The sequence below is a fragment of the Rhea pennata genome, chromosome 26, assembly GCF_028389875.1.
Source record: "Rhea pennata isolate bPtePen1 chromosome 26, bPtePen1.pri, whole genome shotgun sequence".
Taxonomy (NCBI): Eukaryota; Metazoa; Chordata; class Aves; order Rheiformes; family Rheidae; genus Rhea; species Rhea pennata.
Window position 1 is genome coordinate 3872140 of NC_084688.1, and position 557138 is coordinate 4429277.

Sequence of the window (557138 nt, forward strand, 5' to 3'; positions counted from 1 at the left end):
TGCCCAGCAGCTCTGGGCCTGGGGCTTGAGCCCTGTCTGAGCTGTGTTGCAGGTAGTCTTGCCTCCAGACCTGTCTCCTGCATGGACTGGTCTGGTGAGAGGCCTCTGCCCCTGTGAAGCAGAGGTGGGCTCTGCTGTTGCAGGAGGTTTGAGGGGGGTCTTACACCTCCATGTCCCCCACCCCTCTTCCCCCATAGACTTGCCCTGTTCATTGGGAATAAGAAACTGCTGCGGCCAAAACTGGGGCGTTTCTGCAGATCATTGGTGGAATAGGGCTGAGGCCACAACTCTGAGCACCCATTACCCATCCTTGGAGCAGTGGCCTCTTCCACAGCAGGGGACAGCTCAGGTGTAGGTTCTCTGATGTCTAATTAAGACTGAGCTTGTTTTGCACACCCTGAATGAGAATGTTTATAGCACGGATCTTTCTTCTATCCTGAAGGCAATTTTCATGAAACTTGTAGGAACTCTGTGACTTTGGAGACCTCCGTTCCTCTGTGTAGCGGGGCAGAAAGGAGCCCTGAAGCTCTAAGTAGCAGGTGAGGAGCTGACAGATGCACGAAGCACACGCATAACAGCCTGGTTTCCAATCCAAACTCGCTTGGCTTCAAACGCGGCTCTTGCTGCATCAGGTCTCTAGCAGAGAGCGTTGCGTCGGCTGGGAAGAGGGTAGGGAGGTGATGCAGAGTGCCGGATGCAAAGCAGACCCAGCCTGGCCAGAGTTGGCCTCAGGCTGAGGCGAAAAGGTGCCTGCCAGGTGCTGTGTGTAGGGCTGGCGGGAGGGAAGGTTTCGCCGCTGCCGTGGGCAGACCCTCGGCCGAGCGCAGGCGTTTTGGCCGGCGGCTAGTGCGAGGAGCCGATCCCCACGCGGGCCCGGGTCGTCCGCGGCGCCCGGCGCTCCCGCAGGAGCAGGAGCAAGACGTGGCAGCAAGCCGAACTGCTTGCGTTTCCACCTCTCCGTGGGTGTGCTCCGCGCAGCGGAGGATTTAAAACAAACAAAAACGCGCGCGTAGGAGGGCAGGCACCTGCGCGCTGCTCCTCACCGGGCTGCAGCAGAAATGCCAAGAGCCCTCTTGGGCCTCAGTTTCCCCCTTTAAGACCTGACTGAGGGAGGCTGCTGTCAGATTGGAGGGGGAAGGGGGGGATCTTGTCCCGTATTCTCTCATTTCCCCTGCTACTCAGGACTGCTGCAGATCTTGGCTCTTTAAGGCTGCAATAATCTCCAGGCTGGGATTAGTTTTGCACCTAATCACTGCAGAACAAATACGAAGTTTTATTTACAGAAGCAGAAGACAGACGGGGGGGAAAAAGCCTCAAGCATAGCTGATCCCAAGATAATCGGGGCAGGAGGCGATTGCAGACCTCAGAGCCCCCCTTGCTCTTACATAAATGACTGTGGCTGCTGTCACGGCAAAGCCCGGGTCCTGCTGCGGCTCGGGGTGGCCTCCCTGGGCTGAGCTGCTGCAGAGGCAGGGTGCTCGGGCTTGGCGCCCTCTTGCTTGCCCCCCCAACCCCTTTAACATATTAGATTCAGAGTTTTCTGGAAATCCTGGCCTCCAGTGAGGATTGCTGGCCCCGATTCATCCCCTTTTGCTTAGGCACGTGTCCCATGGGAAGCCTGTGAGTGCAGGCTGGAGGACAGGACTGCTGTGGGATGAGGATGCCGAGGGCTTCAGAGGATGGGGAGAGGGGAGGTGCTGGTGGGAATTGCCCCAAAGCCAGACTGGTGCCCTGGGATTTGCATTTGCAGGGGGTTGAAGCGACAGCTTTCCTGACTGAGAGCACAGCCCCTTTGACACACTGGCTCCCGCTGCCACTTTCCAACTTGCAAGAAGGAGCAGAGTCACTGCTCTGGGGGTATCAAGACACGGTTTTATTTTTCATCCATGCAAGCGAACAGCCAAGCAATGGGCAAACCGGGGGTGGACAGAGGTAGAAAACAGTCGGTCTCTCCTCAGTCTGCTCTCTGCTCATTCAAAGCCCCCTCGGCTTTGTCTGCCCTGCCACAGAGGTATAGAAATGGCTGGTGGGTGCTGGAGAGACCCTGCTGCCTCCCTGTCCCACCCTTCTGGGATGCTCCGCTTGGGCAGCCGCGGGTGGCTCGGTGCCTGCTGGCAGCAGGGCTGCCCCTTGACAAGGCCTGAGTTTCTCTTCCCACGATGCAGGTGTTGTTGACAAATAAATAGGTATTTTCTGCTTTGGCTCTTGCATAGTGGAAAAAAATGTCTGACCTGATTGGAAGGAGGAGTTCCTGGGCTGGTGAAACCCGTGGCCTCATTGGCCTGTGTGTGAACCCACATGTGCCCGTGCCCCTTGCACAAGGCATCACTGCCGGGCTACCTGAGTGCTAGTACTTGCACATTGTGCATGCTGCTGGCACATGTGCTCTGCCCCACTGGGAGCTGCCTTATTTCAGTTCCATTTCTGAGCTGGATTTGAAGGCCTTTCTCCTGAATGAAGACAATTTGATGCCTAAGACGATGGTGGTGACCACGAAGATGAGTGCCAGGGCAAGCAGGACCCAGCCACCTGCTGTTGCTTGACTGCTGGCCAGAGACATGCCCAGGAAATTGGCTTGGTCAGAGCTGTCTTGTGCTTGAGAAGCTGGAAAAAAATCAAGAAAAGAGGGAGAAGGTTGCTGCTGGTGGCTCTATGCCATGCTGCATTGGGTGACCAGCCATTGCTGCTGCTTTGCTGGGCTCTGTAAGGTCCCAGGATGTCTTGTCCCTTTCGGACTCTCAGTTCCCCATGAATTCAAGGGAATCATTCAAACATGCTGTGGTTTTGGGATGAGGAAGGTGCACTGGGCCAGGTAGAGCCATCAGCTCAATGTCTCCTGTGTCCCATCCCTGCCATGGCAAAGGCTGAGCTCCGACCTGGCCTTGGACTGACCCGATCTGGCTGAGCCCTACATACCGGCATAAGGGGTCCAGTTGTACTCAGTCCAGCCTAGGACATCGCCGTTCTTCTCATTCTCCTTGGCCAGCCAGGTCATGAGTGGCTCAAAGTAGCTCATCAGGGCTTCAGCAGACATGTTGGGCTGCCCGGTGATGAGCTCCATAGCTTCGGGCCATGGCTTGCTGAAACCCAGCTTCAGGGCCTCCCTGCGGCAGGAGAAATTGGCTCCAGTGGATTGCTCAGGGACTGCTGGGTCCCTCCTCACAACCAGCTCTTGCCTGTTCTCCAGAGCTTAACTCTTTTGGTGCTTGGGACCCTAGTACAGTCTGTACCCCTTTGGCAGCCACAGGGCTGAGAGGGCACAGAGCAGGGGGTAGGAGGCTGCATGTGTGCTGAGGACTTTAACATGGATAAAGCCTTCCACAGCATCTGGCTTGATACAGATTGGTTTATGGTGAAAGGGTTAATTTTATACGGGTTTTTTCTTGGGGGAAAGGAGGTGCTTTCCCTAAGGAACAGGTTGGAGTGGGGGGAAGGCCTTTCTCCTGCCAAGGTCCCAGCTACCATCTAGTGGCTGCTTTTGCAATCACAGCCACTGCACCCAGCCCATGGTCCTGCTCCTGCCCAGACCCCAGGGCCATGGACCCAAGCGTCCCAACCGAGGGCTCCTGGGTAGAGTCGGTTGCTGCACCCCAGCCCCAGGAAGCCTGTGAGCCCTCTGCTCTTGCCAGCACGGCTAATACCTAACTGGCTTAAGGCATTTAGGGACATAAAGGTCTTGGCTCTCCTCTGCCCTGCATACCTACCCCAGGAGGCTCCCAGCTGCCTTGGACTGGTAGATGTCGCATGTGTGCAGCGGCCCTGTGTGCCCAGCTGCCTTGCAGAGCGCCTGGTGGAACTGGAACTGGATCACAAAGCTGACAAAGTACCTGGAGAGGCCAGAGGGGGTGGGGGAAAAGAAAAAAACCCAGTGTCAGGCTAGAGATGTCTCTCCAGGTTCTGGTCATTATTAGTGAATGTGCAGGTGGGACCTGACCCCATTGCCCTGAGATTGCACCCTCCCATCCCTCAGAAGTATCACTGGCCTTAGAGCTCTCTCTGGTGTCAATATGGTGAGATCTTTCCTGATCCTATTTCTCCCTCTAGCATGTGTTTTATACTTGGAGGAATGAGTTGATCCTTCCTGAACAGGGAGAAATAACCCCTGATCCATCCACCTTCCCCTCTTCACCCTCTGTCTGGATCCCCTGAGCTGTCCAGCACATCCAGGGTGGTACTTTTCTCTTCAGATGTGAAACAAGACACCATCAGTGGGGTCTGAATCCTGCTTCTGCAGGGGACAGTCCATGCCAGGCAACCCCTCCCAGTCCCATTGGCTCACCTTATGTATGGGACATTGGCAGGGATGTGGAACTTGGCCCCAGGGTCAAAATCATCTTCAGACCTTGGCACTGGTGGGCACAAGCCTTGGTACTTCAGCCTGGGCCAGAAAGTGAGAGTTAGTTCAGTGCAAGGAGTGGAGGGCTCATGAGGAAAACATGGAGTGGAGAGGCATCATTGCAGAGTTTGGATGGTGAGGGCAAAGTTGGGGTAAGCCAGGAGAGGACAAAGTGGGGTGTGACAGTAGGGCGAGGGGGTTATGTATCTCATCATGTCCCACTGTGGCCAACTGAGTTGCAGGGGGAAATTACCCAGTGGGGCTATGGTCAAGGCCCCTGCACCAAAGAGGGGGGGTCCAAGTTTGAGCTCTCTGAGTGCACCTGAGGTTCCACCACTGCTGGTTGTACTCATCCTCCATGATCCGTCCATCAAACACCTTCCAGCGCCACTGGTCCATGAGATAGCCGAAGGGCAGGAAGGCGATCTTGTCCAGGGCGACGCTCATCAGGTAGTTAATGTCGCTTTCTGCCCAGGATGGGAGGGGATTAGCAAGGCACTGCTGCCTCCTGCCCCTCTGTAGTGTATGTATCACCCTGCCCAAGAGCAAGCTGTCCTCATCTGCATCCTGTCCTCTCCATGCCTGCAAAGCCACCATGGACGTCTCTGACCCCTTCCACTCTTTCCAGCCTATCTTGACCCTCTTTCTTACAGTCTCTCCATTTCCAGCTCCTCCCAGGGAATAGTAGTGTGGTACTCCCCTACAAGCTCACCTTCATTGTCCGTGACTTGGTCCAGCAGGTTGATGCTGTGCAAGTGTTTGGGGGTGGAGACGGACAAGGCCATGACATCCCCAACAGCCTCATGGAAGCCAGGGTTGGCCCCATCACGGAATGAGATGGGCTGGTCCATGTACTGCAGGAAGTACTGGACATGGCCCATCTCATGGTGAACTGTGATTAGGTCATCCATGTTCACCACTGTGCACTGCTTGATCCTGGACCAGGAGGTGTGGGAGGAGAAGAGAAGGGAAAGCAATGCTGAAGTGAAAACATCCAGGAATGATTGCACTCCTTTGTGCTATTTTTTGCTTTTGGCATCGCTTCCCACATGCCCACGCCCAGCTCATATCTCAAGCCAGACTGGGCTGGTCCTGCTCAGTGGAGTTGCTCTCTGCCTCTCTGTCCATCCCTGACCTTTCCTTTCCCCTATTCATCGGCTTTTTCATCCTCCAGGGCAGGGAAGCCCTTGCATGCCCTCCATCTGCCATGTGGGCTGCTGCCAGCAATGCCAGCATCTTGGGTAGCAGTGGCAATACCAGAGCAAGGCTGCCACAGCTACTGAGTGAGAGACACTCAAGGCGCAAGGCCATGTCTCTGCCAAGACATCACTATCTCCTCCCAGCATGGCTGCCAGGGGCTTCTGTTGCTCCCCACAGGCACCTGAAGTCCTTGCGGTTGTAGAAGTCCCAGGCCGAGGCATGGCACACCACCTCCCGCCCATCTGTTGGCTTCTCAATCATTGACTTGTCCCAGAACTCCTGTGGCATGGGGATGAGGCCCAGGGATGTGAAGAAGCGGTCCGACTCTTCAAACATTCTCCTAGGCGTCCAGCCCTGTGGAGAGAGCAGAAAAAAGACAATGTGAGGGGCAATGCGGACTCTTCGGGCTGCTGGTGGAAGAATGGTTGGGGGGGGGCAAGGACAGTCTTTATTCCTTTGGGCATGGGGAGATCTTTTGGGGCAGCTAAAGCTGGATCCAGCTCTTGGCATATCCAAGAGTGGGGAGAAGAGAGAAGATAGAGGTTTTCTGCAGCATCAGAGCTAGACCTGTCCTTCAAAAGGACAGGGCAGACTCATAGACAAGGGCCTTCTAGCTGGAAAGAGACTGTTCAGAGGGCTAGGAGCAAAGAGGTAGGAGAGAAAAATAGCTATGAGTTTGCTATCTTCAGTGGCTACCTTACTGAGTGGAAAGCAGAGGGGTCTCCCTGGTGCAATGCAGGGAGGTGTGCCCCCATCACTGATGCTTCCCAGGCTAGAAAGCAATGGCTAACATGAGCAGTCACAAAGGCCAAGGGGTGCTTGGGCCCAAGGAGGCTTCCCCAGAGCAGAGTAGAAAATCGCTAACCTGTTGTTTCATGGCTGGAGTGGCATCCACTTTGGTGGCCTCCGGGAATGGCATCACCAGGTCAAAAATGTTGGACCATGACTGGGCCCACATGTTGCCTGGGAAATGCAGGAGTAAGACAGGGAGAGGAGAGCAAAGTCAATGAATTACTACTGACTCTTGTGTGAGCTGGGCTACTCGGTCTGCAATCTGTGCTGCCTGCATGAGGACGAAGCAAGCAGGAACTCAGCCACACAGGAGAGGGCAAGTCATGCTGAGCGTGCTGCCTGTTCCCTGGGACAAACTAGCCCCTGCAGATCTGTTTCATGGGGCATTGGCTCCTTAACCAGAGACTGCACCTTTCCCACCAGATGTGAGGTCCCCACTCAGACCTGAGGGGAGCTGAACAGCCTCAGTGTCGGGGTCAGTGGGAATGATGCATTGATTAGCAGCACTAAGGCTACGGCATCCTGCAAAGGGACCACAGATCATGCACTGGGTCAGAAACGGAGCTGCATTTGTCCATGCTCCAGTTTGGTCCCCAGAGAGGCAGGGTAATCTTGAGTAGACGAGGAAAGTACAAGGCTGGGCCTAAGAAGTGGCTTCAACTCTTGGCATGGTTTAAGCAGACTCTGGCTAGTGGGACAGACAGTTCTTGCTCAAGGCTGGACCAGAAATGCACTTCTGGATTAGGCTCCAGCAAAGCCCTTACCTAGCAGGTGAGCAGGGATGGGACCCTTCAGGTTTACACGCTCTGGACCATACTTTTTGTAGAGGGCTCGGCGTACATAGGCATGCAAGTTGAGATACAAGGGCTGTAGCTGCAAGTACAGTCTCTCCAGATCTTCCTCAAAGGTGGATGTCTCATACAGGGATCTCCAGAAGGCCCCATTGTCTGTGTAGCCTGTGATAGGGCAAGAGCAGAAGCCATCAGACCCTACCCTTCTCAGGCAAGAGGTCATCATTCTTCTCAGGCATCCCAGGCCCCTCCATGTCTATATGACCTCTCTTACTTCAGTGGGACCTCTATGCCCTCGAGACGTTGGCCCCAGACCAACAGCACAACCTGCTGCCTGCAGGGTGCTGAGGCCACAGTGGGGCTCTAAGGGAGTGGGACAGTCACCATTGAGCACGGCTGCCTTGTTGCTCAGTGTCACGTATCGCTTATATTTGTTCCTGATCAGCTTTCCAGAAGCATCCCGCCAACCCTTCCAGGCAAAGAGGAGCTCATCATAGTCCCGTGAGGAAGCCAGGATGTCCGTGAGGTCTGAAGAGGAAGAACAATGAAGCCACAGTGATGCTGTTGCATGGGTTAGCCTGATGCAATGATGCTAGATCCAACATGCTGCTCAGGGGCCATAACAGAGAAGGTGGATAAGCCCTGTTATAGCCTTTTCCTGCCCCTACGAAGATCCTGCCTTTCTGGGCCTGCTGCAGAGAACTGGCCAGACACCTTGCTAGATCTTACCGGGATCCAGGGGGTGACATGTTTTGTTCTCCCTGCAGACCTTGGCTATGCTGTATGTGGTCTCCATATCTGAGAGGAGGGTGTTGTACTGAAAAGGAAATTGGATTATGTGAGCTGGTTATCCTCGTTTCTGCTCTTGGTGAATGCCACAGCCTGTGGGGATGTCTCTATATGTTTTCCTCTTGTCCCTTCCGCACTGTCCTCCTAGACCAAAGGGAGGTGAAGCTCTTGAATCAGTATGGGAAGGGCCAGGACCAGCATACAATGTACCATTGTCATCCAAACAGACAGGTCCTGCTGCAGGCTGGGATATGCAACCTTTGGATAAAAAAACCTGGAGGCAAGGATCTTGGCTTTGTGTGGAAGGTACCAGATTACCACCCTGGGCAAAGACAGCTGCCCACTACCATTTCCCAGAAGTCAGGAGAAGCCCATGACTCTGGACAGGGTGGTGACAAGGGACACACTCTCCTGCTCTGTCCTGCAACTCACCTCCTTTAGCTCATCCTCGGGCAGGGCTGCCTTCTCAATGACACTCAGCTTCTTGAGGATGCGTGTGACACTTTGGTCCTGGAAGTCAGTGGAGTCGAACTCCCTGGCTTTCATGCCATACTGAAGGGTGTGCTTAGACATGGCCAAGTTCTTCTCCAGCTGCAAGGGCAGGAGGGGACAAGAGAGGGTTTACCCGGAGGAGATCTTTCAGACACAGCCAATCAACAGAAACACCATCTGCCACAGATGACTGACAACCTCCCAGTGGATACTCTGATGGGTATCTCCTGGCATGACTGGTTTTCATGGAAAAGGCACCTCCTAGGTGTGAACACTTCCCTTTGGCAAGGGGCAGAAGCTGCCTTGGTTTCCAGAGCTTGTCCACAATGTGCTCTGGGGACCAGCTGCTTGCCTTTCCTGTTTTCCCACACAGCCCAAGGTCATTCCCGTACCATGATCTCCTTGTTATGGTCAGTGATGTTGGTGTTGTAGGCCCAGGATGCCTCAGTGTAAGCGTTCCACACCTCCTCAGCAGTCCTGTTGTACTCGGACAAGAACTCTTTAGCTTGTGCTTCATCTGCTATTTTATCTAGAGAAATAAATAATTGGAAGAAGAGAGGGAAAGTCAAGGGAGCCTTTCCCTTTGCAAGAGCATCACCTTGATGGAGAAGCTGTGGCTGAGCCTTTGTCAGAAGTGCAGGTTCCTTTGGAGGCTGCTACACAACCATGGTATGGGCTGAAGCCCTGCTCTGCTGCCTCTTTGCAGAAAAGCGCTAGGAAGAGCCAAGGGATGGGAGCAGGTGCATACTGTTGGGGTACCTTATTGGGACAGGAGATAGGACGACAGGACAAACTGCATGCTATAGATCCTCCCACCTGGGCAGAAAGGATGCAACAGAAAACAGGTGACCTGTTACATCATGGCCAAAGGCATTACTTCAGCAGCAAGGCCACAGGTCCAGGCAATGCTATGTTATGTGGTTGGCTACTGGCACTCACTTCAAAGACGCAATGCCCTAGGAAGCAACACCCTGTGGGACTCCACATAGAGCTCTTGGTAAAACTAGTTTTTTCTCTCTTTCCTCTCATGGAGAACTTACCCACCCATAGCAGAGACCTCCCCCCAGCATTGGCTGGCCTAGGCGTTAGTGATGTCCCTTGGGAAACCTCTTCCTGCCTCTCCCCAGACCCAGGATGGAGCTGCAGCCTTACCAATGCCTTCAGGGTAGCCTTCAGGGACAGGAGGACGCCAGTCAAATTCAGGCCAGCCCAGCACCTCGTTGGTCTTGTTGTTCTGCTGCTGAAGCCATTCAGTGACAGGGCTGAAGTACTCCAGGAGGGCCCCAGCATCCATCTTATCTGTGCCAGTGAGGTTCAGCAGGATCTCCTGCCATGACTTTGAAGAGCCAGCTTTCAACACCTTGCTGCAGAGAAGCAGGACAGAAAGAGCTAGCATGAGGAAGGGGATGGATAGAAGAAAAGCAGTGCCTGTATCTTTTCATCACAAGAGCTGAAGACTAATCCCGAATGCGACATGAACCTGGAAACTGCCTCTAAAGCTCCTCCAGCTGTCCTGCATATAGAGACCGAGGACTTCCCATCACATACTCATGCATCCGTTAACAACCCTGGGATTTGACAGGAACTGAATATGCTTTAGTGACCTCTCATCCAGGTGGGAGCTTATGATGGGGATGTCAGCAGAACCCACTCACCCCATCACAGTGCTTCCATGTACTTTCATCCACCCACCTGAAAAAAAAGTTATTCTTCCAGCCATCTATATAGCCACTTTTTCCTTCCTCCTTTCCTCCCATCCATGGTGATTCTCCCAACCTTCCTCTGTTCCCACCTGAGTTCAGCTCCAGCCTCTTTGGACATGTAGATGTCACAGGTGTGCAGGGGTCCAGTGTGGTTGGCTGCCTGGCACAGCGCCTTGTGGAACTGGAACTGAAGGATGAAGCTCACAAAGTACCTGTCGAGGAAGCCCATGAAGGTGAGCCCAAGGATAAAGGACAGCTGATGTGTTCCATGGCACAGAGGAAGGTATCTGGCCACACACTTCTGCTCCCTGCCAGTTGTGGATGGTCTCTAAGCCCTGAGCAAAAACAATGTATCCCACTGCTTGCCCATAGAGTTGGGATCTCCACTCCCCCTCCCCACTCTGGGCCTCCATCCCCCTGTCACCACCTCCTCTACCTGATGTAGGGAGTGTTCCCAGGGATGTGGTACTTTGCACCGGGGTCAAAGTTGCTTTCGTTCCTCAAAACTGGAGAGCAGATACCTTGGTATTTAGTTCTGTAAAACAACAGAGATCAAGAGCATGAGCTGGAAAGGAGGCAGATGAACCAAAGCAGGGAGCAGGAAGGGAAGGCACTGTGCTGAAGAAATCTGCACAATCAGATGTACTTCTATTTCCTTCCATCCATCCACAAAGCAATTTCTCCAGCCATATTAGCAGCCAATTTTTCCTTCCTTCCTTCCTTGCACACCACCAGCTTTCATGCACCCATCTGCCCTTGGTGATTGTCCTCTACCTCAGATACCACCAGTCATAGTTGTAACGGCTGGGGGGTGTGCGGCCATTGAACACGTTCCAGCGCCACTGGTCAATGAGGTAGCCGAAGGGCAGGAAGGCGATCTTCTCCAAGGCCATCTTCAGCAAGTAATTGATGCTGCTCTCTGTATGAAACAGAGCGGCGCTAAGGACATTAGACTTCTTGTGAGCAAGAGGGTGAGTAGATCTGGATGACAAAGGGGTACAGCATTTCTACATGCCCCTTTGCAAAGACTGCATGGGACCCAGAAGGCTTTTCTAGAAGCAACTCCTACTTCAGGCAACATGTGCCTTTTCATAGACTGGGGACAATGGGAGTGACCAGCCCTGGTGTCTCCTTGCCTTCAGCCTGTCTCTCAGCTATGCTGTGGCCACGTGCATGAGAGGGTCTCAGGTGAGTATAACTCTAATGGTTCCCTCTTTACACATTCACCCTGGGGACCTCAGGGTAAAGGGGATTTGGTCCCTGAGCTATATCACACCACTGCAAAGGCTAGGTTGGTTTGGACTTCACCCTGAATCCTGAGGACAATTACTAGTGTGGGGAGAACAAGGGAGGTTGGCATCTCCTTTCCCTTTCACTCTGAGGAAACCCAGTAAAGAAAGGTGGGATAAGGACCTATTGGAGACCCAAATGAAGCTGAATGGGCAGAGGGGTTGGCAGCACTGCTCTGGGCTATCGCTGGCTGCTGTAGCAGTGCTGGGGTGGCTGGCAAGAGCTGCCATGGCCACGTCCTGGTTAGCTGGGCACTCATGCCTTGAGGCAGAGACCATCTGTTTCGCAGTGTTTGTGCATCATCAGCCCAATGGTCTTGGCTGCTGCAATGGCTTCCCTGTCACAAAATGGATTTAATCACAACACAGGAGGATCCCAGGACTGGCTCTCCTCTGCAAAGCAGCCGCCTGCGGCAGGAGTCTGCAAACACTTGGCTTCCTCAGCTGCCGTCTGGTTTGACATGTTGGCTGAGAGGCTTCAGTGGGAGGGGGGAGACTCCTGCCAAGACAGGCAGTGCCCTGCAGCGACAAACCATCCTCTGCTCTGCAACTGGCAGACAGTGAGCAGAGCTGTCACCTGCTCTGACTGTCCTCATAAATGGTGCTAGCTGTGTGCATGAGCTTTCATGGCTACCTCCACAGAGCTGCGCAGAGAGTTCCTGGGGTGGACATTTCTTGGTGAGTGAAGGGGAGATGCTGGAAAGGTCAAAGCCAATCAAGCACAAAGATGACATTTTCAAGTTTTGGGCTCTGCCAGGAGTACTGGGGGAGAGAACAGACAAGCTCTGGGAAGCCTTATTGCCATGTTCAAGAGTGAAGAGAATGGTGCTAAAAAGGAAGCTGTGCTGTTGGGCCATGGGACCTTGTCTGCTCCAAACCATGTGGCTGGACTGCAGCCCACCCTGGTAGAGCCAAAACTCTTCCCTGAGCCATGGGCAGTGCCTGAGCCCTCCAAGCCACCCAGGGCCACGGCCACACCTGTGTCCTCGGTGACACTGTTGAGGAGCCCAATTTTCTTGAGGTGGCTGGGGGTGGAGACAGATAGGGACATAACATCGCCGATGGCCTCGTGGAAGCCAGGGTTAGCCCCACTGCGGAAGGAGACAGGCTGGTCCTTGTACTGCAGGTAGTATTGCACGTGGCCCATCTCATGGTGCACCGTGAACAGCTGCTCCATGGTGACTGTGGTGCACTGCTTGATCCTGTTGGGTGCAAAAAGAGTGGTGTCTAGGCTAGGCAAGGGCACCGGAGCAGCCCATGTTCCCCCTCGAGCAGCGTAATGCCCCTGCCAAGAGCACTGAGACCTCCTCCAGAGGGTGACAGGGCTGGCAGCACCCAAAACAGCGATGAGGGAGGATGGGGATGCAGTTATCTTGTACCCCTGGGACTCTACATGCCCCTACACACCTGAAGTCTTTGCGGTTGTAGAAGTCCCAGGCTGAGGCATGACACACCACCTCCCGCCCATCCGTTGGCTTCTCCAGCATGGACTTCTCCCAGAACTCGGGGGGCATCTCCAGCAGCCCCAAAGAGGTGAAGAACTCCTCTGAGACCCGGAACATGTGCGTGGCGTTCCAGCCCTGGTGGGCAGAGCCCAGCAGGCAATGGGTTACAGTGACAAAAAGGCTGCCAGCACCCTGGCCATCTCCTCTGATGTTCTCCCAGCAGTAGCCAGCACCATGGGAACGGGTCAGCTCTATCCAAGAGCTGGATAAGCAGATGGAAGGGGTTGGAGTCCTGCCCCGTCACCCTGAGTGAGGATCCTGGCCCCCAGAAATGGGGTGAGAATCGCTGAGAAGCACCCAACAGTGGTGCTGAGTGGCCAACATGGGCAGCAGATCTGATGCTCAAGGAATTCTTGGACCTATGTGCATGTACGATGGTGTGGATGCAACCCACACCTTTAAGGACCAGCATTGGTCCCACAGCAAACTGGCCTTCCTCTTTCCCCATCAGTTTCTTCTGTGATCACTGCTGGAGGAGTAGGGCTACTTCTGTGTCCCTTCCCCTTCCAGATACTGTTTTCTGTTGTCTGCTGCACAGGCACAGGAAACTGCTCCCATGGGGCCAGGAACAACATTACGAGCAAGCCCTGAACAACATCCCTCTGGCTTTTGTCCCCACCAGTGCCAGCAGCGAGGTCCCCTCAGCCTGTCACCTGCTGCACCATGGTGCTTGTGACATCGAGGTTGGGCTTCTCCGGGTAAGGGATCATCATGCCATAGATGTTGTTCCACTGCTGAGCCCACATGTTGCCTGAGAAGAGACAACCAGAGTGGAAGGGTTAAGCAGGCTGGCAGCTCCCAGGATGGCCCTTGAGCTCTGTGCTAACCATGACTGCCCTTGAGGTGGAAGATGTAACACCCATCTCTGAGCCTGCAGTGTGGGTCAGAAGGAAGAGAAATACAAGCTTCCCACAAGAAGTGATAACCAGGAAGCCTCTGCCCCACCGTGGCCTTGTGTGTGCCATGGGGCTGGGGAGGGCTCTCCTCTTACCCAGGAGGTGAGCAGGGATGGGACCCTTCAAGTTGATGTATGTTGGGCCATAGTAGTCATAGAGCTTCCTCCGAACAAAGGCATGCAGGTTGAGGTAGAGTGGCTCCAGCTGGTTGTAGAGCTGTTCTAGGTCATCCTCAAAGGTGAGTGAGTCATACCAGGAGCGCCAGTACTCGCCTGTATCCTTGAATCCTGCCAGGGAAGTAGCCATGACCCACAGCCTCCAGCCTCCAGGCCCCGAATGACTTGCTGTTGCTTGTGCCCCAGGAGCATCAGAGCTGGGACGGAGCTGTGAGCTCCCCTCCCGCCCCCAGCTTCCCCAGCCCCGCTCGCACCATCCATCTGATAGGCCTCGTTGCTCAGCTTCACAAACTCCTCGTACTTGGCCCGCAGTGGGTTGCCTGCTGCATTGTGCCAGCCCTCCCAGGCATAGAGCAGCTTCCTGTAGCTGCGGGAGTTGGCCATGATTTCCGAGATGTCTGGGATAGAGGTAGAAAAAGTGGAAAGTTAGAGATCCTGGTGAGAAAGAGGGGCAGGAGGGTGGCAAAACCCATAGCTGTTCTTCAGATGTGCCAACATCATGCCAGACCCAAAGGGCCCAAGACAACTGCTAACGCGGACCTGGACCTTTCTCTCACTACTGTCCCACTCTAGGTGGGGAACTGCAGACCTGGACAAAATTAGGGTTCCCAGCAGAGCTGGAAGGTGCTCAGCACCTTGCAGGACCACATGTGGTGCCCAGGAAGCTCTGCCTGCATGGCAGGGGCCAACCTGGTGGGACAGACACCATACCTGGCTCCAAGTCCCAGCAGGTACCGTTGGCTTGGCACACCTTGGCTGTGGAGTAGATTTTGTCCATGTCGCTCAGGATGGTATTGTACTAGGGGAAGAGAAAAGAAGCTGTTGAGGGTCAAAGGAGATGAAACTGAGGTTTCTCGGAGCCCGTGGGATGCCAGAGACAGGGTCAGCTGTGCTCCGCCCCTACAGGAGAGGAGACATATAGCACAGTTTAGGGTGGATTTATAAAGGTTTCTCAACAAGAGTGTGTGTGGGTCCTGAGAGATGTGGAGGAGGCTGTGTGTGTGTGTGTGTGTGTGTGTGTGTAGCACATTTTTCGGCAAGATAAGCTTGTGCCTGCCTGTAGTTTTTCCACACTTTGCGCTGTGGGAGCAACGAAACTCTGGGATAGATAACTCTATCCAAAGGCACTTGCTGAAAACCCCTTCAAAATACACACTGGTGCGCGAGGAGTCCCAGAGCACAGCTATTTATAACGTTCTTTGTCAGAAGGGCTACAGCCGAGACTGTTTATCTAAGGAGGCAAAAAAAAAAGCAGGAGGAGGAGGGGATTTACTTCTGTGAACTTCAAGAACAGCAAACAATAGCAACAGGGGATTTCCTGGAACCTGCCTGGGGCGCCCATTCCCAGGGAAGGAAATTCCTCCCCTCCATCCTTCTCTCCAGCCTGATCCCATAGGGCTGGAGGTGAGTGGCGTGGGGGCAGCGGGTGCTGGCTGCCAGCGAGAGCTCTCCCCTTGGTGTAACGTGGCTGGTCTGCACTGGAGACATTCGATGCTTTCAGTTATTTAGGAGAGGGCAGGGATGGGTTTCCTGGAAGAAACCAGGGCCAGCTCTGGTCCAGAAAGCATTGTATCACCATGGGCCAAAGCCAAGTGTGCACTGCAATGGGGAAGTGCCCCCATGAGCCACCAAAGACGTGGAGAGAGAGGGATTTCACGAAGCACCTCGCCACATGGCTGGGTACGTAGAGGTGCCCAGCCTGCTGGGCATGGGAGGGTGCTGAGACTGTATGGGCCGGGGACTAGAGAAGCAGCCTGGAGCTTTTTTTTGTTGGAAACTGAGGCTTCAGGTGGAGTGAATCAACTCACATGTGGTGACTGAAAAGCACCAGACTCTGGGGAGGACACCGAACACGGCACCGTGTCTGGGGAGCTGTGCCATGCAACACTCATGCAAGGGCAACTGCCTGGGTACTATTTTTGTACATGGAAATCTAAATCACTCTGCATATATGTAAATGACCCTTAAAATCTAGGGCAGTGGTGGGGACACTCAGGCTTTCCTGGTTGGGCTGTTACTGATGTCCTCAGCCCTCCTTTCTGCCGGGGTGCTCTCAAAGACGACATGAGGAGCCCATGCTTCTGCAGCTGGTGGGAGACTGGGGTGTTTGCAAGCCAGCTGGCCCCTGGCCACGGGCACTGCCTGGTTCGGCTCCAGGGAATGCCCAAGGCCACTCAGTGTAAGCAGGAAATCTCCGTCTCTCACTTGCAGGCAGTTCAGGAACTGATGTTACAGGCACAGTGAGTCACCCTGAGGCCCAGGGTGCCCATGGCTGTGGGACCCCAATTCCCCTTCCCATCCCTGTGTCCCCAGCGTAGGCACATGGTCACTGGCAAGGAAGAACATTCTATAAGCAACAGAGGAACACTGGGCCAGAAAAGAGGTCTGGAGACCTTGAGAAAGGAGACCTCAACAAGGATCCCAAGCAGCCCGGTAATGCTTGGATGCCCACAGCCTGGGGATTCCTCCGATCCACCGCTGTGCCCCTGCGCTGGCAGTGAGGCACCTACCTGTTCTCTCTTCTCCAGGGGCAGGTTGGAAGGCCCCAGCGTTTGGATGGAGCCAATGATCTTCCTTAGCTCTGGGTTACTGAAGTTGCTCCAGATGTTGCCATAGAGCTCCTTGGCTTTCTTCCCCCAGGCCTCAGTGAAGTTCTGCTCCACCAGGGAAGCCTCCACCTGCGAGGAGAGAGGGATGCAGGATTTGGGGAAGATGGAGAGACAGATCTGCAGTGGATCTGGTCACCATGCCAGTAGTGGCCCAGAGCACCCACTGTGCCACCCACGGGGGCCTCAGAGTGCAGGGAGCAGCAAGCTCAGCCTTGCACATGCCTTGCCCCCCCCCCCAATGCCATTGCAGATGCTGGACATGAGGCAGAAAGAAGGGGTTGGTGACAGCCAGATTTAAATCCACGAGGGCTATCTTGGAGGCAGGAGGCTGCTAACATGGGTGCTTACAAGCACCACATCAGCCCAGCGTGGACCCCATTCTCGGCAGGGAGGTGGCTGGGCACAGACACGACCCGACATGGTGCCGTCATCAGCTTTTCTGTGCAAGCCAGAGGGTTGAGGGACGCAAGGCGGCAGGCAGGGTCACCCTGCTCCCTGATGCTTATGCAAAGAGACATCGATTTCAAGCCAACGTGGCAATGTCTGCAGGCCCCACGCACCCGCAGCACGCCCAGCGAGCGGCCGAGCACATGGGGAGGTGTATTTAAAGCCATTTTGGAGGCAGCTCTGGGGTGTCTTGCCCCAGCTGGGGTGCTGGGATGTGAACGCTGCAGGTTTCTCCACTGGAAAAAGAGCTGAAACACACAACTATAGGATACTATGGGTTGGTAGACCAGAGAACGTATGCTATTTCTGCATGCCTGGTGGCGCACACGCAGCACGAATAGTTCAACGAGTGAGATTTGCACTTTCGCAGCAGCTCTGGAGAAGCTGGAGGCATGCAGCCACCAGCCCATGGGCTGGAGCAGCACCAGAAGCACTTAAGGGAGCGTCATCCGCCCTGTCCATCTCGCTGGCCCTCAGGAAGCTCTGCCTGTCCGCATTGCAGGCAGGATGTCTGGGGCGCCGCTGGCTGGCTCCAGCTGCTGGGGACCTGAGCAGCTCGGTGCAGGGAGAAGCCTCCAGCCTGGTGAGCCGGGGACGTGCACCTCTGTGCTGCGCGGGAGGCAGCTCACAGGGCTGGGGGCAGCCCCAGGGGCAGCTGCTGGCAGGGTTTGAACCAGCCCTGCAAGACCTGGTGTTTTCTTGCAGCTGCCAGGTCCCAGTTTCGTAAGGAGGTATGAGCTCTGACTTCATTTTATTCATATATCTGCTCTTTCTCACCTTTAGAGCAGCAGGGAGAAGCCCCAGACTAGAAACATCTGGTGGCAAACTCTAAAGCCACCACTGTCACTTCTTCTGCTTTCTATATCTACCTCCTTTCTGTATCTCCTCTCTGTATCTCCTGTCTACATCTATCTCCTTTCCATAGCTACAGTTTTCTCCCTATGGCCCCAGCCAGGTCTCCATGGCTGGGTTCAGCTTTGGGTAGGAGAAACTTGAGACATCTCATGTCACTCAGCGGGGAGAACCAAGGAGCCAAAGGCGCAGCAGGGAGATGGCGGGGTGATCGCCCCGCAGCAGGCAGCGCTGCCCGGCTCCCCCATATGTGCCCTATAGTCTCCATCCATAGCGCCCAGATCATGGTGTCCCACAGCCTCCCTTCCCAGGGCCGCGGGAGCCTCAGGGAGCAGCCCCGGCCCCCCGCGCCGCGGGGGGTTATTTAGCCAGCTGGAGCCACGGCAGGCGGCCGTGATTTCGGGCCAGGGAGGGGAATGTCCCGGCCCCACTTGGCACGAGCAATATTTCTGCCCGGAAAGGCTGCTCGAGAAAAAGGGGGTCCCGGCCCGGCTTGGGGGGGGCGGGAGCAGGGGGTGAAACCGCTGCTCATCGCCGCTGCCGTTGCGGCGTGACTGATGGAGCTCATCAGCTGTTATTCACGGCTCCGCAAGCCAGCCTCCGCCCAGCCTGGGTTGCTTGATTTTAATCTTCGCGGTCCCTTGGGTACCGTGTCCCCTTCCCCCCCCCCCCCCCGGACCCCCGCAGCCGCCGCCAGCGATGCTCCCCGGCCGCCGGGGTGGACGCGACGGAGCGAGCGGAGCCCGGCTACGTCTCGCCTCCTCCTGGAAACGCTGCCCGCGCTCGTGCCCCAGGGCTCCCGCGGCGGCTCCGCCGGAGGCGGTACCCGCGCCGGCCCGAGGGCTCGGCGGGACGGGAGCCGGGTCCGGGCGGCGCCCTGCTCGCCCCGAGACGGCGCGCACAAGCCCTCCGCCGAGGACGCAGCATCCCGTCTGTCCCCAAGACCCCCCCCCCCCCCCGGGGCCTGGGAGCTGGTGGGAGGGAGCCCGAGAAGTCCCGAACGCCTTGACGGTGCAGCGACCACCTGGTTTTATTTTTGCAGCGTTTATTAACACCGGAAAGGGTCGAAGCTGAGTTCTGGGAACGTCCGGTAGGAAAAGCGCGGCGGAGCGCCTCCGCGGAGCCCTGCCTCCGCTCCCGCGCTGCCCCTCCGTCCCCGCCGCCTCCCCCGCACGCGCCGTCGCGGGACGACAGAGCCGGAGATGGGGCCGGAGGTGATGGAGGGGGATGGACACCCGACCGGCACCCACCTGCAGGGCCGCGTTGCCCGGCGTCAGGTCCGTGTAGTAATTCCAGCTGGCCGAGACGCTGGCGAAGAGGACGGTCTCGGCGGTGCTGTTGTAGGCGCCGGCGAAGAGGGCGGCCCCGGCCTCGGTGCGGTCGTGCTCGGGGGGCAGCAGGTCCGGGCTCAGCGCGGCGCCGAGGCCGAGCCAGGGCAGCAGGAGCCGCAGAGCCGGGGGCATCGCGCCCGGCGCCGGGACGAGGGGGGGCTTCGCGCCGGAGCTCGCCGCCGTCGCGCCGGGCGGAGGGAGCTTTGCCGAGCTGCCGGCTGCTTATAAGCTCGCAGCCGGTGCGCAGACCCTGCCCACCGAGGCGGCCTCCCCTCGCGCACCAGACGGGCCCGGGTTTCGCTCGCCCCCGGGGCGGCTCTGCGGCAAGGAGCGCGGCGAAAGCGCTGCCGCGGGGTGCAAAGTCCCTTTCGCGCCTCGCGGCGCCGGGAGGGTCCGGAAAGGGGCTGGGAAGGGAAGGCGAAGGAGGGAAGAAAGCAGAGGGAGGAAGGGCGAAGGGAAGGAAGGAGCGAGGCCGGTGCCCGGCGGCTGCAGGGGCGCCCCACGCCGCGGGGTGCCCCGGGGGGGGGGCAGCTTCCCCGCCGCGGGGTGCTGCCGCCTGGGTGCCGGGCTGCCTCATGCCCCCCCCCCCCACCCCGGGGCATCGCGGCGGGGCGGCTCGGGGAGTCGGGGTCCCCCCTGCAGCTGCGGGGATGTACTGGGTCCCAGTGCCGCCACCAAGCATGTCCGTGTCCTCCGGGGGGGGGGGGGGGGTGGACACGGCCTCCATGCGGCTCCCTGTGCCGGGGGAGGGAGAGAGCTGATTCCTGAAAAAAAAAATAAAAGAAATAAAAAGGGAAGGGATTTGGGAGCCCGCAGCGCCCCAAAGGTCGCCCTTGAAGTCTATCAAGTTGCCCCTCTGCAGGTCACCGCTTCCCAGGGCAAGCCCTGCCCTCCCGCTCTCCTGCACTGCCAGCCGCAGGCACCCAGAAAAGCTTCCCCCGCAGTCACCCCCTCACCGCGGGTCACCCCCTCACCGCCCTCATCCAGGTGCAAACCGCAGCGGCGGCGCCGGGCCACTGCCCCGGGGGCTCCGACGGGGCCGCACGCGCCGCTGTGCCCTGCATCCCCGTCCCCCCGGGGCCGGAGCGACCTTGGCAGCCGCCTGCGGCTCCCCCCCCCCTCCTTTGCATCTGGTTTCCCTATGGACCACAAGTCCTTGGAAAATCCAGTTTGCTGGAAAGTTTGAAAAATGGTTGGTCCGGCTCCAATCTGGACAGCGACCAAGTGTGATTTCTTGCAGCCCTGCGGTTCCAGCAGCTCGAGGAAGTGGTTTTCCCACCTCCACGGAGTCGCTGAGCGGCTCTGGGACTGGTCGGGCTCAGCAGCGCACGGCTCAGCATCGCACTAGCGGTCAGCAGCGACCCCGGCCAGGTGGGCGCAGCCGGCCGGGGCGGATACCTCGAGCATCCCTTGCTCCATGCACGCAGCACGTTCACCTCTCTCCAGGCTCTGCACCCTTCCCGGCGTGCTCGCACAGCCGATCTCCTCCTCGCCCGGCTGGGCCGGCGTCAGCCGAGCCCTTCCTCGCTCCAAGCCTCGCTGGAGGAGGGCGAAGCCACCCAGCGAGACGCTCTGCTGCTCCGGCCGCGCAGCAGCGCAGACGCCCCCCACGGTGCGGGTGTCCCGGGGTGTCCCGGTGTGGGGTGGGGGGGAGAGCAGCAGGGTGGGAGATGCCGTGCTGGGAGATGGGCTTCGCATCCAGGGCGAAGGGCTGCTGGGGCCAGAGGCGGCGGGGAGCCAGCGGGGCTGGCGAGGGCTCGGGGTGTTGCAATTAGTGAAGTGGTGTTTGGAGAGCGGGGAGAGCCGTAGTGAGAGAGGGATTCATGGCACCCGAGGGACTCGGGTTTTCTCGGGAAAGACTCTCCTGACTTCCAAGCCCTCGCTTGTTTGCACGACGAGAGTGCCACATCAGCGGGCCTTGAGCCGGCTGTGCCGCCTGTTCGCTCCGGCGGCCGGCGGCGAGCCCGGGCGGCCATGGGGTGTGTGGGGGTAAATTAGCCCTGAGCCCCCCAGTGCCCTGCCAGCGACAGGCCACATCTGGACAGGGCACAGAGTGACCCAGGAGGGACGACGTTGTCCCTGGCACTAGCGCAGAGCTGCAAGATGATGTGGTTGCAAAGCCTGAAGGAGCCTCTGGCCACATCTTCTGGGTGAGGACGGGCATCCTGGGGCTAGAAACATTGGGAAGGGCAGCTCAGGGGCCTTTTCCGAGTGGAAGGAGAGCGCAGGCATCCCGGGGGGGGGGGGGTCACAGCCGAGCGTCTAACAGTGCTGGTCCAAGGCCGCTTCGCTCTGCTGGGGGCTTTGCTTTGAGCCAGAAGGCTGCATTTCCGAGGAAGTCCGCACCGCTGTCACATCCCCCCCCCCCCAAAGAAAGCACCAGCTGGGATCAGAAAGTAACGGCACCTCCCAGCCCGGGGGGGCGGCGAGGAGCTGGAGCAGCGGCGGGCCGGGAAGGCCTGCGGGCCCGTCGAGGTGGGCGCCGGGGATGCGGGGCTGGCGGGATGCGGAGGGCGGCGTTGCCGCGGAGACGGGTACCGAGCGGAGCAAGCGACGGGTGGGCGACGGCGCCCAGCACCTCCGCACCCCGGCGGGCCCACGGTGACCCCCAGCGTGCCGGGAGGCTGGGCAAGCCGCGGTGGCGCCCGGGCCGGGAGGACTTTTGCCTGTGGCAGGGAGACCCGCGGCTTTACTGCATCCGTGAAGGATCGCCGCTTTTTTTTTTTTTTGTTTGTTTGTTTGTTTTCCTGCTTTGAACCATTTCGCTTGGTTGCATCTGCCTTTCTGTTCGCAGCAGGGATAACTGCAGCCTGGAGCCCTCATCAGGGCCTAATCCTGCCCGGGGGGCTTCTCTCTGCCCAGCAGCCGCCCCTTCCGCGCGGGATGCAAAGCAGGAGCAGCGCCCCCAAAAACGGAGCCCGATTAAAAGCAGAGCCGAGCGGGCGCGGGGCAGGGAGAGCTCGGCAGATGCCAGCTCGGCCTCCTGCAAAACCTCCCTGCCCGCGGCAGAGCCTGTCAAAGGCGATCGAGCCCCAGCCGCCGGATGGCCCCGGCCCGTCTTGACAGCGCGGCAGAGACGCGGCCGGGGCAGCGGGGCCGCGTGGGCGGGCGTGGAGCTGGTCCTCTCCCCAGTGATGGCCTTTGGGGGTATTGCACATTATATCTCCCAGCAGCTGCGATTTTACAGGCAGAACAACTCCTGCAGCAACCGATAAAAAAATTCCCTGTGAGGAGAATTTGTCCTCCAGCTCCAGACCCCGAGTTGAAACGATCCTGCTTTATTTACTGATGAATTCAATCAATTATCATAGCGCATAATTCGCTAAGCTGCTTTCCCAGCTGCTTGACGTTGCCGTAAGGGAGAGGGAAAACATGTCTCTGTTCCTAATTTTTCATCCAAATGGCTCTTTTCTGAGCCTTAAAAAAATGACACAACCCAAGCAACCTTGCTTCTCACAGTTAATTTCCAACCTGCAATTGCTAAAATAATTATGAGCCATTAGGCTAAGTACCGCGGCCACTGCAAGGTAACAACAATAATAAATCACAATAATTTAATCCGAGAATTACACCCCAGGCTCAGATTGAACCTTCCCCTCCTGCAGTCTCCAGCGCCACCGGGGTTGGGCTGCGTTTGCAGGACAGAGGCCAAAGTTAGCGCAGCCCCATGCTCCACTTTTGTGGTGCTGGTAGCACTTCTTGGGAGGAAAAGGTCCCATCTCAAAGGGCAGATGAGATGATCTGGGACAACCCAGCGTGTTATCTCTAGGCCACAGGGACAAGAACAGCGCAAGGAGCCTTGCCACCGACGCAGGAGATGGTGCAGAACACGTGGCCGGGCAGGTGATGGGCAAGGAGCACCGTGAGCAGGAGGTGAGAGTCTTGATGGACCTCCAGTCCTCATTCCTCATCCTTCATCCCTCATCCTTCATCCTTCATCTCTCATCCTTCATCCCTCGTCCTTCACCCCTCAATTCCATCTTCCTCAACAACCACCAACGGCTGAGGCACAGGAGCAGCGTCACTGGCACCAGCGCTGGGTACGGGAAGAGGCCAGCATGTTCTCTCCACACCTATCAGCCCATATCAAGTGGCAAAGTCCATTATTTTTCCTGTCTTTATTTTTTTTCCTTCTTTAATAAAAGAAAACACTCTCGGCCCTGAGGCAAGTGAGCATGACTGCTGCTGGAGCATTAATCATCTGCTGGAAGTCTGGTGCGGGTTATCGCAGTTGTTTATCCAAGCAGCTATTAAAGTCGCCATGAATGCTCCTTCAGCCTCTTCTGAAGCAGATTAAGTGTTTGCCTTCGCTGCACAGATCTTATCGCCAGCCCTTCTCAGCAAAGTCGCACTCTCCACGAGGACGAAGGCAAGGAAGCTTAATTGCTGCTGGGGAAAAAACCCAGCATTTTCTGGCCTTTTCAAGCCAGGCACGTGGATGAGTACAGACCCCGCTGTCCAGCCTGCGGGCTCGAATCCAGGCGCTCTGCTTTCTGCCCGGATTCAGCCCCCGCGATGCGGCGGACGCTGGGCCTGGACGAGGCGCCCGGCTCTCGCTGAGGCCCAGCGCGGCTCGGCACATCCCGGCGTCGCGTGGCCCTCCGCCCTCGTCCTTCCTCTGACTCCCTGCGTAAATCCTTCCTAATTGCACGGCCGTCACCTGCCTCTCTGGGTTAATTGGGGTTTAACAGATTTAGCAGGTTCGGGCTGCGCTCGCCGTAATGTGCCCATCAGTTCTGCAGCCAGAAATAATTAGCCTGGTCACTAACTGATGGTTTTTTTCCCCCATCTTTGAGAGCATGGGCTGCTCCGATTCCTGGGCTGGGAAGCAGGCAGGGAGGGTCAGAGGGTTCAAGAATTCCCCAAATCCGATAAATCAGCCGAGGGCTCGCAGCCCTTCGCGCGAAGCGGAGCCGCCCAGGGCAGCCGGGGTCTCGCCTGCGGCTTCTCCTTTCGCAACCGCACCGCCTTGAGACGTTTTCTTTCTTTCCTTTTTTTTTTTTTTTAAATGAAAAACGTTAATTCTGCTCTGGATTTTTGCAGTGCTCCAAGGCAGCAAAGGGAAGGATTCGGGGGGTGCTGCTCCGCCTCGCCTGCCGTGGGTTTCACCGGAGCGCCGCTACGCTGCCTCCACCAGCTGGGCTTTTCAGCAGCAACCCTCTGCTGAGGCATCTTGCAAATTAGCATTTGTTAGCGATAAAAATTTGAGGTAAGGTGAAAAACAAAAACCCAACAGCTCAGCAAAATGGTAACATGATAATCAGCTTGGGCGGAGGCAGGGGATGGGTGGGAGCAGCTGGGGAAGGGCAAGAACCGCTGCTTTTACCCAACAACTATCAATTTATGATTATATCATATCAATCAGTCGGTGTTGAGTAACCCGCAGGCGGTGCCAAGAAGAAACCTGGAGCTGGGAACGGGGCCCGGCCGGGGGACGGGCGCCCCGGGAGCTGAAGCCGGGGGGCCTTCGCTGAGCTGATTTGTCTCACTCACCAGCAGGAAACTAGGAAACTACCCCGTTCCTCAGATTTTTCTTTTCTTTCTTTCTTTTATTTTATTTCTATTTTTATTTTTCTGCACCCAGCTGAATTTTCCGTGGGGTTAGGGTGCGTGACCGAGCACGTGGCAGGGGACACGTGCGGCCGGGGCCCAGGCGTCGCTCTCCTGCCCGTGGCGAGGCCGGTTCCCGCGCCCTTCCCTGCAAAAAAACCCGCTGATGCTTCCCGCGGGCTGTTAACCAGTAACCGCGTGCTGCTGCCCGGGGCGAGAGCAGCCGGGTGGGCCGAGAAACCCCCCAGCGAAAACAGGCGGCTCCGCTGCCCCCGGGCCCGGCACCGGCGCGGCCGGCTCTGCTCCCGCGTTGACTCGCTCCCCGTCCAGAATTTCATTACTGCCTGCTGGAGACTCGGCGAAAGCCCAGGTGGATTTAATAAAACCATCGTGCCCGCGGCAACATCTTTTTAATTAAAGAGCTGCTTACGAAGCGCCGTCTCGCCCGCTCTAAGGCTGGCGCGCCGGACGCAGTGCCCCCCCCCCTCGCCATCGTGCCCACTCCCCCGTCCCCGCCTTGGGGACGAGCCGGCACGGCCGGCTGGCCATGGGCTTGGAGCTGGCTGCGGTTTTTTGCCCCCCCACCCCGGCCCTTCCCTTGCACCGCAGCGGATCTGCCGGAGGCCGGTGTCACCCTTCGTTTAGGCAGGCCGCAAAGGGCTGCGGGGGGTTTGGCGCGGCCCCACCGGGTGCCCCTGGTGCGGGCAGGCCACGGTGCTAGGGCGGATGGAGGAGGAGAGGGTGAAACCCCGGAGGAGCAGAGGATGCAGGGGCCTCGCAGGTGGCTGTGTTTTGGGCACCAGCTGGACCTCGGAGGGCAAGAAGGGGTTTGAGCCTGGTAGACCACAGCTGCAACCCCAAGGACTTAGGGGGGAGAGGATGGAGCCCCTCCAGGGGCATCCTTGTCCTCTCCAGAGCACCCGCCGGCCTGGCGGAGACCCAGGCCGGGGGGGTTCAGCTCTCCGCTCTGCCGCGAGACGCTTGCAAAGCAGCATCTGGCCGTGAGGCCGGGGCAGAGAGCCCCCGGGGCGCAGCTGCCTGGCTAAAGGTTTGCAGTTTATGGTGACTTTTATCGCCTAGATTAGCGCCGTAAACCATTTCCCAATAAGCGCCGCAGCAATAAATCCCGACCGCGAGGCGAGAGGGACCAGCGGGCTCCTATCGCAGCCGGGGTACAAGTCTCACCTGTCGTAATGGGCTTGTTTAGGCGGCAGCGACTCTCCGGCTCGGCCTTGGGGCCCCGCCAGGAGGGCCGCGAGCCTTGCGCGCCCCAGACTCTGCCCCGCGGCGCGGAGCCGGGCCGGACTTTGCTCCCTTAGCGCCCTTCGAGCCACAGTGTGTGTTTTTTTTTTTTTTTTCTTTTTTCCCTGCTCGGTTCCGCGGTGCAGGCAGAGCCGGAGGCAGCAAATCCCCCGCGGGAGGGAGGATTTGATTCCGGGGGGGGGGGGGGGTTGATGGAGGGTGGGGGGGGGAAGTCGGGGTCGGAGCAGCCCTGCTCGGAGGAGACGCCGGGGAGAGCAACGCCGCGCCGGGACGGAGGTGTTTTACCCGCGGGTGCTGGGGGCCCCACGGCTGCTCCCCCCCACCCGTGGGCCCTGCGCCTCGCAGGCTCCTGCTGACACCTAGCGGCACCTCGGCCGAGCGGCGCCCGCCCACGCAAACGCGACATTTTCCGGAAGGGACCCAGCTGCTCGCCTCGGCGCACCCCGGGGACGGGGTGGGGGGTGGGGTGGGGTCTCCCAAGGGCCCGGCTGCCCCGAAAGCTGAGCCCTCCTCCCCCCACCCCCAACACTGATCTCTGCAGCCCCCTGCCCTGCCTTGGGCCCAGGAGGAGCCCCAGGGGGGACCCACGTCGCCCCAGCAGCACCCACGCGCCTGTCACCTCCCGCCACGCTCCTCCTGGAGAAGCCAAGTCCCTTAAAAAAAAATCAAAAAAAAAAAAAAAAAAAAAAAAAAACAAAAAAACCCAAAAAACTAAACCATAAAATGCAGCGCGAATGGGCCTTTGGCTGCTCCAGCACGGGCCCCACTGATCCCCGCTTCCCTCCACCCCGCCCCCCAGGTGCCAGGAACTCACTGAAGTCAAAAGTTAAATCACTGCAAGTCACTCAGTAAACAAATAAATGTTCACGGACCCAGTCTGTCCCCTGACGGGGGGGGGGGGGGGGACAGGGCTCCCCCGCCCCGCGGACGGGGATGGGGCAGGCGATGCTGGGGGTGGCTGCACGGTCCCGGGTCCTGCAGCTCTGCGGACCTGGGTGGGGGGTGACAGCAGGGGGGCAAGGCACAGGCAGCGCATGAGCCGCGGCCGGCCACCTCCCCACGACACTAAATCCCCCTTTGTGGCAGATGCCCCCCGTTTTGCAACCCCGTTTTTTTCCTCCCCATATAGCACCCCCCTCCCATGCATCCCGGCAATGCCAGCCTCCCGCTCCAGGGATGCTGGGGGGGGGGGGGAGGTCCCCCTTCGCCTCGCCATCGCCACCGTTGCCTTGCCAACGCCTGGTGGCCCCGTCCCCGGCTCAGCCGCTGTCACTGCTCAGCATCCCGCGGGCGCGCAGGCAGCAGCCGGGCGATCGCGGGCAGCACCGTCCGGCACCGCAGGTAGGTCCGACGGCCGCCGCGCCCGGCGGGGCAGCGAGGGGGCATCCCATTACCCCCCCCCCCCTTCCCCAAACCTCCCTCTCCCCAAAGGTTCCTTTTTACCTCCAAAACCTTTGCCGGGGCGGGGGGGGGGGGGGTAAATCCCAGCCAAGCACAGCTGCAGCGGTGGGGGGGGGGGGTTTCCCGTGGGGCTGGAGGGTGGTCCCGAACCACGGTGCTCAGCCCTGCATACCCCAAAGCCGCAGCCAGCCCCCCAGGGCAGGAAACCTCCGGGAAGCGGGCCGTATCCAGCATCCGGGAGACCCCGGCCCCATCGGGACGGAGGGAGGGGCCCGGTGGGAGGTTTCGGCAACGTAGAGCTGCGCTCGCCCTTGCTGCTCCTCGGGACGGCTGCTCCGCGCCTGCGGAGCTCCTCTCGCTCCGGAGGGCCCGGCGGCATCGCCCGCGGCTGCCGGGGCTGCGCACCGCCGTCGGGGCGCGGAGCCGCTCGGCACTCGCTAACCTGCCAGCCGGGACTTTGCAACCCGGCCGGCAGCGAGAGCTGGAGCCTGCAAATATTTGACGACCAAAAAAAAAAAAAAGCTCTGGTGATGGTCGGACGTTGCTCTGCGAACGGCCGCGTTTCGGGGCCGCATGTGCCCCGTCCCCGTCCCCATCCGCGGGCAGGCGGCGTTTGCAGCGAGACCTAATGGCATAAACCAATTTCCCCTAACGCACTTAGGCGGCTTGATCCAATCCAGGGGGCCGGCACCGGCGCCGGCTCAGCACCAGTCGCCCCGGGCTGTGCCGGCACCGCCAGCCGCTGCGGCCCTGGGGGCGATGCGCCTCCCCCGGAGCCACCGCCTCGGTCCCCAAACCTGCTGTCCCCCCTCCACCATGGGCTGTTTTTATTTAAAAATAAATGCATGAAAAGCGGTGGTGAGGGGGAGGAGGGTGGGGGTGGGGGTGGCTGCCCCCTCCGAGCCCTCACTCTGGATTCAGGGTTTGCTTTTCTGGATGGAGCGATGGGGAAGGAGGGAGGGAGAAGGAGGGATGGAAAAGGAGGGATGGAGGGAGAAGGAGGGATGGGGAGGGAGGGAGAGAGAAGGAGGGGGAAGGAGGGATGGAGAAGGAGGGATGGGGAGGGAGGGAGGGGGCGGAGAAGGAGGGAGGGAGAAGGAGGGTTAGGGAAGGAGGGAGGAGGATGGAGAAGGAGGGAGGGAGAAGGAGGGATGGAGGGATGGGGAGGGAGGGAGAGAGAAGGAGGGATGGAGAAGGGCAGATGGGGAGGAATGGAGGGAGAAGGAGGGGGAAGGAGGGATGGAGAAGGAGGGATGGGGAGGGATGGAGGGAGAGGGAGGGATGGAGAAGGAGGGCTAGGGAAGGAGGGAGGAGGATGGAGAAGGAGGGAGGGAGAAGGAGGGATGTGGAGGGATGGAGGGAGAAGGCGGGAGGGATGGGGAGGGCCGGGAGGCGCCTCGGCGGCGCTGGGCGGACCAGGAAGCAGCTCGGCGGTGGCGGCAGGTGAGGGCGGAGCGGCGGCCGAGGCCTGGCAGCGGGGAGGAGGCCGGCGGCGGCGGCAGTGGGGTGCCGGGGGGGGTGGGGGAACACGCCGACACCCCGCTCCTCACCTCTGTGTCCCCCCTCCGCAGGCACGCGTCCCCCCCCGCCGCCGCCGCCGCCGTCTCCGAGCAGCAGCCCGGCATGGAGGGCGGCGCGCCGCGGGCGCCGGGGCTCCGGGCCTACGTGGCCCTGTCGCAGCTGCTGGGCCTGGCGGCGCTGGCGGCCACGGGCGCCTGGCTGGGCCGCTACCGGGGCGGCGTGGCCTGGGCCGGCGCGCTGCGCCTCAACGCGCACCCGCTCTGCATGGTGCTGGGCGCCGTCTTCCTCCAGGGCGACGGTGAGCCGGCGGCCGGCAGCATTTGTTTATTTATTATTTATTTGGGGGGGGGGGGTGGGGGGGTGGAGGGGGGAGGAAAATGTTGGAGGAAGATGGATTTGGGGGCCGCCCCCGCCGTCTCCGCAGCCCTCCTGGTCTACCGCGTCTTCCGGACGGAGGCCAAGCGCTCGGCCAAGCTGCTCCACGCGCTGCTCCACGGCTCCGCGCTGCTCGTGGCCGTCGTGGGTGAGCGCCGCGGGCCCCGTCCGTGTCCCGCCATCCCCCCACCCCGTCCCCCTGCCTGCCCCGCAGCCCGTCCCCGGGGCCGTAACGCGCCTCCCCGCAGGCCTCGCCGCCGTCGTGGAGGCGCACGGGGAGCAGGGCATCGCCCACGCCTACAGCCTGCACGGCTGGTGCGGCGCCGCCGCCCTGGCGCTCTACGCGCTGCAGGTGAGCGCCCGGCGCCGCGGGGACGGGGCGACGGCGACGACGGTGGGGTGGGGTGCGGTGGGGGGCCCTGACGCCTCCCCCGCCGCCGCCCGCTCTGCCCCTTCCAGTGGCTCCTGGGCTTCGGGTTCTTCCTCTTCCCCGGCGCGGCCGCGGCGCTGCGCGGCCGCTACAAGCCCCTGCACGTCTTCGGCGGCGTCGCCCTGCTCGGGCTCTCCGTGGCCACCTGCCTGCTGGGCATCACCGAAATGCTGCTCTTCAACATCAGGTGGGTGCCCCGGTGGTGGTGGTGGTGGTGGTGGGGAGGCAGCACGTCTGGCCGAGGGAAGGGCCACGGCTGGTGGGGACAGGACCCCACTGGCTACGGACGGGGCACAGCTGGCCGAGGAGGAGACACAGCTTCCTGGGGACTACGCACAACCGGTGGGGACAGCGGGACGGGGACAGGGCACAGCCGGCCAGAGGATGCACCAGGCTGGCTATGGCCAGGGCACTAGGACTGTGCCCCCCGGCTTCCCGAGAATCAGTTCTGCCCCCCCCCAGAAAAACCCCTCACCCCCACCTCTTGCAAGGCGAAAGGGACCGTTCGCAGGCCTGCAGCCCGGGCACCCCCAGGGCAGGGATGTCCTGGGGCTCCAGCGTCCTTCTCCGTGCCCGCAGGGACTCCTACAGCCAGTTCGTGCCTGAGGGTGTCCTGGCCAACACCCTGGGGCTGCTGCTGGTCACCTTCGGGCTGGTGGTGGGCTACATCGTGACGCGCGAGGACTGGAAGCGCCCGCCGCTGCCCGAGGAGCTGGCCCTCTCCATGGACTTCAAGACCCTCACGGAGGGCGAGAGCCCCGGCGGCAGCCAGTGACGCCTCCAGCCCCCCTCCGGCCCCTGGGTGCCTTGTCCCTGCCGGATCCTACCCAGGAAACCCGGCTCCGGTGCCTTTGCACGGGGCTCTGCCGGGCGCGGGGGGCAGCCGCGAAAGGAAACGCTTGTTGGCGTAACGCTGGCCGCAGGGCGCAGCGTCATGTGGCCTCGTTCCTGCCGTGCTCTGCCTCCTCGCAGCCCAGCTTTGCAGCCGCCAGCGAACCCTCCCGGCCCGTGGGACGAGCCTCTCCCCGGGGTAAATGCCGGGGCTGGACCCTGCCCTGCCACAGGCATCGCTCCGTAGCAGCCTGCCCTTACCCGGCAGCCCCGGTCCTACCTCCCAGCCCCGGTGCGCCGTGGATGCTTGTGGGCATCCTGTTTGCAAAGAGAGTCGGATCCATCAGTGGCCTTTTCCTGGAAAAACTCCTTCTGCTCTCAGGCTGACTCAGGTTGAGTCACCTGCCCTGCCGGGACAGCGGCTCCCGGCAGCCTTCCCTGCTCCCCGCTCGCCAGGCAGCGCGTTCATCTTACGCTTCCTGAACCGGTGTCGAATGACTGCCCTGCTGACGGAAATCATAGGCCAGGCTGTCCCCAAGGGGTTTTTCCCTGCTGTTAAGTCCCTGCAATCCAGAAGCAGCCGCGCTCTGAGCTGAATCTGCAGAGAGCCCCGGCCCCTGCAGCAAACGTGCCTCTGAAAAAGAAAAATACAGCAACTGCCACGGTCCATTTGCATTTCTCCGTGCCAAAGAGCAGATCTGATGTTTACAATTGCCAAGGTTTTCTGTTCGTTGTTTTTAACCCACCTCGTTCTAGCAGCCGGGTGTCAGGGCTGCTGCCCCCCCCCCGCGCCCCCAAAGGCTTCCCTGGGCGGCTCAAAGCAACGCAAACGGGCTGTGCGATGTTAACGCCTTACTGCTCGCAAGGTTTTCCCCTCCCGTGCCGCGTATTGTCTGCTTAGTGGGTGCTCGTGACTACTAATAAACATTTGCAGCTAACTTGGCCCTCCTCCGGTCTGTGCTGCCCAGCTCAGCGTTTCAAAACCCTCCAACGCGCGAGGTTTTCCCGCGCCTCCGCCGCTCCGCTCGCAGCCGCCCCGCTCCGGGAAGCCGCCCCGCTCGTCCTCGCCGCGCGCTCCGGGGAACGGAGCTGCCCAGCTGCCGGCGAAAGGCAGAGCCGCTGCTTTGAGCCGGGTTTGTCTAGCTTGGGCTCTGATAGAAAAGATTCAGTCCAGGGGAGAAAAGAAAAAGGGTTTTTTTTTGGCACTGCGAATTACTTGGTGCCGCAAAGTAAACCGAGCGTTTTGCTCACCGTGAACCTGCCGTGCCCCCGCCGCAGCGCCGCGAGCTGCTTCCCGCGCTCAGCCCGGCCCCGTCCCTGTCCCCGGCCCCGGGGACGCGCGCACCGCCGGCAACCGCGTGAGAACCAAACTCCTCCCCGTAACCGCATCCCCGCGCTCAGCCACGGCCCAAACCCGCCGCCTGCGCGCGCCGTCCTGCTAATTTTAATATTTTAATTTCTGTACAGCCATGCCGCGGAGCCACGGCCGGCCCGTGCCTCCGCTTCAGGCTACAGCGTGCGGAAAAACACCAGCCCAGACTCTGTTTCCAAGTGTTAACCATTTATAAATAAGTACATTTTTTTTTTCATACATACAGTTTTCATTGTACAGATTACAATCTGTATACAGTGGGGTGGGGGAAATGCATTCTTTTTGAACTTTTCACATCTATCTCACAGCTCACATGTACAGACAAGAAAACTCTGCTCAAGCAAATACAGCAAAGGAAAAAATATTTTGTCTTCTTTCCTTATACATGAGAGGCCGAGGCCTCAGCTGGGCGCAGGGGCTGCTCTTCCCGCCGCGCAACGTCACGACTGGGTGGTGCTCAATATATCAGTAGAGAGAACAGAACATGCACTGAATAATATACTGTACAGAGAAAGTCCTTTACATCGGAATTATAGAAAAGCTAAAGGAAAATTAAGTGTCTTAAAGATCTTCCCAGCAAGTGTCTTGAAGGATGGCAACCAGGTAATAGTACAAATCACGAAGTGTGTATACTGTACATATTTGTACCGACTCGGGTCCTGGCGGACGTGAAGACAGAACAGAGACAAAACGTCGTTATGTGACACCATGGGTAAGAAAACGCTCGACAGCAATGACGCCTGCAGTACTGGCAGAGTCCACGCCAGGCTCTTCACTCCGCGGCGCGTTAACAGAGCGGGCCGGACGCGCGGCGCTGCTCCGAGCTCGCCGACCGCGGCCCCGCGCGCGCCGAGGCGGCCTCAGGGCAAAGCGACCCAATTCCCCCGGGGCCTGAGGCTTTTCCTCCCCCTCCCCGGGGGCGACCGGCCGGCCCGAGCCCCGCCGGGGCCCCGCCGAGCCGCCCCGCGCTCCCGCGGCCGGCAACCGCCTGCCGACTCTCCGGGACCGCGGCAGCTACGGAACTGGCAGGAGGGAAGGATGCGGCGGATGTGCTCGGCGTCCGATCGCTTGAGCGGTGACGAGCGCGCTCGCTTTTGCGGTTTATTTTTTTTTTTTATTTTTTATTTTTATTTATTTATTTGTTTTCTCTCGGGGAGATCTGCAACAGTTCCAGCGAGATCCGGCTGCAGTCGGGAGACTGGACGCGAACGGATCATGCTAAATGATTGAGCCCTTAGTGGTTTGCGTTAGGAAAAAATAAAATAAAATAAAAAAAAGACTTTGATCGAACTGCAAAATCCAGCAGTTATCCGAACAACGCTGAGGAACAGCAGACCGGCTTCCACCGTTGTGCTTGTGTCCAAACGCACGCCGCCGGCCACGGCTCGGAGCGACCCGAGCGGCGGGGAGGCGGCTCGCCGCGGACGCCTCCGTGACGGACGGCAGCGGGTACCGCAGCTCCTGCCCTAAGCCCTTGTTTAAACACGGATCCCGGCAGACGAGCTGCTCCAACTCCCAAAAGCCGGATGCGAGCGCGAGCCCCCGGGAGCTCCGCGACGACGGCGGCGCACGAGCAGGCACGCTGGCTCGCTCGCTTCTCTAGGTAAGGCGTAGCTGGCACTTCGGTTTTAGCTCCGCTCCTCCTGGCTGCAGACCCTGAATATACGATAATCTCTGTACTAGGGGGGACCGAATTACGGCAGAATTTGGCAGCCACCCTGGTGCGGGACCTAACCCAAACGTGGCTTAGGCGGTCATGTGTAGGCGCACAGAAACGGCTGCACTAGCTAAGCGGTTTTCTTTACGGCTAAAGGTTAAAGGGGTTAAAGGCAGGGGAGGAAAAAAGAGGGAAGAAATAAAATACGAGTTTGGTGCTCAGGTGAACAGCAGACGCCTGGCTGCGCAGCGGGCCCTGCCGCGGGGCTCCCCCGCCCCAGACCCTTCCTTTCCTAAGCGCTCCCGGGGCCGCTGGAGGCGATTTCCAAAGCCCGTCAATGCCATTCCCAAGCTGGCTGCGCGGGGACGGCCCCGGAGCCGCGCGCCGAGCCGCGGCCGCTCTCCCGGGGGGCTGCGCCGCGGCGCACGCCGGAGCCGGGGCTGCCGGAGAGCGCTCGGCTCGGCGGCGGGAGCCTCGCCGCGGCCGCGGGCATCGCCCGCCGCGCCGGTCCCGAGCACCGAACCGGGCGAGCGCGCCGGGGCCCGAGGCCGTCGGGAACGGCGGTTCCTCCGGCGGGCGAGCAGAGCCCCGCGGGAAGGGGGCTCGCCAGCCGGGGCAGGGACGGGGGCGCCGGCAGCCCCGTTCCCGCGTGGCTCAGCGCCCGGCGCCGCCGGGCGATACCGGACTCCCCGGCTCTCTCGAGCGCGCTCCACGCGACGGCGAACGCGAAGCGGCCTCTGCTTTTCCTCCTCCTCCCCGGCCGCGCCGGCTCGCTCCGAGCGCGGCTCCGCCAGGGCGAGGGGCACCCCCGAGCCGGCGGCTACCGCACCCGGCGGCCGGGCCTCAGCTGTCCCTAAGAAAATTGCCGGGGAAGCGCTTTAAAATCACCGCAAATAATTCTGTGGTTAAAAATGACTCAATCTGTTGATGCTTATGTACAAGAGTCAGTTCTTGTGCTATAAACGTTATGATTCATTGCTTCGTTTCTTTGCTTTTTTTTTATCTTCTTTTTCGAAAAATACACTAAGAGACAAGAGCTGTTCTGCTATTTTCTAATGAAGACATTACTCACGCTTAAATATCCAGTATTTATCATAGTAACAAATCCAAACAGTAAAGTGCACCCATTTACAGAGAGAACGGATGGTAAACCATTAGTGCAAGAATCCAGTGAAAATGCGACACATGGTAGCGTGAAAAACCCTGCAGGCCGCAGTAGTTAAGCGCTGCTTCATCTCGGCAATAGCGTGAAAAGCGTGAGCGGTTTTGCGTTGTTTCCCCCCCCCCTCCCCGCGTCCGACATCTCCGCAGCCCCGGGGCTGCGCACGCGAGGGCTCTCGGGGGCCGGTTCCGCAGGGCAGCGAGCGGCGGAGCGAAGCCCACGCAGGCTCCTCGCCCGGGCTCGGCCCCTCCGCGCCTCCGGCCGCGACCTGGCTCATTGCAAAATAGGTAGAAAATAGGACCGGGGCTCAACTGGGTGATTTTTGCCTTTCGAAGAAGCAACTCAAGGCGGAAAAGCCCACTCACTCGCTCGGGAAAGCCAGGGCGCAGGAGGCCTTGACCACCACCACCGCCGCCGCGCCGGACCCACGGACACGCAGGGGCTAGCCGGCTGGGCGCGCCGTACGCGCCGGGAAAGAGACCAGTTGTCCCTTTTAAAGCAGAACAGGCTACTTAAAAAAAAAAAAAAAAAGAGAGAGGAAGCAAAAAAAAAAAAAAAAAAACCCCGCAACCCATCACCTCCCTTTCCAGGGAGAAGCCGCGCGTGCGCCCGCCCGGATCCTCGCGGCCGCCGCGGCCTGAAGTCACCGCGGGGGTTCCCGCTTTGCAACCCGCTCTGCACGTCCCCGTGTTAAAGCCAAGGGTCAGCCCCGCGCCGCACCTCGAGAAAGCGAACGCCGGCCCCAACGCAACCGCCGGCTTGGATAAACATAAAAAAAAAAGGGCCACAACAGCACGAGAATCTCCCAAGCCCACGGGGGCGCCTCCCAGTCCCCCCCGGCGCCAGCGTACGTCCGACGCGTCTCCGAGCCGCCGGCCTCCACCGTCCCGAGGTTGCGCGCGTCCCCCTTCGGTCTGAGCAAAGCCGGTAGCGCAACTGCAACGAGCCGCGCGCAAAACCCCCAAAAAGAAGGAAAAAAAAAAAAAAAAAGGAAGAGCAAAGCTCAATCGAAGCCAGGGTTTGCTTAGAGCTTCAGGCCAAATCCTTAGCTGGTGTGAATCGATGTAGCTGCGCTGAAGTCACGCCGGGGAGACGCTCGTTTACACTAGCCGAGGCCGGGCCCTTCGATTTGGTTTCGTCTTTCAGTCTACCGCTAGATTCGCATAGCCCTTGGGAAACACCGTAGCCTCCGCTCCTCCTGCTCAGGGCTGAACCCTTCCGTTCGTACGGGCGGGTACGAGGGAGGTTCAGCAGTGGGGCGACAGGCACTATTTTGCTTTAAAACAAGCTACAGGATTAACACCCTCCCCGCTCCGGTTCGTCCGACCGTTTGCCCTCAGCGACTGAAAAAGGCAGATTACAGAACGCAACCCGATAACAAGCGAAGCATCTGTAAAGAAAGTCCCACCGCTCCCCACAAAATCCCAGAGAATAATGGAAAGAATCCATAAAAAAGGTTTTTGGAAGTGTCCCCTGCTTTTCACGCTGTCTTGATGTGATTTGCATTTGCTTAAAAACCGGGAAAAAAACACCAACAACAAAAAACAAACCCCCAAAATGTCCTGAAACGGATTGCATAAATAAATTATAAATATCTCTTTTTCTTTTTTTAACTACAGGTCCTTAAAGAGCAAAACATCGTCTCTAACATTTACAGGTAAGGAACACAGCAATCGCTTTCCAGAATTTCAGGAACAGATCTTGCAGCTCTACGGAAACGGCCGCTTCCCTCCCTACGGCACGGGGGCCGGGAGCGGGCGCGAGCAGAAGGGGCGCGATGCTGCCCGGCTGCGTTTGCAGGAGGATTTCGCTAACGTGTCTCCTCGGACCCTTCCCGTCTCACGTCACGTTACGCATCCCCATCCAAAACCAAAAACAACCAAAAAAAAAAAAATTTGCAGTTTTCTTCCTTGAATACGATTTCCTAATTCGGATTTTTTTTTTTCCTTGCGAGCAAAAAAAGGATCGAACGAAAACCCCAACGTGAAACCGTCCTGGTGGGAGCGTGGTGCTCTGCGTGAGGTGCAGTCATCTGCTAACGGAGCGAAGAAGCGGTTGGTGAGATCCCAGTTCTCAGCACGCACGAGAGGTTTCTAGCCAAATCCCTTGGCTGCTAAATAAGCATAAGAAGGGCCAACTTTAATCCCTCCGAACACTCGTAAAACGCCCCAGGGTAAAGCAGCGCTGGGGCACTTGGAAAGTAGCTCGCAAAGTAGCAAAGCATCTTGCGATCCCCACCCCTTCTGGCAGATGGCACCGTTAACTAACCGACAGCTACAATTCGGATTAAAATTCTATCAACCAGATCAAGCAGGAGGGTTATTGTGCATAGCTGCTTCGTATTAAAAACGGATCACGCCCTTATTAATTAGCTCTTACTGGGCAAAGCGAGCGGCACGAGGAACCTGCAGATCCAACCTCTGGAAAGGCTCCTGTGATCCCTGCTCTGCTCCCACTAGGAATTTTCATCGGAATTGCGTACGAGCTCGTTGAGACAAAAGAAACTAATTTAAAGTGAACGTGATTGTCTCTTGAAAAGAGCTGGTTACCTCCCACTGCGTAGGGGATGTTTCTCACCTACCCCACACCGTGTACTAAAATATGCTGGTTGACAGCTGAAAACTGTGAGGGAACTTGGTTTGAACTGGGCAAACGATACTGGCTTCTCTGATGTTGGCTTCACAGTCAGCTGGGTAACAAAAGGGCTGGAGCACGTGCATGGCTGTCTGACCACCACACAGAAAGTACCGGAGAAACTTGGTCATGTAGCTACCAAAGAGAAATAAAAATAATAAGAAGAATATGCATGGAAATCAAGCTCGGAAGTGTGTGCTGAAAACATAAGGGTCTTACTCCAACAAGCGTCTTTTACACATTAGACTCCACAAATGGTCTCTTTGGTTTGATTGGGGATGTCTGCCCTTGTCTAGAGTCCCTGGAGAGCTGCCTGTACAGGTTGTCCTGGTAGGCCTGTGCAACAGGCAGTGTCCTAGCCACCTTAACATCTGGATACGAGGAGGCTTGGGTGACTCTCTCCAAGAGGTCTCCCCGGGACCCATTGGCTAGCATCCCATGGGGGCTGTAATAGTCTTCCTCTAGCAAATGGCCATTCTGTGCATTGTTGGTTTTGTTATAAAAGGCAATGTTGCTGATTGAAGAAGGCGGGCTAAATGATTCTGGCTGAGGGAGGTTGCCAGGAGATGTAGGACTAATAACAGTATCCACTGATGACACAGCCCAGGTACGGTTCTGTTGATGGAGATGGGGGTACTGCTGAGTCCGAGCGGTTTTATCTATGATTCCCATGAATGGCGTCGTCCTGGAACGGGCTGGCTCACTGGGGTAACCCCCCTGAGTTGGAGAGACTGGAGAAAGTTCATCGCATGATCTGTCATAAGCTGGCTTGAGAGGAATCTCCATTTGCTGAATAGAAGCAGAAGGGCGGAAGTTGGGCGTCAGGTTGGAGGTGGATGAAATGCTATTGCTGGAAGGAGAGAATCTGAGGCCAACACTTTGAGAATGAAGCAGCGGTCTTGGAGTTGGTGGGTGAGGCTTTATTTCACTGGGATTAACTGTGATGGGCCTTCTTATGAGATGAGACACATCTGGAGAGCCGAGCTGGCCGGAGGGAAGGGAAGAACGTTCCAGATCAAGCTTTGAGTGACAGACTGGGTAATAGGAAGCTGACTGACTTCGTCCGATCTGAGGCGTCTGGCTGTATCTCATCCCACCCCTGTATGCCGAGGAAGGCCTCTGCGGAAGATCTTCTTTAGCCAGACCTCCATGCTGACAAATTGCTCCCGCGCTAAGACTTGCCTGAACATGTTGCACCGGTCTGCTGTCACCTATGATTCCACCGATTGAGCCTTGATAGACCAACCTACTCTGACTAACCCCTATCTCCCCTGATGCTGACTGGTATTTGCTGGCCATCGAGTGGGCAACTTGGCTGTAAGCACCAGTTGGAATTACAGTACTCGAATGCACTGCAGAGCTGGGCTGGTTGCTTCTCACAATCTGAGCCTTAGCTGGCTGCAGTCTCAGCCCTTGCTGGGGAACCGCAACGGGAAGCTGGGGCATCTGGAAAGACCGCTGCGTCATTTTGGATAACGGAGACTTTGGTCTACCGGGGAGTTGGTTGACACCACTAGGTTCTTGCTGATAACGAACTGGGGAGCCAGACTGTGACCTATACACACTCATGCTTTCTGCAGGGGGGCTGGCGCGATACTGAGGACCTCTACGAAGAGGGGAAGGTGGTGGACTTTGATATTCTTTCCCTTGACTTCCAACCGGAGGTGGACTGAAGCGGTAAGAGGAGCCCTGGTGAGCAGGGGAAGTGTGCGGAGGACTAGGTCTATAATGAGAGTTCTGGTGCGTCGGAGACAGAGCAGGAGATGTAGACTGGTATCCTTGCCTGGTTGGCGAACCCACTGAACTATTGGACCTGAAGTCAAAGACCTGATGAGAGCCAAGAGGCGAGCCAGAAATATAGGCCGAGTCCCTGTGAGCTGGGGACGGGGGTGGGCTCTGGATGATGGGCAGCCCTTGGTTTGGCCTTGACTCTGTCTGCAAGCCAATGGAAACATTTTCTACATCCTGCTCAAGGTACTCCTCCTCGAAGATGTCTTGCACAGAATAGAGCTCTTCTTGCTGGGCTTCAGGTTCGGGCTCCACCGGGAGCGGTTGCTGCTGCTGCTGCTGCTGCTGCTGCTGCTGCACCTGCCTGCACTCCTCTTCCACTCGCATCAGCAGCCGCTGAATCTCACGGTTGTTCGGACACAGCTTGATGGCCTCGTTCAGGTCCTCCAGGGCTGCTGAAAACTGCCTGCTTGACAAAGGGACAGAAATGAGAACTGAAATTACTCTGGATTTGAATGGAGCTGTTCTCGGAGGCTAGCGAGTGTTAAGCAGCTTGTCCATCTTACTGAGGGAAACGTCTGCGACTGCTACAGCCGGCCGCGTCTCTCGAACTCTGCCTCGTGTGCCTCCCTCGGGCTTATTTTATACAAACGGAAGGAAAATACTGCCAGCCGTTCTGGGGGAGAGGGGAACACGCTCCTGGGGTGGCACGGCCCAGACTAGCAGAAACGCCCGTCCTTTGCAGTGCGTGCTATAGGCACCACCACCAATTTTTTTTCCCCTCTGATACGAGTGAAGGGGAAATCAAAGCACAGGTAGCTAAGAGCCAAGCTCCCATCGCTGTAAACAAGTGCAGCTTTGATGGAGTTGCATCTGCTTACACCAGTGAAAATTTAACTGCTCCTGCCTGATGCCAAGACCACCCAGAGGCAGGGCTGGCTCCACAGCTTGGGGGTTCCTGTGGGTCAGCACGGGAGGCCAGGCTCTCTCTCTTCCAACCTGCACCGTATTCACCTAACCTCTTCCGAGGAGGAACGGAGGAACAAAGCCCCGTTAGGAAGCCTGCAAGCCGCCAGGGCTGGGGCTCCGCAGCTGCAAGGCCTGGGAGGAGTAAGAGGGAGGTGGGGATGCAGGGAAGTGGGTTGTCATTTACAGGGTCACTGTTTGCTTTGGAGCAAAAAAAATCTATTTTAGTGTGATTGCGAGCTGGGGAATGATCCCCACCCTGGACCGAATGCGCAAACACCCCAGTTCACTGCCCTGCCATAGAGAAAGAAATTCTCCAGCACCTCCCAACACCAGCCTCTGCTTTGACAAGACCCATTCAAAACCAGGTACAAGAAGGACAAGTGTTTTTCCCTGGACCATGCTAACCTTTGGGGTGCTACCGTGCACATAACAGGGAAATCAATAAGGAAAGCCAAAGTGACGACGGTTTCTGTTGGAGAAATGAGGGGAGACAAGGACGCTTGTATGTGGGGGAGGCTGACACCATCTGGAAAGCAATCGAGTTCCTACGCTTCCTCAAAAGCATTTTGGAAACAGTGGAGAGCAAAACCAATAAAGGAAAAGTATAAAGTCAGCGTGGTTCAGCTAGCAGGACTTCTCTCCAGAACAGAAAATCACGGTTACACCTCCCACATCAAGACCTGGCTGGACCCGGCAGTGCAGCGTCAGCCAGCCAGGAGCCCAGCTACACACATCATCTCTAGGATGGAAAGTCAAACTGTGGTGTTGTCTACTGAGCCCTAGTGTTTACACAGGTGGACTTTACAGACCACTGGCTTTGGTGATTCTCTGCACTGCCATGCCAGACACTGTGGCTCCAATTTAAAACTGAGATGCAAGCAATGACAGCGTGCCCAGCCCTTGAGTGTACGACTCAAAAGCAAGCCCTCCTGCTCATTTAGGAATGGCATTGATAGGTTTTGAAAAGAATCTAATCTTGCATCTTTTTAGTCTTCCAGGAGGCTAACACGGGAATCCTCCGGGCCCCACCCGAGATGCACCGAGATCCCTGCACTGCTTTTCTCTAATAGTTGGTTCGAGTGCTTTGGGCACAAGCTCTGGCTGAAAGCAAAATAGCTCACGTTTGCCTGCACAGTCACTGCACAACTAGTCCCCAGGTTTCTGCATTGCAGGAAGCGCTGCAGGACAGGGAGATTCATAGATTTTAAGGCCAGAAGAGACCACTGTGATGAATCCGAGTCTGCCCTCTTGCACAACACAGGCCACAGGACTTCCATAAATCACACTGTGCTTCAAGTCCAAGCTGTGGTTGAACTACAGTATATTTTTTGGAGAGTACCCAATCTGGGCGTAAAGATTTCCCGTGTAGTAAGGTGTTCAGACAAAGTTCAATTAAGATGAACTTCTCAAAACATTTGCCTTCAGCTGTGCTCCAGAAATTACCAAATGAGGGAGGGTATTACTTTGAGTTTTTTGTAACCACATTAACGCATGTTCCTTTGCATTTCTTCACACGGGGACACTTGCACGGTTTTGCACGGTGAATGCCTACATCGGTGTGGCCAGGCTTGAAGAGAACAGCCCCTCTCACTTTTCTCTCTCTCTCTCCTCACCTGCTGCTGCGTTTGGCCCTTGCTCTTGCATAGTAAGCTTCATAAGATTTCGGTTTCAGCTCCAGTGCTTTAGTAGCAAATTCCTCCGCCATTCCAAAATCCTGTCATTACAATAGGTGGGTAGATAAGTAATTAAATAGAGATAAATATAAAAATATATACAGTTTGGGAAGAAAACAAATTTACACGGACAGTTTTTTTTGCACGTAAACTTGGAAAAGTTGATGGTACTAGAACGGTTTACAAGGATTTGACATCATTTATAGTCAGATAGCTGCAAAGGCTTGTCTTGAGACTCAGAACCCTCTCGTCACCTCGGATGCTGTACTGCATCCACAGGAGGCCAGTGAGCCCTTTACTTCAAACTGGCTCCGTTCTCAGCAACTGTGTCCCCACCAAGTGCATGCAATCCCTGGCCAATATCCTACAGCCCTGAGGAAACATCTGGTCTCGCCAAGGCTGGAATGTGATCTGATGAAGGATTTTTCCACACTTGAAAACAACTGGAAATCCTTCCCACACCCTCTGCTCCCCACTCCGTAACAGTCTATGAAATCCTTTAAACGGATTGAATAAAACTCATGTGAAAGAAGGGACTACGGATACTGCGGTAACTACAGACAAGGCTGCACTGGCAAAGCTGTCTTACTTGTGCTGCCCATCACATCCTCCCCTCATACCTTCCCACACTTCATCTGGGAGACGTGCTTGGGAGGGGGCAGGGAGAAGGTGACAGCGCGGAATGGAGACTGGTTTGGGGGCTTGGAGTGGCAGTGCCATGAGATCAGACTATTGAATTCTGTCGCCCACCCTCCCTTGCCCTTGTCCCAAATGCTTCACATACTGCTAAGCGCAGCTGAGCGCTTGCAAAGCAGATCTCTGTCCAGTGGAGGGGTTTTCCTTTGGTAACCGAATGCTCATTGCTTTGGATTGGTGACTTGGGCTATAATCCCGAGCAGTTCTGGGAGAGAGCACCTAAGAGTACTCCTGATTTGTTCAAAACCTTAGTAAGCATGCTAGAAATGAAGTTTATTAGCACATGATGGCCACTCAGACTGCCCTTAGCAGCCATACGTAAGCAAGTCAGGCCATGTGTATCTTAATGAAACCCAAGAGGAGGTTTAATCTCAGCTAGGGAGTCCACACTGGAGCTTGCTCTCTGGTTGCCCTGTCCAGGGAAGCTCACGGTGTGAGTCAGCCGAGCAAGGCGAGGAGCCTGCTGTAGGAAGACATGAACTACACCCAAGACTCCACTGACTGCACAGACTACAGCTCCCACAGCGTTACGGGTGGGAGCTTATCTGGCAATGCCTTCGCTGCGGACTCCCACGTGCAGCTGGACGGATGCCGGATTAAGTCTCTGAAACACAGAAGGCTGCAGTACGGAGCCTGCTCCTTTCTGCTGTCATTTCAGTCTTATTCTCAGATGTGTGCCATAACCTGCCATTTTGCAGTTTGGTAAAATTTTGGTTTTGAATGCACAAAGTTTTCAGTAAGAAGATTCTGCATCTACAGGGAAAAATTTGCAAGTCTAGCCTGTAGGCATATACTTTGGTTTCTGTCTTCAGTAGCAGTTACTGCAGTACTGTCTAACAGACTAAGCTGGGAACATAGTCAGGAGAAAGGTACTTTAAGGTCTACATTATAGGTGCAAAACTTGCAGAATAATTACAACTCCCTGAAATTTTCTAACACAATATCTGGGATTTCCCATTAACAGTAAGCTGCAAATTTTGCCCTTAAAGCTTAGCAGAGAGTTGGCTTCTTTAAAGAGAAGGTTCCCATCCTTCCAAGCCCTCTGTTGCTTGCTCATCAGCATTATGATTTTATTTTCATCACTTTTCATCTGCATCCTTCATAGCTTAAAGAAATGAAGGTGTCACAAAATCCCTTCCCTTCCAGGGCAATCTTAGCTGGCACACGGCCCTGGTGGAGATTTCACTTTTCAAGTATATGGAGACTTTAAGTAGTACAGGTGAAAGTCTCTGAATGCAGAGAAAGGGGGAGGTGGCACTTGTCTGCTGGAAGAACAAAAATGCTGCAGAAGTTTGTCACTAGATGCCGCTGGATTGGAGCAGGGAGAGTGACAGTGATACGGCAGTTCTGGAAGGAGAGGGAGGATGTGGGGGTGTTTCTGGATGAGTCACTGCCCTGGGAAAGTACTGGCCCCCTAAGCATATGCTCCTTCATTTTAAATTAATTAGCATTCACAGGAGCACATCTCCTGGCTCCTCCCTCACCGCTGCCCTAGAAATCTGAAAAATGCCTCCGCCCCCAATTCACATCATCATCAAAAGGGAGTAATAAAAAATTCAAAAAGCTATAAACATAGCGATGAATTTTTAATAGTCAGAAATGAATATTAAATCATTACTTTACTTCTTTTGAATTATAAAATGTCAGTGCTCTGTGAAGGACAACCAGGTTACAAAGAGGAGAGATCTCAGAGGCTCAAGCACAGTTAGAGGAGAGACACGTCTTTACGGACAGGTGGGAAGCTGGCAGCTTGCTCTTAAGGACATGAAGAGTGGAGAGACTTACATTCATTTTCCTTCGACATCGGGAGAGGTTGAGGAGGAGCGACACCTTCAGCTCCCGGAAGGTTTTCAGATCTTCTCCAAACCCTTCCCTGGGGAACTTTTTCAGGGCATATTGATAGCGCTGGGCAGCCTCCTTCACTTTACCTTTCTAATAGAAGGAGAAGAATGTCAAAATAAGTCCCTTGGTTGAGCTTATTTCATTGCCGAAAATTCACTCACCAGCCCCATGAATGTTTTGGGTGGTTAAGGTAACATGACTTCACTATTTAGCTCTGTTCTAGAAAGGAAAGCCAGAACATTTGATCAAAGGAACAATTCTGGAAATGCAGATGCCTTCTACAAGATGAGTTCTCCCACTTCACAGAGTTTGCAAGCTACAGCAGGAAACACAGCAGATACTGTTTTACATTAACTTGATATAACTCCATCTGTTCTCTGGTTAAATGGTCTTTTGAGCTAGGTTACATGAAGACACACAAACATAACCACTTCATAGCCTGCCACTTCTGGAGGACATCTTACACCTTTCCCACGGGAACGGGCAGTCTAAGCAGCCTTTCGGCAGCTCAGGGGCTGCTCCTGGGCAAACGCCTTCAACAGCTGCATGGCGGGCACGACTGCCCGACACACCTGAGCTCACCCCACGGGCTGTGCTGTGGAGCTGGTCTCCGGGAACAAGCGTTGCGTATCTTTTAGCTCTAACACAAAGATTAACGAGCATTAAGGAGGGTAAAGGATACAAAGAGTTGGACTTCAGGTGGAGTTCCTGGGGCTCAGAGAAGCCTCTGTGATAGCTGGGATAAACTTTACGGCCTTGATGTGCCTCTGAAGTTGGACAATTGGATTGCGATTCATCTCCCTGGATTTTAGATGTTTAAAAATTAGGTGTCTACATCTAAGCCTCTCAACTGGGTTCCTTTTATAATTATTGGGACACAACCGTCACCTTCAGAGGGTGACTCACCTTCGCTATTTTGGGCACCTATTTTTGGGATGGGATGATTTGCGCCCTGAAGGGGAGCAGCCGTGGCAGCTAGTGTGAAAGAAAGAGGGCAAAATGGGATCTAGGACACGTGCAATTCATGATGACCCAGACATAAATTTTGCAGCTACTAATAGTAAGCTTTAAAACCTTTTAGACTCAGGTTTCTCAGCTGTATCACGTATCCCTGGCAGATAACTCCAGCTACAATGCCAGCTCCGCATATTTTCTGCCTCACCCTTGGAGGCTAACAGTGAATCATTGTTGTACTTGCACATTTTTTGTGTCTGTGCAAATCTCCAGGTTTTAAAGATCAGCTTAAAATAAACATAGAGCAAGGAAGGCTCTCTAGCTGTAACGGTGGAATGTCCTCTCAGGGGCTTAAGGACATAGCATAAAGCCATCTCTGTCCGGACAATCTGTTTTCACTATCAAAAGTTTCTTTCACTATTTTTTTCCCGGGATATACTATCTTGCTGCCTCGTTTTACAGCAATGAGCCTGCTAGGTAATGACAATATTGCCAGATCTGAGGCAATGACATCAGCACTGAGAATCTCCGTAGAACACTTGGGTTCTGGTGTTTTCAAAGAGGAAATGAAGTCTTGGCTCAAGTCCAGAACGCAGACAGCCTTGGCTTTGTTTCAGCCTTATTTTTACAAATTTTGGCAATCAATCACCCCCCCCCCCAACCCAGCTAACTAAAACCAAACAGTCTGCAACACAAGACACCCTATAGGCAGTAGCTTTTACCTCCATGGATTAAGGCAGTGGTATTGCTCAGTGAGGTATCAAATGAAGAACAAGACCTCATACAGAGTCAGGCTAAAGTTGCATCTTTACTCTTTCTCCAAAAAACCTCCTCTCACCTTGTAAAACATGTCTCCCTCTTCCATCAGCTTGCTCAACAGGATGATCATGATGTCGGGTTTGGAGGTTGCCATCGCCCATGTTGCTGGACCTGTAGTGTACAGGATGCATGATGGGTAAAAAACTCATACAATGCAAGGGTGGTAGGAAGCTGGGTGGAAAAAATATCCTGGGGTGGGAATTTCTGCTGGAGAGAACAACTTGGCACGGTCAAAGAGCGGAGCACTCCAAATTATGGAGCTGACAATTCCTCTTGCACTTAAATTAACACCGTTTGCATTGCTGCAACGTCTTTTCTTTGCAGTCTTTACGACTACTATTACTAATAACCACCACGTTTCGGAAGTGAGCAGAGTCACTTCCACAAGAGGGCACTACAGGTTGGCGAACCGGCTGGGGCGGGGGAGACAGCGTGGTCGGGACGTAAACTGTGTTTAAGGAAAACCAAAGTGGTTACATAAAAAGCATTTCTAAATTAAAACCTCTGTAAACGCAACAGGAAATCTACGGTTCGGCCGTCCATTTTGCCTTTAGCTGGGGTCGGATTTCAAACTTCCCAAGGCGTGAAATACCCGCGTAGGGAACTGGATGAGCTGGAAAAACGTAACAAAAGCAGCGCGGGCCGCGGCTAAGCACCGCTCATGGTGCAGCCGTCCCGGCGCCGGGCGCCTGGCTCTGCGCGAGGCAGCGTGGGCGCGATGGCCGCGTCCAGCCCCAGCGGCGCGGGGACCAACCTGCGCAGAGCCAGCGGGCACCTCGAGCCCCACGCGGGGAGGAAGGGGCGGCACGAGTTTGGGGAGAACTCATTAGTGCGGGTGCGGAATAAGTCAACCGTACTCTACGAGTAGGTTCAGTACATTTTGGGGGAAGGAGGTTAGTTTTGGAGTTCAAGTTATTCTCTGCAACAGTCATTAAAAAAATTATTTGAAGGTGAGGTAAATTAAAAGATTAGAGGTGTTGGGGACGCATGCAGGCTAAATCAAACAGGAGAAAGCAAGGCTGACAAAGCTATCAGATCGAGGCTGATGCTGACAGCAATGAGATATACCTCGTGGGCGACTCGGTAACGTCTGACAACCTTCAAAGAAAGGAGAAAACAAAAAGTTGTAGGAAAGAGGGGGAAAAAAATGGATGAAGGTGAAAAAAAAAGAAAAAAAGAAAGGAAAAAAAAAAGCAGCTGTGAGAGGCAGGCAGCGAAGAAGCCAATGCACCAGCAAAATCCCCTTTCACAGGAAAACGTAACGTGAGCAGCTGTGTGGCGCAGTGCAGGTAACGCTAAAATCTGAAAGCATACACAGAGCAAGTGAATGCAGCAGCTCACAGCAATGCATGACCATAGTACTTCTGTCGACTCAGACTAGTAAAGATAGGAAAAGCATTACCAGAGGAAAGACCTTGCCAAAGAGACAGTTACTTATTGATTAACTTGGCTAAGTAACACAATAGCAGTAAAATAAAATAAAATAAAATAAAATATCCCCGATTAATAAATCGAGCAAGGCAGACACGACTCGCCGGCTGCTTTCGGGGTGCGAAGCAGCCGCCGGGGCTGAGGCTACCTCGGCGTCGCATTGGCACTCTCTAGGAGGCCAGCCCCATTGCTCGTGAGTCCTGCCTGTGTCCAGAGCCGACGGAGGAGCCTCCTCTGCTCCCTACCTATCTTTGCTCCTTTCTTCAGGAGGGTGACGACGACGGAGGTGTTGCGGCACCCCACGGCCCTGTCAAGGGGGCGCATCCCGCTGTAGTCGACGTGCTCAATCATGGCACCATGGTCCACCAGAAACTGAACCTGCGACGACAAGTACAAGGGTCAGCTCTGCTCCTGCGCAAGAACTTCAAAGCACGGCTGGCAAGAGCTTCTGCTGCTGCTCTGGTGGCACTACAACCATCTCTACAGGGCCTGAGGTTACGTTGCTCTCTTGCGATGCCCTCCGTGAAAGCGCTTGCACGTGTGAAGGTCTAGGGCACTATCTGCTTAGGGTTCCAACCTGAGCTGCACTATATTGAAAGTTTTAAGCCAAGCCCCCCTTTGGTTCTGCACACATGAGAGCCCACTTACCACCTCTGCGTCGCCATAGAAAGCCGCCAGGTCCAGGGGAGTGCGGCCGTTTTTGTCGGCGTGGTCCGTGGCAGCTCCGTTCTCCACCAGGGAACGCACCACCGAGAGGTGCCCCTTGAGGCAGGCCCAGCTAAGGGCTGTCAGTCCTTCCTTGTCCATCAGAGAAATGGAGGCACCTGGAGGAACAAGGGTCTGTTCACTTCAGAGCTCTCGTTACACCGCACCAATAATGTAACACAACAAACCACCAGCTTAGTGATGGACAGCAGCTCATTTTTAGAGAGCTTGCTCTGCATATAATTATTAACCGCCTTATTAATATTTCTCCTGCTATGGATCCTACCTTCCATGGCAACTTCGAATCCACTGATGGAAACTGTGGCAAATGAGTTTATTCACACCACGCTGCAAACTTTTTCGCACTTAGATCCGTAGGCTTTTCTGGCAAACATCATCTGAGCAGCAGGGTGGATCTGACATCCCTCATTTGAGAAATCAATCCCCCCCCCCTTTTTAACTGATTTTTATCAAAAAACATTCCAGCTTGTGTGAGTCAGAGATGAACACCATTTTGCTGCTTCAGCAGGTCACAGTGTACCAAGGGGAGCTAAGTCAATTCAGCTCCACTCATTTAAAAAAGCATCTATGTCCCCTCTTCCCTTCCCTCCCCTTTAACCAAACTGACATAATTTCTAGCAGTATTTCTTCCTGAACCTAACCCAACATAAATACAGCGCTGTGGGATAAACTACTGCCAACTGCAAGCCAAGGACTTGACGTTTTCTTGGATGAAGAAATTGTGCTGCCATACCGATGGGTCAGCACTGCTTCATGTGGCATCTGGGCCCACGTAGGAGATTTTAACAGCAGCATTAAGCAAACACTCCTCGTCAAGGAGCAAAGACAACTTGGGCTGCTGCGGTGCAGGCAGGGACCTAGCTCTGGTGTGCCGAAGGGACCCGTAGCAGCTCTTCTCCTCTAAGAAGCATCCTACCTGCGGGATGTTCCTGGGATGAATCGCTACTGCAGGACTTTTCTTCTGCAGCTGAACACTAACCCACTCAGCAGGCGCTCTTTCCTGGCTCCAAAACACTTAGCGAGCGGAGGAGTAATGCGAGTTTTCTAACCCTTCCCATTCATCCAAGTTGGCGTCTCCCCTGCTTAGCGCACATTACCCAGATGATACTGAACCGATGCAGCTTCCAGTTTGCCCAACTTTTTGTTTGCGGAGGAGTGAAACAAATGAGCATTTGATTGGAATCCGTCCAGCAGGCTGCAGCAAGAGCTCTCAGCCCAGACGCAGCGCCCTGCCCGCTGGGTGCCAGCGAGGGAGGTGGCAAACAGGCGCCTGAGGCAGCTGCTGTGCTGAGGAGCTCCGCTCACAAGACGACACCTCAAACGTACAAAAGCTAGATGAAGACAACATAAACTCCAACCTCCTGCCAGCCTTCTGCTAATGTTGCCCCACACTACAGCCCTGAAACCCTTCTGAAGCTCTGCAAAAACCCTCTAGATGATACTCCACTAACCCAAGGCTTTTGCTTACCAAAGCAATATAAAGGCTCATGTCATTCATTCTCGTTTGCGCTGGCTGCTGGCTTGGAATCAGCCAAAGTACTCTCTTGTTTTTCCTGCCTGACTCTTCTGAAGCAGGTAGGAAAGCTCCAACTAAAAAAGGGATGTCTGGAAAGCCACAGTGTTCCTCAACCTTCCCACTCTCCTGTGCAACAAAAGGGACATGCTGGACTCCAGGCTGACAAGCAAAGACTTCAGGGTATCAACGCAGCAACGCAAGCTGAAGGTCTAAGCAAGTGGACAGTGCAAACTGCTTCAAAAATGCTACGACGCTGCTTCGAGGCCCGTTGGACATGACCTCCGCAGCAGTGCCATGCTCCGGGTGCAGCTGGGCTCCCACCACAAGCTCCACTTGACGCTCTTCACCTGAAGGCATCTTTCATCCCTTCAGGGAGCTCCGACCTACTTAGCATTAAGGCAGTCAGACATAACACAAACTGATGGGTTTTGAGGGCAAGTGGCTTAAGGTGACATCATGGGACAGATCCCCGCTGCAGTGGGAAAAAATTTGGCTGGGTAAGACCAGCTAACTTCTGAAAAGGGCTGAGCTGCTGCTTGCCCGGAGAAAACTAACTGGGTAAAGGGAAGATTCTGTCACTGAATATGCAATCCAGCAAGCCTGCAAAAACGAAGCAGCTAGAAAGAAAGAAACTGCTTTGAAGCTGCTGGAGCGTCAGACAGAAGCAGAAAGTGGCCAGGATGGTCTGATAATAAAAACCACAGGGGGCTGGATTTTTGCAGAAAAACAAGATTCAGAATCAAGGTCTCTCAAAACTGAATGATCACCAAGAATTATCTTGCTCTGCGTAACACAGATTCATACGAATATCAAAGTTAAATTCTCTGCAACCAAAGAAGTTTAATTCACTGTGCACGTGTCCATTATTTCTGGATATTAGTGAAAGCAGGAGCTAACTCTAGAAATTTTGATTTCTTAAATGATTGATGACTGCAACTCAGTTAATAAAAAGTGTTTACAAATGCTGTGTTAATCAAGTACAGTCAAAGGAGATTTGCTTTGCAACACACTAATTAATGCTTATGGCTTATGATTCACACTTTGATTTTAATGAAACAATGAACAGGACTGTCAAAGCCATTTTAATTAAAATATACTGTATACCACTGTACTATGCCCAGGCATGAGCTAACTTGATAGCATATTTGGTGAAGTTTATTAAGCTATTTAGAAGAATGAACCTTTTTAAGCATCCCTTATGAAAGCTGATTTTTTGTATTTTTGACCTCTCCAGCTCTCAATGTCCAAAAAGCCAGGGACATATCATGCACATCTGCTGCCCATCCCATAGTCAGGGTCACATTATCTGCTATTTTCACCCTCCACTAACTCAGACTTGAACAACATGCACAATTCTCCAGTCTGTCAAAAATCACGTATTTTAAGTTTTTTATGGAGATTCAAGTCAAGCGGCTAAAGGGGCCACGGTGCAGCTTGAACATACAGCAAGAGTTAGAAATTCAAATTTTAGCAAAAACTCACCTTCAGAAAAGAATTAATTGAACTAATTCACAAAAACCTCATGATCAGCCTCACATCGATCTTTGCCCACATCCCTACACAAGTTACAGCATGGAGCAGCAAAGATCCCACTGGCCTGCGGCTCCAGGACAGGCAAAGAGAACTTGCACTTGGAAGCCTGGTAATTTTTCAGTGAAAAAATATTTTTATAACTGCTATAGAAAATATTCAAGTGTCTCCAGTTTTGGCTGAGAGGTCAGACACATGTAATTTCTTATGAAGGAAAGACCTCTTCCCAAACAGGACTCCTACCTGAAATAAAAATATCAAATAACAATGTAGGAACTAAATGCTATGTCTAGCCAAAAGATAATGGAAAACCACCCAAACAAACAAATGAAAAAAAAACGGCTATTTGTCAAAAGAAGAAAAAAATAAAATATGTAAGGAACTACAGAAATAAGAAATCATTATGTTCCCACAGGCTCCAGGCAGCTTATTGTTCTGACTCACCTCAAATGTACATCAGAAATGAGTAAAATTAAAATATGCTCTTGCTGAATGAGTAACTCCTAGTGAAGGAGGGTTACTAGGAACTAAAAGCACAGAGCAAAGCAAATCCATGAGTGCAAAACTGAAGACTGCTCCCTCAAAACTTCTGTGTTTTATTCTTAACGTACACACCAAATCCTTGCCTACGTCAGGGCGTTCACCAACTACTCGGGCTGCAATCCCAGCCCTAAAAACGGGAGCGTATAACATGTCCCAAGCTCTGGTCCCGCGGCTGAGGCTCGCCTACCTCTTCCCTGGTGGTGTCTTCATTTGTGCACCGTTTGCTGATGTTTGCCAAAGGGGAGAGCTTCAAGCTGGGTTCAAGGGCACGTTCTTAACTCAATGCTCAAAGCACCCACCACACGATAGTGTTTTACATTCTAATAAAAATATGTGGTTTTGTGAGTACCCAACACTAAAAAAATTAATAGCCAAGATTAATGCTACCACAACTTGAGTCCTGTCCTCCCAAAAGCCGGACGAGGTGCTGAGAAACCAATCTGACCGCCCCATCCAGCAGTGGGCTCACACTCCTCAGCTCCAGCCGGCCAGGAGACAGCGTGGTGGGACCTGCCGTGGCTGGTTTCCGACGCGCTTCCCCCCATGTGCTCTAACCTTGTGCCAGCAGAAACTCCACCGTGCCCAGATGTCCCTCGGACGCAGCCATCATCAGTGGCGTCCGCCCCTGCTTGTCTGCCATGTTCACGTCAGCGCCGTGCGTGAGCAAGAGGTCAACGATCTGCAACACACAAAGCAAGGACACGTGTTGTATGCGCGGGCTGCCCGTGCGGTCCCCGAGTCTTGAAACCTCACCCCAAAAGGTGCAATGTTCTCCAGGTTTATGGCTTGAGGATAGAGCAAAGGAGGGATGAGAACGATAAAAGGAAAGGGGGGGGGGAATTAAGAGTATCTCCTCCGCTGTTGTGAAATGGCAAGACAACACAGTACTTCAGCAAAAAATTGTCCGTATCCAGCAAGAGCTCAGGATGCTCAAAATCCTGCCAATGAAGGCGCACACGGTCCTTACGCCGGGGTCGCGGTGGCCAAGCCACTTCTTTTCACTACTCTTGTGTTCCCCCAAAGGGTCGCAGTTTTTCTTCTCTTCCCGTATTTCAGCTAATAACGGTCACCAGGTCGCCACGCTCGGGAGCGCAGGGGCTCGGGGCGACGCGCCGAGGAAGCCGCTCACCTGCCAGTGGCCTTGTCGCACGGCGCTGAAGAGCGGAACGACCCCGCGCCGGTTTGGCTGGGCCACGGCTGCTCCTTGCTCCAGGAGGAGACGGCAGACATCCAGCTTCCCTCGGCCTGCCGCTGCTGTCAGAGCTAAGGGAGAGAGAAAAGCCGTGAAAAGAAGAAGCCGTGTTGGCTAGGAAGGTTGTTGCTATCTAGACAGGCCATTCTGCCTGGTATCAAGAGTGATGGTGTCTAAAATGCCCAGCACACCCCAAGCCAGGCAAAATGAACCAAGAAAATGGATGGGACAGACTAGCACAGCTCAGGTTTTTATGAGTCATTTTAGCTTTTTTCCACAGATCATTTCTCCCTGCGAAAGGACCTCATAACGTTACAGAAAGAGGCTGATCGGGACAATCGGCTTTTATGATTTTCAGCAAGTAGCAGCTAAACCAGAGGAAAAGGAGAACTGGAATAAACACCAGGCGATCGGCAGGCCTGGGCAACCAAAGGTCAAATCAGCATCCTAAACAAATCTTAAGTCACTTCATGAGAAACCTTCACTGCTTCCCCTGGTGCCTCCTGCAGCTTTTCAGCAACGGAGTCTACTGTAAAACCCAGCGGCTCTAAGGCAAAGCGTGTCGTAGCATGGGCACAACTTCCACAGAGAAAACCAGATCTTTTGGGGCTTTCTTGATGAGAACCTTCCCAACCTGGAAGCTGCATTTGACCAGTTTCCTCGCGGATCTGGCTACATGAGATTCCCGAAACCCAAAAGCACGTGAGAGCGCGTGAGCTGGGGTTACCAGCAGATATTGCTAGCCAGCTCGACGTAAGTGAGGTTTGTGGTTTTTCTCTGCCAAGATTAGCATAGAGCCATGTTAGTCACTTGGTGAAACTCCACTTTTAAGGTCTCATTTTAGTCTGTAAATCTTTGCAACCCCACTGGGAAAGCAACTGGAAGGCAAAAACTGTGTGTTCATGCTTGCATGGTGTCCAAGTAAAATGCTAATTCTGGCTTTTGATTCTGGGCCAGTACAGATCCTACCAGCAAGGATCTTTATGCAAAACAAAAATTATCTTTAATTTTCAATAGTGCAGGTGCTCTGGGTAAAGGTATCACTTCTCGCCCTTACCAAATGTGCTCTGTAAACTCTGGAAATATGGCTGAGTTACAAGACACATGCAATCTGAAAATAGCTCCAAGCGCAGGACCTGTCTTTGGTATTAATTTTAGACTTTTCAGTTCCTCCCTCCTCTCCCCTAACTTTCTGTGGATTGCAGCAAACTCCTCGGGCTCCACGTTCTGCTGCTTCTAGTAGGAGTTTGAGCAGAAGGTGGGAGTCTATTTCTAACTGACGTAGCTTGTTTCTTCTTTGAAGTACATTTCTGTGGGATGGCTGATTACGAGGTGTTGATGGGTTTTCAACTGCAACACTGTTAATGATGGGGGATTTAATTAATCCTCTATTCTGTTCCACATTACGGCTGAGTTCTGCTTCTCGCGGGGTCGAGAGCCACCAAGAGTTAAAAGAAAAATCATCCCTCTGCCACGAGCAGAACATACTGCAAAATCTATAATCAGATCCATGTGGGTTTTAAACGTACGCTACAAATATAGAAGGAGGCCTGCGCCTAATGTTCAGAGCAGAGGGACTGCTATGCAGGGCTTTGGTTCTATTTCTGAACCTGCCTGCACTTGAAATGTTGCAGGTTATTTTGGGGTATTTCACGTCAAAAGGGCTTAAGTTTGCAACAATGAAAAAACTGTAAATCACCTAGCGTTTAGTGTTCACCATGAAATCCACTTTGGAAAAGACTTTGCTGGCAAAGGATGATTTGATTCATACCCTTTACCGCTCTGCTTTGCTGGCTACTTGGACTGACGTGTCTTTTTGCTATTTAATTCTTCTGAGTCAACCCTACTGGTGCTGGTACGCAGCCATGGCCTGTCCTTTGCAGTTCCCACCTAAGGGAAGCTCATGTGCTGCTGTTGATTACTGAACATTTAGACCTTGCTGCTTCAGGATGGTGTCCCACTGACAACCTGCTTTGCTACCTGCTGGCAAGAGAAAGGGATCCAAGAACATCTTGCGTAACATGGAGATATCCAAGCAACTGTCTTCAGAAATGGAGCAACTCTGTGAGGAGTGAAAGGAGCTCGATCCAGCCAGACCCTCGGACACCAACATGACAACGTATGCCCTGACTTCAGGGGTGGCTGTCCTCTGAACAGACAGCTGGACTAGGTATCTCCTGAGGTCCTTTCCAACTGAGTCTAGCCTGTGATTGTAAGGTGAGCACCTTGGCCTCCAATTTGCTGGATATTCTGCTGCTGTTCTGAATGTAAGTGCTATAGCATCTCCAGCCTTCTGGTCAAGATAACTTTTGACATCCATATGCTCCATCTCCACTGCTAGTCACCTAAAGTCCATAGCCCTATCCTGCGGTATCAGTTGTTGTCCATCTGTCCAAGCTCAAAAGCTCAAACTATTTCAGGAAAATTTTTCTAGAAGTATCTGCTTATTTAAACTTTTCAGCACTCCTTAGGTGCATTTATCAACCTGTTTCTGATGTTATAGAGCAGTGTTCAATACATCTGTGGCAGCTATCAGTCACAACACAAGTTAAGGTTTCCCCTATGCTGCCTACGTGTTGAAAGGAGATTGAAAAAGCCAAAGAAAGGTGATGAGAGGAAATGAGAACAACGGGAATGATTTAGTTTAACACCAAGCTCTGAAATTCTGCTGTCTGAAACAGCGTGAACAACCCAAGTCCACAGCGTGCAGCCAAGCAGCAGTCCACGAGATCCCGAGCCAGAAACAGCAGCTTTCATTCTGAAACTTTTCTGTGAGGATGTAGTGCCATCAGTCCAAGTCAACAGGTCATAACACAGTGTTGGCATAAATGTCACACGACAGCTCTCAAAACATGGCTAAATAGAGCTTGAGATAAGCTTCAGGAGCAGACATGTCCCTTCAGTCAGCGAGTGACCCAGCAACGTCAGACAAGCCATAGTCCGCAGCACAAGGGATTCGCTAGGGACCTTTCCGCACTGCCTGTTGAGCAAAATGTGTCTATTTTCTTAGAGAAAGAACAACTTTATATGGAGGAGGAATTACTAAAGTGCAGTGCACTGCCTAGCTCCTGTATGGTATACGTATCTATCTCACAGCCTGGCAGCAGGACAAATGCTTTCTGATGTAGTTATCATTCCTGTATTTGCACCTCTAGCTCTGATGGGATTGACAGGAGTGACTCAGATACGTCTGTGTTGGATTTTGATACTAGCCTTGTCCCAGGGGTAAATATTCCATCTGGAGTTGGCTATACTGTGCTGTTAGCAATTCCTGAAGTTATGATGCAACTTGGCACTGCAATTTGGATGCTATTAGACTGATATCACTAAGCCAGGCAGCCTGTCCCGCTCTACAGAGAGTAGACACATGAGCAAGAAGTATCAAAAGAGAAGAGGCACGATTTGGATTTTTGAAGCAGATGGCTCTTTTTAGGTGAAATCAACATCTCTCTTCAATTTTATCTAAAATTGCCATTTACTTTTAGGAAAATGAAAATAAAACAAAGTGAAAGGGAGTCCTGCGATCAATATAAACTTGTCTTGCCTGCAGTAGGAGGAAAGCATCCTCAATTTGATTACTGGCTCTTTTCTGCTACCGTTAATTTTAATGACATAAATGGTTATTCCTTTGAGATGACTCTTCAGTTTGTGTGCCATTAACAGATCACAAGTCCACATTCCCAGCTAGCCAAATTTACTCGAGAACTCCCCACAGCTACACAAACATCTGGTAATTACTCTAAGTCCAGCTTTCAGCCAGATTTAGGGGAGGGAGAGGTAGCGGGGGGAGGATAACAAAACGGGGAAGAAGATTTAAGTTAGAAGAGTCCCTAAGGCAACAGTCAGGCCTGGAGGGTTACACAGGACCTACAGAGAGGCAGAATCACAGAACACAAGGAAGGAGGAGACAGAAGAGCTGGGATCTGTCAGACAGAAGCACTGGAGCTCAGCCGCCAGACTGGGCAGCACGGCTGAGCGGGGAGGGGAGGACTAGGAGGACTGGGACCTGCAAAGGCTGACCTCCAAGGAAGAGCAGAGAGTTAGACAACAGCTCGGAAAAACGGGTATGGCTTTACAGCAGGTTTTGTGAGATTTATCCAGACAACCCAGGACTTCCTTAACTCAAGGGTAACAGCTGTAGTATCTGACAATGCTTACGGGGTTACACTGCAGAGCGATATTTTAGTGGCTTTTCATCAAGCTCTAAAGACACCTGGATTACCCTCCTCTTCTGCAGTCTAATAACAAGACAGTCCACAAGACGCAGATACCAGAGAGCATTTTGGATGTGCTCTCTCTGGCCTGGTCGCTGCTTTGAACTGAGTGCTCACCTGTAAAAGCGCTGTTGTCCTGCCGTATGCATGTATAAAATTAGCAACACTCAGTTGTTTCATTTGGATAGTTCTATATCCAATTTCCTTTTTTTCCATGACACCCTATGGGCACTTTTAAATTGCTTATTTGTAAATCTTGGCCTTATTTCCACTAATAATGGCACAAAGCCCTTGCTACGCTGCTATGTCCCTGCGGGTGGAGGGAGCTGCTTCCTTTCACAGTGCCCTGCAACTGGCTCAGGCCAACCCTGCTCTCTGCCAGGCTTCATGCTGCGACCGTTCACTCCTACAGCTTCGTCCTTTAAAGCTCAGGCTGCTCAGAGGTGAGGCTTTCTCATACACTCCATTCATTACGAGGCTGTTATAAGGCTACGTTTTCTAATGTACAGTGGACGAGTCAGCTCAAAAATTATCCCAGCTATTTTTTTTTCGTCTAGCATGAAACATCCTGAGCAGACACAAAGCTACAGGTGACAGAATAAAATCAGCACTCTGTTACTCATACAGGAACATTATCTTGGTGGATTAACTTCACAGGAACATTACTGGTGATGCAGAAAGATTAGCGAGCTGAGCACAAAAGACAGTGGATAGTATTCATGAGGTCACTGGCATTAAAAGTTAACAGCTCCAGATCTGAATATTGGAAGAAATGGAAAGGATAGTGCAAACGTTGCATGTGAAGTAGATAAGGTGAAGGCTGCTTTTGTTTTGGTAGAGATTAGAAAATGAGGGCTTCTGGATTGATATCCCCAAATACAGCAGAAGTTCTCCACAAAAGGATATTTGCTTGATTATCAGGTGCTAAATAACGAAAGTTTTTTCAGAAAATCAAAGGATAAAGCAGTGGTCATGGTACCGCAAACTATGGGGAAAGGAGAGAGAAACAGGGGGATGCTTTGGATGAATATGCCAAATACCAAAAGAGAAAGACAACCACAGTTCTGCGTCCATCGGACTTCACATGAGATGTTCCAGAGAAATTAGTTGCCCAGTTCTCGGACATACTGCATGCCCACCCGCTCTTGCAGAGTATTTTCAGTGTTTTCAAAGCTAAACTCCTCTGTTTCACTTAAGCAGATTGCAGCTCCACCTTGGCGACCGTAAATCACCTGAAATCCAGAGAAGCTGATCCTTCCTACTTCATCATCACAAAGGCAGGAATTGGGGCAATACTAGGTAACAGGGAACCCATAAATACGAACATGCAAGAAAGCAGCCACAGCATCTACAGAAATCACCTGTCTCTCCCCAAAGGCTGTCAAAGCTGTTGATCTGTGCTCGCTCCACCTCCTCTTCATCTTTTTCTGGAAGATCGAGCAGGTAGGAGACAATCTAAAACAAAATGACATGTCAAACTCACGAACTGCGGCGCGTTACATATGAACTGCTGACATCTTAACACGAGTTGCTCTGAATACACAACTGAGAGCGCACGAAGTCTCCACCCGGCACCTCCACTCAAGCAAATATTCTTCCTGAAACCAAGCACGGAGCCTGCTGCCCTGTACAATTTTAAAAAAACAAGTGTCTTGAAGCAAGTGCACATGATGAGCCGTCGTAGTGTCGGTTCCTTATCACTGAACATGTGGCTGTTTTGCTAGAGATGACACGGAGCCTGCAGCAGATGCTCCTTCACCTGTAGGTTGAGCTACAGATGCCACAATGAGCAAAACAAACAAACAAAAAAAAAAAAAATTAGAGTTTGCCTGTCTGTATTGCCTCTCACCTGGTGGGACTTTACTAGCATAGCAAGTATGATTGCCCCTTTGCACTGCTGGGGAAACCGAGTCATGGACAAACGATGCAATGACAGTGATAATCATCAGCCTCTTCGTTATCCTCAGGCTCCAGCCACGATGAAGTTACTTCTAGAAACTATTAGAGCCTTTCTAGCAAATACCATTTTTTTCAGCAGATCGTTACAAAGAATTCTGCTATGGTTTTCTTCCGGCTGTGGATGCTTGAAACCCCAGAGAGATAAATTAACGTCTTCTAAGGGTAAATTAAAGGATTTAATTGACTGAAAACTGGCAGAAAATGTCAGTGTTTGGATCATGAGACGAGAGAAAGCAAGAGACTCTGAAGAAAATAGATATTTTACTTTAGCAACAGAAGGACCAAAACCATTTTTCTTGTTCTGGGAGAAATAATCATCTGCTGGGACCTAGGCAACAACTAGCATTTTTGGAGTATTTTGGAGGAAATGATGCCAGCTCCAGCGTGCAGCTGTCTGTGGGCACAGGCTACCTGGCAGGAACACGAAGCAGGACTACAGCGTGGCTCTACCAGTGATTAACATCATTTTACAACATATTATATACCTGTTTTATCCCTAAAGTGGGAGAAAACCAGGAAATTAATAGGCAGCTTATGTCTCCTATGACTGCAAGCATCTCAAAGCAGGGATTTTTAAGTATTTTCTATGAACAGCCCTGTGCATTCCTGGTACAACATAATTAATTCCAAATCTGCTTTTTAAAAGTTATAAACGTGACTAAAATGATTTTGGGGGAAACTCCCATTCGAAAAGTTGTGCGCCCTGTTACAAATTGTCCTCAGACTGCCGATCTTTAGGCCTTTGAAGTCACATCTGCTTCTAATCAGCTCAGCTCACAGTCACTTAGCTAATAGGAATTTCCCAGCTTTTTTTAATTAGCTCCTCCAATCTGATCACATTACCTCTGTTTTCCTGGATTATACTTAACGAAAGCAAAATCTAAACTCGAGTATGAGGGGAGCGCAACTTCCTAAAGAAATCAACCAACACAAAAATCCTCCAACACTGCTGCTCAGAAGGAAAACATGCATCGTTTTCCGTATCGGCGCATCTCTGCGCAGGACAAGAGGAGCAAGATCTTCCCAAACGTGCAGTCCCAACCTCCAGAGCCTCGCGCTCCCCTAGCAGTCCTGGAGGAGCAACGTACTGTTTACTCACCCTTGTTTAAAGGTTTATTCCAACAACTTAAAGGCTTGTTACACTTCCGCTCTTGGAAGCCTGCCCAGACCATAGGCTTTGCCAAGGGATGTGCGAATCCCACTCCCTGCGATGGGAAGGGGAGGACCGGAAGACGACGGCACTGACTCCACCTCCTAGACCCTCTTGGCTCAATATTTTGGCTTGGAAGCATAGTTAACCTTTGATTTCCCACCCCACCGAGGCAAAGCGGTGCGCGGGGCAGCCTTACCTCCGTGTAGCCCATGCTGGCCGCAGCGATCAGCGCCTGCTGGATGGCGTGGCTCTTCTTAAACACTCCCTGCTGCTGCCCAGCCATGGTCCAGTCGCACTGAATCAGAAACTTCACCACTTCCAAGTGTCCCCTGAGAGCGGCATGAACCAGGGCACACTGACCGTTTTTGTCCAAGTGATCCACCTTGAAAAGAGAGGACGGCAAAAGGCACATTAAGCCAAAGCCCCAGCAAAGCGGCTTCGTTTCCTCAGAGTTTCCAGCCCTGGTTTTAAAATAATATGCCACATGTGCAAAATGTGCATTTTTCTAGTAAACTATCTCTTCTGTGACCAGAAAACCACCAGTCCAAAGAAATTCTGCCTCAGGCTTAGGCATCCTCTTGGCCACAAATGTTTGTTTTGGGTAAGTTAGCGTTTTTTTTTTTTTTTTTTTTAAGCTTCAAGTTTTTCACAGACTCACAGGCTGCAGAAAAGCATTTTTCCCCCTGTGTCCTGAAATGCACCAACCATATTTTCTTTTGGGTTGAAATCAAACATGCTGATGTTGTCTCCTTTATCCGTGTCCACAAAAGGCAAAACAGCATGTTTTTAAGATACCATTTCACGACACTTTCAAAAGGGACAAAAGTGTCTCAGCTTGTAGCCTACCACTCTAACGGGAATTCAGTGCTAGCAGAAGTCAATAGGAAGCGGAGATTTTGTCCGGCAGTGGGAACCGTGCTGGGAGGTTTTCGGGTGAGAGCATGGCTTCACCCGGTGCCTGAACACATCAGCTGGGATTTCTAGGTCCCGTTATCATACAAGTTCGGTCCGGACAGGATCAGGTAGAGTGTGCTGCTGATTAACCACTTCACGTGTTCACGCTCTGCACCGTGTTATTTCTCATTTGTGAATTTACACAGCAATCACTGTTTAACGCTTCCATGCCATTTTCAAACATCTCAGCCTTTGAACTCAACCATGCTGTTATCAGGCCATTAGTTTTATCTTCCCTTTCTTGGAGAGAGGACAGATTCATTGATACTGCTTCATACCCCACTCTTAAAACCTCCCAGCAAAACCTGAGTCCTTTTCTCCTTTACACCGTCCTCACATTATAACAGACAACAGGGCAAGAGCTAAATGGGTCCCTCAGTCTTCCTGATGTTCATACCAAAAGTGCATAAACCCGTATTTTGCTTTTTGAACTGAAGCTAAACATATAGAGAAACCACAAATTGTTTCCAGGAGGCTCCACTTCAAATACCAGCACAATTCTTCTCTTCAACAGAATGTTTAAACTTAACTCATTATATACAATTAAAACCACAAAACATTCACCACGAAGATAAACAAAGGGTATTTTTCTAGGATGAGTCCGATAGAAGCTTTTGGAAAAATGAGTCTGGATGTGATATTTAAGGAACATGCTGTCCTGCGGAAGCAACGTTGTCATTTTGACATTGCAAGGTTCAAGGACTTCTCCAGCCGTGCTTCAGGGCAACGTGATTACGCGGCTCCTACGCGAGACCTGAATTCCAGAATACTAATTACACTCGCAGGAGTTATTTGCCTTTGGTGTCAATGCAGCATGTTCAAAGCGCTACATTTGTGCCGAAAAGCAAACTCTCTGCAGCAGCACCCTGCGGTCCTCTGTTGGAGGATATTCTTTAGTAATAGAACAACAAAACATTGTGACAAATACACCAAAACCAGCTCCTGATAGATACCGCAGCACCCCAGGAGATAGGAGACTATGGCCAGTTTAGGATTTTTCCTTGAACTATTTACTACTGTCCTCAGACCCCTTGGTACAAGTTCCATTAAATAATCTGAATACATTGACACGGCACTTTTCAAAGGAACCTGGGACACCCAATAACCCTGAAAATCCCAAATACCACTCCCAAATACCATTGCACCCAGGGGAAGCCACTCTAGCTATCCACGGGGAGATTCCTGACCGCCTGTGTCGGCATGCAGCACTGGCAAGGGCACTCCTGGAAGGAAGGAGTCCAACTTCAGCAGATATTAGGGCTGAGGATCAGACTTTTCTTTACTTTCCTCTACTATTATGGAAAAACTCCCCTGAGGCAGGCAGGAAAGATGACAGAGTTGGCATTTCTTCCGGTACCTTTATACTCCTGTAGCTGCATTTCATTCTTAAAAGAACCTAAACTTTGCTGTTCCAGACTCAATGACGCTGGCTGCCCAAGGAGACTTTCCGTTCTTCTGAAGGAAAGGGGATCTCCCCTGCAAAGCAGCAGGGACTCAGTCCCATTAACCACCAGGAAATCTCAGCTTTACTGGCAAATGGCAACAACAGAGAGGTGAGTGAGAGGCTACTGAAAAAACAGCATATGTTAAATTTAAATAAAGTTCAGGCTGCACTGTGGTCTTTGGTCCATTAGCGTAGTTAGACTTGGTAGTACCATCTACCTTGGCTTCCTCAGCAACAGGCATACCGGTAGTATTTGTTACAAGAGAAAGAAAGAAAGGCACAGAAAGCCTGTTTCTTCGCAGATATTTTGGTATATATCCTGCCTGAAACTTGTGCCCTTCCTCACGAAAGTAAGACACAGCTGTTAGAGGAACATGGTGACGGTACCTTAGCCCTTTTCTTGCACAACAGCATGACAATGCTGAGGAATCCAGCAGCAGCAGCATATCCAAGTGGGGTCAGGCCACTTTCAGAAGCAGCATCTACATTGGCCCCAAACTCCAAGAGCAAAGCCACCATCTCCGTGTAACCCAGGTGAGATTGGACACACAAAATCGGGGCGTTGTTCAAAACTTCGGTCCGGTAATTTACATTTGCACCTCCCAAAATCAGCAACCGACTGACCTGCAGAGAGGAGAAAAGCTCTTATTAGTGGAGTTTTATTGGACAGAAATTAGCTTATTGTCAGGACCATCAAAGAATTAAAGCCAGGACCTCTGGCATGTTTCAAAATAAATATCAAAGGACATAAAATGCCCAGTAAAATCACTTGCCAAATATGTGGTCCCATTTTAGGCAGAGTGAACAATTTAATCTTTCACCTGAACAGCTGGTAAGTGCTTTGAATAGTGCAATATACTCCAATCACATCAAAGTCACTACAGCCATGTTACAACAACTGGGGACACTGAGAGTCTTGCATAAGGATGTGAAATTAAAATACATAGTTGGAGAGTGACTTTATTCAACTGTCCTTCCCGTAGGATCCTCTTTCAGAGCTGTCTTTGGTTATCCCATCAGCTTTCCTGGCTGGCTCAGTTCCATAGGCAGTTGATAGCAGGGTGGGAAACACTATACCTGACGATTAAGAGAGTGCAAAGGGAGAAGGAGGCGGCCACCAGGCTTGTCACGCCCACAGGGGCAGGCCAGGGGGGAAATGCCAACTCAGATGAAGAACAGTTTGAAATCTGCATTTCTGTCTGAAATCCTCTCTGCAGCAGAATCAAATGCCCTTCAGCTGACGCATTCAAACGTATGAACGCAAACGTGTACGAAGCCACTGAACTAGCATGGGCCACTCTGCGTGGCATCACCTCCGAGTCAGCGCCCATCTATGCCAGAGTCCTTTAAGGGACTGTCAGATTTCAACACCAACTGTTGCATCCCACATCTCTGGGGAAGAGAAATACAAATGAACCACGTTGTCCAGGAGTCCAAATGGCACTCCTCATTAATAGCAATTAAAAGGAGATCGCCGGTGAGAGCAGAAGAGTTAAGGGATCAGCACGTGTTTGTAACAAAACCCTAAGTGAATGGAAAGCCTCTCCCTGCGTCCTGCTGACCTCCAGTTACAGACACCACCCTGCACTTGGGTTACTGCACATCAGTAGAAGCTTCTCATTTAAGCTCTGAGCCACCTCCTGCCTCCTCTCCTGCCAGTACCTTTATGTTCGGGGTGTAGAGATTTCTCAGTGACGCCAAAGCCATCGAAAGACCTTCGGTACTGTAGGAGATCCAAAGCCCTTGCAGGATGGAGGAAGACACCCCGACTTTTTTACTAAGCCCCTAAAAAAGAAAAGAAAAGATGATTTAGATCTAATCCCCTGTAGATCCACTTTGCCACTGGGTGAGAACATTAGAAGAGTACTTCACAAATTATACTTTTACCAGCAATAGAAATCCAGCCAAGTAGTCCAGGATTAACTGAATCATAAATCGTACCCACACTCACTTAAATTCAACTTTTATCGCCAAAATACAGGCACTTTGTGAGGCTTGCTTAAAAATATACTAAATTGCATTGGACAGATCCTCCTGGGTATTAACTGTCATGGCAATTCACAGCTGTTGAAGAACCACCCTAATATCCAGGCAGCCACACGCATAACTGTAATGTGAAGGGAGCACATTTACTGCTGGTTCCTCTCCTGCAGCAGAGCATGACAAGTTTGGCCCCATCTCTTTCTTATGGGTTACAAAGAGTTTCAAGACACTAAGGTTTATCCACAAGATAACAAGACCATTTATCGCATCAGACCTTTGCAGCACAGCTTGTAGGAGATAACTTCCCAACTTACTGCTCCCATCTCCAAAATCTAGGAAAAGCAGGATAAAACTGCAAGCATGCTGAATATCCGCCCAGCTCCCTGCCAACACTGTGTTCTGCTAAGGAGCACATCAAGCTTCTTTCTTTCTTTTCTTTTTTCAAATAAAGTACGTAATATTTTGGTGGAGCTGATTGATGAAGTTTCTTTATTATTCACACGGTTAAACCAGATGGCGACACCCGATAAAAGATAAGGATTAAGGAAGTCTTCCCAAAGCCTAGCGCAGTATTCCCATACCTAATATGGGACCACATCCAGCTTTTCCTGTGGAGGTACATGATTAAGCTATGCTTAATGGGCGAGAGGCGCTGATGCCCTTCCTGGCGACGCTGCCTGGTGGACCACAGAAGGGTGAAGCGAGCTTCCCACCCGACCGAAGGGGCAAGAATTGCTCTGCAACGACCAGATGCTGGCAGACACTTGACCTCTGATGGGAGGACCAGGTCAGCGACTCCAGCACGGTGGCACGGCAAGAGAAAACCAGCACGGCTGGCTGCTGTGCCCGGCTGTACGGAGCCGCCCTGCGTGTTGCTGTTCTGCTATTGATTTACCATCAGACCTGCTGTTTCCAAGGCAACCGTGCAGGCATCTCTAATTTTCTGTTTTTGATATGTAAGCCCTGATTTCCACCACCTTGCACGCTGTGTGGTCATTTATATTGGCGCAAAGCAGCAGGATGCCAGTTCAGTTTGCCAAGGCTTTTGTATCCCTCTACAATGAGAGAGGGACACAGGAGACGCAGGGCTAGGAGAAGAAAGTCAGCACTAAAAGGTGGGATTTGTTTCATCTAAATGAAGGTGCCTTCAAGTGCAGAAGCCATCATCTGAGCCCACTGCCGGACTCAATTACCTACCTCTAATATATACACATTAAGAATATTCTAAATCATCGTACCAGTCATGAAGAGATTCGTCACTTAAACAGTTTCACCTTTAAAAAAAGCAGCAGACTAGATAAGCTGTTATGAATAATCAAGAGCTTCAGAAACTTGTTTTCTTCAGTATTCAGGGAATTCATACAGAAAAATGCTTGCATGTGTTAGAGGCAGAAAAAGAGCTTGGGAATTTTAGCCCTCATTAAGGTCTGCCTTTGAAATGACACAGTACCTGACATTAGAGGTCAGTACTAGGTTTCAGAGGAAGCATGTACGCTTTTCAGAATAGCCATCTGAAGATAATCATATATGCTATAATACCTCAACCACTGTTTTAGATCATATACATGCAGGTTATTGGTGAGATGCATTAAAGATATTTTTCCTTTACGGAATAAATACATCCAACACCACTAGCATTCAGCTGCTGAAAAAAATTCTTCTCATTTTACAGACAGTATCTTCTTCCTTTTCTGTTTCCCTTCTCTGCCCAGAACTGTAAGGCCAGTTGAATCCCTCTAAGCAAGAATAAGCCCCAACATGACACGGTATCGAACTGCTGGAATGAGATGAGTGGTTTTCACGACACTGCGACCATCAGCCATGGGACCAAAGGATGAGCAAAGGCTGACTAACGTTTCATTCAAAGCACTCTGCCAACCCCTCACGATCCTGACTCTCAACCAGTCCATACTTTTCAGTCCTGCATCCTTGTATGCGGCTGTCAGCATCCTTCATCCCTAACTTGCTGCTTCCTCTGCTGTTTTGGTCTCTGGCCCTCCTTGTACGTCCCTACACCTTTGCCTTGGCCATAGTGTGGTATAATGATTTCTATGACACATCTAAAACCACTAGGAACAAGAATGAAACCAATTGCTGCCTATGATCTACAACAGGTCACAGATTTGATACCAACTAAGTTCAGTAGGAGATCTTTGCAATGCTGTTTTACTAGGAATATCTGACACCTTGACCTAGCAGAGTGTCACGACGAGTTTTTCCTGCCTGTAACTGTCGCTACATCCTCACGTTAGGGACAGGGGACGTTCATTTCTGGATTACTGACCTTTTAACTAACTAATTTAAGATGAAATTAAAGATTTCTCTTTGGCTGATTTTTAAAACAAATGGAAGTTTTGCTTGAAGCTTGAAGTGTAGGTCTCCTTGCATCATTACTGCACATTTCTCTCCTTGCCCTTTCATTCCATGCCAGGGCTTCCAAGCTGGGTTTCCATATGTTCCTGTTAAGACTGGTAATTGCTTTAAAAGACTAAAATATTTCCCCCGACTTCCCAAACTGTTTGAGGTTGTTTGTGCTTAGAAAAGAAAATCAGCAGCTCTCAGCCATCAAGCAGAAAGGGGAGCGTGAAAGACTCCTTGCACCCCTTGTCAAAGCACCTGGCTGGGACTCTGCGTCACTGATTTCTTCCACCTTGAAATTCCAAACGTCCCGTTGTTATCCGTACAAACAGCCAGCGGATTGGAACCGATCGGAATCAGAGGAAGGAAAAATACGCTTTTTGTCACTGCTCAATCAAAATATTGTCTCTATATCTACCTCCCAGCAGTGCCTGGCTGGACAAAATGTTTTAATCCGGGTCTAATGCTCTCCCAGCTGCATAATGGGTAAATATAATGGAATTACAATGATGTCAAGCCTCAGTAAAAACCTTCAAAATTAGGATGTGTCTGCATAAAACTGCTGCTACAATATGACACGTCAGGAAAAACACAGGGAATTTATGACCTGACGTGTTTTTTTCTTGGCGGAAGGCTCATGCCATACTTGTACTGACTTCACTAAAATCAAAAGGAATGAAAAGCTCAGAGGAAGAAAAGGCTTGTTGAGAAACAAACAGGGTTGGTAAAAGAGGAAAGGGAATATGCATACATGCAGTCTGAATTATTTTCTTTTAAGAACATTCATGAACTTAAATGGGGTCTGTGGTATTCCATTGCAATGCCTCCTTCAAAAGCCAACACAGCTCGCTTCATCCAGTCAACATGCACAAATCTTCAGTAAACAAGCATTAAAAAAAGGAACGAAAATAAGTCTATTCAAGGAAAATCAAAAGACTGAATCTTACAGTGTTTCTAATCCATTTTATCCTAATCCTTTCAAAACTTTGTAAGTATTTCTAAATAGCCTTCTCTTACGCTCATCTGTCAACGAGACAAACTATTCTTATTGCAAAAACAAGGATTTTGCCAAGTGACTGGAAACAGAAGATCGTACTGATATTTCTTCATACATTAACAAGCGTTTTCTACCATTGTAAATATTGCTCAATTAAACGTGGAATCTACAGGCAACTTGTGCACTTAATGAAAATTGTCATTTGTTTAGAGCTTGAAACCCTGCTATTTGTTTGCAACATAGGAGTGTGAAATGATGAAGATTTGGAACCAGCTTTAGATGTCAATGGGGGCTGAATACTAAACTCATTGCTGAATTTGGCCTTGGGAACATAACTCAAAATTTGAAAATTATATGCTGATCAGATAATACGCTGATCTGGGGTTCTTCTCTTTAGCTCCAAACATCATTTTTTCCAGATGAGGAAGCCTTGCCACCACACTCGAACATTAATTCAATAAAGAAAACTCAATAAGCAAATAGAACTGAGAAAGCCATAAATGATCTGTTTGCTCTAAAAATACTAATCAGATTTCTTAAGCATAAAAGCACAAAAAGTCATAGTTAGGCAAGATAAAAAACACAGCCTGATTTCTACCACTGTTTAGTACCCCTAGATCATCACAGTTTTGAGAAATCGTTTTTTCCTGCGACCTAACAAATCCATATTCTGATTAAGTGTCGGAGGGCCAACAGTCATAGAAAGCTGATGCTTAATTTACGGGTCATACTGATGCTTGTGTCCAAGCTTGCTGTTTAATTATTCAGGTGTTAAGTCTTTGCACAAAGAGTGAAATGGATAAACCATCAGATTGCAATGTGCTTTCTCCTTACAACCAAACCTTTGAGTTTGAGTCTTTAAAACTACCCATTTCAAGGGATTTATTTTCTCCTAGACCTTGTTACAGGAACTCATCTTACATGGAAAGAAACCTCTTGAGGTGGCAGAAGAATAATTTTAGGTGGCGAGGCTATCTGCTGAATTTATGATCTGCAGGATGTTTGAGTTTCCAGGATTTTATATGTACCACTGCCAGCTTTTTTAAAGCTAAATTCTACATGTTGCAGTAGCCTGGAGCAATCACTCTTCTTACAGCAGCCCTAAAACAAGAAGAGGCTGCAGACTGCCAGCGCTGGCAGACTCCGCACAACGGAGATGAGGTTGGCACGAGCCTTCATTTGATTCTCGTTACCTTAAAAATATGTGCTTTGAGAATGTGGTGTCCCAGTTCAATAGTTTGCTGTCGATTTAGTTTTCCTTCTTGACGGGAAAACCAGAAGGCAAGTAATGTGTGGCCGCTCCTGAAAGTAGAAAAAAAGAGGAAGTCAGTATTTGCTTGTTTTACTAGCAAAAAGAGATTTTTGACAACAGTGTCTGGTCTTGCTAACCCTTCAAACTGAGCTTCAGGAAACAGAGCTGGACTAATTCTCATTGGTAAAAGCCATTAACTAATTGCACAACTTTTATTATTGGAGCTCATATATAGCTCAAAAAAGAAAAAAAACACACGCTTGGAAAATAGCAAAAATAAAATCATGTATTTTATATAAGCATACATAAATTGGAAACTCAAGAGGTAGAATCTCACAACCCGCCAAGTGCTATTTTCATACTCAGCCTGCAGAGCAAAACGGCCCCTGTGAACCATGCCGTCGTTCTTAGGTCCTTAGAAAATGACACATTTCAAATATCCCCGTTCTGAAAGTCGGCCTTAAACAACAACTACGTCCTCCAGCCTCGGACAGTCCCTGCAGAGCAAAGCAACTTTATTTCTATGTAAAAACTTTCCTAAGCACTTTTTTTAAGACCACGGAGCCTTGACACCGAGGGCAGAGAAAAAGGGAAATTTGTATCAATTTTGGAAGTCTTTGGGGAGTCCCCAAACACATTTCCCTTCTGGGACTGAACAAAACGCGATGACACATAAAAGGAAACACAAATCCCCAAGCTGAACGAAACCGAACGCAGTACGGCCTGCAGCTTCAAGGGGCCCTTTATGGATGGAGAACGCTAAAAGCATTTTGCGCAGCGAAACGGCGAGCAGGCATTACGGAAGACAAAAGGTTGTGCCGAGACGGGGTTTATGAGCACACCCAAATCCAAAGTGAGCAACGACCCCTTTCCCACTGGAAAGCCACGCTCCTTCTCTGGCCAAAAGACCGAACAAAAGCGGAAGATCTGCGCGCTGCGGCCAGGCGTTTGGCAAGGTCTCGCCCAAGGGAGCCTCCGGCCGGATGGCTAGTACGTGGATGCGGCTGAGCACAGCCCGAGGACGCCTTTTTCTTCCATGGCAGGACTTGATGCCCAGGTCTTGATGGGTGAGGGAGCGCTGCTCCGCATTTGCCGCTTTAACCGGAGAGTAACTCTTGTCACTCTCCAAAACAGTCAGGTGCAAAGGAGAACCATCAACTCAACCGACAGATTGCTCTTTGGAACGGTTTTATGCACCAACGTTACCCCTTAACGTTTACGGCCACTTGACCTAGGAGAGGATCCATAGGGAAACTCTTGTTGGCTTTGCCCGTCTTGCTCCTCTTCGTGCTCGGGTGGGACCCTACAGCTCTGAGCTCCCCGGCTTGGCCCTGGCCAAATGGGGCTCCTCCGCAGCTGATGTGGCCTTCGAAGCTGAGATGCTTAAAATTGAGTAGGCTGCCTTTCCTTCCTTCTTGTTTTCCCCTCTTTTCTCCCCCTCTTTGGAATTTGAGTCTATTCTGGCTTTTGAAGACGACCGTTCCTCCAGCGCATTTGCTCATGCCACTGATCAACCCTCAGGAATATCCAGGGAAAGAAGAAAAGAGACTCAAAGGAAACAAGTGACTGTGACACACAGCTTGAGCTTTGTCAGACGCAGCCGCAAGCTGTGGAGCACGGCAGTTGCTAGATTTTATCCATCCCCATTAGCAAAACCTACAACCACTCTAATATGCTCAATACCTCTCAATAGCTCATCAGCTTCGCGTTGCTCTGCTGCGGCTTTGGCCAAAGGCCAGCGCAGTCACCTCAACCAGAAGGTTGGTGGTGCAAGTCCGCTGGGAGGCTCTCTGCCTCTACTTTTCTCATCACTAGAGAGGAAATAATACCACTTGTTTGCTTGCTGCACGGGACTGGCTGCAGCTGGGAGGGTATTTACCAAAACGTAATTATATGCATGACTTTGGCAGTTATGAATAAGGCGTGCACAAGCTACGGCAGAATGAAGTGCGGTATTCATGAGTAATACATTACCTCTGCAGCATTTCCCAGACCTTGGCTTTGGGCTTGTTGATAAATCCTTGCAGTCGCTTGCTCTGTCAGCTTTAATTGTATGCTAAGGCAGATGCGAAAGCGCAGGCTTTTTATTTTTTTTTATTTTTTTTTCAACAAACAGCGAAGAATGGCAGTAATGATTTCTACATCAAGGACCTCGGCAAAATGATTTGCTTTGAAACTGCGCCGCAGCGGAGTTTATCAGCATTTTTTTTATATTATTTTTAATGGAAGGTTTCTTTTTGCGAAAAATTAATAGCGCTGTGAGCTCGGTTATGGGAGCCGTCAGCTGCTCTCACGTCAGCGCGGGTCAGCACTAAGCCACTGGCTCCCCCGTAGCAGCCTGCGGTGTGCGTGCGCGTGTGTGCACGCGCGTCCCGTGCATCTGAGGATAGATAACGACGACAACGCTGACCCTGCAAACGCCTGCGCAGCGCGGACCGATGCACGCGGACCGCTGCTGTAACAAGGCCACGTGCGGCAAGGGACAACGCGCATCCCACCGCCGAGAAGCACCGGCGTGCCCCAAAGCTGTGACGGAGCGTGGGAAAATGCAAATACTAAAAGCTCCCAGGTCTGGGCTACGTCTATATTCTCCTATCGTTAAGGGAAAATGAAAGAGATTTCAACGGTTGTAAATGACTCTAGGTTTAAGGCATTATACTGCTGGACTAAAAAGACAGGTAAAAATAGCCATAAGAATCAAGCCCAGTTACTTCTGAACCTACTGAAGTCCATATTCCCCAATTTAGAGCCACATCCTCTCTTCCAGCTGATCTCATGAAACCAGTCCAGCATCCAGACATCTGACACCATGCCCAGTGAATCTGGTCTTCCAAGAGACTGATGCTCATATTTTATTCAGCTCTGCAGAGCCCAGTTTTATAATTTCAGCAGAGAGGATCATTTCTGAGCTAACAAACACTTTTCTTTTAGAAGGCAACCCAGCGTGGCAGACAGCAAAAAGGCCCAAGCACCCATCGCACAACGTGCTCCTTCTGGAGAACCATCGATCGCTGAAATCGATTGATTTTTCTAACAAAATTTCCCTCTGACATCAGGCTCATTAACTACCTTTGGAGGAATTAACGCAGCACAACAAAAAGAGAACACTCTTAAGCACGCAGTATTACTGCCTACAGAAATAAGCACGGGTCCATGTTTGCTAAGCTAACGGGAGAGCAAAGATCACAGTCAAGACTTTCCAGCCCCTCGGGCATTAGGTCTTTGGGAAGAGACAAGCTGCGGTACATCTAATTCAGGAACATACCCCGCCGAGGAGGAACTCAGGACGCAGAAGAGGAGTGCTACCAATTCTAGCTGTCCTAGGGAACTCCAGAAACACTTGCTGATAAGTGGGGCAAGAAGCCTGTATCATCACGGTTTAGAGAGCTTTTGGCTGGCTTCTTCACTCAACAATCATCTTATCCATGTTGACCCACTCATACATTAACTGCTATTGGCAATTTAGTATACTGTGGGAACACCTACTGACTTCAATCACAAGCAGAAATCTATCGTTCTGGGTGTTAAACATGAGATTTCCAGGCTAAGCAGGGCTATACATGATTATCTGGTTGAGCTGCTTCATCATACAATGAGATTCAACCCATCAGATGCACACCAAGTCCAAATAGCCATGGTGTCGCATGTCTCTTAGAAGGACATCCAACCATGATTTAAAGCCTTAACCAGGGTGCCAATGCTGCCAAGCAGAAGTGCTGGACAGATTAGCGCTGGTTCACAAAAACAAAAAAACGCAAAAAAAAATCTGCATCCAGACTTCAGTGTAACTCCTACTGCTTCTTGACCGTTCTCCATGGCTTCATGTATAGAGCAAGCAGTAAAAGCAGAGAAGCTGTGATTCGCCTGAAAGAGCACCCAGGAGTTGTATGAACTGCTCTGTGACTACCTGAAATAGCAGAAATGGAATCACTCAACTGCATGTGGTCTACTCTTAACAAAATCTTTAATTTTGTTAAATCTTTAGTTAGTGGCGTCTTGGTGATGGTGGACTCAAAGCTTTCTGACATCTCATAAAAATCAACAGGTGCTTTGGCTGTTTCTTCATTGCTAGGCTGCGACTAAAAAACGGTGAAACCAGTACCAGCTGCACAACTGCGGTATTTTTCACACGGAGAGGGGAGCGCTCAAGAAAGACGGACTCTAAATGTAGCCAGTGCTGCCTTGCACCACGTCCTCTGTATCATCCAGGAAGGGTAGGTTTATCAAGTGTGCGTGGGAAGGAGACAGGATAGGAGCAAACAGTAGCTAATGAGATCTTCAGCATCAAGAGATATTTTAGAGCATCTTGTGCTTAATGATACCTATCTTTGAAGGAACTGGCAAGCTCCTAAACCCTCTGACACGGCTTTTAACAACATCCACGACGTTACGATTCAGGTCAAAAGTTGCTAGTTTATTTGAGCCACTTTGACAGATCTAATCAGCGATCATCTCATTGACGCAGTCCAGCTGAAACGGAAATTACACTCAAAATCTGCTAATAATCCCGCTGCCTCCTTCTTATGTCACAAGGTTATCTGTTAAAAATTCCACCGGTACCAACCACGCTGCATCAGTGTTTTATCAAGAACAGGGAGTATGTGCTTCAGATTATGTTACATATTTGGCTGTCACAGAGAAACAGCCCATCCTCAGTTTATGCAAGAAAATGCAGCTGAAACCTTATTAGGATCTGATCCTGGAGAAGCTCTGCACTAAATTGCACGGAGTAACGGCAGGCGCCAGAAACCGCCGAGAGAAGCCGCAAAGCAGACAACGCTAATGGCACCCTCTGGACTTAGGGCAACAAAAGATATTTACAACTATTTTAAAATACAGATCAAAAAGGAAGGATAAAGAAGAGAAAATAGCATTTTTGAACACTTATAGACCCTGACTTAATGAGATTTGGGAAATCAAATCCAGAGAGGACAGATGAAATTCCCACGCCTCGATTCTGTTCGTAAGGCCCTTCAGAAAATCTGCCGGTCGCCAGGAACAGATTACTTGATATTCAGGGTAAACAAGCATTGCCCGAAAGCAGTGTGACAAAACTGCTGGCTTATTTCATAAACGCGTTAGACGGGCGAAACGAGTAACGACGTCTCCTTCACAGTAAGCTCGCCAGTGACTATAGAGCCAACATATGGAGAACATCTCAGATGATACGCACGGGTACGCTGCCTATTCCCATTTGGCTTAAAATACAAAAACACACAGAATCACAAAAGAATGGGGAGCCTGATGCGGCAGCACTTTACTCCAACTTTGACTAGGTGTAAATGAACACGTAAGATGCAAGATGGAACAAACTCAGGGCCACTCTCGAGCAAACTCTTGGAAGACAGTTTCGTTCAGTGAGCCTTAAGATCTGAGGAACAAAATAACAAGGACAAAAACGAGCAGCGTTTTTCCTGCAGTCAGCACTGATATTGCCTCCGATAATTTTCACTTCTCTTCTCGCAGGGGCTCTGTGCCACCGAATGGATTATTCAGGGAATGTTGTCTTGCATTTAGATGTGAAAATGGCACAGCGTATAGAAGTTTATAGACTAGAAAAAACTCTTTGAGGATAGTAACTCAAGACACGAAACGCTCACCCCCCCCCTGCACGCAAACGCTGAGGCTGCACGTCCAGCGAGCCACTCTGCTGATGGCCTGCGTGGTGGCAGCAATCGCATCTGCTCTTGAGCTCATCTCATCCATCACGATTTATCATCTGTCTCCCATTTCTCATCTTCTCAAGCAACTGACACTGCAGCTGTAGTCCTGCCCCAATTTTAGAGGGGAAACCAGCAACGAGGCCTCTCCAGTGCTTCATTAGACACAGAGCTGCCACATGGGCAAGCTCAGCCCTCTTCCACGTTCACCACCAGAGCCTTCCCTGTCCTGAAGCCCCTCTTTCGCAAACACTGGCTTCTGATGGTCACAGAAGTCCCTGTTACAGCTGCCCAACTTGTTAGGAAGGCTTTAATCATTTATTTTTTTTGTCCTGTATTTCCACATGAGATTAGAGTTATCTTAGAAACATTGATGAAAGGGATACTTGGATAAAATAAGGTCTCCTACATTCATTTTGTTGCACTGCGACACATTCTTTGAACACTTTGCACTGTGTTAGGTTATAAGCAGGGGAATTAGACAACTTTTTTCTGCAAGTCTTCAGGGAACCCTAAAAGTTGTGTTCTCAGTGTCAGCAGTCCATCAAAGCTCTACCGCTTGGCGAACGGGCTGCGTTTGCCCGTTCAGTTAACTGAAGGACGTCATGATGGAGATGGATGCCTCTCTGCGGTCCAAGAATATGGAATTTAACCGTGTTTCTCTTGACGAGTAAATTAAAGCAGCAAGAAATATTTTCTTGTCTCCATTACACTATGGGTCTGGTAGAAGCTCTGCTCCAAAGGACAGGGAAAGCCCTGCGCAGCCCTGCCAGACTGAAAGCTGTGGGAACGACCGGAAACTACCAAACCCCTTGATGATTTGGCAATTAATTACAGTCATGCAACACAGGCCTCGTGCAAGTACAGACCGGGAAGGGAAAAAATTGCCCTCTTGTATTTAGGCAACGGGGGGCATCCAGCGCACTGCTGGGCAATGTGTCCCCCACAGATGCCCTGCTAGACCGAGCACTTGGCACCCACCCGTGCCTGGGGACACCCGGAGCTGCTTCGTGTCCATAGAACTGGCTACAGTGAAATATCGTCATTCTGGAGGCACGGAAAACACGTTAAGAGAGTAATTCCCCCAGCAAAACAATGCAAATTCATAACGAAAGCAGCAGTGCTCAGCACCCTGCAGCCCCCCTTGAGAGCTAAGGTTGCTCCTGAATGCCAAACATCTGCAAAAACATCATTATTTCACCTCAGTGCCTAAAAAGTGCTAGCGGGCACTGCATTATTTTGAGTTTTCTGCATACATATATAAGGGATTCAAATTATTTTGTACTAAAGCCATTATTTTTCCTTACCTTGAAGTCAAATAGCACCTTTGCTCCACTGGGTGAAATCCATCACACACAAATGCAGAAAACACACTTAAAGTATAGCCTGTTTTTTGGTGAGCGCTTGATCATTTCAGCTAACAGTAAACCACAGCATATTTTAAGAGCTTTTCAGGCTTTTACAATACAGAAACAGAGGAAAAGGAGTCAGCTAAACTATGCACTGTAATGACAAAGTGAACTAGGCATTTATAAGCTAATTGCAGACAATATTTAAAAGCTGATGTGTAATACAAGACCTTCCCACCACACACACATCATTTCAAGGCATTTGTAGCATCAGTGAATTTTGATTGACTTCTTTTCTTCAAAACTTTCTAAATTAATTATCATTCAACTGGGGCTTGTTATTTGTCAGTCAGATGAAGCTCGCTATCAAAATGCAAAAAAGCCCTTTATTTTTAATAAGCCATACACTATATTATTTTGCTGGGCAATGCAAAAAACCCATTAATTTTGTGTAAGAAATGTCTCCATTTGCAGCCTACCTCTCTGGAGAAAAAGAAGAATGCAAAATATCTACAGTTTTTTATGTTAAAAGGTAGCTCCACTAGAAACCATGGCAACGTGGCTGTTGTATTACAGATGCATACTCGTGTTTAGGTTGCTGCCGCACACAAAGTGCCTTTATTTCTCGGTTCAGAGATGGGACCAGATTCAGGCTGCACACGTGGAGCAGAAGGGAATATATGAGATGCTGCCCTCAACCCCAACTACAGAGAAATCAGTGCTTCTTCCTAGTTTTTATACTGCTATCCCAGATTATTAGTGAGGAATCTAATAAAGTTAACGAGCAAGAGCTGCCTGATAAATTCTCAGTGCACCAAAGGGAGAATTTACTACAGAACACAGCAGAATTTGGGTTTTGAAGCATCATCACTGGCTTCCAACCTCGACACAGGACCTGAGTTTTAAAGACACCAAATGCCTGCAGTGCTCACTTTATACGTTCAGCATTTCCGGAAAGCCGACCGCAGATGTGCAGCGTTTCAGAATAACACTGCAGCCTTGTGTATCCAGGAGAACAGATCTGCATCTCCAGCCACTCAAAACAGGCTGGGTTTAGCAGGGTGTTTTTCCAAAGTTTTCTAGTAAAAGATGTTCTCCTCCATCACACTGGTGGCTGTGACTCCTCTCTGCTCACTCTCTTATTAGATAGGAAAAATATGAACTATCTAAAAGCTTCATCTTACCAAGGTCCCCTGCTTCCCAGGTGCTGAGAAGATCCCTATGGGTGGACAACAAGTCTGCTTCAATTCCTCGCCAGATGACATAACGCCACCAGCATGCACAAAGTTGGGCAGTCCAGTGCCATCGCGAGCAGCAAAAGCCCAAATTTATACAGTCCAATGCAGGCTACAGAATACAGAATTATCTTTACCCTTCAAAAAAATCCACAAATCTATCTCAAAAACCTGTACAGTGGTTGGAGCAGCAGGCTCGACATAAATCATCTCACCTAATTTTACCTGTCGAGACACCTCCTTATGAACCAGTCATCCTGAACTCCCGTTATAAGTCAACAAGAGGAGACACCTCCAAGGCGCTCTCCATCTGACCTATTTTAGCCTTCTAGTTCATGATGAAATGAATCACTCCTATTTCGAGCCTAGGCAAGTAACTCAGACATTGATACCTAACTCCGGACAAAGTAATTTCACTTCTGGGGTCTATATTTTATAACTAAAACTGTTCTATTGCCTTGCCAGGGCAAACCACTTCACTTCTGTCTCTCAGACAGTTTCTTCACTAGCAGCACAGCGATAAAACATTTTATTAGCTTAGTAAATGCCCTTAAAATAATCGTAAGAGAGTTTCTGATCAAGTCTACACAGAAACACTTCCGCATTCTAGCAGAATTTAGGTTAAAAAATGCAATGCGAGTATGAATGTGCAGTAGTAACTTTCTCCGTGCACAAGCCATAAAAGATTGTGTCTTTGCCTAAAATGCTTTACGTTATTTGTCAAATAAGACACTGAGTTAATAGCACTACAGTGACAGTCAAGGGAAGTCATTACTGCGATGCTGGCTGAACCCTTTGACAAACGCTTTTTTGGTGCCCTATCAGGAGCTAATGGTCAGTGCTGGGGGCCTCCCTTGGGGGAGGTTTCCCTTCAACGCCAAGCAGCCTTTTCTTTCCATGGAAAACCCACGTTGAGTACTCAAGGAAGAGGGTTAGCAATGCACGAGGCCAGCTGGAGGCAGGAGATTTCCTATTTATCATAAAAGTGTAGAAAAAGCGTTAATTTGAGGATAACTTTTGGCCACTGCATTTTGCCTCTCCCCTCTCTGCTGCACTTCTGAGAATACAGGAGCTTGGTAACGTTAAAAGAAACGGAGGAGATGATCCCAGCTGCAGCAGCGCTGGCACGAGTCCCACTCTCCTAATTTGCACTCTACCGTTCCCACACCTGTTTGCTCCGGCTTGGTAAGTCAACGAAGCACAGCGTTGCCGACCCACATTCCACTTCAAGGCTCTTCTCGTAAGAAAATCAGCCTCAGCAACCAGACTATTGTATGGACGTGGCAAGGTCAACAAGCTCAGCATTAACGGCGCGCGCCTGCAATGTCCCGCAATGATATTAAACGCCGGTCCATCCAGTTGCAATGTCTTTTCAGTTCCCACGCAAGTGGAAAGAAATCAAACTTGCTGCGAACAAACAAAACGCAAGCAAATTTCCATAGGTTGCTCCTAATTGGCTCTGGCAGTGGCAAGCTGTGCTGCTTTTAATGAAATAAAATGAAGAATCTTTACTTGTCTTAATTGCTGCTAAGGGCTTGCCATGCTTGAAGCTCAACACTTCAATATCAGCTCTTCCCTGAGAGCTGGACAGGAGGACTTGGAGTAGCACAACAGCTCTATCTCGCGGGTCCTCTCCATTAATCACTGAAATGTATCCTGTTTTATTATCTGCCAGAGTTTAATGCAATTAGTGTATATTATACATTAGAGATACTTATTAGTCCTTCAATACTATGGATTTATACTCAAGGCACTAGAAGCCTGCTATATGCACTGCTGCTTTTTTTTGCCACTGGAAGGGATAGTCTAAAGGAGCAGAGTCAGGTCAGCTCCAGCAATCCCGCAGGGATTTCATGCTTGCAAAGAGCAAGAGTCTTCCTCTTGCCCCTAAAGTTACCGTTAATCTGTCACGTGAAACGGCACACACAGGGCTAAAGTGATGCTTGAAAACCTCCTGATCTGCATCGGTCTCCGCGTTACCGGTGTGTTTAGCACAGAGATGCTGAAAAGCGAAGAAACTGGCTGTAGTGCCGCACGCGAATGAGCGCAAACCTTCCACGCGTGCCTCTGCAGGACAACGCTGCACTTGCTCTCCGTCACCTGCAATTAAATTACACTTCCCAAGACGAGCAATGTTATTAGAGACTAGGCACAGCTCAAACTACGTGCATCAGAACTGAGGGCACTGCAATGGGTTCCTGAAACACAGTATGAAACCTGAATCTCAAGCACAGATCTACTAGATAGACCTGCTGAGTGAATAAGAGCTGATGTGTGATTTCATTCCAAAATCCCACACAGCTGCATGCAGTTTTGCCGCAAAACCACCTAAAATATAGCACTTTGAGTTTCATTCTGAATTTGAGTATTCTTCCCAACCTGCATCTCAGAAGAACAACTCAGGAAGCTCTTAACCATTTGTACGAGAACCAACAGGAATATTTCTGGAGCCAGAAAACCAAAACCCCCATGTAATCCAGCTCTATTAATTACTACGGCACGTGGAATGGATGTGTCTTACCCACTAGGCTACTTCTATTTTTACGGTAAAATGGGAAGGTAGTGATTTTTCCAAGTCACTCCCATTATGGTTCATTAGGACAAGTGCTGCTGTTTTTATAAAACTGGATAGCGACAGTTCTCAAGTGTGCTGGCTGCAGTCTCCTATAGCCCAGCTGATGACAACTTGTATTACAGCAAGGCCAGCCAGAAAAAAAGGGAGGGGGAGACAAAAACAGTCGGGCCGAGTGTGGGTGAGGGACAGGGAGAACGCTTTCAGCACCAAAGGCACAAGCGATGCACACACACTGCCAACAGAGTGGAGAAGCACTACGTGGTGACAAGCACTTAATGACCCTGAGGAAGGATATTAAACCACTAACATTGACTGATATAAAGACACCTGCTGCTGTAAGATGCTCTACAAAGCACTCACTTGATAGGAATATTGTGCAAAACCTGCTAAAACACGCAAGGTCCCCATCAGGAGGAGCTATATGATTTTTCTTTTTCCTACTGCAGCCTGTTTGCTACAAAACTCCAGACTGAAAGTGGTAAATTAGTCTGACACTGCTAACAGCTATAGCTGCTTTAATCAGCCGAGTGGCTGTCAGCTTGAGTGGCTATTCAGTTCCAGCAGATACCGTCATGTTTTCTTCAGACCGACCGTAGCGCCTAGGAGATGCGCTGATATGACTTGAAATACAAGTATCTCCCTGATTTTTATAATCATGTTCTCAGAAAAGGGCAGGCAAAATGGAGCAAAGCTTACGGGGATAAACTACTAGAATTACAAAGTGTCTGTTTCCACTCTTCAGTGGAAACAATGATAACATCGTTAATAACGATCATTTGGTTTAGAGAATATAAATCTAACCATGATTGAATTCTGCCCTCCGTGAGCTAAGCCAGGAACTCAGCTGCTATCAGTACAGAGATTACACGTGCATTTAAAGCCCCAAATCACTACAGCCTGATTCTGTTCCTTATTTTGCTTTCAAAAAGACATTTAGTAGGAATAGGAGGAACATGGTTTCAAAAAGCCGCCAACTGTAAAAGACTTTGTCACTGCTTATCCTTCATCTCCTTATCCTCTACTTCATATTGGCTCTCTATACCCTTGGAGGAATGGAGACCGATCCCCCTTTCCAGACTGAGTGGGCAGGATTAATCTGAAAAAACACAGACATTTCTACTGTAGCTCAGATGTCTGCACCTGAGCTAGTCACCTGAGGGCCTTCTAAGGAACAGCTCATCTCATCCTCAAGCAGACTATTAAATTTGTAGGGTCAGCTGTGTGCCCAAACAGTATTTATTTTTTTCCACAACCAACAGAAAGGACTAAGGTGACCAGCACAGATGTAGGTACCGACAATGCAGACAGACTGAAGTCAGATGAGATGAATCCCATTCCATATGCAAGCTCAAGAAATAAAATGATTAAGATAATGGAATGAAATGCTTCTGAGATGAATATATTATAAACTCTGATTTCTCAGAAAATTTACTTACCTAGGATCACAGAGAAACTTGGTCTTTTCTCCTTCTTCTCTCCAAATAAGCCATTCTCGGAAAGAGGGATGAACAAACATTCGCGTCATATCTCTACGTTTGATAAGAAACATAGAAAGGTTCTCCATCCTCTGCTGAAAGTCATCCCACTCCAAAGTGCCCTCAATGTTACCTGCATTAATGGCCTGAAAAATATGTTCATCTGTTAATGGGTGCAGAGATGCCACTGCCACATTCAAGAGAGGCATAACCCGATCAAAGGAAGACTGCGTTGGGAACTTCATATTGCACTGTAACAGGTAAACTTCTGACAGAGAGACCGGGACTACTTTGTAGCTGGAGCTTTTTAGTACTAGGTATCCTTTCTCTATGAGATCAAAAGTGAGTTTTAGGTACAGGTAGGACCCTTGGCTCAAGGTCTTGAGGTGAGAACTGAGCTTGCCAAATGTAGTGTTGTCCATTTTGCCGTTAAGTGAGATGTTGTTCTGGATCTCTGAGCTGCTGTGTATTCGATGAAGGATATACGCCTGCAGGTCCTGGTCTATGGCTTCGTTCTCTTCCAGTCTATCCAAAAATATTCTGTGGAAGGGCAACAGCTTAATTATTTCCTACAAAGAAAGAAAAAGAAGTATGTTCACGCTGGAAGCGCTTATTATTCATTAAGTAAACCTAATTCACATTACAACAGCACCTCTGAGACTCCTTTAAGACCTTTTCCATCAGGGCAAGCATACAAGATGGCAACTTATGCCCTCAGAACCTCACAACCTCATCTATAATCAAGTAGGCTGCGTGGGAAACGTGACTGAAATAAAATCAAAGGACACAGTTTCTGATACCCACGGAAAGAACAGGAAAATTCACATGGAGCAGCACCCTTGTTATTCTTGCCCCATCCCAACAAAGAACCAAGACACGTCATCTGATTTTCGGTCATATCAGAGGCCCATTGCGGGCAATGACCTGTGGACAACCACAGGAGAGGCTTCAGGCCAGAGGGCGTTTTGCTGAAATAGAGTCAAGGAGCGCTGACTCTTGGATTCTTCCATATCACATAGCCACTATCAACAGGGAAATGCACTGAAACATCAGTACAGATAATATTTTCTGGGGCAAAATAAGTATGTCTGTCTGTTAAATGATACTGCTGCCAGGGATTCTCTTGTTTGCTAAGCTCATTAATGCAGCTTATGTAGCACGAGAAAAGCATTAAAGATCTTTCCAAGAGAACTCATGTTATGGATTCCCACACTCTGCAAAGTGAGGAGAAATGATTCAATGGAGCTGGGCAATGCAGCTGCAGGAGAAGCAATCAGTTCTCCAGAAAAAATAAGACAGTGAGCACATTGCTAAAGTAAGCTTTGCAGTGAGGAACTCTGGGCTGCAAAAGCCCTAATTAAATGAGAAATTAAAGTCACAAGGATGCAATTTACCTACAATTATGAAAAAAAAATCTTCAAAATGGTGTTTCATCTACTCCATTACAGAGCACAAAATAATTGTAGCACAAAACAGCAGACAGCCTGTGCTCTCCTGGTGTCTCAGGGAGCAGCTGCAGCTCCCGGCTCCAAAGGCAGCGTGCAGCAGCTGGCTGGCTCGACGGGGCTGGAAGCAGCACACGCTCCCTGCTAGGCAGACCACAGTAAATCAACCTGGGGATCTCAGTAAATATTAGCAGATCTCAGTAAAACTGCCTATATGGACCTCAATGAAAATGAATTGCACATCTCTGTGCTAACTGAAAAACGGTGCATGATGCAAAAAGAGCTCAGCTCCGCGTAACTTAGTGCTGCAGAAATGCCCTTCTTCCCAGGGGAGCAGCTCACTGCTCTGAGCTTGTCCCCAGTCGCTCGTCTGGTCTCTCTGACGTCCGCAGGAACGTTCCTGCAGCTGATTCTGCAAATCAACCAGCTCTACTTTGAAACAGTGCAACTAGCAGCTCAGTACTAACTGGGGCATTTTATTGCCTCCCAATTTGTTCCACTGCGATGAACAGTCAAGCCAGCAGGCTACAGGCTGCTCAATCCCATGCTAAAAGAGTGACGATGAGCAGCTAAGGCTGAAGGTAATAACCTGTTTAGCTGCAACCTAAGATGAAAATAGTTCAGAATAACCCAAACAACATTCAGCTCAGGACTTCAGCACCTGCCAAAGATATGCTTAATTGAGCTGAAGAATGTCTTGGATTAAGGTCAACTCCTCCAGATTGAAACAATCGCACTCACAAACTGCGCGGCAGGCAGAAGGGCGTGAGGATGTGCACGCCCGAGCTTCGCCACACTAAGCAGAGAGTGTTTTCAACTTTTTGTTTGAAAATCAAGGTCTCAAGCCTACCGCTAAGCATATACCCACTAAGACCTGCCTGTCAAGGCCCATCATGACAAAGATGCAGTTTCTGTTTTCCAACACTCCTGGTCTCAATATACCTGTAGACTTGTCCTGACTGTCACTACCAGCTTAAGCCAGGAAGGGAATTTTCCGATCATTTTGCTCAAGAACGAGACTATGGTGTCCCCATAATCTGGCTTGTGGAATTCAGCCTCATTCAAACCATCAATTAATATGATGAAATCTTCATCAGGGATCTTCCTCTCTGAGATAAACAGAAAGAGAAAAACATTTATTTGAAAGGCTAGCCACATGACTGCAATATACAACAAAGTCACTAGAGTGTTTTAAGGCATCATCAGATATTACTAACAAAAAACCATACAGCAGCAGCATCTCTCTCCTATGATACATTAATTGCATGTACACCCATAGGTACATCCACACATAGGACATATACACCATTTCAATTATCATTATAAAAATCTTTATAACTAATGATGCATACTCTTGTAGACTGGGATCTTAGGCTCAAGAGGTATCTTTTCATGGATAATCTTGCCTAAAAAATACAATACTAGCTGGGGAATAGGAGAATGGAGTCTACTGTTGGCATATGCTGCTAATTTGTACCATTGATTTTATTCAGTAAAATGTTTGCTCTCCTTTGTAAACTACTATGAATAAATCATGCTATTAAAAAGCTCAGCATTCCTGATAGGAGGCTATCTTCCCTCTTCGACTTTAAACTGTGTCAGGAAATTTTCTATAAAAATCTGAAATAAAATGTTCATCAATGACACAAGTTGTCTCTGTGGTATCCCAAGGAGAAGAGAAATGAGAAAAAAACATACTTCCAGTACTGCTGAACATGAAAAATCTCATATTATTGCCTTATGTTGTCAAGTTGGGCTTATTTCTTTACCTACTGTTAAAAGCTATATGAAAAATAAAATATCATTATAAATCTTTTTTCAGTTAACTTTTCACTGGGTATACTAGAAAATATATTTTATGGCTTTCTGAAACCTCGGAGAGAACATTGTGGGAACCTGAGTTTTGCGCACATATCTCACGTTTCTCACAAAGCGAGAGGAGAGAGGAAAAAGCAGGGAGTTGGGCAAGAACCAGAACTTTCTGCTGTATATTATTTAGCATCTCTGAGATTCAGAAAGCATATTTGAGAAACACCTATCTAAGTTTGTCAGCGGCATTCAACATTAACAGCTACGCAATAACTTTGTCCCAGTAGCATTAAAGCTTCAACAGCACCTTGTAAAAGACCTGCTGATATATTTACAGTGTCTTAAATGTGATATATTTTCAAACCCATTTCCAGACACTGCTCGTTTCATTACAAAACACTTAGCACAGATTAGTTTGCCAGCACTCTCAATCAGCCAGGTTGAAAGATGGGAGTCTTGATCGCTGGCTCCCCCAGAGCCGTGTTGAAGCAGGACCCACCAGGGGAAAAAAAAGACTTCATATAAAATTTTTCCATGCCCTAGAACTTGTGACCAGATGGGAGTCAACCTCCTTGGCAAGACAAGTAAGTATCCTCAGAAATGCTCTGAATTCAAGGGCTGGAATACCTCCCAAAGAGGATAATCCAGCAGCTTATTTTCCTTTGGAGCAGCGGTTCCTAGCGCATCCTCTTTTGCCAGGAGCGTTGGCAAGAGAGTGGCCGTGCCACCCCTGCAGTGGCATTTCCACATGTGTTTCTCCATGCCAGGAAAACCAGCCGCTCTGGAGCCGGGCTGGCTCTACATGCTCTGCGCGTCTCCTAGCACGCGCGCGCACGCTAGGTATCGTCGGGCACGGATGTGGCCACCGAGAGTACAGACGCGTAGTTCTGAAGTACTGATGTGAACAGCAGAGCTTCAGATTTGGTTGCAGCTTTACCTGTTCCGCGTTGGTTCATGCACTGTGACAGGCGGGATCATACAGCAACTTATTTGAGCTATTTTTGCAACCAATAACACACAGAACGCTGTTCTAATAAACATATCGCAGGCTGCAGGACAACGGAGTCCTGAACTCCACAACACTTGGACAGCTTTCATGGCAACAAGTAACGATCTTAAAGTTAACGACTGTTACTAAGAATTAGTTGTATCTTGTACAGGAAGGAAAGGGAGACAACACTGATGCTGCCTTAGGAAAATCTCTGAGATCACTAATTAGGAAATGGCCTGTTACCAGTTTCCCCCAAAGCTTTACAATGGGTATTTATAGACTTTTATGACACCAGATCTTGAGTTGAAAGCTTAAAATTCTCAAAAGACCATTAAATAATGACAGTTCAAGGGGAAAAAAAATCACCCCGACAAACAGATCAAAACACGTTGTCACAAGCAGAGCTGTGCGTGGAAACGGTTGCTTGTTTTCATCTTCAGAACTGCGATGCCAAACTTGGGACCAGGAAGAAATCGAGAAAACAAAGTTAAGCACACGCTGTCCTTAGCACTTCATCTAGTGACAGGGACAGCAGGGAGGAGAAGCGTGGTTAACCCTTCACTTTCAGACAGCCATGATGGCATGTTCTCGGCTTTGCTAAATCTCACTTTTTTTTCTGCTGCTCTTGAAATTCAGATGCAAAAGAATTAACCTATCGCTTTGTTTGAAGCCCAGATGCAACTGTTATTTTTTAAAGAAAAGAAAAACAAAAGCGTGGGTGGGAGCTCAGGGAAGAATTAGGGAATCTCCTTTCTAGTACCTTTGTGTAGATTTTCCAAGGGCTCCAGGACTCCCCTGCGGAAGGAGGCCATGGGGTCTTGGACGCAGGAGCGCAGGCTGAGCATGCTCTGCAGGTGGGGCTCCCGCAGCAGCTGCTCCCGGTAGGCCACGAACTGCGGCGAGCGGCAGAGCAGGGCCGCCACGTTGTGCACAAACTCCGGCACGAGGCAGGTATAGGCATTATCAGCTTGGCAGTAGTGGTAAGCGACGACCTAGTAGAGAGAAAAAGAAGAAAAACACGCCGCTGTCAGACACTCGTCGGGCAAATTGTTAAAAGCAGCATTTTCTGTTTGATTTTACGCGTTCCGGCAGGTGAAGTCTTTAAGGACAGCATGTGTTAACTACCCGTGACAAGGATCCAGATGAATCAGTTGATACAAACAGGCACTGATTTGGAAAAATTACTGGATCTGCCACTTGAGGAATAAACGAAACAAAGCTGTAGCTGTTTGCAGAGACGGACAGTGACAATAACTGACGTATCCGGAGCGCCGTGCTGAGCGCGCAGGGATGGAATTGCGCTCCAAGCTCCGTTTAAGGACCCGGTGTCAGTAATAAACAGCGATTGCTTTCTTAAACTTACTTTTTATTTGCTGTTTTCAAATGCCAAGCTTTTGCAGAAGCAGACACGGAGCACGAGCTGGAAGAGAGCACCTTACAGCAAGGCAGCATCCGTGGATGACAGATTCCCCTGAACAAAGTGGGAAGCCAGACTCACTACACATTACTCATCCGCTGTGACACAGCTCCTCATTCAGAAAATCGATCCAAGAAAAAAAGAAAAAAAAAGGAAACCTTCCTCCCTTTCCAGGTCATCTCATTTTCTGAGCTCTTCAAATCCTATCAGTTCTGCCCACTTTTTCCAGTTTGCAGAAAACCAGCGGGGATCTTTCCAGCCCAATCTGCCAGCTGTCCTTTGTTTTATTTTTTAGTATCAAAAACAAAAAAAGAAAAAAAAAAACCCGAAAACTCTTTGCTCCTACAGCACTCAGCCAGCTGCTCCAATATTACTCCACAGAGCAGCTCCTTCTGCTCCCTCGCCCGCACCGCTCTCCTCCCTGCCCAGCCTGGCCGTTTGGTGCCAGCAGCTGTCAGGCCAAGCAGCTCATCTCCAGGGCAGCTCCTTCCCATTCATCACATTTGCTTTTCAGATCTCACCACTAGCATCCCAAAATTTCTCTGCAAAACAGGTGGGCTGGACAGTGGGGGGGGGTGGCCGAGGTGGCCTCTTGACAGTGAGGGTACAAACGATTGTGCAGAGTAATGAAAACACCAAGGGCTCTGGGGTCCTCCAACGTTGTTGGCTCAGGGCTGCCTTTTCCCTTTAAATAGCACTGTGTGAAACTACCAACGGGATAAAATGCAATAATTTCCTTTCAAAGTCAAAACGAGGTGTGATGCACATACTGTAATGACAAAGCTGGGCTGTTATTTCAAGCATCACATCCTAATACTTACGCTTAAGCTTTAATGGATACCTCCCAATTCATAACAGCATTCTTGCTACCAGCCAGTTAAAATATAATGTATACTCTTAGAAAAGAGCACTGGGAAAAGCAGTAGTAAAGCTAACGATTTCTTTTCACCAATCCTATTTATCTGAGGATCATAACTCATGGATTCCACAGTGTAACGTTCTGAAGTGACCTTCCCCAAAATAGAAAGCCAACTGCAATATGCAGATATCTCATTTTCTGCACAACCTATGTAGAGATGAACATAATGTAAGTCTCCTCTTTATGAGGAATCCAAAGAGCCCAAGTCATGGAAAAGCGGATACACCTACAACCTACTCCTGAAGGCAAGGGTCACTGTTATATCCCTTCTTCTGGAACATACAGTTACAACCCAGCTAATTTAACCCCCTTCAGCTACATTCTTGATTCTTTTACTGGATTTACTGGTATATGGACCAAGCCTTAAAGAACATGTTGTTAAATGTTGTTCTTAATAGATGGACCTGAAAATAAATTGGTAGGCCACAAAGATTTTGGGAAGGCAACTAAAGGGAAGATGTTACGACGTTCTCAGAAGCGCAACCGCACCAAAATGCCGTCTTACGTTACTTATCCTCCGTGACATTTTCCAAATTTCCAAGTCACAAAGAGATGCTGCCAAAAGCTGGTGCAGGAAAAGCTGAATCTGTGTTAGAAATCAGGCTCCTTGCTTATATAACTGGAGTTGGTGGAGCGGGGAACAGTTTTCTCCCCCCTCTGTGAAAGCTGTTGAGGTTTCAAAAAGTTTCCTTCTTCCACATTTGGGAATGAGAGCAGGTTTGCCAAGAGGAATGAAGGCAAGGCTTCAGAATAACCAGTGGTGAGGAAGGTGTTCACCCAGAACTGGGAAATGGGTTCAAACTCTGTTCTTTCACCGCTCTCTAAGTGACTGCCTTTAATACCTGGCCATTAATGGCTCTAGAGCAGGTTCCTCTCCCACTGCAGTTACTCCACTTGTATACTTAATTAATGACTCATGAATCCAGCTGGAGGTGGACTGCCATCTCCAATGCTTTGGAGACTCATCAAAGAGACCATGCCTGGTCCCTGCTGCACTCTCATTGGAAATGAGCACTCTCATCCTTACGTTGATGCTTGTTCCGGGTATTATTAGTCTCTCATCCTCTCTCTCTGGACTGGACAAACCAAGAAATACACTCAAGAAACAGAAATAAGAATTTGAACAGTCCAGAAATAAAGATTTCATTGAAAAAGAAAGGGGTGCTCTCACAAGATTCGTTTTCCATAAACTCACCATTTTTTTGTTTTAAAAACGACTTTGCTGAAAAATTCCCAATTGACTCTCATCATAACTAAAATCTTTGAATTAAACATTTAGTTTTATCTAGAAATTGTGTTACAAAGCAAGAAATCATCTTGGATTCAGCTATTGCTTGTTACATGTTGTTTAGAAAGTTGGAAGTTGAATGAGTAGTCCCTTGCTGTAATATTTAATAGAAGGCAATCTCCTGGATCTCAAACAGTATACAATTCCTATAAGCAACGCTAATGCAAAAGTGGATTAAAACAAAGGATGGGAAAAGCAACACCTAGATCAAGAGCACTGAGAATGAAAGCTCATATTCAAAATACATATTTATGCTATTTTTATAAGGTCTGAGAACGTAGTTTCAACATGATCTTTTGTAAAGACAAACTGAGCGATTCAATGCAAAGTAACGAGAAGCCAAAGCATTATGTTGTTTATATGAAATAGCAAATGCCAGAAGTTACACACTTGTATCGCTTCCTTTTTTCTTGCTTTAGGGAGAGCTTCAAACCAACGCATGCTTGTAGAATGCTTATTTTATCTTGAATGATTCCACATGCTGGAGCATGGGGTCAGGAAAGCGCTTGGCCATCACCTGCCATCTGTGCAGGCTCTGGGCTGCGTAGCCAGTGCGCGTTCACATTTTGCAAATGCAGAAAACTCTCGCAAGCTGGAAATCACTTCCAAGTGACTCTGCTCAGAATGTGGGCTCTGAGGACAGAGATTCTTCCTTTTTGAACACAATTCTTCCAATTGTGCCCCAGTTCATGCCCAACTTAGTTTCTACATCTCTTGGAAATGGAAAAAAATAACGCAAATGAGTACTGGTCTTCAAGGGCTGCTCTCCTAAAATGACCTGGAGAGCCTAGCTGGCTACCCACCAAAGAGATACAATTATCATAAGTTTTTTGATCATCTTTTTTTTCCTCCCTCTCTTTTTTTACATTAAGTAGGTATTACAAGGCTTGAGAAATACCAGACATGGATGAGCCAGAGCACTGTGTCCAGCTGACCACCATTCAGCAGGACCATGATCCCAGTATCTCCTGATGTAGGGGTGAGGTACATCTATATTCTCATGTATTCAGAAAAGCCACATGCTTTATCTTCCTAACTGCAGAAGCAGAAACCTCAAAGGAAGCATTCACACTCTCTTTAGGTGCTAAAACCAGTAAGATTCAAGGAGTCTCTGTCCAACTTTTCCAACGCCAGCCCTCCTACTCTCTCCTTTCCGCCATGACCACTGCCCTTTCTTTCCATCCAGTCTCACATAACCCTCACCCTTCATACTGCCTTTTCTTTCAGCCTCTCATTCTGGTTCCCTTCTCCATCCATGCTTTCTTGGACGTGGGCCTCAGCAACAGTGGCCAATTCCTACCTGCAGAACCTGGGCATCTCTCCTGCAGTTCTCTTCCTCATGCCAAAATGATGTCCTGAATCATGGGTAGGTAAACTACACTCCAGAGCTTCAAGACCAAGCTACTGACATCACCTGGTTTGTACTATACGGTCATTTATCTTTGGTTAACTTGATATGGGTTTTGGTTCAGCCACGAAAGCATGGAGGAAATCCATGAAGTCAGGGAAAAAAAGGAGAAGTTTCCTCATATAGGTAAGAGCTATGAAAACAGCTGCTGGAGGAAAAAGGAAAACACTTCCCCATTAAAACCAGGACAGCTATTCCAAGCATCACGGAAAATGCCACTAGGACAGGAGGGAAAAAGTTAAATGGAAGCAGTGGGAAGAAGAGCAGAGGAAAGGCTGGGAAGCCCAGGGAACAGGGAGAATGAGCCACAGGGAAAGATTGTGCATCAGCGATAAAGAACAGAGGGAGAGAAGAGACTGAGCTGGGAGGGAGGGGGAAAAAAGAGAAAAACAGGGAGGGAGGGAGCGGGAGAACATGACATGCCAGGAGTAGATAACAGCCAGTAACAGTAATATGAGAAAGACGGGAAGGACAGTGTGAACATCAAAGGAGAAAGAGAAAGAGGGGCTGAAGATAGCTCAAGGGAAATAAGTTATTTTTACTTAATAGGGCAGGCCAATTTTAAGCAGTTCTCTGGCACTATTGGTGAAAAATAATATCTTCCAGTTAGGAAGCATTCCTGCAACATCGTGCCTCTGGTGTGATTTGCTGCAGCCGTCCCCTGTACAAGCAGCATGCAGCGAGGCCAGTCCATCTCCATTTTCTTACCCAGATAAACCAGACTAAAGGGAAGAGCCTCACTTATCTCTGGCACTCGGAGAAACACTTCAGTTCCTCCAGCGCTTCCCTGTTCTTAACAAAAGGGCTTCAACATCATATTTTAATCATGTTTCTGCACCTAATGACATTTATCTCCTTTCAGCCCGTACAAAGTGGCTTCACCTATATTCGGTGCAATGCTTTCACCTGCCAAAAGGCCATTTGCCGGGTATAACACTGTCTTTAATACGCTGGCGCTGCCGACGGCATCCTGGGCTGCCGATGCAATGGGAGCAGAGCTCCAAAACCGGCCCTTCTGCATGGAACAACCCAGCAGAGGTGGCCTTCAGGCCCGTTTGGTCAAGTGCTGCTACCACAAGCAGCCACAGAAACCCAAAGAACATAGCAGCTCAATGAGTTATTTAAACTATGCATCAAATCCATAAAAAAAATAAAAATAAATAAAAAAAAAAACACCTTAGTGAATAAAGGATAACACCTCAAGTGACAAATAGAGAAGGTGATGCTAGCCATAGGGACGCAGTTCAGGCTTCTTCCTTCGGGCTGAGCTGACCTTGCCTTGGGCTATCCTACCTCTGAGCTGTGCTTCCCCGCCGGGCGTTGTGCCCCAGGCAAAGGACGCCCGTGAGGCGCATTTGGGGCTTGGTGTTCTCAGCACGTGATAGGCTTGGGGGAACGGCACCCGTCTCGTTCCCCTGAGGTGCTGGGCCAGCTCTGGGAAGGCGAGGTAGCGCTCCGGTGGAGATGTATCCGTCCAAGTTATATTTTATACAGTATCATTTGGAGAGAGAAAAGCATCCTGCAAGGCCAGCAATGTGGTGACGCAGCAACGGTTCTTCGCTTGCTCTGGCCAGGGGAGTGAAGTCAAGAAGTATTTTAATGGATGAAAAATTAAAGAAAAACCCCCAAACCACCAAAAAATGGGAAAAAAAAGAAAAAAACAGCATATCATGAGAAAGGTGCAGAGTACTGTCTTTTTAAGGGGATCTTAGATTTAAAATGCTTGCTTTCCATATTCATTTTTTTTTTAAAAGTTTCGCATTACAATTGTACTGTCATATCAGGCAGCATGTTTACAAGCGCTAAATAAAAGCAGATGGATTTAACAGCTACATGAAGCTATGTATTCAGCTCTACACAGCTAGGCCAGCTCAGCAGGAAAGCTGGCGTGCATCTACCGGAGCAAAGCAGTCAAGTCAAGCTTGACCCACCGGCATTGCTGAAGATCTGGTAGCCTGCTCATAGGCAGAGAGCAGGTTTGAAATAAATTCAGGAATCCTGCAAACTTCACCCCTGCATATATATTAGAACAAAAGACTAAGCAAGCACAGTTTGCCAGAAATGCTAATGTTTTATTTGCAAGTGTCAAGATGGATGTTGAAATCTGAGTAGTTTTATTCATGACTTTTGAGAGTTTGCCAGATCTGGCAAGCTTGCCTCGCTTGTCCTTCTTCCCTGCAGTCCTCTCTAGTCCATGCTGCGATAGAAACCCCAACAGACCACAGGAGGTGGAAAAAAAGTAGCAGAGAGATGTCCCCAGTAAGCCCTGCTCTGAGCTCGGGGATCTGACAAACTTCCTTTTCTTCTCCACCACGACCGGTGGGAAGCTCATTAGCAGTGATTGCCTCAGCTTTTCTTCAGAGGCAGAAGAAGCCCAGGAGTGAAAGAGAGGAGGGAAAAAAAGAAGGAGGGGGGGGATTGTGCCAGCTCAGCTGCTGGCAAGAGGATTAACTTTACCTTTGAAAAGTAAATCAGGAAACTGATTCACAAAATCTCTGCTAAAAAGGTATTACGACGTCGCATATACAGCAAGGTTTCCTCCAGGCAATGGAAGGCAAATTCCTTTAGCTCTTGATGCCCCAAATGCACTGCAAACCCTGAAGAGTATACAACTTTTCCCACCAGACTCCATTTCTGACCAAAGTGAAAGACTGAGACCTTAGACACCTCAGCGGCAGTCCACCGCATGCTGGGATGTTTTTCTCCTCTAGGTAGGGATAACTTCAGGTAACTTCGACGCAAGCTGGATACAGCTTGTGCCCTTGTACAGTTTTTGCAAGAAAAAATTTATACCTGATACTGTTTTTCTGAACTGGCTCATTTCTAAGCATTTTTATTCTCCATTAATTTGCTGATGATCACTGGACTAGAAAACATGGATGACTTCAAATCGCTCCCTAAGAATACAACAAAACACTGCTCTTTTCCAGCATGGCAAGGAAGCTGCAAAGACGGTCTGAGTGGAGCTCCTGCTAGGCAGCATTTGCTTCGTTGTTTTTATAATTAATCTCTCATCTCTGACAACAAAAGCTAAAAGCAACTCTTGTCCCCCAAAGAACTTACTGCATGAAAAACAGACAGAAAAGTACAACCCTGAATAATCCAGAGGAGGAAAAACAACTGTTCACCTTTCATTTCTGTCATCATAAATGCACAACTTTGGAGTTTTGGGGGTAAGTGACATTTGCAGAAGGAACAGAGTGGGTGAGAGAGACGGCATGCTTCCCACCAGCACGCTGCAGCCTCTGCCAACACTTTCTTAAACCTTTGAGCATATTATTAATCCACTTTCACAATGCTCTGCATTTCTTGTTATCGCAAGGGCCACAGCACAACCCAAGAACATTCTTCACTGCGCCGCGCAAGCAGAGGTGGAACATCTGTACTTAGCTCTGTTTTCTCACATGTTTTATATATCTCTTAAAATATTCCTGACAATTGTGGTTGTCCATCACTGTCAACACTTCCCTCTCTGCTTCAGTTCTGACTGTAGTCCTCATGCAACTATCTAATGTACGTCCAAGAAATATTTTCCTATGCATCGGACGAGAAATGTCACATTAACCTAAGGGTCAAGTCTCTCCTTCGTTTTCTTGGGCTCTTTTTATTTCAGCTGGTTGAACAAAGCTGTTTCAAGTAGGCCATTAGGAACTGTTTTATTCCATTGCGACCGATACAGGAACGTGCTCTTCTCTCCCTTTCTCTTGCATCAAAGGATATTGCACCTTTCCCCTCCTCCAGCCTTTTGTTTTTTAGGTTAGACTTTGGACAGTCTTTAGCCTGCCTCCATGAAGGTTTTTTTCCTAGAATGCCCCACAAAATGCCACATGGAGAATGAGGCATCAGGCATCCAGATTAGATGGCTAACTCATTTCAAATGAATATTTCTAATATTGTCTCTAAAGACAGCTCAGGGTATGCGCTCTGCGTAGAGCTTCAGTACCTTCAAAGCTTATAGCAACAACAAACTTCCATGATCTTTCAAAGACAGGTTAGATGCCTGTGACCAACTTTCTCAGTGAGGTGATCACACGCAGACCAAAGAGCTCAAAGCTGTTGTTTTAATGGATTTTCAATTCTGTTGTCAGGTCAGCAATCCTTTTTCTCCACAATGTCACTCAGAGACTTCAAAAAACGCAGCTGGGCTTGAACAGCCAGTGTTTATTTTATCTTGGAGGACATCACACGGCACAGTTCCTTCTAAGCAGATCATTTTATCTGCTGTTGACAGCAAGTATTCGTCAGTGGTGCCGAGTAGTACAGGAGGTTACTAAGAGTGCACTAACACAAAGCTTCCAACTATCAATCTGACAAACATCCTAAAACATTTTATCTGCCTTTATCTAAGTTCCCGAAGGCTTGATAATCCATCAAACTTACTGTTTGCTACAAGCTGTACAGCAGTTCTGGAAAATGTTTTCATGTAATAAAAACAGAATTGTTGCTTATGAAAAAGAACGACCAGCAGGAAGATGGAACTCAAAAAAAAAGACAAAAACCAAACAAGCCAAAAAACCTCCTACATTTTCAGTAGAATGACTCCTTATGATAGGAAATGAAGGTCAATCAGGATTTAGGCATGTGCTTGATTTTAATGCATGATTTCATGCAGGCATGGACATCAGCACTACCTGGAAGATGACTGCTTTTGTGAATCGAGAGAAACCAAGTAACACCTAGTTACATATTCTTCTTGGCATCAGATATCAGATATCAAAGGACCATTATCTGTATTTTTCTGTTAACGGCCAGAGAAATGGAGGCAGGGAGATGAGAAGCGAGCTCTCCAAGGATCCCAACCAGGCTGACGGCGAAGCTGGGAACAGACCCGAGGTCTCCCAACGCTGAATCAAGCCATACTGCTACTTCTCTGACTCATCCCAGGACCTGTTTGCTAAACGGTATGAAGCTTTTTGTGAGTTTTGCATGCTGTGTCTGCTATTCCAGTAAAATAAATGATTCCAAGAATCCTAAGGTCAAGTAATCAGCCTTGGCATTGGTCTTTCCTTGAAGGCCTCATGCTTGGAAGCCAGTGACAGTTATTTCTGGAATCAGTCAACATTTACAGTAGTCAGCATTTACTGCAAGATTAACAATCACACTAACAATCTGTATTCCTGCTCCTAGGACAAGAGCTAGTACATCTTCCAAACGCATTTGTTATGTTCTGACAGCAAACTACATGATCTGTTTTGCAAAAATTCTGGCAAGGGGATGGACTGCTCTTTGAAAGCCTTTCCTAAATGGGTCTACAGCCAAGCTATCGTGACCTACTTTTATTTTATTTTTGGTTATCAAGAGTATTTCTTACTTTTTTCTCTGTTGATCAGAGATGCAAAAAACATAACGTATGCATGGGGTGTGACGCTCTGTTTGAAAAAGTTACAGCCCTTAGCTTGACTTGGAGGAAACTGAAGCTAAAACTGTAACCATTTATCAATTAGATACCCAACAGGATTACTTAAGCACTCAGGGGAAAAAAAGTCTAGCTAGATGAGGTATTTCAAGCAGAGACAGAACACTTTACCAGCCTTTATAGTAGTCTGTAATGTTTAAGATTTACAGGGAATACGATGACTAATGTGCTCTGAACAAAAGCAGAGCTGACCACTGTGCTCCTTTCAAGACATCTACGTGGAAGAGGAGACTATTCATGCAAGCTTTAGCATTTATTTACACAGATATCTCTTGCTCTCTGCCTTGCCATCTGGATGCAGGAGGAAACAGATAGGACAAGACAGTATCTGGCACAAAAAGCCAAGCAAAACAAGGCCTGGCAATAATTTAGAGCAAAGTCTTTCCTAGATATTTTCTTCTCCAAAATAGGAGCCGGCAACAGGAAAGCAGAAACTGCTCACATCCTCTCAAAACGTGTAGGAGGAGCAAGCTCCTCGGATTTCAAAGCAATATAATGGCACCTTCCCACCAGCACAAAAGCAGGGCTAAATGTCAGTAATACAATAAAATTCAAGCTGTAAATCTCACAGTAAGTTATATGCAATCCACTTTTGTCAAAACAGCAAATGATTTGTGTATCACTCAGAGGACTACAACCTCTTTTGTCAACTTTTCCAAACTCTGCGGGAGGGCACCACATAGCAGTAACGTTCACAGTACCTGCTCCCTTCAAAACAAAACACTGGTCACTTAGCAGTTTTGTTTTCACTATTTAGTAAAAATAACAACTGTTCTGGTAGCTATGTCATATCATAACATGCCTCTTGCTGCAATGATAAAGTACAACGGCTGCGAAAGATAAACTGTTAGAGTAGAAAGGGAATGTACTCGATGTAATGGGAATTTCATTTTACCGAAAGAGCTTTCCTTGGGCAACCAAACTGGTTCCAGAAGATTTTCCTTATATCCTTTCCGTAATCACCTGAACACACACATTCTCCAGTGCACAAAGTGACACAAAACAGGAGACCTTCCAAGAGCTTTCATTAAACTCGACATTTTCCCAAGGACTAAAACACTGAAAAAACCGCATTTTTCCATACCTGTGAAGCAAGTCTCCGCATGGCCTCTTCCTGGCGGCGGCGCATTTCAGGGGTCCCAGGGCAGCTCCCGCTGGTGATTGAAGAGTGGGCAGCAGGCGGTTGTGTCAAGGGCAGCTCTCTGTTTGCATCCACATCTGTCCCAAGGAAAGACGTTATGAATTGTTACAGGATCATTGCTACAGTATAAGCATGAGCAACATCATCACTACACACCACACTGCTGATGTTTTCTAGCAGTGCATTCACGGTAGTCACCATACGATCCACAAGCATCTTTCGGGACTTCCGGCAGTGGTAGACCATGGTCTTGGTCCACCCAGCACAAAGGCTCCCGAAGACACAGGAAGGTCTGTTTAGATAAAGCTCTGAGCTTGCCTTAGTCATCTCTTCCACAGCAACTGAAGTGATTTTAAAATAAGCACCTTTACTGAGTGAATTGCACGTTCCTGAAAAGTATAGTCTGTCTTCAAGTCTGGTATATCTTAGTGCAAGGATCTCCTAGTCTGCAGGTCTGCCAGGAGACCTTCCCTCATTGCAAACTATCAATTGTTAATTTGGTTCTGAATTTTTCTTCAGTGGAGACAACCAATTTTGCTGAATTACGCGACCATTCTGCAACACACCTAAACGGTCATAGCTAGCGTAGCTATCTGCAGGCCATTAAAGTGACCAGAGACAGAGTAGGAAATTGAGAGAAACTCAGAACAGCACAAGGAACTGGAAAAGGCTTGCAAGCAAATAATGAATTATACTGAAACCATCTCTATAACATTTAACTGCTTTCTATTGCATTTCAGCAGTTCCTTTTGCCTGGTAAAGCAGAAATCAGCTTCACCATTAGCTTGCAGTAATAATCCATTTACCTGGCCTTTGTGGTTAACATTTTGAAACCACTCATTTTTAAGCAAGTAGGTACTCTTTCAGAATACTTTTGAATGATAGCAGAACATGCAGTATTTACTAATGCACAATTACTGATTTCTTAAGTGCAGACTCTACTGATCGAGGATGTTCCTGAATAGAGCGCTACAACATATACTTGAGTTTGACTTGAAATCATAAGGCAAATCATAGTTCATTTAATGGTAAACAACAGAGGAGGAGGACCACTGCCTACGTAATTAAATCTTGGATGCACAGGCCATGATGCACATTCTTGATTTTGAGCATGTGACAGCATCTTCACCTGTATTATCTTTGAGAGACAGGAACCACCAGCAACGGGCTGTATTTATGCCAGTTTGCTCACACTGATAACACAACTGCTGTAGTACAGTCAGGTCACCTGATCAGTTTTTATTATTAAACACAAATTTTCATTACGCAAAGCAGAAATCTGTTTCAGTGTGTAAAAAGAAAATCAGGGGCATTTTCATTACAGTTCTTATCTTCTCTTGCTAGACAAGGACTTCTGAGCTCTTTTGGAAATAAAGTCCAATTTGTGAATCGATTCTGAGGGCTTCTATCCCAACAGCTAATGCTGGGGAGTCATTCACCTTCCAGCTTCACGGACACGCCAAGGTGGGAACTGAAAGACGGTGCGTTTGGTACGAGCAAGGATCTTTTCTCTGTCCTTCGTGCACGAAAGAGGCAGGGCTCTTTCTCACTGAAAACAGCCAAGCTTTTATTCCGAAAACAGTCAAGTACAGTCTCTTTAATCTCCACAATCCCTCTAAACAGACTGGGGAGATGTACGGTTGGTGCACTGCAGGGCCGTAGCTAAAATATAGAAACAAGCCCTGCCTTTCACTACACATTGTTCATTTAGCTCTGACAAGTGACATTATTCAACATGCCAACATTTGGTGACATTTCAGATGTTTCTACATGGTAAGACACTCGAATGCAGCAAACAGATTTAGTGACAGCTTCACTGAGATATAGTGACCTAGATCCTTGAAGATACCTTCAGGTGTCTAACCCGCTATTTTTATTCCTGTCTTACTCACTTACCGAGAACCGTGCGGTTCGGAAGTGCTGTCAGCCCCACCTGCGAACGCGTCGGCCCAGAGTGACGCGAGCGGGACAGGACCGCAAGAGGTAGGGCTCCCACCTCTACTCCTCTGTGGAGTGTGCGGCCTCCTCTAAACCTTTACACCATGACACAAAATTAACCACACGGGAAGGAGGATGCGATGGTTCGGCACAGATTTATAATAATGAAATCCTGGCAATTACAACCAGAGTTTTTCTGCTAAGCAGAGAGGATCTGTGATATTTCTATGTCAGAAAATTAGCAGACAGACTTATTTTGACTCTTGTAAGAGTAGATTTGGAACAAGAGTAGTATAAATATTGCTGATGGGTGCTTCCAGAGGCGCAGATTTGGCAACAAACCCTAAAATGATTTACTGGGGTTGAAGAGCAACAGAATCTTTTCAGCCAAAAAATTACAGAAGTAAACAGAAAAGGTCTCCGAGTTTTGAAGACCCGTGTCCCACAGGACTTACGTTTCGGAGAGGCATGTGGGCTATCAGACGCAATCTGCCTCATGCGCGTGCCATGGCAGCTGAGGGCAACCAATCTGGAGATGATGGCAGTTTTCCCGAACCCGATGTTGCCAACGATCACGACCCCGCGGTTGACGCTGGCGTTGGAGCTCTGCAGCTGCGCGTCTATCTCGTGGAACACCCAGTCGCGGCCGACGAACACCGACTCCGTCGTGATGCTGGGCACCTCGAAGAGCAGCGGCTTCAGGGAGATGTCGGGAGGCCGGTAAGGCGCAAAGCGCACTGCGAAGGAGAAACGACAGGGGAGCGGCATGAACGCTGATGCCAGCAGAGCAGAACCCCCCCAGCGAATCGCTATTCCGTCTTTCTCGGACGGCTTTTCGTTGCAAAAGGTGAAAAAGAAATAAGCCTGCGTAGAGCCCACTGGTTTGTTGTTAAAAATATCTGGCTCATTCATAGCTTTTTCCACCGAACGAGTTCAAAGGATTTTACACGAGGAGGTAGCTGACGGGTGGGGAAAGGGAAGCTGGAAAGTATGGGGAAAATACTGATTTTACCTCAATCTTCCCATGCAGAAAATTTTGTTTTAAAAAATGCAGACTGGTGTAAAAGTCATCCAGTAGCCTTTAGCGCCTGTAACGCTAATTGGCAAAATTTAAACGGCACAACTCAACCCAGATACAAATGCTGCTTCCAGTATTTGCTTTTGTCTCGTCTTAATACTGGAGAAACGTCCTGCCTGTTCGTGCGGTGGCCCCACGCACCCTGGGGATCAGCAGACCTCACTGGGACACTCCAGGCAAGACCAGCGCACGCTCACGGGACGCCGCTCAAGATCTACATTCTAGCAGATGCTTGATGAGCTTGGGCTACATGTCGCCTCGATGCAGACGGATGCATACGCGGTTCCGCCTCGCGTGCGAGATGCATACGCAAGCCCTGAGCAGCGTTGCAGGCAACGTGAAGTTAACGAAGAGTACAAAAAACACTTCCACGGCTTCCAACAGATAATGCATGTTGGTGCCACAATAATGCCTCGAAACTCAGAAACAAGTCGTCTTGTTTCTAACTTAGAAACAAGAGGTCTGGCGGAGGGAATTCGTCCTGCCAGCAGAGGAGACAGGACAAAACCTGTGCAAACTTCTGCAGAGCCCAACGAACCTACCCCAATCGCCAGCCCTGTCCGCTGCGCCTCCATCTGAAACCATCGATTACATCAGACATTGATGTACGTGAAAACATTGCGGAAACATCAAGTACATCAAACTAAAGCTGGCTCTAATACGTGAGCGGCTGAACAGAAGCCGCCGGGCTGAAACGTGGCGGCAGCGGTGCGAAGGGCCGTCCCGCTTCAGCGCGCGGGTCACTCTCGGCCACGCCAAGGGAATTCTGAGTTATTTTGCTTTGCTGCAGGACTCTTGTCCAGGAATCATTTCTTTTGCAGATGCCTCGCTCTTCACGTGGGATTTTTTTCTCAGCTGCACTGGCACTCAGCGTCCGCAGGTCGTTATTTGTTTTCTGCTTTGTTCGAGCTGTGTTTCTGTTGCCATTTTACTATTCCCCAGGGGCCCACGGATCAGCCCGTACGGGACTAAGACGCGTAGCCTGGATGTTGCCAAGAGGCTGAGAAGAAACACAGGCCAGAAGTGCTTCAGTATTTACTACAGTTTGGAATAGCACAGTGATACCAATCAGCATCTACCCCAATTCTTCATTAAATAAGAACGATTAAATTATTTATACGCATGAGTTTATTTCCTTTACTTGCTTTAGACCATGACTTCTTTTAAGTGTCATCTGAAGTGTTCCCATCCATCACTCTGAAGCTTTCCATGGACTGCATGCCTGAAAAAGCTAAACTATTTTTTAGCAGGTTTTAGCAACAGCGGGAAAAGTCTCACTCAAAGGTTACAACCTGAAATAGATGCCAGCAGGAAAAAAGAGAAAATTATAATGGAAAGTGAAATGAATGAAAACATGGTACTACCATACTGCTTTCCTTGGGAAATAGTCCTTTTCCACTGTAATGGTTGAGTTTGCATATGCTAGAATACGTCCATCAGCCGCTTTTCCCCTCCAAATCTTACCTAAACAACACAATTTGCTGCATATTGTATCAGCAACAATTTTTCTCTTTGGAGAAAAAAAAAACCATGACGGCAACAGTAGGGTTGCTCTAATATCATATAATTTGGTTGCCATCTGCTTCTGAACTCCCAGGTGCATCACGACCATCATCCTGCACATTAAGTTACAATAGCCCAAAACAGCTTTAAATCCTGCTGGCTCAAAATAGGAAAATGGGAAGAGCATTCGCTCTCCTGCTAAAAACCTGCCACTGCTACGAAATACACCTAATGCTCCGGGCCTTCAGGATGCAACTGCAAAGTTGTTCTCCTGGTTAAAAAAAAAAAAAACGCCAAACCTGATTTATAACTGATTTAGCAGGCACAAGAAATAGCAGGGAGGGTCCCGCATTTAATGCCTCTGCATTACGATTTTTAAATGCTGGGAACAAAATAAACGGGCTGCAACGTGTGCCACTAGATACAAGGCCAGCAATTGCTTCACTCTTTCAGCAGAGCACCAAGAGCAGAGATATTAAAGCTAAACCCGAGGTTAGGATTTCTAGCTGGAACAAAGCCGGCTATTGCCACAGCCCAGATCGCGGCGATTTCAAGGTAATATTTGCAACTTGTAGTATTTGGGGTGAAAAAACCCTACACATTCAATGAAAAGAAAATATTTCCGAATAGTGGTGGTTTCATTTTTTTTTCACATCCTCTTCCCTCTCTTTTCAAAAATAGCTTCCCACCTCGCCGAGACGCAGAAGCAAACTCCAAAGATGAAACACTGCTGCCGTGCTCGTGCAAAGAAATAGCAAAAGGGGGAGGGGGAAACCAATATGTAGTGTTACATGTTTTTTAAAAAAGAGCGTCTGGAAAACAACTTGATCCTGTTCCTACAATAAAGTTTCATGTTTTGGATGCGACCGCTGCAAATCGCGACGGCTTGGCAAGCGCCTCGCTGCGAACATATGGAAATTTGGTCTGTCAAAGTTTGCTTCTTCACCGACTCCCTGCTAACGCATTTGTATAAGCGCCTGAGCAGCCAATATGATCTGATTACAAACTGCAATCCAAAAAGACACCAAACCACTTTCTTCTCTTTTTTTGGGTTTTTTTTTTTTGTTGTTGTTTTGTTTTTGCTTTTTCTCCCCCCGAGGGGCTTGGGTGCTTTGCAGAAACCCCAACACTAAAAGAGGCCACGGATCACCGCACTGAAACGCGGCCCCGGATGCAGCGCCGACGCCGGATTTCCTCCCCTGCGGCACCTGGGCAGCTTCCCGAAGGAAAGACGTAACACGTTACCCAGAAAACAGGAGTTTCATAGACAAGCAAGAATGAATTAGCCTCATGGCGCAGCAGCGAGCAGAAATTCTCCAAAGAGACCCAGAAAGAGCCAGCAGGAACCTCCCCCGTAGGGCCGCGTAACCCCCTGCAGCGCTTCGGGGCGAGGAGGGAGCGGGTTTCCGGCGCTGAGCGTCGCTCCGAGCCGACCCGAGCGCGAGCGGCACGACCTGACGTTCGGCTCTCCCCGCCCGGAAGGAAAGCCGGGGAGCGCGGCGGCGGCGGCGGCGGGGGGCTCGCTCCTACCTCGCAGGTCCTGCTGGGCGCGGGCGCCCGCCACGCTCTGCCGCGGCATCCGCAGCGACGTCCGGAGGGGAGTGTGCCGCTGCTCGTCCAGGTACGCGAGGTCCTCCAAGTGGGCCGAGCTGGTGGCTGCCACGAGAGAGCAAACAAGTGGGTCGCACCCGGCTTTGACACTTAGCATTTGGCTTAAGATCTATTTTCCCCTTTTATTTTTCAATAAAATACACATTTTTATAACTGCATTAGCTAAATACAGACTGAGACGAGGGAAGCCAACGGCTGAATTACCAATTTTTGACCTCGATGGGCCGTATATCCAACAGCAGAAGGAAAAAAAAAAAAGCAAGCATAAAATACTCTTTGAGAAGCTTTACTCAAATCACCTTGCTCCCTAAGAAAAACGCTACTTCCGCAGGCGTAGATACGACAAGGCATTGCGAAAGCAGCCGGCACCGTCGTTCCCCGCAGCCCGGAACAACGCGACGCCTCGGCAACGTCCCCTCCTGCCCCACGGCATCCGCGGCGGTTTGGTCACCGGCCAACAGACACGGAGGAACTCCCAGACCTGACCTGAAGTTCTCCCCACCGCCAGCGGCACGTGGAGGAACGGAGGTGGCCAGCGTTTCCCGCGTGCGCGTCGCGCCCGAGCCCACAAGCTCCTCTTCAGTTCAGACCCGCTTGATTTGGGTGCTAACGTTGAGCTATTCGTAAGGCCAGAATTAGCGGCAGAAAAATTAAACCTTCAGACAAGCAAAACCACAGGAGCAAGCGAGAAAAATGCCAGTCTGAACTGAAGAAGAAGATTTTACTATTTCAACGTTATTTGCTCATGGGAGGGTTTCATTTTCTTTACAACGTTAGATTAAAGAGGCATAATTTATTGGTCTCCGCTGAAGGTGCCATCGCTGTATGAATGTGTGTGGTTGGAATAAAAACCACATTTCTTCCCAATGTGACGTTCCCAATGCTCGTTTCAGCGATCGGCTCTTTAAGTAACACTTCCCCCTCCTCCCCAGTGACTCTACGATTACAAATATTTTTAATATCGAATTTCATTATGAAAGGGAATAGGAGAGTGGCTCATGGGTTGATGAGAAAAAGTCTCCGGGCCACGTGAGAGAGCAATGACTAGACTTAACATTTGCCACCAAGCTGCATCAATCAGTGCAAGGAATAATGATTTCTTATCCAGTGATAACTGATGATTGGGAGATAGGACAAAATGTGGTTTAAAGAGGACAAGCTCGGAACCGTACGTATCCAAATCTACCCGTCCTGCAGGAAGCGTTTCCATCCAAGCCAAACGCGGTTTTGCCCTTTCAGAGCACCTTTCAGCCGCACAGCTTACAGAATATCATAACACGAACGAATGAAGATTCAACTGCTTGGAAATGCTACTCCCAATTTTAAATAGGAAATTCTGACAAAAACAAGTGAAAAGGCTCTGCAGATCACCAGATCCATTCTTGTTCTGATAAACATGTCCATAATTCTTATTAAACCAATGGAAATCACCCTGTCAACATTCAGCTCTTCAGTATTTTGTTTTGAACTGATACTGCTTTTCTGCTATGTTGTTGTTATAATTTTGCAGCATAAAGAAGGTCCCAGGGGGATAAGTGAATGATAAATGAAACGACTGCAATTTCTAATTCATTCCCTTTAGTGTTTGGTCACTTACCATAATAAGATTATTATTGTAAATTGAAATAATTAATTAAATGACTTCTTCAAAGACTGCCTGTAAAGCCAACATTCAGGCTTTCACTGTGCAAGGGGGCAATATTTTGAGCTAGCTCTCTAGCTTGCAACCCCACCTCCTCATCCCACAACATGGGACAAAACAATTTAGCACTCCCGAAAGGCAGAACATTGCAAAACTCAGCCAAGCCCTTCTTCGTACAGTGCCCAATTACCGTGTAAAAACCTTAACGAGATCTTGCTGCGGTCCAAAGCTCAGCAAGATTTAGAGGCTGCAGCAAGGGCTTTCGGTGAGGTGCTTAAATTTGGTAGCAATTTTAAATGGTGTTTTTAAAAGTGGCTGAATGGTATTTACAAGAACTCAAAAAAAAAAAAAATATAAAAAAAGGACAGCGATGGGAAGTCAGGAAACGTTAATTATTTGGTTTTTGCCAGCATCCCATTACTTGGACAAAAGGTAGACAGTAGGAGTGAGGGGAAAAAAAGAGAAAACTATCCAAGTCTGTTTTTAGATGTCCTTCATGCTCCTCTACTCTTATAAACTTGATTAGATGCTCACTGTGAAGAAGCAGATTAAAGCCGAAATGCTGCAATTAGAAAGATGTGGATTTACGGTGGATGGAAGTTATTTCCTGCAAGCACTAAACCCACTGCAATCTGCTCCGGGCCTCTCCAGGATTCGGGTTGCGGCTTCTTGTGCACCGCGGTGGCACGGGCCAACGCAGGGCGCCGCTTTGCGTACCGACTCGCGCAATTTATGTCCCCTTTTTGCAGTGCAAACGAGCATCTACAGGGCAACTGCCCGTGCTGAAGCGCAACGGGAAAACTGAAGGATAAAACTGAAGGGGAAAAAAGCCACAGTGAGCACCCACAGCAGCATACGGCTGTGCCCATGCCTCATCCCTAGATCCCTTCTACTCTTTTATATATATATATATATATATATATATGTATGTATAAAAAGTATGTATGTTTATGTATATATGTATATATATACTGACAGCAGCTGCTGAAGAGCAGTATTTCTCCCCCTTAATCTATGCATTCAGGGCTACTCCAGTCCCATTTTAATTCTCCCAAGCACATACCAAGCCATCAAGGATGACCACAAACATTAATCTTGCTGGTAGATTATTTTCTTCGTACAAGAGCGTTCAACGTAGCTGCAAACTGAAAGAAGCTCCATTTTCTCTATTCATATAACAAAGGTTGAATCATTACTTTCTGCCTATTTTTTGCCAACAAAAAAGTACAAAATTTTCATGAAAAGTCACATTAGTCCTTGAATAGAGCAGTGTTACCATGGGATCATTAGCAAATTTGACTTGCAGTCTCCTTTTTTTTCAAAAAAAAGTCCTCAATAACCTCTTTTGGAATAGTTTCAATCCTGTATTATTTCATTTAATCTCTTAAATAAAAGCCACAGTTATTAGACCACGAGAAAAACATCTCACACGCATTACTCCTATGTCTCCATTGCCACTCGCAGGCTTTAGGCTCTTCTTGCTGTAACATAGGGGAAGGTTTTCAAGACAAAATCAGGTTTCTGGAGCCTAAATTATGGACAGCCAGTCACTGCAGCAGAGCCCGATTCTGGAAACCATCCCCGTAACACCAGCTAGCAATTGAGAGGCTGGTTAGCAATGCTGGGGCTCACGATGGTTTCTGGGGAGCATAATTTTGCCAGCACTTGCCAACTTGTGCGATTAAAAAAAGTTCCTTCAATGCAAAGGCTGAAAATCTTTCAAAATTGCATCAATTTTCCAGCATGTAGGTTTTGGTCAAAAGAAAGGAATGAAGCCTGAAAGACATTCGTCATGCTCACCCAGTAACTCCAGCCTGTTTAAACACAGGAGTCGGTTTTTTTATTGCAAATAAAGGGAAATAAGTCAATTCAGTTTGTTCCAAAGAAGCGAGCCTGCAAAGACACGGGGCTACGACGGTCCCGACGACTGATGGATGGGGCTGCTGATGGGCAGAAAGGAGCTTCGGAGGCAAACGACTGACTATTTTTCTAGTTGCTACAATAAACAAGCGATTTCCTGGCAAAATAATCGTTTTGTCTCCTGGGGAGAATGGTTCTGCTGGCATTTTTTATTATTTTTAGTGTATTTAATGAGTCTGCATTTTACCCTCTGTCCTGCCTGTGAAATGGCTTTTAAGAGGCGAGGGAAGGCAGCTGCAGACCCAGCTGGTGAGCAGAGGCAGCCTTTGCCCGCTGCCAGACACGGGCGTCCCGACGGCCAACGCACGGCCTCATTCGTTTTTGGTGCAAAACTTGGTTGCTGTTAATCCATACAAGTCTCTGTGCACCTACCAGAACTGAGGAATTACTTCTCAACTGCCCCAAGGCTTTTACCAACCTTCATCATCATCATCATCTGCAAGCACACCAAGGAGCCTTGTCCCTGCGCACTACGAACCGCGGTCAGCAGGAAATGCCACGTCCACTTCACACTGCCCCATGGATTATTTTTGCAACTGTCAACGCAACTGTCCTGCAGTTTTTAAGGCCGCTGAATTGAGATTTAGCCTTCTGATTTAAAACTGAGGAGCAAATAAAGACATCTAAGGCCACAGAGAAGCTAGAAGTGATTTTTTTTCCTAACCCTGTGCTTTAGTACTTCAAAAATTACGCAAAATCAATTCATCTTGCAAAATATAATATTAAACTGTTGAAAGCTTTCCCTCAATGGCAAAGATCACCCTATGTAATAAGGTGCAGTGATTGCAGAAAAAGTACCAGGGTTAAAAATAATAATAATATTCCTCAAAAATAGCTAATGCAGTTCTTCCAAGGAAATGACACAGAAACAGATAATTCTGTTTCCATGACCTATCTAAACAGCAAATACAAAGCAATCTGACTTGGAACCGGTATCTGGCAGCCCGGATACCCAGCGGACTTGGCAGATCGGCTCTTTGGGGGAGAGGAGGAAAGCGGGAGGGGACGAGTCATCGGCTCATCCAGGCCAGCGCAAGCAGTTTGCTATGGCCAGTGCTTGGATCAGCGTGCATCATTACCAGATAAACATTCTCCACGTACCCGAAATTCAGTTTCCTTGCAGCTTTTGTTAATAAATGTACTTCAGATTTAGTAACATCAATTTTGGCTGGATAACTGGCCTAAGTTATCAAGAAACCGTCAAACACAATTAGGAGAATAGTAAATTTGAGGTTTTATCCTAAGCGTCTTCTTGGTTTCATCTCTCTCCTTGGAATGAGTCACATGCGTAACTGTACCTAATTCAGAGTTTAACCAGATGCAATAAAAAAGTAAAAAATGTGCAAATTTTGTACCATTGCAACACAGCTAACACTGCGGGGTTTGTGGAAAAGTACAACAAAAGCAGGCCCTCTGTGGCAGATCTAATTAGAGGGCTTTTTTTCCCCCCTCTGTGTTGCACTGTATTTCTTTTAACATCACATTTTTTCTGTGCTATTTTTGTATCAGTTCTCTTTCCCTTGGGCAGAGTGAAAGGTAGCTCTTAAAAAGCCTCTGCTGTGCTTCTTCCCGCACGTGGTCTTACAACGGCTCTGCAGCGGCCTGACGTGTCACGGTTTGGTCAACCTGGACGAGTCCCGGACCCCAAGGAGAGGACGGGAAAGAAGTAAATAAGAATATATCTCAAAATTAAGGAATCAGTTTGTGCAGCCAGCATCTTCATTTTCATTGCCTGCTCAAACACTGCCCCTTGACCACCTACTTTCCTGACGGGGACGAAGCGAGGGAAGATTCGCTTTTTTAGAAGTCACACCACGATGCTGCAGTGAGGAACACGAGGTGTTTCTGCATGCATGGGGACATTTTTTTCCTCTTGCTGACCACGTGCTGAATACGGGGATGCAGGATGCTCCTTCAGATAACCACTGCTCGCTGTGCTCTCCAGAAGATGCTATTTAGAGGCATTTATGCAAACCCTGCCTCTGCTTTCTAAGGGGTAAAGAATTTAAATTAGTACCTAGCCGAATGATACATTGGTTATTTTATGTTTTGCAAGGGGGAAAAAAGGGGGAGCTGCTATTATTTAAGGACATTTTAATTCCCTATTAACATTTAAGCAGATATTATAAAACCATGTATGTGGTCTCAACGAGGCAAGATTTCATGTTTCATTTCATGGGTAACAGAGTAAGTTCATTGTATACAATGACTCTCAAGACATCCGTCTCCATTCAAAAACCCGAATGCCCAGCTCCAGTGCCAAGCATCTTCTGATCATTAGCAGAAAAAATGTTGAAGTATATAAAAAGGATTATTGTGCATATTTGCTTGGGACGGGGTAGGAGGTAAAATACAGTCGAAGCTTTCAGTTTCTGGGAACAATAAAACAGCAAACCAAATGGATTCATACGGTCCCGAGCTATAAAATGGAGTTTTAAAGAGTTATTAGAAGAGCAGAGATTATTTTAACAGACGTTGTTCCTGGATCACAACCGCTCAGAAACTGCAGCCCCCTCTCACTTCCCACAATGTAGCGGCAGGCACAAAACCCTTCCGGAGGGGTAAAGCGGGTTGCAAGATACCGAAGGAAAGACCTTTTCTCTCCCTCCTTTTTTTTTTTTTTTAAAAAAATAAAGACGACTTTTGCTAGCAATTGCTTATTGTCTTCCTGAAACCATCCTCCAAACAACTGCAGCACAGGTAAAGGGGACAGGGAAAAAAAAAAAAAAGGGAATTTCAGTAAGCGTCGTCCTTGGCTGTTTGTTCTTGCTCCTCGTGCCACGATCTCCAAGCGTTTCCAGATCAGCTCTGCATCCTGAGCCGCTGCGATCGCCGGCACCTTCGGCAGCGACTGTTGCAGCGCAGCATTATACCCTGTTTACGCTGAGCTTTTGTACGTGTTGGCTAAGGACAGAAATTTTTCCATTGTACCACCCCTCACACAGGCACAGCTTCACCAGTAAAACTTCTAGAAGAAAATACATTTATAGCAGAGGAAGCCTATGGGGAAGGTAGCGCCGTTACTCCTGGCTGTAACAAATACAGGTTCTCCATATGACTTACGACTCCTCTCCTTTTTCCTTTCTATTTCTTTTCTTATCCCCTTTTTTTAAAAAAAAAAGCTTCCAGATTTTGGAGTTCAATTAGGACTAGTGATTACTGCATTACGTTTTGTGAATGTCACGCAGCGAGAAAAGTTGCTCTTAATTCCAGAAGAATGAAGCAAAAGGCCGTGCTCTAGAGAGCTAATACATACTTGCAAATGCTCCCTATCTTGACTTGCTAAAAAGGGAAGGGATTTTTCTTAATTAGAACTAAGAAACATTTTTACTTGCCTTTTTTTTTTTTTTTAAACACATCAAACCCCACAATAATTTAATACCGTGTAAGCCTATAATAGAGCACTGGCTCAACTAAAGAAAAGTATTTTAATGGCTTTGCAATATATCATGGGGGTATTTGTTAATAGAAAATATGATCACCACCTTACGCACAAGCAATTAAAACGTTGCTTTAAAATCCTGACGTGCTAATGAGACTTATCTTATCCATAACCAGTGATGCTTCTCACTCTTTGTTTTTCATAGTTAGGGCTTGAATCTACCAAAATAGAGTGCATTTTCCAGTAAGCGTAACTAAAAGGGCAGCAGGACTCAACTTGATTTTTACCTAATAATATAACCATTATGCAAATAAAGACGTCTCAGAAGTCTGAAGTCAGCAAGATTAGAAGAAATTACACCAGTCCAGAGCCTTAAGAGGGGCTTAATTAAAGTACTACAACAGCAATTAACTGTTCAAAGCAAAGCTGCAAAGGTTGGAGGTGCTGGGACTTCCCAAATGAGGCGAGCGCAAGGATTTAATTCAGGCAAAAGCATTGCATTTCCCCCTTATTTTATGCTAAAGCCACCTGGAATTGAAAGTCAAAATTTAAACCACGGAAAACTTTGGAGTTAAACGCTGTTAAATGCATGGTATTAAAAAGTGTTGAGGAATCCAAGTAGAGGTGTCGTTATTGGCTTTGTCTATAAAACCGCGATCATGAGAGTTAAATGGGAGTTACCTGGCCACTAACATCTTTTCTTATAAATATAACACCCAGGCAATTCTCTTCCAACTCCAAGACACTATGGGAAATCAAAGCCCTTATTCAAGCAGACCCACCATCCCTTTTGTCTATGGGGATTAGGATATATTTTAGTCTCCAGAGTGAAAACTATCCTACCATTTAAGTCCTCTGCTTTTAATGTGACGTAACTGATGAAATTCTACATTTCCTAGAGCTGTATTGTGGAAATAGATGTTCTCACCAAAGATAAAAGGAAATATCTAGGGAACCACCCACATTCTTGAAGTGATGGAGATTTCCTAAGTAAAACAGCTGAAACAGGACAATTTAGAAAATATCAGGGGAAAAAAACCTTCAGAAAACCGTGCTTGCAGAGCTGAGTTTCTCTCTGCATTTAGAAAGGCGATCTGAGAACGGTGTGCAAAACCAATTTCAGGCCCTGAACTGCATTTTTAGCTTGCAAAGACTTGATGAAATCTGAAGCTGGAATGGAGGAGCCGGTTCCACGAACTCCCCTGGCCGACTCGAAGGGGCTGTTGGCGCCAACGTATGATGCCACTTACTTAAATACAACTGCAAGTTTTTAAAGGGTGATTTTAGGAAAAAATAGCGGCAACTCCTTTCACAGCATTTACTAGCTTTTTCTTAGACACAATATCAATGCATAAACCCTATGCTCATATTTTTCTTATTTTTCTTCTAGTGTATTAGTAGCATTTTTAACTCATAGCCACACTGCTAGCAATGTGCTGTCCATCGATTAGGCATGAACCCGAGACCTTTAAGTTTTCTTGCTCCTGTGATCAGAATAATTCCTTCCTTTCCTTTTATTGCACAGTTTCCCTTGCTCTATTAATGATTTTTAAACACTTGCCGCCCAGCAAAACAGCAAGCGCCTTTCACAGCTGCTTCTGTCTTAATACCCTAAAATCGCCGTGCAGTAACTCACTACGTATCGGCTGCCAAGCGCGCTCCTAGTGAGCTCATGTGAAAAGAGGCTTTTCACTATTCCCACAAAAAAATTTCCTTAAGAAAAATATCATATCACACAGGCAATAACCCATGAATCCAAGTGATTTCCCAAGATCCAGACCAAATGCAGACCAAAGATCCTCCACCAAATGCAACATCCCAGTTGGGAAGATACCCAGGGATAACGTTAAAAAAAAAATCCACAAGATAAGGGCTGCCATGCATTAGTTACTAAAAATAGAGGGTTAGCATATAAAATAAACGCAACTCTATTTCAAAATAAGGCAAGAACAGCTTGTTTTAGCAAAGGTGTGGTTTCACCATGAGCCTGAACCACTGAGAAGGAGGCAGCATCTGGCCCATGCGTCTGCCCGTATGCACTTGGGGCTCCGGACTGGAAATGAATGCACATATTTTCCGGAGGAATCATTTTCAGGCAGATAAGTTTGCTCATCTGATTTATCAAATACCTACAGTGCTGGTGCAAGGACGCGATGGAGCCCGCGGACGGTGCGGGATTAGCTCTTTGGGCAACTGCTCCTTTCGGAGAGAGGCTCAAGTCAGCCAAGAAACTGCACCTTTTCAGCCCAATCTGGTTTTCCTCTCCTATCATTCAAGTACAAAGATATCAAAATTAACTAGTCCAGGAAGGAGGCAGGGGGGAGAAGTATGCAAATTTATCGGTTGGAAAATATTTCCTGTAAATTTATAGCATCAAAAAGTTATAATATATGAATATTCAATAGCAAAAGGTTAAGCCGTATCTTGCATTCTTTCCCAAAGTTGCTACAACAAGCACTTACACCGGGATGTGACCTCTGTTAGCTAACTTACTGCTGAAAGCAGCAAAGAAGAAAAACTGCTCCCAAGCCTTGCTAGCTGGTTTTCTCTCAAAAAAGTATTTGCCTCTAAATGTGCCATGCAAGCCAACTACTTCCAGAGTCAGGGGAACCAAAGCCCACGTGTATTTAGACTTTTTGCCACCTGGCCTGCTCTGTTTCTCGTTGGAGGGTGTGGGTGAGGTGTCGTCCCTACGAAGCGAACCCAACGCCTGCGGACCGGGCTATGCAATCACCGCTTCTCACTCTTTTGCCGTCATCTCTTTTCATTCTGAAATCCCTTGCTTTTACTCTTGCAGAGCAAATTAAATAGCATTTGTTGTTGCATCACTGTGGTTAGGGTCCTCGTATTTTAGTGTCTGTAAAATCTCATTTCGACATTCTTTTAGATCTTTGATCTGCCAAAGTGGCGTTAAAAAAGTAAATGTAATCCGGTTATCCAGTGCAGCCTAGGTGGACACGAGATGCTATTTTAGCAGTCAATCTCCGAGGCCCTTCACGGTCCAGAGTTTCAGGACCAATATTAATGCTGTCAGCCAGCAGGAGAATCCTGCAGGGACCGTATCAAATATATATAGATAGCCATACAGACCATCTCAACCCAATGTTGAACCCCAGAAAAATTACCAAGCAAAGACAACAGAGTAGCAAAGTGAGAACAATTTCAGACTAGAAGCCTTTCAGTAAAGCTGTAATATTTTTAACCCTATCTCTTCTTTCTGTCCTGCTGGTAGCAACTTCAAGGAGGAACTTATCAGATTGTTAAAAGACACTAATGAGATATGTTGCAGCATCATTTAAGAGTCTTTTGAATGGTGGACAGGAAATTAAATGAAGAAAATGTTGATGGGATGCCAAAAGAAAAGATTATCTTCATTAGTAAATCCCATATGTTGCAAAAACCAAACTAGTGCATGCACACAAAAGCCTCGCTTGTGTGCTACGATATTCAGGGCAAAATCGCATCAGGCGGGGGGGAATCAGAGATTTTTCTGCAGAGAGGAAGTCTCATAGTTCTCAACTCCCAAGTTGTTATCATCACCTTTAGAAAAGACCAGGCCCTTGATTTTTCTTAGACTGGTTCCTTTGAAAGAGTAGAAATGGCTATGCCTTGGAATTATGTATTATTTTAAACCTGAAAATATTTGTATTACAATGATACTTGTTAAGAAAAAATCATTTATACGTAACACATATATATAAATGTATGTAAAATCTCCAATAATCTTATAGTCCTGCAATTTTGTAAAAGAGGGATCTCAGAGTGCTGAAATAACAACTAAAAAATGTTTTGCCCTCAGTAATTCTCCAATTAGAAATAATAATTCAAATAAAAAAGAAAATTTTAACACACTCAGTGATCACTAAAAAGCGACTTTTCTTCAAACAATGAAAAAAAAAGGCTGTGACATGTATGCACTGTCTCTCACCGTAACTACTCTGACCTAAAGGCAAAAAAATTCATTTCTTACCTGCTACTGAATTTGGCCGTGGCATAAGGTAAAGCGGAATAGACTGCACCGACTGGGACAAGACCGTCTCCAGGTTCCTCTCCGGGATCTTGTTCAAGCTGTAGGTGGAGGCCGTCATGTTCTCGTCCACGCGGTACAGGCAGGAGTCCATGCTGGACTTCTGCGACTGCCACGGTTTCAGGTTTCCTCCCGACCCTAATTCTTTACTGCTTTCCCCTCCGTATTTCGTGCGTTCCACATTTTCGGAGTAGCTTGTCAAAGTAGCTGCAAGGAGGAAATTATAAACAAAATAAGTAACCAAGAAAGAATTGCTCGCATACATCCTGATCTGCACCGAGCGGGGCAACGCAAAAGCCAAAAACGATGCTCACTGGAGTTTGCGCATTCACTTAAATCAGAGATTATGGAAGTTTTCTTAATGATACTGTTTCTATTCACTACTTCTCAAAGATCATCCAGCTATGATGTCTGGGCTCCTACTGCTAAAAGCTATTTGTACTTAGAAAGAGTGTTAAAAACCAGGCACAGCCTTGTGTCAGAACACACAAGCATACAAACAGTAGACAGGATTAAGGAAGAAATATTATCTGTGCTCTTCCCATCTGTTAATTTGCATCCTAGTTACCACCTTTTTAGAGGCTGTTCTTAGAGACAGGTTTATAAACTAACATGCCGTATCCAACACTGCTAAAACGCAGACACAGAAAAAACCCACAATTAACTTGTATTAATGATTAATTCTTATGGATTAATTTGGTTCAGAAACTGATCCCAGTATTTCTTTGACCTGCATCAGTTTTTTTTAATGCAGCTTTGACTATAACCCACACATTCTCCCTCATATTATTTGATTGCAGAAATAAAGACTGTTGCTATATTAACTTTCAAATTGGTAACCGATAATATTAGATTGATTTTCACCACTAATATCTTCCCCTCAGCTGGGATTTGCTGCTCTTAATTCTGGTTTAGCTATTTGCTAGCCACAACCCCTTTCAGGCTTCTGACTTTTTTCAGCTCTTCAGTTTTCCCCATGCTCATTCCAGGTCCTAATCAAACCTCTTTGGTGTTGAGGAACGGTCCCAACGCCTGTAGCTAGAGTAAAAACAGCTGCAAACCAGAAAATCACAAACCAAATTCACTATGCTATCACTCACTCGCCAACACATTTGCACTTCGGCGCAAAACCTGGAGGATTCAACTTCACCCCGACTACTCCCAAGCCCCAAACGTGTGCTGGTTTTGTCCATCTACTTACTGATACTGCGTAGCTCAAAAATCCCCTGAAATGCATCGTTCTCACTTAGGTATGGTAAATACCTTCCCAAGTGCAAATTTGCTGCTAATTTCTGTGCCATCTGTCCCTGGACAAAACAGCACGCATCTATCGCGCTGGGTTTAGGCTGCCTCGGGGGCAGCCTGCCTGGCCTTCGCACAAGCCCGATCCTGCAGCAAGGGCCGCGCAGCAGCCTCGTTAACAGCCAGCGTTAATGGTTATTTCTATGTTGATAAATGCAAACAGCCAATTGCTCCGAGAAGTCACACGCTTTTAGGTGAAAGCTTTTTTTAAGCCAAATTTCAACAGTAAGCAGCCTCTAAAAGAGCGTCCGGTCAGAGGGATCCTAAAGGACGCAACTGAACTGTGAGCGGGTGAGACTCGTTCTACGTATTTTAGCCAGTTGTTCAGATGATAGGCACAAGAATAAAGTCACTGGAAACGCTTGCAAACCTAACCTCTCTCCACTAACGAAATAGGAACCACAGACCTTTAAAATCAGGGGCTCCAGGCTGCACCGCCTGCAGAGGCATCAAGCTGACAGTGGGACCCTATCCCCAATGCAAAAACATCAACTTCAGCGTCCAAGGACTCATCTGGCTCAGTCGTATAGATTAAATGTCATTATAACAGGAACCAGAATTAAATGGTTGCATCTGAAGTCACAAAACCATAAAAGAAGAATAAAAAAGCAAGACCTATAATTCTTCCTGTGCCTGTTCTTTCGCCATCCTAATAAATTTTGGGCAACTTTGGCCTTACCCCATCTGTCCTTTTTTATTTCTCAATAACATGCTTCTCTGTACAGGGAGATCGGTGCTGTCGTATCTCCCGAGGTAGTCCAAAATGTGGCTGTTTACAAGCTATTTTGAAATTTAAAACCAATATACGCAACTGAGCTGCACGAGCCCCATTTCAAAGAAGGGGTCCATAGGGCCAGGCGTATGATGTTGTCTGCTTACGGAAAAAAACATTCATTTTAAAGATCTACCTCAGTTTATTTCTAATTAATCTTGGTGGAAGCACATCAGCAGCTGAAATAAATAACCCTCGCAAGCATCAAATGGCGGAAAACCAAGTAAAACAGTGCGTCAAAATGAGCTTTCTTTACGTGAAGCAGCAAAGTCAAAAAAAAGGGTAATAAACTCTGATGGTCCCTTTTTTAATCGTCAATTTGTGTTTATTTTAAACATCAACTTCAGAGTTTTAAGCTAAGGCAGTTCTATGTACAAACTCTTCGTTGAGTCAGGTATTCAGGACTGTTCCCTGCGGATTCGTTTACCTTCGGAATGACCCCGGAGGACAGAAGTACCAGCACCCAGGCTGCGATTACTCCGTGCACTTAACCTGCTCCGTGAGTTATCTGAAATCCAAGCGATTCTGATTTTATTTAAAAGACGTGAGGCTAGCAGCCAGGCGGCAGCGCAAAGCGGCGTGCCGCGCGCGGCCCCGCGGAGAAGGAAAGCTCCGCGGCGGCGGAGCCGCCGGAAGCGCCGCGCTCGGCGACTGCTGCCTCGCAGCCAGGGAGCGACTCCCAGTTCGGGCAAACTCACGTTGTCCGCGCCAGCTGGGGCTGCTTCAGCACGATGCCTGGGGGCGGAAGGGTTAGTAGTGCTCAGGTATGAAGAAAGTGCAAAGATTTGGGTTTTTTTTTTGGAATGCGAAGAACTTTAAGTTAAGCTCCGGTTTGGATGACGCCCATAGATAAACGCCTGCACCAAAAGGCAAGCTGCAAAATACTCCTATTTCTGCAAGGCGTACTCATACCCATAATTTTCCAAGGAACAGAGCCGCAGAGGGTATTCGAGGACAGGGCCAGCATCCGCCTAATTCGGGTGCTGGAGCACACCCGCCCGCGCTCTCCGGCGTTCGCCCCTGCCGGGGATTAACCGTGCTTTACAGCAATAATCTCTGCCCACAGTCGCGCAGGGAACGAAGACCCAACCCTTGGGGACGAGTCCCACGCCGACTCGCCAGACCGCCGTCGCAACATCAGCGTCGGACGCGGGCAAACTGCCTGTCGCACTGGTGGAGAGGACAAAACGAGCCGTTTCTTAACGCAAGGATTGCAAAGGGAACCAGCAGGCCTGCGGCCGCCGCAGGAAAACTTCTTACGAGTCGCGTTTTTTAAGCGCGTAGACGCACAATCGACCAAAATCTCCAGCAAACGCGGTTTCTCAAACGGCGGCATGCTCTAAATTTGTGAACGATAAACCAATGACCTCGGACACCCTAAGAAGACGGGATTTGGGCTCGCAGCCATCTGCCTGGAGGCAGCTCGCTCCGCACCCAGCGTCCCCGAGCGGCACGCCGCGCGGCCGGCCCGGCGTTGGCCGAGGCATGCAAGACCCCCGGGTGCCGTAAGACGCATTGATGAATACTGACGTGCAAAGACATGCCAAGGGCAGGAGCGAGCACCGGGCGCCCCTTGGCAGCACCCACCGCAGCGCTCCGGGAGGATTTGCCGTATCCCTGTCCAGGCTCATTCCTTCGCTAAAACAGTCTGCTCACAACTTTCTGCAAGTAATACGTTTTAAAATATTTTTCCCCCCTTGGGAAAAATAGAAAGGTATTGAAGTAGGAGCACATCTAAGACAGCATCCTCGATGTCACTGCAGCCAGTAGCACATTTCGTCGAACAAGTGTCATGTCTTTGCAGCACCCTAAATATTTCTAATTCCTGTTACTTGCTGGCCAGTGCCCTGGAGCAGGAGGTTTTCAACTGGATTAGTCTGAGTCAAATCACGCTGGGGAATTTGCACCACCCCGTCCAATTCTGCTCCAGGCAGAGATCGCGCCTGGAAAATGTCAACGTTTATGTCCGCGTTTAGATGGAACCGCAACGGAAAGCGGTTTGCTACCATTTATGATGAGCACCAGCGAGGCAACTCACTAATACGCAGGGGTTGATAGGACATCTCCAGCAGGAAATAGGGACTGGGTTGCCTTAAAGAAATAACCACTGCAAAGCAGCCAGCTCCACAAATCGCGCTGACGTTAGGTCCTAAAACCGCTCTGGCAGCACGGCCCGGCGCACCCGGCTGACGGGCAGCGTGGAACGAGCGCCTCGTCGCCCGCCGGGGCTCACGGACTGCGAACGCAGGGCCTGGATCGCACGGCACGCTCCTAAATGTATTATTTAATCACACTCCTCTGACAAAACCATACCGAACAGGTATCTGGAGTAAAACCTCTACAGCAACGATGCACAAAAATAATGGGCATGGGCTTACTGAACGGCAGCAGCGGATACACGCCGCGTGCTATCCTATTCGCCCAGGCTCTGTATTTATTGCGTGCTGTGCTTCCACCCTGCATGCCGGTATCTCATGCCTCACCACCTATATAGCACCAGCAGGCAACCACTGGATTTTATCCGTGCATACAAACTCCTTTAATCCTATACCAAAATTTCTTCGCTTTCTTAATTCAGTCCCCTCTGTGCACTGCCCATCTTTTACCATTTTGCTTTATTTTTGCCGCTTTCTTCAACGTCAGCTCACATTTCCTGCCTTCTTCAGTATCAGCAAGGCTAATTTTTCTCCCTTTTTTTTTTCCAGTTCACAACAGTCTTGAAATAGGTGTTAAAATTCTGAGATTTAAATGAGCAAACAGAAAAGAGGTGTATGGGTGTGGGGATGTGCACAAGGTGAAGGAAGTTACTACTATACTTGATTTTAACTTCTGGGGTATGCTTGGATCATTGCCCAGCTTTTCTTCATTACTGAAGGTTAAAAGCTCGCCTTTCTTCAAATAAAAGCCGACAGCCCTGGCTAATCTCATCCCATCAACAGCTAAAACTGAAGAAAAATCACTTATCGCAGTACTCAAAATAAAACCGTGGGAGTTGACAACACTGACTTTTCTTCTAGCTTTCTTCTAATCAATCTTTCCATTTTTTTTCCTTCCCCCTCCTTTTTTTTTCCATCTACCAGGCTGAACTGTAAGGTGAAGCAAATTTCACAGCTTTAATAGAACATGTGTCCCATGCCTCCTCCTGCAGCTTAAGCCTCCAAACTCCCTTCTTTCTCCCTTGCTTTTCACTAACATCATGAACACCTGTAGCTGATGCATTATCCACCCAGCATTTACGGGCCAGAGTTTGGTAACCGTTCAAGCATACTGATGCCTCCCTGACTTAGCTGCAGGAATGAACAATTCTTGTTCCAGGCCGGAGTGCTCATACTTGGGTTTCTCATCCCTCATCACGCGCTCTTGATGAATTTATTAGCAAATGATGGTGCATGTGCATGCAAATGCTTTCCTTCTGCTCAATTTGCCCTTTTTAAGGGAATGTGGAACCAGGGTCAGGATCCAAAAGTGGGAATTTTGATGCTTAGGTGGTCAGGAGTCCATGAAGATTGACTAAGATTAAAGAAAAAAAAGAAAGAAAGAAAAAAAAGCTCAAGTTCTTAGAAATCTAATTCATTATTAACCAGCACATTTTGTTACGCTGATTAGAATGTCACAAGCCAAATGGTTTAGCTCTAAGATCACAAAAATATTTAACCTGAGCTAAATTTATCTTGGAGTGCCTCTGGAGCTGTGCTTCATTCCCTTCTCAAAGCAGTTAAACTCGCAAACAAATGTATCTTGTCTTACTGTCAGTGGCATCTATTCTGCTTAGCACGCACTCTGGATGAGTTTATTAACAAAGCTATTTTTAACCCACCAACACACAGATCTGTAGCAAGGAGCAACCTGATAATAGCTCAGGAGTCAAGAGAAGCAGCAAAGAACAGTAAAATTGAAAAAAAAAAAAAAAAAACTTTTCAGAAGGGGGAAGGCATGTCCTTTACATGTTGCTCTTCATCATTCAAAATCCATAAAATATAAGTGAAGCCAGCTGGTCCACATGGTATTCAAGCTATCTCCGTCGCTACAGCGGGATTTACACAGCTCACTGGCTTTTTCTTTTTTTTCTTTTTTTCTTTTTTTTTTTTAAGTTGCTTCAACATCACACGCGTTGCCGTCTCCAAAGACGATGCCCTAAGAGTCAAGCCTGGACTCCGTCGCGGGTCATCGGAGCTGCCGGGTAAGGAGCAGTGAGCAGCGCAGCCCCGTTTCCTAAGGGAGCAAACGCGCCGACGCAAAGTCTCTTTGGTCAGAAGGCTTCAACAGGCAAAAGCAGCAGCTCTTTGCTACTCTGTGGAGGATGCTTTTAAATGATATAAAGCACACATTTGATTTTACAGACTTGCAGGCGATTGCTCTAGATTTCTCGTATTTTCTGCTGTATTCGTGCAGCGGGACACCCTGGAAGTCCATTCTCCTGTTGGGACTGGAAGTACGAAGCACAGGATGCTTTGACCAGTTCTGTTTTCAGTAGCAGATTTTGAACATTAATAGTTGGCCGCTTGTATTCGGCGAGAGCCAAAAAAATCCTGGAAGCTGTTCAGAGGTTGAAACCAGGTCAATGTTTGCACCAGCCACTCTGGTTTCCTCAAAAAGCATTTAGTGGCTTCCAGAAGTACGGAGCAAAATAAAAAAGCCCACTAACCCTTTCTCGGGGAATTTTCCTGCACTTTTGCTTTAGCGGCAATTGCACTTGTCTATCCTACCGCTTCTGTAGGTCATTTATAAATTGACTTCAGAAGACTTTTAACATAAAAATGGACACTGAGTTTGAGCCTTCTGGAAGAAAAAAATAATTAAAGAGTTGCTATTAATACAAAAATTTATATTATAAGCTTTTTTCCCTAACAAAAATACTTGTTGCTACAGAGTTGCAATGACAGAAGTTGGCTTGGGATGGGTTTAGGGATACCCTATACAGCAGCTAATTAAAGCCGAGCCTGCATTTACAGCATCCGTCACAGGCAAAGGATTCTGTCCCAGAAAAGGTGAAGAGTGCTGGAATTTGAAGGATCTGGAACTTGCAGCAGTTTTGTTACCCTTTCAACATAAGGAGACTGAACTTCCTGTTGCTATTAAGTCTAAAATTTCAAAGTATGTCTCATCCAACACAAGTGATGTATTTGTTAAAGCGATCAGTCAACATGAAATAATCACTGAGTTGATGCAGATTAGAGATTTGTTCTCTAACGATCATAGAAATTATATAACAGTTGACATAGAAACGGACAGAAAAAAACTCCAAGGGGACAAGGAATCACAGAAAACTTGACTGTTTGAAATTTGGTCTTTACATCTGTATTTAAAGACTCAAATATCCCTTCTGTGCACCTCAATGGAGGGGTAGGCTCCTAACACAGTTATTTAGGAGTCCAAAGAGCCACAGTTCAATTTAACTTTGACTCGTTGATGCTGAGACTAGCAACACATACAAGTAAAGTGAGCTTAAAATGTGTAAAAACCATTGCAGGCTAAGAAAAAAATACATGACAAAGTGCAGTTATGCATAATGGTGTAAATTAAGATTCAAGTTCTTACTTTGATTAACTTTTTTTCTGGCCTTTCTGATTCTGAACTGTTTTGCAAGAAGCATATTAACCTTCTGGGACACCCTTTAAAGTCATTTGCTTTTTAAACAGGAAATACGATGGTGATTCACAGTTGCGAGATTTGGAGGTCACACTAGTTACAGCTCAGGACTAATAGGTGGCAAAAATCAAGAGGTCTTCCCAGGCTTTTAACTTTTAGCATGACAAATAAGAAATGGGTAGGAACAGCCTGTTATAATAATGTACCTTCCTGGAAGCGAATGAGCTAATAGTTTAAATTATGCTTATTTGAGAGGAACAGGCAAGACCATGACTCAGGAAAAGTAAAATACCTAGTGAAAACTTAACTCTTTTCCAAACATAATATTGCAAGGGTATCAGTGGCTTCAGCATGGAGTTCTTGCAGAGATTTACGCTTTTGAGGTACCACATAAAGGCACTCGGAGCAAAAGCCACGTCACTGCAGTCCTCCTTGCTGAGGACAAGCTGAGGAGAAAGAAGTTCTGCACCCAATAAAAGAGGAATGCAACCGAGCCGGAAAGCCGAGCCCTGACCCTTTAGAGAGGAAGGAGCTGATGTGGTTTTTCTCACAGAGCGGTGGGGTACGGCTCGCTTTGCGCCTGTGGACAATTTCTCTGTGTGATGCTGTAGGGAAAAATAATTCCAGGGAATTGCTGTCACCTTTCAAAATTATTGCACACCCAATTCGCAACAGAACAATGCAATAATGGCAAAGCTGCACATTCATCTTCCCTGGGGAAACAGCCACCCCTTGCTCAAGTTGATCTTACGTCTCGCCAAGGACAGCAGAGGCACAGCAAAACAGACCTAGCTGAGAATTTCCTTTTTTTTTTTTTTTTTCCTGCTGGAAAACGTGACTAGAGAAGACAATTTTCCTCACCATTTGTTGTAGCTGCCCAGCTTCTACCAAATGCAAGAATAAGAAGGTGTTGAAAATGCTGCTGTCAAAGCGAGTGGGGGTGAAGAAGGGAAGAAGAGGTTTTCCTTCCCCATTCTTTCCTCACTTTTCCTTTGAGTGCTAACACTAAAAGGAGAAAGCATTGCTTTCTAAGAGACTTGAACAGTGCTTCTCCTGCTCCATACAAACACACCTCTTGCATCTTGCTGACTTTTTCCATCTGGGATACATTAACGTAGCTTTAAGATAAGCCAGTTTCCAGGGGAAAAATCTAGTTCCTGACAGAAAATTATCTAAAAGGGAACCTTCCTGCAAATTTATTGGGGATGGAGGAGGAACCTTGTTTTGTTCTTACTCTAGTGAAAAAAAAGAAATGCTGCAGATCTACTGAAAAAAGGTAGGACAGAAACTTTGGGCAAAAAGCTCCTGTGACTCATCACACGAGGAATCAGGATGAACGCTGACACCTCACTTTCACATAGGTGTGCGTGAAGGAGGCGTTCACCTCCTCCAATCTCCCTTGGACAAGAAACTCCAGGTGACCACCTAACTGCAGGGATCTCCATCCTCATTGCCTTCAGGCTGGCAACCAGGGAGCAACCACACGGGCAGGATGAATTCAACACGAGACCATAGCACACACCGGCAAATCTAACTAGCAGGACATGCTCACAACATTTGGCAAACTCTGCTGCTCTACCTCTGGCTTTGTTCCAGGTTTAAACCTAATTTATGGGTCTGCTAAGGAATAAGAGCTAGCTTAAATTGCACATGCGCTTTTACTCACCATGACTCTCCCACACAACCTGGTTTTGAAGGGCTGCCGTTGGACAGTGAAGTTCTGACCGGGGGCAATGTGAGCAGAGAACAACGCATGATACCGCAATGAATTTTCCCAGAATTCATTAACCTACTTTGGTATGCAGCTCAGAATAGCTTGCATATTTGCATTTTAAGATCATGCAGGCAGAAGTGCCACAAAGGTTTTTGTGGCATACAGGAGCTGAAGCTAAGCCCAAATTTCCTGATCAGCCAAGCAAAATATTAATCATTAGCACAACTAACTTCCCTAAGTCCCTAAATTGTCAATCTTCCTCTCATCTTTTTTTTTTTTTTTTTTTTTTTTTTTTTTTGTAATACAGAAATTGTTGGCAAAGTAGCATCTTCTTATCCAGACAAACACTCAACATTAAAGATGCGGAAAGGACAATCCAGCTAGCACCAACTGCCTGAATTTCCATAGCAATTACTTTTCTTCCATTGTGCCTTTACAGTTATTGAACAGAAATCAATCTGTATGTTTTCTCAAGATCCTTTGCATAAAAAGCTCTCCAAGTCTATAGATTGTGCCAGTGAAAAACCTGCTATAGCAACCATAGCGATCCACCAAAATTTGTTTTACTCTAGCTCTCCTCCTGTCCGCTGCTGAGCTTAAGTGAACTAGTAGTTTTTGAGGCACAGTCACGGATGCAGGTGACAGTGACAGTCATGGGGCACACAAGGCAACCAGACTTATGTACAGGCCTTAAACAGGATATGGAAATGCAGAAATGAAGTCCTATGTTTTAATAGAAAGAGAGCTGAACATGAGAAGCAATACTCCCAAAGAACAACTGTTGTCCTGACAGGAAGAGGTGGAGGCTAGTGACAATCTAAAATAATCCTCATAGTTTCTCTAAAAGGATGATATGAATAATAGCATGCTAGGAAGCATTACAAAAATTAACTTAAAGCCAGTCTAACGCAAAAAAAGAGCACATTTGACAGTGACTTCCCCTCTTCCCATCAAATGTTGATATAGAAAAATCCACAGTATGTGAACATCATCCATCTTCTTTCCTCTTACATCAAGGAACAGCAGCCATGGACCAAACAGCATTAAGAGAAGAAAAATGCTAAGAAAAAACAATGCCAAAAAAAAAGATACTTCTAAGTTTACTTGAAGTAGTAGGAGGGGATAGTAGCCCCAAATTACAGCCATTACCTGCCACTGAGACCATCCCACCTTTCTTATTGAGCCAAAAAAGTCGTCTCTCCCTAAATTAGAGTCTCTACATTCAGAAATAAGCACAGACAGCAGCTGAAAGAAACCATACAGAACAACAGAAAAACTTGGTAGAAGAAACAACATAACCTCACTAGAATTAAAGGAGGTTGAGAAGAAAGGTTGTGATAGGCCAAAAAAGGCGAATCAGAATGGATGGGAGGAAAACGTGAAGCAAAAATAAAAGGAGAAAAAATAAACTCTTCCTCTCTCACTATTTAAACACTTTCCAGAACTTTGTGTCAAACAATTTAGGCTATTCTCAATCTCATTCATCCCAAGTTTCACTGGTTCTCTAGAGTTTTACCGATGAGGAGCAGAAGACAGGATTAATTCACCTTAGTTACTGAAGTGTCAACTTGAATAATGCAAAACCTTCCTAGTTATTAGCAAACGCATACATATTATCTATATACATACATATATATGTATATATGTATATATATATGTGTGTGTGTATATATATATATATATATATAAAAAAAAAGCTTGTTAAACCAATCCAGTGGATCGCTGCTGGGCTTTGGCTACTCACCTATGATGCCGCTGTCTCTGCTCTCGAGGGTGGACGTGGGGCTGGTGACGGCACCATAGCTGCAGTCCTTGGCCGTCACGTTGGTGCTGACAGGAGGCAGGGTGGAGCAGGGGCTGCTGGCTGGCGGCGAGGCCGTGCTGCTCGTCAGCGTGGAGCACGGGCTTATCCGCTGCGTTACGGCCGACGTCTGCAAAATTGCAAGGGGGAACACGTCACTCGGCGCAACCGCTCACCGCGGGAGAAGGAAGAAATCCTTCTGGAGCTCACGCGGGAGGATTTGCTTCCTCCAGACCAGGGGGAAAATGTGCTTCACGATTCAGAATGAAACTATCCGCTATGTTTCCCTATGTCTGTGAAAAGCACACAGAAACACTGGATGTGTTTTCAACTTCTTTCCTTCTTGGAGCGGAACAGAGTCCAGCTCCCACGTTCAACAGGAAACCCGGAAAACAAATAAAGCAGCATGTACCACAAGCCTTATACCATAGGTTATCACAAAATTTTAGCATTTTCTTAATATTGAACGGAAAGTAAAAATCAAATAAACAAAAAGTACAATAGAGGGAGGTAAATCTGTGCCTCTGGCCGGGTGGAGCTCCTCAGGGTGATAAGTATACAGCATGATCTCACCTTTACTTGTGGCAAGACTCGTCCCATACAGGAAACGCTACATAGACCTCTGTGCCATTTCCATCCGGTCAGAAATCTCAGTGGGACTGCGAGTTCTCTTTTGCTCTGTAAGTGTTTCTTCCATTCAAGAAAAGCCACAATGGTTTTACACCCTTGCAAGGAGGAAGTTTGAGATCCCTTATCTAGATAGGAGAAAGCCCCTCCCCGGACAGAATGGCTTTCCCTGCCCGATAAAGTCTTGGGAAAAACGGACGAGCGAAAAGGCTGCTCTGCAAAGCAGCATTATAAAAGGCCGGTGTTTTAAAAGTTCCTTTGGAAAGAACCCATAAGAAACCATGTGCAAGAACCTCAGAAGAGCTTGTGCATTTAATACCGTGCACAGAGATCCATCTACTAAACCAAGACGACCATTCCTGCATTCAGTTTGAGGCTAGCTGTGATTTAGCGCAGCTCCTCTGTTTTAACTCCAGGCTACGCGAGCCGTCTGCATGCTTCCCCAGCAAAAAAATACTTTTTTCTGAAGATAGGACCTAAGATATTTGTAGGAAGTAAGCAAAATGTTGCCCCGACTTACCAAAGCGTGGTAAGCACGGAGGATGGCTCACTGACCATAGCACTGGGAAGGTGTTCTTGTTCACCTAACCCGGCAATTTAATAAGCATTACACAGCGCTTCTTCGTGATCACGCAGAAATAACTTGCTAATCCCTTCAAAAGGCGTAACTGCCTTTAACACTCCAAAAAACCTGAAATGCCCAATTTCAAGCTGCTTTGCATTCGCAGCCGAGTTTCTGGGAGAGGTTTTTAGAAGAGCTGTAAGCACTGAAACGATCAGCGAGAGCGAGCGACGCTTCTGTGCTGGGGAGCACGGATGCACGCTGGGTCAGGCCAAAGGTCCATCTGCTCTAGGCATGGACATGTAAAACAAGGAAATTAAAAATGGACCCCCTTAAATTTATTTTCCTACCTTAGAGCAAGCAGTGCTGTGGTGAACACTGGCCCTAGCGATGCCTGGGGAAGCATTTCTGTACGCACCTGTAGGAGCTGGACGGCGCCTCTGCGGGGGGTTGCCAACCCCACAACGTTTGGCAGAGACTGGGGAGGGTCCCTCCAGATTTGCTCAATGAGACTTCTTTCACTCTCTGTGAATACCCCCCCTATACAAATTTATATGATCATTCCCTTTTTTTTTTAATGCCATTCGAAACCCAGGCAACCAAAAGTATCAGACTTGCAAACCGCAGAATGTGTTTGAAGTGTATATACTTGAAGCTTAAAAAAATGCCTAGGACTTTTGGGGTTTTTTTTGTTTTTTTAAGTAGAACGTGAAAGATTTACTGGTTTCTAAATGAGAAGACTACCGGGAAGCGAGCTAGTATCACAGAATGGTTGAGGTTGGAAGGGACCTCTGATGATCACCTAGTCCAACTCCCCTGCTCAAGCAGGGTCACCTAGAGCACATTAGACAGGAATTGCATCCAGGTGGGTTTTGAATATCTTTGGAGAAGGAGACTCCACAACCTCTCTGGGCAACCTGTCCCCATGCTCTGTCACTCACACTGTAAAGAAGTTTTTCCTCATATTCAGGTGAAACTTCCAGTGGTTCAGCTTGTGCCCATTGCCTCTTGTCCTATTGCTTGGGACAACTGATAAAGAGTCTGGCCCCATCCTCTTGACATCCTCTTTTAAGGTATTTACAGACATTGATAAGATCCCTTCTCAGTCTTCCCCAGGCTAAAAAGGTCCAGCTCTTGTAGCCGTTCCTCGTAAGAGAGATGCTGCAGTCCTCTAATCATCTTCGCAGCCCTACGCTGGACTCTCTCCAGCAGCTCCACGTCTCTCTCGTACTGGGGAGCCCAGAACTGGATGCAGTACTTGAGATGAGGCCTCACCAGGGCTGAGCAGAGTGGCAGGATCACCTCCCTCGACCTGCTGGCAAGAGTCTTCCTAATGCACCCCAGGATACCACTGGCCTTCTTGGCTACAAGGGCACATTGCTGGCTCATGGTCAACTTGTCATCCACCAGGCCTCCCAAGTCCTTCTCCACAGATCTGCTCTCTAGTAGATCAGCCCCCAGCCTGTACTGGTGCGTGAGGTTATTCCTCCCCAGGTGTAGGCCTCCAATTAGACCCTGTGCCACTGATCACAACCCTCTGAGCTCTGCCTTTCAACCAGTTCTCAATCCACCTCACTGTCCACTCATCTAACCCACACTTCTTGGGCCCTTCTTGTTGTCTTTGGCATGCCTTGCCAGACTGAACTCCAGATGGGCCTCAGCCTTCCTCGTCACATCCCTGCACACTCTGACAACATTCCTATGTTCCTCCCAAGTGGCCTGCCCCTTCTTCCACGTTTCCTGTACTTTCTTCTTCTGTTTGACTTTTGAAGCATGCCCAAGGAATCAAGAAATTCCACAGCGCCTTGTAACAATCCTTACTCATAACGTAATCAGACATTTGAGGCACTATATAGTAACTCATACAACGGGCAGGGCAGAGAAACTTGGAGAGACAAACATCCTGATTTACCTCCACCATCCCTCGCTTCCATGCAAACATTACTGCATCCATCTTTCCATAATCAGGTAATACCCTAAACCTGCATTAGCACCTTGGCAAACCAAGAAGGGAAGGCTAACATGACACCTCCCTGGGCATGCTTTTATAAAAACAGAGGGACTGCAACACAGTATCAACAGAGCCATAAGTATTTCCATAAATTAATAATCCCCCTGCAGAAGCCATATAAAAAACCCCAGCAGCGAACGAGGTGGTTGCCACTGTATCATCTTTGGATGTCCTCGAAAGAAAAAACAACGCTTTCCTCTTCCCATCCAATTTACCGTGCCATTAAGCAGATTGTGGTTATTGTTGTTTTCCATTCTTTTATATTCTAGATTCTTACAAACAGATTTTTTTTTTCTTCCCAAGTAGTCCTTCTAGGAATTGGAGGCAGGCTGACTGCCCTATAAATTCTGATTCCCTGTATATTCCATTTTCACTTGTTCATAATATCACCTGTCATGTGTATTGGCTGCCAACCAACCTTTCTCGTTCGCTCATATTGCAATCTTTTCAGCTGTCTAAACACTGCATTGATCTTTGTGAAACTGTTTTTAATTTTGGCAATTTAATTTATGGTTGCCTAATTAATTATAGTGGCCAAATTAAAAGATGCTTATGCATCAAGATTCAATACGAAAATATTCTTCTTCCCACTTAAAATGCTAAGTTTTATATAGTTTTCTAAAAAAGCTTACATGGAGCTCTCCTTTTGGATTACTGCTGCCTATCAAGCAGATGTTTTTCCTGAGCTACCTACTACAGCAGAAGCATCTCTTCTCATCTGTCCCAGGTCATCAGACTCCATCTATACACCTGAGCTATGGAATTAACTTTGTCCAATGCTCATTTTCCTTAATTCACCTACAATACAGTAAACTGCACCAAATACAATGTAATACAGCTCTTGAGGTTCTAGCAAAGAACCTAAACAGCGTCCTGGGCTGCATCAGGCAGGGTGCTGGCAGTAGGTTGAGGCAGGTGAATCTTCCCCCCTCAGCCCTGGTGAGGACACTTACAGGGTGTCCTGGCTCTCCCGTACAATGGGGACGAGGACATACTGGGGTGACTCCAGCAAAGGGCCACAAACACGTTTTAAGGACTGGAGTTCATGTCATACCAGGAAAGGCTGAGAGCTGGGACAGTTCAGCCTAGAGAAGAGACGGCTCCAGAAAGAGCTTCTCCGTGTCTATAAACACCTGACGAGAGGGAGTAAAGAAGACTGATCCAGACTCTTCCTAGCGACAGGAGAAGTGGCAATAAGCACAAACAGAAATAAAGGAAATTCCATTTAAACAGAAGAAAAAACTTTCTTTCTGTGAGGGTGGTCGAATGCTGGAAATTCCGAGAGGCTGTAGAGGCTCCATGCTTGGAGATACCCAAAACCCATCTGCACACAGCTTAGGGCTGGACCAGACGATCTCCAGAGGTCTCTGCTGGCCTCTACTGCTCTCCGATTCTGATTCTGCTCGTTCACTGTTCCTAGCCCAAATGATATTACAGTATCTAAAAATTTAATCAGTTCACATTTAGGAACTGTGAGAATACCAGTATTACTACTATTAATAATTCTTTAGTGTGTATTTTTTCTATACCCTTGTTTTAAGTGCTATTTTAAAAAAATCCCTGACGAAACTAATCCCGATACTAACAAAATAACACCCCAAAACCTTAAAACACAGAAAATTACACTTTTAAAGTAAATTAAAATTCAGTGCAAGACTGGTCACTCGTCACCCTCCAGCCGATAACATCGTTGTTTCATGAAATGCCAAAAAGTGATATTCTTATATATTTATTTCCAATGCTATTGATGCAGTTCCTTAAGAACAAGTTGCTTGCAACTGGAAATCACCAAATAACACAGTATATCACTTGGCATTGATTGACATGTTTTATTTTTGTATTGATATAGAAAAATGTTCCTCTATGCAAGTTTTAAACATAAATTTCCATTGATAGAACATTCTGTATTATTATTGCTGTTGTTTCATGTGTCACATTTCCACTAAGCTTTGAAAAATTAAACTGTGCTGTCACAGTCTCATTGTCCTTTGTGCTTTGCTGGCAACCAGTACAGTTAAAAAAAAATGTTTCAGAAAGTAGGAGAAAAAGGATTTATTCTTTGGCATTTGTGATCTCTCATTAAAGAAGGCATGATTAAGAAAGAGACTGCACATAATACACGCAATTTCATAGCAATCTGGATTAGAAAATGTATCCTTTGACATATTCAAAATAAGGCAATTGAATGGAAATGCAATGTGCCAGATTTACAGATTTGGGCAGTTTTAGTGAAAACACCTCTATTCCTTATCTTCGCTTTAGCTCAGCATTGGTGAGATTGCAAATAATTATTTTCTCGCTTCAGAAGGCAAAGCATGGTTAGAATAATAAGCAGCAGCCTAGTCCCAGCTTTTTATACAAAGAACATTTGCTTTGCCCAGACCCTGTAAATTAACAAATTAAAACCTAGAAAATTGTTTTCATTTTTAAATTCAAGTGCAAACTCATAGTCAAAGTCTCAATCAGATTTTAATTAATCAATGATTAGTAGAAGAATTAATCTTTGCAAATCCCGGAAATGGCTTGCTGCATGATTTTCAGTACCAGTTTATGCAAAGCAGCTGAAGAAATTCAGTCCGTGAAGGAGCGCCAGGGAGGTTTTCAGGAGAGCTGCACGCTGCGGTGCAGAAGCAGCTTTACGATGGAGCGTATTTGAGAACGGCTCCCGTTTAGAAACACCTAGTGCTTGACGGTGGGCACCCAGGTGCTGGCAGATCTGGACAGAGTGGCACCAGCGTAGCAAGGCTGCCCACCTTCCTCGGCAGGAGAGGATCGCTGCAGCCGTGCCTCTGGGGAGAAGGGGCCTGGGAGGGAAATAACGAGCTTTCTAAACTCTTAGCACTCTATTTAGATGTCTTCCTCTCTCTAAACACAAGCTGCTCCCATGCACCATCGCGGTGATGAAGTGAAAGCAGAAGGAATTCCCTCCACTCAGCACTTGAGAAAGCATGGATGAAACACGACGTGCTGCTCTGGGCTCCCCTGCATAAGAACTTGACAAATGAAGAAAGTCAGCGGAGGGCCACCAAGCCCGTTAGAGGGCTGGGGCATACGACACGTGAAGAAAGGCTGAAGGAAGGGGGTGAATTCAGCCTGGAGAAGAGAAGCCTAAATTACACCTAGCTGTGGTTGAGGTCTTCCACTATCTCAGTATGGAGAAGACTCTTCTCCGAAGTGCAAAGGGAAAGGACAGGAGGCTGCAAGCACAAGCTGCAGCAAAGGAGTTTCCCACTAGCTATAAGCAGGAAGCCCTTCACAGTTGGGCTCCTCAAGCACTGGAAGAGGTCGCCCATATTCTCCAGCCTCGGAGATTTTCAAAACTCGACCGAACAAAGCCTGAGCAACGTGATCTAATGTTCGAGTCAGCCCTGTTTTGGGCAGGAGGTTGGATCAGATGATTTCCGGAGGTCATTTCCAATCTAAAATAGTCTGTGATACTAGGCAAGCATTGACAGCAGGAGATGCTCACAAAGAAAGGAAAAAATTAACTCAGTAATTGAGGAATCAGCTTCTCTTTATCTTCCCCAGCACATGAATAGCATTCAAAGGCCCTGTAGAACTTTTTCATTCAAAAATTAGCACACAGCCTAAGATATCAATCTATTTTAGAGCACAACTCTCTGCTGTTTCTCTTAAGATTTTTCTTTTATTTTTCTCCAAAGACATCTTTTACTTTTGAGAAAAGATGGGATTTTAATTTTTTTCAAAAGGCAACAACAAAAGGAACCATTTATAGCAGAAACTCTGCTTAGCTTTGAAGCATTCAGCTCAAATATGTGCCTGTTAAAAGCACATTTTCCAGCACAATATATAGCAAAGTACATTTCGAATCGAGCCCAACTTACACAAAAAATGAATGAAATCATCAAAAGCTTAATGAATGTACTGAAGAGCAAAAGGTTTACAAAAACCCACTTCTTGGCTCTCAAGCATGCTGCGTATTAACGCTTTAGCTCACGCGGAAGATGGATGACAAAACACCTTTCAGTTCAGCGTACAGCGCAGGACCGAGACGCTCCAGGAGGCAGCCCACCACCCTGCTCACCAAGAACCGGCTCTCCCGCCTGTTCGCTTTTGTGTTTGCTACTGGAATAAAATCTCCATCCTTCACAATCTTCCTCCAGGCAGCTGCTATTCTTTTCTTTGGATTTCAAACAGCAACATCATCTCATCTTCCTCATCTTGCTCTAGGTTTTTCATTGAGTTGATCCAATTTACACTGCTTACTCTGACCCTGCGTTGCTCTCGCATTAGCGAGAAATGCCCTTGCACTCTACCTTAAGAACTCCTGAGGGTTAAAACATGGGAGTGACTTGCACTGTTAACAGTAAGCAGGGCTATTTAAACAATATGACCCATGTGGCTGGAAAATAAATATACCCAAACCAAAGTTCTAAATGCTTTGAAGGCTCCTTTGGATCCTTAGCGGGCGGAAGGGAAAGGCCACTCGCACAGTTAGGAGGAGTAGCTAAAGCTCTTCTGACAACATCAAGCCAGTACAGGACACAACAACGACATGAAAACACTTCTGCTCCATTTCAAAGGCCAGCCAGGTACTCACTGATAAGCGAGACTAAGAGCCCTCCCAACCAACGGATTAGAAAAATAACCACAGTTAATAATATGCACCATTTCCTGGTGCCTTCTGATGTGGTTCTCATGAATACACTGGCTGATTATCCTCGCAGTCTTTAATTAACTCCTACATGCACGCACGCGTACACACATAGTGTCCTGGAAGGAAGCAAGGAATTGGACATGCTACACGGTAGGAGTCAGGGAAGAGAAATGAAGGATAAGCTGCACACAGTACTATAACTATTTGGCTTTAACGCATGGAGCCATCTTCCTGGCTGCCACTTTCATCGACTCTTTTAGGGAATTCGGGACCTTAAATTAGTTCCTTTGAACTGTGCCTAAGGGATGAGTACTCTCACTGTGACTTGTGCAAAGTCATGCAATGAATCTGAAAAAAAAAAAAAAAAGGAAAAAATAAAGAAACGAAGGACTTGCACCTAGGTTTTGCGTTTCAGGCTGCTGTGCTACATAATAGACTAGTCTTTTGTCAACTTAAGAAAAAAATGGTTTTTTAGTTTCATTCTCATCTCATCAACACTGGTGGGAGTGGATGGCTGGGGAAGAGGAAGGAGAAATTCAGGTAATTTCCACAAAATCCACATTTCAGCCAGAACCATGGTCTTATTGTTAGTTTGCTCTTCAGCCAGACAAAAGGATTTAACAAGCTTTATCACAATAAAGATTTCATGATTTGGTTTCTGTATCTGTTTTGAAGCATGAAATCATCATCTAAGGCAAACATGAGCAAAACCTGTGACTATCTACAAAATCAGGATATTACTACTTACCTGTCCCTCCTGGAAAATTTGTCAAGAGTTTATGTAACCTCGATAAAACACTTTGGAAGCCTCTCTAACATCTAAAATGCCACGGAAGTCCAGATTATTTTGATCCCTATAATCTGATTAGCAACGCTACCCACTCCTACAGCATTTGCAGCAACAGAAAAACAACCGCCGCCATTTCACGCAGCTGATCCACAAAACGTGGACCGCTGGCGTGGAATGATGATTCACTGTCTAACGGCGAGACAGGACCTTCTACCCCGCAACAATTATTTCACCGTAATGAGACACTCGGCTACCTTATAAATAGAAAATAACTCCTATCTCACATGCTTCATTTTAATCATAACCAACAGAGCTGCTGCGGCAAAACCAGGGAAGGGATGGAAGAGGTGACGTACCTGGTTCTCGTCCTGCACCTCCATGCTGTACTGGGGCCCTGGCTGTACCTCCGTGACTTTCTCTCCCAGGAGGAAGCCCAGGCGAGTCATGAGTGTGTTCGCTGCCTCATCGACGGATGGAGGGGGTCCCAGCTCCTGCTCCGTATCACCTACGTGGAAGAAAAACAAACACATTTTGATAGGAATTGTTCAACTTTGCCATTGCTCACCTACTATTTTTACAAACACACACACACACACACACACACACACACACACACACACACACACACACACACACTGTAACTTTAGTATCAGTGTTTTCCAGTTATTCACATTATTCAAGTCTGTCTTGCTGGTCATTAATTAATTTCGGGTTACGTGTTGCTCAGGTTGTGAATGTCTAACGCCAGCTGTTATTTCTTCTCCTATTGCTGCTTGTATCCTCTACACCTCTCACTGAGGCAGATTCATCTTTTCCCTTGCAATATTGATGACAAAGCTCTCTAGAGTCAACCTGGAAACCCAGTTTCCTGGAAGTAGCAATCGAAAAGCCAAACTGCTCCCTCTCTTCTCTCCTATAGCTGCTGCCTCCATGTTTCTTGCAGAGAATTCAGGGCTACGTGTGTCATTCTGCTCTCCTGTGACCAAAGCACTAAATGACACCTACGGCAGCAGGTCCCCAACTAGTCACTCCTTAAAAGCAAAGGATAGGAGAGGAAAATATGTTCGTCTTCCATTATGGTTTGCTGTTTCTGACGCACTCAAGGTTAGCTACAAAGCACTGTCCTCCAGAGACCATACTTCCTCATGAAATCATATCATGGGCTACGATAACGCAAAGTTCATCTATCAATTCTACATCAAGTCTATAAAATTGGTCAAAACCTCCCGTCCAAACCTCAAAACACACACACACCAACCCAGAAAATATATCCTGAAGTGTTTGTAGCATTTGTTGGAACGTTTCCACATACAGGCTTCCTGATAGAGATTCACACATGGAAAAGGCATGTTTTTGGCAGTTCCTTATCTTTTAGTTTTAAAACAAGTATTTCTGGATGCTTTCTGACTTGCAGTGCTGCAAACATAACTCAGGTTCTGAAAGTCAAGTTCTTTGCCGTTCAAGTCAATAGTGATACTAAAGCCTGAAGGTCAAGCTCTAGCCACATTACACTGACGCAATCCTGTGGTTTGTGCAGTTGTAAGAAACTAATTAGGATTTCCAATTAGGCTACAGTTAATTATTCATCTGATAATGTACAATCTGGAAGAGAGCCCACCTCCATTTCCCAGCTCTGTCCTGGCTTTGGGGTGCTTTAATGCTCACCCTGAACCTATAGTAAAGAGATGTTATTTTAAATAATGCTTTTTGATAACTATAACTGAAAGCCACGAATCCCAGAATCTGGGAGACGCATGAGACCTCAGCAGCTCTGAGCTGACTGCTCCCAGAAATTCCCATTGAGACTCTCAACGCACATCTGGCAAAAACTTAGAGTAGTTTTGCAGCATCTCACTCGCATGACTACAAATTTGAAACCCTGCAGCATCTCGTATGCAACCAAGGCCACGTCCATCACCACCATCAGCTTTTGCATCTGCAAGAGTCCTTAAATGGTGACTTCACTGGTATGAAAATGGATTATGTAGTCTGATAACAGAAGCTAAGTTACTGAATCACTATTGTACTGCTTTATACAGCACTGACGTGAACAGGACAGATTTAAGATAGAGACAAATTTAGATGGGTGACCCAATTTTCTGAACTGCTGACCACCCACATTCAATCTGTGGCCATTTACCATCTCTGAGAGTCAAATTCAGAACAGATACATTTGGGTAAAACCAAAGTTACAGACACTTATATTTCCAAGGTTATTTTTGTCTTTTTGGATTTTTTTGGAACCTATCCTAGATATTCATGTGAGAGCTCAGCTCATAATTATTAAATGTTTATTATGGACTCCACATTCTGGCTTGAGACTATACGATGTTAACACTGCTCAGAGCACACAGAATTAGCAAGTAAGTAGAAGCTAAATCTTTCTCTGTACTGCCCACGTCAACCTCCAACCCTACCATGAGGCAAGATAAAACTAATACCTGACAAGAAGGCCATCGTTTTCTTGGGGCATGTCCTGTCTGCACTTTGACACTTTGTGGCGAAGAAAGCTTTCTTGCCTGCAAAGTATCATGCCATCATCAACAGAAAAATCACATGGCATCTTCTGCGAATTAGTGGTGATCTGACAGCCAAGGTCAGAAACTTAAAACATGGGAGAGAAATTTAAGAGCATTTGGACAGGTTGAACTTGCTGCCGCTTGTATCCCGCAGTACAGCCCTCGGGGAGCTCATTATAACACAGCTTTCAAAGTCCTGATAACTTTGAACTTGAGCAAAACGCTGTTGTACTGGATTATTCCGTCTTTTAGTCTTTCCAAAAAAATAAGCACAGGCATAATCGAGTGTCGAAGCGGAGGCGCGGCGGCTCCTAGATGCCTGCGAATGGGAATTACGGAAAGAAGCTGCAACTTGCCTTGCAGAGCCGACACTAAGACCTAATACCATCTCCTCAAATTCGAAGGAAGGGCATACCCGTTTTATCCTCCCTCTGCGAGTGCGAGCGAGCCGGCGTGTACCACGGCCAACCTCTAGGCAGGCTCCAGCGCGTGCAGCTCCCCAAGCCTCGCTGGGGAAATCCAAGCGCCCGCGCAATGACCGAAGCGGCCCACAATAGTTTTAGGTTTGGAATATAATATATATACTATATATATAGTGTATATATGTGTATATACATATCCAGTGTGTGTGTGTGTGTGTGTGTGTGTCTATATACACACACCACCAAGAAAACGATGGCCTTTTTGTCAGGTATTAGTTTTATCTTGCCTCATGGTAGGGTTGGAGGTTGACGTGGGCAGTACAGAGAAGTGGGAGCACCAAGGGACCCGCGTGGCACTGACGGGACGTCCCCATGGAGCACCAAGGGACCAGCGTGGCACTGATGTGATGCCCCCATGGAGCACCAAGGGACCCGTGTGGCACTGACGGGACGTCCCCATGGAGCACCAAGGGACCAGCGTGGCACTGATGTGATGCCCCCATGGAGCACCAAGGGACCCACGTGGCACTGACGGGACGTCCCCATGGAGCACCAAGGGACCCGCGTGGCACTGATGTGATGCCCCCATGGAGCACCAAGGGACCAGCGTGGCACTGATGTGATGCCCCCATGGAACACCAAGGGACCCGCGCGGCACTGACGGGACGCCCCCATGGAGCACCAAGGGACCAGCATGGCACTGATGTGATGCCCCCATGGAGTGCCAAGGGACCCACGTGGCACTGACGGGACGCCCCCATGGAGCACCAAGGGACCCACGTGGCACTGATGGGACGTCCCCATGGAGCACCAAGGGACCAGCGTGGCACTGATGTGATGCCCCCATGGAGCACCAAGGGACTCGCGCGGCACTGACGGGACGCCCCCATGGAGCACCAAGGGACCAGCATGGCACTGATGTGATGCCCCCATGGAGCACCAAGGGACCCACGTGGCACTGACGGGACGCCCCCATGGAGCACCAAGGGACCGGCGCGGCACTGACGGGACGCCCCCATGGAGCGCCAACTGAACTATCTCAGCTCTGTTCAGCTTTAGTTGGAAAATAAATTATTTCCGATTACGCTGTCCTGGCACATACCCCTGCCCTTCCTAATCCCCATAAGATAAACGCCTTCTCCAAAACTTACTAAAACTTATTTCCTTTTGCAGCAATGGATTTAGCAGATCAACTTTTACCCACTTGGAATTTGTTGACTTTAATTTCAAAACAGAAGGGCTCCAAACTTGGAGAGCTTTTCGGGAACTGAAGTCTGAGTCTAAACACAGAGATTTACTAGGTGTTTGCACTAGTCCAAGGACTTTAATCACAGCTATAGCCAGAAGAGTGCAAGTAGATTGCAGTGAAGTTCTTATGTCTAATGGTATAAATAATAAAAAGCCACGAACACGCTCAGCTCCAAGAAGCATCAGTGTCTCAAAAGATGGAGTCTGCTTAAATGGAAAGCAGCCAAATGATCCTTTTTTGGGGGGGAGAGAGGGGGGACTAATAAAAATGCAAGTAAACGGTCTTACTTTGCACTGCAAGAACAAATGAACTTGAAAATGAGACACTCAGTCTTTTGTAGCAAGTTTTCCAGATATGTATCTTCAAAAATCGTAAGAGTGAGAATACTCAAAAAAGCCCATGAAAAACACAATCCAATTTTTGCCAGGGTACCACGAAAGCTACACTAATGGGTATTTCTTTCTGCTAATCCTTAATCTTCAGAAGGGACAGGTAACTGTGCAGCATTTTATGACGGAAATAAATAACAGCTTTTAGACAGATGTGAAACAGGCTGTCCTTTTAGATTAAAACGCTATGCATGCTTAGGCTATCTGGCATTTTATCTACCGGGTTTGAAGAACACTGAAAACCATAAATCAGAAATCTGCAGCCTGAACATTGCTGAATGCACAGAGTGAGTCAAAGGCAGAACAGAAGAGAATTAAAGTGTCGCAGTAACTTCCAATTTCCTAGCACTAAAGCCACGGGGGGGGAAAAAAATCCAAAAGCAGCACTAGCCACTTTTTTATATGCATGCACCAAATGGTCGCTGCTGCACTACCAGGGAAAGCCCACTCCTCAGGGTAAACAGAGAGGAGTCTGAAAATCCAATGCAAACGTGACTTAAAAGCTCTGAAACGGGATGACAAAACGCCAGAAGCACAAAAACACAAATACGAAATGGAACCCTCATCATCTCAAGCCCACGAGGAGCATACGATTAAAAATAAATAAATAAATGAATAAGAAAGAGAGAAAAAAACCTTCTGGATTGAATTATACTGAAATAGATGCCACAAGAGGGGCAGATGGACATCGGATCGAAGGTTAATGAGATCAGGGGTCTGGCGAGCTGGAAGGTCGCTCAGCTCCGAGAGGCCGCGCTGCTGGCGGCGGGAGGGTCAGAAATCTCTGCGGCAGAAAAGCCTTTTTGGGTGGCGATCGAGGTGCCGGGTTAGAAGATCGCTCGACTGATCGGGGCGCAGGAGCGGATCGAATAGCAGCTGAGCAGGAAGGTCTTGCCGGAGCCACGGCAGACGGAGGGAAAGAAGAGCGGAAAAGGTGGTGGAGGATGGAGCAGAGGAGAGAGCAGCTCTGCATTTGGGAGAAAGTTGGCAGAAAGCACTGCAGCGGTTTAGTAATGTAAGAATGACCATCAAAAGCTGTGCTTAAGCAGTTGGTAATAAATCATCAAGTCAAACACTCAGCGCCTTAGAAGCCTCCAAAATACCGGAGGTACCTAAGGCACGCGTTTACTGTTTTAATTTAGCGTCCAGAGTTATATCCGAACCCAAGGCTGCATACCATCTCTATGCTCCCCAGCTATTTTTGCCATCCCTTTAAGGTGTTAACAGAAACTCTTGCTCAACTGCAAAAATGTAAATTAAAAGCACAACAACCTTTGCTTGTCAAGGAATTTAATACCTCTAATCCTCCTTCCCCTTGCAAGGTTCAGCCCATTTTCAATGCTTCAGAAGTGCTCTGCAGTTCACCCTGGAGGTTACTCGATTCCGCCCCTTCAGAAGCATTTCAGCTGTTACCTACGTTTCTGATCCTTTCCAAGAAGGTATTCAAATTATGCAATGTTTTCAAATATTATCACTTTAAAATACAGCAACTTTCCCCCTTTCCTCCAAGGAAAAAAGAACAATGCATCTTTACGCCAGAAAATATTCATTTCTTTTGACCGAATACGTTTCCACTTCCAAAACTAGGCTCCCAATGTAATTTAAACTACATTTGAAATCTTCAAATCTCTTACAACAAGTGTCCATCTCGGTGACTTGAGTAACGGTGCATTTGGTGATACCCATCGCAGAACCTGCCTGACTACAAAATGGGTTTGTCTTAAAAATCAAAAGTTCTTGAATTAAAGAAAAAAGAAATCAATAATTGTATACAATGAGTGAGCACCTACAAAAGGCCAGAAATAAATGGATGCCGCTTATAATTTTGAATTACATAACTATGATTTTGTCTAAAGACCTTCCTCTCTCTTCTTGTGACCTAAATCTATCCTGTAATTACGTACATCCGCTTTATATCAGTCTGCATACATCTGAGCTGGACTGGAAAACACTCGCCTCTACTGCAGATCCCTGTAATCTCAGAATTAATGGAAAAGGTTTTATTAGTCTTATGTCCAGAAAAGCGTTTAAAAATCTGAATCAATAAGAGAATAATGAGACTTCAGGCGCGTTGCATCGACGATTCTGCATTGCTGCTCTTCTGTTGCCTAACATTTCTGTGCCAGCAATGGAAAACAGTCCCACCAAGATGTTATACGGGGCAAGTGAAGTCTGGTTTACTGATAGCAAAGTGCCTTCTGCCCCCATCTCCCTAACAAATTGCCTTCCTTGCTCACTGCAGTGGTTCTCGCTGCGAATTCCCAACCCTGATGTCGGGCTCTCCCACGACTTCCGCAGGCGTCAGTGCTAAGAAGTTCAAACACAGGCAATTCCCTGTAGCCCCACGTGCGAAACCTGCTTCGCTGCTCACCATGGCCTTCACCTCTCCTTCAGGCGGCCCGGCAGAGAGGCAGCTGCTTTTAGCATCGACCGTTGCGAGCCAGAGATAGGAGGCAAATGGAATTTCAGTGCAAACGGAAGATCTGGTTGATTGCACTTCATGGTCTAGATCTAAAATACTCTTTGAATTCCCATTTTGGAACTGATCTTTCCTAGATTTTCAGCTCCCATTTAAGTCCCAAAGCAAAGGGAATGGGAGAAATGAAAGCACATTCGACGCACTGCTCACTGAACATAAATAAATAAAAAAAAAGCTATAATTATCCTCAGTGTGAGCCTGAGTATGCGGAACATTTTCTAAAAGCTGGATTATATTTAGACCCCTGAAAAGGTTCCTGAGCTCTTTAAAATACCAAGGACGAAGTGATGGAGGCAGCAAGTCCACCACTGATCTAACTACTCCTTACTTCACAGGTTTGGCATATTACTTTCAAAACATCCCACTGATCATAAACACGGGTCAATTCTCCCATCTCCGAGCATTTATCAACCATTATCAAACCCAGCCTGACGAAAGGCCTTCACTCTTGAGTAGAGTACTTGTGTGGTATTTATTTTATAGCTCTTTGAACTGAACTTTTACTCTAGACAGGTCTGAGGACATCTTGAACTCCTTTTGATGCAAGTTTTTTTTTTTTTGATTGAGTCTTACAAAAAGAAAAAGCGCAAACCCTCCCTTCAAACATAATCTATTTGCTAAAATCTGAGCAACGCGTTTAAATGACAGTTTGGATCTTTATTGTGCTATAGCAGGCACATCTCTAATAATCCACACAAACGAGCTTTTTGAATTTCAACAATTGTTCTGCGAACCCTCTCTCATTCCTTCTTACAGGTTTTCACATCATAAATCTGATATAAATCTCACAAACATGTTAGGTATGACCACCGCTAAGAGCTAGGCAGAAGAGGAGAAGCACCACCCGATGAATCGCAGCGATCAGGCAGCTTCAGTAAGAAGTTTTACTTTTATGATGAAATGTAAATAAACTAACAGCACACACGGAGTCAACTGGATGGCAGTACAGCTTTAACAAAAGCTTGGAAAAATTCCTCCTAGATTTTTGGGATGGCTCCAGCTCCAACAGGAATTTTGCCCAACGTGCAGCCCCCCGCAGAGAAGGTGCTTGCAGATCGGGACCACCCGTCCAGGCGGGCAGGCTGCCCGCGAGGAAGCCTCCTCCGCTGCGTTAGCTGGCTCACCAGAAGGTGCAGGAGACTCTCAGAAATCAAGGGCAATCAGCTCTGCTTCCAGTTCAGGTCGTTGCATGAAACTATTACACGGAAACAATTTACATTTTCCTCTGCAAAGACCACACTCGCTTCAGCCCTCAGCTGGTCCTACGCAGCGGCAGAGGCTCTGGACAAGCCTTTCTATTGCACCCCATGCAGCCTCAGCCAGAATTTCCACACTTGAGCTTTTAGAGGAGAATAAACAAAATGCAGAAGAGGATTTTGCAAATACCCTTTCTTCTCAGCTTTGCCAAGGTGTATCAGTGCCAAACTCAACTCGCCTATAACAAGACAGAAGTTTAGTAAGGCAAAGCACAACACTTTACTGTAGCTACATAAGCACTGTAAAATGGGAGGTTATGGTTTTGTAAGTGTAAGATGAGGCAACGACAGTATGAAGGCCTTTGGTCTTTATTGCATCAGATATATTAGCATATTTCTGTAATAAATTTTATTAAGAGTAAATCAAACTAAGTTGCATTCTCACTGCAGATAACATTCTCTAGAATCTGCTGCCATTATCGGTGCCACGGCACGGATACAATGATCTGCTGTTACCACTTACTAGAACATCAAGCACAAAACCATTATCGAATGATTTTGAATTACATTAATAACTTGATTAGCGTAATTATAAAACGTATCTGTAGGTTGTTAAAATCAGCCAGTCGCGCAGTTTTGTATCCATTACGCATCAACAAGCAAAGGCGACACACTAGGGCTCTCAAAGGCGACGACGTGCAAGATGCCAGCTGTCATCCAGAGGACTCCATCACATCAACAAACACGGAGCTGCCTAAATCTATGTGAAAAATTCATTCATATACAAAAACAACCCTGCAAACCTGAGACACGGTACGTTCACACTACCACAAGCAACAGGACCGGGCATGCTCTTCACGTGCTACAAAGTTGAAATGTTCTACCTTAATCCAGTAATGGGCTAAGACACAGCGACTCCATTGTTCCCAGTACTCATGCAGGCTTTTGTAAAACCATTCTAGGCAGTTTTAACAACAATCACCGACGCAATAGAATTTCCCAGCTTTTTGGTATTATTTTCCAACAAAACATACACCTGGGGCTGTTGCTACCTGGCATCCCACCAATGATTAGGGAGGAAAGACCCTGCTGTCCGTGAATACTTTGGCTTCATTTAATACTTTGGCTTCATTTAAAGTGCAAGTCATGTAAATGAAAACCTTAGACCACTCATAACCAGTTCAACCACATCACCCTCATCGTAGGTAACTTCTATGGCACACGAACTGCAATTTCCCCTATATGGTTTGGGAGGCAGTACAACCACGCTGAAGTTCCCAAACAGAGGAACACGCAGGTGATGGCAGGTGATGGCCATGCAGGTAACCTCACCCATCGTCACATCTCCTCTTGTCAGGAAAACAAAACAGATGCCAAGAAGAGAAGAGCACGCAGCAGAGAGCCCGGTAACAACAAGGTGCACGACAGACTTCTCCAGACCGAACGTGATGGGAGTTAATAATGCAGAGCAGCACTAGAGAGAACTGCTCCAGATGCTACCAAGTGCAGTGGGAAATGCTCCCTCAAGTGACAGGGACTCCCTGCAGGAACATACAGAAGAGACAGCAGGGAAGAGACTGAGAGAAGACAGTCGAGGAGTCTGTGAGGAAGGCTGATCCCAGTTTCAGACTAAAGAGAACAATTTGGAAACTGGACCCTGCAATAAATTACAGACCCACTGGAGGAATCTGAAGATATGGTAGTATAATCAATGTTTTCCAGCAAGGCTACAAATAAATTGCACTTGCAATCTGGCAGCAGGCCAAAATTTCCACGTTTGCTTTCAGAATAATTATTTTTCAAACGAGTAGGAGCCAAATAATCAGTGACATCAAATGTCAGAACCTCTGCTGAATAATGCAGACAAGGTACCTGCAGGCTGCGGTGCTGCAGGTTGAGCAAACTGTTCTCCTTTCTTCCACGCAAAAGCGCAGCTGCGCTGACCAAGAGAAAAGGACAGATAGAAAGGGAAAAATACTGAGGATCAAAAGCAATTGCACCAAGGGGAATAACATCCACACTGGAAAGGAATAAAGAATACTTGTTCTGCAGTCCGGGAGAACGATACGAAGTCACGGCAACTGGTAGGAGAGCAGAAGTAATGGTGCGGCTTTGAGAGCGCTGCATATTTTCACTTACGAGCAGCTCTCCATAGCATCACTGAAGTCCAATAGTTTTTGGGTAGAACAGACGAAAAAAAAAGCACCTGTTGGACTCATGTAAGTACTAAGGCCTGGGAACCAAGCTTATAAAAGAACTGAGCAGGTTTCCACAGATGCATCCACCCCTCCTATCTTTAGAGCTGGTAAAATGAATATTGACTTTTTGCTTCATTAAAAATGTGAAACAAAATAATACTGTCTGAAGACATCCATCTGGGGTGGTGGAGGGGGAACACTCCTCTCCACTTCCTTTAGCCTGTAAGTTATCTGGGAGTAAATATCTGAGCTAGGGGAAAAAAAAAAAAGTGACAAATAGTGACAAATAGACAAAACCATGGCTAAGAACCGCAGCTACCATTATTTCCTTTCTTTTTACCTCATTTAGTATCCCGATATTTCCACTTATGACAGGCAGAAGGGTAAGGTGAAGACTATCTTCAAGCTAAACATAGCCTAAAAATCTCATAAAGATCATTAGCTCAAGAAATTAAGATGAAAGATCAGGTCTGTATAAAGACATCAGCCGAATTCCAAGCAGGAGCCCTGAAGGTAACTAGAATAGAAATGTTATAAAGACAGGTCAATGCTGCCACTGCCAAGACCTTCAGATGCTGTCATTGTAGCTTACACAGAACATGTGTCAAAGCACATTTAATTCAGTTTGACAGATGTTGAGTGGAAACAGAATTACCAGGAGGCTACCAAAAGCTGAGATGACTTCCTAAATCTAATATGACCTGTAATACCTTCTTAAAACTGGAAGCATTGAAGTGTTTTTTCCCTATGCAGATTGTGCCCACGAAAGAAAATCAGAGGAACAGTGATTTAGTTTGGCTAGAATTTATACTTTCATTTGTAATTATAAAATTATGAGAATGTAGACTAGTTGCTCCTGTGACACTCTATGAACCCACTAACAAACAACTGTTTCCATCAACAAGCGAACAGCCCTCTGCTAAAAGATCAAGAGGGGCATTTACCAGTTAGGACAGCTATAAAATGAGATCCTAAAGTAAGAATCGGGAGGAATGGCCTAAGATTTCAGTAGGATAAGATGGAAAACAGATGCCTTTGATGACCAGCTGTAATAAATATTGCAAAAGTAGTTAAACACAAGGCAAGCATGGAGACAGATTTGTTGCCTAATGGTGAAAACACTTCTCCATTCACAAGAACAACTTTTCAAGATGCACAATTCCTTGGTTTGAGACAGGATATTTTGTACCCTGGCAAAATACATTATGTTAGAGCTAAAACAACCTCCAGAGCTGAAGTTGATTCAGACTGAAATTCTGAGTAAGTTCTCTTTGATTAGAAGGTCTAATGACTTTGGTGAAAGATAGGGTGACTCACCTTTCACTACTACTCATGCCTTTGTCCCATACATAACAGGCAATTCTGTTTTACAAGTGCATATTTCTAGGCCAACAAAGAAGTTTAAGATGGAGTAAAATGCAGCTACCTGCCCACGAGGTGGTAAGAGAGTATTTGAGAGTGCAAGGACTGGTGGGACTGCTTTGGAGGTCTGAGTCAAGCAGAGCGCACAAGACCTGCAATAGTTTTATCTACAGGGCCCAGTGGAGCAATCTCTGAACTTACCTAACCACTGAACTGCCCTAGAATTTTGCTGGCAGAGAGAGCAGGATGTTCCGCTCCCCAAAACAGCTAAGTTGTGCAGTGGTCCTGCGAATACAACCCAGGAACAAAACCGAAGGTGATCTACACCAGCAAGGAAGATGCGCCCTACACACCAGCCTCCTTGGAACCAGTTCCTGTCTAATCCTGACAACTTGAAAGCACCTTGCTTCATGTTTTTGTAGCCATACTGCTAGAGTTGTGATATTTGGGAGCACTGGATCAGGCTACCCTTGTTTTAAAAAAGAATATCCTAGCAAAGGCAACTCCTCTGCAGGGAGCCATTTGTTTAATGGAAATTCTGGCTTCCTCCAATTCTGCTCGTCAGCAATGAAAAGCAGCAGCATGTGGAAGGTCTCTCATGCTCCACACACACAAGGAAAAGTCTAATGTGGCCAGTCACGTGTGCTTAGATGGGAAAACAAGGAAGCTTTATACTGATCCTTGTGGCTAAGACGTGAAAAAGAGAGATGCCCATCACTGAGAGTTTCCAAATCAACAGGGCTGGTTGCTTGTGTATGTATTTACTTACTGGCAAGACAGAAAGCTATAAATATTCAATAAGCCAAAATATCAACACAAAAAAGTTACTGTTTCCCAATAGACAAACTGAGAGCAAGCACTCCTGTTTGACAAGGCAGAACAAGTTGCTATGCTCTCCAAGATCCATCAAGCGTGGCAGCAAAAAGTGCGAAGTTGCAGAAAAGTCTGTAGCTAAAATATCTGCTGTGTGAACCACACTTCAAGGGCCTTCTAGTTAATGTGCTTTGGCAGTAGCTGCAACATTAAAAAAAAATGGAAAGAAAAAAGCCTCTTGAGTGATCCAAAATCTGTTTACATGAAGAACCGTCCATGAAGCCGAAACCTAGGCTGTAAGAGGAGGTTGAATTCTAGTAGATATTAGAAGGCTTGAAGAATACCACATTATCTAAATTTATTTAACAATTAAAACATATAGCAATAGTTTATGAGATTCATCTTATTTCCAGTTCTCTTCTTGAACCTCTCCCGTTTGACCTGAAGGTTCAACAAAGCCTAACTTGTTAAGTCACCCACATCTCTCCAAGCTGCAACTTTCGAGGTGCAGCAAAGCCTATAATCTCTACAGAATGGCAAACCCAATGTATATAATGGCTAATCCCAAACACAGGAACACGTACAAAATGCTAAAAATGCTTTAAGTATTTCTACCACCTTTAATAGCAGCAGAAATTCAGACCAGATGACATAGGGTTTTTTTTTCAGTTTTTTTTTTTTTTTTTTTTAGTTTTTTTCTTTTTTCTTTTCTTTTTTTTTTAGTTTTGGACTATCAATGCTGGAATTCTTTACAAAGTTGTTTCCACCTCTAAAGACCAGAGCAGCAAACAGCACCAGCCAGTGAAGAGGAGCATGAGAAAAGTCAATTGGCTCCATAGCAACCGACCGACCGAATTGCCAGGACTCTCCTCTGCGGTCAGGCTGGACCACAATGATTTCCCATTCTCTCCAGGTCAGCGGCTTCGGAAACGATGGGATACGGGGAAGATTCACCAGTAAAACTATTTGTGGGGCCACGGCTTGTTTGATTATTCTCTTGCCTTCCTCCCAGTCCATCACTGTCTAACGAGACAGAGGCACGGACGAGGGGCCGATCGGGACACAATGCTGCCCGGGGTTCGCTGGAGGGTTAATTTTTGGCCCTATTGCTTTGATTTTCACCATGAAAAACAAGAGTGTAAATCCATTCCACACCTTCCATGTGCATTATACTGTTTGTTAAAGGGCTTTTCCTAACACTCGAGAAACGTCTTGCTGTGTTTGTTGAAGAAGAAAAAGCGCCTGGTTTGTGCAAAACGAAAATCAGTAGTTTTACACAATACAAAGAAAGAAGCAGCGGCAAGCAAACGTCAGCCTCGACGCTTCCTGGAGCAAAGCGAGGGGAGACGGAGCAACAGGATAGGCAACGCTGTGAGGGTACGTTACCTTTCGCCGTTCCTGGGACCGCTGTGCTATTTAACTCAATTATGAATCAAAACAGATGCCTGGCAGCTTAATGGAGATCGAACAAACGTCCACTGACCAGACACGTAAGATTTGTGTCCCAAAATTTCTGAAGAAGAGTCTAATCAAATTAAAAGATAATGTTATAACATACTTTGCCTTTGAAAGCTAATGGCAAGGCAATAAATCACAGAAAACGCGACTGCCCACACTGATCTACCACAAAAGGCAATTACCTGAAAGCACCATCCATCTCAGGCTGTTTCCAATAGATTTCCTGAGCTTTTATAAACAAAACAAAACAAAAACCCCACAGGCATGGCTTAGACCCCATGTTCAAAAGAAAAACCAATTTAAAGAAAAATGCCCTTGTGACAAACAACCAAGCAGAACAAAGTGACCAGGATACTCTTCACTCCATAAACAGTGCCACAACTAGAAAATGTGGGCCATTCTCTGCTCTTACTTAAAATAGATTAAATTCACCTCAAAGCATTTAATTGCTTTCTTTGGCATAAGGAAGAATACAGCTCCTAATATATATATTCTTTTATTAACCAGCTTGCATCTTTGCTATGTCCTTCCTACTCCAGCTTCCTTCAAAAGATACTAACCACTTTCTTACGCTTTTTTCCTTCTTCAGATTAAAAAGATTGAGAATGTATCACCTTGTATGCTGATTTGTCCTGCAACATGTCAAAAGAAATAATTCCCAGCACAAGCAAGACAGGCCAAAGAGGGAACAACGGTTGCTCAGGAAACCACCTCCCAGAATGTGCGGAAATTTGCCTGAAGCCTTAAAATAAACATTTTTGCAGTGAGCAAAATTTTCTCCTCGAGGCATCACCAATGGAAATAATCATTTCTATATGCAGAGTAGATAATGTTCTCTCCTCGTTGCTATTTAGTGTTTTAAACTGCCTTTAAGTGTGCAGTTAATTGCATTGCTTGCCAGGGAGCGCTTTACAAACTGCTCCACCTGCACTCCATCGCCAGGCTGTAGCGCATCTTCCGTCTTCTTTTGCCTTCTTTCAATCTATATCATCGTGCATCCAACTTTGCTCCCAGCGACTTTGCTCTGGATTTAAAGCTTTGTGTATTAATAGCCTTCACAGGGGACACGCATTTTGGAGGAGGGCTAAAATAAGTCTGGCATCGAGGAAAGGAGCTGCAGTTCCCTGGAAAACATTGTGGTTACTGGCACTGCCGTAGGCTGCAGCCCAGAACAGGACCAGCTGCTCTTCCCCAGCATCCCCATCCTGAGCCGGACACTAGGACTGGACCCAATGTCTTTTGTCCCTCCCAAGTTGTCCATGTCCTTGTCTTTTCCTTTCTTCTTTACTCCAGGATCCTTCCCCAGCCACCTCCTCCTTCCTAGGGTCTCACTTCCTGAGTTCCCACCAGAGCCCACTCTTCTAACGCAGCAAAACCTCCAGCCCTCACGTTACTGCTGCTTTCACAGTGAGAACGAGGAATCCAGCTGGAGAAAGCATAACGTGTTTCTATCACACAGGGTAAGTTAAACAGCCCCGGGTGCTGCTCGCGTGCAAGTGCCTCCCTGCAGCTCTGAGCGTGGGCGAGACAGACGGGAGGGACTGGGGCACTGCAACAAGGAAACTGCATCACACAAACTTTCTTCTCTTTCTGAAGAGCTTCAGTTTCAAAAATCGAAAGGAAAAAAAAATTCCTTCAAAAATCCCTCCCCACCAGGCTCCTCTAATGCTCCGCAAGCAGCAAGCCTAGCTGCAGCTAGCACAGATCCGCTCTGGCTCTTCGGAATCGGCATTCCCCAGACGCCGACAAACCCAGGTTTTCCTGCTTGACGAGTTCCCAGACCCCAAACGTGCACGGATACAACAGGGGCTGAGGCTTCCCAGCAGCTTCCCCGCCACGCAGACCATAACCAGGCCTCCTGCAATCCCTGACTGCTGCCTTTGCTCTAAGTCCGCACCGTTCCCTAGCACGCAGTGTGACACCTCTCCTCTTCCTAACGATATCACATTAGGAAACTCCGCTTTTGGATCTGCTCTCCCCAAGAGGAGATCAAAAAGAGCAGATTGCATTGGCAAAGCTGCGCTTCCAGCCGGGGGCTTTGGAGACCTCGAGGAACGCTCCTGCCCCTTCCCAAGAGGGTGGCGAGCGTGGCCGGGGGCGAGGGGCAGCGCACGCGTGAGCACGCCTGCCGCACGCACACGCGGCGTCCACCGATGCGGAATTTATTCTTTTTAAGGTGTATTTACCATCCAAGCATAATTCTCTGAACGCCATCATAACAACTTTATAATTATTAACGATTATGAACGCCACAGTAGAAGCTCTACAGCAAAAAGAAGAAAAAGCTGCAACAGCAAAATTTTTAATTGTAATTCACGATCACTGGCAAAGAACGAGCGCTGCAACCGTGGCCCCAAAGGAGGCGTTCCCAAGCACACGAACCGTCTTTCCTGAGACATCCCCCTCTTGCAAACACAATACGCTACGGAAAGCCAGCTCAGGATTTGGACAACGTTCAGTTCCTCCAGTTGCGAATATTCTTTAAGCTCACCACCCACAGCAATAAATGATACCCTGATTTCAGAGAATCATTTATCAGTAAGACCGTTCCTGCTACAGCTACGGTTTGAAGAGCAAGGTTTTGTACGTGCACGTGCTCTTTGAAAGCGTTCGGCAGCCTTTCGTCCCAACAAAGGCCAGCGCGGATCGAGGGTCCCTTCGGTTTAGAAACAAGTGAGAGCCAGAGGAGGAAAGGGCAGAATCTGGCCAAAATTTCAAAGCCACGTTTCCTGCTCCCTTAAGCAAGCTCCGGTCGCAGCCTGCTCCGAGTGTAACACCTCCGGCACAGCTTCCCAGCCTTCCCCGCGTTGCCAGGCAACTTCGCCGAGTTCGGAAGAATCAGGGAAACGATAGCGACTTCTCGGCGAGATGCAGCTATATAAAGATTTAATGGAATTCACACATCTGCATGAGGGCTGTCTGAGCCTGAAGATATTTATGCAACTGCCTGACCGAGGAGTTGGACAAATAGAGGGTTAAGCCGGGGAGAGACACGACCCACTTCTATTTATGCTTCAACCCGTGTTCTCCAGAGGCCTCCAGCAAGACGCATGCTTTTAAGAGCAATTACTACAGGATACATAAACTGCAGCCTAGTTAAAATATATATATATACACACACATTTAAATATATATATATTCTTAGCTGCAGGAATAAAAGATCATGTTGTTTCATATTAGTCGACTTAATGATATTTCTGAACTGTGTTTTTCTTCCAGCATCTCTGAAGACCATCATTTAAAATCAAATTTGAAAGATGATGCCTATTGGATCGCTTTTATCTACTTAAAATCAACTTTCTACATCTTCGGAGTTATTCTTTGGGGCGAGCAGCCACGAGGTTACTCTGGAGCCCGCACAAAATTGTAAGTGATGAAACTAAAAACGTATCAATTAGAAACAGCTACTTGTTCAAGTTCCCAAGGCAATAAAAGGCGGCTGGGGAAGGTCCCGCCAACCAGCGTTGGAACGGAGGCGCTGCACGCCTCGCGGAGCTGGAATCGCCTCTCCCCCTCCGCGGGCTCGCGGGCTTACCGGCGCCGTACGCATCGACGTCCAGCTTCGGCGCTGCCGAGAGCGTCGGGGAGCCGAGCTCCGACTCGGGGATTCGAGGGCTCTCAACAAACTTTGCTTTCCTCAAAGGGGCTAAGGAGAAGGAGAGGTGGGGGGAGAGAGAAAGAGAGGTCATGAGTAAGGGAAATAGCAGGCAACAGATGGAAGCACTTAACTAAACGACACTGTCAGGCTCATATCAGGTTACCGATTCCCCCCACCACGAAAAAGAAAAAAGTTATCTGCATTCTTTACGGAGGAGATGGCGCTTGTTAAAACCTTCAATCGACTCTACGGTCTTAAAGCGTGCAAGGATTGAGGCACAGTTCTCGATACTTGAACACTTCCTTTTTTCTCTTCCCACTTTATGGAAGAGATTTTTTGGGTTTTTTTTTTTTTTTTTTTTTTGTTTGTTTGTTTGTTTGTTTTAATAGGAAGCAAATGAGCCTGGCAACTACAGGCCATCAGCAGCTACAGAAAGGCTGAGATCGTGAGTAAGTGGAGCCCGCTGAGGCTCGAGACGCTTAACTCTGAGTAACTAAAAGCAACACAGAAATTTCGTGTTCGGTAATTGTTCTCTTTGAACACAAAATTTCAGCTTCAAAACTGAATGCATTCTGTATGGCTGAGCAAAGAAATCTGGCATTCAGTACAAATGATCAGACTAAAATGAATGCTGCCTAAGACAAAAGGCAGCACTTCACTTTTATCCTTGCAAACTCAGAAAAAATTCAAGTGAATTAAATTACAAAGCAGGGGAAAGATAAAATTTTAGCTGTAACAAAACAGTATTGACTACTAGGGCTAGAGAAATGTGATTTTGCTGCATATTAGAGCAGTTGCAATTCTGAAAGACTCCAGGTTCTGTGCAACATTTGTTTATAATAAAATAATAATTTATAAAACTTACGTTAGTAAGTTTTTTTAACAAATATTCTCGTCAGACCAGAGAAACAGAACTAAGGAACACATCAGTATTTGCAGAAATTCTCGTATTACATTTCAAAGGAACCCCTATGCCCATTAAAGCAAAAGACTAATTTGAAAAGCCTCTCTAAATACTGTATTGTGGGTCAGCGTGTTTCATGCTTCACTGATTTTTAACATAACAGCTTTGATTTACATAATTTCTATTTATATATGTCCTGCAAAATAAGCTTGGGATCCAAGGCTACGGACAGCAGGAATGTTGGTTCTCAGGTATCTCCTGCAATAAAAGCTCAACAGGTCACGTTAGGACCTCAGAGGCAGCAATAAATCTCGTGCTGCTAGGGAGAGTGCACACCGCCAACGTGGTGTGCCTTGGTTGGAGAAAAATCAGCCGGTTTCAGGACGAGGAGGACAAGGCAGTTTACTCTCACTGGCTGAGCTGATGCAGGAGTGATCACAGGTATTTTTAAAAAAGGAGAGGGGAAAAAGGCAGATTAAGATTATGCTATGCTATTTCCAAAAGAAAATCCCCACGAGAGCACATACATGCAAGGAATTAGATGCCACACTCTCTACCAAAATGCTCTCTCTACTACAAAATTACTCTCACCATCTGACCCAGGAGACCCAATCTGATAAGAAAGAAGGTACTCTGTTATCATGCACAAGAAAACGTTAGATGAATATTACGTATACCTAAAGCACATTCACCTCTAGCTTCTTCACTGCCCCGTGTAACGTGAGCCAGGGCAGGAATGGGAATGTGCGATAGAGACAGGCTCGTGTAACCTGATGCTTAACGTTGTTAAAGTACAAACACACACGTGCATAAATCTATCAGCCTGCAAACTGGCCAGCGCCGGCAACAGAATTATGAATAACAATGACCACACGCCAGGTACTCATACAATGAAAATGTGTAAATATTAAAGTTATTACTGTCACATGAAAATAGTTTAGAATAATAATTCTGCACGGACCATTTATTATTATGTCTTTCACAGTTGCAGTTCTAACAACTATGCTTTCTCAATTGTTTCACCATGGTCACAGTAAGAGTTGTTTTTATAATCTCTAAATTAGAAAGAGCTCATCTTTTGTTTCTTAATCATTGCTGGTTAACGCTAGAACCATAAATCATCTGATGCAATAGAGAACTTGCACAGGTCTCAGCTTAAGAGATGTTAAAGACTGCAATGGGAGAGTCTACAGCTTTTTTTTTTTTTGCACTAAAAACTGAGTTAATAACCCAAACAGGAAGGAAAAAATTATAAAAGCAAGGAAAGGGATGAGGATATTGACTATGATTTTTTTTTTGACCATTTGAGAAATGAGAACCAAGTCTTCTGAAGATCCAGAACCTGCCCACTTGGGGGGTTTACTCCAAATGACAAAAGAAGGAAAAAGCTTAAAACCAAGAGCAAGATGATGCTGTAGTTATTCAGTTTAAGAACATGTTTTAAGCTACAGTTGATCAAAGACTTTTCTTGTTCTTTTCTTAATAGTCCCTAGGTAATAAATAAATAGCTAAACATTCATCTTTGCTTCTGCAGAACCTCAACCCCTGTGGTCTTTGTCTCACAACCCAACAGACCAGACTGAACATACTCTGTTTGAACACAGCAATCTCCCATTTCAGCAGGGGCTTTACTGATGCCCCTATTCTTGATCTTAGCTCCTCGATGACAAACCAAACCGCATCTCCCAATATCCACTTGATTAATTCCTGTCTTCTCCAAATAACTGGCCTAGGACAGCAGAAGTGATCAGCTCAGGAATTCGACACACTCGTCCATCAATTTTCATTTTGAGGACAGTGGAAAACTTTAGATTATCATCAACATGAGCAATGCTTCTTGCACTGCACGTTTAGTCATACATGCCAATTGACAGCATTGACTTTATTTTATTCCCTAAAAAGTACGACCTAAGTTTTGAAAGCCTACGTTATCACTAGACAAGATACTCTAAATCAACATGGCTCAAAAACAACGGTTTATTTTAAAAGACTCTCATCAAGATAATCTCCTCAGCATAATGGCACATCAGGAAAAAGCCACAAAGCAGGAAGTTCTTTCATTTTAGCTACTCCTAAACCTTAAACAGACAAAAAACCCTCCTTACTCATATGTCACCCGATTACATGAAAGGAGGATTTTCACGTAAAATCCTGTCTCCCTTCCAAATGAACATTATCCCGACAGATTCATGTTCAGGTATTAATATTCTACTGGAGTAAATAACAAATAGAAATGCCCTAAATTCAGAAGTCTGTTTCACCATTTTTTAGCCAAACATTGAAGGATAATATCAACCCACTAATAAAAGTGACTTCTCGTGCACAGAAGTTTGTGTATGTCGTGATCAGCTTCCCAAAAGCATGGTGAAATCTTATGATCAGCGCCACAGGACAAGCATTTGCCACATACTATAGAAGTTAACAGAAGCAAGAAAAAAATCTTTAAAGTATTCTACACTTGCTGCTGTCCATTAGGTCTCTCATTTCTGTAAGTCTCGCTCTACGACAGACTGTAGGCATTAAACAGCACAAAACTGTAAGCATCAAAATAGCCTCTCCTGTTACGATTTTCAGAGCGGGAAACAGTATTTCTGCCACACTAGTACATTTCTTATGACTCTGAAAGCTGTAGCTTAAAGAACAGATGTTTGCAACATCCAGCTATAAAAACATGACCCATCAAGTGGTCGCTGTTTACTAATGATCTCTTTCTGGAACTGCAAAATGTGCATTTAGTTGAAAAAAATCTACTTATTGCAATAACTATCCTTAAAGTCAAAAAAAGCCATTACTTGCATCAGCAAGGCTGAATTATATGTCCCTTAACTACAGCTGAGGAACTGAAGCAGCAGCCTGTACCGTAGGTATGTTCTGCAGGTCTGTTCTGTGTCCTTTCTTCTCCAGAAGTCAAACATAAAACATTGTCTTCAAATGGGCACTGACTTGGTACTATTAACATAGGATGTTAAATTTAAATAGCTAGAGAAGTTACTTAAAACAAATAGTGCACATTTTGGGGGCTAGCTCCTCCAATTCTTACTCAGACTGAATCTCACTGGTATCCAAGAGAGTAGAGCAGAGGCTGAAGGTCCTTCTTCTAGTGCAAATAAAATTCTCATTTGACTTTGACAGGAACTTTTCCTGAGTGAGGACAGCAGTAGCAATTCTAGGATTGGAATTAAAAGCATAATGCAAAACAATTACCAGGGAAGGCATTCAGAACATTTAATTAGATGGCTCATTTATGAAACTTGGGGCAACAGGTGGTCTATCTTCCAGTGAGGGCAAAGAAATAAACTATTTTCTTCTCAGTTTTCATGCTGATTCTCTTACAAGGACACTCCAAGTACAATAGGGGCACCGACCGCTGAAGCCTAGTCTTGAAAAAAAAAGATATGAGCCTGCTGCTATAAACTAGATTAAAAAGATTGTATGCAACTTTGTTATGGAAAAATTATTTTTGATAGAAACAGCCCTTTTAAAAAGGAAAAATTCTGCCATCTTCATTTCAGGATTGCCTGTAAATTATTAACTCTTTGGCTTCTCCTTCCACTAGCATGATCCATATGTGGATCTTCATCAGGCAAGAAAATCCAAGGTAAAAGACCTCCTGAGCACTCATGTGCTCCTCAACCAGTGGAGAAGGGAGACGCTCCTGTGTTGCATCTGCTGTGTTACCATTTCTTTGTCACCTAGTTTATAGATGAGTATTTAACTAAAAATAGATTTTCTTTAGATTAAAAGGCAGTGATAAAAGGGAATTATCATGGATTAGCAAAAGGCTTAATCTATTAAATTCAGCTTGAACCTCAAAAAGCGTGTTTCACACAAACCAGCCAACCAAAGGTTATTACCACCTTAGGACCTGGCTGAAGAAGGTGTTCCAGGCACTAGTTTCAGTAGATCTCAATCAGTTCTACAGTTTTGACTACAACAAATGTACCTACACCGTTGTGTGGGTACGCACATATACAAATATATAGCAGCACAATTTGAACGAGGTAGAAGCTGGAGGAAACACTGCTTTTCTGTAGCATAAACCGTGCCTTGACCAGCAATAACCCGGGATCTGGTTCCCCCTCCTTGTCTCAGTCCCTTACAAGCATGAAAAAAGTGCACACGTGCATATAAGCACGCACAAATCACTGCAGACCTCTATTACACAGACTTGCATGCTTCACTATAAATACAGATGCAAACTGGCCACGTGCCTCGTTCTCCTGACTTGCTACCATGCTCTCAGGTCCTTCGCAGCAGCCTGCCAAAGAGTTTAGCTCATACTCCTACAACTATTTTTCCCCCCAGTTTTATCTCCTCCCTTCCTTATGCACAAAACTGCTGAATTTTGACTATGTTTTGAATTTTCCTCTGCCAGAAAAGGATGAAATAATGAAATCTGTACCTTTAAAAGTGTAAAAACATTTTATCACTGTTACAAATGATGAAAGTTAGTGAATTGCTCTGTTTTTTACTGCATATGAATCTCATACAATTGCTCTAGCTGAACAGAAGCTGAACTCTGCATTTATATATGCAAACACAGTATTATCACTTAAATTATGTACAGAAGGATAGCAATCCCAATATTTCTCTCTCTCTCTCTCTCTCTCTCTCTATACACACACACACACACACACACACATATATATATATATATATACACACAAAAAACTGCCCAAATTAGGATGTGAAAAGTCAGGGTATCAGTTGGAAAAGCAGCCTTCAGAAACTCGCATTTAAAGAGAGCCCAAGTGGGCTCTTTGCCCATCATATATTCCCCGTCTTTAGTTAATAACGAAGAGCTGCCACGCCAGAGGCTGATTCGTGTGCTGGAAGCGGCCCAATGACTACGTAATGCTGCAGAGAGCAGACTTTATCGAAGTCTCTCTGGTACTAAAATGTTTTAAGTGCTGCAGTGCTATTGATCCACGGAGCTCCTGGAACAAGTAACGGCCAGTGTCAAGGGAGCTGGACTATACCCAAACCCGCTCTCAGAGACGTGGCCTTCGATGCCTCCAGTGATCCCAAATGACTCTATGTTATACCAAGGTAAGAGCCGTAAAAAGAGAAAATTACAGGCCACACGATTACTTTTGCCGTGGTACTAACGTACCCATTGTTTGCAATTAGGATTTTTATGCAAAAATTAAAGACTAATTCATCAGAATTAAAATGGGGAAAGTATGGGCTAAGTTAGTTCTTCAGGTAACCCAGCACTGCTTCGCAGAAGCCCGCTGTGTGACAACGGGCTCCCTATTTTGTTGCCTGAGAGTATCAAAGCTTTTTTACATGATATCTGTAAGCACAAAAGGCCCATAGGTGACTACAGATTTACTGAAAAAACAAAATAATCTTTCATCAGTGTTTTTCGAGCAGGGGAGGAACGGGGGGAGAAAGGAAAAGGGGAGTTAGTATCAACAACTATGAGAAAAATTCATTTAAAGGTGTCTTCTTTAAACTGTAGGAACTCACTACGATCAACGTCCTGCCTAGTAATGCTTCTGAAACTGCTCTTGGGAGAAATGAGGAATGACCTGCCACTGGGGAGCAGAGGCGTTTTCTCCCGTGGGATCCACGAGAATCACTAAGCGTTACTGGAAATTTATTGCACCCTCTTGCACCCCTCAAAACAGCACGTCTGCATCGTTTATACCCCTCCTTTCCACTCCAGATAGCGCAGAAAACGTCCCAGCGGGCCACACCAGTTACACTGGACCAAGAGGGGACTTCTCTCAGAAAGGAATGTGTCTTCTAGGAGAGAATTTTAATTGAATCAAATTATAACTCATCTTACTCAAATTATTACACTCTGTCAAATTATTAAACACGACTGTGTTGATTCTTCTTCCACGTAAATAAGCTCTCCTAAATAACTGCTGAATGAGAGAATAACATCGCTTTGAGGGGCTTACAGCAACAAGTACCTGAATGAGGTACGAACAATTTTAAATAAATACAGAAAAAGGCGATACAGATTTTTGTGCAAAGCGTTCAATAGCAACTAGTCCAAATTTGTGTACTCAGGAAGAATTTCATCTCCATTTCCACTTTGCTTATTTACAATAAGACTATCTGCCGTCATTTATAGCAAACAAAACTGCAATTTGTTATCAAACTTGTCACTACCGGAGACGACAGAGAGCAAACTGAGCCTTGCCTTGGTCAACCCAAATGCTTTAGTTTTGCACTATACGAGTCGGAGAGCCCCGGCGCGAATGTGTTGAGCAGCTGTTGCCTACAAGGCTCTGGCAAGCCTCGAGGAAGAAAGTTGTTCCTATTAAAGATCCTGGCGGGGGGAGAACACACTCTCATTCTCTGCTGATAAAGTTTATTTCCAACACAGGCTGCCAAAAAAATCTTTTTCCCCTAAGGGAGACAGCTTTGAGGAGAAGCAAGTTATTTAATTAATGTATAGGAACAGCAGTCAGAAGAAAGGCTACTTTCATCTCTCCACCCAAACCTGCGCTATTGTTTTTGACTTCTCAAAGCTGTGTTGTAGCGGCGGCGTTCTCCGAGTCGTTTCCCATCTCAAATGCTCCTTTGCATCCTTTGCAGCATCTTCTGAAGTCTTTTGAAAATCACATCTTTTAGTAGAAATTCTTCGCGAGTGGTTCATGGTTGAGTTTAAGTAGAGAGGATGAAAGAAGAGAGAGGAAGTCAGTGCTGCTCAGCTCAGCTTTCTACTTTACCTTGCTGTGAAAAGGAGCACTTTTCAGACATTAATCTTTCAGTCAGTTTTCCTTTAAAACACACCCCAAAAATAGGGTGAATGAAGACCTAGCACTCCAAGATTAAATCCCATCATCAAAATGTTAAGCCTCCGTAAGTTCTGCTTAAAAAACAAAAGAAACTTCCCAAGCAGCAGAAACAGGACTAGCTAGTGCTGAAGTGGAAAGCTTCCTTCCCTTTTCCCAACAGTTTTATTTCATTAAATGTTAAATTTAAAACAGATGAGAGGAGAACGCAACAAAACGTGAGTGCTGAGTAGTATTAACCCTATTTAATCTCCTGCCACCCCACAGTTGTTGTTCTCAGCAATCCAGACACCCAAATATCGCACTGACACACACACATACAAAAGAGACAAACTATCAAAAAAACCCCTGGATATGCTGTAAAGAATATTTATTCTACAGAAAGAAGCAAAGAGTTCCATCACTTGCATCAAATGGCAGGTAATCCTGCTCAGTCTGCACAGTGCTCAGATCGCAAGATGAACTTTCATGAGAGAAAGACCAATTAAACAGATACCGAAGCAAACACGTTTCCTTTTTTTTTTTTTTTTTTTGTATGAAATAATTTACAGAAGAGGATTGAAAGACGAGGGAGTAAAAAGAAAAAAAATCAATTTGTTAACAATCTTTGGAATTTGAGAAGATTCTCTGGACATCCCACCAGGTCCTGCAAAGCCCACGCAACCATACTGCCCGCAACAAGGGGGTTTCGCTTCCTGTTTTGAATATATAATATTGTGTTGGACACAGTCACGCTGTCAAAACCTTTGCAGTCATTTAACACAGCTTAATTCACCTTTGATCAAAGAAGAAAAAGACATTTAAACTACAGATCATTCCCACAGAAGAAATAAATGTAACATAACCACTTCCAAAATTAGGCTATTCTTCCTCATAGAGTACATTTTCCTGTTTTCTGCAGTTTGGCTGAGAAATTACCTCCATCCTTTATTTACACTTAGATTTGATTACAATAATATTTGAAACATAACATATAGCTGTGGGGCCATGCTAAACCAGAAAACGTTCCAAATCACTGTTACCCTTTACATCAAAAATCTTCTCCACCACCTCAGATGACTTAATTTAGAGCTTAAAAAGGAAAATTACAGGAATATTCATGCTTTGAATTGCTGTCCATCGTAAGAGAATGAGAGTATTTGGTTCATTTAGCTCTATAACCCATCTCTAGTAGTTAATACCAGATACCTAGGAAAAACTATTTAAAAAAAAAGAGTGCAAGTACATGATGGCCAGACTCCTTTCACAGCATCTAGCACATCGTGGGGCAGGGAGGTGTTATCTCCCAAAGCCACCACAGATTTATCCTCCATTAATGTGCCCAGTTCCTTTTTGAGATAAGCTTCCAGCATTCACAGCACCTTGCAGCTTCTCGCTACTTAACTACAACCTGAAAAACTTACCTACAGCTTGAAAAAAACACTTCTCACTTTCGAACTGGTGCTCCAGTTTGGAAGCAAGTACATCAGCTTGGTGGCCCATGCGCACGTGCGATGGCTTGCCCAAAGAAACTCCAACAGAGTGGGAAATGATGCCCAGTTCTGCTTTTTAAAACTCACGTCAACTTTTTCCCAACATATTCTGTTTATCCAGGTGAACATTAATTCTGTGCTTGAGAAGAGTTTCAGTTAATTTGCTCCGTAAATACTTGATGCCGTAATAACCACCTGCCAGTCCCCCGGAGTTAAGGAAGTTATAAGGAGGTTACCTAGCAAAGACAGTAATTCAGCTATTTCACCCTGAATCCCCTAGGGAATACCTTCTGGTCCCAGTGCTTTGGCACTGCTGCTTTTGTCAGTGTGTTCTTACAACCTGCTCTATCATTACTTTCATTTGAGGCAGACCCACTTGTTCCCCTACAGAAAGAAAAGCTCCTTCTTGTGCCATCTATTTGGCACATGAGGAAAAAAGGGAGAAAAAAAGCCCTTTTTTGAAAGATCTATTTATGCCTTGTTCATCTATGCAGCCTGCAGACTGTGTCAGACTACCTTCTCCTCACTTAGTCTAGCAAGTATTTGTTGCTAGTTTTTTTTTTTCTGCCCTTTGAGCTTGTTTTGGGTTTCCTGGGTTGGCGCCTCCTCTTTCTTGCATTTAACTTGCCTATTTTCACCCCCGAGACTCAGCTTCAGCTTTCTGAAGGATACCTTTCTTCCATCTAACACTGCACAGCAAAATACGTTATTTTTGTTCTTTTGCAAGACTTAAGCAGCTGATAACGCATTTGCTCAGTGCCTCTGATAGGGTTGTTTCGAAAGTCTCTATGCCACGTGCAAAGATTTTATTCCTGCAGCTGCCCTTTTTAGCAATTTTTCCAAGCTTTCTCATTTTAAATTGATTCTCCTTTTTAAAATTAAGCACAACCGAAGTGGTAGGCTTCTGGCTTTAGCGTCACCTGGATTATCATCGTGACAGAACGGCTCTTCACTGGTGGAATTAGGCATCAGAGCCCGTATGCTGCCCCAGGACCACGTTAAGAATTGTATCTTCTCATGTTAACACCTTGTTACCCAGCCAGTGGCGGCCTGACATTTCCATTTTGACACTATGTTGAGATGACACTCACTGAATCTCCTTAACGGTTTTCCTTCCCTCACACCTTCGCTGGTTCTCTGCAGCACATCCCCGGTGGCTCTCAACAACGCGACCAAGCAGCCGGCCACACAGCTCCAATTCTGCATCTTCCCCATCGAAGCCTCGAATTTCATTCTGGAAGGGTTTTCTTGATAGAGTCAATTTACTGACTTAATCTGACTTGGGTCCGATTTGGCCAGGTAGGTGCGCCGAGACCATTGCCCACCCGGGCTGACAGCGCTGTGCATCCCTGCGCTGCAGCGTCTGTGCCAGCTGCCTCTGCTGCTAGTACCGCGCAGGAGGTAGCGTGGGGTCGCTCCGCCTTCCCGCGCTCCTCTGTTATTACAGCAGTAAAAAATTAAAACCTGAACTAGTCATGCAGGGGAACTGAACAACAACAACTTATTTAGGCATTGATGCAAGAAAGCACGACTACTTACACGTTGCTTAAATATTTTACAAGCAGCCAAGGACGCTCAAAGGTAGGCATCAAATTATATAGCCAAATGAGAGGTAAGAATTTGAAGAGAAAATTGGTGGGGGTGGAGGCAGGGAGTAAAGCTAAGCTGCATGCAACCAAAGTCTAATTAATTCTCATACCACATCCTTAAGACCATACCGAGATATTGTCCTCAGTCAAAGACACGAGACCAAACAGTAAAATATCCTATTATTCAAAGCCCCAAAGGTTCTGTTAACTACAGAGAGAGAGCAAGAGAAGGAGTATGCAAGAGCAGACGCTGTTCACTGTACAGACCCACTGCTCAGGATGAAGATAATACAGCAGAAAAGCTCATACGAATCATTACTTGATAAAAACATTTAAAATGAACCTAAGATGCAAATAGACACAGTGATATTATTTTATAGATATGTGCAATTCATTCAAATTTTGCTATACTAAAATTAATTTACTTGGTTTAGCTGACAAAGGCAGACCTAGAATTAAACTGATATGTAGGCATAATTATGAACATGTCATGATATGTAACTATACTTAGGATCCATATTTCTTTGCCAGTGGTACATACACAGAATATTATACCTTTAAGATGAAGCTACCTATCTAGCAAGACCCTGATACAAACCTGAACCAAACATGCTTGCTACACATCTAAAAAGCAGTTCCAGTTCTCACCCTCGATGCACGGGATCACACCTCCCTCCGTTACATCATCGCTTGCTGTGCTCGAGCACACGTGCTGCCTGGCCGGTTTGGTGAAACGCAGCCGTACGCGCCATCCGTGTGCCCGAGAGGAACGTCAAGCTCCGCTAGGCCAAACAGTCTTTTTTTTATTATTATTATTTTAAAAGCCCCTAACGCAAGAGCCAAGCTTGATCCAGCCCTGACGGCTGAAGATCTGCTGGCAAGAAAAGTGCAGAGCTGCTGCTCCTCCTTCCTCCGCTTCACCAATTTTCCCTCCCAGCCCAGCCCAGAAATTGTAAATCCGGGTGGTCCAAGGAGGGGATGCAGGAGAGACCTGCTGCTCCGTAGCCCCCTTAGCGGGCTGCTCGCCACGAAGCCAGCTCCCACACCAAACCCTCACTTTATAATCCGGCCACCTCAGAAGTTGGACCTTACTCCCCCAAGTGCCTTTGTCTTCCCTTCTTGTTCCCTTCTCCTTTACCGAACCCTGTGGTCCTTCTCCCCTCTGAATAAAACCTTTGTTTCTTCCTCTCCGCTTTCTCCCTGTCCAGCTTTCACTGCATCTAATAGTTGCCCCTAGTTGGTCCCTACAAAGCCTCTCTCCTGCCATCCCTTCTTTCCTCCTCATGCTCCCGTCCTCCATTGTAGGAGCCTAAAGCATTTTGCAGGGCAGCGCAGCCAGAAGAGCTGCCCTAGATCCCTCCTGCAGCCCCTGCAAACAGATGTGATACTATAGAACAGAGAAGAGGAAATCGAGAGACAGCAAGTCAAAACAAAAGCTCCCAAAAGCCTGCTGAGACAACAGGAAAATCCCACCGAGCTGGGAGAGGGAAGAGGTGCTTCTTTTTGTCAAAGCTAAATTTGCTTTGCATCTTAACTAATTAGCTCTCTTTAAGTAGTAGCTAGTTTGTTCATAAATATGTCGTTGTATCATCTGGGCAAGAGCTTGAACTTGCTGTCTTTTCAGTATGATGCTTTTAAATTCACATAGTTAAGAGCAATAGTAGCATGAATTAAGTGCTGGACAAGCTCATTCTTCTATTCAAACTAATCGGCCTTTTCTAGCTTCTAGAAAATTCAAAGCATGATCTAGGAAGAGCTGCAAAAAGCAAGCCAGTCAGTCTTTTTTTGCATGTAAAGAAACAAAGATGCAAACTCAAGCAATTTGCCAAAAGCTAAAGTCCACGTTATATTCATTTCACTCAAAAATCTGTTCTCTGTAGTCATGTACTCATTGGAATAGAAAACTGGACATCTTAGATAAAGAACAAAACCCACCGGCTTGTTTAAGTCTCTGTTGGTCTGAAGGATTCTACCATTCAGCAAAAAGACAAGAAGAGGCTGGATTCTTACAGAAGTAGAGGAGAGGACAGGGATCTGCATACAGAAAATTTGACCGTGTGGCATTTATGGAGAAAAATTACAAAAAAAACCCAGAAAAATAATAAAACAGGCAAAACCAAAAGAATGTAGAAGAGTAGCAGTGCTACAGATCTTGCACCTCTGCGTGAACTAACATGATACTCATAAATACACAGTGCTGAAAATGAAGGTACCTAAGTGCTACTTCCTAAAGAGGTGAACTGTTCATAGACCAGGAAAGAATAACATTAGGTTTAAATTATCTTCTGTCAATCCAGTTTACAAAAGCTGACCAACACATTGCACCTGCTTAGATTTCCTGATATCTGACTATTTAAAACAAAGCATACTACAGCTTTAGAGTAAACACGAGATGAAGCTAAATTAAAAAACTATGATTACCACGTAACACAATACTTATAGTGCAGGGCCACTTACATCACTATGTGCTGAAAATCAAACTACAATGCTTTTACCGAGCACTGTTTGGATGCAAACGTCAAAGCACAAGTTTAATCTTGTGTATATAAACAAATCACACGTGCAATGTTTACGTGGTTGTTCCATAGCAGTGTGGTGTGTTTGGCAATCAGAGAGAATGTCTCAGCACAACAATAACATATTTATACATGCATAAAAGCCTTCGGTCCAAACACAACTTCTAGCAAATCTGGTGTGAGATAAAACTCATCTTTAGCACTAATTACTAGAGGACGACGTTCAGTCATTCACTCTCATGGCCTCGTGCAACATGCCCTCATGTTAAGTGGGCAGCAAGGATCTGTCTGTTTTCCTGGGCAGCTATAGTTTTCTCACCAAAATATGTAATGTCGTGCTTACATTTCTTAGTAAAATTAAGTGCTTTTTTTTCTGTCCCCTTTCCAAACATCTTTTTGCTCTTGAACCACCACATATTCTCCTAACTGAATCGATGGAGGCACCGTTGCCCACGGCTCCCGAATTCCCATCCCCTCTGAAGCACATGTTTGTTCTTTCCACTCTTTTGGCTGAATGTTTGATGAAGTCTTAACCTAAGGCAGAGGCCAAGTATGGAAATTATCAGGTAAAACAGGAAAAATTTGGACTACCTTCCCTCTCCCCATCCTCCAAAACAGGAGGCTTATAGAAAGATTAGGCAACCTAACTATCTGCAAAATATTAATTCCAGCCATAACAATAAAATAATACCAAAATTAATAACAATACACTTCAATGACATTGAAAAGAAAAAATTTTGAAACCACAGCGATGACCCTGTTAACTCTGGAGTAAGGCACTGAAATAATCCCATCTCCCCAAATAAGTTACCCAGGCCACTAGAATAAGGTCGAGAAGAGCTACTGTTCGACACTACTCATTTTTCTTGTGCAAAACAGAGAAACTTTCAGAGATGTTCTAATATTTCAGAAAAACAAACAGGGTATTCAGCAGCCTATTATTTAAACGATTAGAAAGCTGATGCTGCAATAAGAAAGCAGCTGGTTAAGAAATGTATACACTGTATTATCTAACTGGAAATACCATCCTGACCTCTACTTTGGTAACAAGTAATGCATTATTTCTTAACAGAGTAGACAGAAGGAGGATGCATTGTGTAGTTTCACGTTTTGAGGATCAAAAACCATTGGTAGGGGTTATGTCAGTACAAGGTGCACAGGTATTTAGGAATACAAGCTGAACACTGGGCCAAATACCTCTCCGATACAACTCCAAACTATATTTGTGTGGTTAAATCAGTCCTATATCTACAAACAGAATTAAACATCACCAACAGCAACTCAAGGAAAGCTAGAGAGCAAGGAAAGAGAAAATGCTGAAAGAACGCTCCAGAGTAATGGCTCTTTTTCCATCCATTTTGGGCATCGGTCTTGGTTCTGAATAATAAAAACTCCAAACCATGTAGGTAGGCAATTAATGACCCTGTTTTAATGCCCAACTATACACCTGCTGCAAGAACTTTTAACATGTCACAGCTCCAAACTTGGTGAGGATGCTGGGAGCGGCGGTGAGACTAAGCAGTTTTCTCCACGATTAGAGGAAACTAAGATTCTGGTAGGAACCACATCAGAAATTAACTTTGATAAAAATAATGGTTGGTCTTAGGGGAAATAATCCAATGTGATCATGCAAAACATAGCAAGAAGCATTGAGAAAGCAGGTTATAGAAGGAGGAAAGGCTAAGAAAATAAGTGACAGTTTGAGAGGAGACCTGCGAAGGCCGCCTCTGCTCATAAGCAACGCCAGGACTAAGTGCAAAGTTCTTTTAGGGAATGCTCTAGGAGCAAAAAGAAGGAAAGGTACCTCCAAGGGAATGAAGGTGGCCTGATTTAACTCCACGTTAAGGCTTCCCACACTGCCTTCTCTTGTTGGAGGAACTTTTTAGCTATGACTAAAAATTAAACTTCTCACCTAACAGAAGTCTAGTTTTCGACAGATGCTCCATTTTGTGTAGCATCAGTGTGAAATAAGGACAGACTTTCAGCCCCGAGCTTCTGAAAAGCCAAGGAGGTTCCAGGCTCTTTATTTATTTTTAAATGCTACTTGCATTAAACATAAACCTTTGGGGCTCTCTCTTCATTTAAGTGCATATAAAAAAAAATCTCCAATTAAAAGATGCTATCGCCCTTTCCCATGTATACTCCTGTGATAACTTGTTTACTCTATTCACTGTGAATCTGAGCTAGTTAAACAGTCTAAATGTTTTGGTTTTTTTAAAAAAAAGGGTAAAGAGCAAATTGTACAGGTTTTGTAGGCCCAGCAGGCAGTCTAGGCAAACATCAAGAGAAAACACGTGGGATTTTGTGCACATCTCCATTATCATTACTGCTCTGGTAATATGGAAGGCAGCTGTGTGTCAAAACAAGACAGAATAGGGTTCTTGTCTTGTAAACACCATTCTGGGAAAAAAGCACCCTAAAATTGGCTAGTGATTTCCTATAGCAAATAAATATATACCAATTTTCCCCCCTTTCCTCCATTTAAAAATAAAATAAGCTGCATCCAGGCTACCATGAAATTAATGCAGAAACATCAGGAGTTTGACAGCTCTCTAATGATAGAAAAGCCCTCCACCCACGATTTGGTTTAATTCAGAAAGTTACAAATACATACATTATTTCGCTATATAAATTGCAGGAGCAGTTTGGGAGCCACACAAAAATGGAGTGGGAAATTAATCAATTCCCACACAAAGAGTTATATTTAATTAAGAAATACGAGTGCATCACGTATGTGGGTGCACACACAGACACATTCATACACCTGCTTTATTTCTGCAAACCCAACTGGAGCCCGTACAGCTATACGCCTGTCAAAACAAATCACAGGTCCAAAAATAACGAATGAAGCAGCATAAAAAAGAATAGTAAGGGACTGACACAACAGGAGGAAAAATACATTCAACAGACACTGCTGTATATGAAAAAGCAGCCTCCACCTCTAATTGGTTTTACTCCCAGAAACAGTATAGGCTGCCCCACTAGAATACAGGACAGGATTAAAAATGTAGATGCCAAAATCATGAGGAAATGTTGCTTTTCTGTGTGTTTTACTTTAACTCATTAATCCTGTCTGAAAAAATAACAAGTTTTCTACTTCTGTTAAACCTGAGGATAACTGTAGCTCGCAATATAGTTGAGAAAATTAAATGCAATGTGGGTAACACCCAGAAAAGACACGTTACGCATCTTGGAGAAACCTGAACCTACTGGCAGCCTCCAGAGCGGATTCAGCCCTTGGCACCGCTGGGCAGTTCCCAAGTGCAGCCCAGAGCGGGCCTGCGGGCCGGCTCTTCTCCTACGTGAGAAACGCGAATTTTGGATCAATGTCACGTCGAAAGCAACACAAATCAAACGTAAACGCACTGTGAACACTGGGATACAAAAACCTCTAAAAAGGATGAAAGTCGGCACTGAAACCACTGGTTTTAACTGCTGCATCTCTCCAGAATTAAGTGCAGCATGAACAGTAGGGACCTTAATAGCTTTTCCTCAAATGTTACCTTTAAAATGAGGATTAATGTATTTCTGTTTTTCCCAGGAGCACTAAATTAAAAGCCTCATTTTTTTTTCCCCCAGTGAGAAGCAAATTTCCTTGCACAGTCCCTCTCCTCCAACACGTGCGGCTTCTATAATCCACTCAATTCTAACCTGGGCTCATCCCGCAATACTACAGAAACCCCTCATCTCCCTGCCTTTGCTCTGAGAGCAAGAGTGACCGGTGGCAGTTTTCAGCTCAGCCCTCAGTAGCTCTTTCAGATTATAGTATCAGTGAGAAAGCGGGATTTTTCTTTTTTCCTTGCACGTCCGTTTGTGCACGAAATTCTGTGCGCGGCGAGCAGGAGGCAAACTCGGATTACGTAAAACAGCAACTGAAAGAAAAACAGCGGAAGCGGAGCTAGCCTTGCTCGTAATAAAAACCTCCTAATGGCTGCCCGGCCCACCGCAGGCGGCAGCATCCCTCTCCGCGCGCCGCTTTTCCGCGGAGTTTAAAGGCGGCCAAGAAGAGCCCAACGCGGCCGAGCGCGAAGCGCGCGCGAGACAAGCCGGATACTCACGGGGTTTCGCAGCGGCCGCAGAGCGCTCCGGCCGCGCGCGGCCCCCGCCGGCCTCTCCCCAGCGCCGGCTCCGCGGCGCCCGGGCGCTCCGGAGGCCTCCTCCTCCTCCCGCCGGCGCGGCAGCTCCGCGCCGCCGGCGAGCATCGCTCGCCCCGGAGCAGCGGGCTCCGAGGGCAGCGCGGAAGGGCTCCGCGAGGCCGAGCCCTCTCCCTCCGGCCAGGCACTGGGCAGCGTCTCCTCGCAGGGCGCCGCAGCGAGCGCAGGCTCCCTCGGGCCGGGCCCGGGGGGAGAACCCCAAGTATTCCTGCGCTCTCCGCGGCGCAGCTCAATTTGCTCTTTCGTCAGAGCGGAAGGCCGAGAGCAGGCGGCAGATCATGGCGCAGTAGCGCCCGGCGCGGGATTCGGGGATGCTGCCGTGCGCGCTCGGAGCGATGCGGCCGGAGCAGCCCGATGAATGGTGCAGTGCTGCCGCTGGCATGGCAACCGGAGCGGAGCGGGGAGAAAAAGCCGCACCATATAAGGAGCCGTGACATGGATTGTGGGAGCAGATTCCACTAAAAGGCTCCGAGCCCTCGGATGCGTTAAAGCAGCAGCATCCTTTCCGCCCCGCTGGTATCCCCCCGGCGCTGTTGGGGTCTCGGCACGGCGGCAGCAAGCCGAGACCTGCACGCCGGGAGCGTTGTACGGACGTGCAACACAGTGATGCGATTTTGCAGCTTTTTTCGAGTCTGCTCAGAATTATTACGTAACGAAAATGACAGCAAGCTAACAACGAAAAAAAAATTAAAAAAAATAAATAATAAAAAAAGAACAAGTAAGAGCCTTCGGGAGCTGCCAGCTCCAGGCGGGGAAGAAGCTGCGCCTGGGTGGAAGCAACCTGCAGCACCATCAGGTGGCTGAGCCCCGAGCAGCACCGGCACCTGCCGCTCCGCCCCGGCACCGGAAAACCTCCCGGCGTTAACCCGCGCATCCGCCGGCGGCCCGCACCTGCCAGCAGCCCGCCCCGAAGGCTGGCAGCGCCCCAAAGCGTCTTCAGATAACACAGCGCCACGAAAGCCAACCCGTACGGCGCGTCGCCGAGCTGCAGGCACGACCGAGGCTCGTACTCCCCGTGCAATACGTACCCCGCGCACAGAGGACAGAACTTCACGCGGCGCTGCCAGCGGGTGCTTTTTACTTCATGCACGGCCCCAAAGACACAAACACGTTGCAAGAGCTCTGCAACCGCTTCACCCCCGGCCAGCACGAAACTGCACTCCCGAGGTCTTGCCCGAGCTGCCCAAATCTAGACTTTCAGAAATCCTTTCCCTTCGCTGCTCTATGTCACCTGCACAAACGCAAACCCCGCCAGCTTCTCCCCGGCACTCGCACACCTCAGGGAGCCGTCTCATCGCCGCTCACGCTCACACTCAGCTGAGCGAGCCCGTTAGCTTCAAGGGAACGAGCCGTCCCGGAGGGCTGCCGTTATTAATCTGGTTTTGTCACCATTAAACAAGAAACGATTAAAGCTGGGCTTTCCACGCACAGAGAGCTCAGCTTGTTCAGTCCCCCCATGGCAGTTAGCATGAAGAATATTTACCCATTTGCTAAAGACAGAGAAGGAGGAAAAAAAACACAAAAGTGTTTCAAACGTAAGCTGTTAACGCTTCCTTTTTAATAACAACCCCATCAATAGATATAAAAGGAGGACGCAGAAGCACCCAGCGCTAAAAACGAGGTAGGTGAAGGCGTTCAGGGCACCAGCCCGGCCCGGGCGGCTCCGTCGCAGCTCGGCAGCACCCTGGCGAGTCCCCGCAGCGTCCCGACAACGTCTCCACGGCCGGAGGTCCCTTTGGGAAAAGGCATGCTACTAATTGCCTAAACGCAAAGATGTATCTGTCTGCGCAAGCCCCCTCCCGAAAAGCATCGCCCTCCTCAACGAGGGGTATGATACAACTGCACTCTTTCCACTGGGACCGGGGCTTTGAGCCATCAATAAATATTACCGGTGGCTTTGAGCCGTCTATAAGAAAAGATTTAACCCAATAATTTTGAAAATTGCTCCTGTGTTTGTGCTGCAACTTTTAAATGCTAATTTTACTCCAAAGAGAAATCAAAACAGTGTCTTTTTACATACTTGTGGGGGATTTTCCTCTTTTTTTTCCCTTTAACATTACGTGTTCTTTACATTATTCTAACATAACTGCTGTTGTGACAAAAAGAATTTAATACATACAGCATCCACTTAGGTTAAACACGCTGATTTAAAGCCTGTTTGTAGCCACTGCTGAACAATAGGTTATACTTGTAGGAGAGGGAGAGAAAGCGGATTACTTACGCTTCCCTATTACCTCACCCTTTAGAAAGCAATGGCCTGAGTTTTCCTTAATCACCCTCCCATTCAGCAGAGCGAAAATTGCAACCACATTGAATATTTATCAACCCTCACGAATTCAGCCCAGACTTAGCACAGAGAAAACGGAGAAATCAAAAGCGTTCACGTCACGCGGCCCCACGGCTTCAGACCAAACAGGGGCCATCTCGGCTGCCGCCCAGACGGAAAACTAACTTGTTTACTGACCAGTCAGGTTAAAGGCTTCAAAAGATGAAACTCTAAAACTCCAAAATACAAACTAAAAAGAAATGCAATGCTAATTCCTATCGTGCAAGTTCCCTGGTGCTCTACAGGTTTCTCTTCCTTTTTAAAGAGTCGGTCAGACCCCAAAGCAAACCAGCTCCCACGATGTCCATGAGAAACTGGTGCCACCTAGAAGCCATCTCAGAAGCTGCTTTCCTTTCCTCTGACAAACCTACTCGACAACTACCCTGGAATGGATGCATACATTTCTAGACCTGTTTAAGACATTTTAGCCCTTGAACATAAGCAAATTATCTTCTGAATAGGCTGAAAGCCTTTCGTATTTAAATTTCTATCTCTGAAGAATTCCAGAAAGTATTAACTGGAATTTGGTACAGTCACGTTTTGTTGTAAGCAGCCTTGGGAATCCAAATCTTTAGGAAAAAAACACTTAAAGACAACAAAGCGTTTTATGTAATAAACGGTACCGTTCCCCTATGCAGCCACTGTGCAGATATGGAAATTATTACATGAATGGGTTAGTCACACACAAATGTATGTAAGGAACAAACAGCACAAAAAAGGCCCGACAATTGGATAATTTCTCAACAATTTTCTATGCTCTGAAGGTTGCTTTGAAAAATCCATGTGGCAACTGTCAGATGGACAAAAGCCTCTCTTCATAACCCTTCAGTTTCCCAGAATAACCCTCATCCTCTTCCAAAAGAAATCACTGCTTTTATTGTGCAGCATTAACAACTGGAAATAAGAGTGAGGCAAAGTAGAAGAACAAACAGCATCGCAGCGAGCAAGACTCAGAGAAACGTCTCCATGCACTCGCTGTCGAACTGCGGGCTATTTGCTTTTCTCCTAAGCTTCATAATTGCAAGGAGATTTTGAACAAAGTTGTTTATCAGTTCTATGAGATTTAAAGTATGGAGAGAAAAAGAAATAGTACTGACACAAATAAGAGCGAGAGGCTGTGAACTCATCTTCACCAATCTGACGCCAATTCCACATTTTCTTCAATGAAACAGCACAGTCTGTGCTGACATCATGAACAAAATGAAGTATTTAACAAAAACGAGGGTCTTTATACGTCACCAGTCAATGTCCCCCAGCAAACAAACCCCTCTTTACTTGCTGGTACAGTAAATGGTCACTCATCCAATAACTGTGTCTTTCTGCAGCTTTTCAAGTCTGCCAGATTAACAGTAGATAAGAGAAAGACAGTAAGAAACATTTGAAGAAAAAAAAAAGTGATAAATACTATGTTTAATGACTAAAATGAATAAAATGTAGCAGAAAGCATTACCTTCCCCATTCCTTTGTATGTTAGTTTAAAGCAAGCACAGCAAATTCCTATAATGACTGCAAAATAAACATTTCCCTTTTACAATATCAACAGGAAATTAAAACTAATAATTTAAAAATCATGCTAACTCATCAATGCACTGAGACACGCTTTGAATTCTAAGTCTATTAGGAGCTTCACTGAAGTCATCAAGACACGTACGTGCAAAACATTAGCACGTGTTTACATCCTGTACTGGATTGGGTCTAGCTGCAGCAGGGTGTTTAAAACAGACGCAAAAGGGAAATGCAACTTTAAGACAAACACAGGCAGTTTCCCATAGATTTCTGTGTGTCCCCAAAGCAGAACTCCAAATCGAAAGAGGAGCCCATGGTTTTCTTCATTTGTGTTTGTGCAATAAGAATTATCAGCATTTCGTCAATGCCGTGCTATTTTACACGGCTCTCATCGAATACCCCGGCACGGTTCTTCAAAATGCATTCCCACGGGAATGCAGAACGCACGCTCCCCAAACCCTGGGAATTTGCTCAAAGTCACCCATTTCTTTAAATTGCTACCTACAAAAGCTCCCACTAGGATCCCAGCACCCGGCACACTGAGAAGCTAGCAAGATCCCAAACCACCGCCTGGCCAAATGCAAGCAAAGCTTCCCACGAGCTGGGAAGTCAATGAAGCCGGACCTGTTGCCACATTGAAAAAATAATTATTGATATATGCAGCTTAATCCACTAGGCTGAATTGCTGCAATTTGGATGATGACGAGGAGGAGGCTAATGCCAGTTTCCAAGCAGAGCAGGAGACTAACAGACTAGAGAACTGGGAATAATATAAAGACCATGGAAGAATACTCAGGTAAGACAGAAGCAAATTAGCTCTGTGCCATACAATATATTAAACAAGTACAAATGCATGTTATGACTAGGAAAATGGCCACTCTTCAATTTGTCATTTTTCACAGTCTCTGCTTTCAGCGTCAGGATGCTTTTGGACTCCACATCTGCCAATTACTATCTGGCACTGCACAAAGAAAGACTTCATTAAAAATACACAGAGAATTTCCATACGCTGAAGCACTGCAAACAGTGTATTTGCATCTGAAGAAAGGACTGACAACTAGGAAAAACCATACTAATATCGCAGACTATAATGAGATGGACTGCATTTTGAAACAACTTCTCTCATCTACTAGACTTTATGTTTTTAAAAGTCAGTAATGAACATTAAATAAAAAAATAAGCTCATTTTAGCAGTCACTCTGGTAAAGCAAGATATGGAGCAAAATACAGAGTACTCTTAGCTGTTTCCTAAAAGAAAAGGAAATTCCATGGGACAAAAATAATAGTAAGCATTTGTGTCTGAACACCCCCTGAACAACCCTGACTGGAGACTGCAAATTGAAGGATACTTTTAAAACTGAAAGAATTTCAAATAAATAAAAGATCAAAACCCTCCCTAATCTCCCCAGGTAACATCATCAGCCTTCCCGAAGGCCCCACGTAGAACTACGTTGCGGTTCTCTCGTTTCCACTGAGAAGTTCTCTGCAGATCCTCACATTGTAAGACGGAACTTACGGCACATTTTCAAAGTCCTTATCAATTGATAAGTCATGCAGAAGACAGCTGAACAAGGGAGTCAAACTCCAGGCATCCTTTAAAATATTTTCACAGCTCTTTATTTTTCCAGTGTCACCCTGATCATCCCTCACCTCCCGGACTCGCTCCTACCGAATGGCCTCGACCCACTGCAAGTTCCTGCAGAGTCAAAGTAGCTTCTGTATTTTTCAGAAATCTCTTCCTTCCGCCTTCGCCTTTTTTATGCCCTTCCAAACTCATTCACTCAACCGCCAGCTCTGAATTTTCAAAGTCCTCTGAAGAAATCTCTCTTATATTTATTGAGAGAATAGTATATGTTATTTGAATGCAATTCAATTGTATTCAATTGAATACAATCATTCATATATTAAGCAATTATTTATAAATAACGATACCTGATCTCCAATACTTACTCCATACACATGGCTAATTATTCAGTTACTTTTGGCAAATATAACCTCTGTTTATGTCCATAGTGCAAACCTTGGTGCCTCTCAAAATGCAGTAACACTCTACTCTTTACTACCATATGGTTAGCAAATGAAACCATTTTTTTTGTCTGCTCTTTTTAGCTTGTGTATCAAACTTCAGCTTCTTTCCTGAAACAGCAGCCAAAGCTGTAGAAATTGGAAATCCAAATTTTTAACCAAGATTCCAGCACATTAATGAGCTCAATATTACTGATTCTCATCCAGTAAAATCAGATTACGATAAACATGCAACTGTTAAGAGAGTCTAAATGTAATGTGTAGTTGCCACAGAAATCTTCTCTGATTTGATTTGACACACACATGCTCATAAATGAAATTAAGACATAGAATTAGAAGTAGTTTTGCTTTTTTGAGTATTCTCTCCAGAAAAGCAGTATCAGGTCACAAAAAATAATGTAGTTATCACAGGTACTTTGCAGCTGATGCACAGAGGCATTCGCAAAATAATGATTAAAACAACTTGTGATTTGGGACTTTACTTACATCATAGGACACAAAAAATCTGCTTGTGAAATAAAATGGAAACATCCATTTTACGGGGTCCTGTAAAAATAGTTCTTTCATCACATACTGCTTCTTTTTTACGATCTCACTAGGCATCTTTCTATAAAACTGCACCCCTTTAGTAAGCTGTCTAGAAAAACTAATAATTCCACTGTTACTCCTTTAATTGTTAGAAATTCTTATCTGGGAGTATTTGTAACTATTCTCAATGTTAAATTAGTTTGCATGTGAAAAACTGCATAATTTCCTCTTTGTAATTACATTTCTCTCTGGTTCGTGATTCTCTATAACCTAAAACTACTTACATAACTTGACTCTTACCAATTCCAGACTACTTACTTCCATGTAGTCTCAAATAAACTGAGAACATGGCACGTTAAGAACCATAATTCCTTTTGAAAACTAAATGTTTCATTGATTGCAATTTTGTGGGACGGAGCTGCCTGCAATTTAGTGTAGAAACAGGCACCATTCTATAGATTTTACCCTCTCTCCACTATTTTCAGCAAAATTTCAACTTACTTCAATACAGTGCTGGAATTGGCCCAAATCAGCATTTTAAAGAAAGTCTTACCACTACCTATGGCTGGTGTCACTTATCCTTCTGACCATCAGAGGCATTAAAGAAACCAGAACATGTAGTTACTGACTCTTTGCTCTTCTCAGGCAGGTAAAACGCAAAGTTTGCACTCATGTCATAGCAGTTTTCCTTGAACAAAATTGTTATTAAACAACCATTTAGAGACCGAATGCAGCCTCCTGAACGTAAGCTAAAAAGGCAGTTGAGCCAAGCAATGGATAGGATCAAAGTCAGTAATTCTGATCAACCCAGCTCCAAGAAGTTGCTGCAAACACTAGCTAGGAGGTGGTTTCATTAAGGAAAGAAGCGGTTTCACTCTGTACAAAGGGGTAAATGTTAAGTGAACACTCAGATATGGATGCAGTTTATATCCAGACACCTAAATGCAGGTGCACAGGTATGAACAACTGTTTCAAGTCACACTAGAACCAGAGGAACCTGGAAACCAGCTCAGATGGCCCCAAATTGGATACCTAGGGCCAGCCACCCGGCTCGTTCGTTAGCTGCTGTTGACTTTAGTGATTAGAGACCTGCAGAGTACAACGGGAGATTGAGCAGCCAGTGCATGGGAGGATGTCTGCTTGCAGGTATCTTAATCTCAACCCAAATCTCATCTTTGCTGCCATGATTTTGGGAACACCTAAATTAGATTTATAGGTGGGGGTCCAAAAGGTGGACAACACAAACTGACCACTATCATGGGCAGAGCTTAACACCTTTAAAAACGCCTTCGCTGGGTGATTCCAGGTGAGTTCCTATCACCGGAGAGCTAGCTTTCGAATCTTAAAGGAAGCATAAGACTAACTGATTTGGAGGCTGTGAGGTGGACGAGAGGGAACAGCGATGGAGGTGGCATGGAGTCTGTGTGAGGGCAAGACTACGCTGCCGGGAGCCAGCTGCGCTGGGGCATACAGAGATGGGATAGATCCACTATAAAAGTAAAAATAAGAATAAAAAACTAAAAAAAAAAAAAAAAATCAAAAGATTATTAGGGTGTTAGTGAGAGGAACGAGAACACGCTGTTACTGTTGAATTTCTCATGTTTTTTGGACCAATATTTCTTTCTTGCAGCATTTTTACATCATTGGATTAAATAAGGTTATAAAAGGAAGACACTTTGCTCCAGAGAGGGTTCTGGGCAGCAGCCAAACCTCTGCCCACCGATCAGAGCACAGATGATGAGAGTGAGGAGTGAAACAGGGACGTTTTAGACAGCAGACAAACTCCTTTAAACTTAAAACAGGTAAAAGATGTTATTTGCTCTGGCTTTCACGGATGCGTGTGTCTAGTGTACTCAGACCAGCGCCAGCCAAGCCATAGAGCTTTGCTCAACCTTCTGAATCCTTTTCTATTTCTCTTTTCATCAGAGGGCAGGGAAAATAAAAGGTACAGAAGAGGGTCCCTTTTGTAAGCACAGGTCTGACCACATTGGCTAAAAATTTTTCAAAGATTTCTGTCAATATAAATATAGCATCCTGGCTTTTAAACATAGGCAGAGAGAAATGTCAGATTTTAGGCAAGAAGCAAGTTTCTCAAATTGTTCCCAGAAGAAATCTGATGTCAGGCTTTTAAATGCACATTAGTTGCCAGGTTCTTTCAAAAATCCAACTACTTTAAAACAATCAGGAGTTCAAATACGCAATCCCAGGAGATGAGAGAAACAAAACAGTTTAAAAATATGTATGAATGATGAAAAAAATCACTTTGCCATACTAAAACAAATTTAGCATTTTTCTGATGCAGTCTTCTCTAAGCATTAAAAATTTTAGCATAAATTTCCTTAAAGTTACTATAGCATTTTCATCGTGCATAAGCCAGAACACAAAATGGAACTAAAATACATTCTGGTAGTACTAGAATATTTGTAAATATTTGTGAAATGGAGGGATCGTTTTCAGAATAGAAAGATTTCTCCATCAGAGCAACATCCAATCCATTCCTTAAACTACTCTGCTCCTGCAAACACTGTGGTTTTAGTCTACAGCGGGTGACACAATAAACAAATGCTGACTTGCATGCAGAAGCTTGCTCAGAGTTTTCTTACAGATTTTGCACCAATGGACCTTAAAAGCCCCACGGAACTTATGTAAAGTCCTTACCAGTTAACTTCTTCACAGGTTGGAGCCGAACACTGATAGACTGATGTGTGAGTAAGGGGGAGGATGGAAGAGAGCGGGACATGCCCTCCATAATCCGAATGTGCTGCATACCTTCGGTCACTGGGAGTGGAGGAATTGCGTAGTCTGGTTCAAAAGCACAGTCGTTCTCTGTGGAGGTGCCTGGGAGGACGAGAAACACAAAATAGGATGGCTTAGAATGAAGGAGGTCTACGGCTTTCATCATCGCTGGCCAGAGGACCATCTCGCTGCACCTCCCTCGGACGCCTGCAGACAGCAGTGACGGCGGCTTTCGCACCTTCACCTCGGACAAGCTTGGTCCTTCCCATGAAGGAACAGCATTTCTGCAACCACATCTCTTTAGGTCATGAACAGCATAACCACAAAGTGTTTACTTTGACTTTTTTAGTTAAGAGCCCTAGAGACACCAGTTTCAATTATCATTCAGACACAGCAATAATCCAACTGGCAGTTTTGGCATGTTCAGATTGCCGCTTTCTATTATAAAAAGATCAGGTTGGTTTAACTACATTTTCTCTTTGTATTTTGATAACACTTCTTATTTATATAAAGCCTTTGGATTAAAAAAGCTTTCGTACGTTCTTTGAGCAAGAAAACGTGCTGGCCTTCCATCTGCCAGGTAGTACGGCAACCAAACTCAGTGCTGTCTGCCAGGGAAGCATCAATCTTGAGGAGCTGGTAGCTTAGATTTTGGAGAACAGTAAGTGAAGGCAGTGGCAGCTTAAAGAAAGACATGTAAAAAGATACTAGGGATGGAATAAGCAAAGGTCTATTTGAAGCCTTGGGGCAGGGGGGGAGAAAAGAAAAAAGGAACAAATAAAACCCTCTACGAGCAACCAGCCCCGCAACTCTCCATGTTGTAAAAGGAAGGGGAGGTGTCCTAAAGCAGGAAGAGTTTGGAGCCTGAAGTATTTCCTATTTGCTGCAGAATATGGAAACCTGTGATCCAGAATATTTGGTGCTCTCGGCACAACCTTATAGAGTTGACCAATAATGTGCAAGATCATCTTAAAACCAATCACATTTATATCCCACTACAAATCACGTAACAGAATTATACTTGTACTACACCCTTAAGAGCTGCAATTTAGCTTTTAGTGCCAACTACTGTTTTTCCTTCATCAAGGCAAGCTATTGATCTGCGTTGGATAGCTCTGTGCAGTTCTCAGTGGCCTGCATAAATACATTTAAAAGAAAGTGCGACTCCTAGACAGTGAGTAGGCAGAAATTGTCTGTGGACAAAAGGACAAATGCTTTCAAATACATGGTACTTCAGAGGAGACGATGGACTAACTTTATTCCCGATATCCAAAGGACAATGTGAACAATGCAAAATATCATTTATGAGCAGAGGAAAAACATGCATTCAGATAACTCAAATCTTGGACAAGCTCCTGAAACCTGCAAAAAGGTAGTACAATTTGTGGCTAAAATCCACCCATTACTGATGCCAACTTTCAGGGATATGTCTCAGCATTTCTGTATCTTCATTACAATACATTAAACAAGCACTAATGCACGTTACACATACACTGTTTCTGACAGTTCAAAATATGAACTTCTACTCTTGTTTGCTGAACATTTGCCACGGTTCATAGGAATTAAGTGAACATGTTTGAAGTTTAATACTTACAGTTTTGTCCTTAAATCTTTATGACTTCAGTAAGCTCTAATAGTATGTTAGTTTGATATATTTATGTTGAATTCATTACAGATTGCCATTATTGTCACTGCGAGCTAGTCACTGATAGTTTTTCTATTCGTTTTAGGCTGCTTTAAGGAAGTGCGTGAAGAAATATTCCACTTGACTACGTCCCTTTAAGGGGAAGCAGGTCACTGTTCTTTTTTACCTTCCATTTTTGCATTAAAACATGCTGTTGCTGACAATATGCTTTTTATATTCTAATAGGAAACATTTGGTTATAGTCAGAGAAAACTAGAATTACCGACTTACCAACTTTTCATGTCCGCTACTACCACCCTAGCTCAGCAGCGGCTCAGCCTCGCTTTGCAGCCTGCGAGAGCCCAGCGAGACGCCCGGGTGCCACTGCCACCCGTCCACCAGCTGCAGCGCTTCGTTACACGCACTGACACTGCTGGAGTCTGGGCTCACGGCCTCTTCAAAGTGCTTCCTCGGGCCTCTTCGATCACAGGTGCAGGAAGCACTGTGGTGTGCTGAAACCTCTCATCTAATCATGGTGTCCACAAAGTGGGTGTCCACATCTAAGCCAGCTGTTTTGAAATGCTTCTCAAGCACTTTAGGACAAGGCTCATTGGATTAGATGTTTTGGGGTTCTGCTTTAGGAAAAGACCTGCACCCTGGACTCCACTGCCTATCGATAACCTCTGCTGACTGCAAAGGGAGTCCAGGGCGATCACCTTGGAAGTCCCACTATGCTAGACACATCCCCATTCAGCTGCCTGGATACCACCCCAGGGGCTTTCATATATCAAAGCAGACACAGCTGTGCTGCAGCATTCACAGCATCAAAGGTGGGAAGATGGCAACGTCTCAGGTTTCCCCCCATCAGATGGAAAGCCATGCAGCATGCAGACTGGACAAACAAGGTTGCTTGAAAAGACATGAATCTCTCCAGAGCAAGCCCAAGTCTTGCACTCGTACAGCAAACAGGACAGTGCTGCTGCTCAGCAGAGTTCCAAAGGTGGAGTCTGATGCCACCTTGGGTCTACATTTCAGCTGGCAGTCAACCAAAAGATGCAGAGGTTCCACTAATGCACTTGATCATAGTTCTTCCAGGAGGGCACAATTTGAAAGCATGCTGCTCCAATAAAAAAAGAGTCCGACTTCTCTCAGTGGTGCATTGCCAATTGTAATTATTGGCTCCGCATATAGCTTATCTTACATAAGCTAATACAGGACCTTGCTTTATTCAAAAGGATTTCTGAGAGCTGAACACCTCTGCTGACTCTGCATGGTTGTTCATAACCGTCTTCCAGTGCTAGGCCCATAGCTAAAAGATGAACGAATGCAAACCACTGGCAGCAGTACCAAATTTGGCATTCGCAGATTGGGCTGGCACTGACAAAAAGGACCTACAAAGTTACTTTCAAAACATATCTGGTGCCAGACACACACATTCAAAGATTTGCCATCATTGATAATGATTCTTAAAATCAAAAGTTGTAGTTTCTTAAGACCATGTTTTTGGTTTCTTTTGAAACTATAAATGCTATATAGTTTAAATAAGTTTAAATACCAGTGAGGTTACTGCTTCGTTTCAAGTTGGCTGGTTTACCTGAGCATAGTAAGGTCTCTGAACCCCTCCTCATGAAAATACTTGTTAACACATGCAGACTGGTAGGAACCTATGCATATGGAACTGGGCAAGGTTAAAGATGCTGCTTCTGTGGAGCAAGAGAGCCTTCTCCTCCATCTCCTCGCACAATTTACATGAGATGAAAGAAAGGGTTAACTCCAGGCTTAAAGGAGCAGGAAGAGAAGAAGGAAGTGGAAAAAGCTCTCCCTCTTCCTTCCTCTCCCAACGTGAGGAGGGAATGCAGTCAGCAAGCAAGGCAGAACTGATAAAGGTAGCATTTTTTGTTAAACAGCAGCACTATGCTGTAGCAGCACACGTGAGCAACCTCAACGCATGAGTTTTGTTATACGGGAAGGACAGCCTAGGTCTACAGTCACATGTACTGATCCAAATGAGAATATTCCGTGCAGAAGTTTCTGTTTCTCGGAGAAGTAGGAAGGTATTTTGCATGTTTCCCTTTTGCTTTTCTGTCCCGCCCTGTTCCCAGCCATGCTAAAACTGCCTGTGAACTATGGCTTTTCCTAAAGTCATACAAAGCAAATTAAGTGAGCTCCTTGGGAGGAATTACATTCTTTACAGCATTGCATTTTAATGGAAACTGAAATAGGTGTGTTATTTGTTTGGCAAGCAAGTATTTTGAAAAAAATATTTATATATAAGATTTCCTCAAATGAGTATTTTTCCACAGCAACCCAAGATTCAGCATAATATACAGAAATGCATGCTGAGAGAATACAGTATCTGAAATGAAGGCACCGCAATCCAGTAGGCAACTCTGAAATCAGCAGGCTCATCTGGGCTGCTGTGTCTTCTAAAAACAAGCTTACAACCAAACCCCAAACAAATGAAAATGTCATAAGGACTAACAGCAAAGAAAGCGGGCAAGGTTCTGCCTTTGAAAGCAATACTATAGGAACTTCACTTGAACTAACAGTGTTTGGGAAAGGACTATTCATTTTGTATTCTGTAACAAAATCATCCAACGCCAATGCGATTCGAAGGCAAGCTCTCACTAGAGACATGCAGCTATAAATTCCCTTGCTTCTTTCTTATTTCAATTCCTCTACTTTAATAAATGAAATTTTAAAATTAATATTACAGAGAGTCTATGTTAACATAAAGCAGTTTCAGCTGTTGACATTTCACAGGGTTTCATGGTTATAGTTCTAAACTCTTATTCCCCCTAATTCTGATTACAGGCTTCAATCACTTGCAGTAATTTCGCCTGGGCAACACTGGAACGCTGCCAAAACCGAATAATGCTCTGGAGAATACGTCTCTATAATAAGTCATTAGGACACCATGACAACAACAGAGTGGCGTCTAAATTAAAGGAAAATTATTGCTGCAATCTGAAGCAGAAAACGAGTCAACACATAGAGCACCTACTAGAGAGCTGTGTTTCCGTAGGGTGCTTTTTAATCAGTCTCGTGAGCGGTGTAAAGATACCTGCATTTTCACAGCCCTCATAAACGAGCAAATACTTAAAAACTTTTAAACAAGCTACTTCTGCAGATACAGAAGCCAGCCCAGAGCCAAGAGCTGCTGGGGTCGGCGACAGCTCTCCTTGCTACGCAGCCGCAGCAGTGGCTTTAACCACCGAGGCTACTGCAGATTATGGGTCCTCGGCAACGAAAGAGTTGGTAGACGAACTACACAAGGTCTCTCCTTTACGATCAGGGAGGAAGGCACTGTTCACCCCTGGATTTGCTTTGGCATGCGATAAGCACTCTTTACACCACCCTGTCCCTCTGACTGCAAAGCAGAGGTGCAAGGAACTTTGCTGGGCCAGAAATTATTCCAAACTGTAGGAAGATGGCCAGCTTTGTGCTCCAAATCTTAGTAAATTTGCACCTATTGGAACGATCATAATGGTTACAAAAATTCCAGACAAATGGACAGCCTACGAAAAATAGAAAACGGATGAATAAAAATGGCCAAACAAATGAGAAACGAGTTTCTACAGGAGAACAACACTCGTGTTTACCTTGCCCAGATCGGCTCTGGCGGGAGTCTACACTTGCCTGTCTTCGGTCTGGCGGCTCCTCGCTCCCTCCATCTGCACGAGAACCAAAACAGCAGAGGTAGAACATCAGAGTGGACAGGTCAGGCAGATGCAACTTCCCCTCGAGTACCATCGCGGCGCCCGCGTGACCCAGGCTGGCCTCGCCACGCAAAGGGACCCTGGGACAAGCTGGCTGCAGACTCCTTTGCTCTCTCTTCCAATTCCTCCCTTGCTCACTCAAGTTAAATCCTCAGGAAATAAGGAGGCTTTAAAAAAAGTATATATACATACACACACTTATTTTTAATTTTTCCTGCTGTCTCCACAAATGCTGGAATGAAATAGAAACGAAATCGTGCATCTCTAATTTGTTCCTTCACTTTGGATCGTTTTATCAAAATATAAAAAAAATTAGCGTATGATGAAATAGGTCCAGGAAAATAAATAAAGAAGATTCTTTTGAATTTGTCTCCTTTTAAAATTGTCAGCTAAAAACGGAGAAGGCAGGGAGGAACAAGAACACTGTTCATTAAATCCCCTTGAAACTGTTTAGGAAAGCAGCTAGCATTAACAAGTAACAAATCCATCCAGATAAACGCAGAGAGGGGCTTTGTGCGCAATATTATACAATTAATTACATGCTGGTCTTCATCGATCAACTGACTAGATTAGAAACAATAGATACACACATCAATACAGACGTTTGAGCGCACGCGGTCCGTGCAAGCAGAAAGCAGAGAGGAGCGTAGCCGAAAAGCAAAGCCAAGCACTTAAAGTGAAGGGCACGTTAGCCCTTCCAGGGTGGGGGAATATTTTACTACCTTCAAAAATAGTTTTGAAGTAACTGAATTCTTACAGAGCTGCAATAACCAATTTTTAGAATTTGTACTTTTTGATTGCAATAAAAGCTGTCTTTGATACACTTCTACAGATACATATAATCAAAGGTTGTTCTTTTTCAAGGCGGAGGGCGTTACGCCTCAAAATCGATTCAATTTTGTCAACTCATATTATACACAAATTACGTCTGTTGTCTGGTTTGAAGGATAAATTGTATATTGGAGCGTAACGGCAGAACTGATAAGGCGAACGAAACGCAAGTCTTCATCCCCAAGGAGATGCAAACACAGGAAATGGGCTATGTAGAGGTTATTTTATTTTATTTCATTTTATTTTATTTTCCTTTTCCTCGGGCCTCGGTTTCACCCAAGCACTGGCCAGGCCTCTTGAGCGGCTGCCAGCAACGCAATTCCCTGGCACCTCCGTGCTTCGCCCGACCGCGGCACCGCCTCCTCAGCAAGCTAGCGCGACCTCCGCGGCCCGTCTCCTACGGCACGGCGCACGCTCCGATCCGCCTCGCAGCCTGCCTGCCGCCGGGGAGACCGCAGACCACGATGTTTTCCCTGACTCATTTTTCTATTCTGGTTGCAAGCAGGATGTGACATTGCGAATAGCACCGCAGCTCTGACACATCCAAGGAGCCCTCGCTAGCTGGGACGCATCCTCTCGGGTTGCTTACGCCAGGTCTTCCTACAGCCCAGTTAGCATAGAGCGGTACTACCCTAAAACAGGATCAGAGGCCAGTATCTCTGTATTTTCACTTGTGGCACACAGTGCTGTTCTTTGCGTACAGATGGAGTCGCCGCCACCAAAGGCCCCCCAGCTTCGAGCCCAGATTGACAACCTCTAAATCCCAAAGAGAACAAATAAGTATTTATACCTAAAGACTCGAACACGTGTCTGAAAAAGACACAAGAGATTTGCAAGTTAGTTAAAAAAAAATTTATAAAGGACTTCAAGGCCTAATTTTGGCTTAAAACATGATACTACAGTAAGCCACCACTGCTGGGCAGTACGAATCCTGGAGATGAAGGAACAGATCAAGTATGGACCCATGCTCCAATTTTTTTTTCCTTTTGCATAATTGCGCTGCACCAGCCACAGCTTAATCAAGGCCCTTTAGGATGAGACACGATCAGGATTGGAGAGAAGAGCACCAAGAGCAGCAGAAAAAGGCCAGACTGTAGTATAAGACATCATATTACTGGAGTAACACCGCTTTATCCCTGTGCAATCCACTTCCTTTTCAGTAGCTTAAATTATTAAAAATCTCCACTGAGCTAGAGCGGAGGAAGCAAGATGAAGACTTCCGAAATCAAGGCTTCAAAGCACGCGTTGCCTTCGCAGCCTCAGCATCGTTCGCGTTCAACAGGAGCAGGATGAACCGTGCCTCGGCGAGGAGCTCCCGCCGGCCGCCGTTTAGACCAAGGGCTTTCACCCACTACCTCAGCAGGCAACCAAAGTCCAGCTGCGTCTGCTGCAACGGAATAAACCTAAGGGACAAGCACGCTCGGCCCCAAACGAGCAGATCCTGGTCTCCGGGAAGCAGCTCCCCGGTCGAAGCGAAGCGGTTCTTTCCTTCGTGCACGTACCAAACGCACGCTGGCAGCTCTGATGCAGGTAACACCAGACGACCGGAGGCAGCCCTGCTCGAATACTTCACGTGCGAGCAGGAATTCATCTACCTAAAATCACTTGGAAGGACCGCTGATCCGTGGGTGCTGCCTTTGGTGCGGTGGCAGCAGAGACCGGAGCGAGGGTGAAATACCCTGTGGCTTTTCGATACGTTTTGAGACCAAATATCACCGGGGTACAGCTTTCCCCTCGCGCTCGGGCGCAGGAACACGTGCACACATACACATGCGTATTTAACACGTGTAAATAAAACCACAGGGTCGCTGCACTAGCGTAAGGCAGCCGGGCAGCCCCGATCCTGGTTTTCCGAGGCCTTGGAAGGCTGCGGAGGGCTGACGTCTCCCATGCGCCATGCCCTGCGTAATCCAAGGAAAAGCAGCAGCAAACCTGGGAGCATCCCACTGGCTGCTCTCCGCTGCAGGAAGGCACCTTCTCCCTCCCAAGCAGGAGCTGGGAAACGAAGAACACTTCCAGTTTAAAATATACATAAATAGGAACAAATCAAAGTCAGGTAGTGAAAAAGGCTGGTACCTATGGAATTGAAGACATACAGGGAGCAAGGCAGAGGCTTGCAAGAAGGTAAGGATCAGCCCTTGGTTAAGGCTTGAACGATGGAAGTGTTTGATTTCTCTGTCTTTGCTACAAATCAACATTTTGAGCACATCCCATTCCCTGCAGTGGAGGAGCAAGGTTACTAGGGAACAATACCACACAATTACATAATTAAAGAGTTATCTTAATATACGTGAAAAAAAAACATTACTGTTGCTAAGGGAACATTACTTCTCACGTTTTCCGAGCGCTCGAGTTCACAGCGTTGGTAGCGTTCACCCTCGTGTGCGCATCAGGACTCTCAGTCAAACATTTCCACAGGTCTTATTTACAGGTGAGCGCAGGTATCTGTTGCTGTTTGCTTGAGTAATGTTCAGTATTGATAGGTGGGAACCAACAACCGTCTGGACAACAGTTTGCACAAACCATCACTTGTCAGAGCTGCAAACGACTCGGTTACTGTGAAGGTTTCAGACGCGGGGAAAGGCCACGGGTTCGCGCAAAAGCCTTAGGTCCGACATCCGAAAGGCTTCGTGGAGGTGTATCGGTGGAGGAATCAGGGCTAGCAAACACGGCAGCCGCGTTAACTGAAAACAAGAATCGGGACAGACTGGGCGGACCTGGTTAAGGAGCTTCTGAAGAGGCTGCAATGCACAACAGAGAACAGCGAGTTTTCACTAACGTCCCAAGGGAAATAGGAATGACAGCAAAATACTGACACAGTGATCAATATTAGCTTCCATCCAGCACTTAGAGGAAGGAAAACTTTTGACATCTTTTAAGTAACTTAATCTAAGAAAAGCCACCAAGATTTATGTTTTATTTTAATTTCCAAAAGATGCTATCTCATTCGGTAGCTAATATCCCCCCAGCTACAGCAGGCAAATGCCAGGGTCGGAGTGCCAGGGAGAGCCAGCTGAGCATCATACAGCAAGCGACTAATTGCTATTAATTCCTTCTCTCAATTACAAAGAGATTAAGTAATCGCCGCCGCCACCACCACCACCGTGTTTAGCAGCAGCTTCAGGGCAGCAGATCGGCATTAGAAACGGGTCGGAGAAACGCCTGCATCCCCATCATCCTTGTATCCCCCCCCCCAATTCCACCACTTCTCCGTTAAGACCGACGGCACAACAAATCCTCTCCATCGCGCACAACAACCGTACGCTTTGAAGGGACCGTTCCCAAGGGGAAGGAAAACGCCGAGGGGTTCCCGATCCTCCGCAGTAAATCCCCGCCCAAAGCGCTGCGCAGCCGGGAGCGGAGCTGCCTGCCGCTGCCAGCCAGGGGCAGCTGCAGCAGCACGAGCGGATGTCAGCAAACACCCCGGCACCCTCAGCAGCACCCCGCTCCCGGGTGCTCGCGTTAAAGGCAAAGACTACAAGTTTGAAATAAAATGAAGCGCCAGCAGCCTGATGTTCCCATTCCTCTTTGATTAAAACAGTGCGTACAACATCTAGGTGACTAAGTGTCTTTTCATTTTTTTCCCCCCTCTGACAAAGCAATTTTTAACGTAGAAAAATAAAAGGGTGGGTCAGCCTCCTTTACGCATGCCGGGAAATCTGCTGCAGGAACTGACTGCATTAGACATGGCATTGCTCTGGCAGCAGTTGACAGCGAGTGCTCCGTTATAACAGCTTCTAAATCAATACTTTAAATATGTAAGTGTGTATATATCTATATATATATATATACACACACACACACATATGTGTGTGTGTGTATGTATATCTGCAGTATATAAAAATTGCATTTGGAAAACACACACCACTCACGGAAAGCCAGCCCAGGAGTCAGCAGCCGACCTGCTTCCAGCCGAGCCCGCGATCCCCGCAGCCACGAAGGTGCCTCCTGCGCACGACGCAACGCCGGGCGAGGCGGCTCGCAACGGCCACCGCGATTGCGGAGCACAGACGCACGCAAAAAAATAAATAAAATCAAAGTGCCGGCGGGGCTCGAAGCACGCGGCAACGGGAGCCGGAGCGGTGCCGGGACCCGCGGGCATCGCCGCCGCGCCTCGGTCTCCGCCGCCCTGGCGAGCGGGCGGCAGCCAAGCCCAGCGTAGGGGACCTAGTTGCAAATCTTTTTTTCCAGCAATCCCCACGGATTCGAGCCAGGCTAAATAATGACATGTTCTAAATGCCACTGCCTGTTAGTCTCCCGGAGGTGATTTATGCCTGCAAAGAGGTAAAAGCATACGCAAACTGAGCAGGAGGGAAGGCTGCACAGAATACATTACTCAGAAGAGGAAAATTTTAGCCCAAATCTCTCCCTCATTATTTAGTTTGCAAGGGCAGCCTCTATTTCAGAAAACAAATATAAAATTATATAAGATCTATGTTAACTAACAAACTGAAAAAGCACCTAACGCTGCCAGGTGCCTCCGCAGGGGGGTGGGTGCTGGCAGGGGGACAGGATTTTTACCAGGATGGAACTGAACGATTCAGCTACGTTATTAAAGGCCGAGGCAACAACAAAAGCTCCAACCTTTAATTTTTCCAACATGCCGAATCCCATACGAACATCTCTGCTAATTTACACGAGTCAAAAGAAATACAAAATACCCTATTTCTGTGTGCTATTACTCTCAGGCCATTGGTGTTAAACACACTGTTTTAGGTAAGTTATTTCCTATTCATCTCTTTCACACGCATTACATTAACAGATCTGTGGTCAGTGCTCAAGCACGCACACCAGCAGCAAACAAGGCAAGTCGAGGAATGAAATTTGAAAATGCCAGAGAGGGAAAAAGCACTCCTCAACTGACCCAGTACCCTTGAATTATGGAAATGCTTTCATAAATGTATGATTAAATTTGGTAATTACTAATAGAGTCATCACCAAAAGACTTTGTTCCCGACTTTTTTTTGCAAACAAAATGCTAATATTGGAGATGGCAGACTGTGTTTCAAAATGTTCCAGCTAAAGTGGAACAATATACTTGTAATACAGATAAGTATTTTTACCTTATTATATTTTAAATATAGTCCCATAGGACACACGAGCAGTATGCAAACGAAGAATTACTGTGAAAGTAGGGTATGCATCGAGTCCTCTGTGGGTCAAGATTAATCTCGAGTACCATGAAATGTGCAATATTAGACACAAATTACTTCTAATTTAGAAATACAGAGTCACAGCTATAGCAGGGAAAGATACAGTTCAAAAACAATAAATTAATAAGCTTTATTAATACTCCTAAAGACCAGAATATGAGTAAACCATCGCTAGCTTATTCCATTCAAGCTTATGAAATCAGATTACAGAAAATTCTCTGTAATTATAAAAGATGTGTACTTTTTATACACCATGCACTTTAGAATGGCATCAATAAGTACATTATCGAAGTTAATAAACAAAGCCCAGCTAACTTCAATACCTGCACTCTATCAGAGCTCATTAAGGAGCAATCTAACGAACAGAAAGCACTCTGTAGTCACAGCATCGTTCTTTAATTGCTCCAAATGGCTGTGAGAAAGCATAAAACCACACGTACGGGCGCGCGCCAGAGCCACGGTGAAAGCAAGAGAAGCGAGCACCTCGGCCCAGTTTGCAGTCACAAGATTATTTGCTCAATTTTGAAATTTGTAGGCCTTCATCCAGTTGCGCACTTGTGTTCCTTGTGTTTGCTTCCTAAATTTATTTTAAAAAACAGTAAGCATAAGATTTTCACGTTGAAGATTTCAGTCGTTTTTATTTTTAATCCCTAGGTTTTAAAAACAGTTACTTACCTTTAAGTTTGAAAAGTTTGGAAAGGAGATGATCTTTTATAGAAGAAGAGATGCCCCAAATTGCCCATGACTACTTTCTCTCACGTAGACACCCTTACACGGACCAAGTAGACGCTAATTCTCCTCCTTAAAGAGAGGATGTTCATGGGACCAAGAAAGGGCAAGACTCGAACTCGACATGAGATTAGCTTAGTTAGGCAAATTTTCAAAAGCATCAGACTTGTTTTGACTCCTTAATTTCATCAACTTTCAGTGCAATTCGAGTTCTTGAATCATGTCCATGCTTCTAAAAACTTCAACTACGAGATCTCGGCTCACTGTATTTTATCTGAGTAATTTTGTTAACATTTATTGTTCAAATTTTCAGTATTTGTCTCAAACTATTTTGATGAGCAATCTTTATCTATACTTACGACGAAGAAGAGAGATAGCGTTGCTAGTTCCTTGTTTTAATCGTTTAAATAAACATAAAGTTGGTCTTCTTGGAAAACTACATAAAAGTTAATGGGGCAGCGTACGAAGTAATCAGCTGAATGTAATGTTTACTGTCACGAGAACAGAAAGCTACTAATTTGCAGCGATCTAAGTGCATCAACTTACATTTTTTTGGGGAAATTATGTTTCAAGCTCCTATGGGGGCAATACAGGATCATCCAATATAAGCAGATAAAGTTGCAACCTTCGTGGAGAAGGCAAAAAGCACCCGACTCCTCCAGCAGACCTCAAACGGAAGCAGAAATGTTCTAGGGAAAGGAGAGCTGGGATTTTATCCACCTGCTCTATCAAGGGTAAGGAACTGCTCCTGATGGTTCGAAGCAAGCTGACCCAAGCTATTAAAATACAAAATAATTTGACTGATGTGGCAGTAAAGGTAAACACTCTTTCTTTTACAAGACAATTACTGGACGTGGTACTGATTTGACAAAGGAAATTATGTTTTTCTCAACTTGCTTGCCAGTTCTAAAACAGCGATAGTATTTTGTTAATTGTTTTTAAGTAATTTAAAGTGAGCATCGCACACTTACCTGCTTGACTCAGAGAGTACAGAGAATGCTTCAGTATTTGTTTCAGAAGATTAAAATACCCGCTATGCTACCGAAGGCAGAGGATATGATCACAATTCATTTATTACAGAATCCAAATGCACCGTAATGCCATCCAGCAAAACATTCCTAGGCATCATTTTGCATCTTATTTCTAGCTCTTACTTTTGTTCTGAGTGGTAGGTGAAGATCTTCTGTTAACCTACCGTGACACCTAGGAGATATATGAGGTATAGAGGCAAGGGAGATGTGTTGCCTCCACAGACTGTCAACTTGGACCTTCTTTGCCCTGAATTTTCCTTTATTCAAACAGAAGAAGACACACACACACAAAAAAAAAAAAAAAAAAGAAAGAAAGAAAAACACCTGAGCAATTTCTAAAAGCCCAAAGGGTCTTTCCCAAGTATTTCTCTTTCACCAGTGACAGGTTTTGCTCCAGCAAATCAGCATTACATCATACAACAAAAATGCAGCTCAAAGCTGAGGAAAACACTTGGGAATTCAAGCTTCCAACATCTGCGGCACAGACGACACACACTAGAGAGCTGGTATGAAAAGAAATTCCGTTTCAAGCAACACGTTCAAAGCTAGAGCCTCATTCCTTACTGATGCCAATACCGACTCGGAGGGCAGCTCGGTCCCCTGATTTGTAATTGGGTCCGAAACATGCTTTGCCCAGAAAAGCAGAGCAGCTCCTTCCCCTTCTTTTACCACCCCAGAGTGGAGTTTCCCATTTTCTGCTGCTGAGAGCTCCTCGGAGGCGGAGGAAGCACGTCCCTTTGCAGGCAGGTGCTCCAGGAGGTGGCGGGGTTTCGGTGGCCACAGTCCCCCCAGACGCCCTGCCACGCGCGGAGGCTTTTTCCAACTCATCGTGAACCTCCATGCCTCAAACGCAACGCGGAGCAGAGCTTCCCCTGGGGAAATGTGGCTTCAGCTGGCCTTACTCAGTACCACCGGAGCTCCTAGGAGGCATAGCCCAGGCCAAAAGTTAAACACAAACAAAGATATGCAAACAAGTGTGTTTTCACTGACATTAAAATCCTATTTATTTATTTATTTTAATAGCAAAATATCACTCTAGCCCTTTGAAAGGCACAGCCTGCTTCATCTTGAGATAGGAGCTCCCAATTTCAAACTTTATGAGCGTAGAATTAATTGTGGTGTTAGCATATACAAACAGAATGGTTTATAAACTCCTTCACTCTCCAACTGGAATAGATACAATGCCTATAAATGTAGCAAGGAAAAAAAAAACGAGCTAGGAAAACTTATGAGAAAAGTAACATGCATCCTTCAAAAGGCAATCGAAGATCAACCCTACTGACCGGGCAGTCGTGCAGCTTTCTAAAACTCGCCACGAGCTGGGCAGGTTCTTGGTTCTGCTCGTGACACCTTTCAGTACTTGGTACGGGAGCGTACGCACATTAGAGAGGAAGAAACGGGGCAACACAGAGAGAGAAAAAGGAGGATTAGTGACAACTGACTTCCGAATTCCCTCCTTGTCATCACGGACTCGATATGCTTTCGCTCTCCATCTGCAAATTATAAAATACTTGTCTACTTTAATAAGGCTGTCTTGGGCCTTTAGCAACCACAAGCAGTTTGAGCTTCAAATAAAAAAGCATGACAGAGACTGATTATTCCAACTGGCTAAATATGTCAAAATGTAATTAACTAAAAACAATTAACAGTACACACAACACATGCGTCTATCAGCTAGAACAAGAGTTACCTAGTCTTAGCAGGAGGGCAAATTATGTCTTCAGATTTGCACGCACTCCTCTAATTAAAAACTCAAACAACATTTTCGAAAGACTCGGTCCTAAAACTAGTTGAGAAATTGGTACAAGCAACCGAAGCACGAAGTTCCCATTCAAAAACCCCATGTTCCTCCGACGACAGGCAGCGCCCTGCAACCCGCACGCGATGCCAGAAAGCACCTCGGAGCCTCGGGCGGGAGGAGGTGCTGCTGCTCCAGCCCTAGTCGGTGCTTTGCCCCGGCTCGCGCAGCGGCGCTGCTCGCCCCTGCTTTCGCCTGCCGACTCCAACGCTTGTCTACCTACACGTACTTAATTCAATTACCTTGGCCAGCTGTATTGATTCCGCGACGCCTTACAACAGGAAATTGATTTCTGGCAGAGCACACCAGCACTTTCCCGCTACAGTCCGTCACCGTTAATATGTAGTATGAAACTACGGGCTTCCAGCTTCAGGCGCGCGCGTGATAGCGACAGTCGCGGTGTCACCATTAAACGTACCTGGGCCTGCTGGTATAGAAGCAGTATCGTTCTCCAAGCCATGCTGCGTCTTTCAGTTTTGAAGAAAGTCGTTTAAGTTGCCTCTCAAGCTGAATGGGCTAGCAAAATTACAGCAAGATAACGAAGGAAGAATAAAAGAGAAAAGAAAACCAGAATCCCATCTAAAACCCTTACGTTTCTCAGTATTTCATTATTTTCTAAAACAGATGTAACACTGGATATTTTTTCCATCACCAGCTGTTGTTGCACTCTGCCCTCTTATACTGCAGCTGAGGCATTTTATTTCCACTGAATGCACCGCCAAGGTGTTTTCTAGAAGCATTTTACCAGTTTTGATTGAAGTTATTTCCACCACAAGCAACCAAAAACCTTCTTCCAGTCTGCAATGTCCTAAAATCTGAATATCGCAATTTTAAGAGTTATGCTTAAACACTGAACTAGCAATAATGCAACCCAGACAAGCTGTAGAGTCACCTTTCTTCTGACTCCTGAGGTTCTAAACCACAACAGAAAAATAACAACAGATTTATATAGTTCTATATATAAATATGTATATATGGCTTGTCTTCTGCATTTTACAGTACTGAACTTAGCTCTGAACAAGAAAAGGCAAAAGGATCTGAAAAGGAAGAACAGCAAAGTGTCAAAACATCACCTCTGGCTGTCCAGCGACAAGTTTACACATGCTGGAGGATGCCACCGCAGTTTGTCACTGCAGAACCAGATTAAACAAGCTGCTGTTGCACTGTATGCAATGTCATAAGCTGCTTTGCGGAGCCCATACATAAATCTTCCTAATTAAGACAATTACAGAAGCCCTTTGCAGTAAAATTTTTTGATTTATCAACCAAGAGATAGAATCACTCTAGTGCTAGCACATTACACAAGACAGCTTAGAAGTATTTTCTGCCACTTAACATGATGCAGGTTACTGGCATCCTAGGAGGTGAGCATGCATTCCCTTCTCCTTCATCACTTTGGAAAGACAGCGATGTATTTACAGGAAGGCCAAAAAGCTGCTAGGGTTAGGTAAATAAAATAATTTTAGAAACAAAGAATAATTTTTCATGTATCAATATGCCAGCATGCATCTGGTATGTAAGCTATCCATTAAACAGGCATACGGTGAAGTAGGATCTGGTTTAAGGTGTTTAAATTCACGAGTACTAGTAGTTTAGTTAGGGTGCTGCTACTTCAGATTTTATCCAAATGCAAGTCAGAGAGCACGGATCAGTTCAACTGATTCAGCACCTAAAGAAAACAGGGTTTTACTCTGATCATATGATGCTATTAGTATGTACAGCAACAAAAATACTCTTTATTTCCAAATAAAATACAGAACTACAAATAAAGGTTCTTACAGAGATAGATAATGTAATCAGAAACAATTAACGAGAGCTTTATTTGGAAAATAGCTTAAATGCAGCTTGGTTTTAAATGATGGGAAACAAAATAATTGCACTATGTTAAAAACCCTCAATTTTTCATCTTAAAAACTGGTTTAAAAAAAAGGGAAAGTAAAAACAGCCTGATGCTTTGTTTTCACATTTTCCGCCTGTGCTTATCTTACCACTACAGATGCAAGCATCTGATGACAGCAGATGGCACAAATTTCAGAACCAGAAACCCTGGCAGTGGTTAGATAAAACGTTACAACGTCAGGAAACTTTGCAAGGAAAAGACAGTAGAAGCAAGAAATCCCACAGCTCGGCTAACGACCAAACTCGTTTGGAAAAGCATGAAGAAAAATACACTTTACAGGAATATATGCAACATGGCAAAGAAACATTGCGCTTCCAAGCCACGGGTTGACCTTCCATGCTAGACGTGGGATGACTCAGAACCAGCCTGAGGATGTTTCGTTGTATTTGGGTCTTTTTCAGGTGAATATCCTCCTCCTTCCCGGCCGGAAACCAAGGCAGCAGCGGCTCCCGCCACCCCAGTAACCTGCCACGCAGCAAACGCAGGAAGCTCTGGACCACCAGGACAGCGGCACTAGGTGTCTTCAGAGAAGACCGAGACACGTATGAGTCCTTCAGGCAAAGTTACAGCAGACCGAACTGCGCCCGAACGTCCAGGTTTGAGGCCGGTCCTCCGAGGCTCGTTCGACGCCACCTCTGCAAAGCCCCAGCGCTCCCCTGCGGGCCTCAGCGCGGGCAGGTAACGCGGCGGTTTTGCGCAGGGAAGTTCGTTAGCTGGTACTGGGCAAACCTCGGCGGTGCCGGGGCGCATGCCCTGTGGCCAGCCCGGCACGGCTCGGCACGGGTTTGCAAGCTGCAGACCCCCTCCGAGACCGGCCCCAGAAACGGGCTTGTTACCCTGCAAGTGGGATCTAAATCCCAAAGCGGACGACTGTTTGAGTGCAGTTTTCTCACACCCGGATGGAGCCCAACCTTCGCAGACACCCTCTGACACCGTGCTGCTTCTTCAGCTAACGTTTTCTTTATTATCGGCATTATTTTTAATCCTAGGGCTTTCCAGCTTCCACTTCAGCCTGACTCTGTCGGTTACAGGGTACATTTCTTCCTCCAGAATAACTTTGCTGGCCACCTTCTGAAAATATTCCCTTTGTAAAGAACTGCTTGTGGTTACAGCTTAATTTAACTGCTATAAAACCAGATTATTATGTACCAACCCACACCAATAGTCCAGGGTTTGAACAGGAATCCCTACACAGGAACATTTTCCTGGTAGTTGTGTTGGTTCACACTGCTCAAACCGTGCGTGATCTTACCTGTGACCAAACCTAGCAGTCACCTTACTGCTCTTTCTTAGTATTTCTTAATTGACTTAATTATTTTTCCCTCATGCTGTCCTACTACCTGAATGAGGTGTAAACCACCTGCTAAAAAATTTGTTTATACTTACCTTTGTTTTGCTTGGCAATTTAATACCGAGACTGTTGGGAGTTGAATTTAATGAGGCCAAGTTTTGCACAGTATTACGTTAAATAATTACACTTAAAAATCACTGCTATGGAGAAGATTATGAAGGAACCTGTTAGTGCTAAAATTATTCTACTTATACAGACCAACTTTGAAGTTTATTAATGGAAGTTTGCAGTGAAACATCTGTTCTGCTGATTAAATAAATTATGACTAAGTTCTCACTTTAGCTTCCTCGAGCAGGCAGTTATTATAAAGCTAGAAAGACTAACTGTATAAAAGTTGTGAAAAGCAGAAAGATGCTCCACACAGAACACAACCAGGTGAAATTATAATTTGAATTTAAATGATCCACTATTTTCAATATCTTTTGGTCTTTAATAAATAAATAAATATTTTTAAGAGACCCAAATGCAAAATTTGGAAGAATTTCTGACACTGGAACTTGTTTTCTAATAGGAAATATTACATCCTCCCAATTTATTTCTCACATTCCAAAAAATCCTCCGTAGATGGTGGCACTGTTGAACATAGGGGATGATAATCCCAGGTGACTGAAGAGCCTGCAAGCTGCCCCTCGGGTTTCACATCACTGCCCATTAGCACAGAGCCCAGTAAACCAACACTGTAAGGTCAAGAGAAAAATTTAAAATGCCTCAAGACAGACTGATGCACATTTACATTTAGCTTAGTCTCAAGGATGAAACGAGATTCGATACAGCAATAATAAACCTGAAAGCTTTGCTGCAGATATGGAGTAGAAGTCAAAAGAAGGAAAGCACCACCTGAATACCTAATGGCAAAATCATGTCAAAGTATTTCATCTTTATGGGCAGGTACAAATTCATCTGATTATCTGCTTTTTTTCAGGCTTTCACAGAGCCAGCTTCTTTAAAAGAACGAACACAGAACTCAAGTGCATTGCACATCACAACAGAAATATCAGAAAACGCTCTACCTTATTTTCCCATATCTGTGTAGGTCTACAAAGCTAACAGAAACAAACATTTAGTTTTCTGAAAGGCAATTTCCAGACCTCTCAAAAGCAGAAGCATAAGCAGCGGGAAACTAGCCAATGTACCTAACACACTAAGGTTAACCTAACCACTTTCTGCAAGAGCTTTTTTCTCATAGAGCACTGGGTGACAGTGTATATAAGCATGCACATACGTCTGCATAGCTGCTCTCCTATTTGAGAAATTTGTTTTTTAAAATATAAATTTTAAAATCCAGACAGGCCCATTAAATAATCTAGCCCGATTTCCTGCAGTGTAGAAGCCATATAATTTCATTCAGTTATGCTAGAACTATCTGCCTCTTCTACCACCAAAAAAATCACCTCCCTTCACTTAGCTGCAACGATTATTCATCCTATTAAAACACTGTGCCTTCTTCCAAATTTTAAATTCTCATTTCTGTTGGTGTTCTGTGCTATATGCTATATATTGCTGTGCTACATTAACCAGACGCCTGGCACCTGATACTTCCAAAGACACTTTCAAAATATTTGTATGTCACAGTGAAGTCAGCTCCCACCCTTTCTGATGAACTCAACACCCAGAATTCTTCCCCCGTCAGAGTATGGAATAATTTCCCCATACCTTGAACTTACACTGCAACTTTCTGTATTCTCTCCAGTTTTGCAATAATGTCCAAGACACTGTTTTCTCATTTCCATTATCTGTGTGCATGCTTGTATGGATGAGTTTGACTCTGATTATACTGTCTTGGGGTAATTAATAACAGTTAATCATCAAGTAGTTTGCACCCCCCAAGACTCTGTCCTAATTTCCCTTGCATTCAGCACTCTGACTCTTTGAGAAGTGTGAATTTGATCAAAACCAAGTCCATACAGAACCCCTGTAAAAACACTCCATGTGATAATCAGTTAGCCTTCACATTAATTTTGGCTTTGAGATCTGTTTAAAAACAGACCGTGGCTCGTTTTAAAACATATAAAATATCTTTTTAAACAAAATTTTAAAATATCCAGAGCACCTCCACTAACAAAAACCCCACGGCTACTGCATTTATAAAGAACTAAAAAACCACATGCTTCCTGAGACATCTTACACACAGGTACTTTACACAACTGGCAGGGGCTGCTACTGAACTGACTTTTCTTATGCTTCCCAGCACACAGTATTTCAGCACGCTAGGGATACTGTCTGGCACTTAAAAGGGATGTGCAAAAGTCAGAAGTGAAGAAAAATGAAAAAAATTAACATCAAACTGTTGAAAACTTGCACTAGACTGATCGCTTGAATTGTATGATAACCACCACGTAAATATAATTGTATTTATGAATAAAAGTAGGCAGGCAGAGCATCATCCTTGATTTCCTTCTGGATTGAAGACCCTCTGCTAGCAGCTACTTACATGCCTCAAAAGTCCCTAGAAGAACAAAGTCTGCGAGGGGTAAACAGCATCAGCGAGCGCTGCGGGGCGGCGAGAAGCTCAGGTTATCTCCAGATCTCCCTGCCATTTTACTCTCCGAGAACATACACGCACCTTTAGTTTTAGTTATACAGGCTTTAAGCACCAATGCTGGCCAACCAAAGCGTCCTTTTCCACAGTTTCATGGTTTTACTGAATTTAAGCAAGCATCGAACAACCAAAAAGGCGCTCGTACGATGAACATAACCCACCACCCGTTCCGCTGCTTAAAAACTAACTCACCCATTTCATGATCTTTGCAGACGCTAGTGGAAAACAACCGGGCAACATTTCAGGTAAGTTCTAGAGCCCCAAAAACGACAGAATTGCTGTTCTCCTCGGATCAACCCAAATCCTTTTAATGGAACTAAACTGCTTATACAGTAAACATACACTGTAAGTCAGCTGCATTACTGTAGCGATACGGTCCAGCCGCTCGCCTGAGAGAATTCAATTCTGTATAGATAAGACCTCCCACACTTAATCCCTACATTGACATTTATGGACAAAACAGGCGGCCTTCGGTTGCCTGGCAAGTTAAGCTATTTGCACAACCCCAATTACCTCATTCACTTCACCATACCCAACACATACCTGGCTGCTTTTCGGCATTGCTTCCAAAGCCCAAAAATTACATACGCTTTTATCCATAGCCTTTAAAAACAGATTACCTACAGCTTTTAAAGATAAGTGTTAACAAAAAAAAAAAGCATAAGGATCAAAGCAGCTCTGGCAGCCTGGCCCCTCTGCTCAAGCACCAGCAAAGGGGTTAGACCCTTTAGACAGAGAAGAGCCAGGGCTTAAAAGCAGCAGACTAAGGAACAACATTGTTACATCCAGTGTACACAGATGTGATTTGCAACACAGTAGGAATTAAAATATTGATAGCAGATTAAATTTATATGCAAATTGCACTATCTTGGTACAAATGCACTTGAAATATATTTATTTTGCTTTCTGAAGACAAAAAATACCACTTTGCTGCAGTGCAGAAAGGTCCATCTTCATCCCAAATTCTACGTGGTATTATATTACAGAGAGCTTCAAGTCCTCAGAGTGAGGAGGGGAAGGAAGAACAAGCCAAAATAATAATTTGTTAACCTTCAGTTGTAGTATGATCTGTAATTACATAAAAATAGCATCTTCTTTATACCTAACTCTTCCTGCATTTGGGAAGTCTCACAGCTGCTTAAGCAACTGCTGAAAATTACGTCTTTCTCAAACAGTTGCATCTTAGCTAGAACAGTCAAATACACTACACAGCCAAATTCAATCCTTTCTTCGTAACTGACATCAACCATTACAGCAGGCCAGTAATCATATTTATTCATCCCCACTACGGGACACAGGGATACCGAGTGGCAGCACAGCTCAATCTGTAGATTTCTGATTACCACTAGTAGCATAACAAGAACGAATGAATCCCTGAAAACCTTTCTAGAGCTAAATTCCAGCCTCTAAAAGATAACAGCGTTCTAGGGTGCAAAAAGCCCTCTTTCATTTAAACAGCTCACTATTTGCCTCTCTTGAGGCACATATGGGAGCAACAAAAGTATTTTGTTGCTTAAAAAAAAAAACCTAAAGGGCTTGTTTGTTTATTAGAGGTGTTTAGGATGGTGTCTCTATTCTTTCTATCAGGGAAACCGAACGACAGAGCAATCTAGGTTGGGACCTCTGGGGTTCATCAGGTCCAACTCCCCCCCCCCATTCATAGCAGGGCCAATTTAGACAAGGTTGCTCATGGCCTTATTCTTAGCTGTTTTGATCTTTGTGTAATGTGTTCAAGAAAATGGTGCGGGCCAAGCACAGTTACCCGTATGACTCACCTTTTCCTTTTCATCCAAACCCGAAAGAAAAGCTTCAGACTATGCCAGGTACCTATCACAGATCCCTACGTCTCCACTTCAGGGAGGCTGTTCTGCTGAAGTTGCAACAAAATTAACTCAAAAAGCTACTAAAGCAGATAGACGCATACCATTTCTTTGACATCTGCCACCTCTTTAAGCATCAGGTCAATAAGGAAACACATAACGATGGCAAGTCTATGGAGGAGAAGGAAAGAAAGGCTTTCACAAACCTTATCCAGCATCTAAGCAACAGCAGAAAAAATAACCTGCAACGTGCCTGCCTTACACAGTGCATTAGCCCCAGGCAACTCAAATACATTCTGTTGATAAGGACTAATCTATATTCTAAGAAAACTTCTATTTCAAAGGAAATGTTTTGGTTCCCATGATGTAACTGTGTCTCTCTAGCTATGACTAATAGCAGGAATACAGACAAGAATACGCGGTAATTGCAAAGGGAGCACACATCAATAGCCAGTCCCAAATTTAAAAGGTGATAATACATCTTTCAGACTGTCAGTAGGGAAAAATCTACTACCACATACTGAACATCTGCAAAAGAGACATAACCAGTTTTGCTCTAAAACAGTCAAATCTTAGTTATACAGTGCTTATTTTTCAGAAAAGACAAAAACCTTCTTAAAGCTTTAAAGTGGAGCACCATCAGCGGAGCACCATCTTAAAATCAGTTTCTTAAAACATCCAACAGTCTGAACGAAATATAATAAAGCACGTTCTTCAGTAAGGAGATGCCTAATTAGTCCACCTCGCTTGGTTTTAAATATTTACTAAACAGGCCTCTAAGCCAGCCTCGCTGGCACTAGCTTTAACTGAACCCATGCTCTCTGAGCAAAAGGGTTTTTTCCAGATTCACCTGGAGGGGAAGGAAAAGAGAGCAGGTCCAGAGATTCCTCCAGTAGACGTAAGATCTCTGTATCTAATAGCCCTCAGTGGACTGCTTTGCAACCCACCGACTTACACAGCAGCTTAGTGTGGTTTGTTCTCCGCTTTTTCCTCTCTAAAGTATTAGTGGGAAAAAAAAAAAAAAAAAAACCCCACTCCTAACTCTATGCTACAGCAGTGTTTTCCTGATTGCTTGTTTTCCCTTCAGAAAGTGTATTTTGAGTACTTGAGTGTCTCTGCACAAGGCAAGGCTATCTGCAGAGACAGATCAGGCTGTGCATGGCCTTGTCCAGTCCTGGTCTGGCTATCTCCAAGGATGGAGATTTCACAGCCTCACCAGGCAGCTTGTTCCAGGACACAACTACTCTCACTGGGAACCTTTGTTTTCTTCTATCTAGCGGGAATTTCCCTTGTTGCAAGTTTTAACAATTGACTCTTGTCCTTTCCCCATGGTCTGCTGAGAAGAGCCCGGCTCCATCTTCTCATAAGCGCCATTAGATACCCGAAACAGCCTAACAAGGCCAGCAACGTTCAAAACTTGGAAAGCAAACATTGATTTGGCTATGGCACTGCCCTGCAATTAGGATTAAAAGCCCACTTGAGATGGGAGGATCTTGCTTACACTGGTAAGCGAGAGGTAAGCTCAACCACCTTTAAAACACATTCCCTTTCAGAGCCCAGGATGGAAATCAAAGTCCTAAGGTGTTTTTCCTCCTATATCAGCAAAAATTTCTGAAATCCATCGGCAAAACTTGTATCTCATCCCCTCTAAGTGCTGATGCAAATGCAGAGGCATAGACAGTTTACTGCTAATCAATTATTTCACTGCCTCAGACAGCAAAATTCTTTGTGATCAATCTTACAGGTTTCAAGCTCAGTCACAGATAATGTAGGTGTTAACATAATGCCACGAGACAGAATTTGTTGTTTCAATTTATTTTTTTAAAGTCTATGGGAAAATATTTTAACAAGACCCATACATTAAAAACAGGTATATGAGCCTGCTTTCACAGCGGGGAAGGCTAATGTTAAGCCGAGCGCAAGCTTTCTCTCCCAAAGCAGCGAAAGGATGAATACAGCTTTTCATTCCTCAAAGCAGTGGGTTAGCAAAGCGTTGGCATTTTAAGGCAGAACCACTTGGTCCCTGTAAACTCCAAAACGTCACACTTCAGTGTCCCAAATATACCAGTCCCCAGTACTGGTACCAGTGCTGATGCTCCAGGCCAGTACTGGGGTTGTCATCTCCTTACAGCAGCAGATGGGACAGGCAATCTGCAAGCCAGAGCTCAGGACAGAATTGCCCCATTTTTGCCATGAGGACAGCTACTTCCGTAACAGCACAAATACTTGTAAAAACTAGGAAAGCCGTACATGTATTAGTTGCCTAGGAAATAAGATACACAATCTGAACTGCCTCTAGCATTTCAGCGGTCCCACTCTGGTTATCTGAGCTGTCACTCTGAGCCCCTCAAACTTGTACAGCTTAGGTAAGCAATTAGATTACATGAGTGCTAATAAAATAACCTAATTAATTCTTTCTAATGTCTATAATCTGAACAGCAATTCATTTTATTGTGGCAAAACCAAAAGTGTCTGCTTGTATTAGTTGATTCTTAAACTGTTACAAGTCAAAGGAAAGTCCAACATAGATACTATGCCTGTTGGAAGACAATCTTTTAAATTAAGCCCAGGTGAAAAAACTAAAGGAAAGTAAAATCCCCAGAAATCTCACAGGAGAAAAAAGTTATATATATATATATATATATATATATACACACACACACATATATATATATATACACACACACACACATATATATATATATATATATAGTGTCTGCACATCTGCAGCTGTTCTAAAATATTGCACATCAAATGGTCTAAAATATATTTTCACAAAGCCAGTGTTGCTATACAAGAAGCTCTGCATAAAGGGAATACATAAAATACAATGTCCACCTGAAAGCTAGGTAAACTTCCTCCAAAAATTGGGGTGAATATCTACCACACTTGAGTGCCATGCAAAATGTAGTGTTCTTCTATTTTAACCAGCTATAGGTTTTGTTTTGTTACAGTAATTCTGAAACAAACTACTTCCATGGAATTTCCTTGACAGGAGAATAAAGAGTAACTGACTATCATATATCATAATATCCATAGCCATCCATGTTTGGAAAAAATGTTCCACAGTAGGAGAGACACAGACTTGCTTGTGAGAATATATACACGAGTTTTAAGAATTTAAGTATTGTAATGCCATGCTGTGGCTCAGTATTTGTTTCTTTTTATGCATTTTATTATTTAGGATCACTTCTCTTCTGAAGGAAAAAAAGAGATGCTTGCAACATTTGAAGCTAAAAAAGAAAAAATATTCCAACTGACGCAGAAAGTCTTATGCTGGAGGGCAGATAAAATACATATGGATTTAGAGATTCCCTTGGGTTTGTTGGGCTTTTTTCTTTTTTTAGTCATTATCAGCTCACTGCATTTTTGTTTGTTCCATTTCCTAATAATAATAATAAATAAATAAATTAAAGTAAATCTGTTCTTCTGGCCTCAGAGTAACAGAGTACCTGCCCATAACCTGCCCACATAACTTTACCTAGTTTCTGAAAGGTGCACTGCTTTTTCTCCAATTGTTCTTTTACAACTAGACTCTTTCTACCAGCTTGACTGCTGCTCCCCATGGAGCAAACGTTTCTAATATCCTTTTTCTTCCCCTTCCTATATTTACTGAAAATAAAACCTGCCTGCTCAAGGTCCTGACTCTTCTGTCCACACTGTAACCTGCGGCAGAACATGGACATGCTGGAATGGCAGAAAAGCTATTCCTTGTGTCCCCTTCAGTCTTTGCTGCACCATCAACAATTAACTTTTGTAGAAAAGATTATTATCAGCTCAACCCTAACCCCCCACGGTTCCTGACAGGCAAAAGCTGCAGTGGGGAAGCTTTTCTGGTTTTGTTTTGGGGGCCTGGGAGGAGGGGGCCGGCAGGGTTCTTCTGCAGTGGCACACTGAGCGTTGAAGAGCTGTGCTGCAAACCCAGGCTCGGTCATTCATCTTCCAAAATAATCCCCATAGAAGTCAACATGTTTTATCTAGTCCAATGAAGGAAAAGCGATACAGATATGAAGGTCATTAAATAACCATGGAGTCAACAAAAAAGTCATGTTACAAGGTTCCCTAAGGAAGACTTTGAACACACCTCCTTTCCTTCTCCATTTTTCGCTCATCCCAAATCACACGTAAAACGCGTAACCCACGTGCAGCAACGGGCACCTTGTGCCTTCCTCATCTCGTCTTACCAAGGTTCCCTTGGAGCTCTTCATGACCACTACGCCTCCCAAGCACGCTGCATTTTTGATTACTTATACCTGTGATTAAATGCAACGATCAGGAAGAAAGCTGTTCTGTTCTGCTGTACTTAGACGTGTTTTTTCCTGATCCACGTCAGGCTGAATACAATCCTCAGTGGTACATGTGGAAAGCAGAGGCCATAAGCTCTTCTATAACATGATCTTCAAAATTATCTCAAGGCATTACCCAGGCGAGGACACGATGCAAATTTCAGCACGGGAGACACAAGCAGTTGGCGTAACCCGGTCCCCAGAAGGATATCTTAACTTAGTGATGCACAGTTAGCAACAAACACACAATATCCCCGTGTGGCCTAATAGTAGTTTAAGACTGTGATGCCCTGAAAACGTGAACTTTTACTGCGTAAGATTAAAGGCAAGACTTGTTTGTCACTGCAGCAGCCTCCTGTCCTCTCGCTAACAGGAGCCACTAGGGAACAGAAGCCTTCTTTTATTTCACCTATACTTTTACACGCTCCTCACCTACACTGGATTCTTCTTTTTTTTTTTTTTTAAATAAGATCAGAGTTCTCTGACACAATCATACACAAGACTCGCTACAAAAATGAAGCCTCAGCAAAGATTAGATCATCCTGCAAGAAAAACTAAGTAATTATTTGAAATCCTAAAAACTTACTGAGAGAAAACACCTGCAGCTGTAAGATCTGGACAAGATCCTGTGTTGCAGAGTAAACAGCACGTCTGCCTGGCTGGCCAACGAAGCCCAGAACTAGTTATACGCAGGGGAGAAAGGATGGCAGGCAACAACTCCCTTCCACCAAAGCTTCATCCCATCAGAGATCTGAAACGCAGTCCCAGCACAGCCCCCTGCGGCCACCCCAACGGGCTGCCGCTGGAGCCGCACAGCTGCGGAAGTCCCCGAGAAGGTACGATCCCGAATCACGGCTGGTATCCTGCCTTGGTGAGGTATATTAATCTGAAGTGCACACTTGGGAAGTCCAGCAGAAGCATGAAGCTGTTTGTGGTGTGAATACCACATGCCAGATTAGGAAATGGTAACGGTTCCATGCTATTACCGTGCTAACGCTTTGACTCTTGCGTGATTAATTCAAGATCAGGAAACTTGAGAAATAAAAATAGGCTTCTCTAGCAATGCTCACAAACATCCACTGCTACAGTTTTGATCCCATATTAATTTGTCCCTCAACATCCCTTGTAAGAATATTTTTGAATTTCTGAGTGACTAGTGTTGGATGATCCAAACTGGACAAAAGCAAATTTGGAAAAAGCAAGCTACGAGCTTTCCCCGATGGCGGTGCCGTGCTCCATGGATACAACTGCTCGGACAACATCTGAGGGGTGATCAGTAGAGGTAATCTCCTGCTGAGCTGACAGCCAGAGTGACACCAGTCACATGTCAAACTGTTCTCAACTCCAGCTGACCCTAACTACACCCCTGCCCTAGTTACTGGGCAAATTCTTATTTTTAGCAAAATGTCCCCGTCTTGCACTCCCATGTTTTATATTGACCATCTAACAAAATTCTCCAAACAGATATTTAAAAATTAAAATCTTTATATAGCCGGTGCTTTTCAGATCGAAAGGGATAAATATCACAGGCATCACGAGAACTTCCAGAGTTTACATTATGGGGCCCCTTATAGGAAATGTTGTTACAAAGATCCTAGTCTCTTCTACCTCACAGGCTCCAGGACTCTTGTTCCTGTAGCTCTGGACAAAACAAATGTAAAAGGAAAACATTTCAGCACAGCTCATGTTCTGAAAGTGTTAATCTTTGAAAGACCTTAGCCTTAATGCTGCAGTATCATACCTTCTAGCACTTTTGGATTGGGATAACTGTGACCGTCTGTTAGATTCTTCAGAAAAAAACAATGTTTTTTACTCAGTACAGAGTAAAAAGTAACTGTTTGCCAGGTTTTGTGTAAAATCATGTGCAAGTACCAAAGCATTTATTTACTTAGCAAATGTAGTATTTGCAAAGGACAGCAAATAGCCCCAAACCACCTGCATTTGAAAGAACAGCGCCAACAAAACAGAGTATATTAACCTTTTCTTCCCTACCAAAAACATTTATTCTAGTCCTTTCACATGGAGTTCTCCATGGAGAGACTCTCAAGACGACCTGCAGGTAACAAGTGCATTCTGCCTTTTTCTAAGCTCAAATTCTCCATGAGGACCTTGACCATTTCAGATGCAGCAGGTCAACATATGGCTGCAATGCAGATTTTTTATTTTATTTTAGATGAATTTTATCTGGAGTACATCCAGACCAGGACCTAAAACTAACGGCACTGTGAAGTTATTAGCCCCGAATCATCCAATTCTGCCAGTATTGCAACCGAGTAATGATCCTTCTGCTTCCACGGCTGAAAAATCAGTTCTCCAGAAGGTCACAAAAATCTCTTAATTCGAAACTTTTTCAAAGAGAAGGACATGCCAATGTATACACACTTGTTAGGCCAACGTATATGTGCCAATTAACATAATTTCATCTGTAACTTCCACGAGACATTAGAAAAGATGTATTTCAAAATCCTTCATCTGACTTTTTAATAAATAAAAGCATAGAAAAGTCTAAAATGATCTAAGCAGTCCTCTCCTATCCATATACTGCTGCTTTGCAAGTTCTATAATTGTTTATTTTGGGAGGGAGGGTTACTTGGAAAAAAAAAAAAAAAAAAAAAAAAAGCTTTTGTTCTACATACCATGCTATCTTTTCTGCAAGCGCTCCCAGCTCTAAGCTTCAATCAACATGAGCTAAAGAACATAAATAACAGTCCATAATTTCATAGCTTAAAATGCATCTAGTATCTACTTCTGAATTAAAAAAACTTTTATTTTTCAGCAGTAACTGCAGACTTGTTTGCAAAACTTGTTTGCAAATTTACTTAATTTAAGTACATTTCCCTTTCTTCCAACCCAATAACAGCTGCCCAACAACCAGTCAAAATCATTGTATTTTGTTTAATTCCTATTCAATAAAAATAGCTTAATTGCAGTTAGCTCTTCATCTGCGATTTTGCAGCACTAATATATACCAGCCATTTTGTTTTCAGCACGTAAAACCAGGAAACAGCTGTCTCCAGCCTACTTCTCTGTTAGCATATAAAATAATTCAGGAAAAAAGAAAAAAAAAAAAAGATCAGCTCAGAAGCAGAACATAGGAGTAATAGCTGATTTTTTTAATCATGGGAAATACACTTGTACAGATAGGGCTGCTAGCTGATTTTCCCGGATTGACTATCGCTAGTTTTGACTTAGTAAGATGACTTCTCTTCCCTTACTAAATCTTCATCACTAATATACCTACGTTATTTTCACACTTTCTTTATAGCTTTTACCTATTAAATGAGGGCTGAAATACTATCATTTCAAACAGAAAAAAATGCTCTCACTTGAAGCACTTTGACTGCATGCCTAATATTTTTATATTTTAAATTAAACAGAAGAGGGCACACATTTGGTAGGGTAATTACAGCAGTATTTCACTGGACTGTCTAACCATGAATAATAAATACGTAAAGGCTAAGAGACATTATTCCCCCTCCTCAAGGGTGCCCAGAGCAGGGAGCAGACAGAACTACTCTCCACCAGTTTGGACTGCAAAATCCTGCTGGCCGAATGCCAATTACAATGTGTTCTCCTAGGAAGTGCCACTGAAGTCCAAAATGACACATTTCCAAAGCCAAATCTGAATACTTTTGAGGCTCGTGGTGGCAGCTGTTTTTGGGAGCCTTCTGCCCTTGCTGCAAGGTTTTTTTTCAGCCCACACTTAGAAAATCTCAAGGAGTTGTGACCATCTCACCACTTACTAGACTAAGTCGAAACATGAAACTCTTTCTTTCTGGAAGATTTTAACTCATTTATCTTCACTTTACCCATATAACCCGGAAAATATGTCTCTGCAGAGTACCTTAGTGTTATGCAATGCTACATTTAAGCATTAAGAAAATAATTTGCAGGACACTTCCTGATGAGAACAAGTGGACTGGGACACGTAGAAGTCTAAAGAAAATATCTAACTGAAGCCATTTTCACTATTAAACTTATTTTAGTTTTTAACTAAAACTAAAACAGTCCATTCAGAATATCCCATTCCTTCACCATGCCAGGAGAGAGCAGAGATGAACTGGGTTTTGTTTCCGCTGCACTCTGGAGCCGAGATAATCACTTCCCTTAGTTTCATCTGCGAATCTCCATCCGTTACGTAACACGCAAGGGGGACAGAGCGGCTCCGAGCACGGGGTAGCAGGTTCCTAATAAGCACAGCGCACCCTGAGAGGTTCTGTTAACCACTTCCAGCACCTATGGATCTCATGCATCATTCTAATTTTAGGCAGCATCTGAGCAATCTGATGATTTAGGCATTAGATGAAACCGGGAAATCATTCTTCAGCACATTTAAATGAATATTCAGAATGTTAAACTGAACAACAAACTGTGTAGTATACAGCATTAAGTTACAAGCGAGGCATTCTTCCTTGAACTATAATTTACACTGCAGTAAATAAGGGGTGGGGAACTGGCATGCACAACAAACCAACCAAACAGAATAAAACTGAGTGAATGCATGCATTATTATATTACAGTAACTTAAGTAAAAATGTTAAAACATGCAATCACCAATTTACAAATAAAACAAATTTCTTAAATTCTATGTTAAAATTGTCTAGCCAAGCACTTTAAAAAGTCAAGATTTTCATTGCAAAAACCCCTTAATTATTCCAGTAATATGACATTAACCCCTCACTCCTTGTTCCTTCCTTCTCCAGAATAAGGTTTAACAGCCTAAGCAGAAGAGCATTTTCACAATAGATGTCTATTTTCCCTGCATGTTGGCTGTGGAGGTTTTGTGTCTTTGTATGTTTTAAGATGATAGGACATCTTAGGAGAAATTTCAAGAAGTTTACAATTCAGATCCAACAACTTATCTTCACTAATGATAACACACTACAGCTTCAAATAATAGCAGGTAGGTCTTGACTACACTATAAAGACATTTCAGCTTGTCAAGGAAATCCCAGCTGTAGCAGTAAACGCAGCCTTTTCCCCACACTCAAAGCCTGTGAATCAGCAATATTTTAGTACAAGTATGCCCTATGCCAAATCATCTGCATAAACTTGGGTCTTCCTAAAACAAGTAAACACCACCTCCCCCCACCCCCCTGATCTCTCACTGGTACTGCTACAATGTTAGAATAAACCCACAAATGCTATGGAACAGAATCAGGCTTTTGCTGGTAGCAAGTTTTACAGCAAGATTATTAGAGCCACTGCTTAACAGTCTAAACAATACAGGTTTAACATATATATATATATATATACATATATATATATATATATACACACACACACATATATATACATACACACACATACATATAGGTGCATATAAAAACCATAATGGAAAGGTCAAGCTTTATCTAAAACTTGACATCTCCCTGTCCTTGGGATCCTCATGACCCTCATCCCAATCCCTACTTGCTTCCTCAGTGTGCAATATGGTAGACTTATCTAAAAAAGAAAAACAGCAATAATTTAAAGCCCTTGTTATTCATAACACAAACTTAGACAGTGTGCTGTGGTTATCAATAAACTATGAAGTGATAACTGTGGTGTTCATCCCCATGATTTTCCACATCTCCGCTGAGACTCCTCTATTAATACTCTCCAGCATTGTTATGCAAACACCGCCAAAATAACACAGAAAAAAAGGTGGAGAAGGGGAGGAGCAGGAAAGGAGAAAACAAGAGACATGCTAAGTATTTTACATTTTAAATAGGGGGGGGGGGGAAAACCTTACATGATTGCCATAACTAATCACTTAAAGGATAACTCCTTTTAAATGCAAATTACCATTTTTCCAAGAGAATCCGTAAACATCTAAACACAGAGGCACATGTTCATGTGTATTTAAGTTCCTAAATCAGTCCATTTGGTTATAAAAATTTTAAGTATCTGTGCTCGAATATCTACGAATGCATCCTGAAGCATGCAGAAAAAAAAAAAGATCCTAAAAATACGTTAAGCTCTAAAGCTCTCCTCCTCGCTCCCCTTCTCGTTCAGCGACACACACCCACCTCCAGCTCGCGTTGAAGGTTATTCTCTCCGAAACCCGAAGCCCACTGCACCATTTCGCCCGTCTCCTGGACGGTGGCGGCGAGCAGCAGCGAAGGAGCACCCGGAGGCAGCGCCGCCTCGCACTGCGGTCCGCGGGCCCGGCGCGGTGAAGCCCACAGGTGCCTACGTAAAACCCACAGGTACCTACGTAAAAGCCTCCGGCTGCAGGCAGCAACTTCAGGTTTCCTGAGCAGCTGCTCCGCGCTCGGCTTTCGCTTGCTGTTAACCCATTGCATGGGCAGGCGATCGGAGGCAGCTGCCCCATCAGGCTAGACAAGGCAATCTTCACAGCAGTGCAACCCAATGCAACTTTGCAATTGCTTAAATTAATAAACCTAAAGTGACTTTAAAAAAAACTAATAATTCTTGCTGTACAAAATCAGGCAGATTATTTCATTGCTCTCATTGCTCTTTGCCTTGATCACTAGACTTATCTAAAATGTAAAATACAGTTTTGCATATTTTAAAAAAGGAAGAGATGCATAGACTTACTCAATGTAAAAACATAAGCAAAACTTTAATCAGTGCACAGCACATTTGGTATTTTCCCATTCTTAGATTTCCTATGGAGCAAGCCATCTGTTTGGGGGTAAAACCAGCCCTGTTTGCAATATGGAGACATTCTCATTAATGAAGTAAAAATAGCAGTTTGGCTTAAGAGGCTTTGGCAATTCCTAAACATACTTAAGTCCATTCATTTCTCATGCAATTCTTCTTTTATCAAGAAAGGTCGTTTTAACAAAGCATTCCTTACAGCTTCGCTTTGTGACCGAGGAAGCTGCAACCCGGATGCCGCAGACGTATGGGCAGAGGAGAGGCTGCTCAGCTAAAATGCCTCAGCCCCTTCCCAAAAGCCTTGGGTTTTCTCTCTCCCCCTGCTACAGTGTTATGACAGTAACTTCATCCCATTTGTAACGCAGAATTGCGCTCATTTGTATTGTGGAGACATTTCAACATAGTTGTTAACAGCAAGATCAATTACACAGAATTTGAAGCCATTAGGAAAAGAGGCTGGAATAACGCTAACATAATATAACTCAGACTGCAGCTGAACGATCAAAAAAGATGAAAAATCTGACACCTGCTGGAACTGTGTATGCTAGCACACGTACTTCATACGTTTACCTCTAAGTACAAGGGGTACTTTGCCTAATTGCTAGATATCCTAGCTAACGTAACCGTATTGCTTGTCATTGAAGATGCTGGAGACGACACGGTCGGGGCCACAAGGTTCACGAAGCGCAAGCTGCAGCATTCGGAAAGAAACTTTCTCCTACACGAGTCAGTTTGTGTTTATTTTTATTACTGCAGTGCTTGGAAGCCTGAATTGCAATTAGGGCCCTACTGCGCTGGCAGCTTGTACAGAAATACAGTATGAAGAAATGCTTGTCATAATGAATTTATTAGCTTATGTCCTACGAGATACACTGTCAGCATTATTTGCGTGAACTTCAGAGACGAACACAAATGTTTCTCCTTCCTGCACGTACAGCTGGAGAGGTACACAGGCTTTTTGGACATCTGCAGAGAAGGAACCCCAAGCAAGCCGAGGCGTTCTCCTGCAGACCCTCTCCAAGCTTTCTAAACAGCGGACAGGTCAGCCTGTAGGCACAGTTTTCCCAACTAAAAATGTTTTCCAACTTATAAAAACGGTTGGATAGTCCTGTTTTCAAGGACTGAAGCACAGTGAGCGTACATAATGATTATGCTGTCAAATAACTTTTTTGCAATACAAGTACATTTTCATTAAAACACAATGAAAACCATCAGTAAGCGATAATAAGCTGAATTTTTAGGAGTTGTATCAATGTTTTAAATAGGATAAGCTTATAAAAACTCAAGCTCTCCGGCCTCCATGTTTTGGAGCAAGATAGCAGGTGCTGAAGTAAGGCTTCACAGACAGGTATTTCCACCAAACTTAAATGACACCTGCGACGTTTGGAAGCCCTCTTGTCCCTTTCCCACACCCCCAGTCATTCACTCTAGTTACTGAGAATTTAAAAAAAGCATGAGGACGTGGGGCGCTCGGTAATAGCTGTTAGCTTTGATAAAAGCAGCACATTTCGCTTAGGAAAGGTCTCTGGCCTCTTTGGAGCTGGCCTCCTGCAGAGCTTAACGCCTTGCGTGCCTGCTACGACAGCCAGCGAGAAGGTGCAGAGCATCCGTTTAGGCAGATCTGCTAATTAGCTTTTGCCCATTAGATGTAGGGTCACTTTTGTCAACATATTCTGAACATATATTATTCAAGCAACTCTATTCGGTATTCTTTTGTCTAATATTATACGCGAGTCTGCCCATCAAGGATAAAAATCCTGTCTTTTCTGTTTGGAGCACCTCTTCCTCGAGTGTTCGCTGCGTAGGTGTTACCTTCATCCACCACTCACCTTCCCACGACTCATTCATTACTACCCACCCGAGTATCTTTCTTTAAGCTTTGATTTCCTTTTAACTCTGCGTTTATTATGCATTGCCTCTTGGGTTTCAAACTAAAGGAAGGTTATGGGGAGCGGCAGAGAGAACGGAACAGCAAATTACCCATACCTGGTTCCAACTGAAAGATGATTTCTGACTTCTGCTTCCCTGTGTACAACTCAAGGTAATAATCGGTCACACGAGGGAAGGCTCGCTTTGCCAGCACAAAGGCGTTCCAGGCCTCTTCACCAAAGTGGTTATTAAAATTCCTATTGAATCTATTCTCTTATGATTTCCCCCATTTAAAATAAATTATATCTATGGATTGCTGCACTGTAATTAGCGATATGCAACCAAGTTTTGGTTATCACTGACTGGATTCTTCATTTTGTGGATTAAGCAGTTGGCTCTCCCAGAAAACACCTTGACTACTGCTCAAAACTCCCAAGTTTATGATAAGTGTCCATTCTAACTGCTGCTTGAAAGTGCCCTTACACTCTACACAAACAAACCCCAGAACTGCTGAGCACATTTCTCCATACAGGAAAAGGTTTTAAATACATTCTTGGAGCCTAATCCTAAGTACATTTTTATTATCCGTGGTTTTACTTTTTATAGATCACTGTAAATAATAGAAAGGTGACCATACTTCATTTATACCCCTATCAGGGATTGTTCCGTGTCCTTTTCGCCTCTACAAATCCCGCTCAATATATGCTCCGGAGACCCACTCCCCTCCTCCCCTCTGCAAGGTGACTGGGCATCACTGCTTGCCGCGCTGGCAGGAGCATCGGTGACTTCTCTGTAGCTGCTTGAGCAGAGCCCCTTGGCCGGCAGTGGCAGGGCCGCCGTAAAAGCCCCCCAGGCCACTCCTGTCGCTCGAGCACAGACATTCAATGCAGAAACCAAGATCTTAACATCACCCTTTAATTATCTACCTTCTCGCTCCATCAGCTTTGCAGTTAATTTGAGCACAACTCCCAGAACTGTGGCGTACAGATTTGCTCAAGGGTTATGGAAATCTGGGTGTCTTACATGAAGAAAGCAGTCATGTCATGTTATTTAGTCTTCACTTTACTTATATGCTATTAAATTACAGTAAAAATCACCTTACACGTTTTCTGAGCATTTCCAGTATCACTTATCCACACAATCAGCTGCTGAAGTTTAAATATCAGTATTACATGTCAGGAAATAAAAGGAGTCCTTGAAAGAGAACAAGCTGGCAGCAAACAATTCTTAGCAAAAGTTTCTTGGCTTTAGAATTCATCCCTGCTTTACAACTGAAAATTGGTATCTTTGAGAATCACAACATTTCCTAGAATATAAAGGCTAAATTAGGAGATGCAGTTTTGAGTTTCTTTTCAGAAAGGATGTTGGCAGAATTTACATCACCTATCTCACAGAAGCAGATTATTTTTCTGGGGATTTACCTGTTTGTTACCATTCTTTTACACGTATTTTACATTACTGCCCCACCAAAACCAAGCCCCACAGCACAAAGCGCTCGCAGATGAGAAAAAACAGTTCCAGCCTGAACAACTTCCCACGTGGCTGAACAGTTACACTACAAACAGAACACACGATAAGCACAAACAAATGCATAACATAATGAAATATTACTGACTTCTAACACTGGAAAATGAGAGCTTTGGAAGTTTAAAGAGTTTTACTTTAAAGTTTTACTTTAACTCAGAATACCGGACTTATATTTAATTAAAATGCGTTAAAAATGTAAAGACTTTGGAGAGCTCTGCAATGCTACTTTACCTCTGAGTTGGTTGCAACTCCACAAATACGCTAAACACTGTATGAGCAAGGGATGCACAGAAGTTGGATCATAAGGGGAAAAAAGGAAGGCAGCACTTAAAAAAGTGCTTATGTCAAGAATGTACTGGTTGCTTGATAATTATCAACTTTTTGTTGCTGTTGTTCATATGTAACAGGAAAAATTCACATGCACACAAAACAAGGAGCAAGTTCGTATATGTTCACACTGATGTTAAATTCTTCCTACACTGAATTGCTTGCCAATTGGCTTTCTGTAAATTTAAGGATTCAGATTTTGCCAGACACCTCCCGCTCAGAAATAAGAAGAAACCGTTCTTCCATTACCAACATTTATCACAAGGATCCAGCAAACAGACTTCAGAAGTCACTCCTAAACCTACCTGCAAATACAGATGAAGTAAAACAAAAGGACAAAAGAAACCGCTCTCAGTAAAGAAATTCTTAAATCCTCGCTCAAACCCGCAGCCAAGATTTGTGGACATCTTTGACAGTACAGAGTGAGGAAACTCAAGTCTTAGCTCAAGGAGGTTCATGTATTCTCTGAAAGGGGCTCTTGCGGGCAGGGGAGTAGAAGGCAGGAGCTCTTTCAAAGCGCTCGTTCTTGCTATGCTAACACAAACGTCCAAACCTCCCTCTCCGCTGCCAGCACTGTTTTAGCCCCAGCACACCGTAAAGCAAAGGCAGCCGCGCCAGCGGCAGCCCAAGCCGCAGCGATACCTTGCACGTGGCCCGAGCGAACCTCCTCATCTCCCTCTCCCCGGCTTCTCCCCGTCGGAGCCGTACCGAGCTCCTCCTCTCGCATGAGATCAATACGGCGCTCCGGCCCCGAGCGGTTACGTTATTTGTTCCCTCCGTTGTAGCTGGAGGCAGGCCAGCAGCCTGCATTTCTTTCATGCACAGCGTCCAATAGAGACACACATTTGGAAAAAGAACTCCCTGATAAATCATTACAGCTGCCAAGTACAGTTACAAAATGCTAACAGACTTTGCCTTTAAAAGAAAAAAAGTTAACGTTAACCTCTTGCGAACAATGAGGTTTGAGAATCTGTACACAAAATACTAATGCTCTGACAAAACAACTACGAAAAAACAGTATAATAAATATAAAATATAAATAAATATAAATATATTACTATAGAAATGTGAAAATCAGAAAAAAGATCCTTCTTTAAGCTTCCAGAATATACTTTTCTTCTTTTGTTACCCCACTGAATTTAAAACGATCTAGGTAGAAGACCAGATTTCAAATCAATCTAATCTAGGCATTTAAAACCGAAGTTAATCACGTAACAGGACTTTCAAATGCGTCCAAGAAGTCTGCTTACTCCTCTTCATTCAGTACTTAAGAACTTCCAAAAACCTGACAAAAGTAAAGTTATGAACATCCTTAAAAAAAAAGTGGCCCACATCCACACTATTTATTTTTAACAATTAAAAATGTGGCCCAATTTGTTTAGCAGTGAGCCTTGAAAAATCACTCTTTCAGTTGAAAGCTGTCACACTGAACAAAACAACCATCCTAGTTTTTGGAAAATATGCACACACACATATACATTTAAGTGTTTGCTGTTAGTTTTACTTATGTTCCCTGTCCATTGATTCCACAAAGGATCAAAAACCTCAAAGTCAGTACATTATATTTTCCCATAACTGCAACACTAGTAAAAGTGCTGTGACAGAGAGTGTTGGAAATACTGGGGGAAAAAAAAAAAAAGAAGAAAATTAAGAATACTGACTTCAATTAATAAGCAAATCATTATGGAAAGGCCTGTTTTACTGTCACTATGTACTCAGAAAATAGCCTCTATTTCATGTGATTTTTGTCTTACTGTGCCCTAATTTTGTTGAAGTGCTTTCAGGTGCAACTACTACAGTTAACCCATTTTAGCTTTTCCCAAGCGTGACGCTGAATGCATAGGATCAGACAGAACGCTCCTCCTGAGCTGCATCAGAAAACAAACCAAGGTCTTACTTTTACAACTTCGTGTTTATTTTAAAGTGATGATCTGTTAGTCCCTACAAAAACCAACCGGCAGAGCTTTGGTAATAATAGCAAAGAAGTGTCTTTGGCATATGGGAAGCGCAGGAAGTTCTTGCTTTGTTCGGTTATCAGTAAAGGGAAGACAGAGAAGAGCTGGATATTCAAAGTGGTGGGTGCACTCTTGCAAGTCAACCTTGAGAGCAGCGTTTCCTAGCTACAGGTCAAACCCCATACGCATCGCTCCCTAGGAGCACAGCTGCAGGCCAGCAGAAAACCCACCATTTTTGCTAGCTACTTGAGCTGCAATTGAAAAAAAAAAAAAAGTTCAGAAATGGTTAACTAGTGTTGCTGTGGCTTACATCAGCTGTTTGGATCGACAGACAGTACTGAATAGCTGTAACGTTTACACACTCAGTCCATTTTCTAACGTTTCTAACATTAAAACGTTTCTTTTTTGAAATTTTTATCTGTTGAGGGTTTCTAGAGCTCTGTATTTGATAACACAACACCATTGTTAACGTCCAAAAAACCTGTGCGTATCACATACTCATTAAAAAATATAAAGGTATTATTGAGCTTAAATTTTACATTAAAAAAAACCAGAAACAACGAATACTTTCCACAGCTTTTTTTTCTTTTTAATAAAACAATGTTGGCAACCCAGTGATCAGAATGATAAATTTCACTGTGAACAACTTCAAGGAATACTTTCCCCCCTGCTTCAAGTAAGTGGATTATGCAGTCACTTAAAGCAGACAAGAACAGCGGAAGAATAAAGTCATTTTTTAAATGCCATATTAATTCTCGAGGCATCAGTGAAAGAAAGTATTGTAATAAATATAAAAGCAGACAGTATAACTATTCAGTATAATATTAAATTCCTGTTACACTATTATTTGTTTTAACAAAATGAAATTCTAATATAAATGAAGTAAACATCGCTTTTTAGATCAACCTATTAGAATGAGATCATCTCTCATCTTCATTTCTACTAACAGGAATAATACAGAAAATGCTATAAGGTATAGGACTGTAGATGATGCCATCATACATCTGACCAAGGATCCATTCCATCCAATAATAATTACTGATGGACAAAAGATAAACTGAGATCTCCAAGGAAAGTTGGTAGTTTTATAGTCCAATGCATAACAAATAGTCTCATGCATCATTTTATCATAATTCATCCAAAAGAAAATGCTAATTTTCAAATCCGCTTAAGTGACACAGAACATTTGCTGCTAAGATTGGGGCATCTTGTTGAAGCTTCTTGTAAACGAAGTGCATTTGGACGTTTTTCTACATCAATGCCAAAAAAAGAAAAAACACGCCGCTTCTAATTCTATTATGGGTAGGTTTCTATAATGATCACATCCTCAAAAGGAGAATGATGATATAAAAAGAAAAATAAATCTGACTGCATCAGTAAGATCTTGCAGCAGTAAGATCTATAATTTCCTAAAATATGCCATTTCAAAATGGAGGAACTGGCAAATATTATCCATCTAAAACCATCTCCCATGTTAAAAAAAGAAATCCCCATATACACGTTGAGAGAATAAAAATTTATAGGTATGCAACGGAAATATTCTTAACACTAAGAGGAGAAACTTCTAATGAGTTGAAAGTTTAAAATCAATCCTCTTCTAAAGATAAATTTTTCTATCAGAAATGTTTGTAACTACTAGGCTCTTATACTTCCCTACGGAGAAAAGAAAAAAAAGCATAGTAAAAGTGCAACTGCAATAAAAAACATAATTATGACTTTACAGACATTCATCCACTAAGACTTAAAATATAGCTACTTCATGCATCAAATAGATGCTTATATGAATGCAGTTAAGCATATATCTTTGCAAAATCAGAAACCTTACATAAATAGAGCTGATCTGGGAGCTGCAACAGACCCCTTGCAAAGCTGCATAAAAGCCCTGGAAGCTGGAAAGATGCATGAGAACGGAGCTCATTTTTAACCGTTACTGAATCCTATTTGATCATATTTGTATATATGCATTAGAATAATTCACTTTAACTCAGAAGGTTTTATATAAACTGGAATATATTTAGTACACAAAAAAATCTCAAAAGTATGAATTGTACCTGGAACGTAACAGAGAGAGTTTTAACATCTGTCAGTGTAATAAACAACTGCAAGAGCCTGCATCAACACTTCCCATGGATATGTCATATGGAATAGATAGAAAAAAATTATCTTTAGGTACTGAATAAATTGTGAAAAATCCCACATATTTAGTAGAAATTTAGGGAAATGTGCGCTTAAACTGTTGAAGATAAACAACACTGAAGAATGGGATATAAACAGAACTAAATGAGAGACAACTCAGGCCACAGGGTTCAGCCTCCTGGAAACAGAACTAAAGAAAACCTTCGCCTTCAGCATATATCCACAGACCTGAAGAAGGAGCAAAGTTTGGACTCCGGTATACTCCAAAGAGTTAAAGCACACCAGGGATCAGACAACTGGGTACACCCAGAAAACCAGCAGTGATTCAAGCGAAGCGGCTCGGTCAGCTTTGCAAGAGCACAGGCTGGCCGGACATCAGCAGCGTTATCCTGGCATCGAGAGAAAAACGTCTGCATTGAGCGTACCTCTCGCGGCATCTAGCAAAAGGACATTTACCAAAGAAATAATTCATGAAGCAGGCTATGTTTCATTTCGCTCAGGAAGTACTCTTAAAATGCTGTATTAAGCAATATTCCTGGCAGCTATAGAAGTATTTGATATCCAAATAACAGGTATCACTGGGTATTGCTTGGAGGACAGGATCAATAGGCAGTCCCTGATCATCTTCCATGGGATTGTTTCTTAATCATAATTATTGAAATTAAATTAAAAAAATAAGCAGTCCTGAATCGCAGAATTTCCTCACAATCACGTGACATATCGCTTATAAATCTGCTTAGAATTGATATCCCAACATCGGCTCTTTAAGCTCAGTGCAGATGAGCGTTTCGTATCCTCTCAAGCTAGAAGCCCAGCTCGGGACATAATTTCAGGTTGCCTCCCAGCCAAAGAGCACATTAATCTCTCTGCTCAGAGCTCTCACACACAAAAAGTATTCTAATAATTCTTTCAGAGTAATAACTACAACTCTTCTGGCTGTCACAGTTCATCCATCCTCTTCTATATTTTTGCTGCGTATTTTATAACCGGAAAGTCAAAAACTAACTTATATTGAAAGTGAAATTTAATAAAGTAACAACCTAATAATATCTTTCAACATCCAGCTGCAGTCTCATTTTGACTTTTATCATCAAATTTAGGAGCTAAAATGCAAATGAAATTATGTGATGAGAGGTTTATTTTGCATTCTAAGGTTTAACAACAGAACTGGGAATAAAGACAAACTTTGCAATACTTGCTGGATCCCACACAGCAGTATTTTCTCCTTCCATACTACTCTATAATATTCAAAGGCTACTAAGAAGGAGAATATTTTCCTCCCCCCCCCCCCCCAATAAATACAATCAAAAATAAAAATTTCAAAAAAAGTAACCTGTGGTACTCAATATTTGAGCCTGAAAGCTCTTTGGTAGCACATTTCACGATAAATCAAGGTGTTCAAAAAAAGGAAAGGAGATGCTTTTTGGTGGCAATAGCCTGAAAGTTTACACTGAATGAGGTCTGTGCTGAACTGTGTGAACACACTCGAATCAAACACCACCAAAACAAAACTGATATATCTGTTATAAAATGCTTGCAAATTATAAATCTTTAAAAGTCGCTTTTTCCCACTTTATAGTATCTGTTACAGGTTTTGCCACCCAAAGTTTCTACTTTATATTCTTATCATCTACACTACATAAAATATTACGTATTGTCACAAAAATATTGCTTTCTGGTATCTTTAAACCTATTCCTACAGGTTCTGCTGAGAAAAGATACCGAAGTATAAGCCTTCTTCATCAATCTCTTGACAATGTCGATTTGGAAAAGCTAAAATCAGTACTAAAAATTGTGAAAAGCCACCTTGAAAGAACACTCCCCAAAGAGCTGAACTCATGCCAAGGAGAGGCAGGCAGCTCACCTGCCCCCGGGATTCAGGGGCTCCCGCAGCCGGACTGCGCGCTCGCACCAACACAGGTTCCTCTATTTCATCTATTCATTTATTGCTTGGAAAAATCTAACTGACTTTGTGGCAAGCCATGTGACACAAAAGTTTGCACGCTAATTAATAAAGGAATTACCTAAGGCTTTCTGTGACTGACATCTATTAATCCGAACTCCTTGCAGGCACAAGTTTGCCGCAAGCAGAAACCGCAGTTTCAGCACTCAAAAAGAACATAGACACAAAGCCTGATACTTAGCTGGAACTTTTCTCTATTATATTTTTAATTATTTTTCCTGCACATGAAGATTTTTGTTTATTTTTGCTCACCATCAAGATTTGACTACAATAAAATAGGCATTATATATTCAAAAAAGTTAAAAAGACAGAAATGCTAAACTTGCATGTTGATTTTAACATAATCACAGTTATTTATCCAGAAACTTATCGTATTTGATCTCAATTTCCAGGGTTGTGAAAAAACATTTACGCTTAGCTTGTATACAGATAGAAACTCATTTTTCACAGATTATATTATTCACTTTATTTAAATTATGCTTTTGAGTTAAGGAATCAAAGTTTGTTTCTTATGTAAGAACTGGGGCTGGGCTAGTTCTAACACAGAAAGCCAAAGATTAGGCATTAGATATTACAGTGTTTTCTTACTGATTTTACAGATTAAATAGTTGAATTCACAGCTATAATCCTTTGTTCTTAATTGACTTACATGGAATTTTTAAGGCCAATTATTAAGTTTCCTTAAATATCTTGGACAAATCCCTCTGTGGTATTTGTCTTTTGAAGAATGCATATTACTTTGGAGTTGTATATCAGAACACTCTCAGTTTAGGAGGACCGTGTCACTTGATTCGGAAAATGGAATTTCACCTCCTTCGCGTATCAGTATCTTATTTTTGCACAGGCTTTGGCACATGACTTGTCAGCAAACTTCTACTCCCTCTGCTGGCTCATCCAGGCTAAAACAACTTTAAGTGGTTATTACATACTGACCAGTTACTCAAGGAACAGCATGAACCCCCCGATCTGCCCCAAAGTTACACAGTATAAGCACATTTTACGCTGTCCCCCTTACACAACTGTATCACAACAATCTGATTGTAACGATACACTAGTGAATCTCCTTCCCCAGGCCAAAAAACTCTGGTAGATTCGGTAACAGAATCAATGCTTCTGATCTACTTAGCACCTATCCAGCCTGCCCTTTGAGAGTTCAGCAGACTGTACGCAGTAAGGCAGTTCTGAAACGGTTATTAAGCACCGTGAGCTCTTCTTCAGGATTCATCATCTTATCCAAATGTTTTACAAAAACAGATTATTCATTCAGAAGAGCAAGGGAAGAGATGGTATCTTCATTTTACAAATGTAAATCCAAGGTACACAAATGACAAGGTAAATATTTCTAGCAATATTTGGTACTCAAAATATTTAAAAGACCATATGCCATACCACTGACCATTCTTTGCTACTTCTTACACTCAGTCATTGCTTTATCTCAGTCGTCTCCTACTGATACGCTTCTACTTCTGTGCACATAACTAAATATCTGTTTGGAAATGGATGGGAACCCTGATGCCACGCTTCTTTGGGAACACCTAGCCAAAGAGAGTGCAGAATTATTCCTGGTCACTATATATCACTTCAGTTTAACAAACAGTTAGGGATTTTCTGGAAGTTATTACACCAAAGAATCAAAGAAATCTCCCCCAGAATAACTATGGTACTTGCAAACTAACCATGTTAGTGACCTCCTCTGGACTCTCCTCTGATTTTCAGTGATTCTCTCGCTCCCCTCGACCTGCTGGCTACACTCTTTCTAATGCAGCTCCATATCTGGTCAGCCTTCAGTGCCCCCAAGGATGCAGTGCTGACTCATGTTCAACTTGTCCCGCAGGCTCCTTTCTGCGGAGCTGCTCACTATCCAGCCCATCCCTTGGCCTCTCCTAAGTCTCTTCCAAGAGCATGACTTAGCATTTGTTCTTGTTGGAAACAGTAAAGTTCCTCCAGTTTGTGGAGGTCCCTCCAAATAGCAGTCCTGCCTTCCAAGACATCAGCTGCTGCCTCCAATACAGCATCATGCATAAACTTGGTGAGGCTGCACCCCATCCCATTGCCCGGGGCACTGCTCAAGATGTTCAGTTGTGCTGATCCCAGCATTCACCCTCAAGGAACGCTGCAAGCTTGACAGTCCAGCTAGCTTTTCTCCCATTTTGTAGCCCTCCCATCCAGCCCATACCTATTCCACTTGGCTGCAAGGGAGCTACAGCAGACTGTGCCAAAAGTCTTGCTTAAGTCAAAGGTAAACTGCATCCACTGCGCTCTGCTCATTTGCAGAGCAAGTCACTTCATCACAGAAGGCAATCAGGCTAGTCAAGCACAATTTGTGCTTGATAAAGCTGTGCTGGCTTTTCCCAATGACCTTTTTGTCTTTCATGCCTGAAAATGCTTTTCAGAAGGACTCGCGTCCAGGGACTGAGATGAAGACGTCCATCCAGTATTTCCCCAGACTCTTCTCGTTTCCTTATACAGCAAAATGCTTGCCTTTTCCCAGTCACTGGGGACCCCCTTATACTTCTTGGCATCTGTTTTCCAACTTCCTACACTCTCTGTGGAAGATGCTGCAACACCAGAAGCGAGCTCTCAAAGTCGTTTGGAGAACAAGGGGAGGGCAGTCCCAATTCATAGCAATGTTACATCTTTCATACAACAGCTTATCTACACTGATATTCTTTGCATGAAGAGGTTGTTCCTCTGGGTCTGCAATCAGTACAGTAAAATGCAAGTGTGCACCTCCAGTTTTAAAGTTCTTTACAGGTTTCTTATTAGCAATTACTAATACAGTAAAAAAAAAAAAACAAAAAACAAAAAACAAAAAAACTTGTGTACTTTAAGCATAATTCAGCTGTTAGTCAACAGGGATTAAAGCAGCTCAATTACACAACTGAACAGTTTGGGTTTTGGAAGTACCTTGTTCTCTAAAAAGATTCTACAAGGAAACTTTAAAATTCTTTCTAAAACTCTTATATAAAACATTCACTATGCAGTTCCTTCCATTTGTTATTAAATGCAGTAGAAAAACACCCTGAAATGTGATAAAGATGCTTCTAACATCATGCTTCCCTCTTTTCACCCAAGCTTCCTGCCTGCCTTCCTTCCCAAGTAAGCACCGTCACTAGCTTACACAAAGATCTACATACATGTCATTAGCACCTCTGCTTTTCTCTTCCTGCTTATTACCACAAGAAACCAAAGTTTATACACAAACCCAATGAACTCCATGTGCTCCAGTTAAATACTGCTTTCTGTCAGCACAACACTCAATGGAAAGTTATTATAGATAATCAAAGCCAAATAATTGTTACTGTAGCTTCTGACAGCCCCAAACCAAGCATGCACACTAAAGGCTTTCAAATAAGTTTAGAAGCAGCCAGTGAGCAAAGCTGGATGGTTATATAATATTACTGGAGCAGACCACTGCCTAAAGCACCCCTATCCTGAAGGGGAATGGCAGAACCTGCAAACATTTCCACTCCCCAGCCCCTTTAATTGCAAAAATTGATTCCTTTGCTTGCAGAATGGATGTCCCACATAGGGGAGCAGCTTGAAAAGCTTTCTTCTATTCCCTAGAAGAAACTCTCTGGAGGTGGAGAGCACAGAACAATACGCAAGGATTGCAGATTGAAACGCGGCTGCCACAATGGAAACGGCCTTGAAAGCAGAGCACGAAGCCAAACCAGCCCCTGCTATTAGATGGGACTTTGGTGAGTTAATGTCAGCAATCAGATCTGCAGAATCTCTAATGAAGGGAAAGATTTGAGCAGGATTAGAGCCGATATATAAGAACTTGAGAAAGGGTTCACTGACCTAGAGATAAGTCTTGGATGAAAAACAGCAAATAGAAATATATCTGAAAAGCAGAATGTGGATAACTAAAAAATGGAGGGCTTGTAGATACATATCAAAAAGGGGGAAACAGCAAAAGCAGAAGAATTTACTCCCAGCACCTGTAACAGACACAGTCATGTCAGATACTTAGAGCACTCTTCCTCTCTCTCTCTCTCTCTTTTTTTTTTTTTTTTTTTTAAGAACTCCATGAAACAAATACAGCAATCAGCATAGATCACATGTATCAAACTTTTTCTCTCACCTCCTCAAATACATATATAAATTGCAACTTTACCCTGTTGAACAAATTGGGCAGAGGCTGAAGACTTTTTCCTTCCATTTTTATAACGATTTTGAACATTTCAAGCTCTGTTACAGGTGCCTTTAACGAGAAGGCAGGAACTAAAGACAGACTGTGCCAGTATCAAAACACCAAATATACTCTATTGAAAGAGCCAGTCTTTTAAACATATCTTCACATATTGAAGAGCAGCACATCATAGTGAAGAAAAAAAAATCCTCCAAAATTTAAACCCCAGAAGAGCCCAAAATACAGCATTTCAAAAAGACAGGGAGATACTGCTCTATCATAAAAATCCAACTTCACTCTTCCCATGTCCCCCACCTTACCCCCCCAAAAAAAACAGCCAAAAATAAGGAAGATTAAGAAAAACCAAAAGATTATGAGCATTCAAGATCTGCCCCCCCCCCCCAAAAAAAGCAGAAACATTTCAGATTATAGAAATAGAGCAGTAAAATGCAGTAATCTGAGAGACTCAAATATTGAGAAAAATGGAGGAAAGAAAAAGCTATTTCTACAGCTGAAAACCAACAGCAAAGAAAAAAATATAGCACAACATGAACTTACAGAAGAGCTGGGTCATAGAGGAAGGCTTGAAATACAGCTCTGAGAAGTTTAACTTACACAAATGGTTTAAGAACACAGTATAGCACCAGGAGATGACAATAACGAGAGGAAGGAACAAAAATCCTCCTCCAGAAAAAGATTAGCATTTACGTCTGTATCTGAGGAAAGCGAAAAAGGTGAAGAATAAAGCAATAAGCCAAATCTCAAGAAGGTGGGAAAAGCCACAAAGGGGATGGGGGAATAAAACTGATTGAATGGTGCTGCAGCTAATACACTCACTTTTGGAGCTCTAGAAACACAAGAGGTGGGATGACGATGTTCACCGCCTGTTATTCATAACAGGATGAAGGCAGTTTAGTCAATACACTTGTTGTTACAGCTGGTGATGTTCAGGTTTGTGGAAATATTGGCAAGCCTTAGACTGACAGAACTGGATCATCCCCCACCACCACCCTTCTCAAAAGCATAAAAAGATACAGCTTGGTAAACTCTAGTGGAAGGGTTGAGTCAGTTGAAAAGAACATAAACGCAATAAAGGATTGGAGAGACCTATCAAAAGAAAGAGGGATTTATAAGCAATAAAGCAGGTTAGACTAATATTTGTATTGTTACTTAAAAAAAAATGTATCTGTGGACTAGAAGAAATATATCTAAGAAGAATATGGGTACTAGCTGCTAAAATTCTCCCCAGGATAGCTGTACAGAAAGAGGGCAGCGACTGTATTTGCTAAACATCTTACTTGCCTGAGAAGAGATTGAAGCATGAAAAAGACGTGCGTTCTGACCACATTTATGTTTCTCATTAAGAAGGAACAGATATATAGGTGTACACACACACACTTCTTCCTGACATATATTCCTTATTAGGAAGAAATACATTAAATTACGTAAATTAAAACAATGGCTATGAACTTTCAAGAAGGTTCAGTTCATTCTCAATAAACTCAAGATTTCACTGGAGTGGCAATGGATCAGTCAACGTACGAGAGACTTGTTTAAAAATTTACAAAAAAACTGCCAAACTTGTTAGAATAAAATGGTCTGGATGGAGTCAGAATATTTGGATGGAATACCTTGAACATGTGGATATATTCACTACTCACTACCACAATATTTACTCTAGGTCTGACATGTCTTCTAGTAACCTCAACGAACCTATCCCAGTATCTACGGGACTCATCACCTGGATCTGATCACTCAGCAATTTCATTCAGAAATAAAATCCAACCAGTCACCCTCTAAAGTTCTTTACAGATAAAAGCTATGTTTGGATGTCCAAAAGAGAGAGAGATCAGATAGATAAGAAACTGCACGGGGTTCTGGCAAAGTAGTGATGAGAACTTCATAGGAAAGCCTTTCATCCTGGAAAGACACAAATCAAAAGAGAAAAGCATTTGACAGGGGCTCTTTTAGTCCCAGAATTAAAATATAAACTGACATGTTCCAAAATGCCTTACAAATACAGTTAGAAGTAATTGGCTCTCCTGTGAATGAGGAAAGCAGAACAGGTTTTTAAAAATTCAGGCCAAAAGTATTATGAAAAATCATGAAAAATAGAGAAGTTCCTAGCTAGAAAGCTCATGGAAAACAACTGCGTGCCTTACATCGATTAAGGACAAGATACAACTCCTAACTAATTCAGAAGAAAAAGCAGATCTGTTGGGTATCTTTATAAAGGATTACCTGCCTCTGATGAATTTAACATGCCAAAAAGATTATAGAGTACTTTAAGAATGTATCACAGCCTCCATCAGAAATAAAAGGCACAAATTCTTAGACTGCCACCTCACCAGAGAGGATAAAAACATGGAAACAAATAAAAACAAACCTGTTTACAGCTGAATTTTACAAGGCTCTAATGGGAAATCTAACTCTTATAGTAGCAATAATTTAATGCAATAATGTAAGAAGGAAATAGTTCCTCTTCTTGGAAAAGAAATTAGGATAATTAAAACTGGTGGAAAGATATCATGTAGACCTATTTCACTAATAAAACATTGGAGTGAATATATTAGTGAATTGACTTAACGTGGCCTGTTTAAATATATACCCAGATCAATGAATGCTTAGCATAAGCAAACAAACTGCAGACACATATGAGACGGGTGCTTGATAAAATATACACAAAAAACAATACTCAAAATACTTATAGACTCTGGATCCAGATAACAGAATAGAATTGCACTGTAAAGGCTGTATTAGGGGGAAAAGGTCTGAAAACAAATTTCTGACAGGCAGCAGCAGGCAGAGGTGCCTACCTTTAACCTTTAGTATAACTGCTTTCCCTGTCCATAGGGCTTCTCGTCACAACAACTCTGCAGAAGCCTCAGTTAGAAAGAATAAAAGGATGGAACATAGCACTGTTCTTTCATACTTTACTCTTTAAAAATAATCATACTCTAAATACGTAATTTTAGCCCTGGATACACACTTACCAGAAGTCTTACATGTCCACGTATCTTCAAAAATTAATTTAAAATAGAAATTAAAAGTAATATCTAACAATACTCAGCTTTGAGATCACTGGTGGCTGAGAACTTTGTGAAAGATCAGTTTACGGTAGAGAAAAATCTATTCAAATCAAAATACTGTCGCATTCATAACATATCCTCAAGGCATTATCATAAAATATCTTCAGTGCCCTGCTTTAGTCACAAGTGAATTTTAGTTGAGACAGAAGATTAAATATGCGCACAAATACACAGGCACAGAATTGTACTGCATACGGTACACTGCCATGAAATCCTATCAGTACTGTTTTGAAAACACACACAGAAAAAATTAACCATGGGAGATTATGCAATCTGATGCTGCAGTAGAAATTTATTTTAATTGGCATTACTGCATGTAACTGTACATTCATATGCATGCAATTGGTATTCTTCTTTTATAAATATTTTAATTTAAGCATTCATGAACCACAGTATCATAAAAAATAACAAAAAAGCATCTGAGTCAAAATAAATTTTAACCACAGCTCTTCAGAGAAATTGCTCAGCACTTTCTGAAAGAGGCATAATAAGAAGGCATTTTAATGTTACCACTGCTAGTGTACTTTTAATCATGAAGAATTACTAAAACCACATCACAACATACAGAGACTGTTAGCTTGACTTTATTGACCTTGTTTGCTAACTACATTACTGCAAATGAAGGAAACTGCAAAGAAAAGTAATTTCAGAGACCAGCGCGTTCACTTCGATTCCACAAGAAGAAAGCCACAATACCTTTAACCCCACTTCAAAGATTTACTTCTGAACTGAAATGCTAAATGACTGGAGTGTAGGAAATCTAAGATATAGGCATTGCAATTTTGTCAACATCAACAGCCAAGGAAAAAACATACACCAGAGACAGAGTGGGCTGTCGCCTACCTCTGTAATTTAAAATCATTATAGGGAAAGGGAATCAACAGCAGACCTGAAACCTCTAATAGATTACTTTCATAACACAGAAGGATGATTCTGAGCTTGTTCCAAATTCACAAGTATGGGTGTAGCTCCACGTTACGGCTTCTCTGGCAGCAAACCTTGCCCAGGAGACCCCTGCCTCGGCCGTCCCCGGCAGCTCGTCCTCCCTCCCCTTTCTCCGCCCTCCAGATTATGCTCCCGCTCCGGTCCAGTTAACGCTGATCAAAGTGTTCTGAGGCCATTAGGAAAACTGGATCACCAAAATGATCTGGGAAGCACCGTCCACAGCATCTAACTTCCATTTTGCTGTTTAACTCATCATGGTAATGACAGTATGATAAATGTAGATTAAACACCTAATTTAAAGCACTTTACTGAAAAAAAGAAAATCCAAAACTCCTAGCTTTCCACCTAAAATACCATACGTAGAGTCATAACACCAAAGGCCTGGAGAGGTAAACATGATATAGGTGACTACTTTAAAATATGCACTTAGCATGGGAGAAGGTCCTAAAGCCCTGGAAAAAGCCAGTCCTGGCTGCTCACATGCCTGTTTACCCAAGTGCCTTTCTTGGGAAGGCAGGGAAGAAATTTAGAACAAGCAAAGTCAACAAATAAGATGAAGACTATCAAAGCAGGGTCATGCAGACCAGTGCAAAAGGACTGCGCTTTCGCTGCCAATGACCCTCCCTGACAGGTTAAAGCCCTAAGAAGTGAGCCGGTTACATTTGCTCACTTCTATATTCTTGATGTTTCCTTTATTAAATTATCACAAGTCCAAGAAATGAAACTGGAATAATTAAAAATAACTTTGGGGAATACTCAATAGTCTCAAATACCTTAATTTCTGTCTTTCAAATAGTATCCTCCAAATATTCTCAAATTTTGGAATATATTACGGTAGAAAAGGGAAATTAACTACCATAGCTAAGTACTGCAAGAAAAAACTAAACTCACATTCCACAATTTTGTGAAATACCCTCTCAATTTTCTGGCTCTAGATTTATGAAGAGGTTAAAGGGATACCAACTGATTTTATTTTTAGAATTAAGAGATAATAGTAATGGAAAATATCTATCCTGATTAGTTGTGTCTACTGATAAATAAGAAATGTGTTTTAATAACGGTGACAGAAATACCCAAACTCTAGGAATTGCTATTAAAATTACACTTGTATCATTTTAACATGTCCAGTTCAGTGGACATGAAGATGTTCTAGTCTGCTTATAACAGAGCAGTAATGATAGAAGAATAAAGAGCAATTGCAATGATTTATTTAAGCTTTAAACTTAAGCTGCTGATTACTATTAGGGATATTTATGCAGGACAACAAAAAGCTTCATTGTGTAACTAAGATTTTTACTAGAGTAGAGGAAAATTATCAGACAAAAACACATGGTAGTGTATGTTAAACATAGAAATGTACAGCCGTATCAAATCTTGATATTTCAGAACTAAAATTCTTCATTCACCAAGAAAGAAACCAGTATTTGGAAAGCTCTGCATATACAAGATCCTTAATACTGGGAGATGAACCGAAAGGAATAGACCGGTAACAGAACATCTCGAAGACATGGCTTTGCCACAATTAAAGATTGTCTACTGCACAGTTTTTCAAAGGTTGTGCCTATCGTAAGGATGAGATCTGTACTTTCCTTGGCTTTAAATTATAAATATGAAGCTCTCTGAATGTGATTGAAATCACAAGAGAACAGAGCCATTTGTTAGCGGGTCTTTCCAAAACCTGTATGTCTCCATATAGGTACCTTCCTCAGAATAACCATACTTCCAACAAAAGCTTGAAGGAGTCTATAAAAGAAGAAAATCTACAGTGTCACAAAATGAAGGACTGACAACCACTAGCTCAAGTCCCAGGTACTGGGGGAGTTTTTGTAAAATGGACATTTTTCCAGTAAAAGATTCATAGTAATTGCTATAGTAAATGCAATGAGGAACTACTATTTAAACTTCTCATGATAAAATACCTTCCAAATCAACCAACACAACCTGGGACTCTCACCAAAAACCAGATTCCAGACAGATTATTCATGTATGAAAATTTAAATATGGCAAATTTAGCCCTGCTATCAGTGAAGTTTTACCACTTCAAAACACAATTCCCCTTTCCCAAATAAAACTTGGGGTAGTAAGATATTCAAAGAAATACATATTTATTTCAACCAAAGAGAAATAGTCCTGTTTTTTTCCATTGTATTTATCATCATTGTATCTTTGCACTATCACTTGTGGTTTCCCATGGAATGTACACACGCACTATTTACATACATACACTAGCACAAATAAACAGCAAGTCCCAATGTATCCAAAATACACTGCCAAATGGCTTTTAAAAGAAAAACAAAAGATTGACTTAAGAGCTCTTACACTGCCAGCACTCCATATTTGGACATAGCTATGAAACTTACAAGTATTTTTAAGGCTCACCAACATTTTTGCAACATTTCGCTTCACAATTAGATTCTTATCGAGCTTTCTTCATGGATCAAACAGTCTTAGATATATGAACCACTGCTAACTTCAGATGGTTGAAAAGGGAGTCAGAAGTACTGACTGATTTGGGGGATTTTTTCCCCTCCAATTCCATCTCTTTCCCATCCTCCTTCTGCTTCCCCATTCCCCCCCCAAAAAAAGGGCAAGCTATATATCCAGGCCCTTATTAGGTCGATTTTTTTCCAATTAACTTCTTCGTTACATTTCTCTCAGTGGAATAAAAGTATGCACCAATACTAGACACTGACTACCTCAAGGATGTCTCAATTCTAACCAACCTGTAGCATTACTGTCCTGGGGAGTGTATGTTTTTCTTTTACATTTAATGACTGTGAATCTCCAGATACCAAGTCAGCTTATTTTGTGAAGTTATTAACAGTACCATAAATTATAATAACATGCAATCTAATATTTTTACAACACCATCCAATGAATGATATTAAAAGAAACAGAAGGGTTGTGAATTGAAGAATGCATTCTATTCACTCAGAAATTTAAAAAACATAGAAATTTCTGGGATACTATCCTGTAACCCTTGTCTATCCATGTTATCTTATATACACTGACGACAATACCACTATGGTCGGCAGGAGTTCTGCTTCCACATCCCGAAGACGACTTTTGACCAATACTCCTACAATTTCAAACAGACATTCATTCTAAAGCAAAGCTTAAGCACCAACAATTAAGCAAAATGACTTCCGAAACTGCACTGAGATTTTGGAAGTTGGATGTGTCCACTGATAGAAACAGAAAAATATGAAGTTATTTTCAAGATTTTTGAGAGTGTTGAAGTTGCATTATGTAATACCCCCAGAATGTTTTGAAAATGGAAATTAAAATGTTTTGACTGTGCTCTATAAAAAACTGCATACTATACAATATTCTCTATACAAGTAAAGCTAGTATCACAGTAGCATGTCAAACTTCATTACTATAACTTTACTAAACATCATAGAAGTTTAACAGATGTCAGACTAAAAATTCTGTAGTAGCTTCAATTTGTTTTGCTATTACTACTTATTATATTGTCTATTTGAAAACTCCAGAATTTTATAAACAAAATATATGTGCTTAAAGTAATGATTACCCACGGCTAGTTATTAGTCCTGATTTCACACTACCTTATCTTACGGGATTATATCATACTTTTTTCAAAAAAAATTGCTAATGTCACCACAAGTTTTGTCTGTATTGTGGAGGATTCACTGGCACAAGATACCAAATTCATTTTTGAAGAAAACTTAATTTTTAATCTTCTTGATTTCCATGATTTAAGCATGAACTTTGATGTTAATTTATTGCAGGATTACATAGTTATTATTTGTTTTTCTCTGCATCTTATCTTCCTAATAAAACTAAATTGTGGTTTATATGCAGAGTGGGTTTTTTTAATATTAAATCACAATGCAATACTACAATGCCATATGATGATGTCTGGTGTCTACAAGATCATCATCTAAGTACATGTATTAATTAAAAAGAAAAAAAAAGGCTCAGTAAGACCAAAAAAGCAGACATAAAAGGCATACTTTTAAAAGTTGTAAATAAAAATGTATGCATAAGTTATTGGCATTTACTTACCACTGGACCTGTTTTTGCGGTTTGACTTCCCTCCTGTAAGAAGCATCTTGAGACTGTTTCGAAACATGGCGATCCTATTCCACTTTGTGTATCCCCAAAACTGTGTTAAAAAAAGAAAACATATATATAAAATCTGCCATTTTTTTTGTTTTCATTCATCCAGACTACTTTCAGGACAAAGCAATTTCTTCAGCACTCCTAACAAAACCTATTTTGTCAAACGCTTTGACCAATTATTATCCAACAATAATAGACTTGAAGAATAACAATGAGTAACAACTTTTGGGAAGGAGATTCAGCAAATTCTGCCTCCATTTCCCATGACTTTCAAAGTCAAACCTATGAGAAATAATTACTACCTTTCATATTGCTTAGAGAAAGTCAACCTTGCTGACAACGACCCACAGGCTACACAAGGTGTTGTCTGCAGTTCCTGGGACAGGCAGCTAGCAGAGTTTTCCATAAATTGAATGAGATGTCACTGATGCAAAAAAAAGATTCACCATTATCTATGTATTTTCCTGACTCTGTACATCTCAAAAGAATAAATATAAAGGTGTCTCCATGCTGCTGAAGATGAAAGAATGAGCTTCTGGGTTCACAAGACACACTGACAGCTTGTTCTAGTGGAACATCCTCTTATTAGAGGAGGTAAGCCATTAAAACAACAACAACAAAAGCAGCTCAAGATCAGACCAAAAGAATAGTAAAGTCTTTGATCAGGACATGCAATAAAGGCTATCTTTGCTTCTTTTGCATACATAGTATTCTAGGTAACATGTTCACCTTCTAGAAATGTAGCACAATTTTTTTTTTCCTGCAATAATATTCAGTTATTGTTAGAGGATGCTCAGTAAAGCTGATCTTTAGTTAATTCACTGCTTCCTAGTATTTTCAAGTATAGATACAAGAATACTCAATTCAAAATCTTTATATGTGTATTTAAAGCCACTGAAAGTCCTTATAAAATGGTCCATTCAGTCACATATAAAGACAGTAGCACAGAGCATACTCAAACATCAGTAAATGTGCGTATGCGACTGTAACTTTAGCACTTCCTGACTTTCACCGTATTTCATTCACTTTTTTGATTCTAGAAACAGATTTTGGGGTATGTGTGCCTGCATGCATGTATATGAATGTGAATATTTTTTAATCAGAATACAGTACTATTTCCTTTACATTTACCAGTCATGTGAACTTCATCTGGCATCTTTCAGAAGCTCTGCGTAATGACATTAAGGTATAAAGAGCTAGTATTTAGGCCTATTCCCAAGGATCCTAAGTTAAGTTTACTCTGTTTAACATGAAATACCGAAGCTTAGCTCACTCTTTGAAGTATGCTAATATTAGGCAATATATACATATATCATTCTGCCCACAAATACAATAGTCCTAATTTGAATTCTGAATATTCAGTTTCTAAAAAGCAAAATTCTGGGTTTGCACATCCTTCCTCTTATGTTTATTAATATCTTTCATATTGCACTGAAAGAATACAGAACATTCTTTGCAACATCTGAAGGAGATAATGTGAAATAGATAGTAAATAAAGAGGACAACTGAACTCAGTGTTGATTATTTTGGAACATGATAGAGTTATAATCTCTCCAACATCCCACTAATCCAAATACATTTATCTGGGCTTTGAGCAAGAGAATTAGAAGGCAGTAAACATCTCTTGCTACTCTTCAGAAAACTGCTGTGTCTGAAACTCATATGAGCTCTTCCAGTGATTTTGGATATAATACTAAATGGACCATCAAAAAACCTGTACATTTTAAAGACGGTTGTAAAAAAGGAAAACATAACAAGCAAGCAGCAACAACCTTGCTTTGAGATAAAAATGAATTTATGAATCATACGTACAATGCACGTTTTAAAGAATTTTATTCTCCTCTTAAGTTTTAATTTTTTCCCTTGTTAACCTCCACAGTGAAAATGCCTTTGAAAACAAAATCTCCTCAAAAGCTGTTTTCAGAAAGTAAAATTACAGTAAACATTTGGTCTTTCAAATATTTCAGAAGAAATATCTCCCAATAAATATTCAGGGTAGTTCGTTAAGAGTTTTTTCTGAAAAGAAAGATAAAATCTTCAGCTTCTGAAGGATAATACTCAGTTAAGCAAAATACTGGAAAAACTATTTTTAAAGTTCCTGGTAGCATCAAATCTGCCTCTTTTCATGAGGAAAGTTGAAATCACTTCCTTAGAAATTAAGGAGTATAAATTAGGAAGTGTATATTAAGAAGACATCAGTAATGGTATCTTTTCACATATTAGTTTTCAGGTTTTATTAATAAATAAACATGGAATTAACATTTTTAAATAAAAATGTAGTCCTTCACAAATTTGACAACTGTTTTCAAAGAGCAATCAAACTTAACAAGGAATAGGTAACAAGGTCTTTTTTTAAAAAAAATGACAGATTTACAAAGTTAATTACAATGAGATGAAAGAAATTGAAAAATAAAAGAAAAATATGCAACACAAACCAAGTCAGTATGTCTTTCAAGCACTTATTCCACATATAACACCTATTGTATACAGCAACCTGCTCCACACATTTGCTTGCAACAGCTGCTGAACTGAAACCTTCCATGTTCCTCAAATAAATTATTCGGTTTAACATCCACTCTTCTTTAAAATTGCACTGGAATTCAAGAGAATGTTTTCAGAGAGCCTAATTACAAGAGACCTACTAGGCTATATCCAATAAGAAATTACATTTAGCACAATCTTTCCTTCTCAAAGCAACCTTATATTTGTGGCTACGTTGACCAAACGGGAAGATCCAACTGCCACATATTATTACACAACATCGTCAGCATGTAGCAGGAACTCCACAAACTTTATGGTAATCAAACACACTAAACTCTTTGCCTCACATAATACCTTTGATGTATATCAGGAGTCTGAATAACTCCTCGTAACTCTGGAGTCAAAAGAACTACATATTTATGAGTTCGGTCCACCCACACTATAGAAAAAACAAAAGCAGAACTTAGAGATGAATTATTTTCACGAACTTTGGGTTGAAAAGCAATGTCTTTGTTTTAATCTAGCAAAGATGCCAAGAACTTATAGGACCGTTTGGAAAAATAGGAAGAATGTATGGATTGAAAGGAATAAACATTACCCATCATAGATTTTTAAACAATTGATTATGAACAAAAATTAATAACTTCATGAAGATCGTCTACCCTCAGGAACGCCTGGATACTAATTGTTACCATAAATGGTGTCGTAAGCTGAGGGTCTTTGCCCAGCAAAATACTTGGAGAGCTTGATTCCTACCCTGCTATTTTTCCTACAGATCCTACCACCAACCCCATAACTCAAGACCTCCTGCATTATTTGTCCTCTGCTCTTTCCTCCTGTGAGGAGCCAGATAGGCATCAAATGTCCTTGCTTCTCCAACGGCTGTTGATGAGCTAAAAATATGTAAAAATAATTAACAGCATTTGCACTGGGCAAGTGTGCGGCAGTTCAGCAGGCAGGCAGTCTGAACCTCATCTTTCATTCTAGCAAAATGAAGAAACGCTTAACACTATAGTTGAAAAGAAATTCTGAAAACATTGCAAACATGGTAATATCTTCCCATTTATGTGAAACTCCCAACAACAGCTCTAAGATGAATGATGCCAAACATATTTCTTGATGAATCTACGGTCATGTTCACGTAAAGGCCAATGCTGTTAACTTCTACAGTTAGAGCATGAGAGAAATAAGGCAAGTTCTATATTATGAAAATTCCATACAACTTATTTCGAGTAACAGCTAATTTCGCTGCTTGGCTTGAAAGATAGCACTTTCAGAGGGCTACTCAGCTTGGCAACAGTGCAAGACCAAAACAGCTATTTACTTTGAGAGCAACATCTGCAAGGCAGCCCAAGAAGGATGCTGCTAGACAGCCAGAAGTTCCATGTCCTCCATTAACAGGAGGACATTTTTCTTTCATTTTGTCCAGAATATAGCCATACTTCTGCTAAGGAAGATGAAGAATTAAAACATACACGCTAAAGAAAGATGCTATTGATAAACAACCTATGATTTACTCTGAAATTTGATAACTTCACTACTCTCAAATAATACTCCTTCTTAGCATCCTAGTAAGATAAGCTTGCCTATCACAGAATACCTACTAATATACTTTGCAACTCTACTGTTGGTCAGGGTTTGAACCTGTCCTTCTGAATAAAAATTAGATTGTTGGAGAATATTTTTAAGTGTTAGGGTTTAATACCAGAAAAAACAAAACAGCTATTTAAGATGAGATCAGAAACATGACTGAAAGAATGTAATTACTGACCAGAAGAAAGTCAAGTCAAAATCAGTACTTTCTTGAATAAGAAATGTAATGACCCTGAAATTAAGGAAATTTAATTTTGAACAAGACTTCATCATTCTGCATAACCTGGTTTCTAATTCTAGATTAATGATACCAACTGAATTCATAAGGGACACTTACGTTCTCCATATACAATGTCAATTATACTGGCTTAGAGAAAAGTGGTAACTGAGGAAAAGTTAGGGATATAATTATATCACTTCCATCACCTCATCCTCACTGCTTTTAATGTGTCTGTGTTGCCCATAACAGTTAAATTGCAAATAATATTAGTAGCTACCTACATCAACAACTACCTGAATTAGGAACTTAAGCCTGAAAAACAGCTTAAAACTCTTCTACAAAAGTTTAGTTGAACTGTCTGCCTCTATAAAAAATTGGAAGAAATTTCAGGGCATTTCTACTGCCAAGATCACCAAGCCTCATTCTACTAGGACCAAAAATCTTGATCCTGCCCCAAGCCGCTAGAAGACTGGAGAAAACATCTGTGCTTCGTCAGGACCATCATGTCCTCATCAGGGCACAGATTAGCCAAAAATTCTTTCTATCACTCAAAAAACCGCTACACAATGCATGTTCTATTTGAGATGCTGCTACTCACGTTATATTATGTTAATTTTACAGATACTATGGTAGGACAGAAAATGCAAACAAAAAACTATGCAATGTATGGAATGAAGTGGCATAGTGTTACAACACTAGAATCATAGAATCAGTAAGGTTGGAAGGGACCTCTGGAGATCATCTAGTCCAACCTTCCTGCTCAGCAGGGTCACCTAGAGCATGTTAGACAGGGTTGCATCCAGGCAGGCCTTGAAGATCTCCAGAGAAGGAGACTCCACAACCTGTCTGGGCAACCTGTTCCAGTGCTCCATCACTCTCACAGTGAAGAAATTCCACCTCACGTTCAGGCGGAACTTCCTGTGGTTCAATTTCTGCCCATTGCCTCTTGTCCTGTCACACAGGACAACTGGAAAGCGTTTGGTCCTGTCCCCTTGACACCCTCCCTTCAGGTACTTATACAGATTGATAAGATCCCCCCTCAGTCTTCTCTTCCCCAGGCTGAAGAGGCCCAGCTCTCGCAGCCTTTTCTCATAGGGCTAGGCTATATCGAGATTAAAAACACCAAACCTGAATGACTTTGTTCATTTTAAAATGAACAAAAAATATACATTAAAGTACAGACTTAAGTAAAGAGCTGCTGCAAGCCTGTTCTGCAAACGTGTTCAAGAATATTTAATATGGAACTGAAGTTCAATCCATTAAGGTATACTAGCAACTTCCTCAGAACACAGAAGGTTTGGTATTTCACAGATGAAAAACTAAATTGAAAAACACATAAAAGTACATTTACCTAGAATTCTGCTTCACTATTATGTATTTTGTTTACAAAAAGTCTAGTGTATTTTAACTAGCAGTTACAATAAGCTCATATACACATGCAAGGTTAAAAGACTAGCAAAATTGAGACAGGAAGATGGTGCCCCTGCCGTATTACACTTCTTGTTGATCAAGTAAGAGAACAACTTCCATTCTATTTAAACAGCTAAATAAATTCTGTAAAGAAAATATGGGACTGTGATGGAAAAAAAGTAAGTTCTCCTACCTTGATATCTTTAGATCAGTTAAATCTCTAGATAAGAGATGTCTTCCTCCATGCACTGAAAGACCTGAAAGACATAAACCAACAAACTTTAGTGGTGTTTCATCAACACACTGCTGTGTACATATCTAGTCGTGTGCACAAAACTAATCATCTCAATGCAGGATGAAACACACATTTTCTGCAGTATTACTGTATGAGCTACCCGACAGTCCTCTCTTTACCACCACAATTAGAGAATTAACACCTTTAATAAACATTAGTTTTGGTCACCTCATGCTTCCCTCAACCCCTTTCAAATGGGATGCAAAGAAAAGCAGAGTACGCTTCCTTTGACACACATCACAGAGTGCAGTATTTAAAATGTAATATATTACTTGTATTTTTCGTTCAATCTAGCAAGCTTTTCTGCTAAAATCTTGCAGCCTCCCTTTGTTTTTTTTGCTCATCCTTCCATAAACACAATTACCACTGAAGGGATTCAACATTAAATCAGGAGTTTGGTACTTGGCCCTTTGTTCTGTACGTCACAGGTGTATAACAAGGCTCTCAGAGCCATGATAAATACATCCTGTTATTCACTGAAAGGGTCTAGATCACCTATTTTAGCACTGTCACGTGTGGTTTTTGTGCTGATGATGTCAGCTGTGTTACAAGCTTCACAGATCTATTCATTTTAAAAATCTCATTCCACAAAGCAAGTAGAAGAGATATATAAACATATATTTTGTTTACCAACTAAGATGGTCTCAGTTTGAGACCATCTTAAGTTTGCAAGTTCTACAGCAGAGCAGAGTAATACATTCTAGCACTTCATCCATTTAGTTCTTACAGCTACTGCCAGCAGATACTGAGCAGTAATAGACAGCTTAGCATTTAATGAACACTGTTCTCCAAACCCTTAATGCAAACACTTCAGGTGAACTTGCATGAGTATTGGTATGCAAAACAATTAGATATTCCATAGATTCAAGCAGTGGTTTTCATATTTCTTAAGGTTGCCAGTTGCCTTCAGTTTTTCACTCCTGGGGCAAAAATAACTGAAAAAATAGTAACCATCCTAAAGCATTCACCAGAACCATGGCTGTTTCAATCAGTCAAGCAAGGGGACCATGCAAAGCCAATTCTAGTCCCACAGCTCTAAAAGTTATTCTCATTATAGCAAGGAGGAAGATTTTCTGTGACCATGCCAATGGACTTCTCTGCAACTTCCAGCATTACACCACTAAATACTGTGAACTGTAAGTTATGATCCAAGACTAATGTGGTTTAAATCATTCCTCTATAGAGCAGCCTAGGAAGTACAGGTTTCCTCCTCAATGGTGAAGTGATACACAGAAATCTACATCATCAGACTCTTTTTTGACACACATGGGAAACCAGTTAGGCATACAGTCACACTATATATATAAATGCCAGCCAATGCCACAACTGCAGTTATCGATGTGGCAGAACACTATAATCAGTCTTGGACAACCCCTTTGCCCTCTCAAAAGAGAGGGAAAAAAACAACCCTAAATCCCACAGGGTGTCTCCTTCCCTCACTTGCAGCTCTTACATCCGGGTAAACTAGATTAAGAGGTAAAATTTGTTTTACCGCTATCATTTAAAAAGATCAATAGAATAAACCAAGTTTTTTTTCTTTTTAATTTGCCCTTGAATTATACTGACACTATAGTAGCAAAGACATACGTTGAACTTTTAGGCACAGTAGTTAAAACAGAGAAGGGAAAGGGTCGTTCAGACGACGCCTTGCTGGCTACGCGAGCTTTGCAGGCGCCCGCTTTCGTTGCTGCCCAGCCACGACCGAGGCCGCACCACAGGCCACGCAGCATCGCGCTGCAACATCACGCCGCTTCTTCAGACGCCTTTGCTGGGTTCTGCAGCCTTACGCTTAATACTCTAAACCACCCAACGGCCTGAACACTGACATTTGGTAGGGATTACACTGTTAGAAAGGTCCAGCTAAAAAATTCTGAACGAGTGTCAAACTGTACACAGCAGAAGATCGCACTTATGGAACTTACTTTAAGTGAGTCCATATGGAAGCCAAACCCAAACATGTTCAGATCAAGAAAGTTTTTATTAGACATTACTTCACAAAAAAATGTCACGTTGCTTAGATTCTAGAGAAACAGAAGAGTAAAGCATCTTCAAACTTTCCTTTGGCATTCTTCCCAATTCTTTTAAACTGGTTGAAAACTAGGAATTTCATAAACATCTCCAATAAGTTAGCATGAAGAAATTTTTTCTTTCAAAAATGGTTCTGTTACAATTCCTGGAAAACTGAAAACACACATAGTTTTGGAATAACAAAAAATAACTCCTAATAAACGTTTCAGTTTGCTGCCATCTATCTTCTTAATACTTCTTGCCTAATATGATGCACTGTAAAACAGAGTAGAAAATGGCTTATTATATATGTGGTGTAAGCTGCAGATGAGTGCTGACTACCCATAATTTGCTCACTAACTTCCCATCTGTATTCAGACAGCGTATCTGATGAATATACTCTGCACTGAGCTTCTAAATAGCAGAGCTTTCATCTGCTCATATTATTACATTAGAAATCTTTATGTGAATGCAGCAGATATTAGCGGGTTGTCAATAAAAACAGAATGTCATTAAAGTGCTTTTATTCTTTAAATGTCTTTAACTCTAATTACATTTGTAAATTCTGCTGTTTAACTGCATGAACGTTATAAACTCTGACATGTTGTATCATAACAAATTTATTTATAGAGTAATATACAAACAGTTACAGCAACAAAAAATCAATTTTAGAATTATTCTTTCTTGATTAAAACATAAATCACAACTATAGCGTGTTTCAATCAGAAACAACGCAGAATTTCTTCAGATACCTAAGAGTTCGGGAGTTTAATACCTCTATCTTATGATATGGCTGCAAGTCATAGCATTAAAAAAAAAAAGATTTTTTTTTTTAATAGTATTAATATAGTTTTGTTCCAAGGCAGTTTTCTTTGACTAGGCTGAGAGAAGACGACAGCCCTACTTCTCAACAGTTATTTGTCTCCAAAACCAACAGAAATACCAACTATTGTTTGCTCTTTGACTATTTGCTTGCTCCCCCAACCACAAATAGGGGTATCTAAAATGGAGCACTAAACCACAGAATAAGTAGCTTGTCCAAAAAGCAGTTCCATCTTCATACTCATTCTGCCTTTAGCCATCAGTGAAGATGCAAATTACTGTCAATTGGGGGTTTTATGGTTAAAAATCAACTAAGAATAGCCAGCTGAGAGCAGTGACTTCCAATTGTCATCTAAGTTTGCAAATTTGATATGTGACCTAGATACGAATATTTTAAGTTCTGCAAGGCCAAAAAAAAAAAAAAAAAAAAAAAAAATCCTTACTAAGATTTTTTTTTCTCCAACAGAACCAGGTAATTGATGTCAGAAATACTGAAATCAGAATCAAGTGTCCTGGAGAACCTCACAAAGCCATTCTGTGATACAGAAGAGTGGGAAAAGCTGCTCCCTCACCCCCTGTGCTCACCTGCATTATAGCCAATTGTTGATTTCTTTTCATTTAAATTATCATCAGCTCAGAGTATTATCAATTCAACTACACATCTCCTGTATTATGTTTATTGTCCTAAGATGTCCCTCGCTTTGTTCAGCTTCACTGGGTATGGCAGAAATCAAATCTTTAAATAGTCTTTGATAATTCTCTGCATTCAGGACCTTTTCACTGATTCAGACCTAACTTTTGAATAAGCACATTGTGAACAAAGCTGCTTAAAAAGTAGTGACAGGACATTAGTGCTTTCCAAAATAAAAATACCAAGAAATGCTATTAAAAAGTATGAGTTTATTATTAAATAATTATTACATATTAATGTATGTAATATTGCAACTAACCAAAAAATTAAGAAATGCAAGAATCAAAGTTTAGCATAGTCTTCCCATCTGAAGGACATTTCAGTTACAACTTTTTGGCAAACAAAAGATGTAAAATTTGAAAGCATACTTTTTACTATTCATTTTCTGCTGTATTTCTCCTGTTGGAGGGGGGGGAATAGTTTTAGAATCTCACTGGTATAGCAATATCACAGTATATGACTGTATCACAATATGCTTATTTTCATTATAGGCACTGAAAATATCAAACTTTTTATTAAGATAACAATGAATTCCATTATTTTTGTAAATTATCAGATTTTAGGGACTTTGATTATCTTTAGAATTTGCCATCCTATAAGCCCAAAGTTTCTGATACACATTCATGCATTTCTGATTATTTGAATTAACAGACCTGCCTAATTCATTTGTCAGACTTCACAGCTAAAAAACATCCACAAATTATAAACGTGGATTATATGAAACATCAGTACGCTCACAGAACATTATAGTAGCAGGTATGAGTAATGTTACTACTGTTAGAATGCACTATGTCTTTTGACACCAATGAATGAATCATTTTGTTGATTTTTGCTGCAGTAGCTAAAGGGAAGTCTTCCCCAGTCTCAAACATGATTAAAAAAATGTGGGTTTTTTTTTGGCAGGGAGGGGCAGGCAGAAGGGGGTGCTATGATGAATTTATCAGCTCTAACAGAGAGACTATCAACTTAGAAAATATCATCCATTCTATATTTGAAAATATTTAATATCAATATTGAACAAACTTCCAATTAACAGTATGAAATGTAAAGTTAATTTTCTATTCATCCTAGAGCAAACAAAGTAATCTTTTTTTCACAATCAGCAGACATTGCATTTGAGCAGGTAAAATTTTACGGCAATTTTGCAAAGCTAATTGAATTTGAAGTCTCTAAAACAAATGTAAAATAGGTCACATGTACCCTGATCTCAACAGTTTAATTATATTTTCCCAGAGAAATTAACAACTTACTCATACTTTTATCAACAGAACATTAATACACAGACATTAAACACAATGACCATCTGTCTTTGAAAACCATACACTACACCAGTGAGCAGAACATGTTGCTCAACCAGTCCTGCTGGAAAGAAAATCTCTGAAATGGTCTCATGAATAGGGATTTCCATCTTTAAATGAGGTTATTTTTCTAGTTTTGGCTGTCAGTTGCACCAGCTGGTATTCATCTGATAAATTGTGTAAGCTTGGCTGGTATTCTAAAATCAAATAAAAATCACAGTTTAAATTCTTAGCACATACATACATGTTGGAAACTAAATACATACCAAAAGAAAGAGTCTTGATTCTGGTTCTAACTTGCATTCATTTTTGAACAGAATATGCTATTTAGTGACTCCCATCCACTATGTCAAAGATCAGGAAAATAGCAATATTTTTTAAATTACAGAAATGTAAATATGGTTGATCTAGCTTCATTAAAGACTAATTCAAAAAAGAGTCACGTTACAATCTTGATGAAGAACATGTCTTCTCAACTTCTTATTCGCTAACTAAAAGTAAGGCTTGAATTATACATTACTATACATAATTACTATACTTTAAGAGTTCATTATATGGGAACTTATACCATAGATAAAGAATTCCAGAAATAAAACCACAGAACATAACACTTCAGTCCGTACTTAGATGCTGCCTGGCTGATTTTCAATAATACTGAGTAAGTAACCACTCAACCATATTTCAAGCTGGCAATAATTTCTTAATGATTATCATCATAAATAACTATGGGAGAGTATCCAGATACCAACCGAAGGAAGAAAAAAAACCCCAAAACACAACAACAAAAAGAAAACTGACCATGCTTTATATTTTTAAAAGCTTATTTTAAGCTTTAAATTAAGCTTTTTTTAAGTACCTTGTGCTTCAAAAAAAGTTGTGGTAAACATGCATGAAATCTACATTCTGTTGTCTTAACAGCTCCAATTCTTATATGAAAATGATAATGAACTTCCATTTTATTCCTTGTTTAATAAACAAGCCACTCATGGAATATCCCATTTTTCAGCATCTTATTAATGTATATGAAAATTTACAAACATAGCTACTGGCACAGCAGGATTTGGAGCTTTTTGTTGTTACAGTGACTAATGCTACAAAGCCCTGAACTTTCTAATGCCTTCAGACACTTAGAATTAAAAACATGTTTAATAATGTGTGCTCACTACAACCTGCTTGTTCACCTCTCCGCTATAGCTACACATTGGTCACTACTTATAAACTGGTTGTTTTGGGTGTTGCACTCATAATACCTGGCAATATGAACACAAAATGATGGGTTATATTAAGTACACACCATGAAAACCATTTTTCTTCCAGAGTAATTCAAGCTTAGGAGACTTATTGTAATTATTGTCTGCTGACATCTGTTAATATGTCAGATAAGAGGAGGAGACTTAACCCACAGATATCACTGTGCAGAAAAAAAAAATACTTAACACTAGTCATTCTGACCACCCAAAACCCATCCCAATATTCCTGATGCAGCCAAAGGTTCAGCCAGTGATCTCAGTAAGAACCAGACAAGAAATTTCTGCAAGGTTTTGACTGTCAAGCCAACTAACAAAAGCAATACCAAACACAGAATTATAATTATTCAGTCGCCAGTCTCAAAATCAACAATGTAAGGCTGGGCAGACTTTCCAAAGGGAATGCTGAAGACAGACTTCGAGGAAGGTGGTCACTAGGAAGAGCCCCCGGCGCAGTAGGACAGGGGTCCCCTCAGGGCAACTCGGGCTCGCCAGTCAGACAAAACTTTCAGACACATCTGTGTTGGTGCTGATCGTCTTCACTAGGACGTGAAAACTAATTTTGATACCAGCAGCTCACCTCAGGTACTGTGAGCCAGGGAAGACTATTCACTAGCAGTGCCAATTAGTATTTTTGAAGGGGTCTTTTAATAGGGCAAATACATCTGAATTCCTATCCAAAGGACTCCAACTTTTTATTCTGCTCAGGAGCAGGTTGTGCCTGTGGCTGGGATGGCAACGTTTTCTGAGCAACGAGGAACCATTTTGGTTCTAACGTCGCGGAAGGGCCAAGAAGAAACTGTTTGCCTTGACTAATTGCACATCTTTCTGTGGGCCAGGCAGCATCTCTAACAAGCCCAAAACATGATCTCTGACTTAGATCCTAGGAATTCTGCAGAGCACTTCCTTCAGTCAGATTTGCCTCCACGGAGAAAGATTGTGTTTCAGGAATTAAAATACACACTGCTCAAGTGTATGCAGTGTAATAAATTTAAGGTTTGAATGACTAAAATGGCAGAATATTTACAAGTTTTGTCCCCAGATGAGACATGCATCAACAGAGCATTCAAAGAACCATGTTTACATTCCTGAGTCTATACAACACTGTGACCACCACTGGCTTTTGGAGACAGCTGCCAAAATGGGCTTCAAAAGATGCTTCTCCCCGCCCTGCCCCCAGATTTTTCTAATTCCCCAACTGAATTATGATTAACTCAGCAGTTGGTCTCCTGGAACACAAGAAGAACATGTGCACAGATCATCTTCTACGGGAGGAACAACTTCTGTTGCTCCTAACCTAAGGAGGCAATTAATAGCTGCTCTTATGCTGCTTTATTTTGGAAGATTACTAGATACTGAGGATGCATCAAATCTGACCCAAACTTGTCCCTAATCAGCCCCTACAGAAAAAGTGAAATTCAAAGAAAAGCTGGGGAGGGGGGAAGGGACAGAGAGAGTCAAAACCTTGTCTTTTTTCAGAAGCATGCAACCAGAATTCAAGTACTTAAAAGCACAACCCTTTCTCTCTGCCTGGCTTCCCTTTTGTAAATACATCCATGTGGAGATAGAGGGGGAAAAAAAAAACGTGGAAATGAAAAGGTTACAGAGAGCACGAGAGCGCGTACACGCATGCACAGAGGAAGAAATGGCAGGAAAAGGGAATTGAGAGGAGGGGAAAAAGAAAAATCTCTAAAGGAAAGAAAGGATGGAAATGTCACAAAACATACGACTAAAAAAATGCCAGATATTAAACGTAGCGAGAGGGAAAATAAAACCCAGGATAAAAGACAAAAACAGCCAAGAAAGGGTGACCAAAAAGACTCTAGAAAGAGAATGTAGGAACAAACATGCAAGAAATAGAAGGGAAGTTGCTGCATAAACATGGGTCTGCACGCGCTGGCTGCGGTGTGTGACACTAAGACTCATTTCTCCCGCATTTTACCCTAACAGAAGCTTTTGGTAGTATTGCCAGCTGCCCTAATTGCAGCTCTGCAATTCAGTACACAAAGCTACCGAGAGAAGGAACATTATGGTGCTTTCACTGTACTGCATGTACATGACTGCACTAACAAAATGTCTGTAACCTCATGTGCTGTAAGCATAAAAGCAAGCGACATGAAACTCGACAGACTGGTAACACAAATACTGAGGGGAAAAAAAGATCAGAGCAATCAAAATACTGAATGACACATTTTGGATCTTTTTTTAATATTACAAATAAGTAGTCTGAATATTTTGGTTTTGATTTTATATTGCTAGAGGATAGATTTATGTATAGTTGAATGGAACAATAACATCATCTTAGTGACAGTTTTCTTAATGAAAGGTGTATATCCCTATTTAAAAAAAATAAAAAGATCAGTTCCTCAAACATTCTGTATTCACATTGGATTTTCAAACATTTCTTCTACTTAGTATAACTGATGATCTTACACAGAGGGCTTTGGGTTATGACAGAAGAGAAAAGGTGGAAAGGAAGAAAAAAAAAAAAAACATACCTTACAGATTGCAAAGGATTTTTGATGTGTCAGACTCCACTTATGTTTAAAAAACAAACAAAAAATCCACCACAGCATTTCCTGTGGTTTTCACTTATCTGCTAACATCACAGCGCACACCTTCAATTCTGAATGAAATACAGCAAAGAAAAAGGGATTTAGGTGATATTTTGTGCCATTTAGCTTGCTTCTTTCCCACCTCCGCCCCGGCAGCTGGCTATCTACGCTCCATGAAAGAAAAATGCGTCTTTGCAGTGGTGGATCTTTTGCTTTAAAATCACTTCTGCAAACCTTCCAATAAGGCAACATAAAGACCACTAAAATATAAAAAGTCTGAGGATGTGTGAGTTATTCGCTAACATCACATTAGCACATTTAAAGATTTGCCACCTTATCAACTCAATCTCTCAGCTGTTATTTTAACTGGCCATATATGCTGCGCGAACTCATTCTAACACAGGTAAGAGTTGTTAGCCTTAAAATAACACAATATGAGAAGACACAAGACATTTCCACATACTACAAAAACTGCTAGGGCAAAGCACCTGCTCCTCCACACAGGAGCATACATATGAACAAGCACTTGAAGGAAAGGTTGTATTTATATACCTTTTCTCCTTTATGAAGTATTTAACCTACTTTAAATAGGTTTGAGTTCTTAAGACAATGTGTTTAAACTACAAGCAGTTATAAATGAAACTATTGTGTGAGCGCACTTGAAATTACTGTGTACAGTATATTTAAGAATTCAGTGAACATGAAAAAAAGTTGTATATGAGAGCTCTGTTTCGTAACCTTACTGTTGACTAAAAAGTCAAAGGTTTCTGATTTCACTCTGCAACGGGCAGGGAAAACGTAGATATCAAGATCTGTAGTTCCGATAGGAAGAACTGCAGTTCCTTAGCTTTGTACAGTTGAGCTGAAAACCCAGTGGGATTTTATAGTTTTGGAGAAACCAACTAACTTGAAATAAGCTCTTAAGGGTCCATAAAGAAAGCAGGTCCGGAGGAGTTAAATAGTAAAAGGCAGAAAAAGATCTTAGTGACAGTTCCAAAGTGAACCAGGCACTCACCAAACCCGAGAAATCATTGCTGTCAGCATGACTCTCAAAATCCACCACATTACCATGGCTTCAAAAGTCACCACCTGTCAGCTGAGTACATGACAGAGTGGATACAGCCTCTTACCTTATCCTAATTGCAAAATAAAATGCATTAGCTCACATCATCCATACCATTTGGCGCAGATGTACTTCAGTCACTTGAGAAGGCTGGCACAGGAGCATCTGAAAAACTTGACCTGGAATTAATTTTAGACTGCTCACAATATATGATAAATCCCTTCTGCCTTCTTTTTTTGCTTGGTCTATTAGTTCTGTTTCACACAAAGCCAACTAAAGATGAGTGGCAGTGATCTTACAGCACTGATGCTTTGAGTCTCCTAGTACCACAGTAATTAGAGATGATGCCTTTTTTCTTTTGGAGAAAGTGAAGCACGGATCGAGTCAAGATAGTACCAAGATGCTTAAAGATAATTTATCAGAGCTGCAGAGCTGAGCCAGATTTTTTTTTTTTTTTCTCCAGACTAGAGGTATTTTCAAGATGTGAAGCTCTCTCAGTTCACATCAAGGTGAACACCTGCAAAGGGTCTGCCAGAGTTGCCAGGGCATCCACTTGCAGAATGGGAGGGCATGGTCCAAACAAGCAACCACCCTTTCCTCCCATAATTTTTTCCTTTGAAATACACTGTTAGTTGCTACTCAGACAGAAATCGCAAGGTCAGTACAGGACTTGTGTTGACTATCACTTACACTTGCAAAGTCCTTTCCTGTGGAGATCTATTTCAAAAATCTGGTTTAGGAGTAGAACAGGACAAAAAAATATGCAAAAACTATTTTGATTAATATATTAAGATACAAAACAATCACATGCAAAAGATCATTTGGGAATGATAAGTCAGGTGACAAAGTGTGGTGACCACATCTGAGGAGTAAGTAGTAGTCCCGAAGAATGCTAAAAGCACATAAATGTGAATACAGGACAACCTGATAAAAGCATTCAAAGAAGTTCATATTTTTAACTATGCAAACTCTACCACGACTTCATTAAGACTATTCACGTAGTCAAATTATATTAATTAACTATTATCAATATGCTGTCATATTGAAAAATCTAAACATCTTAGAGAGAGAAAAACAGAAAGAATGAGAAAAGGGATGTAGGTTTTTTCCTAGGTATAAATCACTGCAATTGAGACCAGATTTATATAATGTGAAACAAATCATATCCATTGAGGCACTTCCAAAATCCTATTAATTTCTTAATGAAAACTCTTGCCATTTAAAAAAGTGCGCTACTTTAAAAAGTGTACACAACAGAAGAAAACTAAAAGAAAGAGCAAAAAATGGCTTTGCCTCTAAAGTAAACCTAGCATCAGAATCCAAATATTCTTTAAGTAAGAATACTTTAAGAACTTTAAAGTGAAAAGATCAATTGAGAAATAATACATATCTACTCACACTATTTGTCTAAAGCTATGAGGCAGGTTTGCTGGTGAGAGCAGGGAGACAAACCTAAGCCCTACCCTTACTCCTGTCTCCTCCTTTCTGCTGTAGTATTAGCATTACTCAGTGCTACCTTTGGAATAAATACCTGGAAAGAGGGTTGGAAAATGAAAGTTAACAGGGGTCCAAAGCTGCTTTTCACAGAGAATCTCTGCATGGGAATACTACTTACACCAGTATTTATATACTATATACAAACATACATCTCTCACATATACACTCCACTTCCACCCAAGTTCTTATTGCCAGGATTTCAAGAGTTTAGGGCCCAAGAAAAACTTCACCTTCCACTCCCTTTCTGAGTACATTCCCACTCTTCTTGTTTTAGGCTTAAAAGGCCACATATTTGCACTCTTTCTGCTGCATAACACAGTCAAAGATATCTGATTCACCTTTATTACACTCTGGAACAATATCTTTTAAGAAAGAATGGACTGAGACTTCCTCCAGCGAGTTCTGTTGAAAAAAACATTTATGACATCAAGACATGTTACAGAAAATGTAATATCATCAACTGTTGTATTCACATGCATATCAGGAAGACTTGTTTCTTTAACAACATTGAGCCTGAATAAGGAAAAATAATTTAACATTCACAGTGTTGTGGCCAGAATGGATTATCTTAAGTCTAAATTGGATATGGATTTCACATATTACTTGGTTTAAAAACCAGTAAACTTTGGAGTGCAAATGAAACTGCACAAATCATTTAAGAAAATCTTTACCAGAAGTCCAAAAAAGGAAAAGGAAGCAAGACCACTGCCTCAACAGCACCTCTGACAAATGCAATCACATTAAGAACCTATACTAAACAACAGAAGAAAACTGGTATGACTCCACTTTCAGTAGTAATTGAAATAGGCCATGGCAAATGAGGATTTAAGGGTGTTTGCAGAATCGCTCTGAGAAATATACACAGTATTTGCCTACTTTTCCCTTGAAATTTACACTGAATTTATTCTTTTCCAAAAAAAAAAAAAAAAAAAAACCCACCTTTAAAAATGTTCTCTTTCCCATGCTAAACAGTTCCAGTCTATTTAGTCACTCCTCATATAGGGAAGTCATTACATATCACTGATACTCTGAATCTTCTCCAGCTCTAAAACCTTTTAGAAAGATAATAGTTTTTAGAAAATGACCAGACCAAACTGCATATAATCTTCAAGACATGGCCAGTTTACAAGTTTGTAAGACTGTTTCATATTACTTTGTTTTATTCTCCAGCCCCTTCCTGCTAATTCAGAGTATTTCACTTAAAAAAAAAAAAAGCGCCAAGCACTGAGATAATGTTTTCCTGGCTCTACTGATCATTATTCCAACATTTCTCTGCTGAGCAGTATAGTCAGCTCAGACTCATCATTTAATATGTGAACCTAGAGCTGTTTTTCCTGCACATGCATCACCTTACATTATCTACACCAAATTTCATTTGTTTCTGCTGACCAGTAACTAAGGACTCATGAGGCCCTTCCACAGTTCTTCAGCCATCCCCTCCTTTTATTGCACTGATTAATTCTGTAACACTGCCAAGACTGATTACACTCACTCATCCTTTTTTGGTCCATTTATGAGTATGACTATCAGTACAGGGCCTAGCGCAGATGCTGGCCAAATTCTATAGGCAACATCCCTCTACTGTGACAGCTCACCATTTACTTCTATTTTTATCTCTTATTTCAGTCTGTTATTCATGACAGGACTTCTCTCTCTCATGCTGCACATACTCAGTTTCCTAAAACGTCTTTGGTGAGAAAGTTTTGACAGAAGTCTTTCAAAAATCCAAGAAGATTATATCAACTGGATCCTCTCCTCCATGTATTTGTTCACCCCTGAGAACTTCACATATTCTGTAAAGCAAGACTTCCTTCCCCCAAAGCCATGTTGACCCTTCCTATATTTATCCAGATGCCATTTAAGTAGCTGGAAATACTACTTAATGTATTATGAAATAATATAAGCACGAAGGTAACACAATGTGATGTGCATCTTCTCAAGCCAACAAGTCAGACTAACAGTTTGAGTTTGGTGAGATAATGTACCATTCCCCAGTAGAAACCAACAAACCTGAAAGAGTTTAAGACTTTCAGCACCTGAATATAAAGAGCCCAAATAATTGTTATCAATGCTGCACGCTATCTGCAGGATCCACCATCCCAATGACTGCTCGCAGTGATTCCACTTGCCGAAATCAAGTACCTTCCCATTTGCAGTACAGAAGCAGTCAAGTCAAAGCAACGGGAACATTACAACTTAAGCCCAAGCTAATTATAACTGATGTTCCAGCACCCACTAAGGTTATAATAATATAGGTCTTCATTTTAAAATCCATTTAGAAATTTGAAACCTTAATTCCAGCAAGAGTCATTCCAATATTCACATTGAGCTCATTTGCTTATCCCTATCAGCATATTATTCCATCCTGGTAAATGAGCTATATTCTTTCCATTAGACCCTAAAACAAGCAAGCTACTCCTGCAGTAGCTGGTTTTAGTGGCATCTGCTACATCCCATAGTACCTGAAGCAAAAGCAACAGAAAAGCAAGCCATGAGGGACAATACACTGCTCTTCGCACTAGCACAAAGATATAGACATTACTTGCATGTCACAGACTTATTTATTTCTGAAAAGGAAAAGTAAAAAAGATTGTCACATTGTTTCATCTCCAAAACAAATGCAGAATTTTTCTACGTAAAGTATGTTGTTGAAAGTCACACAAAATAATTAAAGAGGCAGAAAAATAATTTAGTGAAATTTCTTGCTTTTACTCATTGATAGGTTCAAATCATTTTAGACTAACCAAACCACTGAATCACTACAAGACACTTCCATATTAATACACTGACATGTACCTCAAAAAGATTCCTTTCAAGTATAACCACTAGAATAGTAAGGTAAAATACAGGAACACTGCCAACTTAAAAACCATTTTTATCCTCTCTAAAGCATGCTTACACTGTCCAGGCAGGTGATTACAATATATAAAGCTTGCAGGAAGAAAAATCTTCATTCTCCCAGTAAGCTTAATTTGAACAGCTGATAGCAGTGTGTTCCAGGTTTTCCAGGTATAGTCAGCGAATTTCCTCAGCCGCTCCAGCAGCCCCCTTTAGGGGATGTTTTCATAGCAACAAGGAAAAGGAGGAAAAGAAAAGAATACCACAACTGAATCAGCACTGAACCTAAAATTACTCCTTCAGTTTCAAGCCAAGTCTCTCCTGTTAAGGTTATTCCATTCATGAATCACTTTGTCTAATGATTACCTTTAATACTCTAACACACATACACACAGATTTTGAGGTTTCATTCGAGTTCCCTGTGCATGGCTTCAAGAAAAATATGAATCATTTCATCTACATCAGAATACAGAGGCTTCTTGAAATATATTTCATATTTAGGGATGAAAACAGCTGAAACGTCAACATTTCCACAGTACTAAAGCACAGGCCAAAAGATACTCCTAAACATCAAATGAGAACAATCAATTCTTATTCAAGTATTTTGTTCCTTGGAAGTCCAGGGTGATTTCAGGTGATGATTTGGAGGGGGTTCTCCCCTCCCACCCACCCCCCTTTTCTTTTTTTTTTTTAAAGAAAAACTTCAGTAGTTATTTCCTTGTTCAAAATAAAAACTATCATCATACTACCATAACAACCCTTAGCAAAATAAAACATGCATACACATTAAGAAATACACCAAGTTACTAATTTTTTTAGATTTTAAAAATAATTCTAAACACTAGAATTTAAAGTTATAACTGAGCATTCAGCCTGTCTCTACATGCAACTACTGGCTATCTGATAAAAGTTATTAAAAATTCCAAACTGCTAGTAGCTATTCTAGTTTTAAATGAGAGTATATATCCGTAAGAATAAATTTTAAACTTACTTTAGTTTTGGAACAACATTATGGCTCTCTGTTTTTATTCTCTGCAGTGCAGTTTAACTATCATGGGTAACATACTTTTAAATTAACGTGCTTTTGGTTATTGTTTTTAAAGAGAAAAGAGTAATATAGGAAGCTAATTTAAATAGCATGCTGTATGGAAGCTTTTCTTCCTCAAGGATAGCACCTATATTTGCTTCATTATGGTGACTATTTCTCCCATCTTCTTCCTTTTAATTGCTTCCTCTCCAAGTCCTAATTTTAATCCCCCACTATCGACAGCTGTCAGCTCCCTTTGGAGCCTGTAACAAGACTACTCAAGCCATCAAACAGGACAAATGTTCTGAACAAGGTTTAAACTTCCTTACCTTATTGAATATTCTGCTTTCCAGAGGCCAAAGACATCAAACAGGTCACATCCTCTCACTTGAGGCATCCAACAAACATCACAATGGAACCCCTGAGAATATTAGTTTTTCAAAGTATGTCTAAGTCCTTCTTTGTGAAGCCAACAAAAAGGACAATACAATAGCTGTCAGCATGAAATCCTGGCCACACCAAAAGAAAACGAGTGCAAAGACACATAATGATGTCAAACCCACCGCTAGTCCGAACTGTGCCGGCTTCCTGTGCCGCAGAACCTGAGCAGTCTTTCACACTTTGGCTGCTCAATGCCAAACACATGTATCAGCACTCCTGTTTTTCACACCTCATGTACAGGCACCCCGTCAGACCTAACATCACAGGAAGAAGCCGGGTAAATTTCTGTCAGATTAAAAATACATAAATAAAACCTTATCTCCTTTGCTAATTACACCTTTTTTGCAGGCTAAAAGCACATTGCTGTCTGGAGACTATTCTGCAAACAAAATGCACACGCTACACCACCCAGTCAGATCTTAATTGCAGAGACAAGGGCAAGGGCAATCCCTGTTATTAGGCTGTGGAAGCTATCAAACTAACAACTTTGCTACAGAAGAAGTGAAGAAACAGATCTACATGTCAGGTATACCTGATCACTGTATATCATAGGGTTGTTCATGCCTGTTGAATAGTCTTGTCCAACACACAATCATCTTAATAGACACTTTGTTTCCTTTATCACCCTATTTAAGAATTTCAAGCCTCCATAAGCCCTGCCATCATTATCTGCCTCCATCACAGCAAAATAGCTGGTTCACTTTTCCTCAGCAAATTCCCAAATGTCAAGCTCTAAAAGGCTTTGAGCGCTAAACCTATAACATCATTTGTTTTCCTTTAAAATATCCTACCTCCCTCTTCATATCCATTGCTACTCCTATTAGCACATAAGGACATAAAATAGAACCGCGCAAACTCCAACAATCCAACCACTCCTGGCAGGCCCTAACGCTCCCGACGGACAGCTGCACAGTAGGCTGGAAGTACTCTCATACTGTCCTCTGTTACTGCTCTACTCTTCATAACGAGGTACAAGTCCGCCCTTCTAAATCACAGTGAAGCAGCATATAAAAATAGTATTTCAGACGGGGGGGGGGGGGGAAGGAGGGAGTTTCTGATTGCACCATCCCTTTCTCACGGTGAAGATTAAGACCGACACGTGTATGAGCTATCTGCTGAGAATTACGGAATTTGAAACTGATAAAGTTTCCGTGAAGCTTTATCTGCTTAAAACACAACAGCAACACTACCGTTCTCTCCACCTAGATGATCTTCCCTGTAAAAATGCCTCAGCAGATGTTATCCATATAAAAAAAGCAACACTTAAAACGGCTTTAAGATGCCAGTGTCCAGAACTCTCTGTAAGCTTAAAGAAAAAACACACACACTTTCATGTCAAGTGTATCTACTCTTTAGGTTCAGCAGGCTTGCCTGTTTCACAAATGTTACTGCCAGAGCGTGTAACATTCTTCCCACTCTCTGTTTGCACAGTTAAATGTTACCACTTTCTCTTTACACATAATGTGCACTGCTATCTTGCATAACTGTCTGTATGAAACTATTTCCACCCATCTGCAGCTGAAGTTTGTCATCACACTCATACATGAATCCTTCCCAAATCCTAGAATGCAGGCTTTTTATGTTGAATATCATCTTTCAAAAAAGAGCAAGCATGGTATTGCTCAAGATATACATGAGCTAAGCTCGGAAATGGCACTAGTCATCTAATTTTTAGTTTTGTGCACATTAACATGTAAAGCTTTTGTTAGTAGCATAGCACAGTACGTTAGAGTAGAGGAATAGAGACAGCAGAGATTTTAGAGAGGAGGTGCACATTATCTCTTTGGCAAAAGAAAAAGTTATTCCTTCATATATCGACTCTAACCGAGAAGAACAAAAAAATCAGCCTTTAAATTATTCGTTCTGCTCTTGCTACCTTTATGTAAGCTGAGTTTACAAGCTACCATAATAAACTATATCTAAGAAATACATTTTCCCTATGCAGTTTTGAACAGCATATCAATATGCAAGAAAGTGCTATAGATTTTCTTTGCCAGTAGAGAACCAGCTCCATAACTGAAATCCTTCTAGTATGCAATTATTAAAAAATTATTTATTAATTGATATAATATAGCTATATAATAAAAAAATTGTGAGTAGGTTCAGAAAAATTCTTCACAGGTTGTTTTTGCTACAAAGTATATGTGCTATAAGCACTCATACTGTACTTGGCAGTATAGTTGAACACTTAAAATTTAATTTTGCTTTCACAAATTAAGCTAACTATACCACTGAAGTAATTAAAACAGAGGAAGATAAGGAATGAATTTTAATACTATTAGCAGTACCCCTTCCCCCTAATCCTTAATTATACTTGTTTGTATAAAAATATTTGCAGAGTACATTTTATTAATTTGCTCTAAAACAGCTGCAGAAAACTCAGGCGGCAATTACACAGATTAATGTCTTATACCGAAGAGTAATTCACTGCATTCCACACTACTATCTATGTAGTATTACTTAGTCCTCTCCAGATGTGCCCATTATATTTTTCCTAGACTACAATGAAATATAAATGATGAGGGTTATTTAATAAAATAAGTAGCTCAGTATTTTATCAGAAGGAAAAAATCATAAAGAACTTTGCATTAATGTTTACAATCAACCTAGCTGCTCATACAGATCTTGTCACAGATATACCTAAAGAATATGGTACACTCAGTATTTCAGGAAAGAAGCAGGCATGAAGCCAAGGGTCAAGATCTACCAGCTTCCAAATACTGAGCTAATAATTATATGTGAAAAAATCCACTTCAAATAACAAGCTTGCACAGATGTTGCTTAGAGCAAAATGTGACCTACAGAATCTTTATTACCTCTATTACTTTTAGAGAAGAAAGTAATACCACTTTGCTTTCCAGTTTAGTCTTGAGTTTGTCAGCCTCACTAATAAAAACAGCATACTTTACTCATCCTATCAGCGTAATTCAACTGAAACAAGTAATACACAACAACATTCCCTACAACTCTTCAAAATACTCAATCCCAGCAGGATTAACAACTTACGCCCCTCACTCATTCCCCCGCATATATAACGCTGATATAAATACTTCAGCAGAATATTTTTAAAATGATTTTTTTAAAGTTTTATCTCAGCTATGATGAAAGCTAATATATATGAATGCCCGCAGAAAAAAGCAGCTGCACATTCATCCAGCTCTGGACAACAGCCACCATAAGTGCAATTATCCATCCTACTCAGAAGAATTTTGACTGTTGTTTGTAGCAGCGTAGGCATATAGGTGTCAAAATCCTATTTGACTTTTAAACCACTCAACCAAGTCAGCCTTAATCCCGAGATAAGCTTCTGTTATCTCTAACCTTTCCATTATGAGATTGGTCGCCTTCTTCATACAAGCTCTTCAAAATACATTACCAAGTTCAACACCTCCCTGTTACTCTTCCCACTAGCCTATCTGCATACTTATTTACATCCAATTAGCTATTGAGGAAGCTTATTTACAAATTCAGAAATATCTTGCTTCTGTGCTGTTTCTCACTTTCATCTTCACCAATTTACTTCTCCAGTAATGCATATCTTCTTCCATCCTCAGACTTCACAAGACAGTGCTTGAGAAACATGAACACTTAAAGATCTACATCTACGCCTGGAACTCACAGCAAGGGAAAAGCAAGCACAACGTAGCTCTGACACGCTGGCAGCCCACTGCCCACCCAGCGTGCACACACGCAGATGCGGCCTCACCCCAATACGCACCGTACCTCATGAGACAAGGCTGCCAAAGGGCACTGGAAGAAGACTGCCATCCCGGAAAAAGATTTTCTTTCAACACAAACACAGACATCTAGGAGAAAACAGAGCTCTCAAAGATCCCCTTGACATCCTGGATAGTCACCTAGACATCTTTTGGGGATACTGTAACTGTTGTAACTAATAGTCTGAAGAAGGATCAGCACAGACTTGCTCAGGTCAAAATTGCTCTGCAACACAATATTCTAAGTAACAAGTGTCCTGTTCAAGGCCTCACAAGCCTAAACATTAGCAAAGACTGATGACTTTCATCAGGGGGAAGAATAACTTCCTGTAACCTTACTAATTGTTTCACGGTCAGGTAGAAACACTTTTTCTCTCTGTCTGCCAGCTATTAGTGATATCAATGCTTACAGCAAGCTTTCCATATTAATGGATCGGGAATGAACTGGCTATCCCCTGCCACTCCTCCAGGCTTTCGCAGGATGCTGTGACCTTTCAGACCTAATTGACACTATCAGCAAAGGTCTAACTAGTGCAAGATTTGTATCAGGCCAGGAAAGCCTAGAAACGTTACATTCTTTTAGAACTTAAAATCTAAGCAAAAATCATCAAGTCAGTGGAAAAAGACCTTGAGAGAAGTAATATATGTGCAACACATTAGATTCACAGCAACCTGTAATACATAATAAGCACAAGTCATATCTTCAGACAAAATCGCCATTTCTCTTTCTACAGTTATAACTCTCCAGGAAAGAGTTCAAAGACCTGCTTTTACTGCCTATGGGAACACGCTACAAAGAGGCAGCACACGGAAACAGCCCTGTAGCCCTTTTTATTCAAAATTAGAACGTACCCCTCTTATTCTTACTTTCAGACAATAGCACCTAAGACAACTCAGATTAATACAGAATAACATGGAAATAACAATTAGCTTTATGATCCAAATGCAATTCACAGCAGGAGTTTACACCACTTAGGTGCTTCCTACTATTGACTGTGCCAACCACATGGCATTGACAATTCCTATCAGTAACAGCAGAGATTAGACTGACAGAGTCAAAGTTTCTACATGACTGCAATCTTTCAACTTACCTGCCAATACAAAAAAAAAAAAAAAAAAAAAAAAAAAAAAAAGAAAGAAAAAAACAACAAAATCCAAGCAAACAGTTTTAAAATTGTATCTGAAAATTGTTAACTAAAAAAGAAACTGGACGGCCTCAGTGTGCGTGTACAGCGATCTACTTAAATCCCTCCCACTACTAACATGAAAGGCTATAAAAATAGCCTAAGTGGGGAAAGAGATTGGGGCAGGAGAGGGAAATAATGACTACTTCACACTAAAGGTTTAGTTTCAGAATATTTTACATAGTCACAAGCGAACACAAAAGAAATCAATTGTATTTGAGAAAAATATCCAAGCCTTTGCCAGAGACCAGCACACAGCTCGCACTACACTCAAGGGATGGGAGATCAATGCCCGGCCCTGCTAGTCGAATCCAGCAATGCTGCAAAGATAAAACAACAGCAGGATGAGAAGGGGGGAGGGAGGAGGAGGAAGAGAACAAATGAAGGAAGGAAAACCAAACTGATGTTCCCATAATGAGTAATATGCAAAAGCTCGCCATCTGATAGCTACACCAGAGGTAAACATATTAAAAAACAAAAAAGCAACCCCCCGAGACACACACCAGAAACATGCAGGTTATAGCTCCAGTCTTCTAAGAATGTTCCTCAGTATATCATATTTTTGCCTGCGTTATTTCCAAAGACTATTTGGTAACCCAGCTAGAAACTGGCAGAAAATCAGTTTTCTAAAGGGGACGGGGGGGGGGGGGGGGGGGGGAGGAAAGAATTCATAAAGAAGTATACAAGCAAATCATATGAAACCAGAAGACTACTTTCCTTAAAAAAAAAAAAAAAAAAACAAAAAAAAAAAAAAAAACACTATGAAAACCAAATCTTTCAGTCAAACTAGATGTATCAAATATGTAAAGGAAGTGTTTAATGCTTTTAAGTATATATACTTTTAATAATCATTTCTCTTTTTTCTTTTTTTAATAGCAAAAACCCCACACCTTCCATTAGCACAATCATTTCATATGCAACAACTCCAATACTAGGAGTAAACTTGAAGGAACATAAACCTCTATCTTTTAGTAGAGCAAGTACTGACATACAGCACTTACCACTGTGCCCTTTTTAGCTTTTAGTATTTTAATGAAGGAGTAGGCAGCATCTTGAAATTGCCAAAAAGAAATAAGAAAACCCTTCAGATAGCAATTACGTGGCTCCTTTAAATTATGTAATAATTCCAGCCTGAGACTCAGTGTTGATTTCCACACAGACACTCCAAAAAACTTTTAAACAACATTATTTGCTTTCGTGCATATAAGCACCTATCACAGGAAACCAAAAGCTATTTCTCCCCCCAAAACAAAGAAGATGTGTCCAAGACCATTTTAGGTATAACATGGTGCATGTTACTATAGGCCACCCTATTTTTTGTACTGTTCTGAACTTGGTCTGCCTCAACTATTCCATAGGTTGAAGTTTTGGAGCTAGATTAGATTCTTTGCCCTTAAATAGAGTTAGATAAGGCTCCAGGATTTGTTCACTGTCTCTGAACTGGTTGATGTTCTTTTGGATTGCTTAAGTCAATGCTTAATATAGGTAACTTTTTAGCATTTCTAAGCATATTTAGATGTCACAGCTCCTAAACAAATTGTTGTAAACCATCTACAGTTGGAAAAGACAAGTTAACTAATTTCAGCTTTGTTTTCCATTCTATATTAGAGTCACAGCATGACAAAAAAAGTTCAGAAAACTGAAGGCATTTGAAAGGTAAGCCCACCTACTGTGATCTGGGATATTCAGCAAATGAAAAGAGTCTCCACAGTCAGGACACACACACTGTTACAACCAGAGCTTTGGAAGCCATAGTTTTAAGATCATTCCTGTTTTGTTTTGTAAGGAGAAATCAGCAGTCACTATACATGACCTGCATGAAACCAAAATTATCCTTTCCCATGGGAGAGATGTCTGGAGAAGAAAGGAAAGTGATAATCTTTATTAAATGCATCATTTTATGAATTGCTCCTATAAAATTCCAAAATACAACAGCATAATCAAATGTTACTACTTGATCCACACATATCGCAGAAATCAGATGTTCTTTTTAACGGTAGAATGACGAACACTCAACATGCTTTTCACTGTCAAAAGGAAGTATGTATATCACTTAGCCTGACATGCTGACCTGCTCCAGCTAACAGCCATTATTTCTGTTCCTAATCCAGTGAATACAGCAATACGTACGCTTGCTCAATGTGGAAACCATTCTCCAGCAGGCTGACCCACATGCACTGCCCTTATTTTTATTACATCTTGCAGGTCACACCATAACCAGCCATGTTGCATTCCTACTTACTCGTAACATTAATATTTATTCAAATTTTCTTGCAAAACTTGCATTGAATCGGTCAGCCAACAACTTGTCACACTTCATGCTTTTTTCTGCTTACAGTAATGATGATCCACAAAGAGCCTGAAATCAGAATATGGAATTGTAGGATTGCTGCCAACAGACTTCCTGCACTCAAAGCTTGTAGCATATGGATAAGCTCTTAATATAATGCAAAAAGATGACTTCTTGAATGTAAGCAGTCAGGACTGGCCTCATACAGAAGTTGAGCAGAGCGTCTAGACTATGAGCAAACTGCCACCAGATATAAATCTTTGGATTTATAGTACAGATGCTTGACAAGTATAGATTTAAGGTGCACGAGTTCCAGAACTGCAGGCTTCAGTAAGCATTTGCATGCATCAGATGCGAGAACAGAGGCGGTATCATGTGACAGTTTAGAAGGGTAAATCCCCATACGTGCCAGAGTCAATCCTAGTATAGCCATAACTAAATGGGTAATTAATACAAGATTCACTCTGCATATAGTATTACCCTTTAACTTCACAAAAACCCAAACTGTGCTCATATAAAATACAGTCTTATAAAGACACAGAGCAAAAAAACTAAACTACACAAAAAAGTGTTCACATGTAAAGCAGTAAACTCATCCAGTAATAGCAACTCATCTGCTTTCCTCGTGGAAAAATAGTCTTGTCTAAGAGGAAAAATGCAGATATCTTGAAGCACATTTTATGCAAGAATTTGAAGTTAATTGTAATAGCTTTCTTCAATGCAAAAATTTATTTGTAACAAAGATAAACAAGAACACGTAGTATGTATATACAACAGATGAAACTTCTATAATTTATTCAGGTCACATGAATGTTGACATTTCTCACAAATAAAATATCTAATTGAGGTAACTATTTTAAACAAGGTCACTTTATATCCACATCACTTAAACTATGCTTCTGAGTACAAAGAGGTTGGTATAAAGATTAAAAAAACATACTCAGGAGTTTACTGAAGAGTGTTCATTAACTTATTTTAATGCATATGTATGCATACACCAACTTCAATGCTGATCGTTTCAGAAGATGCAAAATATGGCAACATAACATGGAAAGCTAATTCGGTGCAGGGAGTATTAATACATTCAGTAGACTTAGGGAAAAAAAAAACTCATCCCCTAGACTTGTTAGGCAGTATTACAGACATTTACAAGAGACAGAAGAAGTAAAAAGAGAAAAACAAACAGCAACAAAAAAAAAAAAAAAAAAAAAACCCAAGGAAATAAGAACCACCAGATGCAAAGCTTATCTGCTTTATGAAGACCCCTGCAGTTACAGCTGTGCCAGGGAAGAGAGAGAAAAAAGAGAAATTGGCAAAGTCCCCTAGCAGAGAGACAACGTATGTTGACACAAGCGTAGCTAAATCATCTACCCAAATAACATGAGAACACCACAAGCACTCTTTGGAAACATATCTGCATTTATGCAGGAATTTCGTCAGCATGCACACATATGGCTCATCAGGTCCTGAGCAGGTCCGCAGTAAGAACCCAGATCTGAAATAAAACTCCAGGGAGATTTTGAGCAGGGTTCTGGCTAAAAGAAGCTTCGATTTACTTAAAATGTATACATACATATAGGAAAATACAAACTGAAATATTTTTTGCAAATAAATATAATTCACAACTTGCCTTCTGTTATTATTTCCTCCCACTACGTTCTGCCTACTATGTGGTTCATACAAGAAGGTTTACCTTATCACATAAAGAGACAATGTGAAATTTATGATTCCCTCTGTATTTCCTTAGCTCTGCATGTATGCAAATGACATCTAAAGTGTTCTATTTTTCATTTTAATTTGGACATCTTACACATCTTCATACACACCAAACTCCATTGCTTCCATTTTCGGAGAGCTTATTTTGTTTATAGGAGATTTTTAGGAGAAAAAGGATTTTTCAGAGGTAATAAAATACAACCAGAGCAAGCAAACTCAAAGTATCTTCTCACGCTGTTCTCCATTGTTCTTTTAGATGAGCTCAGATTGAAACAGTTACCAAAAAACTGGAAAAAGTTTGACGCATCAGCTGTTCAATTCTAAAATGTAATGTCAGCATTTCATATTTTCTCATGCAGATGGCATCTTCCAAAAAAATTTCCCGAGTAACTATCATCTAATTTCATATCTGTCTTTCAGGTTAGTTCACATTCAGTATTTTTCCACTTTAAAAACTGTGCGATTCAGGGATGGGCATCTATTTAAATATCAACTCAGTCAGATATGCTGCTCTTTTGATCCATCATCACATCTTTAGCATATCAGTGGAATAAACCTCAGTTACAGGCTTGGTCTATCACAGCCCTTCATCCTTCTAAATTACAGAAGTAATGCCTGTGTCTGGACAGTTAAATGGAATTTTCCACTAAAACAGAATTAATCAGGCTGTTGCATTCGTTACTGCAAACTGCACAGTGCATCTTTTGGTATTTACAAAAATGTGGTAATTCACTTGTGTCAATGTTTAATTTTAAATTGGTTATTTACAGAAGTGCCATTTTATTAGACCATATCAGTCAGTAGTATTTTTATTGCCTGCAGTTTATGTACAAAAAGTGCATGCAAAGGATCACCTTAAATGCTTTAGTAGGCATGGTATTTCTTTTTGTTATTTTTCCATCACTAAACTTTTCTATCTGAAGATAATTAGTGATTTCCAGCACAGAGTATGCCCCTCCTTCAAACTGACTGGCATCGTCCACTGTTTTCACTGAAGCTGAATGAATAGCTGCCTTCAGTCAGGATCCGCATTTATACGGAATAAAGGAATCAAGGGAGATTTATAGTGCTTTCCTTTCCTGGTCTGTTACTTTAATTATTTCTTTCTTTTTTTTTTTTTTAAAGGGTCCAATTCTTCCTATATACCCATGAAGCTCTCTTTAATTAAAACTTAAATTAAAAGTTTGGGTGTAGACTGTTGATCAATTTTAACTGATAAATACATTCTGCCTATCGATAAATAGATTTCATAGTTTTTTCTAAAGTGGTAAGAGTTTTTAAAATGCATAGGAATTTCCCTGAATGTTTAAGGAAGTAAAACTTGCAGTTACACAAGAGTCCCGGTTCTCGCGGCATGCCCTAAAGCTAGCAGGGTGCACAGAAGCATCCTCTGTTTCAAACACCCCACTGGCCAGTGCTGACATTTGTGCACAGTCAAGCCTTTTACAGATTGCTGAGGATGAGGCAAATTCAGTTATATTATCTATGATTATATACTTTTTACCATGTATAATGTTCTACCAGTCAGTATCAACAGCCTTTTAAGAAAAAAATGCAACTTAAAGGAGAAGGCAGTATGCTAAATCAAGAAGATTTAACAGTCAAAAAGAGGATGAAAAGGAATTGAGCTGACATCCTGCAACATCACGGGATGTCCCAAAGCCTGAGCACAAGGAAGACGTTTGAGGAAGGAGACTTCCTTTCACTCTGAGTTGGAGGCTTTCCTCTGGGCAACTCAGTAGCCACTTCAACAAAAGGAGCAAGAAAAATTAACAAACCACAACCCCAGGAACAATCCAGAACGTGGCTCAGTCATCACAGCAAGTAACAAAAATCCCTTACTATTGAGGAAAAGCAATCATTACAGTCCATTTTTCCATCTTTTTTTTTTTTTTTTTTTTTTTAATTTTGGGGGGCTATTGCAAACCAATACTAAGTAAAATTTATTACTAAACAATATAAATTAATCTGATAATACTACTCAGTAACATTCTGATTTTCCTCTCCATCCTTTATCATTCTAATAAATCAATCTTTCAGCCGTAAGTGCATTCTACTTCTTTGGAGATGAGACCAGGACTACCAATCCCACAACGTCCTTACGAAGCACTATCCCAGGGAACATCTTCACCAATAGGAAACTCCCTTTCAAAGTCTCCTTCTGCCCATTATTTAAACCTTCGTTTACTCTGAAGAGGCTAGTTCCTTCATTTTACAGTGAAATTATAAATATATTTATGTACTGTAGGACCCTTGACTCATCAACTCCCTCAGTTTCTCTCTTTAGACAGAAGAACTCCAGTTTGTCCTTCTGTTTTCCCACACGTTCTCTAAAGCTCTCTGCCATCATTCCTGTTCCTCTAAACTGGATTCACACCAGTGCGGCTCATCGCTGGAAGCAGAACACTGTAATCCCACTGAGATCTTACCAGAATTAGGTATAGTGCAGAAATTACTTCATACATCTGTAGAAATTATTCTCTCAGACATCTTTCTCTCACTACAAAATTTGCCTTTTTAAAAGAAAGTGATGTTGTTTGTATTCATCTTATAATCCATCAGAGTCTCAAGGTTCTTTCAGAAGAAAAAATATTCCCTTTTTTTTTTTTGGTAAGAATAAACTCTGGGAAAACTGTATTTGTTTGCATTATAAGGTAGTTCAATGCTACTTCTCCATTTTTTCAATTCTGAATTCTGTTCCTGCCTTCCTATTCTTGCAGCCTCTTAAAGGTCCATGTCCTCCACAAGTTTAAATGATATACACTCAATTTTATCATCCAAGTCACGAATCAAAATACTCACTAATACTGATGCAATACATGCTCCTGCAGGACTTCGTTCAAGATATCTTTTCAATTATACAGTGCGGATGACTGTTCTCCAGTAGCTTGCTAACCTATTTTTGCACACACTTTACAACAGTTTCAATTATACCATGTCTCACTTTTCATACAAGAATATCACAAGACACAGTATCAAAAGCCTTATTAAATGTTAGAGAATCTAACATTTCTCATTTAGCTACAAAGCTTTGTAGTCTTCTTACAGCAGCTAACAATCATCTGCTCAACAGTAGTAGGACAAAAGGAGAAAGAACCCAAATCTTTCAGTTCCCATTTGGTACAGGTATTAAATCACCAGACCACTGCATTACTCACCCTCTTAAAATAATTCCTAAATTTCAACCTTGCATGTAATAACCTAGTTGGGGTTTACATAATAAGAAAAAAATCCAGCTTTTAAAAAAATGCCTAGAGGGTGGCCTAGCAGGCATTTTGGCCCATATTCCCCTGACTTACGCCCCTCACACTTCCTTTAAAATGCCGGCAACTAAAATCTCAGTATAGCCCCTCCACGACTGAAAATACTTCTCAAGTTAGCAAAAGCAAATACCTGCATTTCTTTCTCTTTGGAAATGCACACCAAATTAGATCTACACCATTTGGCTTGTGATCACAACTTGTAACTGGCAAGAACTCCCACTGTTATTACTTTTTGGGATAACTACTACCCACATAGTGACAGATGGTATATTCCACCTCTGCTGAGGAGGTGTAGGAGCACTGCCTGCTGTCAGCACTGGCTTTTGCTTTTTTCCCCTTTTATTATTTTTTTTTAATCAAGACACAGATAATATTACCCATCTGAAGAGAAAGTATGTGGGCATATGCAGTTCTATTACAATTTAAACCTTCAAAGAACAATCTTACTTTCTCTGATGGAGTCTATTATCCTAAATCCCCACTCCTCAAGGCAAAAAAGCTCCAGAGATTCCTTGAAAGAACCCCCCAAAGATTAGCCAAGGTTGGTGCCAATGGAAAGCTGCTCACAAAGATTTCAAGCAAACATTAATGTTCCAACTGTGAAGCTAAGCATTATCATATTAATAACTGTTTCAGACAGCAGAGAATTGAGTTAGGGTCCTCAAATCAAATCTTGCATTGAAAATTCAATAGGAAAGAATTATTGAAATAAGAGGAAAAAATCCCTGTTAAATAAGCAAGTAGGAGGTTTCTCCCTCCATATAATATCAATGAGCTATTAAACTAAAGTTATTTACAAATGTAAATGCTGCTAGAGCAGATAATCACAAGACCCCAGTGCAAGCAATTACAGAAAGTAACAGATGAAACTAGTCTGTAAAGTATTTAGTACAGTACAGCAACAGGCAGCTATACACATATGCATAGAAAAACTCCCTAAACCCATACGATTTTGCACATATCCTTAGAAACGTAGTCACATGAAGAACAAGGCTTGCCAGCAAAATCCATGAGTATACATATCTATGGAAATTTTTTTTATATTGGAACAAGTAGCCATGGCAGAAACAGACACACAACACTTTTTTAATGTATAGCAACTAAATAGTCTCATCTTGTAATTACCTTGATAATGAATAAATTACCCTGTCCTTGTTCTGCACAATACTGTTCTTAAACTTCTCTTAGGTATACATGTGTGTATGTGTTCACTATATATATATATATGTATATATGATATATATTTTTTATTATCATAAATATTTTTTTGCTAAGCAGCTTTGATGGTGCCACCGATCTTGACCATTCAAATCACTACATCCATGGACTTCTGCGTACCTCCATGGGCTCAGTTCTACAGCTGTCAAGAAAGTTTGAGTCGCTCTTCCTTTTGGGGCTTTTCTCCAAGCACAGCATGTTTGTAAAACCTATTTCCACAATATTTTACTTGATCCCCCTCTACTCCAAGAATCTTCCCACATTCTATTCTCAAGAGAATTGATGGAATGATAAGTTGTTTATTGGTTTGTCCACTAATCTCCCCTTGTTGAAGACTTTCTTCTACTACACTTGCAAGAAACAGACTGCCTAAGTCTATTCCAATTATCTGCTCAGTGACCAACCCCGCATGCTCACATACACATGCTAATCATCAAGAACAGTGCCAAAAATCTGTACACTGCTAAGGGAACCTTAAGAAAGAAGTACAGAGAAGGGACTTGAGCCCCAAAAGGCCATGCCTTCCACTTTCATTCGAGTTACAGGCCACGCTGCCATCCCTCCGGTGACTCCGTAACTTCGGGTGAACTGAACAACGTTCCAGTTTTCCAATAGTTAACATCCCTCAGTGCTAGAAGAAAAATATCTCATTTCTATCAGGAGTTCTAGCTAGCATTCAGCTCTCAGTCACCAAATGTGTTTATCTGGAACATTAAGAGCACACTCCTATTAAAAAGTCTCTCTCTCCCCAGAATAACCCCACAGGAGAGAATGGAAGATGTGGTAAGAAGGAAAATTGCGTGTTTTTAAAGAGCTAAATAAGAGGACCAACAAAAGTAAAGATATGCCGTCAGTATGCATACCACTCTGCATTTTGTTCCTTCACTTTCTAATAATGTTTCTTCATAAATACTAACATTAACTTCATGAGATCTCAACCCAAGACGGCTGAAGCTCTTCTGAGCTGAAAAAGGCAGTGGAGCTCAGAAGCACCAAAATCTGCTGTGCCAAACCAATGGGACAAACCAGGACCTTTACCTTCACTCATCAGCACCACCACCACCACTGCTCTGTTCACACTATTCTGATTTTAAAATCTTTAAAAAAAGATTCTCATAGATTACTGTAAAAGACACAGTTCACCAACTACTCAGCAGTATTTCATTAGTTAGAGATGTATGTACACAAACTTCTGGTTTTAAGTGTTACATAACAGAAATTTGTAACATGTTATTGATCCTTGAAAACCAAGCCACCTTCTTCAATGGCAAAAAAAAGATTATGTGGAAAACAGGATGTAAAGAAAAACAACTCATCATGATGACAATTTCTCTGCTGTATCATACAGAAGCTGCTCTAAAAGAAATGAGCACCAGCTTCTAAATCCAAAGAGAGAGAAGCAAGAAAGTCTGCCTCCATCTTTCCAAGCTTGGAAAAGACTTAGACAAACGGCAGACAAACATTTGCTATTTGCATATCCTTGCATCATGGTACAGGAACAAACACAGCTCTGAGCTTTCCCTACTTTGATCCGCATAATAAGGTTAGAAATGCTAATCAGATGACTTTTCAGTAACTTACGTGAAGCAGGGCAACATGAATGGAGCTGGCTGTGGTGCAAAAAGGATTATTCATACAACATGATTTTTGCAATACTGGATCTTAACTTTGGATATATACCATGTACTTCATTATTTCTCAATAAATACAAGCAAAAGACAGTGAGTTACAGTATTTTGAAATCATGAGTAGGAGAGATCTCTAACAACAAATTACTCCACAGTCCAAGAACAAAATTAAAAGTAACTCTAGTCTTCATACCACAGTGCTATCAGTCTACTCTAAAGGATATTCTTTCAGTCACCAATATGTTCTTTTCACAAAGGATAAATAAATAACAAAAACTTCTAACAGCTGAAATGTCAACATGTATGATTCATCGCCCATTTTTTCATTAGTTATATCAGTTCAAAAGAAAACACTACTCTAACAGATTACTTCCCTACCTATTAGCTCATACAACATCATTCCTAATCAGGACGAGGGCCCCAATTCAACAAGAAGGCAAGTAAAGACTTGCATGCACAGAAATAGTAACATGAACTCACCAGGATTCTTCATGTTCCTGAAGCACCTTCATGTGCCTTTGCCGAATTGGCACTTAGGGATCACTACCTAAGATGACTTATTTGGTAAAACTAAAGCTAACCAATTTTGATCTTTATGAAGCAACGGTGTTGGGGAGGGGGAGGGGGTAAGATCAGAGGCACTCAGATTTCAAATTTCAAAAAAACAACATGCCAGCACATAAGCCCTCCTCTCAGAGCAAGGGAGTGCTTTATTTAAAAAGTAAATAAAAATAAAAATGACTAAGGAAGCAGATCTATACCAAGCTTTGTTTTATGTAGAATACACATAAAACCAAGAGTCTTTTATAGATGTGTGTGTGTGTGTGTATATATATATATATATATATGTATATATACATATATTTTAAACACAAGTGAAATAATCCCTTTGAAATCAAGTAATCTCACAATGCAATGTCAAAACAAACGAGTCAAATAAGCATATTATACTTTTTATGTTATGTCATTACTAATTAATAAGCATTTCATAAAGATGAGCATTTTCAAGATGGAGCTGCTGATACCACAGTATAAATTAACTACTTTGACACATATTAGAAAGATGGGCAAGAAATGCTGCCCAGAAAGCAAACCAGAGTATTCAGTGAACTCTGAACGTATTCCAAAGAATTTTCTTCTTTATTTAAGATTTCAAACAAAATAGAATTATTACCATATCACCTAAAGCATACAATGTTTTTGTTCAAAATCCAGTAGGGTCATACCTACTCTTCCACCAGAATCACACAGCCAATTCTACTTCCAGAGAACAGGCTAAATTGCCCTCCAGTTCGTCCGTCACTGTAACCCTGAAACTAGACCCTCTCGCCACCAGTTACGTAACTAGAGCCTCAAACTGAACTGGATGGGGCAGCTTCACACAGGCACAATTTTGAGACTGGGCTTTAAATTCCCAGTTTCCCCCTTCTTAATGTAACTACATGAAGCAAGCCATTATCTTTCCTTTATATATTAAGGAAAGATATATATAAGTAATTACTACTGTATTTCAGTCTCATACAATAATGAGACTAACCTAATTCTACATAATATAACAAAAGTTTGTTTTCTAAAGCTTGTAAAATCCAGTTGGCAAACATGAGATACATGAATGATCTAGCACACTCCACCCGTGCATATATTTGTGGATACGTTGAGCTTTAAACACCAATTTATCTTCAGTGCATTCAACAGGTATGTTCTCAACTTTGAAGTTAAAATGAAAATGTTATTCCAAGATGAAAACTTAAAATTACAAGAGTCAGAAACCACCAGTGGGTTCAATTCTGATCTTTCTGAAGAACATGGTAACCTCCCACAGACTTTATTGGTAAGTCATTAGGTCTGTATGACTATGCTGCTTTTGCATGCTTTACAGATACTGAAAAGAGTTCCTAGAGGTTGGAACCTTCTTATTACATATATCAGAAACTAAGTGCAAGACACAACCTCAAACTGCTAATGAAACTGGCCACAAGGATTTTAATCAATGACATCAGTAAGGCTGGGTGTATCCTTTACATTTCACTAAGAATAAACAAAATACACTCACTGAAGGCCAGTCACTGCACATCTAAAGGTAACATTCCAGGAGATATTTTCAAGGCTTCACACGAGTGTACGTCAAGTGCGAGTCCACAATGAACACCAACCATTCACCGAGCTCACTGCTGCCAGAAAGGACAGTTCCAGCCATCCTATTTCCTGGCATATATTCCTGCATCCTCCTTGTGCCACACTAATGTTCAACATGTCACTCCAGTTTATTGATCCAGCTAGAAATGAACTCTGAGAAAATAAACAAATGGCTTTCATCCACCAAGCAGCAGCTCAAGCATTCGACTTGGTCCAAGAGAGGGCTACAATATCAAGCCACACTTTGGGGACTAGGGGGAAAGATAGAGAGAAGAGGTCACTGCTTTTGCAGAAGTTTTTATAATCAGCTTAATCTCACCAAGAAATTACACTTATAGTCATTTGCTTATCTGGATGTCAATGGAAGTCATCTTCCACCAATCATGTGGCTCTATCATGCCACATTATTTTCAAAATTCAGACTCCAAATTTAATCTTTACAGAAAAAGAATCAGTGTGTACACTTGTTGCTTTATATATCAAGAAAGAAACAAATCTGTAAAAAAGTCTTCAAAAATTTTTAAAAGGGAAAAGATTTTTTATCAAATTTTTCAGAACTCAGAATTACAGGTGTTACTAGCCTCTCAACTGACCACAAGTTTAACCAAAAAGGTTAAGCCAAAGGTTTAACAGAATCAAGATATAATAGAAAGTAATGTGCATGTAATCTGAAAGATTAAAAAATAATAGTTAGATAACTTAGAAACACCTTTTGGTTCAGAAGAGATACTCCTATTAAAAAACGTGCAAATATAGGATCCTGAGCAAACCAATGGAAAACATGGGAAGACAGGAATTGTTACAAGAACAATCAATACTGATATTCAGTTTATTTTATAACTTTATATTACTCATTCAGTTTCCCTATATATGTAACCAGTAATCCATGTTGTAATTACAGGTCTAAATCTGTACAAGTATGCTTCAATATCCTATGACCACAACCAAGATCCAAACACAGCACGGTCCTTCCATTCCTTTCCACTTAAATTGGTGGGAAGCCTGGAGTACGCATAGCCTTTTGCATTTATGATACACCTTGCAGGAGTTACTAAGGAAAGGAAACAGCTCTTTAAGGAGTTGTTTATTTTTTTAAGAAGCCCCAGTCATAATACCCACAGACCTCAAATGGCTTAAATATCCTTTGTCCAAGAATTATTTTTTTTCCTGATAATTTATTCATAGAGCAAAAAAATGGAATGTTGATTACGGTAAGCTGCAGATGCAATATACTATAGTTTTACAACTCATTAGCACATTCATTATGTATTTTAGAGGTACACACAGCACTGCACAAACTACATATGATCTAAGGTGTCTCTCACCATTCATGTGACTGTAGCTAGCAATTTCTCTTCAAAATAGACATTCTTAGCAAAAGGTATTTACTTTATTTGCCCCTTTTTTCATTTTTTTCTTCTTTTAATTCACACATTAGGAAGGGATGTTTTTGGTTTGGGCTTTTGTTTTAAGGATTAAGTAAGAAAAAAAGGCAAAACCCAGCCTTCAGCACTCTGAAGATATCATTCCAAGCTCCAGCCTAAGAAATGCTGCAAGCAGGGGTCCATGGCCATGTTGTTCTCCATGGCACCCTTGCTTGTTCTTCTCCCAGTTTCAGTGTTAATTTGTATTCATTCAGTATATTGTAGCAGGCCTTCACTCCCCAAATGTATTAATTAGCCTTTTTAATTCATGTTACTTAGCGTCTCAAGATAGTATTTTCCTCATGCTAGTTATTTGGTTCCGAACTTCCAAACGCAAATTGGGATGAGAATCTGCCTTATCCTTGCAAAAACATACACAGAAGAGAAGCTGTCTGCCTCATTATATCTCACCTCCTTTTTTACATTTTAGCCCCCAACAATCTGCCCACGCCTGTAATAGAAAGATACTGTGTGTCATTAGACTCCTTACTCACCCTATGGGAGGAATAAGAAGGGAGGATATTTAACCCTTGTTTTTCCTCAAGCTGTACAAAAATATTTGGAGGGAGGGAGGGAGGGGAGCTTTGGGCGCGTTTGCTTCACATGCAGTGTATCTGCAGCAAAGTCCCTGCAAAATAAGAGGCCAACATGCAAGAAATGCCTTCTTACGGTCTTCCTTAGTGCTTAGACAGATAGAAGGATCTGGGTGTGGGGGGATATTTTTTTTTTGCACGGGGGGGGGGGGACTGGTAGAATAATTCTTGCACTGTGTGACACACAAAAGGAATATTATGCACTTACCTCCTCAGCTTACATGCTATTTTAAGAGACAGACGATTCGCAGCCGAAAAGATGCGGATTTTGGACGCGTACGTGTACGCTGCTCCGCGCGGACCTGGAACCCGGAGCCGCTCGCGCACGCGAGCGCGACCCGCAGCGGAGCCAAGTTTCATTAGCGGCCAGCGGCAGCGTTGGGGAGGCGGCGGGCGCGGAGCTGCCCGCGCCGCCGCCCCGCCGGCCTCGCTCCGCTCGCTCGCTCGCTCGGTGCGGCACGAAGCCGCCGTCCCGCCGCCCGGGCGGCACCGCGGGCGCCCCCCGCCCCAGCCCCCCGCGGAGGAGCCGAGCCCGCCGCCGCCCGCCCCCTCCCCCCCGGCGCGGGGAGCCGCTCGCCAGCCAGGCACCGCTATCAGCCGCCGCCCCTGCTCGGTCGCGACATGTCGCCGACGGCCTTTCCCGGCCCCGCCGCCGCGCCCCGACATCTGTCGCCGCGCGCGGGGAGGGGGGCGGGGGGAGGCGCCCCGCGGCTCTTACCTGGCGCGACGGCGCCGCGGCCGGGGCTGAGGCGCGCGGGCGGCCCGCGGCCGGGGCTGGCGAGCGCGGGGCGCCTCCCTCTCACCACATCGCCGCGGCGCCCGGAGCCGCCGCCGGGCTGAGGCGCGCGCCCGCCGGCAGGGGAGGGCAGGGGAGGGGCGCGCGGCGGGCGGGGGCGGCCGCGCTCGCCCCTCCTCGGCGGCCCTCGCTCCGCGCGGCGGCGGCGTCTCCCTCGCTGCCGAGCTACCACAGCGCCCCCCTCGCGCTCCCGCTCCGGCGCGCGCGCGCGCCGCGGCCTCCCGCGGGGAGCGGCCGCCCCCCTGCCCCTCGCGCGCCGCCGCCGCCGGCTCGCGGGCACGCGCGCGCGCTGCGCCGCGGCGAGGGGGAGGGGGAGGGGAGGCAGCGGCGTGCGGCGCTCGCCCCCGGGGCGGGCGACCAGGCCGGGCGAAGGCAGGAGGGGGAGGGGGAGGGAAGCGGCGGGCGGGCGGGCTCGCTCCCTCCCTCCGCGCGTGCGATGTGCTCGGAGGTGAGCCGCCCCGCTGCGGGGAGGCGCTGCCTCATTACTCATGCAGAAAGGGCGGGGCTATGCAAATGTACCCGCTTCCTCCGCCCCATCGCAACCTGTGCCGGGGTGAGGGCGGCTGCGGAGGGGCGGGGCTATGCAAATCGGGCCGCGCCCCTTCCTCGAGTGCTGGGAGGTGGGGGGAGGGGGCGGCCGCTCGTACCTGGCGCGGCCGCTGCCGGGGCGGGGAGCGGCGGGATGCTCGTTAATCGCATCCGCGACCGCCGCGTGTGCTAAGCGCTGTCGGGAGCGGCGGGGGGAGGGCGCGGGCGGGCTCTGGCACGGCCGGGGCAGCGCCCGAGCGGGAGAAAGTTTCGCAGGGGGCGGCTGCGGGCTCCTCCTGCGAGGGCGGAGGGAGACGTTGCGGCGGCGCTGCCCCTCCGTGAGGGAGCCCTTGGCGCAGCCCCTCCCCCCCCACTCACACACCTCTCCCGCCGTGAGGCGACCGTTGGGGCGGCGCCGTCGCCGCGCGCCCTGGCTGCTCGGGCGGCTGCGGGACAACTGATGCTGTGGGAAGGGGCTGCCGAAAAGCAGCGGACCCGCCCGCTGCCGGCTCCGCGGGCCGGGCTGCGGCGGGCGGAGGGGAGGAGGCCTCGGGCGGCTCTTAGCGCTGTCAGCGCCGCCACGAGGGCCGAGGCGTTAGGACGGCGTTGTACTGCGGGAACCTGCCCCCCGCAGGTACCGCTCGGGAGGGATCGGGCTGAGCGGAGGGATGTTGTTTTGGCGCTGACGCGTTATTTAGGCGATAGGATCGCGATCGTGTGCAGCCCGCGCCGGAGCTGTCTCGGGTGTCGCCCATCCATGTAGGTGCATCTCCCTGCTGTGAAAATACCCCCACCATGTTCCGTCTTTTTCCTTTAAAAAAAAAAAAAAAAAAAAAAAAAAAAAAAAAAAAAGGAGATTTCTCAGAAAAATGCCTGAAAAGCAACACGTTTCCCTCATCTTCCTCTGCAAGAGATCAGACGCAGCTAAAGACCCGGTACAAAAGCAACACATAGGGAGAGAGGAGCTAGATTGGTTTTGCAAAGCTAATGTGAACATTTAAATAAATTGCCTGAATAACTTAATAAATACATAGCTAGCACTAACATCTGATCAGTGCATCAGCCCTGCTTTATTCTCCATAGCGAATGAACTACCGGAGTGTCAGAAATTTGGTTTTATCATCAAAACTTTTAAAATCAAGATTATTGCTGACATAAAGTACATAGTAAGCAGGATTTTGTTTTGATCTGGATATTTGTCTTTAAGATAACTAATACTAAGGTCTTACTCAACAGAAGAATCTTTTTAGTCCCAGTACAGTGTTCTCTTTAATTAAATTAATTACAAGTATCTACACACCCTTGGGATGCCTTGTTAAACCTTCTGGGTGCAGATTACTTGCCTCCATCTACCCCAGACAGGTTAAGAGCTTTACATCACATCTGCCCACAGTGCCAAATTAATGACCAAATAAATTAACCAACAGGGTAATCTTCAGTTGTGCATCAAGAAAATTACTTGTACAAAAAAATAATTACAATTGAAAGAATCCTACCTAGAAAATGTGAATGAAAATGGAGGCATCTCCGTTTTGTTGTTTATGTGTATTTGTTAGCAGAACAGATACACAGATGCCACATTTCTGGAATTAAGCTTGGCTCACAGTGGGTGAATATATATCATCTTTCATCTCAGTCTTTTCATGCTTTCATAAAATAATGGCATCATATGAAACAGTACAGTGAACACTTTTTTTAAGAAACAGGAGGGAAATCTTCCAAAAATATTTTCATGTAAGTCTATAGCCCACTGACTCTTTTATTATTTCTAGTGTAAGTGCTTTCTGTAATTGCTTATTTTCTGTTGCCCTTTAGTCTTTTAAAACCACATATATTAGAGGAGAATATATAGCCAGAAAAATTCTCATTTTTCCTTCAGCAACTTATTAGCATAGCAAATCACTGACTCCATGCACAATTACAATACCAAGGAGGAATAATAGTTCCACCTACAAGAAAATATTCTCAGAACTGATGTCAACTGCTTTACATATGTACCCATATCATTACTAAGAGAACAGACAGGTTTCAAACCCAGGTTCGTGAAAGAGAGGGAGGCTCTGATGCTTCCAGTATAGAGCTGAGGAAGATGAGGAGAGTGAGGTAACAGCAAAAGAGCAGCTCCAAAAAGAATGAAGGCGCCACATAATCTAAATACCTACTCATTGATGTTCAATACAGAATTTGTTAGTCACCTGTAAGAATATAAGAACAGACATGTAGGGTCCATTTTCCATACTAACCTTTTTGACAGTGGCCAGAACTGGATGCTTCAGAAAGGGTGTAAGAACAAGCCAGACATGTAGAATGATTCCTCAAAGTGTTGTGGCAGCCTCTAACATTTGTGGCTTTAGGGCTTCCTGAGGCACATGTGATTTCTAAGGATTTATGCTCCATACATAGGCTCTGTATACAGTATATGAAATAATATAAGCTGAGTGCCCTCTGAGTGAGAACCCACACAGGCAAGGAACTGCTTCAAGTCAACAGGGGGGTTGAAGTTCATGAGGCAAAGGAGGGGACTAAAAAGAAAGCATCCTTGTCTTCCGCCATGACAGCCTCTCCTGCATTTTGAAAAGAGACAGATCCAACCAGTGCAGGCTAAGTTTGCTCTGAAATGCCTTCTGGGACTTTTGTACAAGAGTGCTAAGTTCCTGGATCTCAACTGGGCGTGTTTAAGTATAAACAACAGACCAAACTGCCCAGACTTATAACACTGAGTTGCTCTATGCCTATGTAGAAGCACAACTGTAGATTTTTGAAACCCATTCACATGAAGCACCTAAAGCACCTATATCTTTTAAAGATTTAAAGGATTAGCCAGGAGATGAGGGAGGAGAACCACTGTTCTGGACTTTGGTCTCCAAATCCAATCTGATTTCCATCTCCTTTACATCCAGCCACTTACCCTTATAACCACTCTTTCAAACACCTTTCTTGTTTGACAAGGGAACTGAAAAAAAATCATATAAAACCTCAATCAACTATTTACGTTTTAAGTGTTTTTACTGCAAACTAACATGAAGTTTACATAAAAGCAAAGAAAAAGCTTGGCTTTAATAAACAAGATGTTGTCTCTCAAATAGCCAGAATCCCTACAGGAAAATATAAAACCAGTCCGTCTTTTAAATCATATATATCATCAAGTCATGTCCTAGATGGATTCTACCAAGTGTGACCATATAAAAATAAATACTCTTCACAATATTATCTAAGAAATACATGCCTATAAAGTATTTTAGTGTAATCTTGTAAATGTAAGATATTAAATCCCTTCACACTTCAGCAGCCTAAAAGAACTTCTGCCGTCCCTTCAGTAACTACTGAAAGGCATATCTATTTGTGCAGCCCAGGGGGGTTTCAAATAGATTTCCTTTTGCAGAATGAAAGGGGGACTTCTGTTTTGCTGGCTGTTTAATTTTTATCTTTGCAATTTTTGGCAAGGGCACTTTGAGCTGTGAATAACTGACTTAATTTTGTCTAAATCTAAATATGTACCTTAAGACCCTTCTTTTACCACCTGAAATTAAAACTTACTAATGAGCTTTTCAGAGAAGAAGTAACAAATATGAATAAAAATAGCTTTATTTTCCTGTATACGCCTGTTCTGGAATGAAATGACCAGACAACATGAAAAGAACTTCATTCTGTGAATCTCTTTAGCACTCAGTTTCTAGTGCTAAAGTTTCTCTCAGTTATAGAAACCAACAGAAACTTCTGCTTGCAGAGCTCTATCTCCTCACATAAAAGTATAAACAAATCCAAAAAATCATTTGAACACTGAGAAAAAAGAAAAAATTAAAGCCTATGTAGAAACAGGAGCTGGTGACATATGCTCACAGCATATTAAACCTACATCAACAATCCTGCTTGTAACAGGAAACAAATCATAGCCATTCCCAGTTCCCTCCTGGAGCAGAAGATGAGAAAAAGCCAGTCTTCAATAAAGTTAAAAAGTGTTTGGCTAAGGTGAGCCTTGCACTGTGTGCTGAAGGTTAGTAATCTCCAATTCTGACAGACCTCCAGAAGGATTTAATCCTATGGTAAGAGATCCTGCACAGTGAAGGCCTCGCCTGTTGTCCTCAAGAAATTTTCAGGGAGAATAGCAGTGCAACAAGTGACATCGTGAAATGAAGAGTGTTATATAATGTGTAATAAACTGTTGTTTTGGTAGCACCAGACAAACAAAGAGTGCTTTCAAGTAGCATAATTAGGTCCCCTGGCTAGCCAGTGTTTCCTCCCTAACCCCAAACATTTCAAACATTGCCTGATGCTCTCTCAATTTTAATTTTTCAAAACAGGTATTTGAGGTAGGGAAGCAGATAACTGAGATTCCTTCATCCAGCAACAAAATGCACATGCCTCACTGCAGATTTTTTTTTTTTATTTAACAGAAAACATCCATTATTAAGAGAAGAATACTGTATGTCAAACTGTAATTGGAATTTTGAAAGACAGGAAGTATTTATGCAGATCTTAATTTGTCAACAGTACTAATCTTGGTATTTTCCTGCTGAGAGGCACTATGGGAGCTTTAACGATTGCATGTGATCAAGATAACATCTTGACTGAAAAAGTACACCTCTGGCACACCGAGGCACACTTAGAGAGGGAACAGCACTCAGCTGCACAAAAAATAAAATAAGTAAACAAAATTGTATCTTCTGCTTTGTTAATGTTAGAGAATTAGTATAACTTCTGTAGACAGAAGATACTAGAATTTGTCCATATGCTAGACCAAACTAGAATACTAACTTCCTGGTATTTCCCCATTCAATTATGCCAGGACCAACTTAGCTCCGTTTTTTTAAGAGTTCAAGAGATCATTTTTAATGACTGCAACTGGCAATCAGGCAGATGTTCATTTAGGGTAGGAAAAGCTTTACAGAATTTTCTACAGCTTTGGTACAGTTATTTATAGGATGCGTTCAGTGGCTACTGCAATTGTTTTGGATTACATGTGATGTATATAGTCCTGAACAAAGATAAAGATAATACTGAGACTATCTGAAAACTACATTTGACATGCTCTAAACACACTGGTAAGACAAGATTCATTGATAGAACTGATATAATACTTGGAAAAATTAGAGAAGCTTTTTTTAATTTTTGTATCTTGTGCTACATCAGCAGAATTCAGAGAAAGTTTGTTGGTACAAGGGTCACATACTCAAAACTTTACCTCACAGAGATTCATAATTAAATTCATAGTGGACCTATGAAAATACATGTAACATGAATCAGAACAATAACATTTTGCACACAGAGTAAAATAAAGCTCAAGACCTGTTGCAAATTATTATTTTCTATATTAGCTTGTCTTAAAATCTGCAGATAAATGGAAGCTTAACTCTAAAAATCTCTCCCAGATAATCACAAACCTTACCATTAAAACACTGTAAAGTTGAACTAAATTATGTATGTGCTTCTGAATATTTTTTTGTGAGCCACAGAAACTGTTGGCAGCTGACACTCTGGTATCTATTAGGAAGATAACATTGCTCACCTTCACAATTAAACAAACTTGTGACACCTGAGGGAAAATACCAAATACTAAAGCAGTGATAAGTATTTTGCAAGTCAGTAAGTATAGCAACTTAATGCATCCTGTTCAGAAGTTTGTACATTCAGTATGCTGTATTTAAGAGAACAGTTTTGGTCAAAACCATTTTTATGAAAGTAAGTAGTTTTGGTTCACTCAGTCTGTTTCTGCTAAATACAGTGTAACTCTTCATGATGATGGAACAAATGGTATTTAGTGTAACTGCTAAAGTAGTCCCATATACTCCCTAAGCCCATAAAAGTGTTAAGAGAACATATCAGATTCTTTTCATAGAACATATCAGACTGTTTCCCATTCAACTCCTATTATAAATAAAGCATTTTCTTACTGCTTGCATACGTCAAAATTAAAATGCTATATGAGAACAGCGGTCTGAAGAGGTATTTTGTTAACTGAATAGCAACATTGATGGAAGAGGAAAAGCACAGTAATTCTTTCCAGGCATAACAGTACTGAAAGGCTTGCTAGCCTATATTAGTATTCCTTAGTATATGATACTGAATCAATTGAAACGGGGTTTTGTCACTGTGGGTAAAAGGCTGACCATCACCAATTGGTTTAATTGGAGCTGACAAACTGAACTAAAATCTATCAAACATTCAGATCCACAAAGTTCTGAGATCCCTCAGCTCCCAGTGAGATGAATTGCAATGGAAGAAACTTCCACATTTTGCAAAACTGAATCTCAGAGCAGATTGGAGGTGCCTCATGTCTGAAAATTGCTCCAAGTTAAACTACTGTAAGGAGTGAAGAGTTTGTCCATGTAACCAGAAGGCCTCCATCATTTAGATGTAGTAGCCACTGAATTTTGTGGGAGAATATTTTAAAGGCATTATCTGTATCTCCCATAGAATCTTCTGACTGAGAGACTGTCCCAAAGGGGCATTGTTATCATGGAGCCACAGCAAAGCTCCAAATCCTTTTTTCATGACATTCCTAAACTGCTTGCTCCACCCTGATTCATTTTAGGAAACTGATAAGACAGCTGTGAAAATACACCATGTAAAGCACTTTCATATTACAGACCAGCTGGCAGGATTTGCATTTTTTTTTTCTCCCAAGGGAATAGATTGTTGTTTATTCCATTTTAAAAGACATATGAACTAAAAAGAAACCTTCTCTTAATTAACCTAAAGGGTATTATCAAGTAGGTGTGTACTGATAGAAAATTTTGGCTTGCAAAAATCAGTAAAGCAACTACCTCTAAAATGTATGTGGGCTTTTCTCAAAAAGATTTTGTTACTATGAAAGAGGGTGTGGGTCTTTCCTTTATGAAAGCGTTCATCATTAATATTGTTCCTATTCAATGCCTCCTGTAACTATTATTACATTTCTCATTTGACAGCTTCTCATCACAAGGTGATAGGTCTAGAAGAGCTGCAAAATTTGTGTATTAGCCCTCAGTGCAGTAATAATATTGTTTCCATGGGACTGGTGTATTCATTTCTTATGGAAGTACAAAGCCAGAAAAAGGCCTGAGTGCTTCTTATTAATAAGACTTAATAGCAGTTTTTTCAAAATCATATATCTTAAAGGCAAGGACATGACAAAAATGCAGTTTGGCTTGTTATGCTATGCTTTTTTACATCCTTCCTAATGCATCAAATGCTCTGTTACTCTATTGTAAATTCTTACACTTTTGTGAACTTCCGTTACACACTGTGAAACATTTGTTGTTTTTGACCCTAGAAATGCCTACAGTTCAGTAATAGATCCCTTTGCTAGAGATACTAGCACTCTGTAATACAGCACAGGAATTGAAGTCTTCAGGACAAATGACACTATAGACATACTTGAGCTGAATTTCCAAAGTTAAAAATTATGCTTTGATACTGTAATTCTTTTTAACTGTTTCCATACTTCAGTGGATCTCAGCTGTCTGCTAGCAGTTATTACCCCAACTCTTGACTCTTTCTCATTGTTCTTTGTATTGATACATGAAATACTCATTTCTTCCTCCTGATCCAAATGTGATGCCTACAGCCTAGACCTGCAACAGAGAAACAAAGTTTGATAATGGATATACAACTGGACAACTCCAGCAAGCTACAAACTGCATCTGCTACCACTGGACTTGCTGTGTGCATGCTCCTGCCATAAGGAGGCCTGGGATCTCTCCAAACTATCTGCAACAAAATAGGTCCTGGGATGAACAGGATGGGGAGGGTGCTCTGCCACAGCTTTCAGTCCTTTTCATTGCTATTTTAGCCATAAGTAGAATCAGTGAGTGAAACACTGAAACACCTAAAGTTAATGCAACTCAGGATGCAAAAAATGAGGAATGCAGTTTCTACACTGACACTTAATTTTGCAGGGATCCTAAGAGGAGGCTTCGTGGAATTTGGGGGCTCAGTATTGAACTAGAAGAGATGTGAAAGGGTACTAGAGGCTCTCTGCTGCTTTGTCCCTAGCAAAGATTCCCATGTATAAATTCCCCTGGGAGCGTTTTTGCTTTCCTCAGAGTCCCAATCTAGCTGCTTTTGAAATCTACAAAAAATTATAAGTTAGCGTAGCCAGTAACAGCATGGCTATGTGGCTTCCTTCCTGTGGGTTTCTTCTCTGAAAGAAGGCGGTTTGACAGAACAAACTGCTTTGTATCAACTAATTACTGCCTGAGTGCTCCATAACAAGCTGAAGCCCAGATAATTCACAACACCATTTTCGAGCCCTACAACTCATGCCTATAGCTCTATCATGCATTTTTTTTCAATGTGAGTATCTTTTCTGTAACATCAGATACTTTTTTTTTTTTTTTTTTTTTTTTAGGTAAAAGTCATATTTTAACAGAGTCAAAAATAAGCAAATGCTAAAATATCTGCAGTGCTGGGATAGTGCCAAACACCCACAGATTCTGTACCCTGTACTCAAGTCTTGTCAAGTAGCTCAGCACATCTTTATTCTAACCATTTAGTTTCATTTTATGCCTAATAGAGAACTGTCCTGATTAATCAAGCAAAGCACAGCAAGAAAAGTGCAGAAAAAGTTTGGTCAGCTTTGGGCACTTGGTGCTCTTAATCAACACTCTTAACCTCAGCAAGACTCTCTCGTTGAAATATTTAGGTATATGTGTACCAGTATATATAGCTCGCTACTTTTCTTCCCCAAAGTCTTTTAAATATATAATTAGATAACTCCGAACAGGGAGGTGCCAAGAACTGCTAGAGGTTATATAATGACTTGTATAGTTAGCAGGGAGAGGCCAATGGGTAACTTTCTGGTAATGCAACTCAGTTCATGGTTTTCAGTCTGTGATCATTCACTGCAGCCCTTGTAGTCACAGAGGTCATGGCTTTTCTCAAGGGATGAACACCATCACTAGAACATTTTGGGGGACTATGAATTTAAAAAAAAATCACTGCTCTAATCAAAGGGGGGTATAAAGTGTGAGGAAACTGTTGAATAAAATAAGGTCTTCAGGAAACTGCTAAGCATTAACATGTGTGTTGTGGGGAACAGAAGTGACTATTCTATTAATGTTAAAGAAAATGAGTGATTCACAAGCAGTCTGTATGCTGATGATGCAAGATATTTTCAAGTATGTAAAAAAGCATAGTTCCAACACACTGCTGTCATCAAGGACAATCACTTTACCTATAACAAGTGTTGCTACAGTGGATGTTCTGAAGGCATCTGAAAGGAAGAAGGCTCTAGCAGAGCCAGGATACTTGTATGAATGAAAAAAGTGACAAAAAAAGAACAATGATAACAAAAATAAACAATGATAACACTGTGTGAGATGGCTACCAGCACAGCCAAAGCTGTGGGGACACCTGCTACTATACCAGTTGGACTTGATGCAGGAGAAGCTGTTGTTTCCCTAGGAGCTTCCTATTAATTGCCTTAATCTCTGCTGTAACAGGACAGTCTAAAATCATGACAATATGGTAATGCAATAGCTTTTATATAATGCCCTTAATATACTAAGGCATAAGAGACTTTGCCCAAAATATATCATCGTAAACTAAAGGAAAGAGATTGGTTGCAGTGTCTAGGAACAGTAAATTAATGCTAGCCAGGTTTTCTCCTCGCCTGTGAAAGAATATACTGCAAATTGCTTCCTTAAAGGAGGCTCAATGCCTGAAGTTGCTGCTTGTATCCCCTCCAATTTGGAAATAAGAATGTTTCTATACTCAGTCACTACAGGGCTACAGCAATAGGTCATAATATTTTTTCTACCTCTTTTGGTAGAAATATCACATTCAACAACAACTCCTTGCAAGAAACATCAGTTAGCTACTGGCTTATATTAATTTTTTGCTTTTTTAAATACGTATTGTTCAATAATTCTTCCTATTTATGAAAAATTTTAAGAGCAAACTGAGGGAGGCTGATTTAAATCGGTACCTTTAAGGAAGAAAAGTACCAGCTAGAAGAGGCAGTAAAGCCCAAAGGATACCAACAACACACAGTCACAGAAAAGAGGCCAACGTTTTCAGAGAAGTGCTCTGTATTTAGTTCTCCAGCCAATACAATGGTAAGGACAGTAAGCAGTCCTTACTATCTCTGAAAAAATCAAGTCTTCAGAACGTAGGTGGAAGATCAGGAACGTACAGAGATCTGTAAGGACAGGCTAGCACACATGCACTCTGCAGGTCTATAAAGACAGATCATAGAATTGGTAAGGTTGGAAGGGACCTCCGGAGATCATCTAGTCCAACCCTCAGGCGAGTTGCCCATACAGGGATCGAACCCATGACCTTGGCATTATTAGCACCTCACTCTAACCAACACCAAGTGTTACCAAGTGATTGCTTCGGGTTTTGAAGCCCAAATGACACAAGGACACTTCTTCCAAAGGTGTAAAAAACATTTTACCAACAGCATTCATGCCTCTCAAATTTAGGAAGTAGTTTTGGATAGGACTGGAATACACAGAATCATAGTGAAGGACATGAAGAGACATCAGGATACAGCACAGAGGCAACAAAGCTGGGCAGAGATGAGACAGGATAAAGGTGATAAAGGGGAAAGACAACAATGACACAAGGTCAAACAGAAATAAGACATTTCAAAGCTACCCTGTTCGGGAAACACTACTGCCCACTGAGGATTCATGCTTCTCTAGCATGCCAAGGTGCAGCTGAACCGGACTGGCTGGTGACAAAAGTCACCTTGGATTGGTCACGATGAACCTTTACATCCAGAGATCTGAGAGCACAACCCATTGTAACACTAATGCCGTTCTTCAGACAATACTTGAAATACGTCTCTGCCATAGTCTCGTACGCTGCCTACCATCAGAGAGTAATTTCCAGGAGACATGGCTTGCATACTACTGTTGAGTTAATGATTGACTCTGTAAATGTTCCTGAGGTTGTACTGTTAATAAACTTGCAAAAGAGTGTGGTCTGAGAACTACAAGGTTACTTTTGTTTTGGAACAATACCTTAAGGATTTGTGTCACAAAAAGTTTGGGTGCAGAAGACTGAAGTTAAATTAATGATGAGAAATATTAATTTGGGAGAAAAGAAAATCAAAACAACAACAATAATAATAAAAATAAAAGCATTCAGGAGCTTAAAGCTCATGTGCTCCTGAATTGGAGAAGTCTGAAATAGTGCTCAAGAATTCAGATCTGAGCAGGGATAAGATTACTACTATAGAAAATAAGCTGTGATTTTAATACACCCTCGTGGAGCATTATCTCTGTTTTCTGCTGTCCTTTATAAATGGGGAATAACTAAGTACAAAGAAGAGATTATCCTTGTATTTTGGAGAGATGATTTGAGTGATGATGGATGAATTGGAATAAGGCAAGAAAGCAAAGAACTGAGGAAAAAAAGCCTGAAAATATTTAGGTAAAATAAATCAGAACCGAAGCGACTTTGATGGCATCCCAAGTTGTCTGGTGGAACAGCAAGATTTTTTTCTTTGGAGAGCCAGAGGGGTGGGGAAAAGGACAATGAAGCCCTGGCAAGAGGTGCAGTGATCCCTCGCTGGATTTAGGGAAGAGAGAATTTTCACCAAGAGAAGCCCAGGGCCAGTTTTGATGGAGTTTGAAATACTTTTTAATTACTGATCTTTCAGGGATAAGACAGCCCCTCCTCTTCAAATTGTAATTATCTAAACTAATGGCTGGAGTGCAGGAAATTGCAGAAAGTCAGATAGCAAGGCAGTATGTGTTGGGGCCCAAGCTAATACAGAAAATAATAAGGATGCCTGAACCAGAGAGTTTAAGATTCAGGTAAGTTTCAGGTATGCCAAAAAGATACACTCAGACGTTTTAATGTCAGCTTCCAAAAATGTTCTTAATATAGGCCTGAAGTATTCAATATCGTCCCTTACCTTATAACTCCCTGGAAATTGCTTCTGGCTTCTGGGACCTTATATAATGTCCCATGCAGTCAATGGGAGTGTCTTTTGAAAAAGTTCCAGGAGAACCATTAAAGTTCCTTCTTGGCTGCCTTTGCAACATGCTGCAAGTTTCATCGGTGAAACCTGTGTATATGAAGAGAAAAATATCTGAGCAAGTCAAGGAGGAAAATATTCTTCAAACATGCCTTCCACAGCCCACCAGTAAGGAAATATCACAAGAGCAGCAAATGGCTGAGGACACAGACATTGTAAATTCTAGTAATCCATTCAATATTCAACTACAGAAAAAAAATTTAAGCTTCTCGAGTGTCATAAATAAGTCCAGCATGAAGAAAACCATTTACAAAGTGCAATATCTGGGCAAGATCTCATACAGAAAAAGATGAACTGCAGCAAAACGTGTAACTGGGACTGAAAGGGAAAAAGAGAGAGTGAAGTGTCTTAAGATCTAGCACTTGAGGAATATATAACAGGTTTTGCCAAGAATTATTCACATACATCTGCACAATCCCCATCCATCTATTTTTTTACTTTTTTGTGGGCCAGTAAAAATAGCTGTGTATTGTCAGTTCTAAAAATAAGAGTTTAAGCTTTATACAGCATTTGTATCACAGTACAGAAAAGAAAGCAATTATGTTCAAATTAACTTTTCTCACAGCTTATATAGCTGTAGTCGTATCAGATTGAGGGTGTATCATAATTTTTTCCTCATCCTTAGACAGGAAAAAGAAAAAACACACATGGAAAAAGACTGGATGACCCTTGTTTTCTAACTACACTCTCCAGGTATACTTTAATAGGTTTAATAATGACTAAACAAAATAAACTATAATTTCTTTCCCTACAGGCAAACTTCAAAAATCAGGGCCATTTTTCTACATTAAGTTCTGAAGCATACATTTACAACTGAGCATAAAAACCCAGGGGTAGTTTTGCCAGAGATGAGGCAGAGGCTACATGGGCTCAGATTAGACACCAGGTCTCCCCAGTGTAAGCTCTGCCTTTGGCACATGGTAGAAGAGATGCCAGGCAACCCGTTCCTCATCACATGCCTGCCTCCAGCCATACCCTAAGGAGGCTTTAATCATCCCACAACAACACTGATTCTTTCATGTTCCCATTCAATACAGTAAAAACCCATAATCTGATAGATGTTAATACTATAGTCCTAAACTCTTCTTATTTACAAGACTGGAGTATAACCAGTATCGACAAGACTACTCTCCAATGGTGCCATCAAATTAGGTATTTATTCAGCCAATGCTATTTCAACACAGCTTGTTTATTTGGTCACTGCTGACATTTCCTATGGTTTGTTTAATTCACTGCAGTGACACCTGAGGTGAGGGTGGAGCAAATTATCCTGCTTTTGAAGCTACAACTAGCCATCAAGCCAGTGAGAGCTCCCACAGCTGTTTGCATTTGTTCATGCTAAAAATGGGCAATTTTTAGCAGCATTCCCTTCTCCTTTCTCTTTATTTAGAAAACAAATACTAAACCTTCTGGAGAATATTCAAGAGTTCACTTTCCATTACCATGAGCCATACATTGACCTCATCATCAGCAACAGCACTAAAAATCATGGTTTCTGGAACACAGCGCTGAGCAGATGAGTGTTGCTGAGCTCCGAGCTATTGGGACAGTTGTTGAGGGCAGGAGTTGCCAATCCAAAGTGATTTTTGCCTTTCAGCTAACAATTGTATTCACATGCCATAAATGTCCCTCTCCTTCCTTGCTTCCAACTGGCCTTCCAGATGCTATTTTTGCTAAGTGTTCGTGACAAATATATTCAGTACTGTAAAAATGCCAAACGTTCTTTACACTAGTAGTTTAGCTAGGTCTGCCATGGCTCCATTGAAAAGAGCACAGCTCCGCTGCCAGAGCTTTTGACAGCGCAGTATAAACACACAACTGCAGGCAAACAAGTTAAAAGTATAATGAAAAGATAACAGCTGGAGCACATGGGCCCTGTTCATTGTTCCCTCAGTGTCAGGCAGTTACTTATCCCTGTGCAATCAACTTACAATGCTCCTACAGAAGTTCGGTAATGCTTTATACTCACTTTGCCTTGGCAGAAATACCTAGGCAATAAGCAATGCAAAAGTGATTAAAAAAATCCAAAGGGGAGCCTCAATTCTGTGCTATTCCTATTGTTGAAATCCTAAGTTGGGCAATTCTAACACGCTTTTCCTTTTTTTTTATGTCATTCCTTACAGCATTTGTTTGTTATTTTGGAGAAACAGGACAAGTGAATTCATTTTCTTTCCTGCATAGTTCACTATTGGTATGAGAATCTGAACAGGTCAGAACGCCTTGGCAAAAACATTTTATTAGAAAAGCAAGACTTCATTTAACTTCAGCTGTACTTGGAAAAGATTGCTTCCAAACAGATTTTTCAGGTTTTTGTACAAGTGAGCTTTCCCTCTTGACATAATCATACACACACACACACTCCACTACTATTTTCCAAATTTTTCCAGTTGGAAGACAGTATAAATGTGTGGGAAATACTGTCAGGCTTTGGAACATTTTCCAGATAAAATAACTTTCAGTTTTAAAAGCAACACTTTCAGTACTCACTAGGTCTTAAATGTTCAATGCATTACTTTTTAAAGTGAAAGTGCAATTTTAAAGCTGTTTTTAGACTATATCATTACAAAATTTCAGGTTCCTGCTCCAAGAAGAGCATCCTAGAGCTCTTTGGGATCAGTATCTAGCCATATTTCTAGAACAAAAAGTAGACAATTGCTTACACTAGGGGATGATAACACATTTCCACATCTTCCACATACAGGTTGTCTCAATTGAGCATTAGGGTTGAAGAAAACAAACATTACAAATATACTGATTTACTGATTTTATCATCTATCTTAAGAAAACTTGTTAAAAATCAGAAAGCCTCATTATGTAATAGAGTAGATAATCATGCATTTTTCTTCTTTCTTGACCACTACGTACAGAACCTATGTGATTATATGAAAATAAAAGGTAGTACTCTGATATTTCTGCATTATACAGTAATCATACAAATCTGCAATAAAAACTGAAATTCAATGGGCAGTTTGTAAACTGCAGGTTTTGCTAAAAACAAACAACCTGCAAATATCAGCAGAGGAAGCAGCATCCTTGAAAAGCACTGAGGTTTGTTGTTTCTTCCTTTTCTTTTCTTGACACGCTCAGCACAAAAAGGAGCTAACATGGATAGTAGCTGGTAGCATGTTTGTCTTACAGGGATTTCTTCATGTCTGAGAAGAAAAGGAATCCTTTAGCAAAACAGTAGAGAAATATTTGTCCTGTTTTTTCAGATGAAGGGCTCTTGTTTCCAGTCGCTTACTCCCTGTGCGCCTTGGCTTTTGATGTTGTGCTTCTCTTGCTCAAAACTCATTAAATCAACATTCTGCTACAAAGAGATTCCCACATACCCTGGACTGCATTCAGATGACTTGCAGGGGGATGACCATCACATAAAGGGGGCAGAGAATGTAAATACAGTTTAGTCAAATTAATATGTCTTACCAGGATGGATTCCACCATTCTAACTCATACTAGGTAGTCTATTAACTTACAGGCAGATCAATTTAACTCAATGGCATAATTCCTGTAGTAAGTTAGGGACAGACTTTTAGAAGTGCTCATAACCTGGCAAATCTGTGACGCTCACAAACAAACATAAAAAAAAAAAAAACACCCTTCTGGAGTCCTGATTTTACCAGATTTTTGGAATACTTTTCAAAATCCCATTCTTACCATTCAGTGAGAACATAGGCAGAGGCATGATAAATAATATAGCCATTTTTGATAAAAATATACAAATATTAGGCCTCATTCTACCTGAAGCATCATCAAGTTCACTTGATAAACATGCTGAAAGTTCTATAGTAAGTAAAGGCATGACAAGTTTTATACAGAACACATCCGTGCACTCTTATTTTCACTTTGTCTTTTCATACATGTAGGAAGAAAGGATAGCAAAAAAGGGAATAAAGTGTTAAAAGCTTCACTCTACGAATGAGAACTGAAGGTAGCTGAGGAGTTCGAAACACCGCAAGAGCAACCCACAAAGCCCTATCTTCCGTGTTACAATAGCCTAAACACACTCCATCTCATCCTGTAATACACGCTGCTCCTGATCACATAGGAAAAGAAGAGGCATACAAGCAGGTACACATGAAAACTTTCACACTCTACCACTTATCCCAACCTTCCCATCCTGTCTCCTTACCTCCACTGTCTATGACAGGTAACACTGCTCCGGTCCACATGTGGCTTCTGTTTATGCCTCCTCCCAGCCGTTGTGGATGTTTACCAAGGAGGTGATCTTCATCCTTTTCTGCCCCTCTGTTACCCGGAGTCGCACATTCCTTTCCTAAATTGTAAATAATACACAATATTTAGCTTTGAAATACAGTATACATACAGTTTTCTCACGAATGTAAAGAGAATTTTTGTATCTGACCCTGTGGAAGTACCATGGCCATTTGTAAAGCATAATCATAGCATATCACATGGGTACTTGAATCTTTAGCCTCACTGTGATCAAATATTTAAAGTACAGCTAATAAATTTAATGTAGACTTTCATTCACTGCGGCCCTATCCTTTATAATCTACAGATAAATTATACTGGCAGAATCCCTCCAGAAATCCAGAAAAGAACAGATTTTAAGTTGGATTGACAGCAGCGGTCATTCGCAAGCAGGCAGTATCTACTTGTGTATTACATAGACTGTGGATAAACGGAAAATTGTTACCTACAGAACTGTCAGTTCCTCACCTGACACTTACTACATGAGATTAAAAGAGCCAGTTACAGCTGACAATATACTAGATTGAAAGTGCATGAAAGCTTCCATGGAAAAACTCAGAGTCTTGTCTACTGAGACACTTGTACCTAATTAAAATAACGATGGTCAGTTATTTTGAAGGCAATAAAACCTATTCTCTCAAAACAAAGATCAGTTTTCAAAATCTATCTATTTGCTAAATAGGTGGTATCTTCCCCTGACAATAAACATTCCCAGAGGAATTGTAAACGCACAGTGCAACATAACAGAAAATTTGAAATAAAAGCACATGGGGCATTTGTAAGTGTCATCTTTTGTTAATACTGACATATGTGACTAATCACAGTCAATTTAGTGTTGATGTAAAGTTTGTCATTTTTACAAGGGTTGAGTAATACTAAGTATTACTGTGGGCTGGTGTGATTATGTTCTTTAAAAAAAAAAAATTGATACCAGATATGAAGGGCCACATTTGCAGTTGGTATAACAAGTCAGTACTGCCCAATTCAGGACAGCGTAGTGACGTGAAATTAAATCATCTGGGAATCTGTTTTGCTGTATCCAGCAAAGATGAATTCTTACAAATTGGTATAAAAAAAATGAAAACTGAAAAAGACAGTGGAACCAAAAATAATGCTTGCATCTATTTTAAGAAGCACATATACAAATTAATCCCAAGATTTAGGATATAAGAGTTCTGAGGCAAAAACCAGGAGAAATCTTCCCCTTGAAAAATTGAACAGGTCTGCTTTTCTTTTCTTATCCCAGTAAAATGCATCGACTAGTGCCAGAGCCAACAAACCAGAACAGATGAACGTACTGTCAAATCCAGCACTTCACAGTCTACCTTTGGCCTCCTTGACAAAGAAGGTCTCGCAATCCGAACTGCAGTATAGACTCTGTATGCTTCTCCAAACCGTCTTCCGAAATATGCTACAGAATTAGTAGAGATAGGAAGGCAGAATTTCCTTATAACATGAAATATATCTAGGAAGTCTTCACTGCTCATTTTCCTTGCTTAGGAGACAGGGAAAAATAGCCACCACAGCTTGTCATTGACTACCTTCTCATAGACTAGTCTAGGAGACTACACCCAAGGGCCCTTGTGACTTTTCAAGATCCTCTGCACTCATTGTCTGCATAGCTAATGCGAAGGAACGTGTTATTTCATATAAAAGGAGGCCATAAACAGCACAATCAAGTTCTTAGTGGGTGTTTAGGAGCCAGCTTAAAACAAGAGGCTGGCAGGTTGCATGCACTGGGAATAACATACCACATTCTTTCCTCCTCTTGAGCTGCCAGTGCTAAGAAGATCCATGAGAAAATCTGCAATGTTGCTCAAAGCCAGTGAATCAGTGCAATTCCCCGTGATTTCAGCTCAGTCTCATCACTGTGCTCTGAACGCGGGCACAACATCGCAGGCCAAGATCTGTGGGTGGGCAGCTCCACCAGACTCCAGCTCTGCAACACATATTTCAGGGGACTCGTAAGAGACACCTACACTGACAACCCCTCAGCTACAGTCTGTTGCTCCCAACCTTGACAAGCCTTTGATATAAAGTTGTTAAAGTTAACTTTAAAAATACGAGGAGCTCAATTAGCTTAAATAGGAGGAGTTGCGTGCTTGAAGTTAATCCTTGCACACGCAATTTCCTGAAGAGATGTTTTTTTCTGAATGAAGGTCACTGACTATTTGTTCTTGGCAATATGGACTCTGCCTTTGCATAGGGTTGTACATCAGCAAGGGGAACCTGATAGGCAACCTTGGGCAGGGTACGACTACAATATAAATATTTAATACTACTTTTTAATTTCATCGTACATCTTTGCAAGGATTTCCTAAGCTCTACTAACACCCATCATCCTCCACAGGGCAGGTTATTCTCAAAAACCCTCTCAACTGTGGGGAACATAAAAACCACAAAAGGAAGCAGGATCAGAGCAGGAACTCTAAGAATGGTTTGAAATGCATTTCAACAACTGCATTTCAGGAGGCTCATCCTGAAACCTAATGTCTGATCAGCTGCAAATCTACGAAGCTGAGGATGCACCTTTTCACACTGTGCAGATGGCATCACTTTAATTATTCTTCAGCATCACATGTTGAATGGAACATTTGATTTTTTTTTAATAAATGGACTGTTGTCTTTGCCTTGCTATGAATATTCCTGCGCTGAACATTACTAAAGCGAGAGGAGGAGAAAAGAACCAAAAGAAAACAGGGATCTTTCTGCAGACTTACTCTGTACTAATTATTTCATACCACAAAGACAAAAGTTGACAGAGTGGAACATATGATCAAAATGATGAACGCTATTAAAAAGCGCTGGCTGCATTTTCTAGTTACCACGGCATAGGAACAAGTTGCTAGGAAACCCAGTCGGCAGGCTCCTTCCCGGCCATGTTGGACTCGGAAATCAGCCATAAAAGGAATTCCCATGCCATTGCACGGTTGCTATGGCAACCAGACAGAAGTGATGGAGCCCAAGTTAGCGGCACACCTTAAACAACAATATGTTTCCTCTCTTTTTAACATTTTCCAAGCCATAAATACAGGGAGTCTACAATTCTAAATAGCTCCCAGCAAGGCCAACTTTTTCTTTTTTTTCTTTTTTTTTAAAGCTCATTAACATTCACATCGTTTGAGGCTTTGCACATAAAGCCAAGCAATTTGCAAGAAAAGAAAGGTATCGGCAGTATCAGATTGCAATCACTTCATCAAACTGTAAGGTAAAATGCACAGAAGATGTGTAAATGCATTCTTACACAAAAAACACAAAGAGGAGAGTAACACCAGTTAGACGGGAGACTTGGTGAGATTTGGGGAAGAAATGTGTATCAGTGGGGCTGTGCATTCAGCATACCTGGATTTTGGCTGTGAGCATGTTACAGGTTCACCTGTGCCACTGCAGCCAAGTCAGAGGGTGGCGTTTGTCCAGCTTTAGGTGTCTACCCTACATCTCCTTCAGAGCAAGCTGTCTGGCTGCTGTTTTAGCCTACAAAAAGATAGCTCATGTAGTCTACAGTTTACAGCATCATTTAGGTAACCAAACACAATTACAATCAGATGGGGCAAATCATACTGTTAATATTGCCAGCCAGCTCTCCATGACTATGTAGCAATCCCAGGATAGGTGGCACCCACTCTTGGTCTGATAGACCCTGCCTTCCCAAGGTCTCATGCCTCACTGTACACAGCTATCTCAGACCCTTCCACGGCAAAGATGAGGTGGTTAGCTCATGTCCAAAAAAAACAAATCTGAAACACTTTGGTAGAGATGTCACAGGCAGGAAAACTTCACTAAGACCACATACCAGAGTAAGTTTGTTGACTCCTAGAAGTAAAGTTACTCCCTGAATCCCAAGCACTGGGATGTCAGTTTTAGCCGGATGTGCAATTTTGTTATTTCTAGCAGCTGCTGTCCACCACCTCATTTATGCACAGCAATTACGCTGTTAAACCAGACATCTACCTTGACAGGCAGCTTCACTTTTCAAAGTCGGTCAGTGCCAGCTTATACCAATGTCAAGTCCTCGCTCATCCCACTGGCAGTAGCCAGCTCCTCAGGCAAATACCCAGCACGAATGCTGAGGACAGACACAGAGCTTCGCTGTCTGTTGCTGTGACATGCCAATGAAGGGAACTGAGAACGAGGGGGGTTAACAGAAGCTGAGCTTCTTTTTCTTCAAAATGTCTAAAATGGCCCATGAACGAAAATTATAAAATAATTATACTCTGCCTTGAGCTGCACACAAAAAGGTTATTCACTACAAAGCCCTAGCAACCATCTTAGCCTTAAAGAAAAGAGAAAGCAGACTGCCAACGCAGTCATGAAATGACACACAACTGTTAATTTCATGTCTGTTTTTCAAAAGTCTGTAATAACAACCAGCAATTCCTTACAAAGCATCCATTCTTGCTCCCTAATTCCCACCTAGGGATATTAAAAGACTTAACCATTCCCTAACTGTGTCTTTCAATAAGATAATGTCCATTTCATTTTTTTAATAAAAATATACAATCTTTTTCAGGAAAATACATTCACAAATGGTCTATAGAAGCGCTCAAGTGAGTCCAAAGGACTTAGTAGGATTAGTGTAACATATCTGAACATATAGATGGATTCCTTCTGTGGCACAATATGACTCGAGTTTGATGGTCTCAGCACAGCGCTTCATATCAAAAGATCACCTTGTATAATTAAAATAGTTCTCAACAGAAGGGAACGAGAATTGCACTGAATCAGACATAATGCTGTACAGGTTTGTGCTGTAATTAGCTGAAAATATACAATTTCATTGTCATCATTTGCGTGTCTTTTAAGACAATAAGTATTTATTACCAAAATAGATAACAATCTGAAAATAATAGCAAAGACAGGAAGGATTAGGAATAGCTCCTATAATTGTGTTGCAACATGATGTTACTGCATAATGAAAAAGGAATTCAGTTCCAGGAGCAGAAATGTCTGTGCAGCTACTGTGATCTGCCACTTGGGAGAAAGAACTGCCTCAAAACATTGATCCTGCTGACTGACTCAGGATTGACATTAACAGGTCTGCTAGTCTCATCCAGCTGCCAGCTGGTCTTGTGTACAAGGGAGTAAATTGGGATCCAACAAAGATACTTCTGGTGGGAAAAAAAGTGTATCGTGTATGGAACCTACTCTACAAAAACAGATGCAAGCACATAAACATTTATGTGGTTTAAATCAGGGCGAATCTTAGGAAAGCAGCCACCAATGTATTGCTACCACTCAATGTGAATTTATGCAACACATACTGATACACTCCCCTCTGCATGCAGCACAGAGTCTGCTGCAATTCTCAGTTCCAAGTGCTGGCTCCTTAGCACAAGACACAGAAAGAGCCTCCTGCTTTTAGCTCCAGAAGTCCTCCCGGGACACAGGCAGAACAGTGGCTTCAACAGCTCAGCTCATCTTTGAAATCCTGGGGCTTCCCAAACTGAGCTGAAGCTTCTTGTTTTCCAGAGGGCAAGAGCAGGCTATTTGTCACCGTACTACAGGTGATCCAGGATGCAATGATTCAACCTTCCGCTTCTGTAATTCTTTGGATCAACCCACGTGCCCAGCCAAAGCGTCAGCAATTAAGCATGGCTCTGCTCCCCAGCGCCAATTTCAGCCTGACGTTCCCTAAGAATTTTAATCTACAGCACGATGCTAAGTACACTTAGTTATTGTATTGTCTAATACACAATTGAAAAAATATGTTTTTATTTACATCTGAAAGATGCTGCAGTGAAAAAAATCTGGGTAGGCTATGCATAAATACATGAAATTGCTCCTACTTTGCTAATGAACTATTGTTTGTAATAAAATTAATCTCATTCTACCCATGATATATCTGGTTTAATTTTTCAAGCCTGGAAATTCAGACACAAGCCATTTGTAGAAAGCGAAGCCAGAATTCAAGAGATTCACTTTAAATCAATCAGGCAGTTGTTTTATTTATATAGCAGCCTTCAGAAAAATTATCTGAAGGCACTTAATGTGAGAACAACTTGGCAAAATCCCAGAGGGGTTGCTGCTAATGGTGTCTTAAGACAGCCTTTGTACGGGGAAAGGGTTCCTAAATTAGCACACATCTTATTACTCAAATTTGCTTTACATCCCAAAGTTACAACTACAGTCACTCTGAGCAGATATTTCTTGAGAGATCATCCACGCAGCTTGTCTATTGGCCAAAACCAGCTGTTCTGGGGCCTGGAAACACACCTTCCTCATCCAGCTCAGCATGCTTTCAGGACAATAATATTCACTCCCACGCTCTAGGCAAGATTTGCACTTATTCCATTTCTGCATTTGAGGAAGGGACAGGAGCAAAAGCGAAGCCGACTTTAAGCTTTCTTCGCATTCTGCATGCTCTGCTGCAATGCTGGGCTTTGTCTACCCAATTTAAGGTGCAAGACAGATGAGCCTCAGAACTGAAACTCACTAGCAGCTTTATGGAAAATACTCACAACAGAGGCAGAAACAAAGAGAAGCTCCCGGAAACAAAGCAGAGCTCTGAAGCAGAGCCTCAGGAAATGCAGCTCTCCACTGACTTGTGCCAGCAAGCCCTGTACATTTTCATTATTTATAGAGAGCTTTACATGAGCAGAGCAATGTGCACTAGGTAAAACGCACCGCACAAATCAGAGTCTGCTTCCAAAAATTTACAGTCTAATGGCATCAAAGGTGCACACTAGCAAACAAATCGATACAAAATGTACGTGGGATGATTTATCGTGTTTTGAGTTGGAAAGCAGCTAGAAATAGGTTCCGTCTTAAGAACCATTTTCAGAAGAAACGAGAGCCTGTGAACTCTGCTCAGATAGCTATTCCAAGCACATGGAAAGGCTTAGAAGGAAGGAAAGAGTACAAAGTCAGCAGCAAGGAAGAGAAGGGCAGAGGGGCAAGAAGGATCACGAACTACGCAGGGCTGTCGAAGCTGAAGGAGCTATGAAAATACATAGGAAAAGAGCACTGCATAGCACCTTACTGAAGCTGGTGGGGATCAAGAAACTTAATTCGATGAATAAAACAACACAAGATATTTTAAACAAAGGACATGCCCAAGTGAAGTGAATACCAGCACAGTTGGTAGATATTTTGCTTTTAATGCAGTACTATAGAGAAAGCTAGCGGTGAATTGGGAGTTTAAAGTTGTGCTCTAAAATGGTACTTGAACATTTCCATGCCATGGTTTTTAATTTTGAAAAAGGCATCCAGTCATACAAGGTTAGTTTCAAACTTGCATTTTCCATGGGGTTTTATCTCGTCTTTGTGTAGCTTTTAGAAGGAAGTGCTTGGATTAGGTTCAAGCTAAAGTTTAACCTCAGCTGTCATATTCTTCACTGCTTAAGAATATCTTCCAGCCATTAAAACTAGACTGAGAGGAAGATCTTTAACAGATACAGCGCAACAAGTAGATTCATTCTGCAAAGCTAGCTGCTAAGGGTAATTTTCAGGTATTTTTTCCACATTTTAACTAAAAGCTCATGTGCTATGCAGACAGACTTGATTAATGGAGGCCTCATGTGCAAAAGCATGACTAATTTGGTACATTTGCTAACCTGATTGTGCCCCTTCCTCCGAGCGAGGGGGATATACACAGAATTGATGGCCATACCTAAAATTCTCTTCGTGAGGAGCTACATCCCTACATCAGATTAAGACCCTGACTACAGCACTATCTTCAATGCCTGAAGATATTAACCTTCTCTCATATCCACTGTGCATAAAAACCTTTATTAAATGGTGATCTTCCAGTAGCTACTTTGTGTTACACAGTCCCTAGCATTAAGAAAAATACAATGTAGCAATAACAGTGTGTACAGAAGGACAAACACAGGGCGCAATTAAGGTTGCAGTGCCTGCTGCATATACCATACTTATGGCTACGGCAAGGTTTGCATTTAAAGGTGCAAGACAGGATCTGTTAAGTAGCTTAACTCTCCATTTTCTCGATATTATCACTTTGCATTAGGTACACAGAAATACTAAAGGCTCCGTAATATTTTTGTCTACTGATCGCACAGTATGAAGCTATGTGTTATGTTGGGGAGAAGAGTGATCAGCAACTTCTGGCATGGATACAAAAGGTATCACAAGGCAGACAGTAAAGCCAGCACAGGACCAGAAGCAGAAATCTGCAGCACCCTGAGAGAGGCATCTGTGTGGGGAAACAGCTCTTCTAGCTCCCACTGAATTTCAAGTGTAACGTGAACGAAGACCCTCTGCTTTTCACAAAACACAAGACATCCCCAACAAGGTGACTGGTGGCATCTTCCTTCCCTTTTTGAAGGACAGTATCTCTAAGCTCCTGCTAAGTTTCTCCCAACACATTTAACATCTAATTTGGGAAGAAAATAAGACAAGTCTGGAGCTCTTCCTTTCTCCCAAGAAAAGCCTGCTAATATTACAACATGTCCCATAGAATTATTATTACAGAATCAGTTCTGTAGAAGTAACAAGCTGCAAAGCTAAGAGAAGACGGGGAGCAGTAAGAACCCTTCCTCCTTTGTTCCACAGCAGGAGCTATCCCTGACATTTCGTGGCAACGATACGTGGCAAGCTCGACTGCGGTTCTGCAAGACCCAGGAAGGGTGAACTTGCTCTATGTACTCACCTCTGAGCTGCCAGATTTCTAAAATATGCATCAATTTGTCAGCTGGAATTTAAAGCACTTTCAAGTAGCGGTAATTTAGAATTCCCCTTCCTCAAGTGAGATGGCCAAAACTCAAGATAATAGGTAGCAAAGAACAGTTAGATACATAAAAGCCTTCTTTTGGGTGTGTTGAGGACTGCTTTTCTTGAAGCAGCAGATTGTGCTCAATATAATCTGAAGGGTTTTCCTGCACATTACGGTAGTCCCATTGGAATGCTTCCACATTACCTTTGGCTGTTTAAAAGAAAGGCTGTTAAACACAGCTACCTTCTTCTTTCCTGGGAAGGATATCCTATTTCTGGGAAATTTCAGCCAATGGCCACCAGAAGACAGGAGAGCGTAAGAATCAAAACAGAGGCTCAGTCACCTCAGTAGCATCATTTTTTTCTCAAGAAGAGAGGAGGAAGAGACTGTTCTTTCAAAGAAAAAAAGACAGTTTGTGCATATTTACACATAAGGAAATAGGTACTGGTGAGTCTATAGGACTCATGCTTGTAATAACCTCTCTGATTGTAAAAACATGGGATACAAATGTTTAGTGAGCTTGAAAACATCTTGGACATCATTTTCAGATGCCTTTAAACAAGATGTATCAACTAAGATCCTCAGTATCTGCAGGGCTTTTTATGTTTCTATTTGCCTCTGTTTAAAATCTTTCCTAAAACACTTAAGGCAGGAAAAAAAAAAATCCACCCCCAATGCAATATGTTTTCCTGGAAGAATGTAATGCATCTTTCTGCTCCTAATGAAGTTAATGCAGATTTTATAATTGACCAAAACTGGAACATGACTGATTCAGCCAATGTCACAAACTGACACAATCACTGAATATCCTGTTTATTGTTTTTAGTATATTTTCTCCACTCACTGACTGATGCTCCATTAAAATTCTTGAGGCCATACCAAAACGAAATTCTGCCAAAAGCTGCCCATTAACAAGCAATTAATATACAAGCTTTAAAGTACAAGGTTGCTCATGCCATCCCACAGAAAATATTCTTTGCCTGCTATTTCTCACTGGAAACATTTTCTGACAGAACGCTTTATCTCTGCCAGGGATTTCAAAGAAGTAGACTATAATTCTCAAGAAGAGTAAAGTCTATACTTGCTCTCAGCTTACTTGGATTGATTAAACTTTAATCTTAAAGGCTGTTTTCTGGCCCACTTAACAACTGATGTAGTAACAGAAATGACACCATTAGTTGTACCGCATCTGCCAGCAATCAGAACAGAGTAACAAGGCCATTCAAGTATACATTGTGAACATCAGGACTTTAAACAACCACCCTCCCCAAAGCAAACAGCCCCTCTCTCTCAAAAAAAAAAAGCACTTCAGGCTTGCACCATCAACGTTTATAGGCGGTCTTGCTATGACCACTAGGCAATGCAGCCCTGATTCATGCAGCAGCATTTCTTTGCATTGACAATTCTCCTCACAAGAAATGCTGCAGAGATGAAAACGCTCTTTGAAGAGATTATGCTTCGTATCTGACCCCTACAAGGGCAAGCGAGGGTGTAAGAAATAGCTGTGGTTCTGCATTTTAGTATACCAGACATAATAGCTACTTGCATAGGACTGACCAAAGATATTTCTTCTTTGACCAGAAGACAGACTGAGGGTCTGAAACAGATTTCTGATCTGCTGCAAGGCATACACAAATATGGGCTGTCTAGTGCTTGGGACCAATCCATGATGCACCCATCTTCACAAAGTAGACATTAACCTGCTCAGCAAAACCAAGAACAAAGGCTGAAACAGGAAACCCCATCAAAAGGACATAAATGCAGATCCACATTCCTCAGAGGACAAAGGATTGTTGAGGTTTTCAAAGTAAAATATAGCTTATAACAAACTTCACCAAATTATGTGTTTTGCCTGGTAAAAAGTAGTTACAGATCGGAGGTAATTGCTAGTCCATATCTAGGAGTCCGAGAATGTTGGAGCTCCTTCAGCTGCGTAATTCAGACTTGCCAAATGTCACTCATTTGAACTGACGCATATACATTTTTGGCTTTAATTAGCAACCCCCTCCCCCCCCAAAACCTTTTACTTCTTCAATACTAGAGTTACTATCAAACTGTCTTAGTCAAACAACCTTTATCATCTTAAGGGACATGGAGCTGACAAATACAGACTAATTTATGACAACTTCACTTTTTGTGATGGGCCTCTGCACATACACCTCGCCCACTGTCCTGTTTTTAGTAGCAAAAGCTACTGAAAGGGTACAGAAAGGAAAGCTATCACCAAAAAAAAAGCACAAAAAACTTCTCTCTCTGGTCTGCCATTCTTGCTACTGGAGCAACCAGTCAACAGGTTTGCTGAACTACATGATACACTGAGACCACAGTATGATTTATTAGTGACTGATGGACCCAGTCTCTATTAATTTGTAGAATCCCCCTTCTTCAATATATCTATACTCTTGTGCTCCATGGAAGGAGTCCCACCCTTTAATTATATGGCAATTTTTTCATTAGTTTATTCACTAAAATAGCAGAACTCATCATAAAAATCAGTGAATCAAACACTGATTCATTCTAATTAAATTTATTTCATGTATATCTCCAGTCCTTAATCCTTGTATTATATTAAATTATGCTTTTAAACCATCTTTTTCTTGCTTCTTGTTTTTTGTTTCTTTTCTGAATCTTGAGCTTAGTACAATGAAAGTATCAAGATGTAGTTTTGTTTTTAGCCAGCAGGACTTGATTTTACAGTGTTCTAGGATGAAGTGCTGCAGTTCAATTTTGTATTCATCTTCAGTGTTTGTGAACTCAATCCATTCCCATTTGTATTTGCACTTCAATTTTAATACAAAAGGATCCATCTTTGGAACACAATAAACAAGTTGCAATCCTCTTAGAGTATATCAATCCCCCAGATGGTTAAAAAAAAAAAAAAAAAAAAAAAAAAAAAAAAAAACACCGATCTTTATGTGTAGATCCAGCTCTTAAAAGATCCCCCTTAGGCTCTATGGAGGCCTGTAAAAAGCATGAACATAAATACCATGATATTCTGTTTTTTTTCCAAATACCACTGCTCTCAGCTTTGCTCAAGTTCCTGTGGTGGACACACTGTAATTTTGAAAAAGTAACTGACTGCTCAACTTCAGAAATAATTTGAATTCATATGTGGCTCTTCAGTGAGGCAGGTGAGATCTACTGCTGCAATGGCAGGGCTTTTCTATTGCTTTCATAATGCTTCACAATCAAAGGTTGCAAATGTGTATGAAGCACTATTTACTGTTGCTTAGAACACCCTTGCAAACAAGGTCATAACCATTATCCTAATATGACATTTTAAATACATGTAATTCCAAATAGACTGATAAGGCTAAGACCCTCACATTTTCATAGCCCTGAGCTGGATTTTGCACCGTTTATTCCTAAAATAAAACTGCACAAAAGAAGAATCCCAAGCACTGAGAACCATTTGATACTGCTCACTCAGGGGCATGCTGGAAATATTTTGTCACACGAGAACTCTAAAAGCATCTTAGGGAAACAAAAACTTCCTCTCGGGGCATATTCCAGATTACATGCACTATAGGACAGCAATTTTATAATGGTATCCCCAATTTATACATATTACATGCTGGAAATACTCTCTCTACGATACTAAACTATGATGAATCACGCACACACATGAAAAAAAAGGAAAAAGGAAATAGATATAATGCAGAACACATAGATGACATGTTAATCCAGAGATTCATGGGTTGGATAATGCAAACTGCAAGAGCAACCTCAAGCATGTTGCTTATATAAAGAAACAGCAACTTTAAATCATACGGGTAACACCAGTTGGCTTTCATCTGTTAGTTCTTTGCCTTTGTCATTTGCCCCACAAAACTGCTACTTTAGCAAGACAGTCAACAATGAAATAATACAGAACGAAAAGGAGAGAAAAGGTCAAGAAAAAAAAAACCACCTTAAATCTTCAATTCAAAGGGAGAAAAAGACCAGTCAAACTACGTCCATAACGGAGTCTGTGATCACCAATATCATTACTTGCCAGCTTGATTTCACTGAAAAAAGAATGGGGCCTTCCTTCAGCCCCATATTAAGATGTAGTTTACGCACCCACCCTGAGCAGATGTTGCTCCCAGATCCCCGCTGCTTGAGTACTGTAGATTATGGGCCAGATTTACAATAGTATTTGAGGATTTAAGCATATTACTACATGTCACATGGGATTGGCAGAAATGCCAAACAAGGTTATACCTCTTATAATAGCGGTTGGAGAGTCCCATAAGGTTTTGTTTTTAACTTCTTCTGGACAACAAGCACTTTACTTTTGTGTACTTTCTGAACACACACACAGTGCTGGCAGCAAAAGCAGAATAACGATGGCAGCAAAAGGAGAGAAAAGAAAAAGTTATCGCTACACTGACATAAAGACAACATTTCTGGTATTCTGAAACCTGATATCCCCCAGCGCTATTCCCTGATGTTCTAATTAATATTTTTTCAACGCTTTTAATAGTTTTTTTTGTTCTCTGTTTACAGTAAGAGATTGAATGAACAGCAAAATTCATTAGAATAACCCTCATGGCCTGACTTCAACAAACAAGGAAATTCCAAATTAAAACATACCACTGAGCACTGGAAACCTGACAATATTAAAAGCAGTGGGAGTGAACTAAGGGCAAAATCAAGGCTTTAAATACAACATCACTTCACTAACATCTGTTTTGCTCTTTTTGTCTTTTTGCCCTGGCTAGTAGGAAAAAAAATATATATAAAATTTTAGCATACACCGGACACCATCAGAGCAGAACCGTGACCAACACACGCATCATAACGTGTGGCAGAGCGCCAAAATATGAACCACAGCTTCCTTCTATAAGGCAAAATATGAAAATAGGCACCTAACTTCAGGAAAGCGTGCAGTTCCAGGCCTGCTTACCACTCACTCCCAAGCTTGGCGCTGAACTGCGTTTGCGCCCGTTTCTGAAAGACGGACGAGACGAAAGCAAGCAGATCTGCCCGAATCTCGTGTGAGCCTCGAGCTAAGAGCACAACTGTGCGGTCAGTCAGCTGGAAGCGATAATGTTTTAAAAAAGAAAGAAAGAAAGAAAAACCCCAAACGCGGGCGCTGAAGCAGACTGGGAAGTCTCGTTTTACCCTTTCCACTCGCGCGTGGCCGCCACGAGGTAGAGGGGGAGCGGGGGGGGGGGGGGCGGTCACGGCCACTCGGCGCCCGCCGCAGGCCTCGAACCTTCCACAGCGCGGGGAGGCGCCGCCTCTCCTCAGGGCCCAGCGCCGCCGCCGCCGCCTCCCGCCCCGCGCTCCGAGGCCTGAGGGGAGATTGGCGGCCACCGCGCGCCCTGTCACGGCGGCGGCGGCGGCGGCGGCGGCGGCGGGACTCTCCCCTCCGCTCCCCCCCTCCCCCACGCGGCCCCGCCCCGCTGAACGGGCGCCGTTGCCGCGGCAACCAACGGCCGCCCGCGCGCGAGGGACGCGCGGGCTGCGCTGCGCTGCGCTGCGCTGCGCTCGGCCCCGCCGCCGCCGCCGCCCCGGGCCCTGCGCACCGCAGGCAGAGGCGGCGCCGCCGCCGCCGCCTTCCCAGGGCGGCCGCGCCGCGGGGAAGGGGCGGCGAGGAGGAGGAGGGCGCCGACATCCGCAGCGCCCGCCCGCCGGCGCCTTTTCCCGAGGAAATAGCCTCGGCCAGGTAACTCCTGCCGCCTCGGGGAGCCCCCCCGAAAGCCGCCTCTCGGGCTGCGGTGACAGATGGCGGCGATTAACGAACGTGATTAACGCGGAGCAGGAGCGCGGCGCCAGGGCAGGTGACGGTTAGCACGGCTTCGCTGCGCTCCGGTGACAGCTTAGGCAAAGTCTCTTTGTTCCCTGGGGTGTGTGTCGCCAGACCCCGTGTTTTACTCATAATCATCCGTTTAAGCGAGGGAGCTTCATCAGACTTCAACACTTGAGGGCTCAGGAAGGTAAATTTGTGTCACAGCGGCGCCGGAAGCGCTGATAACATCCGTGAGGTGAGGGTGCCTCCGAGGGAGAAAACCTCCGTAGCGCCCTCGCACTGAAGGGAAAAAACACGGGGTAATCGGTCTGACCTTAATCATAGGAAGCAGCAGATTAGCCAACATCAGTGATGATGACTTGCCCTGCTGTTTCATATCCTGTATCATCCTGGCCTGTGCCTCTCCTACATCTTTAGCCAATTTCTGATTTTTCAAAAGAAGGCAAAAAGCCCTAGCAGTGTGTGTTAGCCAGTCATGTCCAAAAGGGTCAGAGCTAGGGTAGGTCTTGCTCGATTCAGTAGCAGAACAGATGAGACTCTGAAACCTGAGATTTGAATACAAAGCTGCAAGTGTTATCAGCCTCTGGATTGCAGCTGCTGGCAATATCAGTGTCCCTCTGACATCCACGAGGAAAAGGGATGAAAGGAAAACTCATAGATTCACATCATCTAAGACTAAAAAGGACTACAGAAAACATCCAGCCCATCGAATCTCCTTGCATTCCTAGACCACACAATTTATCCCAGAGGCTGGGTGAAATACTGTCTTTTAGGTAGATAACTAATTTTAACTATTCCAAGTGATGGTGAGTTCATTGCTCAAAAAGCTGTTGTCTTGCTCTGTTATCCTCATCACCAGCTAACTGTGAGATTGTGGTTGTTTTACAGCTTGCTTCCAACTTTGCAGGCATTAAATTGTCCAGCATTTGTCAATATTTTTGCAGAGCCTTTTGCTTTCAGCTGCTTTTTCAAGGTGTGTGCAGATATACAGAGTGGTCACCTCTTAACTTTCTTTTCAATTAAGCTGAAAAAGTTAAGCTCTTTAACCCTTACATCATTAACACTTGTTTTCCAAGACCTGGATCATTTCTGTGGCCCTGCTTTGAACTCTTTAGCATTTCCACATCTTTAAAGAGAAGAGATTAAAACCAGACGCAATATCCTGCTTGCTTATCTCCCCAACTCATTGCAGAAGCAGAAGAGAAGAGGGAAACTTCTTGATACTAGATTTTTAGGTGTCCAAGCATTTATGAGAAGGCAAAGAAAGAATTCTGATTTCTTTCAGTACTGTGTTCTTCTCAATTTGACCTTTAATAGGCACAGAAGAAACTTAGTCATTCTAGTAATCCATAATCCTTTGATAGAGAGAAGATGATCTGTGTTCTCGTCTATTGTATTTTCTAGTGTTCTATGAGTAGTTCCACTGATACTATGTATAGTACTGCTATATACACGTATATATATACACGTAGGCTTTGCATTTGTAGGAAATAATACAATGAATAAATAAGGGAAAATGTAAAGAGGTGGTGTTATTTACATTTAGATCCCTATACAACTGATGGTCCTGGCACTTGTTTCTGTCTTCCTGATGGAATATATTCATACCTAGTACTATGAGCATGGTATTGTCTTAAAAAAACAATTGTATTTCTTTTATGTTGCTTTATGGTTTCTGATCTTTAAAGGTGTACCTAGGGCATTCTTAAGACATATTTTCAATTTTTTAGTATGTTAAACACAGTCTCTGAAACTGTGTTTAGATTCCTACCTGATTATATGATCCAGAAACTTCTATGCCTTAATAAAAATACCCAATACTTGAAAGACTTATGCTAAATTGCAAGAGCTAATATTATTAGAATACCACAGAAATATGATGATAGATTAATAAATACTAAATAAAGGCCTTAATCCCACTAAACAGTTGACTCTAGTCTTGTTCACAAACTAAAGTTGTTAAAGTTATGCTTCAGTGTTTTGCAAAATGTGGACTAAATGTGGACAGTTCCTGAAGTCTGCATAGACTTCAGCATCAGCTTCAAAAATAGAAAATGGAGAAGATTTTCTGAGCTATATACTCCTTTTGTTAATACCAGCATACAGACTAACTTCAGCAGACTTTCAATGATGCAACAAGACTGAATTTGGCCCTTGGGGAATAAAGTTAGCAAGTTGACTTGTGCTATCTGATAGGGGAAAATATTCTCAAGCGTTGGCGTGTCACAGTTCTTAGAATATTAAGTCACCGAAGATGCTTAGGTAAACAGCTTTTTAAGGAGAAAATCACAGCTTCCGGCTTCAGAGTCCCTTGCTCTTTCTTCTTCTTAAATAATCTTTCAACCTCCTATGTCTTTTTCTTCCCCTTTCCTTTTTCCTTCTTCTTTCCCTTCCCTTATTCCTTGTGAAGGCAGCCTACTCTGAGATCTGTTTGCCAAAGGGCAACATCATCAGGCACCAGTTCAACTGAGTACAACTGCAAATGCATTTTTCATTCAGACGTGAAACTTGATGAACTGCAGAACTAGCATGATATATTTTCAGCATAACTACTGAATGGGATACATTTGCAATTAGCCAGTAGGGTTTTTACATTGTGGAAATAAGTCCTTCCTTTCTCTTTGTAGTTCTAAAAAATTATCATTAATTTGTATATAAACATTAGTGCTGTAGAAAACATTGAATTCTTCTTCTAAGTTATTGAGGATGTAGAACATGATCAGCATTAGGGGAATTATGTCCATGCTGTCTTTCCAGCATGATATGGAAAGTAAAGAACCAGGTCATTTCTCACAGTCTCACTTAATCCATGTTTTCATTTTCTGAGATGGCCAACAAAGATCAATTTATGCTGTGTATAGAGAGGTATATTGTTTGTCTCCCGGTAATTAGCTTGCATATTTGCAGTTTTACATTGGCCTTTTACATGGGTGACATTACAGCCTATTGCCTGTGAACAGTGAGAGTACAAATGTGCATTAGGCACATTTTTTTAGGCACCACAGAAATCCTGAGAGCAACACTTGCCTAGGTTGTGGTATATGAGCTATTCTCACAGATTGTTTTTGAGCACTTTATACAATGAAGCAGCAGTGTTAACAAGAATACATGTCTTTCACAGAGCAGGATTTACAGTTATGTAATTAATGATTCAGCTTTGACTTTTTTTAAAATCATATTTAGCTATCTCTTTGGAAAGAAGTATATATTCAGTAACAACCTCTGATAGTCTTTGAGTTATTGGCAAGTCTGCACAGTATCAAATTTCAAATATCGAATTGTTGACTTATTCACCTCTTTAACCTTGTACAGCCAATGCAAACTAATTTCTTTAACAGATTAAGCAAGAGAAGTAGTTCAAGGTGGTTGTTAACTAACATTTCATTATTGGTTTTCTTGATATCTTTGATCATTCATGATATGAATTTTGTAAACACCATCTCAAAACACCTGTTTTGTATCCGAGAAACTTCGATTGATTTTGACATCTCTTTAGATTTCTGTAATTCTTTCAGAAAAATGTTCTCATGGTACTTAAAGACAAAACTGCATTGTGCTCAGTAGTCTATGAGTTTTTCTCATAGCACTTCTGATTTATCTCCCTAATTTTCTATGAATGTAATTCACATCATCTCCTCTGGTGCATGGATCACATCTATTTTTACAGACCAGTCAGCATATTCTCTGCATAAATTTGCGTACTGCTCATTAGATCACACTGCTATGACTTTCTCTCACAGTACGTCTCTTTTGTTTCAAATTTAGTTGAATACAAGTGATTAAATTTCTAGGTACATTCAGAATGTAATACAGTATAGTGGGTAACAAATTTGGAGATAAGATCCTTCCTCACGACTCTCAGCGATTTGCTTGTAACCTTCAGCAAATCACTACACATTTTTGTGGTCTCTCTTTCTTCCTGTTCTTTGTTTTTCTTGTTTATTTAGATTGTTTTGCATTCCGTACATCAGCTGGCACAGCAGAGCTCCAACGTCAGGTTATAGAGTAACTGGTCTCCCCTTTAGCATTGGCATGACTTTGGAGGGGTAAGTAAGGCTCTGTAACACTGTAAAAAGTGAGCAGGTGTACAGACAGCTTCTAAGCCTACTGAGGTAGATTATCTCTTTAAAATACAACTCCAAATAGAGGGTAAGATAAAGTGGCATTATGGTGACCAGATTTTTTTTTTTTGGAGGGGGGGGGGGGGGGAGAATGGTTTTGTATTAGCATCATTAAAATACCAAAATTAAATCAGGCACATTAGTCGCTCTAGTGGTTTTGTACAGATGGAAGCATGATATGAAGCCACAAAGTTGCTAAACGATTTCTGTACGCTTCAAACAACATGGGGAAAATGTCTGGTAGGTACCTGCCCTCCTCTTCCCCACCCTTCCTTACAGGCAAAAACATGGTTTTGTTTTGCATATATTGAGTCATCCAGTTATTGTACTTACCTTGTAATGTCATTCTCAGACATGTTAGGACAAGATTTAGGCTTCAGTAATAGTTGGCATAAAACAAATATTCCTTATATAACTAGGATTAAACCAAACAACAGAAATCACTGTGTTGGAGTAACAATACGTGTTGTTAAAATAGTCTTTATATCCATAAAACCATCTGGGATGATGAATGCCGGCTGTTTCTATCATTCTAAGAAGAAAAGGAGTAAAAATGAGTAAAGATGGAAAAGTGGGGTTGTCCCATAAAGCTAGAACTCTGTAGCCCATGCAAACTTCCCAAAAGGCAGCTCTGTCCATCCTCAGGTGGTCTTTGTGGCTCTGTACTCCTAACTTGCTCACTGTGTTACTGTGGTGAGGCTGAAGACCTCACATAGTGTTTCTTTGCTTATGTAAACAAAGCAGGAGAAGCTTAAAAATCAAATCAGGTAGTATCAACAGGTGTTTATACATTTCTCTCTGTCCAGAGGCAGATTAAGGATTATTAGAAGCATGCCATATATTTTGTCCAGTTTTCTAAATAAAATCTACCTTCCACAGAGAAAAGCTGTAAAAGCATTTTCTGTATTAAAATGTGATAAACCACTATTAGAGCACTAGCAGAAAAAGCAGCTGATTGCAGATACCTTTAGTTATAAATGTGATCTTAGACTTACATCTTCAGACAACTATAACAAGACACCAGTACTTTCCATTAAAAAAAAGTGTGAACATCTGCTAATACACTAATCCTAGGATGTTTCAATTTATTAATTCAGTACAGATTTAACAAACCATCAGGATCTGGAGATTGCTCAGAAAAGACAGCTAATTCTGTCCATAGTATATTTTGGATTCTGACGATATCCTATGCTGCTGAAGTTTCCTGTGATCAAATTCCTGGTTTCCTGTCTATGAATCTAATATTCTGTTAGATCTCAATGCTGCCAGTTCCCTGCTAGTGAATAGGCCAAGCTCATTTAAGTTAGAACATAATTTTGGAACTACAGGGTTTGTAATTAGTAATACAAAGCTTTAATTTGCCACCAATGGCAAGATAAAGTTATCTTTGAATAGAATCAATTCTAAGAAAAAAAAATTGCTTTGGGTACAGGCTTTGATTGACTGGTATGATGGATGAAGCACAGGAAAGACAGAAGTTCATCAGCAGTGCTCCGTACAAGATGGATTCAGAACATCAGGTATGCCAGAAAGCAATACATAAAACCAAGGGATGGTCACAGTGTGTGCTGGAAGTTATTTTCACTTGGATATGTTAACAGGCTGAGAGTAGTTCTCCTAAAATGGCTGTTTCTAAATAATGAAACATTTATTTCATTATCTTATCTTATCTATGTTCTAACTTAGTAAAAAAAGTCATGCATCAATATTTTCATCAGCATTTGTTCTGCACAGAGCTGAATTTACTTTACACAGGGTTTAATCATATGTTGATACTTTAATACGTGTATTTCAGCTGTATCTGTAGGTCCTATCTGCTTTCTGCACTATCACAAGTGTATTTTCTACTCCTTGCCTTACATTTCAGTGACACTTAGGAGCTTTTATAAGGACTAGGCCCAGTAGCCTGCTTGCTGTTTAAATACAGTAAAAGACTGTGACTACTCCTAATTGCTTACTAAGCAATGACAGCTATTCAGGAGAGCATCTGGAGCCTCTTCTGCTTCATGCATCATCAGAATAATTCTCAGCTAAATTCTGAATGCTAGTCTTTATTACTGGTAATTATGTAAGAGGCAGAGAGATCACTTTATGAATTTTAGAGCCAAGATGAAATTTGTAAAGATGGCAGTTAAATCATCTGTTGATTTGCAGATTGGGGCAGTTTCATATGGAATGACTGAAAATAAATTTAGAATGCTGCAAAGCTACTTATATAGTTACTTCATTGACTTGTCACATTTTAGTAGATTTTTGGACCAACTGAAAATGGGAAAGCTAAAGTAATAAACATCTAGAAAGATTGCTAGAATATGATATTGCTATACTGAAACAAAAATACTTGTTTGCAGCTGCTATCTTACTGTCAGTAACTTAAATGCCTAAAAGGGAGAGAAAAGCAAGCTGTGTAGGGGCTTTTATTAAAAACAGCACACTGGGACTGAGTACACAATTTCTGTCAGAAGGCATTTTACAAGTAAGTAAAGGTAGCAAGAGTTAGCATTTCTTGAAGACTGTAAATCAAACTTGGAGTGATTCCATTACATTGGAAAAAACTTGGTTCTAACCAAGTTAGACAACTAACTAAAAGCCACAAGGGTAAACTTGTAAACACCCACTCTAGAGACAATAACTTAGTGACTAAACCTCATATGGAGGGGAAGTAAACTCAGTTCTCCTATATCCTGAGTGAGCAATCTAACTCCTAAACTATTTAGTGAAAAGATGGCATGTTGCCTCCATGCCTTCCTGTATTACAGGAAGAAGTGTGGACGCAGTTCCAGGAGAGAGCTTAAGGGTATGAATTGTAGTGTGTTGAATGTGGAAAAATTCTATGCTTTCTACCAATGTGAAACTAAGTCTATAGAGGAAGCATTATTTCTCTTACATGGTTGAGTGTTTTCAAATCAGGTCATTACATTTAGGTCAGAGTCATTCCCTAATGTGCACATTGTTGGCAAATGCAGATGACTTTGACTTGGCTGGATTCAGGCTTCCCTATTCTACAGGGCAAAGCAATCTTCCGTGTACTTAGCAAACATTCAAACATGCAATTGGTGAATACTTTGGCTGGGTGTGCTTGCCTCTCCCATACCCTTTCTCTTGTAAGTGACAGTGTTGTGTTAGGTCTTTGATGTATATTTCTGATAGTAATTTGAATACTTTGCTCACTTACCACCTTGCTTCTATTTTGGCTAGTCTATTGCCATCATCAGTGCATTAGGTGAACAAAATAATAAACAATTACCATTTCTGACTCATGTTTTCTTTCATCATATTTCCAGTGAAAGAATTATGTACCACAATGTTTTGATTTCACCTTTTTTCCCCTCTCCCCAAACCCTGTAGTGATATGGGTGCATAGCAGAGAAGACCGACTTAAAATTTTGAGTGCATCTTAGTCTTGGTCAGAAAGTCAGCCAAAGGTCTATAATGGGCAGTAGCCAGCTGGAAGTTCATTATAGCGTCTTAGACTTGTCTCTGGGTAACTGTGGCTTAAATCTTCATCAGGCAGCAACACAGCTCAGCAAGAGTGGATTTACAGAGTAAAAGAGTTGATGTCAAGAACTTGACATCCACACTGTATGCATTTTAGGAGTTTTTACTTCCGAGCAGTGCCCATCTGGTCATGGGAAGCAAATCTTCCAGTTAACTTTCATCTGAAAGGAATTTTAGTTTGTGCTCTTCCAGAGTACTCCACAGTAAGTGAAGACTATTGAGTTGCTTCAAAAGTACAAATCCTAATCTGAACTAAAATGCTACTGCATACTTACCCTCTGTCATCTGACTCCTGTAGATTGCATTTGGTAAGCTTTTTGTTTGCTTTTTTGTTTTTTACATACTGTGTCTAACTGCAGGGTGATACATGTTCCTGAGGCTGAATTTCTTTTAGGGGCAGTCAGTTACAGAACTTGAGACAAATAATTGTCTACAAGAACTTTTCTTGCCACTGATCAGTCCCTTATTTGTATTTAAGTAAGTTTAGTTGGGTGGTTCCCAGGTAGAGTGGTGTTCCTGACATTCACTCAGGTGCAGGATGGATTAAGACCATCCAACTGTGTTTAGCGCAGAATACCACACTGAGGAAAACATCATTCACAGAACAAATTATTCACTGAACACCAATCATCTGTTTGAGTAGCCTGGCTGGAAATATTTTTCGGTCTATGCACACTGGGATACATAACAATTTTGTTACTCTGTTTACATAGTGGGAAAAAAATCAAAAGTTACTGGTGTTTAACATGCAAATATTCAAAGAGTATAATTTTAATATAACTTTTGTAAGACCACTAATCACTATAAAGGCTATTTTGCATCAGTGAAGCTAGATTCTCAAGCAAAAATTAAAGAAATATTTACACATACTGTTTTTGCTTAATTATATGGAGTAGATCTGTGAAGGAAGCATTCTAATGCAAGTAAAAGAAGTAAAATGTAAGGTAGCAGTCCAAAGTGCTCAGATGCTTGATGAATTTCACAAGAGTCATACCAGATAACCCCTCAAATATGTAGGCATTTTATTTCAATATACCAGAGGATTTTTGTGCCAACATATGTACTTGGCTTCTAAATATATTTCATGTATTATAGTACATGATAGTTATTTTACATTCATGCAGCTTTTCAAAGAAAGAAAGTTTACCTGCAGATATTGCTATTTATCTGACCTTGAAATTGTTTGGTGAGGATTTGGGTTGTTTGCATTATTTAATACTTATTTTTAAAAGAAATAGCTCTGTTCATATAGCTCATTAAATAAACAGAAATATCTGCTGGTTTAACATTTCTTTACTAAGTGAAGTTCTACTATTTTTTATTTCCAGTGTACAGTATTTGTCACAACATTTATTCTGCTCTTTCAAAAGCGAAGTGAGACCATTTTGTACATTGCTAATTGAAAATTTATTCATTTATACATTCAAACCATAATACAGATTAATTCACTCTCTTTCAGTTGTCCTCACATTTCCTCCTCTTTCTCTGTGATACAACTAATACACATGCTTCTATTAGACCAGGTAGTCCATAGCCCTACCTTAGTTCTCTATATTTCTCCACAATTATTTTGTTGGACTACATTTTCTGTGAAAAAAATAGCTTTCTAATTTATTTCAGAATAAGCAATAATAGTTTTGAAGAATTGTGAACAACAGCTCCCTCTAGTTTTTGTTCAGCTCTGTTGCCAACTGTTTAAGACCTCTACCTAAATAGAGAATTGAAACCAAAATAAATCTCTTCCTAACACGAAGATTGATCTTGATGTCTCAGTTCTATATTTTGAAATACTGTGTTTATAATTCTTATCCCAGATTGAAAGCCAAATGGAATTAAAACGGTGGAACTAAGTATGTTAAAATGGACTGTGAGATTAGACGATTATACACACTTTATGGTCTCAGCTTGAATAAACATTAAAAATATTTGGGTAAAAAGAAAAGAAATTAAAATGCCTTTGAGAAAAGAATCTTAATCATCTTAAACTGAATAATGTGGCTCTTCTTACTTTCTAATCTATGGATGTAGAACAATTATTTGTCTGTATTGGCTGAAGTTGACATCCCAAGCTAGCAACCGAGTCTATGTAGCTTTTAGGAATTTTTTGTTCCTACATTGCTCCTTATTTGCACCATATGCTAAAGTAAACTACACTGTTCTTCAATGACCATCTAATTATATAGCTGTATTGTCTGAGGCTTTGAAATAGCATCTAACACTTTAGAAACCTCCAGCCCCATAATAGAGTATCAAGCAACAGTGAACATCTGGATTTTTCTAGGATATTTAAATAGAAGAGTGAAGCTAAGGTAGGGCATACTAAAGACCTACTCTAGTACTAACACATTTAAAATCAGACTTAATAATATGATTAGCATTTCAGTTTATGGGAATATCCATGTAAAGAGAAGTTATTTGGTATTAGAGAGCTACTTTATTTGTCACAGTAAGATCCAGTGACTGAAAGCTCAAGTTCAAAAAATAAAATGATAAGAAAATGTGCAAAGTTTTCTTGATAGGTAGTCAGTCGTTGAATAAGTTGTTAACAGTGTGGTAAACACACCATCCTTCCAAGTATTTAAATAAGGCATGGCTATCTTTCTAAAGTATAATATTTAGACCACAGCACCTCCAAATAAAAACAAGCAAAAAACCCTCCGACCAAACCAACACTACACAGCAAGAATAATACAAAAACAAAGTTAGACTGCAGTGACTTTATGAACTCAGTGACAGAAATTCCATTTACATCAAGAAGATTGTTTCATATTTAGGTTCTACTGCCACTACAGAGCGATACCTTTCAGTTTCTGCCTCTTCAGTTTCTGCCTCAGTGCTTTGAGAGTGGTAGTTGACCTGTAGGAGATAGGACTAGATGGTCATCTCTTCCATTGTAGCACCACACTGGGCTACCTGCCAGTAAGTGGTGACTACTGAATGAAGTGATATTCCTGCACTCAAAAACGCATTCCAAGTAAGAAGTGAAAATAGTAATTTATCTAAATATTAAGAAAATTGGCCTTATCTACCAACTGCCAATGAGATAATAGGATGGAAATTCTGTAAAATTAAAATAGCATAAATTTAATCCCCTAGATTCTGCTTTCATAACAATATTAGCTTGTCACTCCTTTTCACAGAAGTATTTTTCACTTTAAACTTCTAATGCAAGGTTTGCAAGATGTGTCATATCAACATTTTCTGAATGCGAAACAGAAAGTTTGCTAATTTGGATGACAAAATATTTTCTGCTTCTGATTGAAATGTTAATGTAATACCAACAAATAATGCAACATGTTGAATGTACAATTCTGATTCAGCTTAATGAAATAATCTTCATTAAAATATGCAAGTTACTATAGAAAACAGAATCAGGAGGGTCCTTGGCAGAATCAGTTCACAGAGAACTTAGGAGAATATATTTCAGGGAGATTTAACAATAATACTGATTATTGTTCAAAGACTGTCTAACATTTATTAGCATTTTGACTGTGGCTCAACATTTCCTAACATGTTTCTCTCAGATTATTAATTTTAATCTCAGCTAATATCCTAGCATTTTAGCTATATCATTAGACATTTGCCCCCTGCCCCATAAAAGTTTTCCTCCTTTCTTTCTACACAAAGTTCAGCAATCTTTTTTTTATACTATGTAAAAGAAAGATTATGTTTATACAGAATTTGCTAGATTGTGAGTAATGTATATGTTGGTACACACTACAGTTCTTTGACTCTATGTGTAAACAAAACCCCAAATCATCCTCTTGCATATTCTATTCCAACTCACTGTACACTGTTCTCTGAAAGAACAGGAAAGGAACCCTTTACTGCCCTTAGAATTAACGTGTCAACATAATCTCCATATCTGAGTCATCTTAATTTTCCTCTTCCCACACACAGATAAAGGTAATAGTAGAACTGTATTTTTTCTTCATATATTTTGAACCCATGCTCAATCAGTGAATGTAGACCTAACCATTTACCAGTGCCATGCATGGACCGTCTGAATCCGTAAGAGAGAAAGGGTTTAGGAGTTCCCTCTAATGCTTGGTTAATATAAGTAAGATCAACGTGCTTACGTTGGAGACCGTTAGCTTACTACCCATGTACAAACTTCTGAAAATGTATTCTCCTAGGTATTGCATTAGAGCAATGCAAATAAACATCATGTTTGATTACACTTACCTGCCTGATGATAAGCACGATCTGGTAATTTACACCAATAAGTCCTTGTTTCAACATGTGAGGAGGTTCTTTCAGCTTTTTCCTTGTATCTCAAAGATACTAAGCCAAATTATGTGAACTAGTCTGTCTGATTAGGATAGAAAATTCAATGTGCCTGAAAATTTATCACATGATTTGCAAATTTATTTCACTTTCAATTAACAGCCCCCCCCCTTTTTTTAATTAATATAGCTCCTTTAAGGATGAAATTGTATTTTGTCTAACAGCTTGTTACATTCATACTTTAAACCATGTAGGCATTGTTGGGACATCCTAACTTGAAAATTACAATTTTCCATTCTTGAGCACTCAGTATTTGTATTGCCGTTTGAACATCCCTTAAAATAAAAAGTTTGCTATGTTTTTCTCTTTACAAGGAATTTTAAAGACTGGAATTCATCTCTGAGTGTTAATGATAAAGGGATACATATAAATGAAAAATGCTAATAACATCATAATGACAAAGGTCATGCCTTTTCCCTAGAATACAGAAGGCAGAATTGTTTTGTGGAACAGGAACATATGAAGTGTTTTGTAATTGAACAACCACGACTTGGTTTGAATGGCTTACATTGTAGTTCCCCTGATGGCATTAACATGCAAAAGGTCACAAGTTCAAATTAGACTTGCAAGTTACCAGATCTAATAAAATTAACAGGAAGCATTCGGGCATATATCTGTTTATGGCATGGTTTTACTTTTTTAGATTACAGAGTCACAGCCAAAACACTGCTTTCAGTTTTATTCTTGTAATAGTGATAACTACTCTGGCAAGTTATCTTGAGATAAAGTTAAGATTTTTAACAGAAGGCTCTGATTTGTCTAGTGAAGATTCACATCCTCTGAAAAAGAGCTTTGTATAAAATGGAAACAAAAAAAATGGAAGAACATACTATGTTTTCTAGAAATATCTGACTTTGGTACAATATTATACAACTAGGAGGGAGATCAAAATGAAAAGAGGAGGAGGAGAAAGGGACTTTCTATTTATGGAAAGTATATTTCTTTTCTTCTTATTTAAAAGATTTGTTCATATACTGCTTAATTTGTACTGCATTTTTCCCCCCTCAGAGTAGATGATGCTCAGGCACCTCTTTTACTTTTCTAGACCTCTGCAAATGAATGTTCTGGTAGTGAAAAGAGATCTGCCATCAAATCGTCTGGGAATAAACGAGGCTTTAAATTTCCTATTTTAGACAAGATATCAGTCAAGCAGAAGTTGAAACCCAACATAAGCTTTAAAAAAGTAGAGAAAAGTGTACTTGACCCAAATAAAGTCACTGCAGGTGAGTAATGGGTACCTTAAATCAAGTCTTTTGTCCTGATATTAGAAATAGCAAGCTGAATGGATGCTTTGTAGTTTCATCATCATTCTACTACTGCAGTGAACACACATTTGCTTTATTTTCTTCATATAAACAGTCTCTTTTAATAACACAGTAGTTTCAAAGTAGAATTTGTGCTGGCATTTTTAGGTGATTTTTAAACTGTCAGACAGTCAAAACTGTATAGTTAGAGGTGTAATTCCCATCTAAACTTTGTCTTAGTGACTTACATGGAATGGTTTAGAGGCATCGTTCAGAACAACTGAAATTTTAGAATAACAAGTCGCAGAATACACAGATGTGTCATTTAGTTAATTGTGAAACATGGGATCAAAGGCCAGAGATAAAAGTGTGTGTTCTAATCGCCTTATTCCTACAGGGTGCAGGCAAAGTTTTGCAGTTGTGTTCACTAGGCTTTAATAAGAACAGGATCAAGTCCATATGACATGCAACTTCATAATTGGTTGAGATTAGAAAGGTAATTTAAAATTAATTATTTGGGTTTAAAATACAAAAGAAAAAACCCAGGAAAGTTGCTTTAATTTCTTATCATAGTTAATTTTATCAAAACAACAAGTAAATCCTCCATAGTTTAAATAGCAGCCATTAAACAAGTTCCAGCCTAACAATGCATATGAGTCAATTCTCAGAATACAATATAAAGTTTGCCAGGATTAGCTAATCAGTTTATTGTTTCAGTGAAGTCAGTATGTATGCCAGCAAGTTGCTTTTTAAAGTGACATTCCATTTTTAAGCACAAAGCTCAAAATATTTATACAACAAAGATTCTTCAGTAAGTATCATAGCAGATGGATAGTTTCTCTCTTCTTCGGGGGAGATTATGGGAATGCAACTACATGTCTAGAGACAAAAAAACAGGCCCATACAGAGAAACAGTTTTGCAGGAATAATAGTCTTTGCAGTTCTGTATCATTGTAAAAATAGCTTACATAAACAGAAAACTTTTGATATTGTTCTTGATGGGGATAATTACACTCAGGGCTCTCTACGCAGTCAAGAATGCCCTTGAGTATACAAGACAGTTTTGCTAAGTTTTAGAGAGGAAATAGAATAGGTCCTTTGCTAGTTTTGATTTACTGCATATATTTATTCCACTAATTCAAAGAGTATCATTCATCAAAAATAAGTATTTTAAAATCAAGGATAAATCCATCCACTTTGCATTCATGTAGGTCTGAGGTAATTCAGCTTACATCAGCGTTATTTCATGTCTCTAGGTTAATTTAGAACAGAAAATAGGCCTCAGGTATTTGGGGAAAAAGTATAATCAAAATTAAGAACTGCCCTGATCTTGTAACTGTATAAGGACAAAATCTTATTTCCATTCAAAGCTTCACTTAAATCAACAAGGAGTCTGAGTAAAGGGCTGCCTTGATTTAGTTAGGCAGTCATTTGGAGCATAGAAACACTCTTTTTTCCCCTGCCCTTCCAGCCAGAGAGAGAGAGAGAGAGAGCGCTCAGTGCTTGTAAATAAAGCAAAATCAAATACAGTTATGGGCTTGCATGTCATATTTTTATGTATGTAACTTGTTTTATCTCTAGGGAGAGAAGCCAAACTTTAGTTTATCAACAACATGCAATTCAAAGGAAAGTTTATCCCAAGGCCCTTCCTATCCCAGTGGCCTTACTGTCTCTGTTCTCTTCATACTGCATTAGGCTAGGGATATAGTCTCTCACTTCCCCATCACATTCCTAGTATCTTCTGTCTTCATGCTGTATTTATCCCTGACATCCTTAACATGCATGCAGGCATGTTTGCCTGATTATTTTCAGTACTTATCTGCTCCCCCTCCCAATTTGTTTCTGACTACCCTCCACCAGTTAAATGGGTTTATCTTTACAGCATTCCTGTGGGCTTGATGATTACTTCCATTTCACTGAGAAGCTAAGGCATAGCAAGTGATTTGTATAGGATGAATTTTAGCAGAGCTAAAAAACTGAATCCACTATCTTATCTCCCAGATGAGGGTCCTGACTATTGATTATACTTTCAGTTCAAAATTTGTTTGAGGCTAGGACAGTTCTGTCTCTGCTGGGGCCGTGGGCAAAGAGTCAGCTGCAGAAAAATAATACAGCACTAGACATTTTTCTTTCTTTGATATTACCATCTTGGGTTTACCACTTTCATTGACTTCAGGAACTCTCAGATTGCTATCTAGAGAGTAAATGCATTGTTTTGAAGGCGAGAAAGAGCAGGAGAAATGGTTTAAAGACTGTACAGCATGAGGCAACCCTGCCAGGAGATACCAGAAGGAAGTATGTGTAGAGAGGTTTTACCAATATCATCTTTAAATGTTAGCTCAGCTTGGAGCTGTGTATGCTTGCATAAACACTAGCTGACAAAATCAGTCCAGGTGCTATGGGGAAGAGTTTAGTGTGAGCTGGTTCACCTTTCAGAAGCTAAGTTACATCAAGCAAAGTCATTAGTAGCCATTACTGCTTTTGAGAGTTTAGGGCCTTAGTGCCCATCCTAATTTGTATTTGAGCACTTCCATTCATGTGGGTTAGTAATGGCCTTTTCAAAAAAAATTTTTTTTTAAAAAAAAGAGTTAACTGATGCCTCTTCTGTACCCCTTTTATCTATTTTGAACTATGAGTACCTTCTCTCAGCACCTTCTCAGGCTTCTTACACTGCTGAAGAATGGAAACAATTACTCGATTTATAGCCAACCAACTTGCATTCTTGCACTAAGCAAAGAGACCGGACTCCCAGTCATCTCATGAGACTTGTCCAATTTCCTAATGATTTGTGTGACATGCTTTGTAAGATAATAATTAGAATCTTTAAAACTTTGTTTGTTATCTAAACATATGGTTTTGTGTATAAATGTTAACACACAGTTCTTTTGCAAGGTGCCCTTGAGGGTTATAACAAACAGCAGGCCTCCCCCAGAGTACTTACAGAAAATCAACTCTGCTTCACATTCAAACTGGGACAGATTAAAGTGCTCACTAGAAGTTTACATTACTGCATAATAAGCAACCGCGATAAAATTCTTAACATTGAAAATCCCATTTCTTACATTACGAAACAAACAAACCCTTAACACAAGTGGGCAATACATTTTCTATTGCTCACGTAGAGGTAGTTGCTTCTGAAACTGCATATTCAACAAAGCAAGAACCACATTCCAGGAGGAAAGTAAGTATTAATTGGCCTTCTTAGGTGCCAGTACATCATGTAGTAGTATTTATTAGCTTTCTTCAACGTGCTCCCACACATGCCCTGACAAACAAGCAAAATTGACTTTGTCTGCATTCTAGAGAAGTTCATGAATAAATTCATTTTGTTAACAACAAAGAGCATACTAGAACTGACCTACCTATAACTAACTAGGCAATAACATCAGTGCCAGAATAATGTTTGTAAGTCACTCCAAACCTGCCCTAAACATTGGATACAAAAGCAAAGCAGCGTTTTGACAGGTATTTTTATTTTGAACACAGATCTTGGAGTTCCACAGGACTGTGCGGGACCCTCAAGAGAAACTGCATTTGAGAACAGGGAGAGATCTCAAGGAAGAAAGAGTTTAATATTGTCCTCTAAGCTCAACCTAGATTGCAGAGGGCTTGAGAGAAAAAACAAAATAGGAAGTGCTCCTGTGCAGGCACAAGCTCAGCCATCCATATCTACTTCCCAAGAAACTAGTGGTTCCTCTACAACAAACAGACTGAGTGGTTTATCACTTCTACACCCTAAAAGAGCCTCTTTTAGGTCAAGAGGAAAAAATTTTTGTTCTATCCAGCGCTTAAACACGAAAGATTCTCATGAAGAAGTGGAAGATAGTAAAGATGCCAGTCAGTCAGTTAAAGAAAGTCTTTCTCTGAATGTCGGCCACTTTGCTAGTACTCTGGGACAGAGCCACAGATCTAGTGAAAAATCCTTAGCACAAGGTGAACGACATAGCTTGGAAGAAGGTACAGACGATGATAAAACTGCTTCATCAAGGCAGAGGAAGTCTTCCCATTGGCTTTTAAGAAAGAAGAAATTAACAGTCAGTGCTGCTGAACCACAGCAGAGAAAATCTAGGGACAGTGACAAGTCGTACACTCCAGATGGGAATTATTTAGAAGATGCAGATCATTCTGAATTGGAAAGCAGACCAACTAATTCGTCTGTTCCAAAGAGGCACAGTAATACTAGTTCCACTGATAGGGCTGGTGCCTGCAAATATTGCAGAGAATGGCATTCTGATGAACACAATCAGAAGCATTATGGTGGCTCCGTTACTTTGTCCACATCCACATTTCCCATGCCTTTACCACATTCCGCACTTAACAGTCAAGGATCCTTATCTCAGTCTGCACAGAGACCTGAGTCCTCAACAAATAGGAGCTCAGCAACAGTTTCTTCACAAACACTGAATTTGGATGGTAGTTCAAAATTCAGTACACATACACCCTTGTGTCTGTTACACAGCAGAGGCTCTCTTTCTACTCCAGGAAGTTCTGGTTTTTCACCACCTCTTTGCAGTATACCTGAAGACAGCAGCTTACTGGAAGACAGTATCAGTAACGGTTTCAACACTTCATCTCACCATGGTGCCTCGCATGATGGGGAGAGCTTACAAAATTCACGTAGTTCTTTATCTTTAGATTCTTCCAGCCCATCCTTGTTTCAGACAAGATTCACTCCAGATCCCCAGACAGGTTCTGCTTTGCATGATCAGATGCCATTTGCTTTGTTAGCAGCATTTGCTTTACAAAACCTAAGTAGTAGCATGAGCAACACAACAGTCTCCCAGTCAGCGAGCTCAGAGGAAGTGAAGAAGCCACAGGCAGATCAGGAGAAACTTAAACAACTACGGGAAAGGTGAGGAGTATATTTAATATATGTGCAAACACTAACATATATAAACAAATGGCAGTTGGAGCATGAATTCATCTTTCTAGTTTTCTATACAGTTGGAAACAAAAAAGTTCATAGTTACTGCAGTTATATTTCGGTCTTTATCATTCATGACAACCATGACTTTTAGTAGCTGGGGCATGCCAGTATTAAAGTGATTACGGGTGTCATTCTGTTGGCAACACTGAGAGCTACTGAATCAGAAGCTGGCATTTGCCTCACAATACTTCTACAAATCACATGCATATGCTTGCTTTATTCCTGAAGGACATTCGCAAATATTGCTAAAGCTTCTTGGACAGTGACATCCAAGATATTTGTGGTTTTGTTGTTACTGAGTTGGAGGCAAAAAATAGATTCCTCAATGTGACAGAGTCCACCACAATCCACAAGTCTGCTCTTTCAACAGTGCTGTACATGGTAATGAGAGATCGTCATAAAAATTGCCACTTTGTTCCTCTATAGGGCTTGCTTTGGGATAGATCCTGTTTAACGAGCACTAAACCCTTTTAAGCTCAGCTGCTTTATGTATTTCATCCACAATCAAAAGTTCAAGTTCTAAGAGGCACAGCTTTGCTTGTCAAAGTTATTATTAAGTGTTTGCTTGTCCTGTTTTCTTTCTGTGGTCTAAACAGAGTAATTTCTTTGACTGCAGAGACTTTCAAATAAAGGCAGAATGAAGGAGCAATAGGTTTCCCTGCTGCTATATTGTAATCAACAAGCTGCTCGCTCTGTCTTGAGAAACTGCTTGAACAATTAGATTCAGAGATATTATCAAGAGAAACATTTCTGTTGTCAGCTTCCTTAGAAATAAACCAACTGTCTCTGTTTTGAAGTTTTTCACTTATCCCAGGGAACATAGCAGTCAGCCAGACAGAAGTTTTAGACTGAGACTTTTTTTTTTTTATTAAGGAAAGTCAGACCTACAGGTGCCATACTATATATGGAGTTAACATTTAGAATGAAACAGACAGCTACAGGTTTACAGCTTTGCACTAAAAGGTTGCAAATACTCGTTTAAACAAGCCTCCAGCCTGTCAGCCAAAAGCCTTTTCCTTCCTTCCCAACACAAAATATTTAGTTAGACTAAAGACCGACCTGAAGGAGATGGAAAAGAGGGGGAAAAATCATTCTATTGATGAGGTTAACTTGAAGAGTCTAGTTTTCTGAGGTATTGTGTGCAGCATGGAGGGCTATTAGTAGATAGACAAAATTAAGGACCAAGATGAAGCTTCATGTGGCTAGGGTTTAAATATATGAAGAAGGGAGAACAATAGTAAGGGTGTTTTTTTTTTGTATTCAGATTTTTTTTAACAAATTAATCTACAGTTAAATCCAAGGCTGATGTTTTTCTTGTTTAGAAGTCTGCTTGTTAAACCCAATGTAGACATCAGATTTCATGCAAAATGTTAAATTACAATCAGTAAGTAGTTTACTTGCTTTCAATCATTCATAATTAGAAAGCCTTTAAAATGGTTTGTTATATAATATTTTTTCCTACTTGATTAAAATGTCACTCTTAACAAAGAAATAAACTCTTTCTGCACCGCCGTAAATCTAGAAAGATTTCTAGAAAGCAAGCCACGTAGGACCAGTTTTTAAAATGCATGCAATACCAGCACAACTTCATGAGGAGAGCATTCAGCAGAAGTGTATTCCTCATAAACATCAAAGGCAGTATTCAAACACTCCAATTCCTCTCAAAGAACAGTGGCTGTATAATTCTCAACAACATATTGTCAGATGTTGTTTACACAAAAGTATAGAGGGTATTTAGAGACTATAAGGTTTTACCTTTGCACAGTTTTCAACTTTAAGAAAAATATTAATCCCAGACTGTTGCACATTATGCTTTCAGGTCACCATCATACAGTAAAAGTCCTTAGCAAAATCTCTCCAAATCCTAGAACATTAGTGCAGAGATACTGTCCATTATTTGACTATAGACCTTGCTGAGGGAAGTTTTTCCTTTCTTCTGTTATGTCTTAATAGTCTCCTGGCAGAAGACTCAGGAGAGGAAGGAGATCGGTGTCGTATATGTCAGATTGCTGGAGGTTGTCCTACAAATCCACTGCTAGAGCCATGTGGCTGTGTGGGAAGCCTGCAGTTTGTTCATGAGAAATGTCTCAAAAAATGGCTCGAAGCCAAAATAAAGTCAGGTAAGTGAGAAAGAAACCCACAAGATATAGAGCATTCTGTTGAGATGCCTCTGCTGGATTTACCTCTCAACTAATTCTACCTTGCTAATGGAGTTAAGCCAGGTGAAGTCTTAAATTTATCTTTCAATAAATTTAAACTCCTAACTTGATCAGCATTGTAGTATTTTCCTGTAGCACAAGCATTTAATACAGTAACTGTACAAATTAATGTACTTGAATAGGCTCCTGGCACGTAGTCAGCAGATCACCGTAACTAAAAACTTAATTTTCTAGTGCATGCTTCAGATTAAAACAAGATCTCTGATACGCACTGCTGAAAGATTTAATGAGCCAATCTTCAGCAACTAGTAGCAGTATCAGGTGAACAGCGAATTTTTTTTAGGGGTCATAAACCACACATGCAAGACTAATAGTTTGAGAAAGTTTGAATGAGAAATCCATAAAACGAGATGAAATGTGAACTGTATTAAAAATTCAGATGGGGCAGGGAGAAGGAATGTAGGCAGGGTGAATTTTAGCATTCAGGAAGGCGACTCCCAGCTAGAGAAGAGTCCTGTTAATTATTGCTGTCTAAACTTTGCTTTCTCTCTCCCTTGTCAGCGCACTTTTTTTTGCATGTAAGTACTATTCTTGCAATATAATTTCTATTTCCATTCTGAATGAAGAGCATCAATGATGTTATATTGCTCTAAGTTTATAAGTCAGGAAGCTGCTTGTTTTCACAATACGGACCACATCTTCCTCAGGAGATTGAAGGTGATCACAACACAATTTGGTATTTACTTTTTTAGACACATTTCCATAATGTTAAGCACTGCAGTATACTATGACTTCAGAAATTCCTCAATGCATGGTGTAATTTTAAGCTTACTCCCTTTAAATATTTAAAAACACAAATAAAAAAGCCACCGTCAAATAATAACCAGAGAATTAACCTCCAGAAAGACTGTATATAGGTATGTAGTACTCACACACAGTAATGTAATGTAGATTGTGTAAAAATTCTAATCCTGTATGTGGGAAGATAATAGCTTGTGCCAGCTTTGTATCTTTGGTCTTAAAAAGCAGATAATATATCAGTTAAATCCTGTGTACTTGGTTCCCAGCCAGACCTTGTTCATTTAAATTCCTGGCTTGCCCCCAGCTTAGGGAAGTGAGTCACATTTCCCAAACCTTCCCCAAATCCTGTCCTCGCAGAATAATTTAAGCTTCCCCTCAGTGCTACTTGAAAACAGGGAAGCAATCCTGTTTAGAGGGAGTTTCTTAGATAGTTTGGGAGCTGGAATGAGGAAAAGAGGTAGTCTATTAAGCAATGAAAGAACTAATTGGGATCGCATCCTAAGAAGCATGCTTGAGGGAGATGAATCTTAACAAGCAGAAGTTTTGCTTCTGGTCATTGATGTGTGGGGGGCAAGGGAGTTGCTTTTTGAAGTATGCCATCTGCACATTGAATGTAGGTTTCCCTCTCCCCCTCAAAACTTTAATTTTTACAATTTTGTTTGTTTTTTGTTTTTTAATCTTCCTTTAGAAGAAAAGGGGTAGGACTTGCAGGGTGGGAGCATATGATTTTTGATAGCAGACAAATTAAACCTATTACTGCCTTAAGAATAGCAAGAGGAAAATACAAGTAAACAATTCCAGACAATTTCTTGACTTTGTTGTAGTGACCAAGTCTTAAACATAACAGTTTTATATATAGAATCCATCATTACTTCTTTCATCAGTTTAGCTCATGATTCCTGCAGTTTTAGTCCATAAAAAGCTACAAGTTTTATGGTTTAAAAGCAAACAGAAATCCAAAGCAGTCATATACCACGCAGAATTCATCAGAAGACTGTTCTAATCATCTCCGCTGTTACATGTGCTTGGTATAAAAAAATTCCATGGATTTAAATGATTCAGTAGAATTCCAATTCAAAGTTATCAACCTTATATAGAAAATAGCTTTAAAATAAAGTTTTTTTCATTCTGATTTTATCACACGCACAGTGTAGTTTAAAGTCAAATATTTAATCTTTTGCCTTATTGCAGGTGCTGATCTAGGGGCAGTAAAGACATGCGAGCTGTGTAAGCAGAGCCTAACACTTGATCTGGATGATTTTAACGTGAATGAGTATTACAGAAATCACCACTACTCACAAGTAAGAAACTGCTTCTCTTCAGATAAGAGTCGGTAATCCTATTTCGGTATTGCTGCCTTGCAGTCTTTCAATATGTAGTGAAATGTCAGCATCCACTGAAACCTGCTAAACTGTGAGGAAGAGATATGCTTACTTATGCAGATTTCAATAAATGCAAAGAGATCTTACTTGTCTTAGGCTCAGATTGTATAATCCCAGAGTATTTTATGGAACTGCCCAGTGTCTGGAGGTTTTGCACAGAGAAAACCCGTAATCAAGCGTGGCAATGGAAAAATTCTTGTTTCTTGTGTAGATACAACATTGAAGCAGAGAAGCCGCTGAGGGAGAGCAGCCAAGGATTTCACTGTTTGTCCTTCACAATGTTATGTAAGGGGAGAAATTCAGAAAACTAAGTGACAGAAGCGTTGAACATCTCCCTGCTAGGCTTTTTTTTAATCAACATTTTAAAGGAAGAAATATAGGAATAAGGTACAAAAATATTGAAACTTTAAGTTTAATGATAGCCTATCCTGTTTTCTGAAAAACTAATCATACCAAAACCAGAGGTACTGATTTTCATTATAGGTGATGGTAGAGTTGACGAAAGCAACCAACCTGCTCAGCAATCAAAGAAAGTCTTCATGGGTAAAAAGGCTTCAAAACACTATTCTTGATTTTTAAATGCATGAGTTCTCTTGCTTCATTGTTACTTGTGTGTTACCACGTCCCCAGAGAGTTCAAGTCACAGACAGGACACAACTATGCAAGCCATAAGTAAATGTGATCTTATGACACTGGCTTTTTAGCAAATTACAATAGAATTTGCCTTCCCCCAGTCTAGCAAAATTTTTGGCTTCCCTCCAAATTCCTGGTAGGATTCAGTCCCTAGTTCTGCACAGCTTTTATAGCACTAGCAGTCAAGTAACAAGGCTCACAGGTGAACCACACACATACAGTTCAGTTTTGAAGCTTTGAAGTACTTTACAAAATGTGAATGGATGCTTTTATTCAAGTCTAGCCTGAAATTCAGTGCATCATGCTTACACATTCCACACAAGGAGAAACTGCAAGGCTCATGTTTCCCCCCAGGCATTTTGAAAATGGGATGAATTGCAAAGATGAGTAATTGCTAGAGTATTCAGAGTAATTAAGCTTATAGGTTGTGTTGCTTCCTTGAGGTGGTTTATTATACTGCTGTACTTTTAAGATATTATTTGTGATGCATTTCTAGTGATGCCAAAAGCATCTAAAACATATGGTTAGGTGCCCTTTTAGAATTTCTACTCATCTAAATAAATAATTCAATGTGCCAGAGTCTTTCCTATCAACTAGCAGAAGATGCACAATCTGGTAGAAGTGTCTTTCTCAAATTATTGCAGTAAACAGTATATATTTCCCCATCTGCATCCCTTCAGGCCCTACTTAGTCATAAAGAAAGTAAATGATTTCCCAGAATGCTTTGACTGAAGTGTTCACCAGAAAACTATTTTCTAGATGATTGATTTGCCACTATGCTGTAAACTGTATATGAACATAAAGCCTTTTACTTAGGCTGGGATTATCAGACAGTCATTGAAAACCTAAAGGAGAAGAATTCATGGCTTGGGAAAGTGGATCTCTGAAAGGAATACAGAGACCTAGGGGGGAAGTGTGGAGAAAGATGCAACAGCTGGAAGAACAACTTGAAGAGAACTTAAAAATATGCTAGGAGGGTGGACTGTTACAGCACAGAGAAGATGCCAAGCCAGTTACACTTTTTCCCAGTAGTACCAGAATGCCTAACTTATGAGGCGAAGCGAGGGGAAGAGTTGGAACCAAGTGTTTTGATCAAAGCCCTGAGGAGCATGACTAATTCAAACTAATGGGCAATGCTGCTACCATTCTGACTGCTCCTGCTGCTTTTTGCTTACCATTTTTCAAAGAGATGACGAGGCTTTTCAGGAGTACTATTAGTAAATCTGAGATAGTATTCAGTGAGCTAGGATTTACATTTAGCATGCACTGCATGCATTCTGAAAGCGGAAGAACACGCTTGCGCCAATCACTTCCCCTTCTCTTTGCCATTTCCCCTCTCCCCCCACACACAAACGCACACATGTACGCACATTTTTCATCTCGAGTTCATCAGTGGAATACCGCCATCTCTGACTTGGAATCATGGCTGCTCTCCCAAGCCAACAATACTGTACAGTGTATTTACAATGGAAATAATTATCAATTTCTATAGTTCTTTTCAATTTTGGCAGCTGGGACTTTAATTATAGAGATAATAATGCAAACAAAACACTTGCTTGTCAAGAGCTAGGCAAAATAAGTGTTTTGTCCTGAAGGTTGATTAGATTCACTATTAAAAAAAATTCAATTAGAACTATTGAGTGGAAATTTGGGGAGGATGAATCAATTACCCTCAATGGAACGTGGCCAGGAAGCTGTGTTTTAATTTATGACAGTTAAAAGCACCATGAAATCTTCAGTACGTACAGGTGGTCAAGCTCTCTGGCTGCATCTCACTGAGAGGTGAGACTTTTAGAAGCATTTGATCCCCATTTCTTGATTTTAGAAAAACATAATGCCATGTAGTTCTGCACCTGATTCTCCACAGTACCAGGATTTTCCTTAGAGACCTTCCATCTAGGAATGTAGAAAATTATCACTAATATGAAAAATCAGGAGTGAATTATCTACAGTATACCTGATCTAGATTAAAAAAGAAAGCAGCCACCTCTTCCCAAAAGCCACACACATGCCACAGCTCTGGATAACAGAGTTTTAATTACACCATTTTTTTTTCTTTTATTGTTACTTAGTAGTTATCATTGCTTGTGTCAAATCAGTACTTTACATTTGCTTTCTTCCTCATGAGCTATATCAATCTTCATTAATACTCTCCAGAATATGTCATGTTGCTCTACAGTGAGTTACTATGTTATGTTCTGGACAGGTGCCATGTTCATACAGCATTGCATCCTATGCTCTGTTTTAGGCAGGAGGTTAGACTCAGTGGTTGTTTTTTAATTACCTAGCTCCAAAACTTTCATTCTTTATTTTTTAAGACATTGTTTCAGTAATACTAGCAACTCTAAATTTTCCCCAGGCTAAGACTCAGACTGAGTCTTCACAATATGCTAACAGGTAAGATCACTGCTGGTCCTAATGATGACCAAATAAAATAAAACATTAATAGTGAAAATAATCCAGACTTAACAAGTGAATTACATTCACTAAGTCAACAATACCTTATCCAGAGCCTTTTGGCTGAATATAGCTCACATGCTATCTCCTTCTTTCTGAGAGCATCCCAAGTGTGAGAGAACAGCACTACGTTAAATTAATTTGTTGTCCCATCCTAGCCTCTTTCTTGAAGGTCCATTCCCATCACATCACTGGGCACAAAATGCAAAATCATGTAATACTGGGTCATGACAGGAATATACATATGCATCTGTAACTAAATGCTGCCTTTTATGTCCCAGAACAGTAGATGGCTTCATTTTGGTTTTACCTATCCAGCCACATGATGGAACATGCTAGCTGCCAGTAGACAGGCCAGTCTACAGCGCACTTCCCTCATGTGCACGTTTAGCACATAAGCACAGGGTACCTGCTTTTTAGTCGTGTAAGATATCAAACAGAGGGATAAAAAGCTGTACTGCTTATCTCAGCCACAAGATTAGATATTATTACTAAAATATAGCCTAAGACTGTAATAAATTTAGCAGCTGTGTAATTTAGTCCAGTTGTCAATGTCATTAGAAGTCACCTAGAGTGAAAATACTTTTCTTGTTTGTTTTTAAACATACAGGCACAGAATGAACTAACAGATCTCTATCTTGTGCTGCTTTTTCGTGTTTGGGAGCTCACGAGACAAAGCTACAACCTGACCACCAGAAACAGGGTAAATAAAGAAGACGACAATGCTTCCGGTTACCTTGTAGTTATGTCCTATACTCAGAGCTTCCTTCTGCTGGTTACAGCACAGCTTACTGTACCTCTCATTATCAAGCTTGTCAACCCATAAAGAACTAACCAAGCATTCCCAGTAGACCTTTCTTTTCAAAAGCCAGCCAATAAACTTTTATTGAGCTGCTTCTTTACAGGTGTAGACTATAATCACACCTGATCCTAATGTCCTCCTTGATCTCCTTATACAAGGTAAATAATTAACTTATCTTCTGGTTATTTAAATGAGCTACACAAGTTGTTTTTTTTTTTTTTTTAATCATCAACTTCACAAAAGTCACCTGTGCTTACTCTACACAGACCCTACACAGAAATAATTTTCAGATTTTTTTTTTTTTTGAAATAAATCTTAAGATTTCAATTCTAGTAGTAAGATGCAGTGGAGTTACTGAATACTGCATATGATGACTACTAGAGGTGATGCAAAAAATTAGAACTTTGGAAAAATTATATGATATTTATTGATAAGGGTACAGTTGTCACATCCGTGCTTTTTCCCAGAACTAATGCAGTGATGTAGCACCAGATATATTGATGGTGAGCCTGCCTTTGAGCACATTTGATTACAGTAGTATAGCAAGAAGTAAGCATAGGATAAAGCACTTCTGAACTGGGAAATGAAAGGTCTCCTTCTTAGTCACCACAATGTTGCATTTACAGCAGCTGTGAGCCACTTTTGTCCTGTCTGTTCGTCCTCTCTTCTTCTTGTACACCTTTTCTGGTCTTGGGGAAATAAAGAATAGGTACCACTGAAAAAATCCCTGTACTCAGCTAAGTGACTTTCAAACATAAATCCCATCCACTTTTATGGATACTTCCCTGATCCAAGCCTTAAACTAAGTGTGCAAATGAGTGTTCTGATGCGACTTTTTTGCTAGCACTCCTCCTTATGGCAAACTCTCAACCCATGTGAATGGTTTCTTCGAGTCTGTTGTCTTGAGAGATGCTTCATAATTCCATTCATTTCAGGCATGCAAACCAGAGGACTTTGAATGCATTTGTGGTGCTGTCATTTGCAACCGAGTCAGTGGCTCAGCACAATGGACATGTTAAATTAAAGCATATTTCTCTTATCTTAGTGCACTTCTCATGAATTGCCAAGCTGCAGGTGAAGCTTTTCAGTTAATTGTCAGGCAAAATATACACGAAACTGGGACTGTGTTTGGTACCTTACACAGCTCTTTGGAATGACATTTTTGATGTTTTTAAATTCATAAAGCATCACTTCACTGGAGCATTATGAAAGTAGTTGAGATGGTCTAAAAAAAAAAAGGTCGCATCTATTGATGCAGCGGCTTGCTGCTTGTAGCTAGTCAGAACACTTTTTTGTCAGTCATCCTGAAACTGTAAGAAGAGTGGCTTTCAGTCCCGACTGTTTTGAAGCTGGGAGGAATTTTAATTAGAAGCCAGTCTATGGGATACTGGAGTCTTATGGTTCCTTTATAATATTGCCATTTTTCCCAATCCAGTGTAAAATAATACTGACAATTAGTGGGTTTTCCTGGCTTAGTTATAGTTGTGTTGTTAAAAACAAGACAACAAAACACAACAGAACAACAAAACAACCAACCTCACAGCTTTCCTCTGAAACATGCTAGTCCAAATGAGAACCCCAAAGGTAGAATAACATTTGCAGATGTAGTACATACACCATCTGGCTGTGATGCATCAGAATGTGGCAGTTCCACAAGCTACTTCTTATTTTGACTATCTATCAGAGTAAATCATTTTAAGATGCTTTTCCTCTGGCATTCAAAAAGCCAAATGTAGCCACAGAGCCAGCTCAAGTCAGTGAAGAATTCTCCACCTCCGAAAATCAGGCATAAGTGATGGTGGTAGGTTAATCTCAACAATTCAGACTTTCCCAGTAAGATGTCAGTATCTAAACCAGCTGGGCACATTCTTGTTATAATCTGTGCAGAGAAAAAGGCAAGTTTGGGGTATGATTCATCTTAGTGTGGGAAAGACACCTTAAGCCAGTCAGGTGAGCCTTGCTGTAGAGGTCCTTGTCTTTCACTCCAGACTAGAAGGGCACGGCTAGGTTAGATATAAATAACTATATCATAGAAATGAAGTGGAGCAGATAGGTCACAGATAAGATGCTTCATACTGGTTAATGAAAAAGTGAACCAAAGTGTGTCACCTAAAATCACTGGTGAAACGACAGGTAAAATTTTAAGCTTCTGAAAATTTGGCCTCAGATGTGACGTACCAACTGGTGAGAGAATTAGGTACAGAATATGTTATAGTAGGTATGGCTATGTGGCACAGTGCAAGTAGCAGGACAGAAATACTGATTGCTCTGATCTGAGCAACCTCAATTATCTGCTAATGGCCCAGCATTACATGGCTAAATGTGCTCCAGATTAGACTAACTCCCTCTGCTCTAAGATAATCCAAGCTCTTCTGATGTGGGCTGTTTACTCCAAACTGAGGACAAATAGTACAGAATGCTGAAAATTTTTATTTACCATAAATTTTCCTAAAACTTTCAGCGGTTTAAGTGACAGATTCAGTGTCAAATGATACACAGTTGCAGTAGTCAAAGGTTACAGATGGCCTTGTCAAAAACTGTCATAATGAAGTCTGTGAGCAACAGGCAAACATGAAAAAACTCAAAAAACTTTCAAACAAACACTTCAGAATTAAATTAAAACACAAACCTATGGGAGTAGTTCTGCGAAGCTTTTCAAAATCATTCATTAGTTAGTCATTCAAATATTTTGTTATAGAACCATGTACAGTCATTTCTGAAATATGTATGCTTTTAGATAGCTGATTCAGCCCTCTTGATGTAAATAGACCATAGCAGTAAAAAGAAATGAGCAGTCCACCAAAGGTGGCACAGAGGTAAAACATGCTGCATTAATGATGGACAATTAATAAGTGTTTGATCCCATTTGCTCAAAGATTTGCCATCAGCACTGTTCTGTTATTGGGCTGCTCACATCGTTTAACCTTCCCTCCCATGCAGGTCTGCATTAATATGATTTGGATCGGGGAAAAGCATGAGCATGGAAACACATGAGCTTCTGGTTATGTGAGGTCTTTGAGCTTTGAAAACAGTTCTGCACCCTCCTCCAATGTCACCATAAACGCAAAGGGGCTACAGATACTTTCTGTGCTCTAGGTGACATCCTGTGATGAAGAGACAAAAGACCTTTAGCTGAAATGACCATACAGAGTTGCTTCAGCAACATGCCATGTTTTTACTTATTTTCTCTTTTAAAGCCTCAGTTCTGACTGGACATGGAAATTAAAGATACCAAATCCAGATGCCAAACTCTCTCTCACATGCATCTCAGAAGAACATATTACCCTTAGGTTTGGTTTCAGTAATACTTCTGAAAGCAGGGCTATGAGCATAAAATCACCGTTAAATCAGTATAAATCCCTGAAAGCATAGCAGTTTTTCCCCATGTGTGAATTTTATTTTTGAAGCTAACAAACTTGAAAAAAGATCAGAAATCATTAAAACTAAACTGCAATTTTAGATTTTTGTAATGTTATCAATACTGTTGAAATCTAAAATTGATCATAGGAGTAGCTGCTTAAATGAAACAAGTCTTTTACAAAATAGAGTAAGGTAGAGTAAAATTTAAGAGCAAACCAGACAGTCATATTTGTTTACAATAAGCCATTTTTTTAATATTAAGAGTAATTATAAGCTTCACTTTATCTTAGTTATAGAGACTCTTGTAGTTTCTTTACTTATGGTATTTAAAATTTTTTTTAAAACATTCTTTTTCATATTTTTAGCTACATTAAATTAAATGTCTAATCAATGTTAATATAGGAAAGCTTTATTAAATTTTGTTGCATTTCTTCTAGCACTCAAGACAGCCTAGAGCAGAGGAAAATGAAAGTAAGCTTTGGCATTTAAAACTCATTTTTGCAAAATTCTTGTTTAATTTTTCTCATTAAATATACAAGATCTCATGTGTTGGCAAGAGAAACTTAAATATAAAAGAGACACATTAGACATCAAAAAAGTGCAAGGAAAAAATTTAGGAAATTCAAGTTGCAGAAATTAGGAAAATTTACATGGTATCAAGTGTACAGTAAAGATATTTAATTGATTTTCTCCACAAAAGCAATGAGAAGTGAAAAGAAAAAGGGAAAAGAAAATGTACAAGTTCTATCCCTTGGGCTTTAGTTCAATTCTTTAGAAGTCTACTGCATTGAAACTCTGATTTGTTACACATTTTTTGTGTTAGAGCTCCTAATTGTTTAATTCAGTAAGATTTTAAACTGCCTTTACTAGCATTTTTTGGAACATCCAACAAGAAGGTTGGTGACTTATTTGTTAAAGACTTCATTCATTTAATAAGGCCTTTGTTTTTATCAAGTTTTGTTTTAACATAGCCACTGGCTTTTCTTCTCTTTGAACTGATCAGGAAATTCTACATACCTATCCAGTTTTAAGAGAGAAATGCTAACAGCAAGACATTGACATATGTCAAACAGGGCAATGAGCTGGATCATTTTATAAAATAAAAACACAAATTGTAAGAAAATGTTTTGCTTTTACTTGCAAAATAACCTTGGATTACGTCAGTTAGAAAATTGAGTGCTTATTCATGCAGCTGGTCCCTATGATGTTAAAGAGTATGTCTATATCAAATGTTGAGGAGGAGCCCAAAGCTGTTCTCCAGACTAGATTCACTGGCTGAACAAAGAGCAAATGAAAAATAGTCCTTTGAGAAAGCTTATTATATTTGTTTTTGGTGTCTCAAGGTTCAAAATCTAGAACCAAGTTATATGTTTGGATTTTGGTGGTCGGCCTTCCTGAGCTCAGAGGGCTATCCAAACAGAAACTGAAGGACATTGAGTCTCCTACTAAGCAACAGAAAAAGAAATCCCCAATTTTAAGTTTTCTTGTTTGTACATTCTGGACAGAATTTTAAAGAGGTGGTAGTATTACTGATTAAAACCAAATAAGTCTTCAGCAGTCTGAAGCAGTCTTTGTTCTTCAAAAAAGGAAAAAGCCTGAGTCTTTTTTCTAAATTGTACTCCTTTTCCTCACCCTTTCAAACTCCATCTTTTCTTGGAGCTTTTCTCTAAATTTGACCATCACTCATGATAAAGACTAGAAGTCTCCTTCAGTCCTACAGTACTTTTAAGTTCATAGCAGGATGTATCCTGGAATACCTTCCATTACCGTTTTTCTAAAATGAATTAATAAAGAGGAAAGAGCAATTTCAAATGGTAGTTAAAATACTTACTTGAACTGTATATTGCTATCAGCCGGTAAGTTAGGGATCATTCAATTTACATATCTGAAAGTAATACAGTTCACATTTATTCTTTGCCTTGTAATTGTAGGACTACTTCCTGCAAAGTTTGTAGTTAACAACCTTGACTTTGACCTCTAAGTTATACTATATACATCCATGTCAAAGATAATTTTCTCTTTGTTCCAATCCAATTTTGTAATGAGTATTTAAACAAAGTAAACACCATATTTAGAGAGGTTGTATAAATAATGATTATGGGCTAATAACGAATTAACTCACCAGTTCTGATATAAATGCCTGCTGAACTAAATTACAGAAAAGGGACTCTAAGGCCAAAAGGAAGGAGTTTTCATTTCTTTCAGAAGTAGAAATAAAATGGTAAGGAAAATTTTTCTGACAAATAAATCATTTATTAACCTTGTGAAGTTAGTATTCCCCAGAGACGTGGCATTGCCATCTCGTGGCCAAGGCAGCCACTTTTCCTTCACCTTCTCAATTCTATTACAACGTCGTTGTCCAGAATTAGTGAACAGAAAAATGAGAATGCGTATCTTAAATACATGTTTTACCAACAAATGACAGTTATTTGTTGCCTTGTAGACCAGTTTATTGAGGATATGATTATGAGATACAAAATCATAATGCTGTTGCTGATTAAAGGTTTTTTTGAATTTCAACCTTTTAGTTATGGGAAAAATAAAATATATAAACAAGATTAAAAAGACTATTAATGCATAGGAACAATACCAAATGCCAAGTGAATTATTTCATTCTAGAGGAAGACTTCAGATCTTATGTTTATAATACAGCTAATTTAGCAAACCTTTTTCAGCTGCAGGGAGTTTAGATTCTTTGCTGGACTTGATTCCACTTCCATGGGTTTTTGCCAAAGGAGGATTCTTTCACTTCTATCAAGTGGTGCTACAGTGACCCCTAGTAACTAGTTGGTTAATTACATCTGACTTCTCCTATGAGCTCCTACAGGTAGTACAGGTTCTATATGTGGTATCAGCTCCAGAAGTGAGAAATTCCTCCTCCAAAGCAAAATTTGGCTTTGGTACTAACATATTGCCTTTTGTTGTAATGAGGTAAGCTAGTGCTAAGAGTCCAAGCCATTGAAAAATAGCAATTACTTGCTTATGCTGACACCCTTCTTAGGATAAAAAAATCATATTTAGAATCATTTTAATTACTTAGTGATATAGAATCACTCCTAAAGACTCAGGGCTTAAAGCAATAGTGTTTCATATTATTAAGTTCAGTTATTGTTTTTGCTGTTGATGAAGAAAGGTATTCTAAGACATCCTTCTTTCTTCATTTACAGATTCTGACTCAGAGAGAAACAGATAAAACATCTCATGACCTGGAATTCCACCCAGAAGCCTTTGTCTTGAATGCCTTTTTCCATGTCTTTTATACCTCTTATGTTTTCTCCTGCTTTACACCAAACTAAAACAAGTGTGTATGTCACACAGTCCTTTCAGTAGTCCCACCAATGCCTTTAAAAGTCCAAACACTGGCAGGTTATTACTTTAAAAAAACATAGGTCAAAATAACCAGTAGCAAAATCAACGTGGTGTTTCTATTGATTATGTCCTAGAATGGCCTAACCTAATTGGAAACACTTGGCTAGTAAGTTCTTTTTTTTCTTTAATCTTTAAAATCACAAGCTACTGAGATGCTTGTGGTTCCTTTACTGTGTGTTTTGTGCCACATATAATATTGACAGTCTGTGGTTTTGAGGTTTCTCTTGATTAGAGCTTCAGCTTATGAAATGACATGATCATATATACAGCTTACAACTGAAAGGGCCAAAACACTTTCACATGTGTTGATTCCATACACCCAACAACAAAACATTGAGTGCATTGCCTTCACCTTGACTGAGACAAATTTTGAGTAAAGTTTTTGAATTTACTTATTAATGTTCTCTTTCTTTGACAATTAGCATAGCCTGAACGAAGAGTCTTTCCTTTGCTTTAGAATGGGAAGAATAAAGGCAGAAGAAAACCAGTTACTCAGATTTTGATTTGAAGTAGAGGATAATACTGACATAAAAAGACACTGAGTTGAATCCGTGTTACGTAACTAGAAAAATACTGCTATTGGTTAGAAGGGAAGGTAAGAAGGAGACTGAAGGCCTCACTATACAGCAAGGAGCCTGGACCATTTGTATCTTAGCAAAAGACTGGATTGATCAGCACAAATTTCCTGCAGGAATTCTTTTAAGTTGTGCTTAAGCCTTCTGACTCCTTGTCTCGTTAACGCTCTTCCTAAGTTCTCAGGTCCAAATGAACTTAAAACATATTACCTCATAAATTATAATTCTTTCTACTGCAGATGATGAGAGGGTGTCATTTTGCCAGCTGTAAGCCACTTAGTATCCCATATGCTGCTTGCTAAGACTGTTCTGGTTGCTGTCTGTCACTGGAAGTATGAGCCACATTCATGGCTATGCTCACTAGCCTCCAAGTTGGTCCTTACAAACTGCAGTCTAACTGCATGGATTAGAAGGTAATTATTGAACATGAACTATATTTACTTTACATGACCAATAACCAGCTAGAGTGAAAAGTACCTAGTAGATTCTTGAACAAAATTACTTACTAAGCAGGCACTATTCACAGAACATTGCATTCCTTTTTATCCAGCAAAGATTAATAACTTCTGAGTCAGACTTACAGCTGGATTCTGGGAATGAGGAAACAAAGATCTTGTGGTTACTCATTTTGTACAAACTGGTTCTTCTCAGAGTAGCGTTTTATACCATGGGGTGAAATAAAAACTGCTGCCAACTGCAATTTTACTTCTAAAAGGCAGTGTCCACTAGTCACAACCCATACACACTGTATGCATTCTGTGGCACTGAGGAATCCCCTGTCTTTGATGTGCTAGAGCTACTGAATGCTTTCTTTTTGCTGAACATTCAACACTAAATTCTGACCTTCACAAACACTGCTCTAAATCCACAGAGGACAGATGATTCAACTGTTGAATTCAGAACTGAATTTAGGCAGTTGACCAATTCAGAATTTATGCCAGTTTGGCGCCCTTTATAGATCTAGAGTATTAAAGAAAAAGAAAAAAAAACCTCTCCAACTGATTTAGAAGACTCAGCTTCAATTCTAAAAATTTATTTAGTAATTTTATGACTTAAATCTTACTGAATTTTGATGTGTTGTCAGATCTGAGAGGAAAAGAGCAGATTCAGTCCAGAAAGTTCCTCACCCACTCACACTTTGAGTCCATGTTGTTTGCTATAGCTTCTAGTCAAAATATCCGGTGTGCATTCAGAAGAGCCAAGTATGGCATAACTACTGCTGGACGAGGTGTCCCGTAAGGCTCCCAAATACATCTGAGAACTTCCCCTCCCAGATAATCTGGATCCTAGGACCATCACAGTGCACGTCTGAAAGTATTCAGTGCAGCTGGTGAACCAGTCTTAAGCTTAGGCCTGCTTTTTACCTATCAGTGCAAACTCAAGGGAATTAGGTTGTTAGTGCAGGATTCAGCTCACCTACCATCAGATACGTTGTTGCGTTGATGCTGTATTTCAGCCTCAGCCTCCTTTTCTAATCAATTGAGAGAAAAGCCCCCTTAGGTCACCATTTGTCTGACCCAGCTGAGACATACTAGAGAATTAATCTTGTCCTGAGCTCCACTGAGTGTATCAAACAGAACTGACCGAAATGGGAGCCTAAGGCTACGTGAGCAGCCTAGATGACTCCACTCACCAGACAAAACCCACCCTAGAATCTATGAGTCCATGCGTATGGCAAAATAACAGTGTTCTCTGCAAAGACCACTGAAATGCATTGCACTTCTTAGCATGGTACGAATTGTTTTTCAAAATAAAACTGAAGTTCAGCTTCAAAAACCTTACCACTTGTCTGCAATCCAGGGGTTGGAGAGAAGCACACCTGCTGCTGACTAATTTTAGATGTCCTAGTTGCCAGCCTCGGAGGTGCCACCTTCCCTTCTGTCTGAGACGTAAGTAGTCAGTAGGGAAATTAAAGGGGATTAAAATAACAAGACCATTTAGTATCCTTCTCCAGATAAACCTAGGCTGAACCAGACATCATGGAATTTTCTAAAGACTCCCTTAAAGTAGGTTCATTCAATTCAAGTTTAGAAAAATAGATGCAAGGAGGAGACTGTTTATTTCCATGAGAAAGGGCCTTTGGTTACTATAAACTACTATTTCTTCTAAAGGTTGCATTTATTTTAAATTAAATCACAGTCTGAGCTTCACTGGTTAAAATCAGCCGTGCAAATTTTGCTGGGCTTCCTTTGAACAGAAACTGCCTACCTGAATTCAGGTCAGGTCAACCTGAAAACACTTACGATTCCAGAATGAGGATGACTCAAATGTCCTTTCCCTCACTGCAATGTAGTGTCTCTGAGAATTATTTCCACTGCTGTTTGCAATTAAACAGCATGGCCCTCTCTGACCCTCCTGCCAACTCATCAGCTTCTCTTTCACCTCTCAGGTGAAGTGCTCTGCAAAAGATAAAAAGAATCTGTCCCTTCAAAGGCTCTTCACCCCACTTCTACTCTTAAGAACATGCTCTATGTTTTTCACCAAAGAAAAGGCAAAATGGTAAGTCTTGGGGCCCCAAAAGCAAAATCTTGTGCTTCCGTGAATGCTGACCTCAGACTACTGGGTATAAATCAAGGCAAAATTTGATCCATGCAATACAAATGCTAATGAGCAGGAGTGGCTGTTAGGTGCAGCCAGTTGCGATTTTCCTTTTGAAATTGCCTCTTAGACACCTTTCATAATGTAAGTGGCAAGAAATGTCTCTGCTGGTCCTCACCCCCACACCCCAGACAGATCCCAAAGGAATTCAATATGCAGCTGCTCAGAACTTTCTCTTGCATGAAGCCATCACTATTTGATCCCTGGATCTTCAAAGCAACCTGAGCTAGGAATTTGCTCAAGCCCTGCATGGGAAAGGGTGACAGGGCTCGGGCCAAAAAGCTGTTGAGGGTTAAGAGCCTGCTGGGCTGCATTTCTGCGGGCAGCAAGCAGCATCCCAACAAAGTGGCATTGATGGAGAGGGTGCGCGATGAGGGACTGGACCATCAAAAGCAGCCCCTGAGCAGTTAGGAGATTTGTTTCGTGGCTTTGGTTGCAACAATGCAACTCTATCAGTAACATGGAAAAGTTGGGTTTTTTTTGTTTTGTTTTGTTTTTTAATTCGGTGTCAATGGACTTTCACAGCAATGGTAGGGGGCTCCTTGATAGGATAGGCAACCAGATTAGCAAATGAATGCCTGCCCTCCTGCTTTTTTGAGCTTCAAAGCTAAACAAATGGGCTTATTGAGACAATAAAACAAACAGCCTTACTGAGACAATAAAACAAGCGCTCTCTGTGTTCCAGCCACTGACTAGCGGAGAAAGTGGGAAGTATTCTTCTATCCTTAGCTCCTCCTAACACTCTTCTCACCATCCCAAATCAAATAATAAACCAATCAATTCATTATTAAATTGCTCCAGTGTGGCTGCTCCTCACTAGCTAGTGGGAAGTGTTGCACTGAGTACATCTGGGAAGCTGCAGGCCTTTGCTCTCTGTGCTCAGGAGACCCAGCACTGAAGACAGCAGCATTTCCCTACTTCTCTGTATGCAAAACAACTGACTGGCAAAGGCCCCAGCTTTCCTGAAAAAGAAACAACCCAAACCAGCCACCGTACTCAAAAGATAGATACAGAACAAAATGCTACCCCGCAATTAATCCAACACATATGTCCCTCACCTGGGCAGTCTTTGTGTCACCCCTGCTAGAGATGGGTAGGTTGTACTTCAACTTTAAGTTCAATAGTTGTTAGCGACACAGGGGAAGACAAGTCTTATGTTTCCCAAACAAATTAAAAAAAAAGAAAGGAAGAAAATAAGTAAGTGGGGAAGGAAATTTTATTTCCAGGCTTCTAAAATGATCTTACAAACCACAGAGAGTAAAAAAAAAAAAAAAAAAGAGCAAAACTATATATATATATTTTATATTTTATATATATATATATATAAATGTATGTATAATTGACAAGGTCCTTTTAAGCAAATCTTCACATTATTCTAATGGTGATAGGAGATACCACTTAACCATATATGTGTTTTCCCCGTCATCCTGATCACTGCCAACAGAGGCCAGAATTCCTTTCATACAGAATTTCCCCTGGTTTGTACAAATTTCTTTTCTTGAAACTAAAGAAGAAGAAAAGAGGAATGAAATTGTTCAAGAAAAAAGAAAAAGAAAACGCCCTTAAAAAGTGTTATCAGGTAGGGCTGCACGATTCCTCCCTCACCACTGAGCCATGGGACCTCCCTTCCGACCCCGCCGGCACTTCTTGCCTCTCCGGGGCAGATAATTCACGGCCGTCCTGGCTCTGAGCCCACCCCAGGTCTTTAAATGAGCCCCGACACCGCCGGGCTGCCCCTCCGGACATCAGTGTAGCTCTTCAGCCCCTCTTGCATCCCACCCTCAGCCTCAGCCTCCTGCTGGGACTTCCCTGCAGCTCTGCTAATCCAGGAGAGGGGTGGCCCCAGCCCGGCGCTCCGGCGGCTCCAACGCAGGGAAGGCCGGCGGGAAGCAGATGCCGAGAAAGCCACGGCAGAGGAAGGGCAGCGGGGCGGCCCACGCTCTCCACCCCGTCCCTCGCCTGCGCGCTGTCCTGGCAGCTTCAGAGCGTTGCCAAAACGTAAACGAAAATCCAACAATCTCTTGCTTCTCACCCAACCCGCTCCCCCCACAGACAATTTCTTAAACACTTAATGTCCAGCTTAAGTGAAATCAAACTAAAGTCCGCACCGGTGCCCTCGAGTTACACAGACGAGTTGCTTCCTGTTGTCTTTAGCACAAAAATACGCGCCCCTCGGGGGCAGAGGGCTAAATGAAAGGTCGCTTTGGCAGGGGCTCTGCCGGCTTTTGCTTCCGCGCTCCCGAGGGGCTCTTTGGCGGCCCGGCGCCCGCAGGGGACCCCCCCGGCTCGCGCCGTCCCCGGGCGTCCTCCGGGCCGACCCCAGCGAAGGGGAGGCCGCCGCGGCCGGCCGGGGGAGCGGGACGCCTCGGCTCGAGGCCCCGCGCCTCTCCGACGGCGCTGCTCCGAGGCGAGGAAGAGGGGGCTTAGCCACGCGCTGCCTTCCTCCGCCCTAGCTACAGCGTACGTGCGAAACAGGCAACCACAAACACCCCAGTCGTCTGTGTGAAAGAAGGTATATATTCAGCACGCACTCAATACAGCATAGCAAAAAGCTATCGTTTCCTTAAAAAAAAAAAAAAAAAAAAAAAAAAGACTCCAAAATACCACCAAAACATCCAAAGCGGGCCCCATCCGACCTCCCTTCGCGCTCGCCGGCGCGGCGGGCGGCACCGAGCCCCCGAGCGGCCCCCGCGCGCGCGCACGGACCGCTCGGCGGTTCGGCCCGGGCGCTGAGCCGACGGCGGGCGGCTGCTCCGGACGGGGGCCGGAGGGGCGGGAGGCTGCGGCAGGGGAGGGGGGGGCGGACAGGGGGTCCTGGTGATGGGGACGGGATGGGACGGGACGGGACGGGGGGGACGCCGCGCTCAGGCCGCCGGGGCGTCTCCGCTGCGGGAGGCCGGCGCGGCTCGCGCGCGCCCGGCAAGGGGGGAGGCCTTACCTCTGCGCGTGCAGGGGAGGTAGATTGGCTTTGGAGACCTCTCGCCCGGGAGGCGATGTCTTCTCGGACACCGGCTCGTTTCCTCGGGAAAGGGGTGTAGGGGAGGGGGGGGGAACGAGGCCCTGGGGGCCACGGCAGGGCCCTGAACGCCTGCGCTCGCCTTCTCCCGAGGGGAAGGTGTCTCGGAGCCTGGTCCGGCCGCGGGGAAGCTCTTTTGAGTGTGCGTGGGGTGGGGGGGGGGCAACTTCCCTTCTAAAATTTGAACCCTGAAACCTCCTCCCCGGCTGCTCCCAGCAGCCGCCGCCGGGCGGGACGAGCCCGCAGCGACCCGAGGGACCGCGAGCGGCCGAAGCGCCGTCGGCGGTGCCGAGGCGGGCCCGGGCGGCCGGCCCCACGCCGCTGCCCCACACCGCTGCCCCACGCCGCTGCCCCCCGCGGCGCCCGGCGTGCGGGGGGAGAGCCTGCTATGGCGACCCCCGTCCCTCCCCCCCACCCCCTCCCGGCCCCGGCCCCGTCGCCCGTCCTGCCCCACCGCCGCCGTTAGTCTTGCTGCTCGTTCATCTCCATGTCCGACACCAGGATGTTCTTCTCGGCGGATTCGCTGGGGCTGGAGGTGGTGCGGCTGTAGCGGGCGCTCTCGAAGGCGCCCCGCTCGGCGCTCCGCCGCCGCTTGTACAGGTACGCGGCCGTGCCCAGCAGCGCGCACAGCGCCAGCGTCGACAGCACCACCACGGCGATGGCGGTCGTGTTCTCCGGCAGAGCTGCAGCGGGGAGCGGGCGTTAGCGTCCGCCGAGGGTCGCTCCCGACGCGGGCTAGCGCCCGCGAGCCCCCCGCCCCGGGGAGGCCGCCAGCTGGGGCAGCGCCCAGCTCCGCGCCCGGCGGGCGACGGCGGGGGAGCGCGGCGAGGACGGGCCGGACGCTGCTCCGCGTGGCCCGGGGAACCGGAGCCGACGGCCGGGAGCCACCCGGAGACGGGCTCTCCCGCCCGCCCCCACGGTTCCTCTTGTAACGCGGGCAATCGGGGCGGCACGGCCCCCCCGGTGCGGTTCACGGCCCCAGCGCTGGGACCCCAGTGGAAGGAGGTGCCGAGCCCGGGCTGACGGCGCCACTCACCTGACCGGGAAAAGCTGCTCTCCTCAACTGCAACGGGAATAAAGACACAGATCAGCGCGTGCCCGCTGCACCCGTCCCCTCTCCCACCGTGGCCCGGTGCAGGAGACCACCCCCGCGGGCCTCATCCTGCCCTGCAGAGATGCTGCGCCGGCCAGCCGGGACCAGCGCCGCCAACGCCTCCCGCCTCGGGGCTCGCCCGAAACGCGTGCGGGACGCTGCCGGCACGACGCAGCTCTGCCCCCTCCCTACCCACCCTGCCTAGACCCCGAGCTCGGCGCCCCCCAAAAGGGGCAGCCCGCGCCTCGGGGGGCTCCTTACCCCGGGGGATTTTGCAGATGACGCCCATGGTGACGTTGGTGCAGGAGCCCAGGCGCCACACGCCGTTGCTGCTCTGGATCCAGTAGCAGCTGTTCTGGCTGAGCATGCTGGGCCCCGTGTCGTGCTGGCCCCAGTTGGAGTAGTTCACGGCGGTGTTGTCGTGCCACACCAAGGTGCCTCCTGCAGGAGAGAGCCGCTGTGCACGGCAAACCGGGGGGGAGGGGGGCCGAAACGGGCGCCCCGGCTTCGGGGCTGAGCCCGCGCTCGGCCCCGCGCGGAGCGCGCAGAGGGTGCGCGGGGCGCGGGCGCTGCCCGAGGCGGGCTCCCCTCCTACCTTTGGGGTTGAACGTCATGCCCAGCCAGGCGCCCTTGGACGGGCCCTCGTAGGCCTGGAGGTGCTCCCACACGAAGACGTTCTCCGTCTCGTCCTGGATGGACAGCACCGTGCCGCCCACTGGGGACGGAAGAGGCGTCGGGGCCAGCGCCTGCGCCCGGCCCGCCCCGTTTCTCGGGGGGCCCCTTTCGGCCGCCGCAGCCCCGCTCCCCGCGTACCTTTCTGGCACCTCCTCACGGCGTCCTTCTGCCCCAGGGTGATCTCCATGTGGAAGGTGTAGCAGTGGTCCCGGAAGGGGATCCAGGAGGAGTCCTCCAGCGACTTGGGGCAGCTGCCGCTGTAGCTCCACTTGTGGGTCCGGGGGGCGCCTGGCGGGGAGCGCGGCGGCTCGGCGGGGGGGTCCCCTCAGCCCGGGCCCCGCCGGCCCCCCGGCCGCGCCGCCCCGTCCCCGCGCACCTGCGCCCAGCTCGCAGATGGCGCCCTGCAGCTTGGCGTCGCAGCCGGCCGTGCGCCACGTCCCGTCGGCGTCCATGTAGCAGCAGCCGGCCGCCTGCCGCGGCTCCCCGTCCTGCCAGTTGGCGTAGGAGAAGCTCTCCTCCGTGAACCAGCCGTAGCTCCGGCCGCCCTGCGGGGACCCCGAGGTGGGGGGGGGGGGGAGGGAAGGAAGGTTGGCCGGGGGGAGACGGGGGGCTCCGTCGCCGCGGGCCCCCCCTCCGCCGCGGCCCCCCGGCCCCGCCGCCCACCTCGTCGTTGGCCAGCCCGATCCAGAGCGGGGCCCGCAGCCCGCTGACGGCCTGCGTGAGGAAGGCCTGGCTGTAGGGGTCCAGCACGCTGGCCAGGCTGCCGTTGAGGCTCTCGCAGAGCAGCAGCGCCTCGTGCCACCGCAGCGGCTTCTGCAGCAGCCGGTAGCTGCTGTTGCGGTAGGAGACGGGGCCGGCGGGCGGCGGCGGTGGCGGCCGCCGGGGGCTCAGGGACGGGTCTGGGGAGCGAAGAGGCGCCGTCGGACGCGGTTGGCCTCCCCACCTCGGCTGGGGATGACCTGGGGCCCCCGCGGACACGCGGATGGGGCTGGAGCCCCCAGGGATACGCAGAGTCATGCGGACGAGGATGGAGCCCCCACGGACACGCGGATGGGGCTGGAGCCCCCACGGACACGCAGAGCCGTGCGGACGAGGATGGAGCCCCCACGGACACGCAGAGTCATGCGGACGAGGATGGAGCCCCCACGGACACGCGGATGGGGCTGGAGCCCCCACGGACACGCAGAGCCGTGCGGACGAGGATGGAGCCCCCACGGACACGCGGATGGGGCTGGAGCCCCCACGGACACGCAGAGCCGTGCGGACGAGGATGGAGCCCCCACGGACACGCGGATGGGGCTGGAGCCCCCACGGACACGCAGAGCCATGCAGACGAGGATGGAGCCCCCACGGACACGCGGATGGGGCTGGAGCCCCCACGGACACGCAGAGCCATGCAGACGAGGATGGAGCCCCCACGGACACGCGGATGGGGCTGGAGCCCCCAGGGACACGCGGGTGGGGCTGGAGCCCCCACGGATATGCAGACCCACGTGGATGGGGACAGGTTCCCCATGGACATGCAGGCCCACACTGGGGGGCACAGGGACAGGGCTGGATCCCCCACGAACACATGCCAGAGGGCACAGAGATGGGGCTGGATCCCCCACAGACATGCGGACCCACACGGATGGGGCTGGATCTCCCAAGGACGCTCAGGTGTAGGGACAGGGCTGGATCCTCCATGGACGTGCAGACCCATGTGGATGGGGCTGGATCCCCCAAGGACATGTGGATGGGTGCAGGGATGGGGCTGGATCCCCCACAGACATGCAGACCAACGCGGATGGGGCTGGATCCCGCATGGCCACGCGGACAGGGCCGGGTGGATCCCCCCCGGACAGAGGCTGGGTCCCGGGTCCCGTGCCCCCTCCTACCTAAGGGGCGCTGGCAGATGTAGCCGTGCTTCTCCTCCAGGCAGCCGCGGTCGTCCCAGCGGCCGGTGAAGTGTGGTGGTAAGCCGTGCCACACCACCACGCAGTTGCTCTGCGCAGGCGAGGTGCCCGGTGAGCGCGGCGGCTCCCGACCCCCCCATCCTGGCCCCCCCATCCCGACCCCCCGCCGTGCGCATCCGTCCTGCCTCCCGGGAGCCTCGTCCTACCGGCTTGTCGCTGCTGGCGCCGGACGTGCCGTAGCCCGAGGGCTCACCGGGGGCCCAGCTGACGTGCCGGAGGGGCTCTGCCTCCACCCACCGAAACTCCTTCTTGGCCTCATGGAGGCCGATCCACAGGTCAAAGGAGATGTTCGGGAGCATGGACGTTATAAAAGCTGGAAGAGATGGACCCGTGGAGCAGCTGAGGGCCGAACGCCCGGCAGCGTGCAGCCGCCCGCAGCGCCCGGGCGTCCCGTCCCGCTGCAAGCGCCCGGCCCTGGGACACCTACCCTGCTCCAGGTGGTTGGAGATGGTGGCCAGCACAGCACCCTGGTTCTCGCACGCCTGCTTCGCCTCCGGCCACTTCACGATCTCCGATTTGTCGTGGCCGTTGAAGCTGAAACACTGCGCAGCGCCCGGGCATGGGGCAAGACGATGGTCCGGGGGGCGCCGGCCAGCACGGCTCACCCTCTGCTCCACGCTGGCTCTCCCCACGCTCTCATTGCACCGCGCACACCTTGCCCCCGGTCCCCAACCTCCCAGCACCACCCAGTTTGGCACCCTCATGCCAGCTTCGCACCGCCCATCTACTCCAGCCCTTGCATGCCGGCCCGCTCCTGCACGCACCCGCTGCCCTCTGCACCTCCACCCCAATGCGTAGGCGCACGCACACGTGCAACCTTCGCATTGCCCAGCGAACACCCACCTCCCTTCCCACCCCTCCGTCTCCCCGCCCTCCGGCAGCAAAGGCGACGTTTCGGTCTCCCCAGCACCGGAGGGACCCGCGCCATGGGCAGCCCCATCTCCGCCGCGGCCGTACCTTGCTGAGGAAGGGAAACCAGCCGCGGGGGCAGCCGCCGCTGGCGGGGCCGGGCAGCGGCGGCGGGGAGGGCTTCACCGCCGTGGCGTTGCTCCGCTTGCAGATGTACGGCAGGGCAGTCAGGCACTTCTGGTCGCCCCAGTCCTCTGCGGAGAGGGGCAGGGCGGGCGTGACTGCCCCGCTGCGTGGGCACGGGCACGGGGCGGTTGCTGCAACGCTTCGCCCGGCGTGGAGGATGCTGTGAGAGCTCGCGCGCGCGTGCCGGCTTTGCACCCTTCCACCTTCCCCGTGCCGGGCACGTGCCATCCGCGGCCGAGCAGGGCACTTTGCATCGTGCCCGGCTCAGCGCCAGCGCGGATTTGGAGTCGGCAGCAGCCCAGCACCCCGTCCTCGCAGAGCTCCAATGCAGCCACCGCCAGCAGCCCCTCACCTCTGCTGGCCGTCATGTAGACACACTTCTTGTCCTTGCTGATGGGCCGGGGCTTGCCTGGTGCCCAGGAGATGAAGTTGAGGAGGGAGCCGTCGGACCACCTGGGAAAGGCAGCGGCGTGAGCAAGGAGCGGAGCATCACCTTGGCAAACCGCCGAGCTGGGCGAGCAGGCTGCAGTGGGACCAGTTGCATGCCCTAACTGGGAGCGTGCATCAGCACTGCCCTCTTCTGGATGAGGACTTGGGTCGGCCACAGCTCGTGCCACCAGCTCCCGTCCTGATGCCTGAAAGCACCTGCCTGGGACATGCCCCATCCCCAGAAGATCGGACCGGCCAGGCAGGGCACTGGACTAGGTGCTCTGCGGGCCGGGGCGGGCGGCGAGCAGGACGCGTGGGGACACGGCCGGCTCGGCCTCCCACTTACTTGAATCGCCCGTCGTTCTCGTAGGTGTGCAGCCCGATCCACCAGTGCTGCTCCTGGCCCCTGGAGAACTGGCAGAGCCAGAGGGAGAGGTCAGCCCCGGGCAGGAGGGGCCCGCGGGCGCTTTCCGCCTCCCCCTGCCCTGCGCCTGCTTGAGGGTCGGGCTCTCACACGTCTCCAATGGGGAGACCCTGGAGGGGGGATCCCGGCTGCTCAGGGCCACCAGGCCCAGGAAAGGGAGCCGGGCCAGCGGTCTGCAGCCTGCGGTACTCAAGACCCCGGTGGAGCAAAACCGCTGTAACCAGAACCCCGAGGACACCAGGGCCGGGCTGAGAGCGCTATGCCCAAACACCGTTCTTGCAGCACAGCATGGAAGAAGCTGGATGGGAAATGTCAGGCATGGACAAGCCCTGGGAAACTGCCAGGAGAAGCCTCCCACTGGCTCCATGGAGGGAGGGAGCGTTCACCAACGTGCATCCGTGCCACCCTCCTACCTTCTTCAGGTTCTGGCCCAAGAAATCCAGCTCAGCTTGATTGTGCACCGAAACGAGCTCGGCCTGGAACCAGGTGCAGATCCGCTGGGCCTGCACCCACATGGAGTGATGCTCGAAGAACTTGTACTCCGCGTCCTGGTACTTCACCCACTCTTTGCTGCCTGCGGGCAGGGAGACGCACTTGAGACCGTTCTCCGCCCTCCTCTTCCCCCGCCGCCGCCGCGGTGCGAATGGCGCCCCAGGAGCACGGCAGACCCCTTTCGACACCAGGCACCCATCCCGGCTCCCCTCCCCGGCATGGCCCGTCCTCTCCCGGCGCCTCGGCTGCCTCCTCCAGATACCGCGGCATGTTCCCGACCACCCTCCGGCAGGCAGCTCAGCGCCCGCGTGCTTTGAAGAGCCCGGGATGGAAGGCGCCCTGGAAGGACGACAGGGCAGAGCCGGGGCTCCGCAAGGCCGGCCGCTAACGCACCTTGCGTCGTGATCTCCGGTTCCTTCACATCGGCGCCTGCGGAAAGGGGGGAGAGCGGTGAGCGGGCAGAGGCGCAGTCAGAGCCCCGGCGGCCGGGACCCTCTGCCGCTGGCTGCAAGCTCGCCGGGCACCCCCCCCCCCCGCCCCGTTAATGCCATCCGCGCCCCGGCTCCAGCATCCCCTCGTCGCCTACGCAACCCGGGCTCGGCTCTGGCAGCTTGCAACAGCAACAAAACCCGCCCGTGAAAACGCAGCCCGCGAGCGGGGAGGCAGAGGGACACGGATCCCCGGCCGCACCGGCACGCGCTCCACCTGCCCAACGTGCTCCTGCCATAAAGAGCCCCCAAAACATGCTCAGACACTTGCTAACACCTCCTTTCCCTCAAATCCCTCTATTCGGCTAATGAGCATGAGGGTTTCGGGGTGATGGGGCTGGTAACAGGGCTGAAGCATGAACGTGTTTTCTCCTGGCTCAGCCCACCAAGTGCCTTATTGCAAGCGGAAGGGTTGCGGGGGGCTTCTTCTCTTCCGTCCCGCAATTAGCTCCAAAAGGAAATGTGCTTTTCTGCAGCCGGAGCTACGGGGACGAAGGGCCGGCTGGAAGGGGCGACTGTGCAGGATCACGGGCTTGCAACGGGGACGGTCTCCGGCCCGCGCTGCAGCCCCCGCGCCGGCGGCTCCCCTGGCCGTGCCGGCTGCTGGGCCAGAGCCAGCTGCAGTGCGCACACGGGTCCTGGCCTCGTCCTCCAGCTCTCTCCTCAAACCTTCTCCCCCCCGTCCAAGCGAAAGCACAGCTGATACTTTACCAAAAAGTTCCTCTTAGCCCGTTGGAAAAGCAATCCTTCCCCAGGGTTTAGCATGGTTACATGCAGACCGGGAGACCAGATCTAGCACTTAAACATAACCACCTTCTCATTTTGGGGGGGGGAATCCCAAAAACCCTAACTCAAGCCATTTGCCAGGCAAACCAACATGCGTTCACGGGAAAAGGGCTCTGCCCCGCCGCGGCTGCTGGGGGATCGGCTCCGCCGGCACCTTTGGGCAGCTTGCAGATCCAGTCCAGCTGGGATTCGCACTGCATCGGCATCCACTGCAAGGAGGCCAGGTCCAGCACGGCGCAGTCCCGGATGTCGTCGTCGTCGTAGTTGTTGCGGTCAAAGTTGTGGTAGAAGAACTGGGGGGGGGGGGACAAGAGAGAGGAGCCGAGTTGGGGCCCCCCTGGGCGGGAGGATGCGCGGCGGGGGCAAAGGCAGCGCTCGCTCCAGGCGTTTTGCACCGCAGCGGGATGGGTGGCAAATTCCCAGCGGAGCAACGATGGCCGAGACGTGCCCTGGTCTCGCGCCCCGAGCCCGGCGGGCACCTCGCCGCCGCTCACCCCCAGCCCGTCACTCCAGCGCCAGCTCCTGTCTCCTGCGGGGTCCCGCCGGTTCAGGCCGATCCAGAACCAGTGCTGCTCGTGGATCTCCGGCTCCGCTTCGCTGGAGGAAGCCATGGGGCAACGGTGAGAACAAGCCAGCACTTCTGAGTTGGTGTACGTTTATAAATGCCACTTTTTTTGTGTTGTTTTGGAAACCCGCTGTCCCCAGGAATGGCAGGAGCTCAGGAAAAACGGGCTCTGCTCCACACCTCCCCAGGAGCGAAGCTGCTTTAAATCTGAGCTCTGCCCCCAAACTCCCCTGTATTTCATGCGTTTCTATCGTGACCCCCTCCCTAGGGGCAGGGATGATGGCAAATCTGTGCCGTGGGCATCAGTGCGTTCCCATAGGGACGCGCACGCGTTGGCGCAGCCAGCTCCTCACCCGAAGATCTTGTTGAGGGTGTTGGCCACGAAGTGCTCCTCCTCGTAGCTGCCCAGGCTCAGCAGCTGGGCCCCCAGCTCCCGGCAAAACTCCTGCGCCATGATCCACGTCTTCTTCTCTTGCAGTTTGTCAAAGTTAAACACCTGGCCAGGGAGACGCAGCCAGCGGAGAGGGCTCAGGACCAGGCAACCCAGGAGCACAGCTCCCAGGCTGAGACTCCCGGCGTGGGCAAAGCTTCAGCAGCATCAGGGCCCAGGTCTTGCAGGACATCCTTGCTCCATCCCAGATGCTCGTAGCAAGCGCGACCCTCCTCAGCCCCCACCATGCACCCTGGGCTGGGGGTCTGCAGTGCCTCCAGGGCACTGGGCATCCCATGGGACACAAGTCCTGAAGCCGCTATTCCTGGTCGTTTCCGGATCTGCTTCTCCATCAGCAGAGCTTTTCCCCCACCCGGCAGAACGGTCACCCCTCCGTGCCCACATGCCGCAGGAAGCACGCTGGGAGCCACCCGCCCCAGCCACGAGGAAGAGGAGGGAGGAAGAGGATGCAAACGCAGCTGTAGACCTCCAGAGGCGACGGCTCGGTACCTTGTAGCAGTGACGGAGTTTGGCGTCCGAGCTCCAGCCCTGGGGGCAGGAGCCGCTGAGGCTGGGTGTGGGGTAGGGTGCTGGCAGCTCGGGGTTCACCGGCGTGCCCAGGTTCTGCCGGCAGATGTACTTGGCCTTGAAGGTGCTGCAGTTCTTCACCTCCCACAGCCCCACGGAGCTGCCGGTGGCCAGGGCCACGCAACCGCCTTTATCGTAACCTGGAGCGCTCGCAGGAGGGGGCAGAGAGACGGCGCCTTAGGGCCTTTCCGAAGGCGGCCGCCCGCCCCGGGGAGACGATCCCGCTCGGCCGAGCCGGGACCCCGCCGGGTCCTCAGCTCGGCTCTGCCCCGCGCCGGCCGGAGCAGCCCCGGCCTCTTCCCGCGGGGGCGTCCCGGCGGCGGGGGCGGACGCGGCCCGGCGCCCTGGGCCGTACCGGGCTGGTCGCGGTTCCAGTGGGTGTAGGTGACCTCGTCGCCGCTCAGCCAGCGGAAAGCGCCTGTCCCGTTGATGTCCTGCAGCGCCGTCCAGAAGTACTCGCTCTCCCAGCCGTAGATGAGGCTGCTCACGTAGGCCTGCTCGAACCTGCCGGGGCGGCCGCGCTTAACGACCGCCCGCACTTAACGAGCGGCGTCAGCCGGAGCCTCGCCATGGCCGGGTAGGGTGGGGGGGGAGTAATTCAGCTGGTCCCAGTTTTGGGGGGCCAGAGCAGCGGCGTCTCCTCACCTGTTGGTGATGGTGACCAGCGTGGAGCCGTGGTCGGAGCACGTCCGGCGAGCGTCGCCGTAGGGCACGCGGTCCTCGCCGAGCCAGTAGCAGGAGGGACTGTGCCACTTCCAGCCCTGGCGGAGCGCGGGGAGCGGCAGCTCGCGGCGGGCTCGCGCCCCGCGCGCTTGGTGCCCGCGAGGAAAGCGAGCGCCGAGGCCGCCCGCGCCGCCCGCCCCGGCCCCGGCGCAGAAACCTCCCCCCCGGCAAGCTGGGAAGCGCCATCCAGGGCCATCGGAAGGACAGGAGGAAAGCGGGGCGGCTTTGCAAGGAGTCGCAAAGGCAGCTGCCGGTGAGCGTGGGACCCCGGCGGTCCCATGCCCGGGGGGCAGCTGAGGACACCGAGCCCACCCGCGAGCTCGCTCAGCCCATCCCGGGTCGCCCTCACCTTTCGGCACCCGTGATCGTCCTCCTCCTTCTCCTGGCTCACCCGGCCGGGCTTTTTGCAGATGGACGGCAGGGTCTGGTTACACGGGCTGTCGTTCCACCTCCCTTCCTGGACCGGGTGGAAAAGAGCAGGCCTGAGCCCACGCGACAGGAATCTCCCACCCTCCAAACCCACGTTGGACCCATCGCTTTTCCTTCCCTGCACCAAATCCTCAAGGCCATCGTGATGGAGCCCTCTATCCTCAATGGCTGGTGGCTTCAAAGCTGGTCCAAACCCGGCTGGAGGTGCCCCTTCCCCAGGGCCTCCCCACTCCCATGGGCTGTCTCCCGCCAGCTCTCGGCACCTCCGGCTCTTACCGGGCCCCAAATGGTCACACAGTCTTCCAGGCTGTCGCGGAAGTTGTTGGGCTCGAAGGGGTGCCAGTAGGTGAACCTCACTGGCGTCCCATCTGACCACTCGAAGTTCATCTGCAGCTTCAGGTCATTCAGGCCAATCCACAGCTCTTCCACGTCTGCCGGAACAGGAGGGCAGGGCAGGTCGGAGACCCATTTGGAGATGGGAGGCCACCCCCTTCCACCCTGCCCACGTGAGAACTGGCCCTCCTCCTGCAACCAGTGATGGTGTGAAGATGATGGCCAAGATCAGGCCGGGACAGGGCTGTGTCCCCGGCCCGCGTCTGCAAAGCGAGTTCGCTGCGCAGACGTCCTCTGCTCCGCAATGCGAGCCGAGCCCACGGCTAGGGTAGGGCTGCTCTCCTCCACGGCGACGGGGGGAAGGAGCTAAGTTTGCAAGACATTTTCGTAGCGAGGTGCTGGCAGCAGCCGGATGATAAAAGGCAGGACCCACAGGCTCCGTTCCAGTGAGCTACTGGTTTGAAACCATTCTCTCCAGCTGCATCTCGCCATGTTCCCATCCCTGTCTGCTCCCGTCCTGGGATCCTGGCCACGTCTCCCTTCCTTCCTACACCCTCACATGGCTTCTGTCTCCATCTGCCTTAGCTCCTTCTAGTCCCACTGCCACCATCCCTGTCCTCCCTCCTCCGCATTCAAATCAGCCTCATCCCACATTTCTGCCCGGCTGCCACCCAGGCGGCATCCGCGGCAGACCTCGTGCCAAGCGCTTCCTCCACCGAGAAGGGACAAACCGCTGCTTTGCCGGAGTCCACAAGCCGGCCAGAGGACTAGTGCTTTTATGGGAGTAGGAAAACCCCACACTGCTAATACCGGGGCAACAGATGTGACAAGCGCGGAGGGAAGGACGGCGGCGAAGCCTCTCTTTCCTCTATAAAGCTGTCACGGGATTGGGACACGTCTGAGGAGGGGCTTAGCAGAACAGCTAAACTCTTCCCTCGTCCCTCCCAGACACAGCTGATCTCCCGGACTGAAACTTTCCAAAAATCAGCGCGGCTCAGACAGATCCCTGATGTAGGAAACTTCAACCCAGACAACTACGACTGGGCAAGGTTATAACTGGAAAGAGAAACTTTGGAAGCCTTAAGCATGAGCTGACCGTTAACTTGACCTTACTGCAGAGGACAGTTTAGCCAGGAGACTTGCAAGTCCCAAACAGATTTAGCAACAAGAAGAAAAGTCTTAGCAGCCTCTTCCAGCTGAGGCTCGTGATATTTGCAGATGGGTCTGTGCAATTTTGCTGCCCTTAGAAGGGCTCTGGTGGGGATGGAGGCACCGTCCCTCGCTCGGCACCAGCCCCATGAACTGGAGACAGCATTTGGGGCATAGGTTCTCCTGGGCAAAGCGCCACCTGCCTTGCTCACCCACACGCTCCAATGATGGAGCCTGGTGAAGACGAGTCACCCCACAGGTTTGCAGGAGGGCTAATATTAACAGGATACAGATATTTTTTCCCAGCTGCAACCTCAATAAATAGGACGTGTGAGTGCAGGTAGGGCCCCCATGCAGGGGAAGCAGAGCTCCGCGCACTCCCGGCTCCCACGCGTCCCCATCCCTGCGCCGGGTGCACACAGCGCCTGGCTTAAGCCTCACCTTGCTTGATCTGCTTGGTGACGAACTCCAGCTCGGAGAGGGTGTGGATGCTCACCAGGTCCCCCCCGCTCCGCAGGCAGGTCTTCTTCGCGTCCTGCCAACTTTTCTTCTCTCCCACCAGGCGGTAGCAGTTGGACTGGAAAGACTGCCAGCTGGGCTCGCAGTCCACCTTCACCTCCGACCACGAGTCTGCAGGGCACAAGGCAGCCTGAGGGCTCTCGTCCCTGCCTCCCCACCCTCTCCTCCGCCGGGGAAGGGGCACGCAGGCCCACAGGGGACCACAGAGCCCTCATCACCCAAGAGGAACGCGGGCCACATGGTTCCGCAGCTCACCCGTGGCGAAGGGGTCGGCGGTGGCGTTGGGCTTCTTCTTGCAGACATAGGGGAGGGCGATGCCGCAGTCGCGGTTCTGCCAGCCCCCCGACGACTCGGTCCGGATCACGCCGCAGTTCTCCTCGCTGGGGTTGTCAGGCTGGTCTGCGAGCCAGGGCGAGCAGGGAGGGAGGGACGTGCCAGTGAGCGGCACGCAGGGCTGGGCTTAGCGCTGCCAACGGGCCCCAAGCAAGGTCCCGCAACAGGGCCATTCCCCACCGCCACGCTGCCCTCGTCCCACTGCTGGCCATCCCCGCAGTCCCCTTGGCCTCACCGCTCTCCCAGTTGAGGTACTTGAGCGGCGAGTTGTCCGACCACTGCCAGCCGCCATTGATGTCCAAGTCATTGAGACCAATCCAGAGCGTGGAGCTGTAGCCCGTCAGCAGCCCTGGCACAGACACAGAGCGGAGGGCAGCTCAGAGCCTCTAGCCCCTGGAGTCCCCCTGTGGACTGGCCCTGGCCCCAAAAGGGTGTAGTTGCAGCCAAGAACACACATTTTCTCCATGGTGGCTTCCAGGCAGGAGGAACCACATGCAGAGCCTGGCCATCTCCTTAACCCACCACCTCCTGCTCACACCCTTCTGCAGATCTCACCATGAGACTGTCCCCTGTACCACAGAAGGACACCATGGATGGTCATGAAAGGTGTCATTATCCACATGGTCCTCGGTGGGACCTTGGCAGGGTGTTGCCAATATCATCCTCCCCTTCCCCCCAGTGCCTCACCATTGATGTAGGTCTGCTCATGGATCTCGGTGATGCTCAGCAGGTTGGCACCTTGCTGCTCGCAGCTATTCCAGGCCTCTCGCCATGAGAGCGTCGACTGGAAGTTGAACTGGTAGCAGCTGTTGGTGAGGTGGTCCTTGTCCCAGAAGGTTTCACAGTCGTTGCCTGCAGGGAGGGAGAAGGCTCGAGAGTGAGTGGGCGACGCAGCCCCCAGTCCGCACGTGGTTCCCTATCAGATGGGACAGGCCTCCAAGAGGTAACTCCCAGCATTTTGTCCTTCTCTGTTGGAAGAGTCAATTATCAGTCCAGGAAAGACAGATCTTGCAGGCTAACAAGCCTTCTGGAGGCTCTGGTGGGGAGCAGATGGCCTTGAATATTAGCTTTCTCCATCATACAGAAAAACCACAGTAACCCATGAGAGCTGCGATGTTGGAGCTGCAGCTGCTCCTGACCAGTGGGACAACCATCACCCCAGTCCAATGAGCGCCATAGGTGCTTCCAGGAGGAGAGACGAGATCAGAGCTGTCGCTAGGAGCACAATAGAGTGAAAGCTGTCCAAGAGCCCAGGAGGAAAGCACTCCCAGCTTGGTGGAAAGCCCCTAGAAGGTACCAACCTGGGGTTTGCTTTTTTCATCGATCCATCCCACTTACTCTTAATGGGACAGAAGCCCCATCGCTCATCCTTGCCGTAGTCCTGGGTGGTGGCGCACCAGAGGTGGCCGTCCTCACGGCCCGTGCTGGTGCATTCGTGGAACCACTGGTTGTCGTATTTGAAGGGGATGGTGCAGGGCTTCCCATGTGAGTTGCCCTGAATGGTGTAAATCTCTGCAGAAAAAGAGGAACCTGTCTGGAAGCAGCTCCCACGCCGTGGGGGATGTCGGGGGAGAATCCAGTTGGGGAGATTGCTCCCCGTGCCGTGGTGGCCCAGCAGCATGCAGTTTTGCAACCCCCTCCAGCTAGTGACAAGCTCTGTGCTGACTTTGGCAGCACTTAGGGCTGTCCTGATGGTGGTAGGGTCTCAAATCATGTTTTGGGGCTGTTTCCCTTATTTTTGGGTGCCAGATAAGACAAGCACAAAGGCATTTCACACCTGCACCTGCCAAAACCACGACAAACTCCCACTGCAGCTAATGGGCTCTACCTCCTGGGTGTTCTCGGGGACCCGTATCTGGGCCAGGCATGGTGTCCCCTGGATGTGGAGGCAGCGACGAGGGTGGGAAGCACCCGGGGGTGCAGAGGGAGGTGAAGGGGAACCTGGCTGGGCATTACCAGAGTAGGGCACGGAGCAGAGATCGTCCTCGGTGCCGTAGGTGCGCCACTGTGAGCCACGGGCCTGGTCGCCCCGGTCAGCGGATGCCATGGAGGAATTGGCTGCCCGGGTGCCCAGGTGCTGCGAGAGTTGCTCGCTGAGGCTGCGGCAGCTCCAGCGCATGTTGACGGACTCGCGGTCGCACTCGTAGGTGGCCAGCGGGTGCATGCCCGTGGAGGCATTGGCCCCGTGCCACGACACCCCCAGGCACTGCATGGCGCCCACGTTGAAGAGTCGGTTCCTCGAGACCCATTTCCACTGGTGGGCCGGAGAGCTGGTGTTGCAGGCCTTGGCCAGCCTCACCAGCGAGTCCTTGGTCTCCAGGCAGCTCTGCAGGCCCGTGTTGTAGATGAGAAAGACTTTGGACTCTGGGCGGTGAGAAGAGAGAAAGGAAAAGGTTAGGCGTGAGGAGCCCGTATTTGGGGACCCACCAAAAACTAGGGGAGCGAAGCACACTTAGGAGGAACGTCTCCCACTACTGAACTCATTCATGGTGGAAAACGCTCACTGGCATCTCCTTCACGTGACACGGAGCATTTTCCTGAGGGGAGGGAAGGAGGAGGAAAGTAGCCTCCTGCAGTTCTTCCCCTCACTTTCACCCTCATGATCACTGTTTGCTCCCCAAATTTGCATCCCGACAGGTAGTTATGGATCCCCCTTATGAAGCTGCATTACTTTTGGCCGCCCCTGTTGCTCTACCCCTAAAATTGCATTAAAACCATTAGGATGTTGGAGTATTGCCTCCTGGAGCCACACTGGCATCTGCCGTAACACCCTTCTCCAGTTGACATGTTACAGCATCACTGTTAAAGACAGTGGATTTATTCAAGTGCAGCTTTTTAACTTAAAAAAGCGGCAAACGGTAAGACAACCCGATCGGACAACTGCCACCAATCTCTGCACAGAAGAGCTACCCAGAGCAAAGCCACCGCACGCATCTTGCAACAAGACCCCAGCAAGAGACACCAAAAGCCATGCTCTCAGAATGCTTGTTTTACAAAAGCAACCTGTTTTTCTACCAAAAACATCATGTGAGGTTAAATCCCTCTCACGGTCTCTTCTATATTTAGCTTTGGGTTGCTTTTCTTTGCCTTTTTTTTGGCCGTTGCGTGAATTTTTTTTGTCAGAAAAGGGTTTTCTTTTCCTACTCCTCTGAAACTTCACCCCGCGGTTGCTATAGCTTCGCGCACGGAAGCAACCAGGAGATTTGTGATCTTACTGACTCGTTTCTGCAAAACTAAAAGAAAACAGAAACGGAGGAAGAAAGAGGAAGAAACAGCTTTCCGTTGGGTCGGTTCACCACGGAAAGGTTTGTGCTCCTCAACCTGGCCTCGGAACGGGAGCGACCCGAAATTCCCCGGCAGAGACGACACCGGGGCCGACGCCGGAGAAAGGAAAAGGACGAGCGGTACCGGGACGGTCTCGAGGGGGGGCCGAGAAGCGGGGGAGGCTCTGCGCGTGCTTCACGGAGAAGGGCAGGGACCGCGAGGGGCAGGGAGCCGCGGCGAGGACGAGGACGAGGACGGCCGCCGAGCGCGCCGCGCGGGGCCCCCGCCTGCCACGCGTCAGCACCGGCTTCAAAGGAAGCTGCCCAGACTCGACGGGGAGGGGCAGCCCGGGGCCGGAAAGGCAGAAAAGATCGTCTTACGCTAAAAAGAGAGGGGGGGAAAAATAATAATAATAATAATAAAAACAGAGCTAGAAAATTGCAGCCTCGAGTCTGGGGCTAAGGAAACGATGGCCGGCGCGAGCCTCCCTCCCCGCTCCGCCGCCTCGGGCCGCGCGACCCGCCGGCGCCCCGGCGCAACGCGGCCGCGGCGAAGCGAGCTCCGGAGCGGAGCCGAGCGCCCGCCGACGCCGCGAGGCAAAGCGCCCCCCTCCCTGCCCCCGGGGCGGGGGGGGGGGGGCAAATCCAGCCTTCAGCATCATCGGCTGCAGAGACTGCGAAACCTGAGTCTTCCTCCAGCCCTTCGGGCCAACCCTCCGGGTATTTTCTCGCCCCTGACGCCCCACTGCTGGCGCCGGGGTCTAAGGGGAAAATGGCAGTTTTCATTTTTAAAAAAGTCAATTTTAAGCCATGAAAATGTCAAAACAGGAACCCAGCTTGGCCCTTCCAAAAAAAAGGCTTTAACGCCCCATCGCAAATAAAGAAAGCTTCAGGACCTGGGGCTTTGCGGACGACCCACAGCGTTGCCCCGGCGCGGCAGGGCGCAGCTCGAGCCCCGGCGCCCCGGCAAGCAGAAGCGCTCGCCGTCCTAGCTGCAAGGCGGCGCTTTAACGCGAGCCGTCCCGCAAACGCGCCCGTTTAGGCGGAAACCCCCCCCCGTCGGCGCCGCGGCAGCGCCGGGCACGGCGCGCGGCCGAGCGCCCCGGGACGCAGAAGCCGGGAGCATCGCGCACGGGAGACGCCGCGTGCCCCGTGCGACCGCCCCGGGCTCCCGTCCCCGGGCTCCCCGCCCCGGCTGCAGAACATCCCCCCACCCCGAGGACGCCCGCGCAAACCCACTGATTAACCTCCACTAACTCAGGGCAGGTCCCTTCCGGAGAAAGAGCATCCGCGCGCGTTTTTTTTTTCGGGTTCCCAACAATCTGGAGAACGACAAAAATGCAGACGCGCCACCAGCTCCGCGCAGGCCAGATTAATTAAAAATTAAATAAATAAATAGGCGAGCCCGCTCCTCGGCCGCGCTCGAAGAACCGCCCGGCGCGGGCCGAAGCGGGAGCCCCGCGGGAGCGGCGCCGGCGCGAGCGCCGCGGCCATGGCCGGGGCTCGGCGGCCGCGAAGGCCAGTGGAGGGGGCAGCGGTTACGCCGCCGAGCAGCCATTTTCTTCAACTCGCCGGCTAACGGTTTCCCTGGGGGGAAAAAAAAAAAAAAAAATCAAAAACGCAGGGCCGAGCGAGGAACCGCGGGATCGAAGTGCGATCAAACACGCGTGGGAGCCTCCGCCAGGAACTGGTGGGTTAAACCAAAAAGGCTCCTTTTTATCTATTTATTTTTATTATTATTATTTTATGATTATTATTATTTGCAGAAAGGCCCTGAATGCGCCCGCAGCGCAGGGAGCGAGAAACCCGCGCGGGCGGCGAAGCCGAGGCGCTCGCCCCGGCCGCGCGTCCCACCCCGCCGGAGGGAGAAACCCGCGACGGGCCTTAAAAAACCAAGAAAGATAGAAAGAAAAAAAATGAAAAAAAAAGAAAAAAAGAAATCATTGCGACGCTCTCGGGCAGCGAGCCGCGAGGATGCTCGAGCACACGGGCAGCTGCCCCCGGGCGGATGCTTTTGCCCCGCGATGCCCGTAAGAATAAACCTCGGCAGCTTTTTAATTCCTCCCGGGGGGGTTGGGGTCTTGCGCAAGGAGCCGCCGCGGCGCTCCTGGCCTCGGGCCCGCGCGTCCGACGGCGCTGCCAGCGCGGCGGCGGGGCCACGCGGGCCCCGGCCAGCCAGCGCCGCGCCAAGCGCGGCTCCTTCGCCGTTAGCGGGCCAGGGCAAGGGCAAGGCGGCGGTGGGGGGATTTTTTCCAGCTTTTTCTCCGCCGCGGGGCTGCAGAGGAGCCCACGCCATCGCGGCGGCCCTCCCGCCCCACGGCTCGGGCCTCCCCGCTCCCGCCGGCGGCTCCGGGCCGCTGCTGTCCGCACGGTTACGGCTCCCACAGACATTTTTTCCACAGCAAAACGGCCAGAGCTGGGTCCCTCCAGGCCGCCCGGGCTGGATCCGTGGACCCAGCGCTGGAGCCGCTGGAGGAGTAAGAGGAGGAGGAGGAGGAAGAGGAGGAGGACTTTTCAAGTGAGTCACGTTAACCCTCCCAAAACCCGCGGGCGCAGAAGCAGCCTCTGCCGCGCTCGGGCCAAGGCGTCCCCGGGACGGCGCGGGGGGTCGCGAGGGCCCAGCGGCCGAGGCGGGGGCTCGGCCGAGGCGCTGCTCCTCCGAGCGCCCCCGCGCCAGCCCAGCCTTAACCCTTCCCGCCTCCTCCCACCCGTGCCCCCGCTTACGCTCTCTCCCCCTTGGCGCTTGGGTTCATCCGACCGCCGCTGCAACAGCGGAGCGGCCCCAAATCGAGCTCCGACCCTTCCCGAGGCGGCGGCTCCCTCTCGCCCCGGCCTCTCGGCGAAGCCCGGCCAGGAGCGCGGCGGGCGGCCCTGCTCGCGGGGCTCCTTCGCGGGGGGCGAGCGGGGGGACGCGGGGGGCGAGCGGGGAGGAGAGGCAGCGGTGCCCTCCCAGCTTGCTGCTCCCCAATCTGGTTTGCATTTGCTAAACGTCCGCTAATAAAACAGGCCAAGCTTTTGCATTTGTTGTTGTTAGGGCAAAAGTAGCTGATTTCGATCTTTCTAAAAAAATAATAATAAATAATAAAGATTTCCATAAGGCCAAATGAATGAAAGGAAGCGACAAAAAGTGGCAGCTCGCTGCTGCAAGGAGACATATCCCGGGTTAGAAAAACGTTTCAAACAGCTCTTCCCACAGCCATCACGAGGAGCCTCAGGCGTCTGGCACACGGGATCTTTAGAAAGTTAAAAAAAAAAAAAAAAAAAAAAAAAAAAAAAAAAAAGGAAAAAAGGAAAAAAGGACCTATTGACTTGACTAAGAAAAGTTACGGCAAGAGGAAGTCTGCAGCTGCCTACCGGGGCCACGATGCAATGCAGCGGGGCACCGAGGCAGAGGCGGGCGCGCAGCCCGCTGCAAAACTCCAACAAAACACTTCAGCCCTCCAAAAAAAACACATCGAAAGTTTGTTTTTTTTAAAAAAAAAAATAAAATTAAAAAGCTCCCGGCGGGCGCCTCTCCCCGGCCAGACAAAAGGGCCGGAGCCGGGGGCGGCCCCGAGCCCCGAGCCCGCCGGGCCCCGCCGCCGCCGCCGCCGCCGCTGCCGCCCCCTCGGGGCCGCGGCGACGTTTCCGCCCGGCGCCGCGCGCGGGCTGCGCGGGCGGCTGCGTGGCCGGCGGAAAAGCGAGGACCCGCCAGGCAACCCCCCCCCACACACACACCTCCAAAAATACACATATATATATACATATATACATGTATTTATTTAAAAAAATCGACTTCAACGCAAGCAGCTCGACCGCAGCGCGGCGAACGCAACGACATCGCGTCAAACCGAGCGCGGGGGGGGGGCCCCGCTCCCCGCGGGTGCGCAGCCCCCGTCCGCCCCGTCCAAAGCCACCGGGGGACAAAGAGCCCCGTGTGTGTCCGTGTGTCCGTCCGTCCGCGCCCCCCTCCCCCCCCCCCCAGCCCCCAGCCCGCCGGGCGGCGCGGTCCCACCTGGCTGCGCAGCGCCGAGCACCAGCGGCAGCCCGAGCAGGCAGAGGCAGCCGCGCAGGAGCCGCGGCCCCGCGGAGCCGCCGCGCCTCATGCCCGGCGCCGCCGCCGCCGCGCTCCGCTCCGCGCCGCTCCGCCGCAGCGCCTCGCTGCCCGCCGGGGGACGGCGGAGGGGCGGGGAAGGAGGGAGAGGAGAGGAGAGGAGAGGAGGGAGGAGGAGGGACAGCTCCAAAAAAAAAAAAAAAAAAAAAAAGAGAGAGAGAGAGTGAAAAATGTTAAGAAAATCCGAAATAGCGAAATAGCAGCGCGTGCGGCTGCTCGGGGCAGGCCGCGGGCTGCACCCGCGGGCGCCGCTCGCGCACGGCCCCGAGGACGTCCCGAGCCCCCTCACCGCCCCGTCCCCACGACCGTCCTCGGGGGAGGCCGAAAGCCGCCGCCGCCGCCGCCCTTCACTGCCGAAACCACCGAGGCCCCGCGGCCGCCGCGGCGGGAAACGTTCCGGGTTCGCCCCGAAGCGTCGCGCCGCCGAGCCGGGACCGACGGCGTCCGCGGGCACCGGGCAGCTCCGGCTGCGCCCGGGCGGCGGGGCGCCGACGCCGGACGGCGTTTCGCTTCGCCCCGTCCTGCCCGGAAAGCCGCGGCCGTCGCCTACCTCAAAGCAGAGCGGCGCCCAGGAGGAGCTCCGTGCCGCGGTTGCACCGTTCGAGAGCTGAAAATAAAATAAAAGGCTTTTTTCCCCCCCAAAAAAACAAAATAACTACTTTAAAAGTTTGCTAAGCTCCGCACTCTCCTCCTGGTGCAAATTCACGCAGGAAGGGAACCCGGGAACATGGAAGGATCCACCCGGCCGAGCGCCCGGAGGACGAAGGACTAGGTCCCTCGCCCGCGCGGGACCGCGCCGAGCCGACGGCACCGCTCCCGCCGGGCGGGAAGCAAAGTTCGCTCCCGTCGCGCCGGGACCGCTCGCTCGGCCCTTCTCTTTGCCTTGCAAAAATAATCGAACCCGTCGTTTCGCGGCTAAGGACGGAGGCCCTCCGGGCTGCCGCCGGGAGAGCCCTCGGAGGGGCGAGCTCTCCGGGGGGGCCCAATTAAGCACATCATCTTTTGCGCTGTTGGGTTTTCTAAGCCTCGGATTATTTTTTAATTGAACCAGGGCCTGGAGGAACAGCCTCGCTCGCGCTGGCGACCGGGAGCTGCTCCCCAGCTGGGCCGGCGCGTCCGCGGGGAGCGAGCGAAGCGCCCCTCCCCTCCGGCCCCTCCCTGAACCCCAGGGTCCTGCAGTCCTGATGCCCCACGAGACCTGCTCAACCGTGCCAGCATCATTAAAAAAATATTTTTTTTTAAATGAGGAAAGTGCCACCTGAGGAGCTAGGAGGAGCCTGGCCAAGCTGCCGGCACTCACGGCACGCTGTCACCACGGGCTGGCAGACGGCCCCCGCGCGTGCCTGCCGCGCTGCCCCGTTTCGGGTCCTGCCGCTGGAGGAACCTGCCAGCCTTGGGCTGGAGGCAGATCCCTGCCCGGGAGGGGAGGCAGCAGAGCCGGAGGGCCTCAGCTCCCGCAGAGCATCGCCGTCGCCCTGCCTCGCCGGCGTCCTGTCCGTCCATCCGTCCGTCCGTCCGTCCATCCGTGGAGGTGCTGGCCTTGCGCGCGGTTAGGAGATAAGTCCCGTATCCTAATAACAAATTCCTCCGGAGGAGGCCAACAGCTCCTCGCTTGCTCTCCTCCTCGCCTGCTTTAGCCCCGGTTGAGCTGTCGCTCAGTGGAGCGCATCTGGAGGAAACACATTTTTTCCGTCCCCCAGGACTTCTCCAAGCGCTGTCTGACCTTTTTGTCAGTAATGAGCTTGGGCCAGACACGAGGCACTGGACCTTCAGCCGCAGGCCATGCTCTTGGGAGCTCTCTTCAAACCACCGCTAGAGGGGACGGGTTGGATCCTGGGACAGATCCGTGCCAGATCCCCGCCACTAACCCACCTCTGGCTGAAGACCTCCTCTCTCCCTGCAAATACTGGCAGAAAATGGGTCAGTTTGGGATATTCAGCTTCCCACGCACGGATCAGAAAACAAATGTCGCTAATAGCTAGTGAGACCCGGGTCCCGTCAGGATGGGGAAACCCACACGTTTCACCGCCCAGTGATTACGGGCTCTGCAGACGGGGGGAGGCTGGTTTTTAGCCCTGGTTTTGTTAAATAAGGACGACGTTAGGATTTTGAAAAGCTCACCTCGGATGAAACGGCCAAACGTGGAATTAGCGTGGAGTGAACCCAAGGATAAACAAAACCCAGATGCGTAGCCGGGGTGCTCGCTCTCGGAGACGTGCCCTCAGAGCCGGTTACTGAATTCAGCTGGATCGACAAGTGCTGGCATCCGGATACGGCGCGTCCTCAGCCTTTGCTCTTGTCCAAGGCCTTAGAGGACAGGGTTCAGGCATCCACGGACCCGTGGGACCAGCTCCAGTAGCACCAGGCTACTACAGGTGAGATATTCTGAAGGAAGAAGTTATCAAAGATATGGGGAAAACACAACACAGCGTGGACTTATCTAGAGATAAACCATGGCAGATGCCTCCTCCAGAAGAAGGGAAACAGGTCTAAGGTGAACGGTCTTCAGCAGAGCATTTCACAGCAGGGCTGGCGAAGGATGTTTTTGCATCTTGCAGGAATGGCGCTTGGAGCAGGCACGAGCGGGGGCCGAGACCCGGAGGGCTCCTCTCCTCCTCCTCGCCCTGCCGGTGCCTCCGTGCAGCTTTTCTCCCAGGGCATCAGCGCCGGCCGGTGGGCGCTGGGAGCGGGAGAGGCGCTTGCGCAGTGCCGCGGCCCTTCGGCAGGAACGAGCTCCTCCGGAGCGCTGGGTTCCCGGGCGAGCCCAGCCGCGAGGGCCGGAGCAGCCAGCTGGAAGCGGAGAGGGGCGTTTTCCCAGGGAACCTGCGGCTGCAGGACGCCGGGAGGCAGGGGCAGAAACGCACGGGAAAGAGAAAAGCGCACGAGCAAGGGGCCAGGACGCGGGAGGCATCGGGCTGCGAGAATTGACACTTGGCTCCGAGCGGGACCAGCCCACGTTTGTGCCCGGGGCGCTGTGGGGGAAGCCCGCAGGGGGTTGGGGGGCTGCTGCAGCCCCACGGCGGGAGAAGGGGCTCCAGCGGCTCCGGCTCGAACGGCAGCGCGCGCTCACGCGGAGCCGCCGGGCTTTCTCCCCCGGCGAGCGAGACGAGCCCGTGCCTGGCGGCCCGCGGCTCCTCGCCGCCCGCTCTTCTGCGGCCCGCAAGAGTCAGGCGAGTTCAGGCTGCGAGTGATTTATTGGAACCAGATGTGCTCGCTCCGAGCTGCCACGAGGAATTTCAGGGCGCTCCAGCTCCCGGCCCTTCCAGCGCCGTCCGCGGGGGCCGGACGAGGCCGGGGGCCGCCCTGTCTGCTGAGCCCGCTGCCCTTCCTGCCGGGGGGCTCCCGCAGAGGCTGTGAGCGGGCTGGGGAGGCGCCGTGGGTGCCGGGAAGCAATTCCGCTTTCTCCGGGCACCTCCAGCGCCGCTCGGCCGAGGCAGGTTGCAGAGCCGGGAGCAAAGGCAGCATCGCCCCGCCAGCCTGTGCAGCATCCTGCTGGTCCGGTCAGGGACTTTCTGCTCCATAGCAGCTCCCGAGCACCAGAATTTAAACCTCGGGGCACACGCTGCAGAGCGTCAGCCCGGCTCGCACGACAGCGGGGAGGAGACGCTTGGGGCCGAGCTGGCCGCGGGCTAGCAGGAGCCAGCCTGCGCTGCCAGGGGCGCGATGCTAACCTGCTGCTAAGTCCCAGTTTTAAGGTTTCCCAGACTCGGGCTCTACATGTTGAAATCCCTCGGCGCTGCTCCTCCCGCTCCAGAGGCCGGCGAGCAAGGAGCCTTTCATCCACCGAGGACGGGGCAGCCGAGATCCCCCCGCGGCCCCCGGCCCGGCACCTCCCAGCCCGCGGCGTCGCCGACGCGGGGCGGGAGCCCGCGGGGCTCTCACTGTCCTTGGCTACGCGGCCTCTAGCCTCATCTTTCAAAAGGCCCTTTAGAGCCCGCTTCGGAGGCCTGCAAGGCAGCAGCCACGGAGCAGAGGGGAACGCGGAGCTGCAGACAAAGGATGGAGGGGACATAAGGTTGCAACAAACTGATCTAACGGCAAGATGCAGGGCCGGGAGCGAGGAGGAGAAAAAGGCAAGGCCGGCTCGCCGGGGGCTCGCCGCTGCTCACCCGGCAGCACGCGCCGGAGGCTTCCCCCCCCCCTCCTTCGCAGCCCCCCCCCCCCACGCTTGATGCATGAAATAAGTTTTTCTCACGAGCGGCTCCTGCTCCCGCACCCCCGCCTGGCGAGCACAAAAGCCTCCTTGTGTCCGCGCCGCCTCTTTCTGGGCGCGAACGTGTCGAGGGGAGGCCGAGCAGCTCCGCGTTTGCTTGGCCTCTCACCCCAGCCGGGGCGATTGCTGCGGGGGGCACCCGGCCCGTGCGGCTGCCCGGGCTCCCAGGCCGAGCCGGGGCCAGCGCGGGGCAGAGGGGAGCTGCACCTCTTGCTGCAAATCTTCCTTCATCTGCAAGAGCTCTCCCTCCATTTTAGAAGCTTTAAGGCCAGGCTGCCTAAGCCAAGCTCAGGCAGCATCCAGGAGAAAAGAAAAATAATAATAAAACCCTCTAAGGCCCACGGAAGCAGCAGCAAACCTCACGTCAACCTTATTTTGCGACCTGGCAAACTCTTGACACGAACTGGGACCGGCCTGCTGGCATACAGAAACTCGCCTGGTGGCGTGACTCCTACCCACTGAAGCGGGAGGCAAGGCAAAGCCTCCAGGAACGCAGCCCCGGAGCAAGCCGGCGAGCCGCCCGCCTGAAGCCCAACGCAACTTTGCTGCTGAAACGTCGCCGCCTCCTCCCCTTACCCGAATCTGTAGATCGTTGTCAAAACTGGAACGCCAGGCACGAAAATAATCAGCTGCAGCAGCACGCAGGGAGCCGGATTCTTCCCGGTGTTCGGTTTCACACTTAACCGAAAGCTCCCTTTAACTTCCAGCGAAGGGAGGCTGACGTCAGGTTTGCCGAGGAGCACAGAAATCCTTATCCACAGCAACTCTTCCTCCAAAGAAGTCAGCCGCTTGCCGGCAGATGCTGCCTGCGCTGGGCAGTAGCGGCATCTCGCACCGAGGCTGCGACACGCAGGCGGCCTCGGAGCCGGTGCTTCCTAGACATTTCCTCAGACAGATGCAAACTCCGCATCTTTTGCTGAAGTCTTTCCTGATTTTCTATTATAAGTATTTTTAAAATTGACAAGATTGGGCGGCGGGAAGTTAAAGGAGTCGAGCGCGCCGCGCACCGCGGCCTCTCCGTGCGACTCGAACCAGGGCGCCGCGCTCCCCGGGCTGCGGAGCGGCCGGCGGGCTCGGCCCGCGCGGAAGGGAAGCTTAGCAAGAACGTGCGTCCACAGACACGAGAGGGTTTCTCCTCGTCCCAAACACACACACACAACTTCTAAACTCAAAAACTAGGCACCAACCCAGCTTGGATGTTTTTCTCCACCTTCCAGAAGCAGACGATCAACGTCACTAATTAAGCAAGGCTAATTTGCAACAACAGCCCGCCCGGCGAGCGACTCCCCCCTGGGCTGCAAAGGTCTCCGCGGTCTGAGCTCTCCGAACGCCACCTCTGCCTTCTCCTCCCCCGTCTCTTCCTGCAGCCAGCGCGACAAAGCCAGAACTACAAACAGCAAAAGAGTAAGAGTCGAGCAAATCAGTTTCTTAAAACTTATTTTAATATCCATGTCTCTTCTGTTGGGTAAAGCCAAAACAGTCTGGCCTGGTTTTAAGTTACAAATTCTTCATACACTTTTCTTTAAGTAAATGAACAGTGTGGCAATAGGGTCTGTTACGGGAAGTGAAACCCATATTAACGAGGAAGGTGTCGCAGCCAGAATTCTGCCAGGGTTCTCCACTGCTATCAGCACCGGGCAAGGCTAACGCTGTCCGCAGGCCCCCGAACGGGTGTCACACAGCAGGAATAAATGCATCTGACACAAAACTAATCACACCCACAGAGATAGCACACACTCTATGTCCAAGAAACGATCGGACTGGGCTTAAAAAAAAAAAAAAACACCCTTTTAGAGTTCTCCCCTATGCGGATAGACACCAAATAATCAGCTTCAGCAAACAGGATGAAGCATCAACCCTGATTTTGCCTGACAGAGGCTGAATAGACATGTTGAAGCACTGCTTGCTAAACAGTTAACTTCTAAAACAGACCAGCAGGGATGGAAAGGGCTAAGAAATTATGGCTGAGGATTTAAAGATGCAGTATTTTTTTTTCTTTGCTTAAAATACTATGGTTTAAGGACCACCTTAATGCAGCTGCAAGTGAATATATCCAATTAAAAGCCCAAGAGACACTACAAAAATAGTCATAAAAATCAAAGCAGCAGAGTTCTGCACTTCCCAGGTCCATAGTTCAATTTCACCAGATTCCTCAATTTTTCAGCTAGCAACAGGTTCCTGAACAGGTTAAGCACGTTTGCGGACGACGGCTTACGGTAAGGCAAACGAGCGGTGGTTCTCTCGGAAAGGGTCTAACGGAGAACTTCACTTGCCACAAAAACGCCGAACGCCCAAGAAAACCCCGCACGCTGTGACCGCGGGCACACACCTGGAGTGCTGCACGGAGAACAGCCCCCCGCAGGCCCGGGGGCTGGATTAAGAAGCGTGCACAGTGCGATCTGTTCTTAAACGACGCCCTGAACCGCAGCAGCGCACCGCTCAGCTCCCTCCCGAGGCAAACCTCGCTCTTGGACACTGCATCTTTAAATAGTTCTGGCTAAGAACTCCTGCCACATGTTAGGAACACTCCAACCTGGCTGCCACATGTTCAAGTGCTGTGCTTTTTGTATGTGTTTTCAGTCTTCCTTCGATGTGGGGAGGGAAAAAGGGGGCACAGTGGGGACAGGAGGCTTGTGTCTCACAGCAGGCAGATGCCCGCTGGAGGTGCAAGGCCCTTTGAGCAGATTACAGAAGGGAGATAAAAATAGTTAGGGCGTTTGTTCCCTTCTAGGACACATCTCCTTCCCCCTCATTTATGATCTGATGCAGTGATGTCAGTAAGTTTGGAAAGTCAGTAACTTTTTAAAGGAAAGCGTTAAGAGAGAGGAAGCTTCCCTGCCAAGTCACCTAACAGAGGAGCAGACGAGTCTTCAGCTTTGGATTTTTATAATGTTAACAAGATACGTACAGTACTGCACGAGCACAGATCACACATGTGATCAACTGAGCTGCGCTGATTCCTTCCCGTTTGCTGCCTGCCTTTTCCATAGTCAATGGGTATCATGCTCACAAGAGCAAAGAGCACTTCATGAACATGTCAGGGTGTGTTTTCAAAAAACAAAACAAAAAAAAAAAAAAAAAAAAAAGAAAGAAAAAGACCCCCCCCAGCATTTCAAATAAATTAAAAAGGTGCAACTGTTGAGAGAGCTAGGAAGCAGCAGTTGAAAACCTCATGGCAATCTGAGCTATGATCCAATCTGACCACAAGAGATCTGCGCAGGCCTGTTCTGCTGTTGGCTTCATCTCCCTCTTTAGAAGGTGAGTTATTCGTTAAGAGGCCATCCCAAGGGAGCAGAAAGCTGCACCATCTGTAGAATGGACACTGCCATGTACCTGCTAATAAGGGTTTCACTTTGAGACCAGAAAACTGTTTTCTTCCAAAAAATTGTTATTTTAAAAAACTGAAATTAATTAGGGGTAAAACACTAACTCTAGTGCCATGAACAGGCAGGATCAACTTTTTTCCCCTCCAAAGGGCAAAGAGTCATATACCATCCCCAGCTGAACCTTGGTGCTTCGAGCTTTTCAGGAGATGTTACCTAAACTTTATTAAAAGAAAAAGAACAATGTTTAAATATCAACACTGGACTAGCCCAGTCTTTTTTCAAAGTCCACATTCTTCATATGAAGCACACACCGCATCCTGGATTCCCCAAGGCTGCATGTTCAGAAGTTCACAGTACATGGAACCATGTCTTTTTGTATTTTCTTGAGTTTCCCCTCCTTGCTCAGAGCAGCCACCCTTTGTGGTCATTTACCAGATAAACCTCAAGCCAATTCCTAGCCACGTGGCTTGGCCTAAGATGCCGAAGGTTTTCTTGATGAGAGTTGATGTTGTCATGCTCTATGGATGGAAAAAAGCAAGAGAAAAAAAGCACCTGGTACAGGTTTCTTGAGACCCTTGCGGATTCCTCTATTCCAAAGCTGTTTCTGAAAGTCTTTTTGTCGTTTTTTTTTCAAGCAGTTTTTGGCCTATTACTCTGTCTCAGTTTGAAGAGCTGTTATTGGATGATCCAGAGGTTGATGCAATTGCAGCTCCAGCTGGGCTGCTTGTGGATACAGATTTGCGGATATGAGGCAGCAAGTATGGGTCACAGGCCAGCTGCTGGACATCTATCCGATCCTCCTTTCGGTAGGCCAAACAACGTCTGATAAATGCCTGCAGATACCCCAAAGGCAGAACAAGAATCAGCACACTGACAGAAACAGGAAGTTTTCTTTGATAGATAATTCTTTGGGAGCTGAGCCAATCTGACAACCCCAGTGCTGAAATTCCTTCCCAAGTGACTGCACAGACAGCCCAGGTCTTATGCCAGAAGCTCATCTTTTATCACGAGAAAGCACAGGAGAGACATACGCCGTACTCCGTTCAATCCTCCGTCTGACAACTACAACACAGCAAAGCCACAGACTGCTCTGCACAGCTCTGCACAAAATTCCTTGCTAGGTTTAGGGAAACTAAGAGGAACGAACTGCCAGTGTGGTTCGCTGACTGACATAGGCAGCGTGATCAAACTTGCTTCAACAAGATTTACCTTTGCTTCTGGCGTGACTACTGGCTTTGGAGGGAACTGCACCTCGGTAGCTTTCAGGATTGTGTTCTCCTGCAGAATATCTTGTTGTGACTGGTTGTGGCCGAAGGGCTACCAAAACAAAGAGACAATTCTTAAAGGTTGACAGCAGGTCTTAAAAGACCCATAAGACCCATAATGCTACTGGTTATCATCACTTGACATCATCATTTTTCCAGGCAAGAAGCCCATACATGCAGTGAAAGTGCTGCAGATTCCAACCAGATTAGCAGGACACGCTGCTCCTGTACTTAAACTGAACAAAACGGACCAAGCTGGAACATTGTCCAGAGAGGACTCCTGCTCAGGAGGGAACTCCCACCTGCTTCCAGACCTACTAGGTCACCAAGATGGTCTCCATCTAACTGAACTGTCAGGAGATTCATCCACCTCAGTCACTGCTGGGCTGGTTCCACTGTGAGACTGACAACACTAAGCAAGCCCAGCATGTTTGTCAGTCCAAGCATTCACAATACTTAGTTACCAAGAAATCACAAAAACAAGCATTATCCTGCCCCACCCAATCTCTTCTGTTGTCATGAAATACATTCAGATCGCCTTTCCTCAGGACAGTCATGTCCTCCTCATCTAGACTCCTCCCTTCCAAAAAACATCCTAAAAGCTTCTAGGGTAGGTCTCGGTAAGGAGCTCTTGTTTTAAACGAGTCGCAGCTGGTGAGCAGTACCAGGCTCAACAGGCACTGATAGCATCGCAAAACAACGTGACACGAAGAACCTCAGGTGACTGGCCCTCAACGGTATACCTGTCCTGCCCTTAAAGGCTTCAGTGGAAACGTGCCTAGTGGAAAAAGGAGTTCTGTAGACCATTGCTTCTAAAGGCAGTGCCGTGTAGAGGTAAACACAGCCTAGTAAATTCTCCCTATCTCTTTAGCTTGGGCTCTGTCCTGGAACTGTTAACAAAGAGACAAGGTAGAAGCAGCAGCTTCTACTCTGGGGCGAAGAGGGAAGCAGACACCAGCTGCCTCCAGAGAGTCTGGGAATCATCACTGGGAAATGGGTTAAACGCCTTCTTACCTTTCTACCATAGAGACACTGATAGAAAATGACTCCCACTGACCAGACATCAACTTTATTTGAAATCTTTGGAGGTTCTTTCCCGACCACAAAACATTCTGGTGGCAGATACCTGGTTGGAAGGAAGTGACAACAGATCATTAGTACCATCTCCAAATACACTGAGTCACTTAACTTTGAAAAGAAGAAACAAGCTTCTGCAGTCGGACATTAGCTTGGGATTCAAAGGACATGATTCTAGTTTTTTCTTTCCTATTTATCTTTGGGCCAAGATCACCACTGCTCATCACTTCCCTGAAGCAGTGATCTCACAGGACTCTCCAGACCTCCATGGTCTAAGCCGGTCAGCACAGTCAATTTCTTCTCACCAAAGCACATAAAATAATCCCAATTACTTTTATCTTTAAAACTGGCATTTGTTGTTGAACTGCCTTGGCCAGCAGTTTCGCAATGGAAACAGCCAGCCAGTGGCGAGACAGTGACAACACTTGGCATTGGGGATGAAATACTGCTGAAACCATCTTTCACATGACACTTAAAGCTGTGACTACAGATAGCACTGTGAGATTTGCATCTTTTTTAAGATTTAGCTCTGTGGATTTTCACCAGTTACACTGGAATTCTCTTTCCATTTCCTTGGCCCATCAATATTTCCATAGTGTTCTCTACCTCCTCACCTAAACTGAGGTTAGACAGTGCCATCATGCACTATGACTAGCTGCCAAGCTCCACTCTAGAGTTGGCTATTTTGGCCATGTGCAACATTGCAGGTTTTCATCAGACTCTTTGGATAAGAGGTTGTTTTCAGATGCGTAAACACCAATCCACTGGAAAGCAAAAAGCTGCCAGTCTCAAAAGGAGCTGTGTGCGACAACTGAACAAGCAGTTTCTAGGGTCTCAAATCTCCAGTGTCTCAAGTAGTCACAGACAATGGCAGCACATACAGAGCTGACATGGATCCAAAGCTGTTTGTAAACTATTTTTGATCTGTAACTTGCAAGTGCCCCAGGCAACACTCACCAGTAAGTACCAGCTCCCTGCGATGTCAGTTCCATGCCATCAACAGAGTTGTAGCTGTCATCATCCATGATTTTGGAAAGTCCAAAATCTGTGATTTTTATCTCTCCACATGCAGTACCATTGACTAGAAGAATATTACCTAAAAGGAAATAAAAACAGCCTCAAGACACACATCCAGCAAGAAAAAGCAGCAACAAAATTGCATTGAACTCCAGCACCCTGCTTGAGAAGGCAAGCAACCTGCAAAACACTGAGCTGTAGCAGCCTGGGGCAGATGTTTTAACATTCAATACAGAGATTTTCAGAGAGAACTCTGCTCCCAGCAAGTTCTAGAACTTATCTGCCCATCCTTGAATAACTCTAACCCAGCATTAGTTGGAAGCTTCAGTTTATGAGCCCTACTCTCCAGATCAGCTTGATGCCCATGCTGTTTGCTCCCTCTCAGAGAGGACTGGCCCTGTTCAAAGGGCAGGTCAAAAAGGGAGACAAAGGAGAGAAGGGCATGCACACACACACGGTCATGACTCATTCTGCCCAGATGTCCTGACTTGCCCTGGCCTCTCAACAGCCAGAAACTCTCCCCTTCCTAGCAGTACTCCCCAGTGCTTGCTAAGCTCAACAAGGACAGTTACTGCTTAGGAAAAGCCTTTTACAAATCTATCAAGGATCAAGCAGTCAGATCACCACAGTTCAAAGCCTACAATGAAGCAGCAGAATTGTGCACGAAGGCAGTGGATGAATCACTGTTTCAGGCAACAGCTGTAGGCAGAGCTCTGCAGCACACTCAGACAACATCAGCACAGTCAGCTGACGGAGAAAGAGTAACAAAAACTAGTGCAACAGCACCACCTCCTGTACAGATTCCTTATGCTGATGCAATAAAAACACATCACATACCAGTTACACAATGCTGATGAAGTGCCACCAGCACACAAAGCAGAGATAACTCTCTGATGAGGCAGTTGAATTTTATTGCATTAAGAAAAAAGCAAAGCAGCCAATACACATCACCCTAACCTAACCTAAGAGCACTTCCATTTTTGCCCTCCTGACTCTCTCCAATACTAGAAGAAAAGGGAAATCTGCGGCAACACTGGGAGACATAATAGGCATTACTGAATTCAAAGGCAGACCTGAGCAAACACAACTTGACTGCCGTTCACAAAGCTGAGGATCTACAACACAATCTGAAATCAAGCACTTCCAGGTTAGCTTCTGCCACCAAGTTTCTGAGCAGATGATGATTACAGAAAGAGTAAACCAGAAGAATGCAAACAAGAAACACTAGCAATTACGGGAACTTCTATGAAACAGTAACAGAGGCTTCCAACAACAGCAGAATACAAGCAGGACGCTGAAAACCAAAACACAGACACTGGCAGTTCAAGTGCTCATTCTAAATAAGGAGGCTTCTTTTTCTGGAACGTTACTTCCTTGTTTCATGTTGCAACTCTAGGAGACAATAGCCTTTCCCAGCATGTTCTATGCATTTCAGCTCTTGCCTGTTGCAAGTTAATCTTCCCAGTCAGGCCTATCTCCTTTTTGCTGTCTGACCAAAGTAAACTTCCCTTAGTTACTAATAACCTATTATCTTTAATTAGCATCCTTGAACACATCAGTTAGAAGCACAACATACCTGGTTTAAGGTCATAGTGTATGATGGGAGGTTTGATTTCATTTAAGTATTTCAAAGCATTCACAATCTGCATGATAATGGATCGCGCCTCTTTCTCAGACATTAACTTGTGCTGTTTCAGGTAGAAGTCCAGATCATTTCCCTCACAGTATTCTAACACTGTACAAAACCTAAAGGTGAAACAGTAATTGTTGTAATAAAAAAAATAAAAATAATAATAATAATAAAAAAGAAAAACAGAAAATCCACAAAAAAAACCACAACACTTTGCTGTTGCTTCTTTGTAAGAGATCATTTGGTCAATATACTAAATTAAAAGCCCTCCAACTTTTTCTACAAATACGACACTAGGAGAACGGTCCACAATATTCAATAGTGCAATGGTCAGAGATACTCAATTTAGTGCTAGGATCAGGAGCAGACAGCTGAAACAGCTGAGGCACATGGTCAAGCTAACTAAGAAGTGGGATTTACTAATAGAGTATCACATCTGATCTAATATGGTGCATCGCTTTGTGAGTTAGCATCTCTGCAAAACCAACTTATGTAGAAACAGTTTGAGATATCTCTGCAACACAGTCTACAGCACTAGAATTTAGTGAATGTCCATACCAGTGGAAAGCTTTATTAGACCAAGTATTCGTACTCAGTGGGTCAAATCAAGTTGAAGTACACAGCAACGTCACTTACGAGTCAGTATCCAGCGAAAAGTAGTCATATAGCTTAACTATTCGAGGATGATCCAGTTCTTTGTGAATTCTGTACTCTCTACATGCATGTCTGAAAGTAGGAAAGTCTGGGCATTAGTCATACAAGTAACTTAATTCTGAGTTCTGTGCATGGAGCACCCAGACATAGCACTCAGCAGGCCAAGTTTAATCACAGACCCATGCACATTACTTAAGACAGCTTAAGAAAAGGCAAGCAAAGGAGGAGTTGCTCAGAACAGCCCTTGAGAACCAAGGAGTCCAAGTGTATCTTGAATGCTGGCAGTACTACAAAATAACTAATCCTGATTAATGGTACTGGCAACCAAAGTAGAATAACCTCACAGTAAATTGTTAAGTCATCCAAGATAGCTGTAACACAAAATTCAGCAAACTCTAGAAAAATTCCAGGATGCTCAACAGTCCAACTTCTAAGCTTCAATTCCAGCTTAGTTTTTGCCAATGACTTGTCGGGAAACTGGGGAAATAAGACCACAGCTTTGTCTTTGAAGCTCTGTCAAAAAGGTTTCCTGCCATTCTGCAGTGCTCATCTAACCCATGGCATTAAAAAACAAGCATTACCAACACCAAGAGGTTTCCTGCACCTCCCTTCTTGGCCATGACATACATACATTCCCGATCAGTTGTAAAAGGACTAAGTATTCTAGGAAACAAAGGGGAAGGCTATCAGAAAGGACAATGCAGGTGTGCACCCAGAAGATGGGCATAAGCACATTTCCTACATAAGCAGAGTCTAGATGTCTTGGAGGGGAGAAGCCAGTTCAACATTTTCTTCCTAGAGCATTACTGCTGCTGTAAAACCCTGTGCCACAGCACTGACAAAGATGTGTGCGCATTGTGTGCACGTTTCAGACACTGCTGAACTGACCGTAACTTTTTCAAGTTACTGGGACTGAGACTGGCTTTCTAAATGTGGCAAAACAGAGAAAAATGGCAGCCCGTTCACGAATACTGGCCAACCAAACACATCAGCAGAGTCTGGAAACACAGCCCTCTGCTTTAAAGCTTTACTTACTTGTGATAATTTTCTTTCTTCTCATCTCTCCAATTCTTATTTAATTGGTGTATTTTCACAGCTACATATCTCTGTTCTGTTAAATCAAACGCCTGCAGAGAGAAGAGCTGAAAATCAGTAGGAATCAAAACTTCAAGTTAATACTGCAAAAGCAGACAAGCTCCAACAAACCAATGTCCCCACCCAGGAAATCAACATTACAACATATCAAGTGAAGAGCAAACCCACATTTTGATGCAATTTAGTTTCATTAGTGAAACCAAGCAACTCCGAAAGTAATTGGATTTTCTGGGCTTCGATCTGACCTTCCCAAGGGAATCTAATGTTGCACTTATTGTGACATTTTACCACCAGCTACAATGGGATCAGAAAGGCCATATTATCAAAATACAGTCAGAGTTAATCACACTGGGAAAGACGCTGCCATTATTCCTCCAAACCACCTAACACATTGTCTACGCTCTGTAAAAAAACAAAAACAAATCATGCAAAGGATTTTTAATGCTTTATTTCACACTGCTAATTCAATAAAATGTTGCAGCTTGTTTAAAAGCTGGAGAACCCGATTGCTAAATTGTATATCTCTTGTGCTATGTTTTTTCTCCTGGTCTTTTGCTTTAAAGAATGGATCACTAGAAAAGTGCTCCTGGAGAAGTATAGAAATCTTCTACCTTGTCTGAGGCAGCAAAACCTAATAATTTAGGGGACTCAGAAAAGACCCTACTGGAAGCAGAAAAGAATTCTGTTGTAAAGGTTGCATCTGTACTTCTAGCATGTATGTAAGATTCTGGAGAAGAGGGTGAGGTATTTCTTTGTTTTAATAATATTATTAAAACTGTTTAGTGTGGTCAGGTAGGAAGCACTCATATCCTTTGCTGTTAACTCTGGAGCCTAGGATCTCTACCTAGTCAGCAGAGCCTCAAAAGAGTAATTCAGAGTACCTACATGAGGATCACTCCCTCCTTTCCCTACCTGAGCAGTCCAGCCTCCCAGCTTAGACACCTAATGTTGCACTGCATCAAAACAACAAGTCACCATGAAGTTTCTAATATTGGTGTAGTTATTTTAGTTCTAACTGAATTCATTGGGAACTAGAAACTAGTGTGTGCAGATGGGGAATACTTACAACTGGAGAGGCTTTAAGCGTAATAGTCAAATTGAAAGCACAATCACAGTATCACAGGTCTCGGCCACGTAAAAGTGCTGACATACAAATAATCCTCAGTTCCAGGAAAATCCCAAGCCTACAACACCCAGTCTGCTACTTCAGTGTGTAAAAGCGAAACATAAGACGGTAACTTTCTACTCCCAGGAAATGAAGGCTTTGCTACGTTACTATTGGAGTTTTCCCTTTTGTTTACAGTAATGTTTAGACTTAATATGCTCTACTTGATAAAACTTAACCACTTCAGTTTTTATGTGTAGGCTCTTGAACAAACAAATGTTTTACTTCTTTGTCCTGGCAAAACTTGCGGACCTAGTGCAGTATTTTCTTAAAGCATGTATTTGTAGAAAATACGACCTCTGAAGAGCAAAGCAGAACCTAAAAATCTCAAGCCTGCTGTCTAATAGAAGCCAGATGTAACATGTGTTTCTTCCTCCCTTCTTCCCCCCACAACCTGCACCATTGAGAAAACAAGTGTAAGATACTGCTTACTGCAATATTTCATTGCAGATTCAGATTACACCACAGACTGGTGCTTCAAATTTACCTTATATACTTCACTGAAGCCGCCTCTACCCAGAAGATGTAGCAACAGATATCTATCATTTAGCGTTGGATGGTCTTTAAATCTGGAGAGAAAATAGAGTTTAAGAATACCAACAGTAACAATGCACTCTACTGCACAGTAACAGCTATTACATAGCTTAGAAACAATACTTTTATATTACAACTGAAAATTTTGGAACTCTTAGTAACCGCCAGATTTGACGGCATCTGATCACATTGCACTGATGAAAGACCACATAACGGTACTGATGTATTTGGAAGCCTTTATTTCACCATAGCTTCCAATTCACCCTCCCCACCAAACAACTGACATATTAATGTAAAAGACCGATTAAAAGGAAAAAAATAAAAGTATTTCCTATTAGAAGGTTTTTGTCCATGACTCCCACGTGCTTACTGTGAATTATCTTCATTGTGTATCCTTTTCAATTCCCTGATATGTAGATTTCTAACTCTTTCTAGCCGTTCCAACTCTGCCTGGATCTCTGCTTCTTCCTGCACAAGGAGGAAAAAAAAAAAAAAAAAAAAAAAAAAAAAAAAAGAAAAACAACAAAAAAAAAAACAATACAACTTAAGACAATGCAGTTTGCATTTCTGCCTGATCTACTGAACCACAAATGGAATTCCACTTGTGAAGAAGTTGGTAAATAACTTGTCTGAGAGATTAAAGAGATGTTCCTGGGCAACTTCAAGAGTGGGTGGAAGGTGGAAATAAGAATGTTAACATTAAAGAGGAGGATATTCCAGGTGCTATCTTCCATCTTAAAAAAATCTTAGAGTATTACTCTGAAAACTATCACATCACAAACTTTACAATAAACTTCCAACATGTGTTCTCCACTCAAGAAATTTAAAAATCAGCTAAACCAAAGTAGAAGCAAGTTATAGCTAGAAATTTTTGTAAGAGGCATCATCTAAATGTACAGCACACTTCAGTATACAACAGTAAGGTGAGTAGAGACCCGTTCACACCTAAGCAAATTGCTGATGCCAAGCACTTTAGACAAGCAAGTCTAGAGTTAAAAGGCAGAAATATCACAGAACATCCTTAAGTTTGAGTGGCAAACAGGTCATATTAAGAACAGTAGATTGCATCAGTGCAAGTTTAATAGCCTACTTAGTGGGCTGTTTGGATTCTTGTCTCTCTCTGTGTGTCTTCAACACTGGGAGCTACTACCTCACGCTGGCAGATTCCCCAAAGGGCCCCTCTAGTTTAACTGAGCCCCTTCTCTGCACTTTAAAACAGGAATGACTGATGAATCCTGTACTTCATGAAAGAGTTTAACTACTGCTTGCTTGCAAAAGTTTTTTTCTGGACCATAGAGATCTTATCGTTCTCAAAAAGACTGTCTTGGTTCCAGACAGCATCACGTCTAGAAATAAAATCAGGAAGTACAAGTGCCGAGAGCCTCTGCCTCACACAGGAATACGTTATGCTCAGCATCTTTGTCTGTGGTTTGCATCAGCTCTGGTTCTGCACCTCCTCTGTTAAGGCCTCCCCAGCTGTTTTTGCAGCAACTCAGCCTCTCCTGGGACAAGGCAATGAGGACAGCCCTCTCAAGAAAGGAGCAGGGATGTCATGGTGTCACACAGGGATGGAGACAGTACCCAGAGAGGATGGAGAACCTGAAAGAATGCAATGGTGTCTCATTTGAGGTAAGCAGGAGAACAAGGCAGTGGGTAACTTTGTGCCATTTTGATACATTGTTTGTGTATGGAAATGATAAGAGTAGCAAGTTTAGTGCCCTCAAATAAGACAAGAGAATTGCAGACAGGGTTACAAATCTCAATGCAAACGTGTGCCTCAAGCAATATTATTTGCTGCATATGACTCAAGGGACATAGTTACCCATTTGTCTTGTGATTCCAGTCCTTCCCTTCTCAACTGGTTCTATTTTTAGGCAGAAAGAATGAGCCAGTTTCCAAAAGTGGAGAAGGATAAGCACAGGCTTCAGACAATGCCACAATCCCAGAACATTACTTCATTTTCCATAAAGGTCAATTCTAAATGGATTCCTCTGTTCCAGGGTGGCATACTACATGCCAGCAATAAAAGGACCTGCAATTAACACACTCTAGCAATGAGGAACTGTAGGGCACTCCTGCCCATATCACCTATCTTTGCTCACAGGTCAGTAAAACACAACTGGCAAAGTACCAGTGGGTGCCATGTATGCATTCATTTTCCCTTGCCATGGCAAATAACAAGGGGTACAGTGGCACTGATGAAACCTTACAATCAACTTGTGTATTGAGAACACGGGGGGGGGGGAAAAACAAAAACCAAAAACAACCACATAAAGAGTTCAGACGCCACCAGAAAAAAGGCGGCAGACTCTAGCAGTGTGTTTGCATTCTTTCTCTTTATTCCAGACAAAGAGAGTTCATGTTATTCTCTGGCCTTTAGTAAGGATCACAGCTGACCAGGAAATAGGAAAGACATCTATTTGGTTGGTACTTCAGCAGATGAAGTGTCCTGAGAGTTTTATTTATGTTATTGCAGTCACTTAAAAGGAAACCAAGAGCTTATCTAAATATAACTTCACTTGCAGGTGCAGCTCCTGCTGAAGCCAATGTTTTTGAAAACAAATGTGCTTTACAACTAGCTAAATACTACTAGCTTCCAAAAGCCCAACAGACTTTTTGGATTGTTACTACTGTTACTAATAATGCTGGTTATTTGCCATTGCAAAGAAACGGGAAAGTCATTGATGTCTGCACTTTCTGTTATGTTCTCATAATTTTTTTCCTTTTTTTAATTTTATGATGGGACCTAGCATTTTAATTTACGCTGTATTTCAAACTGTAACAAGAATCGAATTTCTGTGCCTGAAAGGCGTTCAGGTATCCACATTTCTATAAACAGGAGTTGAACAATTGGTCCATGCTTTCACATTCCCTCATACTAGACACATACAGGTTGGCCCTAGTGACATTGTAAGATGGGTCAAAACAACTAACTCTTTAGATGAAAACATAACTGTAAGAATGGAGTCTACTTCCTGAAGCAAAAAGCATCTTTCCTCAATATCACTTCCTTGGAAAACATGATTAAGGAATTCTAGCTACCTCTTCCAAACAAGAAAAAACTCCTACTTATGGAACAAATGGCAGCGACTGCTACAAAGAGATGCTATTGTTCATAAAACACTGAATCAAAAAAACCTACCCTAAAAGCCTTTTCTGCAGCTAGTTCTTACCTTTTTAAGATGACCTAGTCGGAGTTTGAAGATTTCTTCCTGTTCGTGATATTCTGCTAATGTTAACCTGCACACAAGGAACAGAGATCCAGTGTGTTAAGCTTCAATGCATCTGATATAACAAACAGACAATTTGCAGTATATGCATTAGCTACATATACATTTAATAATCCATAACATTCTCTTGTGAAAATGACTACTACGCAGTGTACTTCAACACCTGGCAGGACGCTTTTAGTTAAACTCTGCAACCAGTCTTTTAAAAGAGACCAAAAGCTCAAACCTCAATCAAGTAGCTGCACGTAGCAAATTGAAACTCAAATCCTTAATAACACCTATTTAGCATGCTGATCGACTTTTAATAAAGAATGCTAAAACATAATCTAAATATGGAACATCGACCATAAGTATTCTACATCTTATTCTTCAGCTTAAGCTTAGCTTTACTGCTTGATTTTCAAAATTTTTCTTGTAATAACAGGAAGTAACGTGTTCACTCCAGCATTAGCAGTACCCCTAGCAACAGTGCCACTACAAAGACAGCACTAAACTGAGATTCCAAAATTTTTTTGTTCCAGGCTTTAAGTGTTTTCCAGGGAACGCCCTGGGCAATATACTTCAGCTTTCCACACCTTTGACTCCATATGTGAGGGGCAATGGGATACCGTGAGCATGTTACTGATGGTAAATGATGCACAAAGTTTTCATCCTAGATTGCTGGTCAAAAAAAGGCACTCAAAGTTTCATAGTGTTTTCAGTGTATTTTAGAGCCAAAGAGAGGCACGTATGAGAGAAGCAAAGAACTGCATTAAAACAGTGACAGATCTCATCACAAGTGAAATAAAGACATGCTGAGATCTTTAAGGTTAGAAGGCTAATCACTATACTGATTTTCTCATTACCATCAGCAAAGAGTTTGTTAAAAACATTAGGCACTTGTACCTAAAATTATGTAGCCCTTATCAAATGCATTTATTTACTTTGTAAACAAGACATGTGACAACATAAATATCTTTTGTGAATCTAAAGCAAGCGAAAACTATTTCCCTAGAGGATTTCTGTTGCAGCAGATAAGCTCTGCAGGGTATTTAGTACAGAAGTTAGCGTGTGAGTCCTCCACAGCACCAACACTGCAGCTAGATTCAAGAGGGGACAGAGCCCTACATTTGCACGAGGCTGCAGGACCCTGGCTTACTTTACAATAAATGAAAAGGAGACTGCATTCAGACAGTTGATTAAGCACTTGTCTTGAAACGCTCCTACTTCTCTCCACTATTGATAATGCAGAGGGTCTACTTACTTGAAAGAACTGCTTTAGTGGTTGTTAACTGATAATTTTAACAGAATCCATGTTCCTTCTGAAGGAACTTCTACCACAAGGAGCTGTTAATTATAAATTGAAAACATATAAAAATCCCAGTACCAGAAATGTTTATGTAATGACTCATTTGATAGAAAAGTGTGCCATTTTACAAGAAAAACATTATGACCTGAATTTTAATCAAATTCAGCTAATCTAAAAGGCCATGGAACACCTCGAACAGGAACAAACCTTCCTGGAATTTTAGACCTCTGGTTGGTATTTCTGTATACGGGATAATGGGACAACCGAATAAGCCAGCGACTTTCTGCATGACCTTGTGCACAAGAGAAATACAGGGCTAAACACTAACAACCTAGTCACTAAACAGAAAAACAGAATGAGTATCACTAGGCTACCATTGACCAAAACAGCTGCATGTTTGCAGTTACTATTACAAAAAAAAAAAAAAAAAATCAAAGATGCTGTCAGACAAATATTGTCCTGTTTAACACAAGCATGCTTGAAATACACCATGTCTACTGCAGGTGATGGCTCTAATATTGCCCAAGTTACCCTAACAGACCTCAGAAAACCCCAGCAGGTTAATCCTGAATGAAATCATCTTGGTTTCATTCACAGGGTAGATAATATTTTCAGGAGAGTACTCTGGGGAAGGGTATGCTTAAGTTTGCATCAGGGAACCTTCCTCATCCTTTCAGAGACAGAACAGCCATACCAAGATGAACCAAAATGAAATTGAGGGATTTAGCTGTCTACTCCTCTTTCAAATGAGACATTTACATTCAACTTGCCTATAAACGAGCATCTGTAAGAACTCCACAAAAAAAAAAAAAAAAAAAAAAAAAAAAAAAAAAAACAAACTCTCCCTCCAAAATCAGAAAGACTTTGCAATTGAAGGGCAGCCCTGCAAATCCATTTATGGGGTAACTAATGATTGAACAAGTATTCATTTAGCATACTGCTTCAGCTGACGTGCAGAAACAATATTTTCATAAGCTAAAACACTCCACATGAACCACATCCACGCACTGGCAAGCAGTTTTTACACAAACCACCACAAGAAGCTCTTCTAAACCACAAAGACAAAATTCTGGAATATAACTGTGAAGAATGACAAAACAGCAAGAGAAATAGATGAAAAAGACCAAGTAGCACAAAAAGGCCTACCAGCAAACCCAGGCAAAACCAGGGAATAATGGCAAGGCAGGCTGGCAATGTCGGTATAACCCCACTGGGTACCATGGATAAGTATCATGATTGCCAGCCACAGTAAGGCCTGTGCACTCATGTCTACAGCATAAGCCACACTGCTGCCGCATCTTCTTTCTACTGAGTAGAACCATCCCTACAGAATCGGGAAGCCTTAAATGCATCAGAGTACAGGCTTGGACTTCTCCATTCAGGGATAGCCTCTCTTCTAAATCGTTATCAATACACGCTTCAAAAAAACAGGGAAGCCCGTAACATTCTAAAACTGGTCTAGTGAAAAATGGCTTCCCTTCAAGCATATCAAGACTTTCAGAGTATCAGCAGCTTCAAAACAAGGCTACAAAGCAAAGAATGAAGCTTTATCTACCTTTCCATTTCCCTTAACTGACATAGCTGGAAAGGACTGCTTTGGAGATACAGTACAATACTTAACACACCATCTTTATAAAGAGCATCTTTTTCTCCAGCATATCCAGTTAATCGTTTGAAAAGCCTCATCAGAAAGTACATGTATTGTACCATATAGAAATACCTAAACGAAGCAGGAAGTTGCAACAGTTCAGAAAAAGACATTGCTTTTCAAACTTGATGCAGCAGGAACACTGGAAAAGTTACTGCATTCAAAAAAGGTCAAGCTCATACAAAGTTTGGACTCAGTAATGATCCCAGTTTTACAGCAAAAAAAAAAACTATTTAGAACTGCAGCAAATGTTCCTGAATGCCAGGCTAATTCCACAATATTCATCTGTGCATGGAACGAAGCCTAGATGCAAGGGCAGGATTCCATTTCCCAGCAGATATTTTGTCCTCTAATCAAAACATAAAGCTTTGTAATGCACTGAGAAGGTCACACAACGTACGTTTCATTTTCTGCTCCATTGGTCTTGTTCTTGCGCTGCTTCTGCTCATTGCTTGCTGGAGGTGTCTGTCCCATTGCAGGTGGCTTCCGTTTCGCTAACATTTTTCGTTGCCTTTCTATTTCTTCCCGCTGGGAATTTATCCTTTCCTGTTGCCTGGAAAAAAGGAGGCAGAAAAGACATGAAGCAGAGAACTAACGAGATGTACTTAGTTGTCTTCAGCGTCTGCTCTTAACAAATTAAAGCAATGAATTTCAAATCAGTTGTAAGATTAGTAACTAAATGTTTTTGTACAGAAAAGTGGGCTGTGCCAAACACTACAACCCACAGTTTTTAAATGTATTTTACATAAAAGTGGATTCTTCTCCTGGCCCACAGAAACCTTTTAGTAAGCAAAAGGTTTTATTCATGCAAAGGATATCCCCAAAACAAGGAGCTTGTAACCTCAAGGAAAACCCACACATCCACAGTAAGTCCTAGCTTTCCACAAACTTTCCTAGAAGTCTCTATTCTGAATCTGAGACTTTCCTGTCAAAACCATTCCTGAAGCCTGGCACTGTCTGGGAAAGGATCCTTCTTCTTCAGAGGTCCAGTTAAACTATCCTTAGTTCTCTAAAATGTTAACTAATACTATTCCAAATTTCACTAAGAAAACAGTCTCTCCTCCAAGAAAGGATATTTTAAAACTGCCTAGTTATTTTATAGTGATAGAAATACTCTTTGAGATTTTTAATGTAAATGACTTGAGAATTTACATACTTAATTCACTTTTTAAAAAGGGACTGAGATTGCAGCTGAAGTTTTTTTTTTCCACCTCTTAAAGCACAAACTAAGGAAAAATTATAAAATCCTTAATCTGTACTTAACAAGAGCTGCAACTCCATACCAGACTACAGGGAAGCAATCTGATTGTAAGAGACCATACATAGCTCAAGCATGCAATTAATTTGCAGAGTCCTACTTTAAAGGTCTAGGCCAGGTGGGAATTCACTGGATATTTCCATTAACATCCTGCATAAAAGGGTCTCTGATCTTCATTTCCAGGTATCTGCAGCCCCTTTGATCACTGTTGCCAGGAGGCAAAAAAAGTAGTGTGTTTTCTCTTTTAAGCTTCTCTACTTAGCATCTACTTAAAAAAAAAAAAAAAAAAAAAAAAAAAAAAGCAGCTAAATAGCTTTCTTTGACTAATATATGCAGTTATGCAAATCAAATTGATTGATTCAAGATACATGTGGGAATTCAGTCCCTCTCTCCACCCTAGGCAGTGCACAGCCAGCTAGGTACACTAAGAACACCCAACAGGGCAGTCTACTCTTTTCTAACCCAGAGGCCAACTCAGACAACTTAATTCCAGTTTTAAGTCTCTGGAGTTCTGAATTGAACTGCATTTCTCACTTCGACACTAGCAGATTCCCCATTGCTATAAACTGCCACCGGCCAAGTACCTAACTGACCCTTTCATACATCATTCACACCATTCTCATGTTTTGACATGCAAGGTACCACACACGACGGCTTAGTTTTTCCTTGTCTGCCTCTGAAGGTAAAGGTAACTCTGTGCTCACTTGATGAGGTTCTGGAAAGCATAGCCATCCGTCCACTGCTCAGTGAAAGACGCGCCATGCCGCACCGTAGTGAAGTGACCTAGCCTCAATCGATCCTGCATGCTCTTATCTCGGCATGCCATCTTCTCCTGTTTTGACTGAAAACAAAATAAAACAGATGTTAAAATATAAGCCACAAATTAGCAGCTGAGGGCTATGCCATGTTTTAAATTACTACCAACTCTTATCACCATTCATTGTTCCAGTACTGCTGACCTGAAACCCAGCTGAAAAATCACCTATCACATCATCAATAGTGTTTCACACTGGCCTGATAGATGTTTGCTTGACAGCTCCTTTTCCGTGACATTTCAGTCTCACCTTTCCTTCCCTGTTATTGCTGGTGAAGCTCACCCATTCTATCAAGACTTGAATTCAATACAGCAGTTAGATTAAAGATATCCCTTCATTTCAATAGTTTAGCTAGACTCCAGGTTGGGCTCTGATCAGGCCTTTATTCACTCACAGGAAGTGAGGGAAGAAAAATGCACCTTGAATCAATGTTAAGACTAAGATACGGTGATCAGCCAGCTCAATCCTAGACAAGCACCACTCCCAGAAGTGATAAAACCTTGATTAGGTCACTAACTCACATTAAAAAATGGTGGTGATGTCTGACAATATTTCCTGTAAGTGAAAGGTTTCAAAGGCCTCAGATGAGTGTAGCAAAGCTTCAGTCAGTCAGGATTAAAGATGAACCACAGCTCCTCATGGAAGTTACACACCACTTGTCTGAATGTCAGGTCTACATAATACTTAGCTCCAAGTTACAAATACTCACAGAAAGAGGAGCCCCACTTAGCCGAGAACAATCAGCTCTACGGCAAAACAAGTCAAACAGACAGTGCGTACTGACCAGTACCCTCGTATTTTCGCCCATCCAGTGCCCACAAACAATAGATGTAATTGGTCAACAGGTGAAAGAGCAATCAAAAACCCACACTCTTTAATCACCAGGAAATCTTTCCACGCTGAAGCAGGCTGGAAGCTGGTAAACAGCAGCACAGCACTTTCCCAGCATCTTAGAACAACATGTCTAAGTGTGCTAAACAAAGCAACACTCTCCATTCTGCAATTCAGAAGAGAAGGTTTAAAGCATTTGCCTATGCCATGGAGCACATCTGGCAATTTCACTGCACAATGTGATACTGCTCTAATATTGCCAGAGCTGGACAATGTTGCTTTTCAGGTAAATGAGTTTCCTAATCAAGTTACATCTGTTGCATCTAGAGCTCAGACTATTTCACTTAAGCAAAAGAGATCACTCTGAGACCATCAAAACTGACCAGCCTAAAATATTCTGAACTCTTTCAGTATAAAGGTACGTTCCTATTTGCAGAGAAGTAATCCATAATAGAATTCCAGTTCTGTTTTTATCACTAAAGCAATAGGATCAAGTTTTCACTGCTCAAAAGAGGAAGGAATGTGTTTTCAAGCACATGGACTGTGTCTGCAGAAATGTGGAAAGCCTCCTGCTCACCTTTTCTATTAGAAGCTTCTTGCTCATCGTTACACATCTGTTCAACCGCTCTTTGTACTTCTCCAGCATCTTTTGCTGCTCATCAATCTGCCGTCTCAGATCACAGTTGGCCTAAAAGCGAACAGAAAGGACAAATCTTTAAGCCAAAAGATAGCCAAATCAAGCATTATGCAGCAAGAAATTTCTCCAGTTAGCTGTAGGCATCAGGCTAAAAAAAAAGCAAACCAGCAGGACAGACAAAATACTAGGTTCCTCTTATCAAAACTTCCAAGTCAAGCTCTACAATCTTTAGCCCATTCAAATCTTAATACTGCTCCAGAACAGCAAAGTGCTATCATCCCACTTTACAGATGAGGAACTAAAGTACCAAAAAAACCTAAGCACATGGACAAAGAATTTTGTAAGAGTTATGACCTTGCTATAGCTACCAAGTCCCAAAATAACTTAACAGCCACTACAGTATCCTCCCTTTTCAGCCACAACTAGCTGGCAGAGGAAAGGGGCATGGTGACTCCCTTTGCACCATCAGTTAAGTTCTTGTCTGAGGCATTGTCCATCAGCCCTACTAACAGACATTGCTCCTGGTAACAGGTACTGTTTTTAAGATCATCACAGCATTAAGCAGCATTGAATGTGAAATGTTTTCATTAATGAAAGGTTACATTTAACCACTCCCCTCCAATCAGTATTTTTTGCAAATAATTCTGATAGGAAACATGTTAGGTTAGCTTAAGAAACACCCAACAATTGTGCAACAGACCAAAGAAAGGCCATCACCACTGCTGAGGAATGCAAATACCAGAGCTGAAGCTTAGCTACAGCAATGAGTCTACACTGTATAGCCACACAGTTACTACTGCGCATCTTGCGGATTCAAGCAGGCCAAGATACGGTATCTACATCCCTACTGCAGTTAGCTTACAATTCAAGACAATTCTCCTATTTGCAAGAGTTGCCTGAATTTGTTTTACCTTAGGAGTGTCCATTCTACAAATGTTATAGTATAGAAAACCCCGCTCTGCAGCCTACTTGGCACATACATTCTAGGTAGCTTTAAATAGCATGCTTTAGAAGAGCTGTCCCATTTTAGATACTTACTCTTAATAAGTCATCTATCCTCCCCTCCTTCTTCTCCAAGTCAGAGTTCTTACTGTTTTCTAGTGCAGATATTTTTTCCATTGTGAGGTCAGACTGTAGAGAAAAAAAAATCACGGTAAGTAACATGTTTAAAAAAAAAAAACCCCCACAGCTCATAACATCAGTCTGTAGCCCTCTCTGATCTGAATAGTTTGCTCTAACGAGGACCCAATCCCCTGTATCCAAGAAGTCCAGGGAAGGACTTGCTCCCTTCTTCATTTGGCTGGCACACTCAGCTGGCACAAAGACCTAAAAGTCTACTCTGGGCAACACAAACTGTTAACATGCAACATACAGCAACATCTCTCTCATCCTGCACATTTTGGCTTTATTGCAGAGTTCCACCCAGTCCTTGATGGTCTCTGACACACAATATCCTTTCCTGCAGTGCAAAATAGTTTGTATAAGAAAGCCTTTGGAAAGAAACCCAGTCCCCCGGTCCCTAAGTTGCATCATCAAATTTATGAGACCTTCAAGGTGCATAGACAACCACCTGTTAGACAAAAGACATCAGCTGCAGGCTTTGAGGCCAGAAGATGCAGGTTCTCATTTTAGAATATGGTAACAGACTAGCAGCAAAAGCACTAGGTGCAAACCTTTATTTCTGACTAACTGATGTATTAGTACTGATGTACTAGGCAGAATGGGAGTTTTACAATTCTTGAGTGAAACCTATTTGGAAAAATATTACAAGGTACAACCTGTAATACCACATTTCAAATACCTTCACCCAGTGCAGTGAGAGTTATACCTGTGAGGAAAAGTCAGAAGACACGTACACTATCCTCTCGAGAAATAAGCATGTTTCAAACTCAGAATTCCAATTAATGGTGAAGGGTGAGAGGAAGAAGTTAGGGTGTACATGAACATAACATCTAAAAACCAAGTCATCACATGGGAAATCTCACTCCACGGTTGCATATACAGAGTTTGTATTTATGGCTAGCAAGCAACTATCTTTCTTCTGAGAAGGGACCTTGGTTCTGATCAGAGACTTACCTGCCGAGTTGCTACCTAACAGTTCTCCAAATTTCAGCTTTGCCTGGAAACTAACACCATGAAATAAGAGAAAAAGTTGGCAGACTGAACTCTGTTGCTACTCTACATACCTCCAATACAGCAAAGAGCAAAAAGAATCCCTGTCAGCACTGCACATCAAGCAAGATGAGCCTGAATTCCAAAAGACAAAGAGGAGGCCGGGGAAGGTCACCTCACTTGTGCCTTCATTTGGTTTATGCTTCCTGGCAGCCTACAGAGGAAGCACTTGTGACAAAAACTCTTGTCACTGAAGGCAACAAAAAGGCTGTCTGTTGAAAAACTAGGCTGCATGCACTCAGCCAAGCAGGAGGATTCTTTAGCAAGTGACTGTTACATCCATTTGTTAAATGCACAAAAACGTTCGTACTCCATGAGATGAAGTCACGCTGCAGGATGTGTGCTTTTTACATTCATGGAGATTTCATCACAACTCATCTTGCCTCAGAACATTTAGAGGGCCTTAGCACCGTCTGAAAATGTTAAGGACATCACACTCAAACCGACTTACTTTTGGCATTGTCAAAAGTGATTCAAACTGGGAATCACTGAAGATACTTCTTTTTCCCTATGAACTCCAACTAGGTTGGGAAGGGGAAAGAAAGAGAATGTATACATGTCCTCATCACATGTCTTTATCACATAGACAAACATCCACCTGGAGTCTTTATTCTTATGCAAGTATCTAGTTCTCTGGAGCATACCATGAAGCTGAACACTGGTAGAAAGCATGCTTACATAGTGTGTCACCCTTTTCAAGAAAGATTGACTCCATGGGTGTGCTACGAGCAGGAGAGAATAAACCATCTTGCTCACCCCAACTGGGATTACTGTTATCAACAGTAGTGTTGTGACAGCAGAGAGAAATCTGAAAGGTATTCCTGGAAGTTCTTGAGGCATGGCACCCTTCTAGCACAAGATTTCTCCACATACTGGCAAGACATAAGAATCTTCTTCAACAGACAAACCAGGACTTGGACAATACAGACAACAAATGTGACCCCAGTGACTTGACAAAGCCCAGAGTTTAGCTAGTAATGTCCCCAGAGATACAGTTGCTGTTTTTCTTGCGCAAAGAACTTGTACCATCTGCTGGGGAAATAGAGAATGAACTTCCCCCATAATCATCTCTGACACAGACTGATGTGAGAAAACGACTGACAAAACTGACAGTTTAAAAAGCACTCAAGGGAGAGTCAGAGAAGTTGGGGATGAAAAAAAAGATTAAAAGCAGACTCAGAAGAGCAAGGTGCATTCCAGATGAAGCTGAATGCCTTCATAAACAACAGATGAAGACAACACAGCCAAAAGTAAATCTTGCCATAAAAATCACAAGACAACTGGTAACAGATTAAAGGGCACCAAAAAGACAGTGATACAGTCAAAAGAGGTACTCCTCTTCTTGACTCTAGCTCAGACTACAGATATTTGTACTATAAGCAGTGTGAACACACCCATGATCCAGCTTGAAAGGAAACATGAGTGATCATTATAACCACTTCCATTCACGTCTTCTGTTATAAGGAGAGGAAGAACATTCAGGATACAAACCAAGTGCGATGGACAGAGCTATCCAAGGTATTCTTCTCATGAAGATACCCTCATGCAGCCAAAGAACTGCCCACATTACTCGCACAGAAAAGCCTCAGTAACAGATTAAGCAAGCTCCAACAGCAGCAACAGAAAAGTATCCTTTACAGGATAAAGAACAGAGTTCAGAGCCATTCCCTTCAACCAGTAGGGTTGCAGACTGAGTTCCAATTACTATTCTCTTCATTGGAAACACTATGTCTACTACAAGTGGCATCCTATGGTGTGGAAGACAAACTAGATTGAGTTTATATCTCACATTCAAGAGACATTGTCTAGTGAGCTATACCTGTGACTGTTTGTGCTGGATGGAAATCTGTTTTTGGGAAGTGCAGGAATGCTCAGTGTTCCCTGATCCTGTAGAAGATGGGCTGCCTTGCTGGGCCTGCAAAAGAAAGTTAATGTATTGTTATATGCCCCTTGATAAGACTGTGAGCGCCCACGCAGATACACTTATCTTGCATGGGAGGTGCAGTCTGGCCTTCATAGGATACTTTTACAGTAAGATTTAAGAATGCTTTAGAGATTTAGTTCATTAAAGCAAATGAGAGTTTCTTTCAAGAAGTCTGGCCCAATCTGCTAGAAGACAAAGATTTTTAAAAACCTAATATAATTCACGTCAGCTGAGATTAAGCTAAGCCAAAACAAACAGTTCTCAAAGCAAGACTGTACTCTATTCATTTGCTCTTCTGCATCTATCAGTTTAGCCTCTCAGATGCTATTACTTTGGTCTACACAACATTTTGAATAGTTAACTTAAACCTCATATCATTTTATTAAACAAAGCGTGGGACCTAGAACTCTTTGCAAGGAAGATGAACTTACCATAAGATGGTAGACTTGATCATCAATAAACCAGGCTGCACTTGAACCACTGTTTTTGAGCTGAAAAGTTTCAAATGTCCCATCCCTTAGCTAGAAACATCCCCTGGGATTCAAATCTTTTTCAGAGCTGCTCACCGAGACAAAAGTAAAACAGAGGCCACCTCCCCTCTGTGCCAGCTGCTCATTCTCTAGCCGCTGTTTCGCCAGCATCACCGACATCAGCGTTGGCAGAGCAGAGTGTTCCTCCTGCGGTTCCTTTGCTGTAGTGCCGTCTACCCCATACAGCGGCTGCTCCACTCGCCGCTGTAACACAGTCAAAAAAAATACAATGAACTTTTTTCCCCTAAGTGATTCTCTGGCTCTGCCAAAACTGTTGTCCGCGAAGCAGCAGCTCAGGAATGGGCAGGCAGCATGGTGAGGATCTGATAACTCAAACAGGACTCCTGGAGTGATCATTCCAATGGCAGACATCAAAAACAAGATGAAGTTAACAGTAAGAAAAAAAAGGTAGCAAATGAATATACAGGACAAAATTCCTTGCACTTGCCTTTCCTTTGCAACTGCATGTATTTTGGAGCCAGGGGGGCAAAACAAGTTGGAGATGCAGAGTTCTTAGTACATTGTGACTCTAATCAATGCATTCAAAGTTAAAATATTTGACTTTAAGGACTCATTTTAAAACAGCCAATGTCACAATAGATTTGGTTACTTGGCCAAGTAAATTGAGTCACAATTGCTCAATGGTGGCAGCCTAGCCACATTTAGGACCCAGGTTACCATTTAGGTAACCTTATTTTTGCCAGAAAATCAGGGACCACTCTCCTGCAAGGTAAATACTAATGTTTTACCAAAAACTTTAAGAGATGGATAGCATCCAAAAGATCCAGCTACTTCCTTGTGCAGTAAACTCATTTTCCAACTATGTTACAGGAATTGTGTTCAATAACAGCAAGAATCATCTGAGCTGCACTGACTACAAAACTCAGAACCCCTTTGTCCTTACTTTAACACCCAGCCCATCACCCCCCACAATTTGGCAGTCTGGGTAATATTCATCTTACTCTTCCCAAGCTGCAGCCACAGGCCAAGCATATGCAACATAGAAAGTAAACAGTAAAGTCAGGGTTCAGTTTTTCTTAAAACCTAAGCTGTGACATGAACCATATTTTCTGGCTAACACTAGAAATGTCAAGAGCGTACTTTCTTCCCCAACAGAACGCCTGTATACTGCAGTGACCTTGCAAGAGTCTGAAGGCTGACCTGTAGTTCTCTTCTACTCAAAGGAGAAGCAAAGCAATTCAAATCAGTCAAGAGATTTGAAGAAAAGTAGCAACATCCTGAAGATGCTACAATTCCCCTGCAAGTTCTGACTGCAGAAAGTACAACACAGCTTAGTTCATCGGTTTGGAGAAGGTCTGTTTCACTGTTAAAGACATTTTAACGCTCTGCTCTCTTCCTAGACCATACTAATCTCTATAACGGATAAGACACTCAAATATTTAACTCCGATTTTTACTGCTTCCCCTCCCTTATTTTTGGACTTGTCTCAAACTCTTGATATTCAGTTTGTAAGAGGAGGACTGATCCTGCAAATGCACATAGTTTCCATTACGAATATGCAAATGGTAAAAGTTGAGCTGCAAGAGTAAAGGACAGAAAGAAGATAAGAAAAAAAGAATACCTGCATAAGGAAAGAGACAAACTGATCCAGCTGAAACTAGCTGTAACATCAGTCTTGACTTCATGAGACACGTTCTGCCCAAACCTTTACCTACTCAATTCACAGAATTGCTAAAGAAGCAAACCAAGGACAGAATCAACTATAGTCCCATTATAAACACTTGAAGGACATGCTATCCACTGGAATAAAGAACTGTCCCAAATACCTCACTCATCTGCAACATTGAGATGTTTTTTCTTTCATTAACTTCTTTTTAAGGAAGAGTATTAGTGAATTAGTGTAAGGCAGGGGAAGGGTCATTCAATTAACCATTTATTTTAGTTTTTACACACATCAAAAAATATCTAGAAGCACATGTAAAGCTCTCCCTTAAAGCACCATAAAGCTTCTAAAATATAGTTAACACATACTGGATTCTGAGCAGAACATTCAGTGTAGGGATTTAGTTCAGTACACATTCAGGAACTGTGCAAAGGTCTCTTCAGAATAATGTAATCAGTAAAGACTTTGCATCTGGTTTTGGAATACTAACCTTTCCCATAATGCTCTACACTCCTGTAACACTCAACAAATGCTGACAAATTTTAGAGGTACAGGCAATGTTCAAAAGTAGAGATCAAACACTAGAGACTTCAAACATTGCTTAACTCGTTTAAAGAAATCTTTTTAGCTGCTTTGTGCTAGAAGGGCTTAAAAATACAGATTATTTGTTCACATTCCGATCTTGCAGAAATGCTCAGATAGCAAAATGAATTGCTGTAACGAAAAAAAAAAAAAAAAAAAGTGCCAATGTGCATATACACACATCTCTCTGGAAATTTTTGCTAATAGTCCTCACAAGTCACATACACATAGGCATGATGTAAAAAATCTTCCCAATATAATAATTATGGTATGTATGCTTTTCAGTAGTCCCAAAGGGCTCAATCAAGATCAGCATATCATTGTACTAGTGCTTTTCAAACATACAATATAGTCCAATTCCATAGAAAAACAAGAGCTGCTGTAGAGTACAAGACAATCAAACAGCAAATATATGTTGCTATTCCTAATAAAAGGTGCAGCTAATAACTGTAACCACAGTTAAGAATGTTTATATGAGTATCTGAGCTTAAAGAATGCAAGATCATTTACTACTGGACTAACAACTGTTTCAGGGTCTTAGATGCCTGGCTTTGCTGCCACAACCCCGTATTAGATTTAAAAAATTCACATACATAAACATAAAAATCAGGAACAAGTCATCAAATCACTCACCAAGAGAACCTTCTTTGCTGTTCAGAATCTTTTACTACCTGTCTGAAGCACAGTCATCAGTCTAGTCAATGACATGCCACAAGCACTGTCTCCAGGGAAAATACTTACCGGTAAGGGATTGGATAAGGAATGCTGTGGTGAAGATCTGGCAACAGGCGGTACGCTTCTGCCAGGACTGGTTCCTGGGCCACTTCCCCCAGCAAACTGGCCAAAATAAAGTATTTGATCATCAGTAACTCCAGAGATACTATATTTAAGCAAATTTAATAGAGAAAGAAGCAACATATTAAGATTAAAAATGAAGTCTTACAGGCCCTAGGGACCCATTTAAACAATCTGAAGACACTGCAAGAGAAAAAACTTGAAATGTCAATGCACTACTTGAAAAGAAAAAAAAAAAAAAAAAAGCACTGATGAGCAATGGTGATCACCACAACAGAAAAGTAGGTGCTTCAGATAGCTAAATATTCACATTTGCATTAAGTACATTTTTCATTTTAAGACCAAACACATGCTTGGAGACAAACCAATCACCAACTGTAGAGAATTACGAAGCCCATCCACTGCACACGGATATATTTAATTATTTGCCATGGACTGGGGAGAGGTGTACACCTTCCATTGAAGCCTCTGTACTAGTCACCATCAAAGATGGGATACATAGGCAGCTGGACTACTGTTCTAATTGGTAAGGAAATGCCTATGCTCCTGCACAGTACATCGCATTTACCAAAAACTGAAGACGGAGCTCTAGTTTGTGCAGATTTTAAAAAAGGACTTCAGAGATTATACATACAATAAAATAATACTGATCTTTAGAGTGTCCACCACTGTTCTGGGGTCTGCATTTCAAGTGTGGTCACAGCCTCTCATAGCAAGCTACCTCTATACAGAGAATTCTTTAAACAACTTCTTATTCAAATCGACAGGACTTTGTAGGTACATTCCGTTGTAACATTGGATCTTTATCAAAATAGGTCTGCACAAAATATCCTCATCTGAGATCTAGGCTCCAATGGAAATCAACCTCAAATCTAATCTGTACTCTTTTATAAAAATGGTAGATCAACTGTTGGAGGTAAAAAAAAAAAAAAAAAAGTTGATTTTGAAACCAACTTCCAAAAATCCCAGATTCTCCACCTAAGCAAATTCAGATATACAGGTTATCACTGTCAGCTTCTGGCCTGAGGCTCTGACTTAACATGATGGATAAACAATGTAAGTTACATTAAACTTCCACCCACAGAAAGATTTTGTATATATGGATTAAAACAGATTTTTCAGAAAAATGAGGCACTTACCTCAAAATAATCACTAATTTTATGTCCTCTAGGAGTGCCTTTTCCTAAAAAGGAAAAACAAGGAATAAAATAAAACACTGTATTTTTAAGTGCAGAAATCACGATGCCATTACGAAAAAAATCACTCCTTTCCACATATAAAGCTGCAAAATCTGTTGTAACATCTGTTCTGCTCAGTGGAAGACTGCCCCAAGGTGAGACCTCTTGTGCTGTAGTTTGGTGGCTTTACAGTTGATGGTTTAAATAACTCAATCCCATCAAACAGCATTTGCAGTCACAAAAACTTAATGCTTAAAGTACTTTTAAGTACTTAAAAAAACCACCTGGTGTCACAGAACATTGCATAGGTTCTCCAGAATTTCCTTCAAGTTAAAGACAGAGCAAAGGGTACTTTTACTCATTTGCCTTTACGTAAATTACTGCATGGTAGATCTCTCACAAGCCTTCCTTTAACAGTTAGATAATAGCAGCGGCTTAATACCAGCTCATTAAAACTTAGTCTTTTCCCCCTTATTATATTATTTTGTTTGCAGGACTGCTTTTACAACAATCCTTATCATTTTCTTGTAGAAGAATAAAAAAAAATAAAATAAAAAAAAATCTGTTCCTATGCCCCTTTGCTAGAGAATCTGAACTTGAATTAAAAGACCAAAAAGACCAAAACACTATGAGCTTTTCTTAGTACATTAAGACAGCACTGCCCGCCTTACGCTTGAGTACAGTTTGTTCTCTAACTATTTGTAATGGTGAGAATCCACTCTAACAAGGAAGACGTAAGTCTCAAAAAGCAAGAAAGAGACAGTACAGCCTGTATTTTGAAGTCTGGCTGCTGTATATCTAGTGACATGGGACCAAAACAGCACTTCAGAGAAGCCACATTAAACCTTTGGGCAGTCTGTCCCATAAAAATGCAATAGTTTGTGCAAATAAGCTGAAGACAAGTGTTTTCCTGCCAATGAGGATAACAAGGCTCCCAGAAGAGAACTCCACCATCATGGAGTAGTTTATAACAAGCTGCCTGACACGCCCTTGAGAAGAGCCATTAGTTTCCTAGGACACTGACTGTGCAAAACGTGTACAAATTACCGACCGTTCAGAAATCCTGCAGCAGGGTCAGGAGAATGGATTACCTTGACTGGTTTCATATGCATCTGCTTTCCTTTTTCTATTCCGCTGGTCATTCTGTTTTTTCTCAGGAGTCTGTTAAACAATACTTCAAAATTAACATTTCTGCAGTTATTCCAAGATTTAAAGAAAATACCAAAACACAATAATCTACTCCATATCCCCGGTGGCCATTTCATTTCTCTCGTGCATTTGTTTCTACTGCTGGTACTTAAAGAAACAATAGCTCTCAAATAGCTTCTACCTTCAGATCTATGCACTGCAGAAAGGAGAGAACAAGGTTAGCAATGAGATTGTTTTCTTCCTATTTCAAATGCTGCAAGCCAGCCTCCATAGCCCAGTTACCTCACATGGTTAGCAGAGCAAGTGCAAACACTTATGAAAACTGCATAGGCTCTTTCAGGGTGGTCACAGTACCAGTACAAAGGTGGCTGAGAACAAGCCCAAATGACAGGCAAATGTCTTCATATTTGAGCAGAGACATTCAAACTTGCAGTCCACTAGCTACTCGCAGTCTATCAGGACAATTCATCTTGCCTGCAGCTCTGCTCTCTCCTAAAGCCCTTTGCAGGCGGTTACAAGAACTGTCCTGTCCACTGGCGCACATCTGCAACCTTACACAAAGAAAGGGCAGAGATTCCCAGTAAAGATGGCAGCCAGAAGAAAGCCACCACAGACTGAGTAATTCACTTGGACTTCAGTCTGCTTTTCATCTGCTCTCAAGAAAGTCAAGGGCTGGCTGCATCTACTGCTTCTGTGAGCAACCAGAGATCTGAGGAGCAGCCTACCACCAAACAGCGATATATTTATGCACATGCAGAATCAGAGCACAGGTGGGAAGCTGATGTCTCCAAAAGTGGCAGGCCTATCTGTCTGTACAAGGCTAACAAGTCTAGATATGTGAGAGTGCAGCCAGCCCTTGCATGGTGCTTTCCCTGACACCAGGGTCACTTATGTGACCTAGCCTGCTGTAAGCATTAGGAAGCACTACATCAAAAACAGCTAACTGAGGTTGCTGGAAGGAAGGAAAAATACCTTGTCATTTCTATCATCACCATCATTTAAAACATCTTTTATTCCAAAGGAGCCCCAATAGTTTCCAAGCTATATGCTTTAAAATCGCTTCAGACACCACTAAACTGTAGCCCAGGGGCAGGAAGAAAACCACAGTGTGCAAAACACAACATGGGGGGAGGGAAAGCCATGGCCAGAAAGTCTGTGGTAAACCTAAGTTTCATGCTCTTTAGAAACCAAAGTCCAAAGTACCCTGTTCAAAGATCTCTGCCAAAAGACTAGCGCACAGTAAGCACAGAAATCAATCTACCTCCTTTAATAGGATAAAAAGGACAAAGCTGCCACAGCCAAAATCTAAACCTGGCTGCGTCCCCAGGGGATGCTGAATGCCTTCAGCCCCATGTTACCAGTTGGGCAATCACTGATATTATTTTGGTAAAAGGATGGAGGGGGATGTTGAGACAAAGGCAGCTATTGTGTCCACAAAGTACTTTCTAGAATGAAGAGACTGAGAACTCCATAACTATCTACAGACTGACCGGTACCAGTTGCTGTATGTGCCAAAGTCAGTGAAACAGTCTTCCCAATCCTTACTAAAAAACAACTCACGAACAACGTTGGAGCGACAGTAACACCACTGCCTTCATTAGGGCTTCAATGGAATTGCAAGCATTTACGTAAGATTCAGTTTAAGTTGCTTTTCTATTCACATACTTGCACAACAAAATTATATACAAGATCTCTGCCATGGATTGAAAAGCAAGGAATGGTAGATTTAATTAAGTCAGCTTGGTTAATTTAAATCACTTCACAGAAGATGATAAAAAAATAAGTAAATCAAGACTTAACACTCAGTCTTCCACTACTAGCAATAGAGTACAAACTATCACGTTCTTGAAGAACTAAATTTCACCACACATCTCATATCACTACTGCCATGCATTACAGGGAGGTATGATCCAAAACTTACCTGATAATGGGTAGAAAGTTCTTTAGCACGAAAAGGCATTTAAGTTTCAGGTGTTGCTTCATTAACAGAGATTTTTAAAGCAAAATGCAACTCTGCAATTCATGTTGCTGCTTTAGTAAGTGTTTTTAAATAGTTAATCCTAAGGCTGTGAGATTAAACAGGGACAAAGCATCAATTTTCACCTCCCCACACTTCCACAAAGCAGTTTATAAGAGTGCTCAGCTTTGTACAGATTCTGCAAATTCACATATTTGATAGTAAGGCAAACTTTTCCATTAAGGCTCTCTGGCTTTTTATCTGGCCAAAACTGTATCCAAAACCAGCAAATAAATCACAGTGCAGCAGAAAACATTTTCAGAAGCCGAGCTGCATGAATGCTATGTTTTTGGGCTTGGGTAATATCCATCTGTTACAGCAGGAAGCTTCAGGAACGATGTTCTTGCAGTATGCTCTGAAGGGTGTAGGATTTAGATGAAGACTGGATTCTTCCATTACGCTCTTTCATGCCCTGACCAAATTATATCACCCACTCTCACACAGTTCTTTCTAAACTTTGTGAGTTCAATCATGCCTAATTTAAACCCAATTACAATTAAGGATTTGTGCCTGCTTACCTCCAATTCTTTATCACTCAGAGAACCCACGCTGCACAAGCTCTGGTTGGAAGACTCACTATTTAATGGACCCTAGTGAAAAACAAGCAGAAATTGTTAGAAACTACTTCCATGCAAGGCAGAAGTGTCCTATACAACACTGCATCTCTGGGCTAGCTACACTGCTCTATCATGCAGATACAGCAGCAGCATGGGTCAAATGCCTAGACACACGATGGGGAACTAAAAAAAAACTTCAGAAATCATTTGGAGCAAGACAAAAGTCGAGCTGCCAGTTGGACAGTCTTTTCCCAATATACTGATCCAGTCTTTGCAATGATATTTCAGTACCAATTCAGATGCTATCTGTCATATTTAACCATACACCCCAAAAGCAAAGGCAACATTCATAAAGAATTAAGACGGTCAGCTTGAGAAGAAAACTTCTGATTTGGTGGGTAGCAGTTCAAAGTTCAGCTCTTCAGGCAACCATCTGCTTGACCCTGGGCTAAGAATTTAGAGGCATCTTCCATGTGGCAAGGCAGCTATTACTGCTACCAGGTGCTGGCAGTACAACCGATTTTCTTTTTTTTTAATGCATTTTTTAGCACAAGGAAAATGAACAAGTGACAGTTGTTATGGGTGACAGCTTTACTACTGTTAACACAAGACAGAATCTCTCTCACTAGGCTATCTTATGCATCCATGACTGACCTACCACTACAGCAGTTGCTCCTAACAAGCTAAAGTGCAAAATGAAGAGACTAGAATAGATTTACAGAAACAGTATCTGGTTACCTGGAAAGGCCTAGCTTCATCTTTGCACGCTCTACCAGGTACACACCTCCATTTTTAAGCATCAAAGTATTTTTATAAGTTATTTCTTCAAATCTATTTCAAATCTGTTCTTTTAAAAGAAAAGGAGTGAATCATGCAAAGTCACTGTGTTAGCCTAGTGCTCTGACACAAAATCTCCTCCCACAGACCTAACTCAGGCAATCTAGACTAATTTGACAAAAATACAAAAACACGATTCACAAGTATTGATTGAATGTATTAACAGGAAGAACGACATGATAAAGCCACCTCTCCATTAATAACTTGTGAGCATCTTCTTCCAAAGATTTATTCTATTTTAGCATTCTTATTTTTGCAGTAACCACTTCCCACCCACAAATCTTTCCTCAGTGCTAAGTTATTTCTCATTGTGCACTTGAATGGAAGACTTATGGGTGGGTAGGTGGGGGACAAGCCTAAACACCACAGAAAAATCCCACAGTTGATTAGTTTTGAGGGTAGCAGTTCTCCTTTCCCTATTTAAGGCAACATCACCATCAAATTAAACTCATGACACAACCTAGCGATTGCTACCCTCACCCCAGTTCAAAGCAACTGTTCACAAAATGCAAAGCTTTAGCTCATACTGCCTGTTTTGCACTTTTAGTGCTAAGTACCAAATTTGTTTCTCCTAAACAGAGGCTTAATCACTTCAAGAAAACAAACAAACAAAAAGAACCAAACCAACCAATCTCCCCCCCACCCCAATCAGTTCAGCAGCTCAAGAAGCTAAACATTTATTTTTAAAAGGGAATCCTAAATTACTTAAATTTTGCAGATGTTATTCTTTAGGCCATACCTCTTACCCTTTCAACTCATCACAGAAATAGCTCAAGGATTAGAAAGACGCTTTACCCACTCTTCCCTCATCAACGTAACTGCTTAAAATCTAGTTGTCTTAAAAAAAGAAAAATGATGAAGTTTGACAAATATTATAGGTCCAACTTTTTTTTTCTTCTTTTTTAATGTAAGAGATTTATTGCTTGGCCAACAGGACTTAACACAGCAAAAGTGTCAACATGAACCTTAACTACAGCCAGATGAAGGCCTCATTGATAATAAACCTAACAGATTTTATGTCAAGTGGTGACAGAAGGTTAAGCTTTTCACCCATGTAAAAAGCTTGTTTATAAACCACCCAAATGCTGTCCTCTAAAATCCTTCATTTCCTCCCGTGAGCTCAAACCTCAGCAGCATGTTCAAGACATTAATCTCCAGTGCATGTGTGAAAGCTTTCTTAGCTGTAGGACCATCTCAACAACGGAGCACTCGTTGGCCCCCTCCGGACAGCTTGGGGCTCTGTCATGATAAAGATGAAAGCGAAAGTTGTCTCCACATTTGTTACAATCTCACCGCCTCCATTTTGCACAAGGATAGCAAGCGACAGGAACAGCTGCTTCCAAAATGCCACATTGGAGCTTTTCAGGAACACTGCGGTTGAAAGGATATTACAGTGGCTTAATAAAGGCCCATATTTCACCCAATTGTCCTACATTCCAGGACAGCCTAGAGAAATAAGTTGGCGAGGCCACCTGTAGTTAAAAAAGACCCTAAGATTTCTTCAGAAATACAGTTTTATCCTCTGCAATGCTAAAAATCCACTCAATCTGCATTAGAATGTAAAGTTCTAGGAAAATGCACAACAAAATTCACAACCTTGGTCTTATTTCCAGTACCATAACCACCTGCACTAAATATTTCACACGGGAAATTTACAGCTAGAGAGGAATTTGTATCAGATTAATTTTTTTGCAGCTGCAAAAGAGCAATTCAGTTCTGATCACAGATTCACAAAGAGTAAATACACTGTTTTCACTTCAGTTTAAAGCTTCTTCTACAAACAAAACTAAGAAAAGTATTAAATTGACCTCAAGGCAGTAGTAGAATGGGTGAGAAGGAATTAACAACTTAGTTATGGAATCAGAAAGAGAAGAACAGCTTGTCAGTTGCCTACAAATCTAGCAAATTCACTGTAGATAAACACATGCCATGATACTGTGAACAAACGCAAGGTTAATACTTTGCGGACCAGTTTTGATCCATTTCCACCAAGGTGAGTTTTCCTTTCCCTCGATTACCCTCAAGGGGAGCTTTACTGTAAACTGAAGTATTACAATAAAGTATTAGTCCTATTTTAAAAGCAAGGAGTTGAAGGACCTTGTTCACATCAAAAAAAGCTAGCAAAAAAGTATCATTTTGAGGTATGTCTACCATCCAAGCGCAAGTTGTTCATTAGAACATGCTGAAATCTAAGCAATAAAGGTGCGATACCTAGGAGGTTTAAGGAGCACAGACCAGTCCTCAGCTGTACCTCGTCTCATGAAATTATGTAACATAAAGAACATTAAGTTCTCCTGATCACCCAGCCAGGTGTTTACAGCTTCACACATAACATTGTAGATGAACTGCAGGTTTACACAAAGGGTACAGGAGAAACTATACATCTGAAAGTCCCCTCCTCAACTATGTGCATATTTGTGCAGGTGTATATAACCCTCCACCTCTGATTTGTATTTTATCATTCTTGACTGTTTAACTCAGCAACAGACATAAGGATGAATGTCCAGTACTTAATTTAGCACACCATTTTAAGTGGTCATAACACACGAAGAATTAAAAGAATGAACCTGAATTTCAAAAAAAGCAAGTAAGGACTGTCAAAGAATACCAGCTTGAGACTATTGCTTGGGAAGTAGTAGCAGGGAATAACAATCACGCAATTAGCTCATGCTCCAAGAAGAGCTCATCAATTTTGCTCCTGAAGAAGTCACCTGCATCGGCATGTGGCTCTGCTAGCACAGACTACTTTGGGATGATACTGCACTACTCTGACAGCACTCCCAATCCACTCATTCAGTATACCCTATCAAGAAAAGTCTTGATGGGGTCCAGCACAAAATTTGCAATATATGGGTCACCTGAAATAAGCCCATAGTTTCTTCAGAGTTTACCAAATGGAAGCATAAGAACAGCACACATTTCTGCCTCCCCAAGGAATTTCTTTGAGAGAAGCTGACATGTACTTTTTCCTTGTGATTCATCTGATCAACTGCCGCTTCCAAGTCAGTGGTCTACCTTGCACAACAAAACCTCCTTGCTGAAAGCTGATGCAAGAATGGTAGATACTGCTAAGACTAACTCAAAGGCAAGAATTTAGTCACATTTGCTTGCACAAGCTGGATAGTCATTTCTCTTTGCAAAAGCCATGGAAAGCACCACACACAAGGAAGAGTGGCTAAAATATCGATAAAAGCACTTAACCCGGTAATAACTCTCATCTGATCCTCCATAATGTTAGTCTGACTCAGTCCTTGACTCAGTACATGTAGTTCTTGACCATTGAGACCACAATAAACTAGCCAAAAACTTAAGATGCTACATATTGTCTTATTGAAAGTGGTGAGACTATTCCCCATACTGAAAGAGAATTCTAGGAATTCAAGCTGCCTAACTAGAATCACAGAAGTGGATTTATAAGAAAATGCTTTGCAAAATTCTCTTGCTAACTCAACGGTAGACACATACTTTACCACCTCAAGCCAAAGTGACCTGAACTTTTGTCAATTTTGTAGCAAATCATGAGGTTCAAAGAGAAAAAGTCAATCCTTTAATTGCACGTCAAGTTAGGGCTGGCTTCACACAGGCTTACACCAAGACAAAAAGATGTTCCACTTACACTAGCATATGTGCTCCTGTATAAGCAAGCTCTAATTAAGATACTTTTATTTCAAGTATCTCAAAATTTGACAGTTATATTCAGCTTTTGGGCTTTTAAAAAGGCTCAGTACTAACTAACATTACGGCTAATAACGACAACTAATTCTCACTCACGTTGCAGGTTTGTCTTTTGCCCTGAAAAGTTAAACTACTACCAAATATTCACAGGTAACTTCCACTACGTCTGATGGGTAAGCAGGTTTGCAACACGAGTCACACGGCTTCCATTATGCCTCCAGAGCTCTCCTCTCTGGATGGTATCTTTATTTTACTGATGGCAAATCAAGCAGAAGTTTCATGCAACTTACCCTAAACATCAACTCAGTTGTTGAAACAGAACTGAAATCTGACAACTACTTTGGGGTTCTATTAGCCAGAGAACACATTTGAAATAAATATTGTTGTTCCAGGAAGCATCCAAACAAATTTCAAGTATCTGGCATAAAGAAAAGCAGTGTCCTGGTGCTTTCTTTGGTAGCTGATAAAATTCATTGCTAAGTTTCTGAACTCTTACTAACTAGTTCTTCTGGTGGCATGCAACACCTGTTCGGGAACATCACTGTGCAGCACTGCTTCCCTCCAAGGAAGACATGACTATTCCCATATATGGATACTTGATCTGGTAACTTGACTGCTAAGATGTTGAAAAGTAGACTATACAACTAGCAATTACTGAACTGACTTACTTATAAAGACTCTACAGTGACAGAGAACCTAGAAGGTTAAAAAACAAAGTAACAAAAGTAAGCGATCCTCTTTATGAGGCATTCAATTTTTGGAGGCAGATGTCCTGCAACATAAATGACACCTCTCAAGTTATTTTCATTTCCCTTTTATGATACCTTACAGAGGGAGTCAGGGAAAGCGTAACTGCCTCTTAGACCAATACTTCTTCAATTCCAGCACAGTCAACTTGATCTGCAAGATTCTTACAGTCAGACAGAAGTTGCCCGTCTCTAGAAATACTTCAGCCTTCTTAGTTTAGCTATATAAAGAAACTGAGGTACTCAACTTAGTCTGAAGACCTTCTAAAAGCAAACTTGCAGAAGATGCATATGAAGCAGTTATGATCCACTCTCATTAAGCCTGAGGCACACTGTACGCAAATACGTAAATTCAACCATCACAGTCACCTATTCCCATTCTTTTCCAGTAAGAGTCTCTAGAAATGACATGAATCCTTTGGAGTTAGCCAGCCTGGTATCTTAAACCTAGAGCCCAGGCAGGAGGCAGAAGATGAGAATAGACAAAACTAAACAATGTTATCAAGAGAAACACAAACTACATTTTGTCTTCTGTACCTACTGATTCAAGGAAGAAATCTGAGATGACTAGTCAGAATAATGTCTCAAGTGAATATGCTCAGATTTCACCTAATAAGTAAACATAAATGGGAGCTAAATAAACAAGAACACTAGTTGATGTCAGATGGTCATGCGTTAATTCAAGGACTTGCTTTGTGAATTTGGTGAAAAATGGCACTTGAATGGCAAGAACAGGCATCTAAAGCATCACTGACTTTTGGAAGCTGTTTAGTGACCTGGGAACCTCATGAGTATAAGCTGCCTAGAAACATTTCTTGCTTGTAAATTTGATTTCATGTATTAACTTCAAGCTTCCAGAGAAATATATTTTCCAAACACTAAGAAAGAAAATTCACCACAAACTTGCAACAGAATTGAGGCATTTGGGATGGCAAATGACCTCGGTCATTGGGTTGTGCCTCCTGCTACCACTGATGACACCATACAACTACTTCCAAAACTGTTTAAGACTTCTCTCCTCCTATTACTGCTACCGGCAGGCTCTTTCAGAGCCTATAAATTTGATGGTTAGAAGCCTTCTTCTAGTTTCCAACCGAAGAATTTATTCTTGATCTGCTCACCATTATTTGTTCTTAGAAACATATATAAATATTCTTGCAAATATGGTGAGGGGGAATGGGCTTTAAATGCTGCAGTTATATTAAGGATGTAAACTAGTACATTAGTTTTTACACGGGCCCAAAATACACCCTGTATTTTTAAACATTAAAGAAATCTTAACCAAATACACTAAGTGATACACTAAGTCAGTAGAAGGCAGGAAGCTCCGAGTTACAGCTGCCTGCGGTATTCACCCAATAGGAGAGCATCTAAGATGACATTTCTTCCTTTTATGCAATAAACAGCAACAGAATACCTTCTATTCCAGGAGGAGTGCCAGTCCCGGTCCCACTAGATGGCACTAACTTACTTTATGTAGCTTTCCTTAAACACTTAATTGCAGAGAGCTAAAAATCTCAGTAGAATCACATAAACCGTATCACAGCTTTCCCAATATATTCCCTTTAAGACAATGACCTACCAATGCCAGTGCGGAGCATGACGGACGGAGACTTGGGGGGGTAGGGAGGGAATTTGAAGCACCAACCTGGGAGGGAACGTAGTATCTGAGATTAATACTGCAACCAAGATTTGCTGCAACATAGTAGAGTCATGCTAATTCATACAAATGGTTGGCTGATCTACTGCACGTTAGCAAGTACGCAAGTAAATACATATATATTGCTTGAAATAAGTGCAATGCACTTTAACAGTTTACTGATTAACACAAAGTAATATACTATACTGTATACAACAGGTAAAAATACAGGAGCTTTGCTCAAAGTGCAGCCTCCAAGAAATGAGGCCATCTTTTTTTTTTTTTTTTAATTATTTGTACATGCTTTAATAACAAAAGAGTTTTTAGTATTCACCTGTATGGAGAAAGAACACATGTTCTTTCTACTCCAAACACAAACACATAATTAAGTCTTGCTTTTCTACATCTTTCAAAATTTATTCCTTTAAAAGGAATAGTTCCTGAAGTTCTTCATAAGCATTGAGTATGTTGGCACTGGTTTAAGGCAGTGATAGTTTCTAAGTTTTTAAGTCTTGCCTATTCTAGAAAGTTGTTTGGCTTCACCTATACTGGTATAAAGATGTGAAAGTCATGTACGTAGGGGCAAAGAGGCAAAAACAGATGAGAAAGTATATAAAATGTTGTAGTGTTACACAAAATGTGTCTCAAAAAGTGACATTACTACCTTATACTAGCATAAGTTTTTATACTAGCAAAAGCCCTAAGATTGAATAGGTCTTCAGGGAAAAAAAAACAACAACCACACTCTTCAGTAACTATCTTAAGTAGTTATCCTTAAAAACTTTTGGTGTTTATCATCCTTATTACACTGCCTTAGAGCCGAACATTTTTACCTATTCATGCTCCCTTCTGAGACTTAATACTGGTTGAGTCCTGACTGAAGCACAGATCAGAAAGAAAAGCGTGAACTGGAAGTAAACCACCTTTCAAGTTTGGTCTAATTAACTTCAGAATTTTCTTTTAAGAAGTACAACATCTACAAATTTTATTCCCAAAATAATTCTAAAAGGTATCTGAAAAACATGTAGCAATGATATGCTCTTTTACCATCTACCTTGATGTTGTCCAAAACTCAATACTTTAATTGAAAGTAAACTGAATTATCACTGATTTAGTTTAAGATGAGTCCTGCCACCATTTCATTGTTCAAAGCGCCTATCAGTTAACACTACCAACAACATCTGGAGAACTAACAGCTTAATGCCAGCGTTTCAAGCAACCACACAATGTTATCATTGAGTGCCTTACTCAAGAAAGGCAGCTACTGAACAGTTACAAAGTTGTACTTGAGAACAAAGATGGGATTTTACTAGCAGGTTCAGATCACAGAAATATGAAAGCTTACCTTCAAACAGTTTTTTGTGTGTGTTCTGTATAACTGAGCACACAAGTTTAGCACAGGGTACCCACACAGAAGAACTAGATGAATTATTGAATGTATTAACCACCCTGGTTACATGTTATATTGAACACAATAAACTTGAAACTGTATCCAACAAGCAGCCAAATTCAGTTCTCAAATATGTACTTTGAGAAAGTAAGAGACAGAAGAGCTTCCGACTTCCAAAGATGTCTTTTTTTCCCCCTTTTCCTTTTTTTATTTTTTTTTCTTTTTTGCGTATAAGCTACCTGAAGATGAAGCAACTCTCGAGAACTTAACTACAACCCAAAATCTTCTGTATGGCAGAATGTCTGCTTATAGAGATCCCATTTTCATTCCCCTAAAACACACTTCAAGCAAATCAGCAGTCAAAACACAACTATCAAAACAAAACATTCTGCTAGCAAAGCAAAACTACCAATGTAAAAAAGGCAAAAAAAAAAAAAAAAATGCTGTGCAGGATGGGTAAGGAGTCATGCTTGCTACCAAAGGTACTTGTACTCACCTTAGCAACACCAACTCCAGTGAACCTGGCCTCCAACAATTCCTGCCTTCGTGGGTCCAGGCTATGCAATTCTTCCATCATTTCTGCTGCTATGAGAGAACAACACTAAGATTATGCAACGCAAGGAAAGGAGAGATATATTTAACATTTTGTGCCACTGATGATATTCAAAAGCCTCTATTCTGCAGTATAACCATATACAGAGAGTTTTCTTGTATGGGAAGTACAAGATTACCACGCAATAATAACAGGACTTTGCCGCCATATTACTGTATTTAAACTATAACCCTGCTGGAGAGTTTCATCTTCCGTCTGCATTACCAGCCATTTCAAGATCTCTTAATCCAAGAAATCAATTATGTCATGTTCTCCCACTGGATGCTTTATTTAAAGGAAAACATGGGAGCAGTGTGTTATGACTAAAAGCTTCAGAGCTTTTCATCTGTGTTGCATGACTAGGAGAAAAAAGCAACATTCCTCACCAAAAATTTATTTTTGGCCGGTTCCTGAAACACTACATCTCTCCAAACTCCACATTTTACTGATAACAGCCTTGTTTCTTCCAAGCATGGAAAGGGATTGAAAGAAGAAAATAACACTTGTTTAAAGCTCTTACTTTACAGAGTAAAGTACCAGATACCTTCAGAGTAACAGGTACATCTGGATGTACCTGGGTAGCCGGCAATCCAACACAAGGGATGCCATTACCTGAAGGGTTTTTAAAAAAATGCATTGTTGTATAGACAGGTTAAAATCATGGAATGTAAAATTCAAATATTGAACAGTGAAAAAAATGGGACAAATTTCAATGTTCATTATGTGAATCACATCTTCCCAACTGCACCAATCAAGTTCATCGTTTCCAGAAATGTCTGTTCCAGTTTCATTTCCCGGACTGAGGTAGAGAAAAGAGATAGAAGATAAAGATTTGCTGTATAAAGAGCATATGCGATGAAGAAAGTTCTTGAAGGGCAGCAAGTGCCCTCTAGACCAGGCAGTATACAATTGTTCCTTTTATTAACTGTCCATTTTGTCACTGCTGTTTCCTCCAAACGCTGCAGATCTAAGTTACGGGGGGCTAAGTGAAGCAATCTGGAGGTGTTTATACACAGTCTCCCAAATTGGTAACAAGCCTTAAAAACTAATGGGATACCATATGCGGGTATGAGGGAACCCAATTTTCGCTATTTGCATAAAAACCCTACCAAAGCTGGCAGCCTAGTTTTCAAAACAGGAAATCTGTGCACCGAGGAAAATGACAGGCCACCAACATTAAGATACTGAAGTGGCCTGAGCGTTGCCCCCCCCGCCATCCGGGGCCGCACGGTGCCCATCCAGCAGGGAATCAGCCCCCCAAGCGAGGATGCGGCCCTGGGGAGGGGACGGCTACAAGTTCCGGAGCGTTTTCCGCCGCTGCAGGCCCCATCTGCCTCCCAGGGCCTGGGGAATGCCTCCAGCCCGGGCACTGCTGGAAGCTGTCCCCCCCCCCCCCCCCCCCGGCCGCTCCATCCCTCCCTCCCCTCCCGGGAGCAGATGGCATTCCCTACCTGCCCTCCTCGCCTCCTTTAAGGGGAAAGGGGGAGGGGGATGTTAAGCCCCTCAGAAAAGCAGATTCACGTTGGAAAAAATAAATAGGCGAGCGAGGAGCCTGCCCGGGTGCCAGCTGCTGCACCGCCTCGGCCTGCCTGCTCGCCCTCGCAGCCCTGCCCCAACTCCCAGGCCGGGGATTCAAAGGCCGTGCCCACCCCTTCGCCTCCCGCGGCGGCGCCCGGGGGGGGGGGGGGGGGGGGCTCCGCGCTGCGCCGAGCCGAGCCGAGCCGAGCCGGGCCCGCTGCCGCCCCCCTCCCCGGGCCGCGCCGCGCCGCGCTGCGAGCCCGCGGGGCCTGCGCTGCGCCGTGCCCCGGCCTGGCGGCACCGCGGCGCAGGCCTCGCTCCCGCCGCCGCGGGGCACAGGCCGCAAAGCCCTTCCGCCGTGACCCCGGCCCTCGGCGCCTCGCCGGGCCGCTCCCCCGCAGCGGCCCGGAGCGTTTAACCGCCCCCCCCCACCCGCCGTCCCCTCCCGCGCTGCCTCGCTCGTCGCCCCCCCCCAACACCCCGCCCCGAGCTGCCCCGGGCCCGGGCGGCGAGGGGGGTCCCCCGCGCTTCCCCCGCCGCCCCCCGGCTCGCTCACCTGGCGCTGCCGCCGCTGCTCCTCCTGCCGCCGCCCCGCCGCTCCTCTCCCCTCCTGCCCGGGCCGAGCGCTCCCCGGGCACCGCTCGGATCCCGCCGCCGCCGGGGGCAGGAGGAGGAGGAGGAGGAGGAGGGAGGGAACCTGCTGCGGCGGCGGCACGGGCGGGCGGGGGAGGCCAGGGGCGGCTCCGCGGCCTCTCGTGAGCCCGGCGCCGCCGCCGCTGCGGGCACCCGGGCTCCACGCGAGGGACGAGGGCGGAGGGGAGGGGAGCAGCGGCGGCGGGGAAGGGGGGGGGAGGAGGGGGCGAGCCCCTCGCTGGCTGCGGGGCGGGGAAGGGGCCGGGGGTGGCGGTGGTGGTTGGGGGGGGGGGGGAGGATGGAGAAGGCCGCGGATCCCCGGCCTCGCGTAGAGCGCTCGCCCGGGCGCAGCGCGCGCGGGCCGGCGGGGGCGGGAAGGCCTCGCGGCAGGACAAAGGCCCGAGGGAGGGCTCGGCTCGGCGCGCCGCAGCGCCCGGGCAGGTGGGGCGGGGGGGCGCGGGGGCGGCAGGGACCCTTTTTCCTTCCCTTCCTTTCCCTTCCCCCGCGGCACTGGCGGCCCTGGGGCGGCGGCCGGGCCGGGCCGGGCCGGGCGGGAGCCGCGGGGCGCGGGGCAGGTGTCGGTGCGGCCGGGCCGGCCCCCTCCCCCCTCCTTTTTGGGGTGTTTTGGTCCGGCTCGGTCCGGCCCGGTAGGGATCGATTGGTGCAAAGACACTAGTGAAAGCGCGCGTTGTCTCGCGAGATTTGCACGGCGGCGAAGGAGGGCGGGGGGGGGAGGGGAGGTCAGCGCGGGGAAGGGGGGAGGGGAGGTCAGCGTGGGGCGGGGCCGCGGGGGCGGGGCCTCGGCGGGGCGGGGCGGGGCCTGCTCCGTGGGGCCCGGAGGGGAGGGGCCGACGCCGCGGGGGGGCGGTGGGGGGGGGCGTCAGCGCAGGGTGGGGCCGGGGGGGGCTGAGGGCACCCGAGGGGGCGGGTGGTGCTGGGGGGCAGCAGGCACAAAGCGGGGCAGAGAGGGCGGTGGGTCAGCGCAGCCCGGGGTGGGGGGGCTCAAGGGGGTCAGGGAGAGCCTGGGGGGGGGGCACAGAGGGGTCAGGACAGGCCAAGGCAGGGGCACAGGGGGGTCAGGGCAAACCTGGGGGGGGGCACAAGGGGGTCAGGGCAGGGCTGGGGGGGGCACAAGGGGGTCAGGGTGAGTCTGGAGGGGGGCAGAAGGGGGTTGAGGCAGGCCGGGGGGGCACAAGGAGGTCTGCAGGGGGGCACAAGGAGGTTGAGGCTGGCCTGGGGGGGGGGGCACAAGGGGGTCAGGGCAGGCCAGGGGGCTGCTAGAGGCTGGTTAACCCTGTGGTGCCGGGGAGGGGGGGCACGCAGGGGCTCCCCCCCCCCGCCTCCAGGGAGCAGGGGTGAGCTGCCCCCCCCCACTGCCCCCCCCCAGGCAGGGTGTCCCCAGCGAGCGGTGGCACCTGGCAGCCATCCCTGCTGCTCTCCTCCGAACTCCCCGCGCCTCGGAGGAGAAATCCCGCTCGCTCTCCATTTTCCGGAGCAAAAGCAGCCTGCCCTCGCAGGGGCCGGTGCGGGTGTCCCAGCGCCCGGGCGCGCAGCACCCCTGACCTCCCTCTCGCCGGGTCCGCGAGGACCCGCGCCAAAACCGCCGCAAAAAGCAGCCCGCCGCCCGGCCCCGCTCGCTGCTTGTTCACTTGCGCAGACCCGTCTTTCGGGGCTGATCAAATATGGACATCGCACGGAAAACGCCAGGCGGGCACACGAGCGAGCGACACCGAGCAGCTCCAGCACCGAGCAGCTCCAAGTTAACTGTTGTCTACCCTTGCGTTTGGACAGCCGGGGGCGTGCAGCTTCCCTTCCTTAGACACTTCAAAAAAAAAAAAAAAAAAAAAAAAGAAAGAAAAAAAAAAGAAGAAAAAAAAGAAGAAAAAAAAAAGACTCATCCTGACTGCAAAAGAGAGATTACCTTGTGGTTTGCCTTTATTCTCCTTTCTCCCAAACGGTGGGGGCAGAATGCAAAGTGCCCCTGACGGGCATTGCAACCCTGCTTTAAGGCTGAATCAGCTTTCTGAAAAGCAAACAAGCAGGAAAGAAAAAAAAAAAAAAAGGGGAGAAGAAGGAGGAAGAAAAAAAAGGCTTGTTCGCAAAGGAAGTGGCCAGGGCTGTCCAAGGGGAGGCAGGCGCGGATTAGCGATGGAAGTTCCCGGTGCTTTAGAAAGGATTTGCCTTCCCGAACGACACCGTAACGAAAAGAGAGATTCTTGCCCGCGCAGCTGGGAGTTGATCACTGCAAATTCACAGTCAAATCTGGTTTATCCAATCATGAGAAATTTATGACCAAACTGGAATCTACCAGTTTGGCAAATGCGATGATGGGCAGAAGAGCTGGTAGAGCGCAAGGTCTGCTTGGAAAAACGCTCTTGCAACATGATAGAGGAATTGCTCTTATTTTAAAAATGTTAATTGATCAGACTTCAAAACTGGTGTTATTGGTTAACTTTGTGTTGCAAATGGCTTTCAAAACATCTGTCTTTTCTTGCAAGCTGTGTTCCCTGTGCTTCAATCTGTGTTTTTGGTAGGAAAGCCACTCCAGTTTGAGCTCCTGCTGCGTGATTCACATTTTCAGCACGGCCAGCGGCAGAAATTTGTAAAATAAATAAATAAATAGTTTTGTGGTTTTTTTTTTTTTTTTTTTTTTTTTTTTAAGAAGAAATTCTAGAGTAAATATTCCATCAGCTGCTAAACTAATCACAGCCATTTAGAGGGGCGCTAATTAGTAACATTTGCAGTGAACATTGTTCAGGGAGGTATAAATTGCATTTGTGCAGTTCGGTTTGATTTTGGGTGGAGGAAGGAGAAGATCTGGAAGCTGTTACAGCCTAGAAAGAGCTCAGCTCCCCCAAACCCTCAGTTCTGCTGGATCCCTGCAGCCTCACCTAGAAATGCCTCCAGTAGAAACTGGATGCTGTGACGCTGAATCTGTCACGCTCTCGCCCCGTCTTCGTGTCTCTGGGGCGAACGAGGTCACTCGGATCTAGTTTTTCTCGTGCCTTTCGGAGGGAGCTTTCCGCGGCTCTTCCTCCTCTTCCACGGCTCTGTCTCTGCTGGAGGTCACGTAGTCCCCAGTCTTCTCACGTAGGTTGACTCCCAGAAGATGAAAACACCACGGGCTCGGGGCTGGCATTTTGTAAGAGCGTTTTGTTCGCTCTCGTTCTCGCTGAAGTCAGGCAGAACAACCTGCATCTTCCCCTCCTGCCCTGCTGCAACCCCCCTTAGTGTCCTCTCCACCTCCGTCCTCCGAGGAGCAGCTCAGGGCAGCGCTTTCAGCCACCGCGTTTCCCTTCCAGGGTGCCGAAACAACTGCTCACAGAGCAGTTTGTCTTTTTAAGGGGCACAGGGAGATGGAAGCAATGAGCAGCAACTTTTTCTGGCTGTGGGCAGTCCCCTAACAATTTTGGAGTAGCCTTTAAGGGCATTGCTTGCCGCCAGCAAAGCGCCAGCGACGTGCAAAGGGATTTTAGATGAGTTCATCTGATAGCTGCAGCAGGGAGTTACTGATTTCCCAATGCAGAAACAACCTATAAATCCGAGATCTCGGATATTTTCTCCATCGTGATGTCCGCTTTGAGCAGGAACGCACCATCCGTTGCAGTGAGGCAACTTCACTTTCTACTGCGCTGTATCGATGCAGGGGGGATCGGGCTCCCTTGGGCAGCAACGGTCTCTCCGGTGCCGAGCAGAGTGGGGCCTCAATGCAGCTTCCACCCGGAGGGTACTACTGTGATATAAAATGTTTAATCACAAGGACATCATTGCAGTATTACAGCATTCGGGTCCCCCAGGTAAAAATGTATTTATTGGTGGTGGGACACACCACAGTTGGACTCTCTGTTACGGTCTTAGCTCCTGCGGGAGCTGATCCTCCAGGTTTGGACTCAGCAGAGGACGGGTGGATTTTTTTTTCCCTCTTGTGTGTGATTTTTTTTTTTTTTTTAATAAGAAAAGCCAACTTACTGGCATGGGCTTCTGGCAAGAAAATGTCACTTGGTGACTTTCTGGTTTTAAATGGGAAGGTTTTATCATTCAAAGTGGCTGAAGTGTTTAAATATTTAAACATTTTGTATAGGAAAATTCTGATTTAATAAAAAATTCTAATGTCAAAATTTAAGACAGTACTTGTAAAAACCCTACAAAACGTCAAAATTAAATGTTAGAGTTAGGAAACTAAAATTCTGTTGATCTGAACTTGACTTTACCCATAGTATTTCAGTTTGTGAACATTCTCAGTATGTTTGACGTATTGGCCCACACCAAAAGACTATTTGCACTTTTGAGAACTTCCATGCAATAAGAAAACTTCTTCCAGCCCACACTTTGCAACACGAGAAAACTCTTCCCCCCTCCCCCTTTTGTATTAACCTCATGAATGGCTGCAGCTCCTGAGCTCTGCTCTTTTCGGAGGAGCCAGGCTGAGAGCTGGCGCAAGGGACGGTTATGAGCAATGCGGTAAGTGCATGACTGACCAAATATTATCTCATCTATGGGGACAAGCCAGCCCTCCTACACCACGCCACCTCTGCCAGATTCCTCCCTCGCAGCAGCCTGCTCTCCAGCAGCGCTAAGGCTTCCTACTACATCCCTCTGCGGCAGCTCTCATCTCCTTGCGTCGGTCTCCCTGGATGTCAGCAATATCCTTGGCATGTCGCACTTGCTTAGGAGAGCTGCTTCCACAGCCATCATCTTTGTTACCAAATTCGACTCGAGCAGTCGCTGAGAGCTCCCCTCCAACTGGCAGCTCCTGTCTGGGAATAGGAGGGTGTTCCCCATCACAGCTTAACCCATGTTGGATTTAACCAAAATTTGATAAGATTTTATGGAGCATTTATTATAGCATGTAACAAATTCTTTCTATTTTTTCATAAAGATAAAACATCAAAAGTCTAGCTCCTGAGCTTGTAAAATGTGGTTTTGTTACGTTTCCTTTGCCTCTGATTTGCAGCCCTTTAAAATATTTTAACTGCATTTTTTTCCTAGCATTTCTGTACAACTGTGAAGGCCTAGGAATGCACTTACGTAATGCAACACGTATGGGAAAGGGAGAGCTGAGATCCCTCAGTGATAGGAGGTTTCCAGGAGCTGGGGACTCGAGGAAAGCATCAAATAGCCTGAACCTTTCAAACATAAAAGCTTACATTGGTGATCTCAAATCCGAAAAGTTTGCAGCCACCCAGACAAAATGCAAAAATACTTTGGCACTCAACAGGTTCCTTACAGATTTAGCACTAGTGGGTGAACTCACCTTCGGGCATTGCATCCAGGAGAGACCAGCCCTTGCCTGCAGAGATGAGGCAGGAATTGCAACTGCAGATTTCTCTAGACTTGGGCCATCCAAAGCAGCTCACATTTGTGTGCATTCTCTAGTGTCTAGCAAGGCTGGGGTGGCCAGCCTAGCTTTTCCCTCCCTAGGGACAACAAGAACAGTCTCTCCCCATTTTCAGTAGGCTTAGAGGAGGCTGGTACCTCAGAGGGCTCAGATACCCAGCGAGAACATGCCACCACCTGACTCCTCCAAGCCATTCGGAGAGCCTCCACCCTCCCACATGACAACATTTATCTCCGAGGTTGTTCCTACCCCTCCCTCTGCCTACACCTTCAGGGATCCCAGCCGCGAGGCTTTGATACCCCAACAGCGTTGGAGAGCGCCCAGCTTGCTCAGCCTTCCCACGTGCAGCGAGCCAAGTGCGAGCTCAGCACGGTGCCTCCATCCAAGGGAACACATGTCCTGCCCGCGCTGAGGAGCCCGTGCAGCCCTGCTGAGACAACCCAAAACTCACAGGAAGGAAAAGGAACAAGCTGGTGATCGCGTTTGCTTCCCCCAAAGTGCCTGGCCCTGGTGCACACCTGAAACGACGCGCTTTCCCGTTGTGTGCCAGCAAACCCTTCCTCGTTCTCGTTCGCTATTAGCTTCCTAGCACACAAGAGGATATTACTCTCGGCAGGCTTTGCCCCCTGCTTCTCTTCCTCCTGCATAAAACAGGCATAATAATACCCTACCTTACAGGGTTTTTGAAGGCTTCAATTAAACAAACTGCTCTGAGATTTGTGTAAGAGGAAAATTAAATCAACATCCTATTGTAAAGCTGGAGTTACTGCATGCATATTGCTGTAAGTACATTCATGTCTCCATGTGAACGTGTGTAAATACATACCAAGCTTCATTACAAGGCTTGTCTTGGTAGGGAAGACATCACTTGAAGTCAAGGAAAAGCCAGATTTAGTTTTCCATATAACCTTGATTGACCTCTTTGCATCCATCCTTGGCACTGAATGTGGAAAAAACATGTGTGACTAGGTAATTAAAGGCTGTAACGTGGTGTATCCGCATAGTGCCTTGTGCCAGGCCCTATGGATGAAGCAGTGGGGGGAGATCAGCCAATTTTCCCTCTAAACGAGGTAAGGCACATCCAGGGTCCCCGGGGAAGGGTGGTGGGACATCTCTCCACTTACAGCAGATCCCTGGTGTGCCCCGTGCACGTCACACACATGTGAGCCTGGGCAAGCAGGAACTGCAAACAGCAACTTCCCACTTCGGCTGCAGTTGATGAGAAGTTTCACAGGCACAAGATTGTGGTGGCAACACCCCCAAGCCCCCAAATACACTGAAAATGCAAGAGCTCCACGAGTCCTTTGGACTACAAAATCTTAAGACAAAGTGAATACAGCAGTCAGCCTGGCTCTCGCACCCTGAAATCCAACTGCTGCTCACACGCTCTGCATTGCCCCTTGCAGTGAAGGCTCTTTGGATTAGGGCAGTGGGGTCGCAGTCTCACCAGGATATTCGTACTCCCCAGAGACAGCCACGTACCAACAGGTTGGAAGCTCCTGGCAGGTGCTGGTACGTTAGCGTTTGCCATCAACGCTTTCCAACCACAGCCAGTTCCCGCTGATCCAACCGTTGTCACATACGGGTGAGGGTCAAAGACTGCATTTAAAGAGTAAAAGCCTTCGCTGGAAGGACATTTTCTGTCACACCAACATAGCTTTCAGGCAGGAGGCAGACAGGGAGGCACACGTGGCTGAGTTGCTCTTGCTTTTCCCTGTCTGTGTGCCAGCCAAGTTGCCAGGTCTGGCTTGCTCTTTCCATAACAAATAGAGTTGTATCCCACTTGTTTCAAATTAACCCTCACCTTTGCCTACATAGGTATATAGGCACTGTGTCCCACTTTCTCTTCAATATAAATTCCCATCCAGCAAGGCATTTCAGCACAGGAACTTACTGGTTCAGCAAGAGTTAAGCACTGACTCCAGAACTTTGCTGATTAAGCACAGGGTTGACAATTCCTTTTCCTCTAAAGTGCCTCACTTTGAAGTAACTTCTCTAAAAAGTTCCTCCTCCCTCCTCCTTTTTCTAACCATTTTCATATCCTGGAGCTCTACAACTAACTAGAAACCTGGAAATGACAGTGACATACTGTGAGAAGGTGGATCTGAAGTGTTTGGGAGAGAAAATGATTGTGTCTGGTCTCAACAGAAGCTTTTAACGACTAATATTCTAACAATAGAAGTCACTAAGGATGATTGCTGGGTTTCCCATGTTCCTGTGCTATCAGAAAGGTCCTGAGAAAGCTCCAATTTTCACTGGAATTTCAGATTTACTGTTTATTTGGAAGTGAGGGTATCAAGAATACTCCCAGCCTTCTGCTCTCTCTACCTCCCCTGTGCCCCTTCTGCCTCCAGATTTCTAGCTCATCTGTGAAATCAGGATGCTCCAAGAGGAAGAACGTACCTAGGGATGCAAAGCTTCTTTTGCCAGTCACTGGAGCCCTAAGCATCACGACTGGATTGAAAGCCTTTCCGGAGGCTTGTTTCTGGCTCAGCCCAAGTCACAGGCTTGATACCACAGTTCCTACATGAAAGGGTTACGCAAAGGGTCAGAATAAGTGATGAGAAAGTTCCCTTCCAGCCAAAACAATCTACAAACCTCCAAGGAAATCCACCATCCTCTGGCAAGAGTCAGGACGAGGCTTTCTGAAGTGTAACAATGTCTGGCTCCAGAATCACAGGGGCAGCGCCTCAGAAGACCTATGAAATCATCTCTTCTGCTTGGGAGGTTTGACGAGCTACGTTGGCAGTGCTGTAAGCTACAGACCACAAGGCTGGAGCATTGGGAACAAAACCAGAGCAGATATATTCAGAATGGCTTTAAAGCTAATGGAAAACCAGACAGGCACTCAGCCTAGCTTCTCAATGTAGTAAAGGTGAATTCAGAGATCTCCTTTGCACATGCTAGAGAGCCATTGGGAACCCAGCCTGCTTAGCAGGCCCAAGGCAAGGAAGAGCAGAAGCTGCTGCGAGTCAGGACCAAGGTACCTGAGTACCTGAGCAGAGCTGTGTGGAAGGCAAGGCTTGGAGTAGCAGGAATGCAGCATTTTCACAGAGAACAGAGCTGACAGAGAATAATAAAGGAAGCTCAGACAGTATCAATCTGTAGGAGGCCTGGTTCAATCCAAGGCCATTAACTTGTTGCTTTCTGAACATCACCAACATGACTGGAAACAAAAGCATGTCTGCCCAGCATGGTTCATTCTGAGTGCTTGCTTAAACACTTCAGCAGAAGCAGAATGAAGAGCATTAAGAAAGGCACTGAGCCACATCAATGGCTGCCTGCTCACAGGGCTGCAAGTTTTTGCATGAAGCCCAAGTTAAAACCAGGCAGACAACTGGTTTTAACTTCAAAATAAATTACTAGTCTTCATTTTCTCCCATTCAGGACTTTAAACTTAAAGGGGAGTCCATTAATTTTAAATAAATCATGTTCATAATTAAAAATATTTCTCCTGTGCTGCTTACAAAATCTTGGATGATTAATAAGGCACTTTTCAAATCACTGTAATTCACACTCATTATGGTGCTTGTTTACCCGAGACAATAATTTTTCTTCCAGGAAGATAAAGACATCCCAGAAGGAGAGCTCCCACCAGAGACAAAGAGGAAGAGGACTCTGGGAACTGCCTCAGGTACCAGTAACATATGGGAGGTCTTTCACTGAAAGCAACAGAGCTGGCTACATGAATCATGTCACATTAAATGCTAACAAGACTTCTTTGCTAGGTCTGACTTTTTGCCTGGGTAACATGAGGAGACATGAGGTTGTTCTGCTCCCAAAGGCCTCAAGCTGTGGTTTGCCTAGACTTTGCTTGAGGTACCAACCTTGCCAAGAGGCCAGATTTTGTAGGCCTAGCATGAAGACACAATAATGGCTGCACAGCTTCTGGTTTGAGGCTGGCTTGTGTGCACCAGAAGCCAAACATATTAGGGGCAAGGAGGAGGGACTGAAAGGGAAATTAGGCTCTCATTTTTTTTCTCCTGCTTCCCTTAAGTACTATGGTTTCCTTCTGCTTCTCAAGCCCATAAGCTGAGCGGCAGGAATTGGAGAACCAAGGAACACACACTCCTCCTGGGTGCCGGCTTACCCACACTCTGTCCCCTAGTGAAGATGCGCCACGGGCAGGTCAGAAATGAAGCATGATTTTTGAGTTGCCTTTACAGAAAAGGAGAGAAAGTGTGGAAGTAGAAAAGATCACAAAGTAGCTGGGAAGGAAGACTATCTCTCTACCACATTTTTGCCTTCCAAAAACAACTGCTTCGAGCCTATCTCCTCCTATATCATTTGCAGACACTCAATGGTCTCTTGACCCTTCAGACAAAGGTTGGAAGCACAAAAAATCAAACAAGAATTCTCTTCACAGTTGTTTGATTTCTTTTCAATATTATTAACCCCACCTAGATTTAAAAACAGCAAGGGTACATCTCCATTCCTGCTACAGCACTGCAACCTGCCTTTGTGCTGGGTGAATGGATTTGCTGGGTCATCTTTCTGCAGGAAGGGATGAAAGGTCCTGACCCAGAAGCCTTCCGTTAGCAGATGTACTGATACCTGCAGGTTGAGACAGTGATTGTGGAAGTTATGAACCGATCATGCTGCCAAGTGACACAGAAGAGAGCACCACTGTGGCTACTATGGCCCCTTCCAATGTTCTACAGAGCAAGATGCTCCACTCCACTCACTGAAGACTCGTGTAGACTCTCCCAATGTAACAATGACATTTCCTCATCTCTTTATCCTTTCTCCCTCATTTCAGGACAGCAGTTCTCTCATCACCTATCTGTCCTTCTAGTTACAGCTATTGTTAGGCATTTGTAAGCCATGAATACAACTGTCCAGCTAACAAAAGATATGTACTCCAAGCAGCATGAACTGCTCTTGAGCTAGCAGTACACACACCACAGGCCTTGCTGCCTCATGAATTAAAATAAAGTAGGGGGCATCAGGCAAGAGCTATGATAATGGAAGAGAAGACAAACTGTAGTTACTTAATAGTGTCACGAATTCTTCAGATCAGGAACCCAGAAGCACTTGAGTTTCTGTAGAAGCCTGATTTATATTAATCCAGCCAGCACTGGAAAGTGTTACCACAAAATTTATTCTAATACCTGCTGCACCACACCTTAAAAATAACAAAAGAAAACAAGCTGAGATAAAAGATACTTGCTGTCAAAAGTGGGGGAATGCCTACAGAAAGCCACAGTGCTGTCTTCCTCTAAAAAAATAAACATAAGCGGTAGACATTCTTCAGATTTCTTATCACAGACAGCTGTCTTGTCTACTTGGGTTTAGCACACCACAACAGAGTAGCTGTGACCTTGGGGCTGTAGCCAGTAAAAACAATTCTGACCTTTCAAGCAGAAAAAGCAGGTAATGGATTTGATGTAAACCCTGGCCTTATGTACTGCTTCTGGTTCCCCGCAGTCCAGAGGTGCCCCAAAAAACCAGCATCAGCACCAAAATTTTGAAAGCTGGATTCTCCCTGCTGTGTACAGCTCCTGAACTATAGTATGCTAGCTCCACAGATGAACATCCTTGTGGACAGTAATGGCAAGGCAGCACCATTGGCCTTCTCCGCAGGTCATGTGCACACTATGAGGCATCCATGATGAAGCTAACACAGGGAAGTCAGCAAGCTTCCTGTTCATGCCCTTGTTTGGTGTATTTTAACATCCGGATGTGCACAAGCCTGAATGACTAGAAGAGAGCTGGCTGAAATAAGCTGGCTAAAGGATCCATATTAGGCCTAACAACCAGTTGCAGAGAAGAGCAGATTTATAGGTTGCCTGGTTTTTGCTCCCAAGATAAGAATACACAACACACAGTCGAAGCTGAAGCTATCCTTCTGTTTCATGTGGAAATCCAGAGTAAGAGTGTCTTGTTACTCAACTTGCTGAGCTGCTGTACGACAGCAGACGAACATTTCTTAAGTTATTAAAATCATGAATTATTTAAAAAACCAAGATCACTAGTAAGACATTAAATACTGCTTGGTCTCCTTTTAGAGCATTCCTCCTTTGCACAGTTCACCTGAAGTGAGAGTAGGCACTGTAAAAGGCACTGAAGTCCTGTGTGCGCTGGCCTTCTTATCATCACATCCCACCAGGAGGAGAAACTGCACATGGCTACAGAGAAGCTCCCACCTAAAAAGCATGTCCCTTTTCCTCACAGCTGAGGGGAAACAGGCTTGCAGTATTTGCACTGGATCCACACTCGATACATTGTCATTTGTTTCCCTCGGTTCACTTGCAATCGCCGATCAACCAAATTCTGGATCTTCTCCAAGCCAGCTGTTGTGAAGAGATCATCTAATTCATCTAGAAGCAGAGAGCAGGAAATTAAAGATGCTATAGCTTTCATTTAACTGATACCTACCCACACTGGGGGCTAAACTGAATTGAAAGACTGGCTAGAGGAAATTCACAGTCTCAGTCTGACAGGGAAATGTAAAGATCACGCAGGACTTTGCTATCGTATTATGGGTGGATTAAGATCACAGTTTATCTAGTTTCCCTTGAGTTTACCTTCTGCCAAGGAAGGAAAGAAGTACTTGGAGGACAACTAGAATTACAGAGACTGGACACAGAGAAAACAACAGCAGTTCCAGACACGGCTACTGCCTCTAGTAACCAATAAAGGATAGACCCCTTCCTTGCCCCTCTCTCCAGAGGGATTTCAGAATCTGTAAGAACAAAGAACAGGATCACAGCTACACTTTTAAAATGGTATCAATAAGATCTGTGCTATATAGGCTGGAGGGGAACTGGATTAATTAAGGTTTAGTTGGAAAAAAAATCCTTAAAAAAACCACACCCAGCTGGGGCCCAATCAAAGCATTAAGAGCCCTCAAGGCTGCAACACCTCTACTGGCAGGTATTCCTGACCAAGCAAATAAATATCATAGTGCCCTAACACACTGGCTGTGGGCAAAGCCAAGCCGAGTCCTGCTGAGCAGCAGGGAGCTAGTTCAACTGCAGCCTGGGAGCACGTGATTTGTATGGAGTTTCTGCAGAAAAAGGCTAACAGGTCCCAGCTTGTGCTCTTTTATCAGATGCCTGCCATAGTGAAGTGTTTGCCAGACACACATTAAACATTAATATTTTTGTGACAAACAAGTCTCATGCAGCGGGGAAAGGAATAGTCATGCCATGAACTCTAAAAACTCTGAACTCTAAAACTGACCATGCAGATGGGCCTCAGTAGAACTGACTGAGGTGCAAGTTAGTGGTAAGTGGAGAGAAATACAACCCTTGTTGAACATGAAGCAGCAACAAAACTGGGGAGGCTGCCTCAACCCTGTGCCAAACCATGCTCTTCCTATTCCCTCTTACGAGAATAGTAATGTTAAAAGAAGTCCCTTCAAGTGGCGCCCGTCTCCTTCCATCCTCCCGAAGCAATAGGACGCAAGAAGAGCTCCTCCAATCCCATCCCTCCCAGTTAGTAAACATAGGTCTTTCTTTAAGACAATTCTCCACTAAATGAGGAATGCATTATGCTTATCAGAAAGTGACAGGCCAAGGTCCCCATGCAATCATTAGACACTTAACATTTCATACTGCTCTAGGAAATAAGGCTGAAAAGAGCTAGTGGCAAATACTCAGCACAGGAGCAAGAAGAGGTGAGAAAAGGCAGATGGATGTTTTCTAGTCTCCCACCTTGTGTGAAGAAGTAGACTCTGGTGCCATCACCTCTGACATAGAAGTTATCAGACAGACATTGACCTTAGGGCAAGAGGGATTTAAACAGTTACCAGCTATCATCTAAAAATCAACAACTGCTATCCAACTGCATATAAAACAAGAAGCACTTCTCCTCCCAACACATGCTGTGCTTAAGGGGAATTAAGTCTGCCTCCTCAAGAGGGCAGAGACTGTTCCAGAGAAGCATCATCTACTACTGCTCTGGCAAGACTCCCCAGGGGAAGGGAAAATACCTTTCTTAAACCGAAGCTGGGCCAGGTCGTAACGGCCATAATCTCGTAATAAAATCATTCCTCCTGGCTTCAGAAGGCGACTCAGTCTGTTAACAATGCACTGCATCCTGAGGAAAGAGCAAACAGCGGTATTGCAGCAGCCTGCAAAATCATGCTTGTTTTCATAGCTTAATAGGATGAATTCAGCTCTCCAAAAAGAAAGTACAAAATTGCACATGTGTTTAAATGTCTTATGAAAAGCTACTGAAAGATAGCACTTTTCTGAGGTCTCTCACACTTAGGTGGATTGATTTTATTTGGCCTTATTTCTGGCACTCCCCAGTTCTGCTTTTTTCCACAAGCACAATTTAGCCTTCCACAGCAGGGACAAATTGCTCTCTCTTACTAATTACAAAAATAACTCTACTGTTTTTTATAAAACAAGCAAAAAAAGTGAATGTGAAGAAAAATGCTGTGGACTAAAAACAAGGGAACAAGAAAGAAAAAACAAGACCATGTAATTTATTTGCATCACTTTTCTCATTCATTCCCCTTCTGCCAGGTTGTAACACATTCCCACACTAAGATCTCAGTACTGTTCTAAACTTGTCCCCTCTCTTCTCCCCACCTTCTATATGAGAAATTCTTCTGGCCTTTGCCTATAAATCTACCAATATACCTTCCACAAATGAATGCTGAGTGCCCAGAGTGGCTGTAGTGCGGAACAGGTGAGCTACTGGGGCCACAGGAAGACTTCAACTACAGCCACTCAGCACTTCGGAACGTCACACCTGTGTTGTACCATAATTAAACCAAGGATTTGCTGCAGCAGCAAGTACCTGCAAATTCTATTTTCAGGGGCTTAAATAGAAAACACAAACTGGACCAGACACAGGGCAATGTTTTCCCAAATTTTAATTTTCCTTGATATGAAGGGATCTATTTTGAAGCTTTACACATACCTAGCAGAGCCCTGCCACATAAATACACACTTGGTGTTTACAACTTTGCATTAGCTCTACTAGTCCTGTCTCCATATACTCCAGTGAGGGCTCAGGTACATCAGCCGAATCAAAAAGTATTGCCAAAGATACCCAGAAGTATTTCTCCATTGATTGTTGCCCATCAATACCCATCCAATGTTCCCTATGTATTTTCTTGCAGACTTTTTTCATTTCACATGATTACTTCTGTTTCTTGCTATTGCAGAGTTTATGATGACAATAATTCAGCTATTAATGACTAATAGCATCTCTGCACCCTGTATGTAACACAGAATGTGGATCATACAACATAATATTTACTTATTTCTTTAAATAAACTACATGGTACCACACGGTACACACCATTTTATTATCTAGCAAGTGCTGAAACGAAGTAATTCATTACATAGCAAGCTACCAGTCTCCTCCTCAACTTAGAGGTCCAAGGACATCATACATAGCAACACCGAGGAGTAGAGTGAGGCATTTGTTAGTAAGTCTAGTTGCTCTCTCTAGCTTTTTTGCTACAAGATCTCTCGGTAAGAAGCAGTTGAAGTAGGAGAGTCTTCTTGATATTCCTATAATCATTAGGTTGTGCATCCAAAAAAGCTGCAACTTTCAAAATGTATCAGTCATACAGGCTGTTTTAGTCCTTGACATTACTATGAGATGAGTAAAATTCTTATTGATCTCAGTTGTAGAAATGAACAAACTGAGACGCTAAGATTATGGAGACACTGCCAGAGACTTTTAGGTCCAAGACACAGGTTGACAAAACTTTAATAAATTAATAAGAAGCCTTATCCAAACTGAATGAAATGGAAGAAGATGCACAGCAACAACAAGTTTTTATGTTGGCTGTATTGTTTTAAAGTTTCCCTATTAAGGAATTTCAGCTCCATGTGCATTGTCTTCTGCTATCACAAGGAATTATTAGGACTTACTTCTCTGGGAGAATTGCTGAGAGGACAAAAATAAGAATAACAATGTCGAGACTTTCTTCTGGCATTGGGAAAGGACTTTGGTCGTTGCATAGGTCATGGACAAATGCAAAGCAGCGTGAAGAATCATATTCTGCATTGGTCTGTAATTAAGGGAAGAAATGTGAGAGATAGTAGATTCTGATCTCAGCATTATCCGGACATCGGAGCATTTTAACTTCCATTAATAAAATGAAGTGTTCAAAGGCCTGCTTCGGCCCCACTGGATTAACTGAAGTATATAGCACATGGGAGATTTACACAGAGCTTTGAACTTTTTACATTCAGTCAAACAGCACTCCCAAAAAAGCAAAACTAGGTTGAGGGATTAAAACAGTGGTTATAAGCAAGGGATTTACACTGTTAAGCTGGAAATATTTACAAAAGTGAGTGTGTTAGGGTCCCTCTCTATAGCCCTGAAATCAATATTCATTTTAGTTATGAGCAGACTACTCCCTATACCCCAAACATCAAACCTGGTTGCTCTTAAAATGACACTTAGACTCTTAAAAGAAGTAGTCTTTTTTTCTGAAGATGCTACTACGGATTGTAGTCAGCATCTATAAACAGTACTTGTGAAAGCTTAGAGGATGAAATGGTATGCTGGATCTGCTGCTGTGTCCCGCATCTCATCTCAAAGTGACTGATTATATTTCATACTCCATACATTCTCAGTTCTGTTCCGACCCAAAATTTGTTAAGATTTGCCATCTGACTAGACCCCAAGCTCCTCTACAGATAGCAGTACCCCTCCTCAGCAGTCTGTGCAGAAACAACCAGACCATGTTCCTAGAACTGCAGTGACAGTAAGGCATACACAAATCAAAAACAACTTCAACTGCTGTTAAAAAATAGCCTGAATGTTTTCAAGGTTCAGCAGTTACTCAATTAAAAGAGCACTGGATTTAGAGAAGTGCTGCCAGCCAGAGGAGAAAGGAAATCTGGTTGACATGTCTGCCACCAATATGACATTTTGTGAACTCCTGCTTCCCTCACTTCTACAATCCTTGATGGCTCATTTTCCTGATTTACCAGCACCATGGGTCAGCACCAGGGCTAGCTAAAAACAATAAGCTGCCAACAGACCTAGACTGGTGTCAGCTATGGAATATTTGTGTTAATGTGCAACTGGCTCTAAGTACTTACTACTTTCGTAAGTCACTGTTGAATTTACCTGGACAAGATCCACAGCTATTGTAGAAAAATCACAGCAATAAACAAAAAGCCCTGGGTCACTGAAATAAATAAAAGAAACTATCAACATTTGTATAAAGGTGCTCCACAGAAATGAGAGAAGTGTCTTGAACGCACAGAGCACAGAACCGGGAGCCAGAAATCCTGTATTTTAATCTCTCTCTGCCAATGATCTGTTGTGTAATATCTTGTGGATCACTTTGCTCCTTCATGCCTCAGTTATTCTCATATACAATTGACCACTTAAAATTCTGCCAGAAGGAGGAGAGACTGGAAGCCTGTATGAAAATGCTTTGAGAATGAGACACAAAAACTAGCATCATGTTCTGTTGGTTGCATTCTAAGACTAAAGATTTTCAAGCTCAAAACATTGTCATTTGAAGTCATAGATCACAAATGTGTCATTTGCATCTAGCCTCCTCTCTATGAGAATGTCTATACTAAAAACACATGCAACACTTTTCCAATTTTTTTCAGAGCTTGGTATATCATGCAAGGAAAAAAGCTATAGAGAAGTACTTACTTGTTGGTTTGTAAAATTGGGAAAACTGTATTTCCAGCACCACAGCCAACCTACACAGACAGAGTCGTGGGTACATAGTTAAAAATCACTTCTTCAGCATGTCCCATGCAGCTAATTTCAAATCATCTCTCTACAGCAAAGCAACAAAGAAAAACTCGTAAGTAACAACTGAGTATAGCAATGAGCATTTGCAAATCTCACTGCAAGATCTGACTATGATCAGCTCTGGGGAGCAGGCGCAGATACAATCATTTGTGGGAAACCACTACCACTAAGTTATCCCACTTCTAGCAGGAGTCTAACTAACAAGCTATATATTCTTATTCTTCTTGAAAACTGTTACTGCTGGAATCCCAAGCATAACAAACACTATGAGTCACTGAAGCAGGGGCAAAGGCCATGGGTTAGTTGCATTCACTTCCATACAAAGACAAAGCAACGGAGAAAGAAGCTTGCTTTATTATACCCTGCTAGTTCAGAGTTTCCTTCACTAGATGTTCTTCCTCAAGTTACAACTAGGCCTGCAACGATTCTGCCTTATTGTTCTTTCTATTTGTTTCCATTTGAAGAGAAGATGGCCCACACAACTGGGTTTGCGGAATTTGCTTCAAAATATTTAAGGAATCAGTAAATTTGAAATAGACTGAGCAGAAAACACAAGTGATAACCTTCAGTGACAGAAAGCACTGAAAATATTCATGTGAGTCACAAAAGCCACGATAACTCAAGACCATGAAAGCCTGAGGAAGTTTCAAGGACTTGGATCAAGCATAACTCTAAAAAACACTTTGTGCTGACTCTCCCTGGAATGGCAGAGCTCCCACAGAACACAAAGCATTCGACAAAAATAAGGGTACCTACGCTGAGCAAACTTCAGAGAGGTGGCAGAGCAAAAGCCTATTACCAGGTATGAGAAGTCTAATATTTAGAAGTCCTACAGACTTTTCTGGGACATCCACGATACTTCTCTAGGCAGTAATCTGAGATTTACCCTGTTATTAGACAGACCACAAGCATCCTAAAACCCAGCACCTTTTTTTTTTTTTTTTTGGGGCTTCCTTGTTTCACTTTATACCACAAAATGTGAATCAGTCAGGACTAACGCTTAAAACGTAAAGGACGGGAAAGCTTTTACAGATAAGTGAAAGTATCAACTTCTTATACAAAAGAGTAACTTTTTAAAGCTTGTTTCAACAACAGATGGTAGTAGTTTGCATTTTAAACTTTCGAAACCTCTTATGGTCCTTGTGATCTATTAATTTACAGTCTGAATCAACAGAATCCCAATACCTTTAATTCAGTTCTAAGTTGCTCCTTGGTTCTGACTTTATACTGACTTACTCAAGTCAATTCATCCCATCCACTTGCTGTTTGTCATGAAATACAGTTTTATGTCCATTACCCAGTCACACTAATACTGATATGAAAGATTGCTCTACGGGGACAGCTTCTCTGAATCCTTCCAGCATATCAAATTCTGGAAATTTGATAAATTTGATAAAAGGAAAGCTCTCTCCTCACCCGTATTAGCTTTTCCTTTGTTATTTAGTTCCGTACAAGGCTCTCAGATAGGCTTGTTTGGAAATCTGTGTGCAAAATTCTGTGAAACTATATGACTTGGCAAAGTATGTGATGACCTGCTACATATGAAATAGGATCTTCAGGCCAAACAGATTTTAGTAGTAATTTTTACATAGCTGGGAGATACGTTATGCTTTGTTTTACAGACATTACCTCTAATATACGGTAAGTTGCAGAGGATCCTGGGTAATCTCCATCACTTTGATTCAGCTCACTATGTTTCTGGGTAGCTGTCTCCTCTGTGCAGAACTCAGACATGCTTTTTATCAGGTTTAACTGACTCTCTGCCCTGGTTTCCAATGAGCAATGTCCATTTTCACAGCTTCCTGGCTCTTCATTGTTGGTTTCTTCTTTGTAACTGCATTTGTATCCAGAAACCTCATTTTGATTTGGGTTTCTATTTGGTGCCAGCTCAGGAAATTCAGTGAACAGCCAGTGTCTGTCCTTGAAGAAGCCATTTTCATGGATTTTATAAAAATCATCCCAGTATCTGTTAGCATTCACCTCATACTCCTCTGTAAATACAAACAAAAATGTCACTGGCAGTCAGATCAGAAGGTCCCAGAGTTTAATCAGTTCAGACAGTTAGGGATCAGCACAGACATCTATTCTGCCGTCTGCTTTAATAAGTAAGGTTATTGATCGAGAATCACCTTGATTTAAATTGGGGCATCTCACATGAACACTCTGCCTGCCTTCTCACAGCCACTTTGTTAGGAGTGAAAAAGGGGAAAAAGATAGATGAAGAAACTGTCTGTCTTCTGGTAGGATTTAGAAGAACTTGGCAACAGAAACAGCCTCTTTGAAGAAGACCGGAATGAGGAAATCCAGGCTTTACCTGCATCTCTAAGTCATTCAATTCACCAGAGCAATTCACTTGAAACCTTGTGACACTAAGTGTCAAGCACTTACAACTTCTAAGGAATTCTATGACAGGTGCCTGGAGCTGAAGAGCTCCCGTCTGACACACTACCCAGTTTTTCAAATCGTGAAACAGAAAAATTAATCAACTACACATGCATGGCCTAAAACTCAATCAGTATGTGCACAATACTCCAAGATTACACGAGAGCATGTTTTAGAGAAGCACTGCTACAGTCCTGTCTGCAGCACTTCACATTCCACAGTTTTGTACACGTTCAAGTAGCATGCATTTATGAAATCACAACAAAAGAGAGGAATCAAAAGAAGTGACCACTGTCCTCAGCTTTAAAGTACCAGTGTACAACTAAGGTGGATAGATTAAAGTTGATAAGAATTAACTTTAGCAACAAGCATTATCATTTTCACATCAAGTGGATACATTCCTGTAGCAGGCTGGAAGAACTCTCATGAAGCCATGATCTAAATGAAACTAGAGACATCTGCAGAATTCCTTCCACAGAACTTAATAGATTTCAAATCAAATTCAGTCCTAGAGGAGCTATTTTTCCACAGAACGTTAAGAATCCAATTGGTTTTCTGAATTCTCATCAATGTCACGAGCTTTCTGACCTGGGAAACGAGAGCTAATTATAGCACTTATGACTGTAATCAACTGGAGGTATTAACATACAGGGCCAAAGATCCCAACTGCATTTCAATAATGTGTAACTCCTCAGTCATCTTTGCACAGCACCAGGTTCATTACAGAATGCAAATGATTCACCTAGAATTAAGGGTGATGACTGTATGTGAGAATGCATAGCCTTTCTCCAACATCTGCTAAGAGCAGGATTAAGAGAAAAAGAAGATATATATAAATTGGAGATCAGTATTACCTGAACTATAGACTATTTATTAGTCTTTCTGAGACGAATACAAGTGTTTAGAAGACATCAAAAGGAAGAGAGTAAAAAGGAACCAAGAATACCTGGAAAAATCTGTAGCCTCAGCCAAATATAGAAAAATCCCCCCTGCTTTAACAAAGAGTCAGAAGTCAGTCCTAAATATATTTTTAGTAAGATCTATCACTGAAGCACAAAGAGCTATATATAAAAATAAATCTCTTTATCTCAATTACAAGGATTTGCTTCTTTTAAGAAGCCTTGTCCTTAAACACTAGGCCAAAATAAATTTTAATGTCTGATTATTTGACTACAGCAGAAACATTTGTGCCATGGTCTCACCATACCTCAAAGTAAGCAGGGTCAAGTCTGTTTAATATTTGCATAAGAGACACTTAAGGAGTGCTAATGTCAGAAGAAGAAGTGTTATTGATTCAGTCTTTGGTGCTGAATCCAGTCCTGAACTGTCACTTCTTCCCTGCACTAGGCACATACACAAGGCTGCTGGGGCTGGAAATGCTCTTTCAGCTAACAAAAATATAATGTTCTGATTCCTGTTGCTCCCTACACATCCCATGACAGTCTCTGATACAGGATGCTTACCACAGGCACTGTGACAATTTTCCAACAGTCATTTTGGACTACCCACAGTTTTGCCATGGTATAACCCTGAACAAGACATTATGTTCTTCTTGTGTTAAATTGCTGTGATATTCTGTTGGATGCTGCCGAAAAGCTGCTATGCTCCCAGATGCATGGGAGCTTTACTTAAAGCTCTTTCACCTCACAGCCTAGTGTCTTCAAAGCACTGGGATAAAGGATCAGTAACAATATAAACACAAGAAAGCAAGGGACAGCTGATAAAGATCTAGTATTCAAAGCTAAGAATGACCGTAACAATCTTCTAGTCTGATTTTCTACACAACTTATGCCAGAAAAATTCACTTAATATTTGCTTCAAGATTCTTTTTGTGGCATTAACCCATAGGGACATTGCCACGGTAGAGCTACTAGATTCCTCCAGAGACCTTCTTGATAAGAAGTTCTGACTTTTCTGCTTGTCTTTGTAAGGACACCCCGAAGTCAAAGCCTTTCTCATTCTTTCCTGTTGCAGAAGTGCAAACAAAAATAACTGTTAACAACAGACAGTAAGAGAACCATAGACCCCCTGAATTACATGGAGGCTAATTATGGAGCCTCAAAAGAAAACCAAAAATCTCTTCCACCTTTCTTTGTTCCCTGCCAGCAAATACAACTTCTACATAGCACATAGAACTTCTCCCTTTCTTCAGAATACATTCTGACAACCCAAAAAGTCCACAGAATAATACAGCCATAATGACCAATAGCCTGTCTTTGTTCTCCTGCTTTAACATTTTTGATTCTTGAAATACTAGACCCTTCAGGCACATTTCGCTGGGCTGGCTTCCCTAAGTTTCAGCCATCCCATTGTCTCTACATGCTTCCCATTGAATAGGAGCCATCAAAATTTGACTGGCCTCCATTGTTCAGTCTGGGAAATAAATCATGAAGACTTGACAAACTGTTCTAACAGCAAATTTCTCCACAACTTCGTAGTTGTTTATAGGTTCTCTAAGTGTGACAGACAACATCCCGTAATGTTAACCAGATTTTAAAATGAACTCAACACAATGGGTATCACAATAGAAACTCTTGGATACTTCTGGGAATCTAAGAAATTAGGAGGGTTGCTCTTTGGTATAATTAAATTTGCTATTTGCTATTGTGAACACAACTGGAAACTATATGGGATGTGTCTAAATAACTCCAATAGTGTTCAGCTGTGTATGTACAGATGACACACTCAATTTAACTTGAACAAAAGGAGCTGATCCACCCTTAAGCTTAGCAGGATATAACAAGACCATTATCAAACAACTCCTTTATCGTACCAAAGAACAGGAAGCCATTTCACCACCTTCGGAGAGGCTCGATGATACTGAACAGGTGTAGAGGAAAGATGCAATATTAACCAACTCTAGAGCAACTTCAAAAGTATTGCTTGGTTATAGAGCTGTGCACCTTTAGCTTGACTCGGATTCAGGTAAGCTTTGCATTATGGACGTACCAGTAGCCCTTAAGCCAAGTCTGCGGAAAGAAAAAAATGGAATTCCCCTTTCTGCCTCTCTGATGAGAAATATTTAAATAAGGATAAAGCCATTTTATTTCGCTTCTGATTTAATCATTACCACACTGTTCGTTAACTTCATAAAGATTAACACGGATGCTACTTTCTTAGACCTTCTCAAGAGAAAAGTTAACATTAGAGATAGCACCACAACATGCAAACAAACAAGAAATTAACAGTTAGAAGTTAAGCTTTAGACAGCAAAAGAAAGCAAAGAAAATAAAACTAAATGAGGCTCTTGCTCTACACTGCAAGATTTTTGACAGGAAATGCAAGTATTTAAACATACACAACACAAACAAAGAAGTTCAACCCAAAATGACTCTGCCCAACTAAGATCACTTCTGGTCTAGTAGGACGAGCCTCCGGAGAAGGTGGAAAAGTCAAAAAGAGGTAAATTAAGAACAGAAATATTCCTCCTCCTGTATTTTTCAACCTTAATCACTAGATGATGAATTCTGAATGATTTGAGAGGGGACAGAAGGGAAGGGAGGAATAAATGATGATGCACATGTAGATCTGGCCAGACTGTTCTGCTGTTGTATGTACAAGTCAAGACTTAAGTATTAGAACAGTATCTAAAAGTACCTTGTTTATCTTGTGGCAATAGCTGTGAGCTGTTCTCTTGAACTTTACTTCTGGCATTGGCTTCTTGTTCTTCTGACCATTCCACATTATCCCTGTTGTAAAAAATAAGGTGAACTTAGCTGGGAATGGCAGGACAAAGAGAGAGAGAAGAAAAGAGAAATGTCTATGTAGCTCACCAAACTGACAGTTATGGAGCTTTCCCATAACTTCTATAATTCTATCTCAGTACCAACATAATGGCTGTCACTGCGTAAGGATGGCTTCCAGTTCTAAGAGGATCATAAGCTGGACAGGATCCCAAGAGGTATGTAATCTCTCCCCTCACCCTTTCTCCTCTTTGACGCTCAGCCAGTTGTAGAGAGCTCATATCATTACTACAAGACTACGAGGACCGTCAGCAGGAATAGGCCTCCTTGGAGATGAACTGCGCTTCTCCCATAGTGAAAAACACTAGTTCCTAAAAGAGTGACTGGCAGCTAGCAGCTTGCGTGCTTTCACTCAAGCAGGTCATCAGAATGTACAGTTTGATCTACCTGCCCTAGAAAATTACATTTTCTTTCTCACGTTAACAGAAAAAGGGCAGAAGGGGTTATTTGGAAGGTAAAGGGTTACACTAATATTAAATCCAATTATGAGAAAAGTATGCAGGAAGCTTTAAAGCATTAAGAACCTGTTAATAACATAAATGTGCAGTCATTGTGTAGTCATTAAAATGATTCACTTAACCTTTTATTTTTATTAAAATAAGTGAATGAAAAACAACACAAGGATCAAGAAGCACTACTCTGGCCCCAGGATGAATTAGTCTTTTGATATTACCTAACAAAAACATGGACTTAAGCATTAAGGTTGTGAAAAAATAGATTACTAGGAGTTAGCTATTTCTGCAGGGAAATACTATTGAGGGTATGCTTTTGTAACATAGCTTTGATACAGTGTAGTCCCAAAATGAATGACAAGCTGATGTACATTTACTTTATTACAAATTAAATATTGCCAGTTCTCAAGAGAGAGTAGCAGCCAAAGACCAAATTGGACACACTTACTTCAAAAATGCAGAATAGCTTCAGTTCCCAGTAAATTCCACTCAAATTTTAGGTGCTTAGAATTTCTTAAAAAAATAGAAAATAATAGTAAAAAGCTTCCTCCAACCACAGGCGTCCAGTTCCAAGCTAGCACCACCTCACACTGCTACTGTGTCATGCGGTAGCACGTGGGTGATGTGTCCTTGGTTCAATTTATACACCAGCTGCTGAGGTATACAGATGAGAAAACAGGTGGAGGATTGCGAGATAGAGTAATTTATTACCTACAGCAAGGAAACCACTGCTCTGGAGCGAAGCAACGCGCTCTCCTGAAACACTGCTGGGGGAAGGGGGTATCTGGGCCGCTTCCACGGCGCTTCCCAAAGGAAGGGGGCGGATTGGGGGAATCGGCGCTGCCGAGCACCGGCCGAGCCGGGCAGGGCCCTGCCCCACCTGCGAGCTCGCACGGGACCGCGCGCCGCGCTGGCGGCGGCCTTGCCGGGGGGCGCGGGGGGGGGGGGGGGGCGGTCGCCCCACAGCCGCGGCCCCGGGTCGGCGGCGAGCGCGTGTCCGCGGCGAGGCCCCGACGCGGGCCGGGGGGGGGGACAGAGCCGAGGCGCCAGCCCCGTCGCCCAGCGCCGCAGCCCCCTCGAGCCGCAGCGCGGCAGGATGAGCCCCTGCCTCCCTCCACCCCCCCGGCCAGGACCGGGCGCCGAGCGGCACCGCACGGCGGCAGGGCCGCGCAGCCCCCTCCTCTCCTCTCCTCTCCTCTCCCCTCCCCGCCCCCAGCCGGCGCCTCCCCGCGGCGGCTGGGCGCGGAGGGGGCGCGGGCGGGGAGGCGGCCGCCCTCACCACGCGTTGTGCTGGAAGAGGCGGCCGGGGTCGGTGAGTAAGCGCGTCCCGAACGGCCGCCGCTTCGCCGCCTCGCTGGGCGCCGCCATGACGGGCCGCGCGGAACCGGAACCGGAAGCGCCGCCCGACCAGAGCGAGAGGACGGGGCGGGGTCACGTGGGGGCGGGGTCACGTGGCGCGGCGGCGGCCGTTACCCCGGGGCCACCAACGACCACCGCGGCCGCCCCCGGCGTCAAGAAACGGCCGCGACGGCGAGAATAAGCGCTTTGCCTCGTTTTATTGCCCGCGGCGCACGGCAGGCCCCTTCCGCCGCGCCGCGGCCCGGCTCGCCCTGGCGCTGGAGCCCCGCGAGCGGCGGTAGAGCTCGTTATCCACCTTGCGGAGGTCGTCGGGTGTCACCAGCTCCTGGCGCACGTTCCAGGACCAGGAGTAGACGGAGAAGATGTGGTGGAAGCGCTCGCTGCCCGTCTCCAGGCCGATCTGGCCGCCGCGGATCCTCCGCCACAGCTTCAGCAGCCTGGCGCGCTCGTGCAGGGCCAGGCTCTGCCTGTACAGCTGGGTTGCCCTGTCCATCTAGGAGGAGGGAGGGAGATTGAAAGAGGTGGCGAGAGGAGAGAGCAGAGTGTTGCCCAGGTGCCAGACAGGAGGAACGTGCAAGACTGAAAGAGCAGCTCAGTGAGCCTTTATAATGTGGTGGCAGCAGGTTATAAACAATTCCTGCTGACGATTAATAGTAATAAACAACTAAGTTATTACTATGCCTTTGCTTTCGTTTCTGTTTGCGGTTGTGACAAACTTTAATACCTGTGTCCAGTTAAAACGTTCATCAGACAGTTAATTTAAAGGTTGCACGAGTGACCAGTGGCGCTTCAGTTCTGGTCTGTTTGCAGTCTGCATGTCAAAAAGGGTAACATCTGTCCTCAAAGTTTTACAGTATCTTGACATCTCCTTGTTACTGTATCTAAGTTGTTTTATCAAATACCATTATTTATTGTTCCTAGCTTTGTGTCTGCAGCTGAGAGAAACAGTTACCATGAGAAATAAGGAATAACATGGGTCAAACCTGTAACTAGATGATTTATTTTTCTATCTTAATGACAATCACACCTTTCTTTTGGTCTTGTACTCCTAACAGCCTTGCAATCTGAAGGGGGGTGGATTTGGGCTAGGGCACTGGGCCAGCATGAAGAGGGCCTGCCAGGGTTGTCATCTCTCTACAGAGCAGGTGGTTACATTATCAAACCTACATGCTTAGGTGAGGTAGCCTGAACTTCGCGGCTGCCCGGTGTCCAATTCTCCCAATTATTTCAATAGCGGTCATATTTGTTTACTACAGAACTAAAATTGCTCTGTAGATTTCCACAGGAATCCACAGCAACTCTTGCAGGACATATTTGCAGCATGGATTTAGGGTTAAAAACTGGGAACCCGTGCTCACCCCACAGTGTGGGTGACAGTAATGGCAGCTCTGCTGTCCCCAAAAGCCTGATTGTGCTTTCTATTTCCTAAGCTCATCTCTCCCTTTGGTGCAGATGGAAGGTACTGCACTAGGGACAGAAACCCCACTTGGCCCATTCTTGTTGAGACAAGAGAGTGCTGCAGTGGAGAGAAGGGAGGGATGAAGTAAGCGGCTGATTAAATACAGAACATCAATGCAGGGAGCTCTCGGAGAGTGGTTAGGGTGGGGGCTGGATTTCATACTCACGTCAGCTTGTATCTTGTCCAGTTTGTTCGCTCTCAGGTGACAAGGTTTGTTCAGGACCTCTGAGTTGACTCTAGGGGAGATTCTCTGCTTTTTGAAGTGAGCAGGAAGCTTCAGTGCAGCTACCTGATTAAACAAAACACAAGCTATAGGACTTGGCCCCAGGCTTCCATTATTTCTGGTACATAGCTGAAGCATTGCTTGTGTCTCTCACCTCCTGTACCCAGTTTCTCTTATGGAAGAAGTGGTTCTCAAACGAAGCTATTGGTTCATTCCTTCTCTGCCTCTCCAGCTTTTGCAAATCTTTTTTTGGCCTTCCCGCTACCACTGCCTCTTGTTTAGGAATCAGCGGAAAGATGGGTACCTGAGCATAAGGGCTGTCTGAAAGGGGTACACACGCTAGCAAAAAGAAGTGAGAACAAGAGTCACTAACTGTCCAGCCAACAACCAGCTGCTTCTTGCCTTTTGGTTTGTCTTCTTTACTGACCAGGGAGGGACTAAGCAATGAATTTCTCACTTTTCTGAAGCACAAGTTGCAGTAGCTGCAATCCTGTTACCCAAAATTAACAAGCACAGGGTGAGAGCTGCAAAGATACCAATCACTTGGCCACTGTGCTGAGGTGCTAAAATCTACAGCACGCAGGTGCCTGCAAGGTGTTGGGGTAACACTGAGCTCACCTACCCCTAGACACTTTGAGCCAACCCAGCTATCCACCTTGGGAGACGGACACATGCCAGGAAGGAACCAAAGAAGCTGTGTCGAAATGCCACCGTCTGGTACCCTCCCCTCACAGCTCCAATCGCTTCCCATTCGGATTGAGTGGGAGTGACTGGGCCGATCTCACCTTTAAGGCTCTCCACATAAGCTGCTAAGTCTTTATCATTCATGAAGGAGAGGCGAGCAGCATTTACAAAGGAAGATACATAAGCCTGATCCTTTCTAATTTTGCGATGGTTCTTTCTACAATACATTAAGCTGTCAGAATCCTTCCAGGCTTTTTGGCCAGTGCAGTTCACAAACTTCTGCCGGTAGTACCTAGAAGACAAAAGATGGGGTTGTTGTCCCGTGAAACACATCCCAAAGCCCCATGCAGCACTGGCTGTTGTGTGCTAATGTATTGCAGGAACTGTGTGTCTGGGAAGACCAGATATATGAAGATATTTAAGCCACAAAGATGTGGGATAGACACCTGCTGGCATTTACAGCAGTATCTTTGTAGTGTAGGTGCCTGATGTATTGAGGTACTTTTTTATGTCCTGCTAGATACTGAACGTTTCTAGAAATCTAGTCCTGAGCCCCTGTTTTCAGTGCGCTGAATTATGTAGTACATGAACATCCCTAGAAAGTGGAGACCTCCAAAAGGCAGCTCACCTGACAATCTCAAGCAGAGTTCTCTGGGGCAGAGCAGCCAACTCCACCAGTTTTGACAAGACTTCAAAGAGCAGGATCCCTGAGGCATTGACAGAGTCAAAGTTGCCTGTATAATTTTTCTGTGGGACTGGAGAAGAGATGGAGAGTGGTCAGAGCCATGACTGAGCCTTCTTGCTCGCTCCCAATTATTCTGATAACCAGGCAATTTGGGTAGTTCTGGATAAGAGAGGCTCTGGCTGGAGGGGAAAATAGCCACTTGCCTGGGTAGGACGTCTCTTGCTTACCTATTGCCTGCATGAAACGCTTGTTGTCAGTAACAATGGTCAGAAAGTCAGAGAAGTTCACCTTGCCATCTCCTGCGGGCAAACGACATCTCCGTTAGCAAAGCACTTTTCTGCCCCAGGGCAGTGTAATGAAAAGCTGCGGTGAGCAGTCCAGAGCTAGTAATGCAGGAGGATTTGCTACTGAAATCTAACAGTAGGAGAAAAAGCTGTTAAAGGTTTAACGTGTAACTGAGCTGTGGATCTCAGTGCTTCAGGATGCATAAAGGGATCCCAAAATGTGCTATATATATTCATGAAAGATAGATTCATTGGTGAGTGCTAAAACGCTACAGCCCCAAATATAGCCTCTGGCTCGGGAAACATTTAAACACAGTGTTTCCCAGGGCTGGGAAGGCGTATGGAGAAGGGTCACTTTGCACATCCAGAAATTGGCTCAGAACAACCTGCTGGGAAGTAACATGTGGTCTGGTGCACTCACTGTCAGCATCTGCGTACAGCAGCTCATCGTTCGCCTCTTGACGGGTTAAGCTAATCCCCAGCTCCTTAGCGGTCTTTTGCAGGCTGCGAAGGTTAATATTGCCATCTGGGTCTTTAGGGAAGAAGTTGAAAGCATCGGAGAATGCTGCAGACAAGCAGGGAGAGGACAGCAGGTTACATGGGGAAGGGAGGAAAGACACTACCTACGTTATTCTCTTTTGGAAACAAGGAATCATAACCACTCTGCAGTGGGGGTTGAGGGTGGTTGTTCCTTACTGCCAGTTGCAAAGCATCTGCCTTGAAACAGCTATCAACAGTGCAGGAGAATTGGGGGATCTGAGGAGAGGAAGGGCGAGCTTGTATTTAATGGGGGGCACTGGGTGAGATGCTTGATTTAGTTCCTAGCTCTGGCCTCTCGAGCCTCAATTTGCTCTCTGTCAAAAAGGGTATTGATGCTTCCCTCAGTCACTGGGCCCCCAAATCCTTGCGGCAGGGAATTGTCCCTTGCTTTGTGTACACTTGGCCGCTACCACGGGCATCATCTCAGGAGGACCTTGCAGTGCAAAGGTTAAGCTAAAGGTCGAACCACTCCTGACCATGCTGGCAATGTGCTCTCCCGGTAGCATTACCTTCCAGTTGTTTCTTTGTCAAATTCTTTGCTGCTTTGCACTTAATTCTCTTCTGAGCGATGTGTGAACGTTCCCTGGCACACACACGGGCATAAAGAAAGATGAACAGATTGACACCGGAGGGGCACATGCTGACCGAGACCAACGGACGTGCAGCTCCCGCTGCTGGTGTGGGAGCAAGCATTGCAGGTGCCAGCCCTCTCAGCTCTGCGGGCCAGACCAGGACTGACAGCAGCTGACAGAGAAGAGCTCGCCACCCAGCTCTGCTCTCGCTGGGATGGAACTGAAGCCCTGTGGAGCACTTCATGTTCACTGCTTAAGGGACAGAACCGGTAATGGGATTTCAAATGTCTTTCTCAGTTCAGGCCAGCTTTGACCAAGGGCAGCTCTGGCTGTCCTGGTGTGTTCTGGGAAGCAGAAACAACAGCAAGGAGGACCACCCCCAGAGACCTCCCTTGGCCACAGAGCAGCAGTGGATGGACCAAAACTCTTGTTACGCACAGCCTGCATGGGGCGGATGTGCAGAAGCCCAACTCAGTCCTCCATTCGTAGCTCATATGTTTCTTTATGTTGATAATACCAACACGATGAGCATTGCTGAGATGAGCATGAAGGCGGGCGTGTGCTTGATCACACAACAGGCCAGGGGAGCATAATTTCCACACATCCTTTCCCCACCTTTGTGCTTACCTGGTTGTCTTCCCTGGGAGGGATTTCGGCACCATGTTCATTGGCAGAGAGTTCAGCAAGCTGGCTTTGGGAACATGTCCAGGAGCATGAGCAGCTTTTTCTGGGTGTGAAAAGACACAAATAAGCAGGGAGAACCACAAGCTTCCCTTCAGCCAACACTTACAGCCTTAGGTATTACAAAGAGGAGAGCTGGAAGGACTCTGAGGTGACACCTCGCTCCGCTTTTTCCTGCAGTGGCGTTGACTCACTGTGTCATCTGCTTCACAGGTGTCAGGATACCTAGTTGTGGAGATCCTGTGCCTTCCCTGTCTTCTGGTAGAGCATCTTTGCTAATGTCTAATTTGAATCCCCCCTTCTTGACTTTTAAATCTCTGATTTCTCATCCCACCCACAGTGGGTGTAGACAGCAGTTCATCCCCTTTCCTCCTTGCCCTTCCCTTCAGAGTAGCTGGCGCCTGGGACAGCAGGTAGCTCTCCAACACAAACTGCTGCCCATGGTGCTCGTGGAAGAAGCAGCACTTTGTGGACAAGCTGCTGTGCTTTTTCCTCCCACCCTTTGAGCATCATGGCTAGCAGGAGCCAAAGGCTGACTAGTCACTGAGAGAGGAATTAATATCACACAAGCTCATTCTTGCAGGTGTTTTCTTCCACCTGCTAACCCAGAACCCTGCTCCGCCAATGGACAGGAGGCCACACAGTTGTCATCACTGCATACCGCGTGTTCCCAGCCAGCCTGTCACCCCTACAGCACTGCGACCCAGAGTGAGGGCAACCATAGTGCTGGCGGCAGAAGACCCAGGCTCGGTCCTGCGCACATCCAAGATCTGTGAGACATTGAGCAAATCCCAGCCAGGACTGCCTGCCCACTCCAGCACTGCCAGCAAGCCAGTACAAATCTGTTCTCCCGAAGTAAAAACACTGAAAATTCAAGAAGAGGGAGGCTGTGCTGCCACCATTCCCCTTTCCTTGTCCTCCAAGCCTCACCTAGCTCTCTTTCCAGCCAGTTTCTTAGGTACAGGATTTCTCATTTTCTGGACATCATCTGAACATCTGGGGGCAGCTGATAGGAGAAGGCTTAGGCAGGAATTAGGGTGCGTGAGCCTTTGCCAAAGGTGTTATTACAGATTCTCCAGTGACTTGGATTCACATCAAAAGGACAAGATATTTTGGTGTTTTCTACTTCCCCTTTCAAGGCAAACATGACTTACTCAGGGCCCAGGAGAGGCAACAGTTTACTGCTCAAAGCCTTCACAAAGTCTTTCAGATTCACTGTCCTGTCTTCTGCAAGGCAATGAGCACGTTGGGTACCCTCCTGGGGAGCTCTGGCACACAGAGGCAGTGGGGAAAAGCCCCCAGGTGCCGTACTGGGAGCCAGCTGATGTCCTGTGGAGGTGCTGAGGTTTTCTCCCGGCATTTTGGACCTGCTTAACATTATGCATTTCCAGAATAACGTTTGAGTCAATGAGGGAAGCATCACGGTCTTTCGCGGACTTTGAAGCAAATTTGACCACAGTGCCGCAGGCAGTGAGACATGGCAGAAGTGGTCTGCTCTTGAGACAAGAGCATTGGAAAGCCCAGAACAAGGGCCAGCTCTGAACTGGTTCGGTTCTTTCAGACAAGGAAGAACCAAAAAGGGGCAGGGAGTTTGCTGGGCAATAGGAAAGAGGCATCCAGCCTCCGTTTCAAGTCAGAGCAGGTCCATGCAAAGCTGACATGCAAGCTACCCCACAAAACACCTGCAGCAATATCATCGATGCTCCTTGCTGATGGTGGGGTGCTACAGCATCTCCTGCTGTTCCTCAGCAGTCAGGGGATCCCCAGGCTGGCCAAGACAGTGCCAGGTCCTGGACAGCTACCTTAGTGATCAATCACAATTAAACATCTCAGAGCTGCCTTAAAAATGATTTTGGGTGATATGTGGGCTACTGCATGTGTGCAGATTAATGTCACAGTGACACAGCTGTTCTTCACTGCCAAATGTGACTGCAGTGGTGGCCAAGGGAGCCAGATGGAAGAAAAGCTGTCTCTGTCCAGAGGGGAATATGTACATATAGACAGATGGGCTGAGAGGGCCTGATTCTCAGCTGGTAGAAAGTGATTCTGCTCTGCAGAAAGCAGTACATCTCTCCTGGTCTCTCTGCTGACTGGACAAGCAGCTTAATTTTTTTTGCTCACCTGCTCCTTGGGCTGTGGACTGGGCAGTTTTGACTCGATACATGAATTCACTCAAATTCACCTTTCCATCAGCTGCAAGAGAACAGCACGAGCTCAGAGCTCACCCTGCCAGAGCAACTACACAGAGGATGGTGAGACCTGCAGCACTCACCATTCACTGTGACATGCTGCAGCACTTCTTGCATCTCTTCATTGGTAAGATAGATCCTCATACTGCCCAGGATGGTGTCCAGGCTCTGGATATCCACCCAGTCCCCTTGAAATAGCGGAAGGGAAGGACAATCCAAATCTAGTCATCTATGTCTGAATTATTCACCCTGGGTCCCTCCATAATCAGCAGTGAGACTGACACACCCAAGGGATGGTTAATCACCAGGGCTTTAGGATGGGATTTTGCTGCATGAGGTCCCATTTCAGGGAGCTTCTTGCTCATTTACTTGTATAAGGAAGCTCTTGGGGACTATGGACTGCTGTATGGTCCTCGATTCCTTTGTGGTCAAACAGGAACCTCCCTGCCTTTTGTTATCCTAGTGTGTCATGTGTTAACCTAACATAGTCCCACCCAAACAACGCCAATGAAACACAAGGGCGAGGTCTCCTGTGTCAGATGAGGGATAACTTCACTTCACCATCTACTGGAGTAGAGCTGATCAGACACCACACTGAGTATGGTACAACATTGGTGGGCCTGGGCCAAGTGCTATTCTTGGCTCTACTGATGTGTGTCTGCAGATGATCCAGCCCAACATCAGCTGTTGGTTTGTCATGTATAAATAACAAGTGCAGCATGTGAAGTACAGTGATCTTTCTGGCTGTCCCTGAGGACATTGAGGAAAGCCCAGAGGTTATTAGATGGCGTCTCTGGAGCATATAAGAGTTACAGTACCCAGCAATGAGGGAAGACTCTTTGGACAAAAGGACTGAGGGTGAATGTCCCATATGGTCATGGTGTGCAGACCTCAGTCCCAAGGGATTTTCTCACATACTCTCAGTCTGTGATGGTCTTCGTGTGTTCATTATGCTCCTCATGTATGCACTCAGGCTAACATTACCACCTTCTGCAAAGGAAAGACCTGCTCAGAGATAAAAGCCAGACAGAGTCTAGGCTGGGGAAGCCATGGATGGAGCTGGGTCTTCTTCTTTATCACCCTCTGCTAGAGGCACAAAGCAGTAGCCAGCAGGAGCTGGGAGTGGTGAACACCAGGACAGTCACCATGGTAGTGGAGGCATCTCCATCCTTGGACACATCCATAGCTTAGCTAGGAAAACCGCAGCCAGCCTGATCTAGTATCAGCAATAGATGGCTCTAAGTGGGAGGCTGGACTGGGGGCTTCCAGAAGCTCCTTCCTGCTGACATTTCTCGTTCACTCACCATCCACTGGAACATGTTTCCGAGCCTCTTGCAGTTCCTCTGGAGTTAAATGGATCCCCATGGTGGCTAGGATGGAGCCCACATTACTGACATCAACTTTGTCCTCTAGGAAAAGAAAAAGCCCCTTTGAACAGTTTTCTTTCTAAATGTGCTTTTAAGTAGCATTCTAAACATGTCAGCAAGGTGCTACCCTTTCGATGCACAGCCAGAACACGAAGGGAGGTTGGTTATACAAAAATAAGAACAGGGATATTAACATCTTTTGCCTGTCTCCAGCTCCATCCTCCAGAGGATTTAAAATCTTTTCAGTACGTTAGTGAAATTAATCTCACCAGCATGCAGGGTGGAGCAAAGCCCTGCCATCACTTCTGTGAGGGGAACCAGAGCAAGACGAGGTGGCTTGTGAACAGATCAGTTCACAAGCAACAGAGTGCTTGTGTGCAACAGAGTTGAGGCATGAAGGGGAAGAGAAGCCAGAGGGTGTCAGCTAAATCCTTGTGAATCTCAAGCAGCCCATTCTACATCTGTGATTTCCCACCCTTGTGGCTCCTGAGTTATGACGTGGAGCAGGAGCACGCAGAGAACAACGTTGTACTTTGCTTTTTCCAGCAGCCTCAGGTATGATGTGTTAATTTTTGATGGCCCTGAGCAACCTGAGGGTTTCTCGTGGAAAACATGTTCCCTTGGAAACATGGATTGGGCATGGGAAGTTTGAGTCCTCAATCCGAAGCTGGATTCTTGTGGTGGCACCTCTGGGAGCTTGGCTGCACAACCCAAGGGCTGTGGTTGTGATATGTGATCGCACATGAATTTGTGTTACCCGTCTGGTTTTGGCACGCTGTATGGGAGTGCGGGGAAGTGCATGTGGCCATAGCAAGCTCAGCTATGAGGTGTTCGGAAACACCTTGCAGCTGCTGGTGTGTCTCTGACTCCCTTGCACAGTTTCATTACTAGGCAGATTTGCAATTCATTAAATATACAGCTGCAGAGCGTTCTTCAGAAGGACTCTTGTCTAATCCTGTTTGCTGTCATCTAGCAGCAACCTCCTTTACTGAGCTCTCACTCACCTTCCCCCAGCGGTGGTTTCTGGACTGCCCTTCCTGCGTTCGTAAATTCGTTCAAATTCACCCTCCTGTGAGCTGCAAGGGGAGAGCAGAGCTCAGCATCAATGGAAATAACAGACACCAGAGGACAGAGAACACTAGGTGTTGGTGATGAACCTCATGGCAGCTACTGCACAAGCAAGGGGCTTTCACAAAAGGTTGTTTAGAGCTTTATTCCTTCCAAATGAAGGCAGGATGGAGTCCTCGACCAGGGTCAGGCACTGGAAAAGGGGAGAGTTGAAAGTAAAACTGCTGGGACTTGCTTCCCTTTACCCTGGTAGGAATCCAGACTGACTTCATTGTGCATGACCCCCCACTGTAGCATGACAACCAGTTGAGGTACAAAAGTAATATGCTACACACTGCTGAGACAGAAAAGGAGGATTTTACTACTATAGAGGAACAATCATTGAATCCTTACCACCACTGACTTTCTGATTCCTAGATATTTCTAGGCTTCCTCCAAGGAAAAGGACCTGAAATACCTACCTCTACCTGCCACATGTCCTAAGGCTTCCTGCAGCTCCTCACTGGTCAGGTGGACCCCCATGGAGCCCAGAATGGAGTTCAGATCCTGGATGCTGACCTTGTCCCCTAGGATAGAGCCCAAGCAATACTTGAATGGAGCAGATTGTCCCACCAGCAGCAGGGACTGGCTTCCTGGGGAGTTCTCCGTTCTCGGCAGGGCCAGGGAGAGGGCAGCCAGAGGTGCTCACCATCCACAGAGACATGACTCAGCACCTTCTGCAGCTCCTCTGGGGTTAAGTGGATTCCCATGGTGGCCAGGACAGAGCCCAGATTATCCACAGCGACACTGTCCTCTGTAACAAGGAAGTTTCGAAAACCTCCTCTCCATGCTGGCAACCAGCAGAGAGAGACTTGGCAGAAAAAGAAGGGTATTAATAATAACAATAGAGACTCCTTTGCCTTTCACCTACCCTTTCCATCTCAGGATCTAAAGGTCTGTAGCCACAATAATGCAATGAAACTCCCTCCCCCCAAGGCAGAGTGGGATGCTGAGGCCGAGAAAGATTAAATTCCCTTTTCAAGGCCATCCATCACCCATCACCTCCTTCCATACGCTACACCGTATGTAACATGCTCTAGACACAAGTCCCTTCTCCTTTGAGACACTGATGGATGGCATTTATATCGTGCCAAGATGCACCGAGTTCACGCTAGGCCACCTGTGCCGAATAAAGCAAAACAAAATTTTAATGTAAGATTAAAGGAAAGGGAGAAATGGAGAAAATTTAACCTCTACTGAGTGCACAGCATATTCCGTTCCGGCAATGAGGCAACTACTCACTGCAGACACCCAGCAGCCTCCCTGTGCTGCTGTCTGTGGCTGCAAGCTGCAGGGAAGATGCATGAGCAGAAAGCACAGAGGGAAATACCAGTTCCTACCCACTGTGTGTCCAAAGGCTTCCTGCAGCTCTTCGCTGGTTAAGGGCCCACCCCCGGAGCCCAGGATGGAGTCCAGGTCCTGGATGTCAACCTTGTCCCCTGAGGTAGGGGGAAAGATGTAGCTTAGTTAAGTTTGTTCAAGGAAGAAGAGCCCAAAACATGTACAGAAGCCAAGGGGGAGGCTCTTGGCTGCAGCTTTAAATGCCCCACCTAGAAAGGAAAGTTTCTACCATCAGAAACCCTCATATCCATGGAGGATTTGGGGATTTTAGATAATCTCCCTCCAAAACTTCTTCCCAAACCAAGGCTTTTTTTTGGCCAGGCATGCATCTAGGCTATGCATTCTGTCCCAGGCTAATCCCCGACTCCTTTACAGCTCCAGGAGGTTCTATCAGCGGCTAAAGCCCTGAGCAACCTAGTTTGATCTCATAGGTGACCCTGCTTTGAGGTTCTTCCCAATCTGAATTATTCTCTGATTTTGTGTCCTGGGAAGTAACAGCATTTTGGCTTTTTTATTCTACTTTCTCTTGTTCGTCCCTGCTCTTTTCAGCACAACAAATGCTGCAGATGCTGAACAATCCTGAAGTACAGATATACTTACCATCCACAGTCACATGCTCCAATGCCTCCGGGAGCCCCTGGTCTGCTATGTGTGTTCCCATTTGGGCTGGATGAGACTTCAGCTCTCCAACATCAACCTGCTTCCCTAGAATCAATGGAGAGATGTGTTTCATTTTGGAAAATTTTGTACAGTTCTAGGTTACAAATGCACCTTAGATTGACTTCTAGCTGCACCAGGAGGAGCTTTGTTCATTCTTGGATTTATGAACAGCCATCAATTTGCAAAGGATGTTGACGTATAAATGTTCTCCAAGGAGAGCTCCTATTGCACTCAGGACCATTGATGCAAAATAGCTTCCTTCAAAGACATAAATGTGATGCTCTTTTGTAAGGTGCAAAATTGGGCAGAAGGCTAAAGAGCAAAGCTAAAGCCTGCCAGATTTCTCCACCTTCGGCAATGCCTGAGGTAGCAGTGGCTGGCTCTTATGGTTCTGCCATTGCCACATGTGCAAAGCAGAAGGAAAATGCTCCCAGATCATAAGTTGCCCCTGCTAGTCTCAGGGTGAGAGCTGAGCTGTATGAAACTGGAACTGAGATTGTGTCCAGGAGCTTCATTTCAAACCAGCCACCAAGCCAGTGCCAGCTGTAAGGTGTCTCTGGGCACTTGCCAGTCCTGCAGATGACGAGCCCTGTGAGCTTGCAGTCTTGCCCATGGGTCTCTCCAGGCAGGTTTTCATCTTCACATATTTAACCTTCCTGTGCCGCCAGCCCGTGTGGCAGCACAGCAAAGAAACATCAATGTGACCATCAGGCTCCACAAACCTGAGCAGGTGCTGGCTCAGCGTGGCCTGGAGCGTTTCACCCTGGCTGTGCAGGCCTGGGCAGCTCTCATGAAGGGACAGTCGCTGCCGGTATTTTAGGTGGCAAATTGTCCCTCTCCCCATCTGCCTAAATGCAGGGCTTTTCACAAGGTTTTACTGCTTTTCTTGTCCCATCCTACCCTCCAGGGTGGCCCAAACTTTGCCCAGAGGTTCCTTTTTATCACTGTTAGTTTTGGCCAGGATGTGAAAACCAAAACCTTTAGCAAGAGGTGCCCTGCGCAGAGTCCAACGCGTAAGCTCAGGACGCAAGGCCAAAATTGGAAAGATATCAGTGTCTCCGAGACATTTCTCCGGGGATCCCCATCTGCGCTGGATCAGAGGTGGCCCAGCAGAGCGGAGAGCGTTCGCCGAGCGCGTACAGACATCACCATCTAGCGGTCCCTAACGCCAACAGCGTCGACGCTGCCCGAAACCCGCACGTCCAGCAGGGTTGGAGTTACTACGCTCTCAAATGGCTTCCCTGGGGAGCAGCGAGCAGCCGCAACCTCGCTCTGGCCTCCCACCCCAGGAGCCACCTCCGGCTCCACGCGCTCCTTCACACCCGCCACTGCATCGGCTCGATTTTGGGGGCAAAAGAGCCACTTCCGACTGCCGGTTCTCTTGACTGTGGGCTTGATCCTGGGAGCAGCCATGTCTGATGGCATTAAGAGGCCAGGAGCTCTGCTGAACGAGGCCTTGTCTTAGCCCACTGCCTCACGGGAAATGGCAGAGACCTTGGGCGTGACAGAGGCTTTGTCCATCTTACGTACCTGTGCGTGGGGACAGGGCACGGGGAGGGTAGTGCAGAGCAATGCTGCTACCCTTTCTTGCCTCAAAATTAAATTGCTTTAAAGCAACTTAAAAAGCATTTGAGTTGCCCAGATTTGGAAACAACTAAATGATGTGGAGGGTCCACCATTGCCTCCCTCCAGCCGCCTTTTCCACTCCAGGAGTGGCTGCACGGGAGGAGGATCGGTAGGTTATGGCTTCCCTGGTTTTGCAGCTGGCTGATTTCTGGTGTCACGACAGCTTCTGTGAGCTGTGGTGGTCACTGCTGAGGCAGGAAGAAAATGCTGCAGAGAACTGAGCTCTGCATCCATGAAGTCTCCTACTCAGCATCTGGAGACATTATGCTACCATTAAAAGTTACCAGAAGAAAAGGCTGTAGTGGAGCAGACCCAACATGAAGACATGACACCAAGGTGTCTCAAAACCACCCAGGATCCCCCTCAAAATCTGCTTGGTTATTACACTAACCACAGCCTCAAAACTCTGGCTCCGAGGAATCACCGAGATCAATGGTGCTACCCATGGTCATAAATCTCTCACTCACGTGTGGTTTCAGAGCATCTCCTGGTGCTGGTCAAGCTTTTCATAAATTCTTTAAAATTCATCTTCTCATCTCCTATGGGAGAAGAAACAGGTCAGACAGGGCCAACAAGCCTGATGGTGACTGGTGGAAGATGGAAAGACCACAAGGTGAGTTCTGCCCTCCGTGCCTGGAAGAAGGGGGGCTTGGGGAAAATCAAGATAAGCATGAGGCCAGCACATCGGCAATGCAGCTCTCTTCAGGCCAGGCATGGTTTGCACTGCACCCCATGAGCAGTGTTGCTAACCCAACACTGTAGTGTCGACGACAGGCGATGCTGCCCCTTAGGCCCTAAAGGAACATGGCCTATCCGGATAATTCCCCGAGGCCCTCCTGCACGGCTCACCAGTGATGGGGACCCTGCTGAGCGCTTCCCGAAGCTCTTCCTCTGGGACCATGATGCCCATGTTGGCCAAAACTTCTCTCAACTGAGACACCTCCATTTGGTTTTCCTTGACTTTTCTGATGACCTCTAAGGCTTCCTGCATGGCTGTGAGTGTGCAGAGAAGATATTTGAGTCAAGATCCCTGCAAACAACGATGCAGGGAGGTGTTTACCCTGCCTCTTGGAGACCTTGGGCCAGCCATACCCAACACAGAGCTAAACCTTGCTGTCACAACCTTTCCTGAAGGCTTCCTTCCTGAAGCCCTCCAAGGGCTGTCTCCACCACCAGAACCACAATATCCTCCCCGAAAGGTGAGTGAAGGTGGGGATGGCAATTCCACCCATGACACAAATCTTCAGCCCACCCCCCCTACACCATCACAGGTACCTTCCTCACAGGTTGCGTGGGACTGCTCCGGCTATGCATCATGCTGGTACAGCGGTTGGGGCTCAGCAACACAGTGGGCGCTGTGAGCAGGACATCATGTCCCTGCAGGGCTGGGCTCTCTCCATGTGTACTCACCATCCACAGAAACTTTCTCCAGCCCCTCTTGGATGCCCAGGTGGTTCGCACAAGCCAGCAGGTCGCTCACAGCCAGCTGGTCACTCTTGAAGGCGCTGGTGACACCGACAGTGTCTTCTGGTGCTGCTGAAGCAGAGAAGGAGCCATGTGGAGTCAGACCATGGGCTTGGCATGAGCCAAGGGGCTGCTTTGCAGCAGGGTGCAGACCTGCTGCTGGGCTGGCAACACGTCTGCCAGGACAGGGACAGGCTCCAAGGCGCATGACACCCGGAGGACTTTTAAACCACATCCCAGTCCCACTACCCACTCGTCCCCACTCACCTGGATCTGACTGCTGGATGCTGCTCAGAGCGGTCATGAAAGCAGCCAGGTTCACTGTCCCGTCTTCTGCACCATCCCAACCAAACCCAGCGCGAGGGGAAGGAAATGAAGAAAGGGACAGAAAAGCAGACATTTGTGAGTCAAATAGTAGCTAGAAAATAACATACTCTGAGATAGAGCATGAGCTGGAGGAGTGCTGGCTGCACTGATTTTAAATTCACCTTTCTGGGCCTCTGAATTCCATGAAGTCCTACTTGAACTGATTACTAAATGGAGCAAAATTGGCTTTAAGCTTTAAGCCAATTGATTTAACTAGTCCAGGCTCATTCAAAGGCAAGTGATAAACCAGGACAACATTTCTGACTTTGTAATATCAGAGCATCCCTGGTCATCAACAAGACGAGAGTCCCCCCATCGATGGACCTGACTGTGCCAGTGGGAAGGGGGCAGCTTCTGCACTCAGTGGTGCTTCCTCCAATTTGCACCAGTAGAATCAGTCCAAGACACTGTCACCTAAAACTTAATGGTGCTACAGAGGGATGTTGCCCCTCTGCGCAGGGGACAGTATTGAACGTGGGAGACAAGGACGTGTCCCTTCCTACGGGACCCCAGGGGAGGGCAGGGGCGGTTGCAAGACTCACTTTCAGGAGCCACCTTCTGCAGAGCCTCCTCAAACTCCTGCTCTGTTGGGTGGATGTCCATGGTTTGGAGGATGAAGCACAGCTTTGCGGCCTCGGTACTGTCTGCTTTGATCCTGTCTACGTGCTCCAAAGTGTCCTGCAAGGCTACAGAGCCTACAGAGAACATCAAGGAGGTTACTGGGTCCTGCTAGGGGATGTTTATTTATCCATGGCAATGCTTGTGACAGAATTGGATGCTTTTCCAGTGCCGGTACTGGGTTGGGTGGAGAATTTTCTGACACAGCACTCTGCACCCATGGCCCAGCCCTGGGGATGAAGTAGGATGCTAAAGACACCCGTACTTTTTTGGGTGGTTGGTTATGTGCTCCATACCTTGATTTCCTTAGGCCAAAGGAGGGCTAAAACCCAGCCTCACTCGGCTTTACCAGTGATACCAGGCAGAGAAATAAGCCAGGAGCTGCTCGGAGCCTGCAGGAATCGGGTCTGTGTCCCTAATTGTGGTCCAGGAGCTCTGTGCCCTGGAAAATGCTGCTTCCCAGCCTGCAAACATCTCCTCCATGGCTAAACATATACAAAAGCTGCCCCGTGCACCCAGAGGCGAGACTCCGGTCCCGTCCGCATCGCCCGCCGCCACGCGCAGCTGCCTCTTACCCTCCTGCCCGTCGCTGGCCCAGCTCCCGTCGCCTGGCATCGCCCAGGCCCTCGGCCGCGTGGGTCCTGCAGGGCAAAGAGCAGCTCGGTGACAACGGCACCGAGGCTAAACGGGCCGCGGCGATAACCACGTCCGCTCTCGCGGCGAGCTGGGGGCCGCGCTCACCCGCGTCCCCGTGGCGGTGCTGCGACTCGCCCAGCGCTGCCACCTGGCCGGAGCCGTTCAGCTCCCCGCGGGCGTTGCGTTGTCCCGCTTGCTGCGCCCTGGGCGGCAGGCGGATGCCCAGGCTGAGCAGAGCGGGCGGCAGGTCATCGGCAGTGAGGGAGCCCTGCTTCATCTTGCTGAAGGCCTCGTAGATGGGCTGGAAAGCTGCCGGCACCGAGGGGGGCAGAGAGTTTCCCGCAGAGCTGCCCGGCCCAGGCAGGTGCCGTCCCCGTCCCTGGCTCACCCTCGGCGGCGCCGGTCCGGCTCAGCGCACCCAGGAAGCCGTGGAAGTCGAGGGTGCCGCGTGCTGCAAGAGGCAGTGGCCGTCGGCGCGGGGCCCAGCGCTGCAGCGAGTGGCTCCCGGCACCGGCGCTCACCATCGACGGGGACAAGCTCAAGGGCCCGCCGCAGCTCAGCACCGCTCGCTGGCAGCCCCAGCGCCCGCAGCACCCGTGGCAGGTCCTCCACGTGGATCTGCCCGTTCCGGATGGTGTCGAAGAGGAACTGTGCTTGTGGCAGCCCTGTGGGATGGCCAAGGGGTTCTTGGCGAGGGGCCACTGAGACCTCTGCCTGGGCCACGATGTGGGCCACCTCTGGGTGCCCCTCCCGGGCTCTAGCAGTGCCCCTTGAAGAGACCCAAAGATTCATCCCATGCTCCCAGTGCTTGTGGCAGATGGCTCTTCTCAAACTGGTTTGCAATGGGATGAATGGGCTGGTGCTGGGGTTACCTTCCATCTCCAGCACAGCCTGGTCCTCATCTTCTCCTACCCTGTTGTCCGTGTTGCACGAGACTTTGCTCTTCCTATCGAGGAGGTGGACGGACACCAGCTGAGCGTCAGCCCCAAGCACCCATTCCCCCTGCCAGGGGCAGCCTGGGCTGCCGGACCCAGGTGCCAGTACCAGCTGCTCCCCATGTTACCTGCCATGGGGTGCGATGGCCACCGGCGCCCCGCTGCCGGCCGCGTCGGTGAGGTTGGGGCTGCCGGGCCGCGGCGCCTGCGGGAGCCCGTCCCTGCCGCAGCCGGCCCGGGAGGCGCGCCGCGGCTGCCGAGCCTGACCGTGGCTCCCGTCCTTGCTTTTCCCTTTCTTCTTGCCTGATGGCCACCGTTGCTTCAGGAACATCTCGATGGATGGGGTGGTCTAGGGGGCCGGGAGCGTCCGTGCTGTCAGACACCACCCGAGTGTGGAACGAGGCCAGGGGAGGTGAATGGGGGGTCGCATGGCTGCCCCATCCCCAGGAGGGTCCCCGGGAGCTGCTCGAATGTGTCCACGGGCCAAATCCTCGCCTGCGCTTCCCGGAGGGGGGGGTGAAGATCCCCCCTCCCAGGACACGGCCCTGAGCCCACTGCCTCCCCGAGAGGAGCCGGGATGGTGGATGCCTGTGGGGTGGGGAGGGACCCGTGCCCGTCCTCACCTGCGTCCCTTCCTCCACCTGGGGCACGTCCTTGCTGCGCACCGCGTGCTGCGCCGGGCGCGTCTCGGCGGTGAGCGTCAGGCGCCGAGGGGCGGCCCACCTGCGACGCCATCGGCCCCGTCACTGCCGGGCGCCCCTCTCGCTGCCCTCGCCCGGAGGAGGAGGAGGAGGGCTCCCCCCCCCCACCACCCTGCGCTTACTTGGGCGTCTTGCTGCATGTGGAAGGCCTCCTCGGGGCGGACGCCTTGCCGGGGGCCGTGGCGGCGCGGGGGCACGCGGCCGCCTGCCCGCCCTGCACCGAGCAGCGCCGCGGCTGCCCGCCCGCTGCGGGGCCGCGGGGTTTCGCCGCCGCCTCGGGCTCCATCCCCCTCCTCGGCTCGCGGCTCGACCCTGCTGGGGGACGGGGTGGGGGGCGCCCACGTGGCACCCCGGGGCCGGCTAAGGTGCGAGGCGGTGCCCTGCGTCGCGCTGCCCGCATCGGGCATCGTGACGCCCTGGGGCGCCAGCCAGCTGCGAAGCCCCGGGGCGGGGGGGGGGGGGGGCGCCGACCCCTTCCCAGACCCGCTAGCAGGACGGACGGGGACCCCGAAGCCAGCAAAGCTTCCCGCAGCGCGGGGCGCCGGCGCTGCCCGGCCCCTGCCTCGCTTTCCCCATCCGAAGCCGCATCCATCGCCGGCCCCCGGCGCCCCTTCGGGGAGAGGATGGGGGGGGGGGGACGCGGCCGGGGCCGCCTTACCCCGCGCTGCCGGCGCCGGCCCCGCGCCCCGCCCCGCGCTGCTCCCCCGAGCCTGCAGCCCGGTGCCCCCGCTCCGCCCGGTGCCCCCGCGCCGCCCGCTGTCCCCGCTCCGCCCGGTGCCACCGTTCCGCCCGTCGCCACCACTTTTCCTGATGTCACAGAGCGCCCGCTGGCACCGCCGGGGGCTCTCGGCTCGGAGCCTTCCTTGGCGCGGCTCGGCACGGCCCGGGCACGGCTCGACGCGCCCCGCGGGAAGCACCCTCGCTGGTCGGGCTCGGGGCTCTCCTTCCTTCCTCCTCCTCCTCCTCCGTGTCGCAGGCTGGCTCTGCCTCGGGTGCGCCTTGTCCTTCCCCTCGGGCAGCCCCGCGTTTGCAGTGCCGCTCCGCGGACCGAAGCGAGCCGAGCCGAGCCGAGCCGAGCCCGAGCGCCGGCTGCTTTCCCTGGTAGGTGCCAGCTCTGCCCCCGGCCGCAGCGCGGCCCGTCCCGCTCCGCGCTCGCACGGCCGCACCGAGGCCCGTTCATTTTCTTTTCTTTTCTTTTCTTTTCTTTTCTTTTCTTTTCTTTTCTTTTCTTTTCTTTTCTTTTCTTTTCTTTTCTTTTCTTTTCTTTTCTTTTCTTTTCTTTTCTTTTCTTTTCTTTTCTTTTCTTTTCTTTCTTTTTTTTTTTCCTGCCACTTTTTGCCATCCTGAGCACCTGCTCCAAGAGGTGCTTGCCGTGGCCGCTGGGTGTCCCTGCAGCCCCGCGCGCGGCCGCGCGACTGCCACCCCCTCGGACCGGCTCCTCCAGCCCCAGCCTCATCCCCATCCCGCAGCCCCCTCGGACCAGCTCCTCCATCCCCATCCCGCAGCCCCCCCGGACCGACTCCTCCATCCCCATCCCCATCCCGCAGCCCCCTCGGACTGGCTCCTCCAGTCCCATCCCCATTCCCATCCTGCAGCCCCCTCGGACCGGCTCCTCCATCCTCACCCCCATCCTGCATCTCCCTAGCACCATCCTCCATCCCCATCCTGCAGCTCCCTAGGACCAGCTCCTCCATCCCCATCCACCAGCTTCACTTGCACCACACACCCATCCCTATCCCCATCCCACAGCCCTGCTCAGACCAGCACCCCCATCCCTGTCCTCCCATCTCCTTCTGCTCCCTTCCATGCGCAGCGGCTGGCTGTGCCTGCTCCTCTTGGTGGTGGCCCTGAGCACTGCGATGGTGCCAGCCCTTGCCCCAGGAGGCACTCCAAACCCCAGCACAGGATCTCCAGCTCCAGGCTGGCGAGAGCTACCTGTGCTGCCAGGGACCGAGGGGGAAAGCTGGGTGCCACCGGCTGACGTGCTGCAGAGCCAGCCGCTGGGACCCTGTAAGGCAGGAGGCCTCAGCATGGCCCACTTGGATGGACGCCGACACTGTTAGTGGTTTGAGGCTTTTTATTTGGCGCCCTGGGAAGCATCTGGAGGTGGAACGAGTTGCTGCTGGCAGCAGGGCTCAGCCCCAATTCTCGTTTCAGCTCCTGCCACCTCTGCCCCTGGCACTGCTCCAGGATGCCGGCGGTTCTGGGTGCAGAGCAGAGGACACGCACCCTGCACCAACCGGGCTGTTCTGGATGCAGCCCAGGCTCAAGCTGCTTCCAAGCACAGCAGAGTGTTTGAGAGAAGGGGGGAAAGAGACTCCCAACAAAAGCAGAGCTCAGTCCCCTTGCCCTGGGGCTGGCCAGCAAAGGCCTGGGTACAGTGGGGAGGTAGGTGTGGAGGAACAGCCCAGGGAGCTTTCATGAGGTCTTAGTTGTCATTTGATGCAATAAATCCACCAGGATCCAGCCATCTAGGGGCCAAGCTCTGAACATGGTGGCACCAGGCCCCCCCTTTTTTCTTTTCCTTCAAAAACAAAACAAAACAAAACAAAACAAAACAAAACAAAAAAAGCACAGTGGATGCTGCTGCCTAAGGCTGCTCCAGGCAACAGGACCTATCCTAAACCAGCCACGTGTTTCTTGGCATGGGGAAGGCAGACATGGGGAAGCTCAGCACCATCTGTGGACATGGGTCAGGCTGCAGCTGGGACCAGCACAGCTGATGCTACATGGAGGTGGCTGCTGGTGCAAACTGAGTGTGTGGGGAGGGATTTCAGAAGGTTGCTGCAGTATCCTGGCACTGCTCTTCACTGTCCTGGACCAGAGCAGTGCCCGAACTGTGTTGCTGCATGAAGCACCAGGCTGTCAAGTTACTCAACCAGTAACCTCAGCCCATAAAGCCTGGCAATGGCTCCTGGCAGCTGGGTAGCAAGCAGAGCCAGCCTGGTCCCAGAGGAGATGGCTCCCGCACCCAGGAGGGCCAAGGCCTGTCCAGTGCACAAGGGATCCAGCAGATCAACGTGGGGAGCTTCCGGGCAGGCAGAGCTCCTCCAGCACGGGCCATGCAGAGCTGCTTGTGGCCTTGGGTTCAAGCAGCTGCTCCTGAAATCTGGTCAGCCCCGAAGAGCACCTAACGGAGTTCACAGACTTGCCAGTGTCCCCTTTCTCCTTGTTCAGTGCACGGAGGGGCCGCCCGCTTCCTTGGAGTCGGCCCACCGAGGTAAAGAAGGGGTTTGCCGTGGAGAGAACATCCCTGCAGTATAGTGGGGTGACGGACAACAGGGTCCCGGAGCCACTCAAGGGGTTAAATTACACAGAGACACACTCGCACGCACGCAGATACTCGCACACACGCAGACACTCGCACACGGACAACACACAAGCCCTTCTGTAAACCGAACTCCAGAAACTCCCACGATCCTTGCTGATCCCACAGCCAGTGCTGGGAAGGGACGGGGCGGGCCGTGGGCATCCTCACATGTTCCCGCGGTAGGTGATGTTAGTGAAGGTAGACGTAGCCTCTTTGTATAACGGGTTGTTGCCCTGGGGGAAGAAAGGAGGCATGAGCGTCACCGCTTTGGGCTTGGCGTCACCTCGCGAGGTGGTACGTAGCCTTGGCTCCACTTTGGGGAAACTGAGGAGTTGTTTCAGCATGGAGGGATGAATTCACTGCTGCACGCAGGGCTTTGGCCCTGGAGCACGCTGTGCCACTTAACAGCTCCCCACAAAATTTCATGGCAGGGAGACAGCAGGGAAAAGCTGCACTGGAAGAGAGGAGCTGCACAGGGAGCAGGTGAAGAAGCAAACAGGGCTCCTGGAAAAGCTGTGCCACCCCACTCCCTCTGGTGGTGGAGACACCACCTCGGTGCTGGAGATATGGGAGGAAGGCACCATTGCTGCCACAGCCCCCTTCCTCGTGCACCGGTGCCTCAGCCCTTCCAGGCGCCCTGTAGCTGGAGGGACCTTCCACCTCACTCAGGCGGTGGAAACACTCGTGCGAGCAGTGAGTAAGAAGGTCATGCCAGTGCCAAGCGCTCAGGATGTGCTGGAGGTGCAGGAAGCGTCTAGGACATCTGCTTTTCCCTGTGCGTGGCCCCAGGCATGGGGAAGGGGTGTCCAGGCTGAGTCCTACCCCATACCATACATCAGAGATGGAGAAGGTGAGCTGGTCCCTAACGAATGTCCCCAGGGGACCGTGGACAGGGACTGGGTTCTGCAATTGGTAGTGCTGGGATCCGGGTCTACTCAGACCTGGGATTATACTCTTGGCACTGATGCACTTGTCTGACACGTGACCCCGCTGGCCCTTACCGTGTCCCACTTTGCCCTGGCCTTCTCCTCCTCGAACCTGGCGAATTCCCGACGATCATGGATGGTAATGAGGAGCTTCCAGATGAGCAGGGCAGCGAGGCCGATGAGCAGGATGGCCCCCGTCACCGAGAGCAGGACCACCAGGATATCTGGCCCCTTCGGGCAGTCTGTTGGGGGAAGGAGGCAAGGGTTAGATGGGTTCAGCACCACTGGGAGAATTAAAAGCAGCTGAGCGGTCACCTTGTCTCGCTGCCTGAGCATGGGCTTGGGGATCTCCTCTAATCTAAGGAGGACTTCATCCTCCACTGATGGAAGGCAGAAACCTCCACCCTTGAGCACACCAGTCTCTATAAAAAGGAGACAGGATGCATGTGCCCAGGTGCTCAGGCTCCCGTCTACAGGGCCCAGATGAGTTCACCAGGCCGTGGGCTGTACCCAACAGCCCACCCTAGAGCTGTCCGCTTCTCCCTTGGACCTGGCGCCCGTTGATGGCCCCGTGTTCCTGAGCCAGCAGGAGGAGCCTGTGCCTCTGCGAGCGCTCAGCCTGTGGCTGCGGGCCAGGGGTGCCAGAGGTCTCGCTGCAGCACGGGGGAGATGACAGCTCAGGAGACCAAGTTCTTAGCCAGCTTGAATATCATCCAGCAGCAGCCCAGCTGGCCGACCCCTCCACCACCCCCTGCTCGGAGCTGCCAGGCTGCACGTCGACGCGGTGCTCGGCCCGACAAGCCAGGAACTGAGACATCAGTTCTGAGAACAGCCTGCGCCACTTCCCCCCGCGCCGGGCACCTTGCACAGTCCTGCGCAAAAAAGCCCCAACTTTGCGGCCTCGTAGAGGCCGGAGAAGGGGTGGGATGGGTGTAAATAGAGCCAGCAGCTGCTTTAGTGACCCTGCTTTCGAAGGATCTGCGGCCAGCTCAGCTGGAAAGCGCCTCTCAAGCCTGCTGGAGGCCCAGCAGCGCCAGACCCCCCCGGGGCTGCTCTGCGTGGGAGGCAGCCGCATCCCCTCCCTCCGGCTCTGCCCGGCCCCTGCACCCTCCCTGCACACGGAGGGCTGGGTGCAACACTGGGACAAACGAGGCATTCCTTCTGCATTGCTAATGAAAGCCGGGCCTCTAACAACATCTCAAGAAAATCTGAACCGTGGCGTCGGAGACAGGGAGGCGGGAAGGCTGATCTCCCTCCGCGCCGGCAGCTCAGCCTCACCCGGGGGGACGAAACGGTGCAGCAACACGGCGGGGAAATGCGAGACGGAGGCAGGAAACGCCTCGCGCCGTCCGGGGCCGCAGAGGAGCAACGCAGCTCTTTTAACCCCTCTGCAGTCCCAGATCCCACCCCAGCCCCATGGGATGGGGAGCGGCGCCGGCCCCTGCCCAGGCGCGCAGCCCCCCGCGGCTCTCCGGCAGGGGAGGGGACCAGCTCCGCTCCCCATGGTCAGAGAGGGCGGGAGGAAGCAGCAGGTCCTGCTCCCGCTTGGCCGGGTAGCGCCCGCGGACACGGGTCCGGAGAGCCCGGGTGCAAGGCGCGCGCCGGCTCCTGGCTCTTGGGAGGTGCAAACGCCCGGCAGCGGAGCGGGCGGCAGAGCCTTCGGTGGGGGGATGACTCGAAGCCGCACTGCCAGGTGGATGGACGCCCAGAGGAAGCAGATGTCCATCCCTCTGGCTCTCCCGAACGGCAACGGACTGGTTTACGGAAGACAGGGAAGTGGGGAACACCCACACGGGTCCTCGGTGCCTCCCCGCCGGAGCGTGGCCAGCGGCGGCTCCTCCTGGTCCGTACAGGCCAAACCCCAAGTGCCTGAGTTCACTGGTGGCTTTTGGGAGCGAGCGGGATATCTGGGCTGCCCGGAGTGGCTCGCCGGCACCGCCGAACCCCTGCGCGCTGGCTGGAGGCTTGTGGAGGTACCAGGGGCTCGGGAAAGGGCTCGCGGCAGCCGCCGGAGCACGGGCATACCTGGCTCCTCTATGACGGAGAGGATGGACTTCCCGCTGGAGTCCTCGTGGTACTGGAACCTCACCACGCAGTCGTTCTCGTCCTTGTACGTGCAGTTCACGGCGTCCTTGCCCCTGTCGCCTGCAGAAGCGAGAGGCTGTCAGAGCCCACTGCGCCACGCGTGGGGTGAAGCACACGCAGGGGCCAGGACCTGGCCCTGGGCATGGCGCACGCAGCCCCCGATTCCCACGGTTCGGGGCAGGGATCTGTGTCGGCTCCAGCCTGCGGTACCCCCGCCCTGCCAAGCGCCTCGTCCCCTCTCCTACCGAGTTCCTGCACCGTCTCGATCTCATCGCGGCACAAGCGGCTACAGGACTGCTGCTCCACGAGGACGCCCCGCTCGAACTTCTTGCACTCCACGCACTCCCTGAGGAAGAGGAAGGGGGTGCTGTGAGCGGAAGGGAAGTGGTGGTGGGGGAGGTTCTCCATGCTCTCTCCCGTCGCACCTTTCGGTTTGGGGTTCCTTGGATAACCCTGCTCTTCTGGAGCACCAGGGATCCCAACAGTGGCAGGGAGACCACCCCAGAGCTGCACACCCCCATTTCTATTGCCAAACCACCCTGTTGCCATCACTTGCCCTCCCATGGCAGATCACAGCAAGCCCAACCTAACCGAGCTGCTGCGGTGGCACGGCTAGCGGGCAAAGACCCCACCAGCAGCTCCGCTTTCCCCAGCATGCTCTGGCCCAGCATGGCACGTCCCTCATCCGGCCTTGCCCTGGCACATCGCTCACTTTTTGATGGTGCAGGCGTCCGGGCACGTGGGACACTTCTCGCAGGTGTCGCCGTAGGAGCCGGGCTGGGTGCAGTCGCACTTGCCGCAGACGCAGGAGCCGTGCCCGCTGCACACCAGCCCGTTGCTGGACATGCAGGTGTCGGTGCGGGTGGTGCAGTTGCAGTAGTCGCCGGTCCAGTCCGAGTCGCACAGGCAGTCCCCACAGCTGCATTGCCCGTGGCCTGGGGACCACCGGGAGGACATCGGCACCTGAGCCCTCGGGTGTCCTCCGAGGGCTCGGGCTGAGCCTCCCGCGCTGCGCTAAGCCCGGCCCTAACGTCCGTGCTGGGCTCTGCCTCCTCGCGGATCCTGGTCCCATCCCTTCACCCGCCACGTCCCCCTCTCCCTTACACTGCCTCCACCCCCGTGGCGGATGCCCTTGGTGTTGCACCCAAAGAAGAAAAACGTGCCAAGTTTCAGGCCGAGCTGCCTTGGCTCCGGCAGGTTGGTTGGCGGCAGCACTAGAGATCCCTGCTCAGATCCTTCTCCGAGTTATTCAAGTTTGGGCTTTTGCCTTCAGTTTCAGATTAAGTTAGGACGTCCGGGCAAAACCCTGCAGCTGCGGCTCAGTTCCCAGCCCCGAACTGTTCATGGAAAGCAGACTGCCAGGAAAAGCCTGACAAGCTCTGCGCGCTCTCCAGGACTGCTCTGATCACAAAAAGCAGAGACAGACAGACAGACACACAAAAACCTTGCCAAAGCCTGGAGCTGTTTGGATTGCGGTTTGATTTTTGACTTGAAAGTTTCCAGCAAAAGCAAAACTAACCGGGGGAAACGCCGCAAAGCCAGCGCGCGCCAACCCGTCCCAAGCCCCGAGTGCACGGGGACACGTTGGGCGCTCCGCTCCCGGCACGCCGCGGGCCAGACGCCTTTGCTCAGCCCTCCAGCTCCGGAGCGCGGTGGCAGCGGCATGAGAAATAAATGCGTAACCTGGTTAATGAGGAACTAGGACTGAGTCACAGGAAAAACAGCGCCGAGCCGGGTGACAGGGCACGGAAATACACGGGCCGCGGAGGAGCTGGAGAGAAGCGGCTAAACGTGACGCGATCGATGCCGCCGGGTCAGGCAGGGCAGAGGGGGCACGGGCAGAGCCGGGCACGGGCAGATGCGGCTGGGCTTACGCCAAGCCTTGATTCTGCAATTTTGCAGAAGTCGGCCCTGGGGAAAACCTTTACTGCCTCAGCCAGAGCCGCGTTTACCCTCGCGGCCCTTGGCAGGAGCGGAGGCTGGCCCAGGGATGGGGGCGCAGGGCTGTGCCAGAAATAACGAGCTGGTTAATTAGCAGCCCGCTCTGCCTGGGGGCAGCGATCCACTGACACCTCCCACGGGGGCCCTGCCAGCCCCCCGCGGAGCCGTTGCACAAGCAGCCCCACCAGAGCCGGCACCGGAAGACGGACAGACACCGGCACTGCCCGGGGCACAGGCTGGGCACTGACCCGGAGCGGTGAAAACCCCTATGTGTTCTCCTCCTCCTCCTCCTCCTCCTCCTCCTCCTCCTCCTCCTCCTCCTCCTCCTCCTCCATTATCACCACGCTGTTAAGATAAGGGATCAATCACAGCAGCGCAGAGACGGGCTGGGACAACAGCATGGCCCACGGCTAATGCTCCGAGTCAGCAGCGGGCCCATGCACGTCCCGTCCCGACGGCTTTGGGACTTCCCGCAGGAGACAGCGGTGGCTTTCTGGGCCCCCTGACAGCAGCCGTCTCGCCCGGGCTCCTGGAGGGAGCCTGGGGACCGACAGCCCCCATTCCCCCCCCCCCATTGGTACTGGTTGTTTCTGGGGGTTAAACAAACTGCTGTTCATGCCAGGGCAGGCTGGGCACACGGCTCGGATCCAACTGCTCCATCCCACCAATTCCCCGGAGCTGGCTCCGAGTCATGGGCAGGCCGACGCGGAAACCAAACCGGCAAAAAACTAACCCAGCCGCAGGAATAAATAAATAAATAAATACGCACTCTACTACAGCTTTCAGGAGCTGGAGCGGCTCCGGGCGGGAAGGGGGAGGGCGTCCTGCCTGGCTCCGGGCTCAGCAGGAGCGTGTCGGAGCGCTCTGCGCTGGGAGGTGACACGCTGCAAGTTCAGGTCCCAGCCCCAGCTGCTGCGAGACCAGGACTGGGCTGCCTGGGTTTGCTGCTGCCGCACACTCCGACCTCCCGCGTTTACTGGTGAGCCAGGCAAGGGCTCACGGGCCAAGGAAGGGGTCCTGGCACTTGTTGGACAACCAACCGCAGGAAGGTGTCTTGTAAGGGGACCCAGGGCAAACCAGATCCTTCCCGTCTTTAGCGTAGGAGGAACAACAGGATCTGGCCCTCTCTCATATTGAAGATAGCAGGAGCCAAGATTGGAGGTGGGGAACCCGGTAGCAAATCAAGGGGATGAACGTGCCGGAGGGAGGATGCCGTCAGGATGAGCAATCTGGACGATTGCTTCCCCACTACTTTTTCCAGTAAGGAGTCTTTAAGAACTGGGTGGAGGAAAAAATTAGCACTTTATCTCCTCCAAAATCCCAGCCCTGCGATATCCCTCTCCACCCTTCTCTCCGGCCAGCCTGGGTTTCCTTTCCTAGAGCATTATCTCAGATTCATCCGGGCCTGCGGAAGGGCTTTGCTTCGAGTCTAAGCAGGGAGCGAGGCCCGTTTCTAACCCCAGGAGCCTGTCACTGGGCCGATGCTTTTAGGCACAGGCGGAGCAGAGGAGGAACAAGCTGCCAGGACTGGAGTCATTTCTCCTTGCTCCAGAGAGAGCCAGTGGTGGGGGCAGTTGCCCTCTCTCTCTGAGGTCCTCTGATGTTATTGAGGGGTTCTTGGCCAAAAAAAGACCCACCTCAGGCTTGGGCTGAGGTTCCCACCGTCCTCCTGGGACAAGTCGAGAGACACCGACACCACTTTGAGAAAGGGAGAACTGCCTAAAACAGCCGAGCCCTCCTGCATCCAGGGGAAACAGAGGGCACCGCAGCAGCAGAACGGAATCACCACCACGTTCCCCTCCAAGGAAGGAGGGGACACCCAGCAAGACGTATGGGGCAAACCCCAAAAGAGCCGGCGGCTCCATCATTTGTGCGCTCGGGCAGCATAGGACGCGGCAGCCTCTTGAGCTCGCCGGGAACGGTGTACACCGCCCGCCCCGCTTCGCCCGCCGCGCGCCACTCACCCGAGCACATCTGGCCCTTGAAGCGGACGCAGGAGAAGTCGTCGCATTCGCAGTACTTGCCCGTCACCTTGCCGAAGTCGCTGCTGTGACACACGCACTGCCCGCAGATGCACTCGCCCCGCTGGCTGCAGAGGGGCTGGCCCTCGCGGGGGCTGCAGTTGTCCTGCTGCGAGGGGTTGTACTCCTCCTCCGAGCACTCGCAGCGCGAGCCCAGGCGGCCCGCGTTGCAGCGGCACACGCCGCACTCCAGCGTGCCGTTGCCCTGGCTGCACGAGGGGCTGCTGGCCTCGGCCTGAGCCTCGCAGGAGCAGTCGCAGTCGAAGTTCACCACCACGGTCAGGCTGTCCTTGAAGCCCACGGGCTTGATGGTGAAGGACTTCTGCCGCTCCTGTGGGCAGCCCCGCACTTTGGCCTCGATGCTGAAGCTCACCTGGGGAGGGGGGGGTCCAGGTGTCAGTGCCCCCAGTGTGGTATGGTAGTAGCTGCTCCAGTCTGTGCTCGGCACCACTGCACCCAGCTGAGCAGCCAGGCTAGGTCAGCCCAGAAGCCCACGCAGCCCTGCACCCCATCTGGCCCTGGCCAGCAGCACACACAGAGCTGGAGGACCACAGTTTGCATGCAGCAGACTGAAAATAGCATTTCCCCCCTTGCATCTGTCCCAGCTGGACCCCTCTCTCTGCCGCAAGAAGCCTGTGATGTGTCCTGCAGGGCTGCATCACTGGGAGGTGGTGGGAGATGCCGACGGGGAGCGGGCAAGGCTGGGTCCACGAGGAACGCTGGACGAGCTGGCCGTGCCTGGCAATCCCGTGGGCTGTGCTCCCCTTCCCGAGCAGCGCTGCTACGTAGAGGGGGAGGAAAACTGAGCACACCAATGGGAGCCTCACCGTGTCCCCGATCTTGAGCCCCATGCATGACTTCAGGCCAGGGATGACCTCGTCGTTGAGGCAGGTGGCATTGAAGGACAAGGACAGCTCTTCGGGGAGGTCGCGCACTTCCAGCTCCACCTTGGAGCGGATTTTCTGCGAGGGGGCAAAGAGAAGCGATGGAATGGACAGCGCGGGTCCGGCAGGACTCGGCCCCAGCGAGAGGGTCACAGCCAGGACACGGGGGCCCTGCGGTACCACAGCTCTTCCTCGCTGCCAGCAGCCGGGACCACACACACTGCAGCATCCCCGTCACCGCGGGCCGGGAAGCGGCAGGCTCTGCGCACCCTCGCCGCTGCCTCCGTCTCGCTGTGGTCCCCCCACCCCAGACATGCTTCTGCCCACACGGTCTCGACAGGGGCAGAGGGAAGGATGCTGGCGGGGAAGCTCCTCTCCCCGCGCTCCCCGAGCAGCCGTCATGCCACCGCAATGTTCCCCATGTGCACCAGCGTGAGCGGGAAGGGAGCCATGCACCCCGAGTCTTTTGGGCCTCAGCTGCATCGGGAAAGGCCTTTAAGGACGGGAAGGGACTTCCCATCACTTCCCCCAGCCCACCCTGCACACGCAGGTGGAGGCAGATGCTTCCAGCTGGTCCAAGGTGGCTGCCCAGGGCCAGAGGAGCTGTGGGCGGTTTGCAGGGTGACATGGTGGCTATTTTGGGAGGGAGAGAGCTGATGTAGGGGTCACCACAGTATAAAGGTCTTCTTCAAGCACCCAAGGCAAGGCTCTTTGGGTCTTGCAAGCATTAGCTCTTCTAAAGCGAGAAGGCAGCCCCTGCTCACCTCCTTGGCCCCTCAGAGCTGCCTGGGCAGAGCTGGGGCTGCACTGCCCACAGAGACATGGTGGCACTGCACACTCACCCCATAGGAGTCCACAATGAGCTGCAGGACGTTGCTGGAGTCTCTGGACAAGGTCCCCACGGTCGTGCCTGGGATCAGCTCGCTATAGTTCTGGTGAGAAAACAGACGTACGGTCCGCTTGTGGCGGGTGAACATGTCACAGCTGGGCCAAGCTGGGCCAAGCTGGGCCTGGGCACGCAAGACCTTCCTGAGCCGAGCTGGGCTCCTTGCAGAACACGAGTGTGCCCTCCTCATGCGCTCGCAAGGATGCGGAGCTGCTAGGCAATGCCCAGCCACCCACAGCCTGCTGGAGAGGCTGCTCCTGGGGACTCCACCAGCCAACTTGTGAGGGGAGGGTTCCACAGCAGCCATTACCTGGTAGAGGCCAACCACAGTATCCGTCACGGCAAAGATCAAGTTGATATTCTTCTGTGAGAGTTTCTCGGTCATCAGGCCCAGAGAGGGATAGTCCTAGGGAGAGCAGAGAAGCTGGGAATGTGTACCCCTCACCTCCCTGGTCTCCAGTGCACTCCCCTGGCAGGGCTGGTCCATGATTCCCATCCCGCAGAGATCTTGAGCGGGACTCTGGCCTCCCTAAAGCTGCTCCTTGAGGCAACTCGGAGAGCCTCTAACAACTGGTAGAGTCACACGCACTTCGCTAGGACCACACTCCTGCAAGGTCTCCTCTGCTTTGTTTCAAAATGGATAAAACACCCTGCTGTGGCCACCTACACCTATAGCACAGGGAGGTTTCCACCCCACCCCACATGTGGGCCCTGGCTTACCAGTGTGGTGGAGGCTGAGTAGAAGTTCTCCTCGTCAATGTGGCAGCGGGCGTCGTTGGGCTGCACGATGCCTGCCAACCTCCCATCCAGTGCAATGTGCGTCTTGGCATCCGTAGTGAAGACCAGCAGGTGGGAAGCATCATTTCTCCAGCCAATTTTCTCCTGCAGTGAGGCCACAGGCAGCTCCCAGTCCCGCGGCAGCGTGTGCTGCAGGCAGCCCTGCATGCCATCACCCCAGCTACTCCCTTTGCCACCACCTCAAGTCACAGTCTGGCCATATGGGCCCCTCAGCCTGAGTCTACAGAGGGAACTGGAGGTAATTACTCTCCCAGTAAAGTGCTGTAGGGTATATTTAGGCTGGCAAGCGAGCCTGAGCCGCTTGTGAAGGTGACAGACAGGAGTTTCTGTCCTTCAGTCATTAGTCACCTTGAGTAACTCCAGCAAATTATCTAACAAATCATGTTCCAGCATGAGCAAAAAATCAAGGCGTGAGCACAGGAGAAGACTTCCCTTCAGGGCTGGTTACTCTAGAGCTGAAAAAGGATTGCTGCATCAGCCTCTGAAGCACCCACTCTGCTGCTGGGACCACATCAGGGTCCTGCCCTTCCCTTGCCTTGGCTGTCAGCCTGAAAACACCCTTGTTCAGCATTCACCCTGTCCGGACTTTCAGCCCTGCTGTGGCTCCACAGAGCTTGCTGTCAAGCTAGATGCTGTCCTAGCAGGGCTCCGTGGTTGATCCATCAAGCCCAGCCCAATTACCCTCTCCCGGCCCTGGGCAGGCATTCTTACATCGCAGACGGTGGCTTGGATGATGGCATCGAAGCCACCCTCCGGTGCATCGCGGTTCCGTGAGACACTCTGCTTCCGCACCTCCTCGTTGAAGCGGGTCACCTCATCTGTGAGTGCTAGAACGTGTTTGTAGCCAAACATGGGCAGGCAAGTCTCGCCGATCCTGAGGGAGACAGGGGGAAGAGAGCTGTCAGAGCCCTGGGCTCAAAGCTTGCTGGCCATTTCTAGCTCCCACTCCAGCTCTGCAGCCATCTCCTGTCCTATGGTTCTCTCTAGGGTGCCTCCTCCCAGTGCAAGCTTTCCTGCAAACAACATAGTACGTACCTATTCTTAATCACAGCTGATCCTAGGAAACAGGACATCTACACTGCTTTTAGTTCTTGCTCTGGCCCAAGCCTCAAGTAAACTAATGAGGAAGGGAAATTGAGGCACCAAATGGGGGACTGACTCACCTCTGAGTTCTGTCCTTACCCTGACTCAACCACCCTGACAGTGATGCTGGGCTCACGTCAGCAGCCCCTGCTTCAACATGATGACTTGAGGCTCTTGTGTACAAGCTCTGGAGAACCTGTTGTCTCATCCAGCTCCTAGCCTTGTCCTGCTGGGAACTCCAATTCCCCGGGCTAACACAGTGGATATTATGGGATATTTAGAAGTCCCTTACTGTTTTTGAGCCTCAGCATCTTTCCCGAGGAATGGCAGAAACTTGTTTGTACCCACAGCCTTTCAGGGTGAATGATACTTCAAAGTTTTAAATGCTCTTCCTCCCTGTGTTGATCTGTTCCTCCTTGTGTGTCCAAGGTTTAAGACCTGCCTGGTCCCAGTAAATCAGGCACCCAGCTCCCTGCTGAAATCCATTTCTGCAGAGGAATTTGGACCAAGATCCCACCAGACTTGGGGGAAGAAAAGCCAGAACAGAACCTAAGAATCCTACTGCATCCTCTCTTGGATGCAAAGGGCCAAATCCTCAGCAGATGTGACCAGCAGTGCTCCACTGCTTCATACCAGCCACCCATGCAGTATCTCCCAGTGTGACAAAGCCAAAATGCTTTATCCCAGCCACAGCTCAGTGGTGTCCTGTTAACTTCTGGCTCTTAAAAGCTGCCCCAGCTGTTGCTACCCAATACATCAGGCTGGGACTTACTCATAGCAAGGATTTGTGATGGCTTGTGGAGGAGATATATACATGTAGGGAGAAATGGGCTTGTCTACAAAAGCCCCAAAACCAATGCGTAGGTTGCTGGTTAGCTTGCCCATCTCGCTGGCCAGCTTGGTGCCCAAGTTCTGGATGTTCCTCAGATCATCCTTCATGGAGTTGGAGAGGTCCATCAGATAATAGATGTCCACTGGGTAGTCTTCCACTTGGCGCACTCGGACGCGAAAGACCTGGGAGTCATCTGTAATGCAACATGGCAGCTGAGGGAGAGATTCTCCCCAGAGATAAGCAAAGAGCACTAAGAAGTGACTGAATCTACAGGGTCGACAGAAACCCAAAGAGATGGTCTAAAGCTGCTGGGAGGAGAGCATCACAGTTACCGCAGTAGCAGAGAAGGTATGCTGGGAACCCCTCGGAGATGGCAAGCATGGCTTAGGGCTCTCGTTCTCCAATTCCTATTACTGGATGTGATTAGATCCTTCTGCTCAGAGCTGATACTCCCTGGCTGTCCCACACTAACGAAGTGCACCCAATACACACTGGCCACCACAAGTAAATGTGGGGGGGCAGCAGGTTTTATAGTGATTGCCATGGGACTGGCCTGCCACTTAGGGCTTCTTTGGGCTCCTGAAGCCTCAGGACATCTCTTAGGACCTCCCATCCCACCCCTTGTCGCTTCCCCCTGCTCTTGGCTCCTCCCAGGCTATATTGGGAAATTTTTTGGTAAGCCATTTTCCATTGAAACAAAAACTTCTGAATAAGGGCCAACACACTTCTGGCGAGCAGGCCAGTTTCAGTGACTTTCATACTTTGAAAAAAAATGTTGAGAACACTTAGGGTTGACCTTTTCTTTCTGCTTTTTAAACAAGACAAAAGTTCTTTCTTGCTGTCCTCTGAAACAGCTGTTTTGTAATGTAAGCTAGGGCACAGCTGCAGCCTTCTGAGAACACCTCAAATTTGGAGAAAAAGGCTTTAATTAAGCCCAAATTATTTCTATTTTCTTTCCCCCCTTCTAAATTTGCACATCTGAGATTCCGATGGAGAAAGTGTCTCCACTTTCTAGGAGAGACTGAAGAGCTCCATCCCCTATCCAGTTATCCTAAGGCCAGCTGCACTGCCAGAGCACCACCATGTATCTTGGAGATCTGGACTTTTTGCTCAGAAAGCCTCCATTTTCCTTGCTGAGCTAAAATGCCAAGGACTCACTGAGGCTGTGGGACATGGGCTGTGACCTGTCCTGGTTATATTCTTCAATATTTTGATTCGTGAGTCCAAGAACATAACTCATTCCAGATTTTCCTGGTTGAGCAGAGATTGTATCAAGTCAGAGCTTTCATTCATTGCTCCCAAGGAACAGGTCCTCCCTACCTCAGTTTCTCTCCAGAGCAATGCATGTACCTGCTTCTTGCCAAACACCATTTGACCTAAAACAGCAAGGGCTACTTAGAAGCTATATGTCCCCATTTTGCAGGTAACTGGACACATCAGACTGCTGTTATTCCGATGGGTCAGGACTTCCCTGTGGCCAGGCCCAGGGATATGAACAGAGATAACCACAACCTATCAATCACCGAAACCTGGCCCCAGGGTTTTAATGAGCACATAGAACTGAAATTTGTTCCTGCTGAGATTAGAAGGCACCCAAGGGCCCACCGGCTGCTGAATCATCCCAGGGACAGCATCCAAAGGAGCTACCAGCCACGGCTGGAAATTGTGAGCAAAAGTTCTCATGAGAGAACAGCTCTGTCACACATGATTCAGTCTCTTCCTCCTGCTTGGGATTTCAGAAGTCAGTTACATCCTTACTAGGCGCTTGGATGTCGCAGCGAGGGGGCAGAAGGAGACTTGCAAGAGATTGTTGTGGCCATTTCACCTACCCCATCCCTAACCTCACTGGCGTTCCTCCCTCCAGGTGTCACTTTAAACCTCTCAACGTTCAAGGAAGTGAGAGGTGGTGGTGGGTGGTGTTACGACAGTGCAGGATCACGAACAGCTGTAACAGTTAATTGGCTTCAGCTTGTCTGGCTGAAACGAACCTGGGAAATTATGCTAGAAGGGGACCTGTTGGCAGTCCAAACCTACCAGTCCAGTCTGCAGCTTATTAGACATGAGCTGATTTTCATTAAGGTGTTCAAAGAGCCCAAATCTTCTTTCCAAGCAGATCGGCTCAACCCCATAAGCAATGAGGCCCTTACCTGGCCGCAGGTTCAGCTCTATTTTCTGGGGGCTCATCTGGGTGGTGGTGGAGGTCCCCGAGCCCTTGTCACTGAGAGGTCGGTTCTCCAGAATCCTCATGCTGCTAGTTGGGAACTCAATGTAGTCCCATCCGCACCCATTTTGGAGGAGGTTACTGTGTAGGTCGCAGCGAGGTGAACCTTGGGCCAAGACCTATGGGACAGGGGCAGAGTCAGCAGTCAGGCTGGCCAGGAACCAACGAGGATGATGATGGGATAGAGGAAAATAGAGAGCCAAGTTTTCTCCAGAGAGCCGTGGCTGTGTCCTGGCCCCTCAAAATCAGGATAAGACTGCCTGGGGGCAATAAGGTCTCCCTAGAGGGGAGGAAGCAGATGGGAGTATTGTCCAAGCCTCTGCAGAGACCCCCGGTCCTCAGGGCAGAATTGGTTCCAGCCTGCGTGACCCCCTGCTTGCTCCTTGCCTCTTACACTAGCTGCTTAGAGGGGAGCACAGTAACCCCTGCAAAAAAGGAAGCGATGGATAACTTGTCCCTGACAAATTTCCTCCTGACTCCTATTAGCAGGAGCCTCAGGTTTGGTTTCCAGCAAAGCTAACAGGAAAAATCACCAGGTCCTAGGTGGTGGCTTTGTGTGCTGGGGGACAGTGAGGCAGGACATGAATGCTGGCAGGCTGCGGATGAGGGGTAAAGCTTGGGACATTTTTGGGCTTTCTAAGCTGGAAGAGAGCCAGCTTTCCCCTCACTCTTTCTCAGCAAGCAGCCTTAGAAACCTTGTTGTGAGCAAGGAACAGGCCTGTTAGGGCTGAGCCCATCGTACGAAATGGAGTTTAGTTCCTTCCGAGAACAGTTCAAGCTTATCTTCAGCTCTCCAGCTTCCTGCCGGATGGAGCCTGATGGGGAAAAGCAGGACCAAAAAGGGAGTGAGACAGCAACTGAGCTGCAGGAGAAGCTGTCAAGTGTCCATCAGAGGCAGAAAGCCCGAAGTGTGAAGCCACTGTGGATCTCCAGCCCCTTCCCTTGTTTCCTAGAAAGCCTCCCAGCTCCTTCCCCTTATCATGGCTCAGGCAGATGGAGCATGTACCACCCCAGTGCCTGCTCCTAGGGGTGGCGTTTCGCAAAGACAAATATGGGACGTTCCCTTCCTGGCCTGATGCTGCCATGATGTGCAGCTATGTGTCCCACCTGGGCAGCAGATGCCCTCTGCTCCATTCAAAGTGCTTCTCTAGCCTCCAACTCTCTTCTTGAAGGAAAGCTCCAATCCTTCTTCTCAAAGTCTCACAGCAGGTAACCTGCACAAACCCAAACCCAGCCTTTCCTTGAGCCAAAGAGATGCAGCACAACTCCTGCTACGAGCTGGGACCAAGTGGTTCAGCTCCCTGTTTCTGCGGCAGGGAGAAGCAAAGCTCCAGCTCTGCAACCTCTCAACACTGGGGAGAAAGGAAAGATTCTCAGTTTGAGATATCAGCTCCCCTGAGTTCAAGCTGCCTGAGCCCAGGAACTACTTTGCGTGTTTTAAGTAAATGAGTGGGAAAGAGCAAACAGTGTCAGGAGGCCCTTTCTGGCCTACAGCCCTTTTGGAAACAGGGACCTTTATCTGCCTTTTCTCCTCCCTCAGTTCAACTGATAGCCCAAAAAAATGCATCAGCAGGCATGTTCCTCCTCTGCGGCCTCCCATTTCCACCCTACCTGCTTGGGCAGCCTGTTGTCAGTAACCAGGACAAGTTGCTTGTCTAAACTAGCTCCCTTGCACCCATCTGCCCACTCCAGCTTCCACTGTGAGACTCTGCCACAGCCCGTTGTTAGGACCAAGCAACCGTGCAAAACCCTCGAGACACACATGCCTCTAGAGCTGCATCTATCTGCTACAACAGAGAACTGGAAAATATGCCTAGTTTACGACAGACCTCATCACTCATCACATACATTCCTGTCCCAGGCAGGGAAATCACTGGAAAGGTGTCTGGGAGAAAAGCCAGCTGAGCAGAAAGGTCTCCCACTGTGGTGTGATCCCTTCAGGTCCTGGCGGGGTGCCAGGCTTCCCGAGGACATTTTGCACCTCATAGGATTAGCAGCATCATTACTGCCTGATCCTCAGGGAGGCAGCCCATTAACCCCAACACCACATCCTTCCCTTTCCCAGTAGCCATAAGCATCATGATCTGCTCAGGACTCACATGAACCTCCTCAGCAAAGTTTGGCTGCAAGAGGCCAGGGAAGGACATGCCATTGATGGGCCATTTGGCTACAGGGCCCTTGAAGATTATCTTTCTCCCTCCCTGGTCTCCACAGCCTCACCAGACCCAAGGATTTGGGGAACCGGCCAACACTGTGACACGAGTTTGCTCACTGGAACGCTCTGTACAACCCCACACTCCCATGGGCATGGTGCTGCTTGCCTGGGCAGATGCTCTCCGGGGCAGGGCACATGCTCTGACCTCTGCCAGAAGGGATTCTGCAGCCCCTGGCAGAGCTTTCCCACTCTGTTTTCCCTTTGGGCACCTCTGCACCAGCTCGTGCTCACTCCAGGACTGGTGACCCAATGAGTTTACCCGCAGTCACCACCTCTGAATGCTGGCAATGAGGACAGTGGTGCAGAGATGCTGGCAAAGCCAGTTGCAGCCAAGAGCCCCCTCTGTGCCCGCAGCAGTGGGATGCTGCAGGAGCCCCACATCCCAGTGGCATCCCCATTGCTATCTCGCAGGCAGCCCTGCAGGGCTACAACTTCCCAGCAGGAGAGCTTGTGGGAGGATCTAAAGCACAGAGGCCTCCAAAAATTAAGCTGAAACCTCTGACTGCTCCACTAGATCAAACCCTGGTGAGCCTGGCCTCCACCTTTGCTCCAAGGGGATGGCAGCAGGTGACATTTTGGCAGGGTTTTGTGGGATTTTCCAAGATCTCACACACCTAAATTTTGATTTTAGGCCACCGCTCAGCTTTCTAAGGCGTGGCTGACTTTTTCTAAGAGCAAAAAGGTGAGTGGACGGGCCCAGCCATTCGTTGATAAGAGTGGTCCAGGCTTCTCTAAACAGATCAGTCCTTTGCATCAGCACTCAGTGGGGCCAGTGATCACAAGGAACATCAACTGAATCCTCCTCTGTGGTCTTATTCAAGCCCAGGATGGAGCAGAAGCCATCACTAACCCCTGGCTCAGCAGGGAAATAGCTAGGCTGGAGAAAAACTGCAGCAGGAAAGAGGGCTACAAGTAGGGGCAGTGTGCCTTTAAAAAAAGGGGGGGGGGGAAGGATCAGAGACCTCCCCTACCCTAGGGAAATAAAACAAACCCACAGGAAAAAAAAAAAAGAAAACCTCATTTTGCTAAATTAAGACAATGTGGTCCAGATGTCGGAGGCAAGAGCTGCGGGGCAGCTCGCACCGCGCGGCTCCGCGGGGGCCGAGCGCTGGCAGCGGGGCGGCTCCCCGGCCGCTCGGCACGCCTGTCCGGGAGCGCGCGCGGCCCCGAGCCGAAAATATTTCCTTTTTTGGAAGCTTTTGCTGATCCAAGTGGGGAGAAGCAAAAAAAAAAAAAAAAAAAAAAAAAAAAAAAAATTACAGCCCCCGCTGCAGCGGCGAGACACCGGCGTGGCTGGGGATGGAGGCAGGGAAGGCGCCCGGGAAGGCTCTGCTCCCTCCGCCGTGCAGCGTCCCGCTGCGAGATCCAACCGCTCCTCGATGGACAGAAACGCGGTGTCGTCGTGCCAAGAGCGGGCCGCGAAATCCGCCCCTCTCCCCGAGCCGCCCCGCACGCCGCTACCCGCTGGGCGCAGGGGGGCTCGGGTCCGGATCCGGCACGCACCGTCCAACCCGGCGCGATCCGGCTGCGTTTAGAATTTAAACCCTTTCAATTCCTCTCCGATGGGCTTTCGAGAAGCCGACCCCCTCACCGCCCCCCCCCCCGGGGGCTGCCTCCCTCCCCCGGCGCAGGGACCCCCCGGTCTCCCCTCCGCCTCTTACCTCTGCAGAGCACCAGGCGCACAGGGGGCTCACGGCCAGGCACTGCTTGCAGGAGGTCACCCCGCGCGTGGTGCAGATGTTGCCCCCTGCAACGAAGGGGGGGGCGGTTAAAACCTTGCCCCCTGCTCAGCCCCTGGTTTCAACAGTCAGAGCAGGAGGCAGATTCCCCCCCCCCCAGCTCCTTGCCATCTCCCTCCCTGCCCCTTTTATAACCACCCAAACCCACTCCTCAGGGCCCAGGACCACTTGGGCTTCATCCTGCCCAGGATTGGGCCTCATTTCCCACCTGCTCAGCTGCAGCTCCCTTAATGGGCCAGGTCACCAGGGAGGGTCCAGCACCCCTGAGCCACCCAGGGATGCCTGTCCCTGCAGCCTTGCACCCCTATCCAAACCCAGTACCACTGGTGGGTGGGGGACATCTCCATTCTGCCAGGCTCAGACCAGTGAGGGGAATGATGCACCTGCACTGAGGGCCAGATCCTCAGCTGGTGTAAACAGCTGCAAAGGCTCAGACCTCCCCAAAACAGTGCACGCACAGCAATTTGGGCTTGCAATGCACACTGCAGTTCAGGCTTGCAGTGCACACAATGATTAGGGCTTGCAACACACATGGCAATTTGGGCTTGCAACGCACACAGCAATTGGGGCTTGCAATGCACACAGTAATTGGGGCTTGCAACGCACACAGCAATTGGGGCTTGCAATGTGCACAGTAATTTGGGCCTGCAACACGCACTTTGCTGCAGCAGCAGCAGTGGGGACTTTGGGAGAAACAAGCCGCGTGTCGGATCAGATGCCCCCTTGGTGTGTGCCGGGGGCAGGGGGGGGGCCGAAAAGCAGGAGAGGCCCCGCGGCCGGCGGAGGAAGAGCTCCTCCGGTGGAGGCAAGACCTTGCGCTTCCGCGGTTCCAGCCGCCAACCGCCGCTGCGAGGAGGCCCGGTCTCACGGGGCACCCGGCGACGCGGGGGCTGCGCCCCTCCGGCGCTCGCCAAAGCTCGGCCGCTTCCCCCTTCCCGGGGGGCTGCCGGCACGGATGGAGGAGCCGCGGAGGCGGGTTGCGGTTTGGCCGCGCGGAGCGACGTGCGTTCTTCCCTTGTCGCCCGCGGGTGCCCGCAGGCGCAGCCACGCTGCTGGACCTGGGGCAGAGCCGAGAGCCCCCTCGCAGATCCGGGAACGTGAGGGGCACCGCTTCAAATCCCCTCTCTTGCACCTCTTCCTCTGTGCCGTTAGCCAAGTCGCTTACCCGCTGCCTCAGTTTCCCTCTGCACGGGGCGGGATGCTGGGGCAAATGAGGGCGACGTGGCCACGGTAGCTACCTGCAGAGGTGCCCTGGGATGAGACCTGCTTGGAGAGCGAGCTGGGTCCCCTGAGCCGACAGCTCCGCCCGCGGCACCGCTGGGATAAACCCCAGGGATCCCCGGCAGCAGCAGCAACCCTGATCCCCGAGAAACCCGACGTGGAGGGTTTATAAGTTTGTTCCTACCAACCAACCCCCAAACTTCCTCCGCTTGGCCTTGTGAAACCTGAGCTCCAGGGCTAATGAGCCCCAGGAACATCCCTCTCCTCCGAGGAGTTCATCTGCTCCCCAGCATTTGGTACAAATCATCTCCTGCTGGTATGCAGCGTGTCGGCCCCAGTGGTTTCCTCTCCTTGCCACCAGCTGTGCTGGCTGCTCCACAGCAGCTCCAGATGCCTTCAGGGCTCCCTTTTGCTCCCATCTCTATCCTGGGCCTTGACCCACCTTCCCTTGCTGGAGATGTAAAACCTGTTTATGGACTGAACCTGCCACGAGCGGTCATCAGAAAGGCTGTCCTGCCCTGGTGGGACTGCAGCTGGGGTGACTACCTGGGGGAGGACATCTCTTTAGAGGGGACAGCACCGCAGGGGCTCAGCAGGAGAGACGCTGCCTTGCCCCGAGGCTTGCGGTGCCTCCGCGGTGTCCTGCCAGAAGGGTTCCCACAGGCGGCCGGGATGTATCAGCCACCATCCCTGAGGTCCTGGTGACCTGTCCAATGGTGGTTCCAGCACTGCTCCCACGGCTGGACGCGAAGGTGAGACGTTTTGAGGACCTTGCTGTAGCGAGATGGCGATACGGGCTCCTGGCGTGACGTAGCTGGTGCAAAACGCGTGGCGGGAGGAGGGCGGAGGATGCTCTGGCTTCGCTCTGTTCTGCTCTTGGCCCTGTGAGTGCCTCAGCGCCACTGCCCAGGCTCAGGACCTGGCCATAAGCAGGCTAACGAGCTCCCCGTGCAGCCCCTCTCGGCGCTATGCCAGCCGCGTCGGAGCTGGCCCGATCCCCTTTGGGTTTTCTGTAGGTTACTTGCAAGAATGCCCAGGCCGTGGGGCACCCCAGAGCGCCCAGCACTGCAGGCGTGAGATTCCCTAACCCCCGCATTAAGAGATTAGGCGTAAAATAATAAGACTCCGAAAATAATAATTTCTGTGTTTTCTAGTTCCCCCCTTTTTTTTTTCATTTGTTGGGCTTGTTCTTCCAGCCACAAAAGCTAATAAAACAAAGCACTAAAGTTGCTTTTTCCTTTTTTTCGTGCGAAACCAGCAAGGCTCATATAACAACCTGATCCCGAGGAGTAGGGTAAAAAAAAAAAAAAACAAAAACCCCAAAAACACAAATAAAAACTTGGCACATCGAGTACAGTGAGCCTGGAGATAAACTGCGCAGCCTGGGAAAGAGCCGCCCGTTGCTGGGCTGTGCTGCGGCCCCCCCAGCCCCGGGGACCGCGGTGCCGAGGGAGGTGGGACGGGGCACCCGCGTGCCCCAGACGTCTGCGGCAGAGCATCATTCCTCCCCGCGCCGGGGGAGATTACTCAGGCTTTCAGCTCTGCGCTCCAGTAACCTCCTCCCTGCTCTGTGCACCGCAGGAGCCAGCCACCCACTTTCTTTTTTTTTTTTTTTTCCTGTTTTTTTCCTACTAATACGTGCAAGAATGTGCACACAGAAAAATTCATATCGGTAAGGATGTACACAAACTATGTTTCGATTTTCCTGGAGCTCTCTGCTAGTCTAAGCAATAAGGAATTGGGCTTTTCTTGCTGATCTCCTGCCCATGCCATCCTGGGGCTCTGCCTTTTCTCTGAATTTTGTTTCCCAGCATCTTCTTGGAGAGAAAACGCCCCGAGCTGAGCTCAGTTGCGGACAGGTACCACCACACATCACTGTCACGTCAGTGGCGTTGCCTTCACGCCGTCAGCGTGTGCCACACGTGCAGAGGTTCATCATGCCGAAGAGCTACCATCGCTCCTAACCCCTCTCGTCCGGTCCCAACACGCAAACACGCACCAATTCCTCCAGGTCCAACCGGAGAAATCCCTCTCCTGCCTTCGCCCCACACCTCAACCCTGGGAACTCAGCTCTTCCGGGGGCGCTACCTCGATTCCCACGCTGACAGATGAGTTAGGCAGTGGCTCCAAGGCGCATTTTATTCTGGGGAATTTAGCAAAGTCTGGGATGCTTTAGGAAGGACAACGTCGCCCCCGAGCCCCCTTGGGTCAGACCTTGAAAACGACGAGATGGATTTATAAACCGGGAGATGAAAAAACCTGCATCGTTTTGGGATCGCAAGATTTCTTTTCCGGAGTTTCTGAGCACCTGAGGGACACCCGGGGCACTTTGGTAGCTTCTCCTCCACACCTGAGACACCGGAGGGTTTTTTTTTTTTCATGCAAGCTGTGTTTCTTCTGTAATCACCTGATGTCAGAGATCAGGGCTTTCAAAGAAAAGCCTCAAAACACTGGGAGAAAAACGACCGCGGACAGCAGCGCAACACTCCCTGCCCTTAAAACGATGCGGATGCAGTGGGCACCTGCCCCGCAAAGCCCCCAGCACGCTCGCTGCCCGTGCCCAAGGCGCACCCCACTGCTTCTAGTACGAACCAGCACACGGAGCCAAAAATACGGTCTAGGTAGAGAACCTCAACCTGCCGCACCCAAGGACAGAGTAACACGCTGAACCGCAACGGCTCGAACCCGCAGCATCTTTGCGAATCCCTCCTGCCCCCAAAGCAGCCGGGGCTCGAGCGGACTCTAGAGCTGGGAAACGCGCCGCGCTTTCGGCTCGCCAGCTGCCCCTTCGAGCGAGTTTCATGGGAAATCGCAGGCCCTGGGAAAGCAGAAACTCATGTGATTCCGGGAAATAATCGGCAGCGTAAGCGCTAAATGCCTAAGTAAGGCAAATCCGGCTTTAAGCAAGCACCAGAGCTCCGGGCTGTAAAACCTACCCCAGACGCCTGCAGCGCAGAGCACGAGCACGGCGATCCCGAGAGCCGGGCAGAGTTCCCCCATCTTCTCTTGCGAGCCCTGAGCGCGGAGGGTTCTGCTCGGGACGGCGCCAGCGGCGGGGACGCGGAGCGGCTCTGGGGCGCCGGGAGGTTTTGAGCAGCCCAGCGGATGAATCACGAGCTGGGGCGTGCGTGACACACACACGTTCGGCGGGGCCGCCCGGAGGAAACGGCGCTGGCTCCGCGCTCCGTTTGGAGTCAGCGAGCTCCTCCGTCTGTTCTGCCCGGAGCTGCTCAGGCTTTTTGCGCTCTCTCGGTTCAGCCAAGGACCTTATAAACCCAGGCAGCAAATACAAACACTTGGGACTATGGCCCCGGGCATGCCGACAGCCTATCCCCGGGGGCTCTTTAGCCTGCGGGTAATTCCTTGCTAATTCTTGCTCGCTCGCTTGTTTTATTAACTCTTGCAAGGAAGGCAGCCTGGATTTTAACCCTGCCAGGTCGGAGCTGCTTTGGAGTTCAAGGAATGAGGGAGAAGGAGGGTGGCTATGTGTGGGTTTGAAAGCGTGGGTGCTCAGCTGTCCTCTCCAGAGCACCGGTGGGAACGGGAACGTCTCCACCAGAACTAGAGCCGGGCTCTGAGCGAGAGCCAGGGAAGGAAGAAGGAACCGGACCTGGCATCTGAAGTCAGCCGCTCTTCAGGAGTTTGGATTTCAACTCAGATATCCTAAAGGGGAGGGAAGTTCAGATTTGGGTCTGAGAATCTGGGCTTGATTCTCTTCTCCCTCGCGCCCTCCTGAATTGCTCCTGTGCAGGGGCAGGGGCACGTATAGGAAATGAGGTTGGCACATGCTGAGCGGCCACTGAAACGGCGAAGCTGCTTTGCGGGTGCCCTCCAAAACTTGATCTCGTTTCCTTGCAATACCACGGTCCTACTCGGAGATGGGGAAACTGAGGCACAGATGTAAGGAGCTCCGTTTCAGCTAGGACGGGCCACGAGGGAGGCTGTGCGAGGGCTCCCCAAGTCCTTTCGGGGATCCCTGGCTTTGCTCTGGGGAGGTCACAGAGCCCCTGCGAGCAGGCTGAGCTACGCCGCTCCAGCACGAGGAAGCCGAACTGCTCCAGGGAGGAAAACCCAGAGCTGCTGCTCGGGCTGCTGCACTCCGGTTCGGTCAAATCACGGCTCACGGGTGAAACGGGAGGGCAGGGCTGTTTCCCTGGAGCCCTGGGCTGCTCCCTCTGCCAAGCAACCGGGGTTGGGGGCAGCAATGACATAACCCTGGGTTGGGATGATCCCGGAGACCTCACCCCGTCTCCGAGGCAAGAGAGAGGTGGGCGGTGGAAAATAAGTTTGCGTAGGAGCTGGGCTGGTCAGGCCTTGAGCATGAGACCTGTGGCCTTAACCGCAGCCTGGCGGTGCAGGAACCTGCAGGGCAGTGATTAAGGTACTGGGAGAAATGAGAGTAACTGCTCTGATCCCGGGTGATGTGGCCCTGCCGGCTTTTGCAAGGCTGCACTGGAGATGGGGACTGTGCCTCAGGAGCAAGGGACTCTTCTTGGCTTTAAAAGAAGAACTTTGATGCCTCTTTGCTTTCCCCCGCCCGGGTCCCACTTTGCCTGTGGGGTGCTGCTGCCCTCCCGTGGCAGCGTGGGCTCCGCTCGGCGGGGACGACCGAGTCCCGCGCTGTCCCGAGCAGGGGAGGCCCACGCGGCTTTCTGCAGCCACATGATTTTCTGCTTGTGGTCCAGCCCTTGTGAGGGCAGGTTAAAAAGGATTTTGTGAAAGGAGCCTAAAGGAAGGCCATCCACCCTTGTGCAGTGTCGAAAAAGGGCTGCACCTTGCTCGGGAAATCAAAACCACCCCAAAACGTTTTGCCCTGCTCTAGCTCCTGAGCCATCTCAGACCACAGACCCCATCAGACAGTTTTAGGGCAAATCTCCCTGCTTTTTCTGCCCATCTTCCTTTCTCTGTCTGCGAAGGCCACCTGCGTGGCCCTCTGCAGTTCTGCGAGGTTTTCTGCCCATGCTGTAGATCCAGAGGACACACAGGCTGCTGTGTCCTCCTTGGCCCTCCCCCGAGGCCAGCATTAGCTGGGAACCCCATGCCAGAGCAGGATACTTTAACCCTTGCTTCCAGCATGGAGCAGAAACTAAGAAAAAGAAGTCAGTAGGTGAAGTATTTGGCCTGCCTGGACCCTGCTAGGCTCTTGTCCTGCCAGAGCACAAGGCTGGTGCTTGGATACGGCCTGAAGAGTTGGAGAGAAGCTGCACCTGGGAGAATAAATGAGGAGATGCTCTGGTTTATGAAGTTACAACGCCATGCAAAGGCTAGAAACAGGCAAGGGGGATCGGGCAGCTGAGGTGCCCCACGTCCCTGGCTGCCCCAGTGTGGCAGGCTGTTGGCCAGGGCCAGAGGAGTGACGGTGGTGTGGGCAGCGTGAATCCGTGCTCAGGTGTGCGAGGAAACAGGCAGGAGAGGCTGAAGCTGAAGCCACCAGAGGGAGCAGAAACTCCTTCAGTCTGGGACTGTTAGCAGAGAGGAGAGGAGATCCTGCCTGGGCTCTGCACCCTAAGAGTGCATGGGGCATCTGGATGCTCTGCTTTCCCACGGGAATTTTTTGTGGTCACCACATTAAATATGGACAGAAACCTTTGTTGGATCAAAGCTTTCCTCTTCCATCTTGCAGTGCTCCTGGCACAAACATGACCTAACAGATCAGGCAGTCCTTTGGGGAAATTAGAGCCACAAGCAAAACAAACAGGAAAAATGCAAGAAGTAAATCCCAAACCAAGAGCTTTTGGGCCCTTAACTGTCACAAAAGTGAAATGGAGAAACAGGTCCAGGCCCCTTACAAAGAAAGTCCATTGGCATCATGTGTACCAAGTCACCCATCATCCTCAGCTGACCTTCTGCACACACCTCCATTCAGCTGCAATTTATCAGTTCTTACTTAGGTTTATTAAAATCTCCCTTGAGGGAAGTGCCCTCCAGACATATTTCTAGGGCCTTTGGGGACACTGTAATTAGGGGCCTTTGGGGATACTGTAAGTAGGTGAGTCCAGCAGCTTCTGGAGCAAGACGTTTCTTCAAAGAAAGCCTTAACAGGGGGCAAATGGGGGAAACACAATCAGCGAGAGCACATGGTGGGGAGTGGTAGGAGCTGGGATGCTGGGAGCTAATGGGATTTTCATGGTCTGGATGAAAACATAGGAATGAGGACTGCGGAGGGCGAATCCTGCACTGATCTTGTGATCGCTACCACTAGCTCTCCTTCATGTCTGCACTGGAGGGATGCAGGATCCTGATGGACCCAGGCCTTCAGCTGCCCTGGGCAAGGCAGTGGCTGAGCGAAGCCGGGACACCCCACCCTGGCCCTGGATCTCTCCAAGGCAAAGGTCCAGGGCAGGCAGGGTGGGGACAGCACCTGGACATGGCTGGGCGCCCTCTGATTCTCATTCTGCCTTTGGGATCTCAGGCAGACAAGGGGAGGGAAGTTGCTGCAAAACATCCCTTGGGATTGACCTGGTGGGGCTGAGAGGACCCAAGGGAAAAGGCAGGACTGGGATGCTCCAGCCTGGGGCCAGCAGTGATACTGCAGTAGGACCCAGAGGCAAGACAGGTAGGAGGAAACATCCCTCTCCTGCCCTGCCCTGGGATCAAAAGTGTGGGCAAAGGTGCCTGAGGAGGAAAGGATGCTGAGCTGGTGTGAGAGAGAGGGATGGATCCAGCTCCTATCCAGAGGGACAGAGAGGCATCGCTGAGCAGGGCTGGGGGTGGACTGGGCTGGATTGGGCCAGCGCTGCTCTGAAAAAGGAGTGGGTGGCACAGAGCAGCAACCGGGGATCCGTGAGAGCAGCACTGGCCTGAGGCTCCGGGGAGCGTGAGCTGGGGGCAAGGGGGGGGGGGGCGCGGACAGGGACCTGCCAGGGGTGCAGGGCAAGCACGGACCTTGGGCTTGGGAGCAGGTGGAGGGGCTGGGAGCAGATATGGGTTAGGCGTCGCTCAGCAGGGCCTCAGGGGTCGGCCCCTGTTTGGAGGTGCTGCAGGGGTGGGTGAAAGCACCCTCGGCAGGGCAGGAGGGGTGCACGTTTGGGGGGAGGGAGTGGGCAGCCTGGGTGAGCGTGGAGGGGGGAGGAAGGCGGTGCAGGGGGGAGGCTGGAAGGGGGTGGAGTTGCTGTTTTTCTTTGAACACGGTGAAGACTTTAGCTAGGAACTTGCATTTGTGGAGCTCCCAGCCTGCAGGAATCAGCTCTGCCCTCCTGCAGGAGATCCGCTGCGGGGAAGGCGAATTCGCTGCCCTACACTTCAGGGCAGCAGCTTCAGGGAGCACCGAGTGAAGGAGGCATGCGGCAATCTTTGGCTGCTGTCCTCTCTCCTGTGCCCCCTTTGCCTTTTCGCTCTCTCTTACTGCTTGTCTGGGGGCTCGTGCTAATGATGCCGGTGCTGGCAGGAATCCGTGAGTGAGCCACCCTCGGCTACGCAAATTGGCTTCCTACTTGCTTGCAGGCTCACGGAAATTTCCCCTTCCAACTGAGGCGTCGTGGGAAGAAAGGAGGGGGACTGGAGCCTGCTGACCCCTGGCATGTGAGCGGTGGACAGGGGGACGGCAATCTTCCCTCTTGTCTTCCCTGGAGATTTGGGATTGCACATAGACCATGAACGGGACCTTTTTCAACCAGACTTTCCTAGGGCAGGGAGCTTCCCTGAACAGGACCCAGGGCTTGGGGATGCTGATGGCCTGCTGCAACGGGACCAGCTCGGTGCTGGCAACCGACGGGGGCTCCTCTGTCCTTATGCCGGATGAGAGGAGCCTCTACATCACACGAGTGGTGCAGATTGCTGTCCTCTGTGTCCTCTCCTTGACTGTGATGTTTGGTATCTTCTTTTTGGGCTGCAACTTGCTCATCAAGTCGGAGAGCATGATTAACTTTTTGGTGAAGGATCGAAGACCTTCCAAGGATGTGGGAGCTGCAATCATGGGGCTTTACTGAAGCCACCGGGCATTCGTAGGCAAGTGAACTGTCTGGACCTGGTGCTGAGATGGAGATCCCCATGCATTTGGGGCAGGTGGGGGGACTGGAAAGGAGGGTGAGGGTTCTTTTATTGCGTCCGTGTCAATGGGAAAGCAAACCTTCTGTTCTTCCCGGTGAACAAATTCTGTTGCAGTGAATGGGGATCTCCCCAGAGCTGTACGAAGCACGATAAATGACCGCCCTTGTGTTGCATGCAGAAATGACTTAAGTTTTGCATGAAACTTGCAGAAACACTGATAATGTGCAGATTTGGACTCTTTTCTGCTGTTACCTTGGATACTGCTACCTGGGATTTAGGGCTTAAAAAAGAGGGGGGAGGGGAAAAAAAAGATGCCAACAACTCGCTACAACAAGAAAACAAAAAACAAAGTACAGGGAAAGCAAAATGTGTGGCATGGACCGCAGCTTTGACCATGGGGCAGGGGAAGGGAAGTGCCCTATGGGTCATACAACAAAATCTGCATGCTTACAAATGTGTCAGTCTGTTTCTATTTTGGGCCTCAAGCATGGATCTTCTGGTAGAGTCCTGTAATGGGGAAAGCATGTTCTTCCTTATTTTTCTGAGAAATTCTGTTAAATGAACTGGCACTTCCTTCTTTCACATTACACTGAAGGAAGGAAAGAATCCAGTTAAATAAATAAATAAAAAGCATGCTTAGTTTTGTACACAACAGCCTTCAAGTGCTACATTGTTACAGTCCTTGAGGTTTTCGTAGTTTTTTGAAAACTAGTGAATATTCAGGAAAAAAAAGAACCTGTTTCAAAAGAATCTGGTGTTGCATTCATTTTCTTTATGTGTGTGTGTGGGTGAAGTTCGGTTATTTTATTCCAAGTTCCAGAGAATAAATACAAGCATCTCACCTTCAAGCTGAATTCCGATTAAAAATATTTATTTAAAACAGAAACTGCCATGCCTTTGTGCAGGCAACTATCAGTTTCCACTTGCAAATATATTAGTCGGGAACTAGGTGTTTTGGGCTTGTGCTAAATACCTGCACAGTGCTGAAGCACAGGGATTCATAAAGATGCAGTGAACGCATCTTGCAAAGCAAGATTTCAGATTCTGAGTTGAAATCTCCAACCCTTCTGATCCTGATGAGCTGTCAAAACTAAATTGCGCAAGAGGAGGAGGGGGAGGACTCCTGACCTTCGTTCTCTGATGGAATTACAGCTCTGCCTGTGGGTGTGAGATAGATATAATACGAGTTTTGTTGTGCCAACAGTATTCCTGCTGAGTCCACTGCTGTCATGGGAAAGCATCCTGGACACTGCAGAAGTGGACAATCTGATCTACCGGGATGCAAATTCAAAACAACAGCTCTCTGCCTTTCCCAAAGCAGTAACAAGATTAGAGTACGCTTCATAATTAAGTACTTACTGAGCATCTTTTTTTTCCCAAGGTTCTCACAGGATATTGGTGGACTAAGCCTGATACAGAGCAGGATTAGAGCAGTGCTGTCACTGGTTGCTCCCACTAACTTGTTGCCTGTAACCAATTAAGAGCATAAAGACATTGGGGCAGCAGGACCAGAATTTGGGATTCAAAGCTCTAAATCTTCCCTTGGGTCCCAGTGAAACAGCTGAAAATGCAGGGCTCTCATTTTATGTGCAGCTTGTAGCTGTGCACACCTGAGTGGAGTTTACTAACCTGTTGGCAGATGTCAAAATGGCTTTACACAGTAGTACAGGCTAGGATTTTGGACCTTGCTGCTGCAGGAGGGTTCTCTGGTCATTGTCCTCTTTGCCTGTGAGTGAAAACTGCTCCCATTGCGGGTGTGAATGTTTGTAGGGGGGGAGGTCATCGGCTTGTTCTTGACATGGATGAAATGCAAATAACTCCAATGCGTATGTTCACCCCAGCTGTGCAAAAACTTAGAAATATACTTAAATATGTAATTGCATCTTCAGGTCACGGTGGTATCAGAGGACAGCCTAGATGCATTTACCACACTCCCACCCAGCTTCTCCTTTACACTGGAGTCTGGTTCTTGCCTGTCTGTCCCCCAGCCAGTGCCAGGGAGAATTTAGAGATGACAAGAGATACCTTCCAGTGCTAGAAATGCAAGCAAGGCACAGAAAAAGATGCTAATCTCTGCCAAGCATCAAGATCAGCTTAACTCAGACCTGTAGCATCGCCCTGAGAAAAACAACTGGTTGATCACCTCAGTTCTCCCCGACTACTTTGTTCTGATAGGGGTTGTGAAAGCTGCTGTGTGTGCCAAGGGTAACTGGAAAGGCTCCTATTAGTCCACATAGGCGAGTCACTGCTGTCCTCCTCTTCAGGCAATGGAGGAAGAGAGGATTTGGACCAGGATGCTGAATAAGGCTCTGAAGGAGTCTGTCTTTTCCTACTTATTAGCCGCCAGGGCTGAAATTAGCCCCACTAAATCCTCTCCCAGCATCTGAATCTCAGACCTGCTGGGCCATTTCAGACTTAGAGCTCATACAACGTTGTTCATCCCTGGTGAAGCAGGCGTGCATCCTAAGCAAGAGCCTTCCATACCATGTGTAGTCCTGCATCTCAGTGGGGAAACATGACCATAGGTTTCCACATACCGACAAAGTCACCAAGTATCCTCAGATGCCTCACACAGAAGTGAGATGTGGGGGTCTTCATCCCTTCTGTGGAGTCCTCCAGAGGAAAGAAAAAATGGCAACAAGAGTGATGTGGCTCTTGTACATATTAGGTACATGCACACATGAAGTGGAAGAGAAACGCAAGGCTCCAGAAAGCAAGAGATGGGCACTCACCGAGATGGATTATAACCGATTGACAGTGGTGACCTGGAGCTTGCTCAGGAGTCAGTTAGGAGAGGGAGGATCTTTGACACGGCTGATTGGAGCAAGAGCCCAACTTTATGTTGGCTTATTTATCCTCCAGTCACAATGTGTCTCCTCCCTGACTATAAAGGCTGCGTTAGCAGGTAGTCTATGTTAGCAGGTAGTGCAGACCAACAGAAGTGGGTCTGCAGAATGAAGCAATTGGGGTGGCTGGGCCCGCACTGGGTTTAAGGCATTTGCACACTAGTACCTGGTCAGTTAGGTTTCCCTGTAAAAAGATGACTACTGCACTGACAGAAGGAAATCCTTGGGGAAAAGGAGGTCTCTGGAGGCTTGATGCCAGCACTGAGAGGGCAAGGGGAAACTAGAAGGATGGCAGTGGGGACTGACATGGCTAGGAATCCCCTTGGGGTAGTGATACGGAATCTAAAGATGCTCTTAAAGTGAAGTCATGGTTTAACTGCCCTGATTCCTGCACCCATGATGTTATCCACAAAGTAGATGCCAGTGCAGGCCGTGTCTCGTGCCAGGAAGGGAACTGAGGGCACCACAATACTCCTCTCATCTCGGGGGAACGGCTGCCATTTCAGATCCCAAGAAATTTGTAAGCTGTTTTTTTAAAGGAGGCCAGTATTTTAATTTTTGCAATTGTTGCTTGTAGTACATTAGCTCCCAACCTCACTGGGGAGCTAGGAGCTATACAAATGTTACTGAGACCACGCTTGCCATCAAGAACAGCAGACAAGGAGGGAAGGGACGTGCTCAGGGTGATGAGCATATCAGTGGCAGACTGAAGAACAGAAATTGAATCTAATTTGAATTAAACTCCTAGCAGTGAAAGACAAGATAGCAATGCAGTTGCACTGATTATGGGGACTGGCTATGCTCGTCTGAGTCACTGGTCCATCTAGTGCTCACCCTTTCTCTGAAAACTGTCATGATATTAGCCATGAGCTACGTACATGATCTGTCAAGAGACCTTACAAACAGGGAACTTTCTTGATCCCCACCAGGAGCAATTTGCTCTGGACCTTCAGCGTCTTCCTCCACGAGGAACTCCCCTCACTAGGCTGCTTCCTTGCTCCCAGGGGCTCTGTTCCACCTAGGTTATTTCCCCACAGACAGCAGGGAAACAGGAAAGGGAGGCAGGTGGGAGAGCATTCCAGCCTGCTTGCAAAAGGAGACCCTTGACTTTGGTAAGTGTATCAATTCTACAACTGGAGAAATGAAGAGGTGGTTTGATACACCTAAGAAAACTCAAGCATCCTGGACCTAGAGTCCTGCAGTGGGGAATGATCCAAGCCAAATCCCCCCTAATAACCTGCCCTGGCAGTCTTGGCTGAGGGCAATGAATGAGTTAAGATGAGACAGACAAACAGATTAGAGGGGAGGGAGGATCCCAACCTGAGCCTGGCACCAGATGTACCAGAGCGTGTGCACCAAACATACACAGTATTTAATAATTTCTGAGAATTGCCATGGTAATGAAGCGCAGAGTCAGGTTGTTATGGTAACAGTCTTTTTTTTAGGCAGGGAGGCATTACCCAGGTTGTAACCTCAATCCAGACCGAACACACTTCTGAGAGCCCAAAAAATAAAAAGTAAAATAAAAAGAAATTAGATACCTAGTGGCTTCCTACCTCTTGTCTGGCTGTTCCGGGCTTGTTCGATAGGCAGCGGGAGATAGACAGGTTGTTTCAGATGTGCATCACCTGCAAAGCCTGGGAAATGGGTGGGATAGATCTCCAAGGTGCAAAGCCAAATGCTGCTGGTGATGTGGGTGGCTCTTGGATGCTGCAGGACAACTCTCTGTCAGACCCTGTTCCCAGCTTGTGTCCCAAGTGGGACAGGTCCTAAAGCTAGTCTCCAAGATGAGACAGGCAGTGGAGGATGAGGAAGAGGTTCAAGATCTGCTTCCCTAAACTCACCTGGCAGACTCAAAAAGAAAACACGAGTTTTCCCTGAGCTGTGACAAGGTCTCCAGGCAGCAGCGCTCCCCAGACAAGCAGCCCTCAAGCCAGAGGCCAGATCCCCTGTATCCCCCTCTGGACCTCCCATCAATGGATGGACAAAAGCCACTTTTTCTCCCCTCCTGAGCCAGCCCCTTTGGTAAGTCTATCAGGTTTGTCCAGTTGCTCCTCATATTGAATTTTAATTTAGTACTGGTTAAATCAACAGCTTTGTAAGCTCCCACTTCCAATTAAGGAAGCTGAGGGAGACCATGTAGGTGTTCACTTAGCAGGGAGATGGCCTGAAATCTGCCATGCAATTACTTGGGAACATTGCTCCACAAATCCCCACTGTAACTCAGTGTGATTTCTTTTGCATCGCCTGTGTGAAAACCATTAGCCTCCAAAGCTTCTTTAGTTCATTAGCTCTCCCAGAGAGGTACAAGTTGGTGCCCTAAGAGTCAGGTACCGAGGAAGAATGGAGGTCAAATGATGACAGAATTTAAGAGTCAGCATTGTCTTGCAGTCAGCATTGCCTTGCAGTCAGGGAGACTCTCCCTACCAGTTTCTCTGTTTAAACAAGGGTCTTCATCTTCCAGTTTCCTTGTCTTCCCAGATAGCTTCAAGCAACCAGCTTTATAACTGTGACTGCTGACAGCTTTTTGGCTTGGAGTTTCTCAGGATCCCCCCTCCTGCCCTGGCACCACGCTTGAGCCTGCCTGGGATTGCTACCTTGCACACGGCAAACTCCCACCCCCGCTGTGGTCTGCACTCAGAACAAAATCTTGGGCAGAAAGAGTCCTTCACTTCTAAATAAAAGTGGGCAGTCCCTTTTGCTCTTTGCTGAATCAGAAGTGTTACTGGATCATGCATTTACAGCTACAAAACAGACCTTGCAGCTCCATGTGTACTAGTAAAATAAACAGTTTATGGGCACTGGAGTTTGGTATTGTTAAATTGAGAGAATGGTTTTTGGTGTGGTTCAGGTCTATGCAAATAGTTCTGACCCAGATAGTTCCTGGGCAGTGATAAAATTGCAGGCTTGAAAGTACACAGCACATTTGAGAATACTGCTTTGCACTGTGCTGTCTGTGCAGAGTGAGTATCTCATTAGGCTGGATTAGTTTACATGGGTTGGATGACAATGTAGATGCCTTTAAACCCATTTTTGGCTTTCTGAATCCAACTCACTCTTCTCAAGCATGAATGAGGGCTCTGAAATCCCAGTGCTGGAGAACACATCCTTGGACAAATAGCAAACCCAAGGACGGATCAAACATCCCAAATATCCCTGACAATTACCCATCACGGTGTTGGATAAATCTTGGGGTTCACACTAGTTTTCCAGTGATGTGACAGCCAAGCAATTCCTCAGCAATCTGATTAAGTTTGCACTCTTCTGATTTTACAGACAGGCAATTTCTTGGATTTGTTACATGAGGACATGACTATGGAAAACTTGTTTCAGAAAAAGTCAGGATGTTGTCAACAATCAAAGTAGTTTGGCATATCCCTGAAGATGTCACTGTAAAGATGCCGAAAAGTGGTGGAGGCGCTGGCAATGCTCAAAGATATGAGCAAGTATTTAAAGTGACTCTCTGATCTGAAAAATGTTGCTCATCAACATGTATTTCATGTTGTAAGTGTAACAGAAATCTAACTTCAGAGACACTTTTTCAGCTCTCATCCTTCCCAGCTGCTTATTAATGTGGAAGGTGCTTTCAGATCATTAATTTAAGGCAGGCTAATCAAAAACAAAGCAAAAGTCTTCTTAATGATAGATTTTATCACAACAGTGCAAGAAGCATTGCCATCTTAGCTTCGGGTCACAGATAACTTTAAGGTGAACGCAGAGGTTTTGGCACTCTTCTTATCAGTCTACAGCTTCTGCCTGGTCAGGAACATGAGTCTTGCACTTGACAAAGTGCTCTCAGCTTGGGTGCAGTCAGGAACAGCTGCTAAACCAAACAAGTTTCCTCTTTTCGAGCTAATGAGAAATATGTGTTAAAAATGCTTCTCAGGTGAATGAGGTTGTCTTGTCCCAGGGACAAACTTTGAAGACACCATCCCTGTAGGTGGTTTACTCACCTAGCATGGAGCTGTGGAAGAAGAGGACACAGCACCAGAATCTCTTTTCAGATCTGCCTTTCTGTGTGGGCTCACTGGCCATTTATGATCTGCATAGCACCAGCTGTGCTTTGCAGCTACATGCCTTTGGTGAACACCACCACTTTTGGTTTTGCTTTGAACAGCTCCACGGTGTAAAGAGACCCATCCTGTCTGCGATGCTCCAGTTCCTTTAGAAAAGTGAAACACTACAAGGAGATCAGTTCTCACCTCATTCTGAGAACTTGGCACTTAAACAGGGAGATGATCAAGACAATAATCATTATTTCATCAATAAACCTCAGGAGAAACGTCCACCTTGCAGCAGTAGGCCACTAGATCAACCTTTTTGGAAAAGGGACAGGAGCTGCTCTGCTTCTTCATTAAGGAGACAGTTTTGTTACTCTACTGTGTCTGTCAGTGTTGTTGTAGCATGGTTTGTAAGTGTGGGTGTGGGGATGGATGTGTTTGTACAGAACACTGCACCTTTTGGGAAAATAAAGCATGCATAAAAGCAATCTCAGAGCACTGCTCGCTTTCCAAGTCAGCAACCCGGCTGGTGCTAGATGCTAGTGCTCTGCTCTGGCATGGCTCAAGCATTAGTGTATGTGGCGTTAAATCTAGAATCATCTTTTCTGGCAGGCCCCACAAGTGTTCACCTCCTACAGGTATCTGTGCAGTTACGAGCTCTTCCTTCTTGCCTCACTGAGTTCCGGACTGCAGGTTTAATAGAAGAAGACAGCTGAAGAAGCAAGCAAAATGTAATTAGGCTTTAATTAGCTAGGTTCGTTCTTTCAGATAATTGAAAATCATCCTAATTGGTTGCAATGCATTCTCAGTGCAGTCAGCTAGACAGCATAGTCCTCCTATGCCAGCCGCCACATACCCCTGCACAAGAACAAGCCTTGAAACTGAATGCTGTGCGTCACTGCAATACTCGCCAGAGCCCAGCTCCTCACCATAGAAAGATGCTAAAACCCACAAACTTCCCAGGCAGCAGCAAGGACCCCTAAATGCAACAGGGTTCATTAGATACCATTCCTCACCTGACATTCACCAAGCAGGGTGCTGGAGGGCCACTAAGCCCAACACATCCAGGCAGAAGCATATGACAATCCTCATGTGAAAGGACCTACCACAGGCCATCTGCAACCTGCCAGGGAATTACAGCTGGAGAAGACAACATGTTCATTCTCCATTCATCTCCCCCATAGTTACAGCATGCAAACAGTTGGAGTTAGAGCATGCAAGCAGTTGGCTGGCCTCTGAGAATGGCTGCATATGGGTAATAATGTGTCAGCTATGTTGGTCGCTTCTTCTGCCCCTGCTGTTCAGTCCATCTCAGCTGAGGGGTTTCCAGAAGCTCTGTTCCATACCTGGCTTGGGCTGATGTAAATGACACTTCTAGCTCTGGCTTACCAATGCTTTCTGGTAGAAAATTGTAAATTTAAAAGCTTCCAACTCTACCGGAGAGCTCTTCTATCTAGACGAAGATGAAGTCTCCACAACAGGCTTGCCTTTGGTTGAATGAAGTTAGACAAGCTGGACCAATCCTTCTGGACAAAAAGCTTCGTGAGGTAGGTTGTTCAGCCCAGAAAAACACAATTTTTATAGTAAGTCCCTTGTGAGGCTCTACATCCCTATGTCATGGAACAAAGTCTTGATATTTGGTACAGATGGCAGCGCTGCTTGCTAGTATTTGCCCTGCTGGTGAAAATCTAAGCTAGTTTGCCCAAATGATGAACCTCCACACATCTCTGCTCAAGTCCTGCAGCAGAAGTTTGCCAGATGCTGGCTGCTAACATGTCTAGCTAGACAACCTTTATCAGACCTTTTGATAATATTCCTTCTGCATGGAGTAAGCCCAGCCAGGGCCGCAGAGCTGAGACAATCTCCCTTGTAATGGCTTCTTTTGGATGTTGGCAGGGATTTTTGTATCTCTAGAGCCCACGTTTCAGAGCAGAACTTGCCTTGCATGTGTCCAGGGCTCCATACAGCACAAAGGAGGATGTAAAGAGGGAGAGACTGTGAGAAAAGGAGCAGAGCAGTGGTCAGGGATGGTTCAAAAAGGTTAGACAGGTAGAAACAAACATGATGCTGTTTCCTTCCTCACAGCACTGGAAGGATCATGTCTAGCAAAACGCTGGTCGTATTCTGGATCCCTGGCTCAAGTTTCCCTTTTCTCCCACTGCTAAGCAGCGTGCTGTGTGCCAGGTGGCTGCATTTCATTACGGAGTTTATAAAGAGCCTTGGGAACAAGGTAGGGGGGATGAAAAATTATGCACACATTTCACTCAGCACTGACTGTTCATCATCTCACTGTAAAGAAATGTAATAATCACTGGGGTGAGCGAAGGGTGCAGAAGTGAGTACTCATCGCATTTTTGCTATTCTTGAAGTTCACATCTTTTTCACACTCCTGCTTGACCTGGCTGTATCATGAGGGTATTTTGTTTGTTTCTGGGTTAAAACCATTTTCAGCTTCATGTGCTTCCCCCAGTTAAATGCGTCATTCTTTACAAGCAGAAAGAATACTGCTCTGTGGTAGCTATGGGGCCTATAGTTTCAAGTCAAGACTTGATATCTCATTTTCCCCTTGGGAGAATTCCAAAATACTTCTCAGTGCTGGCTGTGTTTCACAGTGGTGCAAGTGGTACTGCCCATGGCCAACCTCTTCCTTCTGAAGTGCCAATTACAAAGCACTCTGTGCTAGAGATGAAGTCACCCGCACTGCTGTATGATCCATGACAGACCTTGGCTCTAGGTGGAACAACAAAGGCTGACGGGAGACAGAAGTCAGTGAGAGCCTTGACGGCTTAGGAATTTGCTGCATGCACAATTACTTTAAATGGCTCAGGCCTGCTGCCTGCAGGTGTCTTATTCCAGGGCTTTTGGATGACTAATATTCCATTATTGACTGAGATGCATAAAACAGGCTACCTTTTAGCGGGCAGGAGAGAACAACAACTGGCAACAAAACACAAAGAAACACAGCTGGCCACTTGGATGCACTAGGCCAAAGTCCCTTTTTATAGCTCCCTCCTCATGTGCAGGGGGTTGTGGGATGGAAAAATGGAAGAAGAACAACCCTAAAGCTTGGTGTCAGCCCTTCCCTCTCTGTTAGGGTGGAAATGCCCAGCTGAGCCTTGGAGTCACAGTTATTTCTGAAGAAGGGAATTGTTCATGCTCTAAAGCTGGCAGCTACAGGAGCTTAGAGCATCCCTAGCTTCACGTACCCTTGCTGATTCTTCATGCTTCCCCCTTCTAACACTTCCAAACTGATCAGAGAACCTGAAAAAAGCCATGGTAAACTAATAATAAAATAGGTTTCTATACTGGTCACTTAATTTTCTGGTTTACCATATGGCCTCCAAGCAACAATGCTGGCAAAACTAAAGGGAACAGTGTCCCACTGCAGGAAAGAGAATGGAAAGGCTAACGAAGCTGCAGGAACTGCATTCTGAAAGCTCAGATCCTCGAGCTCCCAAAAAACAGCTTTAAGAGAGTTTTCACAGGCTGGTCTCTTGCCTGACTGGCAGCAGGACTGAGTTAGTCAGTGCTGCTTTCAGGCACGTTTGTGCCCTGAACAACCTCCACTGAACTGCATTCCCTCAAATGCAGCCCTCTCTGCCACTAGCATTCCCCTTTGGTTCAGTGTGACCGGCAACCCTTCCCCTCACTGTGCGGGCTGAGATTCAGAGATCACTGTCTCCTGGCCTGCTCCCATTCACGTATCTGACTTGGATATGAAACTACCAAGATTCAAGGATCTCCCATTTCCCTGCAGAAGTTGCTCCATTACACTTATTTCTTTAGTTTGAGTCTCAGGAATGAGAATTTCTTATTTATCTTCTAGACTGATGGACTTTCTGATACTATGTTCCTTCTCATCCCCATGTTGGCTTAATTACCTCCAAAATTACACAGCGTAAGGCACCGCCAGTATATTTTCTTATTTTTTCCAGCCTTTCACTGAGATAGGTAATTAATGTCTGTGTTTCAGGGTCTGCCACAGTGCAGTGTTGCGTGCTGGAGCTAGCCATGGCCAGCCCCACCAACGTTCACGTCATATGGGCCATTCCATGGTAAAAGGAGCCCACAATAGGGGAGCAGATGACCCTGTCAGTGGGAAGAAGACACCTCCAGGGACAGTCTGCCTGGAAGACCCCTGGGAAATCTTCCCTATGTCAGACCAAACCTTGTTTGCCTTACCACTTCCTGAACACTCTGTGTATCATCTATTATATACCTATGAATCTATTAAAATCTATATGCCCTATCAAAAAAAATCTGCATTTGTTCCTAGTGAACCTCATCACGGGCATTTCCAGCCCATTTCTGTGTTTTACTAAGCTCCGTTCAAACTCTCTTCCTGTCTTGAATTACTCACAATGTTCCTCCCAGGAGGAGCTCCCGGGCTGTCTGCAAACTTATTACATGTCCTCTACCGATTAGTTTGAGCCCTGGAAGAGTCCTTGTGCAGAAGCCCCTTATGTTCTGGTAACTTCTCTCTTGCTTTATTTTCTGGGTGCTTAAAGGCATGCTTCTGACACTGCCATCTGCAAAAACAATAAAAACTTTGCCCAAAGCATCTTACATGGCACCTGCCTCCCACTCCCTTACTCAGTGTCAAGTCTTTAATGTAAATCAGCGCGCTGCAGTGGAGCCAGTAAGTTTTTGTCTTGCTTTGAATTTGGATCACAACTCAGAAATGGAGGGAGTATGTGGCACTGGTTTCACACCAAATGGTAATTTTTTGTAACTTGGGAAACAAGCAGAAAGATTTAAGCCCGAATGGAACAAAACTTTAAAATCCTGAGATAGAACTTGGCTTGCTTTGGCTTAGTGCAGCTGTCACATGTCATTTCCATTTCCCAGGGCTTTTCTCCCTTCTAGTCTCCATTTATTGAAACCTGACACCAAAAGTTAGCTTTTTACCTGAAAACTGACCCTTGTCACTTTGCCTATGTCAAAATGTCTAAGCTCTGCTTCTTACCTTCCCTTGCCCCCTCCCATTTTTTTCTTTTGCTTCAAATTTGCTCCCTTTGCCCAACTGGGACAATTTCACTGTGAATACAGGTTATTCCAAGGAAATGCTTCCATTTAAAACTACTCCCTTAGGTCAACCAATTTGAAGACACTCTTGTTATGGCTTGCTTTATGTGGGTCTCCCGCAACTTATTTCCTCCTGAAATCCCAAGCTGAATATAAGTGAATTACCTGTCTTTTTAATCAAGGAGTAATTTCAGCTGGGTAATAAATTGCCTGAGAAATCAATGTGGAAGGAGCTGAAGTCCACCCACATATCAGCCTCCAGTTTTGTGCTATTAATGCTCCCTATGAAATGTGTCAAAACTTTGTCAGCCTTCACTGTGTCTGCTTGGGGACTCTGTCTAATAACTAGGAAAATGAGAAGATAGTGGGGAGAGCGTGCCCACGGCAGGATCTAAGGCAAATGTCTCCTGGAGGCCAGTGAGCTTTGGTATAGCTGCTAGAGCCCAGCTGAGCCCAGAGCACCTGTGGGTCACATTGCCTTGTGTTAGGGTTGACACCAGCCCTAAGCACCTCATTGCTTCATCTGCAAGCAGCCAGAAACTCGATGGGCTCCTGAGATCAGGCTCTGAGAAGGCACATGGCCCTGAAGGCAATGTACCCTCCACTTAAGCAGCCTAAAAATCCCAGCTACCACTCTGGCAGGCAAGGTATGCATCCTGGAACAGTCCTTGGAGCAGTCTGTAGTGTGTGCGAGCAGCTCACCCCATTGCTTCTCAAGAGTCTCAGGCCTGTGTACATTTTTGCCAAAAAGCAGGGCAGAGGGATGAAAACCTCAGACCTTACAATCCCTTGTAAACAGCTGCAAGCAAATAGGCTGTGTTTCCCACTCAGCAACTCAGTGACAAGGCTCAGCCTATAGGGACCACCTTCTGTGTGAAGCCCTGTTTAGCTACTGTAAATCAGTCTCCTGCACGCTGACCTACACCAGCTGAAGTCACAACCTCATGTTTGCACACAAGTGGAAGTGCAGGCAGCTGCCAGAGAATGTGGCTCCCTCCTCCCATTCCCCCTTGCACTGGTTCCCCATTAGAGAGTCAGACCACGGAGCTGATCTGGCTGAAAATTGTTTTTGTCCTTAGTTCTCCTCTTCTCAGCTCCCTGATCTGGCTCACAGTGAGGATCCACTTACTGCCGGGAGAGACAGTAGGGACATGGGATTCCTTCATCTGGCAGTAGCCTGCATTTCCCTGACTTAGCCTCAGGATCTCAGCCTGGTCTTCAGAGAAATCGGTGCTCCATCATGGAGGACTACTTACCAGCAAAACACAGACCCTGCAGATACAGACACTTAATATGGTGCAGAAAAAGAGCAGCAAAGGAACTGGAGCACAATACTGCAGTGACTCAACCCGACCAAGCCCAGTGGCTCAGGATGCGCAGGGTGCTGTGTCCCATCCAGCAATGAACCCAGCTGTCCCAAAGTTGAACAAAGCCTGCCTGCTTGCTGCATGCGATGTATCCCCTTCGTCCTCCTGCTGGATGCTAATGAACCAAAATAACTCCCTGTTCTTCCTCGCCAGCACTAAGCTGGAATCTGTTTGCGAGGGCGACTGCAACACTGTGACAGATGGCCAAGAAAGTGAGTGCTGTTTTTTATGTTACCTCCGTGTTTCCTCCTCTGCTGTCTCCTGCGCTGGAGGCGGTGTTTGGAGCTGGTGTGTGCTGCCAGAATGTGGCTGGCACCAGAGCTGAGAAGACAGGAGAAGGCTGGAGCAAGATGCTGGCAGCCTTGTACACACTTCTCCCCCAGCTCTTCAGTGCTCTGTGATCTGCATCGAGGTCTTCTCCTAGGGAAGGATGTCTGTGCCAAAGTGGCTCGGGGTGTTTGCTTTTGCAAAGCCATTGAGCAGGCTCCCAGTGACCCACCTGCACTGACTGCAGGCCCAGTCTGTACTATTTTTTGCCCTAAAGAGCCAGATAGGGAAAACTAGGCTAGGGTATCCTGCTGCTAGTTGGTGTCTAATACTGGCTCCTCTTCCTACAGATCCAAATCTAACTACATATAGAAGACTCAAGGATAATCAAAGCTTTGAAAAAATCCAGTTTCTGGAAGTCCTTGATCTGCTGCTGCCTCTCCTCTGACCTTGCACGTGTCACTTAGAATCTCTGGCCAAGGGACCATGAGCCTTCCCTTCTTGGGCACAACATTTTAGAAGACAGCAGTGTTCAAGGAGAAGAGCTGGGCTAGTGAGAGATGGAGCCCTAGTTCCCTGATGTACACTGGAGATTAAAGAGAACGGTGGAGCTGCCCTGCAGGAAGAGAAGGGGAGTGCAGAGAAGCAGCATTTCCCTGGCAACTGCAAGCATCTCTCCCTTAGGATATATGTACCTTAGAGATAGGGAGGCAGGCATGTGCCCAAGCTGGGCCAGTGCAGGTGGTTGCTGCTCCACCACTGCGGTCTGTCTCCATGGCAGGAGATAGCTGCTCCTGCTGTGCTGATCAGCTGCTGGGACGTCAGCTATTTTTTGCAACCTGCCTGGTGTAGAAGTGACTGACATACTTGGCACAGCACTCATCTGCCTCCTGCTTCTGCCTTGTTGCAATTAGCAATTTTCCCCCTTCTCCCTCTGTTTTTCCATCAGGAGATTTCATGCTTCTCTGCACTGGCAGTGGGGCAAACACACGGGCTGGGGTAGGCATAGAGATGGACTCGCAACAGCTCAGCAACAGTTCTCATGCCCTCTGTGCCAGGTCGGGAAGAAGAGTCTTCCTGAATTCACGGGTCTGGCATTGACTGGTGGGGATCACCAGTGTTTAAGCCGGAGTCTCTTTTCCTCAGTTAGGCAAACTGAATACAGAAAGGGTAGTAAAAAATTGGTCACACCAGGAAACAGTTATGCACTAAACTCAAGTGTCCTGCCACCACACGGGCACTTCACTAACCAGACCCTCATTTGTTTCTCAAGAAGTCTGCCTGAGGTGGACAGTCTCCTTTTGGAAATGAGTAAGACAATGTGAACAATCTGAGGCCAAACCAACCTCCTAATGCCCATCCTGCCCTCAGCTCCTGACTCAGCTCACAGAGGACTTGACCTTCCCAGGATGCTTCCACTGTGAGCTGGAAGCCTGCCCAGCCTGGGGAGCCCCAAAGCACTCCTCCACACAGCGCCTTCCAGCCTCACCCGGTCCTGAGGACCAGGCAGACCATCAGGGATGGAAGAGCAGGAGGCTGCAACTCTGCCTGCGGCTACTGCTGCACTGCACTCTCCGACTTGCTGCCACCTCAAAGCTAGGAGGGACAACTCAAGCCCCATCTCAAAATATTTAAAGAGAGTAAGGCAAAAGAGATGATGACAGGTAGATACATATGGGAGAGGGTGAGCAGGGCAGATAAAACAAAAAAATTCCATGGAGCAGCACAGAGTAGGGAGAGGCAGGAAGAGCTGGAGCAGCCTGCACCCACACATCCAGCCTCAGTCCTTCCCTGCAGCAAATGCACTGAAATGGAAATGACTTGCTATTTAGAGTGCCAGCAGTGCCTTCCGGCTCCCACGCAGAGCTGGTCTGGGCAGCTCCCTGCCTGCCCCCAGCCAGCCCTATCTCTGTGCCACAGAGGTCAGGAAAAACAGGGATGCTGCTCAGTGTGAAAATGATGTGGGGAGCAGGCTCGGCTTCCCCATCCTCTCTGGACAGCAGAAAGCCTGCAACAGGCAAGAGGTGCAGCATGCTCAAGATTGAACACATTCTGCTGTCCTCGTCTCCCTGGGCTCCTCCATAGCCAGCCAGGGGCTCAGGAACAAAGCAAGGTGGGAGAAGTACAGGAGATGGACTGGGCAGGGCCACAAGTTTACTCTGACTGGCAGCACAGGCCAGGAAGCATTTCGGATCTCCCTGAAAGGCCTGGCTATCCTGCTGCAGGCCAATGGACACTATGTGGGAGTCACATGTGTGGGAGGGCAGAAGACAGATGTCACAGTTCGTGACTCAGCATCTTTATTTACCCATTGGCAGAAGAAAAGAAACTTGATCCTACGCTCCCCTCTGCCCTGGCTAGATGGGATGGTAGGATTAAGCCCATTTTGTAGAGCTCTGGGCTATACAGGTGGACTCGGCATATCCTGCTGTTTGCTTCCATTGAGTCTACTCTGAGTATCATTTCTGCAGCACGGATCTCTGATGTGGCACTTTGCAGACTGGATTATGAAAGAGTTAACTGTCCCCTGGGAAGGGGCTGAGGCTGGCAGCAAAGCGATTATAAAGTCAATTAAGCAGAAAGCTTCTGGCTCTGCTCCAGGTCCCTTCCTTTCTTCTCTTCCTCCCTAGAAAATGCAGAAGGATGGAGGCAGGACAGGGCATGGAGCTAAGTTCTAATACTGGCATCTCCTTGCTGGGCAAAGCCTGAGAGCAGCCTTAAACAAGCAAACCTGGAAAGATTTAAAGAGATGAAGCTACAGATCTGGGAAGTAAGTGCATTTTCAGTCAGGTATTTAGTTCCCTGCATGGCCCAGTCCAATATTCCCCCTCCCACACACACTTTTATTCTTCCCTTCCCATACGTTCCCCAGCACTCGGACCAAATCAGATGTCTTACAACAGCACTAGCGTGGCTCCCTGCCTGTAGACCTCCAGGCTGTTCTCAAGCCAGATGGCTGGAGGTCCGAGGCTGGTTAGTAGGCAGTGGGTGTGCTCAGTGGGACAGCCAAAAGGGCTGGCCAGACTGAGCATGTCAGGGCTCAGAGGCTGGCAGGACAACGATCCTTTATACAGCTGCCTCCTGTTTTAGCAGAGCTGGCTCAGTGTTCCCAGTGGGTGGCCTCCTGACCGCCCCAGGAGAGCCAGACCTGCTCATTCCTCGTCTTCTCTCCCATGTGCTGCCCTGCCCACGTTCAGACACAGCAGGCTCCCAGAAGTCAGCCAGGCTCAAGTAAGATCAGTCAGGCACTTGTCTATTTTCAGTTGTGCTCTCCTTGGCCTTTCAGAAAGCTGCCTCCTACATGGCTCCCACACTGCAGCACAGCTCACTCCACAGGGCTGACCACAAGAAGAGCCCAAGTCTCCACAGAGAGAAACTGCCCATCACCTGGCTAAGGTCTGCATCCCCAGGGCTGAACCTGCAGCACCTTGCAAAAAAACAGGAGAGACATGTTTTGAAGCAATACAGCATCTTTCTTCATTGCAGGTTCCTTGTATGTTTTCCTGGGCAGATGCAGCTGGATCCTGGTTAGATAATATGGAAATCCAGACAGGAGAGCACTCAGCATCATTTCCACCTGGCCCTGCTTGATAACTAAGGCAATTCAGCCATGCAATGTGTCTCTGTTTTCCCATCTGTAACACCAATGATGCCCAGCTTCCTTAGGTTTATGTGATATACACCTGAGGTCTGACACTGGCTGTTCCTCCATTCCCATCACCTCAGTGGTCTCCAGACTTTATCAGATTTCTTTCCTATTTGTATCAGGGCAGCTAAACAGAATAACAGAACCTCCGGTGGCAGGAATATACGCTGCCACTGCCTGTGGCAAGGAAGGGCTGCCTGCTCCCCTGGCTGCTCCCCCGGTGAGAGGCTCTTCACAAGTTAGGTAGAGGACCACATTCTACAAATGTAAACTCGTACCAGAAGTCTGTCAAATTGCAATTAGGGTAAGATGCTGCAAGTCAGCCACTACCTGCCAGCCAGCAGCTCAGTTAACTTGGGTCTCCTTGCAGTAGAATGAGGGCAGGAAGGACACCTGATGGTCCCTACATAACTGGACTTCCCACAGGAAAACTTGAGCGTATGATGGATGTTGATTTGTGCATGTGCAGATCTGACGCTTTTGGGCCAGAACAGGTTTTACCAGGCACACACAACCTTGCAGGCACTGTCCTCTGGCTGAGTTATCCCAGAAGCTGCCATACAGTACAGATGCATCCCCTATTTAAAATTTGTTCTGTCCTCTCTTTTCTTTACTATTTGCTTAGACAGCTGCACCTTGGATTGGATCTGGAGCCTGTAGAACGTGCTTTGCCACAACTGACTCAGGAACACTATGGTTTCAGTCTTTCTCTTCCATGCCAGTGTGGGAAGGAATGGGAAACTAATGTGGCGTTTGTGTTGCAGCTTCTAACAGAGTTAAAAGAAATCAAAGAGCAAAGGTGTAGAACAACTCTTTTAAGAGGATGGACTACACTAGAAACCTTCAGCCTGGAAAAGAGTTCAGTGACAGGAAAGAAATAGGACTGAGGTTTGTAAAATCTTCAGATAGTGACCAGGCAACAAATATTGCTCATTCCTTACTCCTCAAGAACTACAAATGCAGAACTTGAAAGAAACGAAAAATCAGCAGGTGCAAAAGAAATGTACAGCAAGGCTGTACATTCACACACTACAGGACTCTCTTTGATTGCACAAGCCAAAACCACTTACTGTCTCAGGGTGGGGTGTGATGGAGTCAGTGCAAGCTCTTCAGGTCATCATGCCACAAGAAGATCCCTAATCAGCTGGCAGTGAGGTACTGTGTTTAAACAGAGATGGACCAGTCTAGCTTTGCCCTATTACTCATGTTTCTGGAAACAGCCCCTTCAGAGCACTGGCTTCAGAAACCTACCAAGCCAGATACCCTTCAGTGTGACCCAAAAAGCATGCTCTTATCCCCTGCATGCTGCTTTGCCCCATAGCTGGGATGAAGAGGCAGATCCTCCATGTGCCAGCTTGTCTTGGCTGACGCAGGGCAGACTCAGTATTATTTTGGGACAAGACTTCCAAGAATAACCCCCCGCATCTGCCAAAGCCAGATTAAAATTTGCTGTTTTTTTGTCAAAATTTCCTGCATTAAGATAAACCAGTGACAAATTCAGAGTGTGCATTAAACACTGGCCCACGCGGTCTGGGAAACAAAGAGCATGAAGAACACTGATTCAAACTGTTGCTAGCTCATACACATTTGGCATGTCAGCTTTCAGAGGATTTTCTCAGAGCAATTTTTTCCAATTTCCTAATGACTCTAGAACATGAAATCTTATTAAAAAGCACTACAGTATGTGAGTCTCAGACTCAGAGTCATCCTAGATGTCCCAGAATTCATTCCTTTCCATGCTCAAAGCAGTAGCATTCAGGTCTGGTTAAGGACTGTGAAAAGCTACCGTGCAAGGCCTGCAGCTCTGCCTGATTCCACTGCAGGACTAACCTTGACCCACGAGCTGAAGTATTTCACCAGGATGCTGGAAGAAAATGTGTTCTTCGGAGAAGTGGCTGAAGCAAGACAGAGTTGCTTAGGCACACAGCCCACTGCAACAGCAGCCCTAGGAATTCAGCTCTAGGGATTCCTGAAGTCCACACACCAAGTTTTTTCCAGCTTTGGGAGGATCCCAACGTACTGCTTAGGGTGAAAAGCATTTGCTTTCTCTAGACATAACTGGCACTTCCTTCAGAAAGCCTGAGTGCTTAGGCAGAATATTCCTCGCAAACAGTGTCTGTCATTTTATCTACTGGAGATTTCTCTCTCTTCCTGTTCCCTGAAATCCACATACCCCTGAGGATTCCTGGATGTAGTGGCACTAAACCTTTGTTCTGCTGATAAAAGGTCTGCACCTCTAGAAAAGTGAAAAGCGTGGCTCTCTGGGTGGTTCCCACTGAAGAGTTAAAGTGAGCTCTCTTCCTCCAGCTCACATGCTTACAATGTCACTGTCCCTGCTTTACTTTCAATTAGCTTCTCCAAAGTGAAGCCAGCAAACACAACAAGGCGCAATCTGCCCTCTCAGCTGTGTACAAAATGAGCCTTGTATTATCCTGAGAAAAAGTGCAAATGCAGGATCTAACTCTTTGCACCAAAATATTTCTACCTGACAAAGCAACAGATGTAGGTGGATTTTTATTAAGATCCATGTTGGACAAACATGGTCTGAGTTGGGATTTCCTTTTTGTCCCCAGGCTGTTGCTAGCTGTCCAGACTCCCTTATGCCTAGAGTTTAAGTTTCAATTTACTGATGCCAGACTTCATTAGAGATGTCCATCTTCTGGGATTTGATGCACTTCAGGTCAGATACTTCAAGCTTTTCTCTTGAAAGCTGTGATCATCAGGGATGACGCCAATCATGGCAGCTCGGGATGTGAAACAAAGCCTCCAAAAGAACCGAGTTTGTTAGCTATACCAGTTTGTGTCCATAGAATACAGCAGTAGGCATGAACCTTGCAACACTGGAATCTAACCAATGCAGGGAACAAGAACAAAAAAAAAAGGCAAGTATGGGGACTCCTAGTGCTGTTCTTGCCCAGTTCCCACTGGCATCTGTGCTCTTTTTCACTGTTCCTGGTGCCCAGGCCAGATTCAATGTAGCTCAGGCAACCCCTTTACTCACTGAAGCACTGACAGTGACTTTGCACATGAATGAGAGTGCCAGAAAATGAAAGGAGTGATGGAAAGGGCATTGTGAGACCGTGCAAGGGAGTAAAGAAACCTCTTGGAAGAGATCAGAGCCAGGCACTTGTCTATGTCATGCACACACTCTAACCGTGGCAGCTCAGTCTGGAAGGAAGGACCAGTACCTCTCCACAGCACTGATTCTCTGGCTGCTCAGTCTGGGAGGGCCAAAACATCTCCACAGCATTCATTCCTGTTCACATCTATCTTGTCTATTCTAGGAAAGCTTGCCTAGAATTCATCTGCCCGAAGTGCCACACTTCACAGCTCCCTTCCCTTCCCACACAGAGCTCACCCAGCAGCTTGCTTTCTTACTCTGAATTAACACCGCTTCCCTGCCAGCCTCCCAAGAGCCAAGCTGTGCTAGAGAGGCTCTGTCCCGAAGGCAGGCAGGAATGCCTACTTCCCAATTCCCACACCCACAGGGGCACACCGCAGGCCTAACCATCTGCCTGGTGTTATCTTTGCTTGGTTACACACCAGGATACAATCATCAACAGCACCTCGAAACACAACAATCTAAGCATCATCAGTATCACACCAGCCTCAGGCAGCTGTGTCCTGCTGAGGGCAGGAAGAAGGCATAGGGACTAAAGTTTTATCAGGGTCTTTGCTCCCTCCTAGCCTCTGGTTTCCAAACAGGGCAAGAAGGGGCAGAATCTCCCAGATGTAAGACCAAAGGGTTCAGTGCTCAGGGCCAAACATCCTGAGGGGATCTGGTCCCAGACAGGTCCCAACCCATCTCTCAGAACCACTCTGGTGCTAGGCTGTGTGAAAATGTGGATTTTAAGAATAGCAGGTGGCTTGTGGCTCCCTGGAAGAGAGTCTTCGCTCATTTCTGGCTTCTTGATTCAAAGATGGCCTTGGTCTCTCATGGATTATGAGCCAGCCCTTCCCATAGTAGAAAACCAATTTTTCCTGCTAGATCCCTGTCAGAACAACAATTGCAGCACAAAGGTGAGACTCACTGAACTGCCTCTCTCCAGAGAGATCTCAGGAAACCACCAGCCGAGAACAAGTTCAGAATCTCATCTGCTTTTGAGACGCAAGCCAGTGCTCATTAACGAAAGAAATGTACTGATCCAAATACAGAACCACGTCCTACTCTGAAAGGACAGATCCAAGCAAATACTTAGTAGTGAACACTTCTACTATGGAATACACAGAACAGTTATTCAGGAAATGTATCAGGGACCGCATGGGGTGGTGTGCGTGCAGCAAGAAAGACTGATAAAATGAGATGTGGAAGCCCAGAGAAAAGGGAATGGAGAAGTGGCCATTTGGGAATACACACAAGGAGAGCCTAACAAGCCAAGAAAAGCAAGTGAACAGACTAGAACAAATGTAACTGGTAAGATCATGAATGCTTCTGCAGCAACCAGTCTTTTGCATGAATAGATCGGAATAAATGAAAACTCCAGCAAGTCCAACGTTCAAGCTTCATACATGGGATCATGCAACCCACTCCCTTCTCCTAGAACTTCATTTATACAGAGTTCAGATGACCAAGTTCAGCACTTTTATCTGCTCTTAGTGATTAGATTGATGGCACGGCAGAGGAACGCTTGCATTTGTAGAAATCCTTGTCATCAAATGACCAAGCCAAGTGAAATCAAAGGTCCATCTGGCCCAGAATGTTGTTTTTGATCGCAGCCACAGGCAGATACCTGAATAATCAAGTAAGCATGCATGACACTTCTCCCAAATATTTTCCCATCTCCCAATTATTTTCAGACTTCCTAAGCTGGATGTGGTTTCATTTAGTATGTCACTGTGGATTTTCCTTCCCTGAACATTTCTAGTTTCCTTCTGAATGCATGCAAACTTTTAGCATCCAAACATCCTGAAAAAGAGCTCCCCAGTCAACCCCCCCTGCATGTAAAGTGGTCCACCTGGAAGCCTACTTCAGCTTTGGCTACCAAGAATGGCACTCTCACTACTGTCATTTTAATAAAACAAACTGCAGTTTGGTGGATGGCCTGGGCCAGAGTTTTTGGCAGGTGCTCTTTCAGGCAGCTGTAATCACTCATTTAAATCTAATTTATTTTTATTTTATAAAGCTCCATAAGAACACAAAAGATTCTTTCCTGCATCTCACTGGAATTGTGTGCAGATTGCCATGGCAACCATGCCAGAGATTTTGTGGTCCCAAGCCCATCTTAGTGGTTATTAGATATCTGTGTAATAAATAAATATACATATATATAGCTCTGCTTTCCCATCTGTCTGCTCCATCTGCTTATTTGTAAGTTAAATACAACCAGTTAGCTCAAGCATGGCTGCTTCCTCTTTCTTGTGGGGTGGGCTAGGATGAAAGAAATGGCGATACATCTGTTTGTTGGTGGTCACGGATGCAGTGGAAGTAAGGAAGAATGTAAGACTTAGTGGTAGACATGAACCTGATCATTATGCATGGAAAAGCCTATTAACTGTGATGACAACACCTGCAAGGTTAATCTATTTCTTTCTTGCAGCCCAAGCCCCTGCCTGTGATGGCTGCACTACCTGCACTGTGGGCTGCCACACATACAGGAAGCCTAGAAAAACATCTGTCATGCACGCAGAGTAATTCCGGCCATATGCCTGGCCAGTCTGGTGCAGTCGGGGTACAACCTCGTGAGACTGCACATATGCTGAAACATCTACCTGTTCACACAAAAAAACAGTGACGCAGCACAACCTGCAGCTAACTCTGGGACCCAGGAGCACTGGCTAGTGGGGACCTGGCAGGGTGCCCCCAAAGATACGATGGAGATCCTGCTTCTGCAAGTCTCATCTTGTCTGCTTCCTCCTATGTCCTTTACATCTTCTGTGGAGTGGTGAGATGGTGCTGGTGTCGTCTTGCCGAGGTGTACATCAGATACCTAGAAAAACTGGGGCTTTGTCTTATGCTCACCCATTACCAATCATCTCTGAGGTATGAAAGGGAACAGAAGCCCAAGGGGATTCTGCCAACACAAGCCTTGTTTGCTCTTGGCTTGGCCGCATCTTAACCCCAGCAGGCTGGCTCTCCTGCCCCAGGGACACGCGGGAAGAGTAGTCAAACTCCACAACACTGCACAGTTAACAGGAAACTCATTAGGACTTTCAGGATGCACCAGCCATGTTGCATCCATTAAGATGCCTTTCCACCTTCCAAAAATAAAGGGATAGAAGGATCATGACACTCCCAAATACACTGTTCCATGTAACAGGAAGAAAACAGTACTGAGATCTCTGTGCTGAACTGACCCTGTTTCTCCCAACAGTCCATTGTTCATCTGCCTTAAACTGGAACCTGCGCCAATAGCTATCTGACATCCTCCCCCATAGGGGAGCCTAATTCTTTCTAGCAACACATGCCTTTCCTGCCCACCCCCACAGCCGCTGCTGGGAGAGAAGCATGAATTTCCAGCCTCCCAGCTCCCTTGCATTAAGCTGTCGGTTGTTAATTATAGCACTGCATTCTAGCTTGATGTTTCCCAGGAACCCAAACCACACTAACAGACACTGTAAGCAGCTCCCAACTGAATTGTCTGTGAGCCTAGGCTAGAGCTTAGCCCATGTCTTCATCATCCATGGTGAGGCATTCCCTGTCACTCCAACCGCTCTTGGTAGACTTGACCACCACCTTGCATCGTAACACCTGTAATCCAAGCTCTTACTCTACTAACCTTTCCCACATACTGGCTGGGAGCAATAGCTTTAAGGGATGTTAAATTGGTCTTGCCCTCCTCAGTAGTCTAGACAGAGATAAACATCTCCTTGCCTAACCCCCTGCCTGCTCTGATTCTTTCAGTGAAGGAGAAAAAGGCAAGGAGGGTGTTGCACAGCCTCATCTAGTTGGGGAGGCCTGAAAGTTCAGAGCAGACAGTAACCCTCCCTGTGTCCTCTGCTGCTATGTCATCCTGCTTCCAGGTGAGCTACAGAACAAGGCTAGAATGACTCTCAGTCCCACCAAACTATTTCTCCCTAGCTGCAAAAACTCTACTGCTTTTCTGTTAAGCCAAGCAAATGAAGTACCTCAGTCACATAACCATGACCAAGCTTGGGGGACCTGGCACACCCCTCTCAATGCAGAAGGGGTTGCTAAGCAGTTGCTAAGCAAGTGGTCAAACCAAGTGAGAATAAGCAAGTAAGAAACTGCTATGATGTCTCTGCTTTCCAGCTTGTAGCAACATCCTCCTGCTAGGCTGCCCTCAGAACAAGCACTGGAGGCCTGTCACCCATTTGCCTCATGTGACCGCAGAAACATCTGCTTCAAAAGCAAGAACAAATGCAGTGATCAAGCAGTTTCAACTTGCTCAGGGAAAGAGCATGGAGAAGAAAAAAAGGGAGAGTAGACAGTAGCATGGCAAAAGGCTTGAGCCACGCGTTTTCTTACACAAGACCCTGTTTCCCTCAACTATGGGTGAAGAGAGATGCCATTTCGTGCAGCTTCATTTTCAGGAGAATCAGATTTAAAGACTCAAATGGGCTAAAAGAAACTCAAAAGCTAGCTGAAGAGCACTTCAGAAAGCACCTACCTCTGGCAGCACCTTCCAGCTACAGTCACTTGAGCTTGTGTCCTGCTGGAGGAGCAGTATGAAAGGCAGCATGACCCAGCAGCTCAAGCCAAGAGAGGTCTGGCTATGTACCCTCTGCCATACTTGACTAGCTGGAAGTGTTTTTTGCAACACCTACACAACAAGCACCGTAAGAGGGTTCACAGCATGCTTAAAAGGATGTAACTCTTCTTAAAAACAAGAAAAAACAAAAAATAGGCAGTAAGTGATAAAGACAAAATAAGAGAGAAAAACAAGAATTGAACTACACTAAGCCACAACTTTAAGAGTCTGGTAGCTGAGGACAATCTCTTAGACTAGAAAATTTGGGGCTGTTATTAAGCTCTTATGTGCTTTGTGTCATTTGCATAATAAACCAATGGCAATTATGATTTCATCTTGAATAGGCGCTATTTTAATTGTGACTTTGCCTTTCCTGCTCAACAGTAAATGGTAACATTACAAAGGAACAGCAGAGCAGGAAGGCTGTTGACTCCAGCCTTTCCTTCCTCCAGCCAGGTCACATCCCCCACAGGAGGTTGACACCACCCCCTTTTTCTCCTTTCCTCCCCCTAACTGGAGCTTTTTACAATAGAAAGCCACAACTGCTGCGGCTCTAGCAGAGCTACCCGAGCGGCAACCCCCGCTCCCCGCCACTCCCTTCGGCACAACCCTCCCTCAGAGCAGCCACCTCCTCCCGCTCAAACCGCTCCTCCGCCCCACAGCCCTCCAACGGCCCTAACGGTCACCCGGAGGTGTCGGGAGGCAGACGGGTGAGGGGTGTTTATATACCCTCGGTACGATGCGGCCGAACGGGATTGGCCAGGTAGCCGGAGAGCGGCGCTGGATTGGTCAGAACGCGGTCCCGGGCTTCGATTGTCACGTGGGCAGTGCCCTCACCGGGGGTGGGGGGGGTTTGCCGCGGCGGCGAGAGCTCGGAGCGCCTGAGGGCGCCGGGACGTGGCCGGACCCGCGCCGCCCTCAGCGCCCCTTGCAGGCTGCTAGCGCCTCCGAGGCAGTGAACCATGAAGGAGCTTTGCGAGTGAGGGAGATGGAAGTACCTTAGGAATCTTGGAATCACCAAGAGCTGGGTGGGGAGGAGGCAGGATGGCTGCCAGAAGTACTCAGCAGAAATACTTCATGGCTCTCGTGATGGAGGCTGGAGCCTGCAGTAGAAATTGGTTGACACTTGGTCTGGGAGTGGGATTCACAGCCTTGGATAGAGTCCAAGCCCCTTCTCAAGTTTGGATTTTGGGCCCTAGTAGAGGAAGTTTTACAAGGGCATTTCTACAGAGCTAGACTGGCCCATAGTGTGGCCTGTTGCCTGGATTCTTTCTTGCCCAGCTGATGGAAAAGAAGGGTGTGTGTATCATATAGTGAAGGAGTCTGTACCTCTTACAATAACTTAATTCTCTGTGTTAGGTACTCTAATATCCAAACTAAAGCCTTTAGGCTGCAAATTACACTGATTTTATTTCAATGGACATGGACACCTGTTTCTCAACATCATTTCATGGAATGGTAGCTGTGTCATACTTCCTGGTCCCGTCAGTTCTTCAGAGGAGTGTTCATGGCTTTCCAGATGTCCCTCTTTACTGTCCTCCACCCTCTCTAATCTGTCTACACCTTTTAAAGCATGATGCTCAAAAGTGGACACAGTCTTCAGCTGAGGGCTCATGGTCGTGGAGCAAAGCATGTTGATTATCTCCTCCATCTTCAGATGATACTCAGCAATCATGTCTCTTTGGATATGGACAAGCAGACCAAGATGATTGTAGTGGCATTTTTTGTCTTAGAAAAAAAAATGCACAGGAACATTTTTAATTAATTGCAGAGCACTGACAGAAGCTGGTAAGATAGTCCTTGGCCCCATCAGCCTTCTGATGATTAGTTAACTCTACTACACCTGAAAAGACAGAGCAGCTGTGTGGTTATTTCTACGCTGAAGAAGTTCAAAGTGAATCGCTTCCATGATTTTACTGTCTGCAGACAAGAATCTCTGCACCTCTGCTCATTTCTTCAAAGAGTACGGTCTCAAGCTCTCAGATCAAAGCATTGTCACACACTGTTCTGGGGAATGGGCCTTCTCCTCCCCCTTTTAGTACATTAAGCATCATCTGCTTCTTGTGCTGGCTGAGCTGGTTGTTAGTTAAATGGCAGGGGTTGCCTGAGACAGGGTGTTATGTGTGTGTATATATGCTAGTATGTTCACAGAGGCAGGTGGTACCACAACAGATTATCCTTGGTGTTGCTAACTAGGCAGCAGTGTTTCCTGGAAATTGCAGCTGTTCTGTGGTCCAGCAGGAGTCCTCACCCATGGCTGGATTGTGGACTGTAAGAGAGACTGAAGGAGACAGCACAGGCTGCTCAGGACAGACTGAACAGCAGGGCCTCATGCCAGTGCTGATGCTAGAGCTGTTGCTGCCTTCAAAATTCATCTTCAAGACACCTCTTTACACAGCTCCCTTGGGGCTCACACGTTCTTCTGCACCTAAGCTGATCAACATGACTTCATCCCAAGAGGCTGGCCAAATTTGGCTCTATACAAGGGAGGTTTTATGGGCTAGAGGCTGCCCTGATATGGAACAGTAGAGATCCAATGAGCCAAGAGCTGCATTATGTTGGTAAATGCAATCTAAAGGATCTTTGTTATTGATTACCATGTAAAATTTGTATAAAATTGAATATTTTGCAGTTGAAACTGCTTTAATGAAGAACTGTTAGTGAATAGTCTTACCAGGCAATTCTAAAAGGACAAGGATTTGAATTCATGGGTAGGATCTTTAAAGATCAGTAGCGAAGAGGGATTTTTATAAAAAGAAAAATTTTAAAGGCTGAGGGGGGGAATTGTATCCTAAGCTGACCACAGTGTGAACATATTGGATCACATCCCTTCTAATTAGAAAAGCAATCCGAGATTATATATATCGTTCTGTGAGAAGGCTGTGCCAGATAATATTTTTTGTCCAATTTTGAAGCTGATTAAACTCCAGACCAAATAAAATGGGCATCATATTTCCCAGGACCCTTGAATAGGGGTACTGCTGTGCAGTGGATAGTTGGAATCCAAGATAATCCTGGAGTTGCAGTGAATTAATACAAGGCTGTTGCCAAGGCATTTATATCTCCATTGGATTTTGCAGTTTTAACTAAAAAGTGAAGAAAGAAACAATCCCAGATACTCAAAGAAGGGTCTGCTTAAGGCTAAGATAACACAAGCAGGCACAGGAACTGCAAATTGTAAACTGAACTTGCAGTTAACTTGAGATAGGAAGTATAGTATAAACTGTCACAAACAACAGCACTCATAGTATTTCCCCATGATCATTTTGTTTTTTTTTTCATAAAAAAAATCTCTAGTCCAATGGTCTCTCAAGTAGTTACGATTGTCAGATATGTTTTAGAAGAAGTGGTTTTATTCAGCAATCCCAGATGAAGTTCTGGAAATGCAGGTCAAAAATATGATAACATAATGGTCAGTAAGTCAGTATAGCTTATTTTATAGGCTATCAGTAGCAAAAGAAACAGTTCAGACCTAGTAATGTACTGTTAAATTCAGCAATGGACTGTCATCTAAGTATTTGAGCAGATACATAAATATGCAAGGAACAAATAAAACAGGAGAAAACTTGAAACAGAGGGACTGTCAGTACAGTTAGTTGAGCCTGACAGACTGCAAGAAAGACCTGAGAAAAGCTGTCTGCAATCCTGTGTAAATGCTTTCTTCTTTTGGGGGTCCTCTGTGTAACAAGAGAACGCTGAGCTTGTCACTGATGGCTGCAGATATACCGGATACACTGCCCTCTCCAACACCCGCCTGCCTTACCTTTGCTTTTCCAGGCAGCACGAAATGCTTATCAAAAGCTAGACCTTAGCTTTCTGCTTTTAAATCCACCTCATCATGGGAAAAAGGGGTGGAGGTGAAGGGGCCTGTGAGCCAGATGGGGGGGTCTTTCAAGCTTCTCAGCTGGTTTGGCCTTACTAGCACAAATAGCAGCCTCAAAGGAATTTGGGTTGCATTTTGCTTCATTACTGGAGCTGATGTGCTGCAGCCTCCCTAGGACACATCCTGGGCCCAGGAGAGATACCTAATGAGACATCACATGAGCCCAGTGGTCCTGCTGGCATTGATTGGGAAAGGGAGCTGGCCTTCAAAGGATGCTACTTGCTACTGTTTCCTTTGTTCTGAGGAAATCTCCCCAGGTCATTAAAACCATTGAGCCTGTGAGTCTCCAGACTGGAGAAAAGCACAGTGTGAACACTGAAGGCAGGGTGGCCCTCCTGAGAGAAATTCACTGCAGGGGGATTCAGATTGTTCAGCACTGGGGAGGCTCCTGCGGTGCTGGAGAATTACGATGTGCTTGCAGGGGAAGCTATGAGCTGCTACGTGCAGTGTCTGATGGGCTTGGCTGCTTGCAGAGGGCAAGCTCATCTGGAAGCTGTCATGCCGATGCTCTGTGCTACCTGGACACGCTGGCTGCTCTGCATTTTGAGGCCAACCAGTAGTGGGCAGGGGTGGTGGCAGATGCCTCCTGAGCCCAAGGCAGGCATAGGGATGGATGAGCTCCCCTTCTGGAGGAGTCTTTCTGTCACTACTCACGTCAGAGTGAGCTGAGGGCAGTGAGATGCATGACCTTGGACCTTCTGTTAGGGCCAGATGGACTTCCTCCCCTAGGAAGTCCCTGAGTGATCAGACTTGAATGTGGGGATCTGCCCTTTATGTTAATACTCCAGACATTGGACTACGTACCCTCTCCAGAAGTCTGCAGATAATGCCTTGCCTACAACCTTTGGAGACTTCTCATGTCTACTGAGATGATCCCTCCTGGGCCTGAGACTGGATCTTTGCCCTGCCTGTTATGCAATTACCCATTCCCTGCAGAAAAGAACAAGCCTGAGTTTTTCATGCGCAAATGTATCTCCTTCGTGGCAGGTTTCTTTTCCTTGTGAGCACTGCACCTCTCTGTGCTATTTCCCATTCCCATGTGTGTTTACTAAGGACAGAGAGTCTGTGGTCCCTTGGCTCCCTTAGACCCCCAGCAAGGGGTGTCCAGTCCCAGCAAAGGGTGCTCTGGTGCAGGAGGAAGGTTTCAATGATTATTGTGAACAAGTAGAAATGAAGGGTTACCGTGGAAACTGATATGCAATCAAGGGCACAACTCTGCACTGCGTTACTCCTCTTATTCTCCCTTTCCATGCTGTGTGGGATCAGTAAAGGCCTTGTTCTGTATCAAGGAGTTAATGGCAACTGAAAAATAAGATCTGCTCTGAATATGGCTTTGGTTCCTACTCTCACTCATCCAGCTCTCCTTCTCAGGTCCCAGCTTTCATTTCACTGGATTTCATTTCTGGATTCAGACAGATCTGCATGAGAACAGAAGTGTGGCAATGATTTAAGTGCAGAGCCTCCCATCCCTGAAGCCAACATGGATATTCCAAAATGCGCAAAGCCAGCATGTATTTTGGACTACCCAAGCACTGCCAGTTAAAAGGAGGATGAGGGAAGAGGTGTGTTTAAGGAAAGGTGCTTCACAGCCCTGTGCAGGTGGGATGAGAAAAATGATGACTTGTTCCCAGGGAAGGAAAAGCAGCCAGAAGCCAGAATCACCAGTATGAAAGTCCACTATAATGTAGAGACCCTCACACCTCAGAATTCAGGTCTACCCTTTCCTATATATTTCCCAAGACTTCCAACCCCCCCTCTCCCATCCATCCCAAGCAACTCCTTCCTATTCTGCCTTGGAGACCTTCCAGCCCATCTTGGAGAAAGTAATGTTTCTACCTGGCATAACTCGCTGCAAGGCGTTTGCTTTACCTGCTTCTGTGGGTTACTGCTGAAGGGAAGTGACTGAAATGTTCCCATGCTCTCAGCCTGTCCCTGTGGCACTGGGAAGTGAGGTTTAGCTTAAAGCACTGTATTAAGTCCCTGCAGCATTATGTTACTTGATTTGCTGCCCTAATCTTGAATTTATTGGGGAAGTGAAAGCTCCACTGGGCTGGATTCAATGGCCCAGAGAGAACTGGGCAGCAGCTTTACTCAGAATTTCTGCCTGTGCTATGTAAGATTGACTTTGAGACCTCTACATGTTTTACAAATATATATGAGTTTCACCATATTTTTCATCCTGAGGGGAAAACATCTCTCTGGATGTAAAACTGAGGGGTTTGGTTCTTTTATACTGAAATACTTTGTCTTTCCACTTTGAAATTAATGTTTCTACTTATCCTATACTGTTTTGGTTTTCATCTGACCAATCAAAATTTCCCCTTGCTCTTTCCCATAATCAGAGTTGATCACATTGTTCCAGTTGAAATTCAAATATTTCGGAGTAAAATTCTTGATCAGATATATATATATATATATATATATTTTAATAGGAATTACTGAGGGACCTTTGGAAGATGAAACTTTGGTTCCTGAGTTACTTCTGAAACGTTTCTCTTAGGTGCATATGTGTGCACAGAATTGCCCTGATTTCACAAAAGTTCTTTTAGGATACAAAAAACTGAAGTCAAGGTAAATGAGTAACACAATATTTGCAAGCTGATTACTCCCAAACATTTCATTTTGGTTAAGTAGCAGTGTAGGCAGATGAAGGGAAATGATTGCGCTGCTGCCACTTACTGAGTTACCACCCCACACCAACATGCCCTTCGCTGCATCTGGAAACCTGGTCTTTCCCTTAGATCCCAGTCCATAGTGGAGCTTGAACACATGCACATGCTTATCCTGACACAGACATCCCCAGGATGCAGAAAATAATGTCGCTGCTTACAGATTTCAGAATTAAACCTAGAAGGGGATCATTCTTCTTCTTCTTCTATTTATTTATTTATTTATTTATTTATTTATTTTTGTGTTGTACGGGGTAGCAGCACCAGAAAGGCAGCTGGGTATTAAACTCTGACATGTTGCAGAAAATAGCCAGGAACCTGCAAAATGTGATGAACTGAAAGAGATTTTTGACTGGTCAGAGAGACGTGTGCTAGACACATCTGCCCGTGTGCAGCTGTTTCACTGGCTGGACATATCTGCTTATTGCCTATTGCCAGGTTATCTGCCCCTGCCAAATCCCCTCCATGGCCCAGTTGTTTGAACCCTCCTGGAGAAGACTAGTGCTGCTAGGTCTCTACTGCCAGCGAATGACTGATTTGAGTATGAGGAATCTTTCTGCTCGGCCTTGTGCTCTGTCCTTGACTGCAGGGGCAAAATGGTGTTGGGAGCCAGCTCCCCCCTCATTTTTCCTCATGAACTAGCAGCACAACCCATGCAGCCTGAGATAGGGAGCAGTCATGATTCCTGCTCACAGCTCCTGGTTCAGGCCTGCTAATTACACTTGTCTTCAAGATTTATCAGAAGGAATCTGTTCTCTTTGAGCTGAGCTGTGGAGCTGAGCTGGGCAGCAGCTGCTGCTGCCTTCTCATCCTAGCCCCTGCCAAGCAAACAATCTCACTACGTGTTGTTGGGCCTCTCTAGGATGTATGTAATCTCCTCAGGACCAGTGAGTGGACATTACCTTTGTGTCATTAGCTTAGTTATGGTTTGGGCTGCAGCCCTGCTGATGTGCAGGTTCATTGGAAAGGGTCTTTTCATAACTCTCTTGTGTCTGCTTCCACTCAGTTTAAGACAAGATCAACTGGCTTGTGAAAGGGGAGTATCATGGGGTTGCTTCCCCATGGGAGAGCAGGGATGCTTTTTGTCAGCATCCTGCCCTGCTGTTTTTGCAGCCCCCTTTGGGATTTTACAGAGGGAGAAAGCTGAGACTGACTGAGGTGACTGGGCATATCTGGACTGTGAGAGAAAGGGAGAGCCAGAGCTGCTTGGTCCCTGTACTTGGTTCCAGTGCCTCAGGGAGCTACACACAAACTTCTGCCAGGGACTTTGCCTTCAGCTTTGCAGAGCAGCTCTAAGATGGTGGACCCAGAACTGGTCTGACCATTCTTCCCTTTAGCTATTTCCTCTAGGTTCTCCTTTTCCTGTTTCAGAGGACCTGAAAGCCAGCACTCTCATTGCTTTTTCCTTCCCTTCACCTTGCTGATGCCAAAGCTGTGTTTAATCACCTACCGTGGTCCTATCTGGAAAGGGTCTGAGAAGGAACAGAAGCACCATGGAGCTTTATAGCAAGCTGGTAGCCCCCCTGTCACCTCTTATCTGTACTTCCCACTTGAATATGTTCACCCCCCTCTTCCCTAGCCTTGGACTTTACATACACCTGACACCTTCACTGCATCTTTCCCCCCCTTTCCTCAGTCTCCAATGTAGCTCCTACTATTCTTTTTCATTGACTGGCCATTGCTGGACCTTCTGGTCTGCAAGCCATTTCTTCCTCCACTGGGCCTTGGCGAATGGTTGTTAGCCCACACTTTCTGCTAAAGAAGTTTTTTAGGACCCCATAGTGCTTCTGAGACTTCCAGAGTAAATACAGAGCAGAACCAATGTCACTACTCTGAGTGTGCTTCTTTCTCTCCCAGAAGCAGAGCAAGCACCTTCTCTTACTTGGATTTTTTATCTGGAGCTCATCTCTGCTAAGGCCTGCTAGGAAGCACCCACTACTGGGACAGGCCTGCACTGTGCTGGGGCTGTGCCTCTCACACTGCGTTGCTGCCCTCTCCTGGACTTTCCAACAGCCACTGGGCTCAAAAAGTGTAAAGATGATAAATACCTTCTTTGAGGCTACAGAGGTGGAAATCTTTTCAAAGCCTTATGTCCCTCCTGTTGCAAAGCCTGGCTCTGAAAATGAAGAGATTTGATGGTGAGCTTTCTCCTGCCCCATTTTGTCAGCTTGACCCGAGCAAATGCTCTGGCTTAAGCTTTCCCTAAGGGCTCTTCTTTCAGGTGTGTATAAAAAAGTGGTATCAGAAGGGAACTGAATTGTTCCTTAATGCAAGACTGACTCCCTGCCTCGGAAAAAGATGCCTTCCATGACTTACAGAGAAACAGTTGGCTCAACCTGTGTGATGGATTCCCTCTGTGTAACCCCCAAGCCCCTCTGTGTTTGGAGCTTCCATGACTGCAGAGAGATGGAAATAGAAGCCACTCTTTATAGCAAAAGGAAGTCACATATCTTGGTTGTAGTCAGAGCTATTTGGGAAGGAAAAGTGAAAGGTGGAGGAGAAAGATGTCTGTATTCTTCATTGCTTGATACTTCTGCAAGTATGGGGTTAGTTAGGGACACCCACAAAATGGACAGTAGTGGCTGGAGGAATGCTCTTCCTCATGCCTGTGCATGTGGGAATCTCAGAAAGTATCCTTTATGTCCGACACTATTGGCACAGGAGATGTCTTATTGGACACATCAGCAAAATAAGAGGTCGTTGCAAGGGAGGGAACTTCGTGCATCTGCTCCATGTCAGCCCTCTGAGATGCACTAGGGCCCAGGGAGATGGTGGGATTGGCAGTTGCAGCAGCAGGGCCAGCATGGTAGCTCTGCTTAGAGATCCCAAAGAACTTGGTCACCATCTCCATCATTTTGGCGGGTTCCTTCCTCCTGGAAGCATTTGGAGAAGACATCTGGCGCTGTTGGTGGGTCCAGTAACAGTAGCTGCTACAGAGAGACAGAAGCCCGTAATAAAAAAATGGGAACTGACTACTAGGAAGCAGCACCAGAGCCCAGGAGCTACCTAGCACCAGCTTCAGGGCCAAGGTTCCCAGGATCATATCTAACAGCTTCCTATATGGCTGCATAAACTATTGCCAGGGGTTAGCCCCCCTGTTGATATGCTGCACCCCTGTTCTGGCCTACCGCCTCTTGCCAATGTCATAGTGTTGGGCTCAGGGTCTCCTTCATCTCCCTTTCCAAAGAGGGTGGCTTTCCCTGTAGAGCTGGGAACCTGACACCAACAAACTGCCCTGGAAGTTCCCCATGCTGGAAGAAGGAGCCAAAGCCCTCCTAGACTTACAGGATGAGGAGGAGGGTGATGGCAAGTAGTGGTATCACGATGCTGAGAGTCAGGACTGGGATCCTGCGCATAGTAGGGACAGCTGAGGAGAGACAAATGGGTGGAGATTTTCTCAGAGAAGTCCCACTGCTACAAACCTTTGAGATAACCCAGGTGCTAATGCTCCCCAGCCTTAGGGCTAAGCAGGGGTGGTAGGTCCAGGGCCTGCATTACACCTGGCACTGAGGTTATTAGGGCTCAAGGCTAGTCAGAGACACCAAGGTGGAGAGAGTGATCAGATTCCTCAGCATTGGCCTGGTATTGGAACAGAGAGAGAGTTGTGATCTTTTCAAAGATGATGATGGAACAGAGGAGATAGCTGTCTCCAAAGTGACCCCCAAGGGCTGTAGATGTTGCCATAGCCAGCAATTGCATAAGATGTTCCTGGGGAAGCTCTTCGGGGGTCCTAGTTAGTGTTTACCCTCAGTTCAGAGCCCCTCAATCCCTTCCTTGCCCTGCTCAAGTAGCAGATGATCTGCGTACCCTGCTCAGCCTCTTCTTCTTTCACGCAGTTCTCCATGGAGCTGGTGCCTATTGCCCTGGTGATCAGGCCTTCCTTACATGGTGTACACCAAGCCATACCATAGATCAGGTTGTAGGTTCCAACAGGGCATGGGGAGCACTGGCTGTCCTTAGGAGGGCTGAACATCCCTGGTGGGCATACGACTGAGGAGAGTACACATAGAAAGGCCCTTCTGAGCAAAGGCACTGGCTGCCTGATAAGAGTGCATTCAACTCAGAGTAAGGGAAATTGGGCCCTGACACTCAAAGGCTCAGAATTACCCATCCACCATATTCCCTGAGCTGGGTATTTATGGGGAGGGCAGCAAGGACTGCTGAAGAGACCCCAAAACAGTCATGCATGGTAAAGGGAAGAGACAAACGGGGAGGGAGAATGGAGGGAGGACAAAAGGGCTGTGGACTCCTGGCTCACTGCAACAGTCGAGGCATCTTTGCAGCTGCTTGGTCTGTCCGTAGCCCCCACTGCAGTGTTCGGTCTCTAGGAAGCCGACGAACTTGTTGGTAAAAATGGCATGGGGGATATCAGCTCCAGTGACGTGGAAGGACTTATGTTCTTTGAAGAACTTGTTGAGGGCGAGCTGGACCTGAGGAGGGTAGAGCAGGCAATGGTGGGCAGAGGTCAGAAGTGCACTGCCAGGACTCTAGAGGGGAGTTAAGGTTTTGTTGCATGGAAAACATGCTCCCAGCACTGTAGCTCTGGGCCTATGGAGAGTGTCCAGCTCTAGTGTGAAAGGCAGGCACAAGAGTTCAGTGCACTCACCTGTGCTGGGAGTTGAACCTGGGGAGACAGGCACTGCATACAGCCTGAATGGGAGGCCCCAGGCTGGGCCCCAGGAAGACTGAGCATACCCTCAGGTAAATTGTCCTCCTCTTCATGCCTGCACTGGTGAAGATGCCTGAGCTTCCCACATCCAGGCTTCGAGGAGAGTGCTCCTCGCCTTGTGCAGATGCACACACAGACATCACGTGCCCTGCTCCTTCCTTGTAGAGTATGCTGGCCCCATGGCTCACCTGCCAGAGGTTGTGCTGGACTGTTCTGTGGTAGCAGTCTGTGACCGTCTCTGGGTCCTGGGAGTTGCAGTGTTCATCCCAGTGGGGCCCAAACAGGGAGACTAAAGAATGGAGATTGAATAGTGTGGCTCAGGCAACACCAGCTCCAACAGGAGACTGGCAGAGCCCCAAACAATTGACAGGCCACACTGGGAAGGACTAACTCCTTGTAACAGGTGGCAGTGCCAGAGATGTAGCCAGATCAGACCTTGAGATCTGTGGCAATTATAAAACCTAAGCTTGGAAAGGGAGAATAGAATCGAGGAGTTATGGCTCTCTACCCCCAGTTCTAGCCATTTGACACTGCTGTCTTCCCCAAGACCCTAATTTCACTACTCCTGCTTCAGCCCTGTACTGTCATCCTTCTCCCCCTCTAAGCACAAACTTCAGTGCCTGAACTCTGCTCACTGTATTCCACTACCTCTGTCATTCCCTGTGTTCTCTCTGCCATGGTGCTACTGCCTGTGACTCTACCTTGTAACTGTACTTGGACGAAGACCTCTTGCAAAGGCTCATTCAGCGTGGGGAAGCAGGAGGATCCTGTGAGCTGGAATCTGCAGTGCAGCTCAGCAGCCAGGTAGCTCAGGCTCTCTTGCAGAATCCACAGGAACCTCTTTGTCCGCTCTTCCTCACAGAGCTTGCTCTGGAAGAGCAACACGGTCTCCAGGCCTCCAAGTATGTGGTAGCCTGTGGAAGAAAACTCTAAGAGGTGCCTGGTTCTTCCCCTTTGCCAAGAGCAACAGAGAACTTCCCATCCAGAGAGCTGAACATGGCCCTACTCCTTCTCTCACCCCATGGCCTCTCCAGCCTTTCAGTCCTCACTGGATTGACCGTGCTGCTTGTTAGCATGGAGCTGGACTCACCGAGCACACTGTAGTGAAATGTTTGGGACCTAGGGAGCCCACGTTCCACGTAGGAGATGGTACAGGAGTAGTTCCCACTGTCACCTGCTTGGAATTGTTTGAAGAGGAGATGTCCTTCCTCAGTGACTATGAGAAACTTGGAGTCTAGTGCAGGAGACAGAAGGGTTGAGGATGAACTCCAGGAACTGGCTGTCCTGTGCTGAACTAGCCCAGACCTGGGGTGGACTGGCCCAGATCACATCTCCTCAATCCTCTGGTGAGACTCTAAAACATCCTCCCAAAGCTGATCTTCCTTTTCCTTCTCAGAAAAGTTATTAAAGGATAGGGGAAAGAAGAAATCAAGATCTCTGCCTCCCTCTCCTCTGCCAGAGATTTCTCTGTCTGCCAGAAGAACCATCCAAAAAACTGGAAGCTTTCTTAACAAAACGTCTCAGCCCTTGTCAGAGCAAAAAATCAGGTAAATATAATCCCATACAGTATTACTCCATAATCTTGTCTCATGTTTGTGGTTCAACACCCTGCAACACACACAGTCTTTTCAGGCCCCAGGACCCATGTACCCTTCACCTGCCCCCAAAGGAAAAAGTGCCTACTGGCAGACCTGCTCCTTCCTTGGGTGGATGTTTCCCTTCCTACCCCTCTCTTACCTTACAGTTGCAGAGCCCATTGCAGCTGCTTGCATCTAATTGTGCATCTGAGAGGTAAGGAGCCAGCACCATACCTTCCCTGTCATGGACCCAGTGGTAGGTGGGATTTGGCACCTCCATCACAATGGGGCTGCATGGCAGTGAATACAAGCTGCTCTCCGCATGGATGAAGACTTGGACTAAGCCAGAGAAAAAGAGACAAGAGTTGGGCACATTTCAGGAACTTCAGGGCACTGGGAAAAAAATAGACCTGGAGCTGAGGAGAGGAGAAGGTTTGGGAGCTAGTGGGGCAGGTTGGGAACCTACAGGGAATCTAAATGGACTCAGCTCCACTCAGGACCAACCTGTATATGGGCTTAGAGGAAAGAATAGAGAAATGCCGGGAGCTATAGGAATAGGCAGCAAGAATTGATGCTATGGTAAGGGTAGCTGGTGGAGACCACAGAGTGCCAGAGTAGACCACGTCTGCTTGTGTTGGCTGTGACCAGATTGGGAAGCCACATCCTCTGTCAAGTCCATTGATGTAGTGGGCAGTGAGGACAGGCTCCCCTCACCAAACGCTGGACACAGGCTGGATGGGGAAACTCCTTAGCTCAGGAGATAGGATAGCATGGGTCAGGGAGCTGGGCCCTACAGGGATGATTTGCAGATTCTTTCTCATCCTCTTGGTATTCCCAGCTGGAGTTGGTTGGTTGCTGGAGATCTCTTACTGGCACCCCATCTCTTCTGCTCCCTGTGAAGCTGTCCCCAAGAGGAGGAGCTGGCTGTCCTAGAAAGGAAGCAGAGGGGCAGCTCTAAGATTCAGTGCCAGCAGTAGAGGACAACCTGCTCTAGATAAAATATCCAAAACAGGAAGTCTTCAAAAATGAACCCAGAGTGGTGGCACAATAAGGGACTTCTGCCCCACTGAGGCAACAGCATGAGCTGGTGAAGGTCTGCCTGGCAGCAGTGTTGCTTCTGACCTGTTCTCTGCCTCGCCACAGATCTCAAAGCAAAACTAGGCAATGCCTGATTGTAACAGCTACAGGGTATGTGGAGTGGCTTATGTCACTGATCCTCCAGCAGTTCAGGGGGTGCTCACCTCACCCTGGACACCTCGCCAAAGCCTCCCATTGGCCCTCCAAGGAGACAGAGTGGAATATATCAGCCTCCATGCTGATCTTTTACCTGAACACCTGCAAAGCACCAGGGCCAGGATGGCCAGGGTCTCCAACACCCCAGGTCCCCTGATGCGTGGAGCACAGAACATCCTGCCTCCACTGCTGTGGTATGGAGCACTGGGTTACCATGGCAATGAGGAATGTCTTCTGCTTACTCCTCCTGTCACCTTTGTGATGGTTTACAGGCACTGCAGCCTCCTCTGCCCGCCTTGATCATACTCGCTCAGTCTGATCTGTGTGGGAAATGTGGTCCATCCACTGGGGATCATCACTGAGTAGGATGTAACATAGCTAAGAGACACTCTAGTAAAAGGGATGTGGGTTTGCAGGGGCATGGTCAAGTGAGGTGAACAGAGGCAGGGAAGAGGAGATAGGGATGTCAAAAATATGCAAGGCTTTCTTAGTTGGAACTCTGCAGGAGCAAGAGGCAGGGAAATCCCCGAGAGCTTAGAAGGAGGGTGAGTTTGCAATGTAACTCAAGAACAGGAGACTACAGGGTCTTCAGCTGTGGATGATACCTAGAACATCCAGCTGTGGAGGATATCTCGAGAATAAGAACATGTTGATGAAAATAGGGAATTGAAGTCTTGAGGGGAAGTTAGGCCCACGAAAAGTCTCAGAGGGAGAAATGACAGAAGTTGCTAGGCAAAAGATGGCAAAATGTGGGTATGTGTCAGGAAGTTTTGGGAGAATGTTTCAAGCTTTTCCGCCCACTTAGGTGCCTCCTAAGTAAGAGTTCAGCCCTTAACTTCCAGTAGGAGGTTTGAGTTCAAGCCTGGGATGCTTCAGAAAATCTCTTGTTTCAGGTCTGAATCTCATTAAAAAGTGTTGGTTTTTTAATGGTCCTGTATGCCCTGGAAATGAGATTTGGGTTCCTGAGTCATTTAGGCATTGGTGACGATTGTTCCTTCAGGCCTAAAATTGACCAGTTAAAAGATAAAGACAGCTGGAAATCAAAAAAGGGGAATGCTAAAAGCTCCTTCACATTCATCACTTGCATCTGGGTTTCTGGAGGGATGTGTGTGGGGAGTTGTGCTTATGGGTGAAATACCTACAAAGCATCCTGCTGGCACATGAATAAAATGTATACAAAGAGAAAACAGCAAGAGTTAAAAAAATAAGAGAAATAAGACAACACCTATCACTTCATTTAAGATGCAGCAGAACACACAACAATTTAAAGACAGTAAAAAGGATCAATAATTATTTAAGGGGAAAATAATGACAATAGTAGGCAGCCCTCCCTCCCTGTCCTCCCAGAACAGAGAAATCATGAGAAAACCTCAGTGAAAACACTTAAATATCTCAGCCCTGTGGCTGTGGGCCTGAGTAGGAACAGAGGTAGTGGCCACATCTGCTGAGGGCAGCCTCCCACTATCCTCCCACTGAGAGTCAAACGAAAGGGTGGGCTGAGCAAGTGTCTCTGGAGGATGCTCGTTTCTAGGCTGTACCTACAGAGGAAGCTTTGCCGTGATGAATAATGGGATGAATGAATCCTCAATGTTTCTTTAAAAAGAAAAAAAAATCCCCCCCCACACCCCAGATCTTAAGTTTCTCTGACAGTTTTAGAATAAATAAACAATGTCTGAGCTTGAAATCGCTTGGGATAAAAACTCATAACCTGTGTGAGCAGCAGAATAAATCAAAGAAAATTTCCTTTAGATTTACGATATGGGGATTCTGTGTTCTCTGATGTCTAATAAAGGTTAGGGCATGACACAGCTGTATCTTTTGTCTCTAATCATCTTTTTTCACTAAACTTACAGGAGCTTGGTACTGCCAAGTTTAAGTGAAACTGGTGTTAAAAAGCTACTATGAAGAGGGCAGCCGGCCACTCAGGCTCACACGCAGAATGATGCCAAGTGTCTCATTTATTGAGGAAACCAGGCTAAAAATATGTATGATCTGAGGCAGGTGTGACATTTCTGAAATTTCCTATTTTTGTATTCATCTTAACTCATCAGTTAATTAAGATATTTGTTTGCGAGCTCTCAGAAAATGTGCTTAGCAGTCAATGAATGTGTACTGCAGCTGAAGGAGAAGGGGCACCCTTCTTACATAGCAAAGAGGTTGACTCCCTGCTTGAAATGCGAAATTCAGCTTCAAGCATGAAGCTACGCCTGGGTCATCCATAATAAAATGCCATGAATACAGATTCAGTTTCTCACCATCTTATAGCATTTGCTATTCATTTGCTTATCTTGAAGAGAACACAACAACTGCTTCAGTGAGTACATGGAAATATCATTCACTGTGTTGTTCTGACTAGAAATTAACCTTTTTCCCTTCCTCCAGCAGAGTGATGCAGGTTACATTCATATGTGAACTCCATTTATAAATGAGAATTGATTTAGGGAGTCACAGTAGTTTCTCCATCCCTCGGTGGCGGACAAGGAGGAATTCTGGATTTGTGGGCATTTTTATCAAGTAGGTGTCGTGTTATTTTTGATTATGCGAACTGCAGCACTACTCAGTGATGAATGTGCTGTACAAATACAGATCCACCTTCTGCCTCTAGCACTGTTCCCTCTGTCTCTCTCTGGCCCTAGCGGGCAGATCTCACAGGATTTCACAGTCTGTATCAGCCCACTAAAACTGGCAGATCCGTGGTTTCTCACCGTCCAGGCCATACCAGGCTCTCAGTTCCTGCTGGGCCTAATTCAAGAAGTAATACTTACTCACCAAACTTTCTACAGCATCTTGTACTTGGGGCTCCCCGTCTGAGACCAAGACACGTAGCAGCTATTGTACGTCTATCTTCTGCTCCACAAGTGCTTTCTGTTTAAGAGAGTGATACCGGTTATTGTAGGCGATCAAAGGGTTGAATTGGCAGTCCTCAAAGCAGGTTTGCATTAGCTCCCTGTGAAACTCGGACCCTTGGGACAGGCAGCAGTGCGTAGCTTCCCTGGGGAGACAGCACAGCTCAGCAACTGTTGTAAACAACTAATTTCAGAGAAAGGGACTCCACGCTTCAGATCCGATCTGGAGTCAGTTGAACATGGCTCATTAGGAAGGAATTATGCCCTGATCTTTCTTCCTGTGATAAATAATGTTTGTGTTGATAAATATTCAAGATGAGCACCAAAGGAACAAAGCTGGCATTTATCTCTTGGCTTGTTTTCCTCTATGAAGGGTCAAGGGTTGTTAATAAAGGCAGGAGCTGTATTGATAACACCTCAGAATTAGTCCTGATGATGCCAAGCAGTTTTCAGTGATCCTCAGAAAGATTTTCAGCACTTAGCAGGTTAGAATCCGGCTCTCCTGTGGGCCATTTCACGTAGACATGTGCAATGCAGTGGAAGAAATGACACAAGCATATGGTTAGGGGAAGGGGAACTATCTGGAAAGCAGAAAGGACAGTGTGGAAGAGCAGACTGGTAGATGGAGAGAAGCAGGGCTACTGGCTGGCTATGAAAATTATAATATCTGCAAGGGAGATCTGAGTAGTTTTGGGAAGCAGATGGTTGTGGGGGACAGCAGGCTCAGCCCGAGGGTCCCTGGAAGGGCTAAGGGCTCAGTGTCTTCTGATAAGATGATGATGCCTCACTGACAGGGGACGTAGTGACAGGAGGCAAGAAAGACGAAGGAGTAAAGTAGCACTGGCCTTCTCTGAGAGGGAGGCGAAATAGCAGGAGGAAGACAGCAGATGGTAGCAAATACCTGAATTCCTTTCCTAGCCTTGCAGGAGCAGAGCAGCGCTGGCTTATATCACAGACACACATTTGGTGGTAGAAGCTGGAACAGTTGCATAGCACACATCTGGGTCTATTTTGTTTAAAACCAAAGTGAAGCAGGGAACAAGGCATTTTGATAAGGTGGAAATGTTCTTACCGCAGTATCTTGTTTTGAAAGACATTTCCTTTAGAAATTCGCCTCTGTGATATCCCCGGTGACCCCATTACCGCTAGAGAGAAGGTGAGTCAGATAGCCTTGATCATAATCTGAGTAGAAGATTCTGAAAGTACGAAAGGCAACTTCATTGTGTGAGGATTTTGTGTCTCAAGAGCGGCAACAACATTGCATCTTAGCTGCTATTTGGCAGATACCCGCTGACTTTTCAAGTCTCAGCTTTGGTCAGCTCTGCTGTTGTGTTGTGCCTGTATCTGCCCCTTTGCCTGGAGGGCCTCAGGACCACAAAGAAGGGTTGATTTCTTACTCAGAGATGGAGATCTCTCATTCCCTTGCCCAGGTGTCTTCCAAAGCCTACAGCTAGTCTCACTGGTTCAGAGGGAAAGCAGCATTTCACTGATGCTTACGGAGACAAGTAAAAATCAAAAATGTTACAGTACTTTGCTCATTGGAAGACCCAAATTGATCCCCTGTGATTGAATCCCTTGGGCCTCCTGGTCCCTCTGTTGGGATCTTGGCCCCAGAGATTGGGGCTAATTATCAGGCAGTCTGTCTCCCACCTTGCCTGGGAGATGCAGGTGAGACCTTATCCCGTGTTTTGCCCTTGAAGCAGCCAGGAGATAGTCCCAGCTACTGGCTCACATCAAAAAGGATCATTCATCTTCATAAGAGCTATGCTGAGCCAGGCTGTGTGTTCCAGGCCATTCCCAGGCTTTGGCTGGGGGGGGGGGGGGGGGGAGTTGTGTTGCTTAGGTGACAGAGAAGAGCCCAGAGCCCTAGATGCAGGGGAAACTGCTGTAGCAGCTGGTCCCAGTGTCTGGAGAACCTAGGGCAAAATTAAGGTTGTTCCCTGATCTTCAAAGAAGATCTTTCATTCCTCATTGCATTATTTTTATGATGACTGTAGATGACTGTCTGCCAAGTGTAAAGGAATGGGGCTTTCCGACTGAGGCATATTTGGTTTGGTGAAATCAGTTTTCAGGCTTGTGTCTTCTGCCAAATGAAGCTCTCACAGACCCAAGAGCAGATCAGGCTCCAGTATTCACAGGTGGCACTTAATGAGAACTCCACTGGTTACTGCTATGATGAATTCTTTAATGTAGTAAGTGTGTTACATCATTTGGGAGGAAACTTCTTGGGAGCCGCTAACATGACTAGAAGGTTGTGATTGAATTTTGGCCTGTATTCCTGGGATCCAGCATGTCTGGCACAAGGAGCACAAGGGAAGACAAAAAAACAGACAGCAGCTAGGAGATGGACTTTAGGCCTGCAGGGTCCTGTGAGCTCCATATTCCCCATTCAGGCTTGAGAATTACTCTTCCCTCTCCTAGCATGTGAACCCCACAAGCCAAACACATTCCTTCGCTGTGCTGTGGGCCACAGTGCTTTCTGCCCTCCTGGAAAAAGTGGCAATTTGAAACATCACTTGATGCAGGAAAATAACAGTATGCAGGTAATTTTCGGAGTAGATTTATCTGGCTATTTATTGATTTACACACCACGATTTACGCCCCTCTGTTTTGAGTGTTAACAGCTAGAGTGAGTCAGGGATAGGATTGGTATCAGGCACTCAGGAGTACTTTTCCCCAAGTTTCTGCTCTCAGTACTAGCTAATACTGTGGAGCTTTCAGTTCTATTTTGAAGAAGGATACATATCTCTTTCCCCTTGAACAAAGAAGGAGATTTTCCCTTTAGTTTTGTATTTTTGAATCATTCCACATGACAGCAAATTGTTGGCAAAGTTGCGGTTATGGCTAAATGGTCATCTTCCATCTCCTTTCCAGCTGCTTTATAACTTTTTTAAGCACAGTTGCTCTTCTGGGGTGAAAATTTCTCCTCACTTGGTCTTGCCCTGATGTCTGGAACATGGGGAAAGTATTAGAAGTCCTTGATGTGTCTGAAAGCACCTTTTCCCTGCCAGCTGGCTTTCCCTATGCTGATGGCAGAAGGAGCCGTAGTTACTCTAATTTGAATTTTAATCAGGGGTGATTTAGCCTCTCTCTGAAAACTAAAGATAAATTGAGACAGAACAAATGTGTAGTGGTTAGCAAACTGGGTGGGATGTTGGACCTGTAGCCTCGGTTATTTGCTCAGAGCTTGGAAAGCATGGTTAAAGTCTGCTATGCCTGAGACTACCTTGGTGAGCCCAGTCAAGTCATTTAAATTTTCTTGCATCTCAGTTCCTTCCCCTGAAAGGTTGGTACAAGAATATGATCCTCTGCCAGAGAGATGTACCAAATGTTCACCTAGACTTCAGTACCCTGTGTGGCAATCCGTAGGGGACTCGGAGAAAGGAAGACTTTGGAGGAAGCACCAGGAAACCAGACGGGTGCAAATGGCTGTGGGATGGGTGTGATTAGTTCTCCTAACAGAAAGTGTTAGTTCTAGAAACAGTGTCCTCCCACATTAACACCCACTAGGCAGTACCCAAAACACTGGGCCCATCTAAAGCAGAGGAGTGCTGCAGCCGTTACAGCTATGGTGTAGCACTGTGCTGGCAGCTGCAGTGCAGCACAGGGACATCGAGTTGGATGTGTGCAGGAGTATCAGCAGCAGCAGAGTTTTAGCTCGGGGTCAAGCACAGTCTTTGCTTTTAGTAGCGGGGAGCAGCTGAGCAGTCTGACCTCTGTCCATCTCAGCAGCGTTACAGCGAAGCTTTCTTGCTTCTGCCACTCTTTCTGAAGGAAGCTTTCTGAAGGGAAAGCAAAGAGCAGCTTCTCTGCTGCTCACTGCAGACGTGTTAGTCAAGAGCTGAGGCTCTAATTTCCTGGATGCTGAGACTCTTCTTCTAGGAAGGTTTTTTGCATCTGGCAGCATCCAGCAATTGCCTGCCTTCATGCTGCCCACACCAGGGCAACTGCTGGAGAGTTTTAGCTGATATTGTAATTATCTGGGAGTGTGCCTTTAATCCTTGAGCTGCTTGGGGAGGGGCTTTGGTTTTATTCTCTGGCTCCCTACAGGCACCTTGCCAAGCTGTTCTGGGAAACTGATATCTCCCTTTATTCTTCTCTTGTATTGTGCGAAGTTCCTTGGTGCCAGGGGAAGGGTGAATCCCAAGTAGTGTCAAACTGCTTCATTTGCCCTCAAATAGTTGGTGCTGGAGCTGGTTGCAGACACCCTGCAATATTCCTGTCCTGGGTCTAACACTTTCTTTACTGACACCTATACTTCTACCAGAAAAAAAAAAAAAAAAAAAAAAAAACACAGAGCCAGTGAAATACAGAGGTGGGGAGGGAGGAAAGATACGTTTCAGCTGTTTCGTGATTGCTCCCTGGAGGGAATTCACTAAGATTTTCTTCGATACACTTGTGAGCATCACCAGTGATGGAGTTTGTGTCTCTTCTATACTCAGGAGACTAATTTTACAGGAGACTAATTTTACCTTTCCCCAGTGTTCAGCCTGGAGCTTCCCACCTCTGTTTTCACACAACCAGCTCAGCCTTGGTGTCTTTGAACTCTGCTCTACCATAAATATTTCTTCTCCTTCTTTGGCACCAACATCCTTAGATATTTGTAGATTGCAATTATCTCCTGAAGCTGAGTCATCACAAAGCCAGCTGTATCTGCCTTGCTGCAGCTTGCGGTGACTCCCTCCACCTCCTTGATATTTTCACTGTTTTGGACTTCAAGCTCCCTCCACTGTGTCAATAATTGAAACCAAGACTCATGGTCCTACTGCAATGCTGCCACGTGTCAGTTCATTGCCTCTCGGGATGGAGGCATTAAATCACTCATGTTTATTGTTGTTTTTTGAGAAGTCTTGGAACCTTCTGGAGTTTCTGTGCTGCATAACAGTACAGTAAGACAATGTGACAGAAGTAAAAATCATGGAACATTAGAACAGTAGACCAACCCCAGGAAATACTGGAAAATAGCCAACCCTTTCAGTACCTAATTTCAATGTTCAAAGTGTATTCACACTCCAAACTGGAGTGAAAAGTCAAAATTTTTCTCAGACTGGAAGAAAAAAAATCAATCCGGGCCAAACAGCTCAGTGATTCATGATGCCTCATTTTGAACTGGACCATTTTTGCTTCTAATTATTTATGTTATTTGACCACTATTAAGCTTTAATGTGAAACATCTTTTGAAGCAGAAAACTAGATTTTCACCTTAAGCAACTGAAACAAAATATTTGAATGTTTTTAAACTTTGTCAAATGTCTTCTTGAGGTGAGAAATTCATGGAGGAGCCATCCACTCCAGTGAAAGGCTTCAATTTAGAGAGAGAAGAATCGCCCAGTGGAAAAACAGGAAATAATAGACTTCCTGAGGAGCTCCTGGGCTGATGTCAACCATGTACATCTTGGCAAGGGAGAGCTGGGAAGGCGAGCCATTGCTTCTGGGCAATATGAGGAAGATTTCACTGTGGCTTGGTTGTATAGTCTATTCTGAGGGGGGCATCTTTCAGCAAGAAGTAAGCAATACCTTTAAAGAGATAAAGAGGAAGAAGAGAGGCATGTGAATCAGTCTCAGCAGGTTATCTGAAACCCTACTTGAGTGCTGTGGAATTTCTCTGGGATTTACTGGCTCTGAGCTCAAAGTAGAACTGCTGCTAATTTTCCTTGCTATTTAATTATCAACTGAAGAGATGTTTATTACTGATCCCCAGAAAAGCATAAAGTGCAAGGTGAGTAAGACTTCTGTTTAGAAAGGCCAGATGGGATTGTTCAGTGAGTCAAAGCAAAACAGAGAAGAAAAATGAGCCAAGATACCCAGTCCAGTGCATTCTGGTTTCCAGCCTCTTCCTACTCAAACTTCAGGGCATTTCTGCCAAGCACAATGAATATGATGGCTATCTCAAAGGACAGGCTGAGAAATGGACCTCCAGATGACAGTGGCAGCGTGGACCTCAGGGCTCTTCTTACATGCTTCTGTTGGGATATTTGGGACCTTGTAAACACATGGCAGGCTTAAAAATAAGAAAAACAGTTATATTGCCTTTATTGTGAAGTGCGCAGCAACTTCTCTGTGCAGAGGTTCTTCAGAATTGGGATATTTCTGTTGTATTTTATGGCAAGTTTTCAGATGACTAACTTCAAGGTTGACAAGATTCAACCTACAGAGATACTTCTAGATGCTAAAGCTTACAAGGAATCGTTGTTTTTTCTAATCGACTTTGTGATGGACTCAAACCAGTGAATGTCAGCTTGTCCCCTGATATAAGCCCATCTCATATCACATTAAGCCATCTCTGCTAGGACTGCTGCTGGTTTTGATTTGACAGTAGTGAAAGGTGATGAGTCCAGCACTTGTCTAGTCAGTAAGTCCCAGTGGCTAACCTCTTAGAGCTCATGCCTAATTTCTAATGTCAGTGTGTCTGCCTTATCTTCCAGCCATTTGATATCTTACTATGCCTTTCTCTACTGGATGAAAAAGCTTTTCAGAATCTGGTATTTTCACCTCTGAAGATACTTATCCACTGTATTCAAGTCACCTCTTTATCTTCTGTGACAACTAAATTGTCTAAATGACAATGCCTGGAACCAAAGCACTTATATTCATAACAGTACTTACAGATCCATTTCTCTCTAGTACCTGACTAGCTCTTTCAAGGACAATTGCATGACAACAGATTCTTGATATGCTGGATCTCATTCACAGCTTATTCCACAATACTGGTTTCATCCTCTTCCTGTGCCGACTGAGTGCTGTGAAGTACATCAGCACAGGCAGAGCTGACAAGGGTAGGGTCAGATGGACCCTCAAGGGGTTTTCAGATATTCTGGGCAGTTTATATGACACCTGTCTGCTAATAAGGTAAAAAACAGGCAAAATATAGTGTTCTGTGAGCTTTGGCTGCTTCTGTTGTCAGTAACTGTTAATATATTAAGTGTGTGACAACAGGAACGACCATGACATGGAAAATGGTGCCAGGCCATCATTACCCCATTAGCAATACTGCTTTTGTTGGCTTCGGCAGTTGGCTCCTCTATCTACCCTAGCACAGATTTAAAAGACTCCTATTTTTTTATGAGAGTGAAAAATCCCAGTAGGTGACTGCCAGTGCTCTGAGCAGCGAGGTGGGATGGGATCTGTCTGACCCTATGCTGACATATGCATAAAACTTAGCAACCTGAAGCCTCTCCAAAGTCAGAGCAGATCCAGTCAATGGAGTGCTCTTGTTCTGCTAAGACTTTGCCTCCATCTCAAGTAACCACCTCCAATAGGTCAGAGGCATCTCTGCTACCACAGAAGTGCTGATGTGGACCTGCTGCAAAGGGATCCTGGGGATGTGGAGACACGGTGGTTGACTTCAGTGCTGATAGCTGTGACTATCTGGGGTATGGTACGTGCAGGATCTGTGTGGCTCAGAGCCCAAGTTTTTGAACAGTAGGCAAGGTAATTCCCTGCTTTTCATCTTGCTTCAGCATCTGGGTTTGACTCCGCTCTGGCAGGATCAATCTTGCCAGATCAACCTGTCCAACATTTCCAGGTCAAACTGGCATATAAAGGCAGACTGGTTCTGTGTGGCAGTGAATCCTTTCTGGGATTCTATTTTACTTGTAGGCAAATAGTCTACCCAGCTGAGATGGGGATATCTCAAGTGTTAAAGAGTCCCAATTTCTTCTGGCAATGTCGAAAAATTAACTGCTCTTGAATTCTGTGAATTACCTTCACTTTGCTTAAAGGACTTTTACCTGCAAGGCTGTGCTCTGTGCTCACTGTGATTGTCCAAGGACTTTGTGCACGCAGCAGAGCTGGCTCTCAGGGTTGAGGAGCATGAGTAAACCAAACTTGCACACTGGAGGAAAGCTCAGTACCAGACGTCTACCAGTGCCCCCCTCATTCTGAGTGACATTCATTCACTCGGCATTAACTCCCCAGATGGTTTGAAAGCACTTCCCTGCCCACAGCAGGGGAGTTTTGCAGCACGGCACGGTAAGACATTTGAAATCCCACTTTTGTTTGTGAAGCTCTCACTCATTTAAATTGTCACAGCTCGTGAGCACCTGTCAGTCCTGTTGCTGTGGGCTAATGAATGGCAGGTTGGTTATGAACAGGGTATTTTTAGCTTTTAGACACCCAGAGGATGGCAAGACAGGCAACTGCGCCAGCTTTCAGTGGGTTGGAGAGGCAAGCTTGCCTGGAGATATTTTCCTCTGAGAGAACAGCGGCAGAAACAGATTCCCTCCTTGGAGGATTTTCAGTGTATATTGTTTGCCAAAGAAGTTTAAATAACCTTCTGTGGAAAATTTACACTGAAGACTGCACCCCCTACACTATGCTACAATCACTGGACATGGAGCAGCAGGGTTCCTGGGTTCTCCTGGGTGAGGACCCCATAACCAGCTCATCTCCAATGTCAGTATTCAGTACAGAGAAAAAAATCCTTTAAAATCCTTCTCGTATCTGTTGGTTGTGAGGAGGTGATCTATCGAGACCCACCACTGCTCCACGAGGGCTAGTTGAAGTTACTGGCAGAGAGGTCATGGCTGAGTAGGCCAGTGGAAGGGCAGAAGAGCTGCCCTTAGCACGTTCGCTAAGACCCGTACACAAACTCGCCAGTATTGTTTGTATTTCCAGCTGCTGCTCACATCTCTTGCCTCCATGGATTTGAAATTGTAAAAAGCTTGAGGAAAGAAAAAATCCACAACTTTCCTTAAACTTTTTATTTATTCTTCACCGGGGAATCAATAGAGGCAGAGAAAGAGAATCCCCATTACTGAAGAAAACCTCACCTAATCTCAAGTCATTTTCAGTACATTTTTGTAACCACTTCCAGTAAATAATTGAATCATCTTCAAATTGGGAGGCAGGGAAAGGCTATCCCCAGGCAACCTATTTGTACTGTCAGGATTGCCAATCTGTCAAAACCCTCCTGAATACACCCTAGGTGATATTAGCGGGGGTGGGGAGAAGGATAGACGTGCATTCATGCTCTTCTGTTGCATAAGACACTCAATCGATGAAAATACCAATTTTGTAACATGATAACAGGAGCGGGGTCTAATTTAAAATCTTACTTGGAGCTGGGGAAATGACAGGGACATGGGGAACGACAGGGATGGATGGCCTCGTACTGGTACCCAGGCATTGCAAGCCTCTGAGCCGTGTCACATGGGGACACACCGAGGTGCAGGATCTTTAGTCCTCCTCATATCAATGACAATTTCTGACCTCAGTCTGAGCTGGTAAGAACGGGTAATGGGATGGGGTTCCTGATTCAATCCAGTCTGGACCAACAGCGATAGAAAATTATTGATGACTAGAAATGTCTTCTAACCTGCATGAAATGAGTTTGCTGGAGCTCAGTCCTCTTTTCTATAAGCTTCTGGGCAATATACAAAGAGCCACTGCAGCAATGAGACTTGCATTGCCTAGGCTGATGGGCAGTGGAGTATCTGGGGGTACCTTGGAGATGCTCAGTGTGCAAGATGATGTACACACGGATCTGGTCCAGAACTGTTGAAAATGGTTGAACAAACCATTGATGAGAGAAGAATATATCTGCTAACACTGAAGGAAAGAAACTGAAGATCAGAGGATATGGAGAGCTTAAAACCATAATCAGGTGTATGAGTGACCCATCTTAGTGCCTACACGTGTATGGAGATTTTCCAGTCTCAATGGTTTCTGCATTCCTGATCTCTTAACTCTTCCTCAGGGACATTTCTCCACCGGACAGCTTGTGGCAATTCCCTGGGATTCTCTCTCTGCCCTGCTCCGTGGCTGCACAGGATCATGCCAAACATTCCTTACTGCAGCATTTCTACCAAGCACTGGTTTGCAGATGCTGTATGTTAGTGTCAGAGGCTTGAAAGCAGCAAGCTGCAAACAGTGGCTCTTGTGCTGTTGTGCTTGTGGGTATTTGGCCACTCATACCGATTGTTCTCCAGCGATGCAGAAGCAGCAAATTCGAGATGAAAGTTTATGATCGCAGCATTACTTAGGAGGACTTGATTGCATCAGCTGATTTGTTACTGAAGAGGTACTTTAAGTCTGTGTGTGTGTGTGTCTTTTTTTAATAGAAAATGATGAATTGAAATGTTCTTGTTTGATGTATACTCCCATGCTGCATACAACTGCAGAGACCTCTGCAATCAAATGGGAAAAAGAGGAGTGGGAGCAGTCCTTGGTGTGGGGTTGATCTGCTGACCTTGACAGTGTCCTTGTATTTAGGAAATTAAAAGTGTCCATTCTTGACAGGCATCACAAAAATTGCCTTGTTTCATAGCAAATTTTGCTCTTACTTGATAATTACTCCCTTTGGTAGTTGTAAGTTTTCATGTTTTGTGCCAGTAAGCCAAATGCATACGGGCAGGGCAGATCCTGAGCTGATACAAATCAGCCCTGCACTGGTGACACCACCTGTGAAACTCTGATTTGTTGCAGCTGCAAATCCAGCCTGGCAACTTTAAAGGAGTGCACAGAGCAAAACACACACAAAAATTAATTAAAGGTGAGTGCTGCAGTTTTAATGAGAGAGAGCTCTTGTCACTGAACAACCTCCAGACTATTTCCAAGGCAAGTAAATAAAACATAGCCTTATGGCATAAAAAGCCCAATCCTGAACAGGGCTGAGCAGCTATGTTGTAAGCAGGTCTGCATCCACAGGAGGGAGTTTCCATCTAACTGATAGTTAGATATAGGCTGAAGATTCAGCAACTGCAAGATTTTAGTGAACCCTTACCGCTTTTCCTCTTGCTAAGGCAGAAGGAAGCTATTTCTTACGAGCGGAATCTCAACAGTGGGATTGCAGCTGGATTAGAGCGTTTCATTACAGCAAGGTTTGGCATTACATGCTCTTACGGCGATGCTGATTGCAGAATCGTTTGCAGAGAGTCATCGTAGGTACATACTGTAGCAAAGAGTCTGTGTTAGCTGCTACGCTTCTCTGCTGGCTCTGTAGTCGGCCCCTTCCCTGCAGCTGCATGTGGGAACAGCTGGAGCGTGAATCCCATCCCCACTCATGGATTCTGAGCGCTCCTTGGGCTCCCATGGAAGGAAAAGGACTCAACTGGTTTCTAGGCAGCATTTTAAGCTACAAAATGACTTCCTAAATTATATAGGCTTAAAAATAATAAAAACATGCATTCTCCTGCCCCCACAAAGGATCCTGGCAGAGGCTGTTTGCAAGGCAGAGGGATGCTTGTTGCAAAGAAGGCCAGAGGAAAGGCAGGATCAAGGGGAGCTTCCGGATCCCACTTTCCAGTGGGCAGGAGGGATGTCATGGAGGGCACCAGCTGCAAATGGGAGATCTGTGCTGAAGTGGACTTGCCATGTAGGGCAGTGCAAGGTGTGGAGGTGCAGAGGGCTGAAAGGCGAGTGGGTCTGCAGGCCAGGGGAGCTTGCCTGAGTCTCCACAGCAAAGACACGAAGAGGGAGGGTGAGGTGGACGCAGCCAGAGGGCAGAGTAAAGAGCATAGGGATGTGCTGTAATGCTGCAGGCCACGTGCAAAGCTCTGAAGGAGCTAGAGGGAGAAGCTGTGGCATGAAACTAATGTGAGAAAAGCAGAGGAGAGCATGGAGATTATGCATAGACTGAAATCAATAACAAAAGCCAGAGCAGGAAAGGCTGGAGGGAGTCATCTCCATGCCAGGCTTGTTTAGTCGACCAACTAGTACCGGAGTGATGTCCCAACCATTTCCAGTTGGCTCCTCTCAGTTCAGGTGGTGCTACCAGCATCCAGGTACTAGTGAAGCACATTGCAAGGGAGGAATATGCATGAGGGTGACCAAGGAGGTCAAAGATCTGCCCCAGAATGTCTGAGACTGCATCTAGATGAAGAAAAAGGTTTTAGTTGTTTTTATCCTGGCAGCCACCTCAATCCTGCTTTCAGCCCTTGCTGACTACACTAAGGCATTTTCAGGACACTTGTGGGAAGTAGCTTCCCAGCCATGTTTTCCTGGGCCATCTCCACTTGCAAGAGATGTTTTCATGTACCTTTTCCTGGGCACTAATGGGGCCAGAGCAGTCATGAGAGCAGCCTACAAGGACAGCAGTAAGGGGAGGGTGTTTAAGGGTTTGTTCACACACATGCATCAGCTGGGCTACTGCTTAGCTCTGTGTTGGCCAAGTGGAGGTGCCTCCTGATTCCTGATCATCCCGCGTGGCTGCTGTGTTGAAGCAGCGAGCTGGCTGGCTGCCTGCTCTGGAGCTCTTTCATGGTGGGAGCATTTTGAACCTTTCAGACTGGCACTGCACAGCACTTTCAGATATTTCTGCTTTTAAAAAGAGTAAATGTGAGTGAAAGCTTTAACTGAAGAGTAAAATACGATTTTTTTTTCCTGTTTCAGTGAGACACGCAATGTTTCCAGAGATGGATTTGAACTGTCCCAAACATATCATTTGTTCCATTAAGAGTCTGATGACAGTTTGTGTGTGGCCCTTCCCCAGCGGGAAGCTGCAAGGGGAATGAGCGTTAAAAACCACAGATAAAACCAATGAAATCCCCCCTGTGGCACTGCCAGGCACTGGGGTGCTCCTGTAATGCCTTTCTCATCCCAGGAGATGTGAAACACAAAACTGGAAAGTCTTAGGACAAGTAGCTGCCAAGCCTTGATTATACCTTTCAGGAAAACCTCCACTCTAGCCAGGCTGTTAGCCTGCTGCTGGCTATGATAATGTATTTGCCAGACAAACCATTTTTAAGAGGCATCATTTTGAGTGGAACATGCCCAGCAGGCAGTTTCAGGAGAATTTGGGGCATTTCATTTATTTCCTGTCTTTTTAGCAAGAAAATACATTTTTCTGCCTTTGTTCCTGGGGTCACTCTGTGGCAGCTCCTGACTTCATCCGGCGCAGAGCAATTCTGTGGAGCTGGAGTCTCCAGGAGATGCGGATGGTGCTGCCTCGCTCACCCCATTTACAACATCCCTGGAGAAATTCAGGGTTAGATCTGGGGTATTTGCTCACTTTGTCTGCAGCATCTGTTGGCTCCCTTGGGGTGGCCAACATGGTTCCCTCTTAGCTCATTCATGACCTGTTGGATGGGCTGGAGGAGCTGCTGATTCCTGGCAGTTAATGCAGTGCCTCCCGCTGGGCATCTCACCTTGCTTGCGCAGCAGTCGGATTTCGGTTGACGGAGCAATGCTGGGCAGGAAAACATCTAACCCATTGCGTGAGATGCTAGGTAAAACTGAGATGCCAGGTTAAATGCACCTAGAGATACTTGGGTGAATGCACTGTGCCTGGAAACCCATGTCCAGACTGTGCAGAAGAGCACAGAGTGATGTGTGGTTTTCCCGGGCTGGCTTAGCGGGGAGGACGCGTCTCCTGGACGCTGCACATGCACACAGGCGCGCCTCATGCGGGCAGTTTTGCTTGGTGCATATTAGGCAGCTGTGGCTGAAACAAGCCTGATGCCAGAACAGCAGCAGCAGCAGCACCTCAAAACTGCAGAAAAGGTCATTTGCCTCCTGCTTCAAGCACAGGACATGGTCTCCGTAAGGGCTGGTCTCTGACAGTGCGGCCCCACGCTGAGCTCGAGGCCAGAGAAAGGAGGGGGATCCAGATCCTTTCTTCCAACCCCGTGCAGCTGCTTTTCCCCCTCTCTGCATGCTGCCAGTGTGATTCACGAGCACCTCCACAGTTCTCCTCCTCCCAGGCGCTTCGTTACTGCCACCAAACTATTTTCCTGTGTTTTTGACTGATGTCAAATTCAGGCTCAGGATCTTTCTGTTCCTTCTCCTCACCGTTTCCAGCAAAAGATTGATCTTCTGTCTGTCTGAGTTATCACCCTGACGGCTGAAGGCATGTTAATGCCAGGAGGGGGTTGCTGCTGTCATCTGCAAGTCTCTACATTGCCGTCGGAGACGGGCTTGCATCACTTTCATCCGGCTGCCGTGAGCTAGAGCGACTCCAGCCGCCACGCAGGCGGTTTGAGCTTGGCCCCGGGACTCCGCGGAGGGCTGGGCCGTGGGCTCGGGCTGCCCTCGCGCTCCCTCTGAGCATGCGGACAGCCCTGCTAGTCAGAGCAGAGGGCTTTCAAGCCACGTAGCCCACTGGCAGTGGCCAAGCGCGAGTGCTAGGGAACGAGCAGGATGAGCTTTTGTGGCTTAGGCTGTTTGGGAGACAGAGGGTGACGGTGCAGTACCACTGGGCTGACACTGTCCCCTCCAGCCCTCGAGCAGTGGGTGAACTGTGCCCCATGCAACTACAGTCTTGCATTCTCCTACTTTCTCACTTTTTCCAAAATCCCTTCTGCTAAAGCAAAGTGGAGGGCTGCGAGCTTTTCCCTTCCCAAGGTCTCTCAGCCAGGACAGCTCTGGACAACCCTCGGCATCAAGCTGACAATATTACCTGCATGCTGAGGCCAGGCTCAGTGCTATTCGGGTGTGCAACCAACAGCCCCAGCCTGGCAAGATGCGTGCTCCTTTGGGCCTTGGAACGGGCGCGCTCAGCCCTACCGGGAGCGAAGCTAAAGGGATGCTTACACAGCGCTCGTACACACCCGGCCTCAGCCGAGAGGATCTCTGCTTTTCCCTGCGTGCAGTTAGTGGTGCGGAGCTGCCTGGCCTGGAGTGCAGTCCCTCCTCGCTGTTCTCTGTGCCGGTCCTTCAGCCGCAGCTCATCAGGATTTATTTGCTAAGCAGACGGCAAAGCGCCCCTGTCTATTAGCCTGCGAGGTAAGAGAAGCAGGTAGGAGCTGGGATGGGCAGAGATTTAGCTGAGATTAGTCGTGTTAACAAAATGCTTAATTCAGCCCCACGGCAAATGCCCGCTGGAGAAGTGAAGGAGCTGGGAGCTGGCTGGGAGCCGGTTACAGAGCCAATTAACAGGCAATTTGTCTCCTTGGCAGGGCCCTGATCCTGCGGAGGCATGAAGAGCCCGCTCCGCAGGACCAGCTCCCGCCTCTCTTGTGGGACCCCTCTGGCAGCGGTGGGGGAGGCTTTTAAGCAAAGACAACTCTTGCTTCAGTGCTACTGCATGCTGCAAATGTTGCTTTAGCTAAAGGAGAGGTGAGCCCACAGATTAGCCTTAAGCAGGTTGGACCAACTGTTCCCAGCGCATAAAATGAGGGACTGGAAAAACCCAGTGGCTCAGAGAAGAAAGAGGCCACTGGGAGCAGCGGGTTTTCCAACCTCCACGCAACAAATTCCTGCCGACCAGAGGGCCTGGGTGGAGAAATGCAGGAGGTTTTTGGGAGCATGCAGTGGATTTTGGAGCTGAGCACTGAGGACTGGAGCCCTTCTCATAGGCAGATATTGTGGCTTTGGAGTAGGTTTCCATCGATATTCCCGAATATCGGGAAATAAGCCAAGACAGCTGTTTGGAGTCGAGAACATTCACATATGGCTCTTTAAAAATATCTAGTGTCTTGGAAGGTATTTTGGAACAATCCTTCCAAAAATGTGTCTGTGCAAGGGTTGGACTCAGATGCCTCTTTCCGTGGAGGAGGGAATGACTCTTGGCCGTTGCGCAAGGGTTCAACACCCCACGCTGACTTCGAGCAGCAGCTTACTCCGGCAGTGGAAGAGCAGAGACTGAACGGGACAATACCGGACAAGTATTAGTACGAGGCATCACAGGTCGTACAAAGCATTAGCACGGCTGTGTAAACTTACGCTATGAACTACTGGATATTTACTGCCAAAGGATTCCTTGATAACCTTTGGGAATTCCTCATTTCTCTCATTACCATGTAGAATGAATTCCAATTTGATCCCATTTGTTAGCAGCTGGTGGGCTTTTGTAGCCTCAGTGAAAAATAGCTAATGGGCCCCAAATGAGGTAGGAGAGGTACTTTACTTTACTTTAGAGTAATTAACACACCCAGTGAAGCACACTGATACCAGAGATATTACAATAGAGGTGAATGAAATCTCTTCGACCTCCTGCTGTTGTGTAAAAGATTGAGCTGGGATGTGTTAGGGTATCTTAAGGCTCTGCTGACCCTCTGTGCTTTAGGGCCAAGGGTTTCTGAAGATGATCCTGCTCAGGTACCAACAGTTTTTGGTCTTGTCCTCAATTTTTGAAGCCAAAATACATAATATCTCTTAAATTGCCTTGGTCCGGCAGGGTCACTGCTCACCTGTGGAAGTGTGTGGCTGCCTCTGCAGAGCCTTTGCATCCCCAGTGAACTGCTGCATGAAGGAAGGGAGGAAGCCAGCAAAAACCCCAACCTGATAATAAACACCATGTTGTCCCTGTGCAAACAACAGGACAACTGACTGCAGCAGCAATTTCTCTCAGCTGTCAGCAAAGCTGTTGTGGTTTCCCCTGCTGAACCCATTGCAGGCTGAGTGACAAGGTAATTTCTCTCTCCTCCTCCCTGCTTGCATCCTTGCATCCCAGAGCATCTTCAGTACCCTTGAAATTCAGAGGAGATATAGATGGATATGCATGAGTGTACATTTTTGACAGAGAAACATTCAGTAGCCACTTGCTTTGGCAGAGAGGTGCAAGTTCACGCTCGGCAGTTTGAGTACAGCACGCATAGCTGGCACAAGCCAGGAGAGAGCATTGCGGGGCTCCTCTGTGCTCAGAGATGTTTTGCAGCAGTTTCAGCCAGGATGTGTGATGAAACCTGCTTGCTAAGACCCTGCTTTTCTTTCAGCTGGAGATAGTCTGACTCAACCTTGCCACCTCTGCTGGTGACAACCACGCTGCGTGCCCAGGGTAGTGGAGCTGGGCAGAGCCATGGTGATGCCAGGGGCAGTGCCTGTGGCCCCTTCCCCAGCCTCCAGCCTGAAAGACTTTCCATCGACACATGCTTCTAGGGCAAAAACCACGTGGCTGAGTAAAAAGGACATGCGTGAAGTCTTCTTGTGAGAGTAAAGCAATGCGCTTGCTGTGCAGCGCAGTGTTAGCCTGGTTGAGGGCACAAGCGTCCCCAGGCACCCTGGCACTTGGGACTGAATTAACATGATGCCTTTAATTTAGCAGGTGTACAAGCCTGGCTCTCCCAGGAGCATGCTGCGGAGCAGGAGTGAACTCGTGGAGATGGTCTTTGCGTGCTAATGAAACTGGAAAACCTGATTATTTTACATAGAGTTAATGGGCTACCTGAGGAGGCAGGAGGAGTTGGAGAAAATCACGGCTGGTTGCAAACCTAGGGGGAATTTCCACTGATGCCACCTCCAGCTCTCCACAAGTCTCCTTTTTGGCTCCTTTTCCTGTCATCTGCAAGTGCCTCTCTGCTTTGCTGACGCCCCTTCTAAGTCTGGATCCCATCCGCAGGTCTCCCTCTCTTTGCTCTACCATTTGCTCTGTTAATCAGCCAAGGATTTCAGAGTACTGTTTGGGGAGGAAAGATGCTTTACGCAGAAGGCATCTGGCTCAGACAGCAATAAATACTTGGGCGTTCACCTCCAGCATGCTTAATGCTCATGCTGTCTGCAGGATGAAATTACAGCGCGGGGGAAAACCTCCAGGGCCAGGAGCGTGCGTTACCTCTGCTCTTCTCTGCCCAACGTACAGAAAGGAGCCAAGCTCGCCGTGACGTGCTGATCTATCTAGTGCTCGTGAAAACGAGCAGGTCTCGCCGTCCTTTGGCGGGAGCCCAGCTGCTTGTGTTTAGTTGCTGTGGGTCAGCAGCTTGCGTGGCCTCTCGTTTTTCATTTTGTTTGGCTCAGCTGAGGCAGCTGCAAGTTTTGTGGCTCCTGGAGCCAAAGGGGTCTCCGCGGGAATGGGGATCTCTGTTCCAGAGCCATTGCATACTTCCTTCTTCCTGCATCCTCAGCTCAAGGGAAATGGATGCAGCCTCCTGCCTGCTGGGGCTGCCTGAAAAGATTGAATTTTATAGGAATTCAGTAGGCTAGGGAAGTAAAAAGAAAATAATGTACTGCAATTTAATAGAAGGAAAGGGGTCACACCCACAGCTTAACGCCACCTTTCCAGCTTTCAGTATTTGCTGCAGATGCCTCTTCTCTGGGGAACGGTGCAGTCAAAAGAAGCCCCTTGCATGGCACTCTCAGCAAGGATTTGTGCATGCAAAGACTCCCCTTGCCTCTCCTTTCCTTTTTAACTAAGTGAGGAGAAACCCTCCCTGGTGCAATGATGCCGATGTTCAGTCTTTAGTTTTCAATTCGAGCTTGGGCTGGGCCGTGCACGTCAAGGCCGCTGCCAGCAGGGCCAGGAATGCGGCTGGGAACGGTTTCGTCCTTTTTGGAGGAGGAGAACTGGGAGGAAGGGAGGGGATTGGGGGCGAGGGTGTTTAAATCGCATACCTCTTCAAAGGGCAACCAGATTAAATTCATTCTCAGGCAGTGAATGAGGTGAAAAAAGAGAGAAAAAGAAGCCAGATGTGACTGCAATCTGGAAGGGAAGAGCAGGGACTTTGGAGCATCCTTGGCAGTCGCGAGGGAAAGGCAGGCATGGTGCAGCCGTGGTCAGGAGGTACTTGAATCCCCATTGGATTTGGGGGATTATTTTTTGCTCGTGCAGAGCAATGCTAAATCAGAAAGCAGCCGCCGCCGGTGAGTTACTGCTTTCCGAAAGGGATGCATCCTGGGATCGGGATTAGGGGATGTCGAATCCACCCAGAGCACTGGGTTAATGAAGGGGTGACCGACCGGGGAAGGACAAAGCTGCGGTGGGGAGGGAAGGGACGTGCCGAGGTCACGCCGCAGCTGCTCCTGCCGTAGCCGCGGCATGGGCACGGGAGGTGAATAGGCAGCTCTGCCTCTCAGACCACATTTGTCCCAGATCGGGTTAAAAATCAGATTTTTCCACTTTGTAAATTTTAACTGTAAACCTACAAAATTAAGGTCAATTTTGAGCTTTTTAAAACGTTCCTCGGAAAGGCTTTCATCGTTTTGGTTCAAAGCCAAAGCATCGTAGGTTTGCGGCAACTGAAAGCTGAGTGCTCTGACAATAAAATAACATTTGGGGTTTTGATTTTCCAGTGAGAAAGGACAAACAAGGAAGAAATGGGGACTGCTGTAAAGAAGAAAACAGTAATCAATGCCCAAATGTTATCCAGAAGAGAATATTTCTGACTGAGAATGTTTGAGGAGCCCTGACTAATTCTTTCCCTTCACTGTAGGGAAGAGATGATGGAGAAAAACAAAAAACACCATCAGCTTGGCCAGAGCAGCAAGGATATTATATTAATGTATATTGTACATGAATATTATTGGCCTGCTGACAAAAACCCCACTCCTCTGGGTAAGCTAAGCGATGCAGAGGCTTTTTAAAGTGCATCTCTTTGGAAACAGCAGTGACTATTGACAGGAGCGGGGTGAGCGTACGGAGCAGCGAGCGTTAAGGACAGATACAGAGGACATCAGCCAAACTCCAAAGTCTGCGGTAGTAAAAGCTCCTGAATAAATACAGACGACAGGTATCGATTTTCCTTTGCAAGCCGCACGGCTGAAAATCGCCTCCCTGGCCGGTGAAATGTGGCCCCTTCTTCAGAGCGAGGCCAAAAAGGTTGTAACGGGGAGGGAAAATAAATAATGTTATAAAAACGGGGGGGAAACGTAGCCGGCATTGCGCTCGGGCCCTGAGCAAAGCCACTCTGCGCCGGGGGGTGGGAGCTGGAAATACAAATTCAGGCAAACTAGTTCCCCTTACGAACAGCACAGGCCCGGGCTGCGATGCGCAGGGACGCTGGCTGAATTCATCCAGCTCCCCCAGAAGTCAGGATGATTCTGATGTGATATTTTGGCTTTGATGCAATTTGGCTGACGTGGTATTTTAAAATTACAGGTTGCCTTCCCTCCCAGGATGCTGGCTCAGGTGGAAATCTGCTTCCAGAGCAGCCGGTGCTGGGATGGAGGGGGCAAAAAAAAAAAAAAAAAAATGTTTCATTTGAACCTCCGCTCCAGCGTACCCGAAGGTGGGTGCCTTCACGGCCAGTTTAACTCGTTTTCTCTACAGGAGGGATGTCGGAGATGAAAAATGCGTGGCAGCCTGGTAGGATCCATCTCATGCCGTACAGTCACGCTCTTCGAGAGCCCACCCGGGCTTTTCGCCGCGACGGCTTCGTGCGCTGCCGGCGGACGATGCCGGAGCACTCTACCTGGCACGAAATCAGGGCAGAGAGACGCTCTCTCGGCCCCCGCCGCAGCCAGGTCTCAGCTAACAAGCCGTGTTTCAAGGCGAACCTGCCGGTCCGTCCCCGCAGAGGTAACTCGTGAGCGCCCGCGGCGCATGGGGACTGGCGCACGGTTGGCTTTAGCTCTCCAGCTGCGGCTTCGGGGAGCCTCCGGAGTGGACGGGTGACGTTTTTAAGGCTGCTTCATCACAAAAGCGACCACGAGGTCCGAACGCCCAAGCCTCTTTCAGAAGTGGGATTTTGGGCTCCTGCTTCCCACGTGGCGTCGCAGGGGCAGAGTTAAGGGTATTTGGAGGTCCGCTTTCGCCGAGTGACCCGCCTGTCATTACCGTAGGGTTATGGGTGGCTAAGCGATGTTTAAACCTGCTCAAAACCCTACGGGGATGAATTCGGCGCTTGAGGCTGCACCCTGAAGGCTGGTGCCCAGTGCCCAGCCGCTGCCTGTGCCCACTCCTTAGCGCACGCTGTGCCCTCGCCGCGGCGAAGATCCGCTATGCCGGCGAGTTTGTCGCACCGTCGAGCCCAGAGGTGCTAATTACCCTCCGGCGAGAGGGAGAAGGGCGCAAAGCCCACGGAGCCGGAGCCCGTTCGACCTTCCCCTTCCGCTGCAGGCGCTGCGCCGGGCCGGGATGCTCCCTGGGAAGACGAGACGTTGTTGGGAGCGTGCGAAGTTTCCAGCTCCGCTTGCCGGCGCGGCCGGCGGGCTGGGGATTAGCGCGTCTCCGCGAAGCGCGGGCAGCGCCGAGCGCGACCGGCTTCGACAGCGAAGCGGCCGCCGGCTGCCCTTGGGGACCGGCGAGGACGTCGGCAATGGGACGGAGCTGCAAAACTGGCCGCTTCGCCGCCCTCGCAGCTCCTGAGCTGCTCCCTGCTCGGGGACGGCTCTCGGACCCCCCCGGCCGTGGGCAGCTTTCCCGTTTGCAGGCGGGGTATTACCAGGTGCCAACGCGCTTCGGCAAGGTGGCCAGCTCTGTCCTGCTCGCTGGTGTCCCGTCAGGTAATTAGCTGCTGTTTGCATCTGTTAAGTGTGCAATTAGTGTCCTATTAATGCAAATAATGCACCGACGGTGGCTGCAGCTCAGCTGCCGAGCGGGAAGTGGGTGCCTGTTTCGGGGCCGCCTCTCGCACCAGCACCGGAGAAGGGACGGGGAGTGAGCTCGAGCGAGCAGAAGGTCTGTCCAGGCTTAACTCTACCGTTCGCAGCAGAAAATTCCTGGTGCATCCGGGGTTAATACCTGAGCAGCTGTAGCGGAGGCAGCGCGAGCAGCGGCCCGCCGAGCCCTCGCACGGGCAAGGCTGCTCGGCTTTGGGAAAGCTGCCGGCAATCTTGATTAACAGTCTCTTCATCTGCTCGCGCTGGTGATAAGCCACGGGAGCTCTGGGCCATTGCAGCTCTATAATCAAGAGGGTTTGAAAGAAGCAATTTTCTCCTCTCGCAACCCGGTTAATTCGCATTTAATTGCTACCCATTTTGCATAGGTTTTCCTGACTTGCCGCAGCGTTGTCTCCTCGCTTCATCCTCTCCAGCGAGACGGCAGTGCTTGGCTTGCATGTTGTCTTGCCAGGCTGGGATTTGTGAGCCTCTGGTTGTGTCCTGGCCTTCATGTCTCTCCATACAATTTAGCCATAGCAGGCAAGCCTGAGATGTGGCTTTTATAGGAAAAATCACTGGGGACTGGACTGTTCTTTGTTCCTTGCTATCACGCACTGCTTTGGGGAAAAGAAATACAAAAAAACTGGAAATCATGGGAATTAAATGTAAGTGGGAAATCTGAGGGGGCAGAAATCATGCCTTCCTTTAGAAAACTAAAATATAAAAGGCAACAAGCCAGATATTTCCGCAATTTAGCATTTTAAGCAGAATACTTTCCTCCTGGGGTCAGAGAGACAGGCGTTCTAGGCAGATCTGAATCTGAATACTTGGTTTTGACCCAGGTCCAGGTTGGCAGAGCCCAGCAAGTGTTTCTTCCCTTCACCAGCTCTGTTTCTGACCCACTGCACATGAATTACTGCCAGATAATCCAGGCTCCTCTTGGCCTCTTGCTTTTTTTACTTGCTATTTTTCCTTGCTAGTAATCATCAGATGAGTTTCCTGTAGCATCACCGGCACGAAGGAAGCAGCCGGAGCCAACCTGGCGTGGAAAACGCTGCAGAACGAGCCCCGCTCCCCCAGCGCAAGGGGCTTTTTTATTTCCTTATTCAATCTGCAGTCTCTAAACGCATCTTAATCATGTTAATGCATTAAAATATAGCTCCCATTAGCTGCCCAAATAGTTTTCATCGGAATCATCAGCATTTCTATTACCACGGCTCTGGGTTAGTGATGCAGCACCGGTCAAACTTCAATAAAAATGTAATAATTCTAGTCTGCAGTCTGAGCCTTGCCCAAAATATCTCATCTGAATTTCCTTTCTATACAACACATACGGTCACAGGGCTTTCTTTTCTGGCTAATACTGAGGGCTTAAAGCTGCTCTTGCAGCGGATGGCGTTTGCACATGCTGTTCAGGCCTGGGTTTCTGTCTGATGACACCTCTGCGAGCGGGAGGGCTGCGGGTGTTTAACCCAGGGCTCCCCTTTCTCTCCCATATTTCATGCGCTCACAGCTCTCCTCCCAAGCCCTCAGCTGCCTGGCAGCTGGTCAGGGCTCTCCAACCACCCTGGCTCCCAAAATCCTCCTGCAAAAGGACCTCATCCAGCCTCCTGCGACACCCCCAGCGCGGGACAGTCACAGCCCTGGAAGGGCGAGAGCCTCCTAGTTGCAACCCGGTTGGATCATCTGCTCTCCCAAAGGCCGGTTTCATCCCAAGCGAAGCTGAAGTCCCCTTGGAAGCAGAGACATGCTAATAGGACCTGACAGCCGGGAACGCTCCTTTGAGACCAAGCCAGCAGCCCAGACACCTTGCGGTCAGAGCTCAGCGATGCTCAGCGGACAAACCCTGCAGACACCGTTCGGGCTGAACCTGGACGGCGCTGTCACGGACGCCGGGTGCAGGCAGGGGGAGAAGCGGGAAGCAGGCGTTTGCCATTTGCCTCAATGCAGAAGCTCAGAGGCAGCAAATGAAGCCACCAGGTGCTAGGAGATAAGAAGGAGACACGTCTGCTGCAGGACACGTTCTGCTGAACAACTGAGGGCCGTGGAGGAACCGCTGGCTGGGTCAGGACGGGGTGTCTCCTCTTGCGGCTGTTTGCCCCAGGGCAGAAGGAAGCTCCGGGCTGCCGAGGGGACCATCAAGTCTCCCATCGCACTGACATCCCTTTTCCAGCTCCTGAAGCAGGCACGAGGCCTGGCTAATTGGGGCTGGAAGATGCTCTGCAGCAGACGTGGCTGGCATGATGGGGCTCAGGAGCCGGTTACGCAATGTGACGTGAATCTGTGCCTCAGTTTCCCCTGCTGCCTATCCTGCTCCTAGAAGGCCTAGAGGCAGCTTGGAGGAGCCAAAAATCTGACTTTTCCACAGAAGCTTGTGGCCAGGAGGAGGAAGAGGGAGCCCCGAGCATGCTGAGCAACGGACAGGCTCTCCGACGGCTTCAGAAGTGGCCTGGTTGGTGTTTTGGATCTTTAGATTGCCTCCAAACTGGAAAAACACAATCCTTTGAAAAATTCATGAGGGCGGCAGAGAGCTGCCTGTCTCTCGCTGCCGCTCTCTTTTGAAAGCCATTTAACTGTGATGGTTGTGACAAATGTCAGCGGGAGGCTTGCACCGGCGGGCAGAGTCACGTGTGTGAGAGGACACAGGAATTAAAGGCTGGACTTTAATTCGGGGCTTTGGCAGAGCAGGAAGGACAGTACATCCCAGGCGAGAGGCATTGCGGGGCGAGCAGCACCCAAAGCCACAAATTAGACAGTATGGCTAGAAAAAAGCATGAGATTTCTACTCCCTGACCACCTCCCACCTCTTCCAGGCAGGATCATTGCCTGCCGGAGAAGGCATGAGGAGGGTTAAATAGCCAGAAATGGCCCATAACTGCTGAAAAACGCGTAGAAATATGCTCTCTGAGCCGGGCTGGAAGAGAGGGAGCAGATGCTTCCAGCTTGGCTTTAAATGCAAGCTGTGAACCCTCTGATTCTGCTGCCCAGGGTGGGATTCGCCTGAGCGCGGCCACCTCAGAGCCCGCTGGCTGGCTCGGCCCCTTCCCAGCTGCGGGAAACATGCAGCACCTGCAAAACAGGTGATTGCTACGGGTCCACCAACAGCAGGTCCTGCGTGGGACCGCGGGCTTGCTCCTCTGGTGGTCCTCGATCTGCCGGGGGAAGGAGAGCTGGGAGGTAAAACACCCACCGGGATCTGGCCCCACACTTCGGCTGCGGCTGAGATACAATTCCAAGGCTGGAGACCACCTCCGGGACGGCCTTCACGTGCTAATTGAATAAACGAGCTAAATTAAATTCCATCGGCCATCTGTGCCTTCCTGTAGCGCCTCGGTGTGGGGGCAGGACCCGCCGCCGGCTTTCTCGCTGTCTGGCCCAAGACCCCCCCCGCCTTAGCTCCTCAAGGGCCTGTCTGCTCTTCTTGGGACCCCCCTCAGCCCTGAGATATCTCAACATCTTTAAGGGTTAATGCAGGATTGTCTCGACAAGCCACAAGCTCCTCAAGAGCGCAGAAGACAGCAATTGGCAGGTCATTAATCCGGGAATTACTCCATAACTTTAAATACAATCATGTAATCAGCAGGAACCTGTAATTATTATTTATGTGCATGGTGCTTACCAAATTACAGCGCTCTCCGAGGCTCTGCACGATGAGCAAATTAATCCCATGATGGACGACGTTGACCAGAAAGCGTTGTTTGTGTCTGAATTTCTCTAGTAAACATTGATGGGCAAAACGAAATTCGGTTTTAATTGGTGTCCCCCCTCCCCTTTCCCCCCCCCAATCCTGCTGGGAAGCACATGACGATTTTAGCCTGTCTCGGCTCAGCTGGCGCGAGAGCAGCGGGCGCCGCGTGGAAAGCTTCAAGGGGCGGCTGGTTTTTGCAGCCCTGATGGCACTCGGGGGGAGATGCCCCAGGCAGCTCCTCAACCTCTGCACGGCAAGAGCAGAAGGTGCCGGAGCCTAGTGCTTCTCTCCAAGAGAAAAACAGCCCTGGAAAGTCCTTGCGAGGGGAATCATAGTAATTTTAATCAAAGAAAGCTGAGAATACACACACCTCTCCCTAGCTATGGAAAGCAAAGCAGTGTCAATCTGAGCAGACCTCCGAGAGGAGGAGACCAGGAAAGCAGCGGTGCAAACACGGATGCTTTTAGTTTGGGTTTCTTGGTTGGGTTTTAAAATTTTCGGCTTCATTCCCCTCCTCGCCCGCCCCTTCCCCAGGTGACTCAGCTTTAGAAAAAGCCAAACTGAATGTACGCTGCGTCGCTTTTTGGTAATGTCTCTCGTACGTGCAGCGAAAAAGTTCCTGGGAGCGTTTTCCCTTCTCCCTAGCAGGCAGAGCTTGATCCTCTGCTACCAGTGCACCCAGCCAAGCAATCAAACCAACCCAGGAGGAAGCAGAGGAAAGGGAAAAGTTTTTCAGCTCTTTTCGCCGGGTTTGTACCATTTTGCAAATTGCCTTAAAGGGGAATAAAAACCCGGCGCTGCTGCTTTTTCCCGGTGCACAGCTCCGGGGCTCTTTCTCGCGCCGGCGGATCGGTTACGGGGCAGTTCCTGGGCCAGGGGCTGTTGGTTGATGGATGAACCTGTACAAGGAGCAAAACCTGCGCCACGTGCTGGGCTCGGCCCTTGCTCCGGGCGCGTGGCGATACCGAGCCGCTCTCCTCTGGGGAGGTATCACGGCTGCGGGCACGTTTTTACAGGCCATGGAGCATTCCCGGGTTTGGCTGCACGGCAGATGTGTGGGTAGGGGACCTCAGAAAGGAGGAAAATGGGAGGAATTTGCTTCAAACTGCTCAACTTCCTGAACATTTAAAGAAAGAAACTGGAGGTTTTAGTCTGTGTCTAACTTTATAGGAAAAAAAAAGAAAAAGATTTTATTCTTTTCTGGCATTTTAACCCAAGGAAGTCAGAGCAGTGCTATTTCGGAGCTGCTTCCAACCTCCCCAGGGCAGGGAATAGTGATGACTTCTTCAGAGTGGGGAAACTGAGGCACAGCAGCATGAAGCAGCTCAAAGCCAGTCCCTTGGGTCCAGGGAGCAGACCCGGTGCCGGGGCACCTGTGGACCCCCCAGCTCCGAGGCGACAAAACTCCTCCGCAGGGAGGGACCAGTTTGCATCCTCCACCTTGCCAGGACCTTGCAGGGAGGGAGACCACGGCTCCTCCAAGGCACTTGACCCTCGCAAGGGAATTACTTTTCCCCAACGGCTCCATCTCATGACTAAGAGTAAGCTTGGTGCAAACCCCAACTTTAAGGGTAAAAGCAAGGCAGGAAGGAGGAGGATGAAGCCATGACATTACCGAGCCTGGTGGCCCCGCTGGGACCTGCAACCGCTCTCCTTCTTCTTGCCAGCGCTCCTTGCCCCAGCTCTTTCCTTGCAGGAGTGGGAGGCTTGGACCTGAGCCACAAGCTCGAGGCAGCAGCGCGGGGCAGAGAGCGGCTCTGCCCACGTCCCCGGGCACCTCTTGAGCCGCAGGTGCCACCTGAGCGAGAAGCGATGATTAAGCTGAGCTGTGTTCGGACTTGAGGAAATTAATAAACGCACAGGCTTGGTTTTGGCAGAGGAAAGAGGCCCAGGAGAGCCGGGAGGCTTCAGCCCAGTGTGCTACATTGGTTGCTTAGTGCCCTAACTGGAAAGGACAACCTTTGGGTGTGAGGACCTCAACTTTTTCCTCCCATTGAGGCTCTGCTTTGTATCCTCCATGCTAAAACAAGAAATGAAAATGGTTGAAAAGGGCAAAGGATGTGGGACCTCCAGGACCATCCTGCTGCCTGGAGAGGAGCAGCCAGCACCACAAGGGCTGCTGGGGACATGATGAGGGGCAGGGGTGGGTGTATGGGCTTGAATAACCCCCATGGTATAAAAACCCAGCTATGTAAAGCAAAGTCTAGACACAGCCCTGGGCTCTCCATTCATTCCCAGTCAACCCAGACAGTTTTAGGTCATCAGTGAAGCATCCCCAGTGCACGCTCGCTGACAGGGTGACCAAGCTTTCCCCACACATCACACTAGGACTAGTGGGGCCAGGTACTGCACACTAATTTCCCAAGATGTTGACCCCACAAGCCATTCTGGTGGTGGCCCCATGTCCTGACCCCTCAGAGCAGTTGACCAGCCCATCCCAGGCAAGGAGCTCGGACAGGCCCAAGGGAGGCAGCAACACAATGTGGGGCCGTGGTTCCTGGGATGAAGGCCATCAGGGATGCTGTGGCAGCTGCTAGTGAGGCAGCTACGATGTCTTGGGGCTCCTGTGGCTCCT

General features: G+C 46.1%; 10 protein-coding genes and 1 long non-coding RNA gene across 21 annotated transcripts; 3 read left to right on the top strand and 8 right to left on the bottom strand.

Moving 5' to 3' along the window:
* Positions 1 to 1858: 1858 nt before the first annotated feature.
* Positions 1859 to 19340, bottom strand: ACE (angiotensin I converting enzyme). The gene is made up of 25 exons (XM_062595611.1): positions 19128 to 19340; positions 16480 to 16647; positions 14681 to 14768; positions 14224 to 14367; positions 13889 to 14080; positions 13551 to 13648; positions 12800 to 12972; positions 12371 to 12594; positions 10878 to 11022; positions 10540 to 10638; positions 10193 to 10315; positions 9553 to 9764; positions 8793 to 8929; positions 8341 to 8499; positions 7849 to 7936; positions 7504 to 7647; positions 7093 to 7284; positions 6402 to 6499; positions 5718 to 5890; positions 5049 to 5272; positions 4659 to 4803; positions 4280 to 4378; positions 3705 to 3827; positions 2917 to 3104; positions 1859 to 2604 (listed from the first exon to the last, which is right to left on the bottom strand). The coding sequence occupies exons 1-25, from the start codon at positions 19338 to 19340 to the stop codon at positions 2408 to 2410; spliced, it is 3846 nt and encodes a 1281-aa protein (XP_062451595.1). The 3' UTR covers positions 1859 to 2407.
* Positions 19341 to 29045: 9705 nt separating this feature from the next.
* Positions 29046 to 31486, top strand: LOC134151313 (transmembrane ascorbate-dependent reductase CYB561). The gene is made up of 5 exons (XM_062595760.1): positions 29046 to 29241; positions 29368 to 29466; positions 29567 to 29670; positions 29778 to 29935; positions 30328 to 31486. The coding sequence occupies exons 1-5, from the start codon at positions 29046 to 29048 to the stop codon at positions 30521 to 30523; spliced, it is 753 nt and encodes a 250-aa protein (XP_062451744.1). The 3' UTR covers positions 30524 to 31486.
* A 3860-nt stretch (positions 31487 to 35346) lies between these two features.
* Positions 35347 to 274906, bottom strand: TANC2 (tetratricopeptide repeat, ankyrin repeat and coiled-coil containing 2). Its single transcript, XM_062595777.1, has 29 exons — positions 274827 to 274906; positions 239863 to 239926; positions 233909 to 234008; positions 183773 to 183844; positions 178469 to 178648; positions 151973 to 152083; positions 134709 to 134857; positions 125688 to 125874; positions 114510 to 114773; positions 103515 to 103640; positions 99859 to 100140; positions 97409 to 97542; positions 86637 to 86868; positions 84019 to 84185; positions 81593 to 82200; positions 69279 to 69387; positions 64410 to 64532; positions 63135 to 63371; positions 60546 to 60731; positions 58599 to 58692; positions 52961 to 53094; positions 52387 to 52510; positions 48165 to 48340; positions 47762 to 47894; positions 47154 to 47183; positions 46105 to 46196; positions 44256 to 44402; positions 41715 to 41815; positions 35347 to 39598 (listed from the first exon to the last, which is right to left on the bottom strand). The coding sequence occupies exons 3-29, from the start codon at positions 233973 to 233975 to the stop codon at positions 37639 to 37641; spliced, it is 6225 nt and encodes a 2074-aa protein (XP_062451761.1). The 5' UTR covers positions 233976 to 234008; positions 239863 to 239926; positions 274827 to 274906; the 3' UTR covers positions 35347 to 37638.
* Positions 274907 to 279984: 5078 nt separating this feature from the next.
* Positions 279985 to 292171, bottom strand: LOC134151300 (uncharacterized). Of its 2 annotated transcripts, none has more exons than XR_009960819.1 (3): positions 292043 to 292171; positions 287791 to 287943; positions 279985 to 283495 (listed from the first exon to the last, which is right to left on the bottom strand). It is a non-coding gene; the product is annotated as an uncharacterized LOC134151300 (long non-coding RNA). The 2 variants fall into 2 exon arrangements; XR_009960820.1 differs by lacking the exon at positions 279985 to 283495 and adding an exon at positions 285992 to 286099.
* A 27320-nt stretch (positions 292172 to 319491) lies between these two features.
* On the top strand, positions 319492 to 339994 carry MARCHF10 (membrane associated ring-CH-type finger 10). Of its 2 annotated transcripts, none has more exons than XR_009960826.1 (5): positions 319492 to 319662; positions 326564 to 326730; positions 328762 to 328871; positions 332653 to 332745; positions 339372 to 339994. XR_009960826.1 is itself a non-coding variant. In XM_062595828.1 (5 exons), exons 1-5 carry the CDS (start codon positions 323976 to 323978, stop codon positions 339498 to 339500), a joined length of 1059 nt encoding a protein of 352 aa, XP_062451812.1. In that variant the 5' UTR covers positions 323829 to 323975; the 3' UTR covers positions 339501 to 339994. The 2 variants fall into 2 exon arrangements, 1 of the variants encoding a protein (XP_062451812.1); XM_062595828.1 differs by lacking the exon at positions 319492 to 319662 and adding an exon at positions 323829 to 324535.
* Positions 339995 to 344036: 4042 nt separating this feature from the next.
* On the bottom strand, positions 344037 to 365569 carry MRC2 (mannose receptor C type 2). Its single transcript, XM_062595540.1, has 30 exons — positions 365466 to 365569; positions 360165 to 360572; positions 359547 to 359720; positions 358896 to 359060; positions 358444 to 358557; positions 358131 to 358274; positions 357798 to 357986; positions 356151 to 356305; positions 355795 to 355902; positions 355368 to 355483; positions 355078 to 355226; positions 354645 to 354862; positions 354058 to 354200; positions 353634 to 353736; positions 353294 to 353432; positions 352259 to 352294; positions 351787 to 351947; positions 351296 to 351363; positions 350873 to 350973; positions 350443 to 350588; positions 349913 to 350027; positions 349632 to 349798; positions 349408 to 349516; positions 348194 to 348429; positions 347907 to 348075; positions 347669 to 347818; positions 347451 to 347570; positions 347117 to 347296; positions 346799 to 346825; positions 344037 to 346445 (listed from the first exon to the last, which is right to left on the bottom strand). Exons 1-30 carry the CDS (start codon positions 365554 to 365556, stop codon positions 346225 to 346227), a joined length of 4422 nt encoding a protein of 1473 aa, XP_062451524.1. The 5' UTR covers positions 365557 to 365569; the 3' UTR covers positions 344037 to 346224.
* A 5628-nt stretch (positions 365570 to 371197) lies between these two features.
* TLK2 (tousled like kinase 2) lies at positions 371198 to 414933 on the bottom strand. Of its 7 annotated transcripts, none has more exons than XM_062595625.1 (23): positions 414729 to 414933; positions 412559 to 412644; positions 410616 to 410681; positions 403737 to 403808; positions 401144 to 401213; positions 400014 to 400057; positions 398821 to 398916; positions 395910 to 396077; positions 395239 to 395334; positions 392286 to 392378; positions 391188 to 391298; positions 389669 to 389805; positions 388107 to 388259; positions 384714 to 384780; positions 381911 to 382008; positions 381494 to 381575; positions 379782 to 379873; positions 378729 to 378818; positions 378039 to 378208; positions 376403 to 376541; positions 375383 to 375494; positions 374313 to 374420; positions 371198 to 373936 (listed from the first exon to the last, which is right to left on the bottom strand). In XM_062595625.1, exons 2-23 carry the CDS (start codon positions 412637 to 412639, stop codon positions 373763 to 373765), a joined length of 2319 nt encoding a protein of 772 aa, XP_062451609.1. In that variant the 5' UTR covers positions 412640 to 412644; positions 414729 to 414933; the 3' UTR covers positions 371198 to 373762. The 7 variants fall into 7 exon arrangements, with proteins under 7 accessions (XP_062451609.1, XP_062451608.1, XP_062451610.1 ...); XM_062595624.1 differs by having other exon boundaries at positions 412559 to 412647; XM_062595626.1 differs by lacking the exon at positions 414729 to 414933 and adding an exon at positions 414106 to 414261 and having other exon boundaries at positions 412559 to 412647.
* Positions 414934 to 422257: 7324 nt separating this feature from the next.
* On the bottom strand, positions 422258 to 439807 carry METTL2A (methyltransferase 2A, tRNA N3-cytidine). 2 transcript variants are annotated; one of them, XM_062595774.1, is made up of 9 exons: positions 439700 to 439807; positions 437823 to 437914; positions 433473 to 433834; positions 431739 to 431788; positions 431196 to 431256; positions 429986 to 430125; positions 428080 to 428186; positions 427802 to 427867; positions 422258 to 426463 (listed from the first exon to the last, which is right to left on the bottom strand). In XM_062595774.1, the coding sequence occupies exons 1-9, from the start codon at positions 439786 to 439788 to the stop codon at positions 426312 to 426314; spliced, it is 1119 nt and encodes a 372-aa protein (XP_062451758.1). In that variant the 5' UTR covers positions 439789 to 439807; the 3' UTR covers positions 422258 to 426311. The 2 variants fall into 2 exon arrangements, with proteins under 2 accessions (XP_062451758.1, XP_062451759.1); XM_062595775.1 differs by lacking the exon at positions 427802 to 427867.
* A 168-nt stretch (positions 439808 to 439975) lies between these two features.
* EFCAB3 (EF-hand calcium binding domain 3) lies at positions 439976 to 447213 on the bottom strand. Its single transcript, XM_062595363.1, has 11 exons — positions 447180 to 447213; positions 447029 to 447100; positions 444854 to 444953; positions 444164 to 444237; positions 443536 to 443679; positions 443058 to 443129; positions 442774 to 442900; positions 442247 to 442437; positions 441616 to 441800; positions 441405 to 441527; positions 439976 to 440272 (listed from the first exon to the last, which is right to left on the bottom strand). The coding sequence occupies exons 1-11, from the start codon at positions 447211 to 447213 to the stop codon at positions 439976 to 439978; spliced, it is 1419 nt and encodes a 472-aa protein (XP_062451347.1).
* Positions 447214 to 459976: 12763 nt separating this feature from the next.
* ITGB3 (integrin subunit beta 3) lies at positions 459977 to 483186 on the bottom strand. Of its 2 annotated transcripts, XM_062595536.1 has the most exons (15): positions 483016 to 483186; positions 478781 to 478866; positions 474831 to 475023; positions 472624 to 472876; positions 471480 to 471642; positions 470691 to 470852; positions 470281 to 470376; positions 469927 to 470016; positions 469028 to 469162; positions 468144 to 468573; positions 464951 to 465173; positions 464484 to 464584; positions 464179 to 464298; positions 462229 to 462395; positions 459977 to 461460 (listed from the first exon to the last, which is right to left on the bottom strand). In XM_062595536.1, exons 1-15 carry the CDS (start codon positions 483077 to 483079, stop codon positions 461392 to 461394), a joined length of 2352 nt encoding a protein of 783 aa, XP_062451520.1. In that variant the 5' UTR covers positions 483080 to 483186; the 3' UTR covers positions 459977 to 461391. The 2 variants fall into 2 exon arrangements, with proteins under 2 accessions (XP_062451520.1, XP_062451521.1); XM_062595537.1 differs by lacking the exon at positions 478781 to 478866 and having other exon boundaries at positions 483016 to 483167.
* Positions 483187 to 487671: 4485 nt separating this feature from the next.
* Positions 487672 to 488007, top strand: RPRML (reprimo like). Its single transcript, XM_062595872.1, has one exon. It carries the CDS (start codon positions 487672 to 487674, stop codon positions 488005 to 488007), a length of 336 nt encoding a protein of 111 aa, XP_062451856.1.
* Positions 488008 to 557138: the final 69131 nt, after the last annotated feature.

What these genes read in the sequence shown, in the direction of transcription:
- ACE (XM_062595611.1), bottom strand. Translation starts at nt 19,340, where the DNA reads ATGCCCCCGGCTCTGCGGCTCCTGCTGCCCTGGCTCGGCCTCGGCGCC. An exon ending in CAAGGCAGCCGTGCTCAATG is followed by an intron (nt 7,285 to 7,503) that starts GTGACTGTCCCA and finishes GCCCTATCACAG; the next exon opens with GCTACACAGACAATGGGGCC. An exon ending in GCCAATGTCCCATACATAAG is followed by an intron (nt 3,828 to 4,279) that starts GTGAGCCAATGG and finishes TGGCCTCTCCAG; the next exon opens with GTACTTTGTCAGCTTTGTGA.
- LOC134151313 (XM_062595760.1), top strand. Translation starts at nt 29,046, where the DNA reads ATGGAGGGCGGCGCGCCGCGGGCGCCGGGGCTCCGGGCCTACGTGGCC. An exon ending in CGTCTTCCTCCAGGGCGACG is followed by an intron (nt 29,242 to 29,367) that starts GTGAGCCGGCGG and finishes CCGTCTCCGCAG; the next exon opens with CCCTCCTGGTCTACCGCGTC. An exon ending in ATGCTGCTCTTCAACATCAG is followed by an intron (nt 29,936 to 30,327) that starts GTGGGTGCCCCG and finishes CCGTGCCCGCAG; the next exon opens with GGACTCCTACAGCCAGTTCG.
- TANC2 (XM_062595777.1), bottom strand. Translation starts at nt 233,975, where the DNA reads ATGTTTCGAAACAGTCTCAAGATGCTTCTTACAGGAGGGAAGTCAAAC. An exon ending in CAGAGACAGCGGCATCATAG is followed by an intron (nt 114,774 to 125,687) that starts GTGAGTAGCCAA and finishes TCCTCCTTGCAG; the next exon opens with CTACTTTGACAAGCTACTCC. An exon ending in TCTACACCCCGAACATAAAG is followed by an intron (nt 63,372 to 64,409) that starts GTACTGGCAGGA and finishes TCCTCTCTGCAG; the next exon opens with GTCAGTCGGTTGCTGATTTT.
- MARCHF10 (XM_062595828.1), top strand. Translation starts at nt 323,976, where the DNA reads ATGCCTTTACCACATTCCGCACTTAACAGTCAAGGATCCTTATCTCAG. An exon ending in CGAAGCCAAAATAAAGTCAG is followed by an intron (nt 326,731 to 328,761) that starts GTAAGTGAGAAA and finishes GCCTTATTGCAG; the next exon opens with GTGCTGATCTAGGGGCAGTA. An exon ending in ACCTGACCACCAGAAACAGG is followed by an intron (nt 332,746 to 339,371) that starts GTAAATAAAGAA and finishes CTTCATTTACAG; the next exon opens with ATTCTGACTCAGAGAGAAAC.
- MRC2 (XM_062595540.1), bottom strand. Translation starts at nt 365,556, where the DNA reads ATGAGGCGCGGCGGCTCCGCGGGGCCGCGGCTCCTGCGCGGCTGCCTC. An exon ending in CTGGTCACCATCACCAACAG is followed by an intron (nt 355,227 to 355,367) that starts GTGAGGAGACGC and finishes CCGCCCCGGCAG; the next exon opens with GTTCGAGCAGGCCTACGTGA. An exon ending in GAGAACGACGGGCGATTCAA is followed by an intron (nt 350,974 to 351,295) that starts GTAAGTGGGAGG and finishes TGCCTTTCCCAG; the next exon opens with GTGGTCCGACGGCTCCCTCC.
- TLK2 (XM_062595625.1), bottom strand. Translation starts at nt 412,639, where the DNA reads ATGATGGAAGAATTGCATAGCCTGGACCCACGAAGGCAGGAATTGTTG. An exon ending in TCCAGCACAAACAGTCACAG is followed by an intron (nt 392,379 to 395,238) that starts GTATAGCTCACT and finishes TTTTCTCTACAG; the next exon opens with TCTGACCTCACAATGGAAAA. An exon ending in ACACTATGACCTTAAACCAG is followed by an intron (nt 376,542 to 378,038) that starts GTATGTTGTGCT and finishes ATTTCCTTTTAG; the next exon opens with GTAATATTCTTCTAGTCAAT.
- METTL2A (XM_062595774.1), bottom strand. Translation starts at nt 439,788, where the DNA reads ATGGCGGCGCCCAGCGAGGCGGCGAAGCGGCGGCCGTTCGGGACGCGC. An exon ending in ATTGCCACAAGATAAACAAG is followed by an intron (nt 433,835 to 437,822) that starts GTACTTTTAGAT and finishes TTGTATTTACAG; the next exon opens with AGGAGTATGAGGTGAATGCT. An exon ending in TAGCTGTGGATCTTGTCCAG is followed by an intron (nt 430,126 to 431,195) that starts GTAAATTCAACA and finishes CCTTAATTACAG; the next exon opens with ACCAATGCAGAATATGATTC.
- EFCAB3 (XM_062595363.1), bottom strand. Translation starts at nt 447,213, where the DNA reads ATGCAAGAAGTGCTGCAGCATGTCACAGTGAATG. An exon ending in GCAGCATGTCACAGTGAATG is followed by an intron (nt 447,101 to 447,179) that starts GTGAGTGCTGCA and finishes GTTCTCTTGCAG; the next exon opens with CTGATGGAAAGGTGAATTTG. An exon ending in ACTCTGCTTGAGATTGTCAG is followed by an intron (nt 442,438 to 442,773) that starts GTGAGCTGCCTT and finishes TTTGTCTTCTAG; the next exon opens with GTACTACCGGCAGAAGTTTG.
- ITGB3 (XM_062595536.1), bottom strand. Translation starts at nt 483,079, where the DNA reads ATGGGGGAACTCTGCCCGGCTCTCGGGATCGCCGTGCTCGTGCTCTGC. An exon ending in ACTCAGCCTCCACCACACTG is followed by an intron (nt 470,377 to 470,690) that starts GTAAGCCAGGGC and finishes TGCTCTCCCTAG; the next exon opens with GACTATCCCTCTCTGGGCCT. An exon ending in TCATTGTGGACTCCTATGGG is followed by an intron (nt 469,163 to 469,926) that starts GTGAGTGTGCAG and finishes GCCCCCTCGCAG; the next exon opens with AAAATCCGCTCCAAGGTGGA.
- RPRML (XM_062595872.1), top strand. Translation starts at nt 487,672, where the DNA reads ATGAACGGGACCTTTTTCAACCAGACTTTCCTAGGGCAGGGAGCTTCC.